General features: G+C 37.0%; 3 protein-coding genes across 3 annotated transcripts; all 3 read right to left on the bottom strand.

Moving 5' to 3' along the window:
- Positions 1-2309: 2309 nt before the first annotated feature.
- On the bottom strand, positions 2310-250299 carry LOC150087952 (ER degradation-enhancing alpha-mannosidase-like protein 3). The gene is made up of 24 exons (XM_090369977.1): positions 250086-250299; positions 216516-216561; positions 205207-205307; positions 183357-183396; positions 172546-172658; positions 168167-168320; positions 162883-163011; positions 152974-153079; positions 137548-137645; positions 133482-133607; positions 131909-131992; positions 123352-123435; positions 110840-110964; positions 110563-110722; positions 71604-71755; positions 58766-58895; positions 46814-46895; positions 37686-37792; positions 34291-34410; positions 26125-26170; positions 12175-12354; positions 4288-4983; positions 2474-2541; positions 2310-2381 (listed from the first exon to the last, which is right to left on the bottom strand). Exons 1-24 carry the CDS (start codon positions 250250-250252, stop codon positions 2310-2312), a joined length of 3186 nt encoding a protein of 1061 aa, XP_090226103.1. The 5' UTR covers positions 250253-250299.
- Positions 250300-271950: 21651 nt separating this feature from the next.
- LOC150087953 (dual specificity protein phosphatase MPK-4-like) lies at positions 271951-332579 on the bottom strand. The gene is made up of 7 exons (XM_090369978.1): positions 332305-332579; positions 329184-329297; positions 319685-319806; positions 312509-312620; positions 303966-304137; positions 284187-284235; positions 271951-272045 (listed from the first exon to the last, which is right to left on the bottom strand). The coding sequence occupies exons 1-7, from the start codon at positions 332577-332579 to the stop codon at positions 271969-271971; spliced, it is 921 nt and encodes a 306-aa protein (XP_090226104.1). The 3' UTR covers positions 271951-271968.
- An 18144-nt stretch (positions 332580-350723) lies between these two features.
- On the bottom strand, positions 350724-381175 carry LOC150087954 (protein obstructor-E-like). The gene is made up of 5 exons (XM_090369287.1): positions 381039-381175; positions 369911-370114; positions 365237-365425; positions 355292-355490; positions 350724-351299 (listed from the first exon to the last, which is right to left on the bottom strand). The coding sequence occupies exons 1-5, from the start codon at positions 381076-381078 to the stop codon at positions 351245-351247; spliced, it is 687 nt and encodes a 228-aa protein (XP_090225413.1). The 5' UTR covers positions 381079-381175; the 3' UTR covers positions 350724-351244.
- Between the last annotated feature and the right edge of the window lie 41887 nt (positions 381176-423062).

Genomic DNA, 423062 nt, shown 5'->3' on the forward strand with positions numbered 1-423062 from the left:
CTTTGGAACTTAAAATTCAAATTTTAGATCGTCTTGCAACCGGACAAGGGGCTACGTCTGTAGGAAAGCATTTTGGTGTACATGAAGCTACCATAAGAACTATTAAGAAAAATGAAGCTGCATTAGGAAGTCGGTATGTTCTGGAACAAAAGTAAGTGTTCATTCATCATCATATACAAGAGATATTGTCAAGGAAAAAATGGAAAAGGCTCTGGTAATATGGATAGAAGACCAGTCACAAAAAAAAAGTACCAGTAGATGGAAATGCCATCAAGCAAACAGCACTAAGAATTTACAGACAGATTAAAGAAAAGGAGCCAAGCACTTCATCTCAATTAAACAGAAAGTATGAATTTTCTGCGAGTACAGGTTGGATGACAGGGTTTCTTAAAAGGAATACTCTTCATAATATAAAAATTAAAGGTGAAACTGCATCTGCAGATGAATCCGGCTGCTAAAGTATTCCCGCAGGAACTTGCAAAAATTATTGAAGATGGAGGATACAATCCTGATCAAGTGTGGAATGCAGATGAAACTGGTTTCTTCTGGAAACGAATGCCGAACAGAACATATGTAGCCAAATCGCAGAAAACTGGTGGTTTTAAGGTAGCTAAGGATCGTGTGACCTTATTATTTTCCTCTAACGCTTCAGGAGATCGTATGTTGAAACCACTGCTGGTAAATCGAGCCCTAAACCCACGTTCAATGAAAGGTGTAGATATCAATAAACTGCCTGTTCACTGGATGGCAAACAAGAAGGCCTGGGTGACTACTGCTATCTTTATAGAATGGTTCAACAAATGTTTCGTCCCAGAAGTCAGACGTTATATGAATTTGAAAGGTCTCGAATTTAAAGTTCTTCTGATTCTTGATAATGCACCCAGCCATCCTGTCTTGGAACACCCAAACGTACAAATTTTATTTCTGCCACCTAATACTACATCTTTGATACAACCGGTAGACCAAGGTATAATTGCGACAATTAAAACATACTACGTAAAACGAACATTCCAACACGTTTTGGACAAACTGAATGATGAAACACTAACAGTCATTGATGTGTGGAAGAAATTCTCAATTATGGATTGTATCAATCAAGTTGGATTAGCGTTAACTGAATTAAAACCAGCAACTTTAAATGCGTGTTGGAAAGCGGTTTGGCCACAATGTGTAAAAAGCAAAGATCCCATCATCCTTAATACGACCGCATTTCCCAACATCATTACAATGACACACAAAATTGGTGGAGAAGGATTCGATGATCTGTCGTTTGAAGATATTGATGAATTGTTAACCGACAAAGCCCTAAGCGAAGATGAAATATTAGAGATTGTCCTTGGGACTCCTTATCCCACAGAACGTAGTGATAATGAAGAAAATGATCCTGTTCTAAATGCAGATTTAATAAAAGAAGGTCTGGAACTGGCCAGAAAATTAGGTAATCATTTTGTCAAACATGACCCTAATGAGGAACGCGCTGAGAAGTTTCAACTTGAACTGAAATTGTTGACAGCCTCTTACAGAGAATTATATAACGGCCTAACCAAAACACGAACTGAATTCGTTCGTAAAACCGGTGAAACATCAGCACCAGAGGAGACTCGTGCTGATTTTGCTCAAGAGATCACAGAAAGAATTTCATTAATAGAGGAAGAAGACGATGTCCACAACATTTCTAGTGATAGCAGTGATATTCCAGTCGTACGCAAACGTATGCGCCGTTTATTATCAGAAAGTGAAAATGAATAAAATTTGTTATGTGTAAAACAGATTTTTTTTGTTCATGAAGAATTCATTTCATATGCATACAAATTTACTTTAATACATTTTCATTACATATTATTACATGTGTATTTTGTTGAAATAAAATAATAAGCTTAAAAAGAATATTTTTATGTGTTTTTTTTTAATTATTTTTACTGATTTTTTAGATCCGGAACCAATCTTCTTTTCTTCCATAAATACAATGTATTTTTTTACACGAATTTTTTTTACACGTATTTTTCAGGAACGTATCTATCGTGTAAAAACAGAATTAGGTGTATACCGATAAAAGAACCTCTCATCCCTCTTATAACATAATCTTGAACCAATTTACAAAATTAAGATGCTCACAAAGGTTAGTCACCAAACAGATGTCTAATCCAATAACTTTCAAATCCCTACTCCCGTTCTAAATATCCCAAACCTCGGCGATAAAGTAATCTAAGATTGGCCCAGGAGACCTTAAGCAGAGTTTTAAATGTTAACTGATTTATTACTGATCTTATTAAACAAATTAATAACTAACTTAAAATTATTTCAAACTGTTAAAACTTAATTCTTTGCCTGATATTTGCTAATAGCTGTTTGTTAACTAATTCAAGTCTAAACACCTTAACCTGAACAAATAAGAAATGTGTAATCAAGTTAACAGCAATAATGTGTAATCAAAAATTTACAACTTTATGTAAATCATATCACCATAACTTGCCAGTTCTGCTATCTTTACAGTCACTGAAGAAATGGTGCAGAAAGTACCATCAAACATTTCAGAAAAATCTAATTTAAGAAATTAAATACAGATTACACTCCACACAGATTTAAGTGCTCATTATTTTACCAATTTCCAAAGTAGTTTCAACAGAAACTTATAAAAATATTTAACAAACAAATTCATTAAAGGACACAATTCACTATTTTCTGTTTCAATCAGGTATTTGCAGCTGATTGAGATAGGAAGGTGGAAAGCTAGTATATTGGTAAAATAAGTATGGTTGTATTAATAAAATAACTTGAAATTATCTTTTAATCACAATTATTAATCATTATCTCTAAACCAAAAATAAGTCACACATCAGCTGGGAGGGGCACTTATCAAGAATAACACTGTCACAGTTAAGTTTTTCATTAAATAAAACAGATTGGAAAAAAAATTATGCGTGTTTCAGATCCTACGAACATGAAAGAAAATTGTATTCAAAATTTGGAGTGCCCATTATACATCATCTTGAAAAAGTTTTATTCACTGGTCTGAATTTTCAAGTCCTCCTTAAGTGTCCTATGTCACATAATGAAACTGGTTGTTTCTTTATGTAAACTAATCCAACTGTATCATAAAAATTACAAATATCAGAAGAAAATGAGGTCAAAGAAATACTCTCCTCAAGACTAATCTGATATTATTATATATTTTTAAAATTATAATATAAAAAGACCTCTAAATTTAATGACATCTAGTCTTAAATATGATAGAAATTTCTGTCATTCCATAAACTTTGCAGCACTCTCTCATATTCTATTTGAGATTTTCTAAAAAGAACACGAATCAATAAACTCACAATAACAGTAATTTTCAGAAATTATTAACTGAAACCAAACATGATTATCAAATACAAGCATGAATTTTTTTCACATGTATATGCACATCACAAGGATTTTCCCCCTCTATTTCTTGTATTTGTTAATCAAGAGAAAACAGAACATCTTAAAAACAATCCTGAAGTAATAACAACAGGAATTGCTGGAAATATTCTTTATGAATATTTCCAGCAATTTTAATTTCTCCACAAATATTATGGTTCATTCAGAAGTCAACTTAAGGCAAACTACTGAGGTATGAAAATATATGATTTATCTGAAAACACAGTATCTACATTAGTTTTATATATTATTAAATCACACTTTCAGTCAGTTTTAATGAGCTTATGTATGCACTTATTCACTACTAAAAGCTAATAACCCCTTTGAACAAATATGCATTATACAAAACTCAGATTGCAATGAACCAAACTTAAAGATACATTTACTATTTTTTCTTACAACCGATAATCATTTCATTAAAGCTACCTTCAATTTTTAAAGAACTTGTGAATATTACATATCATATTCTAAATGTTTACCTGAAGACATTTAAAAGAAAAAGAATAAACTTCCATAAGGCACATATTGTTTAATTTATAATATGACCAAGTCATTTTATTTTCTGCTTTTAAGAAATATGATGTGCAAGGACCAAACTATATCTTATATATGTTATGATTTAATTCAGTTTTTATATTTTTATTGTCACCTTCTATCCAAAACACTACTGTCAGATACCAGATCTTATTCTATAATAAGAGGTTTCTAATATTTTTGTATCGTTCTTTATAGTTTTTAAAGTCCTGCTTGCTGCTGGCACTATACATGAATTTCATGAGACCATGACAGCAAATGTCGATGGAGGGAATAAAGGAGGAAGTGATCTTTGGCAGTTCACAAATAAATATATTCACAGATATTGCTAATCCAGCTGTCATAACTTACCATTTGGTGATTTAATAGCTGGAATTTCACTAGATGAATCTGAAAGTGAAGCAGAACTACTGTCAGTCCTATATAAAATATTCTTTCCAGTCTCTTTACGTTTTAATGCATAATTTACACTTTGGATGGAACACACTCTATAGTTTTTAAGCATTTTTTGGAAGGCAGGAATGTTCAAAAGTGGATTTGATGTAGATGTAGAATGGAAGTAGGAATGGAATGATGCTTCAGCAGATGTCTTTGTACGAGAAAATGTAATCATGGATTTAGAATTTGTTGGAGATAATTGAATAAGTTCACGCAATCGCGACAAAAGGATTTCGACATCTTGATCAATCTCAAGGATTTTTTCTTTTTTTATCAGTCTCTCAAGAGCTGTCTGAAATTCTGTTTCTTTAGCAACAGTTTTATACAGTCGTTTCTCATTACTTAAATGGTGCTTGGATCCATCACCAAATTCTTCAGTGAGTGCTAGAAGTTGATCAAGATCTACTTTTATCTGCTGCAAATTATGCAATTTACTCAGCAATTGATATACTCTTTTTTGAGCTATGGCATAATCATGTTCATCAGTAAACTTTGGAGACACTTGTGCACTTGGAATATTAGTTGACTGGGAAGAGTTATTTATCTCAGATTCATTTTCAACTTCATGGATATTTGGGTTCTTCTTCTCTGAAGAGGCAGAAGCTTGTCCTAGAAAACAAAATAAATAACATTTTATCTGAGGAGATACAAGTATGACATGCAGATGAAAAAATATCAGTAATATTCTCCCATGAAATTATTACCATTATAAAAATATGTATTTCATTTCTAACACAAATTGTACAGAATTATATAGAATAAGTCTTATTTCATATAAATTTTAGAACCTTTTTTTGTCATTTCTGTGCCAAAACATAAGCAGTCATTGCAGAATCACAAGCATGAAGACTACTTTCAAAATTTCAGAAATCTATGCTGAAGCAACAATTACTGATATATCAGAAATACTTTAATAATTTATTGATTTCAAGACACTTCTGTGTGTTAAAAATGTTTAATTTTGAAAAACTAAATTAAAATAAATTAACAAATATCCTAAGTACCTTCCTTGGAGATTTAAATTAAAATAAAACTTAAGTTAAACCTGCTGCTAAGCTACACTGCTTTTGTAGTTCTTGACTATAAAGAAATAACAAAACAAAATCTTCAAATATCTGCTCATATACATCCAGGTTACTGGAGGAAGTGAAGTTGCTAAGACTTCTGCATGGAGGCATGCAATAGGCTCTTTTCTATTCAAGGGCGTTGTGATTTCTGCAACTAGTTTGCTGGTTGATAGGCTTACACCAGTAGGTTAGTTGAAGACCTGTTTAGCAGGGATCCTGGAAGATCTCCTGACTTCAGTGACCACTAAGGTTCTGAGAATCTGTGTTTGATGTGGAAATGATTTGGAGAAAAGTGATATGACAGATGGCCATTTCCTCATATGCTGGACACACCTTAATGTAAGCAAGGATTACTTTGCTACTTCTTTGATTTAGCCAAAGATCTCTCATAATTTGCCTTAGTTTGCCTAAACCCCCAAGTGACTTGATTGCAAAACAGCTCGTACTTGCTGTAAGTTTGTGTCCTGTGATAATTTATAACCATCCCATGCATTTTAATTCTCTGTCATTAGTCAAATCCATTCATCTGACATCCATTTAGACCTAAACTTTGAACAGTATCTCTTAGCTGGTATAAAAAACATAGCAGCTTGTATGAATACCTTGCCGAATGCTTTCCAATTAGAAGTAGCAGTCGTTAACAGCCTCAGTTGGTCCACTGAAAATAATTTTAAAACTAGGACCATTGTAGTCACCTTTATGAAAATAAAATCCCCCTCCTTTACCCTTTATTCCTGATCATCAGCCAAAAATAAATAAATAAAATTCCACATCAATAGATCATGATCACTGCCACCTAGTGATGCCTTTACTGGAGATTCTTAATGGATGAAGGGTCACTGCTGATAACACAGGTCATTAATTATATTTAATGGGGAAAAAATATGTGGACTAGACAGATCTTTGGATGCTGATTCCAAATCTGTTTTCGGTTTTCCTACAACACATCTAGTTTTTGTGATGAGACCAATTATCTTATAATAATTGGTATTCATATTTAGCCAATCTACATGAATATAAATATTATTTATTATTACTGTTCATGCATTCATATTTATGTAACTGAATATATCTATAACTTGTTATTTAATTACAAATTGTTTCAGGCAAGATCCGGCAGATTTCTGAACACATTCATCATGCCTTGAAAGTGTAAAAATCACACCAACAAATTCCGCTATGTGTGCAGCTCTTTCCTAACTAAATCATAACGTGTACAGTCATGAGAGATATGCTAAAAATTTACAAATTATAATTTGACTACCCTCCAGGTCATTGTTTACAAACCTTTTTCAAATACAGACTACTTTTATATAAGAGATAGAAACCAGTGATCATAAAAAATATTACACAAGCAAATATATCAATAACTATTTTTTAAAATAGAGTCAAAACTTTTTATAGCAATCCTTCAAAGATATGAGAATAGCAGTTGTTATATTGAAAAGTTGTTATATCAATAGTTCATAAAATCAGTAAAAGAACAAAGAAAAGTTTGAACATTTAATGTATTTCTACTATACAGTATAACAGAAAAGTATATTAGAAGATTAATTTATAAATTACTTATGTACAGTATCTATGTATATACACACACACATATATCAAGATGTTGTTGTTGTTTGGTTTTTAGGAGCATCAGCAACTAAGGCCATATTGCTCCGGGGATATGCAGTGGTCATTCCCTGACCTATCTGCATCCTCCGTATTTGGTGATCATGGGCTCGAAACCCGGTCCAATCAAGAAGCATGTGCTACGCACTGCTGCTCCTGCCTACCTGGCTACAGAGGCACCATATATCAAGACCTAATCATAAACAGGGTAATTCATTTTAGTAATAGAGCATGTTTTAAAAGAGAATTATAAAGGCACACGATAGTGGTTAATTCACTTTCACAGTTAGGCTGTGCTTGAAAAAAAAAAAAAAAAAATGATGGATGAGTGTCCCCTCAACAAAACTTCTTGCTCAACTACAGTAGGCTCCTCCTCTGCATCATTACAAATTTCAGGTTCTGTTACACGTGCGATAAGTTCCTCTTCATTTGTGGATATTCTGAAACAGTGTCTGCATACATTCAGTAGTCTTCAAAACATATTTCCCTCTAAGTTTGTGTGATTATACATATCTTCAAAAATTTCTTCACGATTACTGGGCTGTTCTTCGTGATTAACAGAGGAAGAAGCACACAAAGCTTCATTCATTGCACCATTCAAGGCAACAAAATCCAGTATGTTTGAAGCAGTTGGAGATAATTTTTTCGTAAACCTCATTTCATGATGAAACACATAAATACATTGTCTGCAGCACAATTTTTTTTAATAGCATTGTCAACAAAATGTCAACAAAACATTTTTTAATCAACTCTCCTTCCATTCCTTCATAGTTTCATTGTCTATGGCTGCACCTTTTTTTTTGAAAGACAGCCCATGATGACAAATTTCTGGAACCATCCACTGGAAGACTTGAAATCATCAATATTCATCTGATGCACAAATGATTCGGCCTTAGTTTTTAAAAGATCTCTATCTATGGGAATGATTTTTTGCATGCATCCTCATTAGCCATTCCAAGAGTATCTTTTCAAGATCCAGATGTTTTATCTTTTATGCTCTTACCATACCATGCAGCAGATTTCTCTAAGCTTTTAATCTTTTTTGATCTTTCAAACCTTTTTCACAAATGTGAAAAAGAGCTCATTTTGTAGAGCATAATGTAGAGCATTTTGTAGAGCATAATGATAAACATAAAATCTACACATACTGTATAAATAAATGAACTTCTAGTTGAAGGAGTAATTTCTCATGGTCAGCCTGAAAGCTCGTCATTAGCTTTAATATTCTTTCATTTTGAAATGTAAATATTGTAATAAAAAAAAAGTAAAAAACAAAACAGAGTGGTGGAAATTTTTGAGTCATTAGAGGGAATTCCTCCATCTTTCAATGTTGTTATAACGAATGTAAAATAGCATTAGGTTTGCTGTAAATCTGTTGGGACCTACCACACGGCTCATTATAATGTACTATGACATTAAAAAGAGGGTTGCTATAAAAAGCTTTGACTGTACAATGATATGTAGTTGTACTTAACATATGTAATATACATTAGCTTGTTACAGGTATCTTGTATTTCCCATCAATATTAATAGGATTGTTGCCTACCACAAAAAAACTTCGTTTTACTGTCAAGTCTCATGGATTATTTTTGTTACTTTTGTAATATGAATGCAAATGGATTCTCAGCAAAGGATAAGCACAAGATTGTTTATCCAAACCTGGATTCAGCAATGAGACCAATCCCACACGATGACAGTATGCCAATCTGGTAACTCCACAGCATGGCCTATTCAAGAAGGTAAACATGATGAAAGTGCAATTGGCAGAGATCTGAGAACTTCAGCCAAGTACACATCAGTTGATGAGATGCTGAAGTCAAAGAGTTACACAAGATGAGTTGAATGATCTCATCTCAGATTTAAACCTCTTCAAAGATAAAGCCAAACTTCTCACCTTGAGACTAAAGCAGAAATACTACTTTAGTCTCAAGTCGCAGAAATACAAAGAATAACAAATTAGTAGGCCAAGAATTTTACTATTGAAAAAGAAACGAAGTTCTGAGCAGTAAACAGACTGCACTACTACTACTGTCATTATATTAATGGAGTTTTTAGGAAATTGTTAGAAGTACAGTTCTGTAAAAAAAGAAGAAGCTGTTCTCTAGCACAATGGGAATTTAAAGCTAACCAACCCCAGTATCAACTCTATTCATCTAATGAAGACACCACTTGAAGCAATTCAATTCAGAATTCATGAATGGAATATCTGCTGTGATCTCAAAGTCACTGTTATGTTAATTGGCATGCAAGGAAGGTTCACAAAATAGTTGTTTTCTTTGCTGTTCTACTGCAAACCATTACATCAGACATGAATGGCCTCAAAGAAGCATATGTGAGCCAGGAACAAATAGTGTGCAGTATGTTCCATTAGTGGATCCAATGAAAATTCTCCTTACTTAAATGAAAAATTTCTAAAGATCAGTGCTGCAAAAGTGAAAGAAAAATCTTTGCAGGGACCCAAAACAGAGAGCTTCTGCAAGATGAAAGCTTTGGAAAAAAAATGCCTCAGATGCATTGCAGGCTTACAAATGGTTTTGTAGAACTTTTTATGATCACAAAAAGCCTACCTATTATGCAAGCCAGGAACAAATAGTGTGCAGACAGTGGTTATAACCACTGTCTTCCCACTGGATGCAAAAGGATTGGGTTGGAATCCTATCAATGATGTGAGGGACTTTTATGGGCTTTTTTCGTTATGTGGCTGAGTTAGTCAGTCTCGGGCATGAACAGCAGAAGTTTCATCTTTTTCATTAAATCCTATTTGAAATATGAGAAATGTTTGATAAGGTAAGGCTTATTATGAAAAGACTTTCATTTCTAAAACAAGTCCCTTTGGACTATTGCCTCTAATTTTTACTAATTTGCAAATGAAGTGCATACAGGATGTATCTCACCTGAAAAAATTCATTACCAGCTACATGGCCCAAGTTCTATCTCAGAAATTTTGATGTAATAAATTTAAAAATTCCTAAACATGCTTTGTTGATGAACCATCAAGGCACTGGCAGAACAGAGGGCAGTATATGCCACATTGACTACTCATTCTTGCTAATAGATGTGGGATAATTCAACCTTGGCTGAACAGAAGAATAGATCATACAAACAGTGTTTGACATATTGTTCACAAGAGACTTGGACAGATTATACCCACTTTAAGAAATGACATCATTTCTTAAAGTGCGTATAAACCTGAACCTTGTCACCATCAATGGAAGGAAGTGTCCTCAGATAGGACAAAAAAAAAAAAAAAAAACGTGTACCATCATAACATTATTGGGCTTAACTCGCTTTAGAAATTAGTTTCTAAAGGTTTTTAATTAAGAGTGTACTTGCCGACCAGGCTAGCCAGGTGGGTAAAGTGCCTGCTGTTGTTATTTGGTTTTTAGGAGCATTAGCAACTAAGGCCATATTGCTCCGGGGATATGCGGTGGTCATTCCTTGACCTTTCCACATCCTCCGTATTTGGTGGGCACGGGCTCGAACCCCGGTCTAATCAAGAAGCGTGTGCTATGCACTGCTGCTCCTGCCCACCTGGCTACGGAGGCACCAGGTAAAGTGCCTGCCTAGCAACCCAAAGGTTGTGGGTTCGAATCCCGCCTCGGGCTTGGATCAGAGTAAAATGCAAAAACTTTGGGAGGTACATTATGTCCACAGAAGTCGATGCGCCAACAACTAACAAAAAAAAAAAAAAAGGAGTGTGCTATGTTAGATTCACAGACAATTAATGTGAAAGCATAAAATCACATATATCATGAGCTGCCTGTAGTAACAGAACCACTACAGCAAAAAGGATTAGCAGCTCCTCACCAGATCTTTAAATGATGAAACCTGAGTACACTATATTATCTGAGCAGCAAACTTGGATTTCATGATGTGGTGCATGCTGGCTCTTCCCCATTAAAAAATAAATTCAAGACATTCTTATCTGCAAAGGAAATTATGGCAACTGTGATCTTGACACTTGAATCAATAAGTGGCTCTTACTGACCCATGATGCATGGATATGGCATAAATTTTGAATGGTATTGTAAACACTAGACATGTTAAGGCTGGACATCCACAGGAAATGCCCTGAACTTTTTACTAAAGGGAAGAGCATGCTTTATTATAATGCAGCCCACATAGTCTTGACCTAGCCCTTTTGGGCAGTCAAGCCTCTTTACAGGGTCTTTGTGATAAATCAGCCACTTGAGAGATGATGGCCAAAAGGGAGGTTGTTTTAGGAATGAAAATCTTTTCATAATAGCCTTTACCTAGATTATCAAACATTCTTCATACTTCAATTAGGATTTACTGAAAAAGATGACACTACTGCATTTCCTGTGGAACATCAATTGATTAATCAACAGCAAAATGCATATATTTGTATTACTCAAAGGAAGTCATCTACGCTGCTGGCCAAAATTAACAAAACACGTAAAAAGTTTGAGTGGTGAGCCTTTTCTTGTTTAAGCCCCAATTGGAGCATATGATTCTAATTATTAAGGATGTAAAATTCTTGATCTTAATGGCCAGATTGTCAGCCATCTAGGATTATGCCAAGGCATTTGGTCTTAGACAGAAAAGATACACTGCTCAAAAAAATTAACAGATGTAGAAAACATGGTGTAACTCATGCAGCTTGTGATGAAGCAGGACAAAATTTGGTATGGTTGTTTAACATAGAATAATGATGAATGAGACAGCAAGAAACCTTAAACAGGTATAAGGGACATTTATAGGTGTTGTATAAGAATTACCAAAAAAGTTCACATTACAGAAATTGATACAAGATGCTCGAAAATATAGTCACATGACATCAGTATGGCGTATGATCCCCTCCAACAGCTAAACAGGCCTGACAGCAGTGAGCCCTGCTCAACATAATGGATCTATAAGATTCTGTGGCAACAAATCCCATTCTTCCACCAGCGCAGACCTTAGCTCACCAAGTGACCGAGGAGTTGACTGTTGGCATGCAATGCGATGCCCATTTTATTTGATCACAATAAAATATTCATGAGAAACATTTTGTTAAGCAGTGTACACTGAGGAGGGATTATCACACAAGAGAATTTAATATATTTTTATTTATTATCAAGTGTGTTTTTATCTAAGATGGAATAATTAATTCACTGACCTGTTAAAGTGGTAGCATCAGCTATGGATACAATCAAGTCAGGATGTTGACGAAAGGTATTTAAAAGCATTCCCCCATCGTCAGAAAAAAGGAATACCATAGGAATGTTAACATCATCTTTGCCATCTCCAGACATAGCAAACATTGGAGAAGACTGAGAGCTAGTTCCTGGGTGGTTATCTAAAATATAAATTTTATACATACATACATATATATATATATAATACAGATAAATAAAAAAATATAAATACAGTAGAACCCACATAAGAAGTTTTCCAAGGGACTGGAGGTTTAGAACTTCTTAAGTGGAAAAACTTCTTAGAAGGGAGAATTATATAAGGGTATGAAATATTAGCTACACAAATAAGAATGAAAAGATACACATACATAAGTTAAAGATGATTTTTAAGTACTATTTCAGAATTTATAAAAATTTTACTCTGCCTATGGGAAAAATTTTTAAACTGAGGATTTCTAATTTCTTAACATTCTGTTCATTAAACTCATTACCAAGTTGGAAGAATGAGCTCCTTTGGAGTTTCAACACACCTTAAAAGGTCATAATTACAATAAGACAGAGAAACAGTCCACTAAGTAATTAAGAACTGTTCATCAGAACTTAACTCTTAACATGGTTGACGTATCCAATTATGGATATCGATGAAAACAACAGCAATATGTCACTTCCATTATATCAAAATGTTTATACAGTACTAAAAAGATTAAAGTGCTGAAAGCCTCTGACTACAGAAAATTCACTAATCGAACAAGTTAGTGCCAATCATCATTTTAGTTCATATAAAATTACTGAAGTAGGTTTCACAGCAACCCCACCACTCAGGGGTGGTGGTGGTGGTATCCGCTGAGAATAAGTAACATTAGTCTTCTCCACTGGCAAAGTATTGCTTATTGGAGGTAATGCAGTATCGGGGCAACTCGTGAAGGCACTGACAATATGAGATACACATATATCAATAACGATGCCATTTCACCTACTTCAGTGGTTTAATATGAACTAAATGATGCTTGGCACTAACTTGTTCGATTAGCAAATGTTTATATTTAATATTTTTTTAATATTAAAAATAAATAATTTCTATATTTAAAAAACATTAAGTGGGAAAACGTCATTATAATAATACACTGTGTATTCTTTATCACAAACTTTTTATGCAGGAAAACTTTTTACCCGGGAGATTTCTTAAGTGGGAAAATAATACATTACAATATACAGAGGTGAAATTGGGACTTAAGAAATCAAACCTAGTATACAGGGGGAAACTTGTTATCTGGGTTCTACTGTATATATAAAAATAAAAAAAAGCCTCATAACCCTTTTCACCAGTATTGACCTGTCTAATTTAAAACTAGTACTTCAGGAAAGATATCAGAAGTATAAACATATAATTAATGTAATGTCACATACAGGAGTAATTTGATTAATCTTTGTATCTTCAATAATTTCGTCTTTGATGGTTATTTGGTTTACCAGCAAATTAAAAGTACACCTATGGGCAGTCCAGCTTCTTGATATCTCTAAGAGTGTTCACTCTAATATCATCATCTCCCAATGTACCAGGATTGCCATTATTTGCAATAATTACAAGATTGCTATTTCTAATATTAGAAAATTTTTCCTTAAACTCATTGGCAACTCTTTTCCCTTATCCTATTTTGAGGTATCACTTTTGTCAAGTTATCAAATTTTCCAGAAAATACTGTCATATACCAGATTTCTTACTAAATTTTTCTTTCTGCTTTCTATTATTTTATTTATTTTTATTTACTCAATACTTTTCTGGTTGGTTTATTGTATCATTATATATTTCACACATTTTTGGCCTTGGCATTAGCACTGGGCACTCGTCTAAATTTGTTATCTATTAGCTCATAATCTTGACTATATTTGCTTTTTATTTAATTTATTCAAAAAAAAAATTTTAGATACACATTTCCTCCACATTATTCTTTCCCTTTTTTTTACTTATTTCTTTTGCTCATTTCATACGCTTTCTATTCTGTCATTTTTTTTCCCCACTATACCTCATATTCATATTTATTTCTAAATTTTCTTTATATTTTTGTTCAATTATATTTCAACTTTGGCATGGAATTTCTACTAATTTTATTCCTCACTCCTCATTATCTAGGTTTGTACCTTCTATAAATAAGCATGCACTGCATAGCATATGGCTAGATATTATTATGTATGATATTTTCTATACAATACATGCACTATTTTTTTTTTCTTTCTTAGTGTTAGATTACACTGAACAACAAATTTTGGGTCATATCTTGTTATGGGCACGAAAGTAAGTTTATTTTATAGATTTTTGGGTGCTAAACAGGGAAACAGTGCTTAAATTGGCAGATTAGATCTTGTTTTAAAAAAAAGTAGTTTTTTATATTTATACTAGGTATTTTTTATTTATATGGCAGCAAGCTGTAGCTAAGAACATACCTGTATCAAACATGGGACCTTTTTGCCATTCGCTTGTATTCAGCTTTGGGAGCATCTCTTTTCACCATCCAACAATAATCGGCTAACATGGCAGCACTCCATTTGCTTTTGTATCTTTGTTCCATTGCTGTAATGTTTGATGGAAGATTTCACCATGTTCTCACCATGTTCGCTGCTGACAGCATCGCAGTTTGGCGGGAAGAAATCCAGGTATGAGTGCAAGAAATGCATCTTCAATGACATGTTGCACCCCAGTTTTTCGTAAGAAGTAATCAGATCTTCTACAAGTTGCCTGTAGTTGCCGGCTTTAACATTTCCTAGAAAACCAGTGGAAACATTTCGAAAGGCTTTCCACACTGATTTCTCGCTATCACTAAGGACAAATTCAAACTATTTGTCTTTGAAATTGTCTTATCTGTGGACCAATGAAAATGCAGGACTGTTCACTTCTAAAGCCTTCACAAAATTTTTCATGAGTGCCAGTTTGATGTGGAGTGGTGAAAACAAAACTTTATTTGGATCTACCAGAGGTTCAAATGCTACATTCTTCATTCCAGGTGTTAATGATTTTCATTGAGGCCAGTTCCTTTTCTCGTAGTGCATATTCTTGGCACAACTATCCCACTTGCAGAGAAAGCAACAATACTTAGTGTAACCCTTTTGTAGTCCTAATAAGATGTCGATTACCTTTATATCACCACATATCTGACACTCATACTTCTGATAGTGTACACCTAAGAGGATGGTCTCCATGTTTGTGCATTTTTCTTTTTTTGTGGATGGCATATGCAAGAGGTATTGAAAGCAGCATATTTCCATTGTATAATAACACAGCCTTCAAGCTAACCTTAGAAGAGTCTATGAATAGCCAGCATTCTTCAGGAATGTGCCTCATGTTCATTGCTGCCATTAGATCATCAACAACCTTACAAACAGTGAGTTCACGTTCTGTTTGATAGAATTTATCAGTCTTCACTTCATGTATAAAATGTTGTTTTTCACAGAATGATCTAGAAGAGCAGTTCCCAACTGGTGGTTCGTGAAAGTGTTCTGGGAGGGGGGGGGGGGGTTGCACTAAAAATTCCGTAATGGCGTCTGCTTAGATTTACATAGGTATATTATTATAAACTACAAAATAGAACTAATAATAAACAATAAAGTACACTAAAATTAAATAAAAAGTAAAGAATTGCCAAAGAAATAAACCACATCTCCCACAATTCCTCATAATTACTTTACTATCTTACAGTATATCATGTTAAATAAATATCTAAAATTATTTATTGACTAAACATCTAAGAGTATGAAAAAGGTTGTTTATGCATGGGTAATGCAAGATATAATCAGATGTGTGCATACTACATGGGTAGTAGAAATGATGGAAGTGCATTACCATTGCATGAACAACCTTTTTCATACACTTGGACGTTTAGTCAAGAAATAGTTTAAGATTAAACCATGCAAACCATCAAGCTTCTCTCACATTGTGGAGTTATACTTCATAACAGGGTTGTTGCTATTGCAACAACAGGGTACCTGCTCACCCACCAATGAGTAAGCCAATAAGCTTTGAAATAGAGCCATCTGGGTGGTGGTATCAGTCGAGAATAAGTAACATTAGTCTGGTGAAGTCACTTATTCAAAGCAGTGCAATACCTCAGCCACTCGTTCTGAATTCACAATATGAGATATGAATAAATGAGGCATTCATACTACCTGGGTAGTAGAAATGATGGAAGGGCATTACCCATGCCTAAACAACCTTTTTTAAATAAATGTTTTCTGTACTATTTTTTTTTTTTTTTTTTCATTCTCGAGGATCATTCATTGTTACGTATCGGTACTTTTTTTTTTTTTAGAACCTACAGTACTTAGTACAGTGCATGGGATGAAAAGATGAAAGAAGATATTTGTTGTCATTAGATTTGAACTTCTGTAGATTTTAATTTTCAGGAAATATGTATGAAGGAAGGTTGTTCCAGAAAATGGCAGTTGAATGAATAAATGAGGAAGAAGAAAAGTTGGTTCTGTGAGTTTGAAGTTGGACAGTAAAAGGATGTTCACTGGTTGCATCACATGTTCGGACTGCTTTAAAAGAGAGAGAGTGGGAATTATAGAAGCCAATTCAGAAGAACAGCTCCCATGGAAGTATCCATCGATAGAAAAGACATGTGGCAGAAACAGAACGTCTAAGAGACAGAGTGGAGAGACTCTGTTAGAAATGAGTATTAATTAACCTAACTGCCCTCTTTTGAATGGAATCTAGAAGCCTGCGAAAGGTTTTGGGGACACTGCTCCAGATGTGGGAACAATATTCCATGGTAGGGCAGATTTGCAATTTGTACAGAGTGAACAGCTGTTTGGAAGAAAAGTAACGCCAAGAGCGAAAGAGAAAACCAAGTTTTTTAGATGCAGAGGAAGCAATATTTGTAATAGGCTTGTGCCAAGAGAGATTAGAAGTCCGGGATAATCCCCAAGATCCTGACTAGAAATCGGAGTGTCATCGAAGATAAGCATAGGAGCAGAAGAATCCATTTTGCAAGATATAAGACAGGACTGAGTTTTAGAAGGATTGAAATAAAGTTTTCTTTGCCCACTGGAGAATTCCTGGAGATCAGCATTTAAGGATTTGGCAGTGGATACTCCTGTTTCAGCAGGGAGGGCAGGGTTTCTCAAACTGGAAGGTGAAAAGTAATGTGCTATCACCAGCAAAACTATGGATAGGATTTCCAGCCAATGGAAGAAGGTCATTAATATACAAGATGAAAAGAGTGGGAGAAAGAACTGAACCTTGGGGGGACACCAGCATTAGTGGAGAAGTAAGAAGACAGAGAGCTGTCTACCATCACCCACAGTGAGCAGTCAGAGAGAAAACTGGATACCCAATTACAAAGCTCAGAAACCATAGGATGGAAGCTTATTTAGAAGATGCCAAACAAAATCAAAAGTCTTTGAAATGTCAAGAGCAATGGCTTGATTTTCACCAAAAACTTTTCCATTGAATTTGTCCATAGATGTGCATCTTCTTCTTCTTCTTCAAGAGGAGTGTTTCCATTTATAATAGGTTTCCTCAGCCTACAGATTATTTTTTGGTAGGAATTTTTTCCCGCCATAAAGTGCAGTTCAAGGTGTCTTGGTCAGTTAAACCTCGAGCTGTCATGCACTCCCATTCTCCATCCTTCTATGTCCTCCTAGGTCTTCCTCTTCTCCTTCTTCCAGGAGGAATCCATTCCAGGATAGCCTTTGGATATTTGGTTTCTTGCATCCATTTTACATGTCCATACCATGTGAAATGCTTTTCTTTGATAGTGTCAATATTCTTTTTCACTTCCATTTTCTCTCTTATGTCTTCATTCCATTTTCTGTCTCTTCTAGAAGTTCTTGCACAGATGTACATAAACCAGAATATCACCAGTGCAACGACACTGACAGAATCCATGCTGGAAATCGTTGACCAGATGAAAAGATTTCCAGATAGTTTAAGAGTTGGCATTTAATTTATTTCTCCATTACTCTGGAAAGAGTAGAAGTAATCGCAATAGGATGATAATTGGATGAAAGGGATTTGTCACCCTTTTTAGGAACTGGCTGGATATGAGCAAATTTCCAAGCAGAAGCAAAAACACCTTTGAAATAAGAAAGTGAAGCAAGATAACACGGGTCTTGAGAACAAGTGGAGAAATACCATCTGGACTTGGAGTTTCGTAGCATCAGATTAATCAAAATCCTTTTGACAGAAAACCACAACATTCATTGAATGGAGTGTACTGGGAACGGTTTGAGGTGATTTACCAAGATCATCAATACATGAGTTGGAAGAAAAATAGGTTGCTAGCAGGTCAGCTTTATCTTTGGCTGATGTGGTAATAGAACCATCTGGTTTTGACAGAGGCGGGAACAGAGATGGGCAAAAATTGCAGCCAATAGCTTTGGAAAGACCAGAATGCTCAGCTACCATTTGGACAAGAAGCAAGTTTTCTACTCTTAGCCTGTTCAAAATCTAGTTTGGACTAATTAATAACTGCTTTACAAAGTATTAATAATACTTAATAATTTTTATTATGCAATGTTGCTTACAAAATCGTAATGCTGGAAATATTTTATAATGAAAATTCAGTACTTTTATACGATTTCAGAGAATATATGCTTAGGGGTTCGCGAGTCAAAAAAGGTTGGGAACCGCTGATCTAGAAGATTCCACTATTGTAGCTGCGAGGCCAAAAGCTCTGCCTTATTCTTCAGCAGTTCGAGATCCTTGATGAGGTCATCAAGCTCACTTTCTGTGATCTTGTGGTTCAGAAAAATAAAGGTTTGGACAAAATGGTGGATCCCTTGACATAGACAGTTGCTGTACTTCTCATGTATATCAAGTTGATGTTCATCAGTGTCTTCATCTTCATCAGAGTGCAGCAAAATGTCGGAACACGTTTTCTTCACGACCAAGTGGATCACAGGAGTTTACAGCATTTGACAACAGTGTTATCATTAATGGTCGGGTGGTTCAAGAATAGGTAGTACTTCACCGTGATGCACAGTACAAATTGTAGACAGTATATTTGGGTATGTCACTGTCCACCTTTTCTTCATTGTCATTCCTTTTATAGGAGGCACCACACACAAGTAACGGTCTGTGACACGATTTGTTGGCTCCCTCTGTACCATGGGCACTGCGAAAGGCATGAAACGTCCCTTTCGATTCACCCACACATTGAGTTTTGATGAACAGGTAGTGCAGCACATGTGTGGAGCCCAGTTCTTATCCTGATCACCTACTTTACACACAAAGTACAAGAAGTAGGCCTTTTTTATGGCTCAAGTTAAGGAATGCTTTCTTGAAGCTAATGTGACTTCTCCACACACGTAACAGAAGCCATTCCAGACTATTCGCACAATTATGGGGCATATTAATCTTACATGACACAAATACTGCACACAAAGTAGGAATCTCACAGAGAACAACCGTTAACTGAGAACAAATCACTCAGTACTTAGCCATATTTGAGGATTACTGCAAAAGAGTTGAAGACACATTTGAGGCGACAACAACTTATCACATGATGCTGAGCAATGCGACAGTTGCCGATCACGTGAATAGAGCGTGGTGGTGCTGAAACTGTGGTATTGCCATGCATTTTGCCAAGAGCCATAGTTGATAATGTAGAATAACTTGCTAATATGAGAACCCAACAGTAATTCTAAAACAAGAGCCAATTAACAAATTTTAATGATTTTTGTGTTCAGCAGCATAAAATTAGTCATGATTTGGTATTTTCATAACATTTACATGTTGACCAGCGTTATTTTCATATTATTTCATATTTAGCTGTAAGTATCACAAATTTAATACCCTTTTTTTTCTTTCTCCCATTAGATGTCACTAGTTTAAGTTATATATTTCAAGGTTTTTCGCACCTTTTGATTATACTAAGTTGTTTTCTTGTTCACATTCTCCTTCCATATGAATTAGTGGTCTCTGTTTTCATTATGATGTCACTAATTTAAGCTATATAATTCAAAGTTTCTAAGTTAGAGTTATCTTTCGCACCTTTTGATTATAGTAAGTTCTTTTCTTGCTCATCTTCCATATGAATTAACGATCTCTGTTGTCAACTACATGCCATCTACATAAATCATCCCTCCTTTTTTCTACACCTGCTTATTTCAGTTTCCATTAATTTTTAACCAAAAATTTTTATTTATTTAAGTATTTACATGTATTTTTCACTAAATATAATTTTTACCAATATTTTTACTAAATTTCATTTTCTACTTATGCCTTGTCTGTATCTTTATTAGCATATATTTTTTTACGTCAGAAATAGAGAAACATTATTGCCGTTTCTACTTGCAATCTTGGTGGTTAACACCCGAAAAAGATACCAGAGTTGTGAGTTATACAGCAATGTTCTTTCTTGATTCTTTTAATTCTGTATATATAAATTTATTTTCCCTTCCATTCTATTTTTCTCTCTTCTACCTATAAACTATTTATACTCTTCTTTTTATCATTTATTATTTTCTTATTACTTTACACACACACACACACACACACACACACACACACACACACACACACACACACACACACACACACACACACACACACACACACACATTTTTGTGTTTGTGTGTGTGTTAACAGTTTTAATATTCTCTAAAAAATACTTAGAGAATATTAAAACTGTTAACACAGAAAGTAATGTAATAAACAAAAATAATGCCACTGTTATTTGGTTGAACACTGCATCTACCTATGACATGAGTGTTTTTAAATATCCATAAAAATTAACTCTATTCTTAACTCAGTAAGTTTATTTCTTTGTTAGCTTAAAGTGATGTCACTACATTATCCCAAATAACAATATAGGGTTTTACAAGGTTTTTTTTAGTACAAATAATACAAAATACAAGATAGATCTGCATGGCTGATGAAAAAACTTTGGTGCACCATGTCACCAAAGAAATAAAATTGGATTTCATAATGTGGAGCATGCTGGCCCATCAAAACATAAAAGAAACTACAGTCAAAAATTATAACAAACATTCACTACTCTGCAGCATCATTTAAATTTTACATTTTTATTCTCATCCTCAAAAAATACTGTATGGTTCCTATGATTCCGTCATCTATACATTCTTTATAGATGATGGAATCATGGGGTATTCATGTACATCTACCTCACACTAGGAGCCTACAAGTAACACAGTACATTTAACACTAAACCACTAAAACCAAAATAAACTTAAATCAGCTAGCAATACAAAATCCATGATTTCCAACTGTAAATCCTCTTAAAAATAATTTGCATGAAGTATGAGCAATCATTATCAGTTTATATGGCATTTGTTTCTGATAATGTATAGTACAGAAATTCAACCAATTTTTTTCACAACAAATTTCACTAGGTTTCATTTCCATTATAACTAGTCCATGCATATTTGGGAAATGAAGCTCTGTCATATTTAGAATAATTTCCTCAGTAGTTGCAGATATGTGGCTTTTTAAGAGGGTTTTGAGTTTGATAAAAAAAAAAAAAAAAAAAAAAAATTCATATCATAAGGAAACTCTTGTATGGAAAGTGCTGCATGTGCAGGGACAGTACTATGATGAAATTCCCCAAAGCCCACTTTTCTGATCATTTTCTTCAAACAGCATTGTACAATCACCATAGAATTGTTTTATAGTATTCCTGGTTCATTGTTTAACCATGCAGGATAAATTCATAATGAACTTGTCCCTCTGAGTCAAAAAATACAATACGCACAATCTTGACATTTGATCGAGACTGTCTTTCTTTTTTTAGCTTGTATAAGACAGTCTTCCACTGAGAAGACTTTTGTTTCTGGGTCATAACCTCCATACACCAACGATTAACCACAAGTAATAATGGGGAAAAAAAAAAACAAAAAAACAACAACTGGAATAGGACCAGGATATGTCTGCCAGCAGCTAAAGCTAATGATGTTGTAGAGCAGCCATCATCTTTTTAAGGGCACAAAAGTTGGCATTCTTGAACATGTTGGTATTAATAATATCAAGAGTAGGAGATTTGAGGAATTATTAACAAGTATAAGGCAATATTGAGAAAATGTCGTGAGTTAAGATTAAAATTGAAAGTGTCTGCAATTCTGCCCAGATACAATAGGAGGGAGTATATGAAGAAAGCCTTGTCAATCAATTCAGTCCTAGAAAGACTATGCAAAGCTCATGGAGTAGAATGTTTCTCAGTGTGGTTGGTGCTTGTTAACAGGAGCGACTGTTATTGTTAACTGTTTTTACAGGAACTGGACATACTTCAATAGAAGAGGTGCAAGAATATTTGCTGATGATATTGAAGCAGCATTACATGGGTTGTAAAACTGCTAGCTAAGGAGGATACACAGATTAATAGATTAACAGTAGTTGCAGGCAGAAGTGTAAGTGACTCTTGCATGGCTTCTACTGGAACACACAGCAGCCTGGAAAGCAAGGTGTTGGGGATTTCAAGGTCTGCTGGTGGTTTCCATGGAACAAGCAAATACACGGGGCCTTGTTAGGGTTTCTAAGAGGAAAAATAAGTGCATGTATACTTGTGTGAACACTAGTGCTGGAGCACAGTAAATAAATTTGATGAATATGAACTACTCGTCAAGTCATCAATTCGAATATGGGGAATACTATGTGTACAGAAAGGAGAGAAGAATAGGAGGTGAGGAGGGTATATGCTGTTAATTAAGATACACACCTTGTGTGGGAACATTTTCAAATCCAAGTGAAACAGTATACAGAATGCCCAGATAATCCAAGTTCATGAGCTACCTTTCTGCTGGCTTTTCTGGACTACACTATATTGCAACTTGGAGAGCTTCAATATTTTCTAGAGGATTAATACCAGCTGCATGAGGTTGTTTTCATTCTTTTACACAACCTTTCTCTTCAAACTACTGGAATAAATAAAGTATTATGCTTCTTATAAGTACCTAATGAGTATTAAAAAAAAGTCCAAAATCTTCTCTGCACAGTAATTGCATTCTTTGTTTTGGGAAAACAAAAAAAGCACATATTTATTCTTTTGTAAGGTGCAACTTCTCTGTCACTTTGCTTACTGACGGGAGCTTGTTGGATTCAAAAGCATGTAAAGTGCTGTTCTGCAGCCACCAATTTTAAACAAACTGAACATCTAAGTTTCAGTTGATGATATAAATGTGTCAACATTTCATGTTCCATACTGTACACACTCCTCAGGTCTCATGTATGGAAAATGTACATATGCATATATGTAAATACTCTAGAAAAGGTTAAATTTCTTATAATTATAACTCACCTTTTCAATTCATAGCAGAGAATATACACACAGAATTTTATCTAACAACATTTCTTTAATTATTCTATCTTCAAGTATTTCCCATTTTAGATGAGTTTACTGATAAAGTGTGGTAAGAAATAATTATACAAGACAAAGATATATTGTTGAATATATAAGATCATTTTAAAAAATTAATAGTGGCTAATACATTTTAAAAGAGAAGATTCTTTTTACAGACAGTGTCCTGTAATATTTCTATAATTCTGTAATTTTTTTGCTATATATATAAGCTAAATTAAAATAGGATATTGCCAGTAACATGGCAAACCAGTAGAGTGAAAATGAACTGAACCAAATAAAATAACAATAACAGAAAAATATAAGGGAGGGGGTAAAGAAAAAAAGGGTAGTGTTGAAGCAACGTTCCTAAAATAATTTAGAAATTAAGCCAATTAAAAGAAATTTAGTGGCGCCCCATAGTAAGCACCCATTTCCGAATTATGTGAAATCTCACTAAGGTGGAAACGTAAACTAACAACATTACATGACCAAATAAACTGAAAATTAATAAACGAAAATAGACTGACCATTATACCGCCAATGCAATAGATTTGCATAGAGGTGGCCCTTATGCAGCAAAAAAATAATAAAACAGAAAGCCTAGTACTCGCATGGCCAAACCACACCACTGACAAAACAATAGTTGAACTGAAAATATATAGAAACAAATAAGGCTATAGATGGCGATACGAACGCAGAGCTAGCACATCTTCATGCTACCCCCATTTAAATATGATCAAATTAATCCAAAAATTAAATAGAGAAATAAAAATTACTGAAATATATATTAAAATAAATAGCATGGACTTGTTTAGCATTCGAAATGCAGTGATTCCCTGACTATTATTGGCCTCGTGGTTCTCGGTCGAGATGGGGCATAATGATCAGTCTATTTTATTTTATTAATTTTCAGTTTATTTGGTCATGTAATGTTGTTAGCTTTCGTTTCCACCTTAGTGAGATTTCACATAATTCGGAAACAGGTGCTTACTAGGGGGCACCGCTAAATTTCTTTTAATTGGCTTAATTTCTAAATTATTTTAGGAACGTTGCTTTAACACTACCCTTTTCTTCTTTACCTCCCCCCCTTATATTTTTCTGTTATTGTTATTTTATTTGGTTCAGTTCATTTTCACTCTACTGGTTTGCCATGCTACTGGCAATATGCTATTTTAATTTAGCTTATTATAAGCAACATGTAATGGATTGTGCTTTTCTGCTGCCACTGATGTTAGCTTTTCTATTATTTTTTCTTATTTATTTTAATATATATTTCAGTAATTTTTATTTCTCTATTTAATTTTTGGATTAATTTGATTATATATATAAGTGTGTGTGTGTGTGTGTGTGTGCATAAACACACACTCAGTGATCGATGAATTATGACCACCTACCTAATACCATGTTGGGCCACCATTCGCACGGATAACAGCCACTATTCACTTAGGCATTGACTCCACTAGATGCCTGAGGACATCTGCAGCCATGCTGTCTGCAATGCTTTCCACAATATCAGAATAGATGATGGTTGCCTGTCTGTAGCCTTACTTCCCATTCCAAAACACCCCCACAGGTATTCAAATTGATTGAGGTCAGGAGAATTTGGTTAATCAAGATGGGTAACATCTTCACTGTGGTCTTCGAACCACTCATGCACAGTATGAGTCAGATGACACTGTCTTGCTTTAATGCACTAGGATCTTCCATTTATATTGGAAGATCCTGTTTGTGTCCAGGTAAAAATGCAGTATGGCAGGATGCACATGGTCTCCTAATAGCTACCGGTAGACCTCATCAGTGAAATGCTGGTCCACACACACCAAGGGTTCTAGTTCTTGCCAGCAAAACATGACTTACATCAAGCAACCACTGTCACCTGCCTGGATAGTGGGCACCATGCACAATAGGTCCAAGGACTCATGTTGCTTGTGCCACACATGAAAGTGCCTGTCAGCATGTTGCACCAGATATATGGACTCATCTGGCCAGCACATTCATTGTCAGTCATCCAGTGTCCAACCAGCAGCATGTTGTTAACACTACAACATTCACCATTGACAATGATCAGCAGTGAGGAGAGGGGGATGTCTTGCATCATATGCTGCAGAACCTTGTGCATCTGAGTGTGTGGCACATCATTTGGGATATTGTCCTTGCATTCCCCACATTATATTGCAATGTCAACGGTCACACAGTGACCTGCCACTGAGCCTGTACAATGTGCTGCACCGTTCACTCGCCAGAGCATCCCCCTTGCATAACCCTTTGCAGTTCTGTCAGCAGGAGGTGGCTTTATCCGTTCAACACCATTCTCTGTACACCTTAACTACAGTGGGCCATGAGCAACTGACAAGATATGCAGTTTCTGATATGGCAGCACCTGACGCACAAGCTCTCACAATCCATACCCTTTTGAAACTCATCGGTATCTTTAGTACAACCATAACTGCTAATTTATCACTTTAACTTTCAAGACCAGATGCAAATTACCACTGCTCTAGCATATAAAACCATTCAGCATTTTATACTGAGCTATGTGGCACAGTCCACTATGGATGGGGTGGTCACAATACAGTGATCACTGAGTGTATATTATTTTATATAATTTGTTTCCATAATTTTTTATGTAATATTTATACTTACCAAGCACTATACCAGCTAATGCTCCAGCTTTTTGAATATTTCGAGCCTAGAAAACAAATATTATCATTCATTATAATGGACAACAAATAGCTTTCTACATATATTTATAGGCTTCCATAATGCATATGATATGTACTACTAAAGCTGAACATGCACTTACCAGTCACATATAATTTTTAAACTTAAATCATTTACATAACATGAAGGTTAGTTTCAGAAAATCATCGATTACAATTTTTTTCCAATTTCTTAGCTCTTGAATATCCATTATTGGCTTGTTCATTGTTTGTTCCTTGGTGCACAGACTACTTTGGTGATGCATACCAGTTCATATGGTATTAAAAGTGATCTTTATTGTGTATTATATCTGTACATGCATGTTCGCAAGCTGATATCCATGATATGCAGATTGAAAAATCCAGAACAAATCAAAGGGAAACTCTCTTCACCTGAGATAACTACATACCTTAAGCCATTACTGACATTGGATTGTGATGATTCAACTTGTTGCAATGATGCTCAAGATCCAAATTTTGTGACAATGAAAGCTTTATATTTGTTGCCTTCAAATCAGTTGTTTTGCAATACCTGTTATCCAACCAACACAGAACACTGTTAATATTGGATGCATATTACATAAAACACTAACTAATGGTTTTGCTATTCAAGAGCTTCTGTTTCAACACAATGGCAAACTGCCAGCTATGGTGTATTGTGTTTTGAAACAGAAGAGCCTCATTTAGAGAATTCATACAAAGCAAAGTGCAGATATTATAAAAGATAAAAGAATATAAGGATAACAGGAAATATTCTGTGAATAAAAGGATAAGTGGAATAAGACCAGGGTATGTCTGCCAGAAATAAAAATTAAGGATGTTGTAGACTCATCATTTGCTGATACTATCGAAGCAGTGCTGGGTGGATTGGAAAACTGATAGATTGGAGGGGGCAAAAATACAGGCTAACAGTTTAACAGAAGAATCCTGGAAAATAAGATATGGAAGATCACAAAGATTTCCATTTCCATTTCCTTCCTAAAATGAGGCTTGCAGGCAATCCTCATGGATATATGGGATATGTTAGGGGTTACTAAGATCAAATATAGATGCACATATGCATGCTTGTACACTAATGCTAGGAGTGCAGTAAACAAGTTTGAAGAATCTAAAGTATTATTTAAGTCACATAGTGCAGATATTGTAATGATATCAGAAACATGGCACCACTCAGATAGCAGATACAGAATTTGAATATACCGAGTACAATGGGTAGACAAAGAACAGATAGGACAGGAATAGGGGGGGGGGGGGTCATGTTCTTGGTCAAAAGGACACATAAATCTAAGGTAGTGAATCCAGCTGACATGGATGGCCAGTGTTATAGGCCAAATGACCGTGCTGAGTATAGTTAGTTATTGTTATTGTTAGTTATTTGGTTTTTAGGAGCATTAGCAACTAAGGCCATATTGCTCCGGGATATGCGGTGGTCATTCCCTTACCTTTCCGCATTCTCCGTATTTGGTGGTGACGGGCTCGAACCCCGGTCTAATCAAGAAGCGTGTGCTACGCACTGCTGCTCCTTCCCACCTGGCTACGGAGGCGTCCCCCTGAGTATAGTGAAAACCTACACAGACAGATAGAATGGGCCACTAAATCAGAATATTATAATGGGGGTTTTAACTTTCCATATATTGACTGGAACTTATGAGTTGGCCATTCACACAATAACAACTTTTCTGCATTTATTCGATGGCTGTTTTCTACACCAGCAGATTAGAAAGGTACTCTTGATCTGATTATCAGCAGTGACTCTTCATGCATTATTCTTAATGCATGAAGAGTTACTGCTGATAATCAGATCAAGATAAAGAAACCATTAGGTAGCAGCGATCACACTGTACTGATGTGGGATTTATTTAAATATATAATTACTGTCAAATGTAAATGGAGGGTGATTTCGCTTTCACAAAGGCATATTACAATGGTCTTGGATAGTATGTAAATTTTTTTTTTTCAGTAAGACCAACTTTAACATTAGCATTAGCATTCTTGCATACGATGCAAGAAAGTAAGTTTTTGCAGCATCAGCCAGGGGAAAAAAAACCCTCCCATTTCACTCCTCCATTCGTTCCAAATGCCTGTCCAGCTCAGTCTTAAATTTATTTAGGCTATTAGCTTCCACAACAAAAGATGGAAACCTGTTCCACCAATCAACTACCAGCTGGCTAAGGCAAATTTCTGCACATCTATTCTACAACTATCTTTCCTCAATTTGAAACTGTGCCTACTCAGGTTCTTAGTCTGAGCAAGAGGAAGAATCCCATCAACATTCAGCTTGCTCACCCCATTCAAGGCCTTACTCTCACCTCAATTAGATCACCTCACAGGTGCCTACTCTCCAGGCACTGCAATTTGCAGAACTTAAGCCTTTCTTGGTAAGAGCACCCCTTTGTTCCCCTCACCAATCTTGTTGCCCTTCTTTGTTCTTGTTCTAGCAACTCTACATCCTTCCTAAAATGAGGCCTCCAGACCTGTACACAGTACTCTAGGTGTGGCCTGACCATTGCCTTGTATAATGGGATAATCAAAATTCCTATACATCATTGACAAGACTCCATGATCTGCCCTGGCAGCCTGTCTGCACTACTCAGCAAACTTCATATTTGACTGCACAATTACCCCCAGGTCTTTTTCACTTTCCATTTCCTTGAGTGTAGTACCACACAGTTGGTACGTTTCTTCAATATCTTTGGTTATTGCTACCCATATGCAGTACTTTGCATTTGTCAATGTTAAACTTCAGTTGCCACTTCTCAGCCCATTTTCCCCAACTTATCTAGATCCAGTTGGAGTAGCATATTGTCTTTACTGTCGTTAACAACCCTGCCAACCTTTGTATCATCTGCAAAGATATTTGCAACTTATGTGTTACCAACTGAAAATTCTAAATGGAAAGTATTCAGGGAAGTAAGAACAGATGGTACTAGGCATTTTAAAGCAACTGACAGATAGTATCCAAAGTTTAGACCTAAATGGACAGGAATTATAAATTATCAAGAGACTCAAAATCCTACAGTAAGTATAAACTAGTCTGCAATCAAGTCACTAAGAGAGTTAGGCAATGTAAAACAGACTGAGAATTTTTTGGCTAAGAATGCAAAGAAAAAATCTTTCTTTCTTTATGTTAACACTAGAAGTAAAGGGATGAATCATATTGATCCACATATAAACGACAATCTATTTGTGATCCTGTTGAGGTTGCTGACAAAGTAAAGTAATCTGCATCTACATTCATGTGTGAAGAATTATTTAGGTATAGGAATATCAGATGTACACCAAGTTACAGCTGGGAGCTAAATTATTCTGTGATAACTGAGAAGTGGAAGAGAAATTTTGGAATTTAAAAGTAAACAAGACATCTGAGGATGACAGAATCTACCCAATTATATTAAAGGAAGCAGCAAAAGAGGTAAGCAAACCCTTGGCCATAATTATGAAAGCATCCTTGCATTCAGAGGAGTTCCCTACAGCTTGAAGGTGTGCAAACATCTCCCCTATTCATAAAGGGGGCAAAGAAAGTAATTACAGACTTGTAAGCTTGACATCTGTTCTAGGGAAAACAATGCAGTCAGTCAGCGGTTAAAGAAGTAATGCAGGATCATCTTGGGAATGACATTATATGGCAATTCCATCACAGATTTGTTAAGGATAGCTCTTGTCTAACCAATCTTATTGGCTACTATGATTGTAGTAACAAAGGATCCGCATGCAAAAAATAAGTTTGACAACACATACTTAGATGTCAGTAAAACATTTGACACTGCTCAACATGAAAGACTGCTATACAAATTAGAGCAGTGTAATATTAGAGACAAGTTAATAATATGCATAAACAGATGGTTGAGTGGAAGATAGAGAGCGGTTCTAACTTAATACTGCTCTTCTTGGACTAATGTTATTAGTAGAGTCCTTCAGGGATCAGTGTTGGGCTCCTTATTTTCAATATTTATTAATGATATTGATGAAGGCATATCAAGCTTTTTGTCTTAAATTCTCAGATAATACAAAGATTGGCAGGATGGTTAATGACACAAATCTACTATGTATTACAAGATCTAGGAAAAACGGATAAATGCAAGGTACTGCATATATGGATAGTATGCAATAATCCCAGAATAACAAACGCATTGGGTGCTACCACATTCAAGGTGGTGGAGAACAAAACCTAGGGACAACAATTGTACAGCACGACATGAAGCTCTCTGAGCAGTGCTGAAGTGCTAACAAGGCAGCTCATGGAATTCTGTCAATTATATACAGGAATTCCACCAGCAAGGATAAGGAGGTGATTATTCCATTGTATAAAGCAATGGTTAGGTCACATCTTGATTGTTGCATACTGATCTAGAAGCCCTCATTTTAAAAAGATTAGCCAAAGATACAAATGAGTATATTCTTACTGTAAAAGACTTCAGTTCTGCAAATTGCAGCACTTGGAAACTTGGCACCTGTGAGGAAACCTGACTGAAGTGCTTAAGGCTTTAAATAGAGTGACTAAACTAAATGCTGAAGGTATCCTTACCCTTTCTCAGACACCACACATAAGGGGATAAACTTAAATTGAAAAAGGATGTTGCAGGATAGACATGTGAAAACGCTTTCACTGTCATTTTTTGTTGGAACAAACTTAAATCTGGTGTTGGGTAAGCATGTATTTTGAATAAATTTTTGGATGAATTAGACAAAAGGTTAGAGATAATGGAATGGACAGATAAGCTTTTTCTTTCTTTCTTTCTTTCTTTTTTTATTATTTTTTTATTTGGATGATGCTGTATAAGCTTGCATCCTTGCACCATTTGATACTACTAATACTAATTTTGTACAACAATGAATGAATCTTCTAAAATCCATCTATTACTTTCGCTTATAATGTGCCAAATACAACTATCCTAATTATTAATCAATGATGAAATTATGCTGAGTTATTTCTTCAGCACTGCATAATTTCTACGATAAAATTTAATAGTGTCAAGGAGTCATGGTACAATGTTGTTTTTGTTGTTCTGGATTGAATCTGTTAATTATTATGCAGTTTTGCTTGCCTCAAATAAGTTCTATAAAACAGGACCTTTTCTGTTTCAATATCACAATACAGCAGGGACAACTAAAAGAAGCCAATAAAAACACACTTTATTTATGTGATATGCTAACATAATGAACAAAAACTGAAATAGCTGCTATGGCCTTATAAGGCCATAGCCTTCACTGTGACAACAACGAAACAACGTAAAACAAATGACCATGAACAACAATGCTTGCCTTGTCCTGACTTAAAGTTCATAATAATACGCGCGGAGATGGGAGAAATCCCAGGTGCCGTCCGACACGAACATACCTTAATACATTATTCATATCTTTCCCAAGGACTGGAAAACTGCTCTTCTGTGCCTGATAAAGAAACCACACAAGCCACCTTCAGATCCTCGCTCCTTCCGTCCCATTGCACTCTTGGCAAATCTCGGGAAAATTCTTGAGCGTCTTATGGCCCTAAGAGTCTCGGCGCTTTTCCAAGCGAAAAATCTAATCTCTCCACATCAATATGGCTTCACACCAGGACGCTCCTCTGAAGAGGCCCTTTTTGACCTGGTGTTACATATCGAAAACTCCAAAGCTAAGTTTGAATTGGCAATCTTTGTCGATTTTGAGGGAGCATTCGACACTGTCTGGTGGGACAGCGCTTTGGAGTGCCTCCGGTCTGCCTCCTGTTCCCATCAATTATATAAACTTTTCCTTAGCTACTTCTCCGAAAGAACTGTTATCCTAAAATCTAAGTATCAACATGTCCTCAGGCCTGTCTCTCGGGGATGCCCCCAGGGGTCGGTTTTGGGGCCTGTGGTGTGGAATATGGTTCTACAGAATTGGCTCTTCCATTCTTTTGAGAACACCAAAGTTGTTGCCTTTGGTGTTTACCATCATTGTGTCTGGAAAATCTAGGAGTGCCATTGAACATAATGCCAATCTGGTGCTGTCTGATCTCTCCTCCTGGGCAGCATTGAACAAACTCCGCATTAACCCAAGTAAAACCAAAATGATGCTCTTTAAGCACAAGCTAGACCTCAGGCGTCCACTACAGGTTAAAATCTCTGGAATCCGGCTACCCATAGTTACTGAAGCTACCATTCTTGCAGTGGTAATTGATCACAAACTGAGCTTCCTGCCACACCTCACCCATCTCAGATCAAAAGTCAAGAAGCTCTCTGGCTCTATAATTCGTATCTCCAGGACGTATCTGGGGCCTTTTCAAGAGGACACTTCGTCTGTACTATAAAGCAGTCTTCCTTCCAATTGTCACATATGCAGCCGGTGCCTGGTTTCACCGAGTTGGCTTGGTCAAGATGAGAAACAGATTGAGTTCCATCCAATGTACAATGCTACTGGCTACCCTGAGAGATTGCAGAACAGTTTCTACAGCAGCCATCCAAGTCATAGCTGGAACTCTTCCTCTGGATTTGTATGCTGCTTACAGAGGACTAGTATTTAGAATTAAAAACAACATCCCCACTAAGTTCCTTGACATCGAGCTTGATCTTGACACTGACCCAAAAGCTGAGAAAGCCAGATGCTACAACGAGTTAGTGAACATCTGGCAGACCCGCTGGGATACATCCCAGGTTGGAGTGGTTACTAGAAGATTCCTTCCTGATGTAACCTTTACATCCTCTAATTTGGTCCAATCCTGGCTTTCCCTCACCATGGAGACTTTCTTCCTAGTTACTGGACATGGCTCTCTTAATGAAAAACTGCACCAACTAGGCCTCTGCATGACTGACCTGTGCTAATGTGGAGCCAAGGAAACCTGGAGGCACATCCTTTTTGACTGTATTCTGTACGAAGACTTCAGACAAGATTTAGTGACCACCATCCCAATATCGGAAAACCAATTAGACCAGTTACTCCAAACCCCTGAACATTTATTTGCTCTTCACAACTTTGCTATGTGGAAGTCTTTGCTCGAAGGAGGAGATCATATAGAGTGGTCAACACTATTGGGCCTGAAGTGGATTAGACAATGGTGTTTTTTTTTTTTTTTTTTTTCCCTATCCTGCTCCTCCTTGCATTCTGTTTGGAGTCAGCCACTCCACACTTACTTTTATTATATATATATATATTTTTTTTTTTTTTTTATTTTTTTTTTTTTATATATATATCATATATTTTTTTTGTTTGTTTTGTTTTATTTTTTTTATTTATTTTATTATTTTTTATTATTTTTTTTCCCCCATTACCAACACCACAGGTGGTTTTTTTTTTTTTTTCTTTCCTTTTTCTTTCTTTTTTGTCTGCCCCTCTGGAATGGGCCCCCAGAGGATCCTGACCTACCTGCTGGCAACATCATGTGGGTCAGTGTCTCTTTTGAGACAGTACGTGCATTACTGGGACTGGCACACCTTCCCGTGGTGTGGACGAGTACCCAGAATCATCTGTCCAGGTGATCGATGCTTCTGGGTAGCCAAGTGGCCAGACACAACAACAGAACACACACATAATACACACAAACCTACGTCACACATCTGGCCCAATTGTAGTGATACTGTTCTTCACAGAGATACGAGGCGGAGTTGAACAGATGTTCTAGGTGCCGCCCTTTACAAAAACACATGTCCAATACATTATTCATACAGTAGGTGTTGAGAGCCACTGATTTAAAGACAATCACAGAGGAAGCTGCCTTGTCCAGTAGTAAGTCCTATTGATCTCTGATGAAGCTATTAGCATTATATCATGTAAATCTAATAAGCAGTCCAGTGATCAGCTGCTCCAGAACTATGAAGGAGCAATAGGAAAACAGGCCTAAGGCAGAATATATAAAACTGGCAGAGGATATATCTAAAACAGTTGTTATACCACAAGTCATTTGAACAACTAATACATGAAATATTTTGTCAGTGAATTATGGTGACTGAATAATTTTGACATGCTAGGGCAGTGTCCATTTTCTATTAAAAAAAAAAAAAAGAAAGTTTCCTCCTACTAAGTAAAAGAAATTATAACTGTTCTTTCCTTCCTTTTTTAAAATAAACTTTTCAAGAGATACAGAATCTAAAAAAACTTGGTAACTGTAAATCTATTTATCAATGAGAGTATCTAAATGAACACTTGACTGTACCTTTTCAATGAACATACAATCTCCTCTTTCTACCACAGCAATTTTTCCTTTAAGGGCATTGATATTAAGTATTCCACTACAAGCTCTTAATGGCTGGGCTACTTCTAATTCAGATTCAACCTGAAATGAAACATAAGACATATAAACAAATCTTGTTGCCACTGACAAACTGCAAAAATAAGAATCTAATAAAACAAAATTGTACAAATATATATACACACACACAATTCAAATACAAATTAAAAGAACTGGAATTTGGGAAGTACAATGTGTACAGAAAGGATAGAAAGGGAGGAGGTTTTATGCTGTTAATTAAGAAAAACATAAAATCAAAAGAAGTGCATCCAGTTGATATAGATGAACAGTGCACTGTTGAGTCAGTTTGGTGTGACATAAGCACTGCGAAAGCAAAAATAAGAGTAGGAGTGTGTGGTAGGCCTAATGACTCGAATGAGTACAATGAACAATTGTACAGAGAAATAGAGTGGGCTAGTAAATCGGAATGTCTTATAATGGGGAATTTTAACTTCCCAGATATTGACTGAAACTTGTGGGTTGGTCGCTCACACACTAGTCAGACTTTTGTGGATTTATTGGATGATTGTTTTCTGCAGCAGCATGTTCGAGAGGCAACCAGAGAAAGTAATACTCTTGATCTGGTTAGCAGCAGTGATCATTCGTGTATTACGAATTTGCAGTTAAAGGAACCACTAGGTGGCAGTGATCACAGTGTACTGATGTGGGATTTACTTAAAGATTTAATTACCATCAGGGGTAAAGGAAAGGGTTTTTGCTTCCGTTTCGGTAAGTACAGTGGTCTCCGACAGTTTTTAAATTCTGTACAGTGGGATAAACTGACGATGTTACCAACAGTAAATTCTAAGTGGGAAGCATTCAAGGAATTAATCGTGGATGCTACTAAATGTTTCATACCTATTAAGAAATATTGTTCAAGGTTTAGGCCTAAATGGTTATCTAATGAACTAATGAGACTCGTAATAGAGAAGAAAAATGCATGGGATGCATATAAATTATCAAGCGACTCAGAAGCCTATGGCAGATATAAGCTAGTCTGTAATCAGGTGACAAAGGAGGTTAGGCAGGCGAAGGCAGATTACGAGAAATCCTTGGCAAAAGATGCTAAGAAAAACAGCAAGGATTTCTTTACTTATATAAACTCTAAAAGGAAGGGGATGAATCTGATTGGTCCACTTGACATTGATGGTTCGACTGTTGATGATCCTGCTCAGATAGCAAACAAACTGAATGAGTATTTTGCATCTACATTCACACATGAGGAATTATTAAGGTTTGAAAATGGCAGAAGGTTATCAAATTGTAGCAGGATACTTAATGATTTTGGAATAACTGAAAGCAAAGTGGAGGAGAAATTGTTGAAGTTAAACATAAGAAAAGCACCTGGGGTGTATGTGATTTATCCAGTTATATTAAAGGATGTGGCAAAGCAACTAAGCAAACCCTTGGCCATAATCATGAGAGTGTCCTTGGACTCAGGGGAGGTTCCCACGGACTGGAGATGTGCAAATGTATCCCCAATTCACAAAGGGGGATCGAAGGGTGACATGAATAATTACAGACCAGTTAGTTTAACTTCTGTTCCGGGTAAAATAATGGAGTCACTGGTTAAAGATGCATTGCAGGATCATCTAGACAAGACTGCAGCAATAATTCAGACACAGCATGGGTTTGTTAAGGGAAAGTCTTGTCTGATAAATTTGATAGGATATTATGATGTGGTTACAAAGGAACTGGATGCAAAAAATAATTTTGATATCATATATTTGGATTTCAGGAAAGCTTTTGACACTGTTGCGCATGGAAGACTATTGTACAAATTGGAGTAGAATGGTATTAAGGGTAAGTTGCTACAATGGATAAAAGGATGGTTAAGTGGGAGAAGACAGAGGGTGGTAATCAATGGGTGCTGCTCTTCTTGGACTAATGTTATTAGTGGAGTCCCACAGGGTTCGGTGTTAGGTCCACTGTTGTTTTGTATATTTATCAATGATATTGATGACAGTATATCAGGCTTAATGTCGAAGTTTGCAGATGATACAAAGGTTGGCAGGGTTGTTAATGACAGTAATGGCAGTGTGCTACTGCAACAGGATCTAGATAATTTGGGCAGATGGGCTAAGAAGTGGCAACTGAAGTTTAACCTTGACAAATGCAAAGTACTGCATATGGGTAGAAGTAACCCCAGAGAAACGTACCAACTGTGTGGTGCGTTTCTCTGGGGATAGAAAATGAAAGGTGGTAGAAAATGAAAAAGACCTGGGAGTAATTGTGCAGTCAGATATGAAGTTTTCTGAGCAATGCAGACAGGCTGCCAGGGCAGGTCATGGAGTTTTGTCAATGATATATAGGAATTTTGCTAGCAGGGAGAAGGAGGTGATTATCCCTCTGTATAAGGCAATGGTCAGGCCACGCCTTGAGTACTGCATACAGGTCTGGAGGCCTCATTTTAGGAAGGATGTATATTTGCTTGAGTGTGTACAGAGAAGGGCAACAAGATTGGTGAGGGGGAATGATGGGATCCTCTTACCAAGAGAGGCTTAAGTTCTGCAAATTGCAGTGGCTGGAGACTAGGCACCTGCGTGGTGATCTGATTGAGGTATATAAGGCCTTGAATGGGTTGAGCATGCTGAATTCTGATGGGATCCTTCCACTTGTTCAGATTACAAACCTAAGGGGGCATAAATTCAAATTAAGAAAAGACAGATGTAGAATAGATGTGCAGAAATTTTCCTTTAGCCAGCGGGTGGTTAATTGCTGGAACAAACTTCCATCTGTCGTTGTGGAAGTTGATAGGTTGAATAAATTTAAGGATGAACTGGACAGGCATTTGGAGGGAATGGTGTGATTTTTTTTTTTTTTTTTTGGCTGATGCTGCATAAGCTCATACACTTGCTTTCTTGCATCACATGCCACTGCTACTACTACTACTACATCTCCGGTCCATTCTTCACAAAATATGCATTTATATTTCTTATTCAGAGGGTCGCTAAGTGGATCAATGCAAACCAAGTTTTCCTTGACATCTGAAGTACAGAAGCACGGAAAACATCCAGAGATAAACAAGGGAAAGAAATGTAATTCTCAACATTTCTTGCATCATTACCATAAGGAGAATTTTGCATAGGCTGCAGTGTTTGAATATCATTATCACATCTTAAACTGTGTACTTCAAGTAAATTAATGAAATTCCTAAAAGCTGACTTACTAAGAACAAATAAACTCACGTCAACTAGGTACACTTGGTAAATTTTTTAGAAATTTAAATATAAGTAAAGATGGAATATTTCAAGAAGTGCTATATTTTACTCAAAATATTTAATCAAAATATGATAAAAGTATGAACCAGAAATAATTACCGATGGTTTTCCTTTAAGATCAACACCAAACTGTGCAGGACCAGCACTCAGTACCATACTAAACTGTGTACCAGGGATTGCAAAGCTTACAACTCTTAAATGTTGTTCTGGAAGAGAAAACAGTTATCTTTAAAAAGAAAATAATATAATTTTTGTTGTACATTTAATTTCAGCATATTTGTCATATTCAGGCAATTCTGCCCAAATATGACAAAAAAAAAAAAAAAAAAAAAAAAAAAAGCCCAAACAGCAAATAGACAAACTAAAAATAAGTGACAGACCCCAGTGACTTTTAATCGAAACACCTTGTGTGTGTGCGCGTGTGAGAGAGATTAAAACAAAATTTGAACAATTTAAACAAACAAGTTCAAGATTTGAAGCAAAGATATGTAATTGTAGAAAAATATTATGTAAAGTAATTTTAACAGAACTAATTAATGCGATCAAACCAACAATTAAAAAGTACATCACACTGTGATATAAGAAAATATAGAGAACTATATACAGTGGATTCCGGTTATTTGGGCCACTGGTTAATCGGGGCAGCCATTTATTTGGAGAAAATATTAAAAAAACAGAAACCAATGGAGAAAATAGACAGGGTTTACTTTGCTTAATTGGGACAGCATGCCATTTAATTGAGGCAGGAGACTGCAGCACTGGAGATTACCCTATGATTGTCTCCGACAGTACCATGTGATTCGGTTGAAATTCTGGAGGTCACAATCATAAAACAATAAAAACAATTAGCAGTCACCTGTTTATTGAGCTTTTCTGTTAGTAAAATCTATCATAAACGGACAGTAAACTCGATCTTACTGAATTTGTGATAATACCGACAGCTGGAATTCTGTGGGTTATTAGGTGAAATGTGTTTACACTTCCATGAAATCTTCAATCATATAAAAAAATTTATTTTCAGATCTTCTCTTCATTCCTATTCTTAAAGCTTTGTAACTCGTTACTATGCATATCATGTTACTTGCAATTTGTGTGTGCTATGTTCTTTGTTATTGATTGCTTATCTTTTTACTGTTTTAAATTTTAACCTCTACCCACAAATGTCAATGAACAGAAATGTCAACTAGTTAGTATGTACATATTGCAGTACGTATTAATTATTCTGATTATCACGTATATTCTTCTGGTTTTAACATATCATTTAATTTTTTAATTGGTAAGGTAATAAAGGGTAAATTTGTGCTTAATATATCTTTGTTTTTATAGCCTGTGGATAATATTCCTCCTATTTTCGCTAATTAGAATCGCTGTTTAATAGAATTAAAATTTAATTCACAAAAGTGATCACACAATGACCAGCGCTTATAGTGAACGCATCGTATAGTGAACGGTACTTTACTATGGTGAGTTCGTCATAATGTGATTTGATTGTACAGTGAATAAATTATAAAGGGGGGGTACATTGTATTTTTAACTATTTACGTGAAACTTCAGATAATTGGGGCAGCCGCTTAATCAGGCCAAAATGCACTAGTCCCGATGTGTCCCAAATAATAGGAATGGACTGTATATATATATAAAAAAAAGTGTAAAGCTATGCACATTAGAGAGAAGAATAGAAACCTAGAATGCCAATAGCAGATATTAGTGTCCAGCAAAAGAAATAAGCTGAATAATAAACACTGCATGGAAAAGGTACAACTCCACTGAGCTATATAATTAAAGAGAAACCACCCAAAAAAAAAAAAAAAAAAAAAACACTAATTAATAAAAGTTAATAAAATTATTAGTAAAAGAATGGTATATAAATTATTAGTAATACTGAATGGTATATTATCAAAGGCTAGCACTATTTAATACATCCATATAATATTTAGCAAAAGCTATCTGTTTCTGATTGCTATTTTGGCAATAACAGTAGGACCTGAAGATAGGCCGAGAGGCCTTCATGAAAAAATCGTAACTTACTGTACCGGTAGCTTACTGGCAAGAATAATCGTTAGCCCAACAGATAGGAGAGAACAATTACATACATATGATGGGGGGGGTGTTATAAGAGGGTAGGTAATATGTCTCCCCCAATGGTATTCTCCACCTTGTCGCAGTGGGGGGGCTTTGTCCCAATGACATGGAGAGCTGTCAGCGATAGCTTAGCTACTGGTAGGGCCACCCAAGCCAGACAAGTCAAAGGGCAGGGGCCAGACTAAGAGAGACACGCTGGTGCTCCAGGTTGGGGGTTGCTGCAATGGGCTAGCTCCTTGTTTAGCTTAAAAAATACACAAATACATAATGTCTCAGCAAACAGAAAAGGACAATGATTTTAGGATGCTGGAATATTCAAGGTCTTTCAACTAAAAGAAACTTTCTTCCGGACGAACTGCAAAAATTCAATTTAGACATCGTTGTGTTATCAGAGACAAAGAAAAAGGGATGTGGAGAGGAAATAACGGAAGAATACTACCATTTTTGGAATGGAGTCGATAAGAGTGAAAGAGCAAGAGCAGGAGTTTCTATTGCTGTTAAAAAGAAATTAAGACATAACATCAAAAACTGGCAATTTATTAATGAAAGAATAATCTCATTGGAATTGACAATGTATGGGAAAGATATATGTATTTTGGGAATATATGGCCCCGACTAATGACACGGCTGATACCTTGAAGGATGAATTTTGGGAGGATCTGGGAGAACTAATAGAAAAAATCCTTAAGAACAAAGAGATATTTTTAATGGGAGATTTCAATGCAAGAGTAGGAACTGAACAAAATAGCAAAGTTATTGGAAGATTTGGAGAGAAAGAGAGGAACGACAATGGAGATAGACTATTCAATCTTTGTGAAGAGTTCGACTCGAGAATAAACAACACATTTTTCCAACACAAGGATATCCATAAATATACTTGGTCATAGGAGACAAGACAAATCAGATGAGTTATAGATTACATTATTTCAAAATGTTCAGGGACAAATGTATTGAAAGATGTCAGAGTTTATAGAGGAGTTGAATGTGGATCTGACCATTTTCTTGTTAAAACAACACTGAGATGGAACTGGATTAAGAAAATAAGCATGGACAACCAACAATGCAGGGAAGGAGAAATGCAACAAGTGGATCAATTTAACGTTGAACTACTTCAGGACAACAGCATTAGAAACAACTTCCCCCAGAGATTGGATGCTGCAATTAACATACAGATAAAAGGTAATACTGAAGAAATATATGAATATTTAAAAAATATTGTAAAAAAAATAGCTCATGAAATCCTAGGCAAAAAGAAGAGCCAAGGACCAAAAAAGACCTGGATTACAGAAAACGTAAGAGCTGCTGTAAAGGAAAAGAAACTTGCATATCAGAAATGGCTGGATGATAGGAATGATGCATATAGGAACATTTATGTTGAAAATAAGAAAATAGCCAATCGGTTGGTAATAGAAGCTAAAAATGAAGAACGGGAAAGGAAATGCGAGAATATTAATAGCGAATTGGGCTTCAAGCGATCAGCAGAATTATGGAAGGTCTTTAAAGACTTGAGAAAACAGAATAAATAGAATGCTGGTTTGCAATTAATACCTTTGAAAGACTGGATGAAGTACTATGAAGGACTTTTAAAAGAAGACCGGGAAGAGTTCAAGACGGTGGAGGATTTTGGTGTAGAAGACTTGGGCTTAAAAGTTTCTGTTAGGGAAGTGGAACTCTTGATAAAGGAAGGAAGGAAAGAATGGCAAATTACCTGGACCTGGAGGAGTTTATATGGAACTTCTGAAATACGGAGGAAGAGGAGTGGCTGTTCTGATACAAAAACTGTTAAATGGTATACTGAGAGGAGAAGAAATACTGAAAGAAATGACAACAGGATATATTACATCAATTTATAAGGGCAATCGGAAGATGTTCAAATTACAAAGGAATATGCATCCTGAACCCGCTAAGGATTCTTGGAAAATGGATCAGGAACCATTTAGAAGCCCGAATGCAGGTGTCAGAAGAACAAAGTGGTTTTTCAGCCGGGAGGTCACATATAGACCATATCTCAACAGTACGACAGAGCCTTGAAAAATGCCAATCGAAAGGAAAAGAAATCTTTATGATTTTCATTGATCTTGAAAAGGCATATGACAGTGTTCCAAGAAAACTGTTATGGGAAGCACTGAAAGAGGCAAATATTTATGGACAACTGATTAACATTATTAGGACAATTTATAGGAATAATAGATGCGGGATTAAAGTGGGATCAGCTTTGTCACCTGAATTACACACTTCAAAAGGCTTATTACAAGGCTGCTGCATGTCACCAACACTTTTCAAAATTTATATTGACATCTGCCTAAGATCCTGGTCAAAAAAATGCAATAAAATGGGATTGCCGATTAATAAGAACACCTATATTCACAATTTACTTTTTGCAGACGATCAGATGGTGATAGTACAAGACTTAGAAGATGCAGACTATGCATGTCATCAATTGTTTGAGGAATATAAACAATAGGGTCTAAAAATCAATTTTAGCAAGACTGAAATGTTGTCTTCAGGATGAGGACACATTCTAAATATTGCAAGCTTTAAAATCAAATAAGTTGATAAATTCAAATATTTGGGATCAATCTTACAAAGTGATGGATCATCCCAAGCAGAGATCAATAACAGAATTGCAGATGGTAGAAAGGCTATCGGCAGGTTAAATTCTGTTCATGGAGCAGAAATATCTTAAATAAAACAAAGAAACTTACCGTATTTCCCCATGTATAAGATGCACCTTAATTTTGGGGCCCGAAATTTGAAAAAAAAAATGTATTACATCAAGTTATTGAACTCAAGTTTTATTCATCATAAAATTCATACAACTCCTCATCACTGTCAAAACTCCCATCCATTAGCTTTTCCTCATCTGTGTCTGATGATGAATCACTGTCTTCATATATTGCCTCGTCCTCAGTTCCATCTATGGCATTTGAAATGCCACACTTCTTAAATGACTTGACAACGATCTCAATCTTGATATTATCCCAGGATCTTTTCACCCAGGTACAAACTTCTCCTATAGTTGGTTTCTTCACTCTTCATGCTGGTGTCAAATTGTCCCCAGAAGACTTCATCCATTGGTTCCATTCATCTCTCATGGCAGCTTTGAAGGGTTTTTTAATGCTGACATTAAGTGGTTGGAGCTGGGATGTCAAGCCTCCAGGTATGACGGCAAGTTTTGTTTTTTGCTCTGCAGCAATCTTCTTTGTGTTTTTTGTTATGTGTGCCCTGACTGATCAAGCACCAATAGGGCAGGTTTGTGTAAGAGCCCACCTGGTCTCCTGCTCCAAACTTTCTCAAACCAGATCTTCATCCCATCCTGATCCATCCAACCCTTGTGTTGAACGTGGACAATCACTCCATGAGGAATATCTTCTTTTGGCATTGTTTTGCATTTGAAAATCAGCATAGGAGACAGCTTGGTTCCGTCAGCACAACAAGCTAGAACAACTGTATAATGGCTCTTTTCATGTCCACTTGTCTTCACGGTTACAGTTTTCACCCCCTTCTTATCAACAGTTCTGTTACTTGAGACATCAAATTGAAGGGGGACTTCGTCCATATTTGCAATCTGTCCCAACTCAAACTGATGTGTCAAACAAGCCCATGCAATGCAATTCTGTTTATAATAATACTACAAATAGCAACATACTGCCAAAATCCTAGCATTTCAAAAGACATCAAGAGCAAAGAATGGACTGAAATACAAAGTTCTATCAGTGTAAAGATCAGTGTAAACATAGTTTTAAGCACAAGAACATATACTGCCAGAATTACTGAAATCTGGCTGTCCTAAACTGGACATTTTAAGAGTAATATTCCTCAATTGGATAGTGCAAAATTTATTCTACAACTGTTAGATGGTGAAGTGAGGTCTCCTGATATACAATTATATTTAAGTTTAAGTTAAATAATATTTAATTTTAGATATTATAACTATGTTTTTGCTCAGATATTGTAATTAAAATAAAACATGTTTACACTGACACCCTATATTTCATTCACCCTCTTTTTAATTACAAATTACAAAAAAGGACACTTAACTAATTAAATCAGAATACAGGCTTATTATAAACAATATGAGGGGTGTCAATAAGCATTTACCCTTGCCCGACAATTTCATCCTCTATGCAGCAACTTTCTAGAACTATACATCTTTTTTTCCATCTATGAACCTCATCAGCCTGAAATCTGTAGCTCTGTAATAGTTTCTTTACTTTAAGTAAAAGGAAGAGGTCTGTAGGTGAGAAGTCACGAGAATAAAGTGGATGCTACAGATTTTCAAAGCCACACCCAACTGCAAATTCCACCGTGAGAGCAAGCCCTGCAAGCAGGAGCATCTCTTCAACTTGATAACGTCAACTTTCCTAAGGTTTTTTAGTACCCTCCTGGGATGCTGTTGCCTTTTAGAAACCCCCCTCCCCTTTACACCTTAAGAGACCAAAAAGACTGACAACATGACCTTGTTGGCAGATAATCGAACCACGGCTTTTTTGGGGGTTGGTCGAAATGAATGATTCCACTGTTTGCTCATCTGTTTTGTTTCTGGGTCATAGCAATGTATCAGCATTGATCCATTGTCACAATTCAGATATTGCTGCATGAATTATATCATCAAAATGCTCTCTATAAAGCTACAATAATGGAGTTTTGGAGTTTTTGCAAGTTTTTGGAGTTCTCAGTAATGGAGTTTTTGATGAGGAGTCAACAGTCTTGGAACGCACTGGGATGCAGGACCTCCTGCATTATGGGGCAAACAGACCCCCTGCATTATGGGGCAAACAGACCCATGGCTAATATTCGCTTCATTTGCTATGAAATTTATAGTCACACATCTGTTTTCAAGGACTAGCTGTTCTACTTTAAGCACAATGGTAGGGTCTGTTGCTGAGTATGTCTTCTTTCTCTTGGGTCATCAAACACACTATTTTGCCCATACCTGAACTGTCTGTTCCAATTTTCATAGCCTCATATGATGAGCAATCCTTTGCATATACAGCTTTCATCTCCTCATGGATTTGTTTTGCTTCTTTGCCTTGCAAATTAAGAAATTTTATAACATATCAGACCTAACTGACTGCCCCTTTTACAAGCATATAATTATCTGATATTTGATACAAAGACTTGCCCATATTTAACAAACATATTTTTAATAAATACACTAAACAGTGGTATTCTTATTAGGCATTGGTATTAGAAACTTGACAGAATGCAGTATTAAGGAACTGTAGTTTTTTTAAATAATTTTTAACTGTTACTTCTAAAGAAAAACACATATTTGTTTTTCTGCAACTGAAATTAAGCCATGGGAGCAAGGAACTTGAACATCTGAGATCAAGCACCATTCATTTCCATTGAAAATACTCATTTGCCATTTGCTGTTATTCAGTAATAGCAAATGACAAATGAATCACATGGTTAGATGAATTTACATTTAGACTATTTTGCACAGATGGCAGAAGAGTATGGTATCAGTTAAAAGTGATGAACCTCACAAGTTATTTCTATTTTCAGGCTGCTACAAGCAAAGAGTGTAAGGAATAGTCTGTATACAAGATATAGAGCAGGTCCCTCCAGCATATCTGAAGTGATGACAGTCATTCCTGCTAGGGCATGCAAAGTTACATTTCCATCGTGACCAAAATGATTACTTTCAGACTATCATTATCCATTGTTTTGTAAGCTCTGTTGTGTGTAATATAAGAGCAACTTTAGCTAGCTGCAATGATTGCTGTTTAATCTGAACATTTTTGAAATATTTTGAGGACAGTCTACTATTATCACAACTAGAAGAACTAAAACTCACTGTTGTATAAAAATATAGCAATTCCATGCCATATAATTTTACACTTCCTATCTCTATTTCATAAACCAGAGGTAAAAAGAATAAAAAATTATTACTTTATACACTGTGTGGTCACTTCAGTAAGATGGATTTTTCCAACAGATAATGTGCTATGTCACAAAACCAGGATTGTATAGAACTGGTGACAACTGACTGGAACATGAGAGTAAATTGAGCCTACTCAATCAACAGATATCAATTCATTGAGCACCTGGAGAAAGGATGATGTGGTTTAATAAGCTCCTTGGAGTAGAAATTCCACAACTATCCAATTTTCAACAACCATGGGGAGCAATTGAGTCAATGTGGATCATCGCAAGTAGGTGCCCCAAGAGATGCTGATCCACACTTAATAAAGTGATCAATCAGTATATTTTCTGATTTTGTTGCCATTGTGCCATGACAAATTCAGGCTCTTATCAAGGTATTGATGATCCTACCAATAATAAGAGGCATGACTTATAAATACTCGTATGATGCAGTGTGACCATACCTTAGTGTCATACATTTCAGTTTGCTGAGTCTGAGTTCGCACCTGATGCTGTCCTTCAATAATATCATCAGCTACTAAATCATGGTAAAAACATACCTAAAGAATTCCCGCAAGGATACTTTTGATATTATGATATTCATATCATGTAAGAATGGAGGGGGAGGGATGCAGGCCATGAATGTTGTTCTGATTCTGATATTGTACCAAGGAAACTAAGGCCACAAAGTATTAGAATAGTGTCTGTAAACTGGTGAAGCATTACTTATTCGAGGTAGTGCAACACATGGTACTTGTTGTGAAGGTAGTCACAATATGAGATACAATTAAATCAATGCCATTTACCATACTTCTGTAGTTTTTACTACTACGGAAAAATATGGTGATATATCACTGGTCTTATAGCGAATTACTAATCCGTAGCCTAATATATTTATTCTTTTTAGTATATCTATTACAAAAAATGCAGGGCCCACTGCCAGCTGTTATGCTGGCTTAACAGATACAGAGAAACAATTACAATGAAATTATGAACTCTTCCAGCTGTGGAGGCTGTACAAAGTGCAAATGGAAATTTATTTATTATTTACTTTTTATTTATTTATTTATTCTCACACTGTTTTACTCTGGCAGTCCATTACAGCTGTTATCTAGGAGTTGACCAGTAATCTTGCTGGGAAAAAATTTTCCTATACTTTGGAACTTTTAAAAGGATAATTATATATTCAGAGTAGTTTTAGATTCAGGTAAATTTGTATTTGTAGGTATAATATAATAACCTAAAAATTATGTTAATAAAGCAATAATACTTACCTTGCTGACTTTGAGATTTTGAAAGTTCTATCATGTCCTGCATAAAATATACTCCCTCTTCAGCTTCTTCAGGAGTTTCTGCCTAGATAATTAAATCAAACTTATTAATTTCAAAAACATATGATTTATCATTATAGGTGGTGACAATCTGATAAAAAGAAAATGAGAAGAGAAAAAACATAATTAGTTATCTCTCTCTCTCTCTCTCTCTCTCTCTAGTTTCTGATGAAATCTGATCTTGACCTTCTAAAAATCAGTGGCAAACTCAGCATTCTGCAATAGAGGGCATATTTTTAAGAGAAAAAGAATTCATTAAATTACTAAATGATATGACTCCAAGCCATAAAATTAAAACTATAGGATGTTTTAGACATCCTGTAGTTTTTTTGTTTTTTTTTCCCCCTTCTATGTCACAGTGACTTTTGCAAAACAGAGAACATACTGTTCGGCACCTCCTTTTCAAACAATAATAATAAATATAATGAGAAATATAGTGTTTTCTTTGCAATTCAACCTAGTGAAGTGAGTGTATCTCCAAAGAATAAACAATGGATGGTTAGTTGGTCGAGTGGTAGTTTTTTGGTGCATCAACTGAATAAGCCACAAATGAAATGATGTTAGGATAATACACAATAGCAATAGTATTTTGTATATATTTTGTATATATATATATTTATATTTAGTATATATTTAGTATTTTGTATATATATTGTGTATTATACTATTGTATAATACACAATAGCAATAGTATATCACAATAACACAATATATCATAATATTGTGTTAATATTATATCACAATAACAATAGTATAGCAAAAGGAAGCCACACGCTACCTTGCACCATACATCGATGAGCCAAAACATTATGACCACCTACCTAATATGATGTTGATCCTCCATGTGCAGCCAAAACAGCTCGTACCCAGCGATGCATGGATGCTACAAGATTTCTAAATGTGTCTTGTGGTATCTGGTGCCAACACATAACCAGCAGATCCTTAAACTCCTGTAAGGTCCGTGGTTGTGATGCTGCAAATCAGAATTGCTATTCCAACACAAACCACTGATGCTCAACGGGATTAATGTCTGCAGAATTTGGAGGCCAGGGCAATACCTGGAAGTCTTCCTCATGTTCCGCAAACCAGTCTCGAACAGTCCGAGCGGTGTGGCATGGTGCATTATCCTGCTGAAAGATGGCACCACCAGATGGGAAGAAGTGACGCCTCCGTAGCCAGGTGGGCAGGAGCAGCAGTGCGTAGCACATGCTTCTTGATTAGACCGGGGTTCGAGCCCGTGACCACCAAATACGGAGGATGCGGAAAGGTCAGGGAATGACCACCACATATCCCCGGAGCAATATGGCCTTAATTGCTAATGCTCCTAAAAACTAAATAACAAAAAAAATAAAAAATAAATAAAATAACAAAAGAAGGGAAGACAGTTGCCATGAAAGGGTGTACCTAGTCAGCAATGATGTTTAGGTAGGTAGTAGGCATCAGAGTGCCAGGCACATGGATGACTGGATCCAGGGTATCCCGCAGAACATCGCCCAAAGCATGACACCACCGGTGCATCCAGGTGCACACATACCCAGCCGTCAATATGATGCAACAGGAAACATGATTCATTGGACCAGACAACCTTCTTCCAATCACTCAATGTCCAGTTTCGATATTCGCATGCCCATTGTAGGCACTGTTGTCGGTGAACCGTGGTTAACACGGGCACTCGGAGCGGCTACGCAACCCCATTTTCAACAGGGTTTGATGTACTCTGTGTTGTAACACATTACTCCCGTCACGAGCATTCTAATTACCAGTGAGTTGTTCCACAGTCGCCATGTACCATCCGTGTTGCCATGTACCATCCGGGAGAGCCTTCGCTCACCTCGAGCATCGATGAGCCGTGGTCATTCAACACCTTGCTGGCGGTTTGTGGGTTCCCTCCTCGGACCACTTTCAGTAGGTACTAACCACGACTGATCGCGATCACCCCATCAGCCGTGCCGTTTTGGATATGCTCTGACCGCCATTACAATCTGGCCTTTGTGAAACTTGCTTAAGTCCTCTGCCTTTTCCATTTGAAGAACAAGAGCAACACTGATTAACGGAGCTCAGTATCAGGTGTTTTTTATACTGTGTTCCGACCCGTGCACGTGCCATAGTTCACCTGCAGTTCCTTCGATTTGCATAACAACTTGCTAGTCATACTGTTTTGGCTCATCGGTGTATTTGCTGCACTGGGGGAAAAAAAAAAAAAAAAAAAAACACCAAACAAGTAGATAAGAAAACAAATTATATGCTACCCTCCCCACACAGGTAAGTATGCAGTAGACCAAGGGTCGGCAACCTGTGGCTCTTTGAACATGTAACTGCAGCTCTTGAACTTTTAGCCCACAAGAAGCACAATTTAAAATGGAGTTAAGAGGACTTAAAAATCAAGGACATGTGGAGTGCAAGACTAAAATGCCTTAAAACTCTCGAAATACTCAATTTCAGTATTTCGAGAGGCAAAAGGCTGCCCTTGTAATTCTACACAAATGGACACCGATAGATGAGTTGAAAAAGCAAGACCAAATTGTGTTCGATGCGTGAAGTAGCCTACCGGATAAGTATATAAATTTAAAAATATTTGCATCTGGACTTCTCTCAGTTGTTTATTCAACGTATTTCTGCAGGCAAATATTTTCAAACACAAATTATATTAAAATAAATTAAGAAACCGTCTGAACAACGCAAGTCTCTCAGCATCTTTAAAGATGAAAATTATGGCATACTCACCTGATGTTGAGATACTCACTCAACAAGTTCAGCAGTAAAAGTCACATTAATTCGTACCTAATTGGATGTTTGTTATGTTTTTTCAGTATTAATAAATATTTCATAATATATATATATACAGTCAGTCCTCGTATAGCAAGATAGTTGTGTTCCTAGAAACCCTCGTGCAATGCAAAATCATGCAATATAAACAACAGGCCCTATGGGAAAAATAGGGTTAGGTGCCGACACCCAAGATTGATCACACATTTGTAGCCAAAACATTACCAAACACAATAAATAATCGTAATAAAATACTTATGTATTTTATAACGATTAAAATACGTAATAAAAAATATTATATTTTTTATAATATTTTTTATTATTATATTATATTTTATTATAATATAATAAATAATAAAATGGCCTGTTATAACGTACGATCGCTCATCGGTGAAGACAGGATATTAGAGCTGGAAAAGGAATTAGAAAATGTGAATTGGAATAATGAATCACTTATAAGTTTATCAAGTGGAAATCTGCTGTACACCAATGGAAATAGTGAAAGGAGTGAAGGTGAAGTTGGCTTTCTGGTCCATAAAGATATAAAAAACAACATTTTGGAATTCAAAAGTGCATCACCAAGGGTGTCAAGACTAATATTCAAGATTTCTAAGAGGTATAAGCTAAAGATTATAATGATTTATGCACCAACATCAAGCCATGATGATGAAGAGGTTGAAGAAATGTACACTGAAATTGAGAGTCTTTTGATGAGCAGAAAACCCACTACACTATTATTATGGGGGACTTCAATGCTAAGGTTGGAAAAAGGCAAAACAGCGCAGAAAGAGGAACTATAGGAAATTTTGGAATTGGTGAAAGAAATAAAAGAGGTGAAAGACTTGTGGAATTTGCAGAATCTCAAGGACTGTCAGTAATGAACACTTTTTTCAAGAAAAGGGCGAACAGAAAGTGGACATGGAAGAGTCCAAATGGATTAACAACTAATGAAATCGACTTCATCCTCACTAACAGAAGATATATTGTGAATGATGTTACCATCCTGAATAAGGTAAATGTTGGAAGTGATCACAGAATGGTAAGATGTACACTTGATATAGATGTAGGAAAGGAAAGGAAAAAACTGACTCGAGTAAATAATACAAAGGTCTTTGAAATAACAGAGGAGGAGAAAAAGCAGTATGTACTGGAACTTAAGAACAAGTTTGAGCTTCTGCAGACTGCTCAGGACCAAGATATCGACGAGGAATATTACAACTTTCTGAAAGTGATAAAGCCCAAGAAACCTATAGGGAAACAGAAATCCAAAGAAGAAAAAATTAGTCAAGAAACACTTGTCATGATGAACCAAAGACGATAAATGAAGAGCAAGAAAAACACTGACAGGGAGAAAATTGAGTATACTGAGTTATGCAAAGCCATTAGAAAGAGACTCAGAGAGGACATAAGAAGATTTAACACAAGAAAAGTAGAACAAGCATTAAGGGAAAACAAAGGATTTAAATCAGCAGCCATGAGCAGTAATACAGAAAGACAAATGATACTGAAACTGAAGAATAGCGATGGTGTACTTATAAACAGCAGAGAAGGCATAATTCAAATAGCAGAAGACTACTATAGAGAATTATACAAGGAGCGAGGGAATGATACCAGCAGTGGGGAACATGGATTGCAAAGTAGCAACACATACGACATACCCGATATTCTTCCTGATGAGGTAGAACATGCATTGAAGAAAATGAAGAATCGGAAAGCCCCGGGGGAAGATGAAGTTACTGTAGAGTTGTTAAAATTGGGAGGAAGAGACATAACACAAAAACTGACAAGGCTCTTCACAAAGTGCATTAGAAAAGGTGTGATGCCTAAGCAGTGGAATAATGCAATCATAGTTTTGCTGCATAAGAAAGGAGATAAATCAGAAATTGGAAATTATAGACCAATTAGCTTGTTATCCCATATCTACAAGTTGTTCACAAGGGTCATTACTAACAGATTAGAAAGAATACTTGATGAGAATCAACCAAAAGAGCAAGCTGGCTTTAGGACAGGATTCTCAACTATGGATCACCTTCACGTAATATCACAGCTAATGGAGAAAGCGAATGAATATAAAACACCATTATGCCTGGCATTTGTGGATTATGAAAAGGCATTTGACTCCATACAGCATAAGGCAATGTTTCGGGCACTGGAAAGACAAGGCATAGATACCCCATATATTATGATTTTGAAGAAAATATATGAGAGTGCTACCTCCTTTATTAGACTAGACAAAGACAGTAGCAAATTTAAAATTGAGAAAGGAGTTCGACAAGGAGACACAATATCTCCGAAGCTGTTTACTGCTGCCCTTGAGGAAGCTTTCAGAAGATTAGACTGGTCGCAGAAAGGAGTCAATGTGAACAGAGAGTACCTAAACCATTTACGATTTGCAGATGACATTGTGGTTATAAGCCACGATCCCAAAGAATTAGAGGAAAATCTTAATCAGTTATGCACAGTTAGTAAGGATTTTGGACTAAAGATGAATATGGCTAAACATATTCATCAGTATGAATATGAACAAGTATGCCACGGAAAGGGAAATAATGATTGAAGGAGCAGTAATTGAAAAGGTGGAGTCATATACTTATCTGGGACAAGTTATTAGTTGTAATAATGATAAATGGCTGGAAGTCAAGAGAAGAATAAATTTTGGATGGATAGCATTCAGGAAATATAGTCACACACTGAAGAGCAATATCCCAGTTTGTCTGAAACGTAAAATAATGAACCAATGTATACTCCCCACCATGACTTATGGAAGTGAAACTTGGGCACTCACCAAAAGAATGGAAGAGAAGCTGAGAACTACACAGCGAAGAATGGAACGAATTATATTGGGAATCAGACTGTTAGATAAGAAGAGAAACACATGGATTAGGCAGCAAACTCAAGTAAAGGACATTCTTATCAAAACTAAAGAACTAAAATGGTCTTGGGCAGGACACATAGCTCGAAGACATGATGACAGATGGACTAAGAAAATAACAGAATGGTACCCAAGAGGAGCTAGAAGAAACCCTGGAAGACAAAGGCGGAGATGGATAGATGAAATTCATGAGTTTTTGGGTAGTAAATGGATGGCCAGTACTCAAAACAGAAGGAACTGGAAAGTTGCTGGAGAGGCCTTCATCCTGCAGTGGATTAAAAATGGCTGATGATGATGATGAAATAATAAAAAATATGTAAGTATTTTTTACGAATAAAATACTTACGTATTTTATTACGACTATTACGTAATAAAATATTGCTAATGCTTTTGCTTCTATCGTAAGCAAACTTGTTTTTTGTTTGATTTTCTATCCAAACAGATGACAGCCGTTGCATCTCTTCCAATTCTTTGTGTCTTAATCTAATGGATTTTAATTACACTTTGAATTGTTCCTGCTATGAAAGTTATTTTTATTTTCTCTGCATTCTTTGTAATTCTCGGCGTTGCCTCATTTAGGTCTGTAGCACGTGCAATATCACATAGTCTTTCATTTCGCTCAAAGCGTTTCACAATTTCATATTTTTCTCTATCGACAGAGGCGGACTGGCCATAAGCCTTGCCGGGGAAACCCCGGTGGGCCGGAGTGATTTTGGCAATAAACCATTGTATGAGGCCACTATAAATTTTCCCGGGTAAGAATTTTTGACCCAGTCTGCAGTGTCTTCACCAGGACGCTTCCTTTTCACGCCTTTTAAGTATTTTACTAATTTTTAGGGAATAAAGCACAATTATAAAACGAGGAGGCACGTTTGATACACATAAACAAAGCTGCGCGTGTGTAGCAACTGAATAAACAACACTGTAAAGGCAGAGATACACTATTAACACCTCACATTTTACTAAAGCACAATTCTGGGGGTTACTACCATAAAACAATAAAAACAATTTCCAGTTGAGTTTCTGCTAGTGGAATCTGTTATAAACTGGTAGTAAACTCGATCTAATTGCATTTGCGATTATACCGATAGCTGGAATTGTGTGGGTTTTTACGTTATTATGGTGAAATGTGTTCCCCCTTCACTGATATAAAAAAACATAAATACATTTTCAGAATATTCTCTTCATTCCTATCGTGTTGCGTTTGGTTGGGGTGATTCTGCCATTTCTTGTAAAAATGGTTCGACTGCCATTTCTTGTAAACACAAAGGCGAATAGTGCATAAGCGAATTCGGTTCGTGTTATATAAGATATCGTTCCCCTATTTATAAATCGTGTATGATTGTTTCGTGTAGTGTAAACACGTGTTATACGAGGACTGACTGTATATATATTTTTTAATAAAACACCTTCCCACTCTATTCCATTTATAAATCCCCCCCCCCCAGTTTGAGCCGAGGTGCAGCACTTTGGATTCTCTCTCTTTTTTAATCAGATCAAAAATGGCTCTTCACTCAAAAAAGGTTTCCAACCTCTGCAGTAGATCTTTGAATTTATTCAAACTGTCAGCCTCAACTACCTGCATGGGCAACTTGTTCCAGCTATTAATGACTCACTGGCTAAAAGAAAACTTTCTAGACTAATCTAAATTTCAAGCCCTGTAATTTGTATTTATATCCCCTAGTTCTGGAATTAATTAGAACAATGAAAATTCCACCTTCATTCATTTTACTAATCCATTTCAGAGCTTTATAATCATCATTCAGGTTACCTCTGAGGTGCCTGGTTGCCAAGCTCTGTAGCCCACATAATCGGAGTCTTTCCTCATACAGTTGCCTTTCTGTTGATCTCACCATTCAAGTTGTCCATCTCTGGACCCTTTCAAGAAGCTTGATGTCTTATCAGATGGTCTCCATACTTGAACACAGTATTCCAAATGTGGTCGACTTACAATTGCCTTATACAGTGGGATTATGACCTCTCTATCTTTACAGGATGGTGTTCGATAAATCATTAATAGGACACCATGGGATTTATATGGCCACATTCATGTAATATAATAAACGAAAAAGCCAAAGGACAATGTTCTTATCCCTTTTATGAAAGAACACAAAAAATGTTTGCCTATACTTGCTCAATGTGGCAGCACTTAATACTGATACTGAATGCTGCCACTTCATATTAAATATTTTATTCCATTGCAGCAGTCATTATGGTTATTGTAATAAGCTTTTGTCCTTCAGAAATTACTACAAGAAGTCTGGGGGGAATAATGGAGGGCGGGGACTAAAGGCAATATATATCCTTGGAAATTATGCTTTCCTCAAAAAAAAAAAAAAAAAAGAGAGAGAGAGAGAGAGAGAGAGAGAGAGACCAGAATGATGGTGACTGTGAAATCAGACGTCACAAAAAATTCAGCAATGATGGGACTGCTCCGTGACTCTTCTATTTAAGAGATATATCAAAATATATATTAGTATTAAAATGGCAGAACCGTGCAAGAAAGCACAGCATATATATACACTGTGCTGCCACTTTATTAGGTACACCTACATAGTAGCGTGTTGAGACTCCTTTAGCCTTCAAAACAGCCTGAATTCATCTAGGCATGGATTGAACAAGATGCTGAAAACGTGATGGAATGGAGCATCATGCAGACATGAGTGTGTCATGCGGTTCCTTGAGATTTGACGGAGGTGTAGGCCTGCAGTGAACAGCCCTTTCCAGCTCATCCCAAAGATGTTTAATAGGATTGAGATCTGCAGACTGAGCGAGCCACTGCAGCAAAGAAATCATTTTCATGTTCCTGGAACCATTCCTTAGTGATTCGGGCTTTGTGCACTGGCACATTATCCTGCTGGAAGTAACCACCTGAATGAGGATAAACTGTCAACATGAATGGATGCACTTGGTCAGCAATGATGTTTAGGTACGATTTGGCATTCAGACGTGAATCTATGGGTATCAATGGACCCAACGTGTGCCAAGAAAACATTCCCCACACCATAACACTACCCCCACCACCTTGCACAGTAGTCGTCAGACATGACGGGTGCATGGATTCATGTTGTTTTCCCCAAATTCTGAGCCCTCCACCAGGAACTTTGACTCATCACACCAAGCAACTGTTTTCCAATCCTCGATAGTCCAGTCCTGGTGTTGCTGTGCCCACAGGAGGCGTGCTCTCTTATTCTTCATTGATAACAAAGGTACGCGATGTAGTTGTCGGCTGTTGTAGTCCAATACATTGTGATATTTTGTTCTGCACACCAAGGTTGTATTCTGATGTGGTGTGACATTGTGGCCCATCTGTTTGCTTGCACAATTCTAGCCATCCTCCTCTGACCTCTCTCATCAACAAGCAATTTTCTTTCACAGGAGTGCCATTGAGAGGATATTTTCTGTTTGTTGCACCATTCTCGATGCACCCTTGAAACTGTGGTGCGTGAAAAGTTCAGGAGAACTGCCGTTTCAGAGATGCTTTGTCCCGCACGTCTTGCACCTACTACCATGCCACATTCGAAGTCCGTTAGATCACTCCTTTTCCCCATTCTTGCTATGGTTTGTATGCTTAACTGATACTACAAAGGTTGCTCTGCTGCATTTATATCCACAACTGTGGTCGTGTGACTTGCAATGTTGTGGGACAAACCATTTGTGTGCACAGCAGGGGTGTACCTAATAAAGTGGCAACTCAGTGTATAAATATATAGTCTGCCATAAAAAAAAAAAGTTTCTTTAGGTTGATATTTTATGTTGTTCTTGCAAATTCTTATTCAATCCCTCTTTAAATCTACATAATCTCCCAATTCTAGAACAGTAGGTAGTTATTTGTTACAATAACTGTCTGCTCTTTGAATAAACACATTTTCTTACATCTAATCTAAAATCATCCTTGCATGACTTGAGTTTAAGTCTCTTGGTTCGCATAATCCTTGAAAGATGAAAATATAACCATATCATTAAATTTGCTCAATCTTTTTAAGAACTTAAACACTTTGATGATCATCATGCAGAAGCCAAGTTCTAAACTGCTCTTTCCTCAAGAATATCACGAGTATTTACTAAGGAAAGAATAATAAGTAAGATGAATATTAAATAGATAATAGACAATAAAACATAAATCTGTGTGAACAAAGAATTAACACAGTAAGTGAGGAGGATTCATTATATACTGAAGAATCAATGCTATAAGCAACAAACAAACTTTTTTTTTTGTGTACCAACTGACCACAAAACTGACAAGCACACTTGTTATGACTCCTTTAGGTGTAGGCATTCCTCCAATTGAAGTAGTGCAATTTTGCCTTTTCTCAAGAAAAAGTGACTTGAGAGTTACCTATTTACTTGTTACAGAATCCCTCCCACTAGTTCAACCTTGAGGTGACCATGACACTGCCTGTAGGCAACCTAATGCTCATGACTTAGTTTGTCAATTGCTGAGACATTCAGTTGCTAAGTGAGAAAAGATCAAGAAAGCTGTTAACATTAAATTAGTGGAAGTAACAGAACACTATTCATGTTTATCCTCAAGTGGAGTAAAATGGAAGTGAGTAAAAAGTGCATCCTGTTTCCAAATATATATATATAAAAAAACAACAATAAAAAAAAATTGATTCACAAGTTTTGAGAACCAGCATAAACCACACCAGAGTGGTCCATCATTCTCTGAAGGGAGACTCCAATTCCAGGACCTCCCTCTGACACACCTGCTAACAATAACTATTTTAAATAGTATTGTAATATAAGGACAATTACATTACTTTTATTCTCAGCACACGTTTAGTATATGTACAAAGTAATATTCAGCTGAATATATATACAGAAAATACACAACATATAAGTAAATAATATAAGTCAACATCAGCTTGTATAGGCTATGGCAGTCGAATGGCCATCATGGGAATCCACACCAAAACTGGACCAATGACATGTGGAAATCTGCTGCCTGAGCTGATAATCCTATTTCCAACTCTATCATGCCGATGGGAGCATCCACGCTTGGATAAAGCAACATGAGGCCACGGCATCTGGATGCGCTGTTGCCATCTGCAGGCTGGAGGCAGTGGTGTTAGGGTTCGGTCATATTTTCTTGGCATGTCCTGGGTCTTCTGATCACTGTTAATCAATGGCTCAGTGGGAATGCCTAACTTTTCATCATTGTGGACCAAGTACACCCATTCACGAGTCCAGTGTCTATAAACAAGACAACATGCCATGTCACAAGGCCCAGCAGGCTGCTAAATGGTTTCAGGAACACGATACAGAATTCTTCATCCTCCAATGGCCACCCAACTCATCTAACCTCAACTAAATTCAGCATGTTTGGGGTCTACTGGAAAAGGACATTCAATGCTACAACTATCAACATGTGGACATTACTGGACACATTGTGCAATGAATAGGTAGCATTACTAGAGGACATTCAGCAGCACCTTGTGAAATCCATACCAAGATGTGTAGAGGCTGTATTATAGACAAAAAGTGGTTCCAAGAGCTTTTTGGCCGTGAAGGGCATTAAAGATTCTCTCTCTCTCTCTCTCTCTCTCTCTCTCTCTCTCTCTCTCTCTCTCTCTCTCTCTATTTTGAATGTGTTGCTAATGTAAAATCAGCTCAGTGTGTGTGCTCAGTTCATGAGCCAATATGCATGTTGTGCTTGCTGAAAAACCAGGAATAAGTCAGGTGAAAAACTTACTCCCACCATCTATGATCAGCAAAGTACATTCCCTCTTATTGTAAATGCCTTAAGAAATTTCTCCAGTCTATAACAGGACTTGAAATCAGACCTCTTCAAATGTGTGACAAGTGGGAAAACCAGAGGACATGCACATCATGTATGTGACAGTGAGTGGAAGAGAGAGATTGTGTATAAACATTTATTTATTTGCTTATAACCACTGAATCAATTTTTTAAACAACATAGCTAATACAGAAACCTAATATAAAAATTTAAATAAATCATGTGAGAATTATTTATTTAATACAAAAACAAAAAACAATTAAATTCCTTTTTCCCTCCTATTCTCAAAAGATTTTTTTGGGAAGAAGGCCAATCTTTTCCAATTTTCATTAGCATTTTATTTATTAGCAAGCATACTTTTAACTTTCACGTTTCACACCTTGCTGTAGATGAACAAACTTCTTTCAATTTGTCATCAGACCTATATCATTACTTTTTTATTGACACTAATATTAATGATACAAACCATAATTTTTGATAATACAGCAATTACCCATTTTGCAATAAAAAGTCTTACCTGGGCAGTATTATGAACAAGCTGAATTCTTCCATCTGAGAGCATTACAACAGTAATACCCATTCTCTTAATCACCGCTAGATGCTCTTTATTGGTAGCCTGAAATTCTGAAGCATGCAATTTTCGAGGCCTTGATAAAATAAAAAAATAAAAAAAAATTTTAAATGGCTGCAATATCACATGCATATCACAAGAATTTAAAGAAACAATAAAACAGCTTAAAATAACAACAAAGCAAATAAAACAACCAGTAATATTAAAAAAATATCCAATTTGGCAAATACTATTAGTTTAGTTTTGGCAAATGCTGTTGTTATGCATTCCATATAGCAATGGTGTTACGAACATTAAACCTACAATAAAAACTGCTTCATGAGTGTAGATATGTACAATGCTTAAAATTCGTGCTCAAGTTTTCAACTGGAAATACAAACTTAATATATTTAAGTATGTGCCTTCTGATAGCCACACTGATATTGAAGAGCTTAAGTGTAGGTATGAATCTAACAAGAGATTTAATTATGACAGTCATGTAGGTTGGTTTAAAGTGTGTGACAAACTCAAGAACTGAATTCACTGGGAACAAAGCAGCAAAAGCACTACATACTTATATAATTTTTAGGTGCTCAACAACTTCAGCACATTCAACTTATGAATAAAAACAGCCGGAAATAGGTTGCACAGCATACACTAGTGTTTCTCAACCTTTTTTTTTTTTAGTAAAAAAATTTTCATTGACAGCTTTTGTGAACTCTGCTAATAAAAAAAGACCATCTTGGCCTTTCCCCTAATTCATCCCAAATATGTTCAACTGGATTAAGATTTTAGCTCTGTGCTAGCCAACCTGCTGTGTTCCACTGTTGTTCTATTTAAACCACAGGAGTTCACAATCCTTACTTTGTGACATGGAGGAAGGTGAGGTGTAAATGCCATTTATATAAATTGCCCCAATGTAGAGTACACAGAATTGTCTTGAACATCAATGTACACTGAAATGTGGTTCTTGTTGGTTTATTGTTTAATGGCACAAGGGCTGCTAAGGCCATATTGTGCCTGATTCTATTTACTACTGCAGTTGAAATGTTAAAATCTGTTTAATAATTGTGTCTGCTTCAAGAATGCAAAAAACTCAGCTAGATTTGCATTGTCTCCAATCAGATGAGATAATGTTAAAGGTTCTTGCTGATATGAAAGCAATGTGAAAATTGTGTTTTGAGCATTAATGTAATGGTTACAATTTAGTAGGATATGCTTCACCGTAAGTGCAGTCTGACAATATGTACAAATAGGCGGATCTTCCCCCACGAGCAGATAAATATGGGTTAGATGCGTGCACCCAATACGCGTCCTAGCCAGGATCACCTCCTCTTCCCTATTTGATCTCATGCTTGATGCCCACAACTGAGGTTCCCGTTTGAATTGCAGCAGCTTATTACTGCCCAGAGCCTGCCAGATCTGCAACTATTGTTCTTCATACATGTTTTTCATGACTGATTTGTAGTTTGTATACGGCACTTGGTAGTTAGGAGAGCATGTAGTGGTCGGATGTTTAGTGGCTTAATCTGCATGTTCATTTCCTTTGATGCCTACATGACCTGGTATCCAACAGAAAGTAACTGATTGGTTAGCAGCATGTAACACAATTATCTGTGGTCTGATTTGCTTCAAGACAGGGTGGATTGGGTTGGATGAATTTTTTTAATGTTGTTATTGCACACGGGGTCGGAATAGATCATTGTTTGCTTACAGGATAGATCAGTTACGTGATCTAGAGCTATCTTTATAGCAAAACGTTTGGCAGTATAGACACTGCATTCCTTCAGAAGGGATACAGAACTAGAAAAGATAGTAGAAACTACTACTATCTTTTAGTACTACTACTACTACTGTTGTACTTGTTTTTGATCCATCGGTATATATATGAAAATACTGAGAATTTTTAGCTACATGAGCAGCATGGAGTTTCCTGATGGTGGGATCTGCTGCCTGTTTTTTCCCCCATTGTTGGAAAGAGATCACAGAACTGTATATAACTAGACCATGGAGGTTCATAAGTGTTTGTGTCCTGAAAGACACAAACACTTATGAACTATATGTAAGTTCCAGCATTCTATTAACTGTAGTAGCCTTATTCCAATTGTCTTATTTTCATTAGGTTTGTTGTCATAAAAGGTGGTCCACTGGGGCTCGAATAAGTATGGCCAGGTAGGATGAAAGGGAAGACAGTATTTTTGCTGAATAGTTCAGTAGCAACATTTCCCTCCGAAGATGGAGTGCAGGTTCGTGTGCCTCTATATATAGACTGTTGTAGTTGTTTGTTATTTTGGTTTTTAGGAGCATTAGCAACTAAGGCCATATTGCTCCGGGAATATGCAGTGGTCATTCCCTGACCTTTCCGCATCCTCCGTTATATACAGACTACGTACAGAGGATGTTCTGAATGCTCCTAAAGCAATCCACTGTGATGGACAGTGTCTAGCCGAAGTACTGCACTTTTCCTGACCAAGTCATAGATTGGAGCTCCGTAATCCAAGTGAGATCTAATTAAAACCTGGTGTAATTGAAGAAGAGTGTATCGGTCAGCACCCCACATTGATGAAGATAGTACTCTGAGGATATTTAATTTTTTTAAGCAAATGGTTCTCAGATATGTGATGTGCTGTATGGAGTTTAATTTATTGTCCAGGATTAGACCAAGAAATCTGATACTATTGGAAAGAGGTATGGTAAAATTTTTAAGTTGTAATTCAGGGTCGGGGTGGATCTTATGCTTTTTACAGAAATGAATACAGTTTGATTTTTGTGCTGATAAGCGATAGCCATTGCGAGACATCCACATCTCTATTTTGTTAATTGAGATCTGAAGCTGTCTCAATAGAATTCATATTTTTTCCTTGGCAGGAGATTATGAGGTCATCTACATAGTGATATAATTCAACTGTGCTTGGAATATCATGGATGACGTTTATTTTAATTAAAAATAGAGTAGTACTCAAAATACATCCCTGAGGAATGCCTTCCTCCTGTATATGGATTTTAGAAAGAACATTTTGACGAACCTGGAAGGTTCTGCCCTGGAGAAAGCTTTGAATAAACAAGGGAAGCCTGCCTCATAGTCCAAAGATGTGAAGATCCCATAGAAAACCAAAATGCCACATTGTATCAAAAGCCTTTTCTAAATCCAAACTTACCATAACTAGGTGGTCATTTCTGATGTTTGATTCTGCTTTAGTCATCATATCAAAAGCAGATCTGTTTTGCCAAAAGCCACACTGATTTTTATACAGGATATTACGTGACTCTAAAAACCAGGTGAGGCATTTGAGAACCAATTTTTCCAGTGTTTTTCTTAAACAACTAGCTAAGGAAATTGGACAATAGTTAACCGGATTAGAGAGATCTTTTCCTGGTTTAGGGATGGCTAATACAAGTGAATGTCTCCAAGAGAGAGGATAAACGTTTAACTGAAAACTTCTGTAAAAAAATATTAGTAGAGTTTGTAAAGCTGTGTCATTCAACTGTTTTTCAGCATAATATAAAATATACCATCCAGGCCAGCCGCACTATCGGGTGCTCTGTTAGGAGATTCCTTTAACTCGGATATTGTAAAAGGTTGATTATATGGAAAAGAGACACCGGTGTTGAAATTTAACTTGCGCTTTTCTGCTACCTCTTTAATTTTCTGGAATGGAACATCATATGAATGTGCTGCTGAAGTTTTAGCAAAAGTTTCAACAAAAGTGTTTGCTATGTCTTTGGGGGAAGACAGTTCCTGTCCATTAAAGATCAATATAGGAGAGGATGACAATGGATATTTGCCATTCGGATGTTGGATTTTCCTCCAAATTAATCTAATAGCGGTGTTTATTGTGATAGTGGAAGCGAACCGTATCCATGAATCTTGTTTGGCCTTTCTTCTTATTTGCCTTGCTTTAGCACTGAGTTTCTTATAGTTTATAGGGTTAATACTAGTGGGATGCATACAGAAAATATTCCAAGCTTTATTCTTATCTTTTTTTGCTCTATTACATTTTTCATTCCACCAGCAGTTTTTGCACTTGCATGGACGAGCAGACGACTAAGGAATAGCTTTATCAGCTGCTGCTAGTATTTGTTTTGTGATATGGTCAGTGGCTTCATCTATTGATTGATTCAGTATATAGTGTTTATCTACTTAAGGATAAACTTAAGGAAAGTTTACTTAATGATACTTAAGGAAAACGTTATCCAGTTTGCCTTTGAGAATTTCCACCTTCTACAAATTTCTGGATAGTTGGAGATAGTCTGAAATTTGCAAGTAATTGGGAAATGATCACTATTATGTGGATTTTCCAATACTGCCCAATGTATACCTGGGTACAGAGCAGGGAGCAGATAAATAGAGCTATGGCAGAAGTATTTCCTGTGGGAAATTGCACATGAGTATGTGCACCTGTGTTCAGCAGAGTTAGATTGTGTGTGTCGAGTAATGTTTCTATTAGCTGCCCTCTTTTATCCATATGTAGACTTCCCTACAAAGGGTGGTGTCCATTAAAGTCACCCATCAAGCAAATAGGAGGTGGTATCTGAGCAAAGAGATCATCAAATTCTCTGAGTTTAAATGTTTGATTAGGCGGAAGATAAATAGAAACAAGTAATAAAATTATTCCAAGTTCTATGCGTACAGCAACAACTTCTAAATTAGCTTGAAAGGGGATTTGCCTAGATGGAGTATTAATGGATACTAAAACCGCTACACCTCCATGCACTGCAGCTGCTGCATTCCTGTCATGTCTGTACAAAGTATATTTTTTTTTATAGAGGGTGTCACTTGTGGAGTTAAAAAAGTTTCCTATAAGCAAATACCTGCAGGATTAAGATCTCGTATTAGGTTGTTGTTGTTGTTATGTAGGAGCATTAGCAACTAAGGCCATATTGCCCGGGGATATGTGGTGGTCATTCCGACCTTTCCGCATCCTCCGTATTTGGTGGTCACAGGCTTGAACCCCGGTTTAATCAAGAAGCATGTGCTATGCACTGCCGCTCCTGCCCACCTGGCTATGGAGGCGCCCTCGTATTGGGTCATAGAGCTCATCTGCATTTGTATGTAGTCCTTGACAATTCCACTGTAAAATGCACTGCATTATTTATTCTTAGTGGTAGGATGATCTGGTTGCTCTTCAGAGGTAGCCTTATGGCGATCTCTTTTTGGAAAGTTAGGATGTCCAGTGTCCATATCTTCTTCAACATAAATTTCTAATATAGGTTCTTCTTGTGTTGTGTCATCTATGTCCATTACTGCAGTATTTGTTTGGTTCTAAGCAGAGGATTCAGCTTTTCCCACCCTGGTCTCACTCTGGGACTTGATGCCACTAGTAGAGGGGATGGAAATGGGAGTATTACATGTTTGATCTTTATTGTTTTGCTCCACAGATGGCTGAAGAACTGAAAGCATAGCTCTAGCCCATTCAGCAAGTGATCTGTCAGGTGGAATTGAGGCATTGGTTTCAGTGGCAATCGACCAACATTTCTTTATAACATTAGCATATGTACATGCTGAATTATCTTTCACCATTTGTCGTCTGGCTTCTTGATAAGTCACCTTATGTTCAACTTTATATTTCTGATTGTTTTCCCAAGTTTCCAAAAATCACAGTTTTTCAAATATGCAGGATGATCCCTCTTGCAATTTGGGCAAACTGGAGATGCTGCAGTACAATCTGTTTGAGCGTATTCTTGGGAACCACATTTTGGGGACACATTGTTTCCTCGACAAGTTGTTTGAGAGTGCCTGAATTTTTGGCACTTCTAACAGCGTATTGGATTTGGAATATAGGGGCGGATATGACAATTTAGATAACCAGCTTTAACAGTATTTGGTAAGTTTGGCGTATTGAAAGTGAGTATTATACTACGGGTTGGAATGAGAATGCCATCCCTATGAGTCAGAATTCTCTTAGCTTGTAGGACCTTTTGATCTTTCATTTTTTGCACAAACTCTTCTTCTGTTACATTCAATAGATCCCATTCAGAGATAACACCTTTGGAACTATTTACAGTTGTGTGGGGTGAGATTTTAAGAGGAATTCCCCCAAATCTGTAAGCTTTAACAAGAGTTCGGAATGTTTAGGCTGTGTCTTTTCAACTCGTAAATCCCCTGCCTGTAACCTTTTGATCATTTTAGGTGATCCGGTGGCATTTTCTAGGAATCTCTGTATCATAAATGGAGAGCGTTTACTCACTGGTTGACTAGATAATAAGAAAGGTTGGATACTCTGTTTGGTCATTGTCTTTTTTTTAAGTGCTTACTTTGCATCAAAAAGGAAAGTATATCTAATAAAGCGGCCAATCATTATATATGCCATAATGTTGCATAAACATAAGCCATAAAAAATGGCAAGTCAAAGCTTTTGTTGCTTTTTAGTACAAATATACAAAACAGGCATACAGAAGAGAAACCCATACTGCACTCATTTTACTGAACTTTAAATGATTTAGAAAGACAGGCAAATAAAAATTTATTTGCCTGTCTTTCTAAATAAGATTTTTAACCTGTAATTTGTTTTAGCAGCTGAAGAATGTTCAAGACCTGTGTGCAGGTGGGGCAGAAAACTGCTAGCTTGGGGGAGGATTCACAGACTAATAGATTAACAGTAGCAGTAGCCGCAGGCAGAGGTGGAAATGAATCTTGCACTGCTTCTATCGGAATGAGCAGCAGCCCAGAAAGCAATTTATTGGGGATTTCAGGAACTGCCGGGAGTCATGAAGCAAGTAAATACATGGGCTGTGTTAGAGTAAATAAGAGGTGCATGTACACCAATGCTAGGAGTATAGTAAATAAATCTGATGAATTTGAAGTGAAGGTCAAGACATCAAAGGTGAATATTGTTGAGATATCAGAGATGGAAGAGTTGGAATTTGGGGAGTACAATGTGTACAGAAAGGATAGACAGGATAGGAAGGAGGAGGCATTATGCTGTTAGTTAAGAAACACACAAAATCTAAGGAAGTGCATCCAGTTAACATAGATGGACAGTGCAATGTTGAGTCAGTTGATGTGACATAAGCATTGGAAAAGCAAAAATGAGAGTAGGAGTTTGTTATAGGCCTAATGAACAATTAAACAGAAAAATAGAGTGGGCCAGTAAATCAGAGTGTCTTATAATGGGGGATTTGAACTTCCCAGATATTGACTGGAACTTGTGTATTGGTCACTCACACACTAGCTAGTAAGGCTTTTGTGGATTTACTGGATTATTGTTTTCTACAGTAGCATTTTAGAGAGGCAACCAGAGGGAGTAACACTCTTGGTCTGATTATCACCAGTGATTATTCACACATTAAGAATTTTCAGATAACAGAACTGCTAGGTGGCAGTGATCATGGCATACAGATGTGGGATTTACTTAAAGATGTAACTACCACTCAAGGGTAAAGGGAAGGGTTTTTGCTTTTGTAAAGGTGACTACAGTGGTCTCAGAGATTTTCTAAGTTATATACTGTGGGACCAACTGATGATATTACCAACAGCAAATTCTAAATGGGAAGCATTCAAGGAAGTAATCTTGGAAGCTAGTAGATTTTTTGTTCCAACTAAGAAATATTGTTCTAGGTTTAGGCCCAAATGGATGTCAGATGAACTAATGAGACTTGTGGCAGAGAAGAAAAATGCATGGGATGCATATAAATTATCAGGCAACACAGAAGTCTATGGTATATACAATGAGTGATCACTGAATTATGACCATCCCTATGAAATCTGAATGCGACCTGCTGACCACGTGAGGTGCAAGAGTGTGGAGTTAGTCGACCTACATAGCATAGATAAGGTGTCAGTGGTTCAGTAGGTAGTAAAATTCCAAGCATGATGGGTAAAAGGAAGGATTTATCAGACTTTGATAAAGGACAGATTGTGGGTGCTCGACGAGCTGATGCCCCGATTTATTTCCCAAATGGCTGAACTGGTGGGGGGTGTTCAACAGCCACCATAGTTAAAGTGCACTAGGACTGGCGTCAAAATGGTCAAACATTGATCCGACGAAAAAACTGCAAAGATCAGTGAAAGGTTGATGTTAGAGGTGGGCGTCGGGTCTGACAACTCGTACAGGCACAGCTTTTGATTTTTTTTTTTTTTTTGATTTGGTAGTTGTTGGTGCATCGGCTTCTGTGGCCATATTGCACCTCCCAAGGTTTTTGCAGTACTTTGATCCAAGCCCGAGGCGGGAATCGAACCCGCGACCTTGGGGTTGCCGGGCAGGTACTTTACCCACTCGGCTAGCCCGGTCGGCTACAGGCACAGCACTGTTCAAGAGCTGACTACCCAATACAACATGGGCCAACCCGGAACAGTATCTGGCATGACCGTGTATCACACGCTCGCACATATGGGCTATATCAGCAGATGACCTACGGCATCCTCTCCAAACCAAGGTTCACTGGCGTAAAAGACTCGCCTTGTGCAAATAGTATGCAAGTTGGACGTTAGAAGACTGGAAGAAGGTGTGCTAGTCGGATGAGTCACATTATTTACTACACACCGTGGATGGTCGTGTATGGATTTGGCATCAACAACGTGAGGGTCTTGATCCATCATGTGTGGTATCAAAAGTGCAGGCCGGTGGAGGCGGTTGTATGGTGTGGGGCATATTTCACGGGTATTCATTGTGCAGTAATGGCTTAAGGAACACAGTTCTGACTTCTAGCATACCGATTGGCCTCTGAACTCCCCAATATCAATCCCATAGAGCACTTGTGGGACACTATGGAAAGGCATATCAGGCATCTGGATACACCAATCACCTCCATACCTGCATTGCTGACCAAATTAAACACAGCTTGGTTGGTCATATGTCCTGAAAGCTTCCGACATCTTGTTGAATCAATGCCATGTCAGATAGCTGCTATACTGAGGGCAAAGGGAGAACCTACAAAGTATTAGTTAGGTGGTCATAATTCAGTGATCACTCAGTGTATAAGCTAGTCTGTAATCAAGTCACAAAGGAGGTTATCCAAGCGAAGGCAGATTATGAGAAATCTTTGGCAATTCATGTAAAGAAAAACAGCAAAAACTTCTTTACTTATATAAACTCAAAAAAGGAAGGGGATGAATTAATTAGATCAGTCCACTTGATATCAGTGGTTTGACTGTAGATGATCATTCTAAGATAGCGGCCAAACTAAATGACTATTTTGCATCTACATTCACACATGAGGAATTATTCAAGGAGAAGAGGGCCAGAAGTTTTTCAAACTGTAACAGGGAGTTAAATGATTTTGTAATAACTCAGAGCAAAGTGGAGGAGAAATTGTAGAAGTTAAACATAAGAAAGGCATCTTGGGTGGATGGGATCTATCCAGTTACATTAGAGGTGTCAAAGGAAGTAAGAAAACACTTAGCCATAATTATGAGAGCATCCTTGGACTCAGGGGAAGTCCCCCACGGACTGGAGATATGCAAGTATATCTCCAATTCGCAAAGGGGGATCAAAGGATGACACGAGTAATTACAGACCTGTTAGTTTGACTTCTGTTCCAGGGAAGATAATGGAGTCACTGGTTAAAGAAGCACTGCAGGATTATTTAGACAAAACAGCAGTAATAATTCAGACACAGCATGGGTTTGTTAAGGGGAAGTCTTGTCTGACCAATTTGACTGAATACTGATGTGGTCACAAAAGAACTGGATGCAAAAAATAATTTTGATTTCATATACTTGGATTTCAGGAAAGCTTTTGACACTGTTGCACATGGAAGACTACTGTACAAATTGGAGCAGTATGGCATTAAGGACAAGTTGCTACAATGGATAAAGGAAGGTTGAGTGGGAGAAGACAGAGAGTGGCAATGGACACTGCTCTTCGTGGACTAATGCTATTAGTAGTGTCCCCCAGGGTTCTGTGTTGGGCCCATTGTTGTTTTGTATATTTATCAATGATATTGATAAATATACAAAACAAAAGTGTTATATACCAAGCTTAATGTCAAAGTTTGTAGATGATAGAAAGGTTGGGAGGGTAGTTAATAATAGTAAGCTGCTGCAGCAGGATCTGGAAAAGTTGGCAGATGGGCTGAGAAGTGGCAACTGAACTTTAACATTGACAAATGCAAAGTACTGCATATGGATAGCAGTAACCACAGAGAAATGTATCAACTGGGTGGTGTTATACTCAAGGGTAGTGGAGAATGAAAGAGACCTGGAAGTAGTTGTGCAGTCAGATATGAAGTTTTCTGAGCAGTGCAGACAGGCTGCCGGAGTAGGTTATGGTGTCTTGTCAACGATATACAGGAATTTTTTGAGCAGGGATAAGGAGGTGTTATCCCCTTGTATGAGGCAATAGTCAGGCCACACCTTGAGTACTGTGTATAGGTCTGGAAGCCTCATTTTAGGAAGGATGTAGAGTTGCTAGAATGAGTACAGAGAAGGGCAAGAAGACTGGTGATTGGAACAAAGGGGTTCTCTTATGAAGAAAGGCTCAAGTTCTGCAAACTGCAGCATCTGGAGACTAGGCACCTGTGAGGCTATTTGTTATTTGTTTGTTATTTGGTTTTTAGGAGCATTAGCAACTAAGGCCATATTGCTCGGGGACATGCGGTAGTCATTCCCTGACCTTTCCGCATCCTCCGTATTTGGTGGTGATGGGCTCGAACCCCTGTGAGGCGATCTGATTGAGGTGCACAATGCCTTAAATGGATTGAGCAGGCTCAATGCTGTTGGGATTTTTCCTCCTGCTCAGATTACAAACCTGAGGTTGCATAAACTGAAACTGAGGAAAGACAGTTGTCGAATAGATGTGCGGAAATTTTCCTTTTTGCCAGAGGGTAGTTGATTGTTGGAAAAACTTACTCTGTCGTTGTGGAAGCTGATAGATTAAATATACTCAAGGCACAACTAGACAAACATATGGAATGAATGGATGGGCAAAATTGGAAGGGTTTATTTATTTTTTTTGGCTGATACTATATAAGCTTGCTTTCTTGCATCATATGCCTCTACTAATGCTAATGTGGTTCATTCTCAACAAGTTCTCGTCCTTCCTTAAATGAATTACACCAATTAATCACTCTACTTCTTTGAAACTATTCTTGCCATATTGAGCTTGAAGTTTTAACAATTTTAATTGCACTTTTTTGCTACACTGTGCAATGATAACTCCTCATTGTGCTAAAAATGCATAGTGAAATTTACATGAAAAACATCTATGACAAAAAAAGCAACAAAGTTAACAATCAGTGGTACCACCTTATGAAAACATGAATTTCTCGTGCTGATACGCGATTCCTTTTTTTATTTGAATGTCCCTCATTTATACATAAATTTTTTATTCAAAAGTATATGAAATAATTCAGAATAATAATTTTAAAAAGGTCTTTAATGTAATTTTTTGAATGCATAACTCTTGGAATTTGTGGTGTAGCAAAATTTCTCAATTACTCCTCACTGACTTGCAATGAAATATCAGTCCTAGCAAACAATTACAAATTCAAAAATATAGTACAGTAATACCCCGACTTACGCGAACTCGGAATTACGCGGTTCTTGATTTTTTCGTTTGGCAACGCTGCCGCCCACTATCTTCAAGGTCGTTTTTCGTATGTTATCGATATACGGTGCGACGGCGGAGAATGAGAGCGAAAGATGAACAAAATTCAACTTTGCTGCTTTTATGTTTTTTATATCAGTGAAGGGGAAACACATTTCACCATAATAACGTAAAAACCAACACAATTCCAGCAATCGGTATAATCGCAAATGCAATTAGATCGAGTTTACTACCAGTTTATAACAGATTTCACTAGCAGAAACGCAACTGGATTTTTATTGTTTTATGGTAGTAACCCCTAGAAATGTGAGGTGTTAATAGTGTATCTCTGCCTTTATGGTGTTGTTTATTCAGTTGCTACATGCGCGCAGCTTTGTTTATGCGTATCAAGCGTGCCTCCTCGTTTTGTAATTGTGCTTTATTCCCTAAAAATGAGTAAAATACTTAATTAAAAGTGTGAAAAGGAAGCGTCCTGGTGAAGACACTGCAGATTCAGAGAGAAAAAGAAAAGCAATTATCGATAAACAGAGGCGGACTGGATCAAAAATTCTTACCCGGGAAAATTTATAGTGGCCTCATACTATGGTTTATGGCCAAAATCACACTGGCCCACCGGGGTTTCCCCGGTAAGGCTTATGGCCAGTCCGCCTCTGTCGATAGAGAAAAAATATGAAATTGTGAAACGCTTTGAGCGAAATGAAAGACCATGTGATATTGCACGTGCTACAGGCCTAAACGAAGCAACGGCGAAAAGCACATGACAATTGCAAACTTGACAGGTTGAAAATTGAAAAGGGCTCAATTGTAAAGGGCTTAAAAATTTTAGAAAACATAGACTCCAACGAAGAACGCGTTATAGCTACAAAGCAAGGAATAAAAAAATTATTAGCTTGCTACGAAGAAATTCTGCGTGAAAAAAAGAACGCGCTGTGTCGTCAGACGAATTTGTTAGATTTTATGAAGCCATCGACATCGAAATAACTTTTTAACGTAAGTCATTTGTTTTTTAATACATATTTTGTATTAATATGTATAAAGAACTGCCATTTTATTAATATTTTTCTTCTAAACTAGTGTTTTTGTTAGTCCTTGGTCCCAATTAAGCAAAATTTATATGTATTTATATGCAAAGTTGTACCCCGACTTACGCGAATTCGACTTACGCGATTTTCGTCGGACCCACCTATCGCGTAACTTCGGGGTATTACTGTATTCAAATCATAGTAGTCCAAATACATCGTAATTAATTAATTAATTACAATACAAACTTAAAAATGCATAACATCATCAACATTCATATAAAATATAATTTGACTTACGGAGATTTTGTAGGACAAACTCCTTCCACCAAATTTTTCAGAGGCTGTCTAACAGACTGAGCAAAATTACGACCCTCAGAAAACAGGTAATGTGTGTTGGGACAGCTGTGAACAAAGTCCTCACCAGTGTCCTGATTACCATGCTTTGCTGACTAGTGATAAAGAAAAAAAATAAATACTTTAAATCAACAATTAATTTAATTAGGGATTTCAATACTAAAATTTTGGGAGCAAAATATACACACAAACACTAGCCTAAATAGAAGTTTTCCTTCAGTTAGCAAAATGGATATTCCTGAAAAGTTTTTAATTAAATAAAATCCATTTTCCAAATGACTTATATTATATATAGTGGAAAAAGGTAACCTCGGAGCTGGAGATTACTAGTTTTTGGATCTTGCTGGTTTCCTGGACAATAAATCTAGCTAAGCATGAATTGTCAAAATAAATTTCAAAAAATAAGCATGGGTAAATGCAGACTAAATTGGCAGGTTTGGCTACCTACTTTTTTCCAAGTTCTCTATGTGATTAACTTATCCTTTATTAACTACATTATTTATTCATTAATATCCTTAGGCTATTGGTCAAAATTTGTAAATGAGAAAAATCAGGCACAACAAAATTCAAAGTGATAAATTAAAAGTAAAAACTGAAAATAAGGAGAACTACAAATACAGGGTAGGATATTTCTAACAAAAGTAAAAGCTTTCAGTTTCTCCACCTTTCCACATGACTGACATACATGCTCTAAAATGCCTTCAATTGCTCTAAAACCAATGGGCAAAAAAAAAAAAAAAAACAGAAAGAGTTACCAAAGAAGAAAACAAATTTCCATTTATCTGGCAAACTTGGGATATGGAATAAACCAGTTATCAGAATCTTCTAATTTTCTGAACAGCATAGCACATATACCTTATACTGTACCACTGGCCAACAGTAATTTTAAACATTTTGAGAAGCAGTAATTGGGTATGATTCTGGTCTGTTTTACTTTCTATATAGTATGCAATTAAAAAGTACAAAGTAACAAATACTGTTGTATAAACATCTGGCAAAAGGACATGCATTGCTGTTACTGAAAATTTTAGCATTAAAGTAATGGATATGGCTGAATGGCACCTGAATGAATATGACACCTGGAAAAAGTTTCCATGATCGTTCAAGTTAGCCATTAACTCCAGCAGCAGGTATACCCTGAATAGTAACAAAAAAGGACATGCTGGACCTGACAAGTTTACAACCTTGTTTTATTACTGGAAAAACATTTTGGTTTTTTAAAAAATTGCCCAATTTTTAAAACTGCTTGCAGTATACCAATGCATGACTATTTGTGAATCGATTGCATTAATTATTATATGTAACTTTAATTTTTTAATTACAAATTTTTAAATTAAAAAAAAATTTTTACACATTATTTTCAATGACACAAATCTTTTATTACTTCTACTCAAAATAAGGGAAAAAAACCTCAAAACATAAAAAATAAGCATTAAAGCATTAGTTACTTTCATTTTCCCATCATTAAATTGATAAGGGTGCAAAATTTAATAATTAAATTTCACACCTTTATTTCTGTTCATATATTACATGTATAAGAAGGTATGTACAAAACCTTTTATTAATTCTGCTGGAGGAAAAAAAAAAAAAAAAAACAGTATAAAGTATAAACATAAGCCTTTTAGGCTCTTCCATTTTAGAGTTGATAAAATAAATTGTTATGAGTGCAAAATTTTAAAATTAACAATTTTGAAATTTCAAAATTACAATTATAATTATATATATATACATATATAAATATTCAAATATATATATATATATACAGGTAGCCCTCAATTTATGTCGGGGTTAGGTTCCTGCGGGGACAGGCGCAAATGGAACCCTTTATATAATGGAATCAATCGGAAATCACAGGGTTATGTTTTAGGTTCTGGGCACCAAAAATTTTACCTACCACTTTGCATCGATTGTTTTATTTTATCATCATTCTTCATAGTTGTAGTAATAGTCGATGGAGGCATATTCATAGCCCTACACACATTAGGGTGGCTTTCATCAGATTCTATCCTTCGAATATTGCACTAGGATTCAATTAACTACTTTATTCTATGGTGATCTTGCAAATCACTGCAACAACATACAGAATTTTCCTCGCCAGCTGATGAGCAAGGCCTCCCAGTTCTTTGCTTACACAAATCTTGCATAGTACCATACCTCAAATTTATCACAAATTCTTGAACTGTTTTTGTAATGATAGTTTATGGCAAATTCACATCTCTGTCTTTAAACTCATACTCATTTTCATATTTTCTAGTACTACTTTAAAATTGCTTTGCACTGTTCAAATTCCAAACATCCAGCTGTCATCTTGTTTAACTTTGCATTATGTTCTTGTTTATAAAAGGTAAAGTGCAGCCAATTATCAACTCACTGCAGGATGGAAGCCTCCTCAACAATTCATGCTGAGGGAAATGGACCATAATCTGCCACGCTGGTCCAGTGCGGGTTGGCAGATCGACCATATTCAGCAGTCAGGGGCTTGAACCCCGGTCTACTCAAGGAGTGTGTGTGTGCTACTGCAGTCCCGTTCCTGACCACTCGGCTACGGAGGCCTTCTTGTTTATACTCTGGTGGCACAACTACTAGGTCAGAGGAGTTTATAATAAATCACGAATACAATTCATTAATCATATTCAGCAATCACGAATACAATTCATTAATTATATTTAGCAATCACGGGCTTGAACCATGGGCCACTTGAAGGGCGTATGCTACAGCACTCTTACCCCTGACCACTCAGCTACACATCAGGCTTCATTTCACTTCGATTTTAACAACTAACACCACCTTTTATCAGCAAACCATACTAATCTGATGAAAAATTTTTAGTTCAATTTTAAATACAGGCAACACTTGTATAACACAGTAGTTAGGTTCCTATAAAATCTTGTGTAGTGCAAAACCATGTTATAAGAGACTAAGAACCAGTAAAAAAGGGTGGTGGGCTAAGTTCCAAAAGCTAACAAAAACATACCAATTTTTTTTTATAACTATTTGAAACTTAATTTTTATTAAAACTAGTAATAACTGAACAAAGGTCTTACAAACTATGTTACATATATGTCAGATAATGAATGTTCATTTAATTTTCTTTCCTTTCTGAACTTACTTCTGCAGCATCTAGATTTCTTGTATCTTCTGCTCTCTTTAAAAAATCAGTAATCTGGGTTTGTTTGCTTGATAGATCTTTGTAAATTTCATGGTATGGAGCTAAGCATTTTTGAAGCTTCCTTTTGAATTGGTGCTCCTTTCAGTCCAAGGATATGCATTCGAAAAATAAGATTCTAATTGTTTGGCTAAGTTTATGCCCTCCTGTATGAATTTTAGTGTAAAATTTGAAACTTCAGAATTTATCTTCTCTATCATTCTCTGAATTGATTTGGTTTACATCCGACACCATTTCCACCAAATCCGCTTTGCCAGCTTCTTTTTCTAACAGTAATTCTTGAACGTCTTCAGCAGTCATATCAGCAGAACCTTCCCCTCTTACCGACTTAGCAAGTTCTGCTCTTGCACTAATTCCGTTTTCTGCCGGTTCGGCCATATTTCCTTATATGAACTGACTCTGGCTATACATTTTTCCAACATGCATTTAATGTTAATGGTTTTACTTCTTTGAGGGATAAAGCTATGATTCCAATACAGTCCACAATTGAAAAATGTTTCTATGCCTTCATCACTTCAATAGATTCGCAATAAATTTTTTTGCAAAATCCATTGTAAAAATTTTCTGGTGTAATGAGTTTTAAAGGTAGATATAATGCCTTGATCTAATTGCTGAATTAAATAAGTTGCATTAGGTGGTAGGAATATTACTTCAACGTTTGGATGGCCTGGCACATTATCCAATAGTAATAAAACTTTGAAATTTAGACTTTTCTGCTTTAAATAGTTTTCCACAGCTGGTACAAAACAATTTAGAAACCATTCTTTAAATAAATTGGCAGTTACCCAAGATTTTTTATTTGCTTTCCAATATACTGGTAATGCTTTTATTTACGCCTTTCATTGCATGAGGATCAGAGGATCTAAAAACTAGCATAGGTTTTACAAGTGATCCTCCTGATGCGTTACTGCACATAAATAATGTTACACAATCTTTTGATGTCTTAAAACATGGTGCAATTTTCTCTTTTTTTGAAATAAACATTCTGTTGAGAATTTTTTTCCAACAAAAACCTGTCTCATCGGCATTGAAAACTTGATGTGCTGTGTATCCGTGCTCTTCAATAATTTTTTGAAATTCTTCTGCATACTTCTTAGCAGCTTTATTTATCAATCGATGCACTTTCCCCTTGAATTCCTATGTTATGTAATGAGAAGCAGATTTTAAATCGCTCAAACCAACCTTTACTGGCAGCAAACTCCAGGTTAACAGAAGATTCTCCATTTTCTTTTAAATGGTTATAAATTTTTAATGCCTTTTGTTTAATTGCATTGTCATCTAATGGGATCCTTTTTTTACTGCTATCATCAATCCAAATATTGAGTGCTTTTTCCATTTTCTCAATTATTGGTGCTTGGGGACGAGCTGTCATATTTTCAGAAATGAAAGATCCTGCAGCAACAGCGGTTCTAATTTTCTGTTCATTTTTCTTTATGGTCTGTATTGTTACTTCATTTAAATTTAAACATTTTTCAGCGTATAATACCTTTTCCTCTTTTTTAATAAGACGATCCAAAATTTGTATCTTTGATTCTAGAGAAATAGTTTCTTTTGAGCAGTGCTTTTTTACTTTCCTAAGGCATAATTTAGCACATGAATTAAATTCATGTGAATTTAATTCACAACAAATAAATTATTCCAATGCAGTTCTTAAGAACAAAGTTTAGTAATACATACCCTAAAAATTTATAAACAATCAAATAAAATCAAAATAACCTTACAAAAACCTTAAAAGTCAACAAACTGCACACTTAGAAGTCAATTTTTTATGGTCCCAAACAAACACAAGTTCAACAGAACAGAACCTAACATGAGGATTTCCCAATAATTTTTTTTTTGCATAACAACCAGTGAGTCAACAGTGGGGATTCACAAAAAATAATGGAAATGTTGAAAAATTACACCCAACATAATAGCAGGGTTTTTCTTGCACAAAAGCTCAAAAATACTGTGATGCAAGCTTTTCTGCAATTCTCTAACCAAGTTAGAGCGAAACCATGTTATACAAGTACTATGTTATACTGGGGTTGCCTGTATATGATTAAATATTTATAACAAAAATGTGTGTTCATCTTTTTTGGGACACTGTATATCAAATATTAAAAGTGTCCTATTATTGTAACACTGTAATTTGAAAATGCAATCTCATCACAACAAAATAATTCTGCTCACTAGAAAATAAAATATCAAAGAATAATAAAAAAAAAAGAATAAATTCATATTTAATACACAACCGATCATTTCATGATGAAAATATTAAACAGGTACCATACCATACTTTGAAAATATTATCATATAGTAACTTAAAAATGTACTTAGATGCTAAAAAATTCCATACCATACCATTTATCTTGACAGGCAAAAAGAAGCACACTTCCCACAATTTAACACCAGTAAAACCAATCAGTGTAATATTTCCACTAAGTAAGTTATGCAATATTTGACATATGTTATTATCATTTTAATAAAAAAATAATTATACTTGAACTGACAAAACAATTTTCTGCCGACAAGAGAGTATGCAATATACGATTTCATCTTTAATAACATCCTTATCAAATAAGCAACTAATTAATTTTTTTTATGACATGTAGGTAATTTACTTAGTTGTTAAGATTGTTTGAGGTCTAATTGTACTAAGTGTTCTTTGCATACCAAAAAACTAATTAAAATATCTCACGTGGAAAAATGTCTTATTTCAAATCTTTCTTATTTAGTAGTACTCCACATAATGTCCTTCTCAAAGGTAGAGTTCCTCAGTGTAATACAGTTTGGTCTCCCATGGTCAAGTCTTAGTATTCCTCCCAAATACTAAGACTTGACCTATTCCTGAAGATGGATTTCAATAGAGAAATTCAAAACAGCCAATTTTATTTTGTTTTTGGGATTGTTTGTAGTCTAACTGTACTAAATGCACTTTGCATACCAATAAACTAATTAAAATACTTCACATGGAAAAGTGTCTTTTTTTTTTTTATTTAGAATTCTTATAGGTGACTCAGAGATAATTCTCAGAGGTGTGGGTGTCTGTGCAGGGATGACTTAGAAGTTATTAGGGAAGCATTCTGCAAAGGTGAAACCTGAAACAGTGTAATATCATTGTGAGCTCTGAAGGAAGAAGGGAAGGGCACAGGAAGTGTTGATCTAACATCAAATGGTATTCTATAGTATCCTGTGCCATAACATATTCTTCAGAATTTTTCAAACTAATTAAAAAGATAATATCATATTGAAAAATTGGGAACAAACAGAGAAATTTACTTTTATGTTACTAATAAGTTATTTCAGCATAGAGCCAAGAATTCGACAAGGATTCTCAGATGATCTAAGAGGAAAGATAAATAGTAAATATGAGATACAAATGAAAGATTATAAGTCAAAATAAACTACTCACAATAATTATTTTTTACCCTCTAGCACTTGAACCTCCTGTTGGAATGCTATTTAAGCATGGTATCAACTATACTTGTATATATGCATAATGTCTTCACCATGTCCATCTGTCTGTCTGTCTGCTCACATGTAACAGCTTGATTTCCGGTGGGCAGAGTTTCATGAAATTTCATATTTAGACCTTTTGTAGGGCAATCACAAATTTCATTAAAATCAAAAATCTGACAATTATTATTTCCTTGTCTGTGTGCACGTAATAACTCAACTCCCAGTGGATTGAATTTCATGCAAATTCATATTTGGATCTTTTAGAAAGATTCCACTCTTCCCAAACTTCATTAAAACTGGACCAATTGAAATCTGGCAATTATTTATTTTTTTCATACATATCACATAAGCTATTCATGTATTGTTGCTGAAGCATTGGATAGTACATTTGTTGATATGTACTGTTTGATAAAACGAATGGGCAATGTGGGGATGTGCTGATGTGAAATTTTCTCATTTCACACACCACAAATGTCACTGCTTCTTTTTTTTGTTACAAATCATGAATTGCTACTATTTGCTAACACATCTGAAATGTAATGCACTGCATACGTTAACTAACTTATTTAATTATAAAGTGTAAATATTGCCTTTTAGTAAAGGCTAAAATATGCAGGGAAACCAGGCTTTTGCTGCATCAGCCAAAAAAAAAAAAAAAACCTTGCTTTTACAACCTACAGCCACTTCTATCATACTCATTCTACTGCCAGAAGATATTAATCCAGCTGCCCCTTAAATTTTTTCACACTTTCAACTTCAAGAAACTGAGAAAGGCGGCTTTATTCCAGTAGATAACAACACCATGACCAAATGTAAATTTCCTTAGGTCCTATCTATTAGCTTCCCCCAATTGTTTGTTGAGAACTGTTGGGAAAAAGAAAGGGACTGAAAATCAGGAAATTTAAGCTCCCTGATTTCTGTCCCATTTCACTGAGATAATTGCACCAATGTTTGCCCCTTCAAGCTTTATACAACCTATCAGTCCTTCCTACCAGATACCTAATGTTCCAGGTTCTGTACCCTCATACTTCATTAGTACCCCCATCATAAGGATGACCCTTTGCTATTCTCACCATATGAGTTACCCATCTATAGACCTTTGAAGATGCTTTGTCTTTCTTTAGATAAAGCCTCCACATATGAACAAAATATTTCAAATATGGTTTCACCACTGACTTTGTATAATAAGGCTACAACGTCCTTCTTCTCACTAGAAGCAAATCATTGATAAGACACTGTGCACTTTTCTCACCACCTGTTTATACTGTACAATACCTTCATATCTGATTGTTATCACAACACTTGAAGTATCTCAGGAAGGGGGAAGGAAGATCTGACTGAGGCATATTAGGCAGTGAAGGAGAAGTGTGGAATGGAGAAAAGTGAATGACAGTAGAATTTTCATAATAAAATGGGATACAAAAATTACAGGATATAAATATAAACTATTGGGGAAAATTAATAGACTGGACTGCTGGAAGTTTATATTTAGTCATGTTGTCAACCAAGTCATGTTAAAGTAAATTGTTTTCCTGGATGGTCATGCTGATAATATGTTGAAATTTAGGGGGTAGCTGGACCAGCACCATCTCTCATCTCTTCCTGGCAGTAGGAAGAGATGAGAGTAGATATAACTATGTGATTTTTTTTTGGCTGATGCAAAAAAAAGTCTGGCATCCTTACAACTCTTATCAATAATAAACAGGGAGAATAATTTTAAACTTGAACAAAGCATTCAAGCACCCTCATATATGCAGACAACCAGGTATATCATGAAGGATTATTAAACATATTTCAGCATTCTAACTAAATTTAACAGCAGAAAAAGAACCCTGGAAGCCGAACAACAGTCTTCTAACATTTAGGCATATTCTCTTGGACTGTGAAATGGACTCAGATATATAACTACAATCATATAATAGAACTAATGGTATTATCAGAAGAAACTTTAGTAAACAAATGGCTACAACTAAACTCAGACTATTTAATATTATTTTAACAGCAAAAGTCCAATTTGGGAGTGAGATCCGGATCCAAAAAGAAGCAGACAAAAAAAAAAAAAAAATTGAAGTAGATGAAATGAGATTCCTCAGATGCTAATTAGGTATTTCAAGAGGACTGAAAATGAAATGAAGACATCAGAGGAAAACTTAAAGTGATCAATTTCATAGATCAGTAGAGGAGACATCAAAATTTCAAAACAATTTAAAGGGCAATGTGAAAAGAATGATAATGATAAGATTGCAAAAGCAAGTCATTCAATACAAGCTGAGGGGCAAAAGAAATGGACAGACCAGTTGGCTAATGACTGAAGGATCAGGAAGAGATACTAGAGCTTAATCCCTATAGGTTCAAGATGCTGAATGATAACTATTATTAGATTTACAAAATGTATCTTTTCACACTACATAAAATTTGTGTTGTATCTGTTTTTTTTTCCCTACATCTTTACTTCTGTTACCTGCTAGGGTGACAGAAGTAAAGATGCAAACCGTGCAACTTAAAAAAAGACATACACAATAGGTACAATGGGCCTAATTATAGAATTATAGAATGCTCTAGGCACAGGAGTCTTCTTACCCATCCTTCCATCTACTTGCTGAATTCAAATATGGCAACCATATTGCTGTAACAACTACCAATTTTAATGGAGAAGGGATTAAAGTCAAAAACTGTTTCTAGTAAAAAAGATTTTGTATATTTTAAGAAAATGTTAAATACAGTACTAAATATTGAACAATGGATCTGTTAACCTTATTCTATTTACAAAATTTTTTATTTGATAACAAAACACTTTTGCCATTTTTTGCCTTTTATAATTGTCCACTGGTGTCTCCCACGCAAGATTCCAATAGCAGTCTGCAAACATATTTGGACTCCATTTTCCCTGGTATGTATCCTTTTTCCATTTGAGAAATATCTTGGTGGAACCTTTCATTTTGTTCATCGGAAACTGCTCCCAAGTTTTCAGAAAAAAAAAAGGCTAAATGAGAATGTAGGAAATGAAGCTTTAACAACATGTTGCATCCGAACTCTCTACACTAAAATTAGCTCATCCACAATTTCACTGTAATTTTGTGATTTTTCACTATCTAAAAAGTTCCAGCAGACATTTTTGAATGCCTTCCAGGCTTTTATTTCTGTAGCATTTAATTTGAGGACTCACAAAAATTCCCTCTTTTATCTTGCCCTCAATGATTCAAATAAATTTTTGCCTCAAGAGGAAAATCCTTCTTTTTTGTACATTGCTTTCACAAATATTTTTATCAAATCTAGCTTGATGTGCAGTGGAGGTAAATAGATTTTTGACTTATCCAACAAACGAGGATGTGCTACATTTTTCTGGTCTGAACTAGTTTCTAAATGGTTTGGCCATTTTTTTACCCTGTAGTGGCAATCCTTCACTCGGTTGTCCCACTCACATAAAAAGCAGCAGTGTTTAGTATATCTACCTTGCAACCCAGTCAGCAAAGCTACCACGTTTAGGTTGATAAAAACATTTCATTTGTATTCTTGATAGCATATTTTTTGCAAAAGAACCTGCAGATTCTTATACGTTTCCTTCATGTGAACTGCATGGGCCAATGGTATAGATGAATACTTATTTCCATTATGGAGTAAAACTGCTTTCAAACTGACCTTGGATGAATCAATAAAAAGCCTCCACTGCTTGGGGATGTGCTTGAGATGTAACTCTTTTGTTAATTCCTACACATTGTTACAATAAACCAAAGCACCATCCATGGAGTAATAGGTCATGTTAAATGGCCTCCATAGCCAAATGGTCAGGAGTGAGAGTGCAGTAGCACACGCTCTTTGAGTAGACCGGGGTTCAAGCCCCTGACTGCTAAATATGGTTGACCTGCCAATCTGCACTGGATTGATAATGGCTGTAATTTACCTTTTTTTTTTTTTTTTTTTTATCTTTTATGTTAGATTGCCTCTTCCTACAAAAAGTCACCTTGACGCTCTTTCTGAGAAGATTCCATTGCTAAGCCATGAACCTAGTAATCGAGCCTTGGTTTTGCAGAGGTCCAAATCTCTAACCAAATCATTCAATTCTGCCTGGGTGATTAGATGCAGCTTTGCAGAATCAAGAGTTGAAAAGTTTGGATCTGTACTTGTTCTGGATCTCCTGGAGACTCCTTTTCTGATCCTTAATCAGAGCCAAGTCCATAAATTTCTGGCGGCTTTGGCACTGCATCATCGTAAGGAACCAGCCTTAGAGCAGAAGGTATGTTGGGATACTGTACTTTATGCTTGTATTTCCCAGAAAAACCATAAATATTGGCCATGCTAAAGTAACAATTGTTTATATCGTGTCAGGTTTCCGCCATATCATTGGAACAGCAAAATGCATCGATTTATGATCACCTCTAAATCAGCCTGTTAATGGCCTTGAACATGAGCTGCAGGAAATTTTTTGAGCTGACACTTTATCTTGATCTCCAACCTTACATCCAAAATAGAGTTCATAGGCTTTTCTCACAAGTGACAGTGGCTTCTGCTGCAATTTTAATACCACTTCTCCACAAATGTAGCAAAGGCTATTAGGCTTATTTTGGCAAGAACATGACATATTTCATGTACAGTTGAAGTATGCACATATAAGAACACAATTAAGAAATTGTAGATTTTTATTTCTAATTTAAACACAGTTCACAATTTGCACACAACAATTGCTCTCTCTCGCTCTCTCTCTCTCTCTCTCTCTCTCTCTATGAAACACATACTTTTTGAAATATGAAAATGCTTGCTTGGTGCAGAACCCACTCAATATATATACTGGTAGAGAAATTTCTAGAGAATGCCATCAAAACGTTCTGACCTTTCTTCCACACGCAACATTTCGGAACATTCTCAAATGTTGTAGAAATGCTCTACAAATCTCCCAAATGTTTTAGAAAAAAAAATAAATAAAATAGATGGAAAAAATGATTAAACCAACAACAGGTCTTGGTTTTTGGTCATTAACCTACGATATTTGAAAACTGAGGGTGATGAGAATGTTTTAAGTACATATCTGAGTTTTTGAACATATTTCCTATGTGAATCTGTCGAAATTATTTCAGGAGGAAATTGATGCTGACCAGTGTTATTAGACCCATGAGAGTGCTAAATGGTTAAAACCAGCCTGCTCAACAATTTCAATAATCTGTGCTACAATATTTAGACTTATACTATTTAAAAACATACAAGGTGAATTTGTCCCAGAACTTTTTATAGTACATTTTTCATACTCATAACCAACTTCTGTAATAAACATATTTATCAAGTACTTTCTTGTTTGGTTTATAAAAACTGACTCTTTTACTAGTTAATTTTCTTTTAATCAAGACATTTATCTCAGTAATAATACTGTGACCCATATTCTGCTGGTTCCAATCATTATGTGACAAATATATATAAACAACAATCATTTTTTCTTTGCATTATGATAACAGTTTATTAGGACAGGAAGAGAGCTTTCACAACAGTTCCTTAAAATGATACTCTTCAAAATACTTTTATTTATCATATCCTTTAAATTTAAAGTGCAACTTGAAAGGAGGAATACTTGATCATGACATCACTACAAATTTTTGTAGATTGGGCTCATGATCACACCTTTGCATTGTCATTTTACATGTTTTCCTCATGGCACATACTGTAGTTATCCAAGCTGTCACATATATGGTCATTTTGCTTATATGTACATAGTTGCTGGGGGGGGGGGCAGGTAGTTTCTAAATATTTCTTGTGTAAATGCCTTCTTCTGCTTTTATCATATTTTAACATTTAATTTTTAACTCAACTCCTTTGAGTTTAATTTTATTTCTCCACAGTAAATTGGATTTATTTTCATATTTTGCATTATTTCTTGTCAGGCAGCATAAATCAGAAGAGTTATAGGTAATCAGATATTTATATTAATTTACATTCTGTTCCAATCACTTGATAACTTTCTTAAAATATGTCAATATGAAATTTTTAAAAAATAATACATTTAGAATTCATTTGGTTTTGAATTATATAAATTAACAACAACAACAACAACAACAACAAAAAAACAAAAAAAAGAGTAAAATTCAATGTTTCAGTTTTTTTTTGTTTTTTTAAATGTTCATCATAAACATAACTATAAAATTAAACTAACATAAGTGAATATGAAATCAACTTAAGTGTGTTTTCTCATACATTTTTGTAAACAAGGGTGTTTGGTTATATAAAGTAATGCTCCTTCTGATTTCAAAAATTTAATAGATATTTAAGAGTTCTACCACTGAATTTCTTACCTACAGTCCTTCATTTTCTGAACTCTTATATAGGTTGGTGTTATATAGATTAAAACTAAAGGGCAGAAACTAGACTTGCCAGACAATCACTCAACCAAAGGGCTGAACAATTTGATATTATGACTCTTTTGTGTTGTAACACTAGTCTGAAATGTATTAGACTTGTAGCTGTGTGCAATGTGTATGTTTCCTAAAATCAAAAACAAGAATAAAAAAAAAGGTTGTAACACTTCGTGTTCTGTCTTTCTAATATTTAAATCACACCATAAAAAAAAATTTCTTATGGTTCCTAACAAGCTGTGATATATAACTTATACATAAAATAATAACAAATGAAAAAAATATATACAGTAAACCCCCGCTATTCGCGGTATCCGTATTCGCGGTTTTGTGTATTCGCGATCGCCGATTTAATATAAAATGAAACCTAAAAAAATGTGAATTTTAAAGCGCCGTGAATATTTTCCGCCATAAAAAACATGGGCGTGGCTAAAATTATCTTTCCCGGTCAAAACAGCGCTCAGTGGGTGGGAGGGGTGACAAAATCGCGAGCGTGGATGTTTCTCGCTAATCCTTGTTCAGTATGTGTTATGCGTTTGTCATGGAAGGTTTCGTCGTTTGCTTTTAATTTATATGTTTATAAATTGAATAAATTTATCAATTTATAAATTGATATGCTTACAAAAGTGATAAATCTACCATTTTGCAGTGTAAAACAGACTTTTTCAAGTGTGTTAACGGAAGAAAGTGACTTTATTGTGGACAAGTTCTTTCTAACCCCTACAAAAATATGGCTACGAATAAAAAGAGAAATGTGAAAATATCAAAGAAGGTGATGACATTAGTGAATAAAATTGAGTTATTAGACAAAATTTCTAATGGTGAAAGTGTCTCCTCAGTGGCAAAACATTATAAAATCAATGAGTCAACGGTATGATCAATCAAAAAATCGGAAGAAAAAATCCGCCGTAGTGTCCGTGAAAACGCGTTAATTGCTTCAAAAATTTGCTCTGTAACTCGTGATGTTAAATTAGAAAAAATGGAAAAAGCTTAAAATCTGTGGATAGAAGACTGAACTCAAAATAAAATTCTGTTAAGTTCACTCATCATTTGCAAAAAGGCAAAACTCCTTTATCAACACTTTAGCGAAACTGGTGATAGCACTGGCGGGATGTTTTTTTTGCTAGCAAGCAAAGGCGCTGGTTTGAAAGATTTGTTTGAAATTTCTAATAAATATTACATTTAATATTAAATTGTTTCTTATTTTCTTTTCGATGCCATGTGCTTGCATTTCACTATGTACTGTCTATGTACATAGTCATATTATGAAGGTACATATAATACATACATAGACAAAATTTTAGACTAGTTTTTCTTATATATTTCATACTTTGGAACGGAACCCCTTTATTACTATGGGAGCCATAACTCAGTATTCGCGACATTTCTCAGGAACGTAACCCCCGCGAATAGCGGGGGTTTACTGTATATGGTTGTTCAATTAAAACATGTTTAAGACTTAAAAAATATATATATATTTTAAAAAAATGAAAATAAGACATTTAGACATTCATCACATTGCTTCACTAATCTATACATTCTTCCTTCAAAAAATTCTTTCAGCATTTGATGGGACCATTTTTAATGGCTATTTTAACTTGGGTATCCAAACTCTACACATGATTAAGGATGCTTAAGGGCTTCCTGTGTATCTATTTTTTAATCAAAACTCAAATCAGGTTGGCAGTGTGTGTGTGTGTGTGTGCGTGCGTGCGCGCAGGTGTGTTATCACTAAGGCCATATTGCTCTGGGGATATGAGGTGGTCATTCCCTGACCTTCCCGCATCCTCTGTATTTGGTGGTCACGGACTCGAACCCCAGTCTGATCAAGAAACGTGTGCTGTGCACTGCTGCTCTTGACCACCTGGCTACAGAGGTGCCATATCATAATAGGACCACATTTATATATGTAAATCTATATAGAGGGTAGGTCATATGTTGGTTTACCGAGAAATATATTTGTACAATATAAATCTTGACGTCAATTCCATATCGATATTATTTAATTAATATTATATTTACATGATATTATTTATGATATTTAAATGAATTATTCAAATTGTTTTGGTTATTTACTTCTTGGCAAACTGCATCTCTTCTAGGAAAATGGACATGAGGCCTACCCTGTATATTAATCCTCACTAATCTGATTCTCTATGTGAACTAAAGAACGACTGCTTGTTTTTTTTTTTTTTTTTGGTGGGATTTGAACCCGCTACCTTTGGGTTGCCAGGCAGGCACTTTACCCACCTGGCTTAGCCCGGTCAGCCGACTGCTTGTCTAAACATTTTCATATACATATTAATTCTTACTAATCTAAGTACGTTAATTCTATACTAAATTAAAAATTCAATGTCATAAAGGCACCGTTGTAAGTCAGTGATTTCTTGTGCATATTTTGTTTGTTGTTTTTAACTACCTTTATCATAATTTATTTTTTTCATTATTACTATTTTGCAAGCATTATTAAGAAAAATGCTCTCCAAGAGCATAATTAGGCACTCCAAATATCCAATGCAATTTATTTCATACAGAACAAATTATTTCATTTCTCATGCTGTTGGTTGTTTGTTTTTGGGATTTTGGGAATACTGAATACTTTCATGGAAGCGTGTAAGTACAGTCTTTATCATGTATTATTATGGGGGTACAAGGAAAGATGTATTCACAGCTAATTTGAATGTTGTATATACTGTAAAACCCTACTCCCTCTGTCCAAATTCAGTTAACTGAAGCTTCAGTTATCTCTAATCAAGTAACAAGTTTCAAATTGGCAAGTTCCATTATACTGCTGTAGAGGACCTCAATCTATAGAGCAAAAATACAATCTGACTTCACTGAACTTCTTGACTGAGTTGAACCAAATTTTTTGATGATAATGAATTAAGGGAAACACATCTTATTTAATAAGTATAACTATTCCTCAAAATATACATTTTGTTCTATTTACTAAAATGCTTTTTCTATGAAAATTCATAAATAATTTCTTGATTAGTAATTATGAAAATGTTTTATGTTAGAAATATTACAACCGAAATTTAAGATTAGCTTTACCTCAGCAGTTTAAAGAAATAATGTTTTCGTATGATGACTGATTTACCTTATATGGTATTAAATTCGAAGAATAAACGCTTAAATTTTGTAAATTAGTGTCTAGAGACTAGGCACCTGTGAGGTGATCTTACTGAGGTGTATACAGCCTTAAATGGTTTGAGATGCTCAATGCTGATGGGATTCTTCCTCTTGCTCAGAATAATCGCCTGAGAGGGCATAAATTCAAATTGAGGAAAGACAGTTGTAGGATAGATGTGCGGAAGTTTGTCTTTAGCCAGTGGGTGGTTGATTGCTGGAACAAACTTTCCATCTGTTGTTGTAGAAGTTGATAGCTTAAATAGATTCAAGGCAGAACTTGACAAACATTTGGAGCGAGTGGATGGGTGAAATAAGGGTGGTTTTTTTTTTTTTTTGGCTGATGCTATATAAGCTCGCTTTCTTGCATCATGTGCCTTTGATAATGCTAAAGACACTATTCATTGGGAAAAATAAAACTTATTTTGAATTCAAGGTTTGAAAGTTATCAAATACTGATTGAACAAAGCAAAATCAAAACATTTCAATACCATATTTATATTTAGTCAAATACGATATCTACAGATTATTACATATTCAATTTTTCAACATAATAACCTTAGATTTTTACACATTTTTTTAACCATCAGTTATATAATTGCAAAGTTGCCACAACTTCTGCCTTACTAGAAAATCATTGTTGAATGCATGTAAGTTTTTATAACTTTTGGAATTTCTCTTTTTGTGTGTGTGTGTGTGTGTGTGTGTGTGTGTGTGTGTGTGTGTGTGTGTGTGTGTGTGTGTGTGTGTGTGTGTGTGTGTGTGTGTGTGTGTTTTTCATGGTCCGATTTCTGTAAGGTAAGTTGTATATTTTATTTTGTCAAATGGAGGTCCAAGACACCTTGGACTCTTGGACTCCACACCTTCATAACTTTCATATCAAAAATAGAAAACTTTTAATCAAACCCTGTCCATCATATATTAATAACCAGAAAGAACAATTCCATTCATATAACTATGTATGGACACACACACTAGGCCATTATGCACCAATTTAGATGCAGTCTCCATACTTAAACACAGTATTCCAAGAGCAGTCTTACAACTGTCTTATACAATGGGATCATGATCTTCCTATCTCTACAAGCAAAAATTCAATAAATCATCAATAGGACACCATGTGCCTTCCTTGCAACCTGTCTATATTGAGCTTCATCCCTTTCTTCCTCTACCAATTTTAATTCACCCCCACCAAGTGTATAAATTGTTCTTGGTTGCCATTCACCAAGTGTAAGTCCTTGTATTTTGCTGCATTAAAACAAAGCTGTAATTTTTCTGACCATCCATGAAGCCTATCCAAGTCATCTTGAAGAAGCACTACTTGGCACTTATCATTTAACTAGTCTCCCAACCTTCACACCATCTGCAAATTTTGACGTCACAACATCCTCTATCCCCGTCAACATCATTTATGAAAATTAAAAATATTGGTGGTCTAAGAACCAGTGTCTGGAGGACAGAGACTTCTTACATTAGACTAATTTGAAGAGAAACCATTAATCACAACAATCTGCCTCCTGCCAGGTAGCAGCCACTGAAATCGATCTAAGAATGTTACCCATGGTCCCAAAATGTTCCAGCTTATACAGTAATCTCAAATGAGAGATTGGATCAAATGCTTTGCTAAAATCCAAATAAACAAAATTATTTCCTACACCTAGTTCATAAACAATTGTGTCAAAACATGAATTTCCCCTAACAAAACCATGTTGTTTATCCTTTCGAATTCCATTTCTATTTAAATGTCCCTATATTTGCACTCACTGTCAGTTTCTGTGATCTTCCAGAAACTGACAAATTACAGATGGCTTTTTATTAGAAAACCTTTTGAGCATAAAACATAAGGCTCCCAGAGTTGATGGCATATGCCCAGTAATTTTAAAGCAGGGTGCTGGAGAGTGTATTGAACCACTGGGGTTAATTACAAGGGCATCTTTGAACTCGGGAGAGATTCCTTTGGAGTGAAAAAGTGCCAGTGTATCGTCGATACATAAAGACAGTTCTAAGAGTGAAGTCAGTAAGTACAGCTGGTTAGTCTGACTTCAGTGAATTTGAAAATCTTGGAGGCAATGATTAATAGTGCAATCCAGGAACATTTAGATAGATATAGAATTCTGAAGGACACATCCTCTTAACATTTGTTTTGTTTGTGATTTTCCCTTAACATTTTATGTTTTGTTAAGGGAAAATCACGTTTAACTTAGTAGGCTCTTTTGACACAGTTACTCATGAGCTGGATGTAGGGAACAATTTCAATATAATTTATTTGGATTTTTGGAAAGCATTTAACTCCTCAGTCCCTCTCATGAGAGGGACTGAGGAGTACTTTATAAGCTGGAATGCGTTGGGATTACTGGAAAGATTCTAAGATGGTTTGCTGGGTGGCTGCAGAGAAGAAGGAAGAGGGTTGTGATTAATGGATATTCTTCAGATTGGTGTGTAATGTCAGGAATGGGGTCCCCCAAGGACTGATTCTTGAACCACTGTTGTTTCTGATTTTCATAAACAACCTCGATGAAGGGATAGAAGATGTCATGTCAAAATTTGCAGGCAACGTAAAGATTGGTAGCGTTGTTAATGATCAGTGCCAAGCAGCACTCCTTCAGGATGAATTGAACAGACTTCAAAGATGGTCAGAGAAGTGGCAGCTGTATTCTAATGCATATAAATGCAAGGTCTTATACTCGGGGAATAGCAACTCCCAAATAAATTACGCACTTGGTGGGATTGAATTAAAAACAGTGGAGGAGGAAAGGGATCTGGGAGTTACAATATAGGCAGATATGAAGTTTTCTGAACAGTGTAAACAGGCAGCCAGGTAAGTCCATTGTGTCCTATTGATGATTTATCGAACATTATCTTATAGAGATAGGGAGGTCACAATCCCATTGTATAAGGCAATTGTAAGACCACATTTGAAAAATTGTGTTCAAGTATGGAGATCTCATCCGAAACAAAGACATTGAGCTTCTTGAAAGGGTCCAAAGATGAGCAGCTCATATGGTGAGATTGGCAAAAGGGCAACTGTACAAGGAAAGACACCGATTGTGTGAGCTACAGAACTTGGCAACCAGGCACCTCAGAGGTAACATGACTGAGGTTTATAAGTCTTTGAGAGGGGTTAGTAAAATAAAGGTGGAATTTTCACTGTTATAGAGAATTCCAGAACACAGGGGCATAAATTCAAATTACAGGGGAAGAGGTTTAGAACAGATTCTAGAAAGTTTTCTTTCAGTAGTGAGTCACTGATTGCTGGAACAAGTTGCCTTTATAGGTAGTTGAGGCTGACAGTTTAAATAAATTGAAAGGTCAGCCAGATATTTACCTATGTGAGGAGGTAAACACATAATTGTATTTTCTTATTTACTTTTTTTTTTTTTTTTGCCAGTGCAGTCTGTGGTTTCCTTGCACTATACGGTGAATACTATTACTGAGGACATTTTTCTTAGAAAGTGGTTTTGGTATAACTCCTTTGTTACTTTAAAATCTTTAAATTCTTAGAAAAGTGATCCACTGGCTTTATCTTTAATCCAAGTTTTTCTTGAAAAAGACAGCCTGCTCTTTTCCTTTTAAAATAATTGTAAGCAAATTGAAGTTGCATCAAGTTTGCTGAAATCAATAACATGTTTCCTACCTCTGAATTTCTTGAAGTTGTCATAAAAAATTGTTGAGATTACCTGTTGAAACTTTATTATAATCCATGTAACTAACTTGCTTAATCAGCTGGCCTAATCTTCTGCTCCTCTTGAAAAAGACTGTCCCACTTTCTGAACACAAAAACTTTGAACTCTATCAAACACGATACTTAATGTTATTCAATAAATCTTAAGTTTTCCTTCATATTATCCATAAAATTTTAAGTATATGAATGCAGGATACAAAAAAAGCCATTAAACTTAAATTCCATAAACATCTCACTTAAACTGTCACTAGAAAGCATTTTCAATTTAGCTAACACCTGTTTGCAGAAAATCCATAACATTACTCCTCTTTTTGTTGTCAGTTTAAAAGCAGTATAGTGGCAAACTCTTCAAATAATCACAAATTATGTATGCATATGTCCATTTTAGTGCAACATGCATTGTTAAAAAAGTGCTGGCGATACAAAGAAGGAATCGTTTGGAATCACAGGGTGCTGACTGTCTTAGCAAGTTACAGCTGTGAATTACAAGCTCCAACAAAGCATAAGTGTTTTACTATTTTATTTAGCTAATTGTCATATTATATTGTACTTTATAAGGAGTGTTATAGCTCTAGTTACACTCGTTATTTTTATTTTTAATTTAGAGTTTTTGTAGGTTACTACTTAATATATGTAAAACCGTTGTTTCATTCGAATCTTGCAGTCATTGTTTTCGTATAGAGTGAGTGGAAGGGAATTCAAATTTTTAATTGTGGTAAATAGGTAGCTCTAACATAAAACTATATAGCATAATACACATCACTGAATTTAGGAATCTATTAGATAGTGTAGTATTGATAATTAATTAATTAAATTTATTAATCTTATTAATTTTCATTGTTAATTTCAATATCATGCCCTTCACTAGAGCAGCAAAGCAAATTTATTTTTGTAGGTTACTACTTAATATATATAAAAAACCTTTTTGTTCATATCTTGCAGCCATTATTTTCATATAGATTTAGTGGAAGGGAATTCAAATTTTTAATTGTAGTTAATAGGTAGCTCTAACGTAAAACTAAATAGCATAATATGTATCACTGCATTTAGGAATCTATTAGCATTAGTAGTAGTAGTGGCATGTGATGCAAGAAGCAAGTGTATGAGCTTATTAGCAGCATCAGCCAAAAAAAAAAAAAAAAAATCACACCATTGCCTCCAAATGCCTGTCCAGTTCATCCTTAAATTTATTCAACCTATCAACTTCCACAACGACAGATGGAAGTTTGTTCCAGCAATTAACCACCTGCTGGCTAAAGGCAAATTTTCGCACATCTATTCTACATCTGTTTTCTTAATTTGAATTTATGCCCCCTTAGGTTCGTAATCTGAACAAGTGGAAGGATCCCATCAGAATTCAGCGTGCTCAACCCATTCAAGGCCTTATATACCTCAATCAGATCACCGTGCAGGTGCCTAGTCTCCAGCCACTGCAATTTGCAGAACTTAAGCCTCTCTTGGTAAGAGGATCCCTTCATTCCCCTCACCAATCTTGTTGCCCTTCTCTATACACCCTCAAGCAAATCTACATCCTTCCTAAAATGAGGACTCCAGACCTGTACGCAGTACTCAAGGCGTGGCCTGACCATTGCCTTATACAGAGGGATAATCACTTCCTTTTCCCTGCTAGCAAAATTCCTATATATCATTGACAAAACCCCATGACCTGCCCTGGCAGCCTGCCTGCATTGCTCAGAAAACTTCATATCTGACTGCACAATTACTCCCAGGTCTTTTTCATTTTCTACCACCTTAAGTGTAGTACCACACAGTTGGTACGTTTCTCTGAGGTTACTTCTCCCCATATATGCAGTACTTTGCATTTGTCAAGGTTAAACTTCATTTGCCACTTCTTTGCCCATCTGCCCAAATTATCTAGATCCTGTTGCAGTAGCACACTGACATTACTGTCATTAACAACCCTGCCAACCTTTGTATCATCTGCAAACTTCGACATTAAGCCTGATATACCTTCATCAATATCACTGATAAATATACAAAACAACAGTGGATCTAACACCGAACCCTGTGGGACACCACTAATAACATTAGTCCAAGAAGAGCAGCACCCATTGATTACCACCCTCTGTCTTCTCCCACTTAACCATCCTTTTATCCATTGTAGCAACTTACCCTTAATACCATTCTGCTCCAATTTGTACAATAGTCTTCCATGAACAACAGTGTCAAAAGCTTTCCTGAAATCCACATATATGATATCAAAATTATTTTTTGCATCCAGTTCCTTTGTAAGCACATCATAATATGCTATCAAATTTGTCAGACAAGACTTTCCCTTAACAAACGCATGCTGTGTCTGAATTATTGCTGCAGTCTTGTCTAGATGATCCTGCAATGCATCTTTAACCAGTGGCTCCATTATTTTACCCGGAACTGAAGTTAAACTAACTGGTCTGTAATTACTCGTGTCACCCTTCGATCCCCCTTTGTGAATTGGGGATACATTTTCCCATCTCCAGTCCGTGGGAACCTCCCCTGAGTCCAAGGACGCTCTCATAATTATGGCTATGGGTTTGCTTAGTTGCTTTGCCGCCTCCTTTAATATAAATGGATAGATCCCATCCACCTCAGGCTTTTCTTATGTTTAACTTCAACAATTTCTTCTCCACTTTGCTTTCAGTTATTCCAAAATCATTAAGTATCCTGCTACAATTTGATAACCTTCTGCCATTTTCAAACCTTAATAATTCCTCATGTGTGAATGTAGATGCAAAATACTCATTCAGTTTGTTTGCTATCTGAGCAGGATCATCAACAGTCGAACCATCAATGTCAAGTGGACCAATCAGATTCATCCCCTTCCTTTTAGAGTTTATATAAGTAAAGAAATCCTTGCTGTTTTTCTTAGCATCTTTTGCCAAGGATTTCTCGTAATCTGCCTTCGCCTGCCTAACAAAGGAGGTCACCTGATTACAGACTAGCTTATATTCGTCATAAGCTTCTGAGTCGCTTGATAATTTATATGCATCCCATGCATTTTTTTTCTCTATTACGAGTCTCATTAGTTCATTAGATAACCATTTAGGCCTAAACCTTGAACAATATTTCTTAATAGGTATGAAACTTTTAGTAGCTTTCACGAGTAATTCCTTGAACGCTTCCCACTTAGAATTTACTGTTGGTAACATCGTCAGTTGATCCCACTGTACAGAATTTAAAAATTGTTGGAGAACACTGTACTCACCTTTATGGAAGCAAAAACCCTTTCCTTTACCCCTGATGGTAATTAAATCTTTAAGTAAATCCCACATCAGTACACTGTGATCACTGCCACCTAGTGGTTCCTTTATCTGCAAATTCTTAATACAAGAATGATCACTGCTGCTAACCAGATCAAGAGTATTACTTTCTCTGGTTGCCTCTCGAACATGCTGCTGCAGAAAACAAACATCCAATAAATCCACAAAAGTCTGACTAGTGTGTGAGTGACCAAACCCACAAGTTCCAGTCAATATCTGGAAGTTAAAATCCCCCATTATAAGACATTCCGATTTACTAGCCCACTCTATTTCTCTGTACAATTGTTCATTGTACTCATTCGAGTCATTAGGCCTATAACACACTCCTGCTCTTATTTTTGCTTTCACAGTGCTTATGTCACACCAAACTGACTCAACAGTGCACTGTTCATCTATATCAACTGGATGCACTTCTTTTGATTTTATGTTTTTCTTAATTAAAAGCATAACACCACCTCCCTTTCTATCCTGTCTATCCTTTCTGTACACATTGTACTCCCCAAATTCCAGTTCAGCATTCCTTATATCTGTGCGACACCACGTCTCTGCTATCCCAACAATATCCGCATCTTTGATGTCTTGACCAACACTTCAAACTCATCAAATCTACTTACTATACTTCTAGCACTGGTATACATGCAAGCATACATGCTCCTACTCCTATTCCTAGTTACCCTAACACATCCCATATACCCACCTATTTCAGGATGACTGCCATCTGTCCCTGAAACCCCCAACACCCCACGCTCCAGGTCGCTACTTATTCTAATAGAAGTTGTGCAAGAATCACCTTCACCTCTGCCTATGGCTACTGTTAAACTATTAGTCCTTGTATCCCCCCAAGCTATCAGTTCTCCGACCCACCCAACACTGCCTCGATAGCATCAGCAAACATTCCTGCACCCCTTCCATTCAAGTGCATCCCATCCCATCCCTATAGAAGCAGTCTCTCCTGTTAACAAGTACAGTCCAGGCTGAAAAAAATTCTGCCCCTTGAGCCTTGCACATTCTTTCCAGGGCCGAATTGATCGACAAGGCTCTCATCATATACTCCCCTCTATCGTGTCTAGGCAGAATTGCAGACACTTTCAAATTCAACCCTAATTCTCGGCTTTTGTCCAACAGTGACCTGTACTTGTTAAGTAATTGTGCCAGTCTCCCACTCCCAACACCACCAGTGCCAACGTGCACAACTACATCACCCCCTGCGCCCCCAAAAGACGACATCCGCTCCACAACGCCATCAACCTCCGCCCCTGGCAGACACCCTGGTCCTGTTCCACCAATCCTTTTTACAAAGCATGTTTCCCGTTTCCCTGACAATAGAGTCACCAACAACTACTAGTTCCTGTGGAACCAGTGCATTCTGCCTTGGGGGTTGCCGCTGTGTTGTGTTATGACCAAGTGTAAGCTCTGACGTTGATGTGGGCAGCTGAGAGCCTGATGGGCCCCTCAATTTAGATCTTTCGAGGGCATCCACCCTGTCCTTCAAACTCTCATATAGGCCCATAACAACGCTGAGTTGTCACCTGATTTCCTTACACTCCTTACATTGCGCACACACAAAGACATCGCCCATGGCAATGTCATGTTCCGTTCCAGAGAGTTCGGCAAATATTTCATAAGTTGCACATTTTTTTAAGCTGTGATGCGTTGGAGAATCGGCCCCCTCAGTTCTCCCCTGAGTCACAGCACTCCTGCCACTTTGTGCCCATTGCTTTGCTGCTCTAGTTTGGGGCATGATACTTTAAATTAACAAAATCAATAAATTAAATTAATTAAATGTCAATACTACGCTATCTAATAGAAACAGTGACGCGTATTACTCTAAATTATACGTTAGAGCTACCTAACTACCTCAATTAAAAATTTGAATTCCCTACCACTATATACAAAAACAATAGCTGCAAGATTCGAATGAAATAACGGTTTTACGTATGTATTACGTATATCTACAAAAATTGTTTATCTAAATTAAAATAAAAATAACCAGCGTAACTATAACTATAAGACTAAGTATTAAGTACAATATAAAATAACAACTATATAAATAAAAAGGCAAACACTTATCGTTTTTTCGGAGCCTGCAACTGACAGCTGTAATTTTTAAAGAGAGTCAGCGCCCTCTTTGAGGGCACTGACTGAATTAGTATGCCTCTACTAATTAGCATTAGTAGAGGCATACAATGCAAGAAAGCAAGCTTATACAGCATCAGCCAAAAAAAAAAAAAAAAAAAAAAAAAAACATTCCATTTCACCCCACCATTCATTCCAAATGCCTGTCCAGCTCAGCCTCAAATTTATTTAGGGTATCAACTTCAACAACAAGGGATGGAAGTCTGTTCCACCAACCAAATACCCGCTGGCTAAAAGGAAAATTTCCGCACATTAATTCTACAACTGTCTTTCCTCAATTTGAATTTGTGGCCCCTCAGATTCTTAATTTGAGCAAGAGGAAGAATCCCATCAGCATTCAGCCTGCTCAACCCATTCAAGGCCTTATACACCTCAACCAGATCACCTCGCAGGTGCCTACTCTCCATGCACTGCAATTTGCAGAACTTAAGCCTTTCTTGGTAAGAGCACCCCTTTCTTCCCCTCACCAATCTTGTTGCCCTTCTTTGTACTCGATCTAGCAACTCTACATCCTTCCTAAAATGAGGCCTCCAGACCTGTACACAGTACTCTAGGTGTGGCATGACCATTACCTTGTAAAATGGGATAATAACCTCCATGTCCCTGCTATCAAAATTCCTATATATCATTGATAAGACTCCATGACCTGCCCTGGCAGCCCCTCTGCACTGCTCAGCAAACTTCATATTTGACTGCACAATTACCCCCAGGTCTTTTTCACTTTCCACTTCCCTGAGTGTAGTACCACACAGTTGGTACGTTTCTCTTGGATTATTGCTACCCATATGCAGTACTTTGCATTCGGCAATTTTAAACTTCGGGTGCCACTTTTCAGCCCGTTGGCCCAACTTATCTAGATCCAGTTGGAGCAACATACTGTCTTTACTGTCGTTAACAACCCTGCCAACCTTTGTATCATCTGCAAACTTGGACATTAAACCTGATATACCTTCATTGATAAATATACAAAACAACAATGGGTCCAACACCAAACCCTGGGGAACCCCACTAATAACATTTGTCCACGAAGAGCATTGTTCATTGATTACTACTCTCTGTCGTCTCTCACTCAACCATCCCTTTATCCATTGTAGCAACTTACCCTTAATGCCATACCTCTCCAATTTGTACAGCAGTCTTCCATTTGCAACAGTATCAAAAGCTTTCCTGAAAATCAAGTATATGATATCAAAATTATTTTTGACATTCAGTTCCTTTGTGACCACATCATAGTACCCAATGAAATCGGTCAGACAAGACCTCTCTTTAACAAACCCATGCTGTGTCTTAACTATCACTGCAGTCTTGTCTAGATGATCCTGCTATGCTTCTTTAACCAGTGATTCCATTATTTTCCCCGGAACAGAAATTAAACTAACAGGTCTATAGTTACCTGTGTCATCTTTTGAACCCCCTTTGTGAATTGGTGATACATTTGCACAGCTCCAGTCCATGGGGACCTCCCCGAAGTCCAAGGAAGCTCTCATAATTATGGCTAAGGATCTGCTTAGCAATAATTATGAGATAGTGATAATTATTAGCCATAATTATGAGATAGTGATAATTATTAGCCATAATTATTAGATAGTGAAGTATTTGATAATTAATTAATTAAATTTATTAATCTTATTAATTTTCACTGTTAATTTCAATATCATGCCTCAGACTAGAGCAGAAAAGCAACGTGCACAAAGTAGCAGGAGTGCTGTGACTCGAGGGAGAACTGAGGGGGGAACGATTCTCCAATGCAATCACAGCCTAAAAAAAATGTGCAGCTTGTGAAATATTTGCAGAACTTACTGTAACAGGACATGATAATAAATAAATAAATTTTCTGTTTATACTCCAGGATGACCAAACGGTCAGAGGAGTTCGCAAGATAGATTGAATACAAGAAACAGCACCATATTCAGCAGTCACGGGCTTGAACCCCGGTCACTCAAGGCACGTGTACTTATGCACCCGCGCGCCAGACCACTAGTCTACGGCAGCCTTCTAGCCAAGGAGGATGTCATTGTGTGTACTAGGTGCAGTGTGTCAAGAAATTAGGTGCAAACTGAGAATTATAATGGGCACTTATAATGAGAGTTTGAAGAGTTGGGTAGATATCCTTGAATGTATTAAAATGGAGGACCTATCAAGCTCTCAGCTGCCCAACTCAATGCTAGAGCTTACTCTTGTGCATCAGACAACACAGCGGCAATCTCCAAAGCAGAATGCACTGGTCCCACAGAAGTTAGTTATTGTCAGTGACTCTATTGTCAGGGAGACGGATAATATATTGTGTAAAAAGGATAGGTGAATTAGGACCAGGGTATGTCTACCAGGGTAAAAAGTTGATGATGTTGTACAACAGATATCTTTTAAGGGCACAAAGGGTAATACTGTTGCACACATTGGCCCTAATGACATTAAGAGTAGGAGATCTGCAGATTTACTTAACAAGTATATGTATATTATATTTTCAATGCTGAAAAAAAATCGTGAGTTGGGGTTAAATTTCAAAGTGTCTACAATTCTGCCCAGACACAGTAATAGAGAGTATACGATGAGCACCTTGTCAATCAATGCAGCCCTGGAGGGACTGTGCAAGGCTCATGGGGTAGAATTTTTCTCAGCTTGGTCTCTGCTTGTTAACAGAAGAGACGGCTTCTACAGGGATGGGATACATTTAAATAGAAGGGGTGCAAGAGTGTTTGCTGATACTATCGAGGCAGCGTTAGGTGGGTTGGAAAACTGATAGCTTGGGGGGGGGATTTACAGACTAAAAGGTTAAAAGTAGCTGCAGAGGTGAAAGTGATTCTTGCACTGCTTCTATTAGAATGAGCAGCGGCCTGGAGGGTGGGGTGCTGGAGGTTTTGTGAACTGGGAGAAGTCATCATGAAACAAATAAATACATGGGCTACGTTAGGGTAACTAAGAGTAAGAAGAGGTGCATGTATACTTGCATGCACACCAATGCTAGGAGTATAGTAAATAAATTTGATGAATTTGAAGTGCTGGTCAATATATCAAAAGCATATATTGTTGGGATATCAGAGACATGTTGTCACAGATATTAGGAATGCAGAATTTGAATTTGGAGAGTACAATGTGTACAGAAAGGATAGGAAGGAAGGAGAAGTTATGCGTTAATTAAGAAAAACATAAAATCTAAGGTAGTGCATCCGGTTGACATAGATGGACAGTGCAATGCTGAATCAGTTTGGTGTAACATAAGCACTGGGAAAGCAAAAATGAGAGTAGGAGAGTGTTATAGGCCTAATGACTCTAATGAGTACAACGAACAATTGTTCAGAGAAATAGAATGGGCCAGTAAATCAGATTGTGTTACAGTAGCGAATGCGGCACTCATGCCTAGCACGAGTCAAGGAAATGGATGAAAATTATGAATTTTGTACTTTTTGTTCATTCAATTTTTGTATTTGCAGTTCATAAGAATTGCATTGGCAGTACCGTAGACCCTACGCGTGCTGTTTCTCATTGGTGTGAGTTAGCTGTTTAAAGTAGTCTAATATAGACTACTTTAAACAGAGGCTCAAGTCATCATATCTGAAAACAAGTAATGTTATGTATTTCAAGTTTATCACTAACTTTTTTTACTATATGTCAGTTACAAATTACTGTTTTCATCAAATCTTTCATCTTCTGTATAAAAAATAATATTTATACATCTATTAATGACTTATTTATGTAAAGATGAAATAAAAACTCGTGTCAATGTCGCTCAGCTTGGTAAGAGTTTTAATTTAAAATATTAGTGATAGGTAGCATCTTGCTTCCTGTTTGCTTTCAGTTTGTTGTTTTGCATGTTGGTTTTCTGCATATATAATGCTGTGATTGTTAAGAATTATTGTGTTAAGTATTATTATTTTGAAATCATATCCAAGATGAATGATTTAGTGTTATCATTGAAATAAAAACCATTTGGAAGGTGAAAAATCGCTGAGCAGAGAGAAATTATTAAGACAGGCCATCCCAAGCTATTAATTAAGACAAAAGTAGGCAATCATTCATTCCAACATAAATGATACAAACAAATAGATTGGTTATGCGGAAGCCTCTTGAATAAAAAGTTGTACTGCTGGCCATGTTTACTATTCTAGCCCAAGTCAAATCAATCCTGGACAGATACTGGTTATTCTAATTTTAGAAATATTTTGAGTGACAGCAATTATCATGCAAAATCTTCAAGTCATTTGAATAATTATAAGTGTTTGAAAATGTTTGGTCAGATAGACATTACATGTGCCATTTAGTAGCGTTGCGAAGCTCCAAAGAGAAAATTATAATAGACAAGTTCAAGAAAATAGACAATATTTAAAGCAATTAGCCAATGCAGTCTTATATTTATGTAAGCAAAAATTGCCACTACATGGACATAATGAAGGAGAAGATAGCCTAAATAAAGGTAATTATCGTGACCTCTTAAATTGTTTTGCGGGAATGGACAGTGTTTTTGCATCATGGCTTTCAATGAAGGAAGGGTCTAAACAATTTTCGGGAGTTTCTAGTACAATTCAGAATGACTTGATAATTGCCATCGATAAGGTTATCGGCAGTGTCATTCGAAATGAAATTGAAAAATGCCCGGTTTATATCAGTGCAAGCAGATGAAACGACGGATTGCGCAATGCCTGCCCAACCATCTATAATAATTAGATATGTTTCAGGGTATCAAATACATGAAAGATTTTGGGGATTTTATGATGTCAGTGTAGACAAAAATGCTACAAGACTTGCTGAAATGATAGGAAGTGTGTTAGAAACCTTTAGTGATGCAAAAAACAAGCTGGTCAGTCAAACGTAAGATGGATCAGCAGTGATGGCTGGTGAACATAATGGAGTTCAAACAAAGCTGAGAGAAAAGGGTTTTAAATTCGGATATTTTATTCACTGCTATGCATATAAATTGAATTTAGTTTTAAGTAAACTGTCAAAGAAAAGTGCAAGATGGGATGGAGACACTTTAAATGAAGCAGATAATCTGCTTATAAAATTAAATGATTTCAATTTCATGTTTTTCATCAACTGCTTTGAAAATATATTATCCCAGAAGGAAAAACTATTTGATCTTTTGCAATGTAAACAACTTGACATGAAGTTGGCCCTACAGAAGATAAAATGACTTTATTGAATTTGTTGAGTGTAGTTGCACTGAAGAATCATATCACAATATTTTTGAAGAAACCATGAAAGATGTAGAACAGTGAAACGATACAAATTCTCCACCAAGAAAAAGAACTAAAAGAAGGCCAATCAATTACAAAACCATGTATTTTGAAATGACTGGAAATATACTGCTGTCATTGAGAGAAAGATTTGCTTGCATTCAATATTTTACAATTTTTTTGAGCTGATTGATGTGAACATGTTTCAAGAATTTTCTGAACATTTTCCAATGCATCATGTTATTGCTCTCCAAAACAAATATCCCAATATAATAGATTACAAGTCCTTAATTAATGAACTGAAATATGTTTATTGCGACAGCAATTTTAGAAAATGCAAATCAGCCAATGCTCTGTTAGAACTATTTCATGAAATAGTTGTCAGAAACAACAAGGCTAATTCAACTTCTCCTAAAAATACCTGTAACTTCTGTTTCAAATGAAAGAAGTTTCTCAGTTCTTGAACAAATTCAATCCTTTTTTGAGGAATACAATGGTTCAGGAATGGCTCTCATCGCTAGCCCGAATATCAATAGAGAAAGAAATACTTGTTGATTTAGAAAGAAAAAATTAATTGGATGACATGATTTAAAAGAATTTGCATTAAAACCAAGACGATTAAAGTTTATGTTCAAATAGGTGAGTTAAATTATTTCTTATTAATCTATAATTATTTATTTATTGGCTGAACCCAGAGAACGGTACCCCTTACGGAATGGTGGCGAGAAGCAGGTTTGTTTATTTATTTAGTTTTTAGGAGCATTAGCAACTAAGGCTATATTGCTCCGGGGATATGCGGTGGTCATTCCCTGACCTTTCCGCATCCTCCGTATTTGGTGGTCACGGGCTCGAACACCGGTCTAATCAAGAAGCGTGTGCTACGCACTGCTGCTCCTGCCCACCTGGCTACGGAGGCGGCCAGGCGAGAAGCAGGGGAAGGCAATGATTGACAGGTTGCGACTCCACCCACTCATGCATTTCCCCTCTTCACTTCAGGCAGATGTCACATGTCAACCAAGCGGTCAAAATCCGAATTGAGCACGAGTAGACTTGAGAAGTTAAAGTCGCCACTGTTGTGTTATAATGGGGGATTTTAACTTCCCAGATAATAACTGGAACTTGTGGATTGGTCACTCGCACACTAGCAAGATTTTCGTGGATTTATTGGATCATTGTTTTCTGCAGCAGCATGTTTGAGAGACAACCAGAGAGTGTAATACTCTTGATCTGGTTATCAGCAGTCATTATTCGTGCATTAAGAATTTGCAGATAAAGAAGCCACTAGGTGGCAGTGATCACAGTGCATGATGTGGCATTTATTTAAAGATATAATTACCATTGGGGTAAAGGGAAGGGTTTTTTCTTTCGTAAAGGTGACTACGGTAGCCTCAGACAGTTTTTAAATTATGTACAGTGGGTTCAACTGATGAAGTTACCAACAGCAAATTCTAAGTGGGAAGCATTCAAGGAACTAATCGTGGACTAGATTTTTCATACTGATTAAGAAATACTGTTCAAGATTTAAGCCTAAATGGAGGTCAGATGAAATAATGAGGCTCGTAGCAGAAAAGAAAAATGCATGGGATGCATATAAATTATCAACAGACACAGAAGCCTGTGGCAGATATAAGATAGTCTGCAATCAATTCACAAAGGAGATTAGGCAATCAAAGGCAGATTACGAGAAATCTTTGGCAGCAAGGACTTCTTTACTTATATAAACTCTAGAAGGGGATAAGTCAGATTGGTCCACTTGATATCGATGATTCGACTGTTGATGATCCTGCTCAGATAGCTGATAACCTGAATGAGTATTTGGAATCTACATTCACACGAGGAGTTATTAAAGAAAGAAAATGCCGGATGTTTATCAAACAGTAACATAATGATTTATGTAATGGGCTTAATGATTTTGTAATATCTGAGAGCAAAAATTGGAGGAGAAATTGTTGATGTTAAATAAGAAAGGCAATGGAGTGGATGGGTTCTATCCAGTTATATTAAAGGAGGAGGCAAAGGAAGGAAGCAAACCCTTAGCCATAATTATGAGAGCATGCTTTGATTCAGGGGAAGTCCCCATGGACTGAAGATGTGCAAATGTATCCTCAATTCACAAAGGAGGATCTAAGGGTGACACAAGTAATTACAGACCTGTTAGTTTAACTTCTGTTCGGGGGAAAATAATGGAGTCACTGGTTAAAGATGCACTGCAGGATCATCTAGACAAGACTGCAGCAATAATTCAGACACAGCATGGGTTTGTTAAGGGAAAGTCTTGTTTGACAAATTTGATTGGATACAAAGGAACTGGAGGCAAAAATAATTTTGATTTTATATACTTGGATTTCAGGAAAGCTTTTGACACTGTTGCACATGGAAGACTACTGTACAAATTGGAGCAGTATGGTATTAAGGGTAATTTGCTATAACGGATAAAAGGGTGGTTGAGTGGAGAAGACAGAGTGGTAATCAATGGATGCTGCTCTTCGTGGACCAATGTTATTAGTGGATTCCCCCAGAGTTCGGTGTTTGCCCAATGTTGTTTTGTATATTTATCAATGATATTGATGAAGGTATATCAGGCTTAATGTTAAAGTGTGCAGATGATACAAAGGTTGGCAGGGTTGTTAATGACGGTAATGACAGTGTGCTACTTCAACAGGATCTAGAAAATTTGGGGAGATGGGCTAAGAAATAGCAACTGAAGTTTAACATTGACAAATGCAAAGTACACCTAATTCAGTTTTTGCACGAACTTTTTTTACACGCATTTGGTTTAACACGAATTCAAAATAAATATTTCATTCTCTTTTTACGCGAGTCATTTTGATTTAACACGATTTCTATGAATTTTTTTTTGCCTAAATTCTAAGAAATTTTTTTTTTATTTGTGGCATATTAGTATCATTTCTATATTACACGCACAATAGATTGGATAACAGCTAGTGTTTGCGTTTTGAAACGCGTGCTTTTGCTTACCAATGTTTACGTCTAGGTATCTATGAATCATCAACGTTTTTATTAATTTTGTGCACATCTACGGTATTCGTGCATTGTATCTTCAGCAGACATGTAGTAGTAAGCTCTATTTCAAAGTGAAAGAATCTTTAGTGAAATTTGTGCACATATAAATTTATTAATTTTGCCGATAGTCAATAAATTGTAAGTTTACAAAATTTTCATACCTTTTTTTATTAATTATAACTGAGATATTTTTCGGTAGCCCTTATATAATGTCGAATAATTCGCCTATTACCAAAATGAAAAGGAAAGCGATTTCTTTGGAACTTAAAATTCAAATTTTAGATCGTCTTGCAACTGGACAAGGGGCTACGTCTGTAGGAAGGCATTTTGGTGTATATGAAGCTACCGTAAGAACTATTAAGAAAAATGAAGCTGCAATTAGGAAGTCGGTATGTTCTGGAACAAAAGTAAGTGTTAATTCATCATCATATACAAGAGATATTGTCAAGGAAAAAATGGAAAAGGCCCTGGTAATGTGGATAGAAGATCAGTCACAAAAAAGAGTACCAGTAAATGGAAATGCCATCAAGCAAACAGCACTAAGAATTTACAGACAGATTAAAGAAAAGGAGCCAAGCACTTCATCTCAGTTAAACAGAAAGTATGAATTTTCTGCGAGTACAGGTTGGATGACAGGGTTTCTTAAAAGGAATGCTCTTCATAATATAAAAATTAAAGGTGAAACTGCATCTGCAGATGAATCGGCTGCTAAAGTATTCCCGCAGGAACTTGCAAAAATTATTGAAGATGGAGGATACACTCCTGATCAAGTGTGGAATGCAGATGAAACTGGTTTCTTCTGGAAACGAATGCCGAACAGAACATATGTAGTCAAATCGCAGAAAACTGCTGGTGGTTTTAAGGTAGCTAAGGATCGTGTGACCTTATTATTTTCCTCCAACGCTTCAGGAGATCGTATGTTGAAACCACTGCTGGTAAATCGAGCCCTAAACCCACGTTCAATGAAAGGTGTAGATATCAATAAATTGCCTGTTCACTGGATGGCAAACAAGAAGGCCTGGGTGACCACTACTATTTTTACAGAATGGTTCAACAAATGTTTTGTCCCAGAAGTCAGACGTTATTTGAATTTGAAAGGTCTCGAATTTAAAGTTCTTCTGATTCTTGACAATGCACCCGGCCATCCTGTCTTGGAACACCCAAATGTACAAATTTTATTTCTGCCACCTAATACTACATCTTTGATACAACCGCTAGACCAAGGTATAATTGCGACAATTAAAACATACTACGTAAAACGAACATTCCAACACGTTTTGGACAAATTGAATGATGAAACACTAACAGTCATTGATGTGTGGAAGAAATTCTCAATTATGGATTGTATCAATCAAGTTGGATTAGCGTTAACTGAATTAAAACCAGCAACTTTAAATGCGTGTTGGAAAGCGGTTTGGCCACAATGTGTAAAAAGCAAAGATCCCATCATCCCTAATACGACCGAATTTCCCAACATCATTACAATGGCACACAAAATTGGTGGAGAAGGATTCGATGATCTATCGTTTGAAGATATTGATGAATTGTTAACCGACAAAGCCCTAAGCAAAGATGAAATATTAGAGGTTGTCCTTGGGACTCCTTATCCCACAGAACGTAGTGATAATGAAGAAAATGATCCTGTTCTAAATGCAGATTTAATAAAAGAAGGTCTGGAACTGGCTAGAAAATTAGGTAATCATTTTGTCAAACATGACCCTAATGAGGAACGCGCTGGGAAGTTTCAACGCGAACTGAAGTTGTTGACAGCCTCTTACAGAGAATTATATAACGGACTAACCAAAACACGAACACAACGATTAATAACTGAATTCGTTCGTAAAACCGGTGAAACATCAGCACCAGAGGAGATTCGTGCTGATTTTGCTGAAGAGATCACAGAAAGAATTTCATTAATAGAGGAAGAAGACGATGTCCACAACATTTCTAGTGATGGCAGTGATATTCCAGTCGTACGCAAACGTATGCGCCGTTTATTATCAGAAAGTGGAAAATGAATAAAATCTTGTTATATGTAAAACAGATTTTTTTTGTTCATGAAGAATTTTTTTTCATTTCATATGCATACAAATTTATTTTCGTACATTTTAATTACATATTATTACATGTGTATTTTGTTGAAATAAAATAATAAGCTTAAAACGAATATTTTATGTGTTTTTTTTTTAATTATTTTTACTGATTTTTTTAGATCCGGAACCAATCTTCTTTTCTTCCATAAATACAATGTCTTTTTTTACACGAATTTTTTTTACACGTATTTTTCAGGAACGTATCTATCGTGTAAAAACAGAATTAGGTGTACTGCATATGGGTAGAAGTAACCCCCCAGAGAAACGTACCAACTGTGTGGTACTACACTTAGGGTGGTAGAAAATGAAAAACACCTGGGAGTAATTGTGCAGTCAGATATGAAGTTTTCTGAGCAATGCAGACATGCTACCAGAGCAGGTCATGGGGTATTGTTAATGATATACAGGAATTTTGCTAGTAAGGAAAAGGAGGTGTTATCCCTTTGTATAAGGCAATGGTCAGGCCATGCATTGAGTACTGCATACAGTCTGGATTCCTCATTTTAGGAAGAATGTAGAGTTACTTGAACATGTACAGAGAAGGGCAACAAAATTGGTGAGGGTAACAAAGGGGTCCTCTTACCAAGAAAGGCTTAATATCTGCACATTTCAGTAGCTAGAGAGTAGGCACCTGCAAGGTGATCTGACTGAGATGTATAAGGCCTTGAATGGGTTGAGCATGCTGAATTCTGATGGGATTCTTCCGCTTGCTCAGATTACAAACCTGAGCAGGTATAAATTCAAATTGAGGAAAGAGAATAGATGTGCGGAAATTTGCATTTAGCCAGCGGGTGGTTAATTGTCGGAACAAACTTCCATCTGTCATTGTGGAAGTTGATAGCTTAAATAAATTCAAGGAGGAACTGGACAAATGTTTAGAGGGAATGGTTGTGTGAATTTTGTTTTTTTTTTTTTTTTTGGCTGATGCTACATAAGCTCATATGCTTGCTTTTTTGCATCACATGCCTCCATTACTATTACTATGTAACAAGATACTGAAAATAACATAGCTTAGTAGAATTAACTAAGTTATATTCTAAATAACATTCAATGGGAAAAAATTAAATTTACAAAATATTAGAGAAAACAACTTCATAAAATAACATAAACTAAATTTATTGAATTACAAAAAAAAAATTTTTAACAGATTAAGGAAAAATACAAATTTCTCTGCTAAACCTTTAATCAAATATTTCTTAATTATGTTCAAGTGGATTCACTTGAATATAATTCAACAGAGTTAACTGATACAAGTCTGTCCCCCCTCTCTCTAACTGCCAACTCCAGATCTTCCTTTAATTCACAGCATTAAAAGCAATTTTAGCAGAATGAACCAGAAAACATGAGTGCTTCCCTTTCAGAATGTCCCCACCACCATCCACCCACAACAAATGAATCTCGGAGTCTAAGAACCCAAAGAACAAGCAAAAGCTTCCAACTTGTAAGCCATTGGTGATGTTGCTACAATGAACATTTCATCATAATAATCATACAATACCATACCACATACTCTACCATCACACAAGAATCTTAGAGCAAATGTAACATATAAACTTGAGCATTCATTTAATTCTTGTATTCAACAGAAGTATTATCATCTCGGATACTCCTCTTAGCTTTCTACTGCCTGTGTTAAATTTAGTTTATCAGTTTATCTAACAAAGGGGCAATGTTAAGTTAATGAACCAGTTATACGAGGTGCTACCCAAATGTTCCTGAAAAATGAATGTTGCACGGGAACTACGTCTAGTATGGACTTGTGGCACTAGGTAACACTGCATGCATTCTTTGTGAATCAGTGTGCCAGGCTGGATAGAGTCATTGAATATTTATCATAGTTCTTTGGCAGTGTGTTTTGCGTAGTTTGCGATTGTTGCGATGGCTGATGTGAGAGAGCAATGTGCTTGCATCAAGTTTTATTTCCTCCTTAACAATACAGCAGCAGAAACCCATAAGAAGTTGAAACAAGCTTTTGATGACAATGCTTTAGGCCTACTGCTGGTTTAACCATTTTAAAAATGGTCAAATTCAGTTTATGATGACAATCGCTCTGGGCAACCATCATCGAGCACCACCCCAGAAAATTTTGCGAAAGTTTGGGTGGCAATCCACGAAGCCCGCAGGCGGACCATCCACAACATTTGTGGCATTGTAGGACTATCGTACGGCACATGTCAGCAGATTCTGTCAGACAAGTAGAACATGAGAAAGATTGTGGCCAAGTTCGTGCCACGGTTACTGAATGAAGACCAAAAGCAGCATCACACGGAAGTTAGAAGAGATCTTCAAGAATGGACCAGGAGTGATCAAAACTTCCTTTCTACGGTCGTCACTGGTGACGAGAGTTGGGTATATGGATATGACCCAGAAAACAAGCAAGAATCGTCTCAGTAGAAAAGTCCATCGTAGCCCTGACCAAAGAAAGCCCGACAAGTGAGGAGCAATGCGAAGTCAAAGGTGATCTGTTTTTTGGACATTGATGGGATTATCCATAAGGAATTTGTCCCTCCTGGCCAGTTTGTTTGTTATTTGGTTTTTAGGAGCATTAGCAACTAAGGCCATATTGCTCCGGGAATATGCGGTGGTCATTCCCTGACCTTTCCGCATCCTCCTATTTGGTGGTGACGGGCTCGAACCCTGGTCTAATCAAGAAGCATGTGCTACGCACTGCTGCTCCTTCCCACCTGGCTACAGAGGCAACCCTCCTGGCCAGACTGTCAATACAAAGTATTACTGCAATATCCTGAGGCAGTTAAGGGAAGCCGTCAGGAGGAAACGTCCAGCAAAGTGGTACACAAAGTACTGGGTCCTTCATCATGACAACATGCCAGCCCACACATCTCTTGCTGTGCCACAGTTTTTGGCATCCAACAACATAACAATCGTCCCCCACCCCGCCTTATTCACCAGACTCAGCCCCCTGCGACTTCTTCCTCTTCCCAAGAATGAAACTCAAGCTGAAGGGTCAAAGATTTGACAGCGTAGAAGATATCCAAACTGAATCACAGGCGGTGCTGAACACTATGATGAAGAAGGTCTTTCAGGATGCAATCAAATTATGGCAGAAGCACTGGGATGGGTGTTCACACTCTCAAGGGGACTACTTCGAAGGTGACGGTGGCAAATAAGATCCAGGTTGAGTCTAATTTATTTTATAAATATGTTTCGGGAACTTTTGGGTAGCGCCTCATATATTTTAAGCCAGAATTACAATTATGAAATGTGTACAGTTATATAATATTTATTACTTATTTGAAGCTGCACTGTTGCCAGGAAATAGAATCCTTAGCTCTGCCTTCTAACTATGCAGTATATTTTTTAAAGCAGTTAGTTATCAGCACCAAATTACTAACATAAGGAAGAACATTTTTCAAGAAAATATCTAACTGGGGGGGGGGGGGGGGTCATGATTATTTTCGAACTTTACAATGATTATAAAATTAGTGAATCTAAGTAGAAACTTACTGGCATAGCAGTTACATTACTTAGCCGGGCAAGACTGAGAGGAAATAAGTGAGCTTCTGTTGTAAATACAAAATCATCTACATCAATAAGCAATTCTTCTTTAGTGGAAAATAGAAGATAGAGATATTTGAATGTTTCAGCAAGTACAAAAGAGTCCATCCTACAAAGATAATACAAAAAAGTTAAAAGAAATTCTTCAATTAAAGGGAGAAAAAAAAAAGAGGATAAATACATTACATTCAAGAAACAAAGTACAGTGAGAGAACTTTATTATTACCTATCTTCGTGGCTTCCAGTCCGCACATCTTTGACCGCAGCAAATCCACATGAAACTCTTGCATATCTCTGCAGACTTTCTAAAACTTTTTTACCAGCTTCTAAGTAATAAGGATCCCCAGTTGCCTGTAATGTTTTAAAAATAAAAGTTGAATACTAATAAATGCATTATGGATTTTCATAAATGCTTTAATAGCATTTTATGGAAATCCAAAAAAGGTTTTTGTAACATCTGCTATAAAAGAAATAGAAACTGAAACAAAAAATATAAATAGAATTTATTTAGTGATAGAAAAATTCAATACTCTTACACAAAATAACTAAAAACAGCAGAATGGCTAAATAAAAACTAAAACAGCAGAATGGCTAAATAAAAACTAAAACAGCAGAATATGTCACACATTGGTTTCCATCCTTGCCCCATGGAAATGGGCCATCATCTGTTGTCATATCAAAACTTTGTACTGATGGCCAAACTACCCTGTGTTCCATGGCAATATGGTCAGAGAAAAAAAAAATCTTTAGAATCTTGTATTCAAGAACAGATTTGTTAAGTCCAGGAAATGGTGAAGTCAGAGAGGTTTACTGAGTCTGAGTATATACTCAATTCAGTCTAATTTGGGGATTGTACATATTCAAGAAGCTCAGAACATCTAAGGCAGAGCACCCAGTTGATGGAGGTGGCCAGTAAATGTTGAGTCAGTGTGGTGTGACATAGACATTAGGGGGAAAAAATGACAGTAGAAGTGTGTTATAGCCCTAATGATTGTGATGAGAATAACAAAAAACTATACAAACAAATAAAGTGGGACAATAAATCAGAACGTCTTATAATGGGGAATTTCAACTTTCAGATAATGACTGGAACTTAATGGGTTGATCAATCACAGTAGCAAGACTTTTGTGGATTTATTGGATGGCTGTTTACTATGCTAGCATGTTAGATATATAACAAGAGAAAGCAATATTTTTGATCTGATTAACAGCAGTGGCCCTTCATCCATTAAGAATCTACAGATAAAAGAACCAACAAGTGGCAGTGATCGCAATGTACTGATGTGAGATTTACTTAAAGACGTAGCTAGTGTCAAGGGAAAAAGGAAGGTCTTTTACTTTTGTAAATGTAACCACAATAGTCTCAAACAGTTTTAAAAACTATTCAGTGGGAACAACTGATGACATTAGCCATCAGTTAAATGGGAAGCACTGATTATTAATCAAAAGAAAGTAATTCAAGAAACTCTGGGCTTTGTGTACTAACTAAGAAATACTCTTCAAGGTTTAGACCTAAATGGATGTTAGATGAATTTATGAGACTAGTGGCAGATAAGAAAAATGCACGGGATGCTTATAAACTATCAGGAGGTATAGAAACCTACAGTAGATATATAAACTAGATTGCAATAAAGTCACAAAGACTTCTTTATTTATGTAAACACTAGATTGTTATTTGTTATTTGGTTTTTAGGAGCATTAGCAACTAAGACCATATTGCTCCAGGGATATGCAGTGGTCATTCCCTGACCTTTCCGCATCCTCCGTATTTGGTGGTCACGGGCTAGAACCCCGGTCTAATCAAGAAGCATGTGCTACGTACTGCTGCTCCTGCCCACCTGGCTATGGAAGCGCCATTAAACACTAGGAGGAAAGGGATAAATCACACTGGTCTGCTACACATGAATGGTTTAACTGATGATAATCCTAATCAGGTTGCTGACAAACTGAATACACTTGTATATATTCTGAATCTGCATTCACATATCAGGAATATTTTATGGATGAGAATGCCAGATGTATATCAAATTGGAGGGAGCTATATCATTTTGTGATAACTGAGAGGAAAGTAGAAGAGAAATTGATGAAACTAAATGTACAAGGGCATTTGAAAAGTTTATGGCCTCAGTATAAAAGGGTAGTGGTAGTATTAAAAATTTATGCACTTAACGTATAATTACACAAATATAACACTTCATACAGTAACTCATCAAGTTTCATGCAGTTTCAATGATATCTTTTTTTAATTACACAGCCCTGAAGCCAATAAAGTTGTGTGAATGAGGAAAGATGGCCAAAATCAGTCACTGCAGTCATCCAATATTTGGGGGGGGAGAAGGGACTAATGCTAAAGGCAATTCATGAGGATATGGTTACATCATTGGGGAAGGATGCTACTTCCAATTCCATGGTTAAGAAGTAGGCAGCAGAATTTAAATGAGGGAGGGAGAGCCTGGAAGATAATCCATGCTGTGGAACACCTCAACAATTATCAACCAGAAGTTGTTGACAATGTGCATGATCTGGTGATGAGTGACAGTTCAGTACATTGCCAGCATCTTGTTCCATATAATAACAGAGGTTCTCATTGTGATAAAGGTGTCAGCACAATGGGTCTCAAAGTTGTTGAAAGCAGATAAAAAATGCACAAGAGTTGACTAGTCAAGTGAACATTTGCATCATTTTCAAGCAGATTCAGCATTTTTCCTTGCAAGGTTTGTAACCGTAGATGAGACATGGATCTGTCACTTTCGGCAAGAAACAAAGAAGCAGTCCAGACAGTAGAAACAGAGCTCTTCTCCCCCTCCAAAGAAGACCAAATTGATTCCTCTTGCTGGCAAGGTGATGCCATTGGTTTTTTTGGAATGCTGATGGGAGTTTTTCTAGTGGATTACCCTCAGAAAAACCACACAGTCACAGGGACATATTACACAAACACCTCACAGACCTTGTGAGGTGTTTGTGTGAAAACACCAAAAACAAACACCAAAGAAAACTCAGCAAAGAAGTCATGTTCTACCAGGCCAACGCATCTGCTCACAAGTCTGTCACTGCATAAGTGTGGCTTTTAAATCTTGGGCCATCCCCACATTTACTAGAACTAGCACCATTGGACTTTCACCTATTTCCAAATAGGTGAAAGTCCAATGGTGCTAGTTCTAGTGAATGTGAACTAACAAATCCTAGTTAGCATCCACTGGCCAGTGAAGCTGGTTTTCCACTGTTTGTAATGCTGTTCTGCAGTTTCCCACTGACAGTGAAGTCAGTTTGGTGAAAGCCCAAGAGAAAACTTGGGCAGCTGGATTCAACACATTGCAGCATCAGTGGAAAAAGTGTATCCACACCAAAGGGGAATATGTTGAAAAGTAACATGTTACCAGACTCGTCAAATAAACCCTTCACACTCAGGCCAAGAAAATTTCAAATGTCCCTTGTAAATATGGCACTTGGGGAGAACGGAATCTATCCAATCATATAAAGAAGGGTAGCAAAAGAAGTCAGCAAACCATTAGCCACGATTAGCAGAGCATCCTTGTACTCTCTATGAATTGTAGATGTGCAAATTTCCCCATTTCACAAAAGGGGATAAAAGGGTGAAGTGAGTAATTACAGAAACATCTAGATAGAAATTAAGTCACAGCATGGATTTGTTAAGGGGCAATCTTGTCTATCCAATCTTACTGGATACTATGATGCAGCAACAAAGGAACTGAATACAGAAAATAATTTTGACATCATATACTTAGATTTCAGAAAAGCTTTTGATACTGTTCCACATAAAAGAGTGTCGTAAAAGTTGGAACAGCGTAACATTACGGACAAGTAACTGTTATGGATGAAGAGATGGTTGAGTGGGAGTAGTCATCAATGGAGTTCCCCAGGGTTCAGTGCTGGGTCCAGCAACAAGATCTAGAAAAATTGGGCAGATGGGCTTAGAAATGGCAATTGAAGTTTAACATATACAAATGCAAGGTACTGCATATGGGTAGAGATAATTCCAGAATAATAAACCAACAGTGTGGTACCACACTGAGGGTAGTGAAGAACAAGAAAGACATAGGAGTAATTGTGCAGTCACACATGAAGTTCTGCAAAGGGTTCAGAGAGGCTTATGTAATTTGTGAGAAAAGATAAATAGATGATTATCAATTGTATAATGAAATAGTTAAGTCACATCTCGAGTGGAACTGCATGCAAGTCTGGTATCCTCATTTTAAAAAAGGATAGTGATCTTTTGGAATGGGTGTGGAGAAGAGCAATAACATTAGTCAATGATACAAAAAATTACTTTTATCATAAAAGACTTCAGTTCCACAAACTATAGCAGCTGAAAGCTAGGCAACTGTGAGAAGATCTGACTGAGCTGTTTAAGGCTTTGAATTGATTGAATAAGCTAAATGAGACGAGACAATGGCCATGAGGAAATATAAATTTAAGCTGGGGCGGGATGGTTACAGGATAGATGTGCAGAAATTTACTTTCAGCCAGTGGAACATTGTTCCATTGTTGGAACAAACTTCCATCTAGCATTGTGGAAATGGGTAATCTGGATAATTTAAGGAAGAACTAGAAAATTATTAAAAAGGTTGGACAGGTGATGTAAGAAGGTGGGTTTTTTTTTTTTTTTTTTTTTTTTGTTGATGCTGTACAAGCTTGCCTTCTTACATCATTTGCTACTACTGATATAATCACATGCCATAAGCTCCAACTCTGAAAAGCTCATTTTGAAGACAACAAAACGAGGAAGGTAATTCTTGTTAGACCATCTAGTGGCTTCTATGGAAAATGGTTTGGTAGAGGCTTGACAATCTGATTTAAAATGTTCACAAAAGAATGGTTTTGAAAAGTTTTAACTCCTTCACACAGATGCAAGTCTTTGACTCCGACAATATGAAGGAGTCACATGCTCACACCATAACAAATCATTACTCACACACTGACGATCTCTCCAAGTTATGTATAAGTCCAACAGAATACCATCTCTCTCCCTCTGCCTCCGGGCATAAACTATGATTTTGACAATTAAACTTTGCAAAGAGGAATTACTGTCTGTTTTTTGCATGCTATAGTAACAGTTTTGATCACAACTTCCTCACTTCCTTTAGAGCAGATGTTAACATCTGCCTTGTCATCCTCATACAGAACTTACAGATCTCTAGATCTGATTTAATTAATCTTCTATGGTTCTGGGTTGTTGTTGTTTGTAAGTGCAAGGGCAGCAAAGGCCATAATGCACCTATGGTGATGATGGTGCTGGGTAGTTTGTTTTGTTTGTTATTTGGAGCATTAGCAACTAAGGCCATATTGCTCCGGGAATATGCGGTGGTCATTCCCTGACCTTTCCGCATCCTCTGTATTTGGTGGTGACGGGCTCGAACCCCGGTCTAATCAAGAAGCGTGTGCTACGCACTGCTGCTCCTTCCCACCTGGCTATGGAGGCGCCTAGGTGCTGGGTAGTCTCTCCTATTCACAAAGGTGGTTTGAAGGGGAGGCAAGTCTGACTTTTGTGTAGTAGGTAAAATATGAAGTCCAAAGTTAAAAAGAGACTTGCAAGTCTAACTTTTGTGGGGTAGGTAAAATTATGAAGTCCAAAGTTAAAAAGTAATATAGGTTTCCCCTTTCCCCATAACCCTCACAGCTGCCCTGTCTTCCTACAGAAAGCACGCATCTCGAGATCTAATTTAATTAATTTTGATATTTCAATCGCAATTTTAATGAGCAATCCGAAAATGTTATATGTAAACTATCCTGCTATTTAGCCCTCCCACTCCATGTTAACTCATACAAAGAGAGCAAAATAGCACAGGTATTTTGAAGTCTGCTGACTATGTGCCCTTTAGTAATGTATGTCCAATTCAAAAGTGACAGCAATTTCTCTCTATTACATATAGATTTTTCATAAAATGCCATACTCTTTTTCTTCACCACTGATTTTTTCACTCATTGATTTTTCTAGTATGACTGTAAAAAGAATTTTCCAGAAGTGTTGAGATGACACTGGTATATAAATGGACAACAATCTGTTGTGAAACATCATTCTTTGCATTTGTACAAGTAGAACTGTTTTTCTTGTTAAGCTTTTTGGAAAAGCAGGGCAAAAACAAGATGTAAATAAATCTGACATATTTTTCTACATATGTGGTAGCTTTGTTGTTGTTGTTGGGATGTGACTAAGATAAACCAAGGATATCACACAAAAAAAAATTTCCACATTTCTACACAGTTCAGGAAGTGGAGTCAAGGTAAGAAAAAGTCACTGAACTTCATTGTCTGACTGATGAACCATCAAGCCACAGCAATCACTGCTATTTTTGTTTATATAAAGTGAGCAGCTATGATGGCAAAAATAAATAAGACATTTCATGTCCAAATACAATATAATTTCATCAGTTTCCGATTGTAACGTATAGTGCCATATACATTACTTACAAAATGATTGTTCCCATCATGAAAAAAAAAAAAAAAGAATTGCAAAAGTTCACATAAAACAAGCTAAATGATTTTGGTGAGACAATTGGATTTTTAAAAATTTTCTATGAAGACTGGGATAACAACTCCAAACTATAAACCTATTCTCTCTCTAGGGATATGTCATCTTCTTGATATAAAAATGCTGTAAGAAGTTCATTCCACACCTTTCTCAGGATGATTTACTTGTCTACTGCAGCAATATGTCTGAATTAATGACTATTTTCAGATTCATGACTGCCCTACGAGCTCCAGTATACTAATTTAGTGAATGGAGACCATTTATTCCTCCAAAACTATATTAAAAGTAATTTCCCTTTCTTAAGGGAAAAATTTATTCTCCTGTTTCAATGCAAATTCAGTTCACTATGAATTCATAGTTAACATGAAGTTAATATGAAGTTTATAGTTCAGTTCACAGTTAAATATGAAGAAAGTAACTGGCTACTTTGCAGGGACTTGAAAGTTTTATGTATACTGTTGATCAACAATTAGGTTACACTAAAATGCAATGTTTCATACACAAATGGGATAGAAACAATGATGTCAACACTGGATAAGGCCACAGTGGCAATGCAGAGACAGCTTTATACTAGTTTCAAAATGTATTGCGAAAGTCTGGTGGATAAAGAAAAGTTATATTAACCTCCATATAAAATTAGGATTAATGAAGCAATCTCTAAATGTTTTACACAGGCAAAGCAACTACTTTAAATATATTTGGGACCAATTTTCAAAGCTATCTGATATGAAACTCAAATAAGGGTCACAGATAAGAAAGTTAATTTCAGATGAACATGAAGGAACAATGGCTGAGAGTTGAAAAAGAAGAATAGTTTGGCATCAAAATGTTCACAACTTCTTAGAAAACAACATGAAAGTATAGTTGAAAATACAGTGAATAAATCTCAAAAATTAGGATATAAGATGAAGCTGATGGTATATTTCTTGTACTCCTGCTTAAGAATTCTTTCTAGAAGATATTGCTTCCACCAATAAGGAATAGGGAGAGTATTCTATCAAATATAAAGGAGATGGAAAGTAAACAAGACTGAAGATCTTTGAAAATAATGCACAAAATAAAAACTAAAAAAATTTTAACTTTGGATCAAAAGAGAGAATTTATTCCAAGGAATCTGCATAAAGATTCATTTTTGTATTAATATTCTACTATTCTCTTCATTTTAAATACATTTTGCACATTTTATTATACAAAATTTACACAAATTATTACCTGGATAAATTAAATAAAATTTATAAAATAAGATAAAATGGGTCTTCCTTTTTTGCAATTTGTAAAAAATGTAATGCCTAGTAGCAGTTGGTTCTCAAATCATATAGATAACTGTTTTCTACATCAACTTGTTAGTGATCAATATTTTTGACTTGGTCATTATGAAAGATTCATTTGCCATTAAAATTCATCAAGTTAAGAGCCACTAATTGGTAGTGACCATAATGTTTTGGTATGGGATCATAACTAAGGAAATTACACTGGCACTGAAAACATTTTAATTCAATTCAGTGGGAGAAGCTGAAACTCAGAAAAAATACATATGCCAAATGGAAAATATTTCATATATTTTTAGATGCTACACACTGTTTCATACCTTTCAACAAATATAGCAAAAGGCAGAAATGGATGACAAAGAATTGATGAAATTAGCTTCAGAAAAGAAGACTTCTTGGGATATCTACAGATTATCAAGCATTCTAGTTTAATGTGGAATATATAAAGTAGTTTGTAATCATTACTTAGGGAGCGAGATAGGCTAAGACAAAGAATAAAAAGGATTTGACAAAGAGGTTCAAGAAAGACAGAGTTTTCTTATTCTTTAGTCACAATGCACAAATATCTCTCCCATGGGGGATGGAATTCCAAAAGTGATCCAGGCAAAATCAGGCCTGTAAGTCTAATTACTGTGTTAGAAAAAATTAAGAAATCTATAATTAAGGATATAGTGCAGAGTCACCCCAACAGTATTACAGAATCACAACATGGTTTTATTAAGGGAACCTACTGTGTGGCCAATTTATGAGGGTTATCCCAAAAGTAATGCATGCTGCACACATGCTCCTTGCTCCATAAACCTGCACGACTGACATTTATCAGGATAATAATTTAAAGTTTAATCTCAACATTAGTGTGTCTGAAACAGAGTTCCTGCATTGAATGTTTGTGGAGAGATTTTTAAAAATGGATAGTGATACTGCCTCAAGTCAGATTACAGTTTCAGATCAAAGTTCTTTTATCAAAATAGAAATGCTGCAAGCTTGAACACCAATTATCACAAATTTACGAATTGTTGCAGGAAGTGTGTGGTGAGTCAACAGTAGATCAATAGCATGGGCTCAAAAGTTTTTTGAAGGTTAGACAAGTGCTGAAGACAAGCAATGCTCAGGAAGACCAAGAACATCTACGAACAACACATCAGCAGTCATTATTGCCACCATTTTAGAGGAAGGTAGAAGAATGAGCCATGAAGAAATAGTTAATGAATCTGGAATAATGAAATCATCTGCTCATGGAATTTTAATTCAGGTATTACAAAAACAAAAGGTTGCTATCCAATGGGTCCCACTTTGCTGTCAGATGAAAAATGAGCAAAGTGTAAAGAAACTGCAACACAGTCACTCACACATTACTGACAAAGTGAAGTGTTTTTAAAATGCAGTGCTACCATTAATGAAACATGGGCACACAACTTTGAACCTGAATTGAAATCATAATCAGCTCAGTGGAAGCATCCATCTTTGCCACAATCAAAGATGAAATAAATGGTCATCATGAGACCATTATTGCTGCTGACCATGTGCCACTTAACAGATCAGTAAATGGAGGCTACTATGCAACATTGCTTCAACAGAAATTACACCCAAAAATTCATCAGAAGGGCACAGGTGTTGGGAGCTGGTGTGCTTGTACCCCATGACATGGAAGGCCTCATATCACACAGTCTGTACAGTTTGTTTTCACCAATTACAAGTGGGAAGCACTATCTCACCCCCCCTGATATGAGTCCTTGCAATTATCTGTTCCCAAAGCTCAAGAAACTGCTGCATGGACAAAGATTTCTGTCTTTAAAGCATTGAGTCCAGCCATGACCAAAAGGATTAGACACCTTAACTTCAGCAGAGTCAAACAGCATGCAAACGTTACTTGAACTTTGGGAATGCATGAAGGAGACAACACTGAAGTTTTTTAAAACAAATTCATTTTAAATTAACTACTTTTTTGAAGTAGTCACATGAAAAAGTCTTTCTGAAAAGATTTCAGAATGACTTTTTGACACAGTTCTACATGAAAATCTTGTACTTAAGATGGAAGGCATGTGTATGAGGGTAGAAGACAGGGATGACTGTGAGATAAATGGACAGTGCTTTAGAGCACTGTGCATTTATAACCACTCTTTGTCTTTAGAAAGCAAAGACTGGTTATAATTTCCAATCTTGTGAAACTGAAGCCAAAGGATGCTGGCATTAATATACATAGGGATTTAGTGACTATCTTAGCCACTCCTTTCAATATAATTGGGCAGATACCATTAGCTCTTCATGGAAATTTGATTGCAGTACGTGAGGCTACAAAAGAGTTAAGCAAAGTAATGGAGGCATTTTTCCTCTTTCTAGGATCATGCAAACAAGGAGACATAGAATTAAATAAATAAAAGATAATTATAGATTGGATGTGAGGAAATCTGCCTTTTAGTCAAAGAGCAATCAACCACAGAGAAATTACCACCTAACCTTGTAGAGGGAGAAAGCTTACACAGGTTTAAAGAGGGATTAAATAAATAACTGTAAGAAGCAGATATAATATAAAATCTGGGAGTCATTTTATTTCATTTAAAATGAAAAGTCCCAATTTGATTTAAAATTAGAAATCCCAATTTTTCAATATATCTTTCACCTCTTCATCAGATTGAAATTGTTTGCAATGAAAATTTCTCTTTAAGTGTCTTAATAAAAAAAATGAGTAGGGTCAGCACGAAGTACAACGGGGTCAAGACAATTCCATTGCATTTAACTGTACAGCATGTTGTATTGAATTATTCAAATTCATTCCAAATATTTCTGATTGTCGTTTAAAGCTCTAATTAAGTTTAGTTATGCAATACTGTTTTTTTTTTTATTTTTTTTTTTTTTTTGTTAATGCTGTAACCTGTCTGGAAGAAATCCATAGTAACAAATGACTTTCAGTCTCAAAACACTGAAACCATGCTTTTGTTTCTTTTTTTAAATCCCCAATTCAGTGAAGAGGCAATTTCTCCATTCCATGGACTGTTTTTCAGAATAACATTCATGATGAAATACCATGTCTCATCAGCTGTTACTGTGTCTTTAAAAAATTCTGCTGTTATTTATTTTATTAGTTTCTTTCCTGAAAATGTTGATGAATAATCAACAGCATAAAAGTTCTCTGCTGATGCAAAAATAAAATGGATCACCAGCCACTGTCAGAAATGGGCATCATTTACATTCACCATAGTTTAAGATCTGGAAATAAAAAAGATCTAGTCAGGCATCAAATCAAAATTTGTGTGCTTTATCTGCATTCGATTTCGATTATGGAGAGACTTCCTGTTCTCAGCGAACATTGGGGATCAAGTACTTGGCATTAAGCAATGTTTAATAAAAGGACTATAGAGTCCAATGTACCTCTGAAATTGATAACTTTAAATATAAGAAGGAACTTATCTTTTTTTTTTTGCAACATTTCAGTATGACAACAAAAATTATGTAAAATACTGAAGTGGTTCTTTGAAAAAATTAATGAAGACAAGTTCCTTTTTTATATTTAAAGCTTATGTATAACCTAGAGAAAAATCAGTTATCGATGGTTATACCTAAGTTGCTCATATTTTGTTTAATTGTGAATAGGTAAATATGCCATACATTTAAAAAATCTGAGACACCACCAGGACAGCTGTTTCTAAGATTACTGGTTTCTCATCAGCTGGTGGATGGCTCTATTAGCAAATGTATGCCTAACTGTGAATAATGTATTTTATGTAAGTGAACAGCCAAGTAGTGTAAGTTTTACTTCCATACAATGCTTGACTGTTCGCTCAGACAAAATACATTATTCACAGTTTAGCATGCATTCCCTAACAGAGACCACCTCACAACTGATGAGATGTCAGTAAGCATAAAATCTGGCTATCCTGGTGGTGTCAGTATTTTAAATGTATAACATATTCACCCATTCAGGTGACACTATGCAATTTAAAAAGATATTAACAACTCAAGCAGAACTGTATATAATGAATTTGACTCTTAGTTGGGCATAAGCCGCAGCATTAGTTTGGAGTAATCAGTACGCAGACTTTGGTGAGAGCAGAAAGTCGATCCCTGATCAAAACAAAATGCAGGTAAAGTGTATAAATTTTGATTTGATTTCAAGTACTGCATTGAAATATTCCTGCAATCCTATACTGTTGTTAGCTTTTAGGAGAATCAACTTAGAACATATTACACCACTGTGTATTATGCCTGTACAAGCAAGTGTGTTCTTGGGCTGATTTGCACACTGTGAGGGCTGAAAAATCCAGAATAATTACAGGGGGAAACCCTACTTCCTCCACAAGACTAGCCAACTATAGCCTTGATGGAAATTGAACTCATCTCTCTCCAACTGAGTGACCCTCCTCTGCTGAGTTATTCACCATTCCTTCAGAATTTCCTTCATTCATAGACATTAGCCATCCCATTAAAAACTGTTGCTAGCCTATGGTTCATCAAACACACACAGCTTATCCCTGATCCTCCAGAGACTGTTCTTTTGTCTTGTAGTACCTGAATCATTGTTACATTATGTTCTTAAGATGAATTCATTATCATAAGCATGCCTGGTCATGTTTTCACAGTGCTCAAAATGCAATATCTTTTCACATGGAAAAGAAATGCAATAATCTGATGAAATAATTGGATTTCAACCTTATGTAACTGCTGTTGCTAAATCAGAATGTAGTCATAAACAACATATGGCTTGCTAATGCCTGGAGAGACATACACAGTCCTGTGAACATGCATAACCTGTACCTGGAATTGCATAATGGATTCTGCATAAGTCTGGATATCTTTTGCCTCTACTTTTTACACATGTACAGGATACCTTGGTTTCACTTTAGAATATAACCAAAAGTATTAGGGTTTTTGAAAATGCTTTTAGTGGTAGATCAATAAAAGTTTGACTACAAATAATGTCACTGTTTGACTACAAACAGTGACAAATAATAAAACAAAAAATGTTCTTAAAACATATTTTACCTTATACAGAAAGTAGGTGCTTTCTACAAACTCTGGTCGTAATGGATGTTGGCCCCAGTGTACTTGAAAGTCTATGGTAAAGGCCTATATGCACAAAAAAATAAAAAATAAAATAAAATTCTGATTACATTTAGCAAAAAGAAATTAGAAAAAAAAAGAAAAAATACTTTTTTATTTTATAATATAGTATTATATAAGGGAAACCACTTTAACATTATAAATAAATAAGAAATATTATAAAAAAAAATAAATTTAAAAGGAAAGAAAATTATTATCTATCCTGCTGGATTAGTATGCAATCCAAATTTTTTTTTTTTTTTTTTAATATATTTATATTCTAGTTTCAATAATTCATGATCTTAAAATTTCTTAAATTAGCTCAAGTCTGGGCTGTCAACCACTCACTTGATTCTTATTAGAGGATGACAAATTTTAAATTGGTATAGCTTTTTTTTTATTTTAAAAGAATCTGGAGTTTCTTTCTTTTTTTTTTTTTTTTGTATGCCTTTATTTTTAGATTTTGCAATTCACTTGGGTTTGAACATATCTGACACGCAAGGAGCTTTCATCTAACTGTTCAAGTGTAGAATATATCTCTGAGATATCAAAAGGCTTAGCATTAGGAATGTCAGAAAAACAGTGACAATTTTAAGAGCCTAGCATATCTCTGGATCATCTAAAATTAATGACTACTACCACTCTAATGCATCACAAAATCAAACAATTGATCCACACCCTTATGTCAGTGAAGATACAGTTTCTTGAATTGCCAAACAGGAACTTCAGTTCAAAAAAACACTTGTTCATGGACGAAACAAAAGCTGTTTGCTTTGAAAAGTGATAGCATTTCTTTGTCTTCCTGCAAATCAAGCACACTGAAAATATGATGAGAACCTTGTCAATCAATTCAGCCCTGGAGAGATTGTGCAAGGCTCAGGGGGTAGAATTTTTTTCAGCCTAGTGTGCTTGTTGACAGGAGACTGCTTCTACAGGGATAGGGTACACTTAAATAGAAAGGGTGCAAGAATATTTGCTGAAACTATAGAGACAATGTTAGGTGGGTCGGAAAACTGCTAGCTTGGGGAGATACATAGACTAAAAGGTTAACAGTGACCGCAGGCAGAGGCAAAAGTTTTTTGTTATTTGGTTTTTTTTAGGAGCATTAGCAACTAAGGCCATATTGCTCCGGGAATATGTGGTGGTCATTCTCTGACCTTTCCGCATCCTCCGTATTTGGTGGTCACGGGCTAGAACCCCGGTCTAATCAAGAAGCATGTGCTACGCACTGCCGCTCCTGCCCACCTGGCTACGGAGGCACTGCAGAGGCAAAAGTAATTTTTACACTGTTTCTATTAGAATGAGCAGCAGCCTGGAAAGCAAGGCAATGGATATTTTCAGGACTGCTGGGAGTCATAGTGGACGAAATAAATACATGGGCTATGTTAGTGTAACTAAGAGTAGAAACAGGTGCATGTATACTTGTCTGTACACCAATGCTAGGAGTATAGTTAATAAATTTGATGAGAATGAAGTGCTAGTCAAGACATCAAAGGCAGATATTGTTGGGATATCAGAGACGTGGTGTCACACAGACATAAGCAATGCGGAATTGGAATTTGGGGAGTACAATGTGTACAGAAAGAATAGACAAGACAGGAAGGGAGGAGACGTTATGCTGTTGGTTAAGAAACACAAAATCTAAGGAGGTGCATCCAATTGATGCTAGTGGACAATGCAATGCTGAGTGTGTTTGGTGTGAAATAAGCACTGGCAAAGGAAAAATGAGAGTAGGTGTGTGTTATAGGCCTAATGAATCCGATGAGTATAATGAGCAATTGTGCAGAGAAACAGAGTGGGCCAGTAAATCAGATTGTCTTATAATGGGGGATTTTAACTTTCCATATATCGACTGGAACTTGCGGTTTGGTCACTCACACACACACTAACAAGACTTTTGTGGATTTATTGAATGACTGTTTTTTTACAGCAACATGTTCAAGAGGCAACCAGAGGGAGTAATACTCTTGATCTGATTATCAGCAGTGATTATTCATGCATTAAGAATTTGCAGATAAAGGAACCACTGGGTGACAGTGATCACAATGTACCGATGTGGGAATTACCATCAAGGCTAAAGGGAAAGGCTATTACTTTCGTAAAGGTGACTACAGGGGTTTCAGACAGTTTTTAAATTCTGTACAGTGGGATCAACTGATGATGTTACCAATGTTGAATTCTAAATGGGAAGCCTTCAGGGACTTAATTTTGGAGGCTACTAGGCTTTTCATTCCAACTAAGAAATACTGTTCACGGCTTAGGCATAAATGGATGCCAGACAAACTAATGAGGCTCGTGGCAGAGATTTTTTTTTTTTTTTTTAGGAGCATTAGCAACTAAGGCCATATTGCTCCGGGAATATGTGGTAGCCATTCCCTGACCTTCCCGCATCCTCCGTATTTGGTGGTGACAGGCTCGAACTCCAGTCTAATCAAGAAGCATGTGCTACGCACTGGTGCTCCTTCCCACCTGGCTATGGAGGCGCCGGCAGAGAAGAAAAATGTATGGGATGCATATAAAGTATCAGGTGACACAGAAGCCTATGGTAAGCCCACTAGTCTGTAATCAAGCCATAAAGGAGGTTAGGCAGGCGAAGACAGATTACGAGAAATCCTTGGCAAAGGATGCAAAGAAAAACAGCAAAGAGTTCTTTACTTATGTAAACTCTAGAAGGAAAGGGATGAATCAGATTGGACCATTTAACAGAGATGGGTTGACCACTGATGATCATGCTCAGGTAGCTAATAAAATGAATGAGTATTTTGCATCTACATTCCCACATGAGGAGTTATTCAATGAGAGGAGTGCCAGAAGTTTATCAAACTCTAACAGGGAACTAAGTGATTTTCTAATAACTGAGAGCAAAGTGGAGGAGAAATTGTTGAAGTTAAACATAAGAAAGGCACCTTGGGTGGATGGGATCTATCCAGTTACATTAAAGGATGCAGCAAAGGAAGTAAGCAAACCCTTAGCCATAATTATGAGAGCTTCCTTGAACTCAGTGGAGGTCACCATGGACTGGAGTTTTGCAAATGTATCACCAATTCACAAATGGGGTTCAAAACGTGACACAAGTAACTATAGACCTGTTAGTTTAACTTGTGTTCCAGGGAAAATAATGGAATCACTGGTTAAAGAAGCATAGCAGGATCATCTAGACAAGACTGCAGTAATAGTTAACACACAGCATGGATTTGTTAAAGGGAGGTCTTGTCTGACCAATTTGATTAGATACTATGATGTGGTCACAAAGGAACTGAATGACAAAAAAAATTTTGATATCATATACTTGGATTTTAGAAAAGCTTTTGATACTGTTGCACATGAAAGACTGCTGTACAAATTGGAAAGATATGACATTAAGAGTAAGTTGCTACAATGGATAAAGGGATGGTTGAGTGGGAGAAGACAGAGTGGTAATCAATGGACACTGCTCTTCATGTACAAATGTTATTAGTGGAGTTCCCCAGGGTTCGTTGTTGGGCCCATTGTTGTTTTGTATATTATCAATGATATTGATGAAGGTATATCAGGTTTAATGTCCAAGTTTGCAGATGATACAAAGGTTGGCAGGGTTGTTAACGACAGTAAAGACAGTATGCTACTCCAACTGGTTCTAGATAAGTAGGTCAAATTGACTGAGAAGTGGCAACTGAAGTTTAACATTGACAAATGCAAAGTACTGCATAAAGGTAGCAATAACTGAAAAGAAATGTACCAACTGTATGGTACTACACTCAGAGAAGCGGAAAGTGAAAAGGACGTAGAGTTGCTAGAACAAGTACAAAGAAGGGCAACAAGATTAGTGAGGAGGGGAACAAAGGGGTGCTCTTACCAAGAAAGGCTTAAGTTCTACAAATTGCAGTGACTGGAGAGTAGGCACCTGCTAGGTGATCTGATTGAGGTGCATAAGGCCTTGAATGGCTTGAGTACGATGAATGCTGATGGGATTCTTCCTCTTGCTCAGATTTAGAACCTGAGGGGCACAGATTCAAATTGAGGAAAGACAGTCGTAGAATAGATGTGCAGAAATTTGCCTTTAGCCAGTGAGTAGTAGTGGAACAGACTTCCATCTTTTGTTGTGGAAGTTGATAGCCTAAACAAATTTAAGGCTGAGCTGGACAGGCATTTGGAACAAATGGAGGGGTGAAATGGGAGGGTTTTTTTTTTTTTTTTTTTTTGTTGATGCTGCATAAGCTTGCTTTCTTGCATCATATGCCTCTACTAATGCTAAAGCACCTGTATGTAGAACAGCATAGATTCTCTCCTTTTCAGATAAAAATTCCTTTGGAATCACACCGTTTGTTGAAAAACATGATCGGCATCATCTTGATCCTGGAGCTCTATAAATAAAACTTTTTTGGGACTTGGTGGTGATTTTGACATCCACTGTATGCTCTGACACTTCACCTCTGGATTTTACTGAAACACACAACACTCATCTCCAGTGACAATATAGTCAAGGAAATTAGCATTGTCTTGACAAGTCAACACTCTTTGTTGATTCTGCTCATCTGTGATGATGTGTGGCACAAATTTTGCACAGATCTTGCTTTTCTCTAAATCTTCATGCAGAATTTCACAAATCATCTCCTTATCCATATTGAACTCATCAGGCATTCTGAGGGTCAAATGATGATCCCTTGCCAATTTCCCAAACTTGTGCAACTCTGTCCTTATTCCTAGAGGTTGACAGACACCCACTTCTTGGGTCATCGCAAATATAGTCCCCAGGGGCTCACATCTGGTATGGGCTTGGCACACCCAGTGTCCCCAGCTGAATATCATCATTCTTCTCTTTCTTGGTGATTCCCTTCTACTTCTCTCTCTCTCTCTCTCTCTCTCTCGGGGTAATTCAGAAATTTTTTTTTTTTTTTTGGAAGGTGCAGCATAAGCCTCAGGCTTCCTTGCACCATATGGCTAATAATAATAATAATAATAATAATAAAATATCCTTACATCCGTTTTTAAACCATTTATATCATCAGACATACTGGTACAACTGGTACTGGTAAACACTTCATCACCATAAAAAACGATTTTTACGTTAAAAAGTTTTTATTGGTGTTATTCCAAAAGTTTTGTAACGAAAAACTGTCATGCAAAAAGCGTTACGGTAGTGACGTCATCTTCAACTTCCACCAGAAGCGAATTATTGTAACTTGTATTGCTGGAATCATACTTGTATGATGATAACAATAATTTATCTTCTACTGGACCAAATTTAATGAAATTTTGCACGGAGCTTCATCTTATCTCTATACTGGAGGGAAAACTTTCACACCTCTGAAAATTGCAGTAGTTTTTTTTTTCTAGTATAGTGAAAAATATGAACATGTGACCAAGGAAATTTTCTCACATAATAAACAGTATAATGTGGAAGTATAGCACGGGAGTGGCCAACAAGTCGATTGTAATCTACCAGTCGATCGCGGCTTTAATTTCAGTCAATTACAATGAATTTCAAAATATATATATAAAAAATAGATTAGTTAAAATTTGAATGTTATTATTATTATTATTATACACCCCATTGCATACGCTTATTACAAATCCATTGAACCATGGCTACTCTTGTTACCACACAGCCACTAGGCTTGTCTAGTGAAAATTCACATAGTTATGTCATGGAGAGCATAGTGTATGTGCTGAATTCTCATTTAGATTACTTAATATTAATAATTGGACAGTACTTATATATTAATTTAATACCTTCTGATTTAAAATGAATACTACGAAAAAGAGTAAAACGTATCATTTTCATCAAGAGTGAGAACTAGAATGCTCTTTTGTAAGGATAAAAGAAAAATGTTGTTTGATTTGCAATGCATCCGTGGCTATATATCCAAAAAAGGAAATTTAGAAAGGCACTTCAACGCACTCCATGGTAAATACCAATCGGATTTTCTACCTAATAATGACCTTAGAAAAAATAAATTAATGAAGAACTTAAATCTAGATTATTCGCACAACAAAATTTCTTCATGATACCTAATTTACAATCTAAAGCAGTAACAGCAGCATCATTTAAAGTGAGCCATCTTGCAAAAAATTCAAAAATTTTATTGAAAAAATTAAATTACCACTATTTAAGCTTGTAATCAATAACAACAGATGGAGCTAAAGCAATGACAGGGCAGCTTAACGGATTCATCGTGTTGCGCCAAAAGTGTGATGAATTCCCAGATTTTGTGAGTTACCACTGTATCATCCATCAACAAGTGTTAGCAAGCAAAAGATCAAATACTAAAAGTGTTATGGACACAGCTTTTAAAATCGTGAATTCCATCAGAGGATAATCTCTTTAAAGGAGACTTTTCAAAATGCAACTCGATGAAAATGAACCAGATCTGATATTACACACAGATGTGAGGTGGCTGAGTAAGTTTCTACAGATATTTCGAAATTTGCTGAATGAAATTAAAAAATTTGCTGATCAAAAGGGAGATGATTATCAGCAGCTTCAAGATATGCAGTGGTTGCGTGATCTGGCCATTAGCATTAGTAGAGGAATATGATGCAAGAAAGCTAGCGAATGTAGCATCAGCCAAAAAAAAAAAAAAAAATCCATTTCACACAACCATTCGATCTAAAAGTTTGTCCAGTTCTTCCTTGAATTTATTTAAGCTATCAACTTCCACAACAACATATGGACACAATCAACCACCTGCTGGCTAAAGGCAAATTTCCACACACCTATTCTACAACTGTCTTTTCTCAGTTTGAATCTATGCCCCCTCAGGTTCGTAATCTGAGCAAGTGAAAGTATCCCATCAGTATTGAGCCTGTTCAAACATTAAAGGCCTTACACACCTCAATCAGATCACCTCGCAGGTGCCTACTCTTCAGACACTGCAATTTGCAGAACTCAAGCCTTTCTTAGTAAGACCACCTGGAATTAAAATATTACTTGAAAATTAAATTATTACACTGCGAAATGATATCTTCCTAAAAGCCAGATCATCAGAAAAAAAGAATTTTGGAAATATGTTTGACGAGAAAAGTACCCAAATGTAAAAAAATGCAGTGCACTTTTAAATTCCTGTTTTGGCTACACATATCTATGTGAATCGGCCTTTTTGTATTTGAAACAAACAAAGACGAAGAATTGCTCTACTCTTAGATACAGAAGATACAGACTTTCAGATGCAGAAGATTCTTTACAGTTGATCTTATCACAGTATTTCCCTGATTTTGAAAGCTTGGCAGATGACACGAAGACACAAACTTCACATAAATTAAAAATTTATGTATGTATGAATTAAAAATAAGAATTCTGAATTGTATTTAATTTTAAAATTTGTATACAACATTCTTCAATATGTGTTGATTAACTTTTTTAACCACGTGCAATGAAATTCTTGAGATGGTAGATCGCGGCACATTTTGAAGAAAAAAGTGGATCGCATCACAAATTCAGTTGGCCACCCCTGGTATAGCATATCATTGAAAAGCTAAGGAATTTAGAAACAGAAATATTAAAGTTTTATGATATAAAAAACTTTCGGAAACTGGGAAATGCATTAATTCAAAAATGCATCTGGTTTCAAGTTATCTGGTGTTTTCAGATTGAATGTAATTTTTTTATTTACAAATAAACTCTGAGGCTGGAAAAGAGTTCGCATTTATGAAAACATTCTTCAACTTGGACATGTCATCAGATCTTTTGATAAATACTACACGTAATGGACCAACTATAGATGGTGTATTTAGTCATGGGCGGTGCCTCCGTAGCCAGGTGGGAAGGAGCAGCAGTGCATAGCACACGCTTCTTGATTAGACCGGAGCTCGAGCCCATCACCACCACGGAGTATGCGGAAAGGTCAGGGAATGACCACCGCATATTCCCGGAGCAATATGGCCTTTTTTGCTAATGCTCCTAAAAACCAAATAACAACAACAACAACCTGATAGGTTCTTGCACTCAATTACTCTGCGCAAACCATAAAAAAAAAGTCACTTCAGATATAATTGCAGTAAAAGTTTATCTACATTTTGGGAGGTAGAAAAAATTTCAGATTTTTAATCACTAATTAATGGTTAATTCGGGGTTGTTATTTTTGAGACTTATATTTAAGATTAAATTATAATTTGGTATTTTCAATTTTTAGCAGAAGAGAGGAAACAAACAGAATACTAGAAAGTAGCAATATAAGTTATAGAAGACTATATGTCTAATAATGTCGTTGTTGAACCCAAGTACAAATTTTTGTTAATTGGTTCTGCTAGCTACAAGGTTGCAGAAAGAATAAATAAAAATCTGTGTAAAAGCCAATGCACTGTATGTTAAAAATATAAAATAAATAAATTAACCTATAATTTTTAACATTCAGTGCACTTGCTTATAACAAAATTTTTCTTCTGAATGAAAATTTATATTCCTACATATTTAAAGTAATTAAAATTACCAAAATTTTATTTTTAATGAGAATCCAATTGCTCATTATCTAATAAGAGCTGATAATTAACTCTCAGTACTCATAAGACATAATTAATTTACCTCAGGAAGAAAATTATGCCGTTGCATTACTTGATATAGCATTTCATGTGTTTCTATTGCTGGCTTAATGTCACCTTTAAGCACCTAAAAAAAAAAAAAAACTTATATAAAATTAATATAATATAAAATATAAAAATTGCAATATAAAATATCACAAGTAGCCTACACACTAAGATCTATTTAATCCAATATTCTTTTCAAATTCAGCAATTTGAAATCAGCAAAAGTCCTATTAGGCTATACTTTAATCTGTCATTGGTTATTTGATGTGGGAGGGTTCCCAACTGTTTTTAGATAGAAAAGGGAATGGACATGTAATATGGAGTTGTGCATGACAGCTCCAAAATTCATAATATCATAAGTATTTTAATTCAAGTTTTAGAATGCGAACAGTGCCTTAATATAACAAAGAATGGTAAGCTATCAACTGTTTTTAAAGTATATTCCAACCAGAGGTATTCTGGACCTTCCATACATATAAATAAAGAAAAATATTTTATATGGAATCACATAGAGGTACTTCAGCAACATTTGTGTTACATATAAAAACACCTCTCAATTTATAGATTGTAAACATTTAAAATTTCATTTAACTTCTCATGTCAGATTCTAAATCCTATTTGCATATAAATATATATCAGCTGAAAATAAGTGAAATAAAGTAAAATATAAAAATAGTATATTCCTTGCTCTTGAGTAGTCTACTAGCTTAGAAAAAGAAAAAAAATAATAAGAATTAGAGAGCAAAAATATACGGGTGTGAAAAAGGAAGTGCAAATATGGATAGTTTTTACTTGGGTCAAATGGGTTTGTAAATACTCCAATTTTAGTAGGTAACTGAAATGCTATTGTTGAAATATGGGGATGATGTGACAACCTGATCATACCAATATTTTAGTGGTTACCTCTTTAGTTACAATAATACATAAAGTAGATTTAGACTTATAATGGTTTATTCTTCTGATCAATTTACATGTATTTCACCTTTATCTTGTAATTATTATTTTTATTATTTTTTTTTTTTTTCAGACCTTCCTCACTTCAACTAAACATATGTCCTTACTATATCATTATTTATTTAACCCTCTTGATTCAACCAAATAGTTTCATTATATTTATATTTTCTTTTTCATATTTTTGCTGTTGATTTTTTTTGAGGAAAGTATTATTTTTACTTTATTTTGCTTATTCTAGCAAAATAAGGTATAATATATATATTTTGCTTATCAATACTTTAACAGTTTTACATTCCCCCCAGTATCACCTACCAAAGTACCAATGTATATAATGATGTGCTTTTTCCTTGTTGAATAACAGAGGACAGACAGCTAGCATTCCATAATTCCATCAGTTTTCGATTTTTATGATGCCATTCTTTCATTATTATTTTTTGCTATCCTCTTATTTCCAACTTTTCAGCCACTTTAGAATTGGTTACACTATTGCTTATATTCATAAAATAAATTCTATGCTTATTATATATATGTATATAGAAGTGAAAGTGAATAGAAAGAGGAATAAAAATAAAACAATAATAAAAGAAAGATGCAATTACACACACACACACAATTACCTGAAGTCCTGGCCAAAAAGCCAATAATGCATCCATAAAGTTACGAGAGTTTGTATGAGGTCTATGCATGTGAACATCCACTAACAATGGACCCTGACTGACGTATTTCATCACTGCTGAATAGTGCTGAAATTCAGTAAAAAAGTACCAATATAAATAAAATACAAAAATGAAATAAAGCACCAATATGATTTAGAAATAGATTAAAGATGCTTTTAGTGCTTAAAATTTCTTAATTTAGAAAAACATGGTTATTATAGAAATAATTTGATCCTAGCCATTTGAAATTTCATGGGTGATTACACAGGAACACATACTTCAGGATTTGCAGTTGCACATTTTGACCATTAAGGGCACTACCATTACTGAATATTACACTGAACTCAACCACTAGAAAAATCATTATATTCATAGTGCAGTTACTTTTCACATGTGATATAATCATATGCTGAACATAGGTCTCTCAGTATCCAAGAAGCTCATGTCCTTGGGTATTTTTGATTCACTGACTACACAAACAATAGTGAGCCTTCTGATATTCTAGTTTGGTTATGTATTATGTGTATATAAATGGGTTCACAGGCTAATCTGCATATTGTGTAGACTGGAAAACCCAGAATTTTATAGGGATTCTCCCTTGCAGTATATACACAAGCATAATATGCTCTGTATATACTGTAAGGGAAATGATAATAATACCATCTCACTTTGTATGTTTAATACTTCCTTCAAAATAGTATCCGGGTAATCCAAAGTAAAAAAAAAAATCTGCTGTGAGTTAGGCAATCAAGAATTTGTCCTATCAGCACAAATCGTATTAGTGCTGATAGGACACTATATTAATGTGTCACCCACCACAAAATTTAAATCTGTTTCTTTTTTGTCATAAAATATGGAGAAACACTTGAAAATAATGCCTCTTAATTTTACTAAGTAATACTGAAGTAAATAATGCAAAAAAGTGCAACCTTGTTCTTCATAAGCACCAGCTATTGCTGCAATTTGCATCAGCTAAGGCTTATATATATTATATCCTCTGTGATATAGTGGTTTCACCACTTGTCACTCACTTGGGAGGTCTGGGTTCGAATCCTATCAGCATAGGGAGAAATCTTTAAGCCCTCTTCATTTGGAACTGTAGTTACTAATCTCAGGCATAGGGAGTAGGATTATTCTCCATGAGTTATTCTAGGTTTTTCAGTCTGAACAACAAATCAACAATGAACAAAACATACACTTGTACAGACATAATACACTGGGCACAATATTGCCAAAAATGCTGATGTGCCATAAAACTACTATTACTACCACCATCAACAACAGCAGCAGCAGCAGCATGTATTCAAGAGAACAAGACACAAAAGGTATGTCTTCAGCATTCAGTGGATCCACATTTGGAAAAGCATAACACAGATGAGTAATCAAAAAAAAACATAAATAGTGCAAAATTCAAAAAAGTTAGCTTTCTGTAAAACTGTGAAAGATGGATCTTTCCATAAATTTTATCAGTAAACAATAAAATTTGTTAGGTATGGATACTTGTTTTGATAAAAAAATACTTTGATTCGACCACTAAGTTGTAAAGAAACCAATTAAAATGTTCACCGTTCTAACACTTCAAAAGTTACACAAGTCTCCCACCCAAATTACTACATTTGATAGTAATTTTATATCATGTTAACACTTGTGAAAAAACCAGAATGATTAATTGTGAAATAGTTCTGTTTACATATTGATTATCAAGTACGTGCATATTAATCAATGGCAATTCTCCAGTGGTGAAACCAGTAAAAGTGACATTATCAAGTAAATGATAATGTTATGTTCTGTCACTGCAACCTACCTAAAGAAATTTTATACGTCAAGAATAAACTGTCACCAAGACATCATGTTCAGAAGTGACAAAGTTTCATCACGATGATCCTGTTTCCATTAATATAATGCTATTTTATAAATTCTTTCTTTTTTTATCTCCCTTGGCAATTGTTTGTATTATAAAAATAAATGAAGAGATAAGGAAAATAGCAAATATTCTAATACAGATTATTGACACTGTTCTTACAGCATAAAAGGAGATAAGGTTTTTAATGATTACCCTTCTATGCATTTAATCTAGTTGTAGGATTTCCCACATGGTAATACAAGTAGGTTCAACCCTGCACAATTTAGAAACTTAGCATGAATATTTATCGTTATTATTAGTTCTTTTTGTGTGTGGTCAACTACTAAATTATAACAAAATATACCACATTTAGTCACTATAGCAGTATTTTTTTTTTAAATATATGCAATAAACCACATTAAAATATGTTTTGATAATGTTTACAAACTTTTGTAAATAGATGGGTTTCAGAACTGCAGTCCATCAGAACTGCAGTCCAGCCCTGTATGAAATTTTTTTTTGGTCTATGAATAACAGCTGAAAGATGATGTTTAAAAGAGACTAATATTAAAATCAGTTATAACAAGTACTGATCATAGCAATATTTTGTCTCCAGTTTGTAATGTAAGTCAATACAAAAGATAAGCCTAAGGGACTAACTGTGGAACCACAATGTCTTGTAAATTGCAATAAAATTATCAACTATTTACTAAATCTCATGCAAAAACAAAAATCCTCTCCTATGCCCTATATTAATTAAAATGAGGAAAAATTGTAAACTATAGCTTAATTAATGAAAGCTATATCAGTGGGAGTGGAGGGGGAGGGCTTGCCTCTGAATACCTTGAAGCAGCCTTTCTGTTTTAATTAATAAGCTGATTTTTTTACTAGCTAAATAATTCATGTTTTATTTGAAAGGCTGATTGATTAAACAAAATGTTACACTTCAAAGGCTATACTGCAACTTTCCTTGTGTTTAATTGATTTTGTAAGTTCTGCATGATTTCTAATAGCCCTACACTTTGTTTTTGTCGGTTAAGCTTATACTAATTCAACCTATACCAGTTATAAAACATTTCAACTATTCATCCTCATTGAAATGTGTTATACCCAGTGAGTGTACAGGTTACTATAGTAGTACAAATTAGTCCTTCTGGGCTATCTGCCTTCCAATTACTATTTTGTTCCAAGCAATCTTATCTTGTCCTATTTCCTATTATATCTTTAGCCCTAGTCAGCCCTCTTTCTTGTAACGATTGCTTTATACCATAATCCACCTTACTCTTGGTCTGCCACTATATCTGTTACCATTCAGTTTGGTTTAAAATATCTTTTCACCTAATTCCCTTCTCCCATCCTTTCTACAAGACCATACCACCTTATGTTTGCTTCACTTATCTTTGATCGGATATTTGTTATCTTGCGATTTTTTATTTCCTCATTTGTAATGTAGCCTTCCATTGTTAATTAAATAAAAAGAATTAAAAGATTCCATTTGTCAGTTTATTATATTTTTCTTAAAACTCATCCTGAAGAGTAATTTTTGATCGATCACTATCTCTTACCTAGCTCTCAGCTCTGAAGGTTAAAATAGGCCTTAAAAACTGTATTATGAACAGATAATTTTGTCTTTTAGTTAATCTCTCTTTTTCTACAAATATATTTGTTTAACTGGCTTCCTGAACTTCCTTATTTACTTATTAGGAATATTCCAATGAGGAAATATTTCAAAACTGTAGTTTGCAAAGATTAGCAACCAGAGGAGAAATCTAATTTAAGGTATATAAAAGACCTAAAAAGGATGAGTAAAATGAAGAGCAATATTTTTACTGGTAATTGAAAGAACCAAAAGGGATAAATATAAACTGAAAGGGGGAGGGTACCAAGAATAAATTGTTTATTTCAATGTAATCAACCTTCCACCTTTATTAAGAACTATTCCTAGATACATAACATTACTAACTTCAACTTTTATATTATTTTATATAGTTTATATTATTAATGTTATTACAGCTTTCCCATCTGAAACTCCTCTTGTATTATTTTAAATAAAGATCATATTTAACAATGATATTTCAAGATATGTTGTAATGAAACACAGGTGGCAGCATACTGAAAGAAAGGGGAAAAATTATAATTAATATCCTAATCAATAAAGGTAGTGTTTATTTGTATCTCATTTACCTTATTAAATCTTTCTAGAAATATATCATCACCAAGCAAGATGTAGGCTTTGAGACAATATTCATAATAAGAATCAATTCCAGCTCCAACTCCACTATCTGAAAAAAAAAATAAAATAAAACAAATGTGATAAGTTGAAATATTTTTATTCATCATATTCATTTCTATGATGGTGATCATTTATTAATATTATGTAATTACATAAAAATCACCTTTTTTGATATCACATACTTGGATTTCAGGAAAGCTTTTGATACTACTGCACATGGAAGACTACAAATTGGAGCAGTATGGTATTAAGGGCAAGTTACTACAATGGATACTGCTGTTGGTGGGATAATGTTATTAGTGGAGTCCCCCAGGGTTTTGTGTTGGTCCCACTGTTGTTTTGTATATTTATCAATGATATTGATGAAGGTATATCAGGCTTAATGTCCAAGGATACAGATGATACAAAGGTTGGCAGGGTTGTTAATGACAGCAATGGCAGTGTGCTACTTCAACAGGATCTAGAAAAATTGGGCAGAGAAGTGGCAACTGAAGTTTAACAGTGACTCATATGCAAAGTACTGTATATGAGTAGAAGTAACCCTAGAGAAATGTACCAACTGTGTGGTGCTACAGTTAAGGTTGGTAGAAAATGAAAAAGGCCAGGGAGTAATTGTGCAGTCAGATATAAAATTTTCTGAGCAGTGCAGACAGGTTGCCAGAGCAGGTCATGGGATATTGTCAATGGTATACAGGAATTTCGCTAGTAGGGAAAAGGAGGTGATTATCCCTTTGAGAAGGGCAACAAGATTGGTGAGTGGAACAAAGGGATCCTCTTAATATCCTTAAGTTCTGCAAAATGCATCTGGAGACTAGGCACCTGCAAGGTGATCTGAATGAGGTGTATAAGGCCTTGAATCGGTTGAGCAGGCTCAATTCTGATGGGATTCTTCCACTTGATCAGATTTGCTTCTGTAAAGGTGAGTACAGTGGTCTCCGACAGTTTTTAAATTCTGTACAGTGGGATAAACTGACGATGTTACCAACAGTAAATTCTAAGTGGGAAGCATTCAAGGAATTAATCGTGGAAGCTACTAAAAGTTTCATACCTATTAAGAAATATTGTTCAAGGTTTAGGCCTAAATGGTTATCTAATGAACTAATGAGACTCGTAATAGAGAAGAAAAATGCATGGGATGCATATAAATTATCAAGCGACTCAGAAGCCTATGGCAGATATAAGCTAGTCTGTAATCAGGTGACAAAGGAGGTTAGGAAGGCGAAGGCAGATTACGAGAAATCCTTGGCAAAAGATGCTAAGAAAAACAGCAAGGATTTCTTTACTTATATAAACTCTAAAAGGAAGGGGATGAATCTGATTGGTCCATTGACATCGATGGTTGGACTGTTGATGATCCTGCTCAGATAGCAAACAAACTGAATGAGTATTTTGCATCTACATTCACACATGAGGAATTATTAAGGTTTGAAAATGGCAGAAGGTTATCAAATTGTAGCAGGATACTTAATGATTTTAGAATAACTGAAAGAAAAGTGGAGGAGAAATTGTTGAAGTTAAACATAAGAAAAGCACCTGAGGTGGATGGGATCTATCCAGTTATATTAAAGGATGTGGCAAAGCAACTAAGCAAACCCTTAGCCATAATTATGAGAGCGTCCTTGGACTCAGGGGAGGTTCCCACGGATTGGAGATGTGCAAATGTATCCCCAATTCACAAAGGGGGATCGAAGGGTGACACGAGTAATTACAGACCAGTTAGTTTAACTTCTGTTCCGGGTAAAATAATGGAGTCACTGGTTAAAGCTGCATTGCAGGATCATCTAGACAAGACTGCAGCAATAATTCAGACACAGCATGGGTTTGCTAAGGGAAAGTCTTGTCTGACAAATTTGATAGGATATTATGATGTGGTTACAAAGGAACTAGATGCAAAAAATAATTTTGATATCATATATTTGGATTTCAGGAAAGCTTTTGACACTGTTGCGCATGGAAGACTATTGTACAAATTGGAGCAGAATGGTATTAAGGGTAAGTTGCTACAATGGATAAAAGGATGGTTAAGTGGGAGAAGACACAGGGTGGTAATCAATGGGTGCTGCTCTTCTTGAACTAATGTTATCAGTGGAGTCCCACAATGTTCGGTGTTAGGTCCACTGTTGTTTTGTATATTTATCAATGATATTGATGAAGGTATATCAGACTTAATGTCGAAGTTTGCAGATGATACAAAGGTTGGCAGGGTTGTTAATGACAGTAATGGCAGTGTGCTACTGCAACAGGATCTAGATAATTTGGGCAGATGGGCTAAGAAGTGGCAACTGAAGTTTAACCTTGACAAATGCAAAGTACTGCATATGGGTAGAAGTAACCCCAGAGAAACGTACCAACTGTGTGGTATTACACTTAAGGTGGTAGAAAATGAAAAGACCTGGGAGTAATTGTGCAGTCAGATATGAAGTTTTCTGAGCAATGCAGACAGGCTGCCAGGGCAGGTCATGGGGTTTTGTCAATAATATATAGGAATTTTGCTAGCAGGGAAAAGGAGGCGATTATCCGTCTGTATAAGGCAATGGTCAGGCCACGCCTTGAGTACTGCGTACAGGTCTGGAGGCCTCATTTTAGGAAGGATGTAGATTTACTTGAGCGTGTACAGAGAAGGGCAACAAGATTGGTGAGGGGAATGAAGGGATCCTGTTACCAAGAGAGGCTTAAGTTCTGCAAATTGCAGTGGCTGGAGACTAGGCACCTGCGCGGTGATCTGATTGAGGTGTATAAGGCCTTGAATGGGTTGAGCACGCTGAATTCTGATGGGATCCTTCCACTTGTTCAGATTATGAACCTAAGGGGGCATAAATTCAAATTAAGAAAAGATAGATGTAGATTAGATGTGCGGAAATTTGCCTTTAGCCAGCGGGTTAATTGCTGGAACAAACTTCCATCTGTCGTTGTGGAAGTTAATAGGTTGAATAAATTTAAGGAGGAACTGGACAGGCATTTGGAGGGAATAATGTGATTTTTTTTTTTTTTTTTTTGGCTTATGCTGCATAAGCTCATACACTTGCTTTCTTGCATCAAATGCCACTGCTACTGCTACTACAAACCTGAGCAGGGATAAATTGAAATTGAAGAAAGACAATTGTAGAATAGATGTGTGGAAATTTGACTTTAGCCAGCAGGTAGTTGATTGCTGGAAGAAACTTCCATCTGCCATTGTGGAAGTTGACAGCTTAAATAAATTCAAGGAGGAACTGGACAAACTTTTAGAGGGAATGGATTGTTTTTTTTTTTGGCTGATGCTACCTAAGCTTATGCACTTGCTTTCTTGCATCATATGCCTCTACTATTACCTCATTATTTTCTAGTTATTTCATTTAGTGCTTTTTATCAGCTTCTATAAACCAGACAATACATTAACTACTTGTATTCATATTTTGTAATGAATAATTACACGAAAATGCAGAAATTCTTAAGTACAAATATACAGTATACAAAAGTGTATGTGCCTACTTTTATGCTGACATTAGCATTAACAACTCTCAGAATTCCATCATTATCCAAATGGCTTTCTGAAAATTGTATCTTCTTACTACATCTCACACCTATATGGTCACCTAGAGGCATGCACCACAGTGCATGCCTCTTTATTTAGTTGAATCCTTTACTAATGGAGCATTGAGATCCTTTGACATTCCTAACCTTATATTATCTCTATATTCAAGTTGCAAATAATGAACTGACTGTATGTGAAATTTGTGTAATGTCCTTATCTATGGACATATATTAATGAACTGCGAGACAGACATAATGAGAATGTTGTAACATTAGCAGTATGTACATATATATGTATTTATATATACTACCACATACTACAGTTTCAATTCTTTCTGACACCTCCATCAGTTGGAAAGTAGGCACAATAAATGAATGACATAACGTGAAACAGTGATGAAAAATAGTTGAGGTGCTTCACGGTGTAAAAGTTTTAAAAGTTCAACTAATTTGGGGCAAAGACCTCATATGCAGACATTGTTCAATAAAACATTATTGAACAATGTCTGCACATAGCAACTGAGTAAACTAAGTGTATTGATACCATATTGTGGAGACACTTCACCAAGGACTGGGGTGACCTTATTTGTACAATACTTTTTATAGTTCTCATAGCATGGAATCTATATAAAAACTGAATTCATTGAGCTTTTATAATGTCTAAACCATGAAGCACCTCACATATTATGGATATTTCTCATCACTGGGTTGGCAGTCATTCAGCTAGGGGCCTACTTCCTCACATACAGCACACATTTTAAATAAACGACAACATACTCCTCTTGGGACAGTGCCTTTTATTTAACCCCTTCACGAGAACATATATATGTTTATTTATTTATTTATTTTTTTTTTTTTATGTATGGGCTTTTTCTTATTCTGGCAACACAGATGGTTAGAAAAATGGCAATTATAATTTAAAGCTAAATGCAATGTCTCACACCAAGAAAATAATAACCCAAGAAAAACCTACAGAACAGAAGGAAAAACCCCTTGAGCACCAGGGATAATCATATTAAAATAAATATTGCAACAACTGACAAAACAGTTAAAATACGATACAGTTTATTAAAATAATTAAAATACACAAAAACTAACAAATTATTATATACAATTAAAACTGAAAAATGAATATAAAAGCATAAATAAATATACTGAGAAAATAAAGATGATAAAATAAATGCATCAAGTCGCTTTCGAGATGGTGTGCCTCTTTGTCAACTTAAACAAGATACACAACACCAAGTCATTATATTAACAGAGGCAAAGCCTTGTGCATGCACTAACATCAAAAATTGGGGCACCTATAATAGTACCCTAAATCTGTCTATATATAGGGAATTGCCAAACATGATTGCACAATCGGACAAACAAATGTTAAAGACATAATGGTTAGTATCCCCATGGAGGAGGACATATTTGTGGATTTGCCTGTCCCTATCAGACTCTGGCGAAGGTAGATTGATGGCATATTTTTTATTATTTCCTTGGGGGTCAGAGGTGCTGCTCCTCCAATATCTTAATTCTTTGTCTCCATACATCTCATTCACTATTGAAATGGAGGTGAATAATGCTTTTCCATTCTTGGATATTTTGGTCTGTCATGTTGGTCGCCACTTAGTTATCTAAATTTATAGGAAATCCATGTGTGGTGGGCAATTTACCAATTATAGATCTGTGCATGCCCCAGAGCACTTTTATAGCACAGCAAGAGCCTTGTTCAATTGTGCATGGTCACAATGTGACTATGTTACTGATAGGGAGGCTGAGATTGCCAAAATCAGGATGGATCTGTCCACATGCAGATATCCTCCTCATGTTCTGGAGAGATTTCAATTATATGATAGCGGGTCTGTTTCTCATTCTAGTCAGGACGGTGTACTTATTGCTACAGCTTATATTTCCCACTATCTGGGCATATCTGCTCATCTTTCCAGGGTGTTTCACTGTTACCATATTGGTTGTGTGCAGCTCTTTTGCAGGAGATTATGGTCGATAAAGTTAAACTGACTGTTCCATTATCATATCGTGCAAATGTGGTTTGTCATGTTACCTGCCCAGATTGTGAGTCTGAACATGGCCTCTGTGATCCGTTTTCCAACTATGAGGGGCTATTTGCCAAGCTGATTTTGACTGCTCAGCCACTGCAGAGCATTACTGATGTGAGCAGCATTTCAATTATAATCCACAACCCAATGCTGAAATATTAGATTGCACTCATGATTCTCGATATCTCTCATGGTTGCAGGCACTCATACAGCTGTGGCAGGTTCCACCATTAATAGCAATGCTGGGACCTGCATATATCATATTATAGAGGCCATTATCATGCAACAAGACAAGAGATGGTGAGTTAACAACATGGCTAATGTGAGCCACATCGTTTCTGCAGAGTCTAACAGTTGAATGTCTCCTTTCTTTCCTTTTCTGTTTCTTCCCCTCTCACTTTCCTTTTTGCCATCCATAATCCGCACCTGGTTGATGTTATACATGCGTAAAGCTTTGTCTTTGCATAATATATGATTTGGTGTCAAGTATCTTGTTTAAGTTGACAAAGAGGCACACAATCTCAAAAGCTACTTGATGCATTTATTTTGTTGTCTTTATTTTTCTCAGTGAATTTATCTATTGCTTTTATATTAATTTTTCAGTTTTCATTTATTTTAATTATTTAATAAACTACATTTTATTTTACTTTAACCGTTTCATCAGTTGTTGCAATATTTATTTTAATATAACTTACAGATCAGATTTTTCTTGGGTTATTATTTGGTAGGGATTGGTAAATAGTTAAACACGTAGGGAAAAGAAAGTTCCAGTTATGCTTCCATTATATGTCAATTGTGAGACTGCACTTTGAAACACTACACAATATATCCTGATATCTTGATGGAAGATAAAAAGGGGTTCAATTCCTCAATGTAAGCCCCAGCCATCAGCCCACATATAGTAAATATATAACCAAACTGATATACAACAGAGATCACAAATATTGTGTTTGGGTCTGGAAGCAGCAACATCTTAAAAAAAAAGATGGAACTTCTTGAACAGATCCAGAGAAAAATGACTAAACTAGTAAGGAGAGCAAAATGACATTCCAACTAGGTTGTTGTTGTGTTTAGATTTTTCTGGTGCAAAGGCTACTTAGGCCATATTGCACCTATCATAGTAGTTAGTACTAATATGATCGGCTTCTATGGAAGCAGTTAGAAATGGTTATATAGTCCTATTCATTTCAGAAAGAAAAAAAATTCTGTAAGGTTTGAATTTTCGCCTATGATATGGCTAAGTGACAATTCTTTTAAGTTTGAGAGAGAAGTGAATGAAATTAGACGGGAGTTGTTAGCATTTTAGCATTAGCATTAGCAGGGGCATATGATGCAAGAAAGCAAGCTTATTCAGCATCAGCCAAAAAAAAAAAAAAAAAAAAAAAAAACCCACTCCCATTTCACCCCTCCGTTCGTTCGAAATACCTGTCCAGTTGAGCTTTAAATTTGTTTAGGCTATCAACTTCAACAACAAGTGATGGAAGTCGGTTCCACCAACCAACCACCCGCTGGCCAAAGGCAAATTTCCGCACATCTATCCAACATCCGTCCTTCCTCAATTTGAATTTATGCCCTCTGAGGTGATTATTCTGAGAAAGATGAAGAATCCCATTGGCATTGAGCATGCTCAAACCATTCAAAGCCTTATACACCTCTATCAGATCACCTCGCCGGTGCCTAGTCTCCAGACTCTGTAATTTGCAAAACTTAAGCCTTTCTTCGTAAGAGCAACCCTTTGTTCCATTTACTAATCTTGTTGCCCTTCTCTGTACCCGTTCCAGCAGCTCTACATCCTTCTTGAAATGAGGCCTCCAGACCTGTATATAGTACTCAAGATGTGGCCTTACCATTGCCTTATACAAGGGAATAATCACCTCCTTATCCCTGCTAGAAAAATTCCTGTATATCATTGACAAGACACCATGAGCTACTCTTGCAGCTCGTCTGCACTGCTCAGAGAACTTCATATCTGCCTGCACAATTACCCCCAGGTCCTTTTCATTCTCCACCACTGTCAGTGTAGTACCGCAGAGTTGATACGTTGCTCTGGGGTTACTGTTTCCCATATGCAGCACTTTACATTTGTCGATGTTAAACCTCATTTGCCACCTCTCAGCCCATCTGTTCAACCTTTCCAGATCCTGTTGCAGCAGCATAGCGTCAGTATTGTCCTTAACGACCCTGCCAACCTTCGTATCATCTGCAAACTTGGACATTAAACTTGATATCCCATCATCAATATCATTCATAAAAACCGAAAACAACAACGGACCCAACACTGAACCTTGAGGAACTCCACTAATAACATTAGTCCACATTGAGCAGTGTCCATTGATTACCACTCTCTGTCTTCTGCCACTCAACCATCCCCTTATCCATAGCAGCAATTTGCCTCCAATGCCACACTGCTCCAATTTGTGCAGCAGTCTTCCATGTGCAACAGTATCAAAAGCCTTTCTAAGATCCAAATATATAATATCAAAGTTATTCCCTGCATCCAGTTCTTTTGTGACTACATCATAGTATCCAATCAAATTGGTCAGGCAAGACCTGCCCTTAACAAAACCATGCTGCGTCTGAGCTATAACTGAATTCTTGTCTAGATGATCCTGCAGTGCTTCTTTAACCAGTGCCTCCATTAATTTACCTGGAACAGAAGTTAAACTAACAGGTCTATAATTACTTGTGTCAGCCTTTGAACCTCCTTTGTGAATTGGGGTCACATTTGCACATCTCCAGTCCATAGGTACCTCCCCTGAGTCCAAGGAAGCTCTCATAATTATGGCTAAGGGTTTGCTTACTTCCTTTGCTGCCTCCTTTAATATAACTGGATAGATCCCATCCACCCCAGGTGCCTTTTTTATGTTTGTCCTCAACAATCTCTCCTCCACTTTCCTCTCAGTTATTATAAAATCATCCAGCTCACTGCCAATGTTTACTTTACCTACATCATTCTCCTTCCTGAATAACTCCTCATGCGTGAATGTAGATGCAAAATACTCGTTTAGATTGTTAGCCACCTGAGCAGGATCCTCAACTGTTGAACCATCAATATCCAGTGGACCAATCTGATTCATCCCTTTCCTTTTCGAGTTCAAGTATGTAAAGAACTCTTTTCTGTTTTTATTTGCATCCTTTGCCAAGGATTTTTCATAGTCTGCCTTTGCCTGCCTAATCTCCTTTGTGACTTGGTTACAGACCAACTTATATCTATCATAGGCTTCCATGTCACCCATTAATTTGTATGTATCCCATGCATTTTTCTTCTCTGCCACATGTCTCATTAGTTCATCTGACAACCATTTAGGCCTAAACCTTGAACAATATTTCTTAGTTGGTATGTAAAGCCTGGTAGCCTCCAAGATTAGTTCCTTGAAGATGCATTCCAGGAGTATGTGTTTTATTGTGAGTGGCTTGTGACAATGTGAACACTGTGGAGGGTCATTACCTGATAACAGGAATAGATGGGTCAGATGGGTGTGGCCTATTCGGGCTCTGGCCAGGACTACCTCTTCTTGCCTATTTGTGCGATAATTGGAGGCCCATAATTGTGGTATAGGTTTAATTTCAAAGAGTTTGTTATGAATGTGCGTTTGTCACTGTAGTTTCCATCGTTCCTTACATATATTTCGTATATGTACTTTGTAATCATTGAACGGGACCAGAAAATTCATTGGGGATGTGCTGGATGGATGCTTGGCAGCATCATCTGCAATTTCGTTTCCTGGTATTCCAGTATGGCCTAGGATCCAGCAGAAGACAACATTTTTCCGATGATCTCGGAGACGAATCAATTCTGATCTGATTGGCTGTAGTAATGGATGAGTAGATGGGGAAATCTTTTGCATTGCTAATAGGGCACTTTGCGAGTCTGTGTAGATTATGCTCTTTTCGATTGAGAGATGGGAAATGTTTTCCAGAGCAAGCTTTATGGCATATAATTCAATGGTGTAACTGCTGCATTCTGTCGGAAGTGACACAGAAGTGATAGTGTCATGGAATACCACTGCTGCACCTTGATCCATTCTCAGACTTTGAACCGTCAGTATATATTTTCGCAAAGTCAGGATAACTTTGTAAATGTGCAGTGTGCAGCTGCTGGATATTAATACCCATTAAAGAGTGTTTCCCCCATTGGTGGAAATAATAGTCACAACACAGCATGATGACAGACCAGGGAGGGACGTGATCTATAGGTTCTTGGTGGACTTTATTGAGTTGTATGTTCCAATTTTCTGCTAGTTCCATTAACCTAATACCGGCAGGCCTAGTTGCTTGTGGTTTGTTTCTATAAAACATCGTGAGTGGCGGATCATTAAATAACAACCAATTAGGATGGGTCGACTGACTTTGGATCTTGGTTGCGTAGTTCAGTAATAACATCTTTCTTCTGATGTTTAGAGGAGCTTCGTAAGCTTCTACATAGAGACTTTGCACTGGAGATGTTCTGAACACACCTAGAGCTATTCTTAGAGCTGAATGTTGAATAGGGTTGAGACGAGATAAGACACTTTCCCTAGCAGAATCAAAGACAGGTGCGCCATAGTCCAGACGAGATCTAATTATGGATCTATATAAGTGAAGCAAGGTGTAACGATCTGCTCCCCAGGTTGTTGCTGATAAGGTTCTGAGTATGTTCATTTTCTTTTGGCAAGCTGTCCAGAGATGTTCAATGTGTTTTTGGTAATTTAACTTACTGTCAAAAATTAAGCCAAGCAGACGAATACTATTTGCTATTGGAATAAGCTTGTTATCTAATTGGAGTTCAGGATTAGGATGCATTTTTCGGATGATACAGAAATGAATGGCAGTAGATTTCTGGCTGGATAGTCTGTAACCGTTTTTTGTCATCCAAATCTGGATCTGATTTATTGATATCTGCAATTGGGGGTGGTTGAGGGGGAGAAGACTGGGGAAGAAGGGGGAGAAGAATAAAGGGGTGGTTGAGGGGGAGAAGACAGAGAGTGGTAATCAATGGACACTGCTCACAATGATATACAGGAATTTTTCCAGCAGGGATAAGGAGGTGATTATTCCATTGTATAAGGCAATGGTCAGGCCACACCTAGAGTACTGTATACAGGTCTGGAGGCTTCATTTCATGAAGGATGTAGAGCTGCTGGAACGAGTACAGAGAAGGGCAACAAGATTAGTGAATGGAACAAAGGGGTGCTCTTACGAAGAAAGGCTTAAGTTTTGCAAATTACAGTGTCTGGAGACTAGGCACCAGCGAGGTGATCTGATAGAGGTGTATAAAGCCTTGAATGGTTTAAGCATGCTCAATGCTGATGGGATTCTTCCTCTAGCTCAGAAAAATCACCTGAGAGGGCATAAATTCAAATTGAGGAAAGACAGATGTAGGATAGACGTGCGGAAATTTGCCTTTAGCCAGCGGGTGGTTGGTTGGTGGAACAGACTGCCATCCCTTGTGGTGGAGGTTGATAGCCTAAATAAGTTTAAGGCTCAGCTGGACAGGTATTTTGAACGAACAGAGGGGTGAAGTGGAAGTGGGTTTTTTTTTTTTTTTTTTTTTTGGCTGATGCTGCATAAGCTTGCTTTCTTGCATCAAATGCCTCTACTAATGCTAATGCTAATGCTAATTGTCTTTCAATGTAGTTCATGTTTTGAGAGTGGCAGGAGATTGTGAGATCATCGGCATAAAGATATGAGTCCACTGTTTTCGGAATAAGTTCAGTTAAGTGATTAATTCTAATTGCAAATAGAGTGGCACTGAGAACGGACCCTTGAGGGACTCCTTCTTCCTGAACAAAGTTTTTAGAGAGAGTTCCTTGGTAACGAACTTGGAAGGATCTTTGTTCTAAGAAATTTTGGATGAAATATGGCAAATTTCCTCTCAGGCCAAGAGAATATAGATCCTTTAAAATGCCGAAACGCCATGTGGTGTCAAAGGCTTTCTCAATATCCAGACAGACCATAACGAGATGCTCCTTTTTGATGAATGCATTTCTGATGTTTGCTTCGGCTTTAATCATAAAGGTCCAATGATGATCGATTTTTTCTGAATCCAAATTGGTTGTTATTGATTAAATTTTGGGACTCAAGATACCAAGTCAGACGGCAGTGAATCATTTTTTCGAGGGTTTTGCTCAGACAACTGGTAAGTGAAATTGGTCTGCAGTTTTGAGGAACAGAATAGTCTTTACCAGGTTTTGGGATAGCCAGAACGTAGGAATGACGCCAGGAGCTTGGGTATGTATGTTCAGTGAATATTCGATTGAGGAAGAACAGCAGTGATGACTGTGACTTTGGATTTAAATTTTTGAGCATTATATAAAATATCCCATCAGGGCCAGCGGCGCTGTTCCTTGTGTTGGTAAGAGCATGCTGAAATTCAACCATGGTAAATGGTTGATTATATGTTAGTGCACATCTGTCAGTGAAATTCAGTTTGGATTTTTCAGTTACACCTTTAATTTTTTGAAATGATTGGTCATAAGAAGTTGAGGAAGACAACTGAGAGAATACAGATCCTAGTGCATTCGCGATTTCTGCAGGAGTAGAGAGTTCCTGTCCATTCCAGTTAATTAGTGGAGTAGATGTTGGAGGAATTTTGCCATTTAACAATTTTATCTTATTCCAGATCAGTCTGATGTCTGTATTTTTATTAACTGAGGAGGCGAATTTAATCCAAGATTCTTTTTTTGCTTTTCGTCTGATATAACGGGCTCTTGCTCTAAGTCGCTTATAATTAATAAGATTGGAAGTGGTTGGATGTTTGTGGAATTGATTCCAAGCTTTGTTTTTCTCTTTTTTTGCATTGTTGCACTCTTCGTTCCACCAATAATTTAATTTTCACCTTTTCCTGACTTGGTATTGTGGAATTGCAGCTGTTAGAATTTGGTTTGTTATATGTTCAGTAACATGGTTGATTGAAGAGCACTGTATGATATGGTTGTCGAACGAGACAAGCGTGCTATATTTTATCCAGTCAGCCTTTGGAAATTTCCATTTTACTGGATTGTCTGTTGGTAATGAACAGGAAGTTTGAACTTTGCATATTATTGGAAAATGATCGCTGTTGTGAGGGTCGTTAAGAGTTACCCACTGGATACTTGGATAGAGCACTGGAGAGCAAATGGAAAGGTCTATTGCAGAGGTTGATCCGGTAGGAAATTGAACATAGGTAGGAGAGCCAGTATTCAACAATGTTAAATCCTGTCTATCTATTAACGTTTCAACAAGCTTTCCACGCCTGTCTAAGCTGGAAGAACCCCATAATGGGTGGTGAGCATTGAAGTCACCTAGTAGACAGAACGGAACTGGTAGTTGCAACACAAGATCTTCGATTTCCTGAATAGAATATGGACGATTAGGTGGAAGATAAATTGAGACCAATGTAACGGTGATTCCAATTACTATGCGTGTGGCAACAGCTTCTAGAGAGGTTTGCAATGGAATGCATCTGGAAGGAACTCTTGAGTCTAACAGGATGGCTACTCCTCCATGAGCACTATTAGTGTCAGATCTATCTTGTCTGTAGATAGTGTAATTTTTGACTGTAGCGGAAACATGGGGCGTCAAGTTGGTTTCCTGTAGGCACATGGCAACAGGATTGAAGCAGTGAATTAGTTTATTGATATCATCGAGGTTGCTGCGAAAACCTCTACAATTCCATTGAATGATGTGTTCCATTATTTGGTTTTGTTCGTGGAAGATGTATCTGACTGCTTTTTATAAGTTGATTGTTTATGACGGTCCGGTTTTGGTTTTTCTTTTCGGAAAAAGGTGGGACGTCCTGATTCATTGCTATCGTCCATATCATATTCTGCGTGTATTTCAAGCAGTTCTTCTTGACCGATAGTATCATCTGTATCCATGCTTGCTAGGCATGATACTTTCGTCTCAGCAGAATACGATCTTTGCAAATTATCTGTTGTCTGATGAGGCGGAGGTCTCTGGGTTGGAATTGTGAGTGGCGTGTTATTGCTTTGGTCTATTGAATTTGGTTTAGATGGATGCTGGACCGAGAGTACTGATCGTGCCCAGTCTGATATTGATATTTTTGGAGAGATGGATACTTCAGTCTGACATGTCACTGATTCGTGTCTGAGAATGGTAGAAGCATAAGTGCATTTTGGTATACTTAAGTTGATCTGTTTTTTCGCTTCTTGGTAAAGACTTTATTTTCGATTTTATACTTCTGTATTTTTTTTCCTATCTTCCATAATTCACAGTCTTTTGAGTAAGCTGGATGTTTGCCGCTACAATTAGGACACTGTGGTGTTGGAGCTTTGCGTTCTGCTTGTGTGTGATTTTTGCAGCTGCAGTTTGGACATATAGGGTCTCCACGGCATGCTGTCTGAGAATGGCCGAACTTTTGACATTTATAGCATCTGAGCGGATTTGGGATATATGGCCTAATGCGGCAATTCAAGTAACCTGCTTTGACTGAACCCGGTAGATTTGGAGTACTGAAAGTCAAGATTATGTTTCGCATGGGAGTTAAGTTGCCGTCTTTTCTGATCATGATACGTTTTGCATGAGACACATTTTGATCTTTTAGCTCTTGGACAATTTCTTCCTCGGAAACGTTTAATAGATCCCATTCAGAGATGTTGTTGTTGTTATTTGGTTTTTAGGAGCATTAGCAACTAAGGCCATATTGCTCCGGGATATGCGGTGGTCATTCCCTGACCTTTCCGCATTCTCCGTATTTGGTGGTGACGGACTCGAACCCCGGTCTAATCAAGAAGCATGTGCTATGTACTGCTGCTCCTTCCCACCTGGCTACGGAGGCGCCGATTCAGAGATCACTCCTTTGGAAGAATTCAGTGTGTTGTGTGGGGTAACCTGAATCGGTATTCCGCTTAAGGAAGTAAGTTGTAGTAATAAATCAGAATGTCTTGAGTAACAAGTCTCTACTAGTAGATCTCCTGATTGGAGACGTTTAACCATTTTTGGTGAACCTGCAGCATTTTCTAGGCATCTCTGGATGATGAAAGGTGAGAGCTTGCTCAGAGGTTGGGATGACAAAGAGTGCATTATGAGGAAAGCTGGAGATTCCTGCTTCCTAGTGTCTTTTTTAAGTCTCTTTGAAAGAGAGAAGTCATGGTCGGTGTCATTGTCATGTTCATGTTGAGAGCACTTCGGCTCTAAACGTGGAAATTCACTTGTTTCCATTATTGCTCTTTTTTGCCCCGAGGGTTGGTTTTTCCCCCAGGTTACCGGCCCCGCCACGTGGAGGCAGGAGCGGTGCCACCAGTGACCAAGCGGTTGTTTAAGTTAGTGGATTTGGTTAGTGATATATATATATATATATAAAGAATAAGAAAGGTGGATTGCCTTTCTGGGTTCTTACTTTTGACTTTTAAAGTGCAGAACCACTTCAAGTAAATAAATAACAGCCGCACTGGAAAATAAAGAAACTATATCACTTTGTAGATCACTCTATAATCACAGGAAGAAAATCGCTTGTCACTATCGCTTGGCACTCGGGGCCATTCCAACTAGGAAAGATTCCAAAAGCATTGTTTGCAAAGATCAGAAACCAGAAGAGAGATCTGATTAAGATACATAAAGGCCCTAAAGAGGATGAGTAAAATAAACAAGGGTGCACATTCTCACTGGTAAATGAGATAAGATAGATATAAACTGAAGGGAAGTACAAACAGACAGGAAATTTACCCTTAGCCAAAAAATAAAATTAATAGAATAAATTATCTACCATTTTCACTGAGATTAAGAGTTTGGGAAAGTTCTTCTTCGGGGAATTGGATATTTACTTACTGGGTAGGCATGATAGTTTTTTTTTTTTTTTTTAATCTTCGCAATTAAATGAAATAGTCTCTCACTCACCTCGTCTTACCCAATCACCATTATGAATATTCAGAACTGTTCCCATAAGGTCACTGGTACGATGCCGTTGCTGCCATAAATAATCCATTGCGATCCTTGCTTTTTCCTTGAAAAAGACAGAAAGAGTATTATATATATTAAAAACATAAAATAGCATTTCAGTAATAAATAAAAATAAAAAATATTTTTACAAACATTACTTATGGAAAAATATTTTTAATGAACGTTAAGTGATAACGTAAAGCATTACATAATGCAATTCATGATCTACAATGCCTCTAAATTGTGAGAATTTATAATGTGCATTGAGTAGCACAATACATCATTTTGACATACAGTAAACTGAAGAAGAAAAAAAAGTTTCTAAAATGGCATCATTACTGTAACAACTCATACTGAGAAATCCTTTGCAATGGGTTGCCTAGCCTTGCACTTTTGAATGAGCAACGCTTTCCAAATAGAGAAGACAACTGTCACTTATTCAAAGAGCTGTTCCCTCTCCATTATGTCTAATTGATACACCTTTCAACATCTCTCATATAACATGACCTCCACATTCAAGATGAGCACCTCATTAAAGATCTGAAGAAACAGGAAATCTCTGCGACAGACCACAAACTGGAAATCCCTAAGTTCTACTAGAAGTTGTTGCATAGACAGCTAGTTATCAAACATGTTGCCTTAGGGTGCTCATAGCACTTCCATTATACTACCAGAAAGAAATGGAAACAAAACCATTTTAGCAAATGTGTTCTAGATAAATAACATTTTTCATTTAATTGAGTGGTAACCACTCACGATTGTCATGTTTAGCAACCAAATCAGTTTCAGGAATTCCCTCTCTCCATTCTTCAAAGGTGGCTATGGGGAGTGATTTCATCGCTTTTCATTTATCCACAGGCCAATCTTTTTTCAAAAGGTCCCTCCCCCTCCCAAATGAAATGGAAACAATAAGCATTACAAGAACATGCTATAAAAGCCTGTTAGAAGAGATTATACTGCATTTAATGTGCAGTATAATCTCTTTTAACAGCCTTATATTTCGAGAGTGCCAATATCTTCAAGACACATGACTGAGCACTGCCACGTATAATTTGAATAGTTTCTACCCTACTGCATGAAACATAACCAATACAAATTTCCTCAAGTTTGGCCTCCATGTTCACAAAAATTTACTCCTGAAGACTTTCAGCTATGGGAAGTGGTGGTATTGAAAGGCAGTATTTACAAAGATAATTCCCATTTCTTTAGTCTTTAAAAAATAGCATTCAATGTGAGGTATGGGCCATGTCTACAGACCTGCTACAAACAAGTGTGAATAATGTTATTCACTACTTAAAAGTTATAGATCAATGAGGTAGTCCAATCTTTGCTATGCTGTATAATGGCAATTAATAACCTTATCCTCTGGTGAAAAATTTTAAAAATTAATAAAATTTTAAAAAAAGAAAAAAACATACTCCATTAAATTTTGTGCCTGACTGTAAAAAGTTTTTTTATGAGGCTTTGCTATACAGTTTTTATTTTCACTGTGTTTGTGTTTAAATGAATGAAATATAAGTATAAAGGTGTAGAATGTAACTGGAGGTATTCCATAATCTACACTTATTCACCTTCCCAATCTTTACAGTCTATTATTCTCCAATTATATACATTTTATTTTATTATTATAATGTTATATATATATATATATATATATATAAAAAACACAAACTGAAATATGTAAATAAAGAATAATTTGTAGAATGGCAAGCCAAGTAAGAAGAAAATCCAAAGAAAACAGTACTATAATGAGTGGAAGAGGTGTGGGGGATACAAATAAGAAAATAAAGGTGTTATAGAAGGAATATGCTCCTAAATAATTTAGAAGAAACATTAGTTAACATAAATTTATGTTAAATGTGTGTACATATATATATATATATACAATCCTCCCAAAAGTATCTGGACACTTGCTTTCCTATTAAAATTTATGTCAATTAAACAAATACGATTGGTATTTAAGGAAGGCATACGAGCCACACAGGTTAGTATTATAATGGCTAAATGATGCAAGGAAGCAAACTTTTTCGGCATCTGTAAAAAAAAATTAAATAAATAAAATAATCTCCAATTGCTTACACTTTTCCCCATTTCCAGTTCTCCTTTGAACTATACCAAACTATCTGCCTTGATCACCATGGAAGCCAATTTATTCCAACAATCTACAACACACTGCCTGAAGGTAAACTTCATGAGATCCAGCCTTCTGTTATTTCTGTAAACACTTGTCCTGTTTATCCTACCAGTGAAAATATACCTCCCTTGTTCATTTTACTAATCCCCTTCAAGGGCATTATATGGTTGAATCAGAGCCTCCTCCCACCAAGATGTCTAGGTGCCAAGCTTTGCAGTCTGCACCTCCTAAGACATTTTTCATATGGGCATCAATTAGCACCCCTCACCAATCTGACTCTCCTTCTTTGAACCCTTTCTAGCAGCTCTTCGGGCGTGGCCTCAAGACACAAGCACAATATTCTAAATATGGTCTCATCATTGTCTTATATCATAGATAGGACACTATGTGCTTTCTTAGTAGTCTGTTTATATGGGAGTACCAGATATACTGATTCTATTTCACATATTTTTTTACATACAATTTTGCCAATTTCTCTAACATGCAAGTCATCAAATCAAGGTCAGATTTACTGAAGTATAGCAGCAGAGTTATCCTCGGAGCAGAAGGGGACAGAAAACACAATTACTATTAGTCCAAGGTCCTCACAACCTTATTTTTAGGGCCTTGTAAAATGTATGCCAGATAACCTAAATCTGGCACGACTTCCAATGCCAACTGATGTGCTGCAGTATAATGCCTTAAGCATTACAATGGACTCCTCCTGGTCTTTTTTTTCCCCTCTTCTACTGATTTATTTATATCAAGACTGTCAACTCATTTCAATAAGTGCCCTATTTCATTCACTGAGATATCTACATTTTCTCTTACATTCAACCCTTCACACTCTGATGTCGAAGCCATCACAACATCATAAAATTAATGTAGTGCCATCTGTTTATATTCATATAAACAATCTAAAAAACTAAACACATTTTTACATTTAATTATTAACAACAGGTGAAGTTGTTTTTCTTCATTTTAGTGGCCATAAAGTATCTTGTACTCTGTGTCAGAAATAAGGTATTTAGTTATGGCATCGTCATCTTGTAAAGGACCTTCATATGAAGATAGTGAGAATTTCTTAGAACTGTCTGATTAAGAATTTGATTTGGTTTTGTCAGACAATGAAGAAACTGTTGACAACCTGTCAATCAAAAATGGTGTGGGGAATCTGGAGACAAAGCGATGTAAATAATGTTTCATTCAAATGTTTTCTTTAAGTTTCAAACTATGGATTTCAGTTGGGTAAATCAAGTATTAAAATCTGAACTAGAATGTTTTCAGCTGTCTTTTTTTTTTTTTTTTTTTTACCAATTATTTATATGAAGAAATTTTGAAATAAACAAACACTATGCTAAGGAAGTTCTTTCAAATAAGGTAATTTCTGACTGTCACATGGTGCAACTGAATTTCAGTTTTACTAAATGAACTAAAGACATTCTTTGGTATTCTTATTAACATGGGACTAAATGAAAAAATTGATATAAATGAATATTGCTCTAAAGAGTGGATACATAGTATTACATTTTTCAAAAATGTATTTAGTAGGAAGAGATTTCTACAAATATTATGGATGTTGCATCTCTGCCCACCACCAAAAGAGAAAATAAAATGAATTCAGAATAGGAAATCTAAAGTAAAAATATTGTTTATTATCTGGTTGAATTTCATAAACATTTTATTCCAAGCAGAAATACTATATTAGATGAAAGTACCATTGGTTTCAAGGGTAGTATTTATTCAAATGTTATAACCTTCAAAAGCCAACAAAGTACAGCCTTTGCGTATTTGTTTTAGCTGGCTCAGAAAAGGTTACATGTCAGCTATTGTGCCATATTTTGGAAAGCCTACTACTGAGAGCATGATAAGACCAGACCTCATTTCACCTAAAGGATCATGCTTCATCTCATCCAAAAACTGCTTCATGGTATTGAGGTTAAGGAATTTCATTTGTTCACTTACCAATTTTACACTAGCATTCAACTATCAGAAAAACTTCATAAACTAAGTATAACCTAACAGGCACTGTTTTAGCAAACAAGAAAGGATTACTAGTGATGAAGACCACAAAGAAAATTGAAAAGCACTGAATTCTTGGTTTTTGAAAAGAGAAGAAAGTTCAAGCGTTAACACAGAAAGACAAAAATAATTGTACTTATGCCTTCTACTTTCTATAATACTGAAACTGAGGTGATAATAGGAAAAGTAAAAGAAAGGGAAAACTTTCAAGCTGAAAAGCCAATCACTATTTGTGAATACACAAGAAATATGGGTGCTGTAGACAAAGCTGACAATTAATATGCAAGTTATTTTTCTAGCATTAGAAGTCTCAATTGTGAACAACTTCAACTTGATAAAGGTAGCAAAATCCATCTCAAAAGAGTATTCGTTACAAGCAGTTTCAAAAGAAGTTGCTTGTTCAACTAGATGTAATGATGAGCACGTCCCTTGCAAGAAAAAGGCTATCAAAGTTCATATACAGAAGACAGATTTTTTTTTTTTTTTTTTTTTGATTTGGTAGTTGTTGGCGCATCGGCTTCTGTGGCCATATTGCACCTCCAAAGGTTTTTGCAGTACAGTGATCCAAGCCCGAGGCGGGAATCGAACCCGCGACCTTTGGGTTGCCGGGCAGGTACTTTACCCACTCGGCTAGCCCGGTCGGCACAGAAGACAGATTGAATGCTTTTCCTTATTTTGTGATGAAAGATGAAAATCCAAAAAAGAAGACTGTGCATTGTATAATGACAGAAGCATCAAGAGTGGGAGAAAATAAAAAGTTTGGTATTAAGACATGCTCCAGAAAACCAGAATTGCACCTGCCAGTGAAGACTTCAAGAAATACTACACACTAAGTTATTTCAACTCATACAAAATTGAACTTGTCATTAAGATTATTAAGATGTCATTAAGATTATTATTATTATAATTATTATTGAAGTTGTCATTAAGATTATACACAGCTTATTGTTGCATTGTACAAGGTATCTTCCTCAGAACACCTTCAGCTGCTGGATGTCGATTCTAATTGGATGCTACACTTCAGCATCCAATTAGAATTGAAAATGAGAGCATCCTTGGACTCAGAGGAAGTCCCCACGGACTGGAGATGTGCAAATGAATCCCCAATTCACAAAGGGGGATCGAAGGGTGACAAGAGTAATTACAGACCAGTTAGTTTAACTTCTGTTCCGGGTAAAATAATGGAGTCACTGGTTAAAGATGCATTGCAGGATCATCTAGACAAGACTGCAGCAATAATTCAGACAGCATGGGTTTGTTAAGGGAAAGTCTTGTCTGACAAATTTGATAGGATATTATGATGTGGTTACAAAGGAACTGGATGCAAAAAGTAATTTTGATATCATATATTTGGATTTCAGGAAAGCTTTTGATACTGTTGCGCATGGAAGACTATTGTACAAATTGGAGCAGAATGGTATTAAGGGTAAGTTGCTACAATGGATAAAAGGATGATTGAGTGGGAGAAGACAGAGGGTGGTAATTAATGGGTGCTGCTCTTCATGGACTAATGGTATTAGTGGAGTCCCACAGGGTTCGGTGTTGGGTCCTCTGTTGTTTTGTATATTTATCAATGATATTGATGAAGGTATATCAGGCTTAGTGTCGAAGTTTGCAGATGATACAAAGGTTGGCAGGGTTGTTAATGACAGTAATGGCAGTGTGCTACTGCAACAGGATCTAGATAATTTCGGTAGATGGGCTAAGAAGTGGAAACTGAAGTTTAACGTTGACAAATGCGTGTGTGTGTGTTATGGGGCTTAACGGCTCCTAAGCTGCTGTGGCTATAATGCACCTATTCACATGAAAATGGTAAAAACAAAATTTAAGCGTAGCTAAAAACATAATTTAGGCATAATAACTTGGTTGTGTTTACAGAGATATTTTAGAATTTATCATATAGTTCAATTATTTTCAGATAAGAGAAAAACTCGTTGATGTTTGCATCATCTCCAATAATATGTTGTAATGTCATTAGTTCTCGTAGATTTCTCAGGGAACACAGGACGGATGTTCTGTCCTGTTGATAGTGAGGGCAGTCAATCAGAATATGTTTGACTGTTAAATTTTCTGAACAGTATGGACATTGAGGAGGATCTTCGCCTCAGAGCAGATGGAGGTGGGTCAGATATGTGTCCGACATGTGCCCGTGCAAGAATCAATTCTTCTCTTTGCACTGTTTTGGTGCTAGAGTGCCAATGCTTTGGATCGTGTTTCAATTGGTAGAGTTTATTATTTGTTTGGATGTGCCATAGCTCTTTCCACTTCGCGAGACATGCTGTTTGTATGATGTGACAGTAGTCAGAGGCTGGAACTGGAATGGAGGTTAAATCAAAAGTTGACAGATTTTTAGCAGTTTCATCAGCAAATTCTTTACCCTTTATCCCCGAATGTGCTGGGATCCAGCAAAAGGTCACTGATTGATGACATTCTTCAATTTGTAATAGGAGTCTTCTGATTTGATTTAACACAGGGTGAGCCATGTAGGAGGAGTTTTGCATTGCGGTTATTGAGCTGAGAGAGTCTATGTATACAACATATTTTATAGCTGGGTAGAGATTCAGGTTGTCTAAAGCTAATTTTATTGCATGAACTTCTGCAGAGAAGCTGCTGGATTCCTTATATCTGTGTGACACCACGTCTCTGCTATCCCAACAATATCCGCCTTTGATGTCTTGACCAACACTTCAAATTCATCAAATTTATTTACTATACTTCTAGCATTGGTATACATATAAGCATACATATTCCTATTTCTAGTTACCCTAACACATCCCATATACCCACCTATTTCGTGATGACTTCCATCTGTCCCTGAAACCCCCAACACCCCTCACTCCAGGTCACTACTTATTCTAATAGACGTTGTGCAAGAATCGCCTTCACCTCTGCCTACGGCTACTGTTAAACTATTATTCTTGTATCCCCCCAAGCTATCAGTTTTCCGACCCTTCAAGTGGTTGAAGGGACTGTAACATCAGTTTGGGTGGCCATTGATTGATATTTTTGCGCAATATTGGCGTATGTACGTTTATTCGTATTGGGAGTAAGTAATTTCCGTGCTTCTTGAAAGCTTACTTTATTTTCTATCTTATATTTAACGATTTGCTTTTCAGTTTTCCATCTGTCACATGTCCTTGAGTAGGCAGGATGGTTTCCTTTACAGTTGGGGCAAGTCATTTCTTTTGCCAAGCAGTCACTTTGGGTGTGGTCAGCGGACCCACAATTAGGACAAACCTGGTTTCTCGCACGCCGTTTGAGAGTGGCCATACTCCTGGCACTAAAAACATCTCAATGGGTTAGGAATATATGGTCTAATGCGGCAGAGTAGGTAGCTTGCTTTTATCGATGGTGGTAGATTTGGCGTGTTAAAAGTTAGAATAATATTCCTCGCAGGTGTGAGTATATTTTCTCTTTTCACCATAATTCTTTTCACAGCAATGACATTTTGATCTTGAAGCTCTTGTGTTATCTCCTCCTCCGTGACATTCAATAGATCCCAGCTGGATATAACACCCTTAGATGTATTTAGGGTAGCATGGGGAGAAACTTTTACTGGAATTCCAGCAAAGCTTGTAAGTTTTAGCAGTTTCTCTGAATGTCTACAGTTCACTGTTTCCAATAGAAGGTCGCCTGATTGTAGTCTCTTGACTGTCTTAGGAGATCCTGTCAGACTTTCCAAGTGTTTCTGGATAAGGAACGGAGAGAGCTTACTGAGAGGCTGATCTGCAAGAGAGTGCATTATAAGAAATGTAGGATAAATTGTCGCTGAGGAAGTGGTTTTCAACCTTTTGGGTTGCGACGTGTTATGGTCAATGTTTAACTCTGGCCGAGAGCTTGTCGGCTCTAGAGGCAGAAACGTATTTTGGTCCATGCTTGCTCCTTTTGGCCCTTGGCAGATTAGCTTTTCTGCCAAGATTTCCGGCCCCACCACGGGGAAGCAGGAGCAGTGTGACCAAGCGTAAAGTAGTAAGTGTTAGTAAAAGAAATATGAAAAATAAAGAAAGGTAGCTTTTCTTTCTTGCTCTGTACAAGTACTTTTGTAACAGAATCTGATATTAAATAAATAAATTTCTTAAGGGCAGGAACTTAATATAACTCTAAATCGCTTTTGGATAATCACACTTTAAGCACAGAGAAAACGCTCGATCACAATCACTTGGCACCAGGGGCCTTGACAAATGCAAAGTACTGCATATGGGTAGAAGTAACTCCAGAGAAACGTACCAACTGTGTGGTATTACACTTAAGGTGGTAGAAAATGAAAAGACCTGGGAGTAATTGTGCAGTCAGATATGAAGTTTTCTGAGCAATGCAGACAGGCTGCCAGGGCAGGTCATGGGGTTTTGTCAATAATATATAGGAATTTTGCTAGCAGGGAAAAGGAGGTGATTGTCCCTCTGTATAAGGCAATGGTCAGGCCACGCCTTGAGTACTGCGTACAGGTCTGGAGGCCTCATTTTAGGAAGGATGCAGATTTACTTGAGCATGTACAGAGAAGAGCAACAAGATTGGTGAGGGGAATGAAGGGATCCTCTTACCAAGAGAGGCTTAAGTTCTGCAAATTGCAGTGGCTGGAGACTAGGCACCTGCACGGTGATCTGATTGAGGTGTTATAAGGCCTTGAATGGGTTGAGCACGCTGAATTCTGATGGGATCCTTCCACTTGTTCAGGTTACGAACCTCAGGGGGCATAAATTCAAATTAAGAAAAGACAGGTGTAGAATAGATGTGTGGAAATTTGCCTTTAGCCAGCGGGTGGTTAATTGCCGGAACAAACTTCCATCTGTCGTTGTGGAAGTTGATAGGTTGAATAAATTTAAGGAGGAACTGGACAGGCATTTGGAGGGAATGGTGTGATTTTTTTTTTTTTTGGCTGATGCTGCATACCCTCATACACATGCTTTCTTGCATTACATGCCACTACTACTACTACTACTACTAGTGCCTTGAAACTGAAGATATGAAAATAGGAGATAGAGAACTGGGTTATAAGGAACACTTCTTACCTCATTCCACATATCAACAGTTTTCAGTGTGCCTACTGGGTGCCAGCTTTACTCAATGAGAAGCTGACTGTCAATCCTCATGGAATTACCTATATACTTACTTGTCCAGTACAGATATTTCGGAAAAACAAAAATTGCCATACACTACCTACTTCCTGTGAAGAGTCCCCAACCAGCTGAAAGCATTCAGCAACTAAAAGCTGCATAAAAAAAAATCTTCATCCAGACAGTAGCAGCAGAGAGAGCAAGGAGCATCATGCTGGAAGGACAATTTAAGGGATATAACGGAATTGACTTTCATGTCTTGCTGAACAATTGATGCAAGTCAACCCTTTTCAGACTGCAATTATTTTTTTGTCTCAAAAAAGGTCTAGAAGACAAACCTTCTAGACATAATCAAAGGAATGAAACTTTTTTTGCTAATTTATGCTTTAACCAGATTTTTTTTTTTTTTACCTAAACATTTTAATTCAAAATAAGACTAATTTTTTAAATCTGTTAACATCACATGCAGAGAATTGTCACATTCCCATAATTTTATACATGTGAGGAAAAAATGTTTTCAACACATTAAGAAACTAATACAAGAAAACTATTACTGTCACTTTGTCTCTTCTAGCATAATAAAATAATAGCAATGAACTCCACATATCCATTACTCTAAATCTTGACAACACAATAATTCTAAATTATAAATTACTTCCTAGCAGATTATAAAATTACCTCAAATACTGACTCTCCTGTAAGGCGACTAAGAGCAGCAAATTCCAGAATCATTGTACCAGCACAAGCAGTACATGTCTCTCTCACTACTCCTAATTTAGGAGATTTTAGACCATAACGCAAATTTATCTACATAAATTAAAAGAAACAGAATTTTTTTTTTTTTAAGTCATGCAATTAAAGACATTAAAGGTTTCTAAAATATACAAATATTAAAAATTTCCAGAATTGAATAATTTAGATAAATTTTTGATATTCGATTATTTTCTGAATTTAAAGAAATTATATTTTCTTTCATACAAATTTTTCAATTATTAAATTACACGTAACAAAATTATATTTTGTTAAAAATACCTGAACATCACATAAGAAAAACTTTTTTATTTTGTAAAATGCCTAGAATATCTAGAATTTTTTTTATAGCAGGTGGTATTTTCATTGCATATACACAAGGGTTTCTTTTTATCTATTGTTAATGATAAGCAATTTTGTGTTGTCAGTCTAATGTGATTTTTGAAAGGCATTATGAAGCAAAATCAAATAAAGAATGATAAAAAGTACTTCACACTATGTGTGAAGTACTTAATTTAATGCAAGTTTATTATCAGTAAGTTACATGATCATTTAGGTATATCCAATGGAGAAACACAAGGAAACATTCCAGAAATAACTGCATTAAAATTATGATACTGCATTAGATGTTTTGTAAACTCTAAAACAGTTAAAAAGAAACCAAAGAACCGAACAAAAGTTAACAAATATGTTGTTTGTTATTTAAAATAATGCATCCACAAAGGGCTATGGGAATACACAGCATGCTGAATCCATATGTTATCATATGTATGATAATGTTGATGTTCACTGCTGTCTGAATAACTGACAGCTGTCTAAACACAACTAATCCAGAAATGAAAGAAGTGTTTCTTATGCTGAAGATGAAGGAGAAAATGTTCTACTTCTGGCAGCAATAGGACAGGACTGTTTTGGGATATGTTAATATATATGAAGACAGCCTCGTTGTTAAGATAGTTTGTCTCAGTTCTGCTTGAACAACCTGTTGCCTAGACTCTGCTTTTGAAAACACATATCATGTTGTTGCTAATCAAATGCCTGTTGGACCTACAGATGGAATTGGGGGAAGCTCTAATGAAAAATAATTCTTTAAAAAGTCTTCACAAAATTTTAATGTAATTTTCATTAAAATTACAGCACAAAAGTGCTGTAATTTTAATGAAATTACAGCACTTTTGAAAGTGCTGTAATTTCATTAAAGTTCCAATAATGTCTGGTTTCAACAGAATGTATGACTGGACCTGAAGCAATAATCTTCCTGAGCCACGTGTTGCTTTTGTGTTTATTGATCCTTTTGAATAGCTTCCTTTGACTCTGGTTTATTCAAAAACTGTTCAAAAAGATCCATGAGCACAAAAGCAACATGCACCTCAGATCCAACTGTACATTCTGTTGAAACAGACATTGCTGGAACTGCAATGAAATTACAACTCTATTCAGGGATCAGCACACGTTGAGAAAACATTTTAAAGAATCATTCTTCATTATGGATCTCCCCAATTCCATCAAGGGGGAACGAGGTCAAATTTCTCCCACCTAATACTACTCCTCTGCTTCAGAGGAGTAGTATTAGGTGGGAGAAATTTGACCGCAACGAAGTCAAATGGCACCCTATACTGCAATAATTAAAGACAAACACCAGCCAAGGAATAAAAAAAAATAAAAATTTTTACTATAAAAATAATGTGATACACTATCGGAAATATTACAATAAATTACGATAAAACGTTAAAAATATAGTTAAAAATATACCGAAGCAATAAAATTATCTAAAATAAACTGGATTAAAAGCGATAAAACCTGAAGCTTTCGGAGACTGCCGTCTCCTTCTTCAACAGTATACTATTACTGCAATGACACATCCTTAAGTAGCAGACCCATGGCACTCATGCACGTGGTCCATCAGACACATGGTCGGCATTCCCCACACGCGCATCGGAAACGGAAGTGGCTCGGGAGCGTGTCAAACAGAACCGGTCATCCCGTCTGAGGACAACCACCTCAAACAGGGGGTGTAAATGTGTCCCCCTGTCCCTGTTAATAGTATTACGACTGGATGAACCAATTCGCATTGGCGCCTCCGTAGCCAGGTGGGAAGGAGCAGCAGTGCGTAGCACACGCTTCTTGATTAGACCGGGGTTCGAGCCCGTCACCACCAAATACGGAGGATGCGGAAAGGTCATTCAGGGAATGACCACTGCATATCCCGGAGCAATATGGCCTTGGTTGCTAATGCTCCAAAAAACCAAACAACAAACAACCGATTCGCAAGCTCTCGAGCCACTTGCATTCCCAAAATCCATGGGCACGGTCCGTAATGACCGCATCTTCAGGGGAGATCCGATGCTGCTTCTCCCAGAAATGCTCTGCCACAGCAGACCTCGCATAATTAGCAGTCTTAATAGTGGTCATGTGCTCCCCCAGACAGTCCTTTAAACATCGCCCCATCTCCCCCCCACATATCCCAAAATCCATGGGCACGGTCCGTAATGACCACGTCTTCAGGGGAGATCCTATGCTGCTTCTCCCAGAAATGCTCTGCCACAGCAGACCTCGCATAATTAGCAGTGTTAATAGCGGTCATATGCTCCCCCAGACGGTCCTTCGAGAGCTTGAGAATCGGTTCATTCAGTCGTAATACTATTAACAGGGACAGGGGGACACGTTTATACCCCTTGTTTGAGGCGGTTGTCCTCAGACGGGATGACCGGTTCTGTTTGACACGCTCCCGAGCCACTTCCGTTTCCGATGCGCGCGTGGGGAATGCCGACCATGTGTCTGATGGACCACGTGCATGAGTGCCATGGGTCTGCTACTTAAGAATGTGTCATTGCAGTAATGGTATACTGTTGAAGAAGGAGACAGCAGTCTCCGAAAACTTCAGGTTTTATCGCTTTTAATCCAGTTTATTTTAGATAATTTTATTGCTTCAGTATATTTTTAACTATATTTTTAACGTTTTATCGTAATTTATTTTATCGTAATTTATTGTAATATTTCCGATAGTGTATCACATTATTTTTATAGTAAAATTTTTTTTTTATTCCTTGGCTGGTGTTTGTCTTTAATTATTGCAGTATGGAATTTCCCAGCCCCATAGGCCTGTTTGAAGATCAAATGGCACCTTCAGATATCGGGCAAGTATACAGGATCATGGCCTGGTGCATTATCCAACAGTGGCAATGCTTTTACAGGAAGCTTGTTCTTTTCAAGATAGCTCTTCACTGAAGAATAAAACACGTCAATGGACCATTCATCGAAGGTAGCTCCTGTCACCCAGGTCTTCTTGTTACACTGTCAGAAGACACCTAACCTGCTTCTGACAATCATCTGCTGTTTAAATACTCTTGGAATTTCTGAGTGGTAAACCAGCACTGGCTTAAGCTTAAAATCTCCAGAAGTGCCCAACAATGGAGTATGCCTATCCTTCAGAGGCTTATGCCTAGGCAAAGAAGCCTCTTCCTTTGTGATGTATGTTTGCTTGGACATTCTTTTCCAGAAGAGGCCTGTTTCTTCTAGATTAAAGACTTGTTGGGGAAGAACACTCCTTCTCAATGAGCTCTTGAAACTCCACCTTAAAGGCTTCAGCTACTTCTTGATTAGCACTGGCAGCTTCTCCATGTCTTATGACATCATACCATGTGTTACTAGTTGAAAATGATTTAGCCTTTAAGTCATCAAAAATCTGCTTTGCACATCTGCAAACATAATATCCAGAATTTGATCACACTTCATTTGTTTTTCTTTTATCCACAGTAACAAAAGCCTTTCCATTTCTACAATTAGTTCTCTGCCTTTTTGCACTGTATTAGATTCACAACTTACTTTAACTTTCTTAAGGATTTCTTTTTATCTATGGTAAAAATGGTGGACTGGGAGAAACCATTTTCATGCACCAATGCACTAATTTATCATGTTTTCTCACTATTTCTTGTTCAATTTGAAGGGAAATTTTCTTTTTACTGTGCTGTTTAGAGGACATACATACAAATTCAAATCGATAAAACTATGTCAAATAAATAAACAATACATGTACATTACAGTACATAAGCACAGCACAGAGTCACTTCAACCAAAGGAAACATAAAGACCGAGGCACTTCCTTTTCTCCATAAACATGGCTAAGATATTACAAATGCTGCTATGGATGAAATGCCATCACTCCATCAACCCACATTGCCCACATGGTCCAGTCATCATAAAGTGCATATTTTATTATAACATGAAATTTAAGACATCATGGAGAGTCCATCATAAAGTGATTTCATAAAGTGATTGTTGTGGTCATAAAGTGATTATTGTGGTCCCATCATAAAGTGGAGGTCCAATGTAAATCAGAGATATCTTGGCTTATTGTAGGTGCATCAGAGAAGTAAAAGCAATGTACAATATAAAAGAAATTGAGGCCCAAGGGAAAACAAAAGCTCCACCAGTAAGCAGACAAGTATGAAGAAGATATCTTTACTACTAAAGAGAAGTTTAATGAATAGAATGATTAAATGTATGACACTCAAGAAGCTACTCAGGTCATCCCAAAAGTGTAAAAAGTTACCATCTTTCTTGGTTATGATATGGTCAGGAGTCTCCAATAATAGACTTACTTAGCTACTGTTTTGTGAAAAAGATGAGTGCAAATTTATACCAACAAAAAGACAATCTAGAAAAGGCAATGAATTATCCAGATGAAACAAAGCCTTGAACCCATTAGATTATAAACTGTGGAAAGAGTTGTGGAGTGCTGGCCAGTATCAGATGGCATTCCAATACTGAGTCTCCTGTAGAATCCATACAGTTGTCAACATCCATGGAAAGTTAGCAACTGTTATGGAAGCTGAAGAAGACTTCCTCCCTGTGCTTTTAACTATAAAAGAAAAAGGAAAACATTTAAAGCTATTTCAATTACTGTTTCATGTAAGCAATAAAATATGGCAATTTTTTTTAAAATTCTGTCTGAATTTAAAACTTAATATAAAATTTCAGTTCAGAGTATGTATGTTGTTGTTTTTGGTTTTTAGGAGCATTAGCAACTAAGGCCATATTGCTCCGAGATATGCGGTGGTCATTCCCTGACCTTTCCGCATCCTCCATATTTGGTGGCGACGGGCTCGAACCCCGGTCTAATCAAGAAGTGTGTGCTACGCACTGCTGCTCCTTCCCACCTGGCTACGGAAGCGCCCAGAGAGTATGTATAGCATTATATTTAAAATCTTACTCTTGGATGAGGCACTCCAGTAGTTGTATTAAAGGCTGGTAGAAGTCTATAACCTAATTCCTTTGCCATCGTTAAGAGTTCCCCTCTATACCACAACAAGTGATCCAGTTGCTCCTGAACATATGATGCAAGTATGTGTCCACTAAGCAATCCTCTATAAAAAAAAATGAAAATTTTCCATTAAGTTTTTAATTAGTAGATAGAAAACACATTATTCATTAATTTCTTCTAATAATTATTTTTTGACTTGCTTTGGGGAGGCACCAATGATTCATTTTATGGCCAGAAGTCAATTCTGATCTAAACTACAATAATATGATGAAAATCATAGATATAACAATTCCATTTAGTGTAAGGTCTGAACTCCTGAGAAAACTGCAATGAATAAACCAACCGATGCTAAATGAGATGTTATATTATTGTACACTGAAAGAACAGAATTCATGGGATACCTGGTTCCTGAGCAACACAATGCTGTCACCCCTCTCACTAGTGGACGAACCCACTGCTTGGCAGGTATATAGGTATACTACATCACTGCATTCACATAGATGGTAATTCAATGTCAGTATGGATAAATATTATTAGTTAACCAACTTTGAAAGAGGGATGATAGTGGGTGCCCAATGCATGGGTCACTCTATCGTGGAGGTGATACAGAAATTACACTATCCCTATTCGACAGTATCAAGAGTGTATCAGGAATATGCCACTTCCGGAATAGCATCTCATCGTGGACAGCGCTGGGTGGAGAAAGATGGTGGATGAACATGGCTGCCGATGTCTGTCTCGCATTGTTTCAGCCAACTGGAGGGCAACAATGGCACAAATCACTACCGACTTCAACGAGGGAGGTGCTAGAAACGTCTCCACCAAAACCATCAGGCAATCATTAGCCACAATAGGTTATGGGAGCTGCCGACCCACCAGAGTCCCACTGCTAACACTACGACACAGGACTCTACACATCAACTAGGAAAAAGAACATCGGCACTGGACCTTGCACGATTGGAGATGGGTCTCTTGGTCCAATGAGTCCTGTTTCCAGTTATTTCGAGTGGACAGGAGGGTGCATATCTGGCAGAAACTGCATGAAGCTATGCACCCATCATGTCAACAAGGAACTGTTCAGGCAGGTGGATGATCGGTAATGGTCTGGGGCATGTTCAACTGGTACACGTTGGGACCTCTGATATGTCTAGACGCATTTCTGAACGGTCCAGGTTACGCATCCATCCTTTCATGGTCATGGTGCACCCACAGGGCACCAGCAGGACAATGCGCCTCCCCACAGAGCCATTTTTCCACCATGGAATGGCCTTCCCACTCACGAACCCTGTGGAGCATCTTTGAGATGCTGTGGAAAGGTCCGTTCAAGAGTTGGATCTCTGCCCAGGAATGCAACAAGCACAGACAGGAAATACCTATGGAATGCTTTCATGAACTAGTGGACTCAATGTCTTGCTGTGTGACTGCCCTTATCTGGGCAAAGGTGGGCCTACCCATTACTAGATAGGTATCCCATAATTTCCATCCACTCGGTGTACATGGAACTGATGGACTGGGTAACTTCCCAGCGGTTAAGTCAAGGTAACCAGTTACAAAGTCCCTAAAGTTTCAGGTAGGTAAATGGCCTCTCAATATAAAGGTTAGCTGCAAAATATAAGGAGCCCTCTCAACAGAAGTGAAACTGCTAGCAGGAGAGGATAGAGTAGACATAGATATACAAATGGATAATGGCATGGGTCTAAATCACTTGTACTCTCCTCAAGGTTTCCAGAGTCCAAGAGGACTCTGGAAACCATTATATACTAAGCATTACAGACAGACCACTACTGTGTGAATTATAATTAATAATAAATTCTCTAAACATCAAATTCTCTTTAAATAATGACTCCTCTAAACATCAAATTCCTTTAAATAACAAATACTGTAAATATCAAACCTGCCTTATCTCCAAACTGAAAGATTCACCAATGCCACTGATCTAGCAGCACATGCACCAGGAAAGTCCACTTCTGGAAGAGGCCTTCCAAGTTTTACCACATTCCATGCTCTCTGCCTGCAAACTCCTGAATCTCCTGCCATTCTTTTCTGGATACTTCTTTTTCAGTATTTTCCCCCAAAACCAGGCATCTGTACACTACCCTGACATTCTGGTTACTCTTCCACCTGACGTGGATCAGCACACTCATGCTCGACTGCTCTCTTCCCTACTCCTCTACAGAATTCCAACTGCAACCTGATGATGCAGTCTTACTTTCCATCCCAACACCTCTGACTAGAATCTTCAACTTTAGAAACATAGTTGCCAACATTGTGGCATTTCACATCATCGCAGAGGCATTTCACATAATCTGAAATTTCACATCATCATCATCTCAACATTGTGGCATTTCACATCATCATCTCAATATTGTGGCATTTCACATCATCTGAAACTTTCAAGATTTTCCCCAAACCTTCCAACATTAACAGAAGCAGATGGGGGGAACACTGTTCCCACACAATTTCCTCTCCTCCTCTTCCTGAAATTTCCATCCCCCAATCCACCTGTCTCTCTCTCTCCTCCAGATCACCTTGTGTAACCTTGCTGGACAAGTTTGCCTATCACACATAGATCTCCCACACCCACCACCAGTGAACAGCAAGAGGCCTACTCCAATGATCACCCAAATTGGACAATAACCTTTTGTTTATTCCAATTTGTTTTTCCCTGAACTCCACAGTTCAGTGTAAACAATTTTTATAATTTTTTAACATTTTAATGTCAAGTAACTGTAACGTAACATAACTATATCTATAATTTAATTCAACTTACAACTGAAGAAGTCCAAGATAGGGATATGTAATGTATAGCCTTACAAATATTTCATATAATCTTTATCCAAATTTATTCAGTAACATCATTAAACATTTTGCCTCTACATATGGAAGTATATTTTTTAATTCTGTATTTAATCCCCCCTCTCCCAGTTCTCACAACAAACTAAACTGTGTAAGATTAACATATCAAACATTACAAATAAAAATTATTAAGTCTAGATTCGAGGATCTGGTGCCTGTTTGCTAGTGGAAACTAAAAAACACATTCTAGAAACTAGATTTTCAGAGTTTACTTGGACAAACCTGGTCCATGATTCTGGTGCTTCTTTCCTTATTCTTTTATCCATAAATGGTATCTAGTCATTGGGTATTCCAGCATTTACAATCTGTCATCAGCCAAGATGATCCTTAACTTATATTATTTACAGATATTGTGTTACAAACAACCTTACATATTTTCTTTCTTCAAATAGCATGGTAATAGTCACTACTCTGAATTCTATATTTGATTCATCTGCGTAGGGAAGCTTTTTTCCTCTGGAGGGTAACAGACTTTGACTTATGGTCACTTCAGGAACAACTCTGTTATCAAGGTGACTTAAAGTTACTAATTTCATATTTAATATTCATAACATCACTAAAGAGGCAAATTTTTGATTCAATTAAAAACTGAAACACTGTGATTGCAGCCTTTCTAGACTTGGTCTCTGATCAAATGGCCTCAGTTAGCAAGTTCAAGCCAAAACAGTGAATAATATATAGAATATGAAACAAAAGTATATGTAACCCTTAATACTGTGCTGACTTGGTCCATTGCAGAAAATCAGTATAAGTGTATTGTTTTATTTAAATGTAAGAGTTAAAATAAGAAGATAATAGATGCTACTCTGTATTGCTATTTTCTCTGTTCTATTTTGCCATACTGTTTGGGCACAGGATAGCTGAGAAACAAACAGAAAAATAATTACTGGAAAATAGAATGAGGAAAAAAAAAAAAAAAAAAAAAAAGGACAGAAAAATTTATAACTGAATAGCAGATTCATCTCTTTGATGATGCTATTCAAATTATAAACAAAATCAGTAATATTAGTTCAACTCATGGATAACAAATTTGTTTCTAATGTGAACATAAGCCCAACCTATTGCTGCCAACAGATGAACAAAATTCTCTAGACAAAAAATTGATTGCAGTGTAATGTCAATTATCATATTATTTCAACTCTTGAATTGAAATACCCCCCTCCTCACTTTTACTAATTTGTGTGTTTTATCTTTTGCTGCCTGTTTCTGAAAATATAATTATAGATACACCAGAATTTCATAAGCTTTTAATTTCTGGACAGTATAATCAGGAATTTTAATTAATATGCTTATGATGTGATGGTATCAGCAAGCTAACAGACAGCAACATATACTGAAATATTTAACTAGTTATACTCCACATATGCAGAAATTATACCTAAAAATCCTAAAGAACTGTTAAACTTAGTACACTCAAAAGCAGCTGTGTAATGTCTGCTTCTGAATGTAAGAGAAAATTGAATAATACTCACCCTAGCATTCTAATATTAGTTTCAAATACAGATACAACAACATCACTTCCAAAAGATATATCATTAATTACTTTTTTCAGGGCACATTCAAATTCATCTAAATCACCCAAAATCTGGAAAAAAAAAAAAAAAAAAAAAAAAACCACAATGAAAAAGAAAAAACTTAATAATATTAATAATCATTATAACTTTTTGTGCTTAGTTTTAGTACCCAAAATTTAAAATTAACATATAAACAGTGTAATAACAATACTATCTATAGATGAAAATATTTTGGGAAGAAAGGTTGCAGAGTTATATAGGGCAGTAATTATCTTAAATGAAAACTCAAGGAAATGTGCATGAGCAAATAGGTATTAGAGACATGAAATTAACAAGGAACATTCTTTATTCTGTGTATGGTGCCATCATCTGTCAACAGCCTGTAAAACTATGAATACACATGCACAGTGCAAGCAGTAAATGAACATGGCATTCACCATACAGAATGCTCATAATGGGATATCACCTCAGGATAGAATCATTTCAAACTTCTCAATGTCATTTTGGTAGGCAATCAATTTCAATGTTGTAAAGAACCATCAAAATCTGCAATATGGAAACTTCAGGGTGAAAAGATTCAGGGAGAGCTTGTCAGCAAGTCCATGTAGGTCATTCGTGTATTAAGAATTTGCAGATAAAGAAACCACTAGGTGGCAGTGATCACAGTGTACTGATGAGGGATTTACTTAAAGATATAATTACCATCAGGGCTAAAGGAAAGGGTTTTTGCTTCCGTAAAGGTGAGTACAGTGGTCTCAGAAAGTTTTTAAATTCTGTACAGTGGGATAAACTGACGATGTTACCAACAGTGAATTCTAAGTGGGAAGCATTCAAGGAATTAATCGTGGATGCTACTAAAAGTTTCATACCTATTAAGAAATATTGTTCAAGGTTTAGGCCTAAATGGTTATCAAATAAACTAATGAGACTCATAACAGAGAAGAAATTTGATAGGATATTATGATGTGGTTACTAAGGAACTGGATGCAAAAAAAAAATTTTGATATCATATATTTGGATTTCAGGAAAGCTTTTGACACTGTTGCACATGAAAGACTATTGTACAAACTGGAGCAGAATGGTATTAAGGGTAAGTTGCTACAATGGATAAAAGGATGGTTGAGTGGGAGAAGACAGAGGGTGGTAATCAATGGGTGCTGCTCTTCGTGAACTAATGTAATTAGTGGAGTCCCACAGGGTTCGGTGTTGGGTCCACTGTTGTTTTGTATATTTATCAATGATATTGATGAAGGTATATCGGGCTTAATGTCGAAGTTTGCAGATGATACAAAGGTTGGCAGGGTTGTTACTGACAGTAATGGCAGTGTGCTACTGCAACAGGATCTAGATAATTTGGGCAGATGGTCTAAGAAGTGGCAACTGAAGTTTAACCTTGACAAATGCAAAATACTGCATATGGGTAGAAGTAACCCCAGAGAAACGTACCAACTGTGTGGTACTACACTTAAGGTGGTAGAAAATGAAAAAGACCTGGGAGTAATTGTGCAGGCAGATATGAAGTTTTCTGAGCAATGCAGACAGGCTGCCGGGGCAGGTCATGGGGTTTTGTCAATGATATATAGGAATTTTGCTAGCAGGGAAAAGGAGGTGATTATCCCTCTGTATAAAGCAATGGTCAGGCCACGTCTTGAGTACTGTGTACTGGTCTGGAGGCCTCATTTTAGGAAGGATGCAGATTTACTTGAGCATGTACAGAGAAGAGCAACAAGATTGGTGAGGGGAATGAAGGGATCCTCTTACCAAGAGAGGCTTAAGTTCTGCAAATTGCAGTGGCTGGAGACTAGGCACCTGCACGGTGATCTGATTGAGGTGTATAAGGCCTTGAATGGGTTGAGCACGCTGAATTCTGATGGGATCCTTCCACTTGTTCAGGTTACAAACCTAAGGGGGCATAAATTCAAATTAAGAAAAGACAGGTGTAGAATAGATGTGCGGAAATTTGCCTTTAGCCAGCGGGTGGTTAATTGCCGGAACAAACTTCCATCTGTCGTTGTGGAAGTTGATAGGTTGAATAAATTTAAGGAGGAACTGGACAGGCATTTGGAGGGAATGGTGTGATTTTTTTTTTTTTTTTTTTTTTGGCTGATGCTGCATATGCTCATACACATGCACATGCCACTACTACTACTACTACTACTACTACTACTACTATGGAGGCCTGCACAATGAAAGGAAATGTCATATGGAAGTTGTCATGCAACAGTGAGAAATTAAAACTGTTTCTATACAAAGTGTATATCATTCCACAGCATGATATACAAAGTGTATATCATGCTGTGGAATATGATGCCATCATTGTGTATGGTCACTGGAAAAAATGAATGAAGCTTGGTTTCATCTAACTGGGTAAGTAACTCTCAGAATACTCATCTATGATATACAGAAAATCATCATGCAGCATATGAACAACCATTAAGCCATTTGAAGATTGCAGTATGGTGTGCAATGATCTGCTGCAGGACTGTTGGTCTATCCTTTTTACAGAAACCATAACCTCTCAGTGGTATACTGACATGGTACATGAATTCAACTGGAAAACCCCATTAATGGAGGAGGAGGTTGTCAAAGTAGTTTCAGAAAGACAGCATAACAATTAAAACTTCACATATCTGCAAGTGAGATACCCCTCTTATTCAGAGATCAAATAATTTTAAAAAGAATATGACCAGCACACTCATCACATTTGTTACCATTGTTTTTTTGAGGAGCTGTGTAAAATAAAATTCTTACAACAATAATCCACATGCACTCTGGAAGAAATGAAAAGTAACATATCCAACATAACTCCCAACACATGCAGACCATGTTCTTGAATATGCCTCAAATAAAGAATGTTATTTGTGAATTTCACAACTCTAGCACTCTTTTACTTAAAGGTATTTGCATTTTTGTAGGTTCTCATTTAAAATGATCACCCTGTATTTCAATAATATGAAAATTGTATGCATTTCTGTATTCAGTTTCTGTGGTGAGAATGATTCAGTTTCTCCAGTGACAGAGCCACGACGCTGTGGAATATCAAGCCACCATTCTGTTGTTATTTGGTTTTTAGGAGCATTAGCAACTAAGGACATATTGCTCCGTGGATATGAGGTGGTAATTCCCTGACTTTTCCACATCCTCCGTATTTGGTGGTCACAGGCTTGAACCCCGGTCTAATCAAGAAGCGTGTGCTGCGCACTGCTGCTCCTGCCCACCTGGCTACAGAGGCGCCTCCCACCATTGTGTATGGTCACTGGAAAAAATGAATCAAGACCCTCAGATGTAGGAATGAACTTCACTGATGAAGCTTGGTTTCATCTAACTGGATAAGTAATACTTGGCCATCAAGACTGAGTTTATGCTCACATCAGAAATAACCCTGCTATCAAGAGCAAACAGCACTGCACAAAAAAATGAATCTGCTTTTTGTCTGCTATTTGTTAATGAGTTGTATAAAATAATATTAGCAATTCAAGTTAATTCTTGGATAACAATATCACCTCTAATGTGAGAAAACTCCCAACTAACAGAGGTCCTTGCAAGCCTCTGTTACTAGCAGGACTAAAATATCCCCACAAGGTGGAAACTGAACATAGCAACATACAATTTTCAATTATGCCAGACAGCATGTTGAGTCCACAGTTCTAAAAATGAGCACAGGTAAAAATACAGAACCCCATTAATACAAACTCGGGTTTATACAAAGTACATATCATTCTTCTGCTAAAGGATAGCCTTTTCTACATAACATATCTGTTTATTACAAAATTTGGTTAATATATATTACAAAATCCATTTCTGTCCCATAAGAAATAACTTGTAATACAAATCTTTGTACAATCCTATTAGAGTTTAATTAATCCCCCCCACAAAATCAGCTGTTCAAAGCTTCGGGGAAAATGGCAATGCAAAATTGAATCTGCTCGTGAGGAAAATTTTTCAAGCCAAGATTTTTTAAAAAGTAGTTAATCAATTTCCATACGATTATGAAGCCAATAGAAGTTTCTTGGCATGCAGTCTTTCTATCTTTATTATTATTAAGAGTGGATTGAAGAAAGGCTTCAAAAAATGGGGGGGGGGGGGAACATTTTGATGACTCTAGATCACTGTATAGTGCTGAGGCACTAAATCTGAAGATGGTCTTCAGCTCTAACTGGGCACCGGGACTTTTAACTTTTGCTTTCATCGTTGGTTCCAATAACACCAGCTTCACACACTAACTTATTATTATTAGTTGGTTTTTTGGAGCATTAGCAACTAAGGCCATGTTGCTCCGGGAATATGCGGGTGGTCAGTTCCTGACCTTTCCGCATCCTCCGTATTTGGTGGTGACGGGCTCGAACCCCGGTCTAATCAAGAAGCATGTGCTACGCACTGCTGCTCCTTCTCACCTGGCTACGGAGGCGCCCACACACTAACTAAATCAAGGCATTATTTATAAACTGAAGAGAGGATATAAAGGATGCCTGATATGCCACATGATCTTCAATGTAGAAGAGAACGATTTGTAGCCAAAGTGGGATGTCCTAGATATTATTCACGATGTTTTTTCTTGGAACCATATTGCATAATGGCTTTGGTGAAAATATCACCGAAAAAAATGGTACGATGAGTGAATGTGATAGGACTTTGAAGGAACTTATGTATTTTGCTGGAGAATTTGGAGTTTGCTATAATGCGAATAATGACAATGTTGCTATTACATCAATACTAACACCAGAAGAGAGGTGACCAACAAACAAAATGAAGTTTTTGTTACCAACGATGAAAGCAAAAGTTAAAATGTGTGTTGTACTTCAGAATGCATTAGCATTAGTAGAGGCATATGATCCAAGAAAGCAAGCTTATACAGTATCTGCAAAAAAAAAAAAAAAAAAAAACCCTTTCCCATTTCACCCATCCATTCACTCCAAAAGTTTGTCTAGTTTTTCCTTGAATTTATTTAAGCTATCAACTTACACGACAGACAGAAATTTCTGCACATCTATTCTACAACTGTCTTTCCTCAATTTGAGTTTATGCTTCCTCAGCTTTCTAATTTGAGCAAGAGGAAGAATCCCATCAGCACTGAGCCTGCTCAAACCATTCAAGGCCTTATACACCTCAATCAGATATCTAGTCTACAGACACTGCAATTTTCAGAACTTAAGCCTTTCTTCGTAAGAACACCCCTTTGTTCCCCTCACCAGTTTTGTTGCCCTTCTCTGTACTTGTTCTAGAAACTCTACATCCTATCCTTCCTAAAATGAGGCCTCCAGACCTGTACACAGTACTCAAGGTGTGGCCTGACCATTGCCTTATGCAAAGGGATAATCACTCCTTATCCCTGCTGGCAAAGTTCCTGTATATCATTGACAAGACCCCCATGAACTGCTCTGGCAGACTATCAGCACTGCTCTTAAAACTTCATATCTGACTGCACAATTACCCCCCGGGTCTTTTTCATTCTCCACTACCCTGAGTGTAGTACTGCATGGCTGTACATTACTTCTGCAACAGATGATCAACGAGTCTGGAGTCATGCTTCTTGCAAAGTTAATTACTTCTGTATCCAGTTCACCAAACCTAGCCAACATAATAGCTCCCACCAACAGAGAAAACTCAAGAAACCAACAACAATTCAAATCCAAACTCTCCAGACTAAAACAAATGGACAGGATGTTCCCCAATGCATCCCTTCACCTCATAAATTATCACAACATTGATTGTAAGAGGTTGCTCAACTCTGAAGCCTACAGGAGTCTCATTTCCAAACAAATTATGAGAAATACAAACTGCCTGCCTGCAACCCAGTAACTGCATCCGAGAGCCAAATGTGATGTTCTGTAATATATATTTTTGATCATTATAATTCATATTCGTTGTTAACAGAATATCCTATGTATTTTTTATATACTGTATATAAAAAAATATATATATATATATATATATACTGTAAGACAAATAATATATATATATATATATACTGTAAGAATAAATAAATATATAGAAATATATAAAAATATATATATATATATATACTGTAAGACAAATATATATACTGTATATATATTTGTCTCCTTTGTACTGAATTTATGCCACTAGCCTAGTGCTGTGATGGGCTTGCTGTAGTTGCAATAAATGAAAAATTTATTTATTTATTTATTTATTTACTTTGGGGTTACTGCTACCCATATGAAGTACTTTGCATTTGTCAACGTTCAGTTGCCTTCAGTTGATTTCAGTTGTGCGGAAATTCACCTTTAGCCAGCAAGTGATTGATTGCTGGAAAAAAACTTACATTTGTTGTTGTGGAAGTTGATAGCTTACACAGATTCAAGGAAGAACTGGATAAAGATCTGGAGCAAATGGATAGGTTAAATGGGAAGGGGGTTTTTTTTGGCTGATACTGTATAAGCTTGCTTTCTTGCATCATATGCCACTACTAATGCTAATTATTGAATGCGACTGGCTGTTCTTTTATTGAATATGTGGTGCTGCTAGCCTTATGAGCGCAATTGATTCTTACCTCTGCAGGACACTAGTCGTGAGACTGCTTCTCATATACCTTCCAGAACTGTTGTGAAGTTCTTCTGTGATATTTATAGCTGGAGGCAATTGTTTAGTGGCAGTTCTGGTCATTTTGCAATAGTGGGTGGTGTTCAGGAACAGGACCAGCTGAGTGGTGGGAGGGATACTCTCACCCACTTACTGATTTCATCACTTTTGGAAATTTGAAAACCACTAACTTTTACAAGAAGGAACATCAAACGTGTTAGAATTTTTGACCATGAGAAATGGGTCCCATATTATAGTTGTCAGTCTGCCACCTGCGTGCTGAAGAGAGTGGGTTAATGTTAGATGAAAATGTCTAGAATTCGGTGTGCCTATAATGTGGCATGAGCCACCTTGAAGCAACAATGCCATCAATGAGTCATTGATCTCTCCAAGAAAAGTGCTCCTGCTATTGTTACATATAAAACTAGAATTAATGAAACACTTAACAGTTTATTAAGGTTGCAGATAAAGGGGAAGACTGTTTTCAGTATGTTGTGTCAAAATTTTCTAAGTGTTTAAGAGACCACAAATTATAAAGCTGTAAAAAGATGATAATTTTTCAATTTCTGGCTCAGAAAAAAGTAGAGGCTTGGTTAGCACTCAGGGGTATTGTGAAAAACTTTTTCAAACATTTATAAATCATAGGTCAATGAGAAAACTGTCAAAAACATGTTTACTAGTTTCAGAAAGCTTGGTTGGAACATGAATCTGAAGGTTTATTTTCTGCACAGCTGCCTTGAATACTTTCTGCAGAACCTTGGTATAATAAGTGAAGAGCAGGGTGAAAGGTTTCACTGATAGCAGACTACTGCTGGTATTTGAAAAGAGATCATGTGATTTGCACAAAAGTTTCAAAAGAGTGCACATTCATCCACTTGCAAAAAAAAAAAAAAAAAAAAAAAAATTGTTGAATCACTAAACAAACTATTAATTTAGTGAGCCAACTGAGTACCTGAATATACTGTCATCTGTTCTCCATACTCTGTACTGTCTGCTTAGTGTTTGAAATATGTATACATATTTTGCTATAGATAGTATATTTTTTATTTTGTGAAAAAAATTTACATGACTGAGCAAAATCAATTACAGATCAAAATCTATCATTACCTAAATATCGTACAAGTTCATGTGTTTTTATTTAAAAAAAGTCAAACATTAGCACTGCCTAATTTTTTTTTTTTAAAATACATTGAGGTGTGCACACACACACAATACAGTGTGGCCATAAAAGTCTGGAACTATTGGTGGTTAAAATAATTTAAAATTAAATTAATTTTTAGATGAAACATTTCAGGGCAATGGATTGGTGGGAGGGGACAAGTAGAGCAGGCTCACAGATCAGTTTAAATCCATTGACTTCTCTTTTTTTTTGGGCTATGAAAATTTTTGGGTTAACAGTGCAAAATTTGCAAATCCCTTACAGCAGACAGCTGCAAAGAGTTCATAACAACATGAATTTTAATTGCAAACATGTTTCAAGAGAGAGGGTGGACATACATAACAAATTTTGTAAATAAAATATTTTCCCTATGGTTCAACACTTTTTTTGGACACCCTGTACATTAACTCATGTTTTTTTTTTTTTTTTTTTTAAAGGCCAATTTCTAAGTTCTACAGGTTGAAAAGGAGTTAGCTGATCTCAAGTGGAGGGAGCAAGAAATCCCACTTCCTCCACCTGAGATCAGCTAACTACAATCCTGATTGAAGCACATGAAAATCCTTCACTATCCAATGGGATTCAAACCCATATCTCTTCAAACAACCAATCCTACTATGCTGATACAGAAGGCATGAGGGATGGATCTGAAGGTATTAGTAACTGAAACAGATTTGCTACTGTTTTAATTAGAAAAGTGTTACGGAATCACCATATTACAGTAAAATCTCGTTAACACAAACTCGATTTATACAAAGTACTCGTTTATATGAAGCACATACCATTCTCCTGCAAAAGGATAGGCTTTTCTATGTAAATATATTCTTTTATTATAAAATTCAGTTAATATATATTACAAAGTTCTTTTTCACCCCGTGAAAAATAAATATTGTCATTTTGTATGTTTAATACAAATGTTGGCAGAGCGATCCGATTATTGCCCCCAGCCACCTGGCTCCCTGCTTCCCGAAGGATGGCACTGACTTCTTAGAAATTTGTTTATATTAAATCTTATCTAGCAGTGTTATGGCGATAAAATGTAGACGGAAGAATTAAGCCTGGAAATTAAACTAAAAATTATACAAGAGGCTGATAGGATGGAAAGAAGCAAAACGGACATCGCAAAGGAATACAACATCCCTTTACCTACTTTATCTACAATACTGAAAAACTGAAAAAGACTCGAAGAAGTGTGTGACACTGGAGCAGCGAGGAAAAACAGGAAACGAATTCGTGGTGCAAAACATGGAGCTTGAAACAAAACTTTTTGAGTGGTACCAACAAATGCGTGCATCTAATTTGCCAATAATCAGGTCCGATTTTGCAAGAAAAGGCAAATTATCTAGCTCAGCAACATGGGATTAGTGACTTCAAATGGAGCAGTGGCTGGCTCCAAAGATTTAAAAACAGGAATAACTTGATTTCGCGAAATGTTTGCGGTGAGTCTGGATTGGTCGACAAAGAAAAGGCTACAGACTGGTTGTGTTCTGTACAGTCCATCCTTGAAAAATATGAGGCAAAGGATATTTTTAATCTCGACGAGACAGGTTTATTTTATGATTTGCTGTTCGAGGAGAGTCTTGTCATGGTGGAAAATTAAGTAAGCAAAGACTCACTGTTCTGTTATGCTGCAATTCAGATGGCAGTACAAAACTATGCCCACTTGTGATTGGTAAGTTTTCCAAGCCAAGATGTTTTAAAGCAGTTAACCAACTTCCCTGTGATTATGAGGCCAATAGAAGTGCTTGGCTTACAGTCAAAATTTTTCAGTCTTGGTTATCAAAATTGGACAGAAGAATGGCTTCAGAAAAAAAGGAACATTTTGATGATTCTAGACTGTTGTACAGCAAATTCTGCTGAGATACTTAAGTTGACAAATATACAGCTGTTGTTTTTACCCCAATACCACCAGTTTAATGGAACCACTGGATCAAGGCATTATTTATAACCTGAAGAGAGCATATAGAGCCCGACTGAAAAGGTACTTGATCCGCAACATAGAAGGAGGGAACAATTTGCAGCCAAATTGGAATGTCTTGCATGCTATCCGTAATCTTGTTATTGCTTGGGAAAGTATTACATCAAGTGTTATAATCAATTGCTTCAGAAAGAGTGGCTTTGGAGAGAACATCATCGAAAAACATGGTCCAGCAGACAAATGTGATAGCAATAGTGAGGAATGGAGGAATTTGAAGGAGCATATGAATTTTGTTGGCGAATTTGAAGAGTTTATGAAGGTGGATGATGAAGTTGCTACCACTGCAACGGTAGCAACACCAGAAGAGCTGCTGGGTACCAAACAAAACGATGCTGTTTTTGTTATCAGCAACAGCGAAAGTGAAGACGCGTGCACACTGCCATCTAAAAAAGATGCCCAAAATGCATTGAACATAATAGAGAATGTCTTGACCTTCAGTAACGTTGATAAAGAAACAACTATTGCATTTGATAACATCTGTGCTGTAGTTAAAAATGCATATAGGACAAAAACTGTGCAAACAACATTGGATTCTTTCTTTAAATTAGATTAATTTATTAAAAAGTTAATGGTTTGTATGTCTCCTTTTATAATTATTGTAATTATTTTTACTGTGATACTAAAATATTGTATATATCAAAATATATACTGTGCAATATTTTCATTTCCATTAATATTGATTTTCTCTTAGTTTATCTTTAAAAAATATGTTATTCCTATTACTGTATTGTTAGACAAGGCTTTTATTTTTATTTTACTTTATTAATTTATTTTTGATATTATTATTATTTATTATTATTTTTAGATATACAGTATTTACCAAAAAAAAAAAAATAATAATAAATAACAGTAAAATTGACACACAAAAAAAAAAATAATAATAAATAACAGTAAAATTGACACTTTTGGGGAACCTCGTTACTACAAACCTCGTTATTACAAAACGTGTAAATTTAGGTCCCTTGAACTTTATATTAACGAGATTCCACTGTATGCTGGATTCCATAATACTAAAAATTCAAGGCAAATTTCTCAAATCATACATACACACACATATATATATATATATATATTAGATTCAATTTAAAAACTTACCACTAATGTATCCAAAGTGTCAACTAATGTCAAAGAAAAACTGAAAAGCAACACAAACACAATACATGTAAATAAACATAAAACAAATATACTAATTAAATATAATGTATGTGAAATGACTACATACCTAATACGATGCACTTTCAAACAAATATTACATATAGAAAAGTTTTCAATAAATATATACACCAATGAGCCAAAACATTATGACCACATATCTAATATGATGTTGGTCCTCTATGTGCAGCCAAAACAGCTCGTACCCAGTGAGGCATGGATGCTACAAGATTTCTAAATGTGTCTTGTGGTATCTGGTACCAACACATAACCGGCAGATCCTTTAACTTCTGTAAGGTCCGTGGTTGAGATGCCAGAGATCGGAGTTGCTGTTCCAACACAATCCAGATGCTCGATGGGATTGATGTCTGTGGAATTTGGAGGCCAGGGCAATACCTGGAAGTGTTCATGTTCTGGAAACCAGCCTCGAACAATCCAGGTTGTGTGACATGGCGCATTATCCTACTGAAAGACAGCACTGCCAGAGGGGAAGACCATTGCCATTAAAGGGTGTACCAGGTCAGCAATGATGTTTAGGTAGGTGGTAGACAGTGTCCAGCACATGAATGACTGGACCCAGGGTATCCCAGCAGAACATCGTTCAAAGAATGACACTGCGGCCACCAGCTTGTTTTCGTACCACGGTGCATCCAAGTGCCATCACTACCCCAGGTAAACAACGCACAAGTACCCAGTCATCCACATGGTGCAACAGGAAACATGATTCATTGGACCAGATGACTTCTTCCAAACACTCAAGGTCCAGTTTCGATGCTTGCGTGTCCATTGTAGGCGCTGTCACAGGTGAACCGTGGTTAACATGGGCACTTGGAGTGGCCTGCGGCTATGGAGCCGCATTTTCAGCAGGGTTCAATGTATTGTGTTGTGACACATTACTCCCATCACCAGCATTCCAATTACCGGCGAGTTGCACTTCAGTTGCCATTCTGTTGCTACGTACCATCAGGAAGAGTCTTCACCCACCTCGAGCATCAATGAGCTATGGTCGTCCAACACCTTGCTGGTGGTTCGTGGGTTCCCCCTCCTCGGACCACTTTCGGTAGGCACTAACCAGCCATGCCGTATTGGATATGCTCTGACCCAGTCTGGCCATTACAATTTGGCCTTTGTCAAACTTGCTTAAGTCTGCTGCCTTTCCCATCTGAAGAACAAGAGTAACACTGATTAACGGAGCTGAGTATCAGGTGTTTTTCATACCATGTCCTGACCTGCACATGTGCTGTAATTCACCTGTAGTTGCTTCGATTTGCATAACGACTCGCTGGTCATAATGTTTTGGCTCATCGTTGTATCAAGTTAAAAAAATATTAAAAAACATTGAACAATAAAGTAATAGTTATGGACTAAATCAGATAATAAATATATTGTGATTAGTTTATACCGATGAATATTATGCCATCCAAAGTCCCTTTGTGAAGCTATACATTTCAACTACTAATGATGCTATCACTAGAAGGGTTCTAGAAATGTTTATAACTTTTATAATTAAATGTTAACATTTAATTAAATGTTTATAACTTCAATAACTTTATAATGTTGGTAAATTTTACAACTTGTCATGGCAGGTGCAGGTGGTCAGTAGGCAACCCTCTGTCGAATAGCGAATAAGGTATCCAATCTAAATGAGTACCACCTGGCCATTTTAATATTAGTATTAGTCATATAGTGCAAGGAAGCCATAGACTTTTACTGCACTGGCGAAAAATAAAATAATATAATATACCCAGCTGACCTTTGAATTTCCACAAGCTCACCTACAGAGATAACTTATTCCAGTAAATAGCTTGCTAGCTGAAAGAAAATTTCTTTCAATCGAGTTTATAATTTGTGTTCATTCATCTTACTATCCCTTCTCAGAGCCTTATACAGTTCAATCAGTTCCCTCCACTGCACCTAGTTACCTAAGCTCTGTAATCCACACACACACACACATTCAGTCTTTCTTCACATGAGCACTTCCTTTTTCTGATCTCTCTAAGTAGCATTAGCATTAGCATTAGTAGAGGCATTTGATGCAAGAAAGCAAGCTTATGCAGCATCAGCCAAAAAAAAAAAAAAAAACCCACTTCCACTTCACCCCTCTGTTCGTTCAAAATACCTGTCCAGCTGAGCCTTAAACTTATTTAGGCTATCAACCTCCACCACAAGGGATGGCAGTCTGTTCCACCAACCAACCACCCGCTGGCTAAAGGCAAATTTCCGCACGTCTATCCTACATCTGTCTTTCCTCAATTTGAATTTATGCCCTCTCAGGTGATTTTTCTGAGCTAGAGGAAGAATCCCATCAGCATTGAGCATGCTTAAACCATTCAAGGCTTTATACACCTCTATCAGATCACCTCGCTGGTGCCTAGTCTCCAGACACTGTAATTTGCAAAACTTAAGCCTTTCCTCGTAAGAGCACCCCTTTGTTCCATTCACTAATCTTGTTGCCCTTCTCTGTACTCGTTCCAGCAGCTCTACATCCTTCTTGAAATGAGGCCTCCAGACCTGTATACAGTACTCTAGGTGTGGCCTGACCATTGCCTTGTACAATAGAATAATCACCTCCTTATCCCTGCTGGAAAAATTCCTGTATATCATTGACAATACTCCATGAGCTACTCTTGCAGCCCGTCTGCACTGCTCAGAGAACTTCATATCTGCCTGCACAACCACCCCCAAGTCCCTTTCATTCTCTACCACTGTCAGTGTAGTACCACAGAGTTGATACGTTGCCCTGGGGTTGCTGTTTCCCATGTGTAGTACTTTACATTTGTCAATGTTAAGCTTCATTTGCCACCTCTCAGCCCATCTGCTCAACCTTTCCAGATCCTGTTGCAGCAGTGTAGTGTCAGTAGTGTCCTTGACAACCCTGCCAACCTTTGTATCATCTGCAAACTTGGACATTAAGCTTGATATACCATCATCAATATCATTTATAAATACAGAAAACAATAATGGACCCAACACTGAGCCCTGAGGGACTCCACTAATAACATTAGTCCACGATGAGCAGTGTCCATTGATTACCACTCTCTGTCTTCTCCCACTCAACCACCCCTTTATCCATAGCAGCAATTTGCCTCCAATGTCACACTGCTCCAATTTGTGTAGCAGTCTTCCATGTGCAACAGTATCAAAAGCCTTTCTAAGATCCAAGTATATAATATCAAAGTTATTCCCTGCATCCAGTTCTTTTGTGACTGCATCATAGTATCCAATCAAGTTGGTCAGGCAAGACTTCCCCTTAACAAAACCATGCTGTGTCTGAGCTATAACTGAAGTCTTGTCTAAATGATCCTGCAGTGCTTCTTTAACCAGTGCCTCCATTAATTTTCCTGGAACAGAAGTTAAGCTCACAGGTCTATAATTACTTGTGTCAGCCTTTGATCCTCCTTTGTGAATTGGGGTCACATTTGCACATTTCCAGTCTATGGGTACCTCCCCTGAGTCCAAGGAAGCTCTCATAATTATGGCTAAGGGTTTGCTTACTTCCTTTGCTGCCTCCTTTAATATAACTGGATAGATCCCATCCACCCCGGGTGCCTTTCTTGTGTTTATCTTCAACAGTTTCTCCTTCACTTTACTCCCAGTTATTTCAAGATTCTGTAGCTTACTGCTAGAGTTGAATACACCTCTGGCATTCCCCTTGCTGAATAACTCCTCATGTGTGAATGTCGATGCAAAATATTCATTTAGTTTGTTAGCTACCTGAGCAGGATCATCAACAGTTGACCCATCAATATCAAGTGGACCAATCTGATTCATCCCCTTCCTTCTAGAGTTTACATAAGTAAAGAACTCTTTGCTGTTTTTCTTTGCATCCCTTGCCAAGGATTTCTCGTAATCTGCCTTCGCCTGCCTAACCTCCTTTGTAACTTGGTTGCATATCAACTTGTATCTATCATAGGCTTCTGTGTCATGTGTTAATTTGTAAGTATTCCATGCATTTTTCTTCTCTGCCATATGCCTCATTAGTTCATCTGACATCCATTTTGGCCTAAACCTTGAACAATATTTCTTAGTTGGTATGTAAAGCCTAGTAGCTTCCAAGATATGTTCTTTGAATGCTTCCCATTTTGAATTTGCTGTTGGTAACATCATCAGTTGGTCCCACTGTATAGAATTTAAATACTGTCTCAGTCCATCGTAGTCGCCTTTACGGAAGCAATAACCCTTCCCTTTACCCCTAATGGTAGTTACCTCTTTGAGTAAATCCCACTTCAGCACACTGTGATCACTGCCACCTAGTGGTTCATTTATCTGCAGATTCTTAATGCATGAAGAATCACTGCTGATAATCAAATCAAGAGTATTACTCCCTCTAGTTGCCTCCTGAACATGCTGATGTAGAAAACAATCATCCAATAAATCCACAAAAGCCCTGCTAGTGTGTGAGTAACCAGCCCCCAAATTCCAGTCAATATCTGGGAAATTAAAATCTCCCATTATAAGACTCTCTGATTTACTGGCCCACTCTATTTCCCTGTACAGTTCCTTATTATACTCATCAGAGTCATTAGGCCTATAGCACACTCCTACTCTCAATTTTGATCTCCCAATGCTTATGTCACACCAAACTGACTCAACACTGCACTGTCCAGCGATGTCGACTGGCTTCACTTCCTTGGTTTTTATGTGTTTCTTAACTAATAGCATAACCCCCCCCCCCTTCCTATCCTGTCTATCCTTTCTGTAGATGTTGTACTCCCCAAATTGCAGTTCTGCATCCCTTATATCTGTGTGACACCACGTCTCTGATATCCCAACAATATCTGCCTTTGATGTTTTGAGCAATACCTCAAATTCATCAAATTTATTTACTAAACTCCTAGCATTGGTGTACACGCAAGTATACCTGCACCTGTTTCTATTCTTAGCTACCCTAACACAACCCATGTGTTTATTTGTACTGCAATGGCTCCCAGCAGTCTCTGAAATACCATGCATCTTGTTTTTCAGGCTTCTGCTCATTCTAATAGAAGCAGTGCAAGAATCTCTTTCACCTCTGCCAGTGGCTACTGTCAATCTATTGGTCTTTGTCTCCCCCCAAGCTAGCAGTTTTCCGACCCACCTAACACTGCCTCGATAGCATCAGCAAATGCCTGTTCAAGTGGTTTGCCTGTTCAAGTGGTTTGTCTGCCTGCACTGCATGGAGAACAAGTCTGCCCATATTATAACCTTCAAATCTCTTTCTTTCTGTATTGTTTTTAATTCAGGATTGCTATTCTCCAAGAAACCTTGCATTTTGCTGCAATAAAACATAGCCACCCACGTTTCAGACCATCCTTGAAGTCTATCCAAGTCATTTTGAAGGTGCACTGCTTGACACTGATCATTAACCACTCTCCCATTCTTTACAGCATCTGTAGTTTTGATATTACATAATCCATTCCTTCTTCAATGTCATTTAAGGAATCACAAACAAGAGCAGTCCTGGGATTGATCGTTGGGGAGGGGAGATAGCATCCTTGCTGCTTTTTATTGTTCATCTGAATTTTAATAAACCCTTTGCCTCCTATTCAGCAGCACTTTGCAATCAACCTTAGAACTTTACATCTGATCCCAACTTGTTTCAGCTATACATGTAGCTCTCATGCAAAAACGAGCCAAATGCTTTGCTAAAATTCAGATAAACAATGCAGAATTATTTCCTACATCCAGCTGATGAATCAGTGTCAAAATAGCTAACCAGGTTAGTTAAACATGATTTTCCCCTTAACAGAACAATTTTGCACATCCTTCAGAATTCCCTGGCTGCTAAATATCCGTCAATTGCACTCTTTACTATTTCAATGATTTCTTCTACCAATGAAATCAGACTGACTGATTTGTAGTTTCACACTTCATTCTTAGAACTGCCTTTATGTGTATTGGTGATACAATGGCACTGCTCCAATCCAAAGATGTCCTCACAATTAATCTTAATAGTTAAATGCACTCTCTCTCTCTCTCTCTCTCTCGCCGATCTCTCAAAATTACTGGTATATGCCACAGTTCCAGGAGCCTTACCGGACTTTAGGCTCAAGTTTTTCTGATAAACAAGCTTCTGTATTTTCAGTATTGCTAATTTCAAATTGTTAAGCCTCATTCACATAGCATTTCCTCACTATTAAAGGTCTTTTGCCTGTAAAGATTGATGCAAAGTACCACAACACCTGCTCACCCATTACATTGTTCAATTCATCAGTAACATCAACAGGGTTATCTAAGGCTTTCTCATATCCATTATGATAGTCTGTCTTTGATCTTCTTTCCTGCAGATGTAGGAAAGAAGATCAAAGACAGGATTACAGTTCTTTTAACACGCAACATAATGGAAAAAATCAAGACAAAGCCATTAGTTATAGGCAAGAGTAAATCACCTAGATGTTTTAAAGGAGTAAAACAGCTACCTGTTGAATATGCCAATAATGATAACGCTTGGATGACAGCTTCTTTATTAAGATTATCTTCGTAAATGGGATTTGTAATTGGATAAGAAAAAAAAAGAAGAAAAAAATGCATTGGTTTGGAAAACTGCCCAGTTCACCCAAAGTTCACTTTCAAAAACATTGAATTAGTTTTTCTATCTTTGAATACCACATCACTGATTCAACCTCTCAACCAGGGAATAATAAAAACCTTTAAGACCTTTTATAGATCAGATATGAGGCAAAGAATCATCCAGTCAATACAGTGAAACTTCCCTTTAACGGACAGCCATGGGGAACGAAAATTTGTCCGTTAGAGAGAAGTGTCCACTAACAAGAAGTCTGAGGGAGAAAAAAAAAAGAAAGAAAGAAAAATCGTTAAATGTTTAATGTAAAATTAAATTAAACAGATTTTGAACAATATTTTTGTAAATAATATACAGTTACATACACAAGAGATAAAGAAAAATCGTTAAACGTTTAATGTAAAATTAAATTAAATTATATACAGATTTTGCACAATATTTTTGTAAATAATATACATACAATTGTGCTATGCATATTATGACTTTATCTTAAGAAAAATACATACAGTAATCACTTATTTTCTTCCGCACCTTCTTCCGGCTGATAATTTTGTTTTCAACATTTCTTTGGAGTGAAGAAACCATCGAAAGTCCTTCAGTATCTTCTTCAGTGGCGAAAAACATTTTTAAACGATTGATTTGTATGAGCGCTTCTTCTATTTTCATCGGTGGTTCGTCGTTAATATGTTCTTCAACAGAATGACCTCCTTCCATTTCTTCATCCTCATGAGGAACTTCTTGAAAAACATCGATGATAATGTCGTTGATATCTAGAGCACCATCTTCTGTAGTGAGGTTCGAGTCCTATATCTTTGTAGCCAGGGTCACTTGTAGCTGAAGTATCGTACATTATCAATAGATGTTGAAGTTCTTGTTCTTCTTGGTGCTCCACATTGCTGTTCACAATTTCAATTTTTGCGTTTGAGAAGCCAGACTTTACAAAACAGTTCACGACAGTTTGTTTTCTAATTGCGTTTACTGAAGAGGAAATCCACTGAATCGCATCTAGGATGCTGAGTTTCTTTGCAAGGTCACTCGCACATGTTACATCGTTCATGTTTGCAATGAGATGTCTTAAAACACGTTTTCTGTAGTGAAGTTTAAATTTTTTTATTATCCCTTGATCCAAGGGCTGACACTCTGCAGATGTGTTTGGTGGCAGAAAAACCGATTTGAATGTTGGACAATTCAATGTGCTGGTGAGATGCAGCATTATCCAAGAAAAGAATAATTTTTCTGTTTTGACGAATCATGTTTTGGTTAAAGTGGCTTATCCATTCGCTCATGATATCTCGTGTCATCCACGCTTTTTTATTAGATTTCCAGTCAACATTCAAAAGATTCAACTTTTCAACTTTATGCCCTTGAAACAATGAGGATTTTGTGGTTTTCCTATAACAAGAGGTTGTTCAAAGTCTCCCAGCATATTTGTACACAATAGTACAGTCAAGCGTTCCTTAGAAATTTTTCCGCCCTGGCACTTTTCGTTTTTTAGACTCATTGTTTTCAGGAAGAGCTTTAAAAAACAACCCTGTTTCGTCACAGTTGTAAATATCCTTAGCTTCAAAATCACAACATAAATCTTTCAATTTGACTGTCCACTCTGTTACAACCCCAGTATCAAAAGATCCACCTTCACCACTTACGGTTTTCCAAGAAATTTTATGCCGAGTTTTGAACTTGTCTAGCTATCCCACAGAAGCTTTGAACTCATTTACTCCCATAGATTTCGCAACCTCCAAAGCCTTTTCCCTAATAATAGGCCCATTAATGGGAATTTTTTTAGCACGTGCGTGACAAAACCACTCATACGTAACATTGTCAATTTGAAGTCCAACAGTTTTCGGGAATGATTTTTGAACCTGATCATTTCCGTGTTGCCAAAATTGTTTGAGCAGTTCATTTTTTTTCTTTAGGATGTCGCTTACCTGCGTCTTCCCGATTTTGAATTTTGCAGCGAGAGTGCGAACACTATTTTTTTTTGCCGATCATACGCATTAATGAGTTCGACTTTATCTTTTAAAGTTAAATGTTTACGAGAAGACGTGCACTTCACACGACACTGAACAAAACTGAAAACTGAAACTGAAAAGACGAAAGGCCGACAAAAATTCCCCCCCCTGCACACACCGAATTCATCAGAAGTTTTACACGTGCCTTAAAATTCTTGAAAAAGGGTTTAGAACCGTGACGTAAACCTTGATAAAATTCAGAGAATCGGAAATAGAAAATAAACACACGATTGAGGCAATACGTGGAAGAAAAGTTCCTAGAAAAGGGCCGTGAGCTCTCCTGCAGTCCGTTATGGGGAGATCAAATTAAGTGCTAATCTAAACGAAACAGTGCAGATTGCCTGTCCGCATCCGTTACAGAGAATGTCCGCTAGACAGAAGCTGAAAACACGTTAAAACCAATGTAGGTGAGTTGGGGAATTTGAAAATGTCTGTTGTAGAGAGATGTCCGTTAAAGAGAGGTGTCCGTTAGGAGAAGTTTCACTGTATATGGTTTTGGAACATCATCCCATATTGCAAAGCAAATAACTGTTCTAGATGCACTTCATATGACAATGAGTGCCTAGAATGAAGTTTCCAAAACCTGCATTAGCAACTGTTTCAAAAAATGTGGATTAATTATTCGTGATGGTCAACTAAGTCATGATAGTGATCACGTTGAAAAGCCTGAAGGCATGGGTTTAATGACACAGATGGTGATCTACAAGTTACTACAGCTTTAGCAGATGAAGAAATTGCCCAGTATATTACTGAAAATTTCGCCAAGGTGGAGGGAAATGAAGGTGAACCCGAATGAATTCCAGTTAAAAAACAGCAAACTCGTGAAGCTATAACCATCCTGAGGAGAGCGTTGGAAGAAACTGGTGCAAGTGATTGTGAAAATAGACTGTATACAATACTGAAAAATCTATAAATAGAATTTGTAGTGATAATTTAAAGCAATCTAAAACAAGTGACTATTTTAAATTATAATCAGTGTTATGCCTAATTAATATGTATTAGCATTAGCATTAGTAGAGGCATATGATGCAAGAAAGCAAGCTTATGCAGCATCAGCCAAAAAAAAAAAAAAAAAAACACTTCCATTTCACCCCTCCGTTCATTCAAAATACCTGTCCAGCTGAGCCTTAAAGTTATTTAGGCTATCAACTTCCACAACAAGGGATGGAAGTCCTGTTCCACCAACCAACTACCCACTGGCTAAAGGCAAATTTCCACACATCTATCCTACATCTGTCTTTCCTCAATCTGAATTTATGCCCTCTCAGGTGATTATTCTGAGCAAGAGGAAGAATCCCATCATATATTAATTAAGCTACATACATAAGTATAAATTTATTTTTATTTTGTTACTAACCTGTGGATAATATTCTTCTCCAATTTTCATGTATTTAATTTGTAATAAACTTATTTATGCTTTATATCTTTATTTTTATAACTTGTGGATAGTATTCGTTGATTACTATAGATGAACAGTGCTCTGTTGAGTCAGTTTGGTGCGAGATAAGCACTGCGAAAGGAAAAATAAGGGTAGGAGTGTGTTATAGGCCTAATGACTTGAATGAGTACAATGAACAATTGTACAGAGAAATAGAGTGGGCCAGTAAATCTGAATGTCTTATAATGGGGGATTTTAACTTCCCAGATATTGACTGGAACTTGTGGGTTGGTCACTCACACACCAGTCAGACTTTTGTGGATTTATTGGATGATTGTTTTCTGCAGCAGCATGTTCGAGAGGCAACCAGAGAAAGTAACACTCTTGATCTGGTTATCAGCAGTGATCATTCGTGTATTAAGAATTTGCAGATAAAGGAACCACTAGGTGGCAGTGATCACAGTGTGCTGAAGTGGGATTTACTCAAAGAGGTAACTACCGTCAGGGGTAAAGGAAAGGGTTTTTGCTTCCGTAAAGGGGAGTACAGTGGTCTCAGACAGTTTTTAAATTCTGTACAGTGGGATCAACTGACGATGTTACCAACAGTAAATTCTAAGTGGGAAGCATTCAAGGAATTAATCGTGGAAGCTACTAGACTTTATATACCGATTAAGAAATATCGTTCAAGGTTTAGGCCTAAATGGTTATCAAATGAACTAATGAGACTCGTGACAGAGAAGAAAAATGCATGGGATGCATATAAATTATCAGGTGACGCAGAAGCCTGTGGCAGATATAAGCTAGTCTGTAATCAGGTCACAAAGGAGGTTCGGCAGGCGAAGGCGGATTACGAGAAATCTTTGGCAAAGGATGCTAAGAAAAACAGCAAGGATTTCTTTACTTATATAAACTCTAAAAGTAAGGGGCTGAATATGATTGGTCCACTTGACATCGATGGTTCGACTGTTGATGATCCTGCTCAGATAGCAAACAAACTGAATGAGTATTTTGCATCTACATTCACACGTGAGGAATTATTACAGTTTGAAAATGGAAGAAGGTTATCAAATTGTAGCAGTGTGCTTAATGATTTTGTAATAACTGAGAGCAAAGTGGAGGAGAAATTGTTGAAGTTAAACATAAGAAAGGCACCTGGGGTGGATGGGATCTATCCAGTTATTTTAAAGGAGGCGGCAAAGCAACTAAGCAAACCCTTAGCCATAATTATGAGAGCATCCTTGGACTCAGGGGAGGTTCCCACGGACTGGAGATGTGCAAATGTGTCCCCAATTCACAAAGGTGGATCGAAGGGTGACACGAGTAATTACAGACCAGTTAGTTTAACTTCTGTTCCGGGTAAAATAATGGAGTCACTGGTTAAAGATGCATTGCAGGATCATCTAGACAAGACTGCAGCAATAATTCAAACACAGCATGGGTTTGTTAAGGGAAAGTCTTGTCTGACAAATTTGATTGGTTATTATGATGTGGTCACAAAGGAACTGGATGCGAAAAATAATTTTGATATCATATACTTGGATTTCAGGAAAGCTTTTGACACTGTTGCGCATGGAAGACTACTGTACAAATTGGAGCAGAATGGTATTAAGGGTAAGTTGCTACAATGGATAAAAGGATGGTTAAGTGGGAGAAGACAGAGGGTGGTAATCAATGGGTGCTGCTCTTCATGGACTAATGTTATTAGTGGAGTCCCACAGGGTTCGGTGTTGGGTCCACTGTTGTTTTGTGTATTTATCAATGATATTGATGAAGGTATATCAGGCTTAATGTCGAAGTTTGCAGATGACACAAAGGTTGGCAGGGTTGTTAATGACAGTAATGGCAGTGTGCTACTGCAACAGGATCTAGATAATTTGGGCAGATGGGCTAAGAAGTGGCAACTGAAGTTCAACCTTGACAAATGCAAAGTACTGCATATGGGTAGAAGTAACCCCAGAGAAACGTACCAACTGTGTGGTACTACACTTAAGGTGGTAGAAAATGAAAAAGACCTGGGAGTAATTGTGCAGTCAGATATGAAGTTTTCTGAGCAATGCAGACAGGCTGCTAGGGCAGGTCATGGGGTTTTGTCAATGATATATAGGAATTTTGCTAGCAGGGAAAAGGAGGTGATTGTCCCTCTGTATAAGGCAATGGTCAGGCCACGCCTTGAGTACTGCGTACAGGTCTGGAGGCCTCATTTTAGGAAGGATGTAGATTTGCTTGAGCGTGTACAGAGAAGAGCAACACGATTGGTGAGGGGAATGAAGGGATTCTCTTACCAAGAGAGGCTTAAGTTCTGCAAATTGCAGTGGCTGGAGACTAGGCACCTGCGCAGTGATCTGATTGAGGTCTATAAGGCCTTGAATGGGTTGAGCACGCTGAATTCTGATGGGATCCTTCCACTTGTTCAGATTACGAACCTACGGGGACATAAGTTCAAATTAAGAAAGGACAGATGTAGAATAGATGTGCGGAAATTTGCCTTTAGCCAGCGGGTGGTTAATTGCTGGAACAAACTTCCATCTGTCGTTGTGGAAGTTGATAGGTTAAATAAATTTAAGGAGGAACTGGACAGGCATTTGGAGGGAATGGCGTGATGATTTTTTTTTTTTTTTTTTTTTGGCTGATGCTGCATAAGCTCCTACACTTGCTTTCTTGCATCATGTGCCACTACTACTACTACTACTACTACTACTACTACTACTACTATTAGAATCAAAATTCAATTTGCATACATGATCACTATAACCGGCACTTACTGTAGTTTATATCTATCTTAGGCTTCTGTAACATCAGATAATTTATATGCATCCCATGCATTTTTCTTCTCAGCCACAAGTCTCATCAGTTCACTTGAGATCAATTTAGGTCTAAGCCCAGAATGGTATTTCTTAGTTAGTTGGTATGTAAAGCCAGTAGCTTCTATGATATGTCTAAGTAAATCACACATTAGCACAGCAATTACTGCAATGGTGTGCTGGTAAATTTTTAACAACTGGCTTGCAAAAAAAAAAAAAAAAAAAAAACTAGACCAAGAATATGAGTGTATGCATTTATTGTAAGTTTTACTGATTTATAACAATTTGGAATACAAAAATTTCAAACAATAATAAAATATTAAATGTTTTATTTAATTTCCATATAGCCAATTGATTCTCACAAAATGTTTTCTTGACTTTTGCCAAGCTCTTGTATCCGTAGCCAATCTATGGCTGCAATTTCTCCCTTTGTGAGAATTACAACCCCCCCCCCCAAAAAGTATAAACAAATTCACATTATCAGCAAACATTGCTTAATTTTGCCTGGCCCACTTCTTCATCGGTCACTGCAGCCAAATGGTTAGGCTAAAGAGTACATATCCTTTGAGTAAAGGGATTTAAGCGCATGACTGCTAAATATGGTGCAGTTTCTCATATTCTCTGTATCTTTTGAACTCCTCTGACCAATGTGGTCATCCCAGAGTATAAACAGAAAATTTATTTATTTTATTCATTAGCAATGACCTTATCAGGTTTACCACAATTCTATAAATGCAAAATCTGTGACAGACATCGAGCATGGGAATGTCATCTTAAGAAGAATAAGTGGCACAGGCAAATTAAATGGATGTTTGTTGGAAATAATATTTCTGTAAAATTGCTAGCAGAGATAATCCCTGCACAGGCTTCCACATAGAAAAGGGGGCAGGGGGAAAGGAAGCACAAAGAGTGTTGAAATAAGTGCACCCTGGTTGGATTTTCTGTGTCACCATACACAAGCTCATCGCCCAAATGCCACTAGGCATTGTGGATTGAAGTGCGTACAGCTCTACAGTTTACAGCCATCATTGTTTTAACAACTGGCTTGCAAAATTCTTGAAAATTTAAGTCGGCTCAAGCAAGCCTACTCCAGCACACCACAGGATCACTGCCACCCAGAGGATCTTTTACCTGCAGATTCTTAATGCATGAAGAGTTGCTGCATCCAATAAATCGACAAAAGTCTTGCTAGTGTGTGAGCGATCAACCCACAAGTTCCAGTCAATATCTGAAAAGTTGAAGTCCTCCATTCTAAGACATTCTGCTTTACAGGTCCACTATTTCTTTGTATAGCTGTTTATTAAACTCATCGCCATTATGCCCTACATGGCATAGGAATGCCTTGGCATTGGGGCAGGTGCCAAGGGCGCCGACAGGAGAAGGGCACCACTGACAGGCCACATCAGTACAGTGCCAAGCTATTTTGACACCCAAGGCTAGCTGACAAAATGGTGTCCCTCGATAATGTCGAATCAAGATGACAACACAGGGAGGATGAAAATTAATTTTCACACGGCGATTCAAGCCTGCATTCATCCTTACATCTGAATACATACTGCATAGCATTATAGATCTATTTGCTGTCCAGAATGTAACCTTGAAGGGACCAATCAGGCGATCGTTTCATCAGCGCATGCTCGAATGCATAGCAGTTCGCAATTCACGCATTGTGTACAAACAGAATAAGTTATAAGTTATAGTGTTTTAGTGACTGCTATATAAACAGATAATCATGAATATTGTGATTTATAATTTAAATAAAACAATAAAGGCCAAATTAATTTTAGACAAGCCACCAAAGAAAAAAAGTGGCCATCAGTACCGCGTAGAAAGACTGCATAAAGAGGAAATTAGAAAAAAACATTCTGCTAGTTTACAAAACTGGCTTACAATAAGCCACTCCAAATCTGAAAGTGACAAAGAAAACGAACAAGATTTGAATGAAGATGAAACAAATGATGATGCCACTGAAATAGAAGTCCAAGAAAAAGCTCAAACAGTTGAAGTTATTTTAAAAGAATTAGAAAGTGTGGACAATAACCAACAACAGTTAGCAGAAGAAAATGATGGCAGCAATAATATTAACATGGAACAAAAAATCTGAATTTTAATGATCCGATCACATGGAACTTTAATACCCACAAAAACAGATCTCTTATGGTGCAACACAGTCCCGAACATAGTCTTAAATATGTATCCTGTCACTAATGGCTGATGTTTCAACAATTCGTGGAAATACAAAAATGAAGGTACTGAAAAAAAAAAAAAGAGCAAATGGTTATTTTATTGCAAAAACAAAGATGCAATATATTGTTTTCCATGCCTCTTATTTGTATCTGGCACAAATAATATTCCATTTTTCAGCTCAGATGAATTTAAGGATTGGAAACATCTAAATCCAAACGTTCTTTTTCATGAGAATTCATTACAACACATAAACAATTTCACAAAATGGAAATTATTAGAAAAGGGTCTTCAAAAAGGTGAACTAACTGATGACGCTGCACAAGCAGCACTAAGAAGCAAAATTTCGAAATGGCGTCATATATTGAAAATAATATTGAAATGTACATTGTTCTGTGCTGAAAATAATTTGGCATTTCATGGACATACTAGTAATATCGATACCGAAGAAAAAAATTATGGCGTATTTTTAAACTTGATAAAATTTGTCAGTCAATTTGACTTTGGTATGAAAAATGCTCTGGAATTGCATATTAAACACCACACTAATTATTTATCTCCAGAAATTCAGAATGAATTTATTAATTTGTTAGCAACAAAAGTACAAAGTGAAATAATTTAAAATAACTAAATGCAACAAGGCATAATATGTTAAGAGTAAGAGTTTTATATCTATATAATATCGGTGTGGATACACCACAGATAACTCTTAAGGAAAAACTACAATAGTAGTGTGCGAGGCATCATTTCCTCTATATCTCATATTGTGCTCGATGATAGGCCAATAGCTTTGAAACGGTGCCATTTAACTTCCACGAAACAACAGATGACCGCTTGTCAGGATAAAGGAAAACCACTCTCTTCTAAATCTCTAACAAGGTGCTTACAATAGAAAGTTGACCAGAGCCTTGGTCTGCACACTGGCTATGGATACACAGAAAGTAGTTGACCAGCTTAACTTCTCGGTATATGGGACAGGTAGTCGGATAGGTTTTATGGGTCTCACTGAGTGGCAGATGGTAATCTCTTTATCTTTTAATTCGGGCATAACAACAGCACTATTGCATGCTTGAAGACCATGGGTGCGAACGATGTGTACCCAGTTAAATCTCGTAATGCAGTTGTTATATGGAAATTTTCTTCATTCTACAAACGAGGAAAAACGAGGAAAAAACAAAAAGAAAATTCTAAAAAAATTTGGTGAAAAATAAAATTCTATTTAGTGAATTTTAAAAAAATTCAGTAAAAAGAAAATATTTATCTCTAAATAGAAAAATTCGCTATAAAGAAGTTTGTTAAACAGAGGTCTTACTTATTATTTATTATGATTTTACCAATTACAGAAAAAAGGCACATAGCCAGGAATTTGCCAAGGTCGCCGAAAACCTAGCTAAGCCTCTGCCTCTACCATAGGCCTAATGATGGTGATACATGGCATAGGCCACCCATGTCAACTGGATACACTGTCTTAAATTTAATACGCTTCTTAACTAAGAGCATGAACCCCCACCCTCCTTCTGTCCTGTCTATTCTTTTTGTATATACTGTACTTCCCATAATCAAATTCTGCATCCCTTATGTCTGAGTGACACCACATCCCTGATATCCCCACAATTTGATGACTCAATCCAGACTTCAAATTTATTTCCAATGCTTATAACATTAATGTACATGCACATGTTCTTACTCTCAGTTACCCTAACATAGCTCATGTATTTACATGTTCCATGATGATCCACAGCAGAGCTCGAAAACCCCCAAACCTTGCTTTCTAGCCATGTTCCAATAAGTGCAAGTGCAAGAATAACTATCATCTCTGTCTGCAGCTCTAGTTAATATATTACTCTGAGTATCCCCCAAACTATCAGTTTTCTGATCCACCTAGCATTGTCTCAATAGTATCAGCAAATATTCTTGCACCCCCTCTATTTAAGTGTATCTCATCCCTGTAAAAAGTCTCTCCTGTTAACAAGCACTGACCATGCTGAGAAAAATTCTACCCCATGAGCCTTGTACAGTCTCTCCAGGGCCAAACTGATTGACAAAGCTCTCAACATGTACTTCCTCCTATCATGTCTGGGCAGGATTGCAAGCACTTTCAAATTTAATCCTAACTTTCGACTTTTTTCCAACAACTGTGCTTGTTAATTAAATCCTCGGATCTCCACATATACAATATCACCTTTCATGTCCTTAAAAGATGATATCTGCTCTCAACATAATCTACTTTTGTCCTATTCTACCTATCCTTTTTTGCACAGCATATTTCCTATTTTTTTGACAGTACTCACAGATAATTACTACCTCCTTTGTGATCAGTGCATTTTGTCCCATGGATTGTGCTGGTGTTGAGTTGGGAAAATGAGAGCTTGATGGGTCCCCATTTTAATTGCTTCAAGGGCATTCACCCTGTTCTTCAAGCTCTCATATATGTCCATCAGAACATTGAGTTTGCACCTAATTTTCTCATGCTGTTTGCATTGAACACACACAAAGACTGGCTCCATCATGTCCCATTCCAGTTAAGAGTTAGGTCCACAAACAGTGCATTAGTATTACACATTAGGCCGTGATCTATACACTGCTCCCTTTAGTTCTCCCCCGAACCACAGCATTTCCACTACTTTAAGCCTCTTTGAGTTGGCTTTGCTGCTCTAGTCTGAGGCATGATTTCCGTTTCAATTTAAAATGTGAATAATACACTAAACTGGTAGATGCCTAAATGCAATAATGTATTGCACTATACCATTAGGTTTGTAGAGTTTGAATATTTCTCATTAAAATTTTTTAGCAGTTAACAGTAAAAAGTCAAATTCATAAAAGCAATAAGTTAAAAAAAATAAATAAATACAATCTGTATGGTTTTAACCAGTCAGAGTGCTCAGCTTCTGTAACCCAACAAGAAGAGTTTCCAAGCTCTTATAACATGGTAATAAGCATGATCTCACTGAGACATACGAAAACTTTACAGGAGCCATTAGCATTAGCAAAGGCACATGATGCAAGAAAGCAAGCTTATATAGCATCAGCCAAAAAAAAAAAAAAAAACACCCTTATTTCACTTGCTCCAAATGTTTGTCAAGTTTTGCCTTGAATCTATTTAAGCTATCAAACTTCTACGACGACAGATGGAAGTTTATTCCAGCAATCAACCACCCGTTGGCTAAAGGCAAACTTCTGCACATCTATCCTACAGCCGTTCCTCAATTTGAATTTATGCCCTCTCAGGTGATTATTCTGAGCAAGAGGAAGAATCCCATCAGCATTGAGCATGCTCAAACCATTCAAGGCTTTATACACCTCAATCAGATCACTTCGCAGGTGCCTAGTCTCCAGACACTGTAATTTGTAACTTCATTCCTTTGAAGAAACTTATACGAATGCCTTTCCAGGTAGTTATAATACTAAGCTACTGTGTCAAGCAGCAATTACTTTCTTAATTTCTTCTTACTCTGGCATACAGAGATGGGAGTCTTGTGGAACTGATGTAAACATATACAAACATTATTTTCTTTCCAATGGCACCCTTTGAAACTGATTTACGTGGTTTCTCCTCACCCCCAGCGTGTTGGCAGTGATATTGGGGGGGGGGGGGATTCAGATATAGACTACTACTGCTTTTAGCAGTGAAAACAAAAAGCCATCCTCCTTCCCAATTAGCATTGCTATGAATGAGCATCCAGAAAGGGGGAGAACTCTACAAGCATGATCTCATTAACACATGTGAAAGCTCTACAGGTGTCATTTCTCTGAGAGGAAAAACAAGGGTAAGCTCTCTTTCAAAGGACAGCAATAAAAGTCAGCTGCAATATGCAACAGAGAAATTATTTCTCTCCTTTTCCCCAGTGAACATAAAGATGAGTTTTGGAACAAGTTCTCCTACCTAAGAAACAACTGCCAACAGCAACTAGTGTTGCAGAAATTCCTTTCTCCCTCAATCTCACAACGGAAAAGCTCTGAGAACAATTTGTCAGCATGTACAAAAATATTTTATTTCATCCCTTTCTATCTGTCTTACTTTGAGAGACCCCCCCCCACTTGGAGTGTTGGCCTTGATGGACCACTGTGTAATATGAAAACTGCAAATATGACACAGCAAAAGTTGACCCATGCCATGAACAAAGGGAGGGGAAAAAAAAAAAACTCTGCCATGAATTCTATGCAGGTAGTTTACATCATTTGGTTGTCATTTTATAGCAATAAAATGATGCCTCCTTAAATTTATGCCTCCTTCCTTCACAAAGGAAGCTCATATGTAGCAGAGAGGCACTAATACTTATTCAGTCACAGTAGAGAGACAGCCAATACAAAGTACTGTAAGGCATCTAACATGACTGAATACAAAGTACTGGCTACCTCCCTGCTGTGACTAAATGTCAGTAATTTCATTGATGGCAATACAAATTCAGAACTTCATTTGAAGAAACTCGGGATTTCCGCTGAACTGGTCAAATAATTTTTGCATTTTAAATCAGTGTTTTGGCACTGGGATTGGCATAATATCCACATGTCTAACAGAGAGTTAACCATCCCTTTATCCACAGCAGTAACTTATTCCTAATGCCATGCTGTTACAGCAGTCATTCACATGGAACAGTATGGAAGCTTTAGTGAAATCCAAGAATATGATGTCAAAATTATTTTTTTGCATTCAGTTCCTTTGTGACCACCTCATTTTTTTCCAAATTCGAGCTGTAACTGCAGTATAACTGTATTCCTGTCAAGATAATCTTGCATTACTTCTATAACTACAGATTCCATTATTTTCCTTAGCACAGATGTAGTAGTAGAGGCATATGATGCAAGAAAGCAAGCTTATGTAACATCAGAAAAAAAAAAAAAAAAGAAACCCAATTTCACACATTATTCCCTCGAAAAGTTTGTCCAGTTCCTCCAGAATTCATTTAAGCTATCAAATTCCGCGACAGATGGAAGTTTGCTCCAGCAATCAACTACCCACTGGCTAAAGACAAATTTCCTCACATCTTACCTAAAATTGTCTTTCCTCAATTTAAATTTATGCCTCCTTAGGTTCGCAATCTGAGCAAGAGGAAAAATCCCACCAGAATTGAGCCAGCTCAACCCATTCAAAGCACCTCAATCAGACTGCCTCACAGGGTGTCTAGTCTCCAGATGCTGCAATTTGCAAAACTTAGGCCTTTCTTGGTAAGAGGACCCTTTCATCCCCCTCACCAATCTTGTTGTCCTTCTCTGTACTCGTTCAAGCAACTTTACATCCTTTCTAAAATGAGGCCTCCAGACCTGTACACAGTACTCAAGGCCTGACCATTGCCTTTTACAAAGGGATAATCACCTCCTTTTCCCTACAGAAAAATACCTGTATATCACTGACAATATCTCAAGACCTGCTCTGGCAGCCTGTCTGCAATGCTCAGAAAATTTCATATCTGACTGCGCAATTACTCCCAGGAATTTTTCATTTTCTATCACCCTAAGTGTAGTACCACACAGATGGTACGTTTCTCTGGGATTACTTCTACCCATATGCAGTATTTTGCATTTGTCAATATTAACTTCAGTTGCCCAACTTTTCTAGATCCTGTTGCAGTAGCACACTGCTATTAATGTCATTAACAACCCTGCCAACCATTATATCACTGCACACTTCAACAATAAACCTGATACATATACCTTCATCAATATCACTGATAAATATACAAATCAATAGTGGGCCCCAACACCAAACTCTGGGAGACTCACTAATAACATTAGTCCACTAAGAGCAGTATCCATTGATTACTCCCCTCTGACTTCTCCCACTCAACCACTATACTGCTCCAATTTGTACAGTAGTCTTCCATGAACAACAGTATCAAAAGCCTTCGTAAAATCCAAGTATTTGACATCAAAATTATTTTTTGCATTCAGTTTCTTCGTAACCATATCATAGTATCCAATCAAATTTGTCAGACAAGACTTTCCCTTAATAAACCCATGCTGTGTCTGAATTATTACTGTCTTGTCTAGATGATCCTGCAATGCTTCTTTAACCAGTGACTCCATTATTTTCCCCAGAAGTTAAATTAACAGATCTGTAATTACTCGTGTCACCCTTTGATATATTTGCATATCTTCTGTCTGTGGGGACTTACCCTGAGTCCAAGGATGCTCTCATAATTATGGCTAAGGGTTTGCTTACTCGTGTCAAGCTTACAGCTCTGTAATTACTCACTTGGCCCTTGGATCCTCTTTGTGAATAGGAGACATCTGCACATTTCCGGTATAAAATGGATTATATATAAAGATGCTCTCATAATTATTAGTAAAGGTATGATTATCCCTTTTGTTTCTTCATTTAATATAATCAGATGTATTCCATTCCATTGGTCCCAGGTGCCTTATGTACTTTTTCAACAATTTCTCCTTCATTTTCCTCTCAATTATCCTAAAATCATTTACCTCCCAATTAGGAATACTTTTCATTTACAATGATACCAATATAATTATGTATCAAATTTTAACTTTGACTTTTCTAGAGCACAATTTAAATTTTTGTATACATACATAATAATTATTATGTGTGTATCTCTCTCTCTCTCTCAGGGTAACTCGGGAATTTTTTTTTTTGGCTGGTGCAGCATAAGCCTCAGGCTTCCTTGTACCATTTGGCTGATAATAATAATAATAAGAAGAAGAAAATAGTAACAGTTTGTTAGATTAATATGTACATTTTTCAAAAACTACACAACGTATACAAATGGAGGTTTTTTTAATCATCACTTAATTAATTTAAACATTTCTATTAAAAGAATAGACAAAAATGTCAAAATTGAAAATTAAGCATCCAATGTAATGTACTGCAACAATCTGCTACTTATGAACATTTCATTTATATATGCAAACATTAACTGTTCATCATCAAAATATCCAATATTTAAAATCTATAAGTTCTTACTTTCCTAAGGCATCATCCACATCGCCACGGCTGGGCTCTGCATCTCTATACCTGCCTTTACAACTGAGTGGCATTAATTCATCTGCTGGATAGGCATGATCCTGTTAAAAAAATCCATTCAGTCTGTCTATTGGTAAAATTAAAAATCCATCAGTCTACTGGTTTTATGAAAATTAACAATGATATAGTCACTAATAAATGTGTAATGCCTGCTACACTATAAAAATCCTCTGACAGCAAAAAAAAAAAAAAAAATCATGTAGCAGGAATGGTAAAATCTATATATCTATACATAATCTGCTATGTCCGTGAATCCATCATACTGTGCAAGGATGTAATGATTGGTACAGCCGTTCCACAATGAATGGCCTCATGTTGCACTACTTAAAATAAAAATGCATTTGTATAGTAAAAAAAAAAAACAAAAAATAAAAAAAACTGTTTGTTATTTTCTGTAACTGCAAGGAAGAAATAAAAAAAAACTTTTCTGTAATAGAAAAGAGCATGCAACACCTTCACAATCAATGGCCTCAATAGTGCACTATTTCAAATAAACAAACTGAGATTTGTACAAAACTAATTCAAATTAAAACCAAAAAAGTTAAATAAAAGTTGTATTTCACAAAAGAATAAACCTTTGTGAAATACAACTTGTATATAGTCCATACTACATTCGACATACTTCCTCCAATGCTGCACTAATGACTGGATTCTTCGAGTAAGTTTTGTGATTAGTGTTGAAGCCATTCAACTAGTGGCGCCTCCGTAGCCAGGTGGGCAGGAGTGGCAGTGCGTAGCACACGCTTCTTGATTAGACCGCGGTTCAAGCCCGTGACCACCAAATACGGAGGATGCGGAAAGGTCAGGGTTTGTTTGTTTGTTTGTTTGTTTGTTTCGGAATTTATTGGGCGCATCGGCAACTATGGCCATAGTGCGCCATGCATATGGTAACTATGCATGTAATTTCTTTTCAAATAGAGAAAATGGAAAGAAGGGACCAAAAGGTTTTTCTAACTAAAGGAGGTGATATACTTTAATTATCTTGAGAAAATTATAAATGCTTGAGACATTTGTCTCATTGTTTAAAATTGAGGTGAGTGTAGGATCTTTTGTTGTGGCTGAAGTGCAAAGCATCTGGCGTTCTCTTGTATATTTTGTGCATTCGACCAGAATGTGATTCACTGTGAGCATTGTATTACAGTGATGACATTGAGGGGGTATCTCTCCTCTTAAAAGATAACCATGAGTTACATTTGTATGTCCTATTCGCAGACGAGCCAATATTACCTCCTGGTGTCGGATTGAACTGAAGCTGGAAGGCCATCGCTCAAGGTTTGGCTTGATACTTCGAAGTTTATTGTTTGGCTGATTTTCCCATAATAACTGCCATTGGCGCGTGCATTTTTCATGGATTATTGGTCGATAGTCTTGATGAGGCACTTTCCACTTGTTCTCAGATGAAAGGTGAGCTAATTTGGCAGCATTGTCCGCTAGTTCATTTCCAGGAATTGCCATATGTCCTGGGACCCAGCAGAAGTGTATGTTTTTCCCAAGTACTGATAAGGTATGCAGAGAGTTGACTATTCTTTCCACGACTGGGTGGGTCATGTTCATTGTGTTTTTTAGTGCTTGAAGGGCACTTAAGGAATCTGTGAAAATAATGCTGTTGTTAATATCGGAAGACTCGATATGATTCAGTGCAACCTGAATTGCTATTAGTTCTGCGGAAAATATACTGAACTCACGTGATAACTGATAAGCTAATGTGATGTTTGGGAAAACTGCGGCGATTCCAACGTGGACATCATTCTTTGATCCATCAGTATGTACTATGGAAAAGCTAGGAAACTGGTTCACTACTGCATGGTATAGCTGCAAGAAGTTTTCTCTATGCAGTGTAGATTTATTCCATTCATGTAGATGTAAGTCACATGAGGGCGGAATGATATTCCAAGGAGCAAGAGAGGATGGGAGGCTATTTGCCACATTGTCTAAGGTCAGATTTAGTTCTTCTAAGAGGTGTTTTATTCTCATGCCCAAAGGACGATTAACATTAGGGCGGTTTTGGTATAACCTGGTGTGCTGTGATGAAAAAAGTATCTGCCAATTTGGGTGTTCTGGCATAGATCTAATTTTATAGGCGTAACGTAGTATCAGTTGTTGTCGCCTGATCGAAAGAGGAGGTTCGTGTGCTTCAGCATATAAGCTATGTATTGGAGACGTGCGATATGCTCCTAATGCAATCCGTATGCCACTATGATGGATAGGGTCAAGCCAGCGAAGGGCACTAGGTCTTGCTGAACTATAGACTTGTGCTCCGTAGTCAAGTTTTGATCTTATTAATGCTCTATATAGCCGTAATAAAGTAAGGCGATCAGCTCCCCAATTAGTTGCAGAGAGAACCCGGATGATATTTAGTTTTTGTTGACATGAGTTTCTTAGTCTTTTGATATGCTCAACAAAGGTGAGTTTCTGGTCTAAAGTGATTCCTAAGAACCGTATGCTCGGTTGAACTGCTATTGGTTGGCGATTCAGTTCTAGCTCTGGATTGGGATGGAGTTTTCGTTGGCGGCAAAAATGGATGCAAAATGTTTTTTCCGGACAAAGTTGAAATCCATTAGTCTGAGCCCATGAACAGATCTTATTTATTGCCCCTTGCAACTGTCTCTCAATAGTATTCATGTTTTTTGCATGACACCAAATACTCAGGTCGTCTACAAACAGTGCTTTATCAATAGTGTTTGGAATTTGTCCGGCAATGGTGTTTATTGCAATTATAAAAAGTGAAGCACTGAGTACAGAGCCTTGAGGAACTCCTTCTTCTTGGGAAAATACTTGGGACAGTGAGGTTTTGAATCGAACCTGGAATGTACGCTTGCATAGAAAATTCTGTATGAAAATCGGGAGGTGACCCCGAAGTCCATGACGATGTAATTCACGGAGTATTCCATACTTCCACGTAGAATCATAGGCCTTACTGATGTCAAAGCAGACTAACACATGGTGTTCCGATCTGAGGAATGCATTTCGGATGGAATTTTCTAGTCTGACTAGTATATCTAGTGTAGATCTGTTTTGTCGGACACCGTATTGTGCAGAATGTAGCAGATTGAGATTTTCAAGGTACCAGATCAGTCGGCGGTTCACCATCTTTTCGAGAATTTTGCAAATGCAACTGGTCAAGGCGATTGGTCTATAATGAGTGGGATTTGTAGGGTCTTTACCTGGTTTAGGGAAGGCAAGGACCGTAGCGTGATGCCATTGATTAGGAAATTTATCTTCCAGGAAGAGTCTGTTGAATAGATGAAGAAGTAACTGTAATGATTCGGTACTTAGTTCCTGAATCATGGAATAGTGAATGTTATCTGGTCCTACAGCACTGCGTCTAGATGTTGACAAAGCTCTATGTAATTCGTGAATGGTAAAAGGTAAATTGTATTGTTCATCTCCTTTTGAAGAGAAGTTTAACTTTTGTTTTTCTAAACTTGTTTTTAATCTTCTGAAGGTCGGTGTATAATTTTCTATTGCTGATGTTTTTGCAAAGGTTTCACCTAGTATATTGGCAATTCCAGCAGGATCATTTACATTCTGACCTCTCCATTCCATGATGGGTAGGGGTATCGGTTTGTATTTGCCACTCATTTTTCTGATTGCTTTCCAAATTTTATGTGTAGGCATTGCTTGATTAATAGTCGAAGTGAAGCGGATCCAAGCAGCCTTTTTATTGCAGCGTCTAACATATCTCGCTCTTGCTCTAGCACGCTTATATTGAATGAGATTGGTTGTAGTTGGACTCCGGCGAAAAGAATTCCAAGCTTTGCTTTGCATTTTTTTAGCCACAAGGCATTCATCACTCCACCAGGTTTTTGGATGAATCGGTAATTTTGATGAGGATTTCGGTACGGTTTGTTCTGCTGCATGTAATATCATTTTGGTGACATAGTCAACTGCTTCGTCAGTTGTGGAATTTTGGATTATTTCGGGATCAAGCTTGATTAATTTTTTATAGGACTGCCAATCTGCTTTATCAGTAAGCCAGTGCGGAATTTTAGTAGGATGATGAGGGGGCTTATTAAGTAATTCAATTATTATGGGGAAATGATCGCTATGTAGCGGATCGTTGTTTACCGTCCACTTTAGAATAGGATATAAGGTTGCAGAACAGATAGACAAATCTATTGCAGTGCTTGTTCCTGAAGGAAGGTGAACGTATGTAGGTGAACCGTCATTTAGAAGAAGGAGGTTGTTATTGTCAAGACACTGTTCAATTAGTTTTCCTCTTTGGTCGATGTTGCTGTTACCCCAAAGAGTGTGATGACCGTTTAAGTCTCCCAGAATGAGGAAAGGTGTTGGGAGTTGAGCTATAAGATTGTTGAGATCATTTTGCTGGAAGGTATAGCTTGGTGGAATGTATAAGGAGCAGATTGTCATATGGATGTCAGCAGCTATACGGACTGCTATTGCCTCGAGGGGAGAGTTCAGTGAGACCTGTTTGGTAGGAATATGTGGGTTTGTTAAAATAGCTACGCCACCATGTGCGATATTCTGATTGGTTCTGTCTTTTCTAATAATGTTATAATGAGACAGTTTTGGTGTATTTTGGGGTTTTAAATAAGTTTCTTGAAGGCAGATACATATTGGTGAGTATTTACAGGAAAGATCGTATAGGTCATCGATATTGGCGCGGAATCCACGACAGTTCCATTGTATTATTCTGTTCATTGTTTATCTCTTATTAGACTTTCTGAGCGTTTTCGGGTTGTTGATGTTTTTTGTTTTTCACTTTTGTTTTTATCTTTTTTTGGGAAGGAAGGCCTTTCGGTGTCCATATCTTCTTCAACAAAGATTTGAAGAACAGGGTCATCTGCTGATTTTTCTTTAGTGTCCATTTGTTGTTGGTGACTAGAAGTTAGGATATGTTTTTCTTTAAGTCCTTCGTCCGGAGTGTGTATGTTTTCTTGTGGTATGGTAATTGGTGTATTGACTGCTTGGGTTTGAGTTGCACTGTACAAAGATTTTACATAATTTGAGAAAGACTGTTTTGGAGGTACTGTTATTTCGGTTTGCGATCCGGTTGATTGGAATTTTTTGGTGGCTTGGGCATACGTAGGTCTGTCTGCATGAATTGGTGGTGAGATGATTCTTTTTGCTTCTTGGTAAGAAACATTATGCTCAGTTTTATATTTCTGGATAAGTTTCTCACTTTTCCAGCGCTCGCATATTCTGGCATAAGCGGGATGATCCTTTTTGCAATTTGGACATACTGATTGAGGAGCATTACAGTTTTCGCAATCGTGTTCGATTGAACCACACTTTGCGCAAGTAGGGGTTCCCCGGCAAGCTGTTTGGGAATGTCCATACTTTTGGCATCGGAAACACCGTAGCGGGTTTGGGACATATGGTCTGACATTACATACCAGATATCCGGCCTTAATAGATGATGGACGATTCGGTGTGTTAAAGGTCAAGATCAGATTGCGGGTAGGGATCAGATTACCATCTTTTCTCGTGGAGATTCTCTTGACATGAATAACTCCTTGTTCTTTCAGTTCTTCTAGCATTTCTTCTTCAGTTACATCTAGTAAGTCCCAGTTTGAGATCACTCCTTTAGAGGTGTTTAGTGATCTGTGGGGTGTTACAGTTACTGGGAGACCTGCAAAGAAATTTGTTTTCAGAAGTCGCTCAGAATGTTTGGTATTAGATGTCTCAATGAGAATATCTCCTGATCTGAGTCTTTTTACGGATTTCGGAGATCCTGCTTTACTTTCCAATTCCTTTTGAATTCTAAAGGGAGAGAGTTTGCCAACTGCATTCTCACCAGTTGAATGGATGATTAGATAGGTTGGAATTGGATATGTCTCTGGCTCAGTTTTTTGGCGCTTTGCCGTTCCTGCTGTGGAACTGTCTTTCTTTTTTGATATCTGGGATGCGTCTGGCAGCCCAGATAAGTCTGAGTTTGATTTACTCATGATATGCTCTTTTTGGCCCCGGGAGATTGTCTTTTTCTCCCAGGTTACCAGCCCCGCCACGTGGAGGCAAGAGCGGTGCCGCCTAGTGACCCAAGCGAAGAAAAGGGTTAGTAATAACTAAAAATAAAAAGAGGGATTAAAGAAAGGTGGCTTTCCTTTCTAGGTTATAGTGAAAGGTCAGGGAATGACCACTGCATATTCTCGGAGCAATATGGCCTTAGTTGCTAATGCTCCTAAAAACCAAATAACAACAATTCAACTAGTGGTAGAGAAGAAAAAGACATGGGTGGCATATAAATTATCAGGAGATACAAAAACCTACAGTAAGTATAAACTTGCCTGCAATCAAGTAACAAAGGGCATCACGCAAGCTAAGGCAGATCATGAGAATCTGGAAAATAATGCAAAAAAAGTAGCAAAGATATCTTTACTTGTGTTAAAACTAGAAGGAAAAGGATGAATCACACTGGTCACTCTAGATATGAATGATCCTGTTCAGATTGCTGACAAACTGAATTCTACATCTACATTCAAAGAAATTTTTAGGAATGGGGTGACAAGAGTATATAAAATTCCAAAAGGGAGCTAAATGATTTTATAATAACCAAAAAAATTAAGGTAGAAGAGAAAGACTATAAAGTATTTAAGGGCAAAGGCCTCATGCAAACCATGGCAACTTGTTGTGAAGGCAGTCGCAATATAAAATATAACCAAAACAATGCCAATGTAATTAATTAATTTAATTTAATTAATTAATTAATTTAATTACTTTGACATCATATACTTAGACTTCAGAAAACCTTTTTATATTGTTTCATATGAAACAATGCTGTACAAATTTGAGCAAGGTAGCATTACAGACATGTTACTGCTATGGATGAAGGGATGATTGAGTGGGAGAAGATATAGAATGGTTATCAATGGGCGCTACTCTTCTCAAACTATTGTTATCAGTGGAGTTCCCCAAGGTTCAGTGCTGGGCCTACTGTTGTTCTCAGTATTTATTAATGATACTGATGAAGGCATATCAGGCTTAATGTCTAAGTTTACAGATGATACAAAGGTGTATCATCTGCAAACTTATTTACTCTCATTTACTTGTTTGGTGTATCATTGGTGTGCTACCACACTCAAGATAGCAGAAAATGAAAAAGCCTCTGGGGTAATTATGCAGTCAGACATGACATTCTCTGAGCAGTGCACTAGGGCAGCTCATGGGGTTTTGTCAATGATGTACAGGAAAAATTTTCCAAAGGTAATTATTCCACTGTATAAGGCTACACCATGAATACTGCATACAGGTCTGGAAGCCGCATTTGAGGAAGGATGTGGATCCATTGGAACAAGTGTAGAAGAGCAACCAAATTAGTGGAGAAAACAAAAGGGTACTCTCACCAATAAAGATTTCAGTTCAGCAAATTACAGAACTGAAGTCTTTTTTTTTTTTTTTTTTTTTGTGAAAGTATCTTTGCGGCATCTAGAAATTAAGCACCTGCAAAGAGATCTGATTGAGGTGTTTAAAGGTTTTGAATGAACTGAGTAAGTATGTTGATGGCACCCTTATTCTTGCTCAGAAAACACACATAAGGGAGAAAAATTTAAATTGAGGAATGACTGCAGGACAGATGTACACAAAATTTGCTTTTATCCAGAGGGTAGCTGATTGTTGAAACAAACTTCCACTTGGTGTGGAAATGGGCTGTTTGAATAAATTTAAGAAAAAAATTAGAAAAATTATTAAAGGAAATGGCTAGGTAATATGGATTTTTTTTTTTTTTTTTTTTTTTTGCTGATGCTGTATAAGCTTGCTTCCTTGCATCATTTGCCTTTACTAACACTAAGCCACTGCACCTTCAGTTTTGGTGCTAAACACTGCGGAATCCCATCCACACACTTTTCAAAAGTGCAACTTCTCACTAATGATAGTATGCACTGAACCAACACTACTCTTGCACAATGTGGCAATTTATTCAATAGTAACAAAGATGATTTCCTTGTATGAGTACTTATGCCAACAAACTTTATCAGCAATGTGAGAGTTTTTACATGACATGCATTTCATGATGATTTTGCAGTAACAAAGTTTTTATTTGAATGATCCTTCTACACATTAGAAATAACAAAAATCAGTCTTCTGTAATGGCAGTAAGCAAAGCAAATGATTACTTGACCCTGTGTAAATTTTGAATCTATTTATTATAAAATGAGTCTATATATATATATATGTTTTGGATAAATTCCTCTACTTCTTCAGTGACTGTTACCCTTTGCTGCACAACCTTCACAAATATCAACAAAGCAAATACATTTGATTTGTAAATTTTTACTTTCATACACAGACATTGGAGCTTGTTCTAATTTGTATGAGTAAAATATATAACAAGACAAACTCATACAAAGTCATCATGTTGATATTTGTGAAGGTGGTACGAGCAAAGGATAGCATGTATAGGATCTTTTCATCATATTTTCCACCTATTTTGTCCTATTTATAAAATTATCCTGTGTATCATGCTATTTAAGATTTACATTTGTCATGAGACAGTATTAGTATTGTATTACAAAAGATGGTTAAGGAAATAAAAGAAATGTAACTGTGTAGATGGATATAAGTCTGCCTTTGGTCATAGGGTAATCAGCTTTTCGAACAAAGTTATCACTTAGCCCCGAATCACTCGCCAGGTTAAAGAAATAGATAATTATCTGAAAGCAGATAAAGTTCAAAACTAGAGAGATTTTTTTTTTTTTTTCTCTAAGGCAGATGCTACATAAGCTTTACTTCCTTGCATCATTCTGCCATTTTAATAAAAATGTTGAAAAAAAAAAAAAAAAACCATTCTAGTGAACTGACAAAGAGAATACTCCAACTTTATAAAGTGGTCCCTGTATTGAAATACTTCAAAAATAAGAGTTTGTATAGTATTAGAACATATTAGATAATGTATACATTGCACAAATAGAAATACAGTGGAGTTATTTTTTACTGTCAATTTTGAACAAGCAGCCTATTTTTTCCTAACACCCTCAGTTCACAAGATATTTCATATTTTAGTTTTCATGTACTTAGATTTTGATCCATGGTATCTGTTCCTACTAGATGGATTGCTGACTGAAAAGTTCTGGTTTCCTAGGTCTTGCTACAGTGGTTAAGTTCCAGCAATTTCTAGACTATTTTATCTACTCCCTGAACGTCAGACAGGTATATAAAATAAGCCCTTCACGCAGGTCAGTCAGCCAGTAAAAGATGTGTGTCCAAGTTAACTTTGTTACAGATTAGTAAACTTATGATGCTCTTTTATAGTTTTTGGTGTCAATTGCAGTTTAATATGCTTTTAAAATGTCAAATTGGTGTATAAATTCACTAGACAGCTTTTGTTATGTGTGCAGTGATTACACAATTAAATCTTACAGACAATCTATAATATCCCTATTAACACAATTAGTTGCACTAAATTTCTAATAAACCCATATTATTAATAAAGAATTAAGGTGTGGACCAATTATTAGAAGAATGGGCAAAAATGAATGGTTCTTTAAGATATAATTAATAAATTTTTAACCTGCTTTGAACATTCCTTATTCATTCATTGTACTGAATTTTTTTATTAGAACTATTCCATTCAAACAAGACTTAAGTACCCGTAATAAAAAAGTCATCTAAGACCTATTTTGTTATAATGAAATTATCATTAAAATGGTATTTGTACATGTTTTTTATAATAGTACAGAAGAGAACTGTGCATGATTATTTTTGCTATTTATTTATGCATATTTAAAGTTTAATTAGATCCTGATGTTTTTTCCTGTCCACTTCTATATATTGCATAATTCTTCATAGAACATACTAGTGCATCATGATTTCTTCTACTGACTGGATTTATAATGGTTTAGTCTCAATTGCCCTAATTCATATGCCCTACCTCAGAAGCATGAATGGTCATTTGCCCTAATGGTGACTTGCCCTAGTCGCGTCCCAATGGTAAGGGTGGGTGCTACTGTCAGTTGCCCTAAGCGAGTATATAACTGCATACCTGCAATCCCTTTCATTCTAATAACCCTTTAAAGGGGGGGGGGGGTAGGATTACATTTAGGATTACAATTGGCATACATCGAGGAATAAATTGTCAGAAAGTTAGTGAAATCAATTGTGGAATTGGCATTTGTTTCTGCAGATGAACTAGAGGAAGCTTGGGAAGGAATAATTTGAGAATGTCCACCGTCAGAACATCCTTCATATAAAAAGTGTGAAGAGCTTATAAAATACTTCAAAACAAATTGGACAAGACCCACTGCTTGCTTTCCGCAATCATTGTGGAATCATCATGCTAATTTTGATCCTTAACAATAAATCATGTGGAAGGATAGCATTATGCCTTAAATAAATCTGTGGGGCACCATCATGTTAATATATGGAAGATGATTACCCATTTAAAAAAACAACAAGCTAACTTTAAGAGTACACTAGGATTAATAAATGTTGAAAATCTTCCACCTCATAAAAACCATAAATACAAGGGCATTAATAAGGAATTAATGAAATTAACAGCAGACAGACATAACGGAGACATCAATTTACACACCTTTGGGCAAGCAGTTGTTTAATTTCTTCCGCTAAATGATTAGTATAATTTAAACTTTGAACAATTTGTATTTTTATTTTAAACTTGTGTTTATTTCTTTATTTGATATCAAAACATTTATACATTTACACATAAAACATATCAAAACATTTATACATAAAAAGAAAAATAAATTGGTTATTAACTAAACGATAATTTTTTTATTACTGTATTTGTATTTTGATGTTATTTTTTATTTATTTATTTTTTTCATTGTTTTTGAAGTCCATTTTTATATTTTTATTGCTCTGAAAAAATAGGATACAGTTACATACAACAGAATGTGACTAGGGCAAGTAGGACATAGAGCATATACTTTTAGGGTATGTGGGAAATAGAGCTTAAGCTATTAGGATACATGAATTAGGACAAGTGGGGGTAATGCCTTTATAACAATGCATGCAACTAAGTGATTTAAATGGTATTTACTGTAATACTATGTATTGTCTTCTTGCATTCTACTGTCTTGAAGAAGTACCAGTTATTGTAGTATTTCTTTATAACATTTGTAAGCAATAAACTAATATTATTATTATTATTAAGCAAATTTTTACTAAATATGCATAATTTTAAACTTCATACACTATTGTATCTTAAATAAAAATATCTCTTTTTTTTATCTGTATTTCTAAGTTCCATGTTTCTATATGAAATTTTTTTTTTCTAGTTGCTTGGAGATTTTAATAAAACAAATGCTGATGTATGTATTAAAAAAGCTCACCATATACGATCGGTATGCATGGTAGAACATCTCCCGTGTCTGTTCTCTGTAAAGGAAAGAAGTAATAATTTACCCATTAAAATATGGATTAAAATACTTACAATTACTGTTATACATTTACCAGACAATTTATCAAGAACACTATTTGAATAGCATGGCCTCTAAAAAGTGATGGCAATGTTCCTCTAGTATATTCAGACAAACAAACTGGATATCATCCCTCAATTCTTGGAAATTGGATTTTAGCAAATCTATAAGTTCTGTTAGTCCTTTTGTACTCATCCCACAAATACTCGATTAAGTTAAAATTTGGTGACTGCACTGGCCAGGTAAGAATAGAGAGATCATTGCCAACTCCTGGGACCACTGCTTATTTGAAAATATTATTTTCAAATAAGCAGTGGTCCAACTTATTTGAAAATAACTCTATAACCAGAGTAACAAAAAGCATTGGATTACCATGATTGGATACTGGGGTCACATTAGGGGCCCAGTGGCTAAATGACTACGGGAACAACAGTACACGACACTACACATGTACAAAATCCATACAATTTTAAACCCGTGTATTGACAGTGTTCTGTTTCATGCCCACAATGTATAGTACATGGAGATGGGGGAAATCCCTGGTGCCGGTTGACACTAAACACTCTACTTCATTTACAACAATGTTTACCTAAGTTTTGCCACCCAGGCATGGGTCCACAGATATAAGGGTTCCCACTGGCTCTCAGCAAAAGGTTCTACAACAGGTTCATAAATTAATTTTACCTTTCATATGACACTTTGATCTTAGCCAAAAGGCCAAGAAGGAATCTTTCATATGACAGAGGAATTTCACTACTCTTGCAAGATCTATGCAAGCAACTTAGGGAACAGGGCTAGGTAAAAAAAAAAAAAAAAAAAAAAAAAAGGTAAACTGCAGACATCAACCCACTACAAGATGGAAACCTCCTCAATGATTCATGATGAGGGAAATGGAACATAATCTGCTGCACCAGTCCAGTGCAGGTTGACAGATTGACCATATTTAACAGTCAGGGGCTTGAACTCTGGTCTACTCAAAGAACATGTGCTACTGCACTCTCATCCCTAACCGCTCAGCAACGGTAGGCTAGAAGTTAGATGTAACCCTCAGGAACAAGTCTGAATATAGGCCAAACAGAGAATGCCAAATTATAGAAAAGTCATGGGAAAACAGCAAGAATCTATATTTAAGATTTATTGATCTAGGAAAAGTAGAAAACAAAGTGACTAGAAAACAGTTCTTTAAAACTTTAGAAAGATATTGCAGCAATGACAATTTTAAAAATTTTAAAATAAGTAAAATTTTAAAAAGAATAAGAAATTGTATAAAAATGGCAAATCTGCAATGAAGACTGAAGGAAACATTAGCAAATGATTTTAAGGTTAAATTTAGGGTGGATCAGGGTTACACCTTATTTCTACCTCTTTTTATAATTTTTACTAGACTATTTAATAAAGCAGTGTTAGCTACAAAATTTTACAATGGGAGATGTAAACATTTAATTATTATTATTATTATATGCTAATAGTATTGTACTGTTAAACAGCAGTTTTTAAAAATATCTGAATAAATTATAGAAAGGTTTAACAAAAAATTAGCTAAACAAACACAAAAGTTATGTCAGTGTTAGTATGACAATATAATGTAAAAAAGCAACGCTTATATACAGCAACAGCCAAAAATAAAATCATTTCCCCACTGATTCCAATAATTTATACAAACCTTCCTTTAATTTATTCAAACTAATGCCTCTGCAATGTTAGGTGGAAGTTTATTCAAATGATTATGCTTTGGCTGAATCTGAATTTCCACATATCTATTCTGTAACTAACCATTTCCAATTTAAATTTATAACCTCTTGTGTGTTTCATCCTGAATTTAAAACTGCAGCCATTATCAACCCACTGCAGAATGGAAGCCTCCTCAACAATTAATGTTGAGGGAAATGGACCATAATCTGCCACGCATTATGAAAATGAACCATAATCTTCCATGCTACGGAAGTATACCGAGAGGTGGCAGAAACGTGTCATTTTACCAGAAACGTGTCTGGTAACTATGTTGATTTTTGTCTGGTAACTAAATACAGTTGATTTGCAGGTTGGCAGATCGACCATATTTAGCGGTCAGGGGGCTTGAACCCCGATCTACTCAAGGAGTGTGTGCCACTGCACTCCCGCTCCTGACCACTCGGCTATGGAGGCCCCATCATTTAGTTTAACCTTAACCCTTTTAAAGCCTTATGCACTTTAAATAAGTAATCATACAAATGTCTAATTTGTAGAGACTGCAATTTACAGAACCCCAGTCTTTCTTGGTAAGAATAACCTTTTATGATCCCCAATTATTCTTGCTGATTTTCTCTGCACCTTTTCTAATGTCCTTCCTAAATGAAGTTTCCTAATCTGTATATAGTGTTCCACTTGTAGCCTTATATGTGGGGAGGTCAAAACAGATTTGTATCCACCCAGAAGTTGCGATAGGAAGATGATTTTTTTTTTTTTTTTTTGTTTGATATCTTGAAATCTCTATAACAACCACACAAATTTTGGTTTTGATCATCTTACAATTCATTTTTTTCTGTGCAGTGCTGAATAAAGGTATCTGTATTCCACTTTATCGCTGGATAAAGTGGAATACAGATCAGTGATTCGGTTCCTCTTTCTGCAAAGGAAAACTTCTCTGAAACTGTATTAGTTTCAGAGAAGTAGCTGCAGCACTCCAAACTAGTGTAGGGGTCTGTGGAAAACATCATCCATCAATAGTTGCATATGGGTAAAGTGTCTGCTAGATGGGTTCCCAGACTTCTGACCCCTTACCAGAAGAAGGAAAAAGAACAATGAACACATCAAATGTTGTCAATGTGACAGGAAAAACCAAAATATTGCCACCCTGCTTATTCTCCTGACCTTGCACCCTAGGATTTCTTCCTCTTTCCTGCCCCAAAGTCCTTTCTTCATAGAAAATATTTTGCTGCTGCTGATGATGAGAAGAGACAATTTCTGTTGCCGAGCCATGATACAAATGGAAATCAGAGAACTTCAATACAACCCTGCGGAAGTATACTGAGAGGTGGCAGAAATGTGTCATTTTGTCTGGTAACTATGTTGATCAAGTGTAATATGTGGTTTTTGTTTCAACCTTCTATCACAACTTCTGTGTTAATACAAATCTTTTTCGAACTCCCCTTGTACAATGGTATAATCACCTCTCTGTCCTTGCAGGCAAAATTCTTGTATGTCACAAACAGAACCTCTTTGGGTTGTTCTAGCAGCTTATCTGCATTTCGCACAGAATTCCATGTTGGTGTGCACAATTACATCTAGATCTTTTTCATACTCCACCACTTGCAGTTTGACGCCACATATAATAATATGCTACCCAAATGTAACACTTAACATTTATCACTGTTAACCTTAATTGCCATTTTCCAGCCTATCTGCCGAGTTTATCTAGATCATCTTTAACCTGGCAGTGGTGGTGCTCAAAATGGTGATGGGTCCAGACAGGTGCCAAACTTTCTAATTTTTTGAAAATGTTTTGAGTTTTTTGAACTCTGCTTAAGTTTTAATAAAAAATTTTAAATTTTAAAACATTCCTTTTTTTTATTATTTTTTTTATGAAAACCACAAACATGAGAGGTATTAGAATCTACTATAGAACTTAGTACCGTGCTTTGGGAGGAGGCTGAGAAGAAAAGAGAAGATATTTGTTGACATTAGACTTGAAAACTTCTGTAGACTGTAATTTTCAGGAAATACATATGAAGGGAAGGTTGTTTGAGAAAACGGCAGTTGAATGAATAAATGAGGAAGATGAAAAGTTGGTTGTGTGAGTTTGAAGTTGGACAGTATACGGAAGTTGGCTGGTGGCACCATGTGTTCAGACTGTTTTGAAAGAGAGAGAGCGAGAATTGTAAAAGCCAATTCAGAAAAACAGTGCCCATGGAAGTGTCGGCGCCTCCGTAGCCAGGTGGGCAGAAGCAGCAGTGCGTAGCACACGCTTCATGATCAGACTGGGGTTCGCGCCCGTGACCACCAAAATACGGAGGATGCGGAAAGGTCAGGGAATGACCACCGCATATCCCCGGAGCAATATGGCCTTAGTTGCTAATGCTCCTAAAAAACAACAACAACATGATGGATCTGAAGAAAACGCATGCAGCAGAAACAGTACGTCTATGAGACAGCGAGTGGAGAGACTCTGTTTTAGGCAGGAGTAATTAATTAACCTAACTGCCATCTTCTGAATGGAATCTAGAAGCCTGAGAGAAGTTTTGGGGGGGCACCACCCCAGATGTGGGAACAATATTCCATGGTAGGGCGGATTTGCAATTTGTACAGAGTGAACAGCTGTTTAGAAGAAAGGTAATGTAGAGAGCAAAAGAGAAAACCAAGTTTTTCAGATGCAAAGGAAGCAATATTTGTAATGTGCTTCTGCCAAGAGAGAGAGATTAGAAGTCAGGGTAACGGCCAAAAGAGATATATCAACTTGTCGAACTCGGAGTGTCACCAAAGATAAACACAGTAGCAGAAGAATCCTTTTTCCGAGATATAAGACAAGACTGAGTTTTAGAAGGATTGAAAATCAACGAAGTTGTCTTTGCCCCACTGAAGAATTACCTGGAGATTGACATTAAAGGAATTGGTAGCGGATATTTAAGAAGTTGAAGCTGATTGAGCAGGGAAAGGTTTCTAAAAATGGAAAGTGGAATGCAATGTGCAATCATCGGCAAAACTATGGATAGGATTTCCAGTCAATGGAAGAAGGTCATTAATATACAAGAGGAAAAGAGTGGGGGAAAAGAACTGAACCTTGGGGACACCAGCATTAGTGGAGAAGTTAGAAGACAGAGAGCTATCTACCATCACCCTGAGTGATCAGAGAGAAAGCTGGATAACCAATTACAAAAAACAATTGGCAAACCATAAGATGGAAGCTTGTTTAGAAGACCTTTATACCAAACACGATCGAAAGACTTTAAGATGTCAAGAGCAACTGCTTGTGTTTCACTGAACTTTTCCATTGAATTTGTGGATAAATAGGTAATATAACCAGAATATCACCAATGGATCGACACTGATGGAATCATTACTGGCAATCGTTGATCAGACGGAAGGTTTCTAGGTAGTTTAAGAGTTGACAGTTAATTGATTTCTCCATTACTTTAGAAAGAGTAGAAGTAATTGCAATGGGATGATAACTGGATTGGGGGGATTTGTCACCCTTTTTAGGAACTGTTGGATATGAGAAAATTTCCAAGCAGAAGGAAAAGCACCTTTGGAATAAGAAAGTGAAAAAACACAGCAAAGAACAGGAATGAGTTCAAGAGCACAGGTTTTGAGAACAAGCGGCGAAATACCATCAGGACCTCAAGCTTTCTTAGCATCAAGATTTGTCAAAATCCTTCTGACATCCTTTTGACGGAAGACCACAGGAGAGATTGAATGGAGCATATTGGGAATGGTGGCAGGTGTTTTACCAAGATCGTTAACACACAAGTTGGAAGAAAAATGGGATGCTAGCAGGTCAGCTTTATCCTTGGCTGAAGTGACAACAGAACCATCTGCTTTTGACAGAGGTGAGAGCAGAGATGGGCAAAAGTTGAAGCCAATAGCTTTGGCAAGAGACCAGAATGCTCAGCTACCATTAGGGCAAGAAGCAAGTTTTATACTCTTAGCCTGTTCAAATCTAGTTTGGACTGATTAATAACTGCTTTACAATTGTTGCGAGCTTTGGTGTAGGCAGAAAATGAAACTAAAGAATTGGAAACAAACCAATTAAGATATTCAACATTCTTCTCTTGAACAGCCTTGGCACATTTATTGGAAAACCCAGGTTCAGATAAAGGATGAGATTTTAAAGTTGTTGTTTGTTTGTTTGTTAATTGGTTTTTAGGAGCATTAGCAACTAAGGCCATATTGCTCCGGGATATGGGGTGGTCATTCCCTGACCTTTCTGCACCCTTTGTATTTGGTGGTCACGGGCTCGAACTCCGGTCTAATCAAGAAGCGTGTGTTATGCACTGCTGCTCCTACCCACCCAGCTATGGAGGCGCCAACGAGATTTTAAAGTGGAGTGTGGAATAAAGGATTCCATTCCTACAAGAATAATTTCTCTGATACAATCTGAGCAAACATTGACATCAGAAGTTTTGAAACAGTAATCCAACCAAGGGAAAAAAGAAAAGAAATCTTGCAGGTCATCCCATTTTGCATTCTTGTAATACTAAACAACATGAGGTTGGGAATAGCCATGTGATACAGGCTCCATTGGAGAAGAGACAATCATTAAGTTGTGATCTGAGGTGCCTAAAGGACCATTCACTTAGAAGGGTTGTTTGTGAGAAAAAGATCAAGCGTGTTGGCTGTATGGTTAGGATTGTTCAGTATTCTTGTAGGTAAATGATCAATCTGTGCAAGGTCATTCGTAATTGCAAAAGCTTCCACATCTCGACCAGCTGGGTTGGTGTGACTAGAAAACTGAAGCTACCTGGAGTTGTGAACATTAAAATCACCAAGGAAAATTACCTCACTGTTAGGAAAGTTGGACTGGAGAAAGTCAAATTGCAAAGAGAGGAAGTCAAAGAGCTCCAAGTGATTAGTGGAGTTGGGAGAACGATAGAGACAACAGATGAATTTCACAGAATGAGGTAGAGAGATTTTAAGCCAGAGAAGATCGAAAACAGGAGATTCCAAATTATCAAGTCTCTGACAGGGAATATCAGAACGGACATATATCGTTTACATCTTTAACGTTAGCGGACATATATTGTTTACACCTTTTATTTTCAAAAATAACAAAATAAATAATTCTGCTGAAACTTTTAGACATTAAATATAAACACCAGTCACTTATTCTTTTGCATTTTCCAGAGCTATCACTTACCTTAGAATAACCAGAATGTTAGGGGGGGGGGTCAAGTTAAATTGAATTAAATAACAAAATTACAACAACCTTGAGTTAAAAGGTCACTTAACATGAAAATTATAGATCTGCAGATAAATGCTCATGTAATTATGGCAAAAGGAACAGGGTTGAACCACTATCAACAAACAAAGCTTTAACTCCAAAAGAAAGCACACACACACTTTGTGAAATTTCTAACATGTATATATATATATTTCTGCTTATTATGTATATGAATATTATTAAAATATTTGATGCTGTTAATCATTTCCAGTTTATTTCAAATTTGGCACACTTCACAGCACACGAAATTTGGAACTACATATCTTGCTTTCCAAAGCGATGCTGCCATCTGGAGAGAGAGAGAATATCAGGTTTTGTATAATTGTCTTCACTCTGTGAAAATAACAACCTTTCAAAAAGAACTAGGATAAGAATATGGGTGTTTATTGAACTCGATTTTTTTTTAAATTTATTTTCTTATTACTAAAATGCATAATCATTTTACATCAGTGTACTGAAAAAAGCTGTCATATTAGGACTACCCAAGACCAAACTTATATACAATGGTGTATAAACTAAAATTACAGCCACCCGAGAACTAACTCATATGCCTAGGCATCTATTAATTGCATAATCAATTTGCCTGTTTGTTACCTGAACAAAAATACTGAGTTTCTGGAAGGGGACATGCCTGAGACAGATTAACTCAACCAAGGAGTTAAGAAAAGGTGTGAAGCACATGGTGCTATGTATGATAGCACAGTGCAATATAATGTTACTCTTCAAGCAAAAAGCCAAATAGTTGCAAAGCTGGTGGAAGATAACCTGACAGGTTTTCGTGTACAATTTCTGTATGAAAACCAGGAAAAAATCACTTCAGTAACTATTGCAATAAAACTTTGACTATATTTAGAAGGTAGAAAAAATTTACAATTTTTAACAATTAACAATTAACACAGGAACATTTTAGATGGTCACCTATCAGCTTACTCACAACTACTGTTGGGTTAAGTAGTATAGTTAAATATTATCAATATACTGTATATTAAAAACAGTAAGGTGTTCCAAATATTTACCCCTGTGCAACCCACTTATCATAGTCCATGAAGAGCAGTGACATTTATGAGCACTCTTTTTCTCCTATCACTTAGCCATCCCTTTATCCATAGTAACTTTCCCTCTATACCACACTATTCCAATTTATACAATAATCATGTGTGATATAGTATCAAAAGCTTTTACGAAATCTAAGTATTTCATGCCAAAATTATTCTTTGCATTCGGTTCCTCTGTAACAATCTCACAGTAGCTAATCAGACTGGTGAGACATGACTTCCCTTTAACAAACTATGCTGTGATTGTTTTATGGCCCACAATCAAGATGATCTTGCATTACTTCTTTAAATATTGATTCCATTATTTTCCCAAGCACCGTGGTTAAAGCTTACATGTTTGTTGTTATCCACTTCATCTTTTGAATCACCCTTGTGAATAGGAGATACATTTGCACATCTCCAATCTGCAGGTACTTCGTCTGAATCTAAAGATGTTCTCATTATGATGGCTAAAGGTTTAAATACCTCTTTTGTTGCTTCTTTAGTATAATTGGATATATTCCATCAGGCATAGGTGATCTGTTCACTTTTAGCTGCAGCAATTTCCCTTCCACCTTACTTTTTGTTATTATAAAATCATTTAACTCCTGATCAGTATCAGATATAATTCTGCTAGTGCCCATCTCCAAAAACTTCATATGTGCATGTTTATGCAAAATATTGATTCAGTTTATCAGCAATTTTTATAAGATCATCAACAGTTCTACCATTCTGTTGAGCGGGCCAACATGATTCATCCCTTTCATTCCACTGACATACGCAAGGAATTCTTTGACTACACGCTTGTTTACACTTATTGTAAGACTGTATTTCTTTGACAATTTATAATCAACCTGTGCATTTTTCTTCTCAGCCACTAAGCTCATCAATTCATATGACATCAATTTAATTATAAATTTTGAATCATCTCTTAGTTGGTATAAAATGCTTAGTGACTTCTATGATTACTCTCTGAACACTTCCCATTTGGCATTAACATTTTAAAACTTCATCAGTTGGCCCAATGAAAAGAGCTTAAAAATGTCTTAAAAAATGAGAGCCCATTATTAGTATTAGTAATGGCAAATGATGAAAGAAAGCAAGTTTATAAAGCATCAGCCAAAAAACTAGAGACACTCCACCCATCCACCCTCCAAGAATTTGTCTAATTCTTCCTTAAATTTATTCAAACAACAGATCGAAGTTTGTTCCAACAATCAATTGCCAGCTGGCTGAAGGCAAACTTCTGCACATCTAACCAGCAACCATCCTTCCTCAACTTCAATTTATATCCCCTCATTTGTATAGTCTCAGCAAGAGGAATAATGCCATGAACATTTAGCTTATTCAATCCATTCAAGGTCTTAAACATCTCAATTAGATCTCCACACATGGCTAATCTCCAGATGCTGCAAAACTGAAGCTTTTCTTGGTAAGAGCACTCTTGTTCCATTCACCAATCTGGTTGCCTTACTATTCCAATGGATCTACATCCTTCCTAAAGAGAGGACTCCAGACCTGTGTATACAGTACTCGTGATGAAACCTAAACATGGCCTTATACAAAGGGAGAAACACCGTATTCCTGCTAGTGAAGTTTCTGTATATCATTGACAAAACCTGATGCCCTCACCTGGCAGCCTGTCTGCACTGCTCAGAGAATTTCATAACTGACTGCACAATTACCCCCAGGTCTTTTTCATTTTCCATTATGCTGAATGTAGTATCACACAGTTGGTAAGCTTTAACTGCCATTTCTCAGCCCACTGATCTAATTTTGCTATATCTTGTTGCAGTAGCTCACCCTGATTATTGTCATTAACCAAACTGCCAACCTTGTATCACTACAAACTTAGACATTAAGCCTGACATACCTTCATCAATATCATTAATAAATATTGAAACAACAATGGGCCCAGGAATGAAAACCAGGGAACAAAGAGCAGTAACCATTTGTAACCACTGTATCTTCTCCCACTCAGCCATCCCTTTATCCATAGCAGAAACTCGCCCTTAATGCCAAATTGCTCCAGTTTGTATGGCAATTTTTTTTTTTTTTTTTAATCAAAATAAGTTTTATCCAGTTTGTATGGGAATCTTTTATCAACAGAGTATCAAAAGCTTTCCTGAAATCCAAATACGTGATATCAAAATTATTTTCTGCATCCAATTCCATGGTTAACACATCATAGTATCCAATCAGATTGGTCACACAAGATTGCCCCTTAACAAATTCATACTGTTACTGCAGTATTATTTTCCCAGGAACAGCCATTAAGCTAATAAGTATGTAATTACTCATGTCACCTTTTGATCCACCTTTGTGAATTGAAGATACATTGGTACAGCTTCAATCAATTGGAACCTCCCCTGAATCCAAGTATACTCTCATAATTATGGTTAAGGGTTTGCTTATGTCCTTTATAGCCTCCCTTAATATAACTGGATAGATTCCACCCACCCTAGGGACCTTTTTTATGTTTAGCTTCAATGATTTCCCATCCCTTTCCTTTCAATTATCACAAAATCATTTAGCTCCCAGTAAGAGTTTAATAAACTTCTGACATCCCCTTTCCTAAAGAATTCCTCTGTGTGAATGTAGATGCAAAATAGCTATTCTATTTGGCAGCAGGGACAACCTGATCAGGGACATCAACATAACCCATTGACATAAAGTGGCTGAATGTGATTCAACCCCTTGCTTCTACTCCTAATATAAGCAAATAAGTCTTTGCTGTTCTTTGCCAGAAACTTCTCATAATTTGCCTTAGCTTGCCTAACTTCCTTTGTGACTTGATTACAGATTAATTTATATGTATCACAGGCTTCTATATCACCTAATAATTCATATGCTTCCCACACATTCTTCTTTTCACCCACAAGTCTCATCAGTTCATGTGATATCCATTTAGGTCTAAGCTTTGGTGTACACGCAAGTATACATGCACCTATTTCTATTCTTAGCTACCCTAACACAACCCATGTGTTTACTTGTACCACAATGACTCCCAGCAGTCTCTGAAATATCCTGCATCTTGTTTTTCAGGCTTCTGCTCATTCCAATAGAACCAGTGCAAGAATCTCTTTCACCTCTGCCAGTGGCTACTGTTAATCTATTCGTCTTTGTCTCCCCCCAAGCTAGCAGTTTTCCGACCCACCTAACACTGCCTCGATAGCATCAGCAAATATTCTTGCACCCTTTCTATTTAAGTGTATCCCATCCCTGTAGAAGCAATCTCTCCTGTTAACAAGTACAGACCAGGCTGAAAAAAATTCTACCCCTTGAGCCTTACACAATCTTTCCAGGGCCAAATTGATCGACAAGGCTCTCATCATATACTCCCTCCTATCGTGTCTGGGCAGAATTGCAGACACTTTCAAATTCAACCATATTTCACGGCTTTTTTTCCAACAGTGACCTGTACTTGTTAAGCAATTCTGCCGGTCTCCTACTCTTGATATGATATCATTAGTGCCAACATGTACAACTATATCACCTTTTGTGCCCTTAAAAGATGATATCTGCTCTACAACGTCATCAACCTTTGCCCCTGGCAGACATACCCTGGTCCTATTCCACCTATCCTTTTTACAAAGCATGTTCCCCGCTTCCCTGACAATAGAGTCACCAACAACTACTAGTTCCTTTGGGACCAGCGCATTCTGCCTTGGGGGTTGCCGCTGTGTTGCGCGATGACCAAGTGCAAGCTCTGGCGTTGATGTGGGCAGCTGAGAGCTTGATGGGCCCCTCAATTTAGTTCCTTCAAGGGCATCCACCCTGTCCTTCAAGCTCTCATATAGGCCCATAAGAACGCTGAGTTGTTGCCTGATTTCGATACACTCCTTGCATCGCGCACACACACAAAGACATCCCCCATGGCAATATCATGTCCCGTACCTGAATGCTCCACAAACATCATGCAAGCTGTGCATTTTAGAAGGCTGTGATTCAGAAGGCAACTGCCCCCCCTCAGTTCTCCTCTGAGCCACAGCACTTCCATTAGCTTGAGCCTTTTGTTTTGCTGCTCTGGTCTGAGTCATGTTTTCTTTTAATTTAAATAAAATTTCAATTTCAGTTTATAACCCTAACTTATCTCCCAACACAGTTATAACGGGATATATATTTTTTAGTGTCAAGTGTTAATTATCTTTTAGTGTTAATTATCTCTGAGTTCCCTTTATATAACTTCCGTATCAGTTATGTATTAATTAATTATGTTATGTTTGTAATCTAAGTCGGTATATGTATTTAGTTAAAAGTACAGTTTAAATGCCAACGAAGTTCAACAAGTTTAATAGATTTTACCGATCACCGAAAATATTATAACCTATACTATACTAACGCTATCTAGGTTCGATATATAACGATCATATGACAAGGGCAAAGGCGGGAAGTTATGAACGGTAATCTATGGACACTTAATTAACTTTCAAATCTCGCTGTCTCAATTCAGAATAAACTAACGATCCTTACTAGGTCTATAAGCTACTTACAAAAAATAATTTGATGTAAAAAATATTCAATAAGCGGCTAAATATGACTAAAAAACTTCTCGTTCAGCGGAGTTGCAACTTGTAACACGTGGATACCCTTACTGATACTTTTATGCAATTGCAAGGCCGAGTAAAGAATAAATACACCAAATTAATCAGAAAATCACAAAATAATGCTATATTACTAAATTTAAATCAAAAGTTTTAGAAAAACAATAATTTCAAATCAATAAATAAGAAAAATCCACTTAGCGGCTTTGAACACGTCTGGCCCCTACTAGCCTCGTCAGCAGACTTTTAACAGTATTTTTTTAGTTGGAGGGAAAAGCCTAGTACTTCTATAATTACTTCTCTGAATGCTTCCCATTTAGAATTTGCTGTTGGTACATCAGATGATCCAAATGCATAGCATTTAAAAACTATTTAAGACCACTGTAGTCAAAGCAAAAGCCTTTCCCTTTGCCCTTAACAGTAGTTACTTATTTAATTTAATTACACATTAGTAAATTGTGACCACTGCCATCCACTCAGACTTTTATCTGCAGATTCTTAATGCATGAAGAATTGCTTCTGATAACCAGATAAAGAGTACTGCTTCCTCTTGTTGCCTCTCTAACATGCTGCTGTAGAAAATGGTCATCCGATAAATCTACAAAAGTCTTGCTAGTGTGCGAGTGACCAACCCACAAATTCCAGTCTGGATATTTAAAATTCCCCATTATAAGACATTCTGATTTACTAGCCCACTCTCTTTCTCTGTATAGCTTTCTCTATACAGTATACTCATCACAGTCATTAGGCTTATAGCATGCTCCTACTCTCATTTTTGTTTTCCCAGTGCTTATGTCACATCAAACTGACTCAACATTGCACTAGTCACCCATGTCAACTGGATGCACTGTCTTAGATTTAATAAGTTTCTTAACTAAGACCATAATCCCTACTGTCCTGTCTGTACTAACTGTACACCGATGAGCCAAAATATTATGACCAGTGAGTCGTTATGCAAATCGAAGCAACTGCAGTTGAACTATGGCACGTGTGCAGGTCGAGACACGGTATAAAAAACGCCTGATACTGAGCTCCATTAATGAATGTTACTCTTGTTCTTTAGATGGGAAAGGCAGCAGACTTAAGCGAGTTTGACAAAGGCCAAATTGTAATAGCCAGATGACTGGGTCAGAGCATATCCGAAACAGCACGGATGGTGGGTAGGTAATAACCATGGATGCTCACAGGCCTCCAAGGTTATTACCTACCGTGGTCCGAGGAGTGGAACCCACGACCCACCGGCGCAGTGCTAGACAACCACGGCTCATCAATGCTCATGGTGAGCAAAGGCTCTCCCAGATGATACGTGGCAACAGAAGGGCAACTGTGATGCAACTTGCCACAGTTGCCACTGTATTGGAATGTATTGGAATTCCACTGTGTTGGAATGCTGGTGACGGAGTAATGTGTCACATCACACAGTACATCGAACCTGTTGAAAATGGGGCTGCGTAGCGACAGGCCGCTCCAAGTGCCCATGCTAACCATGGTTCACTGGCGACAGTGCCTACAATGGGCATGCAAGCATGAAAACTGGACCTTGAGTGATTGGAAGAAGGTTGTCTGGTCTGATGAATCATGTTTCCTGTTGCACCAAGTGAACGGCTGGGTACATGTGTGTCATTTACCTGGGGAAGTGAAGGTGCCTGGATGCACCATGGGATGAAAATAAGCTGGTGGCAGCAGTGTCATGCTTTGGGCAATGTTCTGCTCAGATACCCTGGGCCCAGTCATCCATGTGCCAGATACTCTGACATCTACCACCTACCTAAACATCATTGCTGACCAGATACACCCTTTCATGGCAACGGTCTTTCCCTCTGGCAGTGCCATCTTTCAGCAGGATAACTGTGGTTTGTGTTGGAACAGCAACTCCGATCTGCAGCGTCTCAACCACTGTCCTTACAGGAGTTAAAGGATCTGCTGGTTACATGTTGGTACCAGATACTACAAGACACGTTTAGAAATCTTTTAGCATCCATGCCTTGCCAGATACAGGCTGTTTTGGCTACACGTGGAGGACCAACATCATATTAGATAGGTGGTCATAATGTTTTGGCTCATCAGTGTATATATTATACTCCCCATATTCAAATTCAGCATCACTTAGCATTAGTAGAGGCATATGATGCAAGAAAGCAAGCTTATGCAGCATCAGCCAAAAAAAAAAAAAAAAAATTCCATTTCACCCCTCTGTTCATTCGAAATACCTGTCCAGCTGAGCCTTAAACTTATTTAGGCTATCAACTTCCACAACAAGAGATGGAAATCTGTTCCACCAATTCTGAATTGTGTTGGATAGTCATCGGCAGCCTTGGTGTCTGCAGATCGAATTTCATCCGAAATTGAAACCTGGCAAATTCCATGCCTCTTTTTCCATTAGCTGAGCCAGCCCTTACTCACGTTGAATTATTTATTGTATTCTGCACTGGTTGTCTAAGTCTTTCTTCAGTTTTCACCAGATAGAAGTATTCCTTCTGCACATTCCAACATGAACACAGCCTTTTTCAGTGGGCTGCCGCTTGTTGTCTTAAGCTACTTTTGCTGAAGACCTTCACTAACATCAAAATCACTTGTTGCTTAATGTAGGTTTGCTTCATCTTTTATTCAACTCATGAGAGTGGATTTCCTACACCTATTTGTGGAAACACCTCTTCTTGCATCTTTCCACATTACAGTAAGGTCCAGTGCTGCTAGTTTTTCTTGAACTGACCATGCTTTTCTTTTTTTCTTTTGAGAACTCTCCATGGACATTCATTTTTTTTATTAAAAAGGAAAGAAAAGAAAACAAAAATTTGAAACCACACACTAACATTATATAGAGAAATTTATGTTCAATTTCCAAATGGCACATGTAAACTTAACCACTGTTGAATCTTTCCAGGACAGCTTTCAGTTTATTCGCATCACTGAAATTACCTTCTAAAGTCGTAATACAATTAATAAAGTAAAATAAAGACAAATAAAAAAAAAATAGAGAGAATTATTATTTGACCACCTTTGTAAATCAGTCACGGTTTCTTCCAACCTGAGCTGTATTTGTGTAATACAAAGGCAAACTAAGCATTAAGATGATGGAAACAACAAAAGAAATTAAAAGTGGTATTATTAAGTTTATTTGTAGGACATCATGTTTACAGATAGTAATTGTGCTAATTGCTCCACGAAGCCTGTAAAAAATCAGCAACTACAAACATCCACCGAACCGGCAAATGCAATGGAACAAATCATGAATCGATCAAATTTGAAGCACATGAAAAAGATGGGGGGGGTGATGGAATTGGGGTCAACTTGGACCGTATTATATTCAGCAGCGTTATATCAGGTCTACAATTTCAAATATCATATATTAATACATGTGCTCTCTTAAAAATCAGTCTTGTTCATTTTAAAAAACTTTAATCAAACATATAATGAACTATACATCATATTTCCTTAAACAAAATTGCCATTCTGAGAGTTTTTCTTATAGTCCATTTTGCTTTCCCTTAAGAAACCAACAATAATCTCCCATTACTCCGGGGGCTCACGTCTGGTGAGTATGGGCTTGGCACACCCAGAGTCTAAGCTGGATATCATCATTCTTCTCTCATTCGGTGATTCCCTCCTACTTCTCTCTCAAGGCACTCATATTTTTTTTGGCTGGTGCAGCATAAGCCTCAGGCTTCCTTGCACCATATGGCTAATAATAATAATGATAATATTACAGCAGTATCCCAGAAATCTTGGTACCACTTTTCCATTGTGGATATGTTCTGATAAGAGTATTCCCCCCCCCCCACTGCTCATCACTTACATCTCCCAAATAAATTTTGAACAGAAAAGTGACATGGGAATGAAGAAAATGAATTTTGTAAGAAATTCAGCAGCAACATAATTTAAGCTTCAGTCAACCCTTCCCCATCTCTTCCACCAGGCAGTATGACTGATGCCTTTTGAGGTTATGATGAACATCATGGCGAGATCCAATCTTCCTTACATTTCGAGGGTACAGCTCTAAAACGGTGTTCGCAGGCCGGCCGCTAGTTAGTTAGTACACTGGACCGAACCTATTGGTAACTCTTTAGGAGGCTTCCAGATCAGCTAGTGTATAATCTTGCTACCTCTACTCTGCCAGATATTGACTGGAGGGACTCCAAGTAGCGTGTATGCGGGGGGCATTGTCGAGGCCACGTTATGTCAAAGATCTGGGTATATTCTTCCCATGTGTAAGCCATATCCAAAAATATCATTACTTCATACAGCATATCCCCCCCACACACTTTTTCTTACTACTGAATACACCATGAATTGTCAAACTAATAGAGTAAGCTTATCTGAAAAAAGATCTAAACCTCCCAAACACTTTCTAGTTCATTTCACAAATATACGTGGTCTCAATTCTAATCTCAACGATGTGCATTTCCACTTGCAGTCTGCCAAGATCCATGTACTTTTTCTGATAGAATCTCAGTTATCGGTTGATTCAACTACTGCTCATCTCAATTGTCCAAATTATTCGCTGTATGATTCCTTTCGCTTCAAAGGTGGTACTTGTGCATATGTCCGTTCTGATCTTCCTTGTCAGACTTGGTAATTTGGAATCTCCTCTTTTCGATCTTCTATGGCTTAAAATCTCTCTACCTCATTGTGTCAAATTCATCTGTCGTCTCTATCGTTCTCCCAAATCCACTAATCACTTGGAGCTCTTTGACTTCCTCTCTTTGCAACTTGACTTTCTGCAGTCCAACCTTCCTAACAGTGAGGTAATTTTCCTTGGTGATTTTAATGTTCAAAACTCCAGCTGGCTTCCACTTTCTAGTCACACCAACCCAGCTAGTCGAGATGCTGAGGCTTTTGCAATTACTAATCACCTTGCACAGATTGTTCATTTACCTACAATACAGGACAATCATAACCATACAGCCAACAAGCTTGATCTTTTTCTCACAAACAACCCTTCTAAGTACATGGTCGAAGTGAGTGGTGATTTATGCACCTCAGATCACAAAATTGTGATTGTCTCTTCTCCAATGGAGCCTTTATCTCATAGCTATTCCCAACCTCGTATTGTTTGGCATTACAAGAATGCAAAATGGGAAGACCTGCGAGATTTCTTTTCTTCTTTTCCTTGGTCACATTACTGTTTCAAAACTTCTGATGTCAACATTTGCTCAGATCGTGTCAATGAAATTATTCTTGCAGGAATGGAATCCTTTATCCCACACTCCACTTTAAAATCTCGTCCTTTATCTAAACCCTGGTTTTCCAATAAATGTGCTAAGGCTGTTCAAGAGAAGAATGTTGCATATCGTAATTGGCTTGTTTCCAATTCTTCAGTTTCATTTTCTGCCTACACCAAAGCTCGCAACAATTGTAAAGAATTATTAATCAGTCCAAACGAAATAGTGTATTTTTGTTAGCTTTTGGAACGTAAGCCCCATTATTGTACTTTTTCTTAGTACTGTATAAAATGGTTTCACAACACGACATTTTACAGGAACCTAATAACCGTGTTATACGAGGGTTACCTGTACATGCAGGCTAAGAGTAGAAAACTTGCTTCTTGTCGTAATGATAGCCAAGCATTCTGGTGTCTTGTCAAAGCTATTGGCCGCAAAATCTGCTCCCACCTCTGTCAAAACCAGATGGTTCTGTTCTCACTTCAGCCAAGAATAAAGCTGACCTGCTAGTATCCCATTTTTCTTCCAACTCATGTATTAATGATCTTGGTAAAACATCTCCCACCATTCCCAACACACTCCATTCAATCCCTCCTGTGGTCTTCAGTCAAAAGGATGTCAGAAGGATTTTGACGAATCTTGTTGCTAAGAAAGCTGCAGATCCTGATGGTATATCTCCAATTTTCTCAAAACCTGTGCTCCTGAACCTACTCCTGTTCTTTAGCACCTTTTTTTCACTTTCTTATTCCAAAGGCGGTTTTCATTCTGTTTGGAAATTTGCTCATATCCAGCCAGTTCCTAAAAAGGGTGACAAATCCCTCCAATCCAATTATCGTCCCATTGCAATTACTTCTACTCTTTGTAAAGTAATGGAGAAATCGATTAACCACCAACTCTTAAACTACCTAGAAACCTTCCGTCTGATCAAAGATCACCAGTATGGATTCCGTCAGTATCAATCCACTAGAGATATTCTGGCTTATGTTACCCATTTATGGACAAATTCAATTGAAAAGTTTGGTGAAACACAAGCAGTTGCTCTTGACATCTCAAAGGCTTTTGATCGTGTTTGGCATAAAGGTGTTCTAATCAAGCTTCCATCTTATGGTTTGCCAACTGTTTTCTGTAATTGGTTATCCAGTTTTCCCTCTGATCGTTCACTGAGAGTGATGGTAGATGGCTCTGTCTTCTAACTTCTCCACTAATGCTGGTGTCCTCGCCAGGTTCAGTTCTTTCTCCCCCTCTTTTAGCATTAGCATTAGTAGAGGCATATGATGCAAGAAAGCAAGCTTATGCAGCATTAGCCAAAAAAAAAAAAAAAAAAAAAAAAAAAACTTCCACTTCACCCCTCTGTTCGTTCAAAATACCTGTCCAGCTGAGAATTAAATTTATTTAGACTATCAACTTCCACAACAAGGGATGGAAGTCTGTTCCATCAACCAATTACCCGCTGCCTAAAGGCAAATTTCTGCACAACTATCCTACATCTGTCTTTCCTCAATTTGAATTTATGCCCTCTCGGTGATTATTCTGAGAAAGAGGAAGAATCCCATCAGCATTGAGCATGCTCAAACCATTCAAGGCTTTATACACCTCTGTCAGATCACCTCGCAGGTGCCTAGTCTCCAGACACTGTAATTTGCAAAACTTAAGCCTTTCTTCGTAAGAGTAACCCTTTGTTCCATTCACTAATCTTGTTGCCCTTCTCTGTACTCGTTCCAGCAGCTCTACATCCTTCTTGAAATGAGGCCTCCAGACCTGTATATAGTATTCAAGGTGAGGCCTGATTATTGCCTTATACAAGGGAATAATCACCTCCTTATCCCTGTTAGAAAAATTCCTGTATATCATTGATAAGACACCATGAGCTACTCTTACAGCCCATCTGCACTGCTCAGAAAACTTCATATCAGCCTCCACAATTACCCCCAGGTCCTTTTCATTCTCTACCACTGTCAGTGTAGTACCACAGAGTTGATACATTGCTCTGGGGTTGCTGTTTCCCATATGTAGTACTTTACATTTGTCAATGTTAAACTTCATTTGCCACTTCTCAGCCCATCTGCTCAACCTTTCCAGATCCCGTTGCAGCAGCATAGCATCAGTAGTGTCCTTAACAACCCTGCCAACCTTTGTATCGTCTGCAAACTTGGACATTAAGCTTGATATCCCATCATCAATATTATTTATAAATACAGAAAACAATAATGGACCCAACACTGAACCCTGAGGGGCTCCACTAATAACATTAGTCCACTATGAGCAGTGTCCATTGATTACCACTCTCTGTCTTCTCCTCCTCAACCACCCCTTTATCCATAGGAGCAATTTGCCTCCAATGCCCCACTGCTCCAATTTGTGCAGCAGTCTTCCATGTGCAACAGTATCAAAAGCCTTTCTAAGATCCAAGTATATAATATCAAAATTATTCCCTGCATCCAGTTCTTTTGTGACTGCATCATAGTATCTAATCAAATTGGTCAGGCAAGACTGCCCCTTAACAAAACCACACTGTGTCCGCACTATAACTGAAGTCTTGTCTAGATGATCCTGCAGTGCTGCTTTAACCAGTGCCTCCATTAATTTTGCTGGAACAGAAGTTAAACTCACAGGTCTATAATTATTTGTGTCAGCCTTTGATCCTCCTTTGTGAATTGGGGTCACATTTGCACATTTCCAGTCTATGGGTACCTCCCCTGAGTCCAAGGAAACTCTCATAATTATGGCTAAGGGTTTGCTTACTTCCTTTAATATAACTGCATAGATCCCATCCACCCCAGGTGCCTTTCTTGTGTTTATCTTCAACAATTTCTCCTCCACTTTACTCTCAATTATTACAAGATTATCTAGCTTACTGCCAGAGTTGAATACACCTCTGGCATTCCCCTCGCTGAATAACTCCTCATGTGTGAATGTCGATGCAAAATATTAATTTAGTTTGTTAGCTACCTGAGCAGGATTATCAACAGTTGAACCATCGATATCAAGTGGACCAATATGATTCATCCCCTTTCTTCTAGAGTTTACATATGTAAAGAACTCTTTGCTGTTTTTCTTTGCATCCCTTGCCAAAGATTTCTCGTAATCTGCCTTCGCCTGCCTAACCTCCTTTGTAACTTGGTTACAGATCAACTTATATCTATCACAGCCTTCTGTGTCACGTGTTACTTTATTTGTATCCCATGCATTTTTCTTCTCTGCCATATTCAACCCCAGGGGCTCCATCTGGTGAGTATGGGCATGGCACACCCAGGGTCCTGAGCTGGATATCATCATTCTTCTGTTTCTTGGTGATTCCCTTTTCTCTCTCTCTCTCTCTCTCTCAGGGTGGCTCAGGAATTTTTTTTTTTTTGGCTGGGGCAGCATAAGCCTAATGCTTCCTTGCACCATATAGCTAATAATAATAATAATAATAATAATGTCTCATTAGTTCATCTGACCTCCATTTAGGCCTAAACCTTGAACAATATTTCTTAGTTGGTATGTAAAGCCTAGTAGCTTCCAAGATAAGTTCTTTGAATGCTTCCCATTTTGAATTTGCTGTTGGTAACATCATCAGTGGGCCCACTGTATAGAATTTAAATACTGTCTCAGACCATCGTAGTCGCCTTTACGGAAGCAATAACCCTTCCCTTTACCCCTAATGGTAGTTACCTCTTTGAGTAAATCCCACTTCAGCACACTGTGATCACTGCCACTTAGTGGTTCCTTTATCTGCAGATTCTTAATACATGAAGAATCACTACTGATAATCAAATCAAGATTATTGCTCCCTCTGGTTGCTCCCGAACATGCTGATGTAGAAAACAATCATCCAATAAATCCACAAAAGCCTTGCTAGTGTGTGAGTGGCCAACCCACAAATTCCAGTTAATATCTGGGAAATTAAAATCCCCCATTATAAGACTCTGATTTACTGGCCCACTCTATTTCCCTGTACAGTTTGTTATTATACTCATCAGAGTTGTTAGGCCTATAACACACTCCTCTTAATTTTGATCTCCCAATGCTTATGTCACAGAAAACTGACTCGACACTGCACTGTCCAGCGATGTCGACTGGCTTCACTTCCTTGGATTTTATATGTTTCTTAACTAATAGCATAACCCCTCCTCCCTTCCTATCCTATGTATCCTTCCTGTACACATTGTACTCCCCAAATTCCAGTTCTGCATTCCTTATATCTGTGTGACACCACATCTCTGATATCCCAACAATATCCGCCTTTGATGCTTTGAGCAATACCTCAAATTCATCAAATTTATTTACCAAACTCCTAGCATTGGTTACACGCAAGTATACATGCACCTGTTCCTATTCTTAGCTATCCTAACAAAACCCATGTGTTTACCCCGCAATGACTCCAGCAAGCTCTGTAATATCCTGCATCTTGTTTTCCAGGGTTCTGCTCATTCCAATAGAAGCAGTGCAAGAATCACTTTCACCTCTGCCAGTGGCTACTGTTAATCTATTAGTCCCTGTATCCCCCCCCCCAAGCTAGCAGTTTTCCGACCCACCTATCACTGCCTCGATAGCATCAGCAAATATTCTTGCATCCTTTCTATTTAAGTGTATCCCATCCCTGTAGAAGCAGTCTCTCCTGTTAACAAGTACAGACCAGGCTGAAAAAAATTCTACCCCTTGAGCCTTGCACAATCTTTCCAGGGCCGAATTGATCGACAAGGCTCTCATCATATACTCCCTCCTATCATGTCTGGGCAGAATTTCAGACACTTTCAAATTCAACCCTAATTCACGGCTTTTTTTCAACAGTGACCTGTACTTCTTAAGTAATTCTGCCAGTCTCCTACTCTTAATATTATTAGTGCCAATGTGTACAACTATATCATCTTTTGTGCCCTTAAAAGATGATATCCGCTCTACAACGTTATCCACCTTTGTCCCTGGCAGACATACCCTGGTCCTGTTCCACCTATCCTTTTTGCAAAGCATGTTCCCCGTTTCCCTGACAATAGTCACCAACAACTACTAGTTCCTGTGGGACCAGCACATTCTGCCTTGTGGGTTGCTGCTGTGTTGCGTGATGACCAAGTGCAAGCTCTGGCATTGATGTGGGCAGCTGAGAGCTTGATGGGCCCCTCAATTTAGATCCTTCGAGGGCATCCACCCTGTCCTTCAAGCTCTCATATAGGCCCATAACAACGCTGAGTTGTCGCCTGATTTCTTTACACTCCTTGCATCGCACGCACACACACACAAAGACAACCCCCATGGCAATATCATGTCCCGTACCCGATTGCTCCACAAACATCATGCAAGCAGTGCATTTTAAAAGGCTGTGATTCAGTGGCCAACTGCCCTCCTCAGTTCTCCTCTGAGCCACAGCACTCCCATTAGCTTGAGCCTTTTGCTTTGCTGCTCTGGTCTGAGTCATGATTTCGATTTAATTTCAATAAAATTTCGATTTCAGTCCAAAATTATAACCCTAAACTTGTATCCCAAAACAGTTATAACGCTATATATATTTTTCAGTATCAAGTATTATCTACGAGTTCCATTTACATGACTTCCATATCAAGTTATGTATTGATTAATTATGTTACATTTGTAATCTAAGTCGTTATATGTATTTAGTTAAAAGTACAATTTAATTGACAACAATTTTACTGATTGCTTGACAATATTATATTACATACTATACTATACTATACTAACGCTATCTAGTTCGGGATATAATGTTGTATCGTATAACAATGGCGGCAAGTTACTAATGTTAAATCTACGGACACTTAAGTATTAATTAACTTCCACATCTCACTGTCTCAATTCAGAATAAACTAACGATCCTGACTAGGTCTATAAGCTACTTATAGAAAATAATTTGATATATCAATTAGTCAATAAAGCGGCTAAATATGGCTAAAAACGTCTCGTTCAGCACAGCTGCAACTTGTAACACGCAAATTTTATACCCTTACCGATACTTTTATGCAATTACAAGGCCGAGTAAAGAATAAATACACCAGATTAATCAGAAAATCACAAAATAATGCTATACTACTAAATTTAAATCAAAAGTTTCAGGAAAACAATAATTTCAAATCAATAAATAAGGAAATCCACTTAGCGGCTTTGAACACGTCTGGCTCCCACTAGCCTCATCAGCGAGGCTAATCAAGACTTTTCTTAATTAGCGAGGCTTTTCCTCTTGCATATTAATGACCTTCTTCCACTGACTGGAAATCCTATCCACAGTTTTGCCAATGATTGCACATTGCATTCCACTTTCCATTTTGAGAAACCTTTCCCTGCTCAATCAGCTTCAACTTCTTGAATATCCACTACCAATTCCTTAAATGCCAATCTCCAGGTGTAATTCTCCAGTGGGGCAAAGACAACTTAGTTGATTTCAATAATTCTAAAACTCAGTCTTGTCTTATATCTCAGAAAAAGGATTCTTCTGCTCCTGTGCTTATCTTTGGTGACACTCCGATTTCTAGGCAAGACGATATATCTCTTTTGGGGATTACCCTGACTTCTAATCTCTCTTGGCACAGCACATAACAAATATTGCTTCCTCTGCATCTAAAAAACTTGGTTTTCTCTTTCGCTCTTGGCATTACTTCTCTTCCAAACATCTGTTCACTCTGCACAAATCGCAAATCTGCCCTACCATGGAATATTGTTCCCACATCTGGGGCGGTGTCCCCAAAACCTCTCTCAGGCTTCTAGATTCCATTCAGAAGAGGGCAGTTAGGTTAATTAATGACTCATCTCTAAGTGAGTCTCTCCACTCGCTGTCTCATTGACATACTGTTTCTGCTGCATGCCTTTTCTACAGATACTTCCATGGGCACTGTTCTTCTGAATTGGCTTCTATAATTCCCGTTCTCTATCTCTCTCTCTCTCTCTCTCTCTCTCTCAAAACAGTCCGAACACGTGCCACCACCAGCCAACATCCATTTACTGTCCAACTTCAAACTCACAGAACCAACTTTTCTTCTTCCTCATTTATTAATTCAAGTTCCGTTTTCTGGATCAACCTTCCTTCGTACGTATTTCCTGAAAATTACAGTCTACAGAAGTTCAAGTCTAATGTCAACAAATATCTTCTTTTGTCTTCTCAACCTTCAACCCAAGCATGGCACTAAGTACTATAGGTTCTAATACCTCTCGTGTTTGGGGTTTTCATAAAAAAAAAAATAAATAACACCGCAGTAAAGCTGGCACTACAGATTCATAATCATCTTCTTTCCCTCTTCCAAGAAATCCACATATAACTGCTTCAAATGATCACCAAGCTGCTAGTTCAGCTTTTTTTCAAAGATATTTTTGAGAAGTTTCTTTATTTGAGGCCCAGTAAAAATTTGTTCTTTCAATTTTGCATCTGTTAAATTGGGAAATACTTCACTTAAGTAGCAGAATCTACTTCCTTCTTTATCCAGACTTAACAAAATTCTTTATTAATCCAAGCTTTATATACAAAGATGGAAGAAGCACCTTTTTTTTGGTTCAACCAGTGAAATATATTTTATATTATTTCTCCATGCTAAAAATTCCTCCCTCTTTTCCTACTGCTGCACAACATAGCATGTTTTTGTTGCATAGCTGTCACACAAATGTAGAAAATGACACTATTGTGAAACTTCCCTGTATACCAGCAAGTAATCCAATTACCTTAAGATAACCGCAGATTTCAAGCAAAGTCATGGTGTGCACTCATGATTTTGGACATACTTTCATATGTTTCTTTCAAGCCAACAGCATGAAGTAGAGGAAGTGATAGGAATGCATTTACATTGTGCAGCAAGCCTGCTTTTAAACAAATCTAAGGTGTCAATAAATATATGCCATTCATTAGGATTGTGTTCAATGCCCACACCTATCTTTACAGAACCATTAGCATTAGCAAAGGTACATGATGCAAGAAAGCAAGCTTATATAGCATCAGCCAAAAAAAAAAAAAAAAAAACCCTTATTTCACCCATCCCCTCGCTCCAAATGTTTGTCAAGTTCTGCCATGAATCTATTTAAGCTATCAACTTCTACGACAGATGGAAGTTTGTTCCAGCAATCAACCACCTGCTGGCTAAAGACAAACTTCTGCACATCTATCCTACAACCGTCTTTCCTCAATTTGAATTTATGCCCTCTCAGGTGATTATTCTGAGAAAGAGGAAGAATCCCATCAGCATTGAGCATGCTCAAACCATTCAAGGCTTTATACATCTCTATCAGATCACTTCACAGGTGCCTAGTCTCCAGACACTGTAATTTGCAAAACTTAAGCCGTTCTTCGTAAGAGCAACCCTTTGTTCTGTTCACTAATCTTGTTGCCCTTCTCTGTACTCATTTCAACAGCTCTACATCCTTCTTAAAATGAGGCCTCCAGACCAGTAAACAGTATTCAAGGTGTGGCCTGACCATTGCCTTATACAAGGGGATAATCACCTCCTTATCCCTGCTAGAAAAATTCCTGAATATAATTGACAAGACACCATGAGCTACCCTTGCAGACTGTCTGCACTGCTCAGAAAACTTCATATCTACATGCACAATTACCCCAGGTCCTTTTCATTCTCTACCACTGTCAGTGTGGCACCACAGAGTTGATAATTACTACTCTAGGATTACTGCTTCCCATATGAAGTACTTTACATTTGTCAATGTTAAACTTCATTTGCCACCTCTCAGCCCATCTGCTCAACTTTTCCAGATCCTGTTGCAGCAGTGTACCGTCATTAGTGTCACTAACAACCCTGCCAACCCTTTTATCGTCTGCAAACTTGGACATTAAGCCTGATATACCATCATCAATATCATTTATAAATACAGAAAACAACAATGGACGCAACACCGAACCCTGAGGGACTCCACTAATAATATTAATCCACGAAGAGAAGTGTCCATTGATTACCACTCTGCCTTCTCCCACTCAACCATCCCTTTATCCCATAGCAGCAATTTGCCTCCAATGCCACACTGCTCCAATTTGTGCAGCAGTCTTCCATGTGCAACAGTATCAAAGGCCTTTCTAAGATCCCAATATATGATATCAAAGTTATTCTTTGCATCCAGTTCCTTTGTGACTACATCATAGTATCCAATCAAATTAGTCAGACAAGACTTCCCCTTAACAAACCCATGCTGTGTCCGCACTATAACTGAAGTCTTGTCTAGATGATCTTGCAATGCTTCTTTAACCAGTGTCTCCATTAATTTCCCTGGAACAGAAGTTAAACTAACAGGTCTATAATTACATGTGTCTCCCTTTGATCCTCCTTTGTGGATTAGGGGTCACATTTGCACATCTCCAATCCATGGATACCGAGTCCAGGGAAGCTCTCATAATTATGGCTAAGGGTTTGCTTACTTCCTTTGCCACCTCCTTTTAATATAACTGGATAGATTCCATCCACCTCATGTGCCTTTCTTATGTTTATCTTCAACAATTTATCCTCCACTTTACTCTCAGTTATTACAAGATTATCTAACTTACTGCCAGAGTTGAATACACCTATGGCATGCCCCTCCCTGAATAACTCATGTGTGAATGTCGATGCAAAATATTCATTTAGTTCGTTAGATACCTGAGCAGGATCATCAACAGTTGAACCATCGATATCAAGTGGACCAATCTGATTCATCCCCTTCCTTCTAGAGTTTACATAAGTAAAGAACCCTTTTCTGTTTTTCTTTGCATCCTTTGCCAAAGATTTCTCGTAATCTGCCTTCGCCTGCTTAACCTTCTTCATAACTTGGTTACAGACAAGCTTATATCTATCGTAGGCTTCTGTGTCACATGTAATTTATATGTATCCCATGCATTTTTCTTCTCTGTCACATGTCTAATTAGTTCATGTGACATCCATTTAGGCCTAAATCTTAAACAATATTTCTTTGTTGGTACAAAAAGCCTAGTAGCTTCCAAGATTAATTCTTTGAATGCGTCCCATTTTGAATTTGCTGTTGGTAACATCACCAGTTGGTCCCACCGTATAGAATTTAAATACTGTCTCAGACCACCGTAGTCACCTTTACGAAAGCAAAAACCCTTTCCTTTACCCTTGATGGTAGTTACCTCTTTGAGTAAATCCCACTTCAGCACACTGTGATCACTGCCACCTGGTGGTTCCTTTATCTGCAGATTCTTGATGCATGAAGAATCACTACTGATAATCAGATCAAGAGTATTACTCCCTCTAATTGCCTCCCAAACATGCTGCTGTAGAAAACAATCACCCAATAAATCCACAAAAGCCTTGCTAGTGTGTGAATGACCAACCTACAAATTCCAGTCAATCTCTGGAAAATTAAAATCCCCCATTATAAGACACTGATTTACTCGCCCACTCTATTTCTCTGCACAACTGCTCATTATACTCAACAGATTCATTTGGCCTATAAAACACACCTACTCTCATTTTTCCTTTCCCAGTGTTTATGTCACACCAAACAGACTCAACATTGCATTGTCCACCAACATCAATTGGATGCACTTCCTTAGATTTTATGTGTTTCTTAACTAACAGCATAACCTCTCCTCCCTTTCTGTCCTGTCTATCCTTTCTGTTCACATTGTACTCCCCAAATTCCAGTTCTGCACCGCTTATATCTGTGTGACACCATGTCTCTGATATCCCAACAATATCTGCCTTTGATGTCTTGACTAGCACTTCAAGCTCATAAAAAAATTTAAGCCCATAAAAAAATATTCTGAAAGAATTATGACATTTGCAACATACTGTAATTTTAGTACCTGCTTTAAGTAACTTCCACTATTGCACCTAGAACCAAATAGTCTGATTTGATCTTTAGATAAGTTTAAATTACAAGCTAAGTCATCCAACTCTTTTTGCTTAATTAAGTGTAGCATGTTATAATATTCTGGTTGATAGTCCAAATCTGTTAAAGTGGACAGGGCACCAAAGTCTGCAACACAAATATCCTTGCTATATTCATCAGTGCTTCATTTATTCTGCGATTTTGGGGGATCTGGTTTCAGCAGGTCTTCATTATGTGAAAGTGACCTTATTACAGATGATATATTAGGGTATATTTTATTTTTTTTTTTTTTTTTTTTATGAGAACCCCAAACACAAGAGGTATGAAACCTATAGTACTTAGTACCGTGCTTGGGTTGGAGGTTGAGAAGACGAAAGAAGATATTTGTTGATATTGGACTTGAACTTCTGTAGATTGTAATTTTCAGGAAATACGTATGAAGGAAGGTTGTTCCAGAAAACGGCAGTTGAATGAATAAATGAGGAAGATGAAAAGTTGGTTCTGTGGGTTTGAAGTTGGACAGTAAATGGATGTTGGCTGGTGGCGGCACGTGTTCGGACTGTTTTGAAAGAGAGAGCGGGAATTATAGAAGCCAATTCAGAAGAACAGTGCCCATGGAAGTATCTGTAGAAGAGGCATGCAGCAGAAACAGTGCGTCTATGAGACAGTGAGTGGAGAGACTCTGTTAGAGATGAATCATTAATTAACCGAACTGCCCTCTTCTGAATGGAATCAAGAAGCCTGAGAGAGGTTTTGGGGGCACCACCCCAGATGTGGGAACAATATTCCATGGCAGGGCGGATTTGCGATTTATACAGAGTGAGCAGCTGTTTGGGAGAAAAGTAACGCCGAGAGCGAAAGAGAAAACCAAGTTTGTTAGATGCAGAGGAAGCAATATTTGTAATGTGCTTGTGCCGAGAGAGATTAGAAGTCAGGGTAATCCCCAAAAGAGATATATCATTTTGCCTAGAAATCGGAGTGTCACTAAAGATAAGCATAGGAGCAGAAGAATCCTTTTTGCGAGATATAAGACAAGATTGAGTTTTAGAAGGGTTGAAATCAACTAAGTTGTCTTTGCCCCACTGGAGAATTACCTGAAGATCGGCATTTAAGGAATTGGCAGCAGATTTACGAGAACTTAGAGCTGATTGAGCTGGACAAGGTTTCTCAAAATGGAAAGTTGAATGCAATGTGCTATCATCGGCAAAACTATGGATAGGATTTCCAGTCAATGGAAGAAGGTCATTGATATACAAGAGGAAAAGAGTGGGGGAAAGAACTGAACCTTGGGGGACACCGGCATTAGTGGAGAAGTTAGAAGACAGAGAGCCATCTACCATCACCCTCAGTGAGCGATCAGAGAGAAAACTGGATAACCAATTACTAAAAACAGTTGGCAAACCATAAGATGGAAGCTTGTTTAGAAGACCTTTATGCCAAACACGATCAAAAGCCTTTGAGATGTCAAGAGCAACTACTTGTGTTTCACCGAACCTTTCCATTGAATTAGTCCATAAATGGGTAACATAAGCCAGAATATCACCAGTGGATCGACACTGACGGAATCCATACTGGCGATCGTTGATCAGACGGAAAGTTTCTAGGTAGTTTAAGAGTTGGCGGTTAATTGATTTCTCCATTACTTTAGAAAGAGTAGAAGTAATTGCAATGGGACGATAATTGGATGGGAGGGATTTGTCACCCTTTTTAGGAACTGGCTGGATATGAGCAAATTTCCAAGCAGAAGGAAAAACACCTTTGGAATAAGAAAGTGAAAAAAGGCGGCAAAGAATAGGAGTAAGTTCAGGAGCACAGGTTTTGAGAACAAGTGGAGAAATACCATCAGGACCTGGAGCTTTCTTAGCATCAAGATTCATCAAAATCCTTCTGATATCCTTTTGACGGAAGACCACAGGAGGCATTGAATGGAGCGTGTTAGGAATGGTGGGAGGTGTTTTACCAAGATCATTAATACATGAGCTCAAAGAAAAATGGGATGCTAGCAGGTCAGCTTTATCCTTGGCTGAAGTGACAACAGAACCATCTGGTTTGGACAGAGGTGGGAGCAGAGATGGGCAAAAGTTGCGGCCAATAGCTTTGGCAAGAGACCAGAATGCTCGGCTACCATTAGGGCAAGAAGCAAGTTTTCTACTCTTAGCCTGTTCAAACTCTAGTTTGGACTGATTAATAACTGCTTTACAATTGTTGCGAGCTTTGGTGTAGGCAGAAAATGAAACTGAAGAATTAGAAACAAGCCAATTACGATATGCAACGTTCTTCTCTTGGACAGCCTTAGCACATTTATTGGAAAACCACGGTTTAGATAAAGGACGAGATTTTAAAGTGGAGTGTGGGATAAAGGATTCCATTCCTGCAAGAATAATTTCACTGACACGATCTGAGCAAACGTTGACATCAGAAGTTTTGAAACAGTAATGTGACCAAGGAAAAGAAGAAAAGAAGTCTCGCAGGTCATCCCATTTTGCATTCTTGTAATGCCAAACAATACGAGGTTGGGAATAGCCATGAGATAAAGGTTCCATTGGAGAAGAGGCAATCACCAAGTTGTGATCTGAAGTGCCTAAAGGACCTCTCACTTCAACCTTGTACTTAGAAGGGTTGTTTGTGAGAAAAAATCAAGCGTATTGGCTGTATGATTAGGATTGTCCGGTATTCTTGTAGGTAAATGAACAATCTGTGCTAGGTCATTAGTAATTGCAAAAGCCTCAGCATCTCGACCTGCTGGGTCGGTGTGACTAGAAAACGGAAGCCAGCTGGAGTTGTGAACGTTAAAATCACCAAGGAAAATTATCTCACTGTTAGGAAAGTTGGACTGGAGAAAGTCAAGTTGCAAAGAGAGGAAGTCAAAGAGCTCCAAGTGATTAGTGGAGTTGGGAGAACGGTAGAGACAACAGATGAATTTTACACAATGAGGTAGAGAGATTTTAAGCCAGAGAAGATCAAAGAGAGGAGATTCCAAATTGCCAAGTCTCTGACAGGGAATATCAGAACGGACATATGCACAAGTACCACCTTTGAGGCGAAAGGAATCATACAGCAAATAATTTGGACATCTGAGATGAGCAGTAGTTGAATCAACTGATAACTGAGATTCAGTCAGAAAAAGTACATGGGGTTTGGAAGACTGCAAGTGGAAATGGACATCGTTGAGATTAGAATTGAGACCACGTATATTTGTGAAATGAATTAGGAAGTCCTTGGGAGGTTTAGATCTTTTCGCAGATATGATGCTATGCTTGCTTTTTCTGGACACACTTAATATTTTTGTAATGAAGAAATAGCAATTATCAATGTAGTTACATAGTTATTGCCACACCATAGGAATAGCAAATGGCATACTTTTAATTTTCCCATTTAGTCATATCCTCAAATTTGTGGTGCAGGTAAAAATGCACACGTGTGAGCCCAAGTTTTGTCCTAGTCACCAATCTTGCAACCAAAGTACAAAGGATATGCACATTTAGTAATACTGTCAATTTTCTTTCTCTGAATTTTATTGTAAAATGTCCACACATAAGCACAGCAGAAATTGTTAGGGTGATTCAGATGCTTCCTTTGCTTTTGCTTAAATGTTTTAACAAAAAAATACCAAGCAAAACACGGAAGAAACAAACAATATGTAAATAGATAACATACACATATAAATTGTACATGTACTCACACTACAATTGTTTTTCTGTCCTGAAAGAGAGAAGTGGGAAGCAGACAGACAAGGTTGAACATGTTAAACCCCCCCTCAAACTATAAGCACATGTAGACATAATTATTAGAAGGCAATACAACAGATGTATCATATCCACTTCTCTGAATTATAGCAAGACGTGTTATACACAAATACAAAAACCTGTGTATGTAGAAATTGTGATGTGATGAAAAATTTTAAAGAATTGTTTTGGAAATCTGTGCATAAAAATTGACTGAAAACAGCTGGTATACCAATGGAGATAAATATCATGTGGCCCATATTATTAGAAGGGATGGGTTTTGTTTCTGTGTCATGTATACACTTGCTTCCTTGAATAATTTAGACAATATGGGTGTATGAACAGAATGTTCAGTTGTGGTACTGGGGTAATGCACACGACATGGTTAAGCTTGTTACAAAATTGAACCTGTATGCTTGCACCCATGCACACACACACAGAAAGCACAATCCATTATTACTTGTTGCACTGGTATATCGGCTGCAATGATGCAGTTACGATGAAGTAGTAAACACTGCTGATCCAGCCGTACTGAGTAAAAATGGAAATTTATTATTTCATTGTATAGCTCAATATTATTATTATTATTATTATTATTAGCCATATGGTGCAAGGAAGCCTGGGGCTTATGCTGCACCAGCCAAAAAAAAAAAAAAAATTCCACGTTATCCTGAGAGAGAGAGAGAGAGAGAGAAGTAGAAGGGAATCACCAACAAAGCGAAGAATGATGAGATCCAGCTCAGGACCCTGGGTTTGCCAAGCCCATACTCACCAGATGTGAGCCCCTGGGGTAAATATAATGATATTATTCCTATAGTGGAGTCTTAAACTTGTTACACCCTGATTAAACTTCGAAATATAAATTAAGGCATTCATTATTTAGGTGTTAGCCAGCACTAATGTATAAGTAATAACTACCCAAAAGTGATATCCGTTTTAATACACAATTAACCCCAGGGGCTCACATCTGATGAGCATGGGCTTGGCACACCCAGGGTCCTGACTGGATATCATCATTCTTCTCTTTCTTCGCGATTCACTCCTTCCTTCCTTCCTTTCTCTCTCTCTCTCTCAGAGGTAACTCGGGATTTTTTTTTTTTTTTTTTTGGCTAGTGCAGCATAAGCCTCAGGCTTCCTTGCACCATATGTCTAATATTAATAATTTTAAAAAGTAACAATCAATACCACAAATTTCAAACAGTTCATGTTTTCAAGCATTACTTATTCACATTTAACTGCTTCGTATTCGGTATCATGTAACTTCTTAGTCTTTCAAAACGTCATAAATGTGCACGGTAAAAACAACTGACATAATATAACTAAGAATAACAATAAGGGAAGAAATTAACAACAACATACTTCAGCTGATCCTGCTCTTCTTTACTCATTCCCAAGGCCACGTCACCAAAAGTTATATATTTTAGGATTATAACTGTACATACAATCGAAGTATAACGATCCATGTTCAAAAGCATTGTTGCTATACAAGCAATACAAACATTAAGTAAAAAATAATCACAAAACATTTACATAGCAAAACACAGTGAAACTGCCATAGTTACTACACCACCAATACGAAGCCATCACCATCATAACACACTAAAGTTTCCTTATGAGAAAAGGTCAAAAGCGCTACCTGCTCACACGCAGAATAAATTGATTTAAAAATAAAAATCAAGTTCCGCTGCACAATTTCGTTCGGAAATTTTTGCACTGTTGATCGCTGATTTTACTCCAGTGTAGTAAGGCTATGGTGTACTAGTATTTTCATGTCTGTAAATTGCATGTATTCTGTGCCCATTTTGTGTGACCTCTAGATTAAAAAAAGAAGAAAATAAAAAAAGTTATCGGGATAAAAAGCCATTCACTTTGCCCAAGATCAATCAATTTAACCGCCGTGTGAAAAAAAGTCCATAAAAATTCCTACTATCGAGAGGAGTACTCCAACCTGGACCTTTTTCCACAGGGCACAGCACAGAGTAGTATCTTACTTCTCTGTGAGGCACAGGAGGAAGACACTGATCAAAACTACCCAAGATAGCCGCGAGACCTTTGAGGTGTGAAAACTAAGGCCATGTGGTCATGGGTGGCCCAGGATATTTTTAAAGAAACTAAAGTAGTGCTCAGGAGATTCATTAAGAATTAATCTTCATGTAAAAATAACTATTTATGTTCTACGTATGGGCGAACTATCTATGTTCGCCCAGAAAGTTATTTCATCTACCCTTTTGTGTGTATTGTATCTGTAAATTGCGTGTGTCGATTTGCCTGCTTTGCTGGACGAAAATCAGCGAGTTCGGGGAGGAAAGCCTCTCAGTCAAGGAGCGAAAAAAATCCCATAAAAAGTTCCTCTCGTCGACAGGATTCGAACCAGGGATTTTTCGGTGTGGGGAGGACGGTGACGAACCACTGTGCTACTGGCGCAGACAATAATCATGTACAAACTATTACTTTAGGGTTACCTGGAAATATCCAACCGTGATACCCAATATCATATCGAAAACCCCCAATTTCTAGGGGAAAAAACTTGCTATCTACGCAACCGTAGATATAGACCGACTAACTCAGCCACGGAGTGAAAAAAGACCATAAAAGTTCCTCGCGTCATCGACAGGATTCGAACCCAGGTTTTCTCACCCGGTGTGGGGAGGACGGTGACGATATCAATTTGCTCGCCGTGTAGACAGTAATCATATACAAAGTGTAAAGTGTTTAGGGTAAAGCAGCACCGGGGAAATCCCTCAACTCTTCGTTTATATCACTGTGAAGTGGTATAGACTTCTGTAGAGGTCAAAGATATAGTGTTATGTGTGAGTTTGCGTAACTGTAGTGTTAGGGAATCAAATTCAACTTAGTATTATTATATTAAGGTTACCAGTAATTGATTACATAATCCCATATTTGTGTCTGTAAATGCGTGTGTTCTCTGGTCGATTTGCCCTGTTTTGCTGGACGAAAAAACCCCAGCTTCTAGAGTCAAAAAGCCTTGCTATCTACTCTGAGACCGACTAACTCAGCCACGGAGTGAGAAAAGCCCATTAAAGTTTCTCGCGACATCGACGGATTCGAACCCCGGCCTTTTCCACCCAGCGTGGGGAGGATGGAGACGATACCACTGTGCCACCCGTGCAGACAGCCTTAGGGTATATTGGAGTGTTGTTCTTCGGCTATTTAGCCGCGGGGGGAGCAAGTGGTACCCCCATTTCCCGTCCAGCGCACCGTGTAAGCAGACCAGGCAGTAGAGGCAGTGATGACACTCTGGCAGATCCTGCCACCTGTCTGCGCGTGTAGCACAGTGGTATTGTCACCACTCTCTCCACACCAGGTGAAAAAGGCCCTGGTTCGGATCCCGTCGATGACGCGAGGAACTTTAATGCGCTTTTTCACTCCGTGGCTGAGTTAGTCAGACACAGGCGTAGATAGCAAGGTTTTTTCCCCCTGTCAACTGGGATTTTTCGTCCAGCAAACAGGCAAATCGTCCATGAAATGCACACAATTTACAGACATAATACACAATGCATGGCAGAGGAATTTAATTATTCGGGTGGTCTAAAGATGTCACACGCTGTTAGTTGTCCTTACATCAGAAAGCCGCAAGCTATATGAACCATCCTTCTAGCAATTTAGGAATTTTAGCATCCTTCTAGGAATTTTTCTAGCAGGGATAAGGAGGTGATTATTCCCTTGTATAAGGCAATGGTCAGGCGACACCTAGAGTACTGTATACAGGCCTGGAGACCTCATTTCAAGAAGGATGTAGAGCTGCTGGAACGAGTACAGAGAAGGGCAACAAGATTAGTGAATGGAACAAAGGGGTGCTCTTACGAAGAAAGGCTTAAGTTTTGCGAATTACAGTGTCTGGAGACTAGGCACCAGCGAGGTGATCTGATAGAGGTGTACAAAGGCTTGAATGGTTTGAGCATGCTCAATGCTGATGGGATTCTTCCTTTTGCTCAGAATAATACCTGAGAGGGCATAAATTCAAATTGAGGAAAGACAGATGTAGGATAGATGTGCGGAAATTTGCCTTTAGTCAGTGGGTGGTTGGTAGGTGGAACAGACTTCCATCCCTTGTTATGGAAGTTGATAGCCTAAATAAGTTTAAGGCTCAGCTGGACAGGTATTTCGAACGAACAGAGGGGTGAAGTGGAAGTGGTTATTTTTTATTTATTTATTTTTTTTTTGGCTGATGCTGCATAAGCTTGCTTTCTTGCATCAAATGCCTCTACTAATGCTAGTGCTAATAGCTTGCAGCTTTGCTTTATTTTGTTATTTATTATTTTTTTTTTTTTTTGGTTTTTAGGAGCATTAGCAACTAAGGCCATATTGCTCCAGGATATGCGGTGTTCATTCCCTGACCTTTCCGCATCCTCCGTATTTGGTGGTGACGGGCTCGAACCCCGGTCTAATCAAGAAGCGTGTGCTACACACTGCTGCTCCTTCCCACCTGGCTACGGAGGCGCCTGCAGCTTTGCAAAGATAAAGATCATATCAATATCTCAGAGGGGGGGGGGGGGTCCCAGGTGGATTAGTAATCAGAGGATGGTTAATGAGTAAGAGTCGGTCCAGAGTCTATGCTTATTTGATAATGGTGGATTGATAGATAGGAAGCGACTGGTATGGAGACATGGATCAATAATCATTGGTGGTTTAACATAGTACTGTTGGTCCCGAGATGGTTGAAGAGATCCTGTGCAAAGAAGGTAAAGTACTTGTAGTTATCTTGACTGGCGATGAGGATATGTTCCTGGTCCATTGGCAAATTAGTAATTCTTGTGATTAACAGTGAGCGAAGATGGTAATGTTCCTGGCACTCATATGATGTGCCAACAAGATTCTTCAAGACCACAGTGACAAACTAGGTCATCAGTGATACCCAAGGAGGTTAACTTCTCCTGGATTGACCCATGACCTGTAATTAGGTAAGTAGTATAAAGGCCCAGGGAGAAACAATGTGGGGCCTTTGGAAAGGTGAAAGTCACGTCAGGTATTAAATTTCTGGGGATTTTTCCTTAAGTTACTTAGTAATTTGGTCAAACTGTTTTCCACACCTGCTGCAGGTAAGCATAAGGATGCCTTTTTCCTGTTTTATAATTATTTTCTGGTTCTGTGGTGAGGCCAATGACGGTGATAGAGGCCTTCTAGAGAGTAAGTAGAGGATTCCACATCTGATATCTAAATTTAAGTCGTCTGTACAGTATGTTGTCTGATGGCACCAGGGGTTCCCCCATCTCCGCTGTCATCATGTACAGTAAAATATACATATTATTTTGATCATAAGGAGGAATTATAATCCCTTTAGCCCCCATATGGGATCACCCTTCAACACGACCTCAATCACGGCTTCGAATGCACTGACGCACAAAGAAACGCTTTAGATATCTTCGGCCTTCCATCCACACATATGCATTAGGAATGTCATATACATACTTGATTATTGAAAATAAGATATTTAATTAACGAGCATTCTGTTTCATAAAATGTTCCATTTCAACCTCTGGCCTCAATATATACTGGTAGTAGTAGTAATGACAAATGATGCAAGAAAGCAAGTTTATATAGCATCGGCAAAAAAGTTCACCCATCTGTTTTTTTTTTTTTTTTTTTTTTGATTTGGTAGTTGTTGGCGCATCGGCTTCTGTGGCCATATTGCACCTCCCAAGGTTTTTGCAGTACTTTGATCCAAGCCCGAGGCGGGAATCGAACCCGCGACCTTTGGGTTGCCGGGCAGGTACTTTACCCACTCGGCTAGCCCGGTCGGCTTACACCCATCTGTACCCTCCAAAGAATTTTGCCTAGTTCTCTGGATTTTGTTCAACCCAGCCACATCCACAAGAACAGATGCAAGCCTGTTCCAACAATCAACCACCCCCCGGATGAAGGCAACTTCTGCACATCTATCCTGCAACCATCCTTCGACTTGAATTTCTGCCCTCCCACCCCCATGTGTGTAATCTCAGAAAGTGGAACAATACAATTAGCATTCAACTTACTCGATCCAGTCAAGGCTTTAAACACGTCAATCAGATCTCCCTGTGGGCGCCTGGTCTTGCCATGCTGCAATTTGCAGAACTGAAGCCTTTCTACATAAGCGCATCCTTCAACAATCTGGTTACCCTACTCTAGGTACATTCCAGCAGATCTACTTCCTTCCTAAAGTGAGACCTCCAGACCTGTATACAGTACTCAAGGTGTGGCCTAAACATGGCCTGATACAAAGGAATAATCACCCACACTCTTTCCCTGTATAGCTGTTTGGTATACTCATTAAGTCATCAGGCCTATAAAACACTCCTATTCTCAATACTGTTTTCCTATTGCTTATATTAAACCAAACTGACTCAACATTGCGCTCGTCATGTAAGTGAACCGGATGCGTTGCCTTAGATTTAATATGCTTCTTAACTAAGAGCATAACCCTCCACTTCTCCTCTTGTCTCTACTTCCTGTATACATTGTACTCCCCATACTCAAACTTCGCATTTGATGACTCAATCAGTACTTCAAATTCAACAAATTTATTTAAGATGTTCCTAGCATTAGCGTACATGCAAGTATACCTACATGTTTTTACTCTTGTCTGCCCTAACATAGCCCATATATTCATTTCTTACATGACCCACAGTAGTGACTAAAATCCAAGATACCCCTCTTTCCGGGCTGCTGCACATCTCAATAGTAGAAATACAAGAATCACTTTCACCTCTACCTGAGGCTCTAGTTAAGCTAGTCTGTGTATCCCCCTCCAAGTTGGCCATTTTTTTGACCTATCACTGCCTTGATAGCATCAATAGATATTCTTGCACCCCTTCTATGCAAGTGTATCCCATCCCTATAAACACAGTCTCTCCTGTTAACAATCACAGATCACGGTGCAAAAAATTCTACCCTATGAGCCTTGCACAACTATCCAGGGCAAAACTGATTGACGAGGCTCTCAAAATATACTACCTCCTATCTCATCTGGGCAGAATTGCACACTTTTCAAATTCTATCCTAACATTGTATAAAAAACATTATGGGAATCCTGTTGTCTCAAAACTTGACATGTTGGACAGACTTGTGTGATCAAGACCTGTTAATTAGCAGGTCCCTTAAAAGATTAAATCTGCTCTACAGCGTCATCTACTTTTTCCTCCTGGCAGGCATATCCTGATCCTATTCCACCTGTCCTTCTTGCACAACATATTTCCCGTTTCCCTGACAAGGTACACTTTAGGACCATGCAGCACATCTTAGAAGTCAGGGCTACAGGTGCAAGGGAATAATGTTAGGGGATTTGGGACGATTTGCAGCCCAGAACTCAGCTGCATTATATCTCTTTGACTAGTCTTATCCCCATAATACAACGAATCAACAGCTTTCAGATCCAGTATCACGTGTTTGCACCAAGCTATATATAGCATGTAGTCTGATTCCAGCGTGATGAGTGCACGCATGCATGTGTGTGTGTGCAGAAGGGCCTTAGAGAGCCCTCACAGCTAGCACAGTGGTTATACTCACCACCCTCCTCCTACTCCACGTGGAAAAGGGCTGAGTTTCAATGACACGAGGAATGGAATTTTTTTATATTTTTTCATGAAGTGGATGAGTTAATCCATCTCAGGCGAGTTCTACGTTTTTCTCTCTCCAGGAAACTAGTCGGTTTGCTGATTTTTGTCCAAAAATCAGCAAACTGAAGAACACTATACTAGCTGCTCATAACGTTTTCTTTGACACAACTTAACACCTTATGGGGGATGCATCTATTGTTGCGATTTGAAGATCACATTATTATTATTATTATCAGCTATATGGTGCAAGGAAATCTGAGGCTTATGCTGCACCAGCCAAAAAAAATTCCCTAGTTACCCTGTGTGAGAGAGAGAGAGCCAAAAGTAAAAAGGAATCACCAAGAAAGAGAAGAATGATGATATTCAGCTCAGGACCCTGGGTGTGCCGAGCCCATACTCACCAGATATGAGCCCCTGTGGTTAAATATGGAAATCTATCGTGTGGTCTAATGACTCCCATTTCCAACTCTATTATGCTTATGGGAGCATCCACATTTTCAGAAAGAAACATAAGGCCACACCTGGATTCACTGTTGGTATTCAGCAAGCTGGAGGTGGTGGTGTTTAAAGAATGCCACAAAAATACCATCTCAAGGCTGCCCATCATGTGAACATCATATGATGAAGTTTTGATAAACTTTTCTTAAAGTACAATATAGAAATTTTTAAATGGTTTTAGGACTGTTTGTGGCATGCTCTGGGTCCTGTGATCACTGTTAATCCCAGAGGCTCACATCTGGATATCATCATTCTTCTCTTTCTTGGTGATTCCCTTCTATTTTTTTCTCTCTCTCTCTCTCTCAGGAATTTTTTTTGGCTGGTGCAGCATAGGCTTCAGGCTTCCTTGCACCATATGGCTAATAATAATAATCAACAGCTCGATGGGAACACCTACCTTTCTATCATGGCTGACCAAGTACAACCTACAACCCTTTGCAATGACAGCGTATCCAGATAACTCCTATTAACATGTCTATCAACCAGACATGCCATATTACAAGGCCTGGCAAGGTGCTAAATAGTTTCAGAACTTGACAATCAATTCTCCATCCTCCTGTGGCTGCCCAATTCATATGATCTCAATCCAATTGGGCATGTTTGGGACCCTGGAAATGGACATTTGATGCTACAACCATCCACCTGACAATGTGCAGGCATTACTATGCAATGCATGAGTAGAACTACTACAGAACACCCTGTAACACCTTATGGATTCAATGCCAAGCCATGCACAGGTTGTATTACGAACAAAACTGGAACCCTCAAAGTATTAAATAGGAGTCACTAATGGAAAATCAACATAGTGTATATGTCTGTAAATTCTATAGCCAGTTCACTTTACTTCCAAATGAAAACATCATTTCCAGAATAGTGTGTATAGCCAAAACTAAGGTTACGGGTATGAGCACTTAAACTGTCACAAAATTTGCAGTCCAATGTGAATTATGCCACCAGAAATTTGGCTACCCTCAATAATTAATTCATTACGTATATGTAGTCACAATGAATATGCAAGCTCTTTTGGCCTCAGCCGTACTTATAAATGAAAATTTATTTTTCAAATAACTCGGCCAACATGTAAAAAATCCTTAAAAACTTCCTCCCACTTATATAAGTATTTCTCAATTTCCATTGATTGGGAGATCCTGGAAGATTGGGAATGGAATCTTAAGTGTTCTCTAAAAATTTTGAGCAGCCAGTAGCACTATATACTGCATTGCACATGATGGCAATTTTCTACCATGATTTCCGCAGCTATAAGAAGCCATGGTCCTGTTGACGTGAGAAATTTTTATGGGCCTTTTTCACAACATGGCCAAGTTAGTCAGTCTCAGGAGAGGATAGCATGGTTTTTTTCCTCCTGGAAACCAGGGTTTTTCATCCAGCAAACAGAACATTGACCACAGAATACACAATTTACAGCCAATACACACTAAGTAATATGGCCTTAGTTGCAGATGCTCTTAAAACCCTACTACTACAACTACTATTACAAGAAGCCAAAGATTAAATAATAACAGATGGAACAGCCAACAGATTTATGTGGTGGGAGTGAAAGATCTTTTTTGGAGATTTTTTTTTTATTACCATAGTGGCATGCAGGAGTAATCTCTCTCTCTCTCTCTTTCTCTCTCTTGTATTGAAAAGAATCTATATATTTTATTCATATTTGCAATGTGAAATTTTAAGCCCATCTGAAATGCAAGTCCTAAACTTATATAATCTGTTCATATTCTGTTGACAGCCACATCCCAGAAAAGGAGTTTAGGAGATATAGAATACAATAACATTACCACAGTTGCTTACAACTTAATATGCAACTTTGAACATTACCATGCATGCACCATGTACTATTCTGAAAAATTTTATTACAAAATATTAAAATATTTTTTACCCAGTATTTCTCATCAAAAAATCATTTTATAAAATATCCCATGATCGATTATTAAAAAAAAAAAAAAAAAATGCCTCCCATTTTTATATAAGACAAAAGAAGAAAATGAGAGTAACAATAAAATTACATTTTGTTATTTTGTTATTATTATTAACTATATGGTGCTAGGAAGCCTGAGGGTTATGCTGCACCAGCCAAAAAAAAAAAAACGTTCCCCGAGTTACCCTGAGACAGAGAGAGAGAGAAGTAGAAGGGAATCACGAAGAAAGAGAAGAATGATGACATCCAGCTCAGGACCCTGGATGTGCCAAGCCCATACTCACCAGGTGTGAACCCCTGGGGTTACTAACTGTAATAATAAAATTCAGAAAATGGCACAGCATAAAAGAGTTCACTAGTGTAAATCAAACATGCTGTAATCAAAGAATGATTTACAAAATTCAACAATATTATACCATGTGAAAGGAATTGTTGCAAATTGCAACAAGTTAAGTTTTGCTGGTGCCAAATGCCACCTTTATACAAACAAAAAGTAAAAAAAAATTAAATGAAATAAAAAATGCAGAATAGATAAGGAGGAGCAATAGGCAGATAGGCTTACAGTCATACAGCAAAATGCAGAGGCACAGTCTGCTGTATAAAGAACAGAGCAAGTACTGCCAGAAATAAGTAGGGAAACCACCACTGCACCAAAGCTGATGGACAAATAACAGCCACACACTTAATAAGAAAAGCACAAGAGGTATGTCCTGTGGAAATTCCAAAAACACTTGCATTTCAATCACGGCCTGATAACGAAAAAGCCATTGATGGTCCTGTATGAGCAAATGAAATCAATACAAAATGTCTTAAATAATGATTAAGATAACTAGGAAGCAACTGAAACAAACCGAAAAGAAAAAATTTAAATTTCCCTTCAACCGAAGCCAGGTCAAAGCAAATATTCACTGTAACATCTATTAACATAAATTACAAACTTTATCTAGTGTGTATTTTTAATTTCATCCATTTATATTTGGTAGTTTGATTTTTACTTTATATGAAGATGGCAGTTGGCACCTCTAAAGCATTGCTATTGTAGTTTGCAACAATTCCTTTAATGTGGTATAATTGGTTTAATTTTGTAAATCACATGATTGGTTGATTTACCCACCAACTGGTTGATTTACTTCATTTTTACAAAACTAAAACATTATTTATATTAAAATTATTAGTATTTATTGTTAAATAAAGCTTATTTCACAAATTTATGTTAATTTGTTCAACTAATACTGTAAAATAAAAATCACTAGTTGGCAGTGTGGCACCCAATATAAAGGTGTGAATGAATTAATAATCACTATGCTACCCATGAAAGTGCCAGCAGTGATTCAATTCTTGAATGCAGAGGGGATCAAGACTGTAGAATGTGCTAGTCTTCCAGTGGTGTCAGCAGGCATCAAATACTCAACACAAGGTGAAGACAGTAACTGCAGTTTGAGTGGACTGTAAATATATATATATACAGTACATCCAAATATGGATGTATATATATTTACAGCAGTGATACTCTTTTCTGTTTTTGCACCATAGTAATTAAGGATAATAGGCATCAATGACTGTTGTAAATTGCAAGTATTCTATGGGTGGGCTGGCCTGTTTTGCTGGATGAAAAAAAAATATAAAAAAATAAGTTCCTGGGAGGAGGGGTAGAACCATGTAACCCACACCCAAAACAGACTCAGTCATCATGTAAAAAGACAAAAATTCCTTTATGATCTTCAGCGATTTTGAATCATGACCTTTCACATACCGAAATTTTACAGAAAATTGGAAGACTTTGGAATATGCTATGGTTTTCCAGTGGAATCAACAGTTAGTTCAAACATGGATGGTAGTCTACTCAGGACCTGCCATATTTAAGTCAAGCATACGAGGCCATTTAAGAAACAGAAATTTGTCAGATGGATGAGCTGGTTCAGGCCATCATGCAGATCACTGGAAAGGGAAACATAAGTGTTTGTAATGTCCACACCCTACTGCAGGAAGCCTGTGTCCCTTTTCTAAAGTTTTCTGTATGCACAAGCACGCAGAATATATTAATATGAATGGAATGTGAAACATTAGGAAATAGAAATAAACAGATTTAAACACAGTAAATGAAATTAAATTAAAAACTTTACTTCTTACAATAACTGCATTCTCCTCTTTCTCATATCCATGGGGCCCAAAGAAACTGCACTAGAGCACCCTGGAAAATCTGGCTTTGACTATGCAAGTGTAGGGCTGCCACCTCTTCTAACCTTAAAAATGAGGACATTTGGGCAGAAAAATCTGGACTTTTGAGGACGCTTTTCCCTATTGTACGAAAACACACCTTACATTCTCTTAGTCTTTTCAAAAATACCCAAGCCTTTAATAACAGTGTATTATGATAATAGGGTAATAACACACTGGCAAAAGCAATAATGTGTTAAATATTTCAACTGAATATCTAAAATCCCTTAAATTAACAGAATTCATGCTTACCATTCTTATGCGGATTGCTTAACTTTTAAAAAATGATACACAAAAAATTTACATATGATATGAATAAAACAAATACTTTTATTTTTCTCAGTGTAATTTATTTGCTGTTCTCTACATTTCTTTTATATTTTTCCACTGATGCAATTTATTTGCTGTTCTCTACATTTCTTTTATATTTTTACACTTACGGAATCTGTGTTTTTGGATAAATATAAATGGAAATCTTTACACAGCATATCGCTGACATTGAATTTTATAAGCATTAGTCCCTTAATAGAATCCACAGTAAATTAGTTTTTATCCTTAGACCACTGCATCTCCATCATTGAAAACAGTCTTTCAAAAAATGCATTATGTGGTGGTATGGAAAAGAAAATTTGAGCAATTATTAACTCTGAGAAAAACTCTTCATTCTTACAGGGCTAAAATAATTAGCCCATCTTATATTACAAAGAACAGAAACATCAGTATGTATTTTTTTTTTCTTAAGATAAAGTCATAATAGCATTAGCATTGAATGATTGGAAGTGCCGGGGATTGAACCCGGGGCCTTTCACATGCAAAGTGAATTTCCATTACAAATTTTTTTAAATTACAAAACTGATCAAAGCACTTCACATCATCCACACACACACACTCCTTTTGTATGAAGGTACCTAATTGTTGAAACTATGCTATCCCATTCAAGTTCATTCATTCTCTTAAAGACATCCACCTGAATGAAGAAACTTCTTCCAGTGGTTTCAACCCCATGTCCAAGTATTCAGTGCATGATGAATACAAGTTCTGGATATTTTTTCTGAAAACTCTACATTTCTTTGTATATCCCTCTTCTTGCCACTTCTCCAACATTTCCTTCACTTTGAGGGAAATTAACTGACATTTACTGCTTTGGGACAGAATATCCCTTATGGAAGCAAAAGCTTCAATAACTTCTATCAAAGAATTGTCATTCCTTTCAATGCTCATTATATGTGAATTGAAGACTGACAATACAGTTTGACAATGAACAAGATAAGTTTCACTAAACTCATCTTCAAAGAAGTTTTAAAATCTTGGAGGGAATTTCTGGAGACAAAAAGAAAGACCTTAGGGCTGGATAAATACTTATAATCCTTTCAATTGCAGGTAATAGACAAATCCAGCATGTTTTACTATACAGAAGTTTTTTCATAGGTAACCTCTGTAAATTAGCAGAATTTTTTTTAGGTTTTCAACACGTACAGTGTAGACACTGAAATAATTCAAAATCTTAATAACAATGGAGTCAATATCTACATCAATTGCATCTGCTCCATGCTGGATACAATTATGCAGAATGTGGGCTGCCCAGCCCACTTCTATTAGCCGCACTCCTCCAAACATGGTGTTACAATTATCTCCACCAAATGCAATACATTTCTTATCCAGGCCACTTTTACACAAGGTCTCATAAAAATAGCTAAAAATAGTAGCTGCAGTCTCATCTGACTTGCTTAACCTTTGAGCCACCATTTTTCCAGTCAAAATAAGGCACAAGAATAGGGAAAAATTTCAGAAATCCACGATTAATGGCATCAGTCGAAACTCCAAAAAACTGCACATTCTGCAGAGACTTAACAACTTCAACTGAATTCACTGCTAAGACAGTTAATTATGGCTTCAGTCTTTGTTTTTTGCACAAGAGAACCTCCTAGCAATATCTGAATCAGAGCATATCGACTTTAATAATTCTGCTGTACAAGAGATTGATTTATAGCTGTGGTGATGTGCCACCATATGAAAGGCAAGGGTTCCTTTAGCAACAAACTCTTGCATCAAGCCTTTTAGGGGCATTTACTAAAAAGTCCATTACCCTGCTGCAAGATTTTTCAAATCTAATGTTCTTATGTTTTTCTGAATTCATGTGGATGTCCAAATCATCTGAACCCTTGTTAGCAACCGAGATATAGCTTTCTGGACTGCAAGTGATGCACTCTGCCTCCTCATCTATTCTTCATTTCGAAAACCTGGATATTTCATCCTCAAGTCGTCAGTAAACTTGCACTTCCTTTTGGCATAATGGGTATTGCTGAATTTATGTAAATTAAAGAATTATTTTAATTTAAATAGTAGAAATAAAAAATTATTTGAAGTGACTGATTACGTCAACTGATAATTAAGAAATATTGCATACAAAAATATGCTTACTCATAAATAAATACGACGAATCAAAGCTGGACATATCAAATTATTGTTTATATGAAAGAATAGAAAATGTGAGATCTCTTTAAAAAAAATATGTGGAATCATAATTTTAATTTAGAATAAATTCACTTAATTAGAATGAATTTCAGGTAAAATAAATAATAAGAGAAAATTTATTTTGAATTGTCTACTCACCAAGAATGTAAAGAAGGAAAAAAAAAAAAAAAAAAAAAATGGAGTGAAAAATCCAAACTACACGAAGAAAATTTCAACTCGGAATGCATCATAAACTCCTCAATATCTGATCTGTGTTGTTTACAGCTGGAAGTGGAGATTCTTGGGATTTCTTCTGCAAAGCTGATTGGTGTACGCCTTACAAATTTTACCAATGATAAGTATCAGATTTTCAAATTTTAAGAGCCAGAATTCCAGATATTTTCAAAATTTTAGAAATTCCTCCTGGACGGTCCATGATACGTAAAAAATGAGGACATGTCCAGGAAAATGAGGACGAATGGCAGCCCTATGCAAGTGGTAAAATGTTTTAGGTAAAATATTATGAACAGCATATATTACAGATTTTTGCATGGAACATATGGTGCTATCACAAAGGCAGGTGAACATTTCTTGAATAAATTATTGCAGGAAATGAATTGTGGCACAATTCATATGACTCAGAGTGCAAACATCAGCTAACAGAAATATTACCATCAAAAAAGATTTGTTGATATTCAGCATGAGGTATAACGGTCAATATGGAAAATTTTAACAAATGAAATGCTCATTAATAAAATATCTGATTTTTAATAATCAAGTACACATATACCATTACCGATGCATGTGATTAAGGGAGTTCCAGTGTTCATTCTGACATGATTACGGATGGAGTCACTGGTTGAAAAAAGTATTGTAGGATCATCTTGACAGGAATGAAGTTAAATGCAAATCGTAGCATGATTTGGATTTGTTAAGCAAAGATCTTGTCTGACCAATCTGATTAGTGATGACACAATAACAAAGGAACTGGATGCAAAAAATAATTTTGACATCACATACTTAGATTTTAGTAAATCTTTTGACATTAGACCACACAAAGACTGCTTTAAAAATCAGAGCAGTGTGGTATTATGGGCAAGTTACTACTATAGATAAAGAGATGGCTGAATGAGTGAAGACAGAAGGTGGTTATACATGGGCACTGCTCCTGCTCTTCATGGACTATTGTTATTATTGGAGTCCCTCAGGATTCAGGGCTAGGCTCCTTACTGTTTTCAATATTTATTAATGATATTAATGAAGGCACATTAAGCTTATTGTCTCACTTTGCAGGGGTCATACAGGCAGAGCTGCACCAACCCGGTGGTGCAAGTGGTGTACCGCACTAGGGCAGCAATGACTAAGGGGCAGTAGAGACTAAGAGGTGATGAAAACCAATGTTCTGTAAACACTAAAAGAGATGGCAAAGACCAAGGAGACAAAAAGTTCAATGTATCGAAGAATGTGTTTTGTCGTATTTTATATTAACAAATAATGAATTTTAAATTTAAAACTTTTTTAAAAATATTTCTCAGATGTCTGACGGAAGGAAACAACTCTGGTTATGAATACAGAAAAAGGGAAAAAAAAAGAAAAGCAACCAAGTAATTTTTATTTTTTACGATGTTTTAGCGAGCTAAGTAAAATGTCAAAAGATGAAATTTAAAACATTGTTCAGATTTAGAATTACATTAATTTTATCAGATGACACCAATGAGGAATGTCCAAAAGATATTATTGCTGTTGATCTTCCAAATGAAATATAAATTTTTCAAAATTTTATGTCCATGAATCAGACTCCACAAGAAATTTTAAGTTTTATATTCAAAACTAATTTACCACTCTGCTTCCTAATATATTTATTTCGTTAAGAATAATGTCAACAATGCCCATATCACTAGCTAATGGTGAGCTAGCTACTGATATGGGCATTAATAAAATTAATGCCCATATCACTGGGCATTAATTAATAAAATTAAAATTAATAAAAAATTACCTCCATTCATCAATGCATCAACAAAGACTAAATAATTTGGCAATAATATCCATAGAAAGTGATATTTGTGATTCTGTAGATATAAAAAATATTATGATTGATTTTGCTACAGCCAACGCAAGACATGTTAAATTTATATAATGTTTTGTTATTGGATTTGTTAAGCAAACGAATTGTTATCGTTTTATTATTATTATTTACATTTTTATTTTAAGTTTATATATAATTTTATTTTATTGTTTGAAGCCAAAGCAAAATAAATGTATTTTCGTTTTTTTTATTATTTTTTTTTATTTTAAACATATTTACTTCCTGTATCATAATATATGTTATTTTGTGTTTAAAAAATAAAATTATATATTATTTCGGAAATATTTTTTTTAATTCCCAAAAAAAAATTGATATAAGAAAAATTACCATTGGGGAAGGGGGGCAGCAATAAGAAGTTTGCACCAGGATGGCTATATAGCCTGGCATACAGGGATGGTTAATGAAAAGAATCAAGGCATACCTGATTCTAGGATCTAGGAAACAAGACCTAGAAAATTAATCAGGTAGGATGAAAGTGCCAACTGAAGTTTAATATTGAGAAATTCAAGGACTGCATATGGGCAGCAGTAATCTCAGAACAGCATATCAATTAGGTGGTACCACACACACACTCAAGGTGGTGGAGAACAAAAGAGATCTAGGGATAATTGTTACAGGCTAACATGAAGTTTTAAGGGCAGTGCAAACAGGCTGTTAGGAGACAGCTCATGGGTTTTATCAATGACATACAACTTTTTCTAGCAGTAACAAGTTGATTATCCCATTATATAAGGTCTGGAAGCCTCATTTCAAGAAGGATCTCTCGGATTGGGTGCAGAAAGGAGCACCCAGATTAGTCAGGGACACAAAAGGATATCTTACCATGAAAGACTTCAGTTCTGCAAATTGCATCACTTGGAAACTAGATACCTGCGAGACCTCATTGAAATGTTTACTCAATCCATTTAAACCCTTACACTAAATGTAAGGCATCCTTATTCTTTCTCAGACATTACACATTAGAGAACATAAATTGAAAAAGGATGACTGCAAGATGGATGCGTGAAAATTTGCTTTCACACAGAGAGTAATCAATCATGGGAACAAATTACCATCTGGTAGTGTGGAAGTGGGTAATTTGAATAAATTTAAGCAAGAATAAGTTATTAGATGGAATGGACGGGATTTGGGCAGTTTTGCTTTCTTTCTTTCTTTTTTTTTTTTTTTTTTTTTTCTGATAAGCTTGCATCATTTGCCACTACCAATACTAATAACAGTGATACAGAACTCAGTAGAGGTAGGCCTTCCAAACCCTCACTTAACATGTAAGATATATTCCTGGCAACTCTTTCTTTAAAAAAAACCATTTTCTTAGGGCAGGGAGGTGCTTTTTTTTTTTTACAGAATGCTATATTTATGCAAGAATGTTTTACTTAAAAATTTATTACCACCATACTTTATTTTTATTTGATTAAGTACACAATAAATTTACAAAGCATGTTAAAAAGCTTTGTACATTGTATAAATATATTTTTAAAGTATGTGTAATATATACTTTAAAATATATATACTTAAATAAAATATTTAAAGTATATATACTTTAAAATAAACACTTGTGTGGCTCCATGAGTCCCTATATTAAAAAATAAATTTAGGGTTGGCCACCTGGAGGGTTTTCTTCTCCCCTCCTGCTTACTACCAGATTTTATCTATAGCATTCAGATAAGTGGCTGCAGCCTCATTTCACAGCACTCACTCATGAAAAGTCATTATTGTGCTCCTCCAAAAAATTTATGCACTAACTGTATAGTGAAGGTGCCTCTTCAATTACTTTGTTTATGTTTTCTCCAAAGCAACATAGAGCTCTAGCTTCTGCAGCTGATCACTGGTAAGGGACTAATCATGGGTAGGTTAGCAACTCCTGTGTCATTCACAGTGACTCCCTCAATCTCTGCTACATTTTTCATGTGGTTAATATATTCAATTGCATTGGGCAGCTCATTTTCAAAATCAGAGGAGTCCTGTATGACTTCTAAGTGTAGCTGCTGCTAGACACTCTTTATTCAAGATGGAGAGATTTTATTCCAGCTCACTGATTGCCTTCATGCAGAAAATGTTTTACTAATCTCATATCATCTATCCTAGTATGAATAATTTAATGAAAACACTATGTAGACATAATAATTTTGAGACAGCACAAGAGACATCCTCTTGGCACACAAACTTGACCAAGAGGGGGCTCATTTTGCACATAATGAGTGCACAAGTATACATACTTGTGCACTCATTAATCCCACCAAGTATACATACTTGGTGGGATTTGTTGCACACAGTACTACATATTTCTTGTTTCCCACCAGTTGTTCTTGCATAAAAAATAGCTTTTTTAATTTTTTGAAATAAGTTGTATTGTAATATATTCATATTGGCCAGGCCACACAGAAGCCTGAATGCACTGAGGTGAAATGAAGCAGTACGCCATGACTCTAAAGTTGAAGGAGGCCCTGGAACAATGCATTTATTGTTGGTCCAGGGAGTCCCCCTCCCCACAATCTTATTTTTGGACCTCTAAATTTGGCATTGGGCACAATAAGCAGAAATTACATGTAATTGCTTCGTACAGGAAAAAAGAAGAATGATATATATTTGTGTGGATAATCTGACTGCAGTTTTATTAAGGATAAATGAAAGCAGGAACTGTAAAGAAGGTGCTCCTTCAAGAGACTGAAGTTTCAAGGCTATTGCATGTAAGCTGGGCATTGCAATGCTTCTTAACCTCTACTGCTGCAACTGAGCTTGGATGTTAAGAACTGTGTAAGGTTTCATGCCATGGAATGTTCACATCTGAAGATGCCTGCTCTCTTACAGGAGTCATGTCTTTATGGCCCTCTGTAAATGCTTCACTGGCCTCTAAATTTGGCATTCGCACTGACTATAGTATCTTGGGGAAGCCAGGCTATAGAGATCCTTGTAATTCAACAAAGTATTAATGTCGCCCTTGCAGGGGTGACATTAATATCCCAGCATGGAGTATTACTTCAATACAGGTATTCCAAGCTTACAGACCTGTCAAGTTTCCAGGTCTATAAGCTTGGCCTTTGTTCACTCACTTTGCCTTTTGATTCCTCTTTGTAAATAGGGTAGATATCTGCACATTTTCCATCAATAGGGAAATCCAGGGATCTCCCATAATTATGGCCAATAACCTGCTTACCTCTTCTGATGCTTCTTTTAACATGTTTGTTGCCTTTTATATTTGTGAGGGTCCTTTATGTGCACCTTTGGAAGTTTCTCTGGGGCACAGAAAAAGTAGGTAGTGCTTTTTAGCAAATGGATTTCACATATGAAGAATCATCACTCCAGTAACACTGGCATCTACTGGTTGTAGCATTCTAACATCAACAGATGCATTTGAATGAGATTCAAAATCTGCTTCACTTGAATAGAATTCTATTTCAGTATCAGATGACATGATATAAAGAGCTGATTCAATGTCACCAGCTTCAAACATAATGTCCATCCCTGTTCCTTTTCAGTTCTGATGCCCAAGCTGTGGATCCATAATAACAACCCTTTAGGATAAAATTTTATAGGAAAACACTTTTTCACAAAATTTTATTAATAAATACACAACTACGGATGATGTTTTGTTTTTCACAAACTGAAGAATTAAATTTTCACAAAGAACTGTGAAGAATTTTCACACACTGAAGAATTCAGCAAGCATAATTTGCAAAAAATTTTACCTTTTCTTCTTATGGAAAACAATAAGTACATAAAATAATTTCAACATAAGCAAAGAAAAAATACTAAACTAGATAAAATAACTTCAACATAAGCAAAGAACATAATGTATATAAAGTGCTTAGCATCATAATACACAGCCATTTCTGAATAAACAGAAAATTTTTAAGGTGGCATCGTTTTAGGTTATATCTCATATTGTGAATACCTTCACAACGAGTTGCCATGATATTGCACTACTTCGAATAAGTAACGCTTCACCTAAGGAGAAGACTAATGTTACTTATTCTCAGATAGGTACCACCACCCAGACAGCACCGTTTCAGGGCTATTTGGCCCTTCTTCAGTGAGTGGGTAGGTACCCAAATGATGCAATGATGGCAAAAACAGTTATGAAGTATAACTCCACAATATGAGAGATGCCTGTTGGTGTATGATGTATTTAGACTAAGGCGCATTTAGGGCTAGAGCCTCAAGCTGCGAACAAATTTAGACTATGTATATAAAGTGCTTAGCATCATAATACACAGCCATTTCTGAATAAACAGAAAATTTTTAAGGTGGCATCGTTTTAGGTTATATCTCATATTGTGAATACCTTCACAACGAGTTGCCATGATATTGCACTACTTCGAATAAGTAACGCTTCACCTAAGGAGAAGACTAATGTTACTTATTCTCAGATAGGTACCACCACCCAGACAGCACCGTTTCAGGGCTATTTGGCCCTTCTTCAGTGAGTGGGTAGGTACCCAGGTGATGCAATGATGGCAAAAACAGTTATGAAGTATAACTCCACAATATGAGAGATGCCTGTTGGTGTATGATGTATTTAGACTAAGGCGCATTTAGGGCTAGAGCCTCAAGCTGCGAACAAATTGTGGAGTTATACTTCATAACTGTTTTTGCCATCATTGCATCACTTGGGTACCTACCCACTCACTGAAGAAGGGCCAAATAGCCCTGAAACGGTGCTGTCTGGGTGGTGGTACCTATCTGAGAATAAGTAACATTAGTCTTCTCCTTAGGTGAAGCGTTACTTATTCAAAGTAGTGCAATATCATGGCAACTCGTTGTGAAGGTATTCACAATATGAGATATAACCTAAAACGATGCCACCTTAAAAATTTTCTGTTTATTCAGAAATGGCTGTGTATTATGATGCTAAGCACTTTATATACATAGTCTAAATTTGTTCGCAGCTTGAGGCTCTAGCCCTAAATGCGCCTTAGCAAAGAACATAAGTAACTATGAACCATGTGTACAGCTTTTATAGAGCTCTCTAGACAGTGTTATTGACACTAAGCAAAATTCCAGCCAAAATGCAAATAAGTTCATGGCTCAATCAGTGTGCTGATATCACTCAGTTGTTCATTTCACGTGCCTTTCCTTTTACAGCACTCATTTACTGACTACAATTGAATGGACACATATCTGCATTAAGGCACAAAACCTGCAGTTCATTTGGATGCAAGCTGCATTCAGGCAGCAAATATGTTAATATAACTGGATAGATCCCATCAGTTCCAGAAGCCTTATATACTTTTTTTGGGCACAGAAAAAGTTCAATAATTTTTCCTCCACTTTCTTCTCAGTTATCATAAAATCATTTAACTCCCTGTGTAACTTAATATTAAAACTAAGTATTTTTTTCACTCCCAAGAGATGCTAGAAAACTATGCTGAATGGATGAAAGAAATGGATGAAGGATATAAGGGTTACAATTAACAGAATTTTTTTAAAGGAAACAATAACTATGATGCTTTGTTTCCTTGAATAATTTTGTCGGTCCCAAATACTACTACTAAATCTTCACGATTTGACACACAATGTGATGTTCTTTTCTACTTATTCTAGTTAAATCTAAAATAGCAATATGAACAACAATTAAACTGCATTTTAACTTTTGAATTATGTTTAATACAAGAAAAATAAATCATTGTACAATTCTATCCTCACTTCCTAATTCCTTTTAAAGAATATATATGTAAAGAACAATATGATAGCTAATGGAAAGTAAACTATCCATACACAGTGGACAATTACTTTAAAATTCTACACTCTGTTGAAATGATTATATTAAATAATAAATTTAATTATATTATACTATAATGGCTACATAATGTGAAGACATGATTCACAAAGTTCCACATAATCAGAAAGTTATAATTTATTAGTAAAGGAGTAAAGTACAATTTCAATGCACATATCAAAATAATTTTAGAATGCTTCTCTACATTAAGTTTTTCTGTCTTTACTATTGGGGGCACTTTGTTTCCTACAATGACAGAGTTTTGGCTTATGCTCATTTAGAAATGACACTGTTATCCAGGAGCTGACCTAAAGTTATTAATATTGTTTTTAATTTAATAGCATCAACTGGAAAGAAAATCCACTATTAAGTAAAACTCCAAAGCACTCTAATTAACAGCAGGTTTGCATTAGTGTAATGTCATTAACTTAAAAATGATATTCATGACTTTAGGTTGATTCAAGATTAACAATGTCATTTATAAAGTGAGTATAAGCCCTAGCTCTGTTACTAGAGGGAACAAAGTGTTCCCACAATAAAAACAGAAAAGTACAATGCAGAGAAGTGGTCTTTCCTCAAGTTATAATTTATATTTGTGTACATTCTATTTTTACTGTGATGAATGTGTGATGGATGATCACTTTAGGATAAGGAGGATTCATGTATAAAAAAGTTAAAACTGTACTTAGTATTTAATTAAATCAACAGTTTCAATAAAATATATACACACTCACTATACATATATTACAAAAAGTTTATTTGCTGTTTTAATGTTTTTGTTGTCAACTAAATCTATCAACTTTGCTTTCAATGACTTTAAAAGAGGGTATAATATGGGCCCCACATAAGCATGGAAATCCTAAAATAAAAAATAAATAAAAAATAAATAAAATAATAATAAAATTATCTGTTTTAAGAATAATAATTTGATATTAAACATATCCAAATATGTTTTCCTCTCAAAATTTTTTGGACACTAGAAATGTTTAAATAAACTGGATTTTTATTAATCCTCTAAGTGTCAGCAATATGCTAATTCATCAAAACATTGGTAACATGCCTAGCTTTTTTTTGCATTTTTAATTAGTTCTATGCTATTTGAAACACATAGAGTGTGATTTTGTTATTATTCTGCAAATATATAGCAATAATTTTGTCTTGTTCTACTACATTTGACTGAAAGAGATTGCTTACTCCAATAACATCCAAGGTATTTTCCTGAATGGCTTCAAAATTTGGATGTGAAAATAAAGTATCATTTTGGTCTCTCAAAAAAAAATCCTTCACAAAATAAAATTTTATTATTGAAAAGTATTTCTTAGTTTATTGTTCAATCCTAGTTCTACATAATTAGCAGAATGTCACATACACTGTGATGCTTTCTCCTCTGAAATTCATTGTTATGATAACATACTACAGTTGATAGTGTTCTGTAGGCATTTTTCAAACCCATAATTAACTGTTAGCCCTGACCACTGCGTAGCACACACTGCATCACTCCATGGTATGTATTCCCTATTGCTCCAGAGTCCACAAACCAATGCCCTACCTTCAAATGGTGTTTGGCATTTGCTGGTGATAGGTGGAGTTTGTGAGCTGTAATTCTCCCACAAAAATCAAGTGCATGCAATGCTTTAATAACAGTACACATCCATACATTCACAGTGATAATTCTGCTGACACCTGGGACTCCAATATTAGATTTTGTAGAGAAACCTGATAAGTCAGGTTTCTCTACAAATGACATTATGGTTGAATAACTATCTATTTCAGAGTTTACTTATCCCTATCACTAATTGTCATGGTCAACCGGATAATAATTTAACTACAGAATCATTTGTAGTCTTTTTTTTTTTTTTTTTTTTTTTTGCATCAGTCAATTTCAACTTCTGAAAGCACAAGCAGTCTGCAGTAGCAGCATCAACAGTCATACCTCTCTGGAACCCTGTAAGCTTACCAGTATGAGTTGTAACTAGTATCAGCGTTCTAGCTCACTTCTGTAAATACAAACAACTCATACTAACCACTATTGATATCTTACATGTTTCCTGCACTTTATACCTATCCCTAATCTGCATATGTCTGTTTTACATTGTTCACTGCCTTCAGAAGAGGTATCTGAACACTTGGGAAAGGATAACATATAAGTCATATTAACATGCAAACAATAAAATACTAACAATTTTCAGTATGATAAGCTTATTCAAATTAAAACTTTATTATAATATGACCCCAATGGCAGAGCCTGCATTTAATTGAAACTCAACAGATATTATTAAAAGTGATACTCAACCACAATAAAATATTAGTGGTTTTTTTTTTTTTTTTTTTTGGGTATGGAATGGGATACTTACAAAGGTACACTCCTACCTCACCATAAATACGTTTTATATTTTTTTTATAGGAGTTTGGTTAATTACATGAACAAAAAAGACAAATGAAAATTACATTTCAAGACTGTCAATATTGGAGTTTTACCTATTGTGGGTTATATGCATTCTAACTGGGCCACAATTTGTAATCAAATGAGTTCAAATCTAGTCTTCCAGACAGCTAATCAACAGCTTTGATGAAACTCAGTAATGTTGTTTGTAAACTACTAACAAGTGGATTTTGCAATTTGAACAGGAGCAGATTCCCAGTAAAATACCTGGTGCTGTTCACCACACCATTTCATTCTGCAGTGTTTTGAACTTGTCTTAAACACTACTTCACCAAAAACAGATCAGTAAAGCCATCACAGGGGTACCCCCACCAAACCATGACTAGGGCAGAATGGTGACCTCTTTCCACTTTGAAAATGATCCAAACAGCTTCCTGAAAGGTGTGAGCATATATTTGATATTTATTATATTATTTTTAAATAAGGAAGATTTAGTTCATCTGAAAAGAGGATATTGCTGTGCCTATTTGGTGATCCTAGTTATACATAATTAGCAGAGTTGTTTCACTTGGAAAACAACTGCCTTTCATTGTTCGGTATCATTTAATCATCCCAGGCAAGCTCATAGTTTATACAGCCAACTCTCTCTGGTCATTAACCTCTATCATCAATTTGGATTTTTCAAAGTTCTGCTATTTGTTACTTTAAAGTCTGTGGGGAGAGGGAGAGGGGGAACAATATCTCTAAAACAATATTCAAAAATATCTCTAAGTATCATACCAACTTCATTTGGTCAAATGGCAACAATATGGTTCTTGTTTTTTCACTAAGGACATGTTTCCTGCAATGAGTAAAACTTAACTTTCCTTTGTTTTTTGCTTTCGTAAGGGTGACTATAGCGGTCTCAGACAATTTTTAAATTCTCTGCAGTGGGACCAAGTGATGATGTCACCAACAGCAAATTCTAAATGCAAAGCATTCAGAGAAGTAATCATGGAAGCTACTAACATTTTTATACCAACAAAGAAATACTGTTCAAGGCTTAGACCTAAATGAATGTCAGATGAATTGAGGCAAAGTGGCAATGGTAGAGGAGAAAAGTGAATAGGATGCATATAAATTATCAGGTAATTCAGAAGTAGATATAAATTAGTCTGTAATCAAGTCACAAAGGAGGTTAAGCAAGGTAAGGCAGATTATGAGAAGTTTCTGGCAAAGAATGCAAAGAAAGGCAAGGAAGACTTCTATTCTTATATTAACAGTAGAAGGAAGGAATTGAATCACATCAGGCTACTTGATGTCAATGAGTTAACTGTTCATGACCCTGGTCAGTTTGCTGACAAATTGAATAGGTATTTTGCATCGATTTTCGCACATGAAGAATTCTTTAGGGGAGGATGCCAGAAATTTATCAAACTCCAATGGGGAGCTAAATAACTTTGTGATAACTGAAAGGAAAGTGGAAGAGGAATTGTTGAAGCTGAACATGAAAAAGGCACAAGGGGTCTATCCAATCATATTAAGAGAAGCAGCAAAGGAGGTAAGCAAGTTTTACCATAATTATGAGAGCATTTTGGATTCAGGGGAGGTTGCTATGGACTGAATATGTGCAAATGTATCCCCAATTCATAAACAGAGATCAAAAGGTGATATGAGTAATTACAGACATCTGTAACATCTTTTCTAGTGAAAACAATGGAATCACTGGTTAAAGAAGTAATGTAGGAACATCTGAACAGGAATGCAATTATACTGCAGTTACAACATGGATTTGTTACGGGGAAGTCCTGTTTAACCAATCTGATAAGTTACTATGATTCAGTGACCAAGGAACTGGATACAAAAATTAATTTTGATATATTATGTACTCAGAATTCAGTAAGGCTTTTGATACTGTTGCACATAAAAGACTGCCATATAAACTGGAGCAATGTGGCATTAAGGGCAAGTTACTGCTGTGGATAATGGGATGGTTAAGTGTAAGAAGACAGAGAGTGGGTATCAATGGAGTCCCCTAGGATTCAGCACTGGGCCCATTGTTGTTTTCAATGTTTATTAATGATACTGATGAAGGTGTATCAGGCTTAATGTCAAAGATGACACAAAGGTTGACAGTCTGATTAATGACAGTAATCAGGGTGACCTACTACAACAAGATCTAGGAAAATTGGGTTAATGCACTGAGAAATGGCAGCTGAAGTAACATTGGCAAATGCAAGGTACTGCATATGGGTAGCAGTAATCTTTGAGTAACTTGTCAACTGTGTGGTACTACACTCAAGGTAGTGGAAAATAAAAAAGACCTGGGGGAAATTGTGACGTCAGATATGAAATTGCCTGAGCAGTGTGGACATGCTCCCAGAAGTGTTCATGAAGTTTTGTCAATGATATACAGAAACTTTGCTAGCAATGATAAGGTGATGATTATCCCTTTTTACAAGGCGATGGTTAGGCTACATATTGAGTAGTGTATACAGGTCTAGAGGCTTCACTTTAGAAAGGATGTAGATTTGCTGGAATGGTGCAGAGAAGGGCAGCAACAAGATTGGCGAAGGGATAAAAAGAGTTCACTTATTCAGAAAGCTTCAGTTCTGCAAACTGCGGCTTCTGGAGACTAAGCACCTGCAGAGTGATCTGATTGAGATGTTGTTGTTATTTGGTTTTTAGGAGCATTAGCAACTAAAGCCATATTGCTCCGGGGATATGCGGTGGTCATTCCCTGACCTTTCCGCATCCTCCGTATTTGGTGGTCACGGGCTCAAACCCCGGTCTAATCAAGAAGCGTGTGCTACGCACTGCTGCTCCTGCCCACCTGGCTATGGAGGTGCCCTGATTGAGATGTTTAAGGTCTTGAATGGATTGAGTAAGCTGAATGTGAATGGCATTCTTCCTCTTGCTGAGATCATACACATGAGGAGGCATGAATTTAAGTTGAGGAAATATGGTTGCAGGACAGATGCACAGAAGTTTACCTTCAACTAGCAGGTGGTTGATTATTGGAATAAAATTCCATCTGTTGTTGTGACAGTGGATGGTTTGAATAAATTCAAGGAAGCTAGACAAATTCTTAGAGGGCATGGATGGGAGAAGTGTGTAATAGTTTTTTTATTTTTGCTGATGCTCTATAAGCTTTCTTTCTTGCATCATTTGCCACCACTACTACTATAATAAGCTGATACATACCTTACCTTGTAAAATGTTTATTCATACTAGGTACATGTTTGTTTAATTTTACTCAGTAACTGGCTATTTGGATGTACTCAAAAATAAAGTTTTTAAAACAACATCAATGCCAATATTACTGGTACCTTGTATTTGCATATTCAGCATGTTTACTTACATAATAATATTTATGGCATAATTAGGTATAAATCTAAATTAGAGGACTATGCATTAGTAACATATGTAAATTAATATATGCCAAGAACACTCATGGGACAGAACAGTATCAGTTCCAGTTCAAACCAAATTACAGTATAAGTGAAGGGGGAGGGGAAAGGGTCCTAGAGTGAATATCCTGATGGTTGTTTTAATTTCTACCTACCATTTTGAAACAAGGTAACTACCACTAAACTTATAAATTGCAAATGCAAAACTCTTGTTATTTTATTTATCCTTTTTTTGATGCAATAATATCCTCTGCATCCATTTATTTATTACTTGCATTGATTTCATTAACTTATGGAAATGAATTCCCGTGAACTTCTGCAATTTTTGACTGAATCAGACAACAACGGCTGATAGGTCTAATCTCCATCAATTTTCAAAGCTGTTTTTGTATTGTCATTTATTGAAACTGTGTATACAATTAGTTGGAAAGGGATAAGAGATGATAGCAGACTAGAAGATTAAAAAAATTTGTACATTAGCAGACATTGTACTTTTTCAAGGTCATTGTAATTGAAGTGAAGTGACCTTGAAAACTAAACACGGTATGTACCATTAATGCTGTATAATTTGTTAACATGGAAAATGATTGCTTGGTTAAAAATAAACCAAAAATTTTTGGAATAGTTTTTTATTGGATACTTATTAATGAGACTTTAGCATTAGCATTAGTAGAGGCATTTGATGCAAGAAAGCAAGCTTATGCAGCATCAGCCAAAAAAAAAAAAAAAAAAAAAACCCACTTCCACTTCACCCCTCTGTTCGTTCAAAATACCTGTCCAGCTGAGCCTTAAACTTATTTAGGCTATCAACCTCCACCACAAGGGATGGAAGTCTGTTCCACCAACCAACCACCCGCTGGCTAAAGGCAAATTTCCGCACGTCTATCCTACATTTGTCTTTCCTCAATTTGAATTTATGCCCTCTCAGGTGATTTTTCTGAGCTAGAGGAAGAATCCCATCAGCATTGAGCATGCTTAAACCATTCAAGGCTTTATACACCTCTATCAGATCACCTCGCTGGTGCCTAGTCTCCAGACACTGTAATTTGCAAAACTTAAGCCTTTCTTCGTAAGAACACCCCTTCGTTCCATTCACTAATCTTGTTGCCCTTCTCTGTACTCGTTCCAGCAGCTCTACATCCTTCTTGAAATGAGGCCTCCAGACCTGTATACAGTACTCTAGGTGTGGCCTGACCATCGTCTTATACAATGGAATAATCACCTCCTTATCCCTGCTGGAAAAATTCCTGTATATCATTGACAATACTCCATGAGCTACTCTTGCAGCCCGTCTGCACTGCTCAGAGAACTTCATATCTGCCTGCACAACCACCCCCAAGTCCCTTTCATTCTCTACCACTGTCAGTGTAGTACCACAGAGTTGATACGTTGCTCTGGGGTTGCTGTTTCCCATGTGTAGTACTTTACATTTGTCAATGTTAAACTTCATTTGCCACCTCTCAGCCCATCTGCTCAACCTTTCCAGATCCCGTTGCAGCAGCATAGTGTCAGTAGTGTCCTTGACAACCCTGCCAACCTTTGTATCGTCTGCAAACTTGGACATTAAGCCCAATATACCATCATCAATATCATTTATAAATACAGAAAACAATAATGGACCCAACACTGAGCCCTGAGGGACTCCACTAATAACATCAGTCCACGATGAGCAGTGTCCATTGATTACCACTCTCTGTCTTCTCCCCCTCAACCACCCCTTTATCCATAGCAGCAATTTGCCTCCAATGTCACACTGCTCCAATTTGTGTAGCAGTCTTCCATGTGCAACAGTATCAAAAGCCTTTCTAAGATCCAAGTATATAATATCAAAGTTATTCCCTGCATCCAGTTCTTTTGTGACTGCATCATAGTATCCAATCAAGTTGGTCAGGCAAGACTTCCCCTTAACAAAACCATGCTGTGTCTGAGCTATAACTGAAGTCTTGTCTAAATGATCCTGCAGTGCTTCTTTAACAAGTGCCTCCATTAATTTTCCTGGAACAGAAGTTAAGCTCACAGGTCTATAATTACTTGTGTCAGCCTTTGATCCTCCTTTGTGAATTGGGGTCACATTTGCACATTTCCAGTCTATGGGTACCTCCCCTGAGTCCAAGGAAGCTCTCATAATTATGGCTAAGGGTTTGCTTACTTCCTTTGCTGCCTCCTTTAATATAACTGGATAGATCCCATCCACCCCGGGTGCCTTTCTTGTGTTTATCTTCATCAGTTTCTCCTCCACTTTACTCCCAGTTATTTCAAGATTCTGTAGCTTACTGCTAGAGTTGAATACACCTCTGGCATTCCCCTCGCTGAATAACTCCTCATGTGTGAATGTCGATGCAAAATATTCATTTAGTTTGTTAGCTACCTGAGCAGGATCATCAACACTTGACCCATCAATATCAAGTGGACCAATCTGATTCATCCCCTTCCTTGTAGAGTTTACATAAGTAAAGAACTCTTTGCTGTTTTTCTTTGCATCCCTTGCCAAGGATTTCTCGTAATCTGCCTTCGCCTGCCTAATCTCCTTTGTAACTTGTTGCATATCAACTTGTATCTATCATAGGCTTCTGTGTCATGTGTTAATTTGTATGTATCCCATGCATTTTTCTTCTCTGCCATATGCCTCATTAGTTCATCTGACATCCATTTTGGCCTAAACCTTGAACAATATTTCTTAGTTGGTATGTAAAGCCTAGTAGCTTCCAAGATAAGTTCTTTGAATGCTTCCCATTTTGAATTTGCTGTTGGTAACATCATCAGTTGGTCCCACTGTATAGAATTTAAATACTGTCTCAGTCCATCGTAGTCGCCTTAACGGAAGCAATAACCCTTCCCTTTACCCCTAATGGTAGTTACCTCTTTGAGTAAATCCCACTTCAGCACACTGTGATCACTGCCACCTAGTGGTTCATTTATCTGCAGATTCTTAATGCATGAAGAATCACTGCTGATAATCAAATCAAGAGTATTACTCCCTCTAGTTGCCTCCCGAACATGCTGATGTAGAAAACAATCATCCAATAAATCCACAAAAGCCCTGCTAGTGTGTGAGTAACCAGCCCCCAAATTCCAGTCAATATCTGGGAAATTAAAATCTCCCATTATAAGACACTCTGATTTACTGGCCCACTCTATTTCCCTGTACAGTTCCTTATTATACTCATCAGAGTCATTAGGCCTATAGCACACTCCTACTCTCAATTTTGATCTCCCAATGTTTATGTCACACCAAACTGACTCCACACTGCACTGTCCAGCGATGTCGACTGGCTTCACTTCCTTGGTTTTTATGTGTTTCTTAACTAATAGCATAACCCCTCCCCCCTTCCTATCCTGTCTATCCTTTCTGTAGACGTTGTACTCCCCAAATTGGAGTTCTGCATCCCTTATATCTGTGTGACACCACGTCTCTGATATCCCAACAATATCTGCCTTTGATGTTTTGAGCAATACCTCAAATTCATCAAATTTATTTACTAAACTCCTAGCATTGGTGTACACGCAAGTATACCTGCACCTGTTTCTATTCTTAGCTACCCTAACACAACCCATGTGTTTACTTGTACCGCAATGGCTCCCAGCAGTCTCTGAAATACCACGCATCTTGTTTTTCAGGCTTCTGCTCATTCTAATAGAAGCAGTGCAAGAATCTCTTTCACCTCTGCCAGTGGCTACTGTCAATCTATTGGTCTTTGTCTCCCCCCAAGCTAGCAGTTTTCCGACCCACCTAACACTGCCTCGATAGCATCAGCAAATATTCTTGCACCCTTTCTATTTAAGTGTATCCCATCCCTGTAGAAGCAATCTCTCCTGTTAACAAGTACAGTCCAGGCTGAAAAAAATTCTACCCCTTGAGCCTTGCACAATCTTTCCAGGGCCGAATTGATCGACACTTTCAAATTCAACCCTAATTCTCAGCTTTTGTTCAACAGTGACCTGTACTTGTTAAGTAATTCTGCTGGTCTCCTACTCTTAATATTTCAATATGACTTTCAATATTAACAACTGATAACCACATCAAGGCTGGCTGTAAATGCTTTTAAGGTACTTGCCAAATTGCCATTTGTGTCAAGATGCCGTTCACCTGTGTGTTGTTGCATATATTAATTTACATATGTATGATTGGCACTATGTGCACTTCCTTGATCCTGTCCCAATGTGAAGTGTGTGAGTGTGTTATAGTACTTATTAGTTGCACATTCCATCTGATCAGGTCTATTTTCCCTTCACAAGCTGAACTGGCTTCCTTTTAACTTCTTGACAGCTGTAATATATTAGTGGTTTAGAATATGATTTGCATATTATGGCATACCTGTGTACGTGAAATTTGTAGTGAAATGTACTTTTAAATTATTTTTTCAATGCAGATTGCTCAGAACAGATGTAACATCGCCTTGTTACATAAGCATTAGGCCAAAAACTGTTCAGATTTCATTTATGTTTGGCCACGGAATCATTTCCCATGCTAATCATGTGGCATTAACAACACACTCTCTCCATGTATGGGATGTACCATTAATGAAACATAAAACATATGCACTCTTCAGAGCCAACACATGAAACACATAAATATACATACATATACCCCAGAAAGAGTTAAAGAAACTGAAATCCAGTTTCTTTAACTTGAAATGGTAACAACTTATTAACAAGTTGTTAACAACTTGTTAACAACCCCTTGAGTTATTTTTTATTCATTGCCAATACAGGAAATTTAAGATGCACAAAGTAAAAAACCATTAAAAAATTTTATTTAAATTAATCAAACATAATATTTTCAATTGTTTTCAAAATGTGAGCTACATGATTTTCACTCTATTTTGTAAAAATGGAAAACAGGCTCATGAGAATGCCGTGTCTTTGTGTATGTCTGCCTGTCCATTCTCTTCTCACCAGTAACTTGTGTTTAGAGTCCAGTTGAACAAATTTATGGTGCATGTGAAGGGATGGGGGGAAGGGTCCTAGACTGCATACCCAGATAAGTGTTTTTATTTCTACCCACCATTTTGAAATTAGATAACTGCCCCTTGAATTATAAGCACACCATCCATTTATAATTCTCGTGTTTATAGTCTGATACAAACTAAATTTACAGTACATGGAGCAAGGGATTTCCAGGGCATTCTAATAACAGTGTTTTCATTTTGTTCTTTTTAGGATAACAGAATCACAATTTCATATAAATGACTGAGTGGATTATGACCATTTGTAGTTATGACTGAGTAATGCACAAATTAAAAAGTTTGAGGAACAAGGCTTACTTTGGCTATAAAAATCTAACAGAAATAGAACTACATAGGGGAAACAGTAAATGGAATGTTGATAATCCAGAAGGGCAGATTTGTACTGCTATAATGACCTGCATACCCGCTGGGTATAACAGATTTGAATGATGATGATGGTTTAGGCTGCACGTTTATAATTTGATACAAAATAAATTTGCACTGTATACAAGGTGTCTCAAAAATATTGGTACAAACGTTTAGGGGAGGTAGGTAACATCAAAGGAATGTGAATCGCATAGGAACCCATAACCGGAAACGTCACGGGAAAGCAGTAGCAGAGGCACAAGAAGCAGAAATGACACAAGACTGTAATTAGTGGCAAACATTTATTTGACATAATATTCACAATGGAGTATGAGATGGATGCATTTCATGATGTTACAACAGATGCTGGAAGGTTCCACCATGAGACGCGATGCATGCGTGACACCGACGCAGCATGGAGTCTCGCCACGAGATCCATTTCTGTCTCCACAGGCAATTCATACATGATAGATTTGAGGGCCTCCCCCCTCCACAGAAATAAATCAAGGCTCGATAAATCAGGTGAGCGTGGGGGCCAGGCAACGGGTCCACCACAGCCAATTCATCGACGCCCAAAATGCCTGTTCAAATAGTCATGAACATACCTTCCATAATGGGCAGGCGCCCCGTCATGTTGAAACCAAATGTTGCGTCTCACATTTGCTGGAACATCGTCAAGTAACCTTGGTAGAACTTGTTCAAGAAATATCCGATATTTAGCGGAGTTCATGCGGGATGGTAACAGGTATGGGCCAACTAAGCAGTCACCAAACATACCAATAGAACTGATTACATATTTAAACTTATATTGAATTTATAGAGGAAATCATCAAAGTCTCTGGAGAAAATATAGTGACTGACTTGAGGCTGCACATGTATTGCTAGACACAAAATGGATAGCAAGTGAAAGCAGGTGTGGAAGACGTAACATCATTAGTCTGCTTATAATCTCTTACTGCAAAGTGCAAAGCTAAAAAAGACAAAAAATCGAATGCAAACCAATTTTCAAAAATGTGAAGGTAGGGAACAAAGGATAATCTAAGAAAAGCATTTTTATTTTAATCTAACCCCTCAAAATGAGATGACAACCACTCAAATTATAATTCAAGCATGAAAAAGATACAACTAAATTAACAGTTGCTAGAGTCTCCTGTCTCGGATTAAAACATGATGACAGATTTTCATATGTTGAATTAATCACATTTTCAAAATGGCTGCCTGTATTTAGAGTTTGTGTGTGTATTCTGTACATCTCTTCAAATAAAGATTTTTACTATTATTATCATAATCATCATACAAGTTAGTCCTCGTGAGTAGCATAGTGGTTATAATAACCATCCTCCCCACACTGTGCAGAAATGTTTTGATTTGAATCCTTTCAATGATGATAGTAACTTTTATGGGCCTTTTTCACACCATATCTAAGTTAGTCAGTGTCAAGCAAGGATAGCAGGGTGTTTTCATACAGAAAAACAAGCAAAGTGATATTAGAATGCATAATTTAAAGACATAATACACACAAGTAGACTAACTCATTCTCTTGGGTATCCATAATATGAAAATATTTAATTATTATATAATTTGGTCACCATTTACAAATTTTCTCTTTTTTTTTTTTTGTGCACATTAACTTTTACAAAACTTTTTTTTTTCAGGAGTAAAATTACAAGTTCTACCCACTGTGAGATTAACAAATGGACCCTGTGCTGTTTAACAACCATACTATATTGACCACTGGGAAGGGGAAAATTAACTGCCCTCCAGTGACAGACCTGGTAGTATGGTAGTTTCATCACTATTATTCTGTAAAACTGAATGGTGACTTCAGTCATACTTAGTTTTATATATTTCTTCATATGAAATCACAATAATCATAGTTCTATATAACAGTTTTTAGATTATCCATTCCATCTTACCTAGCCAATTAAATCTTCCTATTTTTGCTTGACATTTTGGACAATGAATCTAAATAAAAAATTATAGAAGAAAATAACTATTCTGCGTAAACGAATTACAGAATTTGACTTTTTATTTGTTACTTAAGGTCATAATTTTATAAAGAAAATAAAAGGCAAGCAATATCTTTAAATAAAATCATAAGTACAAATAGGATCTTGTCAGCAGCAATGGCTATATTTCTGAGAATCTCTGCAATCAACAAACTTAAAAGTCTATGGGAAAAGCAAAGTTAGACTCACATAATACACAATATTTTTTAATAAAATATATTTTTGTATGAATATTTTACACATGCTGAGTAGCCACTGATTTTTTTATTTTTTATTTTACCTGCACCTAATGTGATGTAGGCCACATAACAATATTGATTTCATCTAAACTTCTTTAGGTGTACACAGAAGTAAGTTTTATTCACACATGCATTCAGAAAAAGTGAAGTGGAAAGTACAGTGAGTTGATATTCAATAAATTATTAATTTTGGTAAAAAAAAAAAAAACACTTCAAATATCAGTTCAATATTTTATTATTACCTTATATTTTTATTAAATGCTGTAATTTTTTTTGATATACTGTACTTGCTCTAAAACTGAAAAAAAAAAAAAAAAAAAATTGTATATGAGGTATACTGTACATGCATATAAAATTGTATTATATGCATGTATTCTAATATATGTAGATTATTAATATGTAGATTTAAAATACTTTAAAAATTTAAGAAAACTGTAATAAAGACTCTCTCTCTCTCTCTCTTTCTCAAGAAAACATTAATCCCTATTTTGGATTGTCTGATATATGGATTGTTTCATATATGTACCTAATCTTACTTTATATTCTTCAAGGGAATATTTTGTTCAGTTGCAGTGATTTAGTCATTACTGAAGGCCTCAGAAGGCATTAAAGAATCTTGGGATGAAGTCAAAGTGAACTGCTGCTCAATGAAAGTGTGGCCAGAATGTTTCAGTAATTTTCCACGATTTCTCAACATTACAGTAGATATAATCGAACTGGCTAGAAATGCCGAAGAAGAAGATCTCAGAGTTCAACAAGAAGAAAAGGTGGAAAATTGCAGGTGGCAGAACTGAAGAAACTGTCTAGTTTAGATTTAATCAAACTTGGTTAACTGGAAAAGGAAGATGAAGAAGAAACAATGTGGAATAACAATTAAAGAATTAAAGGCTAAGAAAACAGTAGGGATTTTATAAATGATTAAGGAAATTAATGTTGAAATTGCTGAAGTTGATTTTCTTATGGAATGAATACAGGTACTTACTGTTCATTACTTTAAGTACTTGAGTATGCAAATATTGCCAATATAAATGGTTTCTATCCTCAGTAGTCAGCAAGGAGCAATCACACTTATTTTAAAACCACTTATTTTAATACACAATTAAGTGCAAAGACATCATTATTTTTTTTCAAAAAAATTTCCCATGTTGTCAAAAAAACACATGTATACTATCAAACTGCAACTGACCAAGCATCTGGCCTATTTATGGATTAATTGAATCCATAAATAGCAAACTTGCAATCACAGGACCCTCACTGAGTGCAAACTTATAATCAGTGAAGGCCCAGTGTACATCATATTTAACATTTATCCAATATCTTGTACAGTAGTTTTCAAAAAACTTTCAATTAAAAAACATGGTGCACAACTAATACAAAATTTATACAGCCACTCCCCAGCTTATGTAATACTCAACTTACGGAAATGGAGGTATCATGAAAATATCATAATGTGAACCCAGTAACACTTTTATTTTTTTTTGGAATTCGTCCCAAGACCTTGGAGGTTGAAATTTTCACTATACAGGTGACCCCCGCTTAACGCTGATACCTGAAAAACAGAGCGCTAAGTGAATCAGTGCTAAGCGAGCACATAATTCCCATAATGTAAGATATGTATTTGTGAGTCATGGTCTATGCCATAGGATATTTCCTAATCAATAATAAACAGTAGCGAAAAGACACACAAATATCGGTCAAAATATTTAATATTAAAAATTTGTACATATAAAATATTCTCCATTACATATTTATATAATTATGTGGTAAGTAACTACATCACGTATCAAAATTAAACTTAAAATTATGAATTCATTAATCCAATGGCCCTGGGCTGTCGAGTTTTCGTAACTTTGGTCAATTTTGGGTTGTACTTTGGCTGTCTTCCTAGTAAGGGGTTTTACTTTAAAATCCCCACAGCATTACCACCCAACAATAAAGTCAACCGATCCTTCGCTGCTTTGAAGCATGACATGTTTTTTTTTTCTTCTTTCAATATGAAACTTCTTTTAGGCATTCGTTTCCAAAAAAGTCCTGTTTCACCTATGTTAAAAACTTGTTGAGAGGTTTAACACCACTCATTCAATAATTTTTAGAAGTTCTTTTTTGACTGTTTCGGCTCCTTCTTGATCTGCACTTGCGGCTTCTCCCTGGATTTTAAATCTATCTTACCAGCCCTTACTAGCTTTAAATGGTTCCACATTTTATTATTATTTTTTTTAAAGGTGAGCTTTCTTCAGATCATCATATAGGCTAATCGATTTTTCTTTAATAATATTTAACTTAATGGAATTGTTCGTTGGATATTACCTTCAATAAAATTATTTAGAAGTCTCTCTCGATTTCAATTATAATAGCCAGCTTAGTTGCTTGCAGTGAGACAGCTGTCTTTCCTGCTGCTAAAATTAATTCTTTATTTTTTATAATTTTCCTTTTTACAGTGGAATCTGCCAGTCCTAAATTATTGCACATATCCAATTGTTGAATGGAATTGATTCGCTTCAAAATGTATAATTTAATTTAATTTTCAAATTCAGTATTTTTCTTACCTTAGTAGGCTTCCTACTACATCCAGACGTTGTTCCTTTTTAATTCTTATCCGCCATTATTAATCTTTGAAAACATAAGAGCGTTGCATTAATTATGATACAATGTTCGAGTAAACTAACAATGTCTAATACTGTACCGAGTGATGACTAGACTTCGGATAAATGCATATAACGCAAATATTACAAGAAATATACTTTATTTTTTTTTAAATGTTGATCTCGGAAATCAGGGAGAAAATTTCGCAAGTCAGCTATCGACTACATCAGAAGAAACGTTTTTGTTAAAGATGCCAAAAATTCAATCTGTACGCTGGTAAAAGAGCATTATAGTGAGATATAGGTTATAATATAAAAACAGCGTTATAGCGAATCAGCTTAGAGCAAATCGTGTTATAACGAGGGCCTACTGTATAACTAACTTATTTATCTCTCTAAATAAGGTCATTTTTATAATGGAAATTTCACTACCCTTTCATTGTTATCATATGTTCTGTTATAAGAATCAATTTTGAATGCCTTTGTGATATTTTTCTAAAACACATTTCTGGAGGTCACTACCATAAAACAATAAAAACAATTTACACTTTCTAGTTTATTGATCTTTCCTGTTAGCGCAATCTATTATAAATGGGTAGTAAACTCCATCTTATTGCATTTGCGATAATAGTGATAACTGGAATTCTGTAGGTTTTTACATTATGGTGAAATGAGTTCCCCTTCACTGAAATCTTCAATCATATAAAAAAACAAATAAATTTTCAAAATCTTCTCTTTATTCCTATTTACTTATTACAATGGTGAGGTAAAAGGGACCAACAGAAAGTGCAAGTGGTGGCAGTGCTAGAAAATGAAACAAAATTAATTTAGAAATGAAGATGATTAATTAGGAAGTACAAAGCAGGACAAAGTTTGTCATCTATTGCATGCAATTAGGTCTCACTGCTTCAATATTATTTTAAGAGACAGTGCGCATATAAAAGAACATGTTAAAGGATCAACACATTTATGATCAACAGTGATCACAAAACAGCGTTCAGGTGCTATATCGAAGATGTAAAAGCTATTAATAGTATGGATGGAAAATCAGATTCAGAAGCAAGTGCCCCTGAGTTCAATGGCTATTCAAGCAAAAGCAAGAAGTATTTATGAAGGTATTAAGGATAAGTACGGTGAACCCCAAGCCAAATTCGTGGCAAGCAACGGGTTGTTTAATAGGTCCAAGCATCATGCTGATTTCCAGAACATTAAAGTATGCAGTGAAGTTTCCAGTGCCCATTCTGCAGCTGCAGAGAAATTTTGTAATGTGTTGGAAAAAACCCCTTCTAAATCTCCACAGCCCTCAACTTCCGCAACGACGTGCCCATCAACTGGAAAGTTAATTCTGGCAATGATGCTCGAAAGATAAAACTTGCTGATGGTATGCCTGTCTCCTCTCTCTTTTTGTAATTTAAAAATTTTGAAATTTTTGTAATTTTGTACACTTCTGTAATTTTTCCTGTGAATAAGATAAAAAAAATTGAATAAATAATTCTACTTACATGTTCGTAGAAACGCTTCTTTTTTGCTTCAGTCAAATTCAATCAAATTTGCAAGTGCTACATAAGCATTTAGGGAAATTCCGACTTACGTAGAGTTCCGCGGAATGCAACCCTCATGTAAGTCGGGGAGTGGCTGTACTTTGAAGTAGCAACATGCATTGAAAAATGAAGATTCTATATGAACAGTGCATTTGACAATACAACCTCTTGCTACAATTCTTCTGCAATTGTAACCAGTGAGAATGGAATAATTCTTATGTTTCAGCATAAGTGACATATTGATGTTGCACAGATTGAAAATGCGGACCAAACACCTATGTCTAAAAATGAATTATATGAATTGATTTTATGCGTTTATTAAAAAATATATATTTATATTCCAGAACAGCCATACAATATACAATAAGAGGTGGTTACTCATCTCAGGCAAGGATTGTACAGATTCTTCTCACAAAAACTCAGGTTTTTCATCTAGCAAAAGAGGTAAACCAATCATAGAATGCACACAATTTACAGATGCAAAACACTGATGCTTCACAGCCTTAGTTTTCTTTTTTGATAAAAAACCAAAATTAACTGTAACAGTTCACTATTATAGCAATTTCATATAGCACTCAGTTAATAATGGGCTGTTTTTCTGTGCAGATATGAACATGCACTCTACCACACAGCCAGAGTGTGTAGTTTTGTAAGTAAAAACTGCAAGTTATGAAAAACACTAACAAAACTAGAAAGCACACCACTGATAAAAACTAAAAAAGTACAATATAAATGAATTTTGACAAGAAGGGAAAAAAATGAATTAACACTGCAAATTAGTCACAAGCAGTAGTGGTTGGAAGCCTTTCATACATCGCAGCATCTTTTGATACCTATCAGGAGAAGATTCTAAGTTTCAGGGGTATCATATGTTTGAAGAAACAGCATTCAAAATATATCTTATTAGACTGAAAATATGACTCCAATACCCTATATATTTTGAAGTGCTGTTGGACAACAATGTCAATAAGAACAAAAAAGAAAGGTGAAAAAGAAGTGTGAGTACATCTTGTGTCTCAAAACAGATTTCTTATTGCAGAAGCTCATTATTTATAAGTACTTCATGATAACTTCTGAAAATTGGACTGGAGTTAAATGACTCATGTAGATCTCAAGAACACTATCTTGTTGACTTTCAGGTGGCTGTTTGTAGGCATTTCTGACATTCCGCATTTTTGTGCCCAAACTTTCAGAGATAGGTTACAAACACTTCTTGAAGCCCTTTCCCTCAAACATTTATCTTTACTGATTTTAACATGCTTAAACTTTGAAATACATTATGTAGAACTTAACTAAATTTCTGCAGGACAATTAAAGATGCTTAACTCACCAGATCACACTTTGAGGATTGAGCCAATCTCCAAAGATGTTCAAAACTTTTGAAAAAACAAAGAAAGAATAGTCTTAACCTGCTAATAGCCTGAGTACCTTGAAATAAAAATTATAATTTTTTGGTACAATACCATTTCTTTATCACCATGTCAATATGTAGAAAATGTAGTCAAAAAAAGACACTGTTATGATTATTATGTTCTAGAAATTTTGAAAGAAACCATTATTCTCATAACTCCTGCAATTATTTCAAAGCCAATCAAACAATAAGCTGTGACAAGTCACATGCACAAAGCGGTCAAGTTACTTGTATAATGTCAGTTCACTGGAGGCAGTCCTCTAAATTATTTACATTATCACAGGGAGATATCAGACCAATGTCAGATGTCTCCATGTGATGACCAATAAGATTGAGCATTTTGCTTTCATATTATTATAGGGAGCAGATGGCTTTGCTTTCATATTCTTATATGGAGCAGACGGCTCATTGTAAACAGCTTAGAGCAGCTGTTTTTATTCATCTGTTTAAGAAACAGCTCATTCTCCATAAGGCATTTTGTTAGAATAGTGGAAGACTAATTTTATTAAAATTAGCATTAGTTGAGGCATATGATGCAAGAAAGAAAACTTATAGAGCATCAGCCAAAAAAAAAAAAAAAACCCCTTCCCATTTCGCCCATCTGGTCACTCCAAAATGTTTGTCTAGTTCAACGTTAAATTTATTTAAGCTATCAACTTCCACAACAACAGATGGAAGTCTGTTCCAGCAATCAACTACCCGCTGGCTAAAGGCAAACTTCCGCACATCTATTCTACAACTGTCTTTTCTCAATTTGAATCTATGCCCCCCTTGGGTTCTTAATCTCAGCAAGTGGAAGTATCCCCCATCAGCATTGAGTCTGCTCAAACCATTCAAGGCCTTGTACGCCTCAATCAGATCACCTCGCAGGTGCCTAGTCTCCAGATGCTGCAACTTACAGAATTTAAGCCTCTCCTGGTAAGAGAACCCCTTTATTCCTCTCACCAATCTTGTTGTCCTTCTCTGTACTCATTATAGTCACTCTACATCCTTCCTAAAATGAGGCCTCAGACCTGAACGCAGTTATCAAGGTGTGGCCTGACCATTTCCTTATACAAAGGTATAATCACCTCCTTGTCACTGTTAGCAAAATTCCTATATATCATTGACAAAACTCCATGACCTGCTCTGGAAATCCATCTGCACTGCACAGAGAACTTCGTATCCGACTGCATAATTACCGCCAAGTCTTTTTCATTCTCAACTTCCCTGAGTGTAGTACTACACAGTTGGCACGTTTCTCTTGGGTTACTGCTACCCATATGCAGTACTTTGTATTTGTCAATATTAAACTTCAGTTGCCACTTATCTTCAGCGGGTGAACATTTTCTGGTGGGTGTGGACGTGCCACTGGGCGTCTCCCAGAGCGTCCCACACGGCCCATCAAACTAACTTTTCTAGATCCTGTTGCAGTAGCATACTGTCTTTACTATCGTTAACAACCCTGCCAACCTTTATATCATCTGCAAACTTGGACATTAAGCCTGATATACCTTCATCGATATTGTTAATAAATACACAAAACAAAAATGGGCCCAGCACCGTATTATGGGGGAATCCACTAATAACATTAGTCCACGTAGAGCAGTATCCATTTATTATCACTCTCTGCCGTCTCCCACTCAACCATCCCTTTATCCATTGCAGCAACTTGCCCTTAATGCCATACCTCTCCAATTTGTACAGCAGTCTTTCAAGTACAACATTATCAAAAGCTTTCCTGAAATAAAAGTATATGATAACAAAATTATTTTTTGCATCCAGTTCCTTTGCGACCACATCGTAGTATTCAATCAAATTGGTCAGACAAGACTTCCCCCCCTTAACAAACCGATGCTGTGTCTGAACTATTACTGCAATTTTGTCTAAATGATCTTGCATCACTTCTTTAACCAGTGACTCCATTATTTTCCCTGGAACAGAAGTTAAACTAACAGGTCTATAATTATTTGTGTCATCCTTTGAAACCCCTTTGTGAATTGGGGATACATTTGCACATCTCCAGTCCATGGGGACCTCCCTTGAATCTAGGGATGCTCTCATAATTATGGCTATGGGTTTGCTTACTTCCTTCGCTGCCTCCTTCAATATACCAGGATGGATTCCATCTGCTCCAGGTGCCTTTTTTATGTTTAACTTCAACAATTTCTCCTCCACTTTGCTCTCCGTTATTACAAAATCATTTAGCTCCCTGTTAGAGATTAGTAAACTTCTGCCCTACCCTTCGAATGAGGAATTCTGTAGATGCAAAATACTCATTCAGTTTGCCAGCTATCTGAGCAGGATCATCAACAGTCAAACCATGAACATCAAGTGGACCAATCAGATCCATCTCCTTCCTTCTAAAGTTTACATAAGTAAAGAAGTCATTAGCATTAGCATTATTAGCATTAGTAGAGGCATTTGATGCAAGTAAGCAAGCTTATGCACCATCAGCCAAAAAAAAAAAAAAAACCACTTCCACTTCACCCCTTCAAGTCTGTTGTTTTTCTTTGCATCCCTTGCCAAGGATTTCTTGTAATCAGCTTTTGCTTGCCTAACCTCCTTTGTGACTTGATTACAGACTAGTTTATATCTGCCATAGGTTTCTGTGTCACCTGCTAATTTATATGTATCCCACACATTTTTCTTCTCTGCCACAAGCCTCATTAATTCATCTGACATCCGTTTAGGCCTAAATCTTGAACAGTATTTCTTAGTTGGCATGAAAAGCCTAGTAGCTTCCAAGATTAATTCCTTGAAGACTTTCCATTTAGAATTCACTATTTTAAACATCATCAGTTAATCCCACTGTATAGAATTCAAAAACTGTCTGAGACCACTGTAGTCATCTTTACAAAAATAAAAACCCTTGCCTTTACCCTTGATGGTAGTTACATCTTTAAGTAAATGCCACATTAGTAGACTGTGATCACTGTCACCTAGTGGTTCCTTTACCTGCAAATTCCTAATGCATGAGTCATCACTGGTGATAATCAGATCAAGATTATTGCCCCTCGAATATCTTACTGTAGGAAACAATCCTCCAATAAATCCACAAAAGTCTTGCTTCCTCGCATGTGAGTGACCAACCCACAAGTTCCAGTCAATATCCGGAAAGTTAAAATCCCCCATTACAAGACATTCTGATTTACTGGCCCACTCTATTTCTCTGCACAATTGTTTGTTATAATTGAGTCATTAGGCCTATAACACACTCCTACTCTCATTTTCCCTTTCCCAGTGTTTATGTCACACCAAACTGACTCAACATTACACTGTCCACCCATGTCAACTGGATGCACTTCCTTAGATTTTATGTGGTTCTTAACTAAAAGTATAATCCCTCCTCCCTTCCTACCCTGTCTATCCTTTCTGTACACATTGTACTCCATAAATTCCAATTCCATTGTACTCCCCAAATTCCAATTATATCCCAACAATATCTACCTTTGATGCCTTGATCAGCACTTCAAATTCATCAAATTTATTTACTATACTTCTAGCACTGATGTACATGCAAGTATACATGCACCTGTTCTTACTCTTAGTTACCCTAACAAAGCCCATGTATTTATTTGTTCCATGATGACTCCAAGCAGCTCTTGAAATCACCAGCAACTTGCTCTCTAGGCTGCGGCTCATTACAATAGAAGCAGTGCAAGAATGCTTTCAACTCTGCCTGTGGCTACTGTTAATCTTTTAGTCTGTGAATCCCCCCAAGCCAGCAGTTTTCCAACCCACCTAACACTGCCTCGATAACACCAGCAAATATTCTTGCACCCTTTCTATTTAAGTGTATCCCATCCCTGTAGAAGCAGTCTCTCCTATTAGCAAGCATAGACCACACTGAAAAAAATTCTACCCCATGAGCCTTGCACAATCTCTCCAGGGCCAAATTGATTGACAAGGCTCTCATCATATACTCCCTCCTATCGTGTCTGGGCAGAATTGCAGACACTTTCAAATTCAACCCTAGCTTGTGACTTTTTTTCAACATTGACCTGTATTTGTTAATTAAATCTGCAGATCTCTTACTAGTAAGGTCATTAGTGCCTTTAAAAGATGATATATGCTCTATAACATCATCAACTTTTGCTCCTGGCAGACATACCCTGGTCCTGTTCCACCTATCCTTTTTGCATAATATAATCCCCATCTCCATGACAATAGAGTCACCAAAAATAATTAGCTCCTGTGAGATCAGCGCATTCTGCCTTGGAAATTTCCGCTGTGTTGCCTGATGCACAGGAGTGAGCTCTGGCATTGAGTTAGGCAGCTGAGAGTTTGATGGGCCCACTTATTAATTTCCTCGAGAGCAACTACCCTACACCTCAAATTCTCGTAAATGCCCATCAGAAGGCTGAGTTGGTGCCTAATTTCCTCATAGTCTCTGCACTTAGCACACAAAGACATCCTCTTTGGCTAGATCATGTCCTATTCTAGACAGGTCCGGAAACATTTTACATTTCGCACATTTTTTTAGACTTTGATGCGTTGGAGAATCACCCCCCCCTTCGGCTCTCCCCCGAGCTATATACCCCTCTGGCTAATCTGTGAGCATTGCTTTGCTGCTCTAATCTGGGTCATGATTCCATTTAAGTACAATTTAATTGACAATTAAATTTAATAAGATTAATAAAATTTACTGATTAATTGATAATACTATACTATATACTATACTAAGGTAACAGATTTCTAATACAGTGCTATGTGTTTCACTATCTAGTTTTACTTTATACCTTATACTATCTAGTTCAGGATATATGTTGTATTGTATAACAATGGTGGTACGAACGGTAGATCTACGGACACTAAGTATTAACTTTCAAAATCGCTATCTAAATTTAGATTAAACCAAGGAGATTGACTAGGACTATAAGCTACTTATAGAAAATAATTTAATATAACAATTAAGTCAATAAAACAGCTAAATATAATTAAAAATTTAGTGTTCTTGGAGCTACAAAAATCTTGATGATTTTATTTTAAAATGATGATTTTAAAATTTTGATTTTACAAAAAAATAAAATAAATAAAATTCTTAAAAAATAACTATTGAAGCTAGGAATTTCAAATTTTATTTTCAAAATTGGAATAAAATCTTTGATATTCTCTGTATAAATGAATGAAAAATCTTCATATATAGTTGTATAATCATTCTAAGAGTTGAATACTTAAACGTTTCATTATAAATAACTACTATAGATATGAATATGATATTAGATATTCTCAAAGATAATGTTATTCTTTACTATCTGAAAAAATTCAATGAGAATCTTGTTTATTTCCATACTACTTACTTTTAAAGTTGAGGCATAAAAATCACCGAAAACCCATATTCCTTATGAAAGCATAGCAAAAAAAAAAATCTGCTAGTAATATGAAAATGATATTTTACATTTATAGTCCACACAGTTTTGGTAATTAGCATGAAAGAAACAAATGAGAAATACTAAAAAATGGTTATACTATAAGAATATTTAAATTCTGAGATGATGGGAAAAGGATGGGGATTGAAATGATCCCTATCCAAGCACCTACTCGCATTATAAAACCAAAATGCCTTGCAGCAGGTAAGTCCATATTTATAAGCAAAAATTATAGCTTATGGGAAATTAAGTAATTCAGACTAACAAAGGACTTTTCATTTAACTAGATAATCTTGTCGAAAACAGTTGATATTCTGAATTGGAAACATCCAACTGCTAACCAACAGATCTCAAACAAAACTGTTCCAAAGCACAACAGTTCTGTTGGTCAGTAAGTGGATGTTTAATTACAGAAGTCAGTTCCATACACTTTAAATTTATTATCCAAATCAGTTGCTATCTGATGTGTTGACATTTTTTTTTTTATCTCTACTGACATTCCCATGCATGCTGGACTCACCATTTTCACACCATTACCACCTCAAAATGTTTTCCCCCCCAACCTCAGTAGTCATATGCTTATTTTTCATGTTAATCAGTTACTTGAAAAACATAGTGTGATATAAATGCAAACATTTTTATTAAATTAATCATAACATCTGAGATGTACAGCAATTTAACAATTTAAGGTTTTTATATAAGGTGTTATCGTTCAGAAATTGATTTGTATCTTGAAATTGCAGTGTCATTCTAAGCTGGGACTTGTTACAACAGATATAGTAACACATCTAGACATGTAATATCTAGATAAGTCATCAAATGTATTGTGACCCCCCACTAGTTCACCTGCAGTCAGTCTAAATAAGCACACATTGAATAGAAGGTGTTTTTTGTATTTTGTCACATTTTAAAATGAGTGATTTTACTGAATGACAAATTTGCATAAAATTTCATTTCTAATTAGGGAAAAGTGCAATATAGATTAAAAACAGCTTTCAGAGAAATCCTATGTACTGTTCAAAGATTTTCAGTGGTTTGCTAAGTTTAAAGAGGGCTACACTACTTGTCAATTCAAGATGATCCTTATTCTGGCTACCCTTCAATATCAAAAACCAATGATTTGATCACTTGCGTTCATGACCTGATCACGAGTGATAAGTATTTAACTATCTGTTAGCGATATTAGTGTTTCTTATGGGTCTGTAAATTAATTTTAACACTAGATTCTCTCTCTCTCTCTCTCTCTCTCTCTCTCTCTGTGGTCATCTCACTGATGATCACAGAGAGTGGCAAGTTCTTGCATGTCAGGATCTTCATAAATGTATTACTGCTAACCCACACTTCATTTCTTCCATCATTACTGATGATAGATCATGGTGACAGATCAGAGTGCATGGCTGTGACCCAGAAACAAAAACCAAAGTGATATTGTCTTTTCCAAGGCCCAAAAAAATAAGCAAGACAATCTCAATCACACGTGAAGATCATATTGTATTTTTTAATCATGGGCAGTGTTCATTATGAATTTGTCCTGCATGGTCAAACAACGAACTAGGAATACTACAAAACAGTTCTACAGCGATTGTGTGCCATGCTGTTCAAAGAAAATATCAATAAAAGTGAGTATCAGAGAATTGGCACACGCATCATGTTGCCTCTGCACACTTGACCCTTTTCATTCAAGAATTTCTTGTAACGTATCCCATCAGTGTGGTCCCTCATCTGCCATACTCACTGGATTTAGTTCCTTGTGATTTTTTTCTTCTCCCAAGCTTAAAAGCCCTGTTGAAAAATCAATAGATGAGGAAATTATTCAAAACGTAACACAGGAACTATTAACAATTCCAAAAGAAACTTATGGAATGCTTCCAGAAGTTGTAGAAGCATTGGAATAAGTGTATACAGTATCAAGAAGACACTACTTCAAAGGAGATCCATCCAAACAGCTGGTAACCTTCGTCATTTCCCAAATATTAGTTCAGTCCCCAAACTTTTTTTTATCACACCTCATATATTTTATATCACCCTGCATAAAAGATTTTAGTTGTAAAATACTCCTCTTTTCTTATTTTATGATGTCCACAAGCCTGAGGTTTTGTATTTAATGCATTTATTCGTATAATTAACCAAGTACAATTGTAATATCCTGCTGTTACTATGCAAAATATATATACAGGAAACTTTCCTTCTGATGCTTAGGATCTAGATGAAAACTCATGGAAGGAAGTTTTCTCTCTAATTTATTTTTTAATTTTTCTGTTACTTGTTTGAGTTTTGCCTGAGCAGCAGCGCTTCTTATACTTTGAATCACTGTTTAGTTGTCTCTTATACCACTTATTTCCCTTTTAATTTACCAATTTTAATTTGCAAATTAAATTCCCTTTTAATTTTACATTTTATTGTTTAATTTTTATACCAGTTTTCACTTACTGTCACTTTTAATATTTTGTTTAGTCATCTCTTTTACCAGTTATGCTATGTTTTATCAGCTACCAACTGGATTGTTTAGGTCAAGATGAGTAGTTATTGTTATATAATATCCTGTTATGGTCGTTATGTAACTAATGATAAAAGATTTAATTATACAAATGGATTCAAAAATAATTATAATACTTGATTAGTTGGTTGGTTGGGTTTTATTGGTGCATTAGCAACTAAGGCTATAATGTGCCAAAACCTGATCATAAAAAAGTAAAACTTTCAGTGGCCTAATGAATTAGATCACTAAGTCAAGGTATAAAAACAAATATAAACTGTAAAAGACAAATATCAATAAACAAGTAACAATAACAAGGTAGATTTTTTAAATATGAGTAAAAAGGTTTACTGATTTCAAAAAGCTTAAAATAGTAGACACATGGTCATTGTCGGATAAAATCTGACTGAGTGTATACGGCTCAGTCAGATGGTCAAAAGTGATAAAATGTATATTGCTAAAAACTGGACAGTCAATTAAAATGTGTCTGATTGATAAAAATGTGTCACAGGACTCACACATAGGAGGATCATCAGCCCTCAGCAAATATGAATGAGTCAAATGACTATATCCTATGTGGGCCGGGCAAGAACAACTTCCTCCTTACGATTCCTGCGCAGACTAGACTGCCACGGTTCAATTACAGGCTTTATACGATATAATTTATTCGTAGTCTGTCTATTCCACAAATCCTGCCATTGGGAGTATATCTTTTGGTGTATTATTTGCCTGTAGTCTGTATAGGGGACTGACAGGCAGCAATTATTATTGGGAATTGCTGATTTGGCTGTGGTGTCAGCCAAATCATTTCCCCTAATCCCAATGTGGCTGGGAATCCAGCAGAAGCGGATATCATGTTCATGGAGAAAGTGAATCTTCTGCTGAATGCAAGACAGAATCCGATGAGAATTATATCTCACAGTTATTAAAGCCTGTAACACGCTGAGAGAATCGGAATATAAAATGAACCGTTGGTATTGGCATTTACTAATGTGATCCAAGGCTAACTCTATAGCGTGCAGCTCTGCAGTAAATATGCTGCATTCAGAGAGAGAATCTGCTCCGATGTAGTGGTGGTATCTGTAAAGACAGCAGCAGATCCCACATATGATTCCGACTTCGAGCCATCTGTGTAAACTGGCGCGAAGTCAGAATGTTCAGCTCGGTGTGATGAATAAAGCTGCAGGTAGACAGATGATGGAGTGTCCGACTTGCCCCAATTTCTAAGGGACAAGTCACATGCTGGAACATGAGCATGCCAGGGTAGAAGGGGTTGCTTTGGTGTTTGGGCAACCTTGTCTACCTTGATCTTAAGTTCTTCGAGCAGCTCTTGAAGACGAATACCAAAAGGACGATTGGCAGTCTTACGGGTGTTGTACAAATTTCCCCATTGTGACTGAAAAACGAATGGCCACGTAGGATGGTCTGGCAGGGATTTCAGTTTTAAAGCATACTTCAGAGACAACTGCTTGCATCGGAGCGATAATGATGGTTCGTTTGCTTTGACATATAAGCTCTGGACAGGAGATGTTCGATATGCTCCCATAGCGATGCGGAGAGCCTGATGACGGACAGGATCCAGCCATCAAAGTACACTGTCGCTGGCCGAATTGTATACCAGGGACCTGTAATCTAATCTGGATCGTACAAGCGCACGGTAAAGCCGTAGAAGGGTGCATCGGGTCGCACCCCAAGATGTAGAGGAGAGAGGGGAGAATATTCAAGCCTCTTGTGCATTTTGTACGGAGTTGACGGATGTGATCCAGAAAGGTCAGCTTTTTATCAAATACGAGTCCCAAGAATTTTGTGTCCGCCGCTACTGGAACAGTATTTTGTCCAAGCCTTAATTCAGATTTAGGATGAAGATTACGCTTACGACAAAAGTGTATGCAAACGGTCTTCTGCGGAAAGAACCTGAATTCATTAGACAGTGCCCACGAATTTAGGCGATCAATGGCTTTTTGCAGTTGTCTTTCAATAACCCTCATGTTGCATGACTGACAAAATATGCTAAAGTCATCAACATAGAGGGCACTGTTTACAGTTGGAGGAAGTTGTTCTGTGATGAAATTCACTTTGATGGCGAAAAGCATGACACTTAATACTGATCCTTGTGGTCTCCCTCCTCTTGGCTGAAGGAACGAGAGAGTGAGGATCCCACACGAACTTGGAAAGATTGATTGGCTAAAAAGTTTTTAATAAAAATGGGGAGATGCCCTCTAAGACCAAGGCTATGCAAATCTTTTAAAATGCCAAATCTCCAAGTTGTGTCATACGCTTTCTCCATGTCAAAGAATACAGACACCAAATGTTCGCGTTTTAGGAAAGCATCCTGGATGGATGTTTCCAGTTTAATAAGATGGTCCAGAGTGGATCGGTTCCTTCAGAAGCCGCACTGGATGTGGAGAGAAGGTCATTTGATTCTAAATACTATAATAAACGAAAATTAACCATTCTCTCCAGGATTTTGCACAGACAGCAAGTCAGAGCAATAGGATGATAATTAGTAGTGACTTTTGGATCCTTTTCTGGCTTAGCAAAGGCAAGAACAATTGCCTTGCGCCAGGAATCCGGAAACTGCCCTTCAATAAAGATTCTGTTATATAGAAGGAGCAGATGATCCATAGATTTTGGTGAAAGATGCTTAATCATTTCATAATGGATGCCATCTGGTCCACCAGCACTTGCTTTGGAAAGAATGAGAGCTCTTTTCAGTTCTTGTATAGTGAATGACCCGTTGTAGGGATAAACGCTCTTAGACTTAAAATTAAGTGCCTGTTTTTCGATTTTATGTTTCAGGACCGGGAACTCTGGGGAATACGAAGATGTTGCAGAGATGTTAGAGCATGTTTCCCCAAGAGAATTGGCTATTGCAGTTGGATCTGCAATAGTGCTTCCATTATAATCTAGGATTGAAGCAGTGTGGGATGTATATTTCCCCTTCATTTTCTGGATTTTATCACAGACCAACTTAGTACTAGTGGACTGAGTAATTGATGAAGTAAAACGGATCCACGATTCCTTTTGACTCTGACGGTGGATGTAGCGTGCTTTGGCTCATGCGTGTTTAAAGGCTATAAGGTTGGTCGTGGTAGGATATCAGTGGAATATCCCCCACGCTTTGTTTTGAGCCTTTTTTGCTGCTGTGCATTGTGAATTTCCCCATGGTTTGGGAAATGGTGGAAACCGGGCAGATGTTTTTGGGATGGCATTTGCAGCTGCTTGGAAGATATTTTCTGTGATGTACGTTACTGCATCATTGATAGGCTCCTGACTGATGGTACCGAGGTCAAAATTTGCCTGATGATGGAAGGCAGTCCAGTCAGCCTGATCAGTCTTCCACCGTGGTAACCTGAAAGGAAGACACGGTCGCCCACTGTGTAACGCGATTATCACAGGGAAGTGATCACTTCCGTATGGGTTCTCCTCCACTTACCAAGTGAATGAAGGGAATAGAGAAGGGGAGCAGATAGAGAGATCAATGGCAGAAAACGTATGGGTAGGCATGGGGAAGAAAGTGTTTGTTCAAATATTTATAAGGGAAAGGTCATTGTCATTTAGCATACGCTCTATGACTTGTCCCCTTCTATTGATGCTAGCACTACCTCACAGGGTGTTATGTCCATTAAAATCCCCGAGAAGTAAGAAAGGGGGAGGCAACTGCTTTACAAGATCATCAAGGTCTTCCTGGGAGATGTCAGTCCCAGATGGCAAATAAATAGAGCAGATGGTTAATAAAAATCCCACTGTAAGGCGAATTGCAACAGCCTCTATGCTGGTTGTAACTAGCAAGCACTGAACTGGGGTCTGGTTGCCCACAAGGATAGCCACTCCTCCATGAGCAGGCCCATCCGCAATTCTATCCTTAAGAAAAATTTTGATGTTTTGCATGGTGGGAATATCATTTGCCTTTAGATAAGTCTCCTGCAAGCAAAAGCAAACTGGCTCATGCTTTTGCAGGAAGGCCTGGATATCATCAGTATTTCGCCGGAATCCACGACAATTCCATTGTAGGAATTTAGCCATTATTTTGGCTTGGTGGGTCCATCAGGCAGCTTCTGAAGTGCTGCTGAGAGCTTACTTTTGTCAGTCTTGGATTTATCTTTTTTGGGGAAGAATGGACACTGTCCCGTGTCCATTTCTTCCTCCACAAAGAGTTCCAAGACTGATTCATTCATCCGGTACCGCCTTGTCATCTACATCCATTGTTTCTGTTATTACTGGTGGCTCTTTACCACTTGGTTTTGGTAGTGGTGGAGCACTAGGAGGTGCGGATATAGGAGTGGCAGCTGACTGTTTTTTTGGTGGGCTTTTGTGAACTCAATAAATAGCGTGCAATCGGAGTGAATGACTCTCATGGTGGTACAGTCATCTCAGTTTGCATACCGATAGTGCACTTCGCAGAAACCTTCTGGGCATATGAAGGCTTCCCGCTATTTATTGGTTGTATACGTTTTCTAGCCTCTGGGTAGGAGATATTCAGCTCTGGTTTTAGTTTTTGGATCTCTTTTTCATCCTTCCATCGCTGGCATGCTCTGGAGTAGGCAAGGTGCTCGCTCTCCTTGGCAATTTATACAGATCGGTTTGGAAGCTGAACATTCCTTGCTCTCGTGATCTTTCGCACCACATCGAGCACAGGCAGGGTTACCATGACAAGCCGTTTGTGAGTGGCCATATTTTTGGCATTTAAAACACTTCAGTGGGTTTGGAATATAAATCCTCACTGGGCAGTTTAACTACCCTGCCTTGATGGAACTTGGAGGCCGTGGGGTGTTAAATGTTAGGATGAGAACTCGGGTAAGGATGAGATTCCCATCCTTTTGCATTGATATTCTATTGACAGCCGTCACTCCTTGTTCTTTCAATTCAGAGCAGATCTCTTCTTCAGAGACATGAAGAAGGTCCCACTCTGAAATGACACCTCGTGAAGAGTTCAAAGTTTTGTGGGGGGTTACGGTGATAGGTATTCCCCCTATTGATTTACTTCATCAATTACTAGTAATTTACTTCATCAATTACTAGTGGACTGAGTAATTGATGAAGTACAATGGATCCACAATTCCTTATTATATTGATGTGGCTTTCAGGATTTTTTCCGCCTGTTTCATAGTTGTAGCTTCGACCAAAAGGTCGCCCGAACGCAGTCGTTTTACAGATTTAGGTGATCCTGCCAACCCTTCTAATCCTTTCTGGATAAAGAAGGGTGACATCTTTCCAACTGACTGCTCTCCGGTCGAATGGAGAATGAGGAAAAGCAGTGTTACAGATGGTGTTTTATCCTCAGTTCTGGCTCTTTTGACACACAGGTGTTGTCTGGGTTATCATCTCGATTAGGTAGGGGCCTTGTTGGGGCCCCAGAAGAAATAGAATTTAAATTACTCATATGAGTAAGATAAAAATTTCTGATGCCCTAAGTACCTCACCCACCACGGAGCCCTACGAGGGGATGCCCACTCGTGAACTAGCAGGTACTGCGTACACGAATAAGGATGCCAAGTTCGCTTAGGAGCACCATATCCACGTTTCCAATAAGCCTTGATCCCATCCCAGGACCAAAGGGAGGGAGACTTATTGGAATGCAGTTGGCCCTAGCAGTAAAAACCACCTGCCGATTGATCCCCGTCGGGCCGGTCTGGGACCACCCGTCTTGTCGAAGCAGGAGCCAAAGAGGTGTATTAAGGCCGGGCCCCTCAACCACCAGGATCCCCCTTTCCGAATTCCACGGGTCGCGGTGCACGGCTGCACATGCCGGATTCCAATGATGTAACACTGGAACCAAGATATGGGTGTTAGATCCCAGTGATGCTAATCTGGAAAACCAGCAGCATCACTGGGAGGTCCCCTCACCACGTACAGGTGCCCATGTCGAGGGGTACTTGATTAGTGATATCCAAGTTAGAATACTACAGATTTTAAAAACCTTTTATGTTTGCACTATGTATATGCATATATATATTAAAAAAAAGATAGAAAAGAAATATGATTATTGCAATTCAAGTGATGAGCTTGTTTTATACTTTCATAGCATAAATAGCTATTAAATAAATAAAAACAAACGTGTAAAGCAAAGTCAAATCTTTACAGACCTTTCCTTCACAGCTTTTAAAAGATTCAAACATCCATGATAAGGGCACAATCAACAGTGATTTTGTGCAAGCATTCCTATCAGCTAAAAAGTGTTGCCATCTAACATCGTGCCATTCAGGATAAACTCCAGGAAAATGAGGCAAAATTGCAGTACTGTCAAACAAAAACTGCCTGTAAAAACACATTTTGAACATTTTCATTATGCTAATTAAATGGAAATATTGTGCAGCAGTTTACAGAATTTCATAAAAACTGTGCAACAGTTTCTGAAATTAAATAACATCATAGAATTTCATAAAGTTTAGGAAAGGAAGGAAAACAGTGGATGTATGTCAGTTAACACATTTGCTATCCCTGCAATCATTGTCCTTTTATACTAAGTACAATAAAACTTGGAGTTGAGTCTTGGCTAGACATTTTATGGGCTTTTTTCTCATTGTGACTGATTTAGTTAGCATTAGGTGAAAGTTATTGGATGAAAAACTGGATTTTGTCCAACAAACTGAACAAAACTGGTTCTTAAAGTCAAGTGGATTTTCATCCTAAATGCACACAGGTATCAAGTAGAGCTGATTAATCATGTTAACTAACATGATTAATCAGCCATCATCGTTCCCATGAGCACTACTGCACGCACTTTTACCAACAAAGGATCAGCAACTGTAACTCTAAACACATTGTATAAAGTGATTATTTTTGTTATTGCATTTTTTATTTTTTTTATTTTGTACCATCAAGAGCAAAAACAAAAAAAAGTCTGTTAAACGGTCAGTTTACATTTAATGACAACAAAACTGTGGTCTGTGAATATTGTAAACACTATGAATTGGAAACAATATGTGAATACGGTAAATACTGTCAATATTGTGGTAAGTATCATCACGGTACATTAAAACTTCATTATCATTTGCAAAATAGACATGCATTTGGGGCAGTTGGAAATTCACCATCAGAACAAGCCAGTATTAGTAATGCTGAAATGGGCCAGATAACTTTAGATGACATGTATCAAAAATGAAAATCAATGGATCAAGGCTGAATATGATAGGTAAATCAACTCTATTGCCAAATGGGTTGCACAAAACTGTTGTCCAGTTAATATCGTTAAGGACGACCGATGGCTTGCAAAAAATTATTTCTGTTGTAACATCACATTCAACAATTATATCAAGGCTCAATAGGTTCTACGAATCCAAAAAATCAAAAATCAATCAGCTGCTCCAAAGTGTTGCAAACGTTTCATTGACAACCATGACAACCGACTATTTGACAAGTGTTGCAAGTGAAAGTTATCTTGGTATAATAGCTCATTTTATTGATAGTGAGTGGAATTTTCAAGCCTTTGTTCTTGCATATGCTGAATGGGCTACTGGATATACATTTCAGGATTTTATGATATTTCCTATCTTTGGGCCATAAACTTGACTTAAAAAAATCATTAGCCACATAAATATCCTGTCACCAAAATGAAGAAATGAGTCATTTCTTCATTCATGAATTATGAGTTATTTAAATCACATGGATCTAATATTTTCCTTCCTTTACTAAATATATTAAGTTCCATGTAATGTCCTTTAAACAATACATAGATTATTACAGAATATATCTCTTATTACATTTATAAGATTGCATCTTTTTAATGTAGTCACTAGTTGATCAGTGAGAGGCCTGGCTCTAATTTACAATAAAAATCATTAAAATATTTTATTCATTCATGCTGCACAAGGATTATTATGCCATATAACATCAATTTTAATTAGTTGTGTTATCCATGTGCTCAGGGTGCATCTAAAAACATTAAAAGCTAATAAAAATAGTTTATTTTTAGGTATCCTAATAGCAATAAATCTTAAATAATTATAAAATAAGAGGGATAATGAAAAACCTTGAACTATAGCAAGACCTATTATATTCCAATTCATTTTCTACTGCCATTTTTCTTAAAGTCATGCCTGTATTAATACTAAAATGACTTGTTGTTTGTGGTTTTATGGTGCAAAAGCTGCTTCAGATATACTGAGCCTGTTTGTGTTTTGCTTTTACTGGTTAAGTTGTTACTGATATTGGTGTATTAGAAGCGGTTGGTAAGATTTATTAAACTGAGGAAAGTAAAGAGTTCACTTACATGTGATTGCTCTCTGAGGATAAGCTGAAGACTTAATGGTTCATGTGCATGTGATTTGAAAGCTGACTGATAGCTATTTGGTAGCATGGGCACTTTATGATAACGTGCTTTACTGTGAGTCAAGAATGATGCTGAGGGCATTGTGGAGACTCATCTTTCATTAGGAGGTAAGCGTGCATTAAAAGTGTGTCCAATATGGAGCCAGGTGAGGATAACCTACCTGTATGAATGAAAACTTGATTTCCAGCATTTTTGCTGCTGTTTGATTTGGTATAATTTTTCACTTGTTTGGGATTGTCAGGTTTGTGTCCATATGTTTTCAGAGGCTTTTCAAATGGCATGGGTAAAGTCATTGTATGGAACTTTATGCATGAGAGAATTTAAACTGGATGGATATTTAGCAGTTTGGTCAGCACATTCATTGCCCACAGTTCCAGAATGTCCAGGAATCCAAGTAATTCAAACATTTTGTTGTTTTGTCCTGAGGTAAGATAAGCAAGAGAGAATATTTCTTACATATGGATGAGCAGGATGATTTTCTAACTGTAAGGTATATATTGCACTTAAGTCAGTAAAAATGATACTTTTTGCAAAGGAAGTTTAGTCAATGTGATCTAGTTTGAAACTTATGGAAAACAATTCCATGCTATATATGTTGCATTCTATAAGAAGAGACTGAGAAATTATGCTGTTTAGCAGGACCACTGCTGCACCTACATGTATATCCATTTTGCAGCCATCAGTATACACATGAGAGTAGTCGGAGAATTGCACTGAAAAGCGCAATGTAGCCATTTCATATTTTGCTGTGGAATGGCATTTTGTTTCCATTTTGTGAGATCCGTGTCACAATCGACTGAACTGATTTTCTATGGCAGAAGGGGTGTGGAATTACCTTAGAAGGTTTTATTTACAGTTAAGTTCCACTGTGAAAGTAATCCTTTTAGTCGGATACCCACTGGTTTACACATGCTAGGTTTATTATTACATAAGGTTTCCCATTTCAGGTTATACAGATAGTGTCATGTTGGATGTTTGGGAAGGCTATTGATTTTTATGGCATATATCAGAAGAGCTTATCTACGAAGTTTGAGTGGGAGTTGGTGGATCTCTGTGTATAAACTTACACAAGTGATATATGAAATGCTCCGGAAACAACCCATAATGTGTTATGATTAATTCTAGAGGTCAGATATTATGTTTGAGTGGGAGTTGTTGATTGTTTATTCTTAGTTCTGGATCAGGATATTGAACTTAATGAGGTCGTTGACATAGATATATTTCAACTATATCTGGAATAACTTCTGTGATAGGACTGACTTTGATTGAAAATAGGGTTGTGCTAAGGACTGATTCTTGCAGTACTCCCTCTCCTTGACTGTACTTTTGAGGCAGAATATGATGATAGCAGACTTGGAAAGTTTCTTTACACATGAAGTTCTGGATGAACTTTGGTAGATGATCTTGCATTCCTACTCAGTGCAATTCATGCAGGATGCCATATGTCCAGGTAGTATCGAAAGCCTTCTCAATGTCTAGACATATCACAACAAGGTGTTCATTTCAGAGAAAAGTTTTGTTCCATATATTTGTTTTGGCCTTTGTCATTATGTCTAGTGTCGATCTGTTTTTCCAAAAACATATTGGCTTGGACTAAGCAGATTATGCAAATCGAGAAACCATATTAACCACACATTCAATAACTTTTCTAAAGTTTTACCAAGGCAGCTAGTGTGGGCAACAGTTATTTGGAATTAAGTGGTCCTTCCCTAGTTTTGGAAATACCAGCACAAACGAGTGCCGCCAAGAGTGTTTATACAAGTCCTCAAGATATATTCTATCATAAAGCAGTAAGAGAGTGCATAAGGACTTTTCAGTGAGATGTTTAATTATTTGGTAATGGATTTCATCTGGGCCTGCTGCACTTTGTTTTGATTTGGCTAAGGCTTTATGCAATTCATTTTCATAAATCAACCCTTTATGTGAAGGGTTGATTTATGAAAATAAACAGATTACTTTAAAGCTCACAACAATTCCATTGAAGGAGTGTAGGCATTATTTGATCTTACTGATTCAGATAATTTAGGCCATGTTGTCTGTTTGAACCAGTCTGTTTTGACTTTATATCTTTTCTTGGAAAAATTGGCAGACCACAACTATCCATATCATCAGTTGCATGGAGTTCCAGGTTTGGTGCATCTTCTTGCTCATTTTCATCAATTTTCATAGTGTCACTGTTTTCTGCTTGTTTTCTACAGGTTTGGTGGTATTTTCATTGCTTGTTGATGGCACTGGGTCTTCAGCTTCTGGTGAGATGATGATGATGATGGGTGTGCTTTTTTGCCTGATTACCTTTTGATTTCCTTTGAGAGAAGAGTGTGCACACCCAGTCCGAATTCGCTTATGCACGATTCGCCTTTGTGTTTACAAGAAATGGCAGTCAAATGCGAAATCACCCCAACTGAACGCAACACAATAGGAATGAAGAGAAGATTCTGAAAATGTATTTGTTTTTTATATCAGTGAAGGGGAAACACATTTCACCATAATAACATAAAAACCAACACAATTCCAGCAATCGGTATAATCGCAAATGCAATTAGATCGAGTTTACTACCAGTTTATAACAGATTCCACTCGCAGAAACGCAACTAGATATTGTTTTTATTGTTTTATGGTATTAACCCCTAGAAATGTGCTTTAGTAAAATTTGAGGTGTTAATAGTGTATCTCTGCCACAGTGTTGTTTATTCAGTTGCTACATGCGCACAGCTTTGTTTATGTGTATCAAGTGTGCCTCCTCATTGTGTAATTGTGCTTTATTCCCTAAAAATGAGTAAAATACTTAAAAGGTTCATGAAAAGGAAGCGTCCTGGTGAAGACACTGCAGATTCAGAGAGAAAAAGAAAAGCGATATCGATAAACAGAGGTGGACTGGATCAAAAATTCTTACCCCGGAAAATTTGTAGTGGCCTCATACTAGCGTTTATGGCCAAAATCACACCAGCCTCCAGCTCACCGGGGTTTCCCCGGGAAGGCTTATGGCCAGGCCGCCTCTGTAGATAGAGAAAAAATATGAAATTGTGAAACGCTTTGAGCGAAATGAAAGACCATGTGATATTGCACATGCTACAGACCTAAATGAGGCAATGCCAAGAATTACAAAGAATGCAGAGAAAATAAAAACAACTTTCATAGCAGGAACAACTCAAAGTGTAATTAAAATCCATTAGATTAAGACAAAGAATTGGAAGAGATGGAATGGCTGTCATCTGTTTGGATAGAAAATCAAACAAAAAACAATTTTGCTTACGATAGAAGCAAAAGCAGTAGCAATATTTTATTACGTAATAGTCGTAATAAAATACGTAAGTATTTTATTATGATTATTTATTTTTTGGTAATGTTTTGGTTACAAATATGTGTTCAATCTTGGGTGGTCGGCACCTAACCCTATTTTTCCCATAGGGCCTGTTGTTTATATTGCACGATTTTGCATTGCACGAGGGTTTCTAGGAACGCAACTATTGTGCTATACGAGGACTGACTGTACTGTAGTCTTTGGAAAAAGCGGGGTGGTCTCCTTTTCAGTTTGCAGTGAGGGGATTGTGTGTTGCATACATTATTAGAATTTCATTCATTATTTTAAGCCATAGGTGACACAAACAGGTATTCCTCTGCATGCTGTTTGGGAATGGCCATACTTTTGACACTTGTAGCATCTTATTGGATTACAGATGTGTAGCTTTACGTGGCAGTTCAAGTATCCTGCTTTCGCTGATGTTGGTAAACTGAGTATTAAAAGTAAGTATTATAGTATGGATTGATGCCAGTTTCCCATCCTTTTTAATAAGGATTCTTTTAGCATGTATAACATTTTGGTTTTGTAATTCTTGTACAATTTCTTCTTCAGAGCTGTTTAGGAGGTCCCATTCCACAATGGCCCCCTTTGATGTATTTAAAGTGGCATGTGGAGTGACTTTAACAGCAATCCCACCAAAAGCTTTGGTTTTTGGAAGTAGCTCCGAATGTCAGTGATTTGTCATTTCTATAAGTAGGTTGTTTTCAGGCAGCGAACTATTTTTGGTGGACCAGCTATATGTTCTAAACCCTTTTGTATGACAAAGGGAGAAAGTTTACTGATAGGCTGATCTGTTAAAGAGTGGAGAGATGGTTTGAGTCACACCTTGCTTTTGTCTCTTGACAGTAGATGGATTAGGATCATCTTGCTGTCGATATTATTATAATTATTATTATTATTATTACTAGCCATATAGTGCAAGAAAGCCTGAGGCTTATTCTGCACCAGCTAAAAAAAAATTTCCAAGTTACCCTGAGAAAGAAAGAGAGAGAGAGAGAGAGAGAGAGAGAGAGAGAGAGAGAGAGAGAGAGAGAGAGAAAGATTCAGAAGTAGAAGGGAATCACCAAGAAAGAGAAGAATGATGATATCCAGCTCAGGACCCTGGGTGTGCCAAGCCCATATTCATCAGATGTGAGATCCATTGATCCAGGTGAAACCTGGTTTATCGAGTCCACTGTTGCACCTTTTTGACCTGAAAGAATTACTTTTCCTTTCAGGTTTCTGGCCCCATCACAGGGAGACAGGAGTGATGCCACCTAGTGACCAAGCGGCTGAAGAAGTTAATTTTTTAGTGAAAAAATTAATAAATATACTAAGAAAAAAAGGTAAATTTCCTTCCTTTCTCACTCAAAATCTTCTAAGTACAGAACCAGTTACAGTGAACTGAGGATAAGACAGGTGCTAGAAATAAAACAGAACAAAATCACTCAGAAAGATCACTCTATATGTTGCTCAAGAAAAATCGCTTGGTACTTGGCCAGTAAAATGACTTGAAGAATTCATTAAATTCGAATACAGAACTAAAAAATCATGCAAAATGTTTAAACGAGCATAATATAAATGTCATTCAAGGAAACAAATAAAAAAAATATCAAGACATTAAAATATCTTTTATGAGCAAATGCATTCATCATGAAGTTTTGCACAATATAGGACATTCTCACTGCACAAGGTTGTTTTGGAATAGTAAAAATCTAATAGTTCAGCACCTGAGGTTTATAAAATCCAATAAACTGGAATTTGAATAGGGCAGCAAACATGCTACAAAGTTAGCATTTTTATTTTTTAATTGTTTTTTATTCCTTGAAAGCTGATGTACAGGATGGAGATTTCACTTTAGAGTAATAAAAGTTCTTGATGCACTTAAATATTGAGAAGAACACAGTAATAACCAATATAGCAATTTATAACATGCACAGCTTTTTTTCAGTATCAGTTATTGCTAAAAATAATGGAGAGAGAGAGAGAGGGGTAAATATAAGCATGAAGAGAAATAGAAAAGGATTTTTTTTTTTTTCAGTTTTATTTTATTTGGTAGTTGTTGGCGCATAGGCTTCTGTGGTCATAATGCACCTCCCAAGGTTTTTGCAGTACTTTGATCCAAGCCCAAGGCGGGAATCGAACCCGCGACCTTTGGGTTGCCAGGCAGGCACTTTACCCACCCGGCTAGCCCGGTCGGCGTTTTTTTTTTTTTTTTTTTTCGGTATCATATACATTGCTGGAATTAACTTATGGCATGGGGAAGTTTTTTTATAAGATCACAGGGTCTGTTGCTATTCATGGACAAAATTATCAACTAACTGATAATTAATAATACAGAATTCAAAAAATTTCAGTCCCACAGTTCTTACATAAAGCTGTAACACTTTGTTTGTCCAATTTATAAACAACATCTATACACTAACTTTCATCCATTTGGTTTCAACTAGGAAAAAAATAAAGGAATATCCATGGATTGTTCACTCATAGAAGAATTTTACTTTAGTATATATCTTAATGAGTATTTATGTATATCTTAATGAGCATTTATGTGCAACATTCATAAGCAGGGAATTCATAACATTTTTTTAATTCTCATAATTTAATTATCAATGGACCATCCATAGACCACATCATGTGTGAGTTTGATAACATAAATCAATGTTATGGTCATGGTTGAGTTGAACAACTAAAGATAAAATCAGGAATATCATTACCAAGTTGAAAAACTGAGTTGTTTCATTACTAATTTTATCTATGTACTTTGTAGTTTTATGCATTTTTATTATTTTATTACATAAGATAACTATATAAAAAATAAAATAAATAGCATGTCAACACAAAAAATTTTGTATTATGTGACTTCGTAAGTCCTCAAAATATATATCAAATAATTTGGAATATCTGATAATCTGGCAGTGATGTGATCCCATGATGGCTGGATTACTGGACTTCTACAATACTTGACTTGCATAAAATTATATTACTTGGAAAACAAGAACCCAAACTAAATTCTTAGAGGGAAATAATTCAGTAAATATTATTTTAAAGATTTAATTTTTCTCTTAGTACAATACCTGCAGATTTTGCAGCTGAAACCTTTATTCAATCTCACATTATTAGTCCAAAATTCATCACCCCTTCCTGAAGACAACAACTTGCAATAGTGCTGTATGGCAGATATATCTCCTGAATATCAAAATTTCATATCCATTAGCCATCAGAATAGTATATATGCAAAAAGATTAAAAAGACTAATTGATAATAATAATAATATAACAAATATTCTGATATTAATATCTTAACTTTAATATAATAAAGATTTTGATTTACTTCCCATAAGAATCAGAGAATATCAAGTACAATATGCACAATTTGAATCATATGAAATTCAATGACAGAATTTCTGTCATTGAATTTCATATGATTTCTTTCCTCAAAAACGGGTGGATTTCTATAAGGAACACATAATATAATTTTGTTTGTAAACATAAAGAACTATTTGTTATTAACTCATTTGTTACTTTCATTTACCACCTCCCTCCCTCCCTCCCTTCCCTTACAAATTTCCTGGCTTGCCTTTCTCTCACAACTTATATAAAGACTGGATGAAGCTGAACTTGTGGAAGCTTTTATATACATGAAATATAAATACCCATTTAAAACAACTGGTTATAATTACAAAAATTACCACAGTACTGCTATTTGAAGCTCATAAAAAGACACCATTCTGCCTATTTTCTAACCCCTCCCCTTTGCTTGGTGACTATTATTTCATATAACTTTGTTCATAAAAAAAAAATTATAATCCGAAAATATTATGAAAACAATCAGGCAATTGTAACTATAATTGCATTTATCTTTTAAGAAAAAAAATAAAATAAAATAAATAACATCTCTCTCACTGTTTTAGTGCTATCGCTTCTTCAGTAAACTTAATAACTTTGTGCAAACTGCTCTCTCAAATTACAGTTATGTGTTTGGTCACACAACACTTGTGCAAACTACTGAACTGGTTGATATTTTCGAGAGGGCACTGACTCTCTTTAAAAATTACAGCTGTGAATTACAGGCTCCGAAAAAGCAATAAGTGCTTGCCTTTTTATTTACCTAATTGTTATTTTATATTGTACTTTATACGTAGTCTTATAGTTATAGTTATGCTGGTTATTTTTATTTTTAATTTAGATAAAGAGTTTTTGTAGATTACTACTTAATATACGTAAAACCATTATTTCATTCGAATCTTGCAGCCATTGTTTTTGTATAGAGTAGTAGGGAATTCAAATTTTTAATTGTGGTAATTCGGTAGCTCTAACGTATAATTATATAGCGTAATATGCATCACTGCATTTAGGATTCTATTAGATAGGGTAGTATTGACAATTAATTAATTAAATTTATTGATCTTATTAATTTAAAATATCATTCCCCAGACTAGAGCAGCAAAGCAACGGGCACAAAGTGGTAGGAGTGCTGTGACTCGGGAAAGAACTGAGGGGGGAGATTCTCCAACGCATCACAGCCTAAAAAAATGTGCAACTTGTGAAATGTTTGCCGAACTCTCTGGAACAGAACATGATCTAGCCAAGGAAGATATCTTTGTGTGTGCCAGGTGCAGAGAGTGTCTAGAAATTGGGCATCAACTCAGCATTCTACTGGGTGTCAATGAGAGCTTGAGGTGTAGGGTAGATGCCCTCGAATAAATTAATATGAGGGGCCCATCAAGCTCTCAGCTGCCCAACTCAATGCCAGAGAGCTCACTCCTGGGCAACAGGCAACACAGCGGCAATCTCCAAGACAGAATGCGCTGGTCCCAAAGGAACTAGTTATTGTTGGTGACTATTGTCAGGGAGACAGGGAATATATTGTGTAAAAAGGATAGATGGAACAGGACCAGGGTATGTCTGCCAGGGGCAAAAGTTGATGACGTTGTAAAGCATATATCATCTTTTAAGGGCACAAAAGGTGATATTGTTGTACACGTTGGCACCAATGACATTAAGAGTAAGAGATCTGCAGATTTACTTAACAAGTACAAGTCAATGTTGCAAAAAATTCGTGAGTCAGGGTTAAATTTTAAATTTGAAAGTGTCTGCAATTCTGCCCAGACACGATAGGAAGGAGTACATGATGAGAGCCTTGTCAATCAATTCAGGTCTGGAGGGAATGTGCAAGGCTCAAGGGGTAGAATTTTTTTCAGCATGGTCTGTGCTTGTTAACAGGAGAGACTGCTTCTACAGGGATGGGATACACTTAAATAGAAAGGGTGCAAGAATATTTGCTGATGCTATCGAGGCATTGTTAGGTGGGTCAGAAAACTGCTAGCTTGGGGGGAGATTCACAGACTAAAAGGTTAAAAGTAGCTGCAGGCAAAGGTGAAGGTGATTCTTGCACAACTTCTATTAGAATAAGTAGCGACCTGGAGCGAGGGGTGCTAGGGGTTTCAGGGACTGATGGCAGCCATCGTGAAACAGGTGGGTATATGGAATATGTCAGGGTAAATAGGAATAGGAATAGGTGCAGGTACACCAATGCTAGAAGTATAGTAAATAAATTTGATGAATTTGAAGTGTTGGTCAAGACATCAAAGGTGGATATTGTTGGGATATCAGAGAAGTGGTGTCATACTGATATTAGGAAGGCAGAATTGGAATTTGGGGAGTACAATGTGTACAGAAAGGATAGATAGGATAGGAAGGGAGGAGGTGTCATGCTGTTAATTAAGAAAGACATAAAATCAAAAGAAGTGCATCCAGTTGATATAGATGAACAGTGCACTGTTGAGTCAGTTTGGTGTAACATAAGCACTGCAAAAACAAAAATAAGAGTAGGAGTGTGTTATAGGCCTTAGTTGCTAATGCTCCTAAAAACCTAGGCCTATAACAACAAGTGTTATAGGCCTAATGACTCGAATGAGTACGATGAACAATTGTACAGAGAAATAGAGTGGGCTAGTAAATCAGAATGTCTTATAATGGTGGATTTTAACTTCCCAGATATTGGCTGGAACTTGTGGGTTGGTTACTCACACACTAGTAAGTCTTTTGTGGATTTATTGGATAATTGTTTTCTGCAGCAGCATGTTCAAGAGGCAACCAGAGAGGGTAATACTCTTGATCTGGTTATCAGCAGTGATCATTCGTGTATTAAGAATTTGCAGATAAAGGAACCACTAGGTGGCAGTGATCACAGTGTATTGATGTGGGATTTACTTAAAGATATAATTACCATCAGGGGTAAAGGAAAGGGTTTTTGCTTCCGTAAAGATGAGTACAGTGGTCTCAGACAGTTTTTAAATTCTGTACAGTGGGATCAACTGACGATGTTACCAACAGTAAATTCTAAGTGGGAAGCATTCAAGGAATTAATCGTGGAAGTTACTAAAAGTTTCATACCTATTAAGAAATATTGTTCAAGGTTTAGGCCTAAATGGTTATCAAATGAACTAATGAGACTTGTGACAGAGAAGAAAAATGCATGGGATGCATATAAATTATCAAGCAACTCAGAAGCCTATGGCAGATATAAGCTAGTCTGTAATCGGGTCACAAAGGAGGTTAGGCAGGCGAAGGCAGATTACAAGAAATCTTTGGCAAAGGATGCTAAGAAAAACAGGAAGAATTTCTTTACTTATATAAACTCTAAAAGGAAGCGATGAATCTGATTGGTTCACTTGATATCGATGGTTCGACTGTTGGTAATCCTGCTCGGATAGCAAACAAACTGAATGAGTATTTTGAATCTACATTCACACATAAGGAATTATTAAAGTTTGAAAATGGCAGAAGGTTATCAAATTGTAGCAGGGTGCTTAATGGTTTTGTAATAACTGAGAGCAAAGTGGAGGAGAAATTGTTGAAGTTAAACATAAGAAAGGCACCTGGGGTGGACGGAATCTATCCAGTTATATTAAAGGAGGCAGCAAAGCAACTAAGCAAATCCTTAGCCATAATTATGTGAGCATCCTTGGACTCAGGAGAGGTCCCCATGGACAGGAGATGTGCAAATGTATCTCCAATTCACAAAGGGGGATTGAAGGGTGACAAGTAATTACAGACCAGTTAGTTTAACTGCTGTTCTGGGTAAAATAATGGAGTCACTGGTTAAAGATGCATTGCAGGATCATCTAGACAAGACTGCAGCAATAATTCAGACACAGCATGGGTTTGTTAAGGGAAAGTCTTGTCTGACAAATTTGATAGCATATTATGATGTGCTTACAAAGGAACTGGATGCAAAAAATAATTTTGATATCATATATTTGGATTTCAGGAAAGATTTTGACACTGTTGTGCATGGAAGACTATTGTACAAATTGGAGCAGAATGGTATTAATCGTAAGTTGCTACAATGGATAAAAGGATGGTTGAGTGGGAGAAGACAGAGGGTGGTAATCAATGGGTGCTGCTCTTCGTGGACTAATGTTATTAGTGGAGTCCCACAGGGTTCAGTGTTGGGTCCACTGTTGTTTTGTATATTTATCAATGATATTGATGAAGGTATATCAGGCTTAGTTTCAAGTTTGCAGATGATACAAAGTCTGGCAGGGTTGTTAATGACAGTAATGGCAGTGTACTACTGCAACAGGATCTAGAAAATTTGAGCAGATGGGCTAAGAAGTGGCAACTGAAGTTTAACCTTGACAAATGCAAAGTACTGCATATGGATAGAAGTAACCCCAGAGAAACGTTCCAACTGTGTGGTACTACACTTAAGGTGGTAGAAAATGAAAAAGACCTTGGAGTAATTGTGCAGTCAGATATGAAGTTTTCTGAGAAATGCAGAGCAGGTCATGGGGTTTTGTCAAAGATATATAGGAATTTTGCTAGCAGGGAAAAGGAGGTGATTGTCCCTCTGTATAAGGCAATGGTCAGGCCACGCCTTGAGTACTGCGTACAGGTCTGGAGTCCTGATTTTAGGAAGGATGTAGATTTGCTTGAGCGTGTATGGAGAAGGGCAACAAGATTGGTGAGGGGAATGAAGGGATCCTCTTACCAAGAGAGGCTTAAGTTCTGCAAATTGCAGTGGCTGGTGACTAGGCACCTGCGCAGTGATCTGATTGAGGTGTATAAGGCCTTGAATGGGTTGAGCACACTGAATTCTGATGGGATCCTTCCACTTGTTCAGATTACAAACCTAAGGGGGCATATATTCAAATTAAGAAAAGACAGATGTAGAATAGATATGCAGAAAATTTGCCTTTAGCCAGTGAGTGGTTAATTGCTGGAACAAACTTCCATCTGTCATTGTGGAAGTTGTTAGGTTAAATAAATTTAAGGGGGAACTGGACAGGCATTTGGAGGGAATGGTGTGATTTTTTTTTTTTTTTGGCTGATGCTGCATAAGCTTATACACTTGCTTTCTTGCATCACATGCCACTACTACTACTACTATATCATGTGAGTGACATACCATGACACAGTGTGATTAGATTAGAAACGCCGACCGGGCTAGCCAGGTGGGCAAAGTGCCTGCCTGGCAACCCAAAGGTCGCGGGTTCGAATCCCGCCTCGGGCTTGGATCAAAGTACTGCAAAAACCTTGGGAGGTGCACTATGGCCACAGAAGCCAATGCGCCAACAACTACAAAAAAAAAAAAAAAAAAGATTAGAAACGATGGATGGAGACAAAAAATTTCCTGCTTCCTTCGTGTATCATGGCCATGAGATCCAACCGGATAGTGCGGCACCATCGTGATATCCAAGCCTGAGGCGGGATTCGAACCCGCGACCTTTGGGTTGCCAGGCAGGTACTTTCGCCCGGTCGGCTTGTTTCCCATTGCATGGCCACCATATTCACCCGACCCTACACCATGTCTCCGCAGGCAGCACAGTGGTATTGTCACCGTCCCCCCCCACACCGGGTGGAAAAGGCCCGGGTTCAAATCCCGTCGATGACGTGAGGACCTTTAATGGGCTTTTTTCACTCCATGGCTGAGTTAGTCGGTCTCAGGAGTAGATAGCAAGGTTTTCTCCCCCAGAAACTGGGTTTTTTTCATCCAGCAAAACAGGAGAACACATACAATTTACAGACAAAATAATTTGATTTGATTTTGACTTTACATCGTGTGATTTTTGGCTGTGGAATCACCTCAAGGCCAATGTCTATCGAGGAAGTTTCCCTAACCTGGCTGTCTTAAAGGACAACGTAACATAACACGTGCACGAACATTACTCCAAGATGTCGCATTTTGCAGTGGAGCACACTGTGCATCGAATGCAATTTCTGGTGCAGAACAATGATAATCATATCGAAAATCAACGTAACGTCATCGACCATCGGGAGTAAACTGTGAGTGAGTTTGGAATGTGAAACCATTTACTCTGGCAGTTTAGTTATTTCTTTCTGTTTTTTTTGCAGGGAGTGCAGGTAAGGGTTTGTAATTTTATTGGGGTCTGTCTTGGTTGTTTGTTTGTTGGTGCTTTAACCCCGGTGGCTCACATCTGGTGAGTATGGGCTTGGCACACCCAGGGTCCTGAGCTGGATATCATCATTCTTCTCTTTCTTGGTGATTCCCTTCTACTTCTGACTCTTGTTTTCTCTCTTGGGGTAATTCAGAATTTTTTTTTTTTTTTTGGCTGGTGCAGCATAAGCCTCAGGCTTCCTTGCACCACATGGCTAACATAGGTTGCTGGTGCCCAACACCAGCAACCTATGAGGAAAAGTTCAGAAAGTAGCCAGACCCAGACAGGAAGTTAAACAGACCCAGACAGGAAGTTAAATAGACATAGCACATGGAACAAGTAACAACCATCTGATCAACCACTGGCATGATGCCAAAGAGCCTATATAAGAAACCAGCAGTAAGAGGCCTCCCAGAGAACACCTACAGCAAACTGCAGAAAGCTGTGATCTAACACCTGTAGGACAGAGTTCCTCGAACAATAATAGTAACTGGACATAACAATTATTCCATAAACCCAGTCAGAGTACCCATTTCAGGATGGAAGGGGCAAAAAAAAAAAAACACCAAAAGGAGAAGAGAAGATGATGATAATAATAAAAACAAAAATTATTTCATAATGAACTGATTATCCTGTGCTACTTGCTAAAAGCCTTAACTATTGAATTACTATAATACTACTAAGATTTACTGTCTTTTAATCAGAGGGATACAATATTCTGATAAATAGCAGAATTAAATTACTTAACTCGTGTGAAACTTGATATTTATTTTAAAATCATCTGCAAAAGCACTAAAATAAATCTACCACTTCAACAAGATCTCAAGTTATTATGAATTAAAATTACCTCTCTTAATTTTCTTGGTCATCTGAGTCAGTATAAATAAACGATACACATGATTATTGGGGTCGGCTCTCCATTTCATAGAATGGTAAAGAAGTAACTGGGCAACAAATCCAGGATTGGGACTAGAAAAAAAACACATTTTATACTGCACTAGCTAAATACACAAACATATATATTCAATAATACTGATGCCAGAAAATAAAATGCTGATTTCCACTTCACCATATTTTCCATCTAAGCATCTGTGATAATGAGTATGTGTCATAAAATACAGACTTTTTGATTCTACATGATATACTACATGCTTCCCTGAATATCATTATGCAAGAATGTAATTCAAGATGGCAAAATATTTTAAGAGGCACCTGTATTTTTTTGTATATGAAGAAATATATAAATATAAATAAACCATTTATTCTTATAAGACACAACATTTTCAATCAATTCATTATGCAACATCACTAATCAAATGCCAACCTTCCTTCACAGAAGCAATATAGTTTCAAGTCAGGGTGCTCCACAGTTGATGCTCTCCAAAACCTCCTTATGGCTGCTGCAGCAACAGATAAGAAATACTTTCTTGTTATCTCCATTGACTTTGCTGGGGCATTCGATTTGCTCTGGTGGCTGAGCATCCTTGGCGGTCTCTGGAAAGCAAACTTACCAACAAACCTCCATAGCATCATTAAAACCTCTCTCCGACAGATCTGTATCTATCAACACACCATTCCAGAAACTGACAAGGCAGGTTTACAGGGGCTATCCCCAGGGTTCTGTCCTGGGACCGCTCTTGTGAAATATTGTCATGGATGATTTTCTCCACATTGATCTGAGTGAGTTTGGTTTGCAAGCTTTTGCAGATGATACTCACTGTCGCTGCCAACACTAGAGCACAGCTTGAGAGCATGGCAAACCACTCTCTCAGACTTCTTCACGACTGGGCAGGATATCACTATCTCAGGATCTCCCCAATGAAAACAAGCTCTATCCTGCTGAAGGTTACTCTAAATATCCAACGGCCACCACAAATAAAAATTGAAGGTAAAACAATTAAACTAACAGCACAGCTAAAATATTTCGGAATCATTCTTGATCCAAAACAGTCATTCCAACTACATCTTAAATATCTGAGGACGAAGGTCAGAATTATGCTGCCCTTGGAGTCTCACGACATGATTGGGGACTGAAACAGCGCACTCTGTCATTGTTTTACAAGGCAATATTTATTCCAATCCTCTTAACCATCACCTGCGCCTGCTGTATAGTTAGCACCCAATCACAACTACAGACTTTGGCTGGTGCCCTTCCACTTGATTTGGAGATCATCCACTGTGGACGTCTATAAAAATTGTCCAAAGGGATCTCCTATACCTTCCTAGGCTTCACAGTGGATCTGGCAAACAATCAAAGAGTAAAAAAGAAACACTTTGTTACCCATCTGCAGCAGGTATGGCAAGAAAGATGGACAAACTCATCTAAAGGAGAAATCACACAAAAATTTATCCCTGACATTGGCAGAGTGTACCCGAGTTCTCCCCCAGCCTGCACCCAACTTTTCTCTTGACTGGACATGGATCTATTAAAGCCAAACTCTCCTTGCTGGGAATTGCAGAGGACCTGACCTGTTCTTGTGGGGAGTTGGAGAGCTAGCAACATTTGATGTATGACTGTCCATTATACGACGACCTACAATGCATCCTCATTACTAGGATAACATACCTATCAAGAAACTGAGAGTGCCATCTGTTAGACTCTGAACAGGATTACCACACCTTCACATGCTTCGAGCAAGACCTTTTCACATGACGGAAAATCCAGAAAGTGGCCAATAGAGGAAATAATATCAACAACAATCAATTGTGAAAAAAAAAAAAAAGTATCTAAATTAGACTCTTGTGTACAACTGACTGGACAAACAACACAACCTTGACGAACTTATATAGGACTTTGTCCTACTCCTAAGATTGCCTTGGCCTCATGGCAACAAACTCCTTTTTTTTTCTTCTCCTTCCCCTTTTTTCTCTTTTTTGTTTCTTTTTTTTTTTTTTCTTCTCTTCTTTTTTTCTCCTCCCCTCCTTTTTTTAAATTTGGTCTCTGTCCAGGAAGCTTAGGTGACCCTAGCAGTGACCAGCCAGAGAAGAAATTTGTACTGCACAGCCTGGCTCATCTCCTAGTAGTGTGTACGGGCAATGTGGGGTACCAACAGGGGTCCTGTGGCCAGGAAGCCAGAAGAACAACAGAACCCGACATAAATCTACATAAACCCACACTCCACATACTTCTGGCATTTACAGAGTACAGTTATCTTCACAAGAGTACTAAAGGCACAGTTGTGGGAAACCACCGGTGGCGCCTCACCCCCAAACACTATGTATATTATGTACACTACATGCATCAAAGATATAACAAGAGAAAGCATATCACTACTGACATTAACAATGCATCACATACATTATTTTGCTAAACAGGTCAATATTACATAAGTCCAAGTGGGAAAAGGTATCGATTATCAGTGTCCTGGTACAGCATTCAACGTGCTCAAGAGAAATTAAAAGATAATTACCTATTAGCATAAAATGACACAAGAAATAGAAGTACTAATATCTGTGTGTCCCAAAAGTCATGCATAATAAGGTGAAATAAGAGTGTTTCTAATTTAATTTTGACAGGATGGAAGGAAAACTAACACTACAGAAAGAGTTGCCATGATATTTATGTTATGCAGCTTCAGGCATCTCATGAATCTATTCTAGAGCATGCTACATTCTTCCAGCAGGATGGTGCACAACACTTCACACCAAGGGATGGAAGCGAAGGAATACCTGAATGAACACTACAATCACCAGAATAGATACCATTCAATTTCTTTCTTTGGGGACATTTTAAATCTATTAGTGTATCAAGATTATCCCAGAATGATTACAGAACTGTAGCAGAAAATCATATCTGAATATGCAAAGATCTCTGAATAAATGTTATTGAAGCTTCAAGAGTCCTTATAATCAAAAAAAGTATTTACAAGGAAATGATGGAATATTGAATTTCATCTGTAATTTCATATGTGAATCTGAATTGAACCAATATTATTTTATATTATTCGGTGTGCTACTTTTTGGACATTCTATATATGTGTGTTTGATGTAATAAATATAACAAAATGTCCACTGAGCATCATGTTAAAATGACATCAATATCAAATATAACGACAAGTATATTCAATGATGTGATATCGAGCATTATGTTTTCGTGAACTCTTGCTATTTGCAAGATGAGAATTGTCGGGAAATTTCTTTAATGCAGCAGTCGAAATAGCATTTACCTACTCACTGAGAAATTTTATATAACTTTCTCCTTTCTCCCATTAACTAGAAATTCCATCCCAAGTTCTGCTGATAATAGTACATGACATTAGACTTTCCAGTTTGACAAACAGCTACAACCTGACAAAAATATATGTATAAATATAAACACATATGAATACAGGAATATATAGAGAATTAGGATATGTGAAAGGCTACACATGTTGTAAAGAGAAGTGTAATCTACTTTAAATCTGCTTATACAAATTGTATTTAAATCTGTTTTTAAGTTAAATCTACTTAACATAACTTTATTCTCTTTCACTTTATTCTATGCTACACAATGTTACTTCACTTCATATCTTGAACTAGTTCAGTTCAATTTTTGATTTATTATCTTTATATATATAATAAATCAAAATAAAACTTTATATTCTTCATTCATATATGAATGAAGTGAAAAGTATACTTTTCACTTTCCTCCAACTAATTTTTTTCACAGTCTGGGCTATTAGTGAGGGCAGGAGTATGTATTCCTATTCCGATTCCTTACCTAATTTCGTCTCCTGTTAGCTAAACTGTTATACCATTGCCTGTGATCACAACATGTATGGCACATAATAGCCTTAGATGCTAATGCACCAATAAAATCCTAATCAATCAATCACAACATGTACACAAAATGAATACAGTAAAACCCCGCTATTCGCGGTATCTGTATTCGCGGTTTCGCGTATTCGCGATCGCCGATTTAATATAAAATGAAACCTAAAAAATGTAAATTTTAAAGCGCCGTGAATATTTTCCGCCATAAAAAAACATGGGCGTGGCTAAAATTATCTTTCCCGGTCAAAACAGCGCTCAGTGGGTGGGGGGAGAGGGGTGACAAAATCGCGAGCGTGGATGTTTCTCGCTAATCCTTGTTCAATATGTGTTATACGCTTGTTATGGAAGGTTTCGTCGTTTGCTTTTAATTTATACGCTTATAAATTGAATAAATTTATAAATTGATATGCTTACAAAAGTGATAAATCTACCGTTTTGCAGTGTAAAACAGACTTTTTCGAGTGTGTTAACGGAAGAAAGTGACTTGATTGTGGACAAGTTCTTTCTAACCCCTACAAAAATATGACTACGAATAACAAGAGAAATGTGAAAATATCAAAGAAGGTGATGACATTAGCGAATAAAATTGAGTTATTAGATAAAATTTCTAATGGTGAAAGTGTCTCCTCAGTGGCAAAACATTATAAAATCAATGAGTCAACGGTACGATCAATCAAAAAATCGGAAGAAAAAATCCGCCGTAGTGTCCGTGAAAACGCGCTAATTGCTTCAAAAATTTGCTCTGTAACTTGTGATGTTAAATTAGAAAAAATGTAAAAAGCTTTAAATCTGTGGATAGAAGACCGAACTCAAAATAAAATTCCGTTAAATTCACTCATCATTCGTGAAAACGCAAAACTCCTTATCAACGCTTTAGCGAAACTGGTGATAGCACTGGCGGGATAGATTTTTTAGCTAGCAAAGACGCTGGTTTGAAAGATTTGTTTGAAATTTCTAATAAATATTACATTTAATATTAAATTGTTTCTTATTTTCATTTCGATGCCATATGCTTGCATTTCACTATGTACTGTCTATGTACATAGTCATATTATGAAGGTACATATAATAAATACATAGACAAAATTTTAGACTAGTTTTTCTTATATACTTTGGAACGGAACCCCTTTATTACTATGGGAGCCATAACTCAGTATTCGCGTTTTCGGCATTCGCGGCATTTCTCAGGAACGTAACCCCTGCGAATAGCGGGGGTTTACTGTATATACAAGTAACGCTACCAAAGTACAACCCAAAATCAACCAAAAATACGAAAATTCGACAGCCCAGGGCCATCAGATTAATAAATTCATGATTTTAATTGGCATTTTAAGTTTAATTTTGATATGTAATGTAGTTACTTACCACATTATATACGTATGCAATGGAGAATATTTTAAACGTACAGATTTTTAATTAATATTAAATATTTTGAACAACATTTGGCATCTTTTCACTACCATTTATTATGTGCGAGTCATGGTGGTATAGACTGCAACTCACAAATACATATGTTACATTACAGGAATACAGTGTTCAATTAGCGCTGATTCATTTAGCGCTCTGTTTTTCTGGAACGAATTATCAGCATTAAGCGGGGATCACCTGTGTGTGTGTGTGTAACATATGCATATGTTATATATAGGGGTCCACAAACTTTTTTTGATATTTGAAGGGGGGTCCGTAGATCTCAGTAGTTTGGGAACCACTGAGATAAATGATTCTGGTCCATAAAGATATAAAAACCAACATTTTGGAATTCAAAAGTACATCACGAAGGGGGTCAAGACTACTACTCAGGATTTCTAAGAGGTACATGCTAAAGGTTATAATGATCTATGCACCAACACCGAGCCATGATGATGAAGAGGTTGAAGAAATGTACACCAAAATGGAGAGTTTTCTAGATGAGCAGAAAACCCACTACACTATCATTGTGGGAGACTTCAATGCTAAGGTTGGAAAGAGACAAAACAGCACAGAAAGGGGAACTATAGGAAATTTTGGAATTGGTGAAAGAAATGAAAGGGGCGAAAGACGTGGAATTTGCAGAATCTTGAGGATTGTCAGTAATGAACACTTTTCTCAAGAAAAGAGGTGAACAGAAAGTGGACATGGAAGAGCCCAAATGGATGAACAACTAATGAAATCGACTTCATCCTCATTTAATTTACCTTGTTCAGGAAGTTAACTCCATCGTAAATGAAGTTACTTCCTGAACAAGGTAAATGTTGGAAGTGATCACAGAATGGTAAGCTGCACACTTGATATAGATGTAAGAAAAGAAAGGCAAAAACTGACTTGAGTAAAGTCTTTGAGATAACAGAAGAGGAGAAAAAGCAGTATGTACTGGAACTTAAGAACAAGTTTGAGCTTCTGCAGACTGCTCAAGACCAAGAAATCAACGAGGAATACTACAACTTTCTGAAAGTGATAAAGCCCAAGAAACCTACAGGTAAAAATAAATCCAAAAAAGAAAAAATTAGTCAAGAAACTTTTTTTTTTATTTGATTTGGTAGTTGTTGGCGCATCGGCTTCTGTGGCCATATTGCACCTCCCAAGGTTTTTACAGTACTTTGATCCAAGCCCGAGGCGGGAATCGAACCTGCGACCTTTGGGTTGCCGGGCAGGTACTTTACCCACTCGGCTAGCCCGGTCGGCCAGTCAAGAAACACTTCTCATGATGAACCAAAGAAGACAAATGAAGAGCAAGATAAACACTGACAAGGAGAAAATTGAGTATACTGAGTTATGCAAAGTCATTAGACTCAGAGAGGACATAAGAAGATTTAACACAATAAAAGTAAAACAAGCATTAAGGGAAAACAAAGGACTTAAATCAGCAGGCATGAGCAGTAATATAGCAAGACAAATGATACTGAAACTGAAGAAAAGCGATCGTGTACTTATAAATGGCAGAGAAGGCATAATTCAAACAGCAGAAGACTACTATAGAGAATTATACAAGGAGTGAGGGAATGATGCCAGCAGTGGGGAAGATGGATTGCAAATTAGTAACACATATGACATACCCTATATCCTTCCTGATGAGGTAGAACATGCGTTGAAGAAAATGAAGAATCAGAACGTCCCGGGGGAAAGATGAAGTTACTATAGAGTTGTTAAAATTAGGAGGAAGGGACATGCCACAAAAACTAGCAAGACTCTTCACAAAATGCATTAGAAAAGGTGTGATACCTAAGGAGTGGAATAATGTAATCATAGTGTTGCTGCATAAGAAAGGAGAAAAATCAGAAATTGGAAATTATGTGCCAATTAGCTTGTTATCCCATGTCTACAAGTTGTTCACAAGGATCATTACTAACAGATTAGAAAGAATACTTGATGAGAATCAACTGAAAGAGCAAGCTGGCTTTAGGACAGGATTCTCAACTATGGATCACCTTCACATAATATCACAGCTAATGGAGAAAGTAAATGAATATAAAACACCGTTATGCCTGGCATTTGTGGATTATGAAAAGGCATTTGACTCCATAAGGCAATGCTTCAGGCACTGGAAAAACAAGGCATTTACCCCATATATTTTGATTTTGAAGAAAATTTATGAGAACGCTACCTTTATTAGACTAGACAAAGACAGTTGCAAATTTAATGAGAAAGGAGTTCGACAAGGAGACAATATCTTCGAAGTTGTTTACTGCCGCCCTTGAGGAAGCTTTCAGAAGATTAGACTGGTTTCAGAAAAGAGAATGTGAATGGAGAGTACCTAAACCATTTATGATTTGCAGATGACATTGCGGTCATAAGCCACGATCCCAAAGAATTAGAGGAAAATCTTAATCAGTTATGCAGAGTTTGTGAGAATTTTGGACTAAAGATGAATATGGCTAAAACAAATGTAATGATGAACAAGTATGCCACAGAAAGGGATAGAATCATTGAAGGAACAGTAATTGAAAAGGTGGAGTCATATACTTATCTGGGACAGGTCATTAGCAGTAATGATGATAAATGGCTAGAAGTAAAGAGAAGAATAAATTTTGGATGGATAGCATTCAGGAAATATAGTCACATACTGAGGAGCAATATCTCAATTTGTCTGAAATGTAAAATAATGAACCAATGTATACTCCCCACCATGACTTATGGAAGTGAAACTTGGACATTCATCAAAAGAATGGAAGAGAAGCTGAGAACTACACAGCGAAGAATGGAAAGAATTATATTGGGAATCACACTGTTAGATAAGAAGAGAAACACATGGATTAGGCAGCAAACTTAAGTAAAGGATATTTATCAATTCTTATCAAAACTAAAGAACTAAAATGGTCTTGGACAGGACATATAGCTCAAAGACATGATGACAGATGGACTAAGAAAATAACAGAATGGTACTCAAGAGGAGCTAGAAGAAAACCTGGAAGACGACAGAGATGGACAGATGAAATTCACGAGAATCCATTTACTACCCATCCATGGGTAGTAAATGGATGGCCATTGCACAAAACAGAAGGAACTGGAAAGTTGCTGGAGAGGCCTTCATCCTGCAGTGGACTGAAAATGGCTGATAATGATGATGAGATAGATGAAATGATGCCTTCCACACTATGATCGCAGTTTTTCTTTAAGAGTTGTCTATGGTGTATCTACACTGATATTATAAAGATATAGTAACATATTTATGTATTCGTAGCTGAGGAAGAAACACACACACAGAGTTGAAAGCTTCTGTAAGTATTTTATTTTATCAAAATAAGCAAGTGCAGTGAGTAGGGGTCAAAGTCCCCTAGTTTTACTTATTATATTACTCATTTTTTTACTATTGTATAAGTGAATTGTAATAATTTAAAAAAAAAAAACATTTTAGAAATATCATTTACTTCCAATATATTTTTAAAATTTATTTCAAATTTGTCATACTGTGAATCATGCTAAATTCTATCCTGAGTGAATATCACTTTCTGTGTTTTCCTCACGATTACTGAAAACTAATAATGAAAAACCTCATGACCAATCTTTCAAAAACATAAGACTATCAATAGCTATGGAATACATGGAGCAGTTCTTTACAAATGATAAGTCTATTCTGCTTTATGCTCATGGGAAAACAAACTTTGCCTGCACCACAAGTTGCATTGGCATTGAACTATTTGCAAACGAATATCCTCCCTAAAAGGTTCATCTTCTATTTATTAATTTCTACAAAAAAATCATAAATTAGACAGTCTGCTTCACTTTTTAAAGTAGTCTCTATCTAATTTAGGGTGGTTATTTCGATAACTAGAAGTTTTTTAGACTATAATGCTCTAAGCATAAGTGTTCCCACGAGTATTATGAATGCTGTCCTCTTTTCCTTAATTACTTCAAACTTCTTCAATCTACCACAAATTCTCTTTGAGAAAATAGTCTCTACCTTTACCTTGCCTAAGGCTTTCACAGCACAAGATTTATAGTCTTCCTTCCCTTCTCATAACTCACTATAAAAAGCATATAGTTCTATAAAGTGGGAAAAATCATCTATAAGAAAATACATTTTATGCTTTCATTCAATATAATTTCACAATTCATAATTTTTTAAATTTATATATTTTTTTAATTTTACTGATAATATATATAAAAATTAAACTTACCATATACAGCTTCTCTTTTCCTTTACTTTTATCAATGCATCCTCATATGAAAGTTGATATTTCTGCATGACATATGCTATCACAATGGTTGCACTGCGAGAAACACCTGCAAAACTAAATATATATATATATATAAATATATATATAAAAAAAAGGAAAAAAAAAAAAATATATATATATATATAATAATTCTGTATAACTAAGTACTATAGTTAATCAGTACAAAGAGATCTGAATTAGGGTCAAAATAAATCTCTCTGAAATAGTACCTTTCACAGATTTAATGAAATTTAATTTTTATGGATCTATTAAAAACAATTTAAGATTTCAAAGGAATCAGCCCTTAAAAAGTAAAATTACCTTTTCAACAATTAATTAATTAATTATTGTAGTTTTATCATTCACTTTATATGTTATTAATTAAAATATAATATATAAAGTATTTGTTTCACTTCACTGCACATACCTTACAATACAACATTTACTCAACTTTCTGTAATATTAGCATTGGCATTAGTAGAGACATATCCAGAGGATCACATCTGGTATGGGCTTGGCACATCCAGGGTACTGAGCTGGATATTATCATTCTTCTCTTTCTTGGTGATTCCCTTTCTCTCTCTCTCTCTCTCTCTCTCTCTCTCTCTCTCTCTCTCTCTCTCTCTCTCTCTCTCTCTCTCTCAGGGTAACTCAGAATTTTTTTTTTTTTTTTTTGCTTGGTGCAGCAAAAGCCTCGGGCTTCCTTGCACCATATGGCTAATAATCATAATCATAATCATAATATGATGCAAGAAAGCAAGCTTATACAGCATCAACCAAAAAAAAAAAAAAAAAAAACACTTCCCATTTCACTAATCCATTCATTCCAAATGTTTGTCTAGTTCTGCCTTGAATTTATTTAAGCTATCAACTTCAACAACAACAGATGGAAGTTTGTTCAGGCATTCAACTACCCACTGGCTAAAGGCAAATTTCCACACATCTATACAGCAACTGTCTTTCCTCAATTTCAGTCATGCCCCCTCAGGTTTGTAATCTGAGCAAGAGGAAGAATCCCATCAATATTCAGCCTGCTCAATCCATTCAAGGCCTTAGCCATACATCTCAGCCTCGCAGGTGCCTAGTCTCCAGAAGCTGAAATTTGCGGAACTTTAAGCCTTTCTTTGTAAGAGGCCCCCCTTTGTTCTGCCCACCAGTCTTGTTGCCCATCTCTGTACTCATTCTAGCAACTCTACATCCTTCCTAAAATGAGGGTTACAGACCTGTACGCAATACTCAAGGTGTGGCCTGACCATTGCCTTATACAAGGGGATAATCACCTCCTTATCCCTGCTCGCAAAGTTCCTGTATATCATTAACAAGACCCCCTGACCTACCCTGGCAGCCTGTCTGCACTGCTCAGAAAACTTCATATCTGACTGCGCAATTACCCCCAGGTATCTTTCATTTCCCACAACCCTGAGGGTAACACCTCCCAGTTGGTACATTTCACTGGGGTTACTGCTACCCATATGCAGTACTCTGCATTTGTCAATGTTAAACTTCAGTTGCCACTTTTTAGCCTATCTTCCCAACTTTTCTGGATCCTGTTGTAGCAGCATACTGTCATTACTGTTATTAACAACCCTGCCAACCTTTCTATCATCTGCAAACTTTGACATTAAGCTTGATATACTTTCATCAATATCATTGATAAATATACAAAACAACAATAGGCCCAACACCAAACCCTGAGCAACACCACTAATAACATTAGTCTACATAGAGCAGTATCTATTGATTACCACTCTCTGTCTTCTCCCACTCAACCATCCTTTTATCCGTTGTAGCAACTTGCTCTCAATGCCATACTGTTTCAATTTGTACAGTAGTCTTCCATGTGCAACAGTATCAAAAACGTTCCTGAAATACAAGTATATGATATCAAAATTATTTTTTGCATCCAGTTTCTTTGTGACCACATCATAGTCAGTAGAGGATTAAGGTCGGTTGAGACCCCGGGCGCAGAAGAAAATATTGGGCCCATTAAAAAAAAGAGAGAGACAGGGAAAATAAAAATACATGTTAACCATTTTTTTAAATAAATAAAAAATATTATGTACTATTAATGTTTTATTTTCAATAAAATTTGAATATAATATATGTATAATATAATTAATAATAGCATAATAATAATCACAAAGTTTTGAACTAATAGTTGAACATATTAGTTCAACTAATTTGTTGGGATTTTGCGTACAAAGTTGGGGTTTTGCGTGGGCATCTTCAGAAGTCGGGGCCCAGGGGCGCGTGCACGGTTCGCTCGCCATTAAATCCGCCTCTGATCATAGTATTGAATCAAATTAGTCAGACAAGACTTCACTTTAACAAACCCATGCTGTGTCTGAATTATTACTGGTCTTCTTTAGATGATCCTGCAATCCTTCTTTAACAAATAACGGCATTATTTTCCATGAACAGAAGTCGAACTAACACATACTTTATTTCTTACTGGAATTATACTAAAAATTGAAATATAACACATTTCATGGATCTTCAGTTATTATTGAATAAAAAAAATTATAGAAACTAGTAATTAGTATTATTAGTAACAATAATGAAAGAAAGCTTATACGGCATCACCACTCAAAGAAGAACCATTCTCACATGAGGTGTAGTTTGGTGACACTTAAAATGGTGCCATCAAACCTCATCTGAAAATGGTTCAACTTCAGTTTTATCAATTGACAATGCTGTTGATAAAAGCAGCAGCAGCACAAGAGATTAAGATTGTTTAAACTGCTGCTTTATGACACTCCTCATGACATTTGCAGAAATCACATTTAGACCTGTACCTTTATTGACTGTGACAAAAAAAAAAAAAAATCTGGTTTGGAAAAAACATGCTCTTAAGTGACGAGATCTTGCACAATGGTTAGCATGATCTCTTCACTTAACAACATTGTTATTGTTAAGTGGGCCCCTTGTTGCCAAATTTTAGATCCTGCACAATGGTGTGCATGATCTAAAATCTGGAAAAGTGAAGATTACCCCTCCAAGCAACTAACAACAGGTCATAATTAAATTGATGCAGAAATTTATATTAACAATATTATCCTAAAATACATGAAAAGGGCCTCACCAATGCACCAAACAAGCACCATTTTTTATTGCTGAAATAATAAATTCATTTGTGTCACCAAAGTACGATAACAGATCTGTATCGGGCTTATCATCTGCCACAATATGCAAGTTTTGCATGTCTACATTTGCAGGTTTCTTTAAAGGGAATACATCAACAGTAAGAACATGAGTAATTCTCAAAACGCGTAATAGCTGTTCATTCTCCGCGGCACTCACACCACCAATGAACAATCCATGCTCAATTTCATCACACAGCTCAGTTTTTGATATCATTTTTATTACAGCACAAAACAAACAACAGTGTATTATCTTACTACTCTGTGATACAAACTGTAATCGTCGTAATTTACTACTTTGTAGTCATAAAGAAACAAAAACAAACGACAATCCACCAAGAAACCCTGCGGTACTACCGATTACCGCAATAATTGTGTACAGTATTACATTTTGGCACCGTTTGTCATTTACTGTGTGGAGCAGTGATTCCCTATTGTTTCATATTATACAGAGATAGACAAAATTAACAAAACAAAATGCTTCTAATGAATATTATATTATGAACAGTGTCGCCGAAGGCAAATATTTGATATAATAGGAATCCTGACATGCAAATTAAGTATCCAACAGAAATCGATCTATCAGGGCTCACATCTGGTGAGTATGGGCTTGGCACACTCGGGGTCCTAAGCTGGATATCATCATTTTTCCCTCTCTTGGTGAGTCCCTTCTACTTCTCGCTTTCTTTCTCTCTCTCTCTCTCTCTCTCTCTCTCTCTCTCTCTCGGGAATTATTTTTTGGCTGGTGCAACATAAGCCTCAGATTTCCTTGCACCACATAATAATAATAATAATAATAATAATAATAATAATAATAATAATAATACAGCTCCATTAGTAACATATTCCTTTGGGGTCATAGATTGAACTAATTCCGAGCTAGAGGATATCATGCGAAAGACAAGGACAATGATGACCAAGAGCAGCCAACACCACCCGAAGTCAGCAGTGCAGAGACTAACAATAGTTCGGAAAGAGGGAGGGAGGGAGGAAGAGGCCTGATAAGACCTGATAGAGCAACAGAAAACAGCGATAGTTAACATGAAGGATTACTTTGAGAACAACACAGCAGCACTCCAACAGGCCATAAGGAAGATGGATAAGTGGGGTTCCCCACTCAACTTAAGCGAGGAGCCCCCTCCCTCTCAGACGGTACAAGAAACGAACCTAGAAAGATGGGCAAAGAAGACACTCCATGGCAGACACTACAATGACCTCCATCAAGATCACATCGATAATATTGCTTCCAATGCATGGCTCACAAGTGGGACGCCCTTCCCCAAGACTGAAGGATTCATGCTGGCCATCCAAGACCAGGTAATCAACACTACAAACTATAGAAATACATCGCAAAGGAGCCCGGAATGTTAGATGACACATGTCGACATTGCCACCTGGCCTCAGAAACAATTCAGCACATCACAGGGGTATGCAAGGTGATCACCCAGACTGGGTACACTCATATATACGACAAGGTAGCCAGGATAATACATCAGAAGCTATCGAGGAAATACCTGTTGACCAAAGAAAGTGTACCGTACTACAAGTACAAGCCCCAAGCAGTACTAGAGACTCTAACCCACAAGCTGTACTGGGACCGCGCCGTAATAAAGGATAAGACCATCCCGCACAACAGACCGGACAGAACTCTTGTGGACAAGATGGAAAAGGCAACCTACCTGATTGACATAGCGGTTCCCAACACTAGCAATGTCCAAAAAACCCATGAGGAAAAAATTAGAAAGTACACGAACCTGAGACATTAGGTCAAGGAGATGTGGCATATGCAAGAAGTAACGACCATCCCGATCATCGTGTCAACCACCGGTATGGTGCCAAACCCCTATATAGCAGCCTAGAAGCAATAGGTCTCCCAGAGAACACCTACAAGGAACTCCAGAAAGTCGCAATCCTGAACACCTGTAGGATAGTCAGAGAGTTCCTCGACCAACAGTAACACCAATCATAACAACCACCCTGCGTACTTGGTAGCAATACCCGTTAGGGAGTGGAATCCCCCAATCAGGGAGAAATAATATAAGAGCAACAATAACAATAATAATATCACCTTACAGAGCCGCACATTATGCAAACTATTCATACCTATAAAAACATGGGTTGCAACCACACCACTTCATTCCCGTTTTCAGGCTTGCTCAGTGGAATATTCACATTACCAGTACTCAGGATGATACGACATCGTCATTTAGATGATTTTTGGAGATGGCGTGCCGTTGGACGATATGAAGATGGGCGGTCATAGGCGAAGGTAGTACGTTGTCTTGATGTAATAGTAGTAATGGCAAATGATGAAAGAAAGCTAATTTAGCATTAGCCAAAAATAAAAAAATAAAATAATAATAATAAAATAAATAACTTCGCCCATCCCTACCATCCAAGAATTAGATTAATTGTCCTTTCAATTTATTCAACCAATCCACTTTGACAACAGATGGATGCCTGTTCCAACAATCAATCACCCACTGGCTGAAGGAAAACTTCCACACATCTATCATCAAACCATTCTTCCTCAACTTGAAGTTATATCTCGTAATGCGCGTGAAAGTGAAAGCAAGTGAAAGAATACCATTAACATTCAGCTTATTTAATCCATTCAAGGCTTTAAATACCTCAGTCAGAGCTCCCGCAGGTGCCTGATTTCGTGACATTGTAATTTGTAGAACTGAAGCCTTTCTAGGTAAGAGCACACTTTTGTTCCCTCCACCAATCTAGTTGTCTTTCTCAGCACCCATTCCAGCGGATATACATCTTTCCTAAAGTGAAGCCTCCAAACCTATACAGAATACTCGAGATGCGGCTTAACTATGATCTTATACAAGGGGATAATCACTTCTTTATCACTGCTAGCAAAGTTTCTGTACATCATTGACAAAACCCCATGAACTGTTTTGGCTGCATGTCTGCACTGCTCAGGGAATTTCATACCTGACTGCGCAATTACCTCAGATCTTTTTCATTTTCCACTACTCTCAGTATAGTATCACACAGTTGATTAGTTACTCAAAGATTATTGCTACCCATACCTTCATTTGACAATGCTAAACTTCAACTGCCATTTTTCAGCAAATTGCCCAATTTTCTTAGAACTTGTTGCAGTAGCTCACCCTGATTATTGTCATTAACCACCCTGCCAACCTTTGAATCAACTAAAAACTTAAGCCAAATATACCTTTCTTCAATATTATTGATAAATATTGAAAACAACAATGGACCCAGCACTGAACTGTGGGGAAACTGCACTAATAACAATTATCATTCCAAGAAGAGAAGTGCCCATTAATAACCATTCTCTGTCTTTTTCCATTTAACCATCCCTTTATCCTTAGTAGTAAGTTCCCCTTAATGCCATATTGCTGAAGTTTTGTACAGCAGTCTTTAGTGTACAATAGTTTTAAAATCCAAATATATGATGTCGAAATTATTTTTTGCAACCAGTTCCTCGGTCACTGCATCATAGTAACCTATCAGATTGGTTAGACAAGACCGCCCCTTGATTAATTAATGATGTGATTGCAATATAATTGAATGGTTGCCCAAATGGTCCTGCGTTATTTCTTCCACCAGTAATTTCATTATTTTCCTGGGAACAGACGTCAAGCTAACAGGCCTGTATCAATGGACACTGCTCATCGTGGACTAATGTTATTAGTGGAGTCCCTCAGGGTTCAGTATTGGGTCCTTTATTGTTTTCTGTATTTATAAATGATATTGATGATGGTATATCAAGCTTAATGTCCAAGTTTGCAGACGATACGAAGGTTGGCAGGGTTGTCAAGGACACTACTGACACTATGCTGCTGCAACAGGACCTGGAAAGGTTGAGCAGATGGGCTGAGAAGTGGCAAATGAAGTTTAACATTGACAAATGTAAAGTACTACATATGGGAAACAGCAACCCCAGAGCAACGTATCAACTCTGTGGTACTACACTGACAGTGGTAGAAAATGAAAGGGATCTGGGGGTGGTTGTGCAGGCAGATATGAAGTTCTCTGAGCAGTGCAGATGGGCTGCAAGAGTAGCTCATGGAGTATTGTCAATGATATACAGGAAGTTTTCCAGCAGGGATAAGGAGGTGATTATTCCCTTGTATAAGGCAATGGTCAGGCCACACCTAGAGTACTGTATACAGGTCTGGAAGCCGCATTTCAAGAAGGATGTAGAGCTGCTGGAACTAGTACAGAGAAGGGCAACAAGATTAGTGAATGGAACAAAGGGGTGCTCTTACGAAGAAAGGCTTAAGTTTTGCAAATTACAGTGTCTGGAGACTAGGCACCAGCGAGGTGATCTGATAGAGGTGTATAAAGCCTTGAATGGTTTGAGCATGCTCAACGCTGATGGGATTCTTCTTCTTGATCAGAATAATCACCTGAGAGGGCATAAATACAAATTGAGGAAAGACAGATGTAGGATAGATGTGCGGAAATTTACCTTTAGCCAGCGGGTGGTTGGTAGGTGGAACAGACTTCCATCCCTTGTCGTGGAAGTTGATAGCCTAAATAAGTTTAAGGCTCGGCTGGACAGGTATTTCGAACGAACAGAGGGGTGAAGTGGAAGTGGTTATTTTTTATTTATTTATTTTACTTTAATTTTTTTTGCTGATGCTGCATAAGCTTGCTTTCTTGCATCAAATGCCTCTACTAATGCTAATGCTAATGCTAATACTCTGTCACCTTTTCATCCAGCTTCATGAATGTGGGATTTTTTTTTTATGTGAACCCCAAACACGAGAGGTATTAGAACTTATGGTACTTAGTACCGTGCTTGGGTTAAGGAGAAGTATGAGGAGAGGGGGATGCCGGAAACTTTTCTCTAGAGACTAAACATGGGTTTCACCACTTCAAGCCTCCAATAAGCAAAGTGGTGGTATTTCACCGGTTGATGAAAGTCATCTACCACCTGAGAATATATATTCGCACTTCTCCAGTACATAAGGACCTCACCTGAATACAAGGATGCTCTCATAATTATGGATAAGGGTTTGCTCACTTCCTTAATATAACTGGATAGGTTCCATCCGCCCCAGGTGCCTTTTTTATGTCCATCCTCAACAATTTCTCCTCCACTTTCTTTTCAGTTATCACAAAGTTATTTAGTTCCTCGTTAGAGTTTAATAAACTTCTTCCATCCCATTCCCTAAACAATTATTCATGTGTGAATGTAGCTGCAAAATATCTATTCAATTTTTTTCGCAGCCTGAGCAGCATCATCAACAGTTAACCCATAGACATGAAGTGATTTAATGTATTTCAACCACTTCCTTCTGCTGTTAATATAAGTAGACATCTTTGCTCCTTTGCTTTACATTAAATGCCAGATATTTCTCATAATCTGCCTTAACTTGCCTAACAACCTTTGTCACTTGATTCCAGACTATTTAATATCTACCATAGGTTTATGTATCACCTGAAAATTTATATGCACCCCATGCACTTCTCTGCCATGTGTCTCAATAGTTGATCTGACATTAATTTAGGTCTAAGCCTTAAACAGTAATTCTTAGATAGCATCAAAAGCCTAGTAAATTCTATGGTTGCTTCTCTGAATGCTTCCCATTTAGAATTTGCTGTTATAATATAATTAGTTGGGCCCACTGCATAGAATTTAACACTCTCCGACACCACTGTAGTCACCCTTAAGAAAACAAAAGCCATTCCCTTTACCCTTGATATTAATCATGTGTTTAATTAAATTCCTGTTTGGTATACTCATCACGATTATTTGGCGTATAGCAAACTCCTACACTCAATTTTGTTAGTCGGTCTCAGGCGTAGAATGCCAAAACAGGCAAATCGACCAGAGAACGCACGCAATTTACGAACATAAAAACACATGGGTAGATGTAATCAATTACGGGTGGCCCTAATAAATATTTTTTTTATTTTTTTGTCACGTTACTGCAGGATTACTGCCATCCATATGCAGTACCTTGCATTTGTCAATGTTAAACTTCAATTGTCATTTCTCAGACCATCAACCCAATTTTTCTAGACCTTGCTGCAGTAACATACCCTTATTTCTGTCAACCACCCTACTACCCTCTGTGTCATCCCCAAGCTTAGACATTTATTAGCATATACCTTCATAAATATCGTTAATAAATATTGAAAAAAAAAAAAAAAAAAATGGGCCTAGCACTGAATTCTGGGAACACCACTAATAACATTTGCCAAATGAAGAACAGTGGATATTGATAACCACTTTCTGCCTTCTTCCACTAAACCATCACTTTATCCATAGCAGTAAATTTCCCTTAATGCCGCATTGCTCCAATTTGTACAGCAGTCTTTTAAAAGCAACAGTATCAAAACCCTCCCTGAAATCCAAAAAAAAAAAAAAAAAAACTATTAGTTTTAGGACACCTGAATAATTAAATTCATCTGCCGTGCATTGTGTGTTATGTCCGAAATTGCGTGTGTTCTATGGTCGATTTACCTGTTTTGCTGGACGAAAAACCCTAGTTGCCAGGGGCAAAAAACCCGCTATCTACGCCTGAAACAGACTACTTCAGCCTTGGAGTGAAAAAAAGTCCATTAAAGTTCCTGGCGTCACCAACGGGATTCGAACCCGGGCCTTTTCGAGGGAGGACGGTGATGATACCACTATGCTACAGCGATGACTTCTTGAAATCCACGTATACGAAATCGAAATTATTTTTTGCATCCAGTTCCTTGGTCACCACATCATAGTAACCTATCAGGTTGATTAAACAAAATCGCCAATTAACGAATCCATGCTGTGATTGCAGTATAACTGCGTCCCTGGTCAGATGGTTTCTGTATTACTTCTTTAACCAGTAACTCCAATTATTTTTCCTGGTACACCAGCAAAGCTAACAGGTCTTCAATTATTCAAGTCACCTTTTTTATCCCCTTTATGAACTGTGGATACAATTGAACAGGTCCAACCCATAGGCGCGCGCCCTTCTTGAATCTAAGGATGCTGTCATAATTATTGCTATGGGTTTGAGTACTTCCTTTGCTGTCTCCCTTAATATAATTAGATAGATTTCATTCATCCCAGGCCCATTTTAGTGTTCAGCGTCAACAATTTCCCTTCCACTGTCCTGTCAATTATCACAAATTTATTTAGCTTCCATTAGGGTTTGATAAACTTCTGGTATCTCCTCCTCTAAAGACTTTCTCATGTGTGAATGCAAATTACTCATCAGTTTGTCAGCATCCTGAGCAGGGTCATTAACAGTTAAAACATTGATATCAGGTGACCTAATGTGATTCAATCCTTTCTACTGTTAATATAAGCATAAAAGTCTTTGCTACTTTGCTATGCATTCTTTGCCAGAAACTTCTCATAATCTTCCTTAGCTTCCCTAACCTTCTTTTAATTGATCACAGTAAAATTATATATACCATAGGCTTAAGTATCACCTGATAATTTATATGCATCCCAAGCACCTTTCTTCTCTGCCACGTGTCTCAACAGTTCATCTGATATCTAATTAGTTTTAAGCATTATAGAGTATTTCTTCGTTGGTATGAAAAGCCTAGTAGCTTCTATAATTACTACTCTGTATGTTTTCCATTTAGAATTTGCTGTTGATGACGTCATTATTTGGTCAAACTGCATAGAATTTAAAACTGTTAGACGCCGCTGCAGGGGGCCGGATTTACACATAAGCTAAACAAGCTACAGCTTAGGGCCTCGCTGCATCCTGAAAAATCCTTTTTTAATATTGTCACAGGTGAACTGTAACAGAGAAGGGTCTCATACATGTTAAAGATTAACAAGCTTAAATTGACCTTGCCACTGCAGTCACCCTTACGAAAGCAAGCCTTTCCCATTGACATTGTTTGTGCATAAACAAGGAACAAACTAATGCACAGAACAAAACAGATATGACACTCAAATATAATTTGACTTGCGGACAGAGGCACACAGCTAAAGTCTGAATTTGAATTACTTTGAAGTAATCATTACGCACGACCAAACTGCGCCTTTAACTAGAATGGCGATTATATCACATGAGTGTTGCCAATTGTAGTCAGTTGAAAATAGCTGAACCACAATGCAAAAAGAGATAAAATCCTATGTTAACAATGAAAAAAAAATTTTTTTTGCAGCTAAAGAGAATTTATACGATTGTTTCATATTTTCCATAAAACGACAGATGGGGACACGTGCCGCTGTGCCCCTACCCTAAATCTGCTACTGATTATGTCTTTAATTAAATTCCACATTGGTACACTATGATTGCTGCCCACCCAGCGGGTCTTTTACCTGCAGATTCGTAATGCATGAAGAATCACTGCTGATTACCAGGTAAAAGTGTATTGCTTTCTCTTATTGCCTCTCTAAAATGCTGTTGCGGAATATATAAAATAAATCTTCAAGTGTACCATAGTACTTGAGTGGCCAACCTAAAAAATTCAGGCAATATTTGGAAATTTAAAACCCCCCATTGTAGGACATTCTGATTTAGTAGCCCAATCTGTTTCTCTGTATAGCTGTTTGGTGTACTCATCACAGTCATCAGGCCTATAACACACTCCTATTCTAATTTTTTTTTACCTAGTGCTTACATCACACCAAACTGAATCAACATTGCAATTGTCACCCATGGCGACCGGATGAACTACTTTAGATTTAATATGCTTCTTAAATAAGGACATAACTTCTCCAACTCGCCTGTCCTGTCTGTCTTTCTTGTATGAAGTTTATTCCAGTCGGCCAAGTATACCATAGAACTCCGACTTGGTTCTCACCGGGCCTGCAAGCAACATACCTGTTCACTGGACATGGTGCCATCAATGCCAAGCTTTTCCTACTTGGAACGAAGAAGATCCTTCTTGCATCTGCAGCCGATTAGAGAGCTGGCAGCATCTAATGTACGATTGCCAGCTCTATGACGACCTCCGCAGCATATTAATAACAAAGATAATGTATTCTCCCAGACCAAAAGAACACCACATATTAGGAATGTTGAGTGTCTGACGGCTCCTAAGATTTCTCCCATCCCCGCGTATGTTCTATACATCGGACAAGCCAGGGATTTAAAAGTGTGTAGGGGTGTGTACTATGTAGTATGTTGTGCCCATTGTTCGTTCGTCCTGTTAGTCGCCGGGCCCTAGTGAGACCCGACGTTACCAATACCAGCCACGGGGAGGCCGGCCAGGTGTTATATTTGTATTCTGGCGGGTCCTGCCACTTACTTTCCTGAGATTTCGGTAGCTAGAACAAAAAAAAAAAAAAAAAAAAAGGATCGCAGTTGGAGTTAGTGATACTTAACAAGTAAGTATTAATCGTATGCGACGTGCAGCTGTTTTTTTTTTTTTTTTAACCTGTAGGGCTAAACGCTGTGGAAGGCAAAAGTTTGGGGGAAGGCTGAACACTGGAGGGAAGAAATTGGAAGTAATGGTCCGATAGAGTATATATAGCCCCTGCAGGCAGTGAGGTATGCCCGTACCCCACCAGAGTAAGAAAATTGGGGAGGCGAGGAGGAGGGGACAAGCAAACCTTTCCTCCCCCCCTCCCCAGGAGTTTGGGAGGAAAGATCCGCTCAAACGAGTGCCGATATGGGTCACCAATAGGCTGTCCCGTCGGGAGAGCGCCACCGTATATGGTCTCCATCAGTTTTGCAGCATCTGAAAAGAGGGCCATTGAGTCCAGTCCAGGTAGGATACTAATAGAAGGGTTAAATCTGGGATGTCATCCTTCCAGACTGCATGTGGTCTGGGTTCTCTTATCTGGTCGTTATCTTTGGGTCATAATCAAGTCTACTGGCTGTCACTATGGGGATTTATCCCTTCCGTGATGTTTACTAGTCTTTACACTACCTTTTATCGCTATGTAGTGGGTCTATGCGGCAAGGTCTTGGAGCAGTGTCCCTTTGTTCTGCTGTCATGACTATTTAAATGTGTTTTTTGCTTCCATTGGTAGTAATTATGCCTCTTGTGGTTAGACAATATATTGTAATTTGTTTTTTTCAGTGCATTTTGTAGTCAGTCCAAGGTCTATATAGTCACCTCCTCTGTGTCGTCTCGCTGCTATTTGCAGGTTTGGTTTGTCTCATTCCGTTAAGGTGTTCTGTATATGGCGGTTAGTGTTTGGAGCCTGGTAAATAATCCCTGGGCAAAATCCGTTAAGGCTAAGTATTCTTAGCCTTAACGGATTCCTCTTGCGTATCTAGTAGATGAGTCTGCGCGGGTAGCACAGTGGTATCGTCACCGTCCTCCCCACACCGGGTGGAAAGGGCCTGGGTTCGAATCCCGTCGATGACGCGAGGAACTTTAATGGGCTTTTTTCACTCCGTGGCTGAGTTAGTTGGTCTCACGCGTAGATAGCAAGGTTTTACTCCCCAGTAACTGGGGTTTTTTCGTCCAGCAAAACAGGCAAATCAACCATAGAACATACGCAATTTACAGACACAAATACGGGTTAATGTATTTAATTACGGGAAACCCTAAAATAATAATTTGATTTTTAATAATTTGTATCTAGTAGATGCGATTCAAGATCCCTTGATAGATAGTGAATTCTAGTCATTAGTGTGCATCTGAGGTCTTCGTATTGGGCACACTCAAACATAAGGTGCATCCAGCTTTCTTGTTCCCAGCAAGTACAGCGAGGGTCCTTCACTATTCTCAATGCTGTGAGCTCTGCATTGAAAGCCTTATGACCCGTAAGGAGATAGGTCATGTAAATTCCGGGTTGTAGCCTGATTGGGAGGATGGGGATATACTCTGTCTACGTCCGGGATGAACTTTTTGGTGATATTCCCTTTTGTTGTGTTTGTCCAGCGGTTTTGCCAGGTTTGTTTTAGGTATTTCTGCACCTTTTCTTTTCAGCCTTTTGGATTACACTGTTATCCACTGTAATTTGGATTGCACTGTTATCCACGTGTGAGTTGTTAGTCTAGATGGGTGCATGTCATTCCTTTGATTATATAATAGGTTATTCCAGTGTGTATAATGTTCAGGTCAAGGGGAAGGGCTCCAACCAAGACCTGCAGGGCAACAGTGCTAGTGGTACTGCAGGCTCTGGTAATGGTTAACAGGATAGTTCTGTGGATTGAGTCGATTATGCGTCGATTTACGGCATTGATACCAAACCGCAGTGGCATATATTATAGCTGGTAAGGAATGTTGTTTTGTAATATAAGGAGAGTATGTGACGCTTAAGTTCCCAGTCACGGCGGACCACACGGCCTAACAGTGCAGAATACTTTCTTATCTTTGTCCTCAGATGTATGAGATGCTGCTTTAAGGAAAGGTTACAATCTAATATCACTCACAGGTACTGAAGCTGGCTTTGGAGTTTAATTGTGGTGTTGTTCACCTTTATTTGGGGCGGCCTGTGCAGGTTAAGGGTGCCTTTCAGTAAGATTGAAGATGTCTTAGTCAGTGAGATTTTTAGGCAGTGTAAGAGGGTCCAGTCCTGTAGTATCTTGATGGCATGGTTTTCTTTTACCTCCAACTGTGCTCTACTGTCAGCAGCAATTTTCAAGATTAGGTCGTCGGCAAAAGCTTGGATTGGGACGTCACCAAAATCCATAGCCAGAAACTCATCCAAGACACTGTTCCACAGGTGCAGCCCCAGGACAGAACCCTGGGGGCGGCCACTGCAGACCCAGCGGTTTACCCTACCACAGATTGCCACGACACTAATACTCCTGTCGGTAAGATAACACTTGATAGTAAAATACAGGTTGCCACATACAGGACGCGGAAGAATTAATGGGCTTTTTTCACTCCGTGGCTGAGTTAGTCGGTCTCAGGCGTAGATAGCAAGGTTTTTCTCCTCGGAAACTGGGGTTTTTTCGTCCAGAAAAACAGGCAAATCGACCATAGAACACGCGCAATTTACAGACACAAATATGGGTTAATGTATTCAATTACGGGCAACCCTAAAATAATAATTTGTTTTTTTTTTTTGGACACGAAAGAAGAATACCAAGCCTTCACCTCCTATGCACAAGAGCTCTTCACAAGAAGACGAACACTCATCGCAATGGAGCGCCACTGATCTTGAAATTTCTAGAAAGCTGCTAAAGTCGATTCCTAGAAAGCTGCTATCTGCAACTTTGTTGTTTTTCTTGTCAGGCTATTTGCCACGTGTGAGTTGTGTGGTGGCAAATAGCCTGACAAGCAAAACAACAAAGTTGCAGATAGCAGCTTTCTAGGAATCGACTGCACAGCACGACGGCCACCCTAAGAGGTAGAACCCGAACTTCAAGTGACAACAAACATGGACTTCACAGACATGATATCAACCACTGATCAAAACTATTAACGATTTACCACTCGACTCACCAGGATTCGACATTAACAACTGATTAAGACAAATGCAGCCTGCTGCCAACGTGCCATTAGGCGATCTGCACCACGGTCCCTTGTGTCATGCCTTTACTCCCTTTCCCCTGGCAGGGGAAGACGTGTTTTTGTCTTCCCCCTAATGCCCCCCTCTTCTCCTGGTGGGGCCAGCCCTGACTTTTCTGGGGACGCCAATCGTCCCCATATTTCTGCCTGACCATCCAGCCTTTCCTCCCCAACTACTCTAACTAAACCGACCGAGTACGCCCGAAACTGAATGTTGCACATTTAGCCAAAGCCAAAAATTTAACCTCACCTTTGCTTAAATTCCATTTCGGCCTTTTCTGACTTCCAACATTCAGCCTCATTTTTTTTTCCACCCTTGCCACTGAAATCCTTGGAAACTAAGCGACAGGGCCTTCCAGAGTACCAAAATAATCTATCTACTGGGTGTACCTGACCTACCTCCTCATGGATAAGTGTGGGCAGTGGTGTTGTTTATCTGATCATTTAGCCATTGGGGCCCCTGGTGGGACCAATGGCTAAATGATCAGATAAACAACAGAACATAGCACTACACAAAATAACCGTATCCCACATACTGTACTTTTAATTCTCTGGCCTCCACAGAGTACTGTGCTTCACGAACAGAGTACACAACACGAAGATGGGGGAGCGGGTAGACAGCTAACACACTTTACACTTTATACATTGTACTCCCCATATTTATATTCAGCATGTCTTATATCTGAGTGACACTATGTCTTCACTGTCCTTACGATGTCTGCATTTGATGACTTCATCAGTACTTCAAATTCATCAAAATTTATTTACAATGCTCGTAGCATTAGAGGCCAACATGGACAACATAGTCGGTAGAATTGCCATCCTCCCCTCAAAAAATACCTGAGTTCGAGTCCAGTGATGAAGTAAGGAATTTTTATGGCTTTTTTTCACAAAGTGGCTGGGTTGGTCGGTCTCAGGGGAGGGATTGATTTTTTCTCCCAGAAACGCGGGATTTTCATCCAGTAAACAGAAAAGCGACCACAGAATAACAAGTAATTTACAGGCAGTATATATGGAGCAATATTGCTTAGCTGCCGATGCTCCTAAAACAATAATTATAGCATTAGTATACATGCAAGAGTACATGCACGTTTTTTTACTGTTAGTTACCCTAACACAGTCCATGTATTTACTTCTTCCATGATGAACCACAGCAAGGCCTGAAATCCTTGACACTTTGCTTTCCACGCTGATGTATGTTCCAAAAGGAGCAGTGCAATAATCACTTTCACCTCTGCCTGTGACTCAAGTTAATCCATTAGTCTGTGTAACCCCGATGCCTACAGTTTTCCACTCCATCTATCACTTCACCTATAGCATTAGCAAATACTGTATTTTTGCACCCTTTCTATTTAAGTGTATCTCATCCCTGTAAAAATTGTCTTCCCTGTTAACCAGCAACGACCTCTGTGAATAATTACCAAATGTGCAAGGCATGTAGCCCCTCCTATCGTGTCTGAGGAGAATAAGCAACAATGTGCAAAACATGTACTCTCGTCTATCGTACCTTGGGCAGAATTGAAGACAATTTGAAATTCACTCCTCAAGTAGCGTACGTTTTCCCAACGTTGCTCTGTACTTCTTGAGTAAGTCTTCAGATTCTTCTTCTTCTTCCAGTCACATAGTTCCCTGAGGAGCTGTTGTGGCCACCAACAAATTCCTCCAACTGCATCGATCGTGTGCTATACGAGCAGCATCGCAAACTGTCATGCCCAGAAGTCCACTGATCCCATCCTTCCATCTAGTCCTCAGATCTCCTACTCTTAATATCATTAGTGTCAATGTGTACAAAAATATCACCTTTTGTCAGTTTAAAAGATGATATCTACATTGTCATCTACTTTTTCTCTTGGTAGACATACTCTGATCCTGTTCCACCTATCCTTTTTGCATATAAAAAAATTATTGTTAGAGTCACCTATAATTCATTACATGAACCCATATTTGCGTCTTTAAATTGCATGCGTTCTCTGGTCGATTTGCCTGTTTTGCTGGAGAAAAAAATCCCAGTTTCTGAGATAAACAAACTTTTCTATGTATGCCTCAGACACACTAAATCGACTACGGAGGGAAAAAGCCCATTAAAGTTCCTCGCGTCATCGATGGGATTCGAATCCTGGCCTTTTCCACCCGGTGTGGGGAGGACGGTGACGGTACCACTGTGCTACAGCGCAGACTATCCTTTTTGCGCAAAAAAAAATTATGATATTAGGGTCCCCTGTAATATGCTTACGTCTATGCATATTTATTTTATCTGTAAAATGCGTGTGTTCTCTAATCGATTTGCCTGTTTGCTGGACGAAAAAAACCCAGAAACTGGAGCCTTTCCATCCAGTAAACAGGCAAATCGACCAGAGAACACATGCAATTTACAGACAAAATAAATGTGGATAGATACAGTTGCCTAAGTAAAAACCTTGCTATCTACGCCTGAGACCGACTAAATCCTTTTTGCACAACGTATTTTACGTTCCCCTGACAAGAGAGTCACCAACAACTACCTCCTATGGGACCAGTGCATACTGCCTTGGAGATCGCCGCTGTGTTTTCTGATGCACAAGTGTCAGCTCTGTGAGAGCTTCCACGCAGTGGGTCTTTTAGAGCTTGAGGCCCCCCCAATTTAATTCCTTCGACGGCATCTATTGTCCTCTTCAAACACTCATAAATGCCCATCAGAACACTGAGTTGGCGACTAGTTTTCACACTCTGCACCAAACACACACAGAGATATCCCCTTTGTTGTATAATGTGCTATTCCAGATAATCCACAAACATTGCCCAAGTTGTATATTTTCTTTGGTTTTCCACTGGGCCACAGCAATCCAGCTACTTTGTGCTCGTTACTTTGCTGCTCTAGTCAGGAGCATAAATTTCGTTTAAATATAATTTAATTTATTAGCAATGAAAATTAATCAATTTGATTGATTGTCAATTAAGCTAATAGATCCCTAAATGTGTGATCTAGTTTTACGTTATACCTTATCATATTAAAGCAGGTGGCAAAGAAAGTAAGCAAACTATTAGCCATAATTATGGCTAAAGGGGATCAAAGGGGACCAATTCATAAGGGGATCAAAGGAGTAAATGCAGACCTGTTAATTTGACTTCTGTTCCAGGGAAAATAATGGAGTCACTGGTTAAAGATGCATTGCAGGATCATCTAGACAAGACAGCAGTAATAATTCAAACACAGCATAGGTTTTCTTAAGGACAATTTGATTGGCTACTATGATGGGGTCACAAAAGAACTGGAGGCAAAAAATAAATTGAATATCATATACTTGGATTTCAGAAAAGCTTTTGATACTGTTGCACATGGAAGACTACTGTATAAATTGGAGCAGAATGGTATTAAGGGCAAGTTGCTACAGTGGGTAAAAGGATAGTTGAGTGGGAAAAGACAGAGAGTGGTAACCAATGGACAGGAGCGGATTAAGGTCGGTTGAGGCCCCGGGCGCAGAAGAAAATATTGGGCCCCTTAAAAAAAAAGAGAGAGACAGGGAAAATAAAAATACATGTTAACCATTTTTTTAAATAAATAAAAAAATATTATGTACTATTAATGTTTTATTTCCAATAAAATTTGAATATAATATATGTATAATATAATTAATAATATCATAATAATAATCACAAAGTTTTGAACTAATATGTTCAACTAATATGTTGGGGTTTTGCGTGGGCCCTTCAGAAGTCGGGGCCCAGGGCGCGCGCCCAGTGCGCCCGCCGTTAAATCCGCCTCTGCCAATGGATATTGCTCTTCGCGGACTAATGTTATTAGTGGTGTCCCTCAGGGTTCGTTGTTGGGCTCATTGTTGCTTTGTATATTTATAAATGATATTGATGGAAGTATATCAAGCTTAACGTCAAAGTTTGCAGATGATAGAAAGGTTGGCAGGGTTTTTAATAACAGTATGCTGCTGCAACAGGATCTGGAGAAGTTGGGCAGATGGGCTGAGAAGTGGCAACTGAAGTTTAGCATTGACAAATGCAAAAGTACCGCATATGAGCAGCAGTGACCCAGAGAAATATACTAACTGGGTGGTGTTACACAGGGTAGTGGAGAATGAAAGAGATCTGGGGAAATTGTGCAGTCAGAATGAAGTCTGCTGAGCAGTGAAGACAGCCTGCCAGATTAGGTCATTGGGTCTTGTGAATGATATACAGAAATTTTGCGAGCAGGGATAAGAAGGTGATTATCCCCTTGTATAAGGCTATGGTCAGGCCACACATTGAGTACTGCATACAGGTCTGAAAGCCTCATTTTAGGAAGGACGTAGAGTTGCTAGAACGAGTACAGAGAGACTCAACAAGACTGGTGAGTGGAACAAATGGGTGCTCTTACGAAGAAAGGCTTAAGTTCTGAAAATTGCAGCGTCTGGAGACTAGGCATCTACGAGGCGATTTGATTGAGTTATATAAGGCCTTGAATGGATTGAGCACGCTCAATGCTGATGGGATTCTTCCTCTTTCTCAGATTACAAACCTGAGGGGACATAAACTGAAATTGGGGAAAGACATTTGCCGAATATATGTGCGAAAATTTTCTTTTAGCCAACGGGTAGTTTGTTGCTGGAACAAACTTCCATCTGTTGTTGTGTAAGTTGATAGCTTAAATAAATTCAAGGCAGAAGCAAACAAACATCTGGAACAAATGGGTGGGTGAAATGGGAAGTTTTTTTTTTTTTTTTTGGCTGATGCTAAATATGCTTGCTTTCTTGAATTTTGTGCCTCTACTAATGCTAATTCTATCAAATTCATGATATATATTATCCTATACATTTACGATCGAAGTGTTTAAATTGGTTATATCCTATCTAAAAGTTAAATTTCTTAGTTAAAAAAAAAAAAAAATGCCTAACAAGTGATTAGACCCTTCGAACTTATTTATCAAAATTAAAAACTGCATTCAGGGGCGTTTCTAGGATATGTGCCCGGGTGCCAATCGAAATTTGGCGCCCGGATGACAATTGAAATCTGGCGCTTCCCTTTAAAGTTTTCTTTATATACGTATCTAAGTTTCAGGTTTTCAGGGGCCCCTTGAACGTTGGCACTTAGGTGCAGTTCAACCTTGGGACGGCCCGCCCCTGACTCTACTATTTCACTGCACCACTAGTTGCATGCTGTGATATTCGAAATTGCTAGCAAAATTAAAATTAAGCTAACAAACGTGACTATGACTATTAATCTATTTGTCAAATACAATTTAATATGTTAATTAATAAAAAAGACATAATTATTTCGATTAGCTCGCTATAAGTCCACAAAACAATAATGGAGGTAATAAAACTTTGAAACATTACATAAAAATAATATCGTTGTAGTTGAATACCTCCAATTCTCACTATTTTCTTCCTCCTTTCTTCAATTCGTTATAGATTCTAGTCTTCACAACTACTCTAGATCTCAACATTAAAAGCTATCATTTACAAGGGGAAATGGATCGAAGTAAACAAATGTTTACTCGTTTTCTTTTTTAATTATTTTTGACGCAATATGAATTCTAGCGGAACTAAAAGAAAACCAAAAACTGAAAAAAATCTGGAAGGAAAGAAAAATTTCTTGCCCCTGACATCACAATACAAGCATAATATTGTACAAATACAAATATCCTTGTTTGCATACCGTAAGCTTTTATTTTTAATCATCCCAACCATCCTCCCAGTTGTAAAATGAACATTAAAATATTCAGAAATGCAAATCTACAGTAAAAAAAAAAAAAAAAAAAAATACTCTGTTCTACTTTTCCTCTTGTACAATGTTCTGCTGAAACAAGAAACAAAGAAAGCACACATAACAAATTAAAAGCATTTTTATTTATTCTTTAGCTTTATTTACATCCACTTATAACATTTATTTTCATACAAATATACTTAATGTGTGACTGCACAGATAAATCGTTTGTATTCACAATTTGAAGTCTCAAAGTTAATAAAGAAAATTATAGCCACTGATCGTGTTACATTTCTGTTTTAAAAATATTTTAAAAAAAAGAAAAAAATACTCGCTTAAAATTGCCAAATAATTAAAAAATTATATAATTTTTATATTTCAATGACAATTATTAACTCAACAAAATTATTAACTAATAAATAAATATAAACAATGGAAATAAAAATTAAAAAAAAAAAAAAATTGGAGTTTTACATTATGGAAGAATTCTTTTTAATGACATGAACAGTTTCGTTGAAATTCTTAACGTAACAATAAAATAAAATATGAAAATGATGCTGCTGTTTCTTCAAATGTAACAGTCAAAGGCAATAACAATTTTCTGATGTTTGGAAAATGACTGTAGTGAACGTTGAAATGGATAACCGAACTGTGATCCACACTGTCAAAGTGACATGTCTAGGCTGCTCAATGCAGCAAATAGTTTTTAGCACTTCCTGAAAGCATGGTGATACAAGTGGACGGCAGGAATGCTCAAGATGTATTTTAAATGAAAGATTTAGATCTGAACAATACATTGGCTAGCATCAAAGAGAAAATAACGCAAACTATTGCTTCCATGAAACGGATTTAACTTCAACCCTGAGCTTTTTTCAGTGTTTTGACGTCGACATCTCCATAATAGCTTTCGCTACAAGGAAAAACAAAATGGTATGAGAAAAATTGTGACAAGGCAAATTTCAGAAATTGCAAAATTAATAAAAAAAAAAAAAAAAAAAAATCAAATTTATTCAACACACTATACGCTCAAAAACACATGGATACCAGTACTTTTCAAGGAACAATTTCCTTGTATTCATTTCTGTATTTATACAGAAATGAATCACGCGTATACCACCTTTTGCCGGAATAGCAGCATATTTCTACTGGGACTACTTTAGACTAACTCAAAATAGTAAGGAACTGATTTTTTCTCTTTTCCTATTTTACAGTCACACGAGTAATTACAGACCAGTTAGTTTAACTTCTGTTCCGGGTAAAATAATGGAGTCACTGGTTAAAGATGCATTGCAAGATCATCTAGACAAGACTGCAGCAATAATTCAGACACAGCATGGGTTTGTTAAGGGAAAGTCTTGTCTGACAAATTTGATAGCATATTATGATGTGGTTACAAAGGAACTGGATGCAAAAAATAATTTTGATATCATATACATGGATTTCAGGAAAGCTTTTGACACTGTTGCGCATGGAAGACTACTGTACAAATTGGAGCAGAATGGTATTAAGGGTAAGTTGCTACAATGGATAAAAGGATGGTTAAGTGGGAGAAGACAGAGGGTGGTAATCAATGGGTGCTGCTCTTCGTAGACTAATGTTATTAGTGGAGTCCCACAGGGTTGGGTGTTGGGTCCACTGTTGTTTTGTATATTTATCAATGATATTGATGAAGGTATATCAGGCTTAATGTCGAAGTTTGCAGATGACACGAAGGTTGGCAGGGTTGTTAATGACAGTAATGGCAGTGTGCTACTGCAACAGGATCTAGAAAATTTGGGCAGATGGGCTGAGAAGTGGCAACTGAAGTTTAACCTTGACAAATGCAAAGTACTGCATATGGGTAGAAGTAACCCCAGAGAAACGTACCAACTGTGTGGTACTACACTTAAGGTGGTAGAAAATGAAAAAGACCTGGGAGTAATTGTGCAGTCAGATATGAAGTTTTCTGAGCAATGCAGACAGGCTGCCAGGGCAGGTCATGGGGTGTTGTCAATGATATACAGGAATTTTGTTAGCAGGGAAAAGGAGGTGATTGTCCCTCTGTATAAGACAATGGTCAGGTCACGTCTTGAATACTGCGTGCAGGTCTGGAGGCCTCATTTTAGGAAGGATGTAGATTTGCTTGAGTGTGTACAGAGAAGGGCTACAAGGTTGGTGAGGAGATTGAATGGATCCTCTTACCAGGAGAGGCTTAAGTTCTGCAAATTGCAGCAGCTGGAGACTGGGCACCTGCGAGGTGATCTGATTGAGGTGTATACGGCCTTGAATGGGTTCAGCACGCTGAATGCTGATGGGATTCTTCCACTTGTTCAGATTACGAATCTAAGGGGGCATAAATTGAAATTGAGGAAGGACAGATGTGCGGAAATTTGCTTTTAGCCAGCAGGTGGTTAATTGCTGGAACAAACTTCCATCTGTCGTTGTGGAAGTTGATAGGTTAAATAAATTTAAGGCGGAACTGGACAAATATTTAGAGGGGATTGTTTTGTAAATTTTTTTTTTTTTTTGGCTGATGCTGCCTAATCTCATACGCTTGCTTTCTTGCATCACATGCCACTACTACTACTACAGTTTTAACCTGGTAGGCAGGCTATACTTATAAACCGGGGCATGAGGCGCTAACTGGGGACCCGCACTCACAGAGGAGCTACAGTTATATTTAAATATAAAATGAATTTGTACCTCGGGCGTCTAAAGTGCAAGTATGGCTCTGATGGTAGGTGAGGAACTTGCTGGACTAGCCATGATTTCTTTCTACAGTCTATCTTCAAAAGTCCAAGAAAGATTTGGAATATATCAATCAAAATTTAGTATGTAATCCGTATATTTACTGTATGATCATAAGGCAGTGAAATTCTCTATGGACAGTGCGGACATTTATGACTACATGATGATTAAATCTTAAATGATTCCCGGAACACTGCTTTAGCCTCCCCTTTAGTAAATCCTGGGACCGTCCCTGTTTATTGTAAATAATCAAACATCATAAGCGTCAACGTACAACAAACTTCATAGAAACAGCATCCTATGTAAGTTGCATTACGCCTATAAAGTCATTTCTTATATAAAATCCTTGTACAAAGCACTTTATAAAAGAAAGAACCGTACGTTTATAATCATTTAGGTGTGAGGTTCAAGATGAGCATGCTCACACACAGATTTTGAAAACCAAGCTCATCTGTTCGTTTTAAAACACAGAGATAGCGATGGGGTTTTCATCTGATAATTGATTTCGCTATTTAGAACTGTTCAGCTGAATGGCGAAAACAGGCCCCAAAAAGGAAACTAATTACCAAATGAAATATGGTGCGCAAATTTCGATTCTCGAATACCAAAGAGGGGGAGGCAAATGTCGCTTCGCGTATACATGTAGATTATAAATTCATAACATTTGAACTCATTCAAAAATAGACATCCCACATCCAGACTCGAGAAGGGTTGCAGTTATGTAAAATATAGGGTTGGGAACAAGAGAAATTTGCGCACCGAAGATCCAGTGAGTGCTAAGAAAGACAATAGCGTCATTAGCTGCAAATGTGACTGACCGTTTTATTGAACGGTCATTGGGATAGATGTCCGGCTGAAAAAGCCTACAGTGAATAGAAAGAGGTGTTGCAAGTTTCAGGGCAGTCTATAACCAGCCATAAGAAGCAAAAAGTGCGAACTGTCTTTAAGGATATATGTTTGCAACCAGACAATTTAATGTTTCATGTGTGGACATATACCTACCATCGAAGAACATCCCACGAAAGTGATTATCTTCTCCCTTCCTCTGTGCTCACTAGACCCTGCACCACGTGATTATTACGTATCTGAATCCTTGAAAGCGGTAGTCAACGGAACCCGTTTTCATGCTGATCATTCAATGTATGATGGAAAAGTGGTTCAGCGACCAACCAGAAAAATTGCTACAAACGACATCGCAGTATTGGTGACTCGTTGGAAGAGAGTTGTTCTTGTTCAACAGTCTGAGTTACTTGTAAAACAAAGCAATTTATAGCAGCACAGTCGTTTCCATTTGATTTTTCCTCATAAATCATGCTGTTCGAGTAGCCGCTTTACAGAACAAGTTTGAAGAAGGAAAGATGTACACCAATAAATACTACCTTCTTTTTTTCATAAGGATAAAAAATAAACATAAAAAAATTATAGATAAAAAAAAGAGAACAGAATTAAGTACGTGGTTAGGTGGTGGTATTGTTTGTTTGGAGATTTTTTGGGGCATTAGTGCGCTGGTCATAAGGTTTATTGTGTATTATGCCTGTACAAGTCAGTGGCTGGTTTTCAAGTTTTTCAGGTCAAATAAAAACCTGGAATAACTTAAGAGGAATAGCTAAGATCGACTAACAACAGCCCCGATTGAAGACGCCTTTAAAAATTCCTTCAGTTCCAGTTCTATGAGGTATGATGTTCGCAAAGCACGAAATTTTGTCGTGACTTGATTGAGATTTTTAAGGATTAAAGATTAAGTAAACTAAACAATGAGAGCATCTATTTTTTTCCACAAGAAATATGTACAAGAGGATATAGATTTAAATTAAGAAAGAGTGGTTATTGTAACTTAGATGCATGGAATAACTAAACGGGAAGGACTGGAAGTTCAATTCTTCCATCTTTCCCTCACTTTGAAGCTGAAGAAAATATAAAACAAATTTTATGACAAATAAAATCCTTTTTAAATACGATACGTATTAACACATTTTTAAATATACATTTACACATATATTTAAATATACACGATTCGAAATTAATCCTGGCTAGGTTTAGTCAGGAGTAGAATTCTGGGGGCAGAATTCTTTCCGAATTCTGTCCTCAGGCCAGTAATGTAATTCTTTACATAAACCATATTACTCGTGCGTTTAGTAAGTTCGACTTAAAAATAAAACAACAGTTGCCACTTACCATCCGGGAACATTCTCAGGATCGTCACATTGAAGACTATCGACATTGAATACTGTCCCAATGCTGCATCCATAAGGTCGTGCTATACTGTCTATACACACATAAAACTTTCTGCAGTCTGTTGGGTGAGCATGACGACTGTAAAGACCAGGCTGGTCAATATCAGCAGGGTCTGGGCATACAAAACCCTCTGCTACCTCTGAAAGAAATATGGAACCATTTATTAGTCGTAAGTCGGTGAATTGAAGTTATATGAATATTATTACCGATGAAAGTTACAAAAAAAGAGTAAAAAAAATCAACTTTAGAATGCTTTTCTGCCAAGTAAGTTTGAATTATCCGAATTTCACACAGAAATATCAGCTTTTATATATAACGGTTTCCAAAAGTGTATGAACTAATTGTTTTTTTTTCCGTTTTTTTTATGAAAAAAGAAAAAAAAATAAGTTAAGACGATTTGTCAGGTATTAAGGATTAAAAACTTATTAGTCATCAGAATGGGGTTATGACATTTACTCGTGAATATGACATTTACTGAATTGCAATGGAGTACGAGAGGAAGGAGGAAGACTGTTCAAATAAACAGAACTGTGTGGATAAATATTTCAGAGAGCTAATCTCCAAATTGGCAGAACAAAGATGGCCAAGGCTAACGGAAGTCGGTAGTCGTTTTCTGGGGAAAAAAAAACAAAAAAACACGCAGATGGAATAAGACAGAGAAACACCTCGTTAAGAATTCACCCTAATGTAACTAAGCAGACAATACAGTATCTATACTGCATTTCAAATAAAACGGTATTTATTTGCAATGCAGTCCGTATCGCCTGCTATTTATTTGCAATGCAGTCCGTATCGTCTGTTATTTATTCATAATACGTTTGCGTACTATCGTCTGATATTTATTCATAATGAGGTCTGCACGCTATCGTCTGCTACGTATTCATATGCGGTCTGAAGCTATCGTTTGTTACTTATTCATGATGTGGTCTGAGGCTATCGTCTGTTACTTATTCATGATATGGTCTGCATGCTGTTGTGTGTTACTTATTCATGATATGGTCTGCATGCTGTTGTGTGTTACTTATTCATGATATGGTCGGCGCGCTATCGTCTGTTATTTATTTACAATGCGGCCGTTTCTGCAGTTATTGCCATTTCGTTGATGCGAAGCCTATTTAACTCATTTTAATATAAAATAAAAACTATTTAATTGAATTAATTGTACCCACCAAGTCGATGATGTTCGTTTAGGGAGTTTAACAGTCAGTTTGTCAGCTAGTGCATTGACAAACTCACAAAAGGAGATGCTGAAAAGGAGACAGAATAAATGGATATTTTTTATATGTAGGTAGAAGTGCTTTACTCTTTCTTTTAACATATTACTTACGTTTTTTTAGTTAAACTGAAAAGAAATTTCCATTGCTTTTTTTCAGTAAAGATTTCAACTTGAAAATTAACTATATTTTCTTAATTTCTACAGATTAAGAAATGAAATAAGAATTTAATCTTACTTTTTTAATTTTAGAATTATTAAATGAAGATTTATTCAGTTACCATTTATTTTTATTATTTTTTTTTCCTACGCAAGCTTATACTGTAAAGGTTGTTCAAAAAAGTAGTGGACAAGAAAAACCAAACTTGCCAATTTCTGCTTTACTTCAAAATGCGATTTTATGCAATAAACTTTGTTCTGATATAGTCCGTACAAACGAGATTTTATTGTATATAATTTAATGCACTCAAAGATAGAAAGTCTGATCTTCGTAAAGGCCAGGGATTCAATTCAATTTCAAGCTACAATATAACGCGTATGTATATAACCTCATTCTGAAACTGCCTTTGAATTAATATGCACTTAACTACTGCTAATATACAAGTAACTGGGTGAGCTGGACAAGCACTTTCTAAATTTAAGATCAAACTACCATTATGAAGGTAGTCATGTACGAATAAAGATTTAAATTCTTGGAACCGAAGAATTCGAATTCGAAGAAACGTTCATTTCGAAATAAAGTTCGTTAACATTTGTTGATGCTATTTCTGTTGTAATTTGGGAGACAGAAGAGTGCAATCGATTTTGTCTCCAGACAAGAAGAAGAAAAAAAACCCAGTTAAAGATTCGTGCTGTATGATTGTCTCCTTGTATTTCACAGTCAAGAAATTCTGGGTAAATGAACGTCAATTACATGCCATTATTTTTGTCTCTACATGGATGCTGCCTAACTGGTTATCTCAAGGACAAGAAGAGCTTTTGAGGGCAGACACCCACAGCAGGAGTGAAGGATCTAAAGTTATTCGAAAACATGACGTCATAAACGAGGTTTCTTATTATTAGTTTAAGAAGGAGCAGACAGGTAAATATATTAGCAGGCTGTACCAAAGTTATGTTAATATACAAGAGTGGTGCAGCCAAAAACTTGTCTAGGGGAGGAGATATATTAGTGCACACGAAGTGACTGAATTGGGAAATTGAAGGAGAAAACAGACCACGAACAGACAAATTAAAGAACCTAAAATATTCCGTAAAAGGCATTATATGGAAAGAACAGAATCCAGTATTCAAAATATTAAAAAAAAAAAATCATACAATATGGCCGACCTGAAGTAAGATACGATATAGACATTTAAAAAAAAATTATATTTAAAATTTACATACAATTAGAAAGGGATAACAATTTTTTTTTCTGCAAGAAAAAAACATTCACTTTACTCCAATACGCTACCAGAACAGGTATTAATGGAAATTCTTAAAAACAGTTATTTTAAATCAACATCGCATTCATTCGTGCAAAAGCACTTTAAACGTGTATTTCTCAATAGAAAGGGGCCAAGAAAGAAGAGCACTAAAGAAAGGAGTTGGTAAATAAATTTAGGGAAACGGAAAACTTGAATGGTCGCCAACGTAGTGGAAAGCCTAATGTTTCAATGGGGCATGCTGAAGACACGAAAATCCGGTTGCAAAGGAGGCTTCGAAAATTACTTATAAAACTTACAGCACAAACTGGTTTATCATACAGAGTTTGCTAGAGAACGGTTAAAAATGAAGTTTTGCCCATAGAAAGTGAAGGTAGTGTGTCAGATTAAGGTCGCAGAGGTGTTAATCTGAGGATGGAGGATAGTTTCAGCACTTTCATAAATGTATAAAGTATCTACAAGTCAAATTTCACGTTTCTATGTATATTCATTTTTGCTTTTATAGCTAAAAATTTGGCTCGACTAAAGAATCACTTTATGTTTTATAGAAAGTACATTATGTTGAAATGAAAAATACTCTTACGTGTGAGTTTTCTTATAGAAATTCTAGTTACACTGAAATGAAACCAATTATATCGTTTGAAACAGCATTTTTACATTATTTCTTTAACCACCGTATTTTGGTAGTGGCAATTGGAACAAGTTCCAAAGAAACAACAAACGTTTCAAAGGTTGCTGACGAGTTACAAATGAGATAAAATGAGAGAAAGAGAGAGAGATACGGGTTTACATGTGACATGAAATAGTAGCCTTGATTGTATGGTAATAATACTATCTATACAGTAGTTAAGATCTACCATAATATTGGTAGATTAAGATCTACCATAATTTTCTACCATAGTATATCTAAAGTGCATGAATACTTATCACACTTTAAAATCGATTGAAAGTAAAAAGAAAGTAGCAAAAGATCACTGAAATTAGAAGTGGTAGAGTTAATGAGGCCAGAAGGTAAAAATTTGTTGCCTGGCCGGTTTGGACAATAATGTAATTTATTATTTTGCTGTCTTCAAGGCAACTTAGTTTGTCTTCTATTAAAAAAAAAGTAAATAAAAAAAGGCAATACTAAAATGTCAGCCAATTAGTTGTTAAGATAGCATATACGTTATCTGAAATGATACTTAATGATGTAAAGGATCTAGAACTTAGTTTCTTTACCTTAATTTGAATATTAAATATGTCTGCAAAAAATCTGGCAAAAGCTAATTATGCTGGACGGCCCGAAACTATAAATAATTGTACTGCTATTTTTTAAATTTGGTTTCGCACTACGATACGCTTCAATAGTTGTATAGTTGTCAATACGATTCTGAGAGTTGGCGTGCAGTGTTCAGTTCTGATGGGAGGCAATCACATTGCTGAAAGTCATAATGCCAACGATCGGTGCAATACCACTACTTCGCTTATTGGAGGCTTGAAGAGGTGAAACTCATATTTAGTTTCTAGAGTAAAATTTCCATCATCCCTTCCCTCCTCATCTCCTTCAACCCATGCATGGTACTAAGTACTAACAGGTTTTGATAATTTTCACGTTTGGGGTTTTCATTAAAAAAAGTACCCCTAATCCGGCACTGCACGAGGGCGCACCACGACAGAGTTGAACTATGTTCTAGTATAGTCCTACATTCTTTCCATCCGGTTGAACAAGAACAACACGCTTCTAAATTCTTCGAAGTTTGTTTCAGATTAAGATTAACATCTTAAAGAAATTGGCCTGTAAAATATAAGAATTGCTGAAGCAACTATAATGTGCTACAAACGTCCTCAGATTTGAAACGTTAAAACTGTTCTCAAGACGTTATTATGGACGACATATTCAATAACGTTAAAACTACAGAATAAAACTTTTTAAATTGGAAGTATTAAAAGAAGATTAAATTTAATATTTTAATGTAATAGTAGCATAGGAGACGTTTATTTGCAATACGAGAATAAAAAGTTCAAGAAAATTAAATTTTATTTAATTGAAAAAAAGTTCTAATTTCTAGCAACACAATTCGCAATTGAAAGCAAAATTTTTCCATCAGCAGTTCGATATGATGGTGGTTTGCTCAGATATCTTTTGGTTGCTATAGCAACTAAGTCAGGTGAGAAATTTGAAGTGTTACAATTTGACCTGGGTCTTCCCTGCTTATTAAAATAGTTTTGCCATGCTTAATATAATTAAGGGTACCCCTTCCACCTGACGATATAACCGTGGTCAATGTTTCATTAATAAGTTGGTGATAAAAATTTATCATTCAATAAAGTTCCCGGACTGGTTGCTGTGGAGGTCATCTTCGATGAACTTGAAAATTAACGAAAGTGGTACGTTGTAGTTCAAACTTCCTTCAACAGGTGGTGGTACAGAGATTGTCAAGTAGGCTGAGAGGTCGCAAGTAACAACCAGTTTCGTTAGTAAAGTTAACGTTCCGTGTCACGATTTTTTTTGCAATGGAGCAACGAATGAATATCAAATTTTGCTTTAAACTGGGAAAATCTGCAACAGAAACGTATGAAATGTTAAAAGTTGTTTATGGTGATGAGACATTATGTTGTTGTAGAATTTTAGGCGCATCAGCAACTTAGGCCTTATTGCGCCGTATATAATGTCTGTAAATTTCGAGTGTTCTGTAGTCCATTCCAGTTTCCAGGGTAAAAAAAAAAAAAAAAAACATGATACTCTCGCCTGCATAACTCAGTCACGTTGTCAAAAAGACCCATAAAAATTCCTCGCGTCATTGCTGGGATTCGAACTCAGGTCTTTTCCACCTGGGTGGGGAGGATGGCGATTATACCAACTGTGCTTGAATGGTATAAGCGGTTCAAAGACGGATGTGAGGAAATTCGCGATAATCCAAGAAGTGGGCATCCGTCAAACTCTCGAAATGAGGATAGAGTTGCAAAAGTTAGAGAAATTGCAGTAAGAGTCGTTTGACCCTCAGAATGGTGGCTGATAAGGTAGATATGAATAAGGAGACGATTGGAAAACGAAGGTCTGTAAAATTTGTGCTGCACAGCCTCTCGGCAGAAGCAACGAAGAAAAATCATTACACAAAGACTTCATCCAGACTGTCAAGACATTCCTATTTCCTCGACTGTATTTTCACTGGACATTAGTGTCGTGTATGCCAGCGAAGCCTCGCCGCCAAGGTCCAAAAAGTTTCATTTACAGAAGTCCAGGATCGAGACGATGCTGTTCATGTTTTTCGACAAACAAAGAATGATTCACAAGGGATATATATACCTGAAGGGGAGAGAGAGTTAATGCTGCGTTTTTGTAGAGGTGCTTCAAAGACTATTGAAGAACATTTCTTGAGTGAGGCCACAATTTCGAGAGAAGGGCAACTGGTTCTTGCTGCACGACAATGCCCCCCACCGATTCCGCCCTTGCTGTAAAGACATTTCTGACGAAATGGCAATGTACAAGTCAACCATCCATCCATCCCACAGACTTTTTCCTCTTTTCCTAGGCCCCCAGGAAAGATATTTCAGGATGTTGAATTAAAAAAAGAACGATGTAACCGCCGAACTGAATATCACCACTTTGGACGCCTTCTTTGACTCTTTTCTGAAACTTTTAGAACGTGTAATAAGTGCGTTCAAACAGGTAGTGATTAATTTGAATAAGAATAAAATCATTTTTGAGCTCCTCCACTTTGTGTTCTTTTTATTGCACCAGTCCGGGAAATTTATTGTCACACCTTCATATATATATGCACTTTGAATCATTATACTGTATTTATGTATTTTAGAAATGTAGCTAACCAAAAGACTTATTTATGCGTAAGTTCTACTGGATTAATTCAGCCGGGTTCCAACTGCATTTATTCAGCTGGATATTTTGTTAAGGTTATGAAATTCTTGGATTTGACATTGCGCTTATAAACTACCTGGTCACTTTACTTGGACAATGAGCTAATAGCACCGGTGGTTTGAATCAGCGCTCCGACGCGATGTAGTATACAGTCAACAAAGTGTGATGATAAAGAGTAGGAGGTATACTAGACCATTTATGTGAAAAAAACTGTCTTCAGTTACTGGAGTGAAGTGGACAGATGGTTGTGCTGACTAAAACGCTTTTGCCACAGTTCATCCCACAGACACTCAATGAGATTAAGATCCGAGGATTTTTTTCCGGCCAAGAGGGATGCTTGAAATCTTTCTAATGTTCCACAAACCAGTACATATTGGAGAAGTGGATAGTTGTATTGCCATCTTCAAAGTGCCCTTGCCAATAGGGATAAACATGCAATATGGCCTCGTGTATCTGATACGCAACAATGTTAAGATATGCGTCGGAGTTCACGGTGCCCTCCAGTGGGATCAGGGAACCACGGATTTGCCACAAAAACAGGTCCCACACCACTGAACTACTTTCAGCAGCTCGTACTGTCTGTACACAACACAGTATTATAGCTCTACTACTTTGTGGGTTCTACTGTCGCGTAATGATGCCTTGTGCTTCATCAAAAGCATAGATTAATTGTTCCATCCTTTTGGTTTCGCTCTGTCACATTATATTTTCGGACGTGGCTGTGACTATTCGCGAATGGTTTTTAGGCGTTTCTCTATTCGTTAACGAATCCCATTACACTAGGTTTTGAGCACACGACAAGTGCAGTGTTATGTATCATTATACCAGTTTTTGCTTCCACCTAGCAACAAATTAGATGATAAAATCATAAAGAAAGTTCCTCCTCATATCACAAGTGGTATTCGTACTCAGGCTCTCCAATTTAAGTGCTGTTAGCCAAAGAGAACCAATAAGTTACGCAAGTAATTTTCTCCAGTTCTGTATAAGTGCCACGTTTGTAAAGGAATGCACTATATATACACGTTTAGTGTATGTTCAGTGTGGTTCAATATTTTCGCTCTGGTTTTCATAAATTAACAATTATTTTCGTTGCACTGCAAAGGCGGTACCTCTCCCCACATCGGCACTTAACCTATAAAATCCTCATTGCATATTTATTGAAATTGGCACCTTAAAATACTAGTGCCAACAGACCGCATAACTTAACAAGGAAGTGAGCAGGAAGTTAATAAATCTTGATACAAGGGAACTCAATTATGCGTCTATGGGTTAACCGCTTTGCGGCTCAACCGTGCTTTTTTACACAATTATCGTAGACGGCACATAACTATCATCCTTCGCGCTACCAGTCACATTGTGTTGTCATTTATTAATAAATATTTTAGTGCATTGAACTCTCCAGATATCGTGTGTGTTAATGTTCTGTTGTGCTAATATCAACACAACGGTACGAGATGGTAAAAATAAATTCTATTTAATAGTCTAACCTACGTTTGGTCACAACACGAATCCTGTGACTAGATGTGGATTTGTCCCAGTTTTGCGTGTTTTGGCTTCACCATGTCCGTCTGTCCGTCAGCATGTAATAATTCGGTTCTCAGTAGATGTATTTTCATGAAATAATTTTTGGCTCTTTTAGAATGATTAGTTAGACCTTTCCAAATCTCTTGGGAATGCTTTTTTCTTGGCGAAATTTACTGTAATTTTTTTTGAATCGCTATTAAATGAAGCGTACTTCCATGATATGCATAGTGGAATATTGACGTTGTTGTTGTTGAAGTAGGTCATAAGTTACTTGCATCAGACGATCGAAGTGCTTAAATTACGCACTGAAGAAAAATTTGTTCCCTTAAATGCTTGTAGAATTTTAACCAATCACCAATTCAGGGGTGAAAAATGTAAATCATTTAAATATACGATATTTAATATGTATAAAAAGACTTGGGAAAACCTAAAAAATGGAGCGCAACTCTGAAATAAATTCAAATTTATGGAATGTACTTTTAAAATTACAGCAGTTTGGGAGGAATTACAAAATATGTATATTATTAGTATTAGCATTAGCCATTTGCACCATGTGGCTTCCTGCACCAGCCAAAAAAAAAAAAAAAAAAAAAAAAGAAGAAAACAATAATAAGAATAAAATTAAAAAATAATAAATAATTAATAAAAGAAAAATAAATTGACAATCTATGCGTTTCCCTCCTCCCGTAGGTAACTATCCAGCTGACTTTGGATTTTCCCCAAACTGTCAGCCTCTACCACACACGTGGGTAATTTATTCCAGTAATTTATAACTCGCTGGCTAAAATAAAACTTCCTACAATCCAGTCTAAACATCTCCCCCCGTAACTTGAATTAATGGCCCCTAATTCTAGAATTATTTATAACAGTGAAAATTTCATCCTCATTCATTTTACTTATGCTTCTCAGAGCCTTAAACACCTGTTGACCATCCCTGAAGTCTATCTGGGTCACGCTGAAGAAGCTCTGCTTGGCGGTGATCATTAACTATCTACCAACTTTACATCATCTGCAAATTTAGACATCACGCCCTCTATCCCTTCATCGATGCCATTTATGAAAATCAAAAATAGCAGTGGTTCTAATACTGATCCTTAGGGAACCCCACTTCTTACATCAACCCAATCTGAGGAATACTCATTTATCACAACCCTCTGCCTCCTGCCCAGAAGCCATCCATCTAAGGATTTTCCCTGTATAAAGATATTATTAATACTGAAGTTAATTAACGAAAATTTACATTAAGTCAGCTTTTTCTTAAAAAATTTCATTTTAGTAGAGTCGAAAGGGATGATGATGGCTTAAGAGATCGTGTTACGATCGGTGTTGTCTATTGTCTTTTCTAAAGTGGGTATTTCAAGAGCAGACCTCGGAAATCGAAAAATTCTGGTTTTTGTTTGCCATTCCAGCATTCCCAATATTTACATTATGGAATGTAAATATTGAGAGAATATTGAAATTTACGATATATTAAATCATATGTACTCTTTTATAGCATGTGGCCACCCTAGCCTAACCATAAAATCACAATGGTACAAAACGTGTTGGTTTAAAACCGAAATAAATAATGTAAGACCATTAGAGAATATTATGTTACCAACTGTACAGTAATAATAACAGCATCGTCTGGTCAATGAACTAAAAATTGTTGATTCAACTACTCTTAATTCTCTCAAATTATGTTATTCGATTATATTTCTTTCATTATTCATGTATGGATCCCTTTCTTGGATAAACAAAGTGAAAAAAAAAAAAAGTATCCACGCACAGATCAAAGATCATGAAGTGATTTCACTTTGCAGGAAGCATGGAATGTTAATATATAACTCGCCATGACCAACCTGATCTTTTACAGAAAGGATATCACTTACCAAACTGATCACAACGATCTACAAGATCTGCCCAAACACAAACTCTTTGTTCGGAATCGTAAGCAAGACCTGGTGGGCATTCATATCGTGAGGCTTCTCCATTCCAACAAGAAAAGAATACTCGGCAGTTGTCCTTGTCGGCGAAGATTCCATAAAGACGAGGACAGTTTGGAGTGCTTATAGGAGGTTCTATAGAAAACAAAAAAAAAAAGTGACACATTTTATTGTTAATTTTATATACATCCATTCAATGCAAAATCATATTCAACCAGGAGACTTATTTATACATGTATCCAGGTAAGAGTTCTGTGTAGCGGCTGCACCTGGAACAGAGTTCAACTCCGTCAGTAATCATCATATTGTTTACAGAATGCTGTAGTTTGGTCAAATGTACATCACATGTGACACCTCAACCAGACAGCAGCAAAGGGGTACCCATCCTCAGCACGAGGAGGTGGGCCTGTATTAACTTAATTACCCAAAAAGGGGGAAGGGGGCAGATTCCGCACACACCGGGGGCAGTAATATATCGGAAGGTGCCAGCATATTTCTCCAGTTACCCAAACTAGAGGGGGGAGAAATACGTCACTGAAGGCTTCCTCAATTTCAGTACTACTAAGGATAATCCTGAAAGGCAAGCAGGATGCGAAAAGAAAGCATCCATTCATAACGATGCGTCGTTGGAACTCGTTGTGGAAGTTGTCAGTAATTACCTTCTGTTGAAAAGTCAACAGAAAACTGTTGAAATTGAAGACAGTTTCAATCAAAACTTTTACATTGTCAGGTGAGAACTGCGGAACTTTTTAGAGTAGGGAATTTCTAAATTCACAATAATAAGGACAGTGGAAGACAATGTGCGCCCAGTCTTCTCGCTGCTGACAAAAGCAAGTGTCATCATCTGACATGTTCAAAAAATATATCTGTCAGTTGAAACAAGTTCTTCCTCTTCAAAGAAGAACTTGGTGGGGGGGGCCCACTCAAAAGTGGGCCCCCAAATCATAGCTCATTTTGCATGCAGGCCACTCCTACAACCTATGGGACACGGTTGGGAGGAAGATATTTCGTCTTGAAGCGGCCACAAACTGAAAGAGATGCTGTACTGTCATTTCCTTAAGTCGTATAAAAAGCAAAATAGCGCAAATAAGATGAGCCGTAGGTCAAGTTAAAACTGTGAATTTAATAGAACACTAGAGCTATTCTGTTCCTCGTTACAATTCCAGACCTATACGGTTCAGGTTAAGTGTCCATCTTTGCAGCCCGTCTGCATCCCTTCGTGGTCATCGTGCACCCACATGGCAATGGACTCTTCCAGCAGGACAATGCGCCTCCCCACAGATCCGTGGTGTCTAGAACTGGGATGCAGTTCTAGTTACCAAATGGTTCGAAGAGCATTCTGCAGATTTTACCACCATGAAATGGCCTCCCCGTTCATCGGACATGAATCCTATGGAGTATATTTCGGATCCTGTGGAAAGGTCCGTTCAAGCTGTGGATCCTCCACCCAGGTATGCGACGGAATTATGGACAGCGGTGCAGCAAGCATGGATGGAAATACTCGTGAACTAGTGGACTCAATGCGTCATGTGACTGCCCTTATCCGGGCGAAAGGTGGGCCTACCCGTTACTAGGTAGGCATCCCATGTTTTCTGTCCACTCAGTGTATATATTAACCGAAAACAGTAAAACAGTAAAATTTATGATGATTAATGCCGGCTAATACCTCACAATTCATCAAATAACAAATTATAGTTAACTGACAAATTTTAAAAATATATATGAAACTACTGAATTGATAAGTGGGATAACATCATACAAATTAGGCAAACTATAAACAGTAACTATTAAAGAAAAATAAAATTTGTAAATAAGTCCCTATAAACGAACTTCCAAATGACAAGAAAAAAATAGTCTGTTAATTATTCGTAAATGAACAGTCTGTTGTCTAAACTAAGACAGGACTTCAAATAATCTTATTTGCGAATGCAAATAATCTTATTTGCATTCGCAAATGCCTGCTGACTTACATAAACGAACAAAACACGGAAGACAGAAAGTTGACAGCAGTCTGTTCGTTCTCTCTCTCCTGACCTGAATCTCTTCGAACAAACACAGTGCACCACAGGTCATCGAGTAGGAGTACAAGTACTTTGTAAGTTTTGGAAGCAGGATGACGACAGTTCTCCCACAGGAACTTTTGGATAATTTAGTTCCTGATGGGCACGAAGCGTGTTTATAGGAGGGCAAGCACACTCCTAATGGACCACCAGTAGCGAATCTGATGATTCTTTGCTTACAAAACGATTATCGCTCTGGCCGAAACAGCTCATAGCAGTCTTTTCACATACTTATGTTGTTTTTTTTTTTATCTGCCTCTCAGTGTCCATCAATAGACTACTGGTTGTCAATCAGGAATACGCGCGCGCATTATATATTTATAGTTTTAATAACAACTAGGCTAGGATTTTTTTTAAATTGACCTAAGAAACCAAAGCAATAGTAACTGCTATAATTGGAATCAAAAGATAACTTTGTCTTGTTTTCGTATGGTTACCCATTCTGTATAATACTTTCATGGTAGAGTGAGCAGCTGTGATGCATACCATTATTGGTATACATTAAGGAAATTTATTTCCTTCAAAGTACGAGTAGTTCCCTTGGTTTATTTACTTTAGCCAACGATGATATCATTGAATTTTTAAACTTCTGAAAGAAAAAAAAAAAGTCGCAAGTGGAATAGTCTGGTAAATAAGATGGATGATCAAGAAACTTCGCGATTTATTTATTTTTTCCATAAACTTTTACAGAAAGCGAAGTATTTTCTTGGAGAAGAATCCATTTAGGTGGCCCAATTCCTTAACCTATTTAGAATTTCCAAATAATTGCTTAATTGTTTAACTACTAGGGATGAATTAGTAAATGAGCAGTACCATTTATTTAACTTTTGTCTTTTGAAAATTTTTCGTTAAAGATTTTTTAAGTGCTTTCGCATATGCATAAAGCGCCTATTGTCTTCACCATGTCCGTCTGCCCGTTGGCATGTAATAACTCGAATCTTAGTGGACAAATTTTCATGAAATTTTATATTTGAATCTTTTAGTTTTAACGAAGAGGCCGTTTCCCAACTCTGCACTTCTACCAATTAATCAACTCAGAATCGACTGTTACAAGTGTGTCTCTATGATAACTAAAGTAAGAAACGTATACTTGCAACGTATCTAAATGTCTCTGGAAAACAGTGTTGATTGAAGTACCCGATATTTGAGACATTCGCTTTATTTTTTTAGGTTTTGTCGCTTTCATTCTTGCTCGATCCTCTCGAGAACTCTCTGCACTTGACTTCGGCATCGTTGAACACTCAAATTTTATTTTCGAATATTATCTATAACGGCACTAACAATGGAATGTAACGAAAATGCGAGAGGAAAAAAAAATTGTTGACAAATATTTGTATTGTTGCTTGCAGTCATACTTCCTGCAGTAGTAACTACAGGATTGTGACGTCATAACATTCAACAAATGGCTAAATCAAATAGGTAATTAGGCTATTGGTGCGAATTTCGCTAACCTCTTCCAAGCTTAGGATGTTTTCGCATAAAATTAAACTTCCTTCGTGCATACAAGATACAACGCGTTTTTTATTGTGTTTTTCTAATGCAGGATGAAATTCAAACGAATAACGTTTGAATTTTATAAATCGGTTCACTAGAACTCGAGATATCGTACTGGTCACGAAAAATGCATCACGCACTCTAATCACACTATTAAACCCTGGCTTGTAGCCTTGAAGGGAGTTTTATACAGCAATGTGCTTTCTGTATATAATAAAGAGTTCTTCTTCTCATTATTATTATTAGTGAGTGCTCAGCATAGACTAATGGTGGGAGCATGGGAAGCGCCTCTGGCGAAGGCCGCGGATGACGCTTCACTTCCGTTACTCATTTTTCGTGACCAATCAGATTTATCCCAAGGATGTTTCACATCAAAACTGCTGAAGGCTCACCACTCCATAAATGCCAGAAGTGTCCCCTTAATAGTGTCTCCAAATTACAACTGAGGATTGCGTGCCAAAGTTTTCCAACTTGTAATTAATTCATTGTTATAGCTTCTGTAAATTTTTGTTAATTCCTGCCCTTAGCCGTGATAGGCTTGCTTGTCGTTTTAACAATAGATGATTATTTATTCATTATTTGTCAATTCATCCAAAATTGCATTTCAATTAGACCAATAGAAATTCGGTCATTTTTTCATAAAACTTAAAAAAAAGTTCTCATTTTACTTGAATGGACCTGTTTCCAAGAGATATTCGACAATTATTCTATAAGAAAAAGTATGGCGTCAAATTTTCTACGTATGTTCGTCTTGTCTCTTGGAAAGTTTCAACATCAATTCGGATTGAATCTCCCACCTACAATTCCTCCCTACAGAAATCTATATGAACTTTGGATTTCTTAGCAGGACCTCTTCAAAGGATTCGTTGCATTAACATCTTCGGATAGAAAAAAAAAAAAAAAAAGCTACTTACAACTTTAGTATTAAAAATCCCAAAAAAGAGTACTTTTTTTCCTCATTATGAAGACGTTGAGAAGAATTCGTATTTATTGGCATATCCTTGGTAGGAAGAAAGAAATTTCACAGAAGTTTCTGTCCATCACTAGTCACATATTTCATACTTACCCAAGTCAGTTCTGTCTCCACAGTTAACGCTGAAGGGATATGCACAATTTTCTCGAAGAGGATCCACATCATCGAATACGAGTCCATTGCCACATACTTTGAGTGAAGATGTGCCGTTCTCGCATGACCAGTATTTGTCGCAACTTTTGGAATGAGCATAAAAACCGAATGAATCTGGACAGTGGAAAGAATCCTGGCCAAAAACTGAAAAGAACATAAGATAATTCACATTAAAAATCAGTTCCTTATGTTAATCAATAAGCAGACACGTACCTAGTAAAATATTTATTCATATTGGGTATAAATCTGTTTGTTCTTATTGAGATTTCTTAATAAAAACATAAAATTAATTTTATTATTTTCTTGTAATTCTAAAGTCCACAGTCATTTAATAATATTCAAGCAACCATAGTTCTGGAATCATTCAGAAGTAGACACATTTTTTCTTATTTTGGGTCCTTGGCTAGGGCTCAAAATAAGAATGGTTCCAGATGTTTTTGCACACTTTTGAAACAGCCTAAATACGCATCTCCAGCACTCAAAAACAAGGTCTATGTAGTCCGAAGCAGTTTCCCTCTTCCCTCTTGATTATTTCATGCTTTATCTGAACAACACATCCTGTCAAATTCTCACTTTATAACATGAGCAAAGACCAAAAAGAAAACAAGTTAGTTAATGTTAAGAGAAACGAAAAGGTAGCACAGTATTTAGTGATCACGTAGGCTCGAACCACGGTCGCTCAAAGGACTATACTTATGTACGCTCGAGCATGTCCGCTCGCTTACGACAGCATTAAAAAAACTATAGAATTAATTTCAATTGATACGAGATTTGAATCCATGCCATTTTCACACAGTGGGGAATGATTAACTACTAACTGGTTAGCTAATAATATATAAAATTAATTGTATATAATTATTTTCCCTTCACTGCACATACCCCCTCCCCCAACGTAATTTTTTCTCCACGTTTAGTAACACTTTATAATCAACAGAGCGTCAAATGCAACATGTATTTCAGGCTCTGTGATTTAACAAACAATCGTAAGTCGTCAACACTTTCGTAATGCAATTTACTAATTTCTTCCTGAATTAAATAACAATTGAAATACAACACGTATTTAATGTTTCTAATGTGATTAATATAAAAATAAGCAAATAGTAATAACTGATTACTTGTGTATTTAGTAACTGATTAAAAAAAAAGAAAAAGAGCAACGACTTTTAGGCGACAATTACATTAGAAATGCTTCTGACCTAGTAGGATCATCTATTTGTGAGAAGAGAGAGAGAGAGAGAGAAATAAATTCTGCTTAAAGATGCTAGCGTAAAGATTTCAATTATCTTAGAACAAAGCACTTTGTTTTTCCCTAAAATTCCTAACGTTCATTACAAAAATGAGTGACCTGCTTACCTAAAAAAAAACTATACTCCCAGAGCTGCTGCTCGCAGTTCTTTGACCTCAACGCAGGAAGACAGGTAGAGCTAGTTCGTATAACCTAGGGCTCACTTGCACTTATAGGGACTACTAGGGTGGTTCAAAAAGATATAATCAACCAAAATATAAATAAGTGTCTTATTTGCGATGAGAACTAAACTCATAAACAACTTCTGCTTGGTTGAGTTAATGAGAAATTAATATTGCACGGGCAGAGCACATTCTTAAAATCTTATCTTCAACAAACGGGGGTGATGTAGTTCCGGTTCGAGATACGCACGTCGCAAAAAAAAGAAAGACCGTTATAATTACATCGGCTACCATAGCAATGAAGTTGTAAATAACTCCTGCAGTTAGGTAGCTATTCAGAATATTAATTAAAAAAAAAAAGCATTTAGTTATTGTAGGGTTTTTAGGCGCTTCAGCAACTTATGTCATATTTGCGCTGTATATGTCTGTAAATTGCGTGTGGTCTGGATCGAGTTAGTGACTGCTGGACGGAGAACCTTGAGTTTCCGGGAGAAAAATCTATGCAACCCTCGCTTGAGACTGGCCAACTGAACCATGTTGTGGAAAAAAAGCCCATAAAAATTCCTCGCATCATTCGAAATCAGATCTTTTCCACCCAGTGAGGAAGACTGCGATTATACCAACTGTGCTACCAACGAGAGCAGCCATCTACTAAACTGGCATCTAAACATATGTGAGAAGTATCAGAAAACCCATTAGTTTTGAACTAGATTATCTTAAACCGTGTTTTAGAAAAATAAATTTTAAGCTGTAGCCCAATTCTCGATTGTACTGCTGACAAAAATGCCCTCCCCGTTTGATATTTCATAGAATCAGAAAACTACAGTATAATTGTAAATTATGCTCAAAAATTTCCACTTGTTTCAAGTGGAAAATTTTGGGCATAATTTAATTTTTTTTTAATAAAAAATGTTTAAATTGGGTTGATCAGTATGGAAATCTAGGTCCCCCGCGAAATTATGGTCAGTTTCGCCACTCCTCCTCTCCATCGATCAGCTCTTCGAATCGACCCCATTCCAGCTTAAGACTGGCACTGGTTTTCTGTAACTTGAAATTTATGTGATGATAAAAGGAAGTTTAAGGTTCGATTTCCAACATTAAAACTACAAAATAGTTTCTCATATTCAGCAACGTTAGGGGAAAATATATTAACATCTTGACATAACTAAACGAATTCTTAAAATACCAGGCGCTAATCATTACTTAAAGAATGTTAATTGCGCAAGTAACAACCCTTGCTTCTGGCGATATCTTGTTGAGCAATTAGTTTCTCAGAAGCGTGATATAAGAACTCGTTCTGCGATTTTTGTTTTCTTTCTGGGTGTTTACTGAAGGGATTAAAATTCATTTTTAACTCGTTTAAAAAATCAAGATTTGTTTTTATGGGAGTTTAATCAACGAATAGGAGGCCTCAGTTTTAATCACAGCTATCAACTGGTAATGGGTTTTTTCTTGCTAAAACGATTTGGACTGACATTGTGAATTCTGCACAAAAAAAGCGATTTAATGGATTGTTTGTTAGAAATTTCAGGGTATTAGAATACGGGAACTAGGCCATGACTAGAAAACAAAGCTATAAATTCATTTTATTTTAACAAATAAAATCCAATTGTCCTAAGGAGCTGTTACTGATGACAGTTCTGCAATACCGACTTCTTACCCAAGTCCTTTCACGACTGGAGAATTTTTGAAAACCGTTTTCCATTTGTACTCCATACAGCCACCATGGCCAGAGGAATTGTAGCTGTTTTATTAGCAGCTAAATCGATGTGTTGTGTATTTTCGTAGCAGCGTACTGTTCCATCTACCATAGTGCGTGCTTGTATCTGCGTACGTTACCCCAGACCAGAGTTAGTCCTTAATGTTGAATGGAACTACAGGATTCTAATACAATTAACATTAGCAAATGCTATATAATTTCAATTTTGAACTTATTCAAACAATTTATGAATAAACATGGCACTGCTCTTAAAGGGACTTAACCCCAGTTATTAATAACAATGACACTTAGCTTCATAAATCAAGAGTAAGACCTTGACTTTAAAATCACTGCATACTTCGTAAAACAAGTTCTGAACTTCGGAGAATGGCTCAAGTACCTTAAAGGTTATTAGGACAATGTTCACTTTTATAATTCAGCTCTCTGTGACCTTTGTGTAGGGAAGAGTGCCCGTGGTTTGGATTTTAATTAGACGAAAACGACAAATAGAACGTCTTCTCATATTGTAAGAACCATAGATCCCTATCTTAAAATACCATACTTTTATTTTGGCTGGAATATTTTAAGGTCTGCTGTGGCAAATTCTTTTACGTGTTATCTCCACAGTTGATGGTAAAAATGACACAAAAAGGAATCAAATATATCACCACTCTAGTTTATAGCTTTAGAAAAACATGTTGGGAACAAGCAGAATACTAAAAACATATCTGTATTAATGAACTAAATATTTTTACGGTTAAATAATAATAATCTGAAAAAACTGTTGAAAATTGAAACTTGACGACTTCAAGAAGAAGAATACCAAGTTTCCTCCGATTTCTCAAACCTCAACAATTCCAGGCATGGACTCATAGATTTCAACAATCTTGGGATCACTATAGATAACAGTAAATTCGGTCGGGTCCCAAAAATTGGAGAAGCTTCTCATGCTGTTTTACACATTCGTTAGTGGAATAACATTTAGGATTCCTTTTGACGCACTGAGGATGGAGAATGAAATTGGCTCAAAGCGAAGACACTGATCTCGAGAGAGGGATAAATAATAAATTAATGGATTTGAATTTCTGTTAACCAGGCGATAAAATTATACAAGATGAAACTAAAAATAATAGAATAAAGACAAGGAAAGGTAAGGAGATTATCTCCTCTAATAGAAAAGCAATCTTAATCTTCGAAACATCCTTGAATTAGCTTGAAAGGAAATGAATAAAAAAATAATGCCGTCAGTATTACCGCTGTTGGAGTACTCTTATATTACTGTAATAAAAGTCTTGTTTATTGAATTCTTATGCTTTTCATCTAATTACCAAACAGATTAGCTAAAAGGGAATCTCAGTATAGTAGCCAAGTCAAAGATAACAAAAGAATAAATAATAGCTGTTCAATGAGCTGTAGTTATTGTGCTACTTCCCGGTTTGTGTCTAAGATCACAAGGTTAAGAACGTGAGGAAAGCTCTACTAGTTTTGTTATGATTAATGGTTTCGAGTCCTGATTTTAGATTATAACACGTGCAAGGTCGATACTCCTAATTCTGGTCAGCTACCTCATTCCTTTTATTATTCTAGACTCGGGATTCGTACATCATAACAGAAGTCCCAAAAATGACCTCAAAGAACTATTCTAAGCGTCAACTTAGGTCACATTGATTCTACAAAAGTGCTTCAAGTGAATTTCTCGTCTTTAGTTAAAGAATAACTGTGATTGGCTTAGTAATAAGGCAAACCTTCTTGGGTTTTTCCGTGGGTCACGCGCATGAGTTTCTTGACTTATTACTTGACATGCGCGACCTTTGGCTTACTTACAGGTATTGAGCTGCCTAAACCAACTTTCCTTTGAGCTCACCCACTGTGGGAGGTATTTAGAATCAAAAAGAAGGGCACACCCTGTCTGGGGTGTAGCGTTAGTAGGTCACTGACATGAAAAAAATTGCAGACTACTTTCAGACTGTCTTTCTAGGGGGAAAATTTTAACAGGTTTTCTTTTTTTTTACAAGGGAAAATTCAATGTTATAAAGAAATAAGTTTAGCCCTCGTGGGTAGCACAGCTTGTAGGATCGCTGTCCTCCCCACACCAGTTGGAAAAAACCTGAGTTCGAATCGCTTCGATGACGGGAGGAATTTTTATGGGCCTTTTTCACGTGGCTGAGTTAGTCGGTCTCAGGCGAGACATGGTTTTTTCTTCCAGAAACTTTGGTTTTTCATCTAGCAAAACAGAAAATTGAGCACGGAACACACGTAATTTACAGACAACATACACGGAGCAATATGGCCTTAGTAGCTGACGCCCTAAAACCCTACAACAACAAATAAGTTTAAAAAGTTTCATGTTGACTGACATTAATACCTTCACTTTGGATTTACATTATATTCCCGCTTTATTTATACAAATATAAATTTATTTCAATAAATATATAAATTCATACTTCCTCTTATGAACGTACCCTCAAGAGTACTACTCTAAACACAAAAATTGTATGTAAATGCCATGGTTCGCTACCAGCTAAAGTTGGAAAATATTTCTTGTTTGTATAGGAGGAACTAAAGAACTTTTTTCCTCCTTAAATAGTAGATTTTCTTCGCGCAGAACAGGCAGACTAGTCAGCGGATATACGCAATTTACAGACGCAAAAAACTGACCTCGAGGCCTTAACTACCTCGAAATACTAAACAAGCAAGTAAGAGCGTTGTTGAGACTACCAAAATTTTGTGTTATGGGACGGTTCGTTGAAATTAGCTAATTAACATAATTACATTTTAAAATTCAACGGCGGTCAGCATAGTAATGAATTATTATATTTCAAATTTATATAGTTATTTTTATTTCATTTATTATTACATTTTTTCGAAAGTGTAGTCGATTACCAAAATGGTGGCTAAATTTTTTACTAAAAAAATTTAGCCACCATTTTGGTAATTTTTTACTAAACCATTTTTTACTAAAAAAATTTAGCCACCACAATCAGTAACAGCTCCTCAGGACAATCGGATTTTATTTGTTAAAATATAATATCATATGAGATGTACATTATCTTTCAACATGTACTGGGACATCTCACCCATGGGAAGTAAAGGCTAATTATAGTGGTCACATGACAGCTAGATGGCAATACTAGTTAAAAGTAGGCAATAAAAAGCATGTCAATTCTTGGTGACAGGTAGATGAAACATAATAGAACAATTATATACCAAGTTGCAAAGTAACGGACATGTCCATTCGCCACAAAGCAGGAATGGTACACCCAAAATTACCTGTTAGAAACAGCTTACCCCAGTAGAAATGAGAAGGTAATAACGCGACCATTTATCCAGTCAGACCATTATTAATAATCCCAAAGTATGTTGACAATTACAACTTATGATGAGATGAAATCGCAAAGACGTCCTTAATCGGCTTACTCAGGATGTGATTAGTGTAGGACTACCAACCATCAAAAAAAAAAACGTCATAGATTGCGTCACTATTTCGAACAGCTACTCTTAAAACGAAGCTATCTCTCAGCGATAGTGGAAAGTGATGTGGAAGGATGAATCACGCAACATAGTCAAGGGCTATGTTGCGTGATGCACCTGGGTGCAATATATCCAAAAAATAGTTCCCCTTTCTAGATTCCAAGATAGGATGGGCCAATTTTACGTGCTTTGGATTCGGCCCACTGGTTGTTATTGAAGAAACCATCAGTACAATGAATGCAACTGTCTTGTTATGACATTCCAAACAATTCTTCTGTGAGGGATCGTATTTGTATCAGCATGATATGCTCAAATCACACAGCACGGTCAGTACAAGTGGTTTGAGGAGGAAAATATGCCATTTCAGCCCATATCTGAATCCCACTGACCACTTTTGGAATGTTTCGAACAACTGGGATCCAGAACAAGGGTCCTGGTTCAAACAGAGAGCTAGCCGAAATCTTAACGGAGGAGTGGAGCAAGATTCCGATTTTCAAATACCAAAATAACACGTATAAAGTTCCCCCTAGAGGGTTCTTATATCACTAAAGGCCAAAGGATACATATTAGATATTTAAAATTGCCAGTTCCAGCAAACTATTTTCCAAAAAATAATTTTCTGGAATTGGAAAATAATCGTAGAATGAACTCTGCCAGCCTGCACGATGACAGAGTTCATTCTATAATTTCGCATGAGACAGAATTATTTCAATAATATTCTACATACTTGCTGTAGAAAGGTAGGTTCGTATTTTGTGATAATATCTTGAAGTCAATGTTTGAACTGGTTTGGTTAAACTAACACAAAAATGTCGAATGCTAGTTTCTATTATAATGCTTATTTTACGGATGAAAAATCAGGAAGATCAGAATTAAAACCACCAATTTGGTAACTGTAGTATATTTATTAAGTCAGGCACATAAACAACAGTATCATTTGGCCTCAAGATTGCTAGGGTTGCTGTTACAAATCTCGATAACATTTATTATCACTTTAAAAAACGGGTCACTGCTTCTCTTCTATTGTACCAATACCAAGAAAATACTGAGAAAACATTATATTTCAGTATCTGATGGGATGGGTTTCCGCATTCTTAAAGGCGATACACCACTTATAAACGCCTGCTGACAGTTGGGCCTCTTCTAAAGTGGCAAGGTTAACGGGAAAATTGTTCTTTCACTATACATAATTTCTACGGAGAAATGAGTGAAGAACCTGCCCGAGTGAAGACGTCAGGCATCACCTACTTACATACATCTTTGGGAATACCGGTATAAGGACAGTTTTCTTGGAGCTTCCGAGAAACTGGTTTGGTGACCCACATCTGCTAAGGATTACCAGGTTGACAAGATTCCCAGAAGCAGGTTTAACTACATTTTTTTTATTATATTTTTTATATTCTGCGCAAGTCTAGCACAACAGCGTCTAACTGTTATTTCTGGATTGGACAAAGAAAATCTAACAGGCTTGCACTTTACATGGAGCTCCGAGCATCGATAATTTTTTGTGACTGGAATGTAGGGCAGGAGGGTAACTGAATCTCTGTTAATCTCAGACTCGTCATTGAGTTCATCTAGTTTGTCTTCGTTGTTTTCACAGACCGACAGCAGGGAGAGCTTTCAGTGAGGCAGACATATACACAAACATGAGGTGATTTTAGTTATGACACACTTCTAAATCAGAAATTTTATATACTGTACTTGCAAAACTTTAATAAATGCGGGAAATAATATTAAGTTGCATTTAAATTTATTCAATTTTCTTTGAATAAATTGCAGATAATCATTTTCAATAGTCGTACACAAATCAAACTATGTCATATTTTAGAAATAGAACAACTTTAGTGAATCCAGAAATACTGGGTGACTTTTATGAATAGTTAGGAAACGAGAAATAGAGGGACGGCAATTATTATATATAATTATGTTTCTGAACAAGTCTGTTCAAGGACGGATTTGCTAATGTAGGACGAAAAACCCAGCATAATTGAATCAGAAAATTCTACTCCCTCAGGCTGAGAAATGCTAACTACAGGGTCGATTGAAGAGGATTTTAGAAATTCATCACTCGTCAACGGAAATCGAATTCAGCCCTCTCGAAATGAGAGGCAGACCGCACCAAGAAGGACCGTTATAAAATACAGTTAATTCAACATATTTATGTTACTCTGTAAAAAAACAAGAGTTTGATTTTGAACTCGCGGAACTGATTGAAAACAAGCCAACCATTTTAAACTGCTATGTAGTTTTCTGATGAAGCTCATTTTCATCAGAAACTCCTCTCAAATTTTGCATATTCAGATCTACGTTTATTAAAGATGGCCAGTTCTGAAGTTTAAGAGATTTTATTGTCTATATTAGTAATAACATGAATCATTTTCTCATGAACTACAGAGTTCATTGCCATGACACTGTGTTCCATCAAGATTATGCATAGATTGTATTATGTTAAATTGTGGAAGAAAATATTTAGAAAAATAACATTAAACATATTCCCAAAGATTTTCAGTAGAGTTCCTTCTAGGCGGTGGTGGAATCTATCTGAAGAACAATCATTTGAATATGATAACAGACAAAAACATAATTAAACTCTGTTTATATGAAGTTGGCAACAGAGAAAAAGTAATCAAATTCTGTTTAATTTCGCTAAAAAGGACGCATCAAACATATCGTTTTTTTTTTTTATTCACGAGAACTATTTCCAATGTCTTGGAGCAATTTCAAAAGCTGTTCATGAAAAAAACTATATATATTTTCGGTTCATGCGCAAATCAACTTGTCTGATGAATGTCTCGATTGGAAATTTTACAATTTGCAACTCCTATTTGAAGCTCTCATGTTTATACGGAAACCGTGAATGATAATTATTTTATCACAACTGAATTACAATCCAATCCAATAAACCAAAAGTTTAAAAATAATTCAGAAATTATCATTAAAATCTTCGATGAAACAGATTACAAGTCCTTTAGGACCACGTTCCGTTCCATCTCTATATATTGCATTATAAGAGTATTAATTCTTTATCTTTCCTTTTCTTTGTAAGGATATCAAATCCACTGTCAAGAAATTTCGACATGAACTTTGATATAGAAATATCACACAACTTTTGTAATTTTGTGATAAAGATTAAAATAATTTGCAAAAGCCTCAGTTCTGTTCATAGCTAACAACAAACCAACCAAGCTTGATACAAAATGCATTGATCTCATATTTCGAAGGAATCATTACACACGTCTGCTCCTTAAGGATAAATGCGTTTCGTTATCAAAACAGCCGTTTCGATACTTATTGTCACCTCATCGAAAACACAGAAACAGTCGCCTGGGCAAGGGGCACGTATTTCAAATAAATAACGTAGTTCTCCTTTGGGAGCAGTGCTTTTTAGTTTTTATTAATGATAACGTAAATAGTATGGTCTTGTATTTTTGATTTCATTTACAGATAAAAAAAAATGTCACAGGTACATTATTTTCCTAATGGTCTGCTTTTCACTGGGAAGTCGAATACTGCTCAAACATAAGACCTTTGTACGACATGCTCTTTTTTTATTTCAATGTTGAAATAATTTTAAGTGGTGGGATGGTTTCTTTTCTAGGTTTTTCAAGCAGGACTAACAGCTTGTATCATTTGGAAAATCTTAATCCGGCAACCTGACAAACCGGCCTTAGAATACACATTTACAATCATGATACGTACTGGCGTTAATCCAAGTAACCCAACCCAAATCCTTCTATAAGGGAGATTTCCTGCTACTATTTTATCCCTTTACGTCTGACCTTGAAAGGCATTAATCAGAACAGAAGATCATCTCGCTGCGGTGTCATGAACTGTAAAGAGAGCAGACGATGTTTTTCCTCTTCTTCATACAGTAAATCGTTTTGAACTCCTGTGTTTACTAAGGAAGCTCATTTTTATTAATCAACTTTTAATGCTGAGTTTAGTAACTGCAGGAGATCTTATCGTGATTATTTTTATACATTATGAGACACAAAATATAATTTATGTCATGTCTAATAACAGTCAGACTATTACCCTCCTCAACGTTTACATGAAAAACAAAACAAAAATGCCAAAAAACTACCATATTGTAGACTTTAACTACATTTTTATTATAAGCAAATATTCTAGAAACTGCACATGAAGTATTTTTAAAATTTAATAATTCAATACCTTATTATAAACACGTTTTAAAATTCAATTTATTTTACAAAGCACCCAATTGTATATGGGCTTTTAAGCAAGGATATCATTAGATCTGTTTATTATAATGGCAAAGCAGAACGTATCAAATCAAATTTAAAATCGTATTAAATTTCATATTAAAAAGTTTTTCTAGTAAAACAAAAATCTGTAGTAATCTTTTGATAATTTGAACGTTGTCAGCTTAAATTATTTACTTTTTCGTCGTATTTGATTATTTTAATACACTTTGTTTATTAGTTGCATTCTTTGAGAGGGGAAAAAAAAAAGTTAAAGATAAATTCTTACCTGCCCCTGCTACAAGAAGTATAAAGACTAAAGGATGCATGATGAAGCAGACGATGACTTGGTCTTAGCACGTAGCGAGGTGTGCGATACGGTCTCTTCAGCACAGCGTTTCCACCAGGAAAGCTTGATCTCGCAGTTCCTTTACATATCGTATGCTGCTGACCTAGCCTCGCACCAGACCTTTCGCTAATGGCCTGGAAAACACCTTGCGGTCGGCGCTTAAGTTGACGTAACTGAACTGAGAAACAAAAGTTAATCCTAATAAAAGCCAAATACTGTTTATAATATATAAAATGTTTTTGACCAGTTTTATTATTTTTTTCCCCTTTCGTTTTCAAGTCCAGGTACACGAATGATTATTTTGATGAAATATTTTCAGATTACCTTGAGAAATACTGAACAGAAAGTGTCTGGATAAAGAATAATATGCAAATTTGCTAATCAACTTTAATTAGCAAGGGTATTACTTTAAAGAGTTACTTCAGCAAAATGACGTTGAATTTTATGATGTTGCTAAGAAAGTTAACCAAGACAGGTCTTGAAGAAATAAAAATAAATAAGCAAACACTGTTAGCTACTGCTGACAGACTTTCTGGCTAGTTTAGGAGTAAGACAGGTTTCTTGCAAATATTTGCTAAGGAAAGTAGACCACAAGTATACCGGAATCCGTTGCGGGAAAAGCATTAATGTTGCTAAGATAATTATGGAAGATAAAATAGAAAGTTTCGCAATTATCTGGAAGTATAATCCATTCTTTGAAACACAATTTGAACAACTTAATGCCATCTTTTGGGATGTTGGATGCTAGATTCAGTTTAAGGCGCTGACTTTTAGTTCTTATTTTAACTTAGGCATCTTATACCATCTGCGGGTTTATGGCCTTTTGAAATGAAATAAAAAAATAAATCTGTTACGCTTATATTATGAAAAGAAAATACAGAAAAAAAGTACTGCAAAAATCAAGTGGATTTGTTTTGATATATTTAGGATGTGGTCACCTGAATTTTGAAAAATGACACGCCTTATTGTGGTCGTTTATGGGTCAACTTATTCTTATGAATGATTTTCCTCAACAATTTCCCGAAGTCAGATACTACGAACAGACTCACAATGTTGCAATTTCTCATGAATCAGGAACTGGTATAAGATATGTATCGCAATATGTGAGTGCATTATACAGTATATTTGTCGTAAAGCCACATTGCACAATTTGGCTTGAAGCCTTTTGTATAAGGAATTGCCATTGTATAGGGAAGTATACAATGCCTTGAAGGTATGGAAGCTGAGATATATTTCCTTTATGAAGAGAACTGTTTCTTTAATGGAGAGAGAGAAGAAAGCGTGCTGAAATTTCTAGAGTGATTATATATTTTAGATTCAAGTTTCAATTTATGAAATTAATGATGAGAAACATTTACATTTTATTTTTATATGTCTTATAACATGTTTAAAAATTATATTTCTATTTAATTCTATCGATTGCATGATCTCTAGTCAAGTTGTTATTAAATTAGATATACGATGGTATTATTGTATTATTAGTTCTGTCCAATCATTTTAATACCATGGACTCAACCGGCCGCAATAATCAGCCAGGTGTAACAGGACTGATACTTTTTATCTAGCTCGTCGATTCAAAAAGAATATTATAGAGTACTAAAGAGGAGGATATTATTGAATCAGTTTGATGTAATCTAAGTGATGAGATGCAAACACATTGGGGCAAGCTACAGATGAAATGAGTGTGATGAATACAATACCAATTTATACAAAGAAATAGGTGGACAAGCAAATGTGAATGTATTATCATATAGGACTTTCCCAAAGATAGGCTGAGGCTTGTGGTACTCTCCCAGTAGCAGTGATTTCTATCGATTAGACGATCCAACCGCTTCTTATAACAACATATTAGCGATGCTACACGAAAGAACATTCTCTTGACCCATTTTTAAGGACTTAGCATTATCTGAATTCTATTCAATGGCAGGCAGGAGCGGACTAATGGTTACAAGAGGTTGGGGAAATGTCCTGAGGGGTCCTCCCCCAACTCTTTTAAACTACAGATATCCTTCACCGGTCGCGTTGGTTAGGGAATGGCAAACCTTTTCGATCGATAAAAACTGGTTCCAGGAGTTTGAAAATGGAGTAACGCAAAATTTAAACAATATAAAAAAAAATAAAATTAATAATGGAAATTATTCCTATAAATAATATGTAAGTGTTTGACTTACCATTAATTCAAATAAGATCACATACTTAGCTTGACAAGCTGCGACATGATATAGGTGATTTCTTGATGGGAGCGCTAAATGAGAAAGTGGACGTATTGGAATTTGATGCAGTGGAGGTAGAAATCAAGTTCACGAATTGTGTGAGTAAAAGCTGGTTATTTTTCTTTTTAATCTCCTTTTTTGAGTTATTTACATGGTATTTCATATTAAACCATGTCAATCAGCCCGCTTCGGCCAAAACAGTCGATGCACCAAAAATCCCCAAAACAAGAAAGGACTTCCATAATAAATTTATGTTTTCTATATTATGTTTATATCACCAGAATTCTTTATAAACTTAAGAACAACATAATATATAAAGTTTAAAATTTTTGCGATTATGTATTCAACATGCCATGCTGCTTGGGGCCCATGGAACGGGAGCATACCTTGAAATTTCTCGGTGTCCCAGTGGCCCAATCCACTCCTGTTCATTGATGATTCTAACAAATGTTACATGGGACCCAATCAAAGAAACGATTCGAGACGCTAGCCATCTATTTATACCTTAATACAATTATTATGTCAGGCCTAGATCAAAGTGTTTTGACACTAACACTGAGTTGATGATGTCAGTAGCAGAAAAGAAAGTCGCATGGAATATGAATTGTCAAGGGCAATGTGACCTATAAATTAAATGCTCAGGGAATGAAAAATGCTAAGGCAGACTTTTAAAAGACATAGCAAAAAGGGCGAGTGGCGAATGGCAAAAATGGCAATAATAACGAATTTATTTTGCACATATAGGGAATTAAACCATATCGGTCCAGGATGCCCTGGTAATATCATTAATGATTCTAAACGGATACCTATGAGCATTATTTTAATCTAGACAGTACTACTGACTAGTATAACAGATATTTTGATATTCTTCATTGCCCGCATACCAGTTATCTGGATCCCGATCCAGTTAACTGCCATGCGGGCAATGAAGAATACCAAGAATCACTGAAAATGGACAGGTGTAAAAATGTTAGTATTTGAATGCGAAAAAAAAAAAAAGCATGAAAAACTGATGAGATTTATTTTGTGACAGTAGAGGAAGCAGCAGGACAGATTCCTAAACTCTTATTTACTATTCTCAACTGAAACGGCCTTTTAGAATTTTGTCTTCTTCAGAGACTAGAGGAATTCTTGAAGGCCACTTCTATTGCTGCAGTTAGCCAATTTTTAGCGGAAACAGTAGAGTTTTTCTGTGATCATATAGGGTGTTTCAGCCAGTGCAATTGAATATCGGCCTTAAAACACACTTATACAGAAATAAAAAATCACATGAATTGGCGTATTACAAGAACTGAAGGTCTGAAATGGTTCAAGGTAGTCATGCTCCAAAAACACCTCACACCTTATGCGATGAGGTGTGAACGTCCGCGAAATATATCGTTCGTTTGATTTATAATGGTACGCACTTTTTTTTTTCTTCAAAAATATAAGAAAGAAGATATATATCTATATACTTGTATATCCAAGAATACCAATAGAAGATATTAGTGTCTAGCAAAATAAATAGGATGATTAATTACACTCTAAGGAAAAAGGTACGATTGCCTAAGCTAAAAACAAAGTGAAAGTCCTATAAAAAATCTAATTAAATTAATAACATTCATAAAATTATTACTAATTATTAGTAAGAGGATACACTGAATGGTACGTTATCAAGTGCTAGCACAATTCAATACATCAAAATAATAATCAGCAGAAGCTATCTGTTTCTGATTTTCCTGTAACAACAGGACCTAAAGATAGACCAAAAGGACTCAGTGAGAAAAAGGTAATTTATCAACAATTTAGTAGCTTACTGGCAGAATAACAGCTCGCCCAACAGATAACAGACCAGACAATTATATAGAAATACATAAAGTGAATAATAATATATATTATTAAATATAGAAATATTTCTATATTTTCATTGGTCTCTCACATTCAACACCCGCCCTCGCAATGGGTTTCCACAGCATTGCACTATTGCTACAAATAAAAGCACTTCTTTATTTCAGAATATTTGGTGGTATTAATTTCTAATAAGGTACTAATACCCCTAAAAGTCGGTAGTCACATGAATTTAAAAGATATCGAGTGTATCATAAAGATATTTGCTCACTGAGGAGATTGCCCAAACTGACAAAGATTCAGAACTCTCTCTGTCTTGTTCACTGCTCTCGGGGGTGCACGTGGTCTTACTGAGATGTCAAACAACCTGCTTGTTCGGTCAGCTTGATGACCCATTTTCATCACTAGTTGGCAAGTTCCCGATTTTCCTCTTCTCTTCTCTTTATTTCCTCATTTTTCCTGCACTCTTCCCTGAATTATTTATTCTTCTTTTGAAGGGACAATGTAATGGAAATTATAATTTTAAACAATAGAATACGCTGTCTAGAATGTGCGTGGTTTCTGAGTAACTGTAATATCCCAAAATAAAACGACTTGATGAAAGAAACACGAACTCTGAAGATTAATGGAAGCGAAGAAAGCAGTAACTGATTTTCCCTTACTCATCGCAGTCATCTCCTGCATTCATAGGGACCTGTAACTTTAGTATACATTATCATAAACTACCATCTTATTCTGATAAAATTGCTTTTAAATGCACACTTCTTATGAGAAAAGCAAAATGTGAGCAGTGATCGGTTTTAAATATAAATCCAATTAGGCCTGTATTAGATCCATATTATATTGTTATTAACAGTACACTGGGTGGCCACTGTGGCCAACTATCAGGTGGTGCACCTACCTGATATTAGTGTTTAATTGTACTGAGATATGGAGAACGGGAGAGACGCTTGCAGTAGAATTCATTCTGATGTTACTGAAACCATTCCTGTATTTCTGCAGCTGTTTAAAAAGAGAGTAGATTCATGACTGGCATTTCTCTGTTTTCATTTTTCGTACCATTGGATTATTATTATTGTGAACTTCAGAACTTTTTAGATCAAGGCTTACATCGATGTTTCGTGGTCCGACATCTCCATCTCTGCAGCAGACTAAATTCTCTATTTTGGTTGTGCTTTAATATATTTTTTATGAATGAATTTTCCCATGGTACAATCTATTTGCTTTTTGTTATTTCTGCTGCCAGTGCTTTGAATTTCCGCGCTACAGTTCGCAGATTGCTTTGAAATATCCTTCTGGAAACCTATACTGTTTTACAGCGATGATAACAGCGTATTTTGTATAATTCTGAACCATGAATCATTAATGGTAAATAATGAAATTTATATTTCATTACTTATCATTAATTTATATTTCATTATTCACTGTGATAAGAAGTTCAGTTTATAATAAATCGGCGTGTAATGAAAGTGGCAGTCAAAGCTCTCATTAAAAAAGAATTTTTCTCAATCTGCTATATCTCAGGAATTACCAAAATAACTACAGGCCGTCTAAAAACAAATAAAAAGATAAGATAAAAAGTAGGTGTAACCGTAATCAAAGACCAAAAATTGTCTATAGCCCACTAAAAAGCATTTCTAAATAAAAAATAACTTCTGATTATTCAGTTGTCATATGGTTCTATTGAAATACTTATATGGTACTCATGTTTATTATTATTACAATTATAATTAACATGAGTAAATTATAATAACATATTATTCTAATTATAGTCTACTATTATGTTATTACTCTACTATACCTGATATTTTTAACGCTACATTAACTGAAATTTAAGAATTTCTTTTTTTTTTTCATGTATTTTTTGTGAGTATTTTCAGCTTTAGGTGTGGATATAACTTATTCCCTACGGCGTGGGATTGCCGAAGAAGGAGTGGAATGGCCTTAAGAAAAGCCATTCCGCAGTACGGTAATCATCATCTGAGGGTGGCAAAATTCAGTTTTACCTACGCAAGTGAAAAGCCTTGAACCACCCCGAAAAATAAATGATGAAAACATTAAATGGCAGTCTATTAGCATTCCTTTCATATGAAGGTGATTCTTGAATGAACAAAGTATTGTATTTCTTAATTGCAGAAATTTTATATACCTAAGTTTTGTATTTCTATATCATTAAAGATTTTGATTTATTTATAATTAATGCGTTTATATTCTTTACTATATTTCACAAATATACGTGGTCTCGGTTCCAATCTCGCTGATGTCTATTTCCACTTACAGTCTGCCAAACCCCACTTACTTTTTCTGACAGAATCCCAATTATCAGTTGATTCAACCACTGCTCATCTAAGTTGTCCTAAATTTTGCGGTACGATTCTTTTCGGGTAAAGGTGGTATTTGTGCACTGACATGGTCGAGGTGAGTGGTCCTCTATGAACCTCAGATCGCAACTTGATGATTGTCTCTTCTCCCATTGAACATTGCTCTCGTGACCATACACAGCCTAGTGTTGTTTGGCATTACAAGAATGTAAAATGGGATGATCTACGAGATTTCTTATTTTGGTTAGATTACTCTTTTAAATCTTCTGATGTCAATGTTTGCTCAGATCGTGACATTAAATTATTCTTCTAGGGATGGAATCCTTTATTCCACATTTCACCTTAAAATCTCATCCTTTATCTAAAACTTGGTTTTACAATAAATGTGCTAAGGCTGTTGAAGATAAGAACGTGGCATATCGGAATTGGCTTGCATCCATATCTCCAGGTTCATTTTCTGAATACACGAAAGGTCGCAACAATTGTAGAGCAATTATTAATCAGTACAAACTAGATTTTGAACAGGCTAAGAGTAGAAAACTTGCTTCTTTTCTAATTGGGTTTCGATTATTCTGGTCTCTTGCCAAATCCACTTTAGTACATCTCTACTCTAACTTCTGTTAAAACCCGACGGTTCTATTGCCACCTCATCTAAAGATAAAGCCGACCTGTTAGCATCCTACTTTTCTTCTGCCTATTGTACTAATGATCTTGGTAAACCACCTCCTACCATTCCCGGTACACTTCATTCAACGCCTCCTGTGGTCTTCCGTTAAAACGATGTCAGAATAATTTTGAACTGTCTTGATGCCAAGAAAGCGGCAGGTCCTGATGGTATTTTTCCACTTGTTCTCAAAACGCGTGCTCCTGAGCTTATTTCTTTTCTCTGTTTCCTTTTACACTTTCATATTTCACTAGTGTTTTTCCTTCTGCTTAGAAATTTGCTCATATCCAGCCAGTTCCTAAAAAAAATGACAGATTCTTCCTATTCAATTATCGTCCCATTGCACTTGCTTCTACTCTTTCAAGTAGTGGAGAAATCCATTAACCCCTAGGAACCTTTCATGTGATCAAGGATCACCAACATGGATTCCGTTAGTGTCGATCCACTGTTTATATAATGGCCTGTGTTACCCATCTATGAGCAAATTCAATAAAAAAGTTTGGTAAAACTGAAGAAGTTGGTCTTGAAATTTCAAAAGCTTTTGATCATGGTTATCATAAAGGTTTTCTAAATAAGTTCACATCGTATGGATGGCAGAGTCTTTTTTGTAATTTGGTATCCAGTTTTCTCTCTGATTGCTCACTACTGGTGATGTAGACGGCTATCTGTCTTCTAACTTCTCCACTAATGCTGGTGCTCCCCAAGAGTCAGTTTTTTCTCCCGCTCTTTTCCTCTTGTATATTAAAGACCTTCTTCTACTCACTGCAAATCCTATCCATCGTTTTGTTGATGCACACTGCATTCCACTTACCACTTTGAGACACCTTATACGGCACAAATAGCTTGAACTTCTGGAATATCCACTATGAATTCCTTAAATGCTGATCACCACAGAATTTTCCACTGGAGAAAACATAACTTAGTTAATTGCAATACTTCTAAAACTCGGTCCCATCTATTATCTCACAGAAAGGTTTTTTCTACTCCTATGCAGAAATCTTTGTGAAGAAATCTCCTATGCAGAAATTTTTGCTCCTATGCAGAAATTTCTGCACAAAATCACATATCTATTAGGGATTGCCTCTCTCTTGGCATTAGCACATGACAAATATTGCTTCCACTGCATATAAAAACTGGATTTTCTTTTTCGCTCTCGGCGTTACTTTTCTTCTAAACAGCTACTAACTCTGTACAAATCTCAAATCCGCCCTACCATGGAATATTATTCCCACATTTAGGAAGGCTTCTAAACTCCACTGAAAAGAGGGCAATTAAGTTAATTAATGATCCATTTCTTACAGTCTTTCCACTCTCTGTCCCATAGACCTTCTGTTTCTACTGCATGCCTTTTTATAGATATTTCCATGGTACTATTCTTCCGAATTGGTTTCTATAATTCCCCCTCTCTCGTCCAAAGACGTGCAGCAACCAGTCAGCATCCATTTACTGTCCTACTTCAAACTCATAGAACCAACTTTTCTTCTTCCTTATTTTTTCCTTCAACTTCAGTTTTCCGGAATAACTTCCCTTCACAAATATTTCAAGAAAATTACAATCTAAAGAAATTGAAGTCTAATGTCAACAAGCATATTCTTTTGTCTTCTCAACCTTCAACCCAAGATTGGTTTTAAATACTATAGCTTGTAATACCTTTCGTGTTTGGGGCTTTCATAAAAAATATTATAATTATAATGACAATTATATATCATCTTATATTTGCATATTGGCGCATGCATATTTGTCTAACAACTTAATGAAAGTTGTAATTCAGGATATATGATATAGATGGAATTAAAGGTTTAAAAATCTATACTTGTGTCGTTTTACTGCTGCTGGTTTTAATAAGAAACAACTGGATCACAGAATTCTGTTAACCCTGCTGTTATCGACATCAATTTAGATTTAAGTGCAATTTTTTTCTCTAAATTTGCATCGTCAAACAGGTGAAGGTAAAAATAATTTTCTTACTAAACAGGATGCGGTAAAGAGATGAATAATTTATTACAGCGCCATCATGTGCTTGTCTGTTTTGTCACGATTCCTAGGGGTATCCCAGATCTCCTATCTTCTCTATCTCCAGACCACCCTCTTGCTTTGCAAGGACAGTCCAACAGCGCCTTGTTTGGTTTTTCCAGCAACTTCAGTGATGCCATCGAGAATCCACTTAATTCAAGAAACAAGCAACTAATATAATCTAAGTTAATACAGTATAACGATTACTTGATTGATAGAAGGATAACAGAATCATTGCAGAACAAGTCAGTGCTGATTTATTTCCCCCTTTCTGAGAGCCGGATAGCAATTTTTAAATGTACTTAGCAGCAATAAATAACGATATAAATTAAAATTTCATTTTTTTTAGCTATAAAATGTTATAGAGGAAGGAAGCCACAGACTTTTGGTGCACTATCCGAAAAAAAAAGTAAAGAAATAAAATAAAATAAAAATAAATATCTAAATGAGAATAAAAAATAATAAAAAGAAAATATTTGAAAAGTAATTAATAAAATAAATAATAAAAACAAAAAAGAAATATATAAAAATTAACGAAGAAAATAAACAGAGTATCTAGCCGATATTTTGAATCATCCAAACTGTCAGCCACAACTAACCAAAGTGGGTAATTTATTCCAGTAATTAACAACTTTCTTTCTAAAAGAGTATTTCCCTACAATCTAGTCTAAGTCGCTTTCCCCGTAATTTGAATTTATGGCCTCTAGTTCTGGAACATTTATAATGAAAATTCGTTCTTTTTACTATCCTCTCTCACAGCTTTATAGACTTTAATGAGATTAGAGGGTACTTTTAGGCCTGACGTAGCCCAGTGGTCAGGAGCGAGAGTGCATCGCACGCGTTCCTTGAGTGGACCGGGGTTCAAGCCCGTGACTACTAAATACGATAAATATTTGTATTGACGATTTATTGTAAACTTTACTGACTTGGTTGTCGTGCCGGAGTATAAACAGAAAATTTATTTATTTATTTTTCATTGAGATCCAAATCTTTCCTCATAAGTATGCCCTTATGCAGATGCAAAAGGTCCAAAGACGGGAAACTAAGCAAATTGTCCATCTTTGGACCCTGAAATTCAATGTCTTTTTTTTTTAGATTCAGTTTCCACACATAATTCCACTGTGTAAGACAATTGCAAGACTGCAGTACTGTAAGTGCAGTTTTACAATTGCCTTACATAGTGGGGGTGTTATATCCTTTCTATCGCTACAAGCAAACGTAGATAATCTATCGATAGGATATTATGGGTCTTCATTCCTGCCTGTCTACTCTGCTCGGAGAACTTCATATCAGCTCTCATATCATAATTCCTAAATCCCTTTCTTCCTCTACTCAAGTGTTTCCCAAATTGTGACCGTGAGATTTGACAATAAAACAACTTTTTTTGTTGTGGTAACAGTGATATTAATAGTGATGGATGATACAGGTATGCCTATAACAACGTAACATGTACTGGGTAAATATCATTGTATTTCAAAAATAGTTATCAATATATTTATAGTTTAATAATTTTTGGTCCATGTCCTCTTCCTCAAATATAAAAGGAGTCCGTGGTTTTCACCTTAAATATAAATGTGATCCGTATCTGAAAAAAAGGTTGGGAAACACTGCTCTACTCGACTTGGTGCTTTATGGCCTAAGCTGCTGACGCTCCACAAAAAATGAAACAACCAACTAATTTTTCTCTACTGTTTTTGAATCAACCCTGCCAAGTGTATGAGTTATTTTAAGATTGCTATTTACCAACTGTAATATCTGCATTTCGCTTAATTAAAATATGCAGCCACTTTACTGGCCATCCTTGAAACCTACCATGTCATTCTGAAGACGCGCAGCTTGGCGCTGATCATTGACTACTCTCCCAATCTTCGTACCATCTGCAAATTTTAACATCACATCCTGTATCTCTTGGTCGATGTCACTTATGAAAATGAGAAACAGTTTCGTTTATTAATACAATACATTTTGAAACACTAAACAAAATTAAATTATGCATAAGGGAGTCAGAGGTACTCAGTGAGACGTTTAGGATTTAGTGAGACGCTCTTGCATCTCAGTAAGCTCCAATCTGTAATGTTGGTGAAATTTCTATCTTGGAAAATGCACATAAGCTGCTAAATTTATCTGTTGATAATAAGTCAAAATTAAAAATAAATTAAAAACACACGGCAAAAATTGCCATTTTATGGGGTGGATAGTAATAGTAATAGTATTCGCCATATAGTGCAAGGAAGCCACAGGTTTTTGCTGCACTGGCAAAAAAAAAAAAAGAAAAAAAAAAGACAACCAAGTAGATAAGAAAACACAAATTATATGCTTCCCTCCTCACACAGGTAAGTATCCAGTAGACCTTTGAATTTATTCGAACTGTCAGCTTCAACTACCTGCGAGGGCAACTTGTTCCAGCAATGAACGACTTACTTAGAATCTTACCAAGCAGCAATCCATCTTAGAATCTTACCAGTAATCCCAACCTGTTCAAGCTTATACAGACACCTCTCATGAGGGACCGAGTCAAATGCATTGCTAAAATGCAAATAAACTATGTCAAATTTATTCCCTAAATCCAGCTCATGAGTAACTGTGTCAAAACAGCCTACAAGTTAGTACAATTAATCACTGCCTCTAAGATTTTCCCTATCACTGAAGTCAGACTAACCGGTCTGTAGTTGCCAATTTCACGTTTAAAACCGCTTTTATGTATTGGCAATGCATTGGCACTTCTCCAATCCAAAGGAATCTCCCCTGAGTCCAAAGATGCCCTCATAATTAACCTTAATGGTTCAATACACTCCCTCGCGCTTTCCCTCAGAACTACAGGGCATCAACTCGCTCGAATTTAGACTTACTACCACTTCCACTAACGCCTCATAGCCTTAGTTGTTTTGGTGCTTAACATACTAGACCGGGGTTCGAGCCCGTGCCCACCAAATACGGAGGATGCGGAAAGGTTCAGGGAATGACCACCGCATATCCCCGGAGCAATATGGCCTTAGTTGCTAATGCTCCTAAAAACCAAATAACAAACAAACAAACAAATAATAACAAACTTAACATACACGTAATCTAACGCCTAACTACTTAATACGATGGTCTTAATGCTCATAGCAGAATAAAAACCTTTTCATTTCCGACGAGCTGCTTCAGTAGTGCAATACCACGGCAACTCATTTTGAGAGGAATTTGTTCTGCTGTTAGCATCAAATCCTGCTGGCCGCAAGATCAGCTATTTGGATGTCAGTATTTTATTGAATGACACTAATTCTCTGGAGCATGCGTAGACTAAAATGTTTCGTAGTCTCCCTCCCCATCGCTTTATGATTTTGACGCTTAAATACCCTCCAGAAACCGATCAGGTCAGTGGATTTCTTTCAAGTGCATTTTCGGTCAAACCATCTGGTTTAATTACTCATATACCTTGCCGGAAGGTTATCTTCGGTTAGCCGTGTGTTAATCTCCAAAGCCACTAAGGTGATGAAGCATCAGTATATTCTGTCTGCATACAACGTGTATTCTTGTGGCCGATTTGGTTGTATTGCTGGATGAAACATCCCAGTTTCCGGGAGAAAAAATCCATGATATTTTCGCCTGAGATCAACCAACTCGCCACGTTATGAAAAAAAGTCCATCAAAATTCCTCACATCATTGAGGGAATTCGAACTCAGGTCTTTCCATATAATGTCCTGAGCATGGCTAGAAAATCTCTGTCCAGACTGCATGTTATGGCCACCTTTACAATTCTTTATGTGCGTTGGTTCAGGAGTATTCATGTTTACCTCAAGGTCCGGGTCTCGGAGGATAGATCTACCGTTCTAGAAATCCTTGAAAATTACAGTGATTAGCTGATTTTAACCTAAATGAAATTTATGCAGGAAGTCGCTGTAAGGATAAAAGAATGAATCCGAATGATTCTGCAAAAAAATTTGGTACAAAATGCAGTTTAAGCCAGTGCTCGAAATGAAAATATTAACAGCTGAACCGATCATATTTGACATCAAAAAAGATTATTATTTCTTTATTGTATTAATTATTATTTTTTTCTAAGTAGTGTGTAGAAAATAGGCAAAAATTTTGGACATAGTGTATAGAACGATTCTTATTATCAAGTGGCACCAGGGTCCCCCCACAACTCCGCGTAGCATGCGTTGTGCCGCAGTACAACTCTGTAAAGGCTACAGATGGAGTAAGTTTTAGTGTAGTAGTCTGCGTAGTGCTGGGGTGTATGTTGTAGTTTTTCTTTTCTTTTTTTTAGGAGAATCAGCCACTAAGGCTCTATTGCGCCTATATAATGTCTGTAAAAATTGCTTGTTCTGTGTTCGATTTTCTGTTTGCTGGACGAAAAACCCGAGTTTCCGGTGTGAAAAAGAACCATAAAAATTCCTCCCGTCATTGAGGGATTCGAACTCTACCAAAGACGTAATCATCGTGGTTGAATGCCGCCAGTGATTGTGTCTCAAGTCAGGTTCATACAGTGGTGCTCACATCTGGGCTTGCACACAGGATCCTGAGCTGGATATCATCAATTTTCTCTTTCCTGATGATTCCCTTCTTCTCTCTCTCTCTCTCTCTCTCTCTCTCTCTCTCAGGGTTAGTCAGAAATTTTTTTTCGGCTGGTGCAGCATAAACGTCAGGCTTCCTTCCACCATATGGCTAATAATAATAACACTCTACCAAGTGTTGTACTTATTGTGCACAGTCAATCAATACAGTTACCTGCTTGGACGGGACCTATAAAAATGAAAAATCATAAAAATCATTAAAAAAATCATAAAATCGCCATTTTCTAAGTTTTTGAAACATACGTAGTGCAAAAGTTACACCACTGGATTCGTATATTGCATATACTGATGAATAAGAAAAGCTGGCTGTCCATTTGAAATATTTTTTAACTAAATTAGCAGTTTATGTACTTGTATGTTTTGTATACAGTTCACACCACTTACATTTATTTGGGTAGATCAAAATCCGGATTTGTTTAGATATTCTTAAGTGCATTTACGTGACTTCAGATAGGGTCAGTAGTTATCTACACCCCACCAGTATTTGAACAAAGTGTGTCAGAGACAGCATTATTTCAAGCACGTTAGTCAAAGAATGCTTAAGGGCACGGGTGGTAGGGATTATCACTGCATTCTTTCTGTCTGCGGCGATTTCAAATTCAAGGCAAAAGATAGACGCGTGGCAGGAGTTGAAAATGTGGCAGTAGATTCTCAGATTGTGCTATTTTAGTGATAAGGTGAATATTTTCTTTTCGGTGCCTTCACTTGTTTCATGATTTTTAAAACTCTTTTTACATTTTTAATTTTTCAATATTTATAGAAAGAACGAGACACGAGGTATTATTTATTGTATGAACATGACTTGAGACAGTCGCTAGTGGCATTCAAACACGATGATTACGTCTTTGGTAGGACTTGAATATTGGCAGTATTTTCCTTTTAATAATTCGTCTTTACTATTAAAAAAGAAAAAAAACTGATCTGAGTATATGAAAATCCGTTGGTACTGGAAATAATAGCAGGTTCATATGTTGTAAAAGATACTGTGGGTGGTGCTCTTTTTTTTTTTTTGAACAAGGGAAAAATTCAAATTAATGTTAAAAGGTTTATTTTGGCTTCTCAGGTTACAATCCATCTATACCAAATACCAGATCACTATAGTTTTCAGCAACCGTTGGTGTCTGGGAACCACAAAAACACTTTCGAGGCTAGTCCTCTAAATTGGAATTTGCTGATGTCTCATGGTGAACAGAATGGTCTAGGGAGGGGAGCAGCGTTCTTCCCTAATTTTCCAGCAGATATTATAAGCTAGTAATTCGGACCACAAACATTGTCGACATTGTAGGAACTTCACTATTCTTGTGCATTCGTTCATGGGAATCATTTTCCATGGGCTTCATAGGCAGAGTAGCCTTTTTATGTACGGTTTTCTCTGTTCTCTAGGTCGCTAAATTAGCTGTCTGTACGTCATCTTCATCTGATGGAGGAAGCGTTCGACAGCCTCGTTTGGGATACAAGCACTAGTACCCTACTATTTTCTCAATCAGGTTGCATAGTCAACTACAGCTGACTTTCAATGGTTGTGACTCAAATTAAACATCTCTCCAGTTTTAACTTGTGACAAAATTTTCCATTCTCCCTACGTTAGAGACAAATGGACAATTTTCAGTTTTTCTCAGAGCAACTTAAGCTATTGCTTGTAATAATGAGATCAATTTGAGATGTTTTTTGGTAGATTATTGTATGACTTTTACCATTGTGTAAAATGTTATTTTCAAATTTAACTTATTATTGGTTAGAAACGTTAATTAATTTCTAATCTAAACTTAATCTCAAAAAAATTAAATTTAATTTACATTATTATTGTTATTATTACTTCTTTCTTCTCCTTTTGGGATTTTTCCAATCCCGCGACAGATACTGGTACCAGGCGCATAGGGTGGTTATGACCGGCTATTATTATTGGTCGAGGGACTCGCTGACTGTCCCAAAGGCGTTCAGGAGTTCCCTGCAGATATTCTCTGAGAGGCCCGTTGCTGCTAGATTCTTATGTAGGCTCTTTGGCCCATGTGGTTTTATCAGGATGGTCATTACTTGTTCCATATGCCAATTCTTTTTGACTTCCAATTTAAGATCTGAGTACTTCCTGATCTTTTATGTAGTACTTCCTGACCTCGTATGTTTTCTGGAGGTTACTGGTGTTGGGCACCGCTATGTCGATCAAGTAGGTAGCCATTTCCTTCTTGTCGATGAAGGTTTGGTGTGGTCTAGTGTGTGTGTGTGTGTGTGCGCGCGCGCGGAATCTTTAGTGTGGTCGGAGGTCCTTACTTGTAATACGGTAAACTTTCTTTGATCAGCTGGTATTTTTTGCTAGCTTCTGTTTTATTATCCTGGCCACCTGGTCGTGTCTGTGAGTGTACTTCGTCTGGGTGATCACCCTGCATCCTGCGGTGATGTGCTGGCTTGTTTCTGGGGCCAGGTGGCATCAACGACATGTGTCATCGGTTACGCCGGGGTCCTTGACAATGTATTTTTTGGTGTTGATTACTTGACCTTGGATGGTGAGCATGAATCTTTCATTTTCGGGAAAGAGCTTTCCTTTCGTGAGCCAAGTGATGAAAGACATCTTATCTATGTAATCTTGATGGAGGTCATTGTAGTGTCTATCATAGAGTGTCTTCTTCGCCTATCTTTCTTTCCTTGTTTCTTCTGCCTGTGTAAGTGTAGTGTCCTTGTTGTGGTTGAGTTAAGTGTCGTTTGTCTATCTTTCTTATGGCTTAGTAGATTGGTGCTGTGTTTTCCTGGAAGTAATAATTCAGATTATTAATCGCCTTCTTCTTTTCTTGTTCAATGAGGTCAGTCAATCCCCTTCCTCTTTCTTTAAGTGCAATGGCCAGTCTCTCGATGGCCAACTTCGAGTGGTGTTTGGCGGCTCTTCGTCATCGTTATCCTTGTCGACCTCATATCTCCTCCAGCTCGGTGTTGGTCCAACCTACGATCCCAAAGGAGTATATTACTAATGGCACAGCGTAAGTGTTTGTGGCTGTTACTATGTTCCCACCATTTAGCTTTGATTTTAGTAGGCTTCTCAGTCTCTGAGAAGTGAGCTGGGCCTTGATCTCCTTGTATTCTATCTGATGGGCGTGCATCATCCCCAGATATTTGTATGTCTCTCCCTCTTTCACGGCTCCAATCTCTTCAACGGTATTCAGCTGGTGGTTTTGTCCAACTAGATGTTCTTGATGTAGTCCATGGTCTTGCATTTGTCAAGGCCAAATTGCATCCTGATGTCAGTGTCTCTCTGACATCAGGATGCAATTTGAAGTTGATTCTCAGTTGTAGCATAGCGTTTGATGTCACCCATGCACATCAGATGAGAGAAGATGTACAGTTTCTTTCTTCCTTCTTTTAGGGTATATCCGTACTTGCTGTTATTGAGCATGGAGGACAGTATGTTGAGTGCTAGACAGAACCATAGTGAACTCAGGGTATCTTCCTAGAAGATTCCTCTTCTGATGGGTATCGGTCTGGTCGTGATGATCTCGAAGTTGATGGTGGTTCTCCACTTTGCCATGGTTGCTTCTAGAAAATGTGTTAGTGTCGGATTGACTGTAGATTTTGTGTCTTTATTAGCCAACTATAACTGACGCAGTCAAAATCCTTGTGGTAATCGATGTAGGCCGTGTACAGGATGCGATACGTCTTGTAGGTTGTTCCATAACTGCAGCGTCAATGGTGAATTGCTCCCTGCCTCCTTTGCTTGTCTGCTTACATCCCTTTTGCTGCTCAGCCATGATGTTCTGGCTCTCCAGGTGGTCTGATACCTTCTTAATTATTCAGCTGGTCAGGATCTTATACATCGTTGGGAGACACGTTATCGGCATTGTATTTCGCCAGGTTTCTTGTATCTTGGCCTTCAGGTACGTGAATCCCTGAGTATGAAACTGTGGGATTGTCTCTGGGTAACTGCTCTGCTGGATGTTTATGTGTGCAAGTGAGCTTCTTGTGCCAGTAGCTGTGGACGTTATCTATCCCTGGGGTTCGCCAGTTGTGGGACTTCCTGATCGATTGCTGTACTTCTTCCTCCAGAATCTCCCATTTTGTCATCTCTTTTACGTGCTTGGCTTTCTTTCGTTATAGTTCTATCCAGAGAGCTCAGCTGTTGTCTTACTTCACTGCTCCATATGTGCCCTTGTGGGTAGTACAGTTGGTAGAATCGCCGTCCTCCCCACACCGAGTGGAAAAGACCTGAATTCGAGTCCCGTCGATGACGTGAGGAATTTTTATTCGGTCTCAGGCGAGAGTAGCATTGTTTCTCTCCTGGAACTCAAATTTTTCGACCAGCAAGCAGAAAATCGATGGCAGAACACACCCAATTTACAAACAGTATACACGGAGCAATATAGCTTTAGTCGCTGATGCTCCTAAAACCCCACAACAGCTCTATATGTTGCCCCAGAACTCCTCGATCGTTTTCTGCTCAGGTGGTGCGTCACCGTCTTTTACGCTGTCTGGTCCTCACCGAAGACTGTTGTTTATTATCCTCTGGGAACACTCTTTATATCGGCATAGTCTCCTGCTGAGTGTGTAGAGGTTCAGCTTTAGTTGTTTAAGTATTCTCCTATTCTGTGAGTTTCGGTCTCGTTTGCTGTGGACGTTGTGTCTCTTGAGGATGATCTTCACGTTTACAATCAACTTCCTACTCCTATTATCCCGTTGATACTGGGTCAATTGGCCTATCTTGATTCTTAATTCTTCTATCTTCTGCTGAAGCCTTCTTTTCCAAGCGGGAGGTTCCTTGTTTTTTCGTTTCTTCTGGTCTCTCGTCTCTCTTCTGTCAATCCTTGTGGCTGTTACAGCAGCACAGTATACGGCTGTGTGGATGGCCTCTAGCATCGCACCATTGATTTCGAGGTAACGTGGTTTACCGATTGAGGTTAATGAGGTTTGCCGATTGAGGTAGTCAGTGACTTGCCACAGGATTCTGTTAATTCTCTGGTATGGTGTGGATCTTTGTGGGGGTCCATTCCTTCGAATTCTGTTAGGACATTCTTCCACTCATCTTCTATTCCGGATATCATGACTTCATCTGTTTCCACTTCTGCTGCTCTGGGTTGTATTTCTTCTTGCCCTTCCTCGTCTTGTTCCATGTTTTCCATATCCTTTGTTCTTTGTAGTTGGTCGCTCACATCCTGCTTGATTTTTTACAAGGTTGCAGCAGCTATCAGTTTCTTTGTGTTTCAAGATCACCTGAGCAGAAAACGATCGAGGAGTTCTGGAGTAACATATGGAGCTTTTGTTGTTGTAGGGTTTTAGGAGCATCAGCGACTACGGACATACTGAAACTGTGTTCGGTGACCTGAACATCCAGGAATCGTCCAATCCATTTGGTATGTAGTCTCGTCCTGTACATTTTCATGTCGGTTTCTAGCTTGGTTATTTCGTAGTATGTTCGCATGATGAACGTATTCATTTCGATGCTCCACTTCATGCGCTGGCGTTTTTCTCCTTCCTGGGTAGTCACTAGCGCAGCTGCGTAGGAAGCACTTCCATTTGGTTGGGCTGTATGGTCTTGCCTTTCTCTTGTGGTAGCCAAATGGAGGAAAGCGCCACTTGCTCCACTATATTCTTCGGAAGTGATCGGTTCGAAAAGTCGGAGACTTTTCGAACCGAGCACTTTGCCTAAGGCCTGAACACGAGTCACTTTATCCTGCGCCACATTCGGTGTACTATGTCCATGGATGATGATATCGAAGAGAAATCTCTTCGATATCATCATCCATCTATGGAGGTGAACCTCTTTAGCTTCGGTTTGCGTCCAGTCGCTGAAAAAATTACGAAAGTCGCTCCAGCGACTTTCGCAATTTTTCCTTTTTTTATATTAGTATTGTTATTTTAATTTATTACTATCATTATTATGCCGGTCTTCCAGCGAGATGGACAAGCATTCACTCCCGCCAAGGAGGGACTCGGACCAGGGTCCATTATTATTATTATATATTTCTTCAATTTAGAAATTAGTATAGTTTGTGTTGTGACATTTTATCTTTCCTCACCATATTGGTCTTTTTCTGTAGTAATTGCAAGTGATTCGTTGGTTTATATGGCATGTTGCATGTCTTCTAGCGCCGTTGTTCACTTTTAGTTTTGCGTCCCAATTCGAATGTCGAAGTCTCATGTGTTTCTTCTTCCCTTCTAATAGAGCGATTTTCATACAACTCTAAAAACATTTTTGTTTCTCCTTGTTCATATTAAATTTTTGCTGACCTGTGTCGCATGTTTGTCGGATGTAGTTGTGATGTCACTGATTCCTGTACAATATAAAGCCATGATGCAATCCTGAATATCCTCCAGTCACTCTGAGAAATAAATGTATAATTATTTCCGAAACTGTAAATGATGATAAATTAATGTTCTCTTAAAAGTGAGTTGTGATTTCGATTCCTTACTATTATCCCCAAGTCGTATCTCATTTCTCGAAAAAATAAGTTGGCTGCTCTCATGTTCATCTTCAACACCACCAGAAATTTGATGAACAACATCCTAGGTTCCATCCAATCGAGGGCAGACAAGTTAAATTAATGATCCCTCACTTACAAACTTGCCCTACTCTCCATCACACAGACGTTTAGTTTCTGCTGAATTCCTTTTCTACACGTATTTCTACGGGCGCTATTCTTCTGAATTAGCATCTGTAATTTCGCCCCTTAATCTCAAACCAGTCCGAACACGCATCAGCTAATCAACATCATTGATATTTCAACTCCTAACTTTTCCTCTTCCTCATATAAACGAGGAAGAGGAAAAGTTAGAACAGAAAGGGATAACCCTTCTATTTCTGTCCTTTGAAACAACCTTCCTTCGTCTCAATCTATACACGCTAATAGAGTACTACAGGATGAACACAGAATGCGTGAATCTTAGATTGTATTTAAATTCCCAACCAATAAGCGTACCGAACGACCAAGAAGCCATTTAATAACGTATTCTTCACATGCGTTAACTAAACCGAGTTCCGAAACGTTTGTGCAGCAAGTCATCGTCAGAGGAAACTCCAATGAGGAAACTCTCTCGTTACAATAAATAAATAAAAAAATTATTAAAAAAAATCAGATTTTCATTCTTCCAGCACCCTCTGTTATCTTCTTGGTAATGAAATCACGTATTGGTTAAATAAGTGAACTCTTCGAAGAAAAGATGCGGTGAAAAAAGCTGTATTTGCTTCTTTTTAAAGTTTTAAGCAACAATTAATGGGATGTTGGGAGGAAAATCCCCCACATGCTCTTGTTTAAAGATCAGTGATATCTAAAAGAAGAAAAATCCCCTACATGGAACAGTTTTGAAACTAAGATACGAATATCTTTGTTCAGAATCGGAGCTAGTAATTTGCAGAGCTGGGTGCAAAATCCAGGCATGCAGCTGGCATCCAAATTTATATCCCACGTATAAGGCGAAAAATTGTCAGTATATCGAGTCGATGATTACTTCTATTAATACAGTTTACTGTCTCCAGCAAGATGAAAAACTCGTTTCCCGACTTTCTGGAAGCAGTAATCGTACATCTCTGTTCGAGACCAACTAACTCTACAACTGCTTGCTATCACAGACAGGAAAAATCTAATGTCCAGTAAGAGAAATTGCGCATAGATTTCTCCAAATGGGATCTAACTGACGTAGCCATGACACCACCATGGAGGGGTCTAAACTTAGCGGTCCTGTAATATCGAGAGATGTAACCACATTGGTGTCCAAAGATTAAGCAAATAAATGAAATTTACTGATAACTCCATAATAATTTTAATTAAATAAATAAAAATCATGATATAATGGAAAAACTGTGCTTGATGTAAATAACATGGCTATATCTAGCTAATTTAGTGTCGGGAAGAAATAGTTCATATTGTGCCCTCCACACAATTTAAATTTTATTTAATCTATTTTATTTTTGCACCCCTACCAGAAATGTACCCAGGGCGAGCGCCCAGTTCGTACATTCCTTGACACCGCCCTGATAATGAACGAAATCTGGATCATGGTTTTCCTCTCTGAAAACCATGATCCAGATTTTTCATCCAGCAAACAGAAATCGATCACAGAACACACGCAATTTACAGACAGCATATAGTGAGCAATATGGTCATAGTCGCTAATGTTCCTAAAACCCCACTGCAACAGATGACCAGTATCATAAAGATTTGAAATCTAAATTCTTTATTTCCCATTTGAAGTGCAAAGTGTGATATTTTTCACACGGGCACCTTTGGTCATTGTCAAGGTGACATCTTTGGAGGAAAGGAGATTGATGTGGAACGTTGCTACAAACAAAGCCGAAGCGGGTTAATCCCTACAAAAGGAGGACAAACCAACCAACTGATAAAAATTTCTCTGGAGTTCTTTCAAATGCCTAACTAATAACGATTACTTATACGCAAGAATACTTTTTCAGGTTTTCCCAGATCCAGTTTCTTCAAACATTCGTAGCAAATAAAAAATAGGTTTGCGAAGGAATACTCCCTCCCATCTTTGAATTCGATTTATTAACTTCTTTACACCTAAACAACACTTACGAACGTTATCAAAGGTCTTAATAACGAACAATTTTTGTTGCGTATGATGCTGTTTTGACAGAATAATCAGTGAAACTACTAACATTTTATTCCAGATTTTTTTTTAAAGACTATTAATCATTAATCAACGATTTCAGAAGATATACAGACAAGAACTGTACATTGTTCCTTGCTAGTATTTAGTAACCACATCGTGTAGCTAGTCACAGATTTCCGTGTTTTGCAATCCATAGATCTAGGGTAGGTTAAAACCTGTCTAACCTTTGACTTGTTTCAATGTTACAATAAAGGATGAATGCAGAAGAATTTGATTTCCCATCACAAAAAACGCAACTGGAGAAACTTGTCAGTCGACTATAATTTCATTGAACTTCGAGGAAGTGTGGGCATCACTTTTAGGAAGTGAACACTCGAAGAAGCAAATAGCATTAAATAAGACCAAAAGATCAACGTCCAAAGAAAGTTTTTTAATAGGAAGAAGAGCACATAAACGTCCCAAATTGTGTTTATGCAGGAAGTAATTCTGCATGTTTATATAGAATTAAACAGTAATACAGCGTTAAAACAAAAATTTGTCAGTATATAATGTGAGTGAAATGCGTGGTCTTTCATAATTAAATAACCTTTTGAAATTCCAGGGCCATCTTGAATATTTAAGTTCTATTGTGTTATTACAAAGTATTTTGTATAGGGGCTTATTGCGCATCAGCACGAGTTTCTTTTTTTATGTATTGTTATGTCATAATTACAAGTCCACAATCAGTGGCGTAGCCAGGATTTTTTGTCAGCAAGTACATTCAGGAAAAAAGGCACCAATTGCAATTCACAAAAAAGGCGCCATTTGCTTTCTTAAAAAGCGCCACAATATCACATTTCGGCGTCAGGGGATACAATGCAACTGCTGACCCTACTCTAGTGTAGCTAGGGTAGGGTCAGCTACACTACCCTCTATTACCATTACTATTTTATAGGGGCAACTAAAGTTCATCTTACTTCGTGTACTCTACGAAATCGTGAATTTGCAGCAATCAGAACCATAACTGTCGTTTCCCAACACAGTGAATGTTTCAATTTTATTTTAATCATTCATAGCATGATTACTAACCCCTTCATGATATACAAATCCGCTTTATGAATCTAAAACGTTATTGCACGAATAGGGTACACGATACAAACCTGAAACCACTTCTAGATGATAGAGGATATCTTCTATAAACTCATGACTGGCTCGTCGTATCGCATGGCTTTTCCTGAGCTTCGCGTAAACTTCCTACGAATCAGTTCCACAGTGCTTTCACTGACTTTTGCTCAGCCAGCACCTCAGCCGAGATAACTGCATAAACAGTAGTCTTTTATAAATTTTGCAATTGAAGAATTGCAATGGTAAGGCTTCTTTACTTTAAGTCTACTTGAAGGCTTCTTTTTAGACCATGTTGGTAAATTCAGCCTACGTGCCAAAAATAAACTGAAACAGTTTTCGCGTGCTACATATATAAAACTGACTAAAATTAGTAAATAATGTTTATTGATATTATAAAAAAGGTAACAAAACTTTCAAGTATTGTACAACGTGCTTATTGATTTGCCACTCCCCCCCACAAGGAGTTATTCATAGTTTTTCAGCCCGCCAACGTGCAAATCCGCCCGGAAAACACACACACACACACACACACACTGTACAGACATAACACATAAAGAAGGTGAAGAGGAGGACCTATTAACTGCAATATTAGGACATAGTTGCCGAATTCAATAAAAAATAATCGAATTAAGCAATAATTCTAATAGGCCTATACATATATCCGAATTATTGATTACGATTCATTGTAAATTGGTTGGTTGTTGTAGGATTTTAAGCTCATCAGTGTAACTTGCATGTGATATGTGGTCAATTTGCTGTTTGCTGGACGAAAAACGCAAAAGTTAATCTTTCTTGATATAAGTATCACAATTATTGCTATGAAAAAAAATTAGTTGACTGTAAATCCTGTATTTATAGTTCTTCTGATGACATCACACTACATTCCACTTTACAGTTCGACAAACTATGTTCTTCTCAAATAGTTACAAGTTTTCGGAAGATTCACAACAATAATTAAATGCCTCACCTTCAAAAACATCCAGATTTCTAGACAAGGCCACACATCTTTATTGTGAAAAACACTGATTTATAACCTTTTTCGGCATAAGGATATCACAAATGCTGCTTATTCTGCATTAAAAAATCATTTTCTCTTTTGCTTTCGGTATTATTTTTTTTTCTAATCAGTAGAAATAGATCATAAATCCACCCCATTACGAAATCCATCCCATCACAAGTTCTCGATCGATGCACTGATCGAGGAGTTATATTTTGTGAGCTGTCCATATATCAATGGACAGTTTACGAACATAAAACTATTAACTAGTGTTTGTTCCTGAGCGTTTACCACATCTGTAGAACATGACCATATTTGCTTCGTAGTATCGCAAATCAATGAGATTGTAAGGAACCTGTCTACGCAACTTCAGAAAAATTGATGCCACTACTCGCTACCAAACGAGGGGCGCTGTTCATGTAGTTTTATTTCAAGTCGCTAGATGGCGGTACGAAGCAGAGGCAGTGGCAGCCATCTATGTCCTCAGAGTTTCGTAATTTCAATTTAATTAAAGACTTACTACAGCAGAGGACTCGCTTTTCACCACCAATTCTTCTTTTCTATAAGTGGTTAAAGTTCCCCGCCTCTCCAACACACACACAGGATGCCCAGGGCAACTGACCAGCATAACTTCCCCTCCTCAACACACTTGCGTATATCTTCTGGTTTTTTTTACAACTACAGCACTGATTAAATGTACCGATAATTATTGTTCTAAAATTAATGCTAATCATATAATTTGTCCTCGTGAGTAACACACTAGGTGGAAAAGAACGTAACTCGGTGCATCCGTGCATGCACCGAGTCCTGTGGTAAATTACCCATGCATTTACCCATGCACCGAGTCCTGTGGTAAAACCACAGGACTCGGTGCATGGGTAAAACCTTGAATTTTGGAATATTAAAAGCTGCTACTTATTTGATCATTCCTGAACCCTAAGTAGACCTGAGGGAGTTACTTGGAGCTGGTTGTTAGCTACTCTCCCAATTATTATATGTATATTTTAGCATCCCGCACTGTGTGATAACATTTAATATCATTTAAGAATATCACTCTTAAATATCTTCAATATCATTTAAGAAATTTAAAAACAGGATCAGTCGATGCACCGATCTCTTAGGAGTTAGACTTACATTTTCCGAAGAGTAATCATTAAATTACAACCTTTGCCTCCTGTCGTGTAGCCATCTAAGAATCCATGTAAGAATCCTATCCAAGATCCAATATGTTCCAACTTATACAGCAAGCACTTGTGAGCGACAGAGTTACATGCTTTGTTAAAAATCTGAATAAATGTCCAAGTTATTTCGAAACTGCATACATGGAAACAATCATGAGAGCTTATCACGTTAGTTAAAGACAAAACCATGCTCTGTAACTCTGAGAAAACCATTTCTATCTAAAGACCATTTCAATTCATTGTTAATTATCGCTTCCATGATTTTAACTACTACTGAATTCAGATTTAAAAATAAATCTCGTTTAAACCTTAAACAAGATTAACAAAATATTAAATTTTTGTTAATCTTGTTTAAAGATTAAACGAGATTAACAAATTACGATACCATTATGGTCTCACTTTGGTAAGCTGAGGCCGTTAACGTGAAACCGTATAGATATCACTGATTGGTAAACGACAGCAACTAACTTAGGCCATATTGAGCTTATATAATGTCTGTAAATTGCATTCTGTGGTCGATTTGCTGTTTGTTGGACGAAAAACCTGAGTTTCCGGGAGGGGAAAACTACCCTACCCTCTCTTGAGACCGACTAACTCAGTCACGTTGTGAAAAAGACCCATAAAAATTCCTTGCGTCATTGACGGGTTCGAACTCAGGTCTTTTCCACCCAGTGTTGGAAGGACGGTGATTATACCAACCCATGGAGGATTGCTTTATGGCAGAATTTTGGAAAAAGTAACACTCTGCAATATAAAATGTTTATGGTGCTCTTTGTATTTAACTGTGAAAGAAGAAAGAAATAAAAATAGAGATCAGGTACATAACAGTTGTATCAACGATGAAAACCAAGAATTTTGGTGCAACGGGAAGAAATAAATAAGTGGAAGACTTGCTTTCAGCAATTGCTGAATGAGGAAGCAACAGAGAATTGCTGAATTAGGAAGCAACAGAAGAGCCAATCAGCGAGGTAACAACGAATATGGGTTGATTGAGCAAGCTTCAAATGTAGACTAAGAGGCGGTAGCAATAGTAAAAACAGAAAAATCTAGGTCCAGGTGAGGTGGACAGTAGTGAAAGAAAGAGGGATTGGATGGCTAGTTTGTTTAACGTAATATTGAATACAGGAATAATTTCCGATAAATGGAGAAAGAGTACATTGGTTCCTATTTATAAAAACAAAGGGGATGTCCCGAGTTGTGCCAGCTACCGAGGAAATAAGCTTATGTTCCATGCAATGAAGCTGAGGGAGACCACTGTGTTCGGAGAGGAGAAAACTGACGTGCATATGATTTTTATTGATTCATATTAGAGCTATCCATGATATCTATGAATGGCATTTGAATATAAGAAGTGTTGGTGGGGAAACAGGAGTGTTTCCAATAAGAATAGGCTTGCACCACAGGTCGGAATTAAGCCGGAATTAGTATGAGTTAACAGGGAAGATACAGGAGAAGATCCATTGTGGTGTTTGATATTTGCTGACGATATTGTATTAATCGACAGGAGCGGGGAGGGAATAAATATAAAGCTGGAAGATTGGAGAAGGGTGCTGAAGTCTAATAGTTTGAAGATCAGTAGAATACAGTGTATGAGTTGTCGTTTTAGTGGAAATACGATTATGGAAGAGGATATGGTCAGAATAGAGTATTAGCCTGTGATACAGAAGAAATTTCTGTATCTAGAGTCCAAAAATAAAGTGTCATCTTAGGGTTAACCGAGAACAACCTCATTTACCCATATGTATTATGTTCGCAAATTGCGTGTGTTCTCTGGTCTGTTTGCCTGTTTTGTTAGACGAAAAGTCGAAAAAGTGATTATAACCACTGTGTTACCCGTAAGGATATGATATCTAGGATCAGCGGTACAGAGACTGATGAGGGTGTAAGGAGTGGAACAGGTGTAGGTGGATCAAGGGAAGCAGGCAAGTAGAGTGCTGTGTGATAGTCAACAACATGTAGTATTCGTATGTTTTTTTTTTTTTTTTTTTTTAGTTTGCTATGGTTACTGAACTGAGCAGGTGAAGCATAACATTATTAGCGGCAAAAAAAGTTTTTCAGCGCATATTTTGGAACGCCTATGATCAACACAACTCGTGGGCACCTCATATCTGTGGTAATTGCTGGTCATTACAGGGATAGTTTCGTCGTAATCGCAAGCGCTATACCTCGAATATGGAGAACCCACAAATCATCATGATGCCTGTACTTTTAGTAGCAGTCATGTTTTGTGGTAATCGCAAGCGCGCTATACCTCGAATATGGAGAGAGCCCACAAACCATCATGATGACTGCTACTTTTGTATGATGGATATATCAAAGTAGTTTAAAAAGTCTGCGGATCGAGAAGCTTTAGTGTGTCCCACTACTGCTTTGGCGCAATACAGCGAAGGTCTATATTTGCAGATCTATACAGCGAATACCTGCAAATTCCCAATACACCTTCCAGAGAAGAGCCTTCGAAATTAGAAGATGAACAGTAATTGGAGGGGGGGTTACATCTCAGAGACCTGTTCAAGTAAAACTACAAATTTCTCTAATAGCAAGAAATGGATGACTTAGTGACGGACTTGAGTATAACTAAATGCACTGCAGAGCTCCTGACATCTCATTTAAAAAAGTGGAATCTATTTAATTCCAGATGCAAGTCTTACACATATGGAATGTATTGGATCCCAGCTGCAGGACTTCCATATACAGAAAAATACATCACTTACGCAGTTTTTACACTCTTGCAGAATCCCTATACTATCGTTTTGATGGTCTTTAAGAAGAAATTGGTATTAGTCATAATCCATAAGAGTGGCACCTTTTCATAGATTGCTCAAGTGAAAATTTGAAAGCTGTGTTGCTTCATGTGGCTATATACCCATCGAGTCCTGTTGCGCACTCTATTTATATTAAAGAAGACCACGGAAATCTGAAGCCTGTATTTGAGAATATCAAGTAAGACAAGTATAAATGGGATGTCTGTCGGACTTTAAGATACTCGATTTTTTTCTGAGTGTGGACGGTTTCACTCAATTCTCCTCCCTCCTTTTTTTTTTTTTTTTGCTTCTGGGACAGCAATAGATAAGTACTACAGGAGAAGAAAATGGTCTGCTACTATTGAGGTGCAGCCTGGCGAACACAATATAGCAAATATTCCCATAATTCTAAGAAACAAAGTCTTGATTTCACTACTCCACATCCAGTTTGACCATACTAGGGCTGGTCAAACAATTTGTTAAAGCGGTCTGTGCGGTAGCACAGTAGTATCGTTACCGTCCTCCCCACACCGGGTGGAAAAGGCCTGGGTTCGAATCCCGTCGATGACACGAGGAACTTTAAATGGCTTTTTTCATTCCATGGCTGAGGTCTCAGGTCGACTAACTAAAACACACGCAATTTACAGACAAAAATACTGGTTTATGTAACGAATTACGGGTGACCTTAATATAATAATAATAATATAATCTATTAAAGCATTAGATTCTGTAGGTGGCACCTTCAAAACCAGCATATTTATTGGTCCACAAGTAAAACAGATGGCTTTATAAGAACTGTCAGACAAAATGATTGATGCTGGGCGAAATGCATGGCAGTGGTTTCGCGTTGCACCGGATAACTTTCTTTGTAACATTAATATTGAAAATTATAAAGAACTAATGGACAAGCTGATTGAAAATTACGGAAAAAAGGGATGCAGATATCAATCAAGTTCTACTATTTGCACCATCAACTGAATTTTTTCTGACTAAATCTGGCGATGTTAGTGAAGAACATGGGGAGAAAATCCATCCGACTATTCACTCAATGAAGAGAAGTAAAGAGGAAGGTAGGATGATGCTATAATGGGCGACTATATCCTATTCTTAGAGGTGTCGTCGGCTGCGGTATCTCATTCGTGACAAGGTATGACTAGTTGAGCTTTCTAAAATGCCTCCTCTAGTTGTTACTGTTGCATCGGGTTGTTATTTGACTGTAGAACTCTTGTCAGCATCTGTTGGCCCTTCGTATCAACGAGCTGTTTCGACTACGGGATCGCTGTTGGCTGGATGTTATTTGGTTATTGACCAGGTTCCATACTGGTCCGTCTGGTGCTAACTATCATGCCACGTTCAAAGTTACTTAAATCATTTATCTGGTCCATTCTCGCACTGAATTTCACACATCCCTAAACAAGGAATGCTGTTACTGAATGAGCGCTCCATTTCATGAAATGGATAGTATGCCTAATAGAGTGGTCACTCAATGTGTTTAATATTAAGTCTAAAAAAATATTTTTTAATACTTTTTGCTCGAAAGTGAAAGCAAAACTTTCTTTGACTTTTAAACTGTACTTACCGTTTTAAAACCGTTTTTATAAAATTATCACTCCTTACAGAGTTTTAAAGATAAAGAATTAGTCTCCTTCATTGATTCTGACTACAAGTTTTATGTGCATGTTAAAATGCTGCCGATAATGATTGCTTAGTTTATCATGAGCAAGCGATTTGCTTTTGGAAATTATTCTTGTCCAATTAAGCTTCACAGTGTCCTTATATTCACCCAATTACGTTGATTTTTTAATTGTGTGGTAATCAATAGGTGTGCGTGTTCGTTTTATAAGCAACTGTAAGCTAATTAATTAATTAGGGAGATCGTTTTTGTCGGATCGTATCGTTCTGTTCAATTAAGCCATTCGGCGAACCGTCATACAGATCAATGCAACTTTTCGGATTTTATTTTATTTCATTATTTTATATTTTTTTATTCGAGTGGGTATTGTGACCTGCTTGTATGGCTCATTATCTTTTCTGAAAAATGGAGATGGAAAATTAAAAAAATATATACATTGTATTTCTCCGGAGGATAGCAGCTCTGATGTGGTTCGAGCTGAGCTGCAGGTTGATGCAGGTTCATTCTTATCTACATAAGAAAGAGTTCACAGCCATTTCGAGCACGTTTAACCCTGATGTATGTAATCCATTCTTTAGTTCTCCCAGCGACATGGAATGGGATGGTAGCAAGGAGCACAGAACTGAAGGCATTACAGGAGGTAAAATCTGAAATTTGTCAGTTTGTGCAGACCGAGGTCGAGTACAATTGTTGTTGTCGTAGGGTTTTAGGCTCATCAGCAACTTCGGTTATATTGCGCTGTATAAATATGTCTGTAAATTGAGTGTGTTCTGCGGTAGATTTGCTGTATGCTGGACGAAAACCCAAGTTTCTAGGAGAAAAAACCACGCATCATCGCCTGAAACCGAGAAACTCAGCCACGTTGTGAAAAAGGCACATAAAAATTTCTCGCGTCATTAAATGGATTCGAACTCGAGTCTTTTCCACCCGGGTTGCGAAGGACAGTGATTATACTAACTATGCTACCCAGGAGGGCATAGAATACAGTTGGCGATAGTTATCCCTATGAAACAGTAGGCCAGTTCTGAAACAGATATACTTCAAAAATATGTTTTTAACCTTTCGGCATAGACCTTGAAATTCGGCTCCAAATTGAGATCTATTCGAGTACAGGACCCATTTGGATATACTAGGGCCGATCACAAGCATGTGCAACCGGTTCTGCCGAACAGGGGCCCGCGTTCCAATGGTCTAAACTCTGAATAATAATGTCATTAGCGTCTTTTCCGCATTTCTATCAACGAGCCTGCAGCCTTCTTAAAATCTAATTATCCACATTATCGTCACTCCAAGAGCGCTTGAGCGAGTAAACTTGAAAACTGCTAGAAGTAGAGCGTATACTTCCTTCTCAATATGTATGTTTCGTTTGACATCGAACATAGGACGTTATTTAAAAATGTTTTTTTTGGTAGTTGTTGGCGCATCAGCTTCTGTGGCCATAATGCACCTCCCAAGGTTTTTGCAGTACTTTGATCCAAGCCCGAGGCGGGATTCGAACCCGCGACCTTTGGGTTGCCAGGCAGGCACTTTATCCACCCGGCTAGCCCGGTCGGCATTTAAAAATGTAATTTTACGTTATACTCACTTTCAATAATATCTGTATTGTTTTTAACATCTGGAGGTAAGGAAATAACAAACAGGACCCGCAAGTAATTCTTGAAGAGGACCCCGGCAAATTTTGGGGCCGGCACTGGATACTATACAGCAGGAGTGGCCAACTTAATTTGTGATGCGATCTACTTTTTTTCCTTCAAAATGTGCCGCGATATACCATCTCAAAAATTTAATTGCGCAAGATGCACAAATCGAGGGATGACTGTATATTTAAAATTCGTTGTGATTGACCGAATTAAATCCGCGATCGACTCGTTGGCCACCCCTGCTATACAGCATAATCAGAGCACCAGGATCAGTGTGGTATGGGAATACTCAATGAATGTGCAGTTTTGCAATTCTCTGTATGAGCTTGCTGAAATTACCGTCCAGTTGGAATGCAATGTCCAGATCTTTATTGCTGTAGAACTGCAGCCAGGAGGGTATTATGAATGTTATAATTATATATTACACTGTCTCTCTTCCTAGCACTGAAAAAGCTCGTGGTAACGCACTTAGTAATGTCAAGTTCCAGCTGTTATTCCTTGCACCGAACAATAAACTCATCTAGTGCCATCTGCAATGTCTTCATGTTTCTCCTCAGTAACGCAAGATATGACCTTGGCATCGTCAGCGAAAATAAGTAATCAGTGTACTTCACAATTGGTGCAGTACTGTAGGAGATCGCTGATATAAACAGAAAAGAGAAGCGAGTCCAATGCAGAGTCCTCAGGTACTCCCCTTACCAGATATGCTCGTCATACATTTAAGGAGACACATCATGTCATAAGGAGACGTATCATACATCATCATACGTTTAAGGAGACACATCCAGTTTCTTAAAAGCTTCTGGTTTAAGAAGATCAGAAAACAGACGACTCAAGCAAAGAATAGCCGCAGTTCTCGATCCAATGCTTTACAATCCGATATTACAGTCACATATTATAGAGCATCCGGAAACACGCGGAAGATGGGAGGGCCAAATTTTCAACTTACTGATTACAGTTAGGCAAGGTAGCAACGATCTCATTAGCATGTTAGCAGCAGATTATACAGATACAGATTATTCTACTCTATCTTAGGTGCAATAGTCTTTATCTAAATAACCATCACTTTGGAAAGGTGGTGGTTATTTCTCGCGGTAACTGGGATTTTTAGTCCATCAAAAATAAACCAATCCAAGGATACATGCAAATACAGACATAACAGACTGACGCCTCATAGCCTTAGTTGCTTTGGGGCTTGACACACACACACACCTAATCTTACCGAAAGCGAGTAATATATCTGGAAATACCAGAGCAGTTAGAAGTTCCTCTGATCTATAACAGAAATCAAATCCATGTCTTTCCAATAAGGTGCAGTTGTAAAAATTCTCAGGTTGAACACCTTGCTTGATATTTTTAACAGTCTGCAATTTATCCAAATATACTATGAAAAAAATTCAGTTTACACTCCTGCATAGCCACCTAAGCCAGAAGAGCTTACAACTACTCATTTTGATAATAATACAGTCAGTACCAAATTTAGCAATTACGTGAACTTAAACCACGGTCAATGCAAACGCGTGTGCTATTACACTCGGCTATGTCAAGCTCGTAAAATATTCTGTTTTGGTTTTTCACTTCTCTTATAAAACACTATGACATTCCAATTGGATAATACTACGTTAAGTGCACGAATTTTTACTCTTTTACACATTTCTCTGTACTTGAAAATAACAAAAAGCATAATAATTCGTTTTTCTCGCCTATCCTAGTATTATTTTCAATACAGTTCCGTGTTCTTTGTTTCGTTGAAATTCTTTTTCACCACTAATTAGAACCATAGAGGTTAGGTCGTCCTTGTTTTCATTCTATTCGCAGTTGTCTATTCACTCTACACTGAAAGTTAGAGTAACACAACACCTGGGAACAGGATCGTGTAGGAAACAATTTTTAAGCGTATGAAAGGGAAGGTTGAATGTTTTATGTTTAGGAGGCTGGACGTCTTTCACTAACTGATGTTTGAGCTGCATTGGTATGACAATCACTTGCACTTCACCCTGTAAGTAAGGAAGTGATGGGTTAGTGGCATTTCCTGTTTAATTCAGAAGTGCTTCTCCCAAACAAGTGTTAACAGTTAAAATTCCATTTCAGCCAACCTTATCGTTGGAATCTGGCAAGCATAGTAATTAAATCACCTAAACTCGTTCCTCCTTTATCGGAATGGAAATAAATATAAACTTCTAATGATTTGGTATTACTTCTCTGTAATAATTATTATTGTTTTGAAATCAACAGTCCGTTTACACAGAAGAATCCACACAGAAAAAAATTTTATACGCTACCGAACCTTTCGGAATTCCCTCTGCCACCACAACATCTACTACGAGTCCCTCTGTGTCTATTTCAATCTTCAGTCGCTTCACCACGGAAGAATTAGAGCAAATCTCGAGCTCCTAGCCTAAATCCTATCGGGCAAACATGATGCGCCTGATATCCTGCAAATTATAAACATTCATGCTCAGCTTCGGACAACTAGGAACCTGAACTCATTCCAGATCACCTGATCAATATGAACATAATGAAGTACTCTTCTCTCAACAGGCTCTTCCAATCAGTAAATGACCCACAGACTAACTTCTCCGCCAACATCAAGGATGTACTGTTCTTCAAGAAATCCAACTGTATTCTCTTCTACACATAGATAAAGGACTCGTATCTGTAATAATCTCCGTTTAATTTTTTTCTTTTTTTTTTCCAATTTATTTATTTAGCATTAGTCTCGGGAGGCCTCCGTAGCCGAGTGGGCAGGAGCGGGAGTGCAGTAGCACACGCTCTTTGAGTAGACCGGGGTTCAAGCCCCTGACTGCTGAAGGTCGACCTGCCAACCCGCACTGGATCAGCCTGGCAGATTGTGGTCCATTTTCCCTCAACATGAATTGTTGAGGAGGCTTCCATCCTGCAGTGGGTTGATAATGGCTGCACTTTACTTTTACTTTCCTGCGGAGGCATACGATGCAAGAAAGCAAGCTTATACATCATCAACCAAAAAAAAAAAAAAAAAAAAAATTTCCATTTCACTGATCCAGTCATTCCAAATGGTTGTCCAGTTCTGCCTTGAATTTATTTAAGTTATCAACTTCCACAACAACAGATGGAAGTTTGTTCCAGTAATCAACTACCCGCTGGCTAAAGGCAAACTTCCGCACATCTATTCTACAACTGTCTTTCCTCAATTTGAATCTATGCCCCCTCAGGTTTGTAATGTGAACAAGAGGAAAAATCCCCTCAGCATTAAGCCTGCTTAATCCATTCAAGGCCTTATACACCTCAATCAGATCGCCTCGCAGATGCCTAATCTCCAGAAACTGCAATTTGTAGAATTTAAGCCTTTCTTCATAAGAGCACCCCTTTGTTCCCTTCACGAGTATTGTTGCCCTTCTCTGTACTGGTTCTAGCAACGCTACATCCTTCCTAAAATGAGGCTTCCGGACCTGTACGCAGTACTCAAGGTGTGGCCTGACCATTGCCTTATACAAGGGAATAATCACCTTCTTATCTCTGCTCGCAAAATTCCTGTATATCATTGACAAGGCTCCATGACCTACTCAGCCCATCCGCACAGCTCAGAAAACTTCATATCTGACTGCACAATTACCCCAAGGTCTCTTTCATTCTCCACTACCCTGAGTGCAACACCACATAGTTGGTACATTTCTCTGGGGTTACTGGTACCCATATGCAGTACTTTGCATTTGTCAATGTTAAACTTCATTTGCCACTTGTCAGCCTATCTACCCAACTTTTCCAGATCCCGTTGCAGCAGCATACTGTCATTGCTGTTATTAACAACCTTGCCAACCTTTGTATCATCTGCAAACTTTGACATTAAGCCTGATATACCTTCATCAATATCATTGATAAATATACAAAACAACAATGGGCCCAAAACCGAACCCTGAGGGATGAATACTGCTCTAATAACATCGTGGACTAATAACATTAGTATATGTAGAGCAGTACCCACTGACCACCACTCTCTGTCTTTTCCCACTCAACCATCCTTTTATCCATTATATCAACTTAATGCCATACTTCTCCAATTTGTACAGTAGTCTTCCATGTGCCACAGTATCAAAAGCTTACCTGAAATCCAAGTATATGATATCAAAATTATTTTTTGCATCCAGTTCCTTTGTGACCACATCACAGTATCCAATCAAATTGGTCAGACAAGACTTCCCCTTGACAAACCCATGCTGTGTCTGAATTATTGCTGCAGTCTTGTCTAAATGATCCTGCAATGCTTCTTTAACCAGTGACTTCATTATTTTCCCTGGAACAGAAGTCAAACTAACAAACCACACTGGTGTGCAAAACTTAAGGACCAACACTATTTCTAAAGGTTACAACCACAAAATCAAACGAAACAGCCTTTGGCGATTTGCATAACTGTAGCCGTTCAGTAGAAAGCTGGTCACATGCCAAAAGTTGAATCGTGATGAGAGGGCTCACATAAACAGATGAAAGCAGCAGTTCAGCAGTTATGTGCAAATTACCGAATGGTGAGCACGATTGTTACAGACGTTCGATTGGGTTCATACAGCGCTACTGACAACGAAGTGGCCAGTAGACAACATTTGCATGACTTTACCCGGATCCAATAATCGGGAAGCTCGAGGAAGGTCGAAGTGCGAGGAGTGTGGCTGCAGAGTTTGGTATCGCCCATAGCATTGTCTCACGTGCGTGGTCGGCCTTCAAAACGACAGGTACAGCCGTTCGAAGGACCAGTGGTGGTCGTCCACGAAAAACAACGCCCAATGATGATCGCTATATACTCCTACAGGCCAAGAGGGACCAACACCAGACAGCGGGATCCATTGCAAACCAGATGCACAGGAGCACAGGACGCAAGATAACGCGGTTTACTGTGGCAAGGCGACTCCACAAAGGCGGACTGTTTGCCGGACGGCCAGTACGCTGTGTCCCTTTAACACCTGCCCATCGGAGACACCGTTTACAGTGGTGCATCGAACACAAGGACTGGACAGCAGCGCGATGGGGTAAGGTACTCTTTACTGATGAGAGTAGATTCAGTCTCAGCAGCGATTCTGGACGTCAGCTAATCTGGCGAGAGGATGGCACACGGTATCACCTCGCAAACATCACTGAAAGGCATCGATATGGCGGTACTATAACCGGTGCATGCTACTGTACTGAGGTATTCTTCCCCATGTGCGTCTGTTCCGAGGTGCCATTGGCTCCGAGTTCGCGTTTATGGATGATAACGCCACATCCCATCGCACTGCAAGTGTTGATATGCTTTTGGAAAGTGAGGATATTGTTCGTATGGATTGGCTTTCCCGTTCTACCGATCTAAATCCCATCGAACACATATGGGACGCTCTAGGAAGACGCCTAGCTGCACGTCCACACCCACCAGAAAATGTTCACCAGCTGAAGATGGCGCTGATAGAGGAATGGACGATGTTACCGCAAGAACTTATCAACAACATTGTTCTAAGTGTGGACAGGTGGTGCAAAGCCTGCACCGGCATTAGGGGTGGCCATATCTCCTACTGAGGACCACCTCTTCCCTTTGTTCCATCTTTGGCAGTGATGCATCTTTATCATGGCAGTCAGTACTATGTTGCCATTTTTGAATAAAGTTCCTGTGTACCGTTTTGTTTCCGTTGTTGTGTCAGTGTTGTTTCCATCATCATTTCTGTACCTCACGAGGTTCCTTTTGTATGCTTTTCCCATATCCAAGCCACTCCTATGAGAAGCTACAGGTGAAAACCTGACTGGTCCTTAAGCTTTGCACACCAGTGTATTTCTAGTATACCGCCGCATATATCTATAAACTAATCATGGAACAGAAACTTCATCAGAGTCGAATTTCCATTATGAGAAATACTTTAATTCCTTACCAAATACCGAATAAACCAATTTCGATATTCGTTTGCTAGAATCGTTAATTATTAAATACTTACTAGAAAATGTAAGAGATAATCGACTGAAAAAAAACAGCGTCGATTGGCATGATTCTGTGTTTTCAATGAGCTGTCGCTAATTTTGCGATCTGCAGATTTAAAAATAATAATAATATTCTTAAAAATATTCATTTATTAAAGTTTTATTCTATTTCCATCGCATGTAATTTTCTGTTAAGCAAAAATGCACTATTTCTCTAAATTAGTTTGATAAAACATTTTGATATTTGGAATTCGGTATATCCAATGTGCCATTACATTAAAGAAAACAATTAATAGCGTTATCTGCAGGATTTTGAGCGAATCCAAGGATAAAGAGGAGTAGGAAGAGGGCGGATTGAACAGAATATTCTGATGAGTCCGGTAAAGGGAAGGATGCAGTTGCAAGAATGCATTAGCTAATGTTTGAATGGCCCTTAAATTCAACAAAATATTTTTATTTTTTTTTATGGATAAATATTAGACTTGTCTTAATATTATGCCAATGACAAGATCTTTGTTTCGAATCATTCATATTAAAGTAAAGTGAAGCAAGTAAAGTTATCTGTTGTTGTTTTAGGAGCATCAGCGACTAAGGTTATATTGCTCCATATATACTGTCTTTAAATTGCATGTGTTCTGTGGTCGATTTTCTTTTTGTTGGACGAAAAACTCGAGTTTCCAGGAGAAAAAAACCATGCTGCCCTCACCTGAGAACGACCAACAAAAAACCCATAAAAATTCCTCACGTCATCGACGGGACTCGAACTCAGGTCTTTGTCACCCGGTGCAGGGGGCTATTCTACCAACTGTGATATAGACGAGTGCAATAGTTATCGCTGTCCAACTTGAAATAAATTAAGTTAATGTGGGGGATAATCAGAGTTCACTGCTGCAGCTTTTAGCATACCTTGGCCTTAGCCGGCAAGGAAGTTAAGTCATGAGGCGTCACTATATGTATTTCGGTCTGCTGAATGAAAACCCGTGATTCGCGAAGACTAACTGCAACAGCTAGTAGAGAGTCGAATGTGTGAGAAAATACCTATGCACCGGTGCCAAAAGGCAGCATCTAAGGTTATCCAGAATGGCACCATCACACCAAGGAACGACTACAATTAGTCATCTCAACAAGTATTACTAGGAAATTCAAATCCAGACAGGCGTGCCCGTGTTCCAATTTAATTTAAAAGTGATTCTATGTAGATGCATTTCAAAAAGAAAACCCACCTCATCCACGTATGCTTGTATTTTTGAAAATGGAAATTTCCTTATATAAATTAATAATCTTTATTACTATTAAATAGCCATAATGTTGCTTACAATGCATTACTAGTACATGCTCATCGCAGCAGCAGGGTCAGGTGTAATGGTGAAATGATTAATATTATTTGGGATATTTACATAACTTTTATATATACAAATTAATATCTCTTATGGCAGGTTTATAATTATCATGAAAGGATGTTATATGGATATACACCCCCCTCAGATTTCTGCAGTTTACTATTGCAACCAGAACCCTTCACCTAAGCTTGAACCAGAGGTCCCACACTACAGCGAATTCAGCACACTAATCCTGAAAGGTTACTGATCCTTACTCTAGAATCTAAATAATGCTGGGACAGCATTAAAAATATAAGATTTTTTTTTTTTTTTAGCTCAAAGTTAGGTCCGGAACTAAACCAAATCCTAGTGCCGGGCAAAGCTGCACACAAGGTGAGTTTTATCACCTTGTATTATTTAATTTTTAAATAATTATTATTTAAAAATTAATTATTTATTCATTAATTATTATTTATTTATTATTTATTAATTAATTATTTATTTTTTATACTCAGGGATGGCCAAAGTCTGGGAGTATAAAGAGATAATTTATGAAGATGTGAAAATGACTAGATTCTATAAAAACAATTTATCGGAAAGCGATTTCCTGATCATATCTCGAGTATCCTTGGTGCATTATCCCACCACTGACAATTTTTAAGGCTAACATATCCCAGTGGTCAGGAGTGACGCTCTCTGAATGGACCATGGTTCAAGTTCATGTAACTGCCAAATACAATTAACGATAGTATTCATTATCCTGATGGTTGTACCAGAGTATAAACAAGAACTTTTTTTTAATTTTTTAAAATTATTCATTTGGTAGTACAGCGTACTAGTTGGTCTGCTGTACCAAACAGCAAACGTGTGACGTAGCTATCCACTAAAAGGAATGGGAGTAGTGGAGCAAAATGCAACATCAACCCACTCCAACAACTTGGGCCAACAAGTGACACATTCATTGGAACGCATATGATGGCCTGCAGTGTGCTGAGGGATCACAGGCCCGAGAGATAAGCATTAATTTCTTTATCTCCTTCCGTATTTTCAAGAAGAAATTTGATTGAAAAAGGAAATACGAAATCCACCTTCTCTCCTTCAAATCCGCTACATTTTCCAATATTCTGTAAACTTCTTTAATATATATGGCCGTTCTGGAGTATAATTAGAACATTTCATATTAATTCTACTAGTAACAAACTCGAGTGAGTTCGAATTCTTAACTCAATGGAGTTTGTCATCAACTTCATCCTGCTCCTCAGACGGACAGATGGCTTATATTTTTGTTATAAGGCATTCAACTTAAGCAAAAAAGCATTTACAAAACATACTCACATACACAAACATACAATTAGCATGATTTTCTTATTCAAAGCCTCTTTTGTAAATGTACCCTTCTATACAATAGCGCGGCAGAATTTTCAAAAATGGTCTTGAGACCAATTGTAGTAATATGTTGTAATAAACAATGATTAGATGGTTGTTAAGGATTTTTGAATGAACTGACGAACAGGAAAATTTTGAATGGCGATGTAACTCGTATTGATGACCATGAACATCTAATGATTTGAAGAGTCTTTCCGCTTTTCTGAACACCGGCTATTGTTAAAGCAAACCCTAATAAAATGGTTGTGAACGAGGTTATGTACGCTTGATTGTAAATAATCCAGGCGTACTCAAGTGCCTTACTACACGTTTGGTGGACGAGAATCATGTTACAACTAATACACTCGCTGCACGAAGTGGAAATAACTAAGAAGATTTATTTCAAAAATCCCTCTAAACTGCGCTGCCTGTTGACAGATTGCGATAATTGTAATGGGCATTACAGGTAAATCTACTAAATTTCCCTGAAATTCCACTCACGTACACCAGTTTATTTTTATATCTAACATAATAGACTACTAAGGTCACAATGAACTCCAAGATGACAGATTTAATACGCCTGTTTATTTTCCTGGTGTGGTAAACACTACCAAAAAATGCAACCAAAATGATTTTCCAGTCTTGATCGAATTCCCACGGTATTTCTTAAGCAGGAAACTGTTAATGTAGCGTACCTAATGCAAGTAAAGTTCATTTTTAATCAGTTCATCGTTTCATTTCGTCTCTTTGTAGCAACTGAGATCTTGTTTCGCGAATGCTCGCTTATAAAAGAAGTCTTCAGCAAAAGCGAAATCACACAGACACATTGTATTGTCGCTTTTGCCACATTCGTTGAGTTTGCTTGATCTCTTGCACAATGGATGTCACGAAAATACCCAGAGAATAAGGATCATTTTTTAACAGGTGAATTTTTGAATCAACTAAATTTTTATATATATTAGTAAAGAAAACCTAATCTCAATATAAATCTGTTATCTGATATGCTCACTGAAAGGCAGGATAGCACAGACTAGTTAATATTGTGAAAGAGGACACCACTTCTCTACGTGTATTCAATGAATTTAAAACCTAATTAATATCAATAAAAAACATGGGCTCTTAAGCTTGTTAGCATATATGCATAAATTGTCTACTGTCTTCACCATATCCGTTCGTCTGTCTGTCTGTCTGTCTCTCTGAATGGAATGGAACGTCCACCTGTAATAACTCAAGTCCTAGTGGATGGATTTTTATAAAATTTCATATTTCGCTCCTTTACAAAAAAAACAAAAAATTGTCCAGGCGTTCTAAATTTCATTAAAATCAGACCAATAGAAATCCTGTAATTATTGTTTCTTTGCCCGACCGTCCGCATGTAATAACTCAACTTTAAGTAGATGAATTTTCGTGAAAGTTTATATTTGGTTCCTTTAGTAGACTTTTAAAGTCTCCCCAAACTTCATTAAATCGGAACAATAGAAATCTGGCATATTGTAGCTGAAGCTATGTCTATTATATCTGTTGCTGTGCGCTGATTGGAGGAATGAATGGGCAATATGGCGGATACGGAGAAAAAATAATCTCATTTCGTGCATAAAACTCATTGCTTTTTTGTTGATAAATCATGAATTATTAGTATTTTCTAATGCGCCTGGAATGTAACACAATGCATAGATTAACTAACTTGTCTTTTAACCTTCCTCGGTGGTAATAATATAGAAAAATTCATGCGTACTTTTACAATAAAAGGTACACTTGAAAATATGGTATATATTGCATTTTTCTGTTGTCAGTTAGCTAGCGAGAATCACTCTCTTTTTCTCTATTTCCATGACACTGCCCTAGAATTGTCCTACTGCTTTATGCCAACCGTAGAAAAGCATAATATAAAGTTCTTTGTGTAGAGTTTTACAGGGTGTACCTTGA

The sequence above is a fragment of the Mastigoproctus giganteus genome, chromosome 3 (genome assembly GCF_048544385.1).
Source record: "Mastigoproctus giganteus isolate SK-2022 chromosome 3, ASM4854438v1, whole genome shotgun sequence".
Taxonomy (NCBI): Eukaryota; Metazoa; Arthropoda; class Arachnida; order Uropygi; family Thelyphonidae; genus Mastigoproctus; species Mastigoproctus giganteus.

What these genes read in the sequence shown, in the direction of transcription:
- LOC150087954 (XM_090369287.1), bottom strand. Translation starts at nt 381,078, where the DNA reads ATGCATCCTTTAGTCTTTATACTTCTTGTAGCAGGGGCAG. An exon ending in TGGAGACAGAACTGACTTGG is followed by an intron (nt 365,426 to 369,910) that starts GTAAGTATGAAA and finishes TGTTTTCTATAG; the next exon opens with AACCTCCTATAAGCACTCCA. An exon ending in CCTGAGAATGTTCCCGGATG is followed by an intron (nt 351,300 to 355,291) that starts GTAAGTGGCAAC and finishes TTTTCCTTGTAG; the next exon opens with CGAAAGCTATTATGGAGATG.
- LOC150087953 (XM_090369978.1), bottom strand. Translation starts at nt 332,579, where the DNA reads ATGATATCAAAAACTGAGCTGTGTGATGAAATTGAGCATGGATTGTTC. An exon ending in GAAAAGAGAAGCTGTATATG is followed by an intron (nt 319,807 to 329,183) that starts GTAAGTTTAATT and finishes TTTTTTTTCTAG; the next exon opens with TCCCAATCCTGGATTTGTTG. An exon ending in GACCAAGAAAATTAAGAGAG is followed by an intron (nt 312,621 to 319,684) that starts GTAATTTTAATT and finishes TTTGATATTCAG; the next exon opens with GAGATATATCTGCCATACAG.
- LOC150087952 (XM_090369977.1), bottom strand. Translation starts at nt 250,252, where the DNA reads ATGTTTTGTGATTATTTTTTACTTAATGTTTGTATTGCTTGTATAGCA. An exon ending in TTCTAGAAAGATTTAATAAG is followed by an intron (nt 133,608 to 137,547) that starts GTAAATGAGATA and finishes ACTGAATTTCAG; the next exon opens with CACTATTCAGCAGTGATGAA. An exon ending in AAAATCTCAAAGTCAGCAAG is followed by an intron (nt 37,793 to 46,813) that starts GTAAGTATTATT and finishes TTTCTCTTCCAG; the next exon opens with AACAACATTTAAGAGTTGTA.